The sequence below is a fragment of the Microcaecilia unicolor genome, chromosome 2 (assembly GCF_901765095.1).
Source record: "Microcaecilia unicolor chromosome 2, aMicUni1.1, whole genome shotgun sequence".
NCBI lineage: Eukaryota > Metazoa > Chordata > Amphibia > Gymnophiona > Siphonopidae > Microcaecilia > Microcaecilia unicolor.
In genome coordinates this window covers 214,813,651-215,390,366 of record NC_044032.1, presented here as the reverse complement: position 1 = coordinate 215,390,366, position 576,716 = coordinate 214,813,651, and the positions used below count along the sequence as shown (strand labels likewise).

Here is a 576,716-nt window from a genome sequence, read left to right as displayed (position 1 = left end):
TAGACACTAATTGGCACTAACAACTAATAATTCCCACTTCAGGCATAGGCAGCTCCTTGTGACCCTGGGCAAGTCACTTAACCCTCCATTGCCCCAGGTACAAATAAGTACCTGTATACAATATGTAAGCCGCATTGAGCCTGCCATGAGTGGGAAAGTGCGGGGTACAAATGTAACAAAAAAAATAATAATAATTGCTGATAATTGGAGTCAATTGGCACCAATTGGTGCTAATTATCAATTACAACTGCATTTAGTCACTATTCTAGAAAGAAGCATGCAAAAGCTATAGTGCTTAACTGCAAGAGGGTGTGAACATTGGAGTGGCATGGGTAAGTCAGGAGTGTATCCAGCACTTATTTGCTAAGATTCCTGAATGCTTTTAGTTACACATGTTAACTGCAACATTTAGTGAGCGTCATTTATACTAGCCATTGACATGACATAAGCAGCCATGCCTAAGATGGTGGTACACAAATGCCAACATACACTAGTATTCTATGACAGTAATTACACATCTAATTACCAATATAGAATTCATGCTTAGCACACAACATCCTAGCACCTCAGTTTTGGATACCTTTTCAGAATTACTCTCTTAATGCATTTAAGGCCCTGTTTCTAAGGCGCATTAGCGTTTTTAACTCATCTACAATTAGTGAACGCTAACTGTATAGGCGACTATAAGAATATTTTAGGCGCATACACTGTTAACGTACGTACATGGTTAACATGCGTTAAAAATGCTAACACACCTATAAGGCAGTTTAGTAAACAGGACCCTTAGGCAGATGGTTTGTATGAATCTGGACTCCCTTATTGAAGAATTATGAAAAGAGTGGAATAAGTGTCTCGAAAAAGTGTATGCTCTGGTGACACCTGCTACCCCCTCTTTACTCAGACGTCCTGCGAGTGAGGCTGAGTAGGAAGTGTGTTGTCCTCGGAGCTCACAGAGTACTCTAGCTGTCCGGGACAAGACACAGTAATAGGGACTAAGAGTTCAAGGGGCACAATTGACCTGCCGTTCTAAACCCAAGTAATTAATTAAAGCGTCCTCTAATTAACACACCACAGAAGATTTATGTGCAATGAACTGGTTAGGTCACGTGGTGGTATCATGCTGGGATGCGGTTATTAAATAAGAGTTGCATCAAATAGAGAGGAAGTGGCATAAAAATAAATCAGAAAAGACTAAGAATTGTTATAGAATTACTATAGGTCATTATAAACAGCAATATGGGAGGGGAAGAAGAGGTTTGTTACTAGCGAAATGCAATGCTGTAGGAATCCAAGAGGGAAACTATTTCAGATGGTTAAATGGTTGCCAAAAGAAATTCAGATTCAATCTTTAGGGCCACAAGAGCTGACTGTATAATCTTTTTTTTTACATTTGTACCCCACGCTTTCCCACTCATGGCAGGCTCAATGCAGTTTACATGGGGCAATGGAGGGTTAAGTGACTTGCCAAGAGCCACAAGGAGCTGCCTGTGCCAGGAATCGAACTCAGTTCCTCAGGACCAAAGTCCACCACCCTAACCACTAGGTCACTTGACTTTGGGAAGTTTTTCTTACAGAATATAAGTGATGTTTCCAGTACTGCACAAAATGAAGCATGGATAAGTTACAAATTTAACAAGCAAGGAAGGAAGTGAGATTTTTTATTGGCTTGCAACAATTATTACTAAGTCATTGTAAAGGTATTCTCCCAGCAAGTTTGGAAACTAATAAGGTAGATCATTACACATCCGTATCAAACTTTTTGTGACAAAGTTGATTGAAAAGTTGTGTTGAAAAACAACTTCAGATGTGTGGACAGGATTTTTATCCCTTCCAGTCAGATTTTTGAGCAGGCCATAATATGGAGAATGCGTTGCTCAGTTTTGTGAATACTGTTCAGAGGATAGCTAGAACTTGAATGCTTTTGGTAGTTCCTTCACCCTCTTCATTTCAGCTGGAAATACAGTAATAAGAAAGACAGCTTTCAGTTACTCAAGGTCTACTACTACTACTACTATTTAGCATTTCTATAGCGCTACAAGGCATACGCAGCGCTGCACAAACATAGAAGAAAGACAGTCCCTGCTCAAAGAGCTTACAATCTAATAGACAAAAAATAAATAAAGTAAGCAAATCAAATCAATTAATGTGAACGGGAAGGAAGAGAGGAGGGTAGGTGGAGGCGAGTGGTTACAAGTGGTTACGAGTCAAAAGCAATGTTAAAGAGGTGGGCTTTCAGTCTAGATTTAAAGGTGGCCAAGGATGGGGCAAGACGTAGGGGCTCAGGAAGTTTATTCCAGGCATAGGGTGCAGCGAGACAGAAGGAACTCCTTCCTTTTTGAGGTTAGGAATGAATCTTGCTATGTTATAATTTGGAACATGTTAAAACCTTGTTTTTTTTAAGAAGTATGTCACATCCCTGTGTAAGATTATAATGGGGGATGAAGGCAAAGCAGGAAGTTAAAGAAGTTGGAATGGTGAGATGATTGTGGAAGGTGGGGGATTGTAGTGGGGTGACATATGTGCATGATGAAGACTGGTTGTCATGTTAAATTACTATTATTATTATTATTATTAGCATTTGTATAGCGCTACCAGACGCACGCAGCGCTGAACACCTGACACAGAAAGACAGTCCCTGCTCAATAGAGCTTACAATCTAAAAATACAGACAAACAAGACAATTAAGGGTGAGTTTTATTGATGAGTTTTAAACAAATCCTAATAAATAAATAGATAAATAAATAATACACTTTAATAAATAAAATAGAAATACTGTTGTGCTGGGGGTGTAAAGTTCTCAAAATCATGTCATGGGAGGGCAGGCTTTACAATCTTGAGGGCCACATCTGGGGGGCTCTAATCTGCAATCTAATCGCTCTCCTTCATAGCTGATTGTGCCATATCCCACCACAGCATTGTGAATTTTCAGAATTGCTTTCATTGCCTGCAGTTTTGTAGTGAGCTGCAGTGTGTTGACTGGGATAACGTCACATAGTACCATGGAGTAGGTGCACCGGGAGCTGCCTACCCCTGCTTCTGAGTATTTTCTTATTTTATTTTTGGTTCTTGGCCTTTGATTGCTATTTAATACAATCGATAAAGTCAGCAGCATACAGCTTGCTTGGTCTCTTTTAGCTTTTCAGGATTATCATAGTTACTGAAAGAGCTTATGTCTTTATCCACTGGAAGCAGCTAAAACAGATAGAGGCAGGATACGTTGTTGGAAGGATGTTTATACTAGCCTGAATGTGAATGAAGTTGGCATATTGGGAGATATTTACATGGAAAGTAAATCTTGGAGCCTCTGGGGAAGGGAAAACCCTATTCTTCACAACAGAGCTCAAGATATATTTGTGCATGAGAGATCTAGCTGTTTACCATGTTTTATGCTTAACTGTATATGTATTTTTAAAGGATGAAAAGCTATGGAACAATGAAGGAAAGAGCACGATGTTTTAAATATCATCTTTAGCAGTCTACTTTCAAGGTCAAATAAACACATCAGCCTTGAATTTTATTCTGCTGGCATTTCTTTTCAGGTGGTAGATATGTAATCCCCTCACCCCTTCTCTTTATTCTTTCCTCCTCAAATAACAAATCTAACATTTGTGATCACACAATCTTTTTTTTTTTTTAGGGTAAGGCAATAACTAAATAGTTTAAAAAAAAAAAACTCATTAATGCCTAAGGAGAAAATATAAACAAATCCTTAATGAGTAGAGGTCCTGCCCTAGCATCCAACAGAAATCCCTGGGATCCGGCTGCCCTGGATTTCATAGAGTCATATTCTAAATATATTCTAGTGAAGAGTACAGAACTCAAGAATTGCAAGAGATCAACAGTGCTGCAGGTCATCATTTTTTCAATCTATTTACGGGGCCAGTAACTGGATCCTCACACAAATACTTTTTTTATAGCAAATTCCACAGGAACAGCACATTGTAGAATAATGATCTTGTTTGTAAATGTGATAAATGGAGCTGGGAGGGAGAGAGAGAGAGAGAGATCACACAGAAGTTTGCCAGAGGTCCTCCACAAGCTTACTGTCTGCAAATGTTATTGTCATTGAATTCTGATGTGCATTTGTTATGGGGGTTGGAGAAGTGAGGGTGTTTACAGAAAAGGAGTAAGAGGATTTTTCTGAGTATTCTCAATAGCAGCTTTAAAGGATAGATATACAATGCTTTTCTGTTTTCACAGGAGGAGGGATATTTTGTTTGCTTTCTTTTAGAGCATAGGCATCCTGTATAAGAGGCTTAGGGAGTCTAAGCCTCCCTAGCCCCAAATGTGACCTTTCCCTCTCTCCTGCTGTTACCTCTTCCAAGCCTACTATAACACTGATAGTAGTAAAAGAACCCAGCATTACCTCAAGTCTCTCTTGCTCTCTCTCCCCCAACACCAGGAAAGATATGCGGGACTATTTGCCTGGGCACACTACTGCTAGCTCTATTGATCTCAAGGGTACATCATTGGATAGGACCTGCAGAACTAGCAGCAGTACAGACTGGTGAATGGTCCCATGCATCTTTCCTAGTGTTTTTACCACTTTCACTGCTGACATGGGAAGGCAGTGAGAGGGTGAACAGGAAGGGAGGAGGGAGAGAGAGAGAAAGAGAAAGAAAGAGAGAGAGAGAGAGATGGGCAATGCTGAGAGGGAAAGAGAGCCAAAGAGACAGAAAGCATAGTTGCTTACCTGTAATGGATGTTCTCGATGGACAGCAGGACAATGCAGACATACTTGGTAGCCTCCTCCGCGGGCTGCCTGCCTGTACTTGCTCTCCCTAGCTTGATTATGAGTGGTTCTTATAACTGTCTAATTACATGAGAGTGACTGCTTCCTGCTCTGCATATGAACTGTATCTCCTCAGTTTTATGAGTAGCCAGGATGGATCAGAAAAACTTCAAATTTAAGTTGTTAAATATGATCCTAGGCAACAATGAGAGCAGGAACACCATGAAGTGTTGTTGAAGTTGAGTGAAAAATGAGATTGCATGGTCAATGGTGAAAGAGCTTTAAGTATCTGATACTTGTTATACTGTTACCACCCCTCTCGGCTGGACTGTAGTGATGTGCTCCCAGATACCTGTTGTTGTAGTCGTGGCAAATATCCAAGGAACACACAATCACAGCCGAGGGAGTAGAACAAATAAACTAACCTTGTCCTTTACTCTCAAAGAATAAAGGAGGAAAAGAAGCTAAATTTAGGATTTGTTTCTGAAATGGAAGAACCACACCTTCAGATTTGCAAATGATCTTTTTCTTTATTGAATACAAATGCAAGCAAATTTTCATTCATTAGTGTGTGGCTTAATAGAACTGCAATAACATATTCAACATTCCAATGTAGAACTACATGTATACAGTTAACTTTTTCTGTTTCTTTCAACAAAATCACCTAAAAAGGCAGAAAAAAAACCTTTTCAGATAAATATTTAAATTGTCTTTTTATCAAAATCAGATATTTGTTTTTAATACTCTTTCTTTGCTATTGATGTCAGAATTTGAGTTTTTAGGGTATTCTGGATGTTTGTGCAGGGATCTCACTTGAACCAGGAACACTTAGCCCAGTCAGGAAAACATGGATTTTTTTATATTTGATGTGGTTCTGTTCTTTAGTTTTCCCTTAAAATGTTGTAAACCAATAAAAAACTATATGTCCTTCAACACCCTTTGCAAATGTCACTTAGCTGTGGTTGAATTGATTTGGTGATTTCTTTCTTGCGTTGGAGCTCAGCCGGTAATCCTGACAATCTCTTCTTCCTAAACCTCACTTATAAAGAAAATAACTGGATGCAAAACCATAAACTTCCTGTGCTTCTTCAGGAACTGACTCCACTCTGGTGACAATTAAGCAATTCTCAATACTGGGGCCACACTCTCTAATTGAAATAAAATAAGTTAAAGGTTTTCTCACTACAAAACCTATTTGTCACTGTTGTTTCCCTATTCTAAAATGGTGCAGAAGGCTTTAGCACTCTATTCAGGGATCTCACACAGTAACACATTCCATATTCAAATAGTAATACAACATTCCATCTCACAGACTTCACATAAAAACATAACATTTCCCTGCACAGCTATCAGATCAATCTGGAGAATACAGCACACTCATACAAAAGCAGGGCTTAATCTGCCACTTGATCTCAAACCTTGTTCTGCAATCAGAGCATTTGCACAGAACCCACCTTCCCCACAGACACAGCCTAATAGCAACTTTCTCCAAATAACAAATTCACCTTCAATTTCCCCTTTATCACACTTTAAAACCCTACACACCTTTTTCCTGACACCCTTATAGGCTTTCTCATGTAGTACAATTCCCCCCCCCCCCCCCCCCCCCGTACAAATCAAAGCCTCTCTCACCCTAAAATGGGAAATCACTGTTGAAATTCAGTGCTAACACTGGAACATTCACACTCACCTCAGCTCACTTTCAGTAACTGGCATACATAAGCCTGGGTCTTAATTGCTTTTCCAATCACTTATTTCACTTTAAACCCATAAAATCTATACTTTGCTTCTTACATTTCACACACCCAGCAAACATTTTATTCGCTCTCACTCCATGTTCACAGCCCTCGTCTTCAGTTCACCAGTCTCCCTAGCTACTCACCCCCCCCCCCCCCCCCAGAGGAACATCTGACATCACTCAACCAATCAGCTTGTCAGCAATAGACTGGTTTTTTTTCTTAGCTATTTTAGAATCTTGGCTGTTTCCCTTCCCCCCATAGAAGTTAATGCAAAACTTACTATTTAGAGAGTTTCAAAGTCAATTTTAACCTGACTTGTACCCAAAACAGAAAGAAACATTTTATAGTTCACTCCCCACCTAATCATGGGTTATTCTTGGTAAAATAAAACCATATTTAAGAAACATCTCACACTTCCTTCACCTAACTCCATTAAAAATTCCCAAACTAACTTTAAACATTTTCCAGCCAGCACCATCCACCAAAACCCTGAAACAGCCCCCCGCAGAGCCCCAGGAAAAAAACATTTAATATATCTTACCATATATTACAATACTCCATGTTGAGGGGATGGAAGGTGGGAAGGTGTGTCTGTAATATCCTTCTGTCTGTGGACAACACCTATTACAGGTAAGCAATTATACTTCCTCCACAGAACAGGATAATGCAGACACACTTTATGAGTCCCTAGCTGAAGACTGCTATGTAAATTCAAGTCTCAAGTCAAGCAACCCAATAGAATAATGAGAGAGTGGAGAAAGTTTATGAGAACAACTGTTGCAAAATAGCTTGTCCAAATCTAGCATCCACACAGGAAGCTACATCTAAACAGTAATGTTGTTTTGTGGCCCAAGTAGCAGCTTTGCAGATATCTAAGAAGGGTACTCCTTTTAGGTGAGCTGTAGAAGTAGCCATTGCATGTACTAAATGAACACCAATCTTTGTTGGTGCTGACTTGTTTGCTTTATGGTAACAGAACATTATACAGTCTGCAATTCAGTTGGATAAGGTTTATTTGGTTACTGGTAATCGAAGAGATTTATGTTGGAAGGAAATGAAAAACTGTGAAGTTTTTTTATGATGTTTTGTTCTGTTAAGGTAATAGAGAAGATCCCTTCGACAATCCAATGTGGAGTTTCTTCTTCCAAGGAAAAATAAGGCTTTGGAAAGAAAACTGGTAAAACAATGTCCTGGTTGAGGTGAAAAGAGATGATGACTTTTGATAGAAATTTAGAGTGGGTATATAAAATGACTTTGGAGGGGAAAAATCTGGTATATGGAAGATAGTGTGCCAATGCTTGGAGTTCACTGACTCTTCTGGCTGACATGATTACTACTATGAACAAAGTTTCCCATGTCAGAAATTGTATAGAGGATGAGGCTAAAAGCTCAAATGGTGAATTCAATAGTTGGGTTAAAACCAGGTTAAAGCCCCATGAAGAAGGTGGAGGTTTTATTGGTGGATGAGACCCTTGAGCAACTGTTTAACCAAGGGGTGGGAGGATAGTGGTATGGATCAAGCTTCGGAATTGATTTGAAATTGCTGCAAGGTGTACCCTAATGGACAATGGTTATAATCCTGTGGTAGATATATGGAGTAAATAAGACAAGAGAGTCTGAATAGAGATGGAAGTGGGATTTAAGTCATGTTGTACACACCAAATGGTAAATCTCTTCCATTTCATGGAGTAAGATTTCTGGGTAGACAGTTTGTTGGCAGCATTCAGAATACCATTGACTGCTAATGAAGATGGGAATTCAGTGGTCCCTTTAGTTTCCATGCCGTAAGGGATAACTCCTTGGGATTGGATGTAAAAGCTTGCCATTCTGCTAGGTTAGAAGGAGTTGATGAGCTCCCAGGGAGATGGATGTTGTCATCAATAATTTGAGGAGCCAAGGATACCATGGCTGTTGAGGCCAATTTGGGACTATGAGAATCAGTGTTGCTGCATCTTGAATGACTTTCCAGCTTATTTTCGAAGGAGAAGGGCGGCCATCTTCCGACACAAATCGGGAGATGGGCGTCCTTTTCCTAAGGCCGCCCAAATCGGCATAATCGAAAGCCGATTTTGGGAGGCTTCAACTGCTTTCCGTCACAGGGACGGCCAGAGTTCAAGGGGCGTGTCGGCAGTGTACCGAAGGCGGGATGGGGGCGTGGTTAAGAGATGGCCGTCCTTGGCCAATAATGGAAAAAAGAAGGGCGTCTCTGACGAGCATTTGGCCAACTTTACTTGGTCTCTTTTTGTTCACAACCAAGCCTTGAAAAGGTGCCCGAACTGACCAGATGACTACCGGAGGGAATCGAGGATCACCTCCCCTTACTCCCCCAGTGGTCACCAACCCCCCACCACCCAAAAAAACAAATTAAAAAACATTTTTTGTCAGTCTCTATAACAGCCTCAAATGTCATACCCAGCTCCATCACAGCAGTATGCAGGTCCCTGGAGCAGTTTTTAGTGGGTACTGCAGTGCACTTCAGGCAGGCGGACCCAGGCCCATCCGCCCCCCCCCCTACCTGTTACACTTGTGGTGGTAAATGGGAGCCCTCCAAAACCCACCAGAAACCCACTGTATCCACATCTAGGTGCCCCCGTTACCCTTTAAGGGCTATGGTAGTGTTGTACAGTTGTGGGGAGTAGGTTTTGTGGGGGTTGGGGGGCTCAGCACACAATGTAAGGGAGCTATGCACCTGGGAGCAATTTGTGAAGTCCACTGCAGTGCCCCCTAGGGTGCCCAGTTGGTGTCTTGGCATGTGAGGGGGACCAGTGACTACAAATGCTGGCTCCTCCCATGACCAAATGGCTTGGATTTGGCCGGTTTTGAGATGGGCGCCCTTAGTTTCCATTATCGGCGAAAACCAATGTCTGCCATCTCTAAGGGCGGCCATCTCTAAGGTCGACCAAATGTTGAGATTTGGCCGTCCCCGACCGTATTATCGAAACGAAAGATGGCCGCCCATCTTGTTTCGATAATATGGTCGGGGACGCGTCTTTACGGGGCCGTCCTTAGAGATGGGCACCCTTATAGATAGGCGCCCCCGTTCGATTATGCCCCTCTTTGCGTGTGATCTTGGGAATTAGTGGGAAAGGAGGAAAGGCATAATAAAGGCACTTTGTCCATGAGAGTTGGAAAGGATCCATGGGAAGACTGACACTGGAAGGAAGTCTGGAGCAAAACATCTGGCATTTGAAGTTTTGATCCAAAGCAAAAAGGTCAACCACTGGTATTTCCCACTGATGGAATATCTGTTGTGTCATTGATAAAGCAAGGGACCATTCATTCAGCAACAAGATTCTGCTTAGTATGTCTACTAAAGAATTGGAAGAACCTGGAAGAACCTGTAGGGTTGCCTGTAATTGTAGAAGAGTCATCTAAGTGCAATATGCCTCCAGACATAGGGGTAAGGAATCTGTGCCTCCCTCTTTGTTTAAATGGAACATTGTGACCTGATTGTCATTTGCAGAAGGATGATTATGCATTTGAGAAGGAATGCAAATGTATGTATTGCATAAAGAACTGCTCTAAGTTCTAGTAGATTGATGTGTAGGGAAGGTTCTGCTGTTGCCCATTGTCCTTGTGTGCAATAATCCTGAAGATGAGCTCCCCAACCTTGAGCTGAAACATTAGTTGTTAACGTTATGTTCATGGGTGATGGATGGAAGGGAGTTCCCTCTGTTAGATTGAGGAGTTGAAGCCACCAAAGTAATCCATGCTTGATTTGCAGAGATAGAATAATTTTGTGAGAGAGGTGTTGTTTGCTTTGGTCCCACTGCATCTTTAAAGCCCATTACAATGGTCTCATTCTGAGCTGTGCTCTAAAGATCATCACTGTAGATGCTGACATATGACCCAGATGTCTCAGAAGAGTTCTGGAGGTACAAGTGACTGAATTGAGCAGTCTGTAAATTAACAGTTGAATAGCCTGAATTTGTTCCTGTAAAAGGAAAGCTCAATCCTGAATGGTGTCCAAGTAAAGAAAGACAAATAGGCCAAATGGAAGTACCTTGTACTGGTAGAGAAGCTGGTTGAACATAAATCTGAGGTATTTCCAATGAGGTGGATACATGGGAATATGGACATAAGCATCCTTTATATCCAGGGTTACTAACCAGCTGCTTTGAGTTATGACAGGAAGGATAGTCTGAAGAGAATATTTTCAGAATTTCTCCCTTTTGAGGCAGAGGTTGAGTTGCCTGAGATCGAGTATAGGCCTGAGTCCTGTAGGGGTATGTCCCTGTGTCTCCCTTGCTGGTCTTGGCCTATACAAGTCTATGACATCTTGTTACTAGAAGATGGCTGCTGCAAACCTCTGACCTGCATATCTCTGTGTCAGAGTCTGCTTCAGTTTGTGGAAAATCACTGACAGGCTTGCTGAAGCCAAGGACACTCTGTGCTCCAATTATTTCCCTTCTATCTCGGAGATGATGAGAAGGGAGGCATGCATAGCACCAGAAGTTACCATTTCCAAGGTCACAAAGAGAAAAACAAGAACTCTTCTTGCCATGCACAGGATGGTACAAGAGGATAATTGGTATCACCTGACCGAGAGACGCTGGAAGAGCGGGAAGAGTTGGGGAGTTAGTCGGAATCCTTGGAAGAAGGTGGAGGTGGAAAGAAGACCAGTGACCTAAGAAGGTCCACCAACTGATGAACTGTGTATCTGGAAGAGTACCGTATGGTTCAGCAACCTACAAGGTGTGACCTGTGCCTTTGCTGACTGCTGCAGAGTGCCTGTCGTGGCTCGACGAAGACTCGCTGATATCTCAGCTTGAGTCTGGGAAGTAACCTGTGCTACTCCTGAGAGGCGTCCCCGGAGGTCAGCCTGCCTGGTGAGAGACACAGTGATCTATCTCCTATTAGTCGGGGTTAGTGAGTGGTGATTACCTGAGCATAAGGCTGGTGTTAGTCATAACCTTGGTCGGGAAAGAAGCTGCTAATTACCATACTACCTCGTAACATAGTTATTGCATTCTAATCAGTTGTACAAGTTTACCTAGCAACCAGTAAGAAATGTGTGTAGTGTGAGAATATAGTTGTAAGAATTACTGCCAGTATTTTTGTTCAGCCTAAGCTTTGCCAAATCTCTATTTTGTATATCTTTTTTTATATTATCCATAATAAAGCTAATATATATCTCAGCCTGATTTCTCAGCTCTCTCTCTGACCGAAATAGTGGCATGTAGGGCCATAGCCAAGGTTTTCCCCCTTCCCCTAGACAGAGAACAGAATATTTTGCTTGCGGATAGTTCTGTTGGGAAACCTTGTTTCAGGTAATTTATTATCTGGGAAATTCGCCTACAGTTCCCCCCCCCCCCTAGTGTTTTTAAAAATAAGAAAATAATAGAAATAAAACCCCTGGAAGTTCTGAGAGTGGGGGACTGATTCGATAGAATTTGCTGCAAGAAGGTCTTTGATCTCTTGAAGTAGTAGCGCTGTCTGGGATGGAACTTGGTTGTAGAGTAAAGGCAGGGAATTGTGAGGAATGTTTTGAACTTTTAGTTGTAGCCATATTTTATCAAATTGAGAAGCATTCATCTGTAGTAATTTGTATCCAGTTGTGATAAAAATGAGCAATTTGACCCCCTAAAGGTAGTATGTCAAAAACTCGGGTTGGGTTTTTGAAGAGTGGTAGTTGAAGTGGGTTGACTTTCTTTCACTAGGCCTTGAAAGTTGATAAGAAGTCTGCTGTGGCTGTCTTGACTGAAGACATCTGGAATAAGGTTGATACCTCCTGCAATATGAAGATTAGTATTGATAATATTTATGTGATAGGAAAAATTCCATCTTTTCAAGAAAGAAATGGAATCTGAAGGAGGATTAGAAAGTTCATTAAATATAGACTGGTCATCTTTAACTTGAGAGACAGCGTCCTTCACTTTATCCATGAATAAATTATCCCCAAGACAAGGGGCATCTGCTAGCCTGTCATGGAGGTCACCTCTTAGACCTGAGGCATACAGCCATGCTATCCTTCTTGCTGCAATGAAAACAGCTCCCAAACAAGATGCATTGTCATAGAGATCAAAAGCATTAGTAATTAGGTGAAAAGTAATTTCCTCCAATGCAGACAAGGAAAGTTGATAGTTGTTCCAGTAGTGGTGAGGTGCTAGTTAAGCTTGAATAAAGCTTAGAATGTGGATAGTGCACTATTTGAAGTTTGAGTGCAGCAATTCTTGATGCAAGTAATGCACCTGCATATACTTTTCTTCCCACAGCATCCAAAGTTTTTGGTTCTTTGCCATAGTAGATTAGATTTCATATATTTTGATTTATTTATTACGGCTTCAAAGACCATTGAATGGTATGGAAGCTGAGTTTTTTCATGACCTGGAGATGGCTGAACTTTGTACTTAACATCCAGATGCTTTGAGACAGGTTTTTGGTCTGCAAACCCTGAAGAATAGAATGAATGGGAACTGCAACTGGACCCGAAGAGGGGTCAATGAATTTTAACAGCTTATGCCCTCCTCTTGTAACTACCTCTGCTATTCTATCAATATTGTAGTTCAACCCCCTTTTCTTTTGTGTCAAGTCTAGTCCCCACATCTCTAGTTTCCTTTTTTAGTATGCAAGCCGCCTAGATGTACTTACAATGGGCTTAGTAAACCCTCAATAAACGTGAAACATTGGTCTCAAAAATGCTGTGGAAATTTTTCTTATTCATGGTGGTCTCTTCCGCTCCCAAAACCAATTCCTTCAAAAGCTTCTGTATAAATTTGCTATAATTTCCATCCTCAGGAGCATCAGGCTTTTAGCAGGCTCTGAATTATGCTCTATGTTTGAGGAAGTAGGTGGCAGGTTGGACATAAGTTCAGTCTGGTCTGGTTGTTCTTCTTCAGAAGGATATACCTCAATTGGATCTAAGAGAAATAGTTACCATTGATTTGAAGACAGCATGGACTTTTGGTCTTATTGATGGGGCTAGAGATGGTGTGTGCAGTACAGTGGTACAGGCAAGGGAGCTGGTGATGTAAACGTTGACATAAAGCAGGGTTGAATAAGGAAAAGAAGGATTAGAAAGATAGCTAAAAAAATTTTAATTCTTTAAAAATGTTTGAGTGCACATTTTGGTTTTGTAGCACATGATTGCACTGTTTGCTACTTGGAGTAAGCTGCCCAATGAAAGAAGTACACAAATTTCACCCTTTAGTGGTTGCTTATGATGACTGCCATGTGGGTGTTCATAAAATCTGAGAGCTTTACTCCTTAAATTTAAATTTGTGCTTTCTCCTGGTTATGGTTGAAATGACCAAACACAACATATAAAACTTTAGCAAGCCTGCAGCTCAAATCCAGTTTTCTCCATAGCACAGCCAGGCTACATGGCAGTCGCATCTACTACTGTATATAAAATAGGCTCAATCACATGACAAAGAAAGAATCAATCAAAGGGCAAAAAGCAAAAATGGACAAAAGCTTGAATTCAAATAACTGTCATCCATTCAATTTCAAAGTCCAACCTATGCGGTACAATTATGTTCAAAGGGAAAATCCAGTGCTGCGCTTTATAGTTCAATAAGACCGTTTGCCCTGAGGCAGGAATTGAAACATAGCTATGTCGGCATATGGTTCTCCAGAGTGTTTCAGCTAAATCTCAGATAAAAGAAAGTTTGAAGTTTATTACTTTTTTGAGAAGAACTGTTTTGTTATAATAAGATAATATGTATAATATATATACATATATATAAGATAATAATATATAATATAATATGTCTTGTAACATATTGTATTTCCACCAATCATAATGTACTGTAAGCCACACTGAGCCCACAAAAAGGTGGGAAAATGTGGGATACAAATGCAATAAAATAAATAAATAAGAAGCACATTATGATGAAGAATTGAATTGAATATGTAAAAAAGACTGATGAGGAAGCCTAGCGGACTGCGGTGCTTACAAGATACCTGAAAATTGAGAGCCACTTCTGATGGATACAATCTGTATGTTTTTCTGCGATAATAGAACAGAAAAAAATGTCCAGGGCAAAAGAGAAGTATGTTTTTATCTAGACCTGTTTCAGTCACAACTAATTCAGAAAAAGGTGCCCTAACTGACCAGTTGACCACTGGAGGGGTGAAGGCATGACCCACTTTTAATTCCCCAGTGGTCCCTGACCCCTTCCCACCCACCCCCAAAGATGTGACAGTGACACTAGATACCAGGCTCTATGACAGCTCCAGATATTATGGACATTCCTATAAAAGCAGTATGCAAGTGGATGGAGTAGCCTAGTGGTCAGTGCACTGCAAAATGCACAACAGGAGCCAGGTTCAACTTTCATTTCAGTACAAATACATGAGCCTTCCTGGAACATAGAAATACCTCCTGTACCTAAAGATATAAGTGACCTGCAAGCCAGTGGCGTAGGAAGGGGGGCGGTGGGGCGGTCCGCTCCGGGTGCACGCCGCTGGGGGGTGTCGTCTTCATTGGTTTCTTGCTCCCTCTGCCTCGGAACAGGTTACTTCCTGTTTCGGGGCAGAGAGAGCAAGGAACCAATGGAGCCGACGCAACTCCCAGCAACATGGACTCGGGGGCGGATCGGCCCTCCCGCCCACCCTTCACTTCTAAAGTAAGTAACAATGTGCTCCGGGGGAAGGGGATGCCGTGCTGCACCCGGGGAGGTGCGCAGTGGCGCCCCGGGTGTCAGCCGCCCTCGCTACGGCACTGCTGCGAGCATGAGGGTTATTGTAGTGGTAGACCTTTAGGTACAGTAGGTTTTCTCTGTTCCTGGAGGGCTCACCATACAACATAAAGGTGTTTTAGTGGGATTTGTATGTGGGACACTTAATGCAAAGTCCATTGCACTGACCACTAGGCAGTCCCCTCTGCACTGTTGGAATGTCTGTGTGGCCAGTTCACTAGCAATGCTTCGAGACTGACCTCCCTATGGCTTGTTTTACTACGTTTTTCATTAGGACATATTTGTTTGGTTTCTTTTTTCAAAAATGGTACTTACAGTTGGCTGTGTTAAGCCTGAAAACATCTAGGTCAAAGCCATAATTGAACAAGAAATTTAGACACTTTTCTGGTTCGATTATGGCTGTGTGCTTGATGTGTTTTCAGGAAAACATCTCAATTTGGACTTAGGCCTCATATCAAAAATTCCCCTTCCTGCGTGGAGGAAGCAGCCATTATACAACTGTCAATGTCTACAACATCAATGGGTAATGTGGCAACATACAACTGTAAGCATCAGCACTTACACGTTTATGTTAGTATTTCGAAACATAGATGTCTAATGCTGACAAACAGAAGCTGTTTGAAAGTGATTCAATAGTGAATGGATAACCAGTATGTTACCTTCCTTTCTTTCTTTCTTTCTTTCTTTCTTTCTTTCTTTCTTTCTTTCTTTCTTTCTTTCTTTCTTTCTTTTCTGTGGTTTACATTTAACAGTTAGAAGTTGAACAGTATTATTTTACAATTACAAGTAGTAAGGAATATGTGGAATAATATGTTCATATTTTCCAATTTTGTTTGTGAGTCTGAGAGTAGTGTTCTGTACTAATTGCAAGCGTCTGAGATCCTTACCCCTATTTCTTTTGTAGAGTGAGTTGCAATAGTCTATCTGTGAGATAATTAGTGAGTGGATAAGTTTATTAAGGGCTGAAGGAAAAAGTAATGACTGTATTGATCTTATCAGACAAAAGTTTTAGAATGACTGATGAATAACCTGGCCAGTTTGGGGACAGAAAGTGAGATCGGTATCGAGAATCACTGCAAGGATGCATATAGTGTTGGCCAAGGGAACAACACTGTTTTTCAAGATAAGCGAACAACATAATGTTTTGTTGGTGTGGGTGGTAAAGAGGAACACTTTTGATTTTGCAGCATTAAAGGCAAGCCTATTAGTAAGGAGCCAGCTTATTATTTAGAATAGATATTTTGTTTGGATCTTGATGGTCGATGGTGCACAGGAGTTGAATGTCATCTGTGTATATGAACATGGTCATCTCTAGGAAATGAGCAAGTGTGAGTAACGGGGCAAGGAAAATATTAAACAATGCGGGAAAAGGATTGAGCATTGTGCAACTCCGGAAGAAAGGGCATAAGGGGAAGAGAAAGCGGCAGGGCTGTGCACTATGTATTGTTAAGCAGGTAAGTATGTTTGGAACCAGTCATGGACTGTATTAGTGAGGCCAATATTGTGTAGGCGGTGAGGTAGTAGAGTATGATCAATAAGATCAAAAGTAGCTATAATGTCTAAAGAAAGAAAGAACGCTCTTGAAATGATCCAGATGGTAGTGTATAAAGGTGATGATACTGAGCAAAGCAGTTTCTGTACTGTGGTACTGAAGGAAACCTGTTTGGTGTAGGTGCAAGACGTTTGTTTTGGTGATTAATTCTGCTATCTGCTAGTGAACAACAGTTTCAGCTACTTTGGCTATGAACAACAGGTTCACGATGGGGTGTTAATTTGTTACATCAGAGGCAGGTGTAGACTGGTTTTTGACAGCTTTTCATGGGGGGGACGATTGTTCCAGTTGTAAGGCTGGTATGTATTATTATATAATTGAAGGGAAGCAGTATGTTCAGGAACATTTTGATGAGTATGGAAGGGAGAGGATCTGTGGGGCTGTGTTAGATAGAGTGTTTTAACTGTCCAACCTATATTGACTACGGTAGGGAGGCGAAATGTAGCAAGAGTGCTGCATGGAAGATTAACGATTGGGTTTTGTTCATTTGCATGTTAGTAGTGAGCAGGGTGCGGCTATGCAATGTCTCTATCTTGCCATGAAAGTGATCAGCAAGAGACTGTGGAGTGGGGTTGGGTCAGTAGTAGTGGGAGGATCAAAAAACGATACAAGCAGAGTGATACTGTCTATATATCATACTTCAACAAATTCAAAAAAGCAAAAAAGGGGGAAAAAGTCTCAACACGTGCAGCAATTATTTAAACCTGAAATCTATTGCACACACAAAAAGTCATCATTGACTAAAAAAACCCCCCAAAAAAAGATCAGTAATATTTGAAAAAAAATTTTCTGTTGCTTTTTATAAATCCAAACTTATCAGTGCAATGCTGTAAACAGTTCATGTGTCAATAATCAGCAATCAAACCCAGCTTGCGTGTAAAATGTGCCAAACAACACTTATCTTTTTATGAAATAAATCTCAGTCTGTTCCAACTCACGTACAAATTCTGACGGTTCCGTTTCTTAATTCTTCTTCAGGGAACTGTCACACGGAACAGGGAGAGCTGATGACACTAAAGAAACAGCAAAAAAGTATATTTAAAAAAACATATTAAATAAAACATGCACAAAATATAGACAGCAAAGTGGAGTGAATTACCGCCTCACTGAAACTTAAATCAGTTGGCAACCGAGCAACAAGATTGGGCCAAAATTAAACTAAAAATCACCCAATCAAAGCCAGCCATGTCAACACGTCATGACGTGGATGATGGACTCAAAAAACAGCTGATAACAAAGACAGCGCGAAAAAATTAAAGTATGAAGATGTTGAAATGGCGCTGTAGGAAACTAAAAAAATGCAGTCCAATGTATAGACAAATTCAATCCTCAGGGCTCCAGAGAATGCAATCTGTAAATCTATCTTTGCTCAATCTGCAGGACTTAAGATTTCTTTTAGGTTGCGTTCTCTGGAAAATGCAATTTGCAGTTCAGTGTCCTTAAATACAGTATGGGACTGAATAATATCCCAATTCTTACGAATAATGTTGGCCACCTCTTCCCCACCCTGCTGATATCTTAGCACAAATGTCTCTTTTTGATCTCTCTCAGTATTAGCCGATGAAGTGTCCCTGCTTAATAAAAGATCTCTATTGTTGTACTTAGCCCTAGTGTAAGATCGTTTCAAAACAGACAAAGGGTATCCACGTTGATGTAAAGAATGCGCCAAGCTCTTTGCTTGTTGTTTAAATTCTTTCTGATCCGTGCAAATCCTCTTGTAACGTAAAAATTGAGAAAATGGAAGGCTATTTTTTAATGACTTGGGGTGGCAACTTCTATATTCCAAGATGGTATTTCTATCAGTAGGTTTTTTAGGCGGGAGGGACTCTCTTTTTAGAAGTTTCTTACAGTACTTTTCAAAAGTCCATTCACAAGAACGTATGCATATAACTTTCCTGTCAGTGGAAACGTATTCAGAAGGAGGAATCAGGGACAGGAAAACACTGTTGGTAGAGTTACATAGGCCCCACCTGCTGAAAAGAAGGAAGAGGAGTCAAGAACTGGATCTGCAGAGCTGATGGTGCTCTCCAAGCTCTATAGAATGAAGCTAAGGAGGAACTGATGACCAATGCAGCAATGTTGGTAGAGCTCCTCCCGTCCTTCTGGTTGAAAAAAGAGGTTATTTGCCTCCTGATTCAGATGTGGGAGGCAGCAGCAGAGTGGATGGGGATCATGCAGAAATCTGTAGCAGATCAAGGGTAAGGGGAAATGTGAGAGTTAAGGAGAGAGGAAAGTGGAAAGGGAGGGAATGAAGGGCATGAGAACAGCTTGTATTTTCTGAACATAGACCATTATGAAAAACAGTATTAATATCTAGCTAAGATCTAACTCAAGAACAAATGACACCAATAAGGTGGTTTATCCACACCACAATCTCTTGGATCAAATTTAATTTCTCATTTCCCCTGTGATCCAGAATTAGATTTAATATTCTGTAACCTAATATCAGGAAAATAGTAAATATTAGTCAGAGGGACAAAAGCCTCTTGGGAACTTTTCAAGCATTATTTAAAAGAAGTCTTGAAATTTCCACAAGGAAAAAGCTTGTAAACTATGAGAAAGATAATGAAACATATTTTTCTTCTTAGAGATATCCTCAATTTTTATTGTATTTTATTTTTTGGAAAAGCTAATTGTATTTACTGTTAGCTTTCTTCAAGCAGGAAACATTCCTTTGAGAAAATGAAACTGCATTACATAGTCTGCAAGGAGGACATGGTTGTAGAACACCTCCCATCCCTAGAAAAAGACAGACTGAATTCCACTGCAGTGCTCACCACAAAACAATCCACTGGTCTGGAAGGAGGATGCTGACCCTCAAAAGGTCTTCCCTTTCCACTTCCATTTACCCAGCAGGAAAAGGATCATTTAAATTGAAAATGACAAAGGTTCCCAAAGTAGAGTTCACACAGAGAAGCAACTAGGCACAGTTGTTTCCAATTTCCAGCTCCTGGAAAATGACTTGTATATTTTGAGAAATAAGACACACCTGCTCTGCATTAACTAAAAGCTACTTTCTCTGTGATGCATTTAATGAAATGGATGCAACATCAAAATATCCTTAAATATAATAATTCAAATATGTACAGTATACTACAGGTAGCCTACTTCCATTAATGTATCGTTTTGTACTTAAATTCATCATGATTGTAGGTTTAGTTCCTGCCTCATCGTGCCTATAAATGATGCTAGGTAGCAATCAATAGTTTAACCATTAAAATATAAGCAATTTAGCAATTTTCTTTTGAATGCTCTCCAGACGTCTTCTTTCCTTATTCATCCCCATGTCTCTTTCTCTCTATAGAAGCATAAGGGGGAAATTCTAGGGCGGGGCAGTTGGCAAATTAACTCATTAGGGAGTCCTTTTACTAATCTTTGGGGAAAAGGGTCCTGCGGTAGTGGCGGGGGCTGTGTTTCCTGCATGCCAGGACCCTTTTTAACCACTTAAAAAATGGCCATGCAGTAAGAGTCTGCTTACCGCATGGCCATGCGGAGGGAGCACTTACTGCCAACCATTGAGGTGGCGGTAAGGGCTCCCACGATAACCAGGCAGCATGTGATGATGCCCAGTTACCACTAGGTTAGTGCCATCCTATTAAATTTTTAAATATTTTCCAGCACACCAGAAATAGCACACGCTTGAGCCAGACCTACCACTGGTGGCCGTCTTGGGCCAACGGTAGTTCTTTGATAGCATGCAGTAAGCCTGTGTTGGGCTTACCGCCACTTTGTAAAAGGGATGTTAGATGCATACACTGATACAGTTTGCTGTTTGACTAGTTATGCTTTTTTTTAGAGAGAGAGAAAGCAGTACAATATTGGGGAAATTCTATAAATGGCGTGCAAACTTCCACTGCAAAACTGTGTGCTATTCTGAGATGTGCATGTAACTACACTGCTTTGAGTGAATTCCTTCAAAAAGGTGGTAAATAAATCCTAATAAATAAATAAATAAAAATAAATTGGCTAAGCCAATTATCACTAATCATTAGATGATAATCAATTATTGGTATTAATTGGCAATAATTTGGATTTTTGCACACATCTTGTTAACCACTATTCTATAAAAATCCACATACAAATCTTATAGCCGCAACTCAAAAGAGGGCATGGCCATAGGAGGATAATGGGACAATCAGGAGCATTTACTACAGATGCCTAGAGAATTACTGAATGCTGGGGACCCGTGCCTAACTTACACACCAAGATTTCTACCAGGTTTCAGTTAGTGTAAATCCTCACACCCAAAGTTGAGCACAAATCCGAGCGCTATGTATTATTTTATAAAGGGTGCCAATCCCAGAATACCCATTATAGAAAACCATTTAGTGGCAATTTTTTTTCGGTGACAAATTTTGATTACCATTTCCTGATCCAGCCCTGTATGAATATATGTAGACAATGATGGGCTATATAAGTTTGAAACATGTTTGTGTTGTACCGTTGGTTGTAAATACATTTAAAAAAATTAAGATAAAAAAAAGAAAATGGCAGAAAAAAACCCATGATGTAATTTTTTGCTTCCCAGTGACAGGAAACTGCCTGCAGCCATGCCAAGGCCAATATTCAGCTTGCCTTGTGGATAGCTAGTGCATCAGCCATGTCCAAGATCCAGACAAGGTCTACCCTAGCTCAAGAACCCCTGTGATCCAGGGACCTCCTTTCAGCTCCCCCTCCTAAGAGCAAACAATCCCCTCTCCCTGTGCCCTCCCAAAGGCCCCCAGGCCTCCCTGAATATCCATTGAGATATAGTGAGGTCCGTTGAAGCAAGAGCAATGACCATTCACTCCTGCCCATGGTGACACTGAATGCAATATAGTGGCTACGAGCTCTTGTCATAGTCTCATGGTATTGCTAGGGGTCACTGTAGTACTGCAAGACTATAATGCGAGGTTGCAGCTGCTATATTAGATTCATCAGGAGCAAATGGGCATTGCTGCTGCCCCAACAGACCCTACTAGCCACCAGGGATATTCAGATAGGCCTACAGAGGAGCAGCTATGGGGAGAGGGATTGTCTGCTTTGAGGGGGCCATGGTGAGGGGGCCCTGGAAATTGTCATTTCATATCATCTTCCATGACAACAGAAGGGGAAAACACCAGAAGAAAATGAACATAAGTCAGGCTTATGGGAAATGAATAGCCATATTGTGTCAAACCAATGATCCATTCAGCCCAGTATCCTGATTCCATCAGTGGCCAATCCAGGACAGAAGTACCTGGCAGAAACCCAATTAGTAGCAACATTCTATGCTACCAATCTTGGGACAAGCAGTGGCTTCCCTCATGTCCATCCCAATAACAGACTATGGACTTCGCCTCCAGGAACTTGTCCAAACCTTTTTTAATCCTCTGGCAGCAAATTCCAGAATTTAGCTATTCTTTGAGTGAAAAAAAAATTCCTCCTATTTGTTTTAAAAGTATTTCCATGTAATTTCATAGAGTATCCCCTAGTGTTTGTACTTTTTGAAAGAGTGAAAAATCGATTCACTTTTACCAGTTCTACACCATTCAGGATTTTATAATCTTCAATCATATCCCCCCTTAGTCCTCTCTTTCCAAGCTGAAGAGCCACCTCTTTAGCCTTTCCTCATACAAGAGGAGTTCCATCCCCTTTATAATTTTGGTTGCTGTACTTTGAACCTTCTCTAATTCTGCTGTACCTTTTTTGAGATCCAGTGACCTGAATTGAATGCAGTACTCAAGGTGAGATCACACCATGGAGCGAAACAGAGGCATTATACTGTTCTTGATCTTATTCTGCATCCCTTTCTAATAATTCCTAGCATCCTGTTTGCTTTTTTGGCTGCCACCGCACACTGAGCAGAAGACTTCAGTGTATTGTTTACAATCAGGCTTATTTTTGAAAGTGATTGCCGGCAATCTTCCGACATAAATCGGGAGATGGCCGGCGATCTCTCAAAAGCGGCAAAATCGGTATAAACGAAAGCTGCTTTTTTGACACCATCGCCGCTTTCCTGTCACAGAGCTGGCGAAAGTTCAAGGGGGTGTGTCAGCAGGGTAGTGAAGGCGGGACATGGGCGGGCATGGGCGTGGCTACCAGATGGCCGGCTTTTGCGGATAATGGAAAAGAAAAGCAGCGTTAATCAGTATTTCGCCGGGTGTACTTGGTCCTTTTATTTTCACGACCAAGCCTCAAAAAGGTGCCCCAACTCACCAGATGACCACCGGAGGGAATGGGGGATGACCTCCCCATACTCCCCCAGTGGTCACCAACCCCCTCCCACACTAAAAAAAAAAAAAATCTTTTTTACCAGCCTGTATGCCAGCCTCAAATGTCATACCCAGCTCCCTGACAGCAGTATGCAAGTCCCTGGAGCAGTTTTTAATGGGTGCAGTGCACTTCAGGCAGGCAGACTCAGGTCCATCCCCCCCCCCCCCTACCTGTTACACTTGTGGTGCTAAGTGTTGAGCCCTCCAACCCCTCTCCCCAAAACCCACTGTACCCACATGTAGGTGCCCCCTTCACCCACAAGGGCTATTTTATTTATTTATTTGCATTTGTATCCCACATTTTCCCCACCTATTTGCGGGCTCAGTGTGGCTTACAATACATTGTAAATGATGGAAATACAATTTGTTGCAGTACGATTATGGGTTACATTGTGAAGAGTTATGGGAAGACAGAGTAAAGTCAGGATATCATTTGGGAATAGAACATCATTTAGGAAAGAACAATGGAATATAACAGTGGGGAATAGAGAGGGCGATAAAATAGTATCAAGGGAACATAAAGGTCTAAACAATTTTATCTGTGGGTAGAGTTTTAAGACTGGTGAAGATACGGGGGGAAGAGAATTCAGAAGAGAGTGTATTGATGCGTATCTATTAGTGTGTATGGACTTCATGTGTTTTGATTCATGCAGTACATTTTCTCAAAGAGATGAGTCTTCAGTAGTTTGCAGAAGTCGGTTAGTTAGTAGATCGTAATGTATTCCAGAATTGCGTGCTCATGTAAGCGAAGGTTGATCCGTGCAGTACTTTGTATTTTATGCCTTTGCACTTAGGGAACTGGAGATTGAGGAAGGTTCGGGACGATCTTTTAGCGTTTCTGGGTGGCAGGTCTATTAAATCGGACATGTATGCAGGGGCTTCACCGAGAATGATTTTGTGGACTGAGGTGCATACTTTAAAAGTGATACGTTCCTTGAGTGGGAGCCAGTGTAGTTTCTCCCGTAAGGGTTTTGCACTTTCGTATTTTGGTTTTCTGAAGATGAGTCTGGCTGCTGTATTCTGGGCTGTTTGAAGTTTCATCAGTATTTGTTCTTTGCAGCCTGCGTATAGTGAGTTGCAATAATCCAGGTGACTGAGTACGAGTGATTGCACTAGACTGCGGAAGACAGATCTTGGAAAGAATGGTCTTATTCTTTTCAGTTTCCACATGGAGTAGAACATTTTTTTGTTGTGTTGTTCGCATGAGTCTCAAGTGTTAGGTGGTGGTCAATAGTGACTCCAAGGATTTTTAAAGTTTCTGAGATTGGCAGATTTAGTTTAGGTGTGTTAATGGCGGTAAATTTATTCGTGTTGTATTGGGAGGTAAGTATGAGGCATTGAGTTTTTTCTGCGTTCAGTTTCAGTCGGAATGCATCTGCCCAGGTGTTCATGATGTGTAGACTTTGGTTGATATCGTTAGAGATTTCATTAATGTCTTTTTTGAATGGAATATATATCGTTACATCATCGGCATATATGTATGGGTTTAGGTTATGGTTTGATAGAAGCTTTGCCGGGGGGGGTCATCATTAGATTGAAAATAGTTGGTGAGAGGGGGGATCCTTGCGGTACTCCACAATCAGGTATCCATGCGGCAGATGTAGTTGAGTTTGATGTGACTTGATATGAGCATAAGGTTAAGAACCCCTTGAACCAGTTTAGGACATTGCCTCCGATGCCAAAATATTCAAGAATGTGTAATAGGATTCCGTGGTCTACCATGTCAAAGGCACTTGACATGTCAAATTGTAAGAGGAGTATATTGGTGCCGGTTGCAATCATTTGTTTAAATTTGGTCATTAGGGTAATTAATACTGTTTCTGTGCTGTGATTTGGTGGTAATGGTGTAGAGTTGTGGGGAGTTGGTTTGGGGGGGATTTGGGGGGCTCATCATCCAAGGTAAGGGAGCTATGCACCTGGGAGCTATTTGTGTATTTTTTAAAATATTTTTAGAAATGCCCCCTAGGGTGCCCGGTTGGTGTCCTGGCATGTGAGCGGGACCAGTGCACTACAAATGCTGGCTCCTCCCATGACCAAATGCCTTGGATTTCGCCGGGTTTGAGATGGCCGGCATTTTTTTCCATTATCACTGAAAAACAAAACCGGTGATCTCAAACCCGGCGAACTCTGGCACTTGGCCGGGCCAAACCGTATTATCGAAAGAAAAGATGGCCGGCCATCTTTTTCGATAATACGGTTACGGCCAGCTGTTGTGTTGCCATCAAAATAGATCGCCGGCGCCATTCGATTATGCCCCTCAATGACACCTAGATCTTTTTCTTGGGTGCTGACACCTAAGGTGGACCCTAGCATCAGGTAACTATGATTTGGGTTATTCTTCCCAATGTGCATTACTTTGCATTTGTCCACATTAAATTTTATCTGCCATTTTTATGCCAGGTCTTCCAGTTTCTTAAGGTCTTCCTGCAATTTTTCACAATCCGCATGTGTTTTGACAACTTTGAATGGTTTTGTGTCATCAGTAAATTTAATCACCCCTGTGGCACTCCACCATTCACCCTCCTCCATTGAGAAAAATGGCCATTTAACCCTACTCTCTGTTTTTTCTCGAATAACCAATTCCTAATCCACAGAAGAACATTGCCTCCTATCCCATTACATTTTAATTTTCTCAGGAGTCTCTCAAGGAACTTTGTCAAAAGCTTTCTGAAAATCCATGTTTATTCACGCTTTCAAAGAAATGAAGTAAATTGCTGAGGCAAGACTTCATTTGGCTGAACCCATGCTGACTCTGTCCCATTCAACCATGTTTGTCTACATGTTCCGTAATTTTATTCTTTATAATAGTTTCCACTATTTTGCCTGGTATTGAGTCAGGCTTACCCCTGGAATCCTTTTTAAAAAATCAGTGTTACTTTGGCCACCCTCCAGTGTTCAGGTACTAGGAAGTGACAATTTTCAGGCTGCCCATTTCTGACAACTTGGTAGCAAGATGTAGGCACCACAATGGGGCACATTTGTGCTAATTCTATAATGGCACTTAGGCACACCTAAACCATTATAGAATACTAGTGCAAAGCTGCGTTAGTGCACCAAAATTTAGGTGTACCCACTTACCACGTCAGTGAAAGCCCTGCCCGTCTCTAGCCTTCCCTTTGTTTCCTCTCAGTGTCTCGCCCTCACGGAAAGAGGAAATGACATCAGAAGAAGGAGGGACACTGACAGGGAATGAAGGGAAGGCTAGAAATGGGCAGGGCTTTCACTGCGGCCACTGCGACGGAGGTAAATAAAAGATTTAAACCCCCAGGGCGGCGTGGACGTAAGCGACGGTAAGCATGGCTTGTGGCACCCTCCTGCCATGCTTACCTTGCTTACCACTGGGTTGCGCCGGTTCTGGAGAGCCGGCTCACCTGCCAGAACAACCGGCTTGCAAGATGTTGAAATATTTAACAATCGGTTCTTGTGAGTCAGTGCGAGCTGGCTCCAGCACACCACTGAGTGCATGTGAAAGACAAAGGTTTTACCCACCCTTCTGCCTGCTATTTATTTAAGGAGTGGAACAGCAGCTTGATCCTCTCATCTGAAGTGAAGAGGGAAAAGCCCCACTCAACAGCTAGACTACCAGAGGAGGTGCTGTAGACCAGATTGTTCCTATTGGGAAGAGTCTGTGTAGAAGTAGATCCCAGAAAGGAGAAACTGTGTGTTTCATTCAGAAGGGAATAGATTTGCACTTGTACAGGAAAACCCTTTACCCCAAAGGACTGGTTATTATGAAAAGGGATTCACAGCCACTGGTAAAAGAAGTATGGAGTATTAATTATGGAGTATTACAGTATTCAATGCTGTACGACCTCAGGACAGAAAGATTACCTCAAAATAGTAATTGTTGAAATACCAGAGAAGTCAAGTTGCCTAGTTCCAGGCTGGAGATTTTAGGCTAGTACTGGATTTCTGTCCATTATGGGACTTGCAGCACTGATTTCAATGGACAGGATCAGGCATTATAAATCATACACAGGTTTAGGATGTAAGTTCAAAATCAGGATTGGTCAAAATGTCTCCAGCCAGGAACAGGGTACATAAGTACATAAATAATGCCACACTGGGAAAAGACCAAAGGTCCATCGAGCCCAGCATCCTGTCCACGACAGCGGCCAATCCAGGCCAAGGGCACCTGGCGAGCTTCCCAAATGTACAAACATTCTATACATGTTATTCCTGGAATTGTGGATTTTTCCCAAGTCCATTTAGTAGTGGCTTATGGACTTGTCCTTTAGGAAACCGTCTAACCCCTTTTTAAACTCTGCTAAGCTAACCGCCTTCACCACATTCTCCGGCAACGAATTCCAGAGTTTAATTACGCGTTGGGTGAAGAAAATTTTGACTTCTCAGCAGTGGCGTAGCCAGACCTGATATTTTGGCTGGGCCCAGAGCTAATATATATATTGTAAAGAGTATGTAGGACAGGCCCCAAAGGAACCCTGGGATAGGCCAGAATACCCCCGTTATAGGCAGGCATTCCCCAGGAAAAAACTAGAAATAAAGAACTACAACTCCCAGCATGCCCCAAGGGAGACCGGGGATAAGAGAAACTATGTGCATTCCCAGGAGTCTCCAGAGGAGGGCCGCAGGGGAAGGAATAAGGCTGATTCTCCAACCTGGTGGAAGAGGTGGTGGAACAGGTGGGTGGAGAAAGAAGAGCCACCAAAGAGCTTTAATGAAAGGAAGGGTGAGCAGCTGGGAGAAGGGCGGGGCGAGGAGAATATGGATTGGGCTCCTGAGGAGAGAGAGGCAGAGAGTGAGCCTTGCCCTATGGAGTTGACTGAACCGGAGAACACCCTGGAAGAGCCGATGGACTTTTCGGCTCTGGCTCAGCGAAAGCCAAGGAAGTAGCGGGGCCAAGTCGGGTCAAGCGGGAGGAGGTCAGGTAGGAGTATGACTGACCAAGAGGGTGGGACCCTAGGCTTTGAGCCCGCGCAAAGCCATTACTGAACTGTGTTTTGAAAGCCTGGCTAAACTGAGCTGTGTTTTGAAAGCTTGGCTAGAACTGAACTGTGTTTTTGAAAGCCTGGCTAAATTGAGCTGTGTTTTGGAAAGCTTGGCTAGAACTGAACTGTGTTTTTGAAAGCCTGGCTAAATTGAGCTGTGTTTTGGAAAGCTTGGCTAGAACTGAACTGTATTTTTGAAAGCCTGCCTAAACTGAGCTGTGTTTTGTAAGCTTGGCTAGAACTGAACTGTGTTTTGAAAGCCTGGCTAAACTGAGCAGTGGGGTAAAGCTTGGCTAAAAGTGAACTGTGTTTTGGGAAAACCCCGCTACTCTGAACAGGGTATTTTTTTTCTTTTTTTTTTTATTATTTGCTGCTACTCTTCCCCAAGAGGGAGGGAGAGGAAGCAGCTGTGGAAGCCTGGACTGGGAAACTAACCGGATTGAGAAAGGTGAATGATAACTGTGCTTTGTTTTGTGTTTTGGTGCCACAACTGAGGGAAGGAGGGAAGCCCCTCCTAGGCAATAACAAGCCTCATTGTTCTGAGGGAAAAAGGAGCAGTACTGGAAGGTGTTCTTCAGGTTGTGGAGAGCTGCAACCGCTGAGGGAAGAGGATCCACTTTACAATAGATATATATATATATATAGTGCCCACCCATATTACCCAAGGCAATGAGGAGCCCATCCCCACCCAGAAATTCCCCAGCAATAAATTTTAATAGTGACCACCAGCCCCAGGCAGGCAGCAGGCCCCAGCTAGCTCAATTTAAAAAAAATTACACAGCACATGTCACACAATGTTAAAAATTATGATTAAAAAAAGTACTTAAATTTTTATTACCAGCTCCTATTGCTGCTGGGCTCGCCTCGAAATAATGTCGAATCATGAAGAAGAACCTTCCAGGGCCAGGCTCGTGCTCCTCACCTCTGCTCCGCAGCCCTCCTGTAAAACATGCACTGCATGGCGTGCACATGATGGTGGTGGGCTGGACTGGAGTCCTGGACTGGCAGCTGAGCGGGTGCCCTTCCCTCTTTCTCTCCTACCCTTCCATCCAGTGTCATCCCTCTTTCTCTCTCCATCCTTCCACCCATTACCCTCTCCCAATCCTTCCATCCATTGTCTCCCTCTCCTTACATCCATTGTCTCCCTCTATCTCCCCTTCCTTCTAGACAGTTATCTCTCTACCCTTTTCCATTCAGCATGCCCTCTCTCTCCCTCCCATTCTACCAGTGGCTTTCCTCTTTCTCTTCCTACCCTTCCATCCAGCATCTTCCCTCTTTCTGCTCCCTCCTTCCAGCATTTTCCCGCTTTCTCCTTCCTTTCATCCAGCATTTCTCCATTTGACCAGCTAAGGCCTCCCCCAGTTTCTCTCCAGCAGCTTCTCTCTCTTTCTCCTGCCATTTTCCATGTCCCCTCCTTCTCTCCCCCATCTTGCTACTCATCTGTCTCTCTCTCTCTCTCTCTGTACCCCTCTTCCATCTAGCATCTTCCCTCTTTCTGCCCCTTCTTCTAGCATTTTTCCTCTTTCACCCTCCTTTTATTCAGGATTTCTCCTCTTTGTCTCTCCATCTGACCAGTCAGGGTATCCCCTTTGTTCCCCTTCCTTCTCCCCAGCAGCCTGTCTCTCCCCTGCTCTTTTCCATGTCCCCTCTTTCTCTCCCCCATCTCTCTTTGGCTCTCCCCTGCTCTTTTCCATGTTCCCTCTTTCTCTGGCTCTCCCCTGTTGTTTCCATGTCCCTTCTCTACCCATCTCTCTCTGGCTCTCCCCTCTTTCTCTCCCCTGCTCTTTTCCATGTCCCCTCTCTCCCCATCTTTCTCTGTACTCTCCAGCGTCATCTTCTTTTTTTTCTCTCCCCTCTGTTCTCTCGGACACCCTTCCCCTACCAACCACGTTTCCTGTCTCACTCTCTGGCCCTCTGAAACAAGAGCTACAGCAGCGTCATCAACACAAGAAGAAAAACAGGTGCGGGGCCGCCAGCAGCAGCCTTCAGTCATGTGCTGTCGGCTCTCCCATCCTCTGCCCCCGCTGACATCAATTTCCCATTCCGGGAGCAGAGGACAGGCAGAGCCGACAGCGCATGCCTGCAGCGGCGTGGCCCTGCGCTTTTTTTCTTCTTATGCCGGCTGAAGCTGAACTGAAGTGGCGGCTCGGTGAAGCGCCTGTTTTTGTTCCTGCCGTGGCTCAGGAGCGGCGCGACTATGACTGGCGTCGTCGAGCGAGGTGAACTGAGCGCAGCGCTGCTTCAAATTTCAGCGCTCCGGAACGAAGGTGGAGATGTGGGATCACGGATGGGTGGGACTGAAGGAAAAGTGGCTGGGCCCGGGCCCGCCCGTGGCTACGCCCCTGCTTCTCAGGAGTACCCCATATCTGCTTCTGAGTAATCGTTTTGGGGAACTCCTACACCAGGGCCTTGAAGCGAAGTCCCTTCCCCTAGAGAGAATCTACTCCCTTGGATAAAAATGTGAGTCCTGCCTAATTATGCTCTCACCTATCCACTCTTAATTAATTGTTTGTTCTTGAGATAGTCAATCCCTGGTTACTTACTGCCTGTGTATTAATTTGCTTCTTGAACTTATTGTAATTTGTGTTGTAATCTGTACAGTATTATGTTTTATTCACTTTTGTTTGTTAGCCACATTGAACTTGAGTCTATTTTGGGTTAATGTGGGGTAGAAATTACATGAATGAATAAATAAATAATAATAAATAAAATAAATGATCTATGGGGTCCTTGGACTGTGAATCTGTGGCTGGACCACCCATAATCAGGACACATACCCCCTTACACATAAAAACTCAAATTTTTTCACTCCATATGCTCATGATTGTTCTGTAATACTTAGCACAGACTTTGTGCTGATGCTTGCACATTTTAAACCAAGTTCATGGCAAAGATGTTTTGAAGTCTGATCAAGTAAGCCTCTCCTCAATCCATTAAGCAAAACAAGGAAAATTAGGTTGTTCTATTTCAGGTACTTAGTACAAATCCCTTAATAATGTGTTTGAGTACAGAACGATTAATAAATGCTTACTTCTCTACGATGAGCTTGATTAATGAAGTGATATGTGTATCTTCCTAATTAAAGAAAGAACATTAGGCAGATGAGTGGAATTTCTGAGCGCATATTTCAAAGGCTTAATTTTCAATAGCTTGGCATTTTCTCTTGACAATGAGAAAACACAGGTTGCTCATTTTCTGTAGCTGCCAACAAAGAACTGACACAAAATGCCAAAACTCTGGGACTTATTAAAAAACAATTGTGTATTCGTTTGCCAGTTGGTAGACTGATTCTTAATCAGGTGGCTGCCTGATTAAGTCACACAGTTGAGATTTGAGAGACAGGTGGTGCCAATGTGTAAATAAACAAATGAGGAGAGACAGCACCAGTGTGGGGTAAAGCAGATGGTATAAAGCCCAGCCCTTAAAGGACTATTTTAACTGTGTTGTTTCTGGTTAGTTTGCCTCCCTCTTGTCTGGATGACTGCATAAGCTAAGAATCTTGGTCAATACAATGCAGTTTCCCTTCATTTCCCTTCCACACTGTAGAGAAGTACTTCCCAAATTTGTCCTAGGATAACCCCATCCAGTCAGGCTTTTAGGATATCTGCAATTAATATTTATGCGTTAGATTTGCATGCAATGGAGGGAATGCATGCAAATTTAACTGCTGAATATTCACTGCAAATATCCTGAAATCCTGACTGGCTGGGGTCCCCTCAGGACAGGTTTGTGAACCACTGCTGCAGAGAGAATATTGAGAAATGATATCTGATTATCCAAAGCTTTCCAAAACATGTACAAGCTACATGTTCTGCACCTGGACTAGCTTGCTAGACACACTGTTCCTTATATCTTAATTAACTATACAAAGAACTTGCCTTTAGTTTAACCACCAAATATTTATCCCAACTGACTCTATGCCACCCATCTTGTCCCCATCTCTGTATCTGCATTTGGGCCCTCAGCTATACGGTAAGCTGTATTGTAGGAAAGCATTAGCATCATTATCTCTGTTATTGGAATGTTCTAATGTGTGCTTATTAGGTCTGTCTTTGAAAGCTTTTATACAAAAAAAATAAAATGTGTTAAGTTACTCCAATAAAAAAAAGTGTATCATCTTATTTTCTTTCTTTTTTTTTTTGTTTGTTGTCTTTTATTTCTATTTGTTACCTTTAAAGTAGACTAACACAGCAATGCCGTTACTTTATAAAAGGAAACAGGAAAATCAAATTTCAAATTTAAATAAGAGAAAGACCAACCCAAGGGCTAAATTTACTAAACTGTATAAAAGTGTTATCGTGTGTTAATGCACATTAAGACATCTTAATTTAAGTGCCTAGTTAGTAAATAGGCCCCATGAAAATAATGTACTTTGGGTTATTTATTGTGTATTAAATTACATTAAAGTGTGTTTACACATTAACCCATGTTAATAAATGGAGCCCTAAATAAGAATGAGCATGATTCAAGAGACCTACTATGTAAAGTAATTTCCTTTCTCAAAAACTGATTAATTTATGACCCTGTACTAACGTCTCTGGCTAGTTGAAGAACAATTACATAAATCTTTTTTTTTTAAACTACATTATCATCTCTTGCACACAAACCATAATTTATCATAAGGATTTCAAAGGTCACCATTTATCTCATTTGTAGCCACAGTTTACTATGGCAATTTATGAAAAACAGAGATATTTTGTCCAGCTAAGTTTTACATTGCAGGTTTTCTTTATCAGGCAAATGAAAGAAGCCATTTCCAAACTTGAAAAAAATGCATGTCTTATATTTTTCCAATAACTTGAAGAGCTCTGTGTTCCAAGTTAGAAGTGTGTAGGAAAACCAGCGGTCTTCTTTTGGGCTGTATGTAGTGGTCTTGCCAAGTTCTATTTCCCAGTAACATTTTGTTGTTGTTGAAATAAACCAAGAGAGCAAAGCACACACTAGGCTCCGAATGGTTTGACTATTTAAATATGCCTGGACAATAGAAGCCTTTTCAAAATATTTAAAGCAGATATCCTTTGAGTTCAATATAGGGCTGTTTGATTCCCATCTGGTGGCCCCCATGGTTTGAATTTCCTTTTTGTATCCAGAAGATAAACCTCCTGCACAAAATATTTGAATGCTGCACATGCAAAGCCCAAAAAATACCTCAGGAGGAACTAAAACAATATACAGTCCGCAGAGAAAAGAAACAAACAAAAAGGCTTAAAAGCAAGTTGAACAAAGAGACACTCACAAAAAGAAAAAAAAACTGTAACAGCTGAACTCCTTTTATCAATATCCCAACAAATAACACCTCCTGTGCTTTAAATATTTAATGTGAAATCCTTGGATTTATCTAGCTTACAAAATGCCAGGGGCTTACTATTACCCACAGTCTACATGATAAGAATATTCATGTCTTTCAGTTCTACTGTCTACAAGACAGCAGGAATTTCTCCAGGTGCTAATGGGAGATAGCTGGTTTGCTCCTTCAATAATCTACTAATTATAGAATCCCTCAGGTCGAACAGTATCATTAATCTGGTTAAATTATTCATATCCCTGGGCCACTCGTTCTTATTGGCTCCTTGGTTTATTTCTAGTTGGATTTTATACTGCTACTCGAATGGTAGATGCTCTGTTGTACAAAGAGGCGTAAGCGGAAAAAAAACTATAGAAGTTTGAGATGATATACATCTTTTCAGTGTGGATCTTGCTACCACACTAGTAGCTTCCAGTACCCATTAGCAATTGCTTCTGCAGATCCCTTCTGGTCAAGTGCTTATTATTATGTTCCATCATTGAGGTCAAGCATTTGGTACAACTTTGGATATATCAAGGTACTGTCATTTATTGTTATACTCCTCATCTAGGCTGAAGTGGTATGGATTTTTCTTCTCAATAAAGCACGGAAAGAAACATTTAGTAAGCCCTGACAGAGAACATGATAGAGAATATTAAAGGATAATTTTATAACAGGGTGCATATGAAATTTTTTTAATGCACTTATTTCATAAAAGCAATAGAGCAACTAACCTGCTTATTTTCAAAGGAGAAGGCCGACCATCTTCCGACACAAATCGGGAGATGGCCAGCTTTTGGCCGGCTTCAACTGCTTTCCATCGCAGGGCAGGCCAAAGTTCAAGGGGGCGTGTTGGCAGTGTACTGAAGGCGGTGCGGGGGCGTGGTTTACAGATGGCCGGCCTCGGCCAATAATGGAAAGAAGAAGTCCGGCCCTGACGAGCATTTGGCCGACTTTACTTGGTCCTTTTTTGTTCAAGACCAAGCCTCGAAAAGGTGCCCGAACTGACCAGATGACCACTGGAGAGAATCGGGGATCACCTCCCCTTACTCCCCCAGTGGTCACCAACCCCCTCCCACCCGCAAAAAAAATTTATATACATTTTTTTCCCAGCCTCTATGCCAGCCTCAAATGTCATACCCAGCTCCATCACAGCAGTATGCAGGTCCCTGGAGCAGTTTTTAGTCGGTGCAGTGCACTTCAGGCAGGCGGACCCAGACCCATCCCCCCCTACCTGTTAAACTTGTGGTGGTAAATGTGAGCCCTCCAAAACCCACCCAAAACCCACTGTACCCACAAGTAGGTGCCCCCCTTCACCCCTTAGGGCTATGGTAGTGGTGTACAGTTGTGGGGAATGGGTTTTGGGGGGCTCAGCACCCAAGGTAAGGGAGCTATGCACCTGGGATCATTTTGTGAAGTCCACTGCAGTGCCCCCTAGGGTGCCCGGTTGGTGTCCTGGCATGTCAGGGGGACCAGTGCACTACAAATGCTGGCTCCTCCCATGACCAAATGACTTGGATTTGGCTGGGTTTGAGATGGCCGCAATTAGTTTCCATTATCGGTGAAAACCAATGGCGGCCATCTCTAACGCCGGCGATCTCTAAGGGCGGCCCAAATGTTTAGATTTGGCCGGCCCCGACCGTATTATCGAAATGAAAGATGGCCGGCCATCTTTTTTCGATAATACAGTTGGGTATGCCGCTTAACGGGGCCGTCATTGGATATGGCTGCCCTTATAGATGGCCGGCCCCATTCGATTATGCTCCTCTATATGCCTTTATAAAATAGCTTTCTATATTGACCCCCCAGTAGCACATAAATTCAGAAGCACAAATATAAACCTTCTTTAAAGAAGGTGAAGGACAATTCTATTTTTAAAAATGCATTGATTGCATGCATATCCCATTAGAATACTGGCATATACATGAATATGTGCACACATATGAGCATAGGTGTCAAAATTCTGCCCAAGCACTATTTTGAAAATACACACTTCTCTTTTATAGTACATATTTTAAGAGAGGTGTAGTATGGACAGAGAATGGATGCGATTCACGCTTGCATCTGTATCTATGGTGCTTAGGTGTACGCACTCTGTGGCTTACGTAATCGGTCGCATCTTAATCATAGGCACTTATTTCCACTGTTATGCTGGTACTCTATAAATGAAAGTAGGCGCCTGTGTTCCTTTATTCAGTAGGCTCCTACTGGGTGCCCTCTGGGCATCTATATATAGGTGACCCAAATAAATACTTGTATATAATATATAAACCACTGTGACTGTAACCACAGAAAGGCAGTATCAAATCCCATCCCCTTTCCCTTTCTTTCTCTTCACCGTGAGGAAAGTTCTATAACTTAGTGCCTCACTTTAGGGTCAACAATGATGCAGTGAGCTTGGGCCCATTGATTTTCAATGTTTCTGGCTAATACCCTAACAGTGTCCTCCTCCTCCAGCTCAGGACTAGAAACGTTCCCTGCTGCACCATTCCTGGCACTCCTCTCCTTCAGATGTTGCCTCTCCCCTGCTTGCTGCAAACCATGAGGTTTCTCACTGTCCAACTCTTACTCACCCCCTTTCAGCTCTTTCAACTCAGGCATGTCTTACAACTCTTCCTCTTCAAATGTTGGTGCAGTTACATCTGAAGCCACTCCACCCTGCTCTTTCATGTTTGCTGCAGGATCCTGCTGACTTTAACCAGCCTCTTCCTCTCTCTCCTGCCCTTCTCAGCGATGCCCAGTGTAGCTGCAGTCCCTGCAAGAAATGAGAAAAATGGGACATTAGTATGAACAGAGCTTTGACAATGTTTCCTCTCATAGGCATGCCTTGCATACATGAAGCGAAGACTACAACGCTGCACATACTTTGTGGCAATACCGACAAAGGCACTGTTGATGGAACCAGCATCATAACTCTATAGCTATCTGGAACCAATTGCATCATAAGCAAGCTTTGGAGCCAACTTTTCACCATTATTGGGGGTATTGAAACCAACACAAATTACCAGCTGTAGGGTACAGTGAAAGAGATTGCTGAATTCTAAGGATACTCAGCACCCACTATACCCAGAGAGCTGCGCCTATCCCATTGGATATGCAAACTGTGACCTTACCATGGCATATAATTATACTTCATTGCTAAACTGACACATTGATAATGATAACATAGTGTTTTACTAATGTAACAGCAGCAATGTGGGGAGAAACACTGTTAGAAGGGTTAGTTTAAGTAATGTAGCCTAAATTGTGCAAATTAGTATTGTGGCTTCTACATAGGGAGGATTGGGGGGGGGGGGGGCATCCATTACCAGATAGAGGAGAATGGGAGGACATGGAGGAGAGGAATGGGTTAGTGGTGAAGATAATAAGACTTAAAGGAGTGACCACACTCTTACCTTCCCATCTGCATGAAGTATCATGGTGACTGACCCAAGCAATGGTAGCAGGATCACAAGTGCAGTGAGGTTTGTGGTATTTCTGGGTCCCTCAAGCTGTCTAGCAGCCTCTTTCTTGAAAGCTTTGGTATGCAAATCTCTCCATTTCTTTTTTAGATCCTGCACATAAAGCCTTTGATAGAAGATTGTATTCAGGCATTGTGCCACAGTGCAATTTTTTTTATTTGCACTGACTCTGAATCAGCAGCTCAATACAGGACACTAGTTGTGGCACACTTCCCTACTAGAAGCCTTAGCTCCAAATTGGTCTTCCTCAGCCCTGCCCCATGTCATTGTACCATGGTTCTGATGTCAGATGTATTGAGCACCCAGAAGTCTTTTTTATAATTTGGGGCCTAATTCACCCTCAATAAGTCGCACATGTGTTGATGCTACGGGCTAGGAATTGTTTGGCATGTAATTGAAAAGAATAGGGTACACATTTGGGCATGTGATCAATTTAGCGCTCAGTTAAGTCACATTCTAGAATAGGGTGTACAATTACATACTAAATTGTTCCCAATAGCGATAGTTATTAATCCATGGACATGTCAGCATGCAGCAACAGGTGAGCTTCTCCACTCAGCAATATAAGTGTTGGGCAGGTCAGCTGCTGCTGGGTATGGGCTTCATACAAACCACCTGGTCATTATAAGCTAATCCCGTTAATCAGACTCACCACATATGCCAATGGTCCTGGCCTCCCAAGATTAAAGAGTAAATCCAACACACACCTGTGCTGACACTCTCTAAATAGAAAAATACAAAAACAATAAAGCCTTCACCTAACCAAGCCGATTTAAAGGATATCGCTGAGCTCTTGTCCCCTCCCAAGGGACAAACCTGTAGACTTCCTCCTTTCCTTGGTGGTCTAGAGTGCCCAGAGTAGGAGCTTCTGGCACCACATGTCAAAATGGCTCTCCTAGCAATAGTATTGCATGACGACCACTAGGGGGGTCATGTTTCCATGTAAGGGGCTAAATAATCTAAAAAAAAAAATAAAAAGTTGGCCTTTATTAGACAGCAAAGGAACAAATATTTTTTTTCTCCGAGAAACATTTAAGTTATAAAGAAACTTTATATTTGCTGGATAACTATTATCATGTAGTTGGATATGCCCCAGCTATACAGAAAATGAGCATGGTGGCCATGCTGGTCCAAAATACTTTAAACTATGAGCTCCACTCACAAAATACTTATGAAAGGGGGTTGCTTGGTATTGGTAGAGATGACATTCTTAGAGGCCCTTTTACAAAGTAGCACTAAAAAGTGGCCTTAGTGTGCCCTTATGTGGGTCTTTCCAATGCACTAAGGCCATTTTTAATGCAGCAGTACAATGGCCAAGTTTTGAATTTTTGGATTAATGGCCATGTGCTAATATTTGCGTTAGTGCTTACCACAGCTTATTAAAAGGACCCCTTAATGTTTATGCTCCACATCCAAGTGAGTAAATAGATGGGGGGGGGGGGGAGGCAAAGGACAGTGATTGAGTGACCAGATGGTGGAAAGCAGAATGAACTGTCAAGGCTCCCTCGTATATATATCTAATTATTGTATTTGTGTAATTATTTGTATTGATCATGTTTTAATTATGTATGTTTTACTTGCAATCCCCCTAGAACTGTGGGATTCAATAGAATCTATTTTTTAATAAATAAATAAATAAATGTGCAGTGCATGCAAATTTATATCATGTATATTCATTGTTAATTTTCTGCTACGGGTTAAATTTCTTAATTATCGGTCAATTCCAATTACCTATCACTCTATTATGACCTAATCACCATTTATCAAAATTAATACTAAATACTGTTACAAACAACTTACTTTATTCAAATCAAACATAGTCACTAGTAAATATTTAACAAACTAATAATACAAGGATTGTGTTCTGTATTAATACTTATGATACTCGATGTAGTTCTTCAAACTTTCATAAACTGTTAAAAGTCAGATGATTTATTTTCATTCCAAATGACGAAATGTTAAGTCTTCCATCTTATAGTTCACAGATGAGTATCAGTCACTTGTCCATCAATAAACAGAAAACAAAATCCAAAAGAAGAAAAAGAAGAAGAAATTCACAATATCCTCGGGGTGGGTCAATATCCTCTGAAGCCAATGACTCCACTCACACCGGATCCTTATATCAAAATTCCTTCACAACGATGTTTAGTTCCACATTCATACATATATATATCCACAGATCTCAACACAGGCCGTGTTTCATTATAACTTCTTCAGGAGATCCTACATACAAATATACAACATCATTATAACTTCTTCAGGAGATCCTACATACAAATATACAACATATTATAACTTCTTCAGGAGATCCTACATACAAATATACAACATATTATAACGAGGCACCCTCTGTGAATACATGTGCTTCCCAGGTTAACTGTATTCTTCCTTTCTATAAGCAGACACGAGCTATACAAGATATCATTCTTAAACATTGGTCAGTGTTATCCCTTCATCATAGTTTACAAACTAGACCAAGATTTGCTTGTAATCGTGAGAAAAACATAGGTGAAATCTTATCCAAGAAAAAAATTCTATCGACGTGATAGCCAGCAGGAAGTGGGTGGGCATACCGGTTGTAATTCTTGTGTGTACTGTAAACATGCTTTATGTACTAATCAGATTTGGGTACAATCTTTAAATAGATATTTTGTGTTACGATCTCATACGGATTGTAACACACAAAACGTAGTTTATGCCATATGCTGTCCCTGTCGGCTATGGTATATAGGAGAAACTACAAGGAAAATCAAATTGCGCATTGCTCAACATTTGAGTAATATTCGATTACAGAAAATAGAAACGCCATTGGTTAGCCATTGGCTACAACATAATCATTCAGTGGATGATTTGCAGTTTGTTGTCATTAATTGCTTGCAGGGAGGTTTTGGTAATGTTGAACGTGAACTCATTCGAAGGGAGCAACGCTTCATCTTTAATTGGGGGACTGTGCACCCATATGGCCTTAATAAGGAGGTTGATTGGGCATTATTGATGTCTGTATAAGAGTAGTAGTTCACATAAAGTTAGGTTATTCAATCTAATTATGACGTTACATGCTATCGGAAGGGATTTCCTGTTATGAGCCCAGTGTTCGAATGTGGCTGGTAAGAGTTTTAAGAAAATGTTGTTTGTATTGTTGTTTGAGATTGTTGATATGTTTAATGATGTTGTATATTTGTATGTAGGATCTCCTGAAGAAGTTATAATGAAACACGGCCTGTGTTGAGATCTGTGGATATATATATGTATGAATGTGGAACTAAACATCGTTGTGAAGGAATTTTGATATAAGGATCCGGTGTGAGTGGAGTCATTGGCTTCAGAGGATATTGACCCACCCCGAGGATATTGTGAATTTCTTCTTCTTTTTCTTCTTTTGGATTTTGTTTTCTGTTTATTGATGGACAAGTGACTGATACTCATCTGTGAACTATAAGATGGAAGACTTAACATTTCGTCATTTGGAATGAAAATAAATCATCTGACTTTTAACAGTTTATGAAAGTTTGAAGAACTACATCGAGTATCATAAGTATTAATACAGAACACAATCCTTGTATTATTAGTTTGTTAAATATTTACTAGTGACTATGTTTGATTTGAATAAAGTAAGTTGTTTGTAACAGTATTTAGTATTAATTTTGATAAATGGCGATTAGGTCATAATAGAGTGATATGTATATTCATTGTGGATATCTTGAAAAAGAGACTGGCTCGCTGTGTCCTGACATTTGAGAATCCCCTTCTCTACTCCCTGATTCTCCCTTTTCTCCTCTGTTCCTCCCATCTTCCCAATATGTCTACCCATTTTGCCTGTGATTTCTTCTCATTTCCCTCCTCTGAGATCCACTCTAACTCTCCTGAGATTCCCATCCTCAAATGGTTTATATTTTTTTTAATTGATATGCCGCTAATGCAACAAAAGTTGGTGAAAGCAGTTAACAAAAGAATAAAATAACTAAAGAAAGTAAAAGGTAAAAAAGACCACCAATATCAACAGGATAGCAAACATTCATTCAAGGGAAGGGTACAGAGGTAAGGTGGGGATATTGGGTTGCCTGACTTTGCGATAACAGGCCACAACTCCTCAGGTGGATAGGACAGAAGGCTAGCTGGAAGAAATATGTTTTCAAAAGCTGCTTACATTTTGGGAACAAAACCTCAGATCAAATTTAGGGTTGGAGGGCATCAAAAAACACCTCTCACACGACCTTACCTAACACCTTTCCATCTAAATCCTCTTACACCTTTAGCTTATTATCGACTGTATGTAAAATCATGTAAGGACTATATCATAACAACACTCTGTAAGCCACATTGAGCCTGCAAAAAGGTGGGAAAATGTGGGGTACAAATGCAATAAATAATAATAATAATACAGGATTTTGGGGCTACAAAGAAAAAAAGCTGAGAGCATGTGGACTCGTAATGGGCCATTCACGGTGAAAGTAGAGTCAAAAGGTTTGCATCTGGAGTATAAGAAATGACTGAAGAAGAGAGCTACAAAGGTAAGCCTTCCACTATTCTCTATCCACCTCCTCCTATACCAGCATCAATCACTACAATACATTTATTTCCTTAAAAAGGACCCAATAAAATAATGAGCACACAAGAAAATCCAGAAAATGACGTTATAAAGCAAAAAAAATATACATATATAAATGTATGGAAATATGCTGCACAATTGCCACAGATTTTTTAAACATCTGCCACCAAATGTTAAAAACTGTGCTGCAAGAAAACAGTGGCTGTACTTATAAAAATTTGCATTTTCTATTAACTCTCTTATGCTTTTTCTTACCCTACTCTTTCCCTTTAATATCTGTGGCAAAGAACAGAATACAGAGAACAATGGAATTTACAGACACAGAAAAGACAAAAAAAAAAAAAAAAAAAAAAGAGAGAGAGAACATATGGAGGGGCATTTTCGAAAGGACATCCAAGTCAGAATAAGGATGTCCACATCAGAATGTCCCAAACTGACATCCATCTCGCATGTGTTTTCGAACAGGAAATATGTTGAGATTATCTTTTGGAAAATACGTGAGATGGACATCTGTGTGCTGGAAACATCCAGAATGAACAGCCATTTTACAAACTGGAACATCCAAATTAAGAATGAAGAAAACATGGAACAGAGATGTCTGTATGGCAGCATTCTTAGAAAACAGCCACACAGATGTACCTGTAGAGCAGACAGGCAGCCTAATGGTTAGTTCAGTGGACTGCAGTGGCGTACCGGGGGGGGGGGCGGTGGGGGCGGTCCGCCCCGGGTGCACACCGCTGGGGGGGGGGTGCCGCACACCTGTTGGCCAAGTTCGCTCTTCCCTCCCTGCTGCTCCCTCTGCGCGGAACAGGTTACTTCCTGTTCTGGGGCAGAGGGAGCAGCAGGGAACGAGCGGACTCGGAGCCAACAGGCGTGTGGTACCCCCCCCCCCCCAGCAGGTAAAAATGCACCCAGGGGTGTAGTTTCGCTGGGGGGGGGGGTGCTGCACCCAGGGGGGGCGCATCGGCGATCCGCCCCGGGTGTCAGCCAGCCTAGGAATGCCACTGGTGGATTGTAAACCAAGGGGACCTGGGTTCAAATCACATTTTAACCCTTTTATTTTGTAATTGTGAGCCCTCCAGGAACAGAAAAATATCTACTGTACATGAATGTACACCACTTCAATAGCCTTCAGGCTTACAAGTTGCTTATATATTTAGGTACAGTACATATTTTTCTGTTCCAGGAGGGCTCACAATTAAAAAAATAATAATAATAAGAGTTAAGATGGGATTTGAATCTGGGTTCCATGGTTCACAGTTCACTACACTAACCACTACGCTATACCTCAGACTTGCTGCCTACTTTGTTAAGAATGCTCATAATACCAGAAGCTGGCCTACAGTCTGGTATCCCCTTTCAGTTTCACTTTCACAAGAGAGTGATGTGGACACAGTGGTGTGCTGGAGCAGGCTCTCACAGGCTCGCAAGAGCCGGTTGTTAAGTTTTTAAGAATTTTGTGTGTTGTTTGTTAAAGTAGGGCCCTCCATGGCTACTTTAACAACTGGCTCCCAAAATGTGGGCTTGGGCCCCCTGCTGAATTCTCTTTTACTTTGCTGGTGAGGATGCTGAGCCCTGCCAGCCAAGTAAATAGACTGCTGCTGCTCCCCGCTCATTTCCAGCTCTGAGCAGCAGGCTGGGACTTCTCCAGCATGTGTGAGAAGTTTCAGCATGCTGCTCAGAACAAGATGTTGGGAGTGGTGGCAGTCCACTTATTGGCTGCCAGCAAGGGTATGCCTAGTGTGCCCACACGAAGGGAGGAAGGAGAGAGAGGCAAGTGTTGCTCCCCCTCCCCCCCCCCCCCCCCCCCCCCCCCCCCACGGCCACCCCTGGCCCTTCCAACTGCAGAGCTGGCTACGTCTGGAGAAAGAGCCTGTTGTTAAAAATTTACCAGCACACCCCTGTGTGGACAGCAACCACTCAGGGATTAAGGAGGTGTCATGGCTTCATCCCTCCAGTGGACAGCTGCTCAATTAGACATTTCTACCCTAGACATTCCTGAAACAGGTCTACATAAGGATGTCCTTCATTTTAGACTTGGATGTTTCTTCCCCTTCGGACATCCTGGTTTTGGGCCCTCCCTAGTCCTGCCCAAAATATGCCATTTTGCTATTTGGATGTACAGCAGTGTCCGATTTCCAAATCCTGCCTTTGAAAAATTGGGATTTGGACGTTTCAAGAACATGGACATCTCCCGTTTCAGAATTTTGGGATGTCCATATACTTCAAAAATAAGCACAAAAGTGAAACAGATAAAGTTTACTTTCCCTGAATCTTTCTTTTGCAGCAACACAGAAAGATAGATGTTGAAACATAGAATTAACATTCTTATAAAATGTGGGGAAAAGAGAAAATTAAAGAGTTGTAAACTACTGTAGAAGACCTCATCTAAGTACATTTTAATCCCGGGTTTCTGTAGAAGAATGCTATTTACAGTCTGTTAGGCTTTGCTTTTTAAGGGGTATGTTTTCAAAAGTGCAGTAAGCTTTTGCAAAAGGTAAGTGCAAAATGTGTACATTAACTATGGGGCACCTGCTGGGAATTCCTCAAGCATTTACTGCAATGGATGGCTATTAGCCTGGGACCTAGCATCTATCATGCAATAAAACCTGAGTTAGCTACCTAACACAGCTTTATTAAACAGGCCTCTAAATATCATTAAATGGGAAAAAAATGTTCTATGAATATAATTTTCACTTTCCTGTTAATGTATCTTTTTAAATCTTTGCCAGCATATCATCCAGTCTCATATGAAACACATTTTTAAATTAAAGTATTGATTCTGAGTATGTAAACAAAACAACACAGGAATGCAGTTTCACCTTTGATATTTTATTTAGTTTTCTTTAACCCTCTGATTCTATTTGGTACCTCTAGGAGCTAAGATTTTGGTGGGTTAAAGGGCAAATCTTATAGAATTCATTAGGGAAGAGATAATTATTTTTGGCTAGACCCGTTAGGGAAAAATTATGAAACTATCACCATTCACAGGAACCCCAAAAAATGTCAGCCACTGAAAGGGGAAAAGTCTCACCCACGGAGAGATTTATAAGCATATTGTTTGTTTTCTTCTTCAAATTCAGTTCGCTCTTCCATGTTAATTTCTTTCTTTAATTGTCCGTGTAGGAATGCTGTTTTCACAGTCAGTTGTTTAAACTCACAATTTTTTCCCCTTGTTCTAAATGTTGTATGCTTAACCAGTGGAACAAATGTCTCATAACAGTTTTCTCCATGTTTTTGCAAATATATTTTCCTAATAAGTCAGGACTTGAATGACTTAACTTTGTCTGTTGCACTATACTTTGTTTAAAATTTCCATTTACATCCAATAGTCTTTTTGTTCAATAGTAATTGATTGAGTGTCCAGGTTAGAATCCTACACATGGCTGTGTTTCATACACTGTATTTATATATTTGTTGGGCTTCTCTTCAGACATGTGAGATGTTATTCTAGAATGTTGGCTTAGGTAGCCTATGGCAGTGGTTCTTAACCCAGTCCTTGGGGCACAACCAGCCGGTTGGGTTTTCAGAATATCCTGACTGGCTAGATGTGTCCTGACTCTCCTGAAGACAGGGTTGAAAACTACTGGCCAATGGGTATTGACCCTGCAGAATTGGTTCCCTTTGAATGTCCTCATTGATCATCTAGTGACATTTTTTAGATATGTCTGTTCTCTGTTCATGGATGAAGGGCCAGGAGTAGAACTGCAGAAAACAAATGCCATTGGGAATGGATGTGTGGTAGATCAGGACTGATTCTCAGAAGACCGTGTTCATCAGGAAACAGCTAAGCTAAAAGTAGACAAAGTGATAGGGCATGATGGGAACTCATTTCTGGCAGCTCCACTGTCTGACCTTTTCAATGCTTCATTAGAGAAATGGAGAAGGGCAGATGTGGTTCCTCTCCACAAAAGCAGAAGAAGGAGGTTGGGAATTACAGACCTGTTAGTCTGACCTCTGTGGTGAGTAAATTAATGGAACTGCTTCTAAAACAGTGGATTATGAGGTATCTAGAATCAAATGGACTGCAAGACCCAAGGCACCATGGCTGTACTAGAGTTAGGCCTTGTCAGACAAATCTAATTAACTTCTTTTACTGGGTGACCAAACAGTTGGATTTAGGAGGAGTGCTAGATATAGGGGTTCATATTCTAAGTACTTATAGTTACAAAGTTCCATAGGTTACCATGTATTTTGTAAGTCTAAGTTCTTTGAAAATACGCCTTGTGGTGTGCTTAGATGTTAGCAAAGGCTTTGACATGGTTCTGCATAAGTGACTGATAAAGAAACTGAGTGCCCTTGGTATGAGCCCTAAAATGACTGGGTTAGAACTTGGTTAAGCGGAAGGTGACAGAGGGTAGTGATAAATGGATTTCACTCCGAGGAAAAGAGTGTTATTAGTGGTGTGCTGGAGGAATCAGTCCTTGGGATGGATCTTTTTTACATATTTGTGAGTAATATTGCAGAAGGGCTATCTGGTAAGGTTTGTCTCTTTGTTGATGATACCAAACTCTGCAACAGGGTGGACACCCCGGAGGGTGTGGATGACATAAAGAAGGCCCAGCGACGCTTGAGGAATGGTCCAATATTTGGCAACTAAGATTTAATGCTAAAAAATGCAGGATCATGCACTTGAGTCACAAGAATCCGAGGGAACAGTATAATATAGGGGGTGAAGTGCTTCTGTGTACAAAGGAAGAGCAGGACTTGGGGATGATTGTGTCTGATGACCTTAAAGTTTACAAACAGGTAGAAAAAGTGACAGTCGTAAGCAAAAGGATGCTTGGGTGCATAAGGAGAGGGATGATCAGCAGGAACAAAGAGGTTATAGTGCCCTTGTATAAGTCTCTGGTGAGGCCCCATTTAGACAACTGTGTGCAATTTTGGAGACCGCACCTATGGAAAGAAATAAACAGGATGGAATTGATCCAGAGGGCGGCTACAAAATTGGTGAGCAGTCTGTGTCATAAAACATATAGGGACAGGCTTATGACCCTCAACATGTATATGCTGGAAGAGAGGAGGGAGAGAGGAGATATGATAGAGACGTTTAAATATCATAGGGGCATTAATGTATAGGAAGTGAGCCTTTTTCAAATGAAGGAAAACTCTGGAATGATTGGGCATATGATGAAGTTAAGAGGAAATAGGCTTAGGAGGAATTTAAGAAAGTATTTGTTCATGGAAAGCGTGGTGGAAGCATGGAATGGCCTCCCGGTGGAGGTTATGGAGACGAGGACTAACTCAGAATTTAAGAAAGCATGGGACAAGTACATGGGATCCCTTAGGAAAAGGAAGAGTTATTGGTTATGGAGGATGGGCAGACTGGATGGGCCATTTGGCCTTTATTTGCCATCATGTTTCTATGTTTCTATCTATCTATCTATCTATCTATCTAGGAACACAAAATACATTTACTCGGTCCTAGGCATATTGTCTTGGCAATTCCCTCTGAGTGCTTATGGAACTAGGAGCACACACACACCTGAACACCCCAAGTGTGAGAGCTCAGGCTGGACCAGGTATGGGGTGTCTTTTGTATGGACTGAAAGGTAACCTGACGTCAGGAGATGCACCTGGCAGTGTGAGAAATGAATCAGGCCCCATTGCTAGAACAGAAACTGGAAGCAAACCAGAGCTGTAAGCATGGAATGGGACTTAGCAGGCAGGTCACAAGGCTGGAGAAGGACTGGAAGTATTCCAGAATTACAGCCTAATCCTGGTGTCCGCAAGTAGGTTACAAGGAGGGGCATTTTCGAAAGAAACGTCTAAATCAGAATTTGGACGTTTTACAAAGATGTCCAAATTCCAAATAGGAAAGAAGGTCATTTTCGAAAAAGATGGACGTCTATCTTTTGTGTTCAAAAATACTATGGGCATCCTGTGATCTGGACGTTTTGGGATTTGGACGTCCTTTTTTTGGTCTATTTTTGAACAAGACGTCCAAAACAGAGGAGGAGTGGCTTAATTGTTAGTGCAGCGGGCTTTGATCCTGGCAACATGGGTTCAATTCCCACTGCTGCTCCTTGTGACTTTGGGCAAGTCAAATACACAAGGGGCATTTTTGGATATGACATCTAATTCTGAATGTGGATGTTTTTTGTAAAATGTCCAAAATCAGAACAGGAAAGGTCATTTTCTACAAAAAAAAAGTCTATCTTTTTCTTTTGAAAATGCTGTTTGGAAAAATGTTTTGTGATTTGGTTGTTTTATTTTTTGTTCCATTTTCAAACAAATACATCCAAATGCAAAACATACAAAATACACAAGAAAATACACAATAAAGTGAAATCATTCACGTTCTATGTGTGGTAAAAGCTTTGGTTGTAATGTAAATCTCAAAGTGCATCAGAAAGTCCACATGAGACAGAAACCATTTGCATGTATAGAGTCTGGTAAAAGCTTTGGTCAGAAGGTAATCCTCACAATGCACCAGAGAATACACACAGGAGTGAAACCATTTACATGTCCTGAGTGTGGTAAAAGCTTTGGTTGGAAAGAAAGCCTAACATGGCATCAGAGAATCCACACAGGGATGAAACCACTTACATGCACTGAGGAGGTAAAAGCTTCAGTTGCATTGGGACAGGTAATTAGGGAATGTACACTCTTGCTATGAAGTATGGAAAAATAGCACTCTGGTATTTAGATATATTATTATTATTATTATTAATTATTGCATTTGTATCCCACATTTTCCCACCTATTTGTAGGCTCAATGTGACTTACATAGTATTGTTAACATAGTTATTCCAGTATATCAGGTACAGTTAGTATTGTGTAGAGATTAATTAAGGGAAGAAAGAAGAAGGAAGGGATTTATTGGGGTAATTATAGAAGGTGGGCTTTCATAACTGAATGGGTTGGTGAAGTGGATTAGTGAGGCTATAGGTTCTCATTGTAGGCCTTGTTGAAGAAATATATCTTCAGAGATTTGCGGAAGATTGTTGTTTCGTCGATTGTTTTCAGGTCTGTGGGTAATGCATTCCATAACTGCGTGCTCATGTAAGAGAAGGTGGTGGCATGCATCAGTTTGTATTTTAGTTCTTTACAGCTGGGGAAGTGCAGGTCGAGAAATTTGCGAGATGAACTTGTGGCGTTTTTGGGAGGTAGGTCCATGAGGTTTAGCATGTAGGTTGGGGCGTCTGTGTGAATGATTTTGTGTATAATCATGCAGATCTTGAATGCAATGCATTCCTTAAGTGGGAGCCAGTGAAGTTTCTCTCTTAAGGGTTTTGCACTTTCATATTTAGTTTTTCCAAATATGAGTCTGGCAGCAGTATTCTGGGCAGTTTGGAGTTTTTTGATAGTCTGTTCTTTGCAGCCAGCGCACAGTGAGTTACAGTAGTCCAGTTGACTTATTATCATTGACTGTACCAGGGTACAGAAGATGTATCTCGGGAAGAAAGGTTTTACTCTTTTGAGTTTCCACATGGAGTAGAACATCTTTTTCATAGTGTTTTTCACGTGGGCATCAAGAGTGAGGTTTTGATCAATGGTGACTCCAATAATTTTCAAGTTTTGTGAGACAGGAAGAGAACAGTATGGTGTGATTATGGTGGAGAAGATTTTTGTGTTATATTGTGAGGTAAGTACAAGACATTGTGTTTTTTTCTGCATTAAGTTTTAGTTGGAATGCATCTGCCCAGGTGTGCATTATTTGGAGGCTTTGGTTGATCTCGTTGGTGATTTCATTTAGATCATGTTTGATATGTAATGAGACCTCCTTTTCATCTATGGATCTGGATTCAAAGCCCAAATCTACTGATAAACAATAGACACAAGGCTCAGATGTTATTGAAAAAAATAGAAAGCTTGACATCAGGTAGAATAGTGGAAAAGTGACATCCCAGGAAAGCAATAGGGCATCCTTGGGGGCACTGCAGTGGACTTTATAAAATGCTCCCAGGTACACATCTGACCATTGCTCCCTTACCTTGTCTGTTGAGCCCCCCAAAACCCACCACCCCGGACTGTACACCACTACCATAGCCCTTACAGGTGAGGGGAGAACCAATATGTGGGTACAGTGGGTTTCTGGTGGGTTTTGGAGAGCTCACAGTTTCCTCCACAAGTGTAACAAGTAGGGGGAGGTAGAAGCCTGGGTCCACCTGTCTGCAGTGCATTGCACCACTACTAGACTACTCCAGGGACCCGTATGCTATTCTAATTGACCTGAGTATAACATCTGAGGCTGGCAAGTAATATTTTTAATCACGTTTTGGGGATGGGAGGAGGATAGTGACCACTGGGGGAGTAAGGGGAGGTGATGCAAATGGCCATGCCTAAATTTATGTACAACTTACCACTTAAGCATGTATTCTATAAACCATGCTGAACTGTAAGTATGGTTTAGAGAAAACCACTTAAGCAGACTTTTGGCACCTAAAATTAAGCATCAGCTTACAAATTTGTCCTTTATATATTCTAAATTGATCCTTTCAATTAAAATAGATAGGAAGAATGATACCCATTTTATTATAGCATTTTCCAAAAGGAATGGAGAATAAAATATTTAGAAGCAGTGTTCAAACAGCAGATGGTGAGGTTATGAGCAGGAGGGTATCCTTCAGCTGAAGATGATAAAATGGTCTTGTCTTTTAGAAAGAGAAATTGTTAAAGTAATAGACAGCAAGAATAAAAAGATTATAGGATGTAAACATACCAGGCTATAATCTTTTTAGGAAGGATAGAGAGGGACGTATAGGTGGAGGAGTAGCTCTGTATGTGAGAAATGATATCCCAGCGACTGAAATGACAGGGAACTGGGGAAAGGAAGAAGCGATATGGATCACCTTAAAAAGAGAGGATAGAACCTTGGTCCACGTGGGTGTTGTCTATAGACCCCCGACACAATTGGAAGAACTAGATAAAGATCTGATTGCTGATATTCAAAAGTTGGGGAAGAAAAGAGAGGTGCTGTTGTTGGGAGATTTTAATCTGCCGGATGTAGATTGGAAGGTTCCGTCTGCAAAATCGGAAAGAAGTAGAGAGATTGTGGATGCTTTCCAAAGTGCTCTGCTCAGACAAATGGTGAATGAACCCACGAGGGAGGGAGCCACGTTGGATCTGGTGCTCACGAATGGGGATAGTGTGTCAAATGTCCGAGTGGCTGCACACCTGGGAAACAGTGACCATCAAACGGTTTGTTTTGATGTAACGGCTCATGTGGATGGCGGCCACTCTAAACTCAAAGTCCTGGATTTCAAGCGAGCTGACTTTATCAAAATGGGAGAATACCTGAGGAAGGAGCTGATGGGCTGGGAGGACATACAAGAAGTGGAAGGACAGTGGTCCAGGCTAAAAGAAGTAATAAACAGGGCCACAGACCTTTATGTAAGGAGAGTAAATAAAAGCAAGAGAAAAAGGAAACCGATATGGTTCTCAAAGCAAGTGGCTGAGAAAATCAAGATTAAAGAGTTAGCGTTCCAGAAATATAGAAAATCTCAAGAGGAGGCACACGGGGAGGAATACCGGATGAAACTGAAAGAAGCCAAGAGAGAGGTACGTCTGGCGAAGGTGCAAGCGGAAGAACAAATGGCTAGAAATGTAAGGAGGGGAGACAAAAACTTCTTCAGGTATATTAGTGAAAGGAGAAAGACTATAAAGGGAATTGTGAGACTAAAAGATACAACAAAACGCTATGTAGAAAAAGATGACGAAAAAGCCAATTTGCTAAATAGATACTTTTGTTCTGTTTTCACTGAAGAAAACCCTGGGGAAGGACCGAGAGGGACTGGCAAAAGTACACCTGAAAATGAGGTGGATAGAGCGCCGTTCATGGAAGAGAGTGTGTATCAACAACTTGGAAAGCTAAAGGTGGACAAAGCCATGGGGCTGGACGGGATCCACCCCAGAATACTGAGGGTGCTCAGAGAGGTTCTGGCGGGTCCTCTTAAAGACTTGTTTAATAAATCCTTGGAGACGGGAGAGGTTCCGAGGGATTGGAGAACGGCGGAGGTGGTCCCTCTTCACAAAAGTGGGGATAGGAAAGAAGCTGGAAACTACAGGCCGGTAAGCCTCACTTCGGTTATTGGAAAAGTAATGAAAGCCATGCTGAAGGAAAGGATAGTGAATTTCCTGGAAGCCAATAAGTTGCAAGATCCGAGACAACATGGTTTCACCAAAGGGAAATCGTGCCAAACGAATCTCATTGAATTCTTTGACTGGGTGACGGGAGAATTAAATCAAAGACGTGCTATGGACGTCATCTACTTAGATTTCAGCAAGGCTTTCGACACGGTTCCCCACAGGAGGCTCTTAAATAAACTAGACGGCCTGAAGATAGGACCCGAAGTGGTGAACTGGATTAGGAACTGGTTGACGGACAGACGCCAGAGGGTGGTGGTGAATGGAGTTCGCTCGGAGGAAGGAAAGGTGAGTAGTGGAGTGCCTCAGGGATCGGTGCTGGGGCCGATTCTGTTCAATATATTTGTGAGTTACATTGCCAAAGGGTTACAAGGTAAAGTTTGCCTTTTTGCGGATGACACCAAGATTTCCAACAGAGTGGACACCCCGGAGGGAGTGGAAAACATGAAAAAAGATCTGAAGAAGCTAGAAGAATGGTCTAACGTTTGGCAATTAAAATTCAATGCGAAGAAATGCAAAGTGATGCACTTAGGGAGTAGAAATCCAAGGGAGACGTATGTGTTAGGCGGGGAGAGTCTGATAGGCACAGACGGGGAGAGGGATCTTGGGGTGATAGTATCTGAGGACCTGAAGGCGACGAAACAGTGCGACAAGGCGGTGGCAGTAGCTAGAAGATTGCTAGGCTGTATAGAGAGAGGAGTGACCAGCAGAAGAAAGGAGGTTTTAATGCCCCTGTATAAGACGTTGGTGAGGCCCCACCTGGAGTATTGTGTTCAGTTTTGGAGGCCGTATCTTGCGAAGGATGTTAAAAAAATGGAAGCGGTGCAAAGAGAAGCTACGAGGATGGTATGGGATTTACGTTCCAAGATGTATGAAGAGAGACTTGCTGACCTGAACATGTACACCCTGGAGGAAAGGAGGAACAGGGGTGATATGATACAGACGTTCAAATATTTGAAAGGTATTAATCCGCAAACGAATCTTTTCCGGAAATGGGAAGGCGGTAGAACGAGAGGACATGAAATGAGATTGAAGGGGGGCAGACTCAGGAAAGATGTCAGGATGTATTTTTTCACGGAGAGGGTGGTGGACGCTTGGAATGCCCTCCCGCGGGAGGTGGTGGAGATGAAAACGGTAACGGAGTTCAAACATGCGTGGGATATGCATAGAGGAATCCTGTGCAGAAGGAATGGATCCTCAGAAGCTTAGCTGAAATTGGGTGGCGGAGCAGGTGGGGGGAAGAGGGGGTGGTGGTTGGGAGGCGAGGATAGGGGAGGGCAGACTTATACGGTCTGTACCAGAGCCGGTGATGGGAGGCGGGACTGGTGGTTGGGAGGCGGGAAATACTGCTGGGCAGACTTATATGGTCTGTGCCCTGAAAAGGACAGGTACAAATTCAAGGTAAGGTATACACATATGAGTTTGTCTTGGGCAGACTAGATGGACCATGCAGGTCTTTTTCTGCCGTCATCTACTATGTTACTATGTAAGAATAACCTAACGTGTATTACTATAGGGTTCATTTTCAAAAGAGAAAAACATCTAAAAAAGTGACAAAACAGAATTTGGATGTTTTCTCACAAAAACATCCAAATCAGTATTTTCAAAACCCACTTTCCAGACATTTTTCTATGCTACTTGCCTGCAGTGCATCTAAATGGGGTATGTCAGGGGCATGTTAAGGGGGTGTGTCTGTCAGGGGCATGTTTTGGGTGCCTGGATGTTTTACAGCCATAATGGAACAAAACAAAATTGTCCAGGACTAAAACTAAGATATTTTGAGCTAAACCTGTTTTTTAAATGAATAAGCCACAAAAGTGCCAGAAATAACCAGATAATCACTGGAATAAAAAGGAATGACCTCCCTTACTCCCGCAGTAGTCACTGGCTCTCCCCCCCCCCCCCCCCCCCCCAAAGATATAAAATAAGCAGTATATACCAGCCTCTATGACAACTTAAGATGTTTTAGCCAGTCCTATTAAAGCAGCAAGCAGGTCCCTGGAATAGCCTAGTGGTCAGTGCAGTGCACTATGGAGAAGGGAACCCAGGCCCATAATCCGCCCTAACTGCTACACTTGTGGTGGAAAGTGTGAGCCTTCCAAAACCCACCAAAAGCATACTGTGCCCATATATAGGTGACGCCTGCAGACATAAGGACTATTGTAGTTAGGTACAGTAGGTTTTTGTTGGGCTCACTATACAGGGAACAACAGTGAGATGTTACCTGGGACCTTTTATGTGAAGTTTACTGCAGTGCCCCCTAGGGTGCCCCACTCCTCTTCTGAAATCTTTGTGTGACCAGTCTACTAAGAATGCTGGCCTCCTCCTACATATGAATGGCTTGATTTTGTGCATTTTTCATTTTGACTTTTTTTTTTCAAAATGGACAAAAAAGATAAACACACAGCACAAAACATCTAGCAAATAACCATTTTCAACCAAAATAGATAAACATTTTTCTGTTTAGAAAGTGGCTATATTCTCCACTTGAATTTTGGACATTTTGAGCAAAACATCTGAAGCTGAACTTAGATGTCATATCAAAAATGCCCCGCCATATGTATTTAGTTAGCTTCTGTATGAAGAGTTATGAAAATTCAGTCTTTCAAGCACAAATTTCTGTTTAGTACATTAAGACAGAAAACAGAGACAAACTTACTTGTTCAGTTGACCTAGTTCCAGACGGAATCATCCCTGCTGTTACTCCATTGAAAGGTGTAGTTAGTTATCAATATGGACTACATTTAAGTCATGTAATTTTACCTCTAACTCATGCATTTTTTGCATAGGTCCCATTTTATGCAATAAGACCTTCTAATAACTGTGGTTAACAGTAAATTAACATATCTTAATGGGAGCCCACATTGATAACTTCCTTCCGAAAGCATGTAGAGGTAGTCCGGATTTTCTTAAGGGGCAAACAGTTGATAATTTCATGAAGCATTTTCTGCTATTTAATAAATGTTTTATATGAAGAATTAGCTGTTATAAAATTGCATGCGAGTATACATATATTAAAGGTAGACAAATCACAAAACTGTGCCTACTTTTACACAATCTGTATCTAGACATACTAAAGGACACAGTTTGGATGAAGCCAGGGAAAAGATGCAATATATGGATGAGTTGCAGAGGATCTATGGGTGACAAGAGGGTCTGGGAATAGAATTTTTACAAGGCAGTTGGAGGGCAGGTTTGTGAAGGGGCAGAGACATGAACTTTCTCAGTTAAGAGTGCAAAAGGATTTATACTGAGTGAAAGAGCACAGCAGGCTAATTATAGGAGGGAAACTTCAATTTGGACATGCGAGTGAAAACCCAGAGCTCCCTGTCCCTTTAAACATAATGGCTTTGACTACAATTTAACATAGCAATATCCAGGAAAATATCCAGTTTCCTAGCCATCACAATATGCTTTCCCAGTACCAGTGCTAAATGTTGATGCTCACTGCAGTTCAGTGAATCCCACAGAATGACACAGAAAAACGAGATTTTACCGTGAGATGCACAGTGGTTAGCAACTCAGTCCATGGGACATGCCCAGCCAGTTGAGTTTTCAAATTATTTACAATGAATATGTATGAGAGAGATTTGCATGCACTGCCTTTATTGGGTGTAGATCTGTCTCATGCATGTTCATTGTGGATCTCTTGAAAACCTCAATGGCTGGCTGTGTCCCAAGGACTGGTTTAAGAACTACTGGGTTAATAAATAGGCCTCATAACTTACTGTGTACTGATGTATATCTAACTATGTTGTAGCCAGATAACTTTAGATGAATTTTCAGCTAAAACATAGCAGATCACTTTGCAGCTGAAAATTATTTACTTATCAGGTTATAACAGGCTCGTTTGCTGCTCAGCACCAGTCTGTAAATCAGTCCCATAGAAATATAGAACATGAGAGCAAATAAGCAATATGAAGTTCAGCTAACTTTTTTTTTTTTTTTTTTTTTTAATTTGTACCCCGCACTTTTTCCCACTCATGGCAGGCTCAATGCCCCTTAAGAAAATCCGGACTACATCTACATGCTTTCGGAAGGAAGTTATCAATGTGGGCTCCCATTAAGATATGTTAATTTACTGTTAACCTTTCTTAAACCCCGATACACTACCCGCTGATACCACATCCTCTGACTTAACTATTTAAATATTTCCTCCTGTTTGTTTTAAAAGTAGTACCACGTAACTTCCTTGAGTGCGCCCTAGTCTTTGTACTTTTTCAAAGAATAAAAAATCCGATTTACATTTACACATTCTACGCATCTATCATATCCCCTCTCAGCAGTCTGTTTTCCAGGCAGAAGAGTCCTAACCCCTTAAGCCTTTCCTTGTATGAGAGGAGTTCCACCCCCTTAACCATTTTGGTTACCCTTCTTTGAACCTTTTCTAATTCTGTTATATCTTTTTTAAGATACAGCAACCAGAACTGCACACAATACTCAAGGTGTGGTCGCACCATGGAACAATAGAGAGGCATTATAATATTCTTTGTTTTATTTTCTATCCCTTTCCTAATAATTCCTGGCATTCTGTTTGCTTTTTTGGCCACTGCTACACACCATGATTGATTCTCTGGGTTTTACTTCATTCCTTTATGTATCACTTTCTTGCCCATGATAACTGTGGAAAGATTATTTTATTAGATATTTCTGTTTGTAGGGAGTTCAGGGCTGGGCCAGCTTCCGCTGGGAGGGCATTGACACACTCAGTTCACTCTCCTCTCTCACATAATAACTCAGTCCAAGCCAGAATTTTAGTTCTGATTCAAAAAGATTCAATTTGGTTACTTCAGGCAAAAAGGGGCAATGCTTTATAGCATCTATCTACAGGCAGAGGTAGAAGAATACAGATTCTAGTAGATTTCCTTATGGATACTCTTTCTTGATAGACAGTCCTGATAAAGGTCTTTTTAATGCTTTATTCTTCATGGGAGCTCTTTCCCAGAGGGAAGCTTCTCTGTCAGTCTCTTATCGCTTTCTTCCGGGCTCTCCGAGACATTATTTATTTATTGGGCTTTATTAACCACCTTTATGAAGAGATTCACCCAAGGCGGTTTACAGCAGGTACAGTTTAACATCAAACTTACAATTTTGTTAACAGCATAATAGTAAAATGACCAAGTATAAACATAAATACAATGAATGAGGTAAACTTGAAAAGATCCTATTGAAGCCTAATAATAGGACTACCATGAAACAGGATCAAAAATATGCACTTTTAACAGCACTGAAATTCAAATAACAGAGATGTAATATGATGTCAGTGTAATACTAAGGAAAAATATCTAACAAGCACACATTAGAACATTCAAATAACATTGCTATGTGTAGCTAGGTGCCCCTTCCAGGACCCAGCCGGGCTCAACCCTGCTTAGCTTCCTTCTTCACCCAACTGTTGCCTCGCTCCACACCACCTTGGCCTGTTCTGGGAACTCAGCGCCAGACCTCCTGAAAGCTTGCAGGACTTCCTCCTCTCTCTATTGTTTCCACAGAGGCTCAATCAAGGCAAAACATTTATAGAAAAAAAAACAAACTTTATTTTCTTGCTTCCATTCAGCATAGACACAAAAGGAAAACACCTTACTCCCAGGTTGTTAAGGTTTGCTGCCAAAGTCTCTTTCAGGGTTTAAACAGTCCATATAACTTCACTTTAGCCAAAATTACTTCTTTTAGGGAACAGTACATGATCAGAAAGAAAACACCATAGCTTGGTAGGTTGCAGGCCCAGACCCTTCCAGTATGAAACAGTTTACACAGTCTTTCTTACAGCACAGCTACACAGCTTTGGTCCCACCTGCTTCAGACTGGGGTTTCAATTGTGCCCAGCCCTCTTTCTCTCCTTTAGTAGAGATCTCCCTCAGCGCCTCACTCTCTCTCCTCTGGTCTTCCAGAGCTCCAATCTCCATCTGTTCCTCCTCTAGTCCTTCAGTAACCTCTATTTTATCCTCCTTTTCAACTTCCCCTGCCCCCAACCTCTCCAGCTGGCCCTCATCACCTCCCTCAGAGACCATTTCCCAATCTTCTATCTCCTCCCCTAATTCTTGCACAGCCGGGTGGGGAAGAGAGGGATTCTGGGACTGGTAGTTCCTCCTCTTCTTCCTCAACCCGGCCAACCTCTCTGCCTCTGGTAGCGCAGCTTTCTGAATGTGGGTGTTGTGCACATGAAGTCTGCCCCGTTGGGGTTCCCCGGTTGCCTGCACCCCTCTTCTGTGTGCCTTCCCGGATCCCCTTTCACCTACCCTCTCACATATGATACTAATTCTTTTCTACAATACAGCTTACCCCATTGTATTGATATATAGATGGGGACAAGATGCTTGGTACAGAGTCAATTGGGATAAACAGATGGGTAGCAAGTTCTTTGTATAGTTAAACAAGATATAAGGAACTGATCTAAGTTACAGTGTGTAAGCAAGCCAGTCCAGGTGCAGAATGAGTGTATAGTCAGTCACCCTATATATTAAAGGCTTGGGAGAAGAGCCAGGCTTTCATCTGCTTCCTGAAGTTATATGTAGCTTCTCTGGGAGTAAGTTCCAGAGCGTAGGGCTACTTCTATGAAGGCTCGCTGGCGGGTAGATCTGGTTCAATAGGTATGAACATCATTGGCATAGATATAGAATTTTGTGTCCATCAACCAAAGCTCAACCAGATGCTTGAGGTAGATATTATATAAAATAGGAGACAGTATGGATCCCTGGTGCTCCCCACAGTTCAGTGCCCAAGGAAATTATATGCTGTTGCTGAACAGAACAAATTGTTGTCTGTCTGACAAATAGGATTTGAACCATTTAAGTAGTATACCATTGATACCTGTTTCTGCCAGTCTTGCAAGCATGATATTATGAGCCACAGTGTCGAAGCCTGCTGAGAAATCCAGTAACACTAGTATTGAGGTAAATCTCTTGTCACAGTTTTGTTTAGTTTTAGGAATATTCTACAGTTTCTATGCAGATCATCAAGAAGGGACACAATCCAACCCCAGGTCTGAAGCCAGATTGACATGGCTCTAGCTAATTACTTTCAATTAGCCAGTCATTGAGTTGAATGTAGACTGTCTGTTCTATAAGTTTTGCCAGGAAAAGAATATTAGAGACTGGTCGATAGTTTTTGAGCTTGTTCTGGTCGAGTGAGCTCTTTTTCAGTAGGGGGTGCACCATAGCTCTTTCTAGTATTATTGATAGGTGCCCTTCCTCAATAGAGGTGTTAACAATTTTAGTGGTCCCTTCAATGAGGCCTATGCTCACGTGTACTATCTTTGCTGGGCAAGGATCAAGAGGGCAGGTTGTAGGCCATAGGCCTTTCATGATTTTTTTCAAGAGCTTCCTCTGTGACCTGGTTGAATGAGTCCCAGATGCTGTGCATGGTGGTGAAGAGGGAGAGTTCTTTTCATTAGCTGGTTGAAGCTTTGATGGGACTCTCTGTAGGTCCTGATAGAGATCTTTAATTTTGTTAGCAAAGTATGTGGCAAAATCCTTGCTGGTTAGTTGTGATTGGGAAGGCTGGTTCTGTTGCAGGGTTTGCAGTAGGCTGTTTACTATTTTAAATAGTTGCTTGGTTGAATTTGCAGCTTCTTCTATGTGTTGAGAGAAATATTGTTTTTTTTGGTTGTTGTTAAAGCCTGACAGTACATTGCCATATGTTTCTTACAGTTGAGCCTGTCCTCATCTAGATGATATTTTCACCATTTTCTTTCAAGTTGACATTCTTGGCACTTAAGAACTCGTAGTTCTGGGGAGAAATATGGGGAACGTTTGTTTGTAGAGCATAGGACCTTCTTTAGAGGGGCTATTTTTTCTGATGCCATTGCTAAGCATGCATTCCAAATATCAACTGCCATCATCTTTTCATTCTCATGGGGGTAGGACAAGGCCTCCAGGAAGTTATCAGCAGTCAGATTTCTTATTTCTTGGATTTTTTTCCAAACTTTGATTGGGCCCATCTGTTTTATATTGTCCTTAATAGAAAATTTGATTAGAAAATGATCAGTCCTTGATATGGGTGTTATCTCAGTGTCACCTGCCTTGTATTCAAAGATGTCACCCCCTTAACAGAACACCAAGTCTAGCATATGGCCTTTTTCATTGGTTGGAGATTTGATCACCTGAATGAATCCTAGAGCTGCCATCGTGTCAAGGAAGGCAGCAGTAGTGGCATCTAGACTTTCAAAGTATAGGTTAATGTTTCCCATGATCAGGTAACTTAGGGTAGCTCAGGGTTAACTCAGTCACCAGATTAAGCAGTTCTTGCACAGATGATGTATCATTACAAGGTGCTCTATAGATCTTGAGCAGCCAAAGTGATTCCTTATCTCCCAGCTGGATGGATTAGGAGGCATTCCAACTCAGACAGGTGGGAGATGGAAACTGCACAGTTTGATTTTCTCTTGGATCACGACCGTTACCCCTCCACCCCACTTCCCTTGTCGTAGTGAATCCTGTGGGGCATAGTTAAGCCAATTGTACTACTCTATTTTCATCCAGCCAAGTTTCAGTTATTCCCAAGATGTCTAAGTGGTATTCACTGTTGACATCATAGATCATAGGAAACTTTTTATTGACTGATCTGGCATTTACTAGGCCCAAGTTTCCAAGTACCGTTCTGTTAGTTGATTTTGTAGTTGTAGTTTTAGGGGTTACTTGATGGTGATAGGCAGGTTTTCGTGTGGGTTTAAATAAATAATAGTTTTGTCTGTTGAGTTTGTGTCCTCTAGATGTATAGGGATGTCTATTGTTTCTTCTTCCCCAGATTACTGGGATGTATGATGATTATTGTTTAAAGTAGGTAAGATTACGGAATTCTCTAGCTATTCAGTATAACAAAAAGCCAGTTTGTCTTCGGCAGCGATCAACAGTGGAGTGTTAATTACACAGACAGTGCTTGATGAGGGTCTGAGTCCTTTTGAAATGTCTGCTTCCTAGGATAGTTGAGATTCTCTGATAGATTTGTAGTCAGTCAGGAGAACTGCTTATTCTATTTATATTTTGTGACTTTAGTCAAAATAGGGGCAATTCTATGTAGGTACCACAATTTAGGCACCCCAATGCCACACAGTGAGAGCCTATCTATAACATCTGAGCACCCAGATTCAGTTATAGAATACTAGCTTAACCCAGTATTGGCAGGCTTTACAATTACATGCCCACATTATGCCAGCCATAGAACTGTGGCTCCTAAATATGACAATGGAATATGGAAAGGGTGTGAATAACAGTATTCTGTAAGTTGTGAATGTAAGTGGCAGCACCATCCATATCCTTCCGAGGCTCCACTGAACACCCCCCGCTTGCATTTACAAGCTATGCCGCTTACTTGCACCTTTACCGAATAGTGCTAGTTGCTTTGCTTTCTATTTATTCATGTAAGTGTACACTTATCTGCAAAAGGGTTGGTACTCTATACATTTACATGCACAATTTTTTCATCCTTGAAGATCTTCAGAGACCATCCGTTTGTCCCCTTCAGTTCCTCAAGGCTCAATTGCTTAGCATTACACTCTCTTTCTCTTTGGAAGGATGTAGAGGTGGGCTGATTTTCCATTCCAGTTACCACCTGTGCAAGCGCTGGTACTTAATCAGCTCTATAACTGCTCCCCACCCCTTCTCTCTCCAAGTGCACTGGCTGAACTTGCCAGAGATTCTCTTCTCTTTACAGTAATGGTGCAATGGCCAGAAAAGCAGGAGCCAAAGACAAAGGATTGAAAATAGGATGGGTATCTATACTAGCACATTAGGACTGCAAAGAGAACAGGAGTCCAAACTTCAGACTACATTAACTCCTAATCAATGGATGACATTTTGGGTAAAGGTATGTAGAACTTCGTTTTTAGCTTCCATATCTCAAGCAATGTTCTATCTTGGGCAAAGGACCTATCTCATGCTGGTTAAGATTGCCAAATTCTCTGTAGAGACTGGGAATATATGTCATTCTTGCAAGTCTGATCAAAGTGTTAAGCTATAAGATCAAGTTTCTTATTATATTGTTATCTGGAATTCACTTATTCTTAACTCAATAAGTGTCCTAGTTAGAGAAGGAAGGAGATAACTACAGAAACCAGGGTTCAAATCTTAAGATTCTTGTGTCATGTGCACGTTTCTTCAACCCCCATTGCCTCAGGTTCAAACTTTGAGTTTCAGCTGTCTTGGGCAAGGAAATACCTATTGTACCTATTACTACTACTAATCATTTCTATAGAGCTGCTAGATGTATGCAGCACTGTACACATTATCTCTCAAATTCAATATAGTGCAACCTAAGTTGCCCATGCAAAACTGGTCATATTCCATTTTGCATGCACAACTTAATTTGCTTAACAAGCTAATCAATGCCGATAATTGCCACTTAAGCAATTATTGCCACTTATTTGCTTTAATTAGAATTTATATGCACAACTTTCTAAGCATATTCTGTGAAGTCATGCATGTAAATTCTAAGATGCAGATCTGACAAGGAGGTATGGCCATAGGAGAGACATAGATGGGTTATGGGAATTTCTAGAATTTACATGCAGTATTATAGAATATGTCCGTTCCGCACATAACTTAGACATCAACATTTACACCAAGTTTCAGTTGGCATAAATGGCTGCAACTAAATATAGTCGCAGGAAATGGGTGCTGGGCATAATCTATAATCAATGCCTAAATTTAGGCATATTCTATAAACTACGCTTAACTTTAGGTGTAGTTTATAGACTATGCCTAGATGTATTTTTTTCAGCACTGATCTTTTAGGCATCATAAATAGAATTTAGCCCTATATACAGGTACTTTCTCTGTCCCTAGTAGGCTCATAGTCTAAGTTTTTGTGGACCTGGGGCAATGGAGAGTTAGGTGACTTTTCCAGGATCACAAGTAGCTGCAGTGGGAATTGAACCCAGTTCCCCAGGATCTCAGGCCACTGCACTAACCATTAAGCTACTCCTCCATTCCCTGAATGTATCTTGCTTGAGCTTGGAAAGGTACATAATTAAATCTAAAATCCCCCTCTTGCAGTCATTGGTGGTCTCGTTTTGCTTTACATGTACTGCTTACATTCTGGACATCCACACATTGAGCTAAACCGCCTACACTATATATATATATATAGATACACATACATATATATACACATACATATACATACTTTTTCCTTATAATGTTCTTTTCTTGCTATATATGTTTCTCAGCATTGTTTCTCTTTCCTGCACTGCTGTTTTTTATACACTCAGTGTCTCTCTTAGTATCTGAGGATCTGAAGGTGATGAAACAGTGTGACAAGGCGGTGGCCATAGCCAGAAGGTTACTAGGCTATATAGAGAGAGGTGTGACCAGTTGTTGGTGAGGCCCCACCTATTGTGTTCAGTTTTGGAGGCCGTATCTTGCTAAGGATGTAAAAACAATTGAAGCGGTGCAAAGAAAAGCTACAAAAATGGTATGGGATTTGCGTTACAAGATGTATGAGGAGAGACTTGCTGACCTGAACATGTATACCCTGGAGGAAAGGAGAAACAGGGGTGATATGATACAGATGTTCAAATATTTTAAAGGTATTAATCCGCAAACTAACCTGTTCCGGAGTCAGGAAGGCGGTAGAACTAGAGGACATGAAATGAGGTTGAAGAGGGGAAGACTCAAGAAAAATGTCAGGAAGTATTTTTTCACAGAGAGAGTGGTGGATACTTTGAATGCCCTCCCGCAGGAGGTGGTGGAGATGAAAATGGTAACAGAATTCAAAAATGCATGGGATAAACATAAAGGAATCCTTTTCAGAAGAAATGGATCCTCAGAAGCTTAGCAGAGGTTGGGTGGCAGCACCGGTGGTTAGGAGGTGGGGCTAGAGCTGAGCAGACTTCTATGGTCAGTGCCCTGAAAATGGCAGATACAAATCAAGGTCAGGTATACACATAAAGTAGCACATATGAGTTTATCTTGTTGGCAGACTGGATGGACCGTACAGGTCTTTTTCTGCCGTCACCTACTATGTTACTATGTAAACTGTACCCTCAGTGATAACTGTAACATGGTATTTTTGCTTGAATGGGAGGTCAAATTGAAAGTCTGAAAAGTTAGGCTTTTAAGAATTGTTTGGTTTGTTTGCAGTATCTGCATGGAAACAACAAATATAACAGGAACATTGGGTCGGTAAATAGGAAAGCAGTTTAAAGAGCGTATGTCTAAAGACAACTCATAAATCATATCTTGCAGCCTTTTAAATATCAAGTTGTATTATTACAATAAAAAGGAAAAAGGGTAGAAAACAACCATATTTATAATATTTTGCTATTTCCAGAGGCTCTTACATAGGCTACAAGTCTGTCAAGTGAAACTCATATTATTTTTCTACTGAATGCCTGTTGAAAAAAAAATGTCAGCATAGAGAAGTTGTCATCTTCATTCTAAGAACTAATTACAAAATTAGGCCTCTGGTGGTTGATTCAAAATTGACCTAATTTATTATTTGGTCTGCAGGGTGTTAATTATTGAAGGCACAGAGTGTACATTAAGAAATGCATGGAATTACACCAATTAAATATACACCCTGTCATATAGTGTTTCTTAAACTATGCATTGGCAAAAAAACACAGCATTTTCATTTCCTCATCTGCTTTTGAGCTCCAACCAATATCACGGCAGTTCATGCAGTACTTAATGTCACTACAAACCCCAATCATTATAGGCAGTACTTTGCCTTCAGCATTTATGGAAAAGGCAGCTCATAAATAAATTATTATTCTTATTACAACTAGACTGAAACACTCAAATATATTGTGTAACAGGGAAATGTATCTCAGATTTGGACTTAAGAATATTTTAATAGTACACTCACATACGTAGGAACAAACTCTTTGAAGGCAGACTCCTAAATTTAGGCCTGCTATGCATGTCTAGATTTGTGATTCAAGTGAAAATCAATGCTAAGCTCCTAAGAACACCTTCCAACCCCCACCCCGATCTACCTAAATGTTAAGCTCCTACATTTAGGAGGTTATATGAAATTATGAGAACAAATTTAGTCAAGCTGCCCTAGTAAATTTTCAAAGAGGCCAATTTTGGAGCATAACTCTCAAAGTTAGGAAAAGAAACCCTTTCAAAATTAGCTTTACATTTTCCTATATGGCTACAGTAATTTACATAAAAGGTTGTTTTGGGGGGGGGATTATCACAATCAGACTGATATTATTTGGATTCTGTAATAACAGCTACTGGGAAGAATGCAGGAATCAAACTGGAACATACCATGAAATGCAGGCACCAAAATAGGAAGGGAATATAGCATGGAGAATCATGGGCTGGTGGTTGGGAGGTGGGGATAGTGCTGGGCAGACTTATACGGCCTGTGCCAGAGCCGGTGGTGGGTGGCGGGGCTGGTGGTTGGGAGGCGGAGATAGTGCTGGGCAGACTTATACGGTCTGTGCCCTGAAAAAGACAGGTACAAATCAAGTTAAGGTATACACAAAAAATGGCACATGTGAGTTTATCTTGTTGGGCAGACTGGATGGACCGTGCAGGTCTTTTTCTGCCGTCATCTACTATGTTACTATAAATAGAATTTTCAGTTCAATCTTTTGACGAATCAGGAGACAAAGATTACAAAATTGGATAAATATGGCCACCCAAACCAGTCCTTGCAAAATATGAGCTGCTGTGCTGTGCACCAGCTGCAGCCTCTCTATGTGTCCTTTAGGCAACCCACGATTTAAAAGGTTACATTCTGTGTAGACTACTGTAACTCTTTTCATCTTGGGTTGCCTAAATGATGCATAGAGAGGCAACTGATGCAGCTGAGGCAGAATACATGAGGCTTTTATTACAGATCATTTTTCCTCAAGACTAGGTACAAATGGCTTACATTTAATAGCTGAAATAAATATTTTTATTACAGTCCCAATTAGTCTCTTCATAGTGAGGCCAGAACCTAGCCATACTCCTGGAATTTTCATTTTCAAATCTTTTTGCTTATGTAGGGTTTTTAAGCGGTGCAAAGATAAGAAGAAATCCCACAGTAGATTGAGTTTCAGTAGTCCAACCTGGTGATGACAGATGCATGAATAAGAGTGTGGAAAGTGAAGAAATCTAGAAAGTGACTAATGGATTGAAGATGTTGCAATCAATAGAATCCTTTTTGTAACAATTGAAGACACTTGGGCATCAAAGGATAGTTTAGATTCCTAAGAAAATTAAAATATCATGGGATAAATGGCAATGTCCTTCTGTGGATTAGGAATTGGTATTGAAGAAAACAGAGGGTAGGATTAAATGGCCATTTTTCTCAATGGAGGAGGGTGAATAGTGCAGGGATCTGTACTGGGACTGGTGCTATTTAACATATTTATAAATGATCTGGAAACTGGAACGACGAATGAGGTGATTAAATTTGCAGATGACACAAAACTATCCAAAGTTGTCAAAACACATGCGGAATATGAAAAATTGCAGGAAGACTGGGCATCCAAATGGCAGATGAAATTTAATGTGGACAAATGCAAAGTGATGCACATTGGGAGGAATAATCTGAATTACAATTACCTGATGATAGGGTCCCTCTTCGGAGTCAGCACTCATGAAAAAGATCTAGGTGTCTTTATAGATTATACGCTGAAATCTTCTACCCGGTGTTTAGTGGCGGTGGCCAAAAAAGCAAACAGGATGCTAGGAATTATTAGGAAAGGGATGCAAAATGACTAAGAATATTATAATGCTTCTTCATCGCTCTGTAGTGTGACCTCGCCTTATGTACTGTGTTCATTTCTGGTTGCCATATCTCAAAAAGATATAGCAGAATTAGAAAAGGTTCACAGAAGGGTGACAAACATAATAATGGGGATGGAACTCCTCCCATATGAGGAAAGGCTAAAGAGGTTAGGGCTTTTCAGCTTGGAAAAGAGACAGCTGAGGGGGGACATGATTGAGGTCTACAAAATCCTGAGTGGTCTAGAACGAGTAAAAGTGAATCAATTTTTCACTCTTTAAAAAAAGTACGATGACCAGGGGACACTCCGTTAAATTACATGGAAATATTTTTGGTCCTGCACAATGTACACCCATTCTCTACTCCTCATACACCCCTTTCAGGCTGTGTACATGTATGCAACATGCTGCACATGTGCATACTTAGTTTGCCTTTATAGAATATAATTTAGAGCACTTCTAGCTTTTGGGTCACCAAATGCTGATTTTTAGCACCCTGTTGGCACCTAATTTTTATAGAATTGACATCTTAAAGGTTGATATTTAACCTGGAGAAACAAGTCAGATGCTAATGAAGAGATTTAATTTACATAGACATAATATGAAAAATGCCAGTACCAACAAAGATGTCACGCTTGTGGGACAGCACTTTACAAAACCAGAACACTGTACCAGTGATTTTAAGGTAAGGATCCTGAAAGGGAACTTTAAAACAATACAGGAACGTAAGACTTTTGAAGTCAGAATGATTAAATATTTTGACACCCACCAGACAAGACTTAACAAAGATTTGGGTTTTCTAGGCCATTATAAAGCATAAAATTGTATTGCTTTGTAAATTGTATTGCTCTGTCACCTTCCTGTCTCCCTGACTCTCACCTATCCACCCCCATCCTGTTAGACTGTCACTGAAATGCTTTGATGTTTCACTCATATATACTGTCATCTACCAACATTTGCTTATTTCTGATCTGATGAAGAAGGGCAACCTTTGAAAGGTAATCAAGAAATGTATTAAGTTATGTCCAATAAAAAAGGTATTATCTTATTTTCTTTTCCATGTTTTATTTCTATTGATTACCTTTAAAAGTGGACTAACACGGCTACCACACCTCTCTAACCTGCAGCAGTAAACATTTTTTAAGCCGTAAACATTTTTTAAGCCACTGTCAGCATTATTCCTGGATATTCAATACCTGGCCATATCTGGGAATCGGCATTGTTCATGTGGTCAGCTATCTCATATGCATCAAATGCACCAATGATTATTTGTTATTCCAAAGTCTATTGAAAACTCACAACCTCGAGGTCATCTTTGACTTCTCCCTCTCCTTCTCTGCGCACATCCAGCAGATAGCCAAGACCTGTCGCTTCTTCCTCTATAACATTAGCAAATTTCGCCCTTTCCTCTCTAAGCACACCACCCGAACTCTCATCCACTCTCTCATTACCTCTCGCCTTGACTACTGCAACCTACTCTTCACTGGCCTCCCACTTTGCCATCTATCCCCCCTTCAGTCCATTCAGAACTCTGCTGCACGTCTTATCTTCCGCCTGGACCGATATACTCATACCACCCCTCTCCTCAAATCACTTCACTGGCTTCCGATCAGGTTCCGCATACAGTTCAAGCTTCTCCTACTAACCTACAAATGCACTCGATCTGCAGCGCCCCTACCTCTCTACCCTCATCTCCCCCTACGTTCCTACCTGTAACCTCCGCTCTCAAGACAAATCCCTCCTTTCAGTACCCTTCTCCACCACCGCCAACTCCAGGCTCTGCCCTTTCTGCCTCGCCTCACCCCATGCTTGGAATAAACTCCCTGAGCCCATACGCCAAGCCCCCTCCCTGCCCATCTTCAAATCCTTGCTCAAAGCCCACCTCTTCAATGTCGCCTTCGGCACCTAACCACTATACCTCTATTCAAGATATCTAGACTGCACCAACTTGACATTTTCCCTTTTAGATTGTAAGCTCCTTTGAGCAGGGACTGTCCTTTTTGTTAAATTGTACAGCGCTGCGTAACCCTAGTAGCACTCTAGAAATGTTAAGTAGTAGTAGTAGTAGTACTGTTGAAAACTCACTTCTTCATTCTAGCCTTTAAAGAAGTAAGCACTCTTCTCAAATAAACTTATGCCATTAATGTTTACCTCATCCCACTTCCCACTTATCTCAGTTCATCCTAGCCCTTTAACTTTTTCCTCCATATTTCAATTATCTAGTTTAATTACACCAATTAAATATACACCCTGTCTGGCATCAGCACGTGTTTTTGATGTGTGCCAAGGCCCCCTTTTACCGCAGTGGGTAAAAGGTAGGTCTTTTTATTTTTTTAAGGAATGGCCACAAGGCCAATTCGAGGAGGAGCCCTTACCAACCCATTGAGGTGATGGGAAGGGCTCCCGCTCCAACCCAGCTGGTACATACTGGTGCTACAAAAACAAATATATTTTTATAGCGCAAGATATCACAGTGCGCTGGGGGTGGGAAGTACCACTGGGCTGCTGCGATAGCCTGGTAGTACTTCCTTTTTAGCGAGCAACAAGCCCAAGTTGGGCTTACCGCTGCTTTGTAAAAGGGGTCCTCAGTATTTAATTAAATCTGCTCCTAACTCAAGTTTTACTGGTCTAACATTATATGATGTATTTTACTTTGTTAATATATTTTGAACGTGATAATGCTTTTCTAATTTTTATGTAAGCCACATTGAACCTGAGTTCTACTTGGGCTAATGCAGTATATAAATGTAATAAATAATAGTAATATTATGCACTTAACTAAACTTAGGCAGTTAAGTGCTGAATATTGACACTTAACTGCACCAGTGCCAACTCCATCCCCGGACCGCCCACAAAACAGCCGGCTTTGAGTTTAGCAGTCAGTGGTGATATTCAATAGCACTTACTGATTAAGTGCTCCCCACACAAGTGATTTAACTTGCCAGGAGCCATTTCTGGCCATATAAATTGCTTTGTATATTGACCATGCAGTGTTTAGATAGCTGTGGCAATGAGGTTTTGATGATGTGCTTCTATTTCCTTACCCAAAGATGAGCCTATGGATTCACATGAGAAAGAGCCTGGGTGCAGCCAGACCAGGAGAGATGGTGGTGAGCTTTGACAAAGGACCTGTAGAGAGGTTGCAACAGAAGAGGGCTATGACGAGATAGAAGGAAAGCACCAGAAAAAAAAGGCCTGCTGTTCCTGCCAATAAGCTACTTGATCAGGAGTGGTGCCCATCCCACCTATCTCACCCTTTACTGACCATGTAAAGCCAATCAAAGGTGTAACAGAAGCTGAGCGGCACTGTGGCCATCACACATCTAGGAATAGTCAACTGGTTCACTGTGGGGAGTAGCTTCTGGAGCAAAACCAGCAACTGCTGGCATAGAGGAAACGCAAGCTTCAGCTGCAGAAGCAACTTTTGGCACTGGCAGAACAGAAAAGCATCAGGAAGAGAGGCAGTTGGAAACTAGTAAGATGATGGCAAGGGGGTTGTGGGCCCTATCACAGAAGATAGGGACCATGAGCCAGAAAATCATTGAGCTGTGCAGAGACCTACAGAATTTATAGATGCCCCATTCCAACAGCCTGCCTGCTCTCACACCAACACTGCCAAGGAATCACTCTTCTTCTGCCTCTTCCCTATGGTTTTTTGTGAGTTAACTACACATAAAGACGTCCAACATCTTTGACACACAGGACCCCTATACTAGCTGTCAACTCTAAAATCCCTCCACCATCACAACCTATTCTCTTTCCAGACTTTCATGGGGCTGCATGACCTGCAGATTTGCTGGATGAGGAGCAGAGACCTTTTCCAAGATCAATGGCACCCCATCCAACACCCTTACACATCATAGCAGGTACTGATTGCAGAGGATGTAGTGTGAGATTGGGAGAAATGAAAGAGGAAGGACGAAAATGTGACCATTGCTTTCATACTTTGGCCAAATATATACACCTTGTGATGAGGCACTGTGCCACAAGTGCTTCAGGCCCCATGCACTTCAAGTTTGGATCCTATCTCCCTTGCAGGTTTGTGGAAGATCAGGCTGGTCACTGGCCCTTCAGTGCTGTAGACAAGACCTGGCCTTTAAGAGAAAAAGAACTCAGAGAAAGTCTGCATACCTAGCTCTTTCAGCACCAGTAATCTTTGCCGCACACAGAGTGAATTTCTTTACAAGACAGCTTAACTTTAGGGCAGTGATTCCCAAACTTAGTACTGGAGGCACCTCAGTCAGTCAGGTTTTTAGGATATCCACAATGAATATTCATAAGAGATATTTGCATGCACTACCTCCACTGTATGTAAATCTCTCTCATGATTTATGGTTTATTCAGTGCCTGCGATACCGCCTTTCACAATTGCATCAAGGCATTGTACAAAGTAAAAAAAAAAAATTAAACGAAGTGGAAAAGAACTCCATTTATTATAGGACAGAAACATAACAACAGCAGTTCAGAATCATTAATAAAATCATATACGAAAAAGAAAAAGATACAGGAGCCATTCTATGTGCCCCAGATCAAACTCCATCTAAGCATTTAAATTAAAAGCAAGAATGAATAAGTAGGTTTTGAGAGCTCATTTAAATTTACTTTGGCATGGTTCCATACTAAGGGCACGGGGGAGGGAGGTACAAAGTGATGGAGCAAGATAAAAAGAAGTAGATTGGTATGCCAAATCAAGCTATACGTGAGAGAGAATGAAGGCAATCTAAGAAATTCGGAGGAAGAGAATAAATGACGGCTTGGCTTATAAGGAACTATGGCAGAAGCAAGATAAGGTGGATGGTCAGTGTGGATAGTACTATGACTCAAAAGTAAGATCTTAATTTGAAAACAATATTTCACTGGAAGCCAGTGAAGATGGAATAAATAGAATGAAACATATTTATTCATTGTGGATATCCTGAAAACCTGACTGAAAAACGTTGAAGAATATTACGAAGTTGGTGAAGCTTGAAAAAGACGGGACAACGTGATTAACTTGAGGTTCAAAAGAAAATGCAGTATCCAAAATAAAGCCCAAAAGATTAGAGGTGCATTCTACCTTCAAAGATAAATCATTAGTTATTAATAGGTTATCTGGAACTGAACTGGTAGAACGATCTAGCCACAGCAATTTGTTCTTCTCTTTGTTAAGCGTAAATAACATGTGTTGAACTGTAATAATCATTGAAATGCATGTAGCAACTTTAGTTGAAGTAATTGCTTGATCCTCACTCACTCACTGGAATTAATAAAAGCATGCCATCAGCATAAGAATAGAAATGCACATCTAAAGCAGAAAAACCTAATTTGAAAAAAAGACATATACAAAATGAATAATATTGGCGAGAGTGGGGAACCTTATGGAACGCCACAGGGAAGTGCCCAACTCTCTGAAAAAACATCATTCATTTTGACGATATAATGTCGATTAAGTAAAAATTCACCGAACCATAATAAAACCTTGCCCGAGATGCCAATAGAACTTAATTTGAATAAAAGAATATTCAATATGATATTATTTTATTCAAATTAAGTCAAATGCAACAATAAGATCAAATTGTAAGAAAATAAGGGCCTTACCCAGAGGTGTGTAGGAGCAGGCTTTCACGGGCTCATGAGAGCCATTTGTTAAGTTTTTAAGAATTTTAGGAGCTGGTTGTTAAAGTAGGTCCCCCATGGCTACTTTAACAACTGGCTCCCAAAATGTCTGCTCAGGCCCCCTCCTGAATTTTCTTTTACTTTGCTGGTGGGGATGCTGAGCAAAGGTATACCTAGCATTCTCGCATGGAGGGGGGGTTGAAAGAAGCAGGCTTTGCCTTCCCAGTCCACCTCTAGCCCCCCTCCCCTCAAATTGCAGGGCTGGCTATGCCCAGAGAGAGAGCCCATTGTTGAAATTTTACCAGCACACCCCTTGCCTTACCTCTTGAAACAACCCCTTTTCTCCCCTTGACAGGTCTCGATGCCTGTCAGCCTTAAAGGAGTAACAGTATTTCCTTTGTTTATTTAGTTTTATCCTGAAAAAAGGGAGTCAAAACTCCCCCCCCCCCCCCCATGGCAACTCCAAGACAGGACACAACCTGTGCCTGTCACAACTTTCACTGGAAATTCCTTTGGGCAAGTTCATTTTTGGTTGCCATAGCAAGTTGGTGGGGATGTAGCTTGCTCACCATCCTCCTCCGTGTCTGCTTCTTCCAGGTCCGCTACTTCAGGAAAGGGTAGTCTGCAACTTTGGGCCAAACTATGGAGCCTGCAGCCTAAACACCAGAATCAACTTCTCAAAAGGGCAAAGGTCCTTGCTAGGATGGTCTCGTTTAGCAGTGGGCTATATTGTGTCACCCCTCTGTGTCTGCCTGGGGTGCTACAATTGGGATCATTAACCTCTTCCTTTGAGGATAGCCTCCATAACCTGTGTTGGAAAGGAAAAACAGGACAACAGTCAGGAGTAACAAACTGTGAACTGTGATTAATGGGCATTGCAAGGTTGCTTCTGAAAATGTGGCAGTAGTTTTGAAAGAGCACAACAGACTTGTGCTCTTTCAAAACTACTGCCATGCAGTAGTGCATAGCATGTGTACCAAGAACTGTGACTATAGGGTAATGTTGGTCTTACCTAACAACCATCTTCCAGTGATCTGGCTACTCTCAAACTCGTCGTGTACGCCAGAGTAAATGATGTATTCATCATGGCATTAGCTAGAGAATCTCAGAAAGAACATAGATTATGTGATCCTAGGTATCACAGACTACCTGCATGTTGAGGGAGTGAAAGGTTTTTCTTTTCTGCTAGATCCCTTCCCTACTTCATGGGGGTCTTGATGGGCACGTGAATGCAGTGTGTGACTCCCAGGAGAGAAGGGGAAATGGGCCATTTCATAGAACTGAGCCATCTTTTGCTGCTTGTGCTGCACATTCTGAGGAAAGGATATGTAATCAGAGGTGTGGATGAGATAGTATGTGATGGACTGTGAGATGACAGGTTGGGTGACGCCTGCCATCACAGCTAGTACTGACTGGAAACTGTCAGTAACGAAAAAAGGCAAGGGCTGTAGTGACCTTTAGATTGACTGGTATGGGCTGTCCCTTATGTGTGCTGGAGCAAAAGAGAAGCTCTAGCTCCTGGCAGAGATGGTGGATGACAACATTATCTTAATGGAACCTGGTGAGACACTGGTCATCTGTGAGGTCTAGGAACTATGTCCTAAACCTATATAACTTGTGATAAGGATGCCTCATCATGGCACTTCTGCATTCTCTATGTGCACAGCCCATTCATTCAGGCACTCAAGCAGTTGCCTCCCTGTGAAACCCTATAGTAATCCATGTGTACATACACTCAGACACAGACCCTGAGAAACAAACACATATACATGTAGCTATGGACTATGAGGCATAGGAACCAGCTTTGTGGGTGCTGTGGGTGCTCAAATACCCCCTATATTGAGCAAACTCTTTGACCATGTGGTGATTTCCATTGGGTTTAGCATCCCCATTCATTTGAAAAGTGGGCTTCTATGCTATCAGGCAGTAGAGGCATACCCAGGGGCAAAGAGACACACACTGGGAGTTTGAAGGAAGCACAGTTGATGGAGAAGGGAGCTGGGGAATAATGTGCATATTAGGTTTGCAGTAAGATAGTGGAAACATTTATGAGAGAAAGAGCTGACACAGTGCAGGGGAATAAAAGTTAGCCAAAAACATACAGAGACAACAATCAGAATACAGAATCATAGTGAGATGTTCTCCAGTAACCACCAACACAAGCAGTTCTGAAAAATGTGTAAGGTTGGCATTTGTACATAATTTATAGCAGCTTTAAATGCCAACATTAAGTGTACAACCCTCCACATCAGCGTGATTTGTGAAATACGTTCTACAGGTATAAACCACACTACCAATACACCTCATTTAAACACATGGAAATGTAGAAGTAATTGGTATATCCACTTATAAATCACTGCCTTTTTAAAATCGTAGTTTCCACATTGGTGCTATTTACACATGTATATGTTGGTATTTCCATGTGAACATTCCAAACAAGGCTTCTAAAACACTACTTTATTACTGCATTAAACTAGGATTCAGTTCCACTCCCTTCCCTAAATCCTGCTTGTCCTTCCACAGTTTTACAGTCAAACGAAAAACAGCTAATCTGGAAAACCATTTTTCTCCATCATTTTAACCAGAAAGGATACATTAGAAATTGGCCTATTATTTGAGTTAGTAATTATGCCACCAACAGGTTTATTTAAAACTGGAGAGATCTTATATTTCTTCAGACAAGCAGGAGAGCTACCCTGAGACAAGGAAGCATTCAGCAATTCCATCTTTCAAACCTAGAGCTTGTCATTACACCCCTTCAGCACACATGCTGGGGCAGGGTCAGTGGCAAAGTAGGATGTATTAATCATCTTAAATAGCTGTTGAGCACTTTCCAAGGATATTGGCTAAACATCCTCCCATTTTTCATATCCACAATCCCCCAACCCAGTCTCTTCTAAATCCACTTACATTTTGCTCTTCAATGTGAATTATTACTAAATAGTTTATATGGGCGGGCAGGGGGCTGTTGGCCACTGGTGAGCACTGTCATGAATGGCTGCTTGAAGTAGGAACCCTGCCAAGGCCTTAAAGAAATACACAGCTGGAATCCATCCGACCTAAAAGTGTTAAAACATTATGGCTAAGATGTCCAAGAACAAATCTAGCAAACTTGATTTGAGATTGTGGCTGTGCAGAGTGCTAAAAGACTGAAACATGATCTACCTTCTCTGCATATGATTCCTCATAAGAGAGAGACAAATCATCCTTCAAATGCTAGTAAACGAGCAATTGCAAGTTAAATACATTTTGCGTGAAAATGGGGAGGCCTTTTGGTATATCTGCAGTGAACTGGTTTGAGTTGAGACAGCAGATTGGTAAAACTTTGTACTTGGACCAAGTATTTGGAAAGATGAGTAACGGAAACACTCTCAGTGTTGTAAAAGAAGCTGAAAGTGGTCACAAACCTGGAGTACAGTATAGAGGATTTAAATAATCGCATTCAGAGAAATAATCTGTGTATTGCTGGCTGAGCAGAAAGAATTAATAAGTTTCAAGAAGAATTTTTACCAATGATCTTGAATTTACAGTTTATTTTTAGTTACATTTGTACCCCGCACTTTCCCACTCATGGCAGGCTCAATGCGGCTTACATATACAGGTACTTATTTGTACCTGGGGCAATGGAGGGTTAAGTGACTTGCCCAGAGTCACAAGGAGCTGTGCCTGAAGTAGGAATTAAACTCAGTTCCTCAGTTCCCCAGGACCAGAGTCCACCACCCTAACCACTAGACCACTCCTTCACAGTTATTTACAGTTTGATAGGCTTCTCCTTCAAGAGTGACTCAGGGGGCAAAATGCCCCTGACAGACAGTTCTTTATCTACTCCACTACCTGCATGTCATGGTAATCTTGCAAAACGCCAAGCAGCTAGCTTCACTTCAACATAAGGGTCAGTCTACCATGATTCTTCCAGATCTCTGTAAGCTTTGATTGTAATACAGAAAAGCAGTGTATGAAAAACAATCATGTACATGTACATGAATATAATGTTAGTTTGGAGGGCATAATATTACTTTAGCACATCCACCACACTCAGTTAAACAGGCCTCAGTTAAAAAGAAACAATCTAACTGCTTCTCTTTCAAAACATTCTCAGGTGTCATGCATTTAGTATCAATACCCAATTAAAACTCATTGTTTTATTACCTATAATATTGCTAACAGCCTCTCCTTACAACCCTAGATTCAAGACTTTTCAATCAAACAGATTTATACCCATAAATTATGTCAGATTGCCCACCCTACCTTACCCCCCTTACATCTTCAGGTTGCAAGAAATACCCCTCCTCCACCCAATTCCCTAAAATAATGATTCATCACTTAACTGGCCTTTCCTAAAACAAATAAAATAGCAAAGTCTAACCAGTCCAGAGGGTTCAAGTGCATCCAAATACACCCTAAGTGGTCCACTGAACGGAATAACCCTTGATTGTACTTTTTGGTCTGGGCCTACAAGAGGGGGCGCATACCTAGAAACATGAGACTTTAAGGTCTTTAGGACACCACAGACGACATCAGTGGTCACATCAAGGGGTGGAACTGATGCAATGTTAACTTGAAAGTGTATATTATGCTATAAAGGTCACCAACAAGAAGCATTGAGGAGAATGGACCTGGATGTAAAAAAGAGAAAAATGGGAAGAAGCTTGCATACTCATTATTGGTGAACAAAATTTCAGTTTTACTAACCTGCCTCTCTTGTCTTCTGTGAGTGAACAGCCAGTCCTAAAAACTTCAGAGAGGAGATGAGCTATGGGAAATAATTGTTCTGGTATCAAGAAAGGTGTTGCAAAAAATCACAATAGAAAATTATTTCCACTCAGAAATCAAAGGTCTAATATTTATCTTTACACTTTATCAGCCCTGCAAGGGAGAGGGAGATTTGCTGAGTATTCTGGGATAAGTTAATCACTTCTTATTTACATGACCCATAATCTAAGTAGCTTCCTTTCTTATGCTATTCCCTTAGGCTTTTTTTTCCCCTTGCTTTATCTTAAACACTATACTAAAGCTGAACACTGACTCCTTCATGCTCAGCATGATTCATGTCATGTTGGAACATGTTATGAGTCATTGGCTTGTACTTTCACTACAGCAAACCCTGAGGTATTTAGGTCCTTCATGCTTTCAGGTGATATTGGATTATCCTACAATTTATGTATTTAATCTATCCTTAGTACACCAAACCAAAGCCAAAGGTAAAGATTTAAAAAAAAAAACTATGTATAATCCAAGCAGCAAACCAAGAAGTAGGAGTGGACCAAGAAATCTTCACAGCACTTCCATTTCTGCTCAAGTGCAATCTTCCATTGAAACACGGTCCCATGCCGGGTCGTATACTAGTGTGGTGCTCAATAAAAGGTGTTTTTATCAATCCCTGGCTGTGAAGATTTCTTGGTCCACCCTTACTTCTTGGTTTGCGCCTTTAAGATGTACTTGTTTCTGTCACATCATCTAAGTATTCTCATGTGTTTTCTTCTCTACAGTTAGGGTGCAGTTGTCAGACTATCCACATTTGATTTGATTCATTATTTTAATCATATAGCAAATGTCTGTTTGACAGAGAACACTCAAGCTGTATGGCAGCATAGGAAAGTCCATCTTATGAAATGACCACATAGAGATATCCATGCAGAACAGAGGGGTAGCCTAATGGTTAAAGCAGTGCATTAGACTCAGGGGGTGCAGGTTCAAATCCCACTTCAGCTATTTGTAATGTTTGAATTGTGAGCCCATCAGGAACAGAAAAATACAGACTGTATCTGAATATACATATATAAATCACTTTAATAGTCTTCAGGCTTATATCTTCAGGTACAGTTGGTATTTTGCTGGGCTTATAGTTAAAAATAAAATAGAGCTGAAGTAGGATTTGAATCTGGGCCCCTTGGTTCTCAAGCTACTGCACTAACCTTTAGGCCCCATTAACCTAGAAATCACTGGGAATAATTTGAGAGCAGGAGACTCACCCAGAGGCAGTTGTGAACCGGTCGGTGGGAGGACGGTGCTAGTGTAGAGCACAAGCGGCAGGTGAAGGCGGACCTGAGCTGTGCTGGGGATAGACCCTCTAAGTGACCGCAGGGTAACCCCAAGTGGGTGGCTAGGCGTTTTGTGACACCAGCTCTAAATAGCAATGTCCTTATTTTTAGACAAGGATATCCCCTCTTTTGTTATTGGAGTTGGACATCCATATTTCGGGCCCTCCCTAATCCTATCCAAAACACATCCAGACCATACATCCTTGCCATGTAAAATTGGGATTTGAACATCTATGCAATATGGACATCTAAATGACAGTTTTCAGATGTCCTAAACAAGAATAGAGCTTCTAAAATAACCACTAACGTATCAGTATGACACAATTAACAAATTAATTTAAAAAACAACTCACAACAAAATGTATCATAAGACACAACAGACCAGAGAAACAAAAGAAGCAAAAAAAAAAAAAAAAATCTACTGAAAGACATCTAACTTCCTAAGTGCAATAAATGATGGCCAGATGAACTTCAAGAGACATGAGGTCCAATGAAAGAGAAAGCATATTTGAAAACTTCAGACTATACACTTATAACACAATGGTATGTTTTCCTTTCCTCCATTCACAGACTTGACATGACTGTACAGAGGACTCGGGAGTGAAAAATGCAATAAAAAGTACTAGGGACTTGGTAGATCAGTTGGGGAGGGGAGGAGTGTATAATGTATATGTGTTGTGATCAGTGTATTTTATCTAGCAAAAAAGGTGCTGGTACTCAAATGCCAGGCCACCCTTCAGGGGTGGGGTGAACAATGAGGGACCCACCCCACAATAGCCAGTCACAGAATCTATGACAAGGCAGAATTGTTGTGTAGAGCCTGAGCTCTTTCATTAAAACTTGGGGATCATGAGTCAATTTTAGCAGGCAATGGAAAAGGTGCCGGTACTCAGTACCCACTAAATACCCCCTCAAAAAAAGCCCTGGTTGTGATTGGCAGTGTATGTGAATGTGTATACGTGAGTGGAGTGTCTGTAGCAGGGCTTCTCAACCCAGCCCTTGGTTTTCAAGATAGCCACAGTAAATATGAATAAGACACATTTGCATGCACTGCCTCCATTGTATGCAAATATATCTCATGCATATTCATTGTGGATATCCTGAAAACCTGTCTAGCTTGAGGTTCGCAAATGACTAGGTTGAGAAACCTTGGTCTATAAAGACAGCACAGGTATACACTTGTTGAGATGTCTGGCAGGTGTGTAGGTTATGCGTTACAATTCTGTAACTCCACGCCACAATTTAGGTACCTAGATGCTGAGTGATAATTCAATAATACAATCTGGATGCCAAGATTCCATTATAGAATACTGGTGTAAATCAGAATCAACATACCTAGATTTAGGTGCCTAAATGCAGCAATTTAGCACAGAACCTACAGGCCATAGCATACTTCCTTCCATTTCAACTTGGCTGCAGCCATGGCAGGCCTCCTCCTCTGGTGTGTGGGACTTGGACTCCTTGCAGCACACTTCCCTATTCTTTCCCATGGCTCCAAATGTAGCAGACTTCCTCTGTAGCAAACTTCCTCTTCTGTTGCCACAGGGTTTGGGCTTCCTGTTCTCTCATTGGGTGTGATTGGCATGCAGCTTAAACCACAGTATAGAACATCACTATAAGACTCAGAACTCTTCTTATAGTGATGTTATATACTGTAGTTTAAGCTGCATGCCAACTCTTGAACCAAAATCTTCTTTAATGCAGTAATCAAACAAGGAAAATAACTTACAGTTCAGATGGGCAAGACAAGAGTTTTTGCCTTGCAACTGGGAGTCTTTTCGCAACCAACTCTCTCTCCAAGCAAGAGAGAAGCTGGGAGTAATTCAACAACATGCTGACAGTAATGCTGTTTATACTTTTATACTGGTAAAATCTTGATAGCATCATACTAGCATGAAGGGGGTCATACAGCAAAATACAGCATAGGCAGTTTCAGTTCACAGAGGAGATATGCTACAGACTAAGTCTTACAGACCCAATGGGGAGAGAAAGGAGGGGCAACTAGCCCAGCATGCACAGAGAACAAGGCAAGCCAATAGAAACAGTCCCATAAGACACAGGAAGCTAGACATGTACTCTGCACCCCAATTCCATACTTCCATGTAAATAGGGTGCAGAATGCTATTATTTGCCCCAACAGGCCACCTTTTTCCCTGGGGTTGAAACTGACACCCCTCCTACTGTGACAAATCCTTCCAGCTCCTCCTCTGCTTTACACTTAGGTTTTTCTTCACATGTTCTTTTCCCCACATAACTCTATTTAAATGTTGCACCTTTAGCTTAGATTTCTTGAACACTATGGGGCCAATATTAAGACCACGGGAGTTAGACTGGCTAACTCCTGTGATTGGCGCTAAGTCTGGATATTCAGAGCCGGGCTGTTTCCGGTGACCGGCATTGAATATCTGGTTTATTTTTTGCAGGCTTAAAGATAACCAGCTAAGCTGATATTCAGCGCTAGCCGGTTATCTTTAAACTGGCCAAAGATAGCCCACATTTTCATGCAGCCAAATATGGCCACTAAACCGACTTTAAAAACTGGCAGATAGTTGGTTATATCGGGAGATATAACCATCTAACTGCTAGCCACTAACCAGCAATATTCATGAGGAGGTAGCCGGTTATCCCCCACTGAAAATCACCAGATAGCTGTTTATATACCATTTAACTGGCCATGTGACATTACTGGCTGATTAAATGGTTTCGAATATTGGGGAGGGGGGTATGATAGCACAATTGTTCAAAGATAGTTTTTTTGTATCACTTAAGACAGATTGTATAAGACCCTTAATATTTAGCTGGTCATGTAGATCTTCTATTGGAACATTATCTCATGTTATTTTCCTGTCCACATTTAAAGCATTTTTGGGTTCTAGTATGGGAGCAAATTACTTGAATGGTAGATATTCAAGCTGAATTTAGTTATAAAATTGCTATTTTGAGGTTAGTGGCTGTATCTCATTTATTACTCAGGGAGAGGAATAAACTATTTGACATGCTCATGGCTATAGCAATACAATCTATGCTGTCTGATTAGAGGGATAATACTGTTTGTCCATGAATGCTGTGTGTCTTGCTAGGAAATATGAAGAAGTTGCAATTCTTAAAAAATGGAGGTACCCACTGCTTAAAAGATTTAGGATCCTTTAGAAATGTCTTGTCAACATGATGTATACTCTAGAATGTACTATTATATAGATATGCCCGATTGCAGATCGACTTACAATTAAACAAAACAAAACACTAAGACCTGCTGTCAAAAAAATGACTAATAGCCAAATAATGCAATAGCGGAAAAAGCCTCAAAAAGCTTCTGGGTCTTGAATTGACTTAAAGAAGCTGTAACGGGTCAAAGGACCTCACTTTTATCACAGGCATAAAAAAACGCTACTGTAATTTAACTTATACTCAACTATATGATCATCTATGGTTTATACTTTATATAAACACCACACTTATCTTTGCAGTGGGTGCTTGTAGCGTGCAAATGCTGATATCTTTCCTCTCCACAAGTGCGGGGCCGACGATGGCCAGCGTTTCGCAAGGCTGCTTCAGGGCCTTTAATGCACAGTCTACGGAAAGAAACATTAAACATTAAACATGCCAAAACAAATCTAAAACACAGAGGATCATAGAAAAACAACACACTCACTAGGACGAGAGGACAGCTCATTACTACGCTTTCCTAGCAATTTACTGACTAGTCAAAATGGCTGCTTTATAGAAAATTTGACGTCAGACGCTGTTGAATCAAAAGCGCCAATGGGAAAGCTCTAAAAGAAATGACTCCACTCTACCCGATGGTTTAATCCTGACGGGTGCAAAGAATGTAGTTTAAATATCCATTTTTGCTCGCTTTGCAAAAGGAGTTTCTGATAATCTCCCCCTCTTCTAGACTGAATAATGGATTGAAGTACCACACATTTAAGGTCTTCAAAGGTATGTTGATGGATCTTACAGTGCATCGCTAACGGAAGCCCAATCCGATTAGTGCTGATAGAGCTTTTGTGTTCGCTTAATCTTACTATTAGCATCCTCTTTGTTTGCCCTACATAGATCTTATTGCAAGGATATCTTAAGCAGTAAATCACACCTCTTGATCTGCAATTAGTGCATTGTTTTAATGCATATTTCTTATCCATGATAAAACAGTAATTGCAATCACTGCATCTCCGGTGACCATTCATTTTTTTGACAGCAGGTCTTAGTGTTTTACTCTAGAATGTAACCTCAGTCTTAATGTGATCTATGTCTCTGGTTGGGGGGAATTTTCTTATATTGTTTTCAAATGCCAGTAATAAAAAGATTGAACTGATAGATAGATAGATAGATAGATAGATAGATAGATAGATAGATAGATAGATAGATAGATAGATAGATAGATAGATAGATAGATAGATAGATAACTGCTATGTTTATCCTAACTATGCCTTCCTAATAGGAACGCTGTTCTGTGTGAATTGTCTAGTTTATTATTGGGTTCAATCAAGATTTTATACCCTGGTTTAGCCAAGATATATGTTTATATGTTCATTTAGTTGAGCATAATGTAAAACTGGAAGCAAGTTCTCAAAGATTACATTAATGGCTGACAAATGTAATAATGTGACTGGCAAAACTCTTCTGTAAAATTCTCCATATATCTTTAAGGCCGTGAAGAATTGTTATTTGCTAGATGTGTTATAACTCTTATAAATTCTTCTTTTATATTATGAGTTTCTCATTTTCTTTTACTAAAGGTTTTAATATAACAATGTATCAACTGAAGTGTACAAGTCAATACAAATTTGTTTAAATTGTAATAAAAAATGGGTATTTAACTTTGAAAAATGTATGCTGTCTCACAATAGTGAAACCTACCATGTGAGTCACTATTGTGAGATGCACTGTAAAGCTTGTCATTTCAGAACCAGAGTTACTGCAAAGCATTTCTCAGCTGGGTATCATTTTGTTATGGTTTGACATTCCATGGCTTTGTGTCCTGATATGAGGATTTGTGGTAATTCTGTTAGTTCATTTATCAAAAGAAAACCTAGCTAGATACTTTAGCAACCTTTAAAATGATTGTTGTAATATTTTAGACATGTCTGAAAATCCTTAACTTGTTCTTTTCTTTTTTCAGCTTTTATCGTATTTTGCATTAACAAAGTGTTCTGCCTACACAGATTGTGCATCTTTACATTCCGTTTATATTATACCAACAGCCTTGTGACCTTAAAGCAAGCAGTAGCTTTCTACTAGGTTCTTCTTTCATTGGACATAACTTAATACATTTTTTTATTAGCTTTCGAAGGAAGCCCTTCTTCGTCAGATCAGAAATAAGCAAATGTTGATAGATGACAGTATATATAAGCGAAACATCAAAGCATATAATGCTTCGATGTTTCACTTATATATACTGTCATCTATCAACATTTGCTTATTTCCGATCTGATGAAGAAGGGCTACCTTCAAAGGCTAATCAAAAAATATATTAAGTTATGTCCAATAAAAAGGTATCATCTTATTTTCTTTTCCATGTTTTATTTTGTTCTATTTCTATTGATTACCTTTAAAAGTGGACTAACATGGCTACCACATCTCTCTACTAGGTTCCTGAAATTTCTGATCTTATAGGTCAAATATTGTATGTGACCCATTTCCTCTAGTCTCATTGAGATCTGTGTGTGGCTTCATGCCTTAGCCCAAGGCACAATTTTTGACTCTATTGGTCAAGTCCAAAACCAGTAGTTCTTTAGAATATTCCATTGCACCCCTCCTTCTTGTGCAAAAATCACCATCTTGAGAACAGAAAACAAAGCACTCGATTGCTTCCTCTCTCTCTCTCTCTCTCTCTCTCTCTCTCTCTCTCTCTCTCTCCTAAGATTTGCATCAATTTTTTTACCAGTTATTCAACATCTACATCTTCACTTATTAGGTATCCATTCCTTCTGCTAATTCAGCATCCAGCCACACTCAGTGACTTCTTGTCTAACATATATCATAGTAGATGATGGCAGATAAAGACCCCTATGGTTCATCCAGTCTGCCCAACAAGATAAACTCATTGTATGTGATACTTTATATGTATACCAGACCTTGCTTTGTGCTTGCCATTTTCAGGGTACAGACTGTAGAAGTCTGCCCAGCAATGGCTTTATTTATTTATTTATTATTACATTTGTACCCCGCGCTTTCCCACTAAAAGCAGGTTCAATGCGGCTTACATAGTAATAGGGATTACAGAATATTGATAAAGAGAATAAAGTGTCACGGAATAATAAAAGAGAATAGGTGGGAGAGGGACAGGGTGAAAGGAGTAGGAGAGGAGAGAGCAAGGGTAGGTGAACATTGGAAGGGGTGGAGGAGATGGGAGGGGGATAGGTTACAGGATGAACAAGGGAGTTATGGTGGGAGAAGTAGTCAAGGTCATTGTTTCCTATAGTCATTGATTGATCTAATAGGTCTAGGGAGGGCATTCCAGAGTTGACTGCCTAAGAAGGAGAAATTGGATCCACAATAAGTTTTATATCTGAGACCTTTGCAATTAGGGTAATGTAGGTTGAGGTAAGCACGTGAAGTTTCAGACCTGTTTCTGGTGGGATGGTCAATCAGATTAACCATATAGCTTGGAGATTCACCGTGGATAATCTTGTGGATTAATGTATGGATCTTGAAGTTGATACGTTCTCTGATAGGGAGCCAGTGAAGTTTTTCATGAAGAGGAGTTGCGCTTTCAAATCGAGATTTGCCAAAAATTGCTTCCCAATTACCGGTGTTGCCACCCTAAGCTTCTTTGGATTTGATCCTTCTAAATAGGATTTCTTTGTTTTTATCCTACACATTTTTGAATTCTGTTACTATTTTCATCTCCACCACATCCCACGGGAGGTCATTCCAAGTATCTACCACCCACCATCTCCGTGAAAAATACTTCCTGACATTTTTCTGAGTCTGCCCCCTTTCAACCTCAATTCATGTCCTCTAGTCCTACTGCCTTCCCATTCCCAGAAAAGGTTTGTTTGCAGTTTAATACCTTTCAAATATTTGAACATCTCACAGCTATAGCAATACCTGTATCACACTACCCCTGTTTCTCCTTTCCTCCAGGGTCTCTTTTAGTCAAGTCAATTGAACTACATTGAATTATCCATTCTACAGACTCTTCCCGCCTGATATTCAAAGTGATTTAACCAAGCAGGAGAGTTTCCTGCCCAGTTACATTGCTTGTGCCTGCCACTGAATATCACCATAAAGCAATCCTGCACTTTCCAGTAAGTGCAGGGGTGGTCTATGGGAGGAGCCAGTACTTAACCAGTTAGCAGCAATATTAAGACCACTAACCAGTTAAATTATCAGCTTAAGTTAGGATAGCAAAATAACTATCCTAGCATTAGCCACCAAGTTAACCAGGCACTGGTTAACTTCTGGGTAGCGTCATTGGGTCTTATAGGTAGCAGCATCACAGCTTCTGACCCCCCCCCCCCCCCACGCCTCCCGGTCCTGATTCCCACTCCCTCACTCCAAAGAAAATCAAGCCCTAGCCCAAGCCCCCATCCCTCACTCCCATCACAATAGGTCCGCTTTGGGCCTACCTGGAATCTTCCTGGTGGTCTAGGGAGGATCATAAGAGCAGCAGTGATGCTCACTTACTCCTGCCCATTGTGACTTTCCCCAAACCACCCTTAATAGAAATATGAGCTGTGATAGACATTCTGTCAGTAAAACTTGAAAGAACAAGCTGGTTGGAAACCCCAGTAAAGAGTAAGTTATTCAGATTGGCCAGAAGGCTTAAGAAAAAGCACAAAAATTATTTTTTAAAAAGGACTTTTCACAACAGTATGGAGAAAGCAGTTCTCAAAGTGATTTCTGGTTCAGAGCCAGCTCTCCTTTTCAAAGCAAGTTTAAGGCATAGGCAAACTAGGCACAGGGCCCAAATGTTTAGAAAGGGTCCTTTCATATGTATAATTGAATGATTCCCAAGGTGGAATTTTGCCCTGGTAAGACAATTGTGGGCAGAATAAAGTCCGTGGGGTTGGAGGACAGAACTAGAGCCCCACTGCCTGCACATTTTTGTCTAGTCTTCAGAAGGAGGCAAGCAGTATTTCTTACCAGAGGCTTTCAACTCTGCTGGCTTTCCTCTGTAGTCAGAATCACATAGGGCCCCAACCGTGGAAATTTTTAAAATGTATTTATATATTGATAAGGGGCCCAATTGCTGCTTGGAGTGCACATCAATGGGCCAGAGTTGTTCCCCCTCCTTCTGCCAGTGTAACCTGAGACTCTCTCATTTACTTGCAGTTTTGCTTTGGCAAGACAGCATATAGCTACTAAAAAAAAAACTATTGAAACCCCTGATCTAGTAAAAAACCATTTGATTAATGTAAGCATGGCTACTTCCTTCCTGAGGTTTGTGTTTGCTTTTTTTTTCCTCAGTTAAATATACACGTGATATAAGATTTGTCTATCTTTCCTTTCTTATTCTGCAGTTCTTTCCTTTTTCTTATGGATCTTATTGGCTAAGTGGAATATCAAATTTTTAATAAACTAAGCTAAACTGAAGCAAATACTTAATATGATCCAACAGTGCATCAAAATCCAGAAGAGCAGACATGACAAGGAGAACACAATAAATCCAGAAGAACCCATATGCTGGCCCAGAAAGCTTGGGATAATTATCAAGCAAATGAGGAAAGGCATTATGTCAGAATGTATAAAACATGGCAGCAGAAAGAACAAGATATGTGCACAGTGGCAGCAGCCCGTGAAAATATCAATTATTACACAGGCAACTGCAGTCTAGCTATAAGTGTTTATCAGCTCATGTCAGAAAAATACCTTATCCTCTTTAACAAAATATTACACAGAGTAAAAGCCTTGAGAAAAAGTGGCCTTCATGAAAGCATAAGCCAAGAGCCTAGGAGACAGATACTAGAACAGCATTCAAATATCCATTCTAGATACTAGTCAGGGAATAGAAAAAGAGCTGCTAAGAAAGACTATATTAAAGTGCTCTAGCCTCCAAGGGACACATCAAGATCTTCAAGGTCACTATAGTCAGTGCTCTCAAACTGGTCTACAGGAAGCCCAGACACTGCCAGACTATATGCTGAAGCAAAAGCAGCAAAGGCGTATGCCTCTTTTAGCAAACAAGAGGCTACCCTGAAGTTATGGAGAAATAGAACAGAAGAAAAGGAGCAGAGGGCAACTGCTGCCATTGCCACTGAAGCTGTTGAAACCACTGCTAAACATAAAAAGGCTAAACTGGAAGTTGCTTTGAAAATGGTGATCCAAAACACTGTGGCTGAAAAACCACAAAATTCTGTTGAACTCCAGCCAGGCAGCTCCAAAATCAAGCTCCCCCTCAGCTTCAGATTAGGCCTGTTTACTGGCTCTAGCAGTAATTCACGGATCTGCGGAGCCAACTGGATCCCCTTATAGGCCTCAGGCAGGCCATTTTCCTGTAGAAGCTGCCCAGAGAAGCTCAGCTCCTGGCTGGGCAACCCCAGAGAAGGCTGAAAACTCAGCTCCTGCCACAAAAGCCCCCGGACCACCAGGGAAGGCCTCCCACTGGCCACCAATGATCTTTCCTGAAAATCTTAAAATCTTAAGATCCTATACCTCATTTGTTATTCATTTTCCTTCACCAAAAAGTGTACATTATTCTAGGATCTTTGAAAGCTATTTTGGGTTTCAAGCTGTTCAATGCTGGAATTCTCTCCCAATAGGTCATAGAAGTTTGAAATCTTATCCCCTTTTCCGAAGTTCTCTTAAAACTTCTTTTATTTCAGAAATGTTTATGTTACATTGTTTTTATTGTACTTCCCAGCTAATTTGCTGGTTCTTGTAATATACCACTACTGTTGTAATCCACTTCAGACGTTGAAGGATTTAGCAGAATATAAATACCAGATTAGAATACATTCAATTTGTTTAGGTGCCTGTAAAAATTTATATGCAAAATTGATTTCACACCTATTTACGTATGAATAAAAAAGAATTAACTAATTAATTTTTTTCTGTGTAAATCTCTAACACATATTTCTTATCCGATCTGTATATGTCTACCAAGTGATATCAGTCACCTGGAGCGCTGATGCAATTTATTTCCATATTCAATTTACAGGAAAATCTGGAATGAGGGGGCATAGAATGAAGGTTAAAAGGAAGAGACTCGGGAGTAATCTAAGGAAATTCTTTCCACTGGAGATAGTGGAAATGAAGACTTTATTTGAATTCAAGGAAGTGTTGGACAAGTACGTAGAATATCTAAGGGAGAGGAAGAAATAGTAGATGGTATGGATGGACAGACTGGATAGGCCATAAAGCCTTTATCTGCCATCAATTTCTCTGTTTCTATGTTTCAACTGTTCTGTATTTTGTGTAATTAATATCACACATCTTGATTCACCCTCATAAGTATAGGCAGATAACAGCAAATGTTGTCTTTGTCTGAACAGATACTGTTATAAAGGAGATTGTCAACTACCACTTTTGCTGTCTAGAATCCCCGGCCCTGACCAGTCCACGGAGCAGAAGCTGAGCCCAGGAATCAAAACTAGGTCTTCTACATGATAGTGTGCAGCACTGCCATTGAGATAGCTTGGGGCTTTACATATTTAACCTTTAAAAAATGCTCTAACATGTATTTTGGTTTAAATGTTCTTAAATAAATGCAAAGAAAGGGCAAAAGAATAAAAAGAAAGCTAAATAAACAAATTTAAGCAGCCATTTACAAAAGGCTGAAACCTGACAGCTGAGCAAAATGCCTTTCACTCTACTGCAAAGAAGTATGTCCCATCATTCCCCAGTGCTGGGTAACCCAGAGATATAATTTATGATAGATTCACAAACAAAATGGTCAACGGTTCAATACAAACCAAACATGAGCAGACACATTTCTAAACCCCTCTGTCATCCTGCTTACACAATCTGTTGATCCATTGAACAAATATATGTTGAAAGATTAGGCAGGAGTTGACTGCCATTCAGTAAGATAAATGTAGAGTAGACTCATTTTCCGCCTGACTTAACACTTAAGCATTTGTATTAAAAAGAAAAAAAAAATCCAGTCGCCTAGGTCTTTAGAATGAGATTATCTTTCCATGGACCTCACATGGAGTCTGCCACCAGTTTTTTTGCATGTACTACATATAAAAAGTATGAAAATTAGCGGACGGATAGGCTAATGCTGAAGGATTACTCATGTTTGCCTTTATTATGTTCAATCCTAGAAGAAAAGATGCAGGAGAACTGATTTTTTTTGTTTGTTTTGTTGTTGCTTGTGGTGTTGTATCCTAACTATATAGGAAGGAATTTGTTTAAGACCTGCCTACTTGGCATACTAAAGAAAACTTTCCTCAAGCAAACTGTAGTCATGTGGCAAACGGATTTCTCCTTAAAAGGGTCATTACACCACCACCCACACTCAGTAACCCAACAGTCAAATAATACAGAAATTTGTCTCGTAACAACATATTCTGCCATTTAGGGGAAATTCTGTGCTGCCCATATATTTGAAAAAAAAAATCAGGTACTGACCCCCCTTCCCCCTTGTAGCTAATTTTCAAAGGAATTTATACAGAGAATTCCTCTTTGGAAATTAACAAGTGCAGGTTTGGAATATTAAACAAGCCTGTGTGATTTGCACTTGCTGTTTGTATGGGAGGCAGAAGGGGGTTAAAATACAATCGAAATGTCTGCAATATGTGCTCTGTTTTAGTTGATCTAAATGCATCTAAAGGAATAGGAATAGGTTTGCTAAAGAGCACTATTATGTAAGTGCACGCAAACACCACTAAGGCATACTATTAGCAAATAGGTTGAATTGCATAAAATGGAACCTGCAGTAAATAACAGACATTAACAACCTTAGGAGCCCTTTTACTAAAGAGTTGCCGCACGGCAACCCAGAGCTAACGCCGGCCCAATTTACCCACTGGCGGCAGTTGTGACTTGAGCGCGAGCCATTTCCGGTGCTATGGAAAATAATTCTATAATTTCTAGCATGGTGCTAATCCACTATTTGGTTCATTTTCAGATCTATCAAGATTCTTTTGATTTTCGGTTTAATAAAAAGTTTGTATGTGCACTACAACTTTTCAATTCATACAAGTCAATTAGTGCATTCATTAATGAACCCAAATACATGCTAACAAATGCACATCCCTATTATAAAGTTATGCATCCATCACAAACATGCTGTTCCAAAGGGGGCAATTTTAAGACAGGTAAACTTACAAGATAAGTCATGTTTCCTGAGTAAATAGTTTGAAATTATCCTAAATACATTAGAGGAGAGGAAGTCAGGGAGCAGAGATTTATGAGTCCTAGTTTTTGATTCCTGGTCTTTTGATCTCCTTTGGTTCAAATGGTTTCTATGTATAGCAAATGATTTATTGGTTGTCAGCTTGAGGTTGTTTGGAGACGTGGAGGGGCATAATCAAAAGGGTGCTCAAGTTTTCCTGAGGACGTCCTCGCAGGACGTCCCGGCAAAGGGGCAGGGAAACCCGTATTATCGAAACATGATGGGCGTCCATCTTTCATTTCGATAATACGGTCAGGGATGCCCAAATCATGAAATTTAGGTCGACCTTAGACATGGTCATCCTTAGAGATGGTCGTCCCTGATTTTCGGCCATAATGGAAACCGGGGACACCCATCTCAGAAATGACCAAATTCAAGCCATTTGGTCGTGGGAAGAGCCAGTATTCGTAGTGCACTGGTCTCCCTGACATGCCAAGACACCAACCGGGCACCCTAGGGGGCACTGCAGTGGACTTCAGAAATTGCTCCCAGGTGCATAGCTCCCTTACCTTGTGTGCTGAGCCACCCAAAACGCACTCCACACAACTGTACACCACTACCATAGCCCTTATGGGTGAAGGGGGGCACCTACATGTGGGTACAGTGGGTTTCGGGTGGGTTTTGAAGGGCTCACATTTACCACCACAAGTGTAACAGGTAGGGGAGGATAGGTCTGGGTCCGTTTGGCTGAAGTGCACTGCACCCACTAAAACTGCTCCAGAGACCTGCATATTGCTGTCATGGAGCTGGGTATGATATTTGAGGCTGCCATAGAGGCTGGAAAAAATATTTTTTTTAATTATTTTGAGGGTGGGAGGGGGTTAGTGACCACCGGGGGAGTAAGGGGAGGTCATCCCTGATTCCCTCTGGTGGTCATCTGGTCATGTAGGGCACATTTTGAGGCTTGGTCATAAGAAAAAAAAAGGACCAAGTAAAGTCGTCCAAGTGTTCATCAGGGACGCCCTTTTTTCCATTATGGGTCGAGGATGCCTATGTGTTAGGCACTCCCCAGTCCCGCCTTTGCTATGCTTCCGACACGCCCCCGTGAACTTTGGTCGTCCCCACGACAGAAAGCAGTTGAGGATGCCCAAAATTGGCTTTCGATTATGATGATTTGGGCGACCCTGTGAGAAGGACGCCCATCTTGCGATTTGTGTCGAAAGATGGGCGCCCTTCTCTTTTGAAAATAAGTCTGATAGTCTTACACCAGGGGGTTGGGGGTTACTTTGGTGGATATGGTTTTTGTACCTTTTGTTAAAACCAACTTGACTGTATCAAGCAGATACTATGATCCATTAGTGTTTTGTCAGTGTGTTGTTTTATTGGTTAAATAAAAAGTTACAGTGAGTTTTCAGGAATATTGTTTTTTTTCTCAAGAGGGATGTTTGGCTGTATGGTGTATTTTAAACACTCTAAAAGTTATTCACAAGGGCCTGATAAAAGATGTTTGGAATATGCAAATAACAGAGACCACTCATATTCCCCAACTGGTTCCACTCTGCCTCTGGTTCCCCACTCCTAAAAAGGTCTACCTAAATAAAATTTGGACCACTCCCCGTAATAAGCTCCTGGGCCAATCAGAGTCTAGAACAAGAAAATTTCAAAAATATAATTCTTCATGCTTTCTGTGTTGAAGAGAGAACATTCTTTTTTTTCCCCTTTTCTTCCTGTAACAGCTTACAACAAAGAAACACCACCTGCAGGCCAAATAGGAGAAACACACTTCAAGACAAAATTAATGCAAGAAAATATCAAATACATTTTACAGGTTTAAAACACAGTTTCTTCACAGCACCTACAAAATCCTCGCGGAAAACATTTCCACCTAAGCATATTCTATATGTGGTGCCTAGATTTAGGTGCTGTATATAGAATACACTCAGTTGATATTATAGTGCCTAAAACCACACGCCTCCATTTACACCAACAAAAACATGGTATAAATTCTGGCATGTAGATTTATGCACAGAGGGCCATATTCTATAAACACGTGCAAATTTTGAAATGCCCATGAAGCGCCCATTTCCTCGATCATAACCAAGCCCCTTTTTTGCCTGTGTATATTACAATTTAGGAGCAGTGCATTACAGAATAAGCTTAGGGAGCTGTGTGTATAAATTTGAATTATTGCCAATTAGTGATTATTGCTTAAGAGCTGTTAACGCTGATTGACATGTTAAGCCAATTAACTTAAGCGTACTGGTACAGAATACACTTCAAAACACCAGTTTAACAGATATCTGTAGATTCTGTAAGAAAGAGCCAAAAAAGGTGGCTGGATGCAAAATGCTGATGGTGGAAAAAGTTTTATACAGAAAGGCACAACAAGGTGACACAACTCATTCATTAGAAACTCTGCAAGCATTACAGAATCAGTGTACCGGAACAGCATCGGGATCATGACCCGAAGAGAATGTGGAAAAGAATGAGGTTATGATCATCTCGAACTTCCCCATCCTGACTGATAAAAGCTGGATGCAAGAAGATTGGATAAAGTAGTAAAAGGAAAATACCAGAACAACATTGATTGTAGAGGTGTTGATCCCAAGCAATTACTTGGTGAACCGTGTGGTGAGAAAGAAGAACCTCAAGTACCAAGAAATACAGTTTGTGACCAAGAAAACATGACAGAAAGATAAAGAAATGTTTCCTATTGTTTTGGGTGCCACAAGCTTGATCAAAAAGAACTTCCAAATGTACCTGGATAAACTATCTATCCATGTGACATCTTATGAACTCCAGAAGGAAGCTCTTTTTGGCACAATGCAAGTAGTACCACAAGCGTCAGCAGTAAATTTGAGAGACCGAGATCAGTCTCCACATACCTTGGCTTAGGTTCATTACTGTCATGGCAGGAACAAAAATAATCCACCTGGAGAAGGTTTTTTTTTTTTTTATTACTGTACATGCTGGTATTCTGATCATTTACATAAGTTCTTGGGTGCCTAAATGTTGGCATCCTCTTTATATAATTACCTCCTTTGTGTTTGGTGACTTCAAATAGCTCACTATAACTTTTAAAGTTGTTATATGAAATCAAATGTGAACAACTTTGTAAATTCTTATGATAAAGCCTTGGACTCCTGGTCCCAGGAGTATGATCTGTAAATAACATATTATTTTAATCTTTTCTAGTGAATCACTTCATCCCACTGGAAACATATTAACCAATCCACCAATAATGACCGACTGATCCAGGTCTGGGAGAGATATTTTATGGAGACGTTTAATTTTGAAGTTTCTCATCCTCCTTTGGTGACATTTCGAAGACTTTTTTGAAGCTGCAGATCTTGCAATCAGACACATTTTGTTTACACTCTTCAGTCCTTACTACTTAGTTTTCATTTGTTTCTATTTATGTATTGATGTTAAATTCTACATTGGACCACTGTGAACATATTGGCCAAATGTTTTGTGACGATCTTGTATCATTGTATTATATTACTGCAATAATTGTTCTTGCAATGTTTTTCTGTTTTTTGTTTTGTTTTTACTTGCATAGACGTTAACGGAAAAAAAAGAAACAACATTTGTAAATTCTATTTACAGTTTCACATACTGCTAAATTTCTTGATTACTGCAAGCTTTTAGTTCAGAATATGTTTTACAAGTTCAGCTCATTTCCAAAATCATAAAAAAAGTATTGCAATTAAAAATCTAATGTAACTAAAAAGAACTGCCCCATCCTGTGTCTAAAGGCAGTAAGCTTGATATGAAATATTACAGAGTAAGCAGTACTCTAAACTTCCTTTGTCAGCAGAAGGAAGGGAAGATGCATGGCTCTTCTATTTATTATGACTTGAGCATACTCCATAGGTCACTGCTGCTTTCTGTTTATATTGCAATGACCCTTAAAGCTTCAGAAGCAGTTTATTCAGCTTTGATCTACAACCACAGGTGCGTGATGCACATATGCTCTAGGTCATCTACTGGTGTGTTTATAATATAGGTAGATGGCAAAGCAGATAAACAAATTAATATATTTAGGGACCTTTGCACTGAAGCTTAGCATGAAAAAAGTAGAGAGTAAATGTGGGAAGTACGTACATAGAAATGACATATGTGTCTATGGTTAGGATTGTGTTGCACTCAGTTTTTAACAGGGAGATAATATACACTTATATAAGCCATATTGGAGAAGTATCTGCACCTATAAGAAGGGTATGTTCTGGATTGGGAATAGGCATATACTTGGAGGGACAAATAAGTAGGTATGTCTTAAGTATTCTATAACATCTGATTGGCACATGCTTTAACACCTGCTCTACATAACACCTATGTCTGGTGCAACTTGTCTTTTGGGACTAGGTATGTCAATTACTCGTTGATGGTTGGAAGTTGCTTGCAAGTTAGTGGTCAGTCAGTGTTGCTCTTCTTTCCTCTTTATCCTCTGCCTTCTCTTACAAAACTTACCCTCCCCCCCCTTTACTAAGCCATGCTAGTGGCTACCATGCGCAAATGTCAACACAGCCCATTCACTTGGAATGGCCTGTGTCAGCATTGCCGTGTGGCAGCCGCTAGTGTCGTTTAGTAAACAGGGTGGTTAGATTGTAAGCCCACTAGGGACAGAGAAAATACCTGTATAATAATATATGTAAACCACTTTGGTTGTACCCACAGAAAAGTGGTATATCAAATCCATGACCATTTACCCACCAACCCCCACTTTTTTTATGAAATTTGAAAAATCACACGATGAAAAACTTTGTACAGAAATGTGCCAAGATTCAAATAAATTCAGGAAATTATAGATAAGCAAACTTAAACAAGAGGCTTTTAGCCCACAAAAAATTGTGTGTAGTTGGGGGGAGGAGCCACCAACACTCAGAAGCAGCTGATATTTGAAAATTAACAAAAGTAAAGGAGTAATACACCTCTTACATCTATATATATAAAACTCACCCTCAACGTTCTATTTGCACTGACGTCACTGAAGCCAGGTTCATAAGTTCGAAGCTCTGAAGCCACACAAAATCATAGTCTGTGGGCCCTGCCCTCACGTCAAACGTTATGACGTTGAGGGCGGAGCACATTCTCAGCTCCAACGTTGTACTGCACTGTAGCTCTGCCCCGCCCTCGCATCAAAACACGATGACGTCGAGGGCGGAGCACACGTTACTTTGACAGGTCAGTGGGGTGGGGGGGCCTTCGGAGAGGGGGGAGCACAGGCAGCAACAACATCGGTGGGGGTGGAAGGGGGTTCACTGGCAACACACACATCAGGGGGGAACAGAATGGTTACGGATGCTGGGGGGGGCGTGCCAAAAGGGCCAGGGTCACAGCACATTCGCACGGAGGCTGCAGGGGGGCCGGCGACACACGGAGACACAAAGGGACGGAGGGGAGCCTTGCTAGCACCCGTTTCATTGCGATTTGAAACGGGCCTTCGTTACTAGTATATAATAAGACTAGTTCAGTGAATCTATGGTACACTGCCTAAAGCTCTCTGATCCAAACAAAGGTGCAGTTGAGAAGGATCATAAGCTAATAATGTTACTTATCATTTTTAAGAATACATACATTTATATCAAAAACATAACTAAATTTCTCCCATAAAGACGAAACTTCCTGTTTCATAAGCAGAAATTTCCTTCATCTTTCCTGCATTCAATGGGATACATCTGGAAATATTTGAACTCTGTCACCAAGGAAGCTCATTTCAGTAACTTTACAATAAAGTCTCAATAGGGCCTCTTTATCTTGCAGAAATACAAAGGAGATTAATATAGTGAAATACTTCTCATAATGTTTGCAATATAACTGTAACATTTAAACTACTCGAAGAAAGTTCTACCTCCATTGGGTCCAAATGATTGTGAACCTGAGGCATATTAGTAGCAGTTGGAAGACAATAAATTTGCTGGACAGGTGGTAGTCCTGACTCAAGATACTTAAATATCTCCTTCAAGAATCTTTGAAAGGTTTCCTGTGGAGAACCTATCTTCAAAATTGTAAAGTTTAATAAATGCAAGTTTAAAGATTTAAGATTATTCTCTAAATTTTCTATCTTATGAGTCATTAAAAGCTTATCTTGTAACAAATAAACTTGCACTCCCTTTATTTGAGAAAGAAAATGATCCGTATCAGAGGACTTCTTTTCTTGAGATGAAATACTTTTTTCCACTTCTTGTAACTGAACAGAATGCACCATAGTGGCAGAGATAAGGTTTACAGAAACATTGTGTACAATGTCAAACTCCATCCAAATTGATTCAAGAGTGATCACCCTTGGTTTCTGCAAAGTTGGAATTGAATCGGCTTCTGCTGCGGCAGCTTCAATCCTTATATCTAACCCCATCTGCTTCTGTCTAATCTTCTGAGTAGAGAGTTGCATGGGGACTGGAAGCGGTACAAAGAAAAGCTATGAAAATGGTATGGGATTTGCATTGCAAACCATACGAGGAGAGACATGCTGACCTGAACATGTATACCTCGGAGGAAAGGAGAAACAGGGGTGACATGATACAGACGTTCAAATACTTGAAAGGTATTAATCCGCATACAAACCTTTTCCAGAGACGGAAAGGTGGTAGAACTAGAGGACATGAATTGAGGTTGAGGGGGGGCAGACTCAGGAGTAATGTCAGGAAGTATTTTTTCATGGAGAGGGTGGTGGATACATGGAATGCCCTCCCGCGGGCATTACTGAAAACAGTAATGGAATTCAAACATGTGTGGGATAAACATAAAGGAATCCTGTTTAGAAGGAATGGATCTATGGAATCTTAGCGGACATTGGGTGGCGACGCCGGTAATGGAGAATAAAAACGGTGCAGGGTGGACTTCTACGGTCTGTACCCTGAGAAAGGCAGGGACAAATCAAACTCGGATATACATATAAAGTATTACATACCAAGTAAAATGAGTTTATCTTGTTGGGCAGACTGGATGGACCATTCAGGTCTTTATCTGCTGTCATTTACTATGTTACTATGACAGAAATCTTGCCCGTCCCCTCTGGAATCTTACCCATCCCCACAAGAATTTAACCTGTCCCCACCCATCCCTGCAAGAATTTAATGGTACATAAAAAAAAATTCCAGTCAGCTCTCTAAGTCTCTCTCTGGGTTTGAGCTGGAGCACTGCAGGCATGGAAGGAACAGAATTTGGAACACTCTGGTGCGCATGTTTAAAACTTGTCTCTGATTAACTGGTACTGTGTGCTGTGAGATTGCCACATGCACACGCCAGTAGGTCAGGTGACATCTGATGCTTGTGCCTATGTCAGAGCTGAAGTCTGCACATCAGCCTGAGAGCAGAAATGATTAATAGTAACATAGTAAGTAACAGTAGATAAAAACCTGAATGATCCAGTCTTCCCAATAGTCACGCTCATTATCAATTCATAATTATATCAACAATGAACATTGTAAACGGGCCCTCTGCTCCAGTATGGGAGAGAGCGCTGCCTCCCCTGAATAGCCAGAACTTCACAAAACTGCCACCAAGAAATACTTCAAAACATTCCTTTATTTTCCAGATTCATAAACAAAACTTCACTCCAGAATAGAGACTTGCTTCTCAGGCAGGGCTGTTCTGCCTTGCTTAGTACATCAACCAATTACACAAAGACTTTGCCCCCTTCCCAGAGGGGAATGCATTAGTCCTTTGGAAATCCCTGCTTTTGTGGTCCCAGTCAGTAGCAAACAAATAGTACTTGTCCCACAAGCAGGATTTCCCCTCAAGACAGTGTTAATCACCAAGCAGCCTTTACTTTCAGGAGGTTCAATACTTTTGGGACTTCCTGCCACCCAAAGTATTTCAGCCTGCTTCAGCTCTTTAGGGACCTGTCTTGCCCAAGGATTTTCAGCCTGCACTGCTCCTCTCCTCCTGAACTGAACCCCTCTTCCCACCAGGCAGCCCTCCTTCATAAACAAGCCTTCCAACTTCAGAGGTTCTCACAATAATCAGGTTTCAAAACAGGTTAGTAATTCCCCCAACACTCAGGGTTTCCCCAAAAGAAAACCAGGCTTCTCTACTTAAGCAGGGTTTAAACCAAAATAAATTCCCAAAACCATGTAGGTTCCAAACCTTCAGGGGCTGCCTTCCTCAGCTCTCAAGCTCCCATTCCATTCTGCTTTCTTCCCCTGCTAAGTACTACTACTACTACTACTACTATTTAACATTTCTAAAGCGCTACCAGGGTTACGCAGCGCTGTACAATTCAAACATAGAAGGACAGTCCCTGCTCAAGGAGCTTACAATCTAAAAGACAGGTGTACAATCTAGAGACAAGTGTCCAGTCAAAGACAAGTGTAGAGTCCGACTAATAGGGCATGCTATATTTCACGGAAGGTTAGGTGCCGAAAGCAGCATTGAAGAGGTGAGCTTTTTTTTTTTTTAATATATGTTTTATTGATGACATAAACTTCTACAATAAATCTGTGCAATCAAAATGAATTACAACAGTGGTTTACCATGTGTCTTGTTACTATAATCTTAACAGATTCTATATATCATCGTTACATTTTCCTTTCCCCCCCCCCCCCCTTCACCGGGTTGCTATATGTTATTACTGTATTTAACCATTAAGTACTCTACTTCGAGCTTGAGGTGTTAAAGTGTCCAAGAATGGTAACCAACATTGTAGGTATTTCTCGCCCTTTGGAGTGGCTAAGTCCTGCACTGCCCTGCGTTCCAGGGCACTCAACGAGATCATGTATGCCCTCCATACTTGGGTAGTGGGTTTTTCCTCCTGGAGCCAGGGATTGAGAATCGTTTTTTTCCCCATCAGCACAGCTCGGCGTTGGAAATAGCGGAGTCCTGCTTTAGATGATCCATGAATCGTGAAGATATTAAACAAAAGTCCCGGGTGTCTGACCCATTGAACCTTCCACATCTTAGAGACCTGTCTGCAGACCATGGCCCAGAATCCCAATATTGGAGGACAGTGCCAGAACATATGGCCCAGGTGTGCCCTTCCCCCTGTGCATTTCGGACAATCATCTGCTGGTCTTAAGGTAGCCCTGTATGCTCTATGGGGGGAGATAAATAGTCTCATCACAAATTTATACTGGGTTTCTCGTAATTCCGCACTCCCACACTCTTTATAGCATGTCTGCAGGCATGTCTGTATTACATCTGCACCAATTGTCAACCCCAATTCCCCTGCCCACGCCTGCGCCAGCTCCCGGAATGGTGCTAAAGGCATAGCGGCTCGAATCTGCGCATGATAGTATTTTAAGGGCATTGCCCGTTTTGCTTCCAGATCTAAAATTTCCACCAACTTTACCCGCACTTCATAGTGGAGCGCTGCCCTGGGAAGAGATTGTATATAGTGCTGTATTTGTGCATAGGCTACGAAATCTTTGATCTCTAGCCCCTGGCGCCTCTGCAAATCCTCTCTAGGTTGTAGTGTTCCAACTCTCTTAATAATCTGGAATAAGAAGAAAATCCCCACCTCTCCCCATTGTGTAAAGGTACGCGATGATCTACCCACCGGGAAGTCTGCATTTCCTCTGATTGGCAGAAATGGGGAGACCTCTACATCCAGACCACACAGTCTGCAGATCCACTGCCACGCTCTCTTTAATGGTATAAACAAGAATTTGTTGTGTTTTGGTGTTTTTACTTTACCTGGTCCCGCATGTAGCCTATAGCTGAAATGTACATTCCCGAGCATCCTACATTCTGCTTCTGGATAGGTGAAATGTCCTGTTCCTCTAAACCAGTCTCCTATGTGTCGCATGCACCCTGCTATGGATAACCATTTGACACTTAGCACCCCCAGCCCTCCCTTATTCTTGGGTAGATATGTTTGTTTTAATGATACCCGGGCCCTTTTCCCATTCCATAAAAATTGTTTTACTATCCTATGTAACGCTAAGGCTGATTAATTCCCTCTTCCATCCAATCCTCCTCCTGCTTCTCAGCCCACCCCTCCCTATTACAGGTGGGCAGCATGATATACAGATTGCTGGTCCCGGGAACTGGCTCCATCATTCACCCTCCCTCTTGTGGTCAGAGACGGTATATGGCCAGCTTGCCTATCCCCTGGGATCTCACTGCTAGGACTGGAAATGCATTCTGGGATATGTAGTTCATGGTTCTGCTGCTTCACTCTTTACATTGGGGATGTAGCCTTGTCACATGATATTATATACTTGATTATGGCCTTTCTTTGGCATTTCTGGGACATAGATCATAGAAGTCCACGCGGCCCTATCCTTATGTTCCAACTGCTGCAGTTGTCGTTGAAGCCCACTCCAGCCTATTTGTCTTCTCAATTGCAAGAAACAGACCGTAAAAGACTGTCCAGCACTGTCCTCATGTTCCAGCCACTAAAGTTGCTTCTAAGCCCTTTCCAGACCATCCTAAACCAGATTGCCACATATGAGACACAGACCATGCAAGTTTGCCCAGTATCGGCCCTAGTTCATCACAGCTGGAGTCACCATCTAAGCATCACTCGACAGATCCACACACATGCAGCCATTTAAGTTTAGGCTTTTTATAGTTTCCATTTTCTAATTAGAGATCCTCTGTGTTTATCCCATGCCTTTTTGAATTCCATCACCATTTGTGTCTCTACCATGTCCTTAATGGAGACTTTCTGCATCTGTGCTGTTAAAACAAGGAGGAGGAGGAGCAGCACTCAAAGAACTTGGTACTTGGTAAGTGAGAGGCTGGTACAAGAGCAGTGTACATTTCCACGGGCACCCTGCAAGAATGGCTTCCATTCCCACGGGAACCCCGTACAACTGCATCCATGCCTGCCGGAATCCCGGGGGTTCAGTGGGATTCCCGCGAACCCCGTTTCCATGCAAGTCTCTACTTCTGAGCAGCTTGAGTCAGTAATGGAGCAACCAGAGATCCAGGATTTACTCTTTCTACTACTACTACTACTATTTAGCATTTCTATAGCGCTACAAGGCATACGCAGCGCTGTACAAACATAGAAGAAAGACAGTCCCTGCTCAAAGAGCTTACAATCTAATAGACAAAAAAATAAATAAAGTAAGCAAATCAAATCAATTAATGTGAATGGGAAGGAAGAGAGGAGGGTAGGTGGAGGCGAGTGGTTACGAGTCAAAAGCAATGTTAAAGAGGTGGGTTTTCAGTCTAGATTTAAAGGTGGCCAAGGATGGGGCAAGACGTAGGGGCTCAGGAAGTTTATTCCAGGCGTAGGGTGCAGCGAGACAGAAGGCGCGAAGTCTGGAGTTGGCAGTAGTGGAGAAGGGAACAGATAAGAAGGATTTATCCATGGAGCGGAGTGCACGGGAAGGGGTGTAGGGAAGGACGAGTGTGGAGAGATACTGGGGAGCAGCAGAGTCAATACATTTATAGGTTAGTAGAATAAGTTTGAACAGGATGCGAAAACGGATAGGGAGCCAGTGAAGGGTCTTGAGGAGAGGGGTAGTATGAGTAAAGCGACCCTGGCGGAAGATGAGACGGGCAGCAGAGTTTTGAACCGACTGGAGAGGGGAGAGGTGACTAAGTGGGAGGCCAGCAAGAAGCAGATTGCAGTAGTCTAAACGAGAGGTGACAAGGGTGTGGATGAGGGTTTTGGTAGAGTGCTCGGAAAGAAAGGGGCGGATTTTACGGATGTTGTAAAGAAAGAAACGACAGGTCTTGGCGGTCTGCTGGATATGAGCAGAGAAGGAGAGAGAAGAGTCAAAGATGACCCCAAGGTTTCGAGCTGAGGAGACAGGGAGAATGAGAGAGCCATCAACAGAAATAGAAAACGGGGGGAGCGGGGAGGTGGGTTTGGGGGGGAAGTTCCGAGAGGAATTACCTTAGTGGGGGTTGATGAGAGCTGTGCCTCCAAACCAGGCCAAGTTACTTCGCTCACTTGAGCCATCGCCTCCATCTGCACTGCTTCTGCCATTCCTCGCTCTTGGAAAGAGGCAAGGCACATGCAGGCTGAGAGAAACTTTGCTCTCTAAGCTAGGGCTCTTCTCCATCCTCTTGACTATAGCAGAAATGTCCGCATGAGGTATAGAGCTTGTGTAAGCTGTAATGACAATTTGCTTCAGTGGTTGGGTCTTTGGTGCAGGACGAGGAGGTCCCCTCACCTTCCCTTTACACTTCAGCATAGCAATGAAGAGAGAAGTTAAGGTAAGAGAGCAAACACTGCCTTCTTACTCCAGCACCACCTTGGGCACGCCCCCTCCCCAATCGATGTCACTCTTACCTTCTTTTTTATCTTATGGCTATTTTTTAATCTGTCTCTACTATCTGCCTCCCCCCCCCCCCCCCCTCTCTCTCTCTCTCTCTGTTTGCTTCATTTGCCTATCCATCTCTTGGTCTGGTACACATCTCTGGGTGTCTCTGTATTTGTGTCTGTGTTTGTCTTGGTGGTGGAGGTTGTGATGTTCCTATTAGTAGGTCTTGGGTTTATTGTAAGTAGTAAGCTTTCCACAATTTATTTATTTATTTTATAATTATTTAGGTGTAGGTCACGCATTATCAGTAGGTGCTCAACATGAGTTACATTCAAATACCTTGGATACTTCCCTATCTCCAGAAGACTTACAATTTAATCCCTCCCTCTTTTTTTTTTTTTTACAAAACTGCTCAGTAATGCCGACACAGCTCATTCACTTTTAATGGGTTGTGTCAGCATTACCACACCAGCAGCCATTAGTGCAGCTTTATATAAGGGGTTAAGTTGGTACCAATGACTAGTGTGCTCAAGTGGTTCATAAGCGCTTAGGGCTTGGAGGAAAGGGGGTAACAAGAAGTAAACACCCCCTGCAAAGGATCTACAGGCCGAGGACCTATTTCCTAGATTTATCTGAGGATCAGTCCAAACACATGTTTTGGTTTGACAAGGAAACCATTCTTCATCCATGCCACTAGCTAAAGCCATAACTCCAGCCTTCCACTTGGAGAGGACACACTATGTCAGTGCATCTGAAGGTTACCACAGATCTTGTGTTCTTCAGCACTGAAAAATTCTATACTAATCTGGCAGACAGAGCAGTCATGTGCCAATCAACTACTTACCTCACTACATTGCTCAGTTTCTGAGTGATTTACTCAGGAGAATCAATCAATATACTGATTTATCTGAAGATGAACAGTAGGCGTATCTGTCCTGGCTAGGACAAAAAGTGTCACAGACAATGTCTACCAGGCAGCTAAACCTTGTATTTGACATTACCAGATAGACTTAAACTCTTTATCCAATTCGTCTTTAATACAGTTAATCAAAAACAAGGAAAACAGGACTTTCTATTGAGATGCACTAGAATAAGATTTGCTGCCTTTTGCAGGTAAGAGGGGGCTGGGAAATCAGTTACATACTGGCTGGTAATGCTGTCAATACATATGTAGTGTGAGAGGGAACGCTCAATGACATTTATAACAAGGGATTCAGTAAATATGCCAAACAGCCCCAACACAATAAAGCATCAATACATCTATCAAGAAAAATAAACAAGCCAAATTACTTCAGATCACTAAAGATGTTGACAGAGTACCTGGTCCCAGTCACACCATCAAGAACACAGATACCAAAATACAGAATAACTGACCACAAACTAGAAATAAAAATATGTAACCAGAAATCAAACTGAAACCTCAACAAGCCAGCCTTGCATATAGCACAACACCAGAGAAATATAAAGAGATACATTTCTCTCTGTGCTGTACAAAACATAAAGCTAACAGATAATCTGGAATGGTGTTTAGGGGGGGGGGGGCGGGGTTGCAGTGCAACCAGGGAAATTTCCCTTGACCCTCTGGCCAAAGAGGGCCCCAAGCCTGCCTGAACCTGAAGAATGCACAGCTTGGTAGTGGGCTTTGTGATCTCCTCCCAAATGTCTGTCCTGGACCCCAGCTATGTCTAACAGCAGCTCTGACAGATGTGCATTGCAAACACTGATATATTCTAATCATTAAATAGAAAACAAAATTAATTTTCTACCTTTGTTGCCTGGTCAGGCTGAAACATTGTTGTTAGACCCCTCGTCTGATAATAATTGAAGTATGAATGATGCTAAGCTAAAATCCTGGAGAGAGGAGGAGTGAGCGGAATCTCTAAGAGGAAGTCAGAGAGAATAGGTTTGGCTGGTTATTGGCAGTGGACAACAGGGGGGGAGGGAAGGGTGGGAAGTTTAAGTTTAACTATAACCCAAAAGTCAAAGGTGCTTACATAACTATAAGCCATAGGCGTTAAGTCTAGTCTGTGGTAAACATGTCTAGAGGCTTTTCATTTTTGTGTATTGTTGTACCAGCGGAAGTCCCCTTGATGGGACACGAATTTGTACTATATCCTGTTATTACTATGCACCAATGACGTAATAAAGATACTTTCAAAAAAAAATTTGTATTAGTCCCAGTTTGTTTCTGCTTTCCTCTGTCTTCTCTTAACTTTGCAGTGTCTCTTGTCCATTGATATTTCTTCTTTCTTCATGTACGTCATCCATCTTCACTCTGTACCCCTATTACCCCTCATGTTCAGCATTTCTCTGTGTCCCTATCTTCCCCTGTCTAGCATCATCTTCTGTGCCCATATCCCTCTCCCTCTAACATTGCCCATCTGTATCTCTATCCCCCCATATCCAGCATTATCCCTCTGTGTCCCTGCCCCCTTGTTTAGTATCATCCTTGCTTCTCTATTCTCACATGTCCACATCACTTTTATGTCCTTCTCCCTCCCACCCAGTGTCCTGCATCACCTCCTGTGTTACTGTCATTCTGTGTCCATAAACCCCCCATGTGCCACACATTGTCCCTCTCCCTCCTTACCCTCTCCCTGTCATTTGACCTTCTCTGTTCCTATATCTACATCCCCCCCCCCCCATACCCAGCATCTCCCTTCTCTGAGTCCCTATTCCTCCTTGTGTTCAGCTTCTCTCCTCTCTCTGTGCTCCCTGCCCAACATGGTCTAGGATCTTTCCTATCTATTCCCCCAACCACCATGTGGTCCAGCATCTCTGTCTCTCTCCTCTTCACTTTTCTCCACTCCTTCCCCTGTCCAGCATCTTTCCCCCTCCTGCCTACATTCACTCAACACCAACATCTCTCTTTGTCTCTCTTTAATTCCCTCACCCCCTCTCCAGGTTAGCATCTCTCCCGCTTGCTTCCTTCCATTCTCTGCAGTCCAGCATGCCTCTCTCTTAGTCTCCTTCATAGTCTGGCATACCCACCCAATCACCTATCCATGGGTCAGCACCCCCCCCCCCCCCACACACACACACACACAGGCGAAGTTCCTCTTCCTTCTGCCTCTCCCTGCAATTCTAGTATCTCTCAGTCCCTTTCCTTCCCTCCCTCTATCCCTGTGGGTCAAGCACTACTCCCTCTCCCCCACCTCTCCTGGATGCAGCACCTCTCCTTTCTGCACACTCCCTCGAGTCCACACCTCTCACTCTCATCCTCTCAGCCCCCACCCCACCAGGTCCTTCAAACATTGGCTCTTTGCATCACAGGAGTGATAACACCCTGTCTGGGCTACCACGCTCTTTGGGCAGGATGCAGCAGTGGGAAGGCTTCCGACGTCAACACAGGCAGCATGTTATCACTACCAGGAGCTGAGGTTTGAAGGACCTGGGGTGCTAGGGAACAAAGAGACTGAGAGCTGTGGATTCATGGAAGGGGGCAAAGGGGGAAGGCACTGCATCTGTGAGGGGGTGGAAAGGGGTAGACAGGCAGACCATGCACCTCTTTATTTCTTGCACCCAGGGCAGACCACCACCACCACCGTCTTGCCCTTGCTATGCCACTGGAAGTGGTTCCTCCCAGTTGTGCCATCTCTGAGCATCACTCTGCACTGATAGAAGGATGGGGAGATAAATGAGGAGGAGAAGAAGAATGATCAGAAAAAATTAAGGAGAGAAGCGCTCAGCTATAGTTGTATAATCAATGATCCTTCCTGAGAGTTTCTCCATTGTGGTGGTAAAAGCTTGCAGATCTGCCCTAATGTATGTCACATCCTGTCACAGGAGAACATTTTGCCCCAGTTGTTGTTTAGCACTCCTCATTACAGTGACTTCTATTTTTCATCTATTCCAAGGCTTCTGCAATGGTGGAACATCTAGCCATCTCATGCAAAACGTCCTCCAGCTCTGGTAATGACATTGAAGATATATCGTTTAATGGCACATCCACTTCCTCCAGTGGCTTCTGATGCTCATCCAATAATATATTTTAGCCTCTAATGCACCTATCTCAGCTCAGAAGCGTACTTCCTCCAACTGTTCTGATTCCTCTTCCTTCAGCAAGACACTGACTATCCACTGTCTGCACAAGCCAGATCAGCTCTTCGCTGGCAGCTAGGAATCAGAAATGGAAACATAGTAACTTGTACATAGGTGGAACCCCTGCATCATTGCTGTGCATATGGGAGACTTGAGCAAAAAGCTATATCTTCCACACAGTAGCAGCCTGCAACAAAAGCAGTTAGCAGCTTTATCTATAATGCATATCAGGTAGCCTCACTTCAGATTATTTTGGCAAGTCCTGGGGGCTGGGCCTCTACCAGTCATGATCTTCCATCAACAATGGAAAAGCGGTTCTTCCCTACTACAGCATCCTTCTAATCAAGTGACAGAGATGTCTTAAGGCAGCAGTTTTAGGCTACCAGAAAGCTGGAACTCCAGAGGGGCAAGCTGTACTTTGGCAGACCTAAGAATGCGCTTTAGTCTGGGAAACGGGGAAACTGTACATAGCCAAAGATTATAGGGTTTGTTAGAAAATAACAAGATATGGCAGGAGAATGCACCTATGGAATATGGCGTTGACAAATGCTCATATTCTCTTATATTAGAGTGGGAGCATCAATCTGGATGACCCAAATGAGAGTGGTAGCATCACCTGGCATTCAATCTGTGACAGTAACTATATAGCCTGAGTCTTCTTCCTCTGTTTTCCAACATCTCTCATCCATATAGCAATCTCCATATTGGAACTTGATGGTAGTAGATTAACTAAAACAAAAAGAATATTGATGATATTGATGATATTGGAAGCCTAGGTGAAAGGAACTTAATGGGCATCAAGGGAAAGCTGGGGGTAGGGTATATCAGGATATCAAGACCCCTTGACTCTGCACTAGAGAGTTACATGGGGACAGAAATTTCACCCATCCCCACTTGAATCTAACTCATCCCTGCATGTCCCCACAAGTAATCTCTTCCATCCCCTGTGATAAAATAACCTGACTTGTGGCAAAATAACTCAACTGAACAGCAGCCCCTGTTGATAACTTCCCCTCTCATTGCTTATGGAGATTTTAATGCTATCAACCATAGCCATCAATTTTTTTGTGTTATTATAATTGCCATATCACAGAGAAAGGATAGGTAGTCTGGCCTGGCACTACACTTCCACAGGAACCCCACAGGACCTGCATCCATCCCCACAGGATCTGATTCCATCCCTACAGGAGTCTCGTAGACCTGGAGAGGATCCCCGTGTGAATCCCACTAACCCGGCTCCCATGCAGCTCTCTACTTTGCACTTGAAGGATAATGAACTGCGTTTATGGACCAGCAAATGTAATCTTCTTTGCTAAATTGTCTTTTCACTTCTGTAGGGAGAGTACACATGCAATTACAGGAGAAGAATCAGAGCTTCCCATTGAGAACAGAAATGAGAGGAGGTGTGTCGACCAGATGCCAAAGTGAAGAGGAAGATGAGAAAATGTATTTGTTGAAAAAGTTTGCATTAGATTCCCCTATTTACAGAGCTGAAGGAGCCACCTATGAACCACAGAAGGAGAGTGGGCTTCAGGGACAAAAGTCCAGGCACACAAATGCTTGCCCTGGGATTTGTAGTACGACGTGTTGCTAAGATTTGGGTTTCTGCCAGGCACTTGTGACCTAGCTTGGCCACTATTAAAAACAGGATACTGGGCTAGATGGACCATTGGTCTGACCCAGTATGGCTATTCTTATGCTCTTTAAGTTCAGCTTACCATATACTGAACAGGCTGTAACTAAACCTGAATATCATTGCTTGTTTTCAACTACTGTTTTCATCTCATGTTGCATCCATATATACATATTTGAACAAAATAGAGAGAGAGAATCTGCTGAATGTTCTGTTCCCCTTTGACCCCTTGTAGGGTACGTGGGAGAGCTAGGAGTGGTGTATTGGTGAGGATGTAGTTAGTGGATGAGATGTCTGTGAAAGGGGCATTGCTGGAGTGTGTCCGTCTCTTCCACTGAGTAGGTAAGGTGAATGTATGTGAGAGAATAGGAATATGTGTTTATGTGTGTATCTCGGCTTTTGGTCTAATGTGTGTGTGTGTGTGTGAGAGAGAGAGAGAGAGAGAGGTCAGGATATGTATATGTGTATGAGTACGTGAAGGGAAAGTGGATGGCAAGGCTTTTGAGTGTGTGTGACAGAGGAGTGAATGAAAAGTGTGTGTGTGTGTGTGTGTGTGTGTGTGTGTGTGTGCATACATATGTACACATGTGCATAAGAAAGAGAAATCCAATGAATGGGCAGGCTGAGTGTGTGATTGATGGGAAGGGGTGTGTTGGTGTGTGTGGGTGCGCATGAGTTTGGTATGAAGTGTCTGTGGGTCACTCTTTCCTTATTTCTCTGTCTATTCGTGATAGTCTGTGTGTGTCCCACTTTTTCCCAACTTTCTTCCCGATGTCTTTCCTTCCTTAGCCCCTCCACTCTCTGTACCAGTCTTTCCCTACCCCTTTTCTCTTCCTTCCTCTCTCCCTATTCCACATTCCTGTTTTCTGCCCGGTAGCTTCTCCTCTGCTTTGTCAGGCAGGACCAGTGTTCCCTAGCTGTCTCATCACTCATTGTCTCCCTACTTTGGCAGGTGGGGCTCCCATGCCCACTGCACACATCCTCTAGTGTCTCCTCAATTCAGCATCTGCATCCTGACTACTTCTCCTGCTGCACCACACTACTCTACTCCACTCAGAATTGTGACATCTTCTCACTTTAGCATACTGGGACACCAATGCACTATGCTTGTATTTAAGGTGCATTCACAGGCCACACCAACCCTGGTCCTCCTAAATGCATATAGAAAGATGGGCACACATTATGCATATATAGGCACACTCTCAACAACAGGTGTTCTTTATTGTGGCAATGTGCCTTAAAACCCCCAATAAATTCTGACCTCTTGTGCTCAGGTGTGTAACAGCCCATGTATAGGGTTGCCAACTGGATCCAGACTTACCCAACAGGGTTGATCCAGTCCTGGTTTACCCCCATGGCATGCAAGAATTTATAATCCTAATTTCCCCATTGCATTTCCTAAGAAAAGCAAGACTACAATTCCCTCATGCAATGGGGTAAACCCAGGACTGAATCCAGTTGGCAATCTGATCCATGCAGGTCTAACCAGATCCAGAAAACTACACTTCATGTGGTCTCACAAAGCAGCTGCAGGACAAAATTAATCAGGCTGTGTCGCAGTTCTTTGCTCATGGTAAGGAATATCCCTCGTACCAAGACCTGGAAGTAAATCATGCAAATGTCTGGGAAATGGAAACCTTGTCTCGGAACAGGATCTAAACATGAAGAAATACTAAGTGCCTGCAACAGATCAAAGTGAATGCAGCAATAGCAAAAGCAATATCTCAGTACTGCAATAAAGGTGGTATATATGGGTCTATTCTGTGACTCCCAGGTTATATTTGTTTAGTTTACAAGTATGAAAACACACTTCTTGAACTGTGCTACTACACAGGGAAAACAAGTTAAACAATCTACAGAGCTCCAGCTCAGGTTTTTCAATATTATGATCATCATCTCAGACAATACCCAACTGATTGATAATGCCATAAGCATGGAGAACAAAGGTCGAGCACCTTGGAGCAGTGACGAAGTATATAAATGTGATTATTAGTCAGTGTACTGGGCAATCTGGAAGCCACACAGTATGCGCACACACACAAAGACCCTGAAGGGCCTTGTTTTATGGTACAAGTTTATCACTTTTTATCACCATAAAGACATTTTAAGCCATGAGTCAGTTAATGGATAGCAGCAGGTAAATACAGAACTGTTTAAAGCAGCAGACGTAACCAAACATATTTCCCCCTTCGACTGCAGTAAAGTTTGTTGCCAGAGCTATACAACCTAGAAATGCGGGAAGTAGGTACATGGGCATCTGCAGGAGAGGTACACTTCTCCATGGACATAAGAACCGTTTATGTTTCTATTTTTTTACAAGCAGATTTATTTATTTATTTGTTATATTTGTATCCCACATTTTCCCCACATATTTGTAGGGTCAATATGGCTTATATAGTACTGGAGAGGCGTTTGCCGGCTCCGGTGAGAACAAATACAAAGTGATGTTGTGGTAGGATAAAGTTCATGTGGCACAGTCACAATTAGGGAATCGTACAACGGAAGAGTTGAGTTATGTCCATTACGTACTTTAGCTTTGTTGTGTCGCAGACATCAGGCATTTAGGTTGGATCGGCAGGGTATGCCTTTTTGAATAAGTTAGTTTTTAGTGATTTCCTGAAGTTTAGGTGGTTGTGCGTCATTTTCAAGGCTTTTGGTAATGTGTTCCACAGTTGTGTGCTTATGTAGGAAAAGCTGGATGCGTAAGTTGATTTGTATTTGAGGCCTTTGCAGCTTGGGTAGTGCAGATTTAGATATGTTCGTGTTGATTCTGATGTGTTTCTAGTTGGTAAGTCGATCAAGTCTGTCATGTATTCAGGGGCTTCACCGTGGATTATTCTGTTAACCAGGGTGCAGATTTTGAAGGCAATGCGTTCTTTGATTGGGAGCCAGTGTAGTTTTTTGTGGAGGGGTTTTGCGCTTTCATATTGCATTTTTCCAAATATAAGCCTAGCTGCCGTGTTCTGAGTGGTCTGAAGCTTCTTTAAGGTCTGTTCCTTGCATCCCGCATAAATTCCATTACAGTAGTCTAAGTGGCTTAGTACCATTGATTGTTCCAGGTTGCGAAATGTATCCACGGGAGGAATTGTTTCAAGTGTTTGAGTTTCCACATTGAGTGGAACATTTTCTTTGTTGTGGATGCCACTTGGCTCTCTAGCGTTAAGTTACGGTCTATTTTAATGCCAAGGATTTTCAGGCTGTTTGAGATAGGAAGGGTGTAGTCTGGGGTGTTGTCAGGCTCCGGAGTAGAGAAGTGAGTTCCTGTGTCAGACAAAGTCCAACAGCCGAACAACCCTGACCTTACACAGTCCAGGTCCAGGCAAAGGTTCAAAAGGCAGATGGCAAGCAAAACACAGTCCAGGTCCAGGCAAAGGTTCAAAAGGTAGACGGCAAGCAAAACACAGTCCAGGTCCAGGCAAAGTTCAAAGGCAGGTGGCAAGCAAAACACAGTCCAGGTCCAGGCAAAGGTTCAGAGGCAGGAGGCAGGCAAAAGGCAAAGTCCAGGCCAAGCAAAGGTTCGAAGGCAGGCGGCAGGCAAAAGGCAAAGTCCAGGTCCAAGCAAAGGTTCAAAGGCAGGCGGCAGGCAAAAGGCAAAGTCCAGGTCCAAGCAAAGGTTCAAAGGCAGTTCAAACAATGAGAGAAATAGGCGCCCAGGAATCCACACTAGTTAGAAGCCGAACCAACGACATCCACTAACTGCTGCCCTTAAATAGCCCTCTCCATAGGAAGACAGGGAACAGCTGACAAGAGGGGTTCCCCTCAGGCAACCTTCCAAGAACCCCAGATTGGCCAGCCAAAATGGGGAGGCAGCGTCCAGCCGCGATTAGCCAATCCGAGCATCGGGGGAGTGTCCACAGTGTTCCTGGGCTCTGCGCCCGGAAGAGAAAACCATCTTCGGGGACGCTGGCGCTGCAAAGATGACCGGCATTCCCCCGCATTCACTGATGCGGCGTGGAGAGCCGGAGCCGCCCAGACGGCAGACAGCAAACTTCTGGAGTGATGGAGAGGCCCAGCGTCTGCCAGCCCTTCCTGGCCAGCACCACCTCCAGCAGACCTGAGGCGCGCAGTGGCCAAAGAGAGAGCGTCACGGGTGAGGGTTGCGACAGTACCCCCCCAAAAGCCCCCTCCTCCGTCTCGGCCCCGGTCTCAAAGGGTAACGAGAGTGAAACTCCTGTACCAAGTCGGGCGAGTGGACATTCCTAGCCGGTTCCCAAGAATTATCTTCAGGACCAAAGTTTTCCAAGAAATCCAATAAAATAGCTTCCCCCTTTGGAGTCTGGAATCTAGAATCTCTTGCACCTCAAATTCGGGGTCAGGCTCAGAGTCAGGAATAGTAACCCTCTTCGGTTTAGGATGCCACCGGGAAGCCAGGAAAGGTTTGAGCAAAGAGACGTGGAAAGCACTGTGAATCCATAGATTACCAGGTAAGTGAAGGCGATAGACCAGCGTCCCCACTCTGGCTTGAACAGCAAATGGCCCGATGAAGCGAGGAGCAAACTTGAGAAGGGAAGATGAAGTTTTAGGTACTTGGTGCTGAGCCACACCTTCTGTCCAGGGTGGAAAACAGGAGGAGAGCGCCGATGGCGGTCTGCAAAACGCTTATACTTAGCCGCAGCATGCTGCTGACGAACTGTCCTCCAAGTGTCCTGAATAGTCATGATGGTAGGATGAATCAATGCAGGAGCGTGATCCAAAGGAATTGGAGAAGGAAGACACGGATGGCGCCCATAGATAGTAAAAAAGGGCGAAGTCTGTGAAGCAGAATGAAGGCTGTTATTATAAGCGAACTTGGCCCAAGGCAGGAGGGCCACCCAGTCATCCTGACTACTATTAGTGAAGGCCCGAAGAAAGGTCTTAAGGGTCTGATTGGTCCATTCCGCCATGCCATTAGTCTGGGGATGATAGGCCGTGGAGAACACTGTAGTGACCCCAAACACTGAACAAAAAGCTCTCCAAAATCTGGACGTGAACTGTGAACCTCTGTCACTGAGGATGCATTGCGGCAACCCATGCAAACAAAAAACATGTTGGACAAAATGGGCCGCCAGTACAGCAGCCGAGGGTAGGGACCACATAGGAACAAAATGTGCCATGCGGGAAAAACGATCGACCATCACCCAGATGACCGTGTTGCCCTGGGAGCGGGGAAGATCTGTTATAAAATCCATGGATACATCCTGCCAGGGTTGATGGGGAACAGGTAAAGGGTGAAGACGACCCCACTGCTTGCCAGGAGGAGACTTGGTGCGAGCACAGGTACGACAAGTAGAGACAAACTGTAGAATGTCCTGAGCCATATGGGGCCACCAAAAATACCGAGAGATCAGATGATAAGTCTTACGGAAACCAAAATGTCCGGCAAAAGCAGATGAATGACCCCACAGAAGAACCTTACGTCGGAACCGGGCAGGAACAGGGGTCTTGAGAGAGGTCAAGGCCACCACAGTAGATGGAACACAAGCCAGATTAAGCAGAGGACAAACCTCCTCCGGTTCGTCAGTCACATTGAAGGCTCGAGAGGGCGCATCTGCCTGTAAGTTCTTCTCAGCCAGCCGAAAAACTAAACAAAAATCAAAACGGGCAAAAAAAAGTGACCACCGGGCCTGTCGTGGGTTCAGCCGCTTAGCATCTTGTAAGTAAAGAAGGTTCTTGTGATCAGTGATGATGGTAATAGGATGAGCAGCCCCCTCCAGAAGATAACGCCACTCTTGAAAAGCAAGCTTCAGAGCCAACAGCTCTCTATCCCCAATAGTATAGTTGTGCTGTGCAGGGGAGAACTTCTTCGAGAAAAAGAAGCAAGGATGTCGTTTGCCTGAAGAAGCTAACTGGGACAACACAGCACCGGCGCCCAGGGATGAAGCATCAACTTCAACAATAAAAGGCTTAGCGACATTCGGGCTACGGAGCACTGGAGCAGACAAAAAAAGCAGCCTTCAAGGTAGAAAAAGCCTCCTGAGCAGCAGCGGACCAATTCCGAACATGAGCTCCTTTCCTAGTCAGAGCAGTCAGTAGAGCAGTGATCAAGGAGTAATGTGGAATAAACTGCCTGTAATAATTGGCGAATCCTAAGAATCTCTGCAGCGCCCGGAGTCCTTGCGGAATAGGCCAATCTTGGATAGCCTGAAGCTTAACAGGATCCATCTGTAGACCGATAGAGGAGATGATATGCCCCAGAAAGGGGATAGCTGACTGATAGAAGGCACATTTCTCCAACGTGGCAAAAAGTCGATGCTCCCGGAGGCGCTGCAGCACTGTGCGTACATGCCGGGGATGATCCTGAAGAGAAGCGGAAAAAAACACAATATCATCCATGTAGACAATGACGGATGAATATAACAGATCCTAAAAAATGAAATTGATGAAGTTCTGAAAAACAGCTGGAGCATTGCAGAGACCGAAGGGCATGACTCGATACTCAAAATGTCCCTCATGAGTATTAAACGCCGTCTTCCATTCATCCCCTGTGCGAATTCAAATCAGATTGTAGGCATCCCGGAGGTCCAATTTAGTAAAAATAACAGTGCCTTGAAGATGGTCAAATAACTCAGGAATAAGAGGAAGAGGGTAACGGTTCTTAACCGTGATGTTATTCAGGCCTCGATAATCGATACATGGTCATAAAGACCCATCCTTCTTGGAGACAAAAAAAAATCCTGCTCCAGCAGGAGAAGAAGAAAGGCGGATGAAGCCCTTCTGGAGATTCTCCTTAATGTAAGTACGCATGGCCACAGACTCTTCTCGGGACAAGGCATATAATCTACCCCTAGGAGACATCTTACCCGGAATCAGGTCGATAGGGCAGTCAAAGGGGCGATGGGGCGGGAGGGAATCTGCCTCCCGAGCATCGAAAACATCCTGAAAGTCGCGATATTCTACCGGAAGACAGGCTTCACAAGGCTGAAGGATTCCGGGCAGTGCTGGAATGGTTCTGGAAGGAGGTTCCACTGGAGTAAGGCAGGTCTCAAAACATCGGGTCCCCACTGACCGATCTCACCAGCGGGCCAATCCATCTTAGGTGAATGAAGACGTAGCCAAGGCAATCTCAGAATGACAGGGTGAATGGCTTGTGGTAGAATAAGGAATTGAACCTTCTCATGATGCAGAAGACCCACTTGCATCTGAAGAGGCGGAGTAAGGTGAGTAATAGGCTGAGGAAGAGCAGAACCATGAATAGAGATCACTTGTAGAGCAGGTATACAGGGCACCGATGCTCCTCCTAATCTCTTAAGCAGAGTTGCATCAATAAAGTTGCCCCCTGCTCCCGAATCCAGCAGGGCAAAAGTGTTCACCCTGAATTCTTGCCAAATTAAAATGATCAGTACTGAAATTAAATTGTCCGGAAGGGAACCTAATCGACACAAAACCACCCCCTCCACAAGGTTCGGGTCTCAACTTTTCCCGGTTTGTTAGGACATTCCTTCACAAAATGGCCGGGTTTACCACTATATAGACAGAGTATGTTATTCCGCCGGTGGGCCCTCTCCACGGCAGTGAGTCGATGTCTACCTATCACCATAGGTTCTTCAGTCCCCTCGGCAGCAGAACCCACTGCTCCTTGCGGGATCTGGCTCGTCTCTTCTGAGAAGAAGATCTCCGAGGAGGTTTTGAGGTAGATTGTTCTCGTGCCCTCTCCTGGAATTGAACATCAATTCGAGTACAAAGAGTTATGAGAGCATCTAAGGTGGTGGGAACCTCCCGACCAGCTAATTCATCCTTGATGCGTCCGCTTAACCCTTCCCAAAAAATCGCTGTAAGTGCCTCCTGATTCCATCGGAGTTCAGCGGCCAAGGTCCGGAACCGTATGGCATAAGTACCCACGGAGCTGTTACATTATTGGATACGCAATAGTTCACCTGCCGCTGAAGAAGGACGCCCCAGTACATCGAACACCATCCGAAACCGGCGAAGGTACTCCCCCAGGTCCGAAAGGAGCGGATCCCATTGCTCCCACAGGGGTGAAGCCCATGCCAAAGCGGGTCCGGAGAGTAAGGAGATGATGTAAGTCACCTTGAGGCTGTCAGATGGAAATGAGGCAGGCTGCATTTCGAAGAACATCTGGCATTGGTTCAAGAATCCCCGACAAGCAGGAATACCATCAAATCATGGAGGTTCGGGCAGATGCAGGGACGGAATAGGAGGAGTGGCTTTAGCTGCCCCAACGGTAGGTGACCCCTGAGCTTGAAGAGATGACATCTGTGAACATACATCTTGTAGAACACCTGATAATCTGTTGAGCTGAGCCTGCTGCTGTTGCAGGACCTGAGCCAGATCAGACATGTCAGGTTTGTCCGGCAAAGTCATGGCTTCGGCTTTCTGTCAGGCTCCGGAGTAGAAAAGTGAGTTCCTGTGTCAGACAAAGTCAACAGCTGAACAACCCTAACCTTACCTTGGGGAACGGAGATGAAGAACCAAGGTACCACAGCACAATCCAGGTCTGGGCAAGGACAGGTGGCAATGCACAGTCCAGGTCCAGGCAAGGTTCAAAGGCAGGCGGCAAGCAGAACACAGTCCAGGTCCAGGCAAAGGTACAGAGGCAGGTGGCAAGCAAAACACAGTCCAGGTCCAGGCAAAGTTCAAAAGCAGGCGGCAAGTGAAACACAGTCCAGGTCTAGGCAAATGTACAGAGGCAGGTGGCAAGCAAAACACAAGCCAGGTCCAAGCAAAGGTTCAGAGGCAGGCACCAAGCAAAAGGCAAAGTCCAGGTCCAAGCAAAGGTTCAAAGGCAGGCGGCAGGCAAAAGGCAAAGTCCAGGTCCAAGCAAAGGTTCAAAGGCAGTTCAAACAATGAGAGAAATAGGCGCCCAGGAATCCACACTAGTTAGAAGCCGAAGCAACGACATCCACTAACTGCTGTGCTTAAATAGCCCCCTCCATAGGAAGACAGGGAACAGCTGACAGGAGGCGTTCCCCTCAGGCAACCTTCCAAGAACCCCGGATTGGCCGGCCAAAATGGGGAGGCGGCGTCCAGCCGCGATTAGCCAATTTGAGCATCAAGGGAGTGTCCACAGTGTTCCTGGGCTCCACGTCCGGAACAGAAAACCATCTTCGGGGACGCTGGCGCTGCAAAGATGACCGGCGTTCCCCGCAGTCACCGACGCAGCGCAGAGAGCCGGAGCTGCCCAGACGGCAGACAGCAAACTTCCGGAGCGACAGAGAGGCCCAGCATCTGCCCAACCTTCCCAACCAGCGCCACCTCCCGTAGACCTGAGGCATGCAGCGGCCGAAGAGAGAGCTTCACGGGTGAGGGTCGCGACAGGTGTTGATAGTTGTGGGGTTGTCCGTGCTATGTTGAGATGAGAGGATGAGACAATGTGTTTTTTCTTTGAGTTTTAGCTGAAATGCATTTGCTCATGAGTCCATGATTTTTAAGCTGGACTTGGCTAGTGGGGTCATCATTAGGTTGAAGAGGATTGGTAATAGTGGTGATCCTTGTGGAACTCCACAGTCTGCTTTCCACGATGATGATATGCTAGAGTTTGTTTTTACTTGGTAGGTTCTTATAGTTAGGAAGCCCTTGATCCAGTTAAGTATGTTTCCACCAATCCTGAACTTATCTAATAATCATATTAATATATTGTGATTTACCATGTCGAATGCACTAGACATGTTGAATTGGAGAAGAAGGATGTTTTTGCCCATTGCTATTTCCTGCTTGAATTTGGCTAGGAGAGTGAGTAGTACTGTTTCAGTGCTGTGGAGGGGTCAAAAACCTGACTGTGATTCGTGTAATATTGGGAATTTGTTTATATAATCTGTAAGTTGTTTAGTTACTATGCTTTCCATCAGTTTGACTACTAACGAGATCGATGCTATTGGATGGTAGCTAATGATTTCATTTGTTTTTTTTCTTGGTGTCTTTTGGTTTCGGGGTGAGTAGGATATTTCCATTTTCCTTGGTAATCAATAGAAATAAAACAAAATAAAACATGGAAAAGAAAATAAGATGATATCTTTTTTATTGGACATAACTTAATACATTTCTTGATTAGCTTTCGAAGAAATGTATTAAGTTATATCCAGTAAAAAAGGTATCATCTTATTTTCTTTTCCTTGTTTTATTTCTATTGATTACCTTTAAAAGTGGACTAACACGGCTACCACACCACTCTACTCATTTTCCTTGGGGAAGAGACCTTGCTGAAGCATGTAATTTAGGTGGGATGTGAGGTCTTCTATGAAGCGGTCAGGTGCGGATTTCATTAGGTAGCTGGTGCAGGTATCTAGTTTACAGTGAGTGTTGGAGAACCTGCTAATCACCTGGGTAACTGTTTCAATGGTAAGGAGGGTGAAGTTTAGCCAACAGCCAGGTATACTCCAGTGGTGGGGTCCAACTCATTAAGGAAGTGATCGATGTCAGTGGTGGCTTGAGGTAGCGTATTGTGTAGGTTTCTAATTTTTTCATTGAAATACTTAGCAAGTTTATCTGCCGATGGGATGTCTGTATTCGTTGTAGTGACCGAGTTGGTGTCTAGGAATTTGTTCACGAGTTGGTATAATTTCTTTGTGTCTTTGTAATCTGTCCCTATTTTAGTTTTAAAGTAAGATCTTTTGGTCTGCCTTATTGTGTATTTGTATTTTCTTTGTATTTGTTTCCATGTGTTGAAAGATCTATTTGTTACCTATTGACTTATGGTTGATCTCTCACTACAAACGTTCATAGAGTTTTGATTTTTTTTTTTTTTAATTTCAGAAGTTTGTGTTACATAAAGTGTGAAACATGTTCAACTGTGGGAAACAAATGTTGAATTCCTAGGTTTGCCTAGTTCTTGTTTGCAATCCAAACTGAACTTTTCTGGTATGTGCAAGTTATAAATATAATAATGTAATGTAATAGTCATCTAATGTGGAAAACAACAAAACAGATCAGTCAAAAACATAAACTTTATTAATAAAATATCATCTAAAGAAATATGCCCGACCCAGGCCGTGTTTCGCCCAGCAGGGCTGCATCAGGGGCTACAAAACAAATAAAACAATAACAATAAATTGAGTAGAACATGAATAAGTGCAAGAGTAATGATACAACAAATCAAGTGAATAAAATAAATGAAATAAATAATTAATTAGATAAAACCCAGAAACTCGGCTGGTAACACAATAACACCATGGTAGTAACATAAAATAATGAACATATCATAGTCAAACATGTAGATTGTTAATGATAGATAAAATATGGCTAAACCAATGTATAATTAAACAGATGTGATTAAAAAATATACTTAAATTAGAGAAGAACACCCAAATAAATGAATATCCTATATAATAATTTGCACCTCCAACGTTCCATCGCTGTCTGGCTGCCTGGATTCGTAACATCTGATGATGTCAGCCAGCCTTCAGCATTCCATTCCCCCTCACTGCCCCACCCTTGGGTCAAAACATAATGACATCAGAGGGCGTAACAGTGATAAGGAAGGGAACGCTGGAGGTGAGCTGACATCAGGATGTTACCAACAGAAGGGAAGCCAGCCAGGCCAGCTAGAAAACGATGAGGTACAAAGAAAGAGAGAATTGTGGCATATCGAGGGGAGGGCAGGGCACAGCACAGCAGAACAGAATCAATGGACATGGATGGGATGGGATGGGATGGGAGGAGAGGACAGGACAGGAGAGAAGAGAATCATGGGACACGGATGGGAGGGCAGGGAAGAGGAGAATCACTGGACATGGAGGGGAGGGGAGGGAAGGGAAGAATCACTGGACATGGAGGGGAGGAGAGGGCAGGGGAGAGACAAAAAACATCGCTTACAAGAGAGCCTTTCTAGGGCCCGTTTCATTGTTGAGGAAACGGGCTGGGTTCCACTAGTTACATATAAAATGGATAATTCATAATCATATAGTAAAATATTATATTATAGTGTGTCATTCATAACATATAATAAAAACCAAACATATAAAATAAATAATAGAATCCATTCAACATGTTAAAAAATTACATTTATAGATATTACATATAAAATGTGTAAATAATAATACACACGTAAAAAATAATAGACCAATATATATGCAAAATATGTCATTCATATTATATAATGTGAATATAGTAGCAAATAGTAGAATCCATCATGTACTTTAAAAATATGTGTATTGAAATGGCAACAGATAGGACACCCACCTACTAGATATTCCTTATTATCAATGCATACAACTGTGCCAGCCAGTGACCTTGACTGAATAAAAGAAGAAAAGAAAATAAAATAAAAAATAAAAATATAATAACACAATAAAAAATATATATATATAAGATATATACTTAGTAAAATATAAATAAAATAACAAATAATGAAAACAAAGTGAGGCTACAGTATATACTGCGTTAACAAAACTGCTTAGTGCACATGCAGCCTGTGCTCCAGTCCAGGGCAACCCTGCTCAGGGATCCCAGGTGCTAGGCTAAGCTACAAGTGTGCCATTTATGTACCTGTTTCTGCTATTAAGAACATGAGTAATGCCTTTCTGAGTCAGAGCAAAGGTCCAGCATCGTGTACCTGACAGAGGCCACTCTAGACTGCAGGTATCTAGCAGAATCCCAAATAATGGATCCTTCTTGTTCATACACAGGAATAAACCATGGCTTTCCCAAGTCTACCTGGCTAATCAAGATTCATGGATTTTTCCTTCAGGAACTAGTTTAAACCATTTTTAAACCCAGCTATACAAACTGCTTTCACCACATCCTCTGACAACAAATTCATCCATTTCACTGTGCAATAAATGAAAAAATATTTTCTTGAATTTGTTTTAAAAATGCTTGCTATTAGTTTCTTGGAGCATCTCCTAGTCCTTTTACTATTTGAAAGGATAAATAACTGTTCCCCAATCACCTGTTCCAACCCACTCAAGATTTTATAGTTCTCTGTTATATCATTTCTCAAGGCTGAAGAGCTCTGATCTATTTAGCCTGTACTAGTAGGGGAGCCATTCCATTCCCTTTACTATTTTATTTTATTTTATCATTCCTTTCCCTTTATCATTTATTTTATCCAACAAAACATCTTATCTGTTGCCTTGGGGAGGGGGGGGGAGGGCCCTGACTGCATGCCACTTTGGCCCCTGCTCATTCCTCACTCAGGACCCACTATGCTAATGACTGCAGCTTGACTCATGGAATCATACACAACAGTGACTAATTGTGATGGTCACATATATGGTTCTGTGATCTGTGACACTAAAATGTACAAGCTATTTGTCAGAAAGTGAAAAGTGTCCCTGGTAGGAAGAGCCTTTACCTGGCAGTGAGTTGTGCAGTCATATCTATCCGGCATATTAAATGTGTCCCTTCCTGCACTGTTTGGCCCTGATTGGGAACCACTGCTTTAGAAGCATCTACACCTGTAAAAAGCAACATTCCCATATGTAGATCTCATACAAATACAAATGGTGACTTTAGAAAGTCACTACTTATGTATGCAGATTCCTGGGATGTATATTGAGCAGTACTCAAAAATAGTTGTGTATTTCTGATTTTACAAAGGTAACACACATCTATTTGAAATAATTTCCACATTGACTTTTGCACCTGCACCAAGGCATGCACAAATTTCAATAAAGGTGCAGGAGCAAAACATCAATGTCCTTCCATATCCTGCCAGTAGTAAGGTATATCCCCTACTTCTCCCACCTGCCCACCCTCCACACGCATGCATGCATGCATGCATGCACACACACACACAGCAAATAAACCTCCATCCTACTCCTGGCACCTACTGGATCTGTTTCTGATGGCTAATAATGGTGCTACGAGCGATCTTCAGATGCACCTCTCCCATGGCTTAACCCTAATGGTAGCCTGACAGTACTACAACTAGGAGTCAAGTTGCCAAATACAGGGCACACACACTGTCCCAATAGTCAAACTGCAGGAGGCAGCCTGCATAAGTGCCATGGTAGGCGAAGACCCCAGATATTCAATGTCGGGCCATTTCCGATAACTGACATTGAATAGCCAGGATATTTTGTTACTGGTTCAAACTTAACCTGCTAAGTGAATATTCAGCACTGGCTGGCTAACTTTATAGTGGCCAAAGCTAGGACTGCTATTTAGGCGGTCTGATTTGGCCATTAAACGTAGCTGGTCAGTTCTGAATATTGCCGGTTATCACACAATATAGCCAGTGCTGACCACAAATATTCAGCAGAGATAACTGGCTATCTCGCACTGAATATTAGCAGTTAGGCACTCAGAGGCCCCTTTACAAAGGTGCATTAGGATCTATGCATGTGCAGCGTGTGCCAAAACGAAACTACCGCTAGGCTACCACACCCCCCTGGCAGTGATTTCAGATTTGCTGCGTACCTGTAATGCCTGGATGATTTATCTATTCCCACGTGCAGCGTTTCCAGCGGTAATCAGCAGTTGGCGTGCCCTGACCGTCACCGTGCATGTAGCACCTGAGCCCTTATCACTAGATCAATGGGTGGCATTAAGAACTAAGGCCGGTTGTAGGCATGCGCTGGTTTCAGTTTTGCAACATGCCCTTTTTCCATCCCATTAAAAAAAGCCCTTTTTGGCAGATACTGTAAAAACTGGCCCAGCGCCTGCCAAAAGCACGCACCTACACTACTGCTGGCCACTTTTTACCTCAGCTTAGTAAAAGGACTCCTCAAACATTATTTAACCATTTCTGGCTGGTTAAATAGCGCTGAATATTGGCCAGATTGTCTATATTCTTGAGCAACAGCTGCTATAAATGGACAGTTTCATGAATGTTTAAATGCAACACACTTTTTTTTGTACTTTGTTGTTGGTTTTTTCTTACTGTATAGAATTGAAGGTAAGTTAAAACAGAAAAAAAAACTAATTTCTCAAGTGTCCTTTTACTAAGGTGCGCCAAAAAGTGGCTACTGCTGGTGTAGACGCATTTATTGGACTCGCACAGGTCCATTTTTCATTGCACCTGCAAAAAAGACCTCTTGTTTTGGGCTGAAAATAAGTGTGCAGCAAAATGAAAATTTGTGCGCGTCCATTTGGGGCCTGAGACCATACTACCTCCCATTCACTTAGTGGTAATCGTCAGCATGTGTACAATGCAATTGCCGCCCGGTTAGCACCGTGCTCCATAAAATAAAATATATTTTCCAGCACATGTAGTAGGCGTGCACAAAAAATGAAATTACTGCACAGGCCATGCGGTAGCCAGGCGGTAATTCCGATTTGGTTCGCGTTGGTAACCTGCTTATTTTTGAAGGAGATTGCCGGCCATCTTCTGATACAAATCGGGAGATGGCCGGCCATCTCCTAAACCCGGCAAAATCGGTATAATCGAAAGCCGATTTTGGCTGGCTTCAACTGCTTTCCATCGCAGGGCCAGCCAAAGTTAAAGGGGGCATGTTAGCAGGGTACGGAAGGCGGGACGGGGGTGTGGTTACGAGATGGCCGGCTTTGGCCCATATTGGAAAAAAGAAGACCGGCTCTGACGAGCACTTGGCCGGCTTCACTTGGTCCATTTATTTTTAGGACCAAGCCTCCAAAAAGTGCCCCAACTAACCAGATGACCACCGGAGGGAATCGGGGATCACCTCCCCTTACTCCCCCAGTGGTCACCAACCCACTCCCATCCAAAAAAAAAAAATTAACCATCATTTTTTTGCCAGCCTCTATGCCAGCCTCAAATGTCATACCCAGCTCCATCACAGCAGTATGCAGGTGGAGCAGTTTTTAGTGGGTGCAGTGCACTTCAGGCAGGTGGACCCAGGCCCACCCCCCCCTACCTGTTACACTTGTGGTAGTAAATGGGAGTCCTCCAAATCTCCCCCAAAACCCACTGTACCCACATGTAGGTGCCCTCCTTCACCCATAAGGGTTATGGTAGTGTTGTACAATTGTGGGGAGTGGGTTTGGGGGGGCTCAGCACACAAGGTAACGGAGCTATGCACCTGGGAGCAATTTGTGAAGTCCATTGCAGTGCCCCCTAGGGTGCCCGGTTGGTGTCCTGGCATGTGAGGGGGACCACTGTACTATAAATGCTGGCTCCTCCCACGACCAAATGGCTTGGATTTGGCTGGGTTTGAGATGGCCGCCATTAGTTTCCATTATCGGCAGGAAACCAATGGCGGCGATCTCTAACGCCAGCCCAAATGTTGAGATTTGGCCGGCCCCAACCGTATTATCAAAACGAAAGATGGCCGGCCATCTTGTTTCGATAATACGGTTGGGTATGCCCCTTTATGGGGCCGGCCTTAGAGATGGGTGCCCATATAGATGGCCGGCCCCGTTCGATTATGCCCCTCGTCACGCGGCCTAGTAAAAGGGCCCCTCAATTATGAAAAACAAATTATTTCTGAGCTATGTTTCCGTCTGCAACTTTATTTGCTACAAAACAGACGACTAATATTTAAGCTACTGTGGATTTACAGTAATTTGCACCTTCATCTCACAACATATAATACGGCCTTTATTCAGCAAGTAGCAAAACCATTTCACTCCAAGCCAACGGTCAGTGTTTCATATTAGTAGTTGCTCTGCGAGGGTCAGTGTAGAGCTTTCCTACATTTTTTCAGGGCCTATAGATCCAATTTCCTACAATCTACCAGCAATCTCCCACCAGTTTTCTTGGGGAGCTAATAGGCTGTGGTAGGAGATGAAACTAGCAAGCAGTAGGCAGCATTCCAAAAGAAATAACACATCTCTGCCACCTCACTGGGCAGATTAGACTGACCAAGTTTACAGTTTTTGTAATATTATTGAGTCACATGCTAATTGAAAAAAACATATAAGCTGCTGTCTGAGTTTCATATTCTTTTCTGAAGAGACTGCTGGTAAAGCAGATTACATAATAATTAGAAACTGCATTTATAACAGGGGAAAAAAAGAACTATGTTAGTCTGTTGTTTCTTTAGAACCACCTTGGAGTCAACGCAGCAGGATTTTTCTTCGCAAAGAATAGCATTAACACAGCGCATCCGACTGCCAGCTAACTCAAAATTTGCTTTACAAAAGATGCTTTTTATGCCTTTAAAATAAAAGGTGGGAAGCAACAGCTTTTAGATAATGACCTGTGGAGAGCAATCTTCTGAAATGCAATATAAGTGCCAAGTTAAAATGAAAATATATTTAACAGAGTTTATGTGCAATTTAGGGAAAAAAATGCACACTCGCAGAAGTCACAGTAGAATGAGAACTATTTCTTTTCATTAAAATACAAATTAAAAGAAGACAGCTACAGGACTGGTATAATGTGATATCTGGAGGGTAAATTTTTAAAAGGACATTTATAAAAATGATCTGAGGAGCACCTATTTGATAAAAGCTGTTTATAGTGTAATGTATAAAGAACTATTTGTTCCCTATTTGGGGCCAGATGCCTATGGAGCTTTTATAAAATTGGAACCTAAAATAAACCTCTAGGAGTGCACAAACTCTAATAACTCACAAATTTATACCTGCTGTGAGATATTTTATGCACAGATCTTGGGTAAAAGTCGGTGCTCTCTTTCTGTGTACAAACAGAAAGTGGGACCAGCTTGGAGAAGTGTTGTGATCATCAAAATTAAGTAGTTGGCAACTCGACATGGCCATGTTTCAGCAAGATGTGCCTGTGTCATGGGTCAGTTATCCTATTCGGAGATGTATGAACTCAGATCGTCCTTAATTAAAATGATGTAGAAGCGAAGTTCTTCTATGTTGTGTGGAATGCATAGAAAGCTATATTTTAACAAAACTTGATAAAGTTACAGCACCACTGTGCAGCAAAATGCAGTCTGGTAGCCTTGTGGTTAGTGCAGTGGTCTTTGATCCTGGGGAACTGAGTTCGATTCCCACTGCAGCTCCTTGTGACTCTGGGCAAGTCACTTAACCTTCCATTGCCCTGGTACAAAAATAAAGTACCTGAATATGTAAACCGCTTTGAAATGTAGTTGCAAAAAACACAGAAAGGCGGTATATCATTTCCCTTCCCTTCCCCTTATGTCAATAACCTATTTGAAAACTGCCCTCTCTTGATATGGCTAAGAGCATGCACTATAAAACAAGGCATAGATTTGTAGCCACAGGGAGAAGAGGAATTCCTGGAGTATGTTCAGGTTGAAAGAAGAAAATAATGTGTGGTTTCCATTTTTAGCTCTAAAGTCATTATTTTAGTTGAAAAATGTACCTGCAGAGAAAGCGAGTACAAACCTCATCTAGTACTATGTGTACTCTGGCACGTTTCAAACCAAATGTACACACGTTACATTCTCTTTGAAAATTGGGGTGAAGTGATGGGTGACATACAGGAAATTGCCTAAATATGAACAGTTAAAAAATTGTCCCTTTATGGACTCCATTGAGAATAGTACAAATTCAAGCTAATACTATGACTACATTTCATTTCTATGATTTTTATGGATGGTATGTACTGTATGCCTAGAGGCACAACGGAGTAATTTGTGAAATATCAAATCTGGTCCTGGAGAATTCTGAACAGGTCGATTTCTCAAAGCAACCAAAAATGGGAAATTAACTTGACTTGTAGGCCACCTGCATACTACATATTTTTATGAGTATCCTGAAAACTATACAGACATGAGAGGCACTGGATTAAGCCCTATCTCTATGCACCTATTAAATTAGGTTACCTTTTCTTGTAGTATTTTTTTTCATGTGGAGGGGCATTTTCGAAAGAAATGTCCAAGTTGCGATTTGGACATCTTTGCAAAACGTCCAAATTCAGGGACGGGGAAAACTGTATTTTCGAAAAAAGATGGACATCCATATTTCGTATCAAAAATACCGTCAGAGACATCCAAATCCTTAAATGTGGACGTCCCTAGATTTCGATGTCCCTAGACATGGACGTCTTTACCTTTCGGCGATTTTCGAAACCAAAGACATCCATGTCAAAAACGTCCAAATGTAAGCCATTTGGTCATGGGAGGAGCCAGCATTTGTAGTGCACTGGTTCCCCTGACATGCCAGGACACCAACCGGGCACCCTAGGGGGCACTGCAATGGACTTCATAAAATGCTCCCAGGAACATAGCTCCATTACCTTGTGTGCTGAGCCCTCCAAACCCCCCCAACCCCCACTACCCCCAAGTGTACACCACTACCATAGCCCTTATGGGTAAGGGGGCACCTATATATGGGTACAGTGGGTTTGTTGTGGGTTTTGGAGCGCTCACTGTTTCCTCCACAAATGTAACAGGTAGGGAGGGGGTATGGGCCTGGGTACGCCTGTCTGAAGTGCACTGCAGTACCCACTAAAACTGCTCCAGGGACCTGCAGGCGCTATCACGGACCTCAGTATGACATCTGAGGCTGGCATAGAAGCTGGCACAAAACAGCAAAAGTAGAGGCTGACAAATGCGCAAACCAATAGGGAGATGATATCAAAAAACAGTTTATTCAGAATATTCATATCAAGGACCCGACACGGTCCGTGTTTCGGCACCAAAGCGCCTGCCTCAGGGGTCACAATCAACTTTCTCTGAGAAGAAGCTGATAGGCTTGAATAATTCCTTTATATATGCAAGTAAATCCACAGAGAGAACAAAAGAACAGCCAACCGATCAGCAAACACCATAGAAGCTGGCACGACATATTTTGAAAGATGTTTTTTGAGGGTGGGAGGGGGTTAGTGACCACTGGGGGAGTAACAGGAGGTCATCCCCAATTCTCTCCGGTGGTCATGTGGTCATTTTGGGCACCTTTTTGTGCCTTATTCGTAAAAAAAAACACGTCCAAGTATTTGTCAGAGACGTCCTTGCTTTTTTCAATTATGATGTCCAAGTGTTAGGCACGCCCAAGTCCCACCTCACTACACCTCCGAGACACCCCCTTGAACTTTGGACGTCCTTGCGATGGACTGCAGTTGGAGACATCCAAAATCGGGTTTCAATTATACCGATTTGGACTTCTCTGGGAGAAGGACGTCCATCTTCCGTTTTGTGTTGAAAGATGGACATCCTTCTCTTTCGAAAATCAGCCTGTTGGTGTTATTGTAATTGATTATATTTGCTGCTTTGCTATCATTTCAATTTGATGTTTGTTTTATTTACCTTTTTGTACACCTTATTAGGTATTGGACTGTAGGCCATCTGCTATGGGGGAAGACAAGTATTGTGAGCTTTTTCTGTCACAGAACCGCCATCAAAGTGCACCAAAACACGCTGATAGGCACCACTTGCCCATAGTGAGAACATGGCAAGACACACCACATCTCTTATAGAGTGTGACAATGACAATAATTTTTCTGGCACTTAGAGAGACTAAGAGCATAAAGAAAAGAAAATTTAAAAGATATCAAGTGAAGTGTTATTCTATTTGGGGTTCTTTTTTTAAAGATGTTATTCTTAAAAAAAACAATTTATTTATTTTAACTAAGGGCTATATATACTAAAGGGCATTAGAAATTGCAGTTAACATAGATTTTAGGGCATGTTAACTTCAAATCTAACTCTAGTCTTTTTGGGAGAATGTTTAATGCAGGTCATGCGCTAATGACTTTAGTGCACATTAACTGCAAAATTTTAATGGGAGAGCAGCTGAAGGAGGCACTAAGTGATCCAGCGTTAACTCAGCTGTTTTCCCATTAGTGTGCTTTAACTAGGACACACTAACAGGATTGTGTTTCCATGTCTATACAATGCCCACATCATACCTTCTCCCAGAAACATTCCCTAACGTGCACACTAACAAGTATATTAGTATAGAGCACCTTAACATGCTTATATGATAACCCTGTTAGTGTGCATTAAGGGCTTAATGCCTTTTAGTAAACATATCCCTAAACTGGTAAGAAGACATTATCACATTAACAGGCAACAATTTCAACCAAGTATCAATAGTCTTATTTCTTTACATTAATAGGCTAGTATATCATTTAAGTATTTAATCTTTGTTCATAATAATTACAACACATCAGTTTCCAGTAGATCAGGATTCTTTCCTTAATCCCTAAAATTCCTCAGTGCTCTGTCTGTATTAATCCTGTTCAGAAGTTGAATGAAGGGTACTTGGTGAATGTGTGTAAGAGAGAATATGTGAGCCCACAGTTTATCTTTGTTGGGGCTCTCCTGTGGATATCCTTGGTTTCAGACAAGGTATTGTTTATTCATTGTATATTACAATAAACAATAATGTAGTCATGATGGTGTAGCTGGATTCTTCAGGTCTCCTGGAACTCAGTTCTGTACCTGTCATCCCTAATTCTAAACAGGTGATCGACCGTTCTCACCAGATCCTTCCTCATGAACCTATGGGACATTGACCTCCAGTTAGACTCATTTTCAGTTGGGTGCTCCCTCTCCAGGCTGTCTCTCAGCTGGGCTCTAGTTACTTCTCAGCACAGCCTCCTGCAGCCTCACTCTCTTTTGCTTCTTGGCAACTACATTCTCTACTGATTTCATTCCAGAGACATTCTCTCTATACCAGTCAAGCCTCTATTCACCTCTCAGCCCCCAGCAACTGCTTGATGGCTCACCAGCCAGTGATGCTGCTCTATTCCTGCTGCATCTCTTTTGGGATTCTCAGCTGATCCCCTGGAAGTCACAGCTATTTCCATGGGTTCTTTCACCTATAAACCTGTACTTCACTCTACTTGTGGGACATATTATTCTAGACTAGCTGACAGGGCTTCTAGTTTGGCAAAATTGGTTTGTATATGCCATTCCCTGACTATGCCCTCAAGTACTGTGCTGACATAGAGGGGCATTTTTGAAAGGAGATCCAAGTCCCAAACAGACATCCATCTCACATGGATTTTCAAAAAGGATAGAACCTGTTTGAAAATACTTAATATGGACTTCCATGCGCTGGAAAGGTCCAGCATGAATATCCGTTTTACAAAAAGAAATATCCAAATTTTGAACAGGTGAAAACAAGGGATATGGACGTCTGTATATCAGCACTCTTAGAAAATGGCCACACAAACGTCCATGCAGAGCAGAGGGTTAGCCTATTGGTTAGTGCAGTGGACTATAAACCAGGGACCCAGGTTCAATAATAGCCACATGCTAATTTTCCCAGTAATTGCATGGCCATTACTGCATAAGCACTTGCCAACACCTATTTTGTAGGCGGCAAGGGCTCATGCACTTACCATGTGCTAATTGGTTAGTGTGCAGCAATGTAGCTGTATTAACCGATTTGCACAGAATATGCCTTCTGTCCACCCCAAACCCGACCCCAGCGCTAAAATTTAAAAACTATTTCTTAGCATGTGGGTAGCATGCACACATGCAAAAACTACCACAGGATGCCTGAGTGCATCCCACAGTAGTGCATTTTAACCTGCAGTAAGCATGCATTAGTGCTTACTGCAGCTTTGCAAAAGGACCCCTAAGGAAACTTACTACAGCGACATTTAACTTTCAAAAGGGCAACCATGATAAAATAGGAAAAAAGTAAGAAAAAAGCTGAAAGGAACAGCAGCAATGGATAGGACCTTAAATCGGACATGGACGTTGTTTAAAAATACTATCTTGGAAGCCCAGATCAGATGTATTCCACATATTAATAAAGGTAGAAAGAAGAACTAAAGATAGCCAGCATAGTTAGAAGGTAAAGAGAAAGAGGCAATTAAATCCAAAAGAATATCTTTCAAAAAATGAAAAAAAGGATCTCACTGAAGAAAACAAGAAGCAGTATAAGCACTGGCAATTTAGATACAAAGCATTAATAAAGAAGGATGCAAGCGAATATGAAGAGAAACTTGCAGCAGAGGCAAAAACTCTTAGTAATAACTTTTCATGTATATGAGAAGCAGAAAGCTTGTGAGGGAATCAGTGGGACTGTTAGATCAACAAGGAGAAAAAGAGGCACTCAGAGGACAAGGCCATAGCGGAGAAAGTGAATTAATTCTTTTTTTTGGTCTTTACTGAAAAGGATGAAGAGATCTTCTTGTGCCAGAAATGGTTTTCAAGGGTGATGATAGAGCGAAACAAAGTCCTGCCCTGCTTTGTTTTGTTCTGTTACAAGGGTGATGATACAGAGAAACTGAAACAAATCTTGGTGAACATGACCTAGGCCAGATGGTACACCCCAAGGTACTGAAAGAACTCAAACATGAAATTGCTGATCTGCTATTAGTGATCTGTAACCTGTCATGAAAATCATCCGTAGTACCTGAATAATGTAGGATGGCTAATGTAACGCTGATTTTCAAAAAGGTCTATTTGAGGGAGTGGGGCAAAAATAGAAGTGCGGCAAAATTAAAGCCAGCACACGTCCATTTTTGGCCTGAGACTTTACTGTCACCCATTGACATAGTGGTAAGGTCTCACACGTTAACCGGGTGGTAATCGTCAGCGCACGTACACTGCCTATTACCACCGGGTAAGCACCACGTGGTATAAAATTTCTACCAAGTGTTTTGGACACATGTCAAAAGTGGAATTACTGCCTGGGACATGCGGTAGTTCCAATTTGACATGCGTTGGATGCATGTAGGCGAATAAGTGTATTAGTAAAAGGGTCCCAAAATTACCAAATACAAAGACAAACATGGTTTGATGGGCCAGAATCAATATGGATTCATCCAAGGGAAATCTTGCGTCACCAGTTTAGCTTCATTTCTTTGAAGGCATGAATAAACATATAGATAAAGGTGAGCTGGTTGATGTAGTGCATCTAGATTTTCAGAAAGGCTTTGACAAAGTCCCTCATGAGGAACTCCTAAGAAAATTGAAAAGGCATGGGATTGGAGGCAATGTTCTGTTGTGGATTGGAAACTGGTTTATAGATAGAAAACAGAGGATAGGGTTAAATGACCATTTATCTCAATAGAAGAAGATGAATAGTTGAGTTCCCCAGGGATGTGTACTGGACCCAGTGCTATTTAATACATTTATAAATGATCTGAAATTGGGAACGATAAGTGAGGCAATTAAATTTGCAGATGACACAAAACTATTCAAAGTTGTTTAAATGTATGTGGCCAGTGAGAAATAGCAGGAAGACTTTAGGAAATTGGAAGACTGGGCATCTAAATGGCAGATCAAATTTAATATGGACAAATGCAAACTAATGCACATTGGGAAGAATAATCCAAATCATACTTACTTGATGCTAGGTTCCACTTTAGGAATTACTGCCCAAGAACAAGATCTAGGTATCATTATAGATAATACGCTGAGATCTTCCACCCAGTGTGTGACAGTGACTGAAAAAAGCAAGCAAACTGCTAGGAATCAGTGGCGTACCAAAGGGGGGGGGCAGTGGGGGGCGGTCCGCCCTGGGTGCACGCCGCTGGGGGGGTGCCGCGCGCGCCTGTCCATCGTTCGTTCCATGCTTCCTCTGCCCCGGAACAGGTTACTTCCTGTTCCGGGGCAGAGGGAGCATGGAACGAACGACAGACAGGCGCGTGTGGCACCCCCCCCCCCAGCGGCATGCACCCAGGGGGGGTTCTTTCGCGGAGGACAGGGGCCTTTCGCGCTTCCTTCCTTCTCGTGTGCTTCAGCTGTGTGAGAAAAGCTGCCCACGTCTACATGGTTGTTATCCTCCCCTTTCCAAAGGACAAAGCAAAGCAGCATCTGATGGCGTAAGCCGATGTGAAGCCCCCTGAAGGGTAGCCCCCGTCTCTGTGCAGCAGCAGGCGAATGGTGAGCAGAACCTCTCCCTGTGAGGAGGCCGGTGGTAGCTTCCGGGCTCTGGGGATTGGCCGGTTTCAGCCCTTTCCCGCCCTCCGCCTGCTTTTCATTGAGCACAGCTGCAGCGGCGGGAGCAGGGAGTGCAGAGGTGCTGGGGGCGGCTCACGGGCGGCTGCAGAGACTGTTCAGCATGCAGAAGGGGGGCAGATCGCGCTGCATCCGGGGGGGGCTCTGCACTCGGGGGGGGGGGGGCATCGGTGATCCACCCAGGGTGTCAGCCCCCCTAGGAACGCCACTGCTAGGAATCATTAGGAAAGGGACAGAAAATAAGACAAAGAATATTATAATGCCTCTGTATTACTCCATGGTATGGCCTCACCTTGAATATTATGTGCAATTTTGAATGCTATATCTCAAAAAAGATACAGCGGAATTAGAAAAGGTTGAAAGAAGGGCAACCAAAATGATTAAGAGAATGGAACTCCTCTCATATAAGGAAAGGTTTAAGAGGTTAGGGCTCTTCAATTTAGAGAAAAGACAGCTGAGAGGGATACTGAGTGGAGCTGAACAGGTAAACATAAACCAATTGTACTTTTTGAAACCATAAACAAAGACTAGAGGATACTCTATGAAGCTACATGGTAATACTTTTAAAAACAAATAGAAGAAAATATTTTGTTACTCAACAAATAGTTAAACTCTTGACAAGTTCCTTGAGTTTATGTGAGTTATTTATATTGTACTTTGAGTGAAAATATGCTATACTGTTATTCTACCCTCTTCCCATATAGAGATCCTCTCTGTATAGCCCATGCCTTTCTGAATTCCTACCAATTAATATCCTAAGGAAGGAAAAGCTTCAAAAAGCTCCAAGTTATCCAACTTTTAGAGCTGAAACGATCAACTTAAGATCTACTCTTCATCATTGGCACAAAAAACTTCCTTTTAATTATTATCAGGATTCTTATTTTAGCAGTAAAAACTTGTTGATAACAAACTTAGCTTTAGAACATCTCAGCCAGCTGTTCCATTCCCCAGGACCAATGATGACCAGCATTTTTCATTTATATGGTTAACTAGCCGTTAAGCCCGCTAAAACAGGCGAGTTTTTTGTTTTCCTATGACCTCCCCCCCGTCCACCAACCCTGCTCTCTCCCCTGCCCTCCCCCCATGTTCAGCAACCCTCCTCCGTCCCCTGCCCTCCCCCCATGTCCAGCAACCCTCCTCTGTCCCCTGCCCTCCCCCCATGTCCAGCAACCAGCTCTCTCCCCTACTGTATCCCCATGTCCAGCAACCCTCCTCTTTCCCTTGGCCTCCCCCCCCCCATCCACCAACCCTGCTCTCTCCCCTGGCCTCCCCCCATGTCCAGCTACCCTCCTCACCTCCGTTCCCACCCCCCTCTGTGCCGGGCCCCCTGCAAGTGATAAGACAGTGCCTCTCATCTCCGTGTGAAAGCGCTGCAGGCAGCAGATGCTGCAGCGCTTTCACACGGAGGTGAGAGGCACTATCATATCACTGCAGGGGGGGGGCAGAAGCGGCGGCGGCAACGTCGGGGAGGGGGGCCTTCATTCATTGCTCCTTCCCCCTCTGATTTCGATGCCCCCTCCGATTTCCACACCCCGTCCTTCACTTATGTTCGGGCTGTTTGTGTACTCTCCGCCCCTCGCCTTCCACGCCGCCTCCAATTCCCACGCCCTGTCCTTCTCTCCACTTGCGTTTGGGCTGTTTGTGTACTCTCCGCCCCTCGCCCCACCTCTGACTTCTCCTCCCTTCTGATTCTGGAGCTGGTGGAGGCGGGGCTAGGACTTTTCCTGTCTAAACGTTCGGGCTCTACTGCGCATTTGCGGGTGAGTCAGTCACTTGTCATTTATATAGATTGATATTGCTGCATCAGAGTCCATACAAATGGGGTGTTCAACAGAGCGCTATACTATCCTTCTGATAGGCTTTACTCCATTGTCTAGGGATAAATGGTAAGACAGTGTTTCAGTTTTAGATCAAATGTAACTCTTGTTTGCCCAGTTAATAGTAGGATATTTCTAGAGTTTGTGGGTTTGAACCAGCAAAAGCTGGGAGGCTGAAGGTACAATAATCCACTCACTCAGCACTGTTCTCTCATTCAATAAGTCAGTCCAGGCCAGAAGTTGCAGCTCTGAACCAAAAGATTTACTCTAACTTGGATGATGCAGGCAAAAATTTGAGACTACTTCAGCATAAACAATGTACGAGCAGTATTAGAACAAAGTCATTTTCAACTACTTACAGCTGCACCAAATACAGAATAAATGGCTAGAAATTGGAAAACAGACATGTGCAAACAACATCAAAAATAGAAACTCCAAGATACCAGCCTCTGCATGCAGTTCAACACTAGAGAAATTGAAATGGAAATGTATTTTCTCCTATACTGTACAAAATACCAAGATGTCAGATATGATGCAAATTCAAATTCCCAAAGCTGGCATATTCAAATCATAAGATCAAAACCAAAATGTTATTTTTTTTCCTGCCTTTCTGGATGTGTGAGCTTCTGTAGCCCACGTCTCTCACATTTTGCAGGGGCTGGGCTATTGTGTGCTGGCTGCAGCATACATATTCACATTTTCCTATGGCAGACTCAGATACACAACGTTCTCCCATGGGCCTGTGAGCAGTGGCTGAAACACTGCTTCTCTTCTGGGGGGCACTCTTTGTGAACTTGAAGTTCTCAGGGCCAGAGGTCATTCAGTAATATTTGAGGAAAGTGGGTCAATTTTAGCAGGAAACAGTAAAGGTGCCTGTACTCAGTACCAACAAGCACCCCCTGAAAAAAAAAAAAGCCTTGCTTAAGTCTCCGATATCTGTATGAGATTCTCAAAAGAATCCACGTAGACTTATCTAAATTTATAAAAGGGGCACAACTAAGTGAGGAACCTTTCAAAAGATTATAAATGTTAATACAATCTCAGAAATTAATTTCAAATCAGAACTCACATATACAGAGAACATTGAATTTTGCTCTGTGTAACCACCAATTGAATTGCCTTGGGTTTTGCTGGGACAGTTGCTTGAAGTAAAATCAGCATACTATACTTACCTATTGAACGAATGTAGAAAAACTGAAAACATGTCAGCCAACGAGCTTCTGTGCAGTAAAAACACCTTCAGAATAGCAAGTTCTTCAGGTCCTCACAGAGTTTTAGTAACCTATTGTCAAGACAAGGAAAAGCAGGGTTTCAGTTTCATAACATGCTACACTTTGATGTGCAAGAGTAAAAAGCATGACTGTTAATGCACCAACTAAATTCTAGTATAATGTACAACTTGGAGTTGCTAAAACCTAAAACAATTCAATAATTTAATTTGGGAAAGCAACGTATCACCAGAGAGACATTTTAATGCATTCTGCTCAAGGTTCCTAGCAATATGAGGTGTCACTTTCATTTTGAAATGCCAGTGAATCACTGAAAGCAACTTAAGCTCATTGCCAATTTTGTTAACATAATATTCAAACCATGAAACGTTACCTTTCCTAATACTTATGTTCATTTTAAACCTGAATTAGAAGAACATTCGGGATACACTGTGTAAAGCAAATTGGGGCTGTTTTACAAGGAGACTTTGATTAATTCTCCAAAATGTACCAATGAAGTGAAACATGGAACAAAAGTTATTACTTTACCATAAATAATGCCAGTTTTTACAACATAGTCCACTGTTCATTTCTGCAAAGAAGTGGAATAAAGAGTGTAAAATGAACAGATGGGTTTGATTTGGAAAAACTGGGCCAACTAAAAGGGATTCAGCAAGTGAATCCTGGTTTTGTACTAGCAGGGGAACTCCTCCCTGCAACCTTCACAGGCTGCTTGTTAATTTTTCCTTCCTGCCATTAACAACATTTTTCAGAAATGTCAATCACCACCTTAGTTTGGGGACTAAAATCTCTAGTTCCCACACTAAGACTAGACACAAAAGGCTAAACAAAGCAACATATTTTAGATTGAGCAATCTCCAAAGTATTTGAGTGCTATAACTGTGCCGCTTATTTCTCTTAGAATTCATTCATGCATACAAAAAAAATAATTGAAAAGACCTTTGACCTTTCCAACTGTGAATTATCAAAGGAAGGACAACTCCTCTTTAGTTAATCACCAGCATCAGTGATAACACTACCTGTCATATTTTCTCTATAAGCATCATGTTCCTAAAGACATAAAACACTTTTAAAACACTTTAGTGTTCAAAATGTTTTATTTAAATTGTATACAACAAAGGTACAAATACAAAATAAATTCCACTCATAAGAACCTTTTTGAGTCTAAACAAAATATATTCTGAATTAAATATTCTGAACTAGGACTTCTAATAGTGAGAACCTTGTAGGTTCCCAGGATCTCCAAGGCAGTGATTTCAATAGTTTCTGTAGAATTTTATACACGTCTTTTAACAAAGGCCACCAGATTCATCCTACTGACCTCACAGCCAATGAGGTTTTCAGGATATCCACAGTGAATATACATGAAATATATTTCTATGCAAATATCTTTCATGCTTGATAGCCACTGTCCACCCCTCTCTTCTAGGGTTATCCTTGTTAAACAGAACTGTTAAAAAAAAATCCTAAACAAACTATGGCTTCCTCCATCTCTGTTTTCACTTCTACCCTTTACTGACAACTGATTTTAAAGGACACGGTGCCAAATAATTAGTCACTGTTATTTTTATTAAATATTTATGTAATGCACTACACTTTACAGACACATAGAAGAGGTGGTCTCTGCTCAGTGGAGCTTGCAGTCTAGATAACAGATGGACACAGAGGACAGACAGCATGGATACATGAAGGTGCATTTTCAATATGACTTCCAAGTCCAAAAGTAAATGCCTCTCTCAAAATGGCCAGAAAAGTACTGGTATAATGGATTGTCAAGAAAGACGTTTTTCAATATTTGAAAATACCCCCCAATACCTTCCACAATAATGATGCACCGCAGACTGACAGAAGTCATCGGATAGTCGTGTCAAAACATCTACACACGGAAGTGGTCCCGCAGTGAAAAGAACAATGTCTGCCAATGTCAGGACATTCCCTCCATGTGTACCATGTCTATATATGGTTATGCATATGGAAGGGCATTTTTTCATAATGCCTCAACCATGTCCTTGAGAAGAGAACAAAATGTCTCGCCAGAGGAGTCTCAGCCCCTTGTCCTCCTGTGCCATGAAGAAGCATCACCACCTTCCACCACAAAATGTCACCGTGAGGGCCTGGAGGCTCATTAGGAGGACCCAGGCACAGTGAGTTTTCTGCAGTGCTGTTAGGAAACCAGCATCAGCCATGTACAAGCACCTCACCTTCCCCTGTCCCCACAGCTCACAAATGCTGAAAATACCAGAACATATCCCCCATTCCAAGAGGTTTCCCCCTCCCCCCAATTCAAGTCTGCAATAAGGTCCTGCATGTCTCTGACACTCCCTCACCTATGCAGAGATGCCAAGTTACCCAGTTCCAGGCTGGAGAATTTTTGGACAATTCTGGATTTATCACTACCCCATCCTGGTGCCTTATGGGACTTGTAGCACTGATTTCAATGGGCAACATCAAGCACTACAAATCCCACCCTGTTTTGGAATACAAGTTCAAAATCAGGACTGGTCAAAATATCTCCAGCCTAGAACTAGGTTACTTGCCATCTCTGCCTATGCTCTAAACTGCTGCTCCACACCTACATACCCATATGAAAGGTGGCAGACCCTACAACCCTAGGTCACACCTGCCATAGCTTACTGCCCATCATCACCTCCCTGCCTAAGTGCAGATGTCCCCAAAAATGTGTCCCCAAACCATCCACTAGTCCCCTGGCCACCTAATACCAGGCAGCACCTCTAGCTGTGCAGGGATTGCACACCCCCTACCAAGCCCCCAACTGTCACAGGCTGTCTGAGGGGGAATAACAAAATATATGCAGTTAGCAATGGCCACCATCTGAACCCTGCCTCCATCAACTTGTGTTCTGCAGGTGATTTGGCATCCACCATGACTTGGAGGCGCTCTGGCATTGGTACCAGTGGATCTGGAGGGAGGCTCAGTGCTGATCCAGTGCATAAGGGAGTGACTCAGAGCCTGACGTGAGTACCAACAACATAGCACCCCCATAGTAGCCATCCCCTCCATCAAAGCCAGAGTATCCAGTAACCCTTAATACAGTTTGCTCAGAACCCCCATATTCCCAACAGGTTATTGCAGGAAACCCTCCCAAAAAGACCTGACATATCAAGTGTGTGTGGGGGGGGGGGGGGGGGGGGGGAGGGCACAGCACAGCACAGCACTCTGCTGTGAGCAAGAATAAGGTGGCAGGCATGTCATATACAGCTACCTAGTACATTGCACCAGCTACGGCAGCAAAAAGACACAGATATCAGGAGACATAGTGGGAATCAAACCTTCACCACCTGTAAACAGAGCCCACAGCCTTAGACAGTATACTACACTTCACACAGACCCCACAAAGCAATGTTCATGGAGGACAGCACAGTGGCCACAGAAGGCACTCATAGCCCAAGATGCCACCTGCAAAACAGGTCCTCAGGCCCTGCAGCCCACACAGAATGTACATGCCACTGTGAAGTTCAAAGTGATGTATGCCACCCATTGAAACATCTGGCTACATCACAGATGGGACCCCTAAACCTCCACCCAGCCAGACCTATCCTTTCAATTCATCAGCAGTTTGACCTGGTTCCACGGTTTCATATACCAGAGGCCGGAATTTAGGTAAACGGTTATCTGCTTACAGGTCTTATAGGATTGGTAAAAAAAGGTGATTTAGGACACCACAGATGCAATGCATAGGAGATAAAGTCTATTGTAATATTGAATGCTGGTGGGAAAGTATTTTATATGAGATCTAGTACAGATTGTAATTCACAGTAAGTCATCTATGGCATTTGTTCTCCATGCGGCCTCTGGTATATAAGGCAAACCAAATGGATGATTAAGCAGCGTACTGAGCAACATTTTAGTAATCTTCGAGTTAATAGGTTGGAAGCCCCTTTAGTAGAACATTGGGGCATAGTGGGCTATCAAGTGCAAGATATGTGTTTTGTGGTACTGTATCAATAGAACATTAGAGGAGGAAATGTTTCAGCAATATTAGAGCGTAAAGAACATTTTATTTATACTTGGAAAACTGTAATTCCTTTGGGATTGAACAAAGAAGTGGATTGGGGTGCAGTCTGAGTTTCGAAATATTCAACCTATCATTGGACTTTTTTGGATGATAAAGCCTACATGCACCGGCATCTTCTTTCAATTGACTCCAAGATTGTTAGTGCGCAGCACAGGTTTGGAAGAATCCAGCATGCATGTGATCATTAAGATATTGTGAAGGTGTTTGTAAGGTAAAGTTTACTAATGGATTGTAATAGCAAATTTTATAGTAAATTTTATGGGATGAATGATATGCATCTTGCACACACAATGGTTTTTTGTTTCATTTTTAGTTCAACCCCTGATGACGCAGATTAGCAAAACATATCCCCACATCGGGTTTGTGCTGCACATTTGGATAATTGAGCATGGAGTCTTAATAAGATAAATTCCACATACCTGTGGTTTTCTTTTTTTTTGCTACATTTGTACCCCGCCCTTTCCCACTCATGGCAGGCTCTATGCGGCAGGCAATGGAGGTTAAGTGACTTGCGCAGAGTCACAAGGAGCTGCCTGTGCTGGAAATCAAACTCAGTTCCTCAGTTCCCCAGGACCAAAGTCCACCACCCTAACCACTAGGCCACTCCTTCATCACAAGTTGGTGGATACAAGAACCGAAGAAATACTTGAAGGCGATATCATCCAAGCTGGACTTGGAACTGTTTGAATCAGTCAATAAAGAATATTTTGAAACTTCTGGTAGTAAGGACCGATTTAGAGAATGGTGTGAACTAATATAGTACACATTGAAAGAGCCATCTTTCTTAACATTAGTGAATAGACTTATTTGGTGAACTCATGGGAGTTTATGGAAATATTTTGGTGATATTATTTTAAAGTACACATGATAGTGTGCTGGAAAATAGGTGGGAATTTTAAAGTAGTGTTATAAAATTGTTAAGACTAGAAATAAAGTTAAATATGTATTAATTGACATATGATAGTTATGTTTATTGATTGATAGTTATTGATATGGGAGAAGAAAAGGAGTTCTCAACAATGGTGAAAGGAGAGGAATAAATAACTGGGGAAAGAAGGGAGGCTTATGAATAGAAAATTGAGTAGGGGAATTCCAAGATGGAAGAATCAAGGATCAGGTATAAGGAGAGAAGAAAGGAAAGATTGAGAGGGAAAGTATAATATAAAGTTATAAGCAATATAGAACCTATGTACTCCTTGGGATCGTCTGCCAGATACTTTTGACCTGGATTGACCACTGTTGGAAAGAAGATGTTGAACTTGATGGACCTTTGAGTTGACTCCATATGACAGTACTTATAAAGTGAAAGAGAATGAAGAGTTCCAACGATCTGGAGTTGCAAAAAACGGGAGTAAGTGGTATCGCAATCCTGAGATCAAACACAAATGAAGATGCTGGAAGATGTAGATTTAGGTATGATAATACCTAAAGAAGGCATAATGAAAGAATAGTATTAGCACATAAACTGGTGGTAGTAAATACATAAGTTTAAGAAATAGGAATACTATTTAAAGATATAGGGGCCCTTTTATTAAGCTGTGCTAAAACGTAGTCAGTGCGATCAGTAGTGAGGGGCTTTTCCACATGGTCACATTTCCCATTTCCTTATTTAGAGGTCCTTTGAAAGAGCTGTGGTAAAAAGTGGCCTGCAGTAGTGTTAGCACATTGAATTGCTGCGTGTCGAGGCTGCTTTTTACCAAGCATGTGGCCATTACTGCCTGAGCCTTTACTTATTTACTTGGCAGTAAGGGCTCACATGCTAATCCAGTGGTAATTGGGCAGTGACGGATATGCGCTGCCAGATTACTGCGAGGCAGTGACGATCCCAGGTTGGCTGCCACCCGGGGCGGATCGCCGATGCGCACCCCCCCCCCCCGGGTGCAGCATGACCCCCCTGGCAAAATGACACCCCCTGGTGCATCAACCCCCCCCCCCCCGGGTGCATCTTTAGCTGCGGGGAGCAGCCGCACAGCTCTCGGCGCCACTGGTTCCCTGCTCCCTCTGCCCCGGAACAGGAAGTAACCTGTTCTGGGGCAGAGGGAGCAGGGAACCAGTGGAGCCAACAGGTGCGCGGCACCACCCCCCCCCCCCCCAGTTGAGTGCACCCAGGGCGGACCGCCCCCACCGCCCCACCCTTGGTACGCCGCTGCTGTGAGGAACGCCTACTCCCCACCTACCCTGCTAGAAAATAATTTCTATTTTCTAGCTTGAGAAATGGTATGTGCTGAAACCAGAACTACCACAGGGTATCTGGCCACGCTCCATGATAATGTGTTTCACTGCATGGTAGTCCTACCACCCTTTAGTAAAAGCAATAATTTCCCCATTAATGCATGGCCATTAGCATGGGAGCACTTACTAACACGTATTATCTAAGTGGTAAGTAATCAGTTGGCATGTGATAATGTAGCTGTGCTGACTAACGCAGAACATGCCTACTCTCCAACCCCAAACACACTCTAGCCCTAACAAATAAAAGTATTTTTTAGTGCTTGGGAAGCACGCGCCAATCCAAAAACTACAGCAGGATGCCTGAGAACACCTCACGGTAGTGGTTTTTAGCCTGCGATAAGCATGCATTAGTGCTTACTGCAGCTTAGTAAAAGGGTGCCAATGAGAAGTAGAAACATGGAGTCAGGCAGACTACATTATTCTGATACTGTCATCTCACCACAAAGTAAAGAATTGTAAAATGATATTAGGAGAATGTCTGACTAGGCAGCATCAGACCTTGGTTATTTTATTTAATTGAAACTGTATACCATTCAAATGCAGAGTACCTTATTATAGTAAACAACAGAACATAACCTGTATCAATAATAAAAAATACAAGAGGTAAGCTCAAAAATTTACAAACAGAAATCAGATAAGAGCCTAGGAGTTAATTCCATAAAATTTTTAAAACAACCAAGAGGCCAAGCCCTGATGAAAATCAGAGTAAGAGGTCAGCGGCAAATCATTCTTAGGGGTCACTCCACAAATATTTTTATAACATGTTACTTTTAAATTAAAGGTTTGGGGGAAAGGCATGCACAACTTAACTTCCTGAACCAAATATATGAAGCGAGAGAGCACAAAGACAATGCTCTCTTCTAGTTTTTAAAGCCATTATTAATCAAAGAATTCTTGCTACATCTGTTCTGTTTTGCCTGAAGGTTTGGCACACCAAAAGAAGTGCACCATTTCAATCTCATGTAATTTGAAAAGCAAAAGTATTGAAAGTAGCATTTTTTGATGCAAATTGATAAGGATATTGCTGTAACCTTGGCTGCCCTGGGCCATTTTTCATATCTTCTAAATCTGAACTCACAAGCTTCACTGAAATCCACCAGCTTGGCTTGATGTTCTCTGTTTCCTTATTGGAACCTTCTTCCGCAGTTCATAGACTTGCTCTGCATTGCTCATTTCATCTCATTGATACTGCTATAATGCACCTTTAACTGCAAAAGGCACTTGCCTGTTATCCATTCTCCATTAAAAAAAGAAAATTATTCTTTAAACATGAGCAAATTAAACTTACTGAAGCAAAGCATAAGCATTGAATTGCAAAAATGTAACATTTTGTGCTTGACAAGATGATGTTTCAGGCAGCCAAAAAGTACTTTTATCATGTTTCCAGGTTGTTTTACTAAATTAATCTTTTATTGCACTCCACAGAAACACAGCATGGTTTAATGGTGAGATGGAAGAGGTGTAGAAAGCCAAAAGGGCACCTTTCAGAAAAAAAATAAAGTTACTTAACTGTGGCAGATGTTTTCTGAGGCAACAGGACTTAAAACCTCACATATCTGACTGATGTCATCAATGGAGCCCGGTGCAGGAAGTACTACCCCAGCAACTTTTCTAGAAGCTTTTGAATAGGCTCACCACCCATGCATACCTGTACCCATCTGCTACTGTCACACAGAACTTCCTCAGTCCATTGCAAGCTAGAGGAATACAACTCCTTGAGGAGGTGAGGTAGTGAGGATTTTAGTCCTCCTATATCTGGAGAACACCTTCCACAGGTTGGCTTTGAGATCCACCTCTTACAGATGTAGAAGGTATTCAAGCAGGACTTGTGTCGGGCAAGTAAAAGGATCCATGACCTTGCCCTCACACCAGATAGCATAAGAACATAAGAACAGCCATACTGGGTCAGATGGATGGTCCATGTAGCCCAGTATCCTGCTTCCAACAGTGACCAACTTAGGTCACAAGTACCTAGCAGAATCCCTAATAGTAGAAAGATTGAATGCTACTGACACCAGCAAAGGTGTAGCCATTCAAGGTGTGTGTGTTCCATTTGCACCCCTTGTCAGTCAATTACTATTAATGGTGCCATGTTATATTCCCCTCCCTTCTCCCTCTTGCCCTCTAAATACAGTCTGGTATCTCTCCCTTCCCTTCCTGGCCCTGCAAAGCTCTTGCAGTTCTCCTAACTCCTGTGCCTTAAAACCGTGTCGTCTTCTACCGGGCAGTGGCACTCATAGGCTGCTTGCAGCCTGCAACAGAGCTTTCTCTCTGAAGCATCCTGCCTCTTCTGATGCAACTTCCTGTTTTCTGAAGGGTGGAATGGTTCAGAGAGAAAGCCCCGGTAGAATCTGTAGGTAGCCAATGAGTGCCACTGGCACTGCATAGGTGAAGACCGGAGGTGATTTGAAGGTATTGAGGGGGGGGGGGGGGGCCGAGAGAAGAGGGAGGGAATTGCGAGAACTTTGCAGTCCAGGAAGGAAAGGAAGAGATACTGGGCTGTAAACAGAGGGTGGAGGAGAGAGTAAATTGTGAGAGCTTTGTGTGCTGGGAAGGGAAGAGAGAGTCAAGATATTTGACAGTTGTAACCACATTCTCTGGCAATGAGTTCCAGAGCTTAACTATTTATTGAGAGAAAAAAAAATGTCCTCCTTTTTAAAAGTATTACCATATAACTTAATTGAGTGTCCCCTAGTCTTTGTACTTTTTGAAAGAGTAAAAAAATGGATTCACTTTTACCCATTCTATGCCACTCAGCATTTTGTAGAACTCTATTATATCAACTCTCAGACGTCTTTTCCAAGCTGAAGAGTCCTAACCTCTTTAGCCATTCCTCATATGAGAAGAAATCCATCCCCTTTATCATTTTGGTCACTCCTCTTTGAAACTTTTCTGCCATATCTTTTTCGAGATACAGCAACAAGAATTACATAAAATACTCAAGGTGAGGTCACACAATGAACAAAACAGAGGCATTATAATATTATTCTTATTATTGTCCACCCCTTTCCTAATAATTAGAATTTTTTTTTATTTCTGATTACCCTAGGTGGGAAAACAAATGAAAACACATAATTAAAAAAAATAATACAAACAATGGCATTCAAATTGGCAGTGGAACGTGGTAATTTCCCTCAGGAGGTGAACAAGGCCCTTGTTATCTTAGTATTGAAACCTAATAAAGATCCACTATTAGCTTCTTCATATAGACCTATCTCATTACTTAATGTAGACCTAAACATTTTTGCCAAAGTGTTGGCACTTAGACTAAGTAAAATATTGCCACACCAGATTGGAAATGAGCAAGTGGGATTTGTGAAGGGCAGGCTGGCGAGCTAAAATGTCTGCTGTATTCTGGGAGCTTGGGAGTACTGAGAAAGCCTTTGATTTAGTATCACAGCCCTTATTTCATTCTTTTACCTATTTTGGGTTTCTGGACTATTTTTTGATCAATTTGAGGACTCAGCCTTTCCCTTTCCTACCATCTGTTATCTGGGAATTCAATTGCCTGATACTTTGGATCATATAAATGAAGCTAATGTTACCCTCTTGAAATCACTATCATGCATATTATTGCAAACCTGGGCTAAAATGCCTCTCCTTTAATGGGATGTTTTGCTCTATATAAAATGGTTCTCCTTCTGAAATGGCATACATATTTCAGTGTGTGCCCATTTAATTTTAAGCCCTGCAAGGGTTGCATTTTAGAACAGTATCTGCAATTTTATCTGTGGAAAGCTAGTAAAGCACACCTCTCCTTTAAGATAATAACCTATACTCGTAGATGGGGTGGTCTAGCTTTGCCAGATTTAACCCTAAACTGTCAGGCCTGTCATCTTCATCAGGTGATTGGCTGGTTAAAGAACAAAGAACAGAATGCTACATGCCGATACCCTGTAAGCAGGAAATTGACTGTGCTCTATGGACCTGCTAAGCAGCTGTCCAAGACTGATTTCTCACTGTTTGATTCAGCCTTTGCAGCAAGCACGGTGCTGGTTATGCAGGCAAAAATATATATTTTGGACCCATACAGGCTGATTACCTTTAGTAGGAAATGTGGAGTTTCCTGCAGAAACGAACCATAGTGCTTTTAGTGAATGGCAGGAAAAGGGTATTATTTAATTTATTTTTTAGGATTTATTTACCATCTTTTTTAAAGAATTCACTCAAGGCAGTAAGAATTTATTTATTTATTTGCTGCATTTGTATCCCACATTTTCCCACCTCTTTGCAGGCTCAATGTGGCTTACATTATGCCGTCATGATGACAATCGTCATTAGCGAAATAAGAACAACAAAGTATTATTTCAGTTAAGGTACATAGGATATCATGAAAATTAGAAATAAAGAAATGATTAATACATTACAGATATGCAAAGACTAAAATGACAATATGATTAAACCAATTTAAGGAATTCAGTGTTGATTGTTCTAATACAAATGTGAAATGAGTCTTTTATGAAGAATTCATATTATAGGTCTTGTTGAATAAGTTCATTTTCAGTGACCTCCGGAAAGTTGCTAGGTCGTGTGTTGTTCTCAAGGTATTTGGCAGTGCATTCCAACGTTGTACGCAGATGTAGGAGAAGCTGGATGCATATGATTTGTATTTGAGTCCTTTACAATTAGGGTAATGGAGGTTTAAGAAAGTACGTGAAGAACTTTTAGTATGTCTTGCTGGTAGGCCTATTAGGTCTGACATATAAGTCGGGGTCTCTCTGTGGATGATTTTGTGAGCTAAGGTGCAAATTTTGAATGTAATTCGGTCTGTTAATGGAAGCCAATGTAATTTTTTCCTAAGGGGTCTAGCACTTTCATATTTTGCCTTTCCAAATATGAGTCTAGCTGCAGTAGTTTGGGCTGTCTGAAGTCTCTTAATAATTTGGACTTTACATCTGGCATAGATGGAGTTACAATAGTCCAAATGACTCAATATGAGTGATTGCACTAAGTTACGGAATACCTCCCTTGGGAAGAAAGGCTTCACTCTTTTTAACTTCCACATTGTATGGAACATCGTCTTTGTTAACATCTGGTGGATGAAGAAGGGAAACCTTTGTCCTTTGCTCTACTTAAACAGAACCATTAGTTGTGTGCTTGGGATTATTTCACCTGTCTTCAAGCCTGTCATCATTTACACTCCCTTCCCCAGCATGTGTTGTCAAAAGATGAAGTGGAGTGTGTGGAGACAACCTTTCTTCTACTTAGTGATCAGAAAATTCAGAACTCCTTCCTATATAAAGTTCTTTGCATATACCATCCGATGTTAAATTTTCAAAACTGGGTGGCTGGCTGGTCTCGGGACCTGGGTGTTGAAATTACAGCAGAAAATCTGCAGAAGTTGTCTACTCCCCTAGTGAGACTTACAAATAAAAACTTGCAGGAGCAGACTTACAAAATTATATTCAGGGCTTATATTTCTACTCAGAGAGCACTATGAAAGGGCATTGACAATGTTTTTGTACAAAATGCGGAGATGACATGGAGGTATATTTTCAAAGCACTTAGCCTCCCAAAGTTCCATAGAAACCTATGGAACTTAGCCTCCCAAAGTGCTTTGAAAATATGCCTCATGGTCACTTCGTGTCTCATTTTGTAGTCCTCTACAGCAATATGTTTTTGACATGGGGTTCTTGCATACTTTGCTAGATTCCTTGGGGTTTAATCCATAGTTATTCTTAATCCAGTTGTTCTTATTTGCTGGTGTAACTGTTCTGTCCCAATCATTGAAGAAACATGCATAGATATTAGTATACTATTTGGCCACGTTGACCTGTATGGCTATCTTCATAAACTGGAGGTCACAGCTGGTGCCCACATTTACGCATCAGTACACTTTTTTTGTATGTCACGATGGTGAAGGAACGACCTCAATCACAAAGTTGGTGGAAAGTTCAACAAACATGGGAACCTATTTGAGGTTCAATATCACAGAGCATGTAGCTGGCTTTTAAATTATTGAAGAGCTGGGTTTTTTTGGTGAGATTCTGTTGGTCTGGAGGAGAATACAATGAGAAGAGAATGTTTTGGCCCCAGCTCAGTGATGCTAATAGTGGCAGAGATGAGGTTGTGTTGTTAATTGGGTTTGGAGAGTAGAATCGAGAGTGTTGGATTAGGAAATGGGGAAAAATACAAAAGAAACTGAAGAAATTGTTTTTGTTTACATTGCTACAGTTGGCATTCAGTGTACTGTATGATGGATTGCAATTGGCTTCTGTTGTTGACTCCGAGCATTAATGCATTGTTTATTGACTTGTAAATAAAACATTTTTTTAAACTAATCAACTAGGTGCAAATTCCAGCATATACAAGCTTTTTCATACTTGTTGATACTTAGAGGGGCATAATTGAATGGGGACGACCATCTTTAAGGGCGCCCATCTCTAAGGATGTCCCGGCGAAGGGGCGGGGAAACCCGTATTATCGAAACAAGATGGGTGTCCATCTTTCGTTTTGATAATATGGTCGGGACGCCCAAATCTCAACATTTAGGTCGACCTTAGAGATGGTCATCCCCGGTTTTCGGTCATAATAGAAACCGAGGACGCCCATCTCAAAAACGACCAAATCTAAGCCCTTTGGTCATGGGAGGAGCCAGAATCCCCCTCACTGCACTGGTCCCCCTCACATGCCAGGACACCAACCGGGCACCCTAGGGGGCATTGCAGTGGACTTCACAAATTGCTCCCAGGTGCATAGCTCCCTTACCTTGGGTGCTGAGTCCCCCAACCCCCCCCCCCAAACCCCACTCCCCACAACTGTACACCACTACCATAGCCCTAAGGGGTGAAGGGGGGCAGCTACATGTGGGTACAGTGGGTTTCAGGTGGGTTTTGGAGGGCTCACATTTACCACAAGTGTAACAGGTGGGGGGGGGGGGGGGGATGGGCCTGGGTCTGCCTGGCTGAAGTGCACTGCACCCATTAAAACTGCTCCAGGGACCTGCATACTGCTGTCATGGAGCTGGGTATGACATTTGAGGCTGGCATAGAGGCTGGAAAATTTTTTTTTGTATTTTTTTTTTTTTAGGGTGGGAGGGGGTTGGTGACCACTGGGGGAGTAAGGAGAGGTCATCCCCGATTCCCTCCGGTGGTCATTTGGTCAGTTCGGGCACCTTTTCACAGCTTGGTCGCAAGAAAAAAATGGACCAAGTAAAGTCGGCCAAGTGCTCGTCAGGGACGCCCTTCTTTTTTCCATTATCTGCTGAGGATGCCCATCTCCTAATCATGCCCCAGTCCCGCCTTCGCTACAGTGCCGAAACGCCCCCGTGAACTTTAGTCGTCCCTGCGACGGGAAGCAGTTGAGGATGCCCAAAATCGGTTTTCGATTATGCCGATTTGGGTGACCATGAGAGAAGGACGGCCATCTCCCGATTTGTGTCAGAAGATGGGCGCCCTTCTCTTTCAGCAAAAAAGAAAAGGGCTTATGATTTAATACTATACTAACTGACATATTTGAACTAACATCTCTTGATTATATGTCCAACACAGGCAGGTCCTATTTTATTTCCACTTACTCCCTCACACTCCTGCATAGTTGAGCATGTGGAGGGGAATTTTCAATATGACATCTAAGTTGGACTTTGGACGTTTTGTGCTAAATATCCTATATCTGAATAGGAAATGTGACTATTTTTGAAACCACAAAGCTTTTTTTTTTTTTTTGCTCTGTGTGTTTATCTTTCCAGGCCATTTAAGAAGAAAAAATAAACATACAAGTGAAAGATATAGAAAATCAAGCAATTGGGATGTAGGAGGGGCCAGCATTTGTAGCAGACTGGTCCCCCAGACATCCTAGGAGAGCAGTGGGGCACCCTAGGGGGTACTGCTGTGGACATCATATAAATGCTCCCAGGTACACATCTTACCATTGCTCCTTTATCTTGTCTGCTGAGCCCTCCAAAACACACTACTCCAAACTGTACACCACTACAATAGCCCTTATGGGTGAAAAGGGCACCTATATGTGGGTACAGTGGGTTTCTGGTGAGTTTAGAGGGCTCAGAGCTTCCACCACAGGTAGGGGGAGGTATAGCCTGGGCCCACCTGTCTACAGTCACTGCACCCACCATTACACTACTTCAAGGACCTGCATGCTGCTCTAACGGACCTGGCTATAACATCTGAGGCTGTCATAGAGGCTGATGAGTACTATTTTATTCATGTTTTGATGGTGGAAGGGGGTCAGTGATCACTGGGGGAGTAAAGGGGGTCATCCTTGATCTCATCAGTGGTCATCTGGTCATTTAGGGCATTTTTTTGTGCATTAATTCATTCTGAAAACAGGTCTACACCAAAACATTGAAGTTTTTTCCACAGACGTTTTTGTTTTGTTCCATTATGGCTGTAAAATGTCCAAATATTAGGCACGTCCTTGTCCCGCTTTCAAAATACCCCTGACATGCCCCTTTGTGATTTGGACACACTGCAGACAAAATGCATAGATAAACGTCTGCAAAGCTGATTTTGAAAAAAACTGATTTGGACATTTTGAGAAGAAATCCGTCCAAATTTTACATTATGACACTTTTTGAATGTTTTTCTCTTTTGAAAATAGCCCTTTATACTTCTATTTCTCCCACATGTTGAATTGATTTTCTAAATTTATAAAATAATAAACCAAGGCTTAAAAATGAAATCAATCAACTACTTTCATACCACTACTTCTGAACAGTTCAGGATGTTAATGCAGCATTCAAAAAGTATGTGTGTGTGGATTCCTTAGAAACTGAATTGCAGGTAGGATAGGGTTTTGCACATGTAATAGGGTCTCTGTTGAAAAGCAAAGAACGTCAAGACGGGAAATATGAAAAATGTTTTTTTTAAACAGTAGTCAATAAAGCCATTGGGCACAGCTATGCACCCCCCCCCCCCCCCCCCCCCCCCAGGTAATGGTAACTTGTTGGGTGAGATAAGCCCCCAACTGTCAAATCATCAAGGTTAATTTCAAGAGGATCATAAATTCTGTTTATTTATTACATTACATAATAAGTGCAGCAAGGAATGTTTTAAAATGATAATTTGTGACTGCAGATTCATGATTCACCAACTACATTACTAAGGTATAGGATTTAAAGGGTTAAAGTTTGGACAAAAAGATTTGAAGTGGCTTACAAGTTGTGTTGCAAACCAAATTACCAAGGGGCCCTTTTACAAAAGGGTGTTATAATCTGGGCTTAGTACATCTTAATTTGGGACTTTCTTGTGTGCTAGGCCTACACTCAACATGGCTGAATTTAGGTTTTTAAAAAAAAGTTTTCCAGGTTCCGTGTTAATTTTTTCATTAGTATGTGGGACTTGCAAAGCAATTTGTGTGGGAGCACTCATTAGTCTCTATTTAGAAGGTGCTAAGTGCCATGTGAACTCAGAGCCAGATGCACTAAAGTCGTCGTTAGAGCCGTTCCCTACCGAATTCCATAGTGAATCAGTAGGGAACGGCTATGCATCAAGGAAAGGGAATGCAAACGAGCTACTGGTTGTAGCTCACTTGCATTCTCTATTCCATTGTAAAACAGAGCAGCAAAGTGTTAAGCTGGCTGCTTTGCAAATGCCAAATACGCGAAGATGCTGTGCCGCTCACCCCCCCCCAGCCGCAATAATAAAAACAAAAGTGCAGTTGAGGCCGGCCATCGAAAAAAGCCGTCCGTTTTCGTCGTCATTCCGCCCCCCCGCCGCAATAATAAAAACAAAAGTGCAGTTGAGGCTGGCCATCGAAAAAGCCGTCCGTTTTCGCCGACATTCACCTCCGCAATAATAAAAAACGTCTTTTTTGGCCGTGCTTCCACTCAGCTGAGAGACCTGGAAGTCTCTGAGCCAATCACAGCGCATTTAGCCAGCCATAACAAGCCTCCTCTAAAAAATTATTTTTGAAAAATAAAAGCGCACTTAGCGCACGCAAACAGGCAAAATACTCATATTTTGTGATCTGTTTTTCAAAAGCTAAGTGCACTCTAGGGCTTAATGCCCTTTAGTCAAAGGGCCCTTAAGACCAAACTCAGGCAACGAAGTATACAAATTTCAAAAATAAAACTGCAACTATGATTCCAAAAGCACAAGTGTGAATTTCTTGGGCAAAGAATGGGCTTTATGGTTCTCAGCTCTTCTCATATTTTGTTTATGAATCTAGATGTGTTTTTTAAGACATTTAGGGCCCTGTTTACTAAGGTGTGCTAGCATTTTTAGCACACACTAAAAATGCTAGTATACCTATAGCATGGCTTACTAAACAGAGCCCTTAAAATGTACTAGATGAACACAAATTCTGTGTTGAGGTAATTGTATTTTGAGTTGCAATATTAAGAATGATTACTCCTAAATAGTGCCAATACAAAATTAAGTGCTATTTCTGTCTATTTCAATAATAGACAGGAGTGCAATGGATTCAGTAAGATGCTGCATAAATTAAATAGAAAACTAACCTACCTTGGGCACTGGAAAGAAGTCTTTGCACTCAGCCAAAGAAATCTCACCCATGGAATGAGAGCCTCACCTGAATTATGAACTATCTTTTTATGACCAAGGCCCTCACCCTTACATTACGTATCAGACAGAATGAAAACCAGGGAGAACAGATTGTTAAAATAAACTTTGCTTTAGAAACAATGGTTTGGTTTACAAAGAGGCAGAAATAAATACCATTTACTACTTCCTGTGTCTTTTACTTCTTATTGCAAACAAAACTGTAATTAAAACATTCTGGAATCACTTGCTTTGTGCATGGATATATTTGAGTGAGAATGCATCTATCTACATAAAAAATTGTTTACTTCAAATAGATAACTATGAACTGCATCAAGAGTACGTAGGAAAAACACGTCATTGTTTGAGAAATGCCTCTTTTCCCATGATAATTAAAAAGAAAACAAAACAAAAAAAACAAGCAACTTCAATGGACAAGCAGAAACTTTATAGTATTTCTTTCAACCTTTTGCTGCTTGGACTGGGTTTTCTTGTCTCTCCAATAAACAGTACATGGAACAATGGCTTTAAAATGGTATTAGATACAATTAACCTGTGTTTGGTTCATTTTTCTCAACAGACTTCCTAATCCTATTATTTAGTAGTAGGGGGAAGCAGCAAATAAGGGCATGAAACAAATAGTTTTCTCCTACCTATGATATGGCCACAAATCACCATATGGGTAATAGTATGCTTTTTGTACAATTAGGTGCCACCAAGAATAGGGAGAAGGACACAGTAAGATACTGGTGGAACTTTCTTGAATGTCAGGTGATTTCTGTCTAGAAAGTGAAGTGCAGCATTCTACTTCTTTTCTCCTAGATTCTATCTCTTATCTTTCTCATCTATTTCGCGTAGATGTCAAGAGTTCTTTTGAAGTATATGTAAATAAAACAAGTACCTTGTGTTGGAACTCAATTTGTCTATCCCCATTTTTGTTTTTCTGTTGGTGTGCCTGGGGGCTTCTTCTGCTTTTTGTTGATATAGCCACTAGTGAGCCATTTGCCAGCATAAACTGTGTTAAGTCACTGGCAAGTACAGTTCACACCCTGAAAACCAAGAATATAACCCCAATATTGTCAACAGCACTTGTGAAAGCTCATCTCAGGTGCGGACTCTGGAGTTACTGATTCTGCGTTTTCGTTTAGACCACAGATTCAGCACCTGATTTGCACCTAATTTTTAAAATTGCATCTCTTAAGTAGGTTGCGTTGTCTTCCTGCCATGATTGATTTTTTTGAGGGTTGTGGAAGCTATGGTGCTATCTGGTATTGACTATTGCAGTATTATGTATCTTCAACTGTCTGCAGCCTGTACCCTGTACCCAATCTTTGTAAATTGTTTTGAATTCTGCAATATGTCTTGTTTTTGGCTTGCTGCAATATGATCATGTTTCAGATTATTTAAAGCGATTGGGCTAGCTACCGGTAGTATTCAGGGTGAAATTCAAGTTGTTGATGATTCATCGAGTAATATATGATGATACTGCTGTATATTTCAGAAATGCTATTAAGCGCTATGTTCCATCGAGACAACTGAGGTCTATGACTGCTGGAAATCTAGTTGTACCTGCTATGAATTCATTTCATTTGAATGTTACAAGTAGAGGATCTGTTTCCACTGCTGGACACTTTGAATGGAATCGTTTGCCAGCTGGGCAAGAACATGAAAAACATTTGCTGACATTTAAGCATAAGTTAAAGTGTCATTTGATGTGTCTGGCTTTCTCTGCTGTGTAAATATTTTGTTGGTATCTTTGGACTTTTTTTTTTTTTTAAATTGCTATGGATTTTTTGTTGATTGATTATTTTTTTTGTAGGAAGTTTTTTTTTTTTTTTCCTTTTATGTGGGTTATATGAGTGTATCTTGTACCTCAATCTGGATAAGGGTGGGTTATAAATAATAAAATCTAACTCTAAATCTAAAATATTACTAAATTATGGAATTTGCAAACTGGAAGGGCAAGCTAGTGTATGGATAATTCTACACATACCCTACCCCTTTCCAGGTACATTTCATCTAAGAACCAGTTGCTTGCCACCATTACAGACATGATAGGGTATGATACATACCTGTAGAAGTTGTTCTCCGAGGACAGCAGGCTGATTGTTCTCACGACTGGGTGACGTCCGCGGCAGCCCCCACCAACCGGAAAGAAGCTTCGCGGGACGGTCGGCACGCAGGGCACGCCCACCGCGCATGCGCGGCCGTCTTCCCGCCCGTGCGCGACCGCTCCCGCCAGTTGAATGACTAGCAAAAAGATGAAACACACAACTCCAAAGGGGAGGAGGGAGGGTAGGTGAGAACAATCAGCCTGCTGTCCTCGGAGAACAACTGCTACAGGTATGTATCATACCCTTTCTCCGAGGACAAGCAGGCTGCTTGTTCTCACGACTGGGGTATCCCTAGCTCTCAGGCTCACTCAAAACAATAACCCAGGTCAATTGAACCTCGCAACGGCGAGGGTACAACAGAAATTGACCTACGAAGAACAACTAACTGAGAGTGCAGCCTGACCAGAATAAATTCGGGTCCTGGAGGGTGGAGTTGGATTTACACCCCAAACAGATTCTGCAGCACCGACTGCCCGAACCGACTGTCGCGTCGGGTATCCTGCTGGAGGCAGTAATGAGATGTGAATGTGTGGACAGATGACCACGTCGCAGCCTTGCAGATCTCTTCAATAGTGGCTGACTTCAAGTGGGCCACCGACGCTGCCATGGCTCTGACACTATGAGCCGTGACATGACCCTCAAGAGTCAGCCCAGCCTGGGCGTAAGTGAAGGAAATGCAATCTGCTAGCCAATTGGAGATGGTGCGTTTCCCGACAGCGACCCCTAGCCTGTTAGGGTCGAAAGAAATAAACAATTGGGCGGACTGTCTGTTGGGCTGTGTCCGCTCCAGATAGAAGGCCAATGCTCTCTTGCAGTCCAATGTGTGCAACTGACGTTCAGCAGGGCGGGTATGCGGCCTGGGGAAGAATGTTGGCAAGACAATTGACTGGTTAAGATGGAACTCCGACACCACCTTCGGCAGGAACTTTGGGTGGGTGCGGAGCACTACTCTGTTGTGATGAAATTTGGTATATGGAGCATGAGCTACTAGGGCTTGAAGCTCACTGACCCTACGAGCTGAAGTAACTGCCACCAAGAAAATGACCTTCCAGGTCAAGTACTTCAGATGGCAGGTATTCAGTGGCTCAAAAGGAGGTTTCATCAGCTGGGTGAGGACGACGTTGAGATCCCATGACACAGTAGGAGGCTTGATAGGGGGCTTTGACAAAAGCAAGCCTCTCATGAATCGAACGACTAAAGGCTCTCCAGAGATGGCTTTACCTTCCACACGATAATGGTAAGCACTAATCGCACTAAGGTGATTCCTTACTGAGTTGGTCTTGAGGCCAGACTCTGATAAGTGCAGAAGGTATTCAAGCAGGTTATGTGCAGGGCAAGAGCGAGGTTCTAGGGCCTTGCTCTCACACCAAACGACAAACCTCCTCCACTTGAAAAAGTAACTCTTTTTAGTGGAATCCTTCCTAGAGGCAAGCAAGACCCGGGAGACACCCTCAGACAGACCCAACGCAGCGAAGTCTACGCCCTCAACATCCAGGCCGTGAGAGCCAGGGATTGAAGGTTGGGGTGCAGCAACGCTCCGTCGTTCTGCGAAATGAGAGTCGGAAAACACTCCAATCTCCACGGTTCTTCTGAGGACAACTCCAGAAGAAGAGGGAACCAGATCTGACGGGGCCAAAAGGGCGCTATCAGAATCATGGTGCCGCGGTCTTGCTTGAGCTTCAGTAAGGTCTTCCCCACCAAAGGTATGGGAGGATAAGCATACATGAGGCCGGTCCCCCAATGAAGGAGAAAGGCATCTGACGCTAGCCTGCCGTGTGTCTGAAGTCTGGAACAGAACAGAGGCAGCTTGTGGTTGGTCTGAGAGGCGAAAAGATCCACCGAGGGGGTGCCCCACTCTCGGAAGATCTTGCGTACCACTCTGGAATGGAGCGACCACTCGTGCGTTTGCATGACTCTGCTCAGTCTGTCGGCCAGACTGTTGTTTACGCCTGCAAGGTATGTGGCTTGGAGGAGCATGCCGAACCGGCACGCCCAACGCCACATCCCGACGGCTTCCTGACACAGGGGGCGAGATCCGGTGCCCCCCTGCTTGTTGACGTAATACATTGCAACCTGATTGTCTGTCCGAATTTGGATAATTTGGTAGGACAGCCGATCTCTGAAAGCCTTCAGTGCGTTCCAGATCGCTCGGAGCTCCAGGAGGTTGATCTGTAGATCCTTTTCCTGGAGGGACCACAGACCCTGGGTGTGAAGCCCATCGACGTGAGCTCCCCACCCCAGGCGAGATGCATCCGTCGTCAGCACTTTCGAAGGCTGCGGAATTTGGAATGGACGTCCCAGGGTCAAATTGGTCCGGATGGTCCACCAGAGCAGTGAAGTGCGGCAACTGGTGGAGAGGCGGATGACATCTTCTAGATTCCCGGTGGCTTGGAACCACTGGGAAGCTAGGGTCCATTGAGCAGATCTCATGTGAAGACGAGCCATGGGAGTCACATGAACTGTGGAGGCCATATGACCCAGAAGTCTCAACATCTGCCGAGCTGTGACCTGCTGAGACGCTCTGGTCTGCGAAGCCAGGGCCAGGAGATTGGTGGCCCGCGCTTCGGGAAGGTAGGCCTGAGCCGTCTGGGTATTCAGCAGCGCTCCTATGAATTCCAGAGACTGGGATGGCTGGAGATGGGACTTTGGGTAATTTATCACAAACCCCAGCAGCTCCAGAAGTTGAATAGTGCACTGCATGGACCGGAGGGCTCCTGCCTCCGAGGTGTTCTTGACCAGCCAATCGTCGAGATATGGGAACACGTGCACTCCCAGCCTGCGTAGGTACGCCGCCACCACCACGAGGCACTTTGTAAACACTCATGGGGCGGAGGCGAGCCCAAAGGGCAGCACACAATACTGAAAGTGCCGTGCGCCCAGGCGGAATCTGAGATACTGTCTGTGAGCTGGCAGTATCGGGATGTGAGTATATGCATCCTTTAAATCCAGGGAACATAGCCAATCGTTTTTCTGAATCATTGGCAGAAGGGTGCCCAAGGAAAGCATCCTGAACTTTTCTTTGACCAGGAATTTGTTCAGGCCTCTCAGGTCTAGGATGGGACGCATCCCCCCTGTTTTCTTTTCCACAAGGAAGTACCTGGAATAGAATCCCTGCCCTTCCTGCCCGGGTGGTACGGGCTCGACCGCATTGGCGCTGAGAAGGGCGGAGAGTTCCTCTGCAAGTACCTGCTTGTGATGGGAGCTGAAGGATTGAGCTCCCGGAGGACAATTTGGAGGCAGGGAGGCCAAATTCAGGGCGTATCCGCACCGCACTATTTGGAGAACCCACTGGTCGGAGGTTATGAGAAGCCACCTTTGGTGAAAAAAATTTTAACCTCCCCCCGACCGGCAGATCGTCCGGTACGGACACTTTGAGGGCGGCTATGTTCCCGTGGATCCAGTCAAAAGCCCGTCCCTGGCTTTTGCTGTGGAGGCGCAGGGGGCTGCTTAGGCGCACGCTGTTGACGGGAACGAGCGCGCTGGGGCTGTCCCTGTGCCTGACGAGGCCTTCGGGCCGGCTGGTTGTACCTACGCTTTGCAAAAGAATAGGGTGCAGCCTGCCGGGCCCGGGAAAAACGTCCACCTGCTGAGGTGGATGCTGAAGGCGCCCGGTGGGAGAGCTTGTCGAGAGCGGTTTCCCGCTGATGCAGTTGGTCCACCATCTGCTCGACCTTCTCACCAAAAATGTTATCCCCCCGGCAAGGGACGTCAGCCAGTCTCTGCTGGGTGCGGTTGTCCAGGTCAGAGGCACGCAGCCATGAGAGCCTGCGCATCACTATACCTTGGGCCGCAGCACGAGATGCCACGTCACAGGTGTCAAAAATACCCCTGGACAGGAACTTTCTGCACGCCTTCAGCTGCCTGACCACCTCCTGATAAGGCCTGGACTGCTCCGGCGGGAGCTTCTCGACCAGGTCCGCCAGTTGTTGCACATAGGTCCGCATGTGAATGCTCATATAGAGCAGGTATGACTGGATGCGGGTCACGAGCATGGAGGATTGGTAGGCCTTCCTCCCAAACGAGTCCAGAGTGCGAGACTCCCGCCCCGGGGGCGCCGAGGCGGTATCCCTCGAACTCCGTGCCCTCTTGAGAGCAGAATCCACGACCGCTGAGTCATGGGGCAATTGGGGCCGCATGAGCTCTGGGTCAGAGTGGATCCTGTACTGGGACTCTGCTTTCTTGGGAATGGTGGGGTTAGTTAATGGTCGCACCCAGTTCCGGAGCAGCGTCTCCTTCAGGACATTGTGCAGCGGCACCGTGGAGGACTCTCTAGGTGGTGATGGATAGTCGAGGACCTCGAGCATCTCGGCCCTCGGCTCTTCCACAGAGACCAAGGGGAAGGGAATGCTGATAGACATATCCCGCACAAAGGAGGCAAAGGAGAGACTCTCAGGAGGTGAGAGCTTCCTCTCCGGTGAAGGCGTGGGGTCCGAGGGAAGGCCCGTAGACTCCTCTGAGGAGAAATATCTAGGGTCCTCCTCTTCCCCCCACGAGTCCTCATCCTCGGTATCGGACATTAGCTCATGTAGCTGAGTCCTGTACCGGGCCCGGCTCGACGTCGAGGCACCGAGGTCTCGGTGTCGTCGAGCGGTGGACTCCCGCGCCGGCGGGGACGGAGCTCCCTCCATCGACGTCGACGGGGACTCCACCTGCGTGGCAGTCGAGACCGGCACCGCAAGCGGCAGCGGTGTCGACAGCCCCGGCGCCGGGCTAGAGCTCGCCGGCGCCACAGTCATCGGCGCCGAGGGCGCAAGCACCCCCGGCGCCGGCACAGCCTGGCGCATCAGCCCTTCCAGGATCCCCGGAAGGATGGCTCTGAGGCACTCGTCCAGGCCCGCTGCCGGGAAAGGCGGTGGGGCCGGTAAGGGTGTCGGTGCCGGAAGCTGCTGGGAGCCAGGAGACGGCACCGAGGTGCCGGAACCCCGACGCGTCGGTACCTCCACAACCGACGGAGACCTCTCCTCTCGACGATGACGCTTCGGCGTCGACTCCTCTTCGGGATGCACCGAGGGCGTCCGGTGACGACGCTTCTTATCCTTTTTTCGATGCACGTCACCGGCGCCGGAGGGCATGGAGGAGGAGGAGGTCGATCCCCCTCGGTCTCGAGGCACCGGGTCAGACAGGGGTCGGTCCCGTGGCTCACGAGCTGAGGGAGTGACCGGGGCCGACTGCCCACGTGGCCTCTCAACCCCACTCTCACCGGCGGACCGGCGGGCCAACGGGACCTGTTCTCCTGGGGTCGCTGCCATCGGTGCCGATGTCTCGGGCATCGATACCGGTACCGAAGAACCGGCCTTCGATACCGATGCCGTCGAGGTCGACGTCGAGGGGCCGGTGCAAGTTCCAAAAAGACGGTCCCGCAGAACTTGCCTCGCAACCTGAGTCCGTTTCCGGAGACCGAGACACAAAGCACACGACTTGAGATTGTGCTCCGGCCCGAGGCACTGGAGGCACCAAGCGTGGGTGTCGGTCTGCGAGATCGGCCGGCCGCAGCGACCACACTTTTTAAATCCACTCAGGACCTTCGAGGACATCGACGGAAAAATCGCGTCGGCGAAGTCAAAGTCGTCAATGGTGGCTAAAATCACACCACGAAAAGATAAACGACCGAGCGACCACTAGGCCGCAACGTGGCGTCCCCGCTGGAAGCGAGGGAAAAGGGGAGCGCGTGCTCCACACGCGCAGAGATTTTTTTTTTTTTTTTTAACAAACAAGAAAAAAGGAAAACCGAACGGTAATCCGAAGCGAAGCGACGATCCGCGTAAACGCGGTCGAAAAATCCGGCGGCTGAAACAGAGAGAGTGGCAGAAGCACAACTCTCTCCAGTCGCGGAAAAAAAGGAACTGGCGGGAGCGGTCGCGCACGGGCGGGAAGACGGCCGCGCATGCGCGGTGGGCGTGCCCTGCGTGCCGACCGTCCCGCGAAGCTTCTTTCCGGTTGGTGGGGGCTGCCGCGGACGTCACCCAGTCGTGAGAACAAGCAGCCTGCTTGTCCTCGGAGAATGTTAGCTACCCTCTTTGATAATTATATTCATCATTAAAGTGAAAATAACAGCAGAGTCTGAATGTTTCTTGTTTTACTCCACTGGTTGCTCTTCTGGATTATAACAATCTGTATTCAAACTCTCTCTCTTAAGTGTCACAAATGGGCTTGGCTTCCAGGCTACTCAAATGGTAGGCAGTGACTTTACAGTCAATTTACATATTATGGTTATCCTTGAATCCAGTTCTGTTTGTGGATCTCAAAGACCCTGGTGTTAAAAAAAGAGAGGTCACCATTTATTTTGAGGGGTGAAACTGAAGTTTAATAAGTCACAAACCCCTCCACCCACCTGAGAACGTTTGCAAGAAAAAAAAATAAAAATCAGCACACCACTTACTTAGAATGCAGATTCAGTAGAGAAATGGTGCATGGGAGTTGAATGAACTCTTGCATGTTGAAAAATAACGACATACTTGATTGAAGTCTGACATGGAGTTATTTAAAATTCTTCAGAAGGAGCATGCAGGAATGCAGCACACTCGTTGACAGCCATGATACTACAAAATCTGGGGATTTCTTTTCCTTAAAGCTGTCCAGAGTTTAGAAAAGGTTAACAGAACATGAGTTCTGAGCAGATGGTTCTAAACTAATCTGGACCAGTTCACAGAAACGGGAAAAAGAAATGGGTACTCCTGTTAACTGCTTCATTATGGGATCTTTCTCTATGTCTAAAATCCTATGAGACTACTTCAAAAATAAAAGATTATAATGCAATAATAACCCAGTGTTAAGACTTTAGCCCCTCAGCAAATTTATCATCCGTTGACAAAGCAATTACTCATATTTACATTGCCCCAAGAGCACCTAGAAAGACAAAGCTGAAAAAAAGACTTTGTTGGTACTAAAGCCTTTACTGAAATACCAAATATATTTACAATTTGTACAAATGTCCAACCTTAAACAAAAATACAAAAAGATGTTATCACATGAGGCAAAACCCAAGAAAGAATGAGTTCATTTGAGACACCACAGCTCTAAACAGGACAGAGCATTGAATTGCAAGAAGAAAAGGATAATCCATACGCAGGCAATGGCATAGATCTGCATGAGGTCACAAAGGAAAAAAAGGAAAGAAGTTCCAACAGTCTTCAGAAGGTGCCATTTTAAAAAAATCAACACAGCCTGCCCATTTGCTACATGTCCGTGCTTCAGTTTGTTCCAGGTAGCTCATACCTAAAAGCAGAAGTCACTTTGCAGTTTGAATACTTGGTATATTTTTGTATCCAAGTCCAAAAGTAATTTTTGTATCCAAGTCCAACTGTAATTTTCATTTTAAGAGGCAGGTTTTCTACTTCTACTTTTTAAAATATTTTGGCCCTATTCAACATTAAGGGTAGCTCGCTATCAGGTGTTCAGTAGATCACTTCATAGACTGTAGCCTTCTTGTCTCCAGAGCCAGTAACGATGTACTTATCATCCACAGAGATATCGCAGCTGAGCACTGATGAAGATTCTTTGGACTGCAAAAAAGAAAGACAGGTAGGTCATGTAGAACTGCTCTCCAAATAAATCACAAACCCCTCCACCCAAAACCCCAGTCAAAAAAATTGTTTACATTAATATAATCATAAAACAAAGCACATAAAGGGGGGCATTTTCAATAAGCTGTACAAATGGCAAAATAGACATTTATTAGAAAACAATTAAAAACTGAAGTCCATAATGAAAGAAAAAAATAAAATGTTTTCTGATATTCAAAAATACACACACACACAACATTTCCTGAAAGATAATGTACCAAAAACATCATAGGTGTTGGGAGATAAACGTTTCTGCCAATCAAAATACACTATGAAAAATGTGCATCAGCTGTACTGGTCCCTGCATTCAGAAAACATCCCTAGCAACAGCAGGAAGTGCCCTCCATGTGAAAACATGCACATATACCTCTGTACATAGAGGAATGTTGCTTAGTGGGCACAGCCTTGTCTTTGAGAAGGGAGCCTAATTTCTCTGTGAAGGAGTCAGAGAATCTGGCCCTCCTGTGCTTCAGGCACAGGAGACAAATCATGAATCACCACCACCACCTGCCTCCACACAATGTCTCCATGAGGGCATGGAGATCAGTAAGGAGCAGCTTGGAAACATGAGTGTGAAGCATTGCTCTCCAGGATCACAGCACCACTCAAGTGCAAGCACCATACATAGGGAGTGTCACATACACTGAGGTATCTTTGTTGTTGCAATACATGTTATTGAATTTCATAAGAAAGAAAAAAAAAACACATTGCTGAAATTGGAATGTACAGAATATCCAATGACAACTAATTATGGGGCCCAATTCTACTAACCATGCAGTGCTAAAATGAGAGGCTGCACATATCTGGACCTCTCCCCCCCCCCCCCCATCCTGGGCCATACTTACATACTGATGGGAATGTTGACAGCAGCTCACTAAAGTACAATGAAACACTCAAAGGCACACTTGCTTCAATCCACTACCCATCCCCACCTCCCAGCAACAGTGCACATGATCCACAGAAAGACCACAATGCTACCCTCTGTCTCCATGGCCACCTCAGCTCACACAGCACCTGTGCCTATGTAAAGTATAACCGCCCCCCTTAGCCCCCCCCTGCCCAATCAGCCTGTTGCCATCTGTCACAAGCTATGTGAGGAGCACTGCACAACATGTTGTCCACATTAATAATGTATGTGATGCTATGAAAGCCCATCATCTGAACCCTGTGTGTCCATCAACTTGTGTTTTGCAGTCGCTTTGGAATAGCAAGGATCTTGAGTTGCTCCAGTGCCGGTACAGGCACGTTTGGTGTGAACAACTCACCCTACTCCAGAACACCCGGCAGCGCCTCAGGGCCCGACGTAAGTACCGCAGACATAGCACCCCTATAACAGCTCTGTCCCTGATCAAGGCCCGAGTACACAGCTACCCTCATCATTGTGCCCACAACCCCCATATCCTATATAATAATTTGCAACTCCAACGTTCCATGTTTGGCTGCCTGGGTTCGTAACATCTCCTGACATCAGTCAGCCTCCAGCGTTCCATTCCCCCTCACTGTTCTGCCCTCTTTTTTTGGTTGGGAGGGAAGGTCATCCCCAATTCCCTCCGGTGGTCATCTGGTCAGTTTGGGCACCTTTTTGAGGCTTGGTCGCAAAGAAAAAAATGGATCAAGTAAAGTCGTCCAAGTGCTCATCAGGGACGCCCTTCTTTTTCCATTATCAGCTGAGGACGCCCATCTGTTAAGCATGCCCCAGTCCCAACTTCGCTACGCTGCTGACACGCCCCCATGAACTTGGTCATCCCCGCGATGGAAAGCAGTTGAGGGCGCCCAAAATCGGCTTTCGATTATGCCGATTTGGGCGACCCTGAGAGAAGGACGCCCATATCCCGATTTGTGTCGGAAGATGGGCGCCCTTCTCTTTCGAAAATAAGCCTGAATGTCACCTAGGTCTTTTTCTTGAGTGCTGACTCCTAAAGTGGACCCTAGCATCAGATTTGAATTATTTGAATTATTCTTCCCAAAGTGCATTACTTTGAATTTGTCTACATTAAATTTCATCTATCATTTGGAAGCCCAGTCTTCCAGTTTCCTAAGGGCTTCCTGCAATTTTTCACAATCTGCATGTGTTTTAAACACTATGAATAGTTTTGTGTCATCTACAAATTTAATTACCTCACTCATCGTTCTAATTTCCAGATCATTTATAAATATATTAAATAGCACCACTCCCAGTACATATCCCTGCGGCACTCCTCTATTCACCCTCCTCCATTGAGAAAAATGGCCATTTAATCCTACCCTCTGTCCAATAACCAATTCTCAATCCACAGAAGGGAGGTGTCCTGGCTTCCCAGGTCATGGATGCCCTCCTGAGGAAGGAGCCTATGCACTATGCGCTCTATAAGGGTGAGGTTCATAGTGTCCACATCCGGTGGGTTGGCCCTAGCCTTGAACCTCACAAACCTCTTCAGCTGCCTCCATTTTCTTTTGATATACTCTATGTCTCTATATGCATGGTAGACAGCATTAAGTTTCTCCCCTTTGGAGCAAACAGATTGTGATGGCGTGCCGTGATCTCCTTGACAAGAAGCTCAATTTTACCATCACAAAAATTGCACTTCCTGCTCAAGGCCTTCTTTTTGGGTGCCATAACTATTTTGGGATGTGGGGGGTTGAAAATCCCAAGATTTGGAGGTTTATGTGGGTATCTAGAGGGAGGGAGGTTGTTTAAGGTTGGGCAAACCAAGCTGTGCTCTTTGTGTCACCTTCTCTTCCTCAAGGAGGGACAGTGAGGGGTTCTCACTGATAGCACTCCCACGTGTAGTACAGGTTCTCAGCTAGGTGGAGGACAGGGAAGAAGGCACACCAGAGTACATGCTGAAAGGCTAGTTATCAGCGGCAATATCCCAACAATTCTATAGGGAGTAAGTTCAAGTTCAATTTATTTGATATACTGCAAATTTTCTAAAAGAAGTCTAAGTGGTTTATAATACAGTATAATTAAGTAGGGGAGGGGAAAACAAAAAGACGACACAAAACAGGTCACAACACAGAAAACAAGAGGGTAACAAAAGGTAATGAATACATGTTTACAAAAGGAATAAAAGGAAAAGGAAGAAAACAAAAGGAAGACAGAGGCTGCCAGGTAAGATGCCTGAAGAGCAAAGAGAAACTTCAGGAAGTTGGAAAGGCCAAAGAGAACTAATAGGCCTTAAGAAGGCATTTGAAATGGTTGAGAAACCCCTTAAGGCGGAAATAGAGGGGAAGGTTCTTCCATAGTATAGATGCCGCTACAATATAAGAGCAAGTAGTTGTAATAAAGTAGCTGTAATAGAATCTGCAAACCACGTGGAGGGGCATAATCAAACGCAAACGCCTATCTCCATGGGCGTTTATCTCCGAGAACGGGTCCATGAAGGGGCAGGCCGAACCGTATTTTCGAAAAAAATGGATGTTTTTGAGCTGGGCGTTTGTTTTTTTTAGCGATAATGGAAACTAAAAACGCCCAGCTCAAAAACGTCCTAATCCGAGCCATTTGGTCGTGGGAGGGGCCAGGATTCGTAGTACACTGGTCCCCCTGATATGCCAGGACACCAACTGGGCACCCTAGGTCAGTGCGGTGGACTTCAGAAAAAGCTCCCACATGCATAGCTCCCTTACCACGGGTGCTGAGCTCCCAACCCCCCCCCCCCCCAAAACCCACTACCCACAAATGTATAACACTACCATAGCTCTTAGGGGTGAAGGGGGCACCTACATGTGGGTACAGTGGGTTTTGGAGGCCTCCCATTTACCAGCACAAGTGTTACAGGTGGGGGGGATGGGCCTGGGGCCACCTGGCTGAAGTGCACTACGGTACCCACTAAAAGAGCTCCAGGGACCTGCATACACGCAGGCCTCTAGGACTTGTTGCTGCTGTATAACATTGGCACACCAGATGACACCTGGAGACTAATTTCTCCGAAAATGTCCTTTATTTTAATAACCGCGTTTACTCACAGTTAACTGCAGATCAGAGGTTGTGCCCCCCTGGCAACGAGTCTCCCTGGTACTGAGATTAGCAGTAGGTCAGAGCTGGCAGAATGCTGTACAATGCCCTCTTTCAGCCACATTCAAGGTAAGAACTAAGTTGTCTAACGCGGCTAACACAGGAAAGGGAACTAAAACTGGCTTACAAATATGGCCACTACCGCATGGACTACAACAGGAAACACAACAGGGCACACTCTGACCCAGTAGGCAGGAGGAAAAGCACCATGGGAGAAGAGCCTACCAACTACCAACATCGTGAGACAACACAAGCTAATGAAATCATGGAGCCCAATACCCTACACCCACCACAATGCAATGCTGATGTGACCCTGTACTGCACCCGAGAGCCACATCTGACCCAGGGACAGTATCGAACACATTCTGCTGTCATGGAGGTGGGTACGGCATTTGAGGCAGGCATACAGGCTGGAAAAAACGTTTTTAAAGTGGGTTTTTTTTTGGTGGGAGGGGGTTAGTGACCACTGGGAGAGCCCGGGGAGGTCATCCCTGGTTCCCTCCAGTGGTCATCTGGGCAGTTGGGGCACTTTTTTGGGACTTGTTCGTGAGAAAAAAGGGTCCAAAAAAAGGGATCCAAAATCGCGGTCAAAACACCTTTTTTTTTTTTTCGATTATCAGCTAAAGACGCCCATCTCTCCTCAGCTGATAACCACACCCCAGTCCCGCCTCCACCACGCCTCCGACACGCCCCCATCAACTTTATTCGTTTCCGCGACGGAGTGCAGTTGGAAACGCCCAAAATTGGCTTTCGATTATACCGATATGGGCGCCTTTGCGAGAAAAACGCCCATCTCCCGATTTGGGTCGAAATATAGGCGTTTTTCTTTTTCGATTATAAGCTGGATAGTCACCTCAGTGATCACTTGTGGTATATCAAGTGCTGAAAATAAAATAAATAAAAAGCATCTGAAAAACCTGACGAAAATGAGTGATGAATAAGCATTGCGTAGGGACATACAGAATTAAAAGAAAAGCCAAAAAAGACAGTAGGTCCAGATGATCAAATACTTTTTAAAAGGAATGTGGAAAGACACAGGAAGCGTGTGTTCTGTGATGAGAAGAACAGCAACATGGTCATATTTTTTTTTACGATTATGAAGGAGTTTTACCGCAGTGATTTGGACCAACTGCAAGAAGTGTATAGGTTAGTTGGCAGGTCTGGGGTTACCCAGGTCACCAAGTGGAGGGCCCCTGTATCTGTAAGGTTTAGGTGCCTTCTTTTCCCCCCTCCACCTAGGCCTATCACCAACCAGTGTTTATTCCTGCTTTATAGACCTCTGTGTTCCTCTCACTGTGCCCTCCACACTACTTCCACAATCCTTCCTTCTGTATCCACCTGGTTGTGTGGCTGTCCGGCACCTTGGCTTCTTAGGTACACAGTGAACCATACTCCTTTGCTCCTGCAGTGTTGAATGTAGAGGTGTACATTTCTGGGTTTTATAACAATGCCATTCCTTATCAGTTGTAGTCTATAAGTGCACATGTTCAGGAAGGCTGCAGCAGACTGCCAGGTTACCTAATGCAAGAGACACATTTCCTTTACTTTCCCTATGCAGGCGAGGACACAGAGTCCAATGGAGATCTGGAAACCAGCAGCTGGCAGGCAATGCAGGCACATCTGGAGGAGGAGGAGGGTGAATCAGTGGCTGCTGAGCACTCACAGAAGGGCACCGTGGGAGAGGAAGAGTACGCCAAGGACACCAGCCAGAAGCCGCCAGCAGGGGATGAAGAGCGAGAGCAATCAGTGTAGGAACCCACCCCCCTCCTCACAGCATTTACAGATTGCTCAATAAGAGGCAGAGGAGGTTCACGAGGAGTCACAGTCAGCCCATAGGGAACCCAAAGTCACAGGCAGCAGGTGCTTTGACTGGCCAACAAACTGCTGGCACAGAATTTGTAGCTGGTGGACTACCGGCAGCAGAAGCTACAGCTGCTGAAGGAGGGGCTCAAGTACAGCAGGAATGCAGGCAGCTGCTGCAAGAGAAATGGGAGGCAGCCCAGAATGTCTGGCAGCAGCTTCTGGGGATCTGGCATGATCTCCAGGATTAATTAGTGCCCTTAGCATGCACACTGCCCACACAACAAGCGCCTGAGCCTCCACCTGGAAAAAGTGAAGCCAACAGTCCTGAAGCAACACCCTTCCATAGCAGCCTCAAGTGGCACCAGTGGCCACACCACCCATTCAAGCTTCAAAACACCCGCCTCAACTGTCAAGCAGCAACTGCTATCCAAATGCCCAAGGATGGGATCCAGAGTACCCTAGGCCAGTGGGACAACCATGAGGCCAGGTCCCTCAGGGGCAGCAGATGCTCCCTTGCTGGGTGATGGGTTCAGAAGCAAATCAGTCACCTGGCCAACCAGATGGCCAGATTTCCAGTGAGCAGAAAAAGCAGCAGGTTGGACTGAAGACTGCGAGGGCAGTAGGAGCCCCACAGGGGAGTGCTCTGACACTCTTTATGGGCTTGCAAGGCCCAGGCTGTTGCCAGCAGCTCGGGGACTGGGTGGGAGAAATGGCTCCCAAAGGGGATGAGGGAGGGGGAAGATGAGGAAGAGCTATAAGCCACCTAAATACCATGCTGTGGTAGTGTGTGTGTGTGTGTGTGGGGGGATAGGTGAAAGGAGATTGTGTGTTAGGGGGAGGAGATGAGTGGTGGTTGTGTGCTGAGGGGGGGGGGGGGAGATAGGTGAAGGGAGGAGGTTGTGTACTGGGGAAGGGGGATGGGGTGGGGGATGTTAGAGGTGCTGTGCACAAATCCATGGTGCACTTATGTTTACTGAAAATTGGTGAGAATGAGTCCTTGTCTGGCATGGACCCCCAGCTGGTATGCTTCCTGGTCAGCTGTGTGTAGGGGTGGGTTGCTCCTCATCCCCTGGGTCTAATGGCTGCTGCTGTGGTTGCTGTCCCTCCTCTAGCAGAGAACCACGTTGTGCAGCATGCAGCAGGCCATGAAAAGTTTGGCAACTTTGTCAGGTCTGTAGAGAAGCTCCTGATTTGTGCGAAACACGGACCGTGTAGGGTCTTTAGCAATAAATTTGGCTTTTTATATTTTTGAGTTTGGTCTTTCTGTATTCTTCCATTCTTTTGTTTTTTTCTCTGTAGAGAAGCTCCCCTCCAGAACTGTTCAGTTACTGGAATCAATACCTGAGCAGGTCAAAGATCCATTCAATGATGGTGCAGGTGCTCTCCTCTGCCTCATTTTGGGGGTGGACTATGGGAATCTTGAGCCAGGTTCACAGAAGGTAGCCTCTGTCACCTGTGGGGGGAAGCAAAATCACAGACATAGGTGTGTATTGGCTTGTATGGGACCTTGTGGAGGTGGGGTGATGGCTGTGGGTTACGGGGGCATCTAGATGGAGGGAGGGTGTTGAAGGATGGGAGGGGGTGTGGAGTTGGAGAATCCCTTTACTGCTTACCTAGGAGCCAACTGCCGATGATCTCCCCTCAGTCAAAAGTGCGGTAGATGCCTGCATGCTGGAGGATGTAGGAATCGTGGGTGGAGCCTGTTCCACAATCTCCTCATGGGCATCACACATAACCTGCATGTTCATGGAGTGATATGATTTTCTATTCCTGTAGGTGGTCTGGTGTGTCCAGGAGCGGGGGAGTCTGAGTACAACATGTGTGCAGTTGGTGACGCCTATGACCAAGGAGAAGCGGTCTATGGCGTAGAACTGAACCATGTTGTTTTGGAGTGCCTGGCAGTAGTAGGGAAGTTAGATGTGAGATGTGGGTGAGGAAGGCATTGAGAAACAGGGCAAGACGGAGATGGTGGGCTGGGTGAGGCCTGCATTGACTGGTAGCACTGACAGCAAGGTGCTGGTGGCCAAAAAGGCAAGAGAGGCAGTGACCTTTAGGTGGACTAGCACAGGATTATTTGTGTGTCCTGAGAAGGGGTTGTAGCTGGTCAGAGAGGTGCTGTATAGTGGCCCTGTCAAAGCAGAACCTAGTAAGGCATTCCTGGTCAGTAAGGTCCAGAAAGATGGTGCAGGCCATGAAGATTCTCTGATAGGGATATCACCTCAAAACTCTCATCCACCTCCAGCAAGGCATGAGCTATCAAAGCATGAGGCACATCCATGATTGCCATGCAGGTGTCCCACTAGCACAGGTGCAACCCTCCGATCCCAACTTTCTGACCCCAGAAACACCACTGTGCACACCTCCACCTACTGCACCCTCATGAGACCCAGCATCAGAACTCTCACCAGTACACAGTTGTGAGACACACACCAGCTGCCAAAAACACTCACTTTCCCACCACCAACAAACAATCCAGACACATACTGTGCAGCATTAAGCACTCGCTCTCCCAGCAGCAGCAAACAGTTCTCACACAAACAGCAGCAGCACAGAGTAAAACTGTGACTGGACAAACATGAGAGTCAGGAAATGTAAGGGTCAAAAGTTTCAGACTGAGGCAAGAACACAACACTCAGCAACTCTCCACCATTTCTCACAAATGACCACTTCCACCTTTCCATTCTCCAACTCGGCAAAATCACAAATGTGTCTGAAGACAGGTTTTGTCTTACTATAGATGCTTTTAAAGCAGGTCTAATTTTGGGTGTTTTTCTTTCTGCCCCCAGGCAGTAGTTTTGCTGTTATCACCAATAAACATTCATCATGTAACACTGCCCATATCATGCCACAAAACAGCCCCTCTGGGAATGTCATTTTTTCAGTGGCTAGCTGACTTGGGCAGTATTTTTTTTGGTTGGTTTGATTATAAACTTTAGATGCTTTTCTGCAAGAAATATGTTTATCTGCCTGTCATTTTTTGGACATTTTTCTTTTTCGAAAATGAGCCTCTATATATCAGGGTTACAAGAAAGTTTACATCTTAATACTATTTTTAATAAATTATGAAGGACACTTGATTACATGCATTATAAATTGAGCTTAAGTAAAGACTATTTATAAAATTGACTAAAATGCCTTACCTGAAATATACTGGCTCCATAAGGGGTCCTCCAAGCATTAAGAAGGTTATCTTTCCCTGTACTCACAAACCATTTACCTGAAAATTAAAGGAACAAAATCAATAGAAATCACAATACACTGGTGATATTCTGAGAGAATCCACGAGTCAAATTTTCTACTTCTGAACACATTTTTCTTGACCATATTTAATCAGCAAACTAGAGTGAATTCACCCATTCATGTCAAAAATGTATACCTCAGTAAGTCTACTTACTACTACTTTCATTTATTTATTTATTTCCAAAACTTTCTATACCGCTCTAGTTGACTAGCAGAGTAGAGAAGTGTACAGGCTAAAAACAACAATTAGGTAAGAAAAGGAACTCCATTATAAGATAGGAAAGCAGAACATTCACACTAAGAGTCATAAATGAAGAGGGGGGAAAAACAAGGATATGATGGGTAAGGGTGGGGAGGTATTTTAATCCAAAACAGAAAAAAGAGCAGGAAAAGTCAGAGTTGCTTAGCTGGCTGAGAATTCAGCCTACACTTAGTTGAAATTCTTACCAATTCAGTCCTGCATTATTACTATCTGACAAGGTATCCCAATTGCAGGATCATGCATCAGTTCCATTATACTGAATACATACATGACTCACCCTGGTACATAATACAAAATATTACTGAAACAAATGCCTACAGCATTTGCCTTTGCAGCAAGTACAACAGCCACAAACATCACTTTCTTGGACACAACATACAGTGGAATGTAATATTCAACTAGCTTTAACAAACACCACATGAAGCAAAACAACCACAGGGCAAAAACTGCTCCTGTAAATATTTGGTATTCTAAAGTAGCTTCTAAGCATACTTTGCTTTGCATACTTACCACAATAGGCAAACTTAAGGGAGAGCACACAGCTCTCATGGAGGTGTAGCTGGTACTTGTCCGGTTTGTTTACATGTAGTACTTCCACATTGCTGCTTTCCATTCCCACAGCCAGCCATTCACCAGTGGGACAGTACCCGAGAGAAAAGATCTGCACAGAATGAAACCTTGTTGTATGAATAAACAAGCTTTTGTAGCCTCAATTCCAGCCTCTCCCACCCCAAAGCTGCCAGCCATACTTAGTGTGTATGTCCTGTGCATGCCCATGTATCTAGGGCACAGGCTGCTTCAAAGCAAAATTCTCTTTTATAAAGAGATATACGTATACTATTGCACATTTTTAAAGTCAAAGGAAAATGAACAAAAAAGAGGCAACATATGAAAATTATGTTAGAATGAGAAGAATAGAATCAAAGAATAGCAACTGGCAGACTAAGGCCTTTATTTTAGAAGGATTCCCATGTGTAAATAGCAGCATTTACACTTGTAGATTGTCAATGTGTAAATGTAATTTTAGAAAGCTCTTATTTACACATGGGGATCCATTCCGTGTCTAGATAGCAAGACAGTTAAGTGGGCTAAGTGGATGAGCCTGCATCACTGATGTAGATTCCCTCATCTTACAATGGGAATCCATATTGATATGAAAAATCTAGACGCTGGTATTTATACCTGCCTTGAAGGATGAATAAGTGACTGCTGGAGAAGGACAGGTGTAAAAATCAATTTCAGTCTCCCTCCCCACACCATTAACAAGTCTTAAAGATGCTCACTCCTGAGCCCATTGCCCTCCCTCAGCATCAAGCCTCCAACCTGACACCCAGAACCACCTCAACCCCCACTGGATGTCCCTCTCTTGCAGACTCCCCCCTTCCCCAATTCCTAGGTTTTATCAGGGTCCGTAGCTCTCTGGGTTCCAGCCACTCCTGTCCTACTGAGTCTCAGATTCAAAATGGCACTCATGACTTCTAGCAGTAATTTTGCAGAAGTACTGCTAGGGTTCAGGCTGCCAAAATAAGGGCTCTTTCACATTGGCTAGAAATTATCTGTGAACTGCAGACTTCAAATCTTACTACAGATTTTCTAATAGATCCAGAACTGGTATATGACTGAGCCAACTGATGCCTTTCACTTCCTTCTCGCTGAGCCACTCCATTGCTACTTTGTTCTGGCTTAAGACCATACTCCTGCTGAAAAGTGAATCTTCTTCCCAGAACTGGATGTATGGCAGACTGAACCCAAATTTTGGTTTCTAATTTGGAACCAAAATAGGCCTGAAATCCAGGTTTGGGTTACAGCTGAAAATGCCAGTGAATTTTCAGCTGAATCTAAAACTCTGCCCCCCATTCCTGGGCCACCTAACCACCTGTAGGTCCTTAAGAAACCCTGGTGGTCTAGCGGCCTCTTCAGGGGCAGGAATGAAGCCCACTCGTTCCTGCCTAGTGCTCCTACTTCAAAATGGCTTCAGGACTTCCAGCGACAGTCTTGTAAGACTGCTGTGGGAGGTCCTGGCAGCCACATTGAGATTGGAATTGGCATAAATAGGAACAATCTCCAGTCACTCCTACTTATGCTGGCTCTGATCTCAATACGGATGCCAGGACCTCATGCGGTAGTCTCGCAAGACTGCTACAGGAGGTCCCAGCAGCCATATTTAGATCAGAACCAGCATAATATGGCTGGCTGGACTGCTGTGGGAATCCTAGAAGCCATTTTGAAGGAGGAACTGGCAGTGTGCAAGATCAAGCGGGAATTGTTCCTTCGCCCACCACCGACACAGTAGGCTCAGTAAGGGGAGGGGGGCAAGGGCTGGGTTTGGGAAGGGGCACTTTTTCATCAGGTTGTGGGGGAGGCAATGCCAGTCTTGGTCGAAACCAAAAAGCCAATTTTGGTCACAGATTAGGTTTCAGCAGAAACAAGATTTTGGTTTCGGATGGGCTCTAGACTAAACCAGCTTTCTTCTATTTTGTAGAATCCATCTTTCCTTCAGTCTTAATGCTACAAACAATCCCCATAACACAATGCTGCCACCCCTATGTTTTATTGTAGGGCTTGTGTTAGCAGGGTGATGTGCTGCATTTTACAGCATACATCTCACTTAACATTAAGCCATTTCTGCTTTCATCTCATTGGACCACAAATTCTTCTCACCAGGGATTCCAATAAGACCCAAGAATACGGGCTCTTCTGGGGGAGGGGGCAGGGGACTCACGTCTGGAGGTGATCAAGAACATTGATTTTAAAAGCTGTTTTCATGCACATGTGGGCTACAGTTACCCATCCCCCTGCCCCCATCCCCATACAGCATTTTAAAACTGCTGGTTTATCAGAATGTGGAGATATTTGAATGTACGACCCTGAACATCCTTGCATGTATTTTATGTGAAACTCTGCATTTGCATACTCTTTGTAAAATACATAGGGAACTCTGTACGTACTGATATGGATATCTACTACTACTACTTATTTCTATAGCACTAGTAGATATACACAGCTCTGTACGCTAAACATGTAAGAGAGAGTCCCTGCTCAATAGAGCTTACAATCTAATCAAAACAGACAAACAGGCCAAATAAGGGATTAGGGAATTATTTATGGTGGGAATGATAAAACAGACATGGGTTCCCCCATTGTACATGGTGACCTCCTACTTATGGAACCTTCAAAATACTATTAAAATAAATAGAATACACTGGCAGGCAGCAATACCAGATACATTTTTCTCTTGCTTCAAAACTTGACTCAAGTGAATTTAGAAAGGGGAGGGGGAGGTAAAGACAGTCACCTGTGACGTGAAGTCATGTTGCTGGAGCTGTCGTCCTTCTCGCAGGTCCCAGGATCTGACCGTATTGTCCAAGCCTCCCGTCCAGAGCTTGGTGCCGTCATTGGAAATATCAATACAGCTGGCTCCGTCTGTGTGGCCCTGGAACTGCCTGATAAAAAAATAAACAAGGGTGAATAATGATTTCCTGCCAAAGCTCAAGGTAAACACTTGTGTTGTTAGTTTTGGACTCTTTCAAAATGTGCCGTCTCTTCTATACAGCAAACAAACCTCTCCTGTCCTCCTTTTCTTCTCTTCTCTTGTGTAAGAGCACATATACTCACACACACACAAAAAAAGAATAAGCAGCAACCTAAGCAAGGACTGTGTAAAGATAATATGCAAACTGCTACTACATTGTCCAGTCACTGATTCAGTTTTCTGCCAATCATGTCAGTAACCTCTATCGCTCTCTAAGAAAATCCATATAAAGGTGAAAACTATTAAAAAAACAATTGATTCAACTGGAAAAGAACACATCTTCCCCTTACCATATATATGCTCATAATGAACACATAAATGTTCTAACTAGGCATACTTACTACACACCTTAAAACATTTATATCCTTTGTCTCCCTCCCCCCATACACACACTTCCTAAAATCTGAAAAAGCCAAACCTTTATATATCTACTTTATATGTATATCTTTTTTTTTTTTTTTTTTTTTTTTTTTATTTTACTTTTGTTCAAATACATTTATGCAATCCACATAAATTCACATTCTAGAAATAAAACAAAACTTCTATATTGGGAATAAAGTCCCTTAATAAAGGCAAAATGTATAACAATTTAGTCCACATAATATTGATCCAAGAAATAGGAAGTATAAATGTAGGTAAACTAACAATATTTTGATACAGACAGAGCCAGAAAAATTGCCACTGGGCTTCACGCTATCACTCAGGAACTACTGCAGCACTTTCTTTAGAAGACACAAATTCTAATAATTTCTCAGGTTCAAAAAATATGTAGTTAACAGAATTCAAAGAAATATAACATTTACAGGGGAACCTTAACATAAAGGTTACACCTATGCGCAATACTCTTTCCTTTAATAACAAGAATTTCTTTCTTTTTCTTTGAGTCTCTCGTGCAAAATCAGGAAATATTTGAATTTTTGAGCCCAAGAACGGGGATTTCGAGTGGCGGAAATATAATTTAAAAACATTATTCCGATCTAATTGCAATGCAAAGGTGACCAAAAGTGTAGTTCTCTTGGTCACTACATCTAATGAGGACTCTAGAAATTCTGTTAGGTTTAAATCAGACTGGGGGTTAAGCAAACCAGGCTCTCCAGCTCCAGAGATATATAATGCTTTCGTAATAGGTGGATACCCCTCAGGGGGAATACCTAATACTTCATTAAAATACTTTTTTAACATATCTATAGCTGGCATAAGAGGAGACTTCGGAAAATTCAAAAACCGCAAATTATTTCCCCTAATCTGATTTTCCAAATATTCTATTTTCCGTTTTTGAAGATTATTATCCCTCATCAGTGTCTGTGTAATGGAATTCACAGTTTTAATTTCTTCATCAAAATGTTCCATCTTAGAAGCTTGTTCAACAGTTTTTGCTACAAAGTCATTTTGTGATTGCTTTATCTCCGCTACTTCGCCCCTCAAAGTACCTGTTATTTGCTGCAGGTTGGTAGTTAGTCCCTGTAGTGCTTCCCATAAGGAATCCAAAGTAACGGTCGTTGGTTTGATCAAAACTCCGAGGCCAAGGGAGGGTTCGTCAGGATTCCTCGGTAACGATACCTGAGGTGGTGTTCTCACTGGCGTCGACGCGGCAACGGGGTCTCCACGCACGGTCTCTGTAAAACGACTTCCGGATTCAGCTGGCTGTGCACTCGCTCCCGCGATTTCCCTTCCTGGTCTCGGGGGTACCGTTATCGACGGAGGGCTCAGAGACGCTCCTTCAGCGCTTAGGTCCGCATGATCTCCTGGACCACCCAAAGCATTTCCTCCGGTTCCCGGCATTCGGAGTCCAGATTCTACCAGCGTTAGTTGCCGCAAGAGAGGGGGATCAACTCTACCTGTGGAGGTAGGTACTCCGAGTTTACCCTTCCGCTTTCCCATTACGGGATCTCGGTTTCCCAATTAGCAAACTTTCGGAGGGTATCTGGAGCTCGTTCTTGCACGTCTGTTCAAGCAGCCATCTTGGATCTATATGTATATCTTTATACACAATGGGGGCAATTCTAAAATTGGTACCTTATTTTAGGCAACAAACAGGGGTGCACGTAGCACCAATTCTACAGCAGCAACAGGGTGGACACCCTGGAGGGTGTGAATGACATGAGGAAGGACCTAGCGAAGCTGAAGGAATAAACCGATATTTGGTAACTAAGGTTTAATCCCAAAAAATGCAGGGTCATGTACTTGGGTCGCAAAAATCCCAGGGAACGGTACAGTATAGGGGGTGAAGTGCTTCAGTGTACGAAGGAAGAGCGGGACTTGGGGGTGATTGTGTCTGATGACCTTAAAGCTTCCAAACAGGTAGAAAAAGCGACGGTCAAAGCCAGAAGGATGTTTGGGTGCATAAAAGAGGCATGACCAGCAGGAAAAAGGAGGTGACAGTGTCGTTGTATAAGTCTCTAGTGAGGCCCCATTTGGAGTACTGCATGCAGTTTTGGAGACCGCACCTAAGGAAAGATATAAACAGAATGCAAAAATTATAGGGACAGGCTTAAGAACCTCAACATGTATACGCTGGAAGAGAGGAGGGAGAGAGGAGACATGATAGAAATGTTAAAATATCTTAAGGGCATTTATGTACAGGAAGAGAGCCTTTTTCAAATGAAGGAGAGCTCTGCAATGAGGGGGCATATGACAAAGTTAAGAGGGAATAGGCTTAGGAGTAACCTAAGGAAGTATTATTTCACAGAAAGGGTGGTGGAGGCGTGGAATGGCCTCCCTGCGGAGGTGGTGGAGTTGAGGACTGTTCCAGAATTTTAAAAGGCATGGGATAAGCATGTGGGATCGCTTAGGAACAGGAAGAATTAGGGGTTACAGAGGATGGGCAGACTGGATGGGTCATATGGCCTTTATCTGCTGTCATGTTTCTATGTTTCTAAAAGAGTACGCCAATGTCATTACAGAATATTATTGCAAAGCCAAATGTTAGGCGCGCCTACTTACAACAGATCGATGGCTGGCATAAGTGGGCACATCTAAGTATAAAGTAGGACACACTGCTTGGCAACACTCGGGCTCCGCCCACAGGTACACCTCCTGACAGCCATGTGCTAAGCAATTTAGGCACTTTGTTTATAGAATAGCACCTAGCACTATCACACATCAAACTGCCAATTCAAGCCAGGCATGCAAACAAGCGCTCCTATTCTGTAAACTAGGTGCTAGCTTACGGAATTGTCTTTTATAAGGCTGATTCTATTACAGGGTCTAGTTCTGGCACCTATTTTAATCCTATGACGAAAAGCAGTTGCCTACTTTTCTTTATCTTTAAATCATTTTTATTAAATGAACCAGGAGCACAAATATAATCAGCTTCTGCAATCAACAGCTTAAATCACCATAACAAGACGTGCTGTAAACAGGAACAACAGTAATAATTTTACGATATGAATCTTCTATTTCCTATCCAAAAAGGGCCCTCTCCTCGTTTCCCCCCCCCCCCCCCCCCCCCCCACCTTGAACTCTAACATGGATCTTTTGGAGGCCGGGGCCTATTTGTTTAAAATTCAACTGCATGCAGTTGGCTGCAACATTGCCCAGATCTGCTCCCACAAACATTGAAATTGCTCCCCTTTTGGGGTAGCCCCTACTTTTCTTTAAAATAATACTAGTACAAATGGCAGAGAACATGCTTACATCTAGGTGCGATCACTTACACCAGCCCCGTAGCTGGTGTAAATGCCCATGTCTAGATATGCACAGACACATGCTAGTTACAATTTTCTATTTATGCACTGCTTTCACACTCTGCCCATGTACATGCCCACCAGCAAAGTACATGCTATTAAAGCATGGCAAGTACTTTTTCGCTAGGCGGTATTTTGTAAGCATTTCTTTATACATGTAAATGGCTACATGGTGGTATTCTAGTGATCTGCATGTGTGCTGCCACCTAAAAGTAGGTGGCTCCTTAAAAGAATTGAAGAGCACTTTTCTTAAACTCACTCAGTCTATTTATGAGTTAAACAATTAATTTTGTTTAAGGCACGATTCATTTATTGTAGCTTATTCCTGTGCCAAAACTCTCTAAGTCCATGGTATTTTAATGACTTTGTGTTGAATACTTTATGCAAACCTCATTCAGTCCAAAAGTTGCAACCTATTTATCTCAAAAGTGCTGCTGAGATGGATTAAGTGAGTTTTAGAAAAACGCTCTCAATTTCCTCATTAAGCCTGATTTTCTGTGTAAAGTCTAGGAAGTAATTGCAATTTTTAAAAATAAGTGTATTTCTAGTATAAGATTTGTTTAAAAAATTATATTTTACATTTTAAGACAACCCAGAACATTCTCCTTTGATTCTGCACATTCCAAGGCAATTTTATATGCAAATTGTCACATTCCAAGTAGGCGTTTACAAGTGTGTGCAGTCTACACATGTAAATATCAGCATTCACAAGTAAAAATAAACTCCTATATGAAACACACAGAAACCTGTGTTCTGATAGGATGTCATGGCACTTGGTTGTGTTAGACCACGTGGTATAGCTTAGAAATGTTGCCTAAATAATTGTGACAAACTAGCAGTTAGCACATTATCACTAGTGTGCTTGCTGGACGTTAATTAGATGGATGGGATATCTGCAGAGAGATCTGGAAGATTTGTCACCAATAGGCCTCTTGAGGTGAAAGGCAGACAAGCAGAAAAGTCTACAGGAAAAAGTTGGCAAGCTTTAATTTACTGGCAATACGTAAGTTCATTGCTTCCACAGATGCAGAAAATCTCATTTTTGGCACTGCCGCTTTGTTTATAAATTTACAGTCTGTTGATACACTGTAACTGCTAACATGAAACATGGCAGCATCTTAACTATGCAAATTATGCCTTTCTAATCCATTTCAACTTACTTAAAAGTTCAAACAGCATCACCACTTAACCTGTTTTTGCTCTAATTTTTTATATACACCCTATATTTCTAAGCACAGTTTTGGAACAGTGAGCAAAATCAGATTAAGGGAAAAAAAACTCACACTCAAAGGAACCTTTCACAAATTCATGTTATCAGATACTGCAAGAATATGCATATCTACAGAACTTTGCCTTCTTAATATTTTCTCTTTCTAAAGTTTATATTTGGAGAAACTCTCCTTTGCTCAAGTAATCTATTAAGATGTCCGATTTACTCAAACAGTTTCAATGCCGGATACGAATGCAAGCAATGTGACAAACAGGGCTGTGGAGTCAGAGTCATAGTCAGAAGCAATTCTGGGTGGAGTTGGGAGTTGGTAAAAACGTACTGACTCCAGTTTCAAAATAAAACAACATTATAATATATGGTAAAGTTATCATTTTATAGTTTGATACAGTGTGTGTGTGTATACATATATAAAATATATCACCTACTTGCTAATAAAAACAAATGATATGACAAACAGCTACAAAACAAAAAAGATTGCATTACCTATTAACTCACATCCTCCAATTCTGTCCTATTAACATTCTTAGTAAGATGTATCAGTGTCAAAGGCTAAACTTCAATAGCCTGATGCAACTGATGTCACTGGGAGGTCACAGACAACCACTTTGAATATCCGAATATTAACATCCCCTCAATATTTTTGGACATGCTGTAGCCTCTGCACACACTTTATAGCAAGTTGATCTAAAGATGACTGCAAAAATCTAAAGACTACACAGTAAATGCTCAAATTATAACCTGAACATAACTTCCAATTCAAAAAAGGCTGTAACTTAAAACCTGACAATTTCTGAAAAGCCAACCATACTGTTTGTGGAATCTAAATTTCAATATTTAAGAATCATCATTCTATAATTTCCAAATTATCCAGTGTCAGTGATATAGGTTTCACCTCTGGATCAATTTTCATCAACTATATATATATATATACTAAATATCAACTATATATATATATATATATATATATATATATTTTTTTTTTACAAATTTAAATCAGCTTATTCCCCAGCAGCTATTATCATGTCTCTGACAATCCTTCATTAACTTGAGAGTGAAACTGATTGTTATTTCCTCAACAGTTTCCCTTATCTAAGGTTTTGTTTACGTATTTATGGTTAATTTAATTACATTTCATATCCAACATGGCCATGCATCAAGAAAGGTAAACACAGCAAGATTCATAATGGGGTTTGACATAGCATTCTTTGACATCTAAAGTATCAAGATAAGTTAACACAAAAAGTTAACAAAACCAGCAAACCAAAAATACAATATGAGTTAATAACAATTATAAAACTGTCTAATCTAGAAAAGGAGAATAAAAGCTAAGGACTTTGGAAGGGCGTCCTGATTAAGGCAGTTTTCTGATGGTGCCAAACTATTTCCACTTTAACAATGATGGGTCTGTTGAACTACAAAGGATATTCAAACACACCAAAATTGTATTATAGCCTTCTTATTATTTCTACCTTTGTACAATTTTACTTTGGATTTCTTTTGGCACTTAGGTTTTCTCCATTTTTAGACTCTTGCTTCAAATTAACTTCTTACAACAAAAATACCTTGATTCTTATGTTCAGATTATTCAGAGTTTACAAATAACAGAATGTGTGGCTGTGTAATACATCTAAAATAATCACACCACAGTTATGATAGTATAACTTCATCAAGACTTATCTACTGATGCAGTGATTGACGACAAAGTTTCTTCTTGAAATAGCTTGATTCTACATCCAGGAGTACTTTATCAACTCAGCTACTTGACTGGTCACAGACGGGCTCTATTTAACTTATTATGGGCCTTGTTAAGGCAATGTTTTGGAACTAAAGCTAATTTGGGTTTATTCTGTCAACGATATGCAGAACTTATGCAACCAAGACTTTTCAGTTTCTGATCCCTAATTACATTTGAATAATTCTATTATTGTTCTCAGATTGAAAGAGCAAAATATGTTTTGTAGATCAGTGAAACAAAGTCCTACTTCAGTGCACTATGAACTGTATTTTTCAGACAGTAGAATGTGAAAGTGTAAAAGGGTGTGCAGACTATTATAAGTCATCGTACCAAAGCACCTATTAAAATCATCTATTAATGTCAATAATGAGTGGTCTGTGCTATAATCAAAGGCTAGAGTATCAGAAACTGAGGTAGACAGAAGGTAACCTTCTGACACATAATAGAGTGGGTCACCTCTGCCCCCAGGCTGACAGCCCCAGGTGCCGCCTTGGAGGAGAAAGGTCACCTGGAAGGGAAGTATGACACTAGTGTGGCAGGTAGTGATTGTATAGCTAGAACGACACTCCAGATGATACATTGTCCTCTTTAACCAAAGATATCTCCAGGGGCACATGCCTAGGAGGGAAGGGTTAGATTGCCATTGTAGCTGGTAATTTGATCATTAAGAATGTAGACAGATGGGTGGGTGGGTGGCTGGTAAGCATGAAGATTGTTTGGTATCCTGTCTGCTGGTATGAATGTGGCAGACCTTATGTATTACCTGGATAGAATTTTAGTCAGTGCTGGAGAGGAACTAGCAGTTGTGGTACATCCGGGTACCAACAACATAGGAAGGTATGAGAGGAAGCTTCTGAGGACAAAGTTGAAATCCAGAAGTTTTAAGTTATAATTATCAGAAATGCTTCCTGTTCCAGGCACAGAACTCCAGAAGCAGGCAGAATACTGGAGCCTCAATGCATGAATGAGAAAATGGTGCATGGAAGAGTGATTTAGGAACTGGATAACACTTGGTGAAAGAGGTAGCTTACTCCAAAAAGATGGGATCCGCCTTTAATCAAAGTGGAATCAGGCTGCTGGTGTTAACCTTTAAAAAAGGAGATAGAATAGCTTTTAAACTATATCATAGGGGAAAGCCAACAGTCCCTGAGGAACACATGGTATGGCGTAAGGAACTTTAAGAGATACTCACAAAATAATGAAGCCAGAAGTTTTGATATAAAGTGAAGTGCATTTAAAAAGGATACATAAATGATTCTAAATTGCCTCCACCTGCAATCCAATTTGTGAATACAAATAAGTATTCTTTAAAGTTTCTGTATGTGTATGCTACTACTACTGTATGCTGAAGTGTAAAAAATAAATTTGCAGAGTTAAAATGAATTACAAAAAAATAAGGCCATAGAAAACATCAAAGACTTGATGGAAGGGAAACAACAAATGGAATAAGGGACATGATTTGTACCCTGTGAAATCAGGTTATAAATAATACCAAAATGAGAGTGGATCAAATTGGTTGAGGAGTGGCACCAATTGTTATGGATGACATAAGGTCACACATGATAAACATTTTGCAAGAAACAAAATGTAATGTTGAATCTTTATGGATAGCAGATTCCCTGCTATCTAGACAAAATATTTGTACATGTCATATAGAACTGTACTGGAAAACAGGCCCCAGTGCGAGATGTAACAGTGGTGAGGCCTCAACATAATCAAAGGAAGGAGGACATTAAAGAAAACTACTGCTTTAGAATTTAATTTTGAAAAGATTATAAAAAAAAATTAGCAAAGAAAAAAAAATCCCCAAATATAAACAGTAGTTGACAGGGTCAAATGTTTGCATGAGGCTTGGACATTTAAACATACCACTCTGAAAGCCTAGACAAAAAGGTCATAAGAAATCCAAATGGGGAGATCCAAGATGGCACTGGGAGGGGAAACATGGGTTAGATGTGTTCCTGTAGCTGTGGTTCCCTTGGAAGTGCTTTTTGGAGAATTACAAATCTTTTCCCCACCAAGGCTCAGCTTAATTTCCCCTTTCACCAAGCTACCCGGAGCTCATCTCCCAACTACCAGAGGACACTGGGGATTCTGGTGAAGCGGCGGTTCCATAGGATTCTGTAATATCTTTATCTCTGGGTGAGTGATATCCTTCACCAAGTTCACCTGTTCCCATTCCAGTACTTCAGAAGGCCTGTTGCGGCAGGCTGTGTTGGTGGTGGGACCAGCAGCTGACAGGAGTCTCCCATCTAAATAAGGTTACTGAAGAATCTTTAACTTTCAGAGAACACTAGAGCAGTGGAATTGTACTGAGGAGAACCATGAAAGTTCTGTGTTAGGCATTGGATGAGGAAGTGAGATCTTCCTAGAATGCTGGTAAGTCTGGACTTGAGATGCTGGCTTTGTTAAGACCTTATGAAATTAGATTTGGCAATGTTTGGAATGCTCAACTGCTTTAATGACACCCAGCTGAAGCATGCAGTGCAATCTGCTGAGTAAAAATCCTGTTTTAAACAGATTAGGAATGTGGAAGCTTCAACTGTGGTTAAAGATAAGAGATCTGGCTCATTGAAAATTGAAGTCTATTGATAACACCTTGAGATATTTAAATTTGAAAGTACCACATTATTGTCATCTGATGGTCTTGTTCAGGAAATTATGAAGGAGGTGTTAACATTCCTGGAAATACCATCCCTCATTTGAGCAAAGCTTATCTTATACCATCTAAGTGTGAAGAAGGGCAAGGAGGTGGCATTGATGGAAAAGAACTCTAGGCGGATAGTTTGACTCTCACAAGCCTTTTGGATCAATCCGAGACAACTCAGGACAATAGGGGCACACTGATGGTGACTTTCATAGGAGTATATTTTAAATTTATATCTTCTCTACAAGTTGTCTGTTTCCAGGGTTCAATATCTGGATATTTCATGATGTAAATACCATCTTGCCCAGAACACATGTATTTCATGTATTTGCAAATGTGGAAAGAAGAGAGGCTATTACAGCCAAAAGACTGTCCTTCAAAGAATAGAAGACCCAAATGAAGAAAATAGGAAGGAACATAAGCACTGGCAAGTCAGATGCAAAGCATTAATAAAGAAGGCTAAAAGATAATATGAAGAGAAACTTGCCAAAGAGGATAAAACTCACAGTAACAATTTTTTCAGGTACATCAGAGGCAGAAAGCAAAAGGGACACTCAGGGAGGACAAGGCCATAGCGGAGAAACTGAATGAATTCTTTGCTTCAGTCTTTACTGAAGAATATGTAACAGATCTGCCAGTACTGGAAATGGTTTTCAAGGGTGATGATGCAGAGGAACGGAAAGAAATCTCAGTGAACCTGGAAGATGTACTGAGTCAAACTGACAAATTAAAGAGTAGTAAATCACCTGGATCAGATGGCATACATCCAAGAGTAATCAAAAACTCAAGCAATGAAATTGCTGATCTGTTGTTATTAATATGTAACCTGTCTTAACTTGTCCATAGTACCTGAAGATTGGAGGGTGGCCAATGTGATGCTGATTTTTAAAAAGGGTTCCAGGGTGATCTGTGAAATTACAGACCAGTAAGCCTGACATCAGTGCAGGTCAAAATAGCGGAAACTATTATAAAGAATAAAATTACAGAACACATAGGCAAACATGGTTTAATGGTACAGAGTCAGCATAAGTTCAGCCAAGGGGTCTTGCCTCACCAATCTGCTTCATTTCTTTGAAGGTGTGAATAAACACGTGGATAAAGGTGAGCCGGTTGATGCAGCGTATCTAGATTTTTAGAAAGCTTTTGATAAAGTTCCTCATGAGAGATTCCTGAGAAAATTAAAGTCATAGGATAGGAGGCAAGGTTCTGGTGTGGATTAGGAATTGGTTATTGGACAGAAAACAGAGGGTAGGGCTAAATGGGCTATAATTTCTCTCAATGGAGGAGGGTGAACAGTAGAGTGCTGTAGGGATCTGTACTGGAACCAGTGCTATTTAACATATTTATAAATTATATGGAAATCAGGACGAGTGAGGTGATTAAATTTGCAGATGATACAAAACTATTCAAGGTTGTTAAAACACGTGCGGACTGTGAAATATAGCAGGAAGACATTAGGAAATTGGAAGACTAGGCATCAAAATGGCAGATGAAATTTAAGATGGACAAATGTAAGGTGATGCACATAAAGACTAATCCTAATCATAGTTACTTGATGCTAGGGTTCACCTTGGGGGTCAGCACTCAAGAAAAAGATCTAGGTGTCATCGTAGATAATACACTGAAATCTTTTGCTCAGTGTCCAGCGGCAGCGGCGCCCAAAAAAACAAACAGGATGCTAGGAATTATTAGGAAAGGGATGGTGAATAAAACCAAAAATACTATAATGCCACTATATTGCTTCATGGTGAGACCAAACCTTGAATATTGTGTTCAGTTCTGGTCACTGTATCTCAAAAAAGATATAGCAGAATTAGAAAAGGTTCAAAGAAGAGTGACCAAATTGATAAAGGGGATGGAACTCCTCTAGTATGAGGAAAGGCTAAAGAGGTTAGGGCTCTTCAGCTTGGAAAAGAGACGGATGAGGGGAGATATTATTGAGGTCTACAAAATCCTGAGTGGTATAGAATGAGTAGAAATAAATCAATTGTTTTACTCATTCCAAAGTACAAAGACTAGGGGACACTCAAGGAAGTTAATGGAAATACTTTTAACACAAACAGAAGGAAATATTTTTTCACTCAATGAATAGTTAAGCTCTGGAACTCTTTGCTGGAAGATGTGGTAAAAACGGTTAGCGTATCTGGGTTTAAAAAAGGTTTGGAAAGCTCCTGGAGGAAAAGTCTATAGTCTGCTACTGAGAAAGACATGGGGAAGCAACTGCTTGACCTGGGATTTGTAGCATGGAATGTTGCCAGTGAATATCAGTGGTAGTAACTTAAGTATGTATAAAATGTTTGGAGGTACTATAATGTGAAATAGCTGGAAAAGCTCTCCTCTTTATACCTATTTTTTTCCTTAAGGCTTCAAGTTGTTTGTTCTTGGTTTTCTCCCTTATTGTGGTCAGGGTAGTACTATTTTGTTAATCTTCATATAATATTACCTTTTTTGCTTTTCCTACTGTACTTTACTTGTCCAAGTGATGCTTATAAGATTTTAATATTTTCATAAATAGAAATTGAAATAACTGTCAAAGTGGTTTCATGTGAAATGAAGGAGACCGTGCAAGTCAATAGGTCATCTTTCAGAAAATGCAAAACAACCTAATGAGGAAAAGAAGGATGAGTCTAGGTACTGGAAACTTACAGTAATAAGGCAGGCCAAAGGACAATATTGATAAGATGCCTGCTATAAAAACAAAAATTAATAACAGTTTTTTTTTTAAGTACATTAAAAATAAAAAGCCAGTGAGGGAGTAAATTGGATTGACAGACAACAAAGTGGTAAGAGAAGAGATCAGGGAAGATAAGCTAACAGAAAAAAATAAATGAATTGTCTCAGTATTTCCTGAGAGGGACATGCAGTCAGCCTCATCTTTTCCTTTTATGGTGACAATTTAAAACGATGAAATCAAATCACTGTAAATGTAAAAGATGTAACAGAGGAAACTGAGTGAATATCATCTGCTGCTGCTGACTCAGAAGTTGTTTCTCAGAATTTAATTTTAGTTACTAATTTGTGTCTAATTCTTAACCACTGCCAGAATATCTTCATTGTCATTTTTATTGAAATCCTCATTAGGAGTAGTAAATGAATATTAGCATAAATATAATGCATCTGTCTTTAAAAGTAAGAGCTTGGGCTACAAAAACAAGAGCAAGACTTGGTTATTTCCTTGTGTTTAGAATATTTAATTTAATGTTCACATAGTTTTATTGTTTTTTATTGATCATGTTTTATAGTAATTTATTTTGCATTTCAATATATATTTAGCTTATGCTTTTGAATTTGATTTTCAATTTTATTTGGAATGTATTAAATTTGGAATGTATTAGAGTTAGATTTGAAAGCGAATGATACATACCTGTAGCAGGTGTTCTCCGAAGACAGCAGGCTCATTGTTCTCACGACTGGGTTGACGTCCACGGCAGCCCCCACCAACTGGAACAAAACTTTGCGGGCGGTCCAGCACGCAGGGTACGCCCACCGCGCATGCGCGGCCATCTTCCCGCCCATGCGCGACCGTTCCCGCTCAGTTGAATGACAAGCAAAAATGATCAAAAACGCAACTTCAAAGGGGAGGAGGGAGGGTAGGTGAGAACAATCAGCCTGCTGTCCTCGGAGAACACCTGCTACAGGTATGTATCATTCGCTTTCTCCGAGGACAAGCAGGCTGCTTGTTCTCACGACTGGGGTATCCCTAGCTCTCAGGCTCACTCAAAACAAGAACCCAGGTCAATTGAACCTCGCAACAGCGAGGGCATAACAGAAATTGACCTACGAAGAACAACTAACTGAGAGTGCAGCCTGACCAGAATAAATTCGGGTCCTGGAGGGTGGAGTTGGATTTAAACCCCAAACAGATTCTGCAGCACCGACTGCCCGAACTGACTGTCGCGTCGGGTATCCTGCTGGAGGCAGTAATGTGATGTGAATGTGTGGACAGATGACCACGTCGCAGCCTTGCAAATCTCTTCAATAGTGGCTGACTTCAAGTGAGCCACCGACGCTGCCATGGCTCTGACGCTATGAGCCGTGACATGACCCTCAAGAGTCAGACCAGCCTGGGTGTAAGTGAAGGAAATGCAATCTGCTAGCCAATTGGAGATGGTGCGTTTCCCGACAGCGACCCCTTTCCTGTTGGGGTCGAAAGAAACAAACAATTGGGCGGACTGTCTGTGGGGCTGTGTCCGCTCCAAATAGAAGGCCAACGCTCGCTTGCAGTCCAATGTGTGCAACTGACGTTCAGCAGGGCGGGTATGCAGTCTGGGAAAGAATGTTGGCAAGACAATTGACTGGTTAAGATGGAACTCCGACACCACCTTTGGCAGGAACTTAGGGTGAGTGCGGAGCACTACTCTGTTATGATGAAATTTAGTATACGGAGCATGAGCTACCAGAGCTTGAATCTCACTGACCCTACGAGCTGAAGTAACTGCCACCAAGAAAATGACCTTCAAGGTCAAGTACTTCAGATGGCATGAATGCAGTGGCTCAAAAGGAGGTTTCATCAACTGGGTGAGGAAGACATTGAGATCCCATGACACTGCAGGAGGCTTGACAGGGGGCTTTGACAAAAGCAAGCCTCTCATGAATCGAACGACTAAAGGCTCTCCAGAGATGGCTTTACCCTCTACACGAAGATGGTAAGCACTAATCGCACTAAGGTGATTCCTTACTGAGTTGGTCTTGAGGCCAGACTCTGATAAGTGCAGAAGGTATTCAAGCAGGTTCTGTGCAGGACAAGAACGAGGTTCTAGGGCCTTGCTCTCACACCAAACGACAAACCTCCTCCACTTGAAAAAGTAACTCTTTTTAGTGGAATCCTTCCTAGAGGCAAGCAAGACACGGGAGACACCCTCAGGCAGACGCAACGCAGCGAAGTCTATGCCCTCAACATCCAGGCCGTGAGAGCCAGAGACTGAAGGTTGGGGTGCAGAAGCGCTCCGTCGTTCTGCGAAATGAGAGTCGGAAAACAGTCCAATCTCCACGGTTCTTCGGAGGACAACTCCAGAAGAAGAGGGAACCAGATCTGGCGGGGCCAAAAGGGCGCTATCAGAATCATGGTGCCGTGGTCTTGCTTGAGCTTCAGTAAGGTCTTCCCCACCAAAGGTATGGGAGGATAAGCATACAGGAGGCCGGTCCCCCAATGGAGGAGAAAGGCATCCGACGCTAGTCTGCCGTGAGCCTGAAGTCTGGAACAGAACAGAGGCAGCTTGTGGTTGGTCTGAGAGGCGAAAAGGTCCACCGAGGGAGTGCCCCACTCTCGGAAAATCTTGCGTACCACTCTGGAATGGAGCGACCACTCGTGCGGTTGCATGACTCTGCTCAGTCTGTCGGCCAGACTGTTGTTTACACCTGCCAGGTATGTGGCTTGGAGAAGCATGCCAAACTGGCAGGCCCAACGCCACATCCCGACGGCTTCCTGACACAGGGGGCGAGATCCAGTGCCCCCCTGCTTGTTGATGTAATACATTGCAACCTGATTGTCTGTCCAAATTTGGATAATTTGACAGGACAGCCGATCTCTGAAAGCCTTCAGTGCGTTCCAGACCGCTCGGAGCTCCAGGAGGTTGATCTGAAGATCTTTTTCCTGGAGGGACCACAGTCCCTGGGTGTGAAGCCCATCGACATGAGCTCCCCACCCCAGGCGAGATGCATCCGTCGTTAGCACTTTCGTGGGCTGTGGAATTTGGAATGGGCGTCCCAGGGTCAAATTGGTCCGAATGGTCCACCAGTGCAGTGAAGTGCAGCAACTGATGGAGAGGCGGATGACATCTTCTAGATTCCCGGTGGCCTGGCACCACTGGGAAGCTAGGGTCCATTGAGCAGATCTCATGTGAAGACGAGCCATGGGAGTCACATGAACTGTGGAGGCCATATGACCTAGGAGTCTCAACATCTGCCGAGCTGTGACCTGCTGAGACGCTCTGGTCTGGGAAGTGAGGGACAGGAGGTTGTGGGCCCTCGCTTGGGGAAGAAAGGCCTGAGCCGTCTGAGAATTCAGCAGAGCTCCTATGAATTCCAGAGATTGGACTGGCTGGAGATGGGACTTTGGGTAATTTATCACAAACCCCAGCAGCTCCAGGAGGTGAATAGTGCACTGCATGGACCGGACAGCTCCTGCCTCCGAGGTGTTCTTGATCAGCCAATCGTCGAGATATGGGAACACGTGCACTCCCAGCTTGCGTAGATACGCCGTGACCACCACGAGACACTTCGTGAACACCCGTGGGGCAGAGGCGAGCCCAAAGGGCAGCACACAATACTGAAAGTGCTGTGTCCCCAGGCGGAATCTGAGATACTGTCTGTGAGCTGGCAGTATCGGGATGTGAGTGTATGCGTCCTTTAAATCCAGGGAACATAGCCAATCGTTTTTCTGAATCATTGGCAGAAGGGTGCTCAAGGAAAGCATCCTGAACTTCTCTTTGACCAGATATCTGTTCAGGCCTCTCAGGTCTAGGATGGGGCGCATCCCCCCTGTTTTCTTTTCCACAAGGAAGTACCTGGAATAGAATCCCTGCCCTTCCTGCCCGGGTGGCACGGGCTCGACCGCATTGGCGCCGAGAAGGGCGAAGAGTTCCTCTGCAAGTACCTGCTTGTGCTGGGAGCTGAAGGATTGGGCTCCCAGAGACAATTTGGTGGAGGGGAGGCCAAATTCAGGGCGTATCCGCACCGCACTATTTGGAGAACCCACTGGTCGGAGGTTATTAGAGGCCACCTTTGGTGAAAAAGTTTTAACCTCCCCCCGACTGGCAGATCGTCCGGCACGGACACTTTGATGGCGGCTATGTTCCCATGGATCCAGTCAAAAACCCGTCCCCGGTTTTTGCTGTGGAGGCGCCGGGGGCTGCTTAGGCGCATGCTGTTGACGAGAACGAGCGCGCTGGGACTGTCCCTGTGCCTGAGGAGGCCTTCGGGCCGGCTGGGTGTACCTACGCTTGTTGTAGGCGTAGGGTGCAGCTTGCCTGGCCCGGGAAAAACGTCCACCTGCTGAGGTGGATGCTGAAGGCGCCCGGTGGGAGAGCTTGTCGAGGGCGGTTTCTCGCTGATGCAGTTGGTCCACCAACTGCTCGACCTTCTCACCAAAAATATTATCCCCCCGGCAAGGGACATCGGCCAGCCGCTGCTGGGTGCGGTTGTCCAGGTCAGAGGCACGCAGCCATGAGAGCCTGCGCATCACTATACCTTGGGCCGCAGCACGAGATGCCACATCACAGGTGTCATATATACCCCTGGACAGGAACTTTCTGCACGCCTTCAGCTGCCTGACCACCTCCTAAAAAGGCCTGGACTGCTCCGGGGGAGCTTGTCAACCAGGTCTGCCAGTTGCTTCACATTATTCCGCATGTGTATGCTCGTGTAGAGCTGGTAGGACTGGATGCGGGTCTCGAGCATTGAAGATTGGTAGGCCTTCCTCCCAAACGAGTCCAGAGTGCGAGACTCCCGCCCCGGGGGCGCCGAGGCGGTATCCCTCGAACTCCGTGCCCTCTTGAGAGCAGAGTCCACGACCGCCGAGTCATGAGGCAATTGAGGCCGCATTAACTCTGGGTCAGAGTGGATTCTGTATTGGGACTCCGCTTTCTTGGGGATGGTGGGATTAGATAAAGGTCTCAACCAGTTCCGAAGCAGTGTCTCTTTGAGGACATTGTGCAACGGTACCGTGGAGGACTCTCTAGGTGGAGATGGATAGTCGAGGACCTCGAGCATCTCGGCCCTCGGCTCATCCACAGAGACCACGGGGAAGGGAATGCAAATAGACATGTCCCTGACAAAGGAGGCAAAGGAGAGGCTCTCAGGTGGTGAAAGCTTCCTCTCTGGTGAAGGAGTGGGGTCGGAGGGAAGGCCCACAGACTCCTCTGAGGAGAAATATCTGGGGTCCTCCTCCTCCCCCCACGAGGCCTCTTCCTCGGTGTCGGACATGAGCTCCTGTAGCTCAGACCTCAACCGGGCCCGGCTCGACTTCAAGGCACCGAGTCCTCGGTGGCGTCGTCGAGCGGTGGACTCACGCGCCGGCGGGGATGAAGCTCCCTCCATCGACGTCGACTCCACCTGTGTGGCGGTCGAGACCGGCGCCACAAGTGGCGTCGGCGTCGAAGGCCTCGGCACCGGGCTAGAGCACGCCGGCGCCTCCACAGTCTGGCGCATCAGCCCTTCCAGGATCCCCGGAAGGATGGCTCGGAGGCACTCGTCCAGGCCCGCTGTCGGGAAAGGCGAGGGGGCCGGTAGAGGTGTCGGTGCCGGAAGCTGTTCGGGTCCAGGAGACGGCACCGAAGTGCTGGTGCCCTGACGTAATGATACCTCTACCACAGAGGGGGACCGCTCCTCCCGGCGCTGCCGCTTCCTCGGCATCAAATCATCTCTGGAGCAGGTAGACACATGCGCCGTGGGCGACCGATGACGGTGCTTTTTTGTCTTTTTCCGGTGCCCGTCATCGGCGCTCGGCGGTACCGAAGAGGAGGAGGTAGATCCCCCTCGGCTTCGAGGGATCGGGTCCGACAGGGTTTGGTCCCGAGGGCCCTGGGAAGAGGGAGTGACCGGGGCCGATTGCCCACGCGGCCGCTCACCCCTGCCGTCTCCGGAAGACCGGCGGGCCAATGGGACCTGTGCTCCTGGGGTCGGTGCCGTCGACACCGTTTTCGTGGACATCGGTACCGGTACCGAAGATCCGGCCGTCGACACCGATGCCATCGAAGTCGATGTCGAGGGGCCGGCGCAAGTTCCAAAAAGACAGTCCCGTAGAACTTGCCTCGCCACCTGTGTCCGTTTCTGTAAACCGAGACACAAGGTGCATGTCTTGGTATCGTGCTCCGGCCCGAGGCACTGGAGGCACCAAGTGTGAGTGTCGGTCTGCGAGATATGCCGGCCGCACCGACCACACTTCTTAAATCCACTCGGGACCTTCGAGGACATCGACGGAAAAATCGCATCGGCGAAGTCAAAGTCGTCGATGGTGGCGGTAAAATTCACACCTCGAAAAATAAATCGACTGCGCGGCCACAAGGCCGCAACGAGACGCCCCTGCTAAAAGTACGAGGGAAAAACAAAGTTTTCTCGTTTTTTTTTTTAAACAAAATAAAACAGAGAAAAGCAACGAAGAAAAACAACGAAGAAAATCTCGCAGCAAACGCGCGATCCGGTTTCCGGGTCTGACAGAAAGAGAGAGAGAGACGAACACGGCTCTCTCCAGCGCGGAAAAGAAAAGACTGAGCGGGAACGGTCGTGCACGAGCGAGAAGACGGCTGCGCATGCGCGGTGGGCGTGCCCTGCATGCGGGACCGCCCGCAAAGTTTTGTTCCGGTTGGTGGGGGCTGCCATGGACGTCAACCCAGTCGTGAGAACAAGCAGCCTGCTTGTCCTCGGAGAATAGGTTTTACACATTGTTTTAATTATGTTTTAAATTGTGTCCTTTGTTTGTGATCTGCATTGAACTTAAGTTTAATTTAAGGATTAGCATTCAGGTAAACTTGACCAAAAACACTAAGTTGGAGACAGACGTAGGCTTCATTAGAATATGTCCTTCAATAGCAATTTTCAATTTACTAAAAAAAATTCCTGATCACAAAAAGAGGCATTAATGTTGCCAAGTACAGTGGTTCACCCAATTCAGGCTACAGTTTTTAATAAGCCAAGGTCAAGTACAGACCCACTAAGTTTATATGCAGCCTACTAATCCATGAACTTCATTAGTAGAAAAATGATACTCTTTCTGCAAAACAAGAAATAACAATGTTCCTTCCCCAGCCCCCCCCCCCCCCTCCAAAAAATATATATAAATTGCTGATGCTCAATCTACTTCTTTGTCTGCAGAATTTTAGATATTAAAAAAAATGCAAATTCAAATGTTTTCATTTATTGTTGGGGCTTAGAGGTAATGCTTAAACTGGTGAAATTGCAGGGCCCTTACAAACATAAACAAGGCCTTAGAAATGATTGTTTTTAAATCTAAAATTGCTGAAGCAGGTAATCTATATTCCTTTATTGGTCTTAATGTTTACACTTTTTAAATATTTCTAGAAGAACTGTTTATATTTACCAAAGCCAGGGGTTCTCAACCTAGTCCTCAGGACACTCCCACCCAGTCAAGTTCTCAGAATACCCACAATGAAAATGCATGAGAGAGATTTTCAAACAATGGAGGCAGTGCATGCATAATCATAATGGATATCTTGAAAGCCAGACTTGGCTGGGTGTATCCCAAGGACTGGGTTATGAACCACTGATCTACCTATACAAAGCAATTAATATTCAGGCTGTTTACCTTTCTGTTTTAATGAAAATTGTTCTGCTGTGCAGTCATCTTTTGTAGTAAAAAGTCTTTACCTGAGGTAAAAAGGGCTGAGTCATAGCAAACGTTTTTTGTTTTGTTTTTTAAGTGACTATCTTTTAGAACCTCCAAGAATTCACACATATGCTACATCTTTGTAACAGCAAAATTTATTTTGTATGAGAGCTGAAGATAGTGGAAAAAGTTCTCCTAAACTATGGGGCCCTTTTACTGAAAAGTGGTAAATTTCTCAACTTATTGTGCAGTAAGTACCAAATTAGTGCATGGTAAATAGGTGCTTGTGAACTAACTGCTGGGTGCATTCCCACCATCCTCCCAGTTACCATACAGAAAAATTATTTACCATATGGCAAGTATACCAATAGGGCAAATGCACTTTTCCCTTGAAATCTAGTTGGGAATTAAGTGCTTCTGCACTAACTGCAACACTGATAGTGCAGAAAGTACAGTGCAATAATTAAAATATGCAATTCAAGCCCATTCCTCTCACCATAACAGGCTACAGTTACCCCTTGATTCTATAAAGGTCGCCAAAAATTGTGTGCACAAATTTAGGCATATTCACGATATGCATGCAGAATTTAGCAAAATAATGAGCCAATTAGTGTTAATTGGCTAACAAGCAATTATTGGCACTAATTAGATTTAATTGGAACCAACATGCGTAAAAGTTAGGAGTGGAAATGGGAGGTCATGGGGAATTTCGGGATGGAACAGAGGCATGGTTTTGAGTTACACACATAATTACAGAATAATGGTGCTCCGTGCATAAATTTAGGCACAGGCATTTGCACCATGTTTTCGTTGGTGCATATGGCCATGCCTAAATTTATGTGTGACTCTCTGATGAAGCATGTATTTTATAATGGTGCCGAACTTTGGGCATGGCTTATAGAATACCATTTAAACAGGTGTTGTTTGGTGCCGATTTTTTAAGCACCATTTATAGACTCTAGCCCTTAGTGCATGAATTAGCACAGAATGCCATGCCAGTGTGGTAACAGGTACTGTGACCATGCACTAACAATTATTGTGCAACAATTTACATGCTAACTGCTTAGTCCACATTATTAAAAGGCCCCTTAAATAAATTCACATGTAACAAGGTCATGAATAAAAACCCTGATCTGATGGATTGATTTTTCTCCTCTATGATGGAACCTGTTAAAATCAAAACCGCATGAATATTCAGATTCTACAGTATCACTAGATTTAGGAAATTCTGAATGAACATACAAACTGCAAAGTCAAATACTAAATATTTTACATTTTCTAGGACACTATCCTGCTTATAATCGAATGAGAAAAACGCCCAAGTTCCGACCTAAATCGGGAGATGGACGTTTATCTCACAAAAACGAATAAAGCGGTATAATCGAAAGCCGATTTTTGGACGTTTTCAACTGCAATCCGTCGCGGATGCGGACAAAGTTGATGGGGGCGTGTCAGAGGTGTGGCGAAGGCGGAACTGGGGCGTGGTTATCTGCCGAACAGAGATGGGCGCATTTCACCGATAATGGGAAAAAAGTATGCGTTTTTAGCTAGAATTTAGGACACTTTTCCTGGACCCTGTTTTTTCACGAATAAGGCCCCCAAAAGTGCCCTAAATGACCAGATGACCACTGGAGGGAATCGGGGATGACCTCCCCTGACTCCCCCAGTGGTCACTAACCCCCTCCCACCACAAAAAATGAAGTTTCTCAACTTTTTATTTTCACCCTCAAATGTCATACCCAGCTCCCTGACAGCAGTATGCAGGTCACTGGAGCAGTTGTTAGGGGGTGCAGTGGACTTCAGGCAGGTGGACCCAGGCCCATCCCCCCTACCTGTTACAATTGTGCTGCTTAATGCTTATTAGTCGTCCAACCCCCCCAAACCCACTGTACCCACATGTAGGTGCCCCCCTTCACCCCTTAGGGCTATAGTAATGGTGTAGACTTGTGGGCAGTGGGTTTTGAGGGGGATTTGGGGGGGCTCAACCAGGGGCGTATCTGGACTCCGGCGGTAGGGGGGCCAGAGCCAGAGGGAGGGGGCACATTTTAGCCCCCCCCCGCCGCCGCCCCCCCCCACCGCCGAGCCCCCACCGCCACCAATGTGACTCTCTCCACCCCCCTCCCGCCGCCAACCCTCCCCCGCTGCCGTTCTTACTTTTGCTGGCGGGGGACCCCAACCCCCGCCAGCCGAGGTGTGCTTCCACCTGCCGCTGCCGTAAAAACATCTTCTTCAGCCGGCGGGGGACCCCAAACCCCCGCCAGCCGCCCCGCGGTGTTTGAAATTCATCTTCGGCCTCCGTGGCCGTGCTGCTGTGATAGGCGCTGTTGAAATCCACTTCGGAGTCTGACGTCGCAGCACGTACAACGTACAACGACGTCAGACTCCGAAGTGGATTTCAACAGCGCCTATCACAGCAGCACGGCCACGGAGGCCGAAGATGAATTTCAAACACCGCGGGGCGGCTGGCGGGGGTTTGGGGTCCCCCGCCGGCTGAAGAAGATGTTTTTACGGCAGCGGCAGGTGGAAGCACACCTCGGCTGGCGGGGGTTGGGGTCCCCCGCCAGCAAAAGTAAGAACGGCAGCGGGGGAGAGTTGATGGCGGTAGGGGGGTCCAGGGCAAAATCTGCGGGGGCCCAGGCCCCTGAGGCCCCACGCAGATACGCCCCTGGGCTCAACACTCAAGGGAAGGGTGCTATGCACCTGGGAGCTCTTTTACCTTTTTGTTTGGTTTTGTAAAAGTGCCCCCTAGGGTAACCGGTTGATGTCCTGGCATGTGAGGGGGACCAGTGCACTACGAATCCTGGCCCCTCCCACGAACAAATGCCTTGGATTTATTCGTTTTTGAGCTGGGCGCTTTCATTTTCCATTATCGCTGAAAAACAAAAACGCCCAGCTCACACATTGTTGAATAAAACATGGGCGTCTATTTTTTCCCAAAATACGGTTCGGTCCGCCCCTTCACGGACCCGTTCTTGGAGATAAACGCCCATGGAGATAGGCGTTTTCGTTCAATTATGTCCCTCTATAAATCAAAAGGACGTCTAGCTTATAGAAGCCGAGTTTCAGCAATATAGCAATTTTCAAAGCAATTTATGAGAGTAAACTGGCAGGGTATATAAGTCCATAAGTATCGCCATAGTGGGACAGACCGAAGGCCCATCAAGCCTAGTATCTTGTTTCAACAGTGGCCAATTCAGATCACAAGAACTGGTAAGATCCCAAGAGTAAAACAGATTTTATGCTGCTTATCTCAGGTATAAGCAGTGAATTTTCCCGAGTCCACCTCAATAATAGTTTATAGAGTTTTCTTTTAGGAATTTGTCCAAACCATTTTTAAACCCTGCTACACTAACCGCTTTTACCAAATTCTCTCTTAACAAATTCCAGAGCTTAATTACATGAAGAAATATTTTCTCCTGTTTGTTTTAAATGTTACTTCTTAGTAACTTTCATTGTGTGCGTCATAGTCATTGTATTTATGGAAAGAGTAAAATAAGAAATTCACATCTACCCATTCCATTCCATTCATGATTTCATAGTTCCTTGTCATCTATACCAGACTAGTCCAGATTAATGGGTTGTACCCATCTACCAGTGGAAGGAGACAGAGAAAATAGTTTCAAGTAAACCACCCCTTAAGGGTATCGTGCAGCCTTAAGGCTCTGTCTCTGTCTCCTAGCGGATGGTGGACGGATCGTGAAGCTGCTCTGGATTGCTGGCTGGTAGCTCCTGTCCCAGACTCTTCTGGTGACAGTGGAGCCAGGGGTGTGCTGGTAGCCATGTTGGGGCTAGTTTTAGATGATACTCAGTGGTCCTGAGTTCCTCATCTGCCAGCTAGGGTGATATCCAGTGACCCTGGTTCCCTCCCCTCCCCTATCTCCCCTGGCTGTCTTTCTAGCAGGGTGATGGTTGATTCTGGCAAGGAGTAACTTGTCTCCACTGTGGGGTTCTTCTCTTCTGTGGTGGTAGTTATATCTGAATTTCTGCCTCTGAGGTAAGCCTTTATTTATTCCTGTCACTAGTGAAGGTTATTTAAAAAAAATTTAAAAAAAATTTAAAAAAAAGGAAACTTTGTTGTCCCCTCCTTTTCTGCCTCTGAGGTAAACCTTTATTTATTCCTGTCATTAGTGAAGAAGGTTGTTTAAAAAAAAAAAAAAGGAAGAAGAAGAAACTCTGTTTTTCCTTCTTTCTCTTGCCCATTACCTGATTTATTTTCCCGCCTTTGGCAATGTAGTCTAGGGGGCCGCTTGCAAAGTTTCTTTGAATTTCGCTGGCCAGCGTCTGATTCTGATCTTGGACCCTTCCGAGCTGGTACCAGTTGCTTAGATTTTTTTTTTGTGGGGCATGGCTCGTGTCTAGATCACGAAACTACAGACTGTCCGGTCACTGCTGCTTCAGGCATCTTGCTTGAGACGCCCCTGCTATTTGATTCTTGTTTTAGCAGTAGTTTTTCCCCCCTTCCTTAGGGAGGTTCTGGTTCTCTCGTCCCCATGGATCCCTCCTGTCTGCTCTGGTTTGTCTGCAGGGTACTTTCCTTCTGGCGGGGGTCCGAGTTGCCCTTGGTGTGCAACTGCTAGCTCAAATCCCTCTTCTGAGTACCCTCGGGTGCGCCATTCTTGCCAGTCTTTTGCTTGGACTCAGTTCAGTGTCTCCTTATGGGAATGTGCCTTTTTAAGACTAGTTTGCCATAGCTCTTCCTTGCTTCTCTTGCTTTCGGGCGGGAGTTTTAGCCTGGCACAGGCGGATTTTGCCATTTCTAGTTTCAGGTGCCTGTCTCCTGGCACATTTGGCACTCCTTCCTTTTTCTGTAAGGGGCACATCTATTGCTGTGCATCTGGATTATCACCTCTTCATTCTGCACTTTTCCCTACTTTTCTGCAGGGAAGTGGTTCTGTTTAAGGTCTGGAGTTTGACTCTCCCTTAGCTGGTTTTTCCTCAGTTTGGTATTAGTGGCCAGCATCCTCTTTGTTCCTGGCCTGATGAGAGTTGTTTCTTCCTCACTGCCTTACGGCTGCAATTTGCTCCCTATGGTCTGAGGATTCCAGCTCTGTGATGCTTACCTCCGTCTTGGCGGGAGTTCTTTCTCTACGTTGACTGCTGCTCCGTATCAGTTGCCTAGGATGGCGGTCATTGTGGCTCAGAGACCACTTGGGGGCCGAGAGTGTCTCTTGGGGCACGGGGCTTTCTCTTCTTGTAGTTTTAGCCCCTCTGAGCCAGGTTAGTGCAGCGCCAGGTCTGCATTTCAACAAGTTGTGCTCCTTTCCTGTTGGCCTCTTGGCAGCACCTTCTTCTCTGGCAGTTCCCCGGGGCTCCATCTATGCATTTTGCTTGTTGAGCACAGCTCCATCGCTGCACGTTGAGCGCGGCTCCATCGCTGCATGTTGAGCACAACTTCATTATTCCATGCAGTTGCACTGTTCCATGTTGGGCACGGCTCCATCGCTGCATATTGGGCACAGTTCCACAGTTCCAGGTTGGCTTTAGCTCCATCGCTGTATGTTGAGGACATCTCTATCATGGCATGTTGAGTGAAGTTCCTTCGCTGCTTATTCTGCAACCTTTCATCTCTGCATGTTGAACACAGCTCCATTGTCACATGTTGAGTGTAGTTCTTTCTCTGCAGGTCTCAGTGTGGGGCACAGTCCTGTGTCTGTGTGTAGAACATGGCTCTGTGTCTGCCTGTGGAACGCAGCTCCTTGTCTCTGTGTGGCATGAAGCTCTCTCTTTGCGTATGGAACGCAGCTCCACCTCTGTGTGTTTAGCACAATTCTTCTCTGCAAATTGGGCAAAGTTCCAGGGTGGTATGTGGAGCACACCTCTGTAACAGCAGGTGCTACACAGCTTCATGTCTGCGTAGGAAGCATAGCTCCTTGACGGCATGTGGAGCACAGTTTCTTGCCAGTGTCTATGGCACAGCTGTGGAAAGCAGCTCCTTGTCTGCGTTTTATACACAGTTCCATCGCTACCGCAGCTTCAGTTCTGCAGGTACCTCTAACATCCAGCTCTTTCAGTGGGGCACTGCTCATCCTCTGTCTGTTACTCTCAGCTTTTTCTCTGCTTGTTCAGCGCATTTCTATCTTTGTCAGAGGTGTGCAACTCTTTCTCTGCCCATGGTGTGTGGCTCAGTTTCTGTGCTTTGAGTGCAAATCCATTTGTTCTCATTGAGCACGGATCCTACTCTGCCTGATGAGCGCAGCTTCGTTTCTATCCCTTGAGCACAGTTCAGTCTCTGACTGTAGAGCATATGTTCACCTTTGCCTGTTGGGCACTGTTTCACCTTGTCGGTCAACCCCAGCTCTTTTCTGCGGGTTGGATACAGTAACTTCTCGGCAACTGTGGTATACCGCAGTTTAGATTGCTAGACAAGGCTGTCTTGTCTCCTGATAGCTACCATTCCTGTGGCACCTTTTCTTGCCGCAGCCTCTTGGTGGCTGGTGAGAAGCTTCTCCATTGCAGGAGTTTGAATTTGTCTCTGCTCCTTTTGTGGCTACTTGGCACCTTGGCTTCTCCATTGCTGGAGTTTGAATTTGTCTCTGCTCCTTTTGTGGCTACTTGGCACCTTGGGGGTCTTTTCTCCACAGTGTGGCTCTCGACTCTTTCTTTTAGTCTCCTTTTGGTCTCATGGCTCTGTTCTTTCATCCCTAAGTCCATAGTGAGCTGGTCTCTTTCTACGGTTGTACCCTGGTATGCTGTTGCCCTTTTCTTCCTGGTTCTCCTGAAGATACTAGCACTCCAGTTAGTTGGTTCTCTCGACTGGAGTCTCTTCTTGTTCTGTGGAGTTTGATTCTCTCACTAGGCACGGGTCTGGGTGGTTCCTGGGCCTTGCTTCCTTTCTTCTAGAAGTGTGGTGCACTCTTTGGGGTTGCGTACTCCTAGTACTTGTTAGGGTCGCTTCATCCAACCATCTTGGACTCAAGGCAGACCGGCAGGTTTGGGAGTTAGTCCTGCCAGGGTTCGCAGAAGTGAATCCTGGTCTAGGAGAGACAGCTCTTCTCCTTGTTTCTCGGATACGACTGTTGCCTTCTTTCCAAGGGGGGTCCTTTGGCATGAGTATATTTTGCTGCTTCTTTTGCTACTCTCGGGACAGGGGTACATAATTTTTCTTTTGCTCAGGATGTTTGTTTTATGTCCTACGGCTTCAGTTCCTTTTCTAGTGTCTAACTCTGTTCAATTTTGGTAGCCTGGTGGTTCGGATATTCGAATCCTTTTCTGCTGAACAGTTGTTTGCTGTGTGTATAACTATGTTGATTTTTCAACCTTCTGCATTCTTCATTTCTTCCCCCCCCCCCCCCCCCCCCCCCCCCCCCCCCCGGTTTGGGAAACTGCTTTGCTACATCCCATTAGTCTGGACTGGTCTGGTATAGATGACAAGGAAGGAAAAATTATGTTCTTACCTGATACCTTTCTTTTAATCATACCAGACCAGTCCAGATGCCCTCCCTGGCTAAAGTCTGTCAGAGTGTTGTTTCCTTTAGGTATCCCTGGCTGTTCCACAACGCTTCAATACGGTGGGATGTCCTACAGCACTGCCTACTTCATCTTCTCTATTGTATTAATTGCAATATGTTATTTATGGTACTGAGTTGCCAACATAACATCTAGAAGCTTGTACTGATCCTTTATTATTGTAAAAGAGTGAGCACATCAAAAGTATTCAACTAAAGTCAGTATGATCTAAATTTGATTCCAAGCTTCATATCAGGGAGACCAACATATAGTTTCAGAAGAGCAGATTAAACGCTTAACTTAAACAGTAAAGTTTGTTCTGAGAAATGTAATGTTATGAATTTACCTGACTAGCGTCTGGTTATGTAAATCCCACACAGCAATGTTGCCATCACTACAGCAGGAGAAGCAGACTTTGGAGTCGGGGCTGATCGCCAAAGCGTAACAGGCGGGAGCGGAGGACGTCAACTCTGCCTTTATGCGTGGAGTCTGAGCTGCCAGGTCCCAAATGGATAGCGTGCTTGCTTCCCCGCCAACAATCAGGGTGTACCCATCAGGCAACAATTTACAAGAACGAATGTAATTATCTCTGTTCTGTGCAGGAAAACAAAAGAAAAGCCCTATGCTATTTAATGAAAAAGTATACGTACAAGAATATAGGAACACAAATCCCCGTAGTTAAATTGCCGTAAAAATTAGTGATGGACCATCAAAGGTCCATACAAAAACAATCATATCGGACATACAAAACTGCATTTTTAACACACATCACATATCCTCAGTATTCATTGCCGATCACAGGACAGTACAATTCCAGTGGCATCCCCATCAATGGATTATTTGGTTGCCATAAGGGCAATCAGGGTACACACCTGCCTATTTTTTCTCTCCCACCATCACCCTGACTGTCCCCTCCTCCCCACCTAGCTGCTCTCTGGCAAATACTGATATTCCTTTTTCATCTGCTAAGATTCATTTGCACTATTCGGTGCCAACAAGACGTCTTTCAATTTCACTGCCAGTGCTGCAGCTGCAGTGCAAATGTACCTTAGCAGTAGAAAGGGAGTGCTCAGAAGATCCCAACAAGGGATTGAACAGTTCACGGATAGGATAAACTGGTTAAAGTGTAGTCCTGGTTAGAAGTAAACAGATGGCCCCGATGTATTCCCACTGTTTCTGGTTCTGACAGTTGACAGGCGATGCAACCTCTATTCTTTGGCATACATAGAAAAGGGAGGGGGATGGCTGAAGGGGAAATGAGTAATGAAGCATGGACAAGGAATGGGAGAGGAGACAAAAACAACTTTTGTGACCACATTTAGAAAACCTGACCATTGATTTTCACTCTCAGTGGGACAATATCCACTTAAACTCTTCTGAAATAAGCCATTTTTCTGCATGAATACCCTTCATGTGTCTGCCAACACCAAAGGAATAGTTCTCAAAATGAGCTGTCATTGTTATTCTGAGAGTGCAGTCAAGCTATGGAGGGACAGTTTTCAAGCAGCTCCTGTCCTCTGGAGCTTCCTTCCTACCTCAGTTGTTATTCTGTGCATTTTGGAGGGAAGCAGCAACACAAACCACTTGTGGTACAAAAAAAGTGAAATAGGCCACAGATGGAGCAACCAGGCAGAGCCAAATATGAGAAGAAACATTTTTTATTGGACCAAAGTTCTTTTATAGAATAGGCTCCTACTGTGTACCATCTGGGCACCTAATTGGAGGCACCTCTTTATAGAATTGCTCCCCCCCTCCAAGTGCACTAGTTCATATTAAGAATGCACTTCTGATCACAGTACCAGTGACAATCCAAAAATGCATAGTGCGGTACACTGCCTAGGCTAGGACTTCTATGCTCTTAATTACACTATGCCTTATGATGTATGCCACAATACATTTATTTGGTTTTGCCAATTTTGTGGAGCACCAGCAAAGCTTGTGTTCTGGATGAATGGTATGATGTGGCTACATCCTTGAGACATTTGTGGGATTATGATCCACAATTTCTTTGTCAGTACACAGTTAAATACAATCATTCAAATGCAGCCAGGAACATTACATGAAACACTTAAATGGTAAATTCTGGTTCAAATCATCCTCATGTCTGCTCTGAATGGATGCTGAAGTGGAAAAGGGGCAGACTTTGCTGACTATGTTAATCCAATGTGCACCTACAAAATAAGTTTCACATTGCTCTGGACCTTGCCTTTTAAAATTTTAAGAGTCAAAAAGCACCTGTTATGTGATTGAAATTTGAAAGAGCAGAAACGAAAGCAACAATCACTTCCGCAACAAAATTTTAGTGATGTTCCTTAATTATGGAGCTCATTATTTTCTCCTGGCAATGAACTTTAGCTCATGCAACCAAGTTCTTAAGAAGATTTGGTGTGAGAAACTGGAGATGCCAATTGCTTATCCAAACATACTAGAACAACAGATTCTGGAAGCAGAAAGAAAAGGACGTTTGTACACATCTCATAAAATGTGGACACCTGTGCATAACTCTCTAGGGTCTTTAACTCAGTCAATGCCTTATAGTCAAGGCTGGAAGAGATACCCTTTACTGGGATTTTGAGAAAGTTGTGCGGACTTGTTTCTTCTAAGTTTTGATTCAGCATTGTATTTTATTTTATTCTAAACAGAAAGGAGTTTAGCATTTAAAAAAAGAAAAGTTGGGCAACAGAAAAAGGTTACCATTTTGGTAAAAAAAAAAAAAAAAAAAAAAGAGAGCAGTTCCCTGCAAGCAAAGAGAAAATCTGATAAACCCAGGCACTCAAATTAAAGCTGCAACACAGTACTACATGAGATAGTTCAAAACAGCCATGGCACTAGGAAATAGTGTGGTTCAAAAGGGTTAAGAATAGCAAACTATATAAACCTTGCTATAATTAAGATGAGGAACCTCTAACGAACACTCTTCACAGACATGCCAAGGCCAGACTACTTTTCATAACTGTCAACCAACAGTATTTAACCACCTTCTTTGTAAACACAATCCTTGCTAAGAATGGAAAGCAATTTTGGATCACAGGGGTGCTTGACAGTAGCATAGCCATACATGGTGCATATGTTGCATATGAATCCCCTGTCCACTGTTCCCTCTATACTGCATGGCCATGAACCTCTTTTCAGGCTTTGGCACAGTAGTTCGAGACTGCCACACAGCAAAGGCAGCATTCTCTCATCTTTGCTGCTTCTTTTTTAAAATGACCAGCAGCAAAATAGCATCCATCACTTTCGTGGGGCTGCAGATTCTATACATGCAATTGCTGGTCCTGTCCCTCTGACATAACCTTCTTGCTCCGGGGCAGTGCCAGCATGAATAGAGTCTGTGGTCCCACAAGAGTGATAAATGCTGCTTTGCCTCTGCTGCTGCTCATTTGGAGGAGAAGCAGCAGCAGTGGCTGGGTTGTCCGAGTGGAGAAGGTGGTGAGAAGAGACAGCAGAGAGAGGTCAGCTGCTGGATGGAAGGGGTGAAAAGAGAGAGAGAGAGAGAGAGGACAGATGCTGGATAGAAGTGGTGGAGAGAGAGAGTGAGAGGGAAGATGATGGATGGATGGGGTGGAGAGAAAGAGGGCAGATGCTGGATGGATGAGGTGGATAGAAAGAGGGCAGATGCTGGATAGAAGAGGTGGAGAGAAAGGGGGCAGATGCTGGATGGACGAGGTGGAAAAAAAGAGGGCAGATGCTGGATGGACGAGGAGGAGAGAGAGAGGGCAGATGCTGGATGGAAGGGGTGGAGAGAGAGGGGGTGGAGTTTGTGAAAGTAGAAGAGGTGGAGATATAGAGGGCGGAGTTTGTAAAAGTGGAAATCGGGGAGCCATGGTGAGGAAAAAGGATGGAAAGCTGCAGGTAGACATAGTAAAATTGAGGGAAATTGAAGACTAGATAGTAAGAATGAATTAAATTTGGACAGAGATGCAGAGAAATAAATTGAAGCAAGCTGAAAGGAAAAGGAGGAGAGAGAAAAGTAACAACTGGAAAGGAAATCCTGGCAAGAGAGTTGTAAGAATATGGAGGAAAGCAGAAACCAGGCACTGGGACCAAACCATTAGAAAAAGTAAAATGCCAAACAAAGTTAGAAAAAAGAATTTTAGTTTAGGATAAAGTAGTGTGGTAGCCATATTAATGAAGATTAATAAATATAAATAGAAAATGTAAATAAGGTGATAACTTTTTATTGGACTAATTTAAATACATTTTTGACTAAATGTCAGAGACCAAAACCTCCTTTCTCAGGTCAGGACAGGATACCATAACAGCAGTGTATTGTCCTGACCTGAGAAAAGAGGTTTTGGCCTTTGAAAGCAAACTGAAAAATGTTTAAAGTTAGCCCAATAAAATGATATGGGTATCATCCTATTTTCCACTTTTTGCTTTATTTGTATTTGCTAACTTGTAATGTAGTGATTGGAATATGTCAGTTTTTGACATTTACGCCTGCTACCTTTATATTTTACACACTACAGGGGAACATGTCTCACTTGTTTCTCTGGTGTTCACTGTATACAGAGTGTGGCTTCTTGGGGGTTCTGTTTAATTTTTGTCTGCATATTTCTATTTTTAGTTTGTGGTTACTTAATGTATTCTGGGTGAGAATCTATAACAATTTGGCTTGTTCAATTTTCCCTTAGGTGTATTGGTTTTAGTGTGCACCATAGTATTTCCTAGGTAGGATCTTGTTATGTGACTCATGGAAGTCACTGTTATTATGGCATGGTAGAATCACTCTGTAGGTCCTGAGTGGCATTTGTATTAGTTTGTATTACTTTACAGTATGCCTGGTACTGGATTTTGGATTTAAATCACACCTTTCTCAGTAGTAGCTCAAGACAAGTTACATTCAAGTACACTAGGTATTTTCCTACCCCTGGAGGGCTCACAATCTCAGTTTTGTACCTGAGGCAATAGAGAGTTAGGTCACTTGTCCATGATCTCAAGGAGTGGCAGTAGAATTTGAACCTGGCTTCCCTGGTTCTCAGCCTGCTGCTTTAATCATTAGGTACAGCTGTTACTAATGTTTGGTAACTCAACAACAAACTAAAGGGTAGCAGAGCTGAAGCCTGGTGGCCATTTGGCAACCTCTCAAAAACTTAGTATGCTCTCTGAGCCAGGCAGGGATCTACCAACTGTACCTAAATTTGTACCTCGCCTTAAACTCAGATTTAGATAGGCAAATGATCAAATCTAATTAGCTTCTGTTGGTCTGTGCTCATCAGGCTCTCACCCACTTGCAAATAGAGCTCTTGGGTTTCCACACCCAATGTGCATCACTCTACACGTCTTTGCATTCAATTTTAACTGACAAATGTTAGACCATTCTTCTAATTTATTTATAGCACTTCTCATATTGTCTACTCCATCCAGGGTGTCCACTCTGTTGGGTCAGTTTAAATGAATTATCTGTAATCATTTCGCTATTAACCCTTTTGGTTTAGTCAGTTTACTTTGATGGTTGCATATCCTTTATAAGTTGGTATTATATTTATCAATCTTGTTTTGTTTGCAATACTTATACGGTTTATGTTGGTATTGTATTTAACATTTCAATAATAGTTTGGTGAGTGAGACAGCCTAATGATTAGGAATTGTGCAATAACTCTGACCCAGCTAGAGACGCACCCCTCCCCCCCCCCCCCCCCCGTTGAACATTCCTGGCTATGCTATTGGTTCTTAATGCTTTTGCTTGCCAAAGCTCTGACCCCTAGCCTCTCTGAAGAGACAAAACTATTCCCACATTGAAAACATTTCAACTGAAAACATTTCATAAATTCTAATATAAGGTATGAATATGCTGTCAACCAGATATGCAATGGCAAAATGTGTGTGTGTAGTCAAATACCTAGATCAGGAAACAGAACTTGCTGCCGTTTCCTTGTTTTTGAAATATGAATAAATCCTGGGCCTGAACAGCAACATCCTTATTGAGTATCACAGGAGACATTACCCCTGTACAAAAGTTCCTGTACACTTACCAAGCAGTCCAGCTGAGAGACGGGGTTCTTGTTGCCAGGTTGGCTTATATCCCAGACCTTGACACATCCCTTCCCACCAGTGTACACGTACTTCGTGGGGTTGCTGATAGTAACAGCGCATACTACTTCACCGTGATTAAGGGTGTTTATCTGGCGTGCATGTCGAGGGATTCCTGGTCCAATCAGGGCATCAGGAGGGAAAGGTACAGGCTGCATCTGACCATCTGCGGTTACATGAAATGAGTAGGCTCTGTAGTAATAGGAAAGAGAAAAAAGAAAAATCAAAAGTTGTGACAAAGAAAACAAGATTTGTCAGAAAGAAAAAAAAACATTAGCCTTGAATTCTAATTCAAACAGCTGTATGAAGGAAAAATAAAATGTGAGAAAAATCTCAGACAACCACATCCATTTCAAACCCAAGTTTACATACCTCTTTTTTTAGACCATCATGTGCTATAGCTATTCCCCCCTTTTCTCCACTTAAAACTTCTATGGCCAAATTTAAGGCTACACTCAAGACTTCTTTTTTTTTTTAAAGAATGCTTTTGATTAACTGCCTATGAATATGCTAATTTTTTCTCCCACTTTTCCTCTAGGACAGCTGATTCCGGACCAAGCACAGGCCTCATTGAAGGGGCCACAAAGCAGTTACTTACCAATAGCAGGTGTTCTCTGAGGACAGCAACCATATATTCTCACATGTGAGTGACATCATCCACAGAGCCCAATGCAGACACTGTCATAGTGCACTGTCACTTTAAAACTTTGAAGCAGTGTCCCCACTACGCATGCGCGGGGCCAGCAGAACAATACTAAAGCTAAGAAGACAACTCCAAGGGGAGGTGGGAAGGATGTGAGAATATATGCCTGCTGTCCTCAGAGAACACCTGCTAAACGTAAGCAACTTTGCTTTCTCTAATAAGCAGGCATTATATTCTCACATGTAGTACTCACTAGCTGCAAGGCTCACAATATAATAATGAACCTGGCAACTTAGGAGAAAGTGAGCCTTGTGGAAAAAAGGGCGGGAGGGCGGAGTTGACTTGTAAGTAGTAAAACGATTTTGCAGGATTGCTTTGTCCAAGCTGGCTATCCCGTCTAGAAAGCTGCTTTAGATTGTAGTGAGCAGTCAATGTGTGAGAACCACGTTGTGTCTTGCAAATTTCTTCAATGGAAGAAGAGCAGAAATGGGCTACTGAAGCCGCCATAGCTCTTACACTGTGAGTGGTGTCACGGTCATGAAGGGTCAAGCCCAACCTGAGCATATGTGTAGGAGAAATAGTCAGCCAGCCAAGTAGAGATAGTATGTTTGGTGATGTGAATTTCTAATCTGTTAGGGTCGAATGAAACAAAAAGCTGGTGTTTTCTATGCTTCAGATAATACGCTCAAGCATGCTTGCAGTACAAGGTATGCAGTGCTGCTTTTCCAGGATGAGAGTGTGGCTTAAGGAATAAGACAGGAAGCACAATGGACTGGTTGAGATGAAACTCCAATACCACTTTAGGGAGGAATATGGGGTGGGTTTGGAGAACAACCCTGACATGGTAGAACCTAGTGTAAGGTAGGTCAGCCAGCCAGCCACAAGGGCTTGAAATTCACTGACTCTTCTGGCAGAGTTGCTGTTAAAAACAATACTTTATACGTGAGGAACTTCAAAGAACAGGAATGAAGTGGTTCAAAAGGAGGATTCATGAGAAGTGTGAGGATGACACTGAGATCCCATGCCACCAGAGGTGGTCTAATAGATTCATGAAAGATTTATTTCATACCAAACCTAACTATCAAGGGATTAACTGAAACTGGCGTATTATCACCTCTAGAGTGAAAAGCACTAATGGCACTGAAGTGTACTTTGAGTTAGTTTTGAGGCCAGAATCAGAAAGATGGAGGAGGTACACCATAAGGGTACAGAGAGAGCACCTAGTAGGGTCAAGCATGGCTGTACATCACAGGGAAAATCTTTTCCACTTGAAACTAACATTTCTGTATAGGTGGATTCCTAGAGGCTACTAGTATTCAAACGACTTCATCAGGAAGTTTTAAAGAATTTAAATCTATGTCATCAAAAACCAAGTCATCAGGGTTACAGAGTGAGGGTCTTGATGGAGGAAGGACCCCTTGTTCTTTGTTATTGGGGTTGGAAAGGGATCTAGCCTCAATGGTTTCTTGGACGATAATTCTAGGAGAAGAGGGAGCCATATCTTACATGGCCAATAGAGAGCAATTAGAATCATGGTCCCTTGGTCTCTATGTAGTTTGAGAAGAGTTTTTCTAATGAAAGGCAGTGGGGGAAAGGCTTATAGAAGATCCGTTCCTCAGTGGAGCAGGAAAGTGTCTGGGGCTTCACGGTTGGGAGCACTGATTCTGGAACAATTCTGGGGAGAAGTGAACAGGTCTATCATTGGGGTCCCCCACTGCTGGAATATTCAATGACCTAAAGGCATGCTGAGGGACCATTCGTGAGGCTGAAGGACTCTGCTCAACTAGTCTGCAACAGTATTCTGTTTGTTGGCTAGATAACAGTTCTCATACAGATGTTTCGAGAAGCTGCCCAAGTCCAAATCTGGATTGCTTGTCAACAATGGAGGTAAGAACACATCACAACCTGGCTGTCCATGAAAAACAGAATTATCTGATTGCGGATGTGGTCTTGGAAAGTGTTCAGTGCATTCCAGAATAGTCGCAATTCCAGGAGATTGATGTGATATCATTTTTCCTGTGGGGACCAAGAACCTTGTGTATGGAGACCATTGAGATGAGCACCCCAGTCTACCATGTAGGCATCCTTGGTGAGGATTTTTTGATGCAGAAGAGGCTGAAAGCAAGAACCTGGGTGAGATTATGGGATACCATCCACCACTGTAGAGAATGGCGTAGCTGTGGAGTGACTCAAATACGGGCTGAGAGCAACCCATGGCCTGAGACCACTATGAAGAAAGAGTCCATTGAGGAATTTGGAAGTGGAGCCAAGCCAATGGTGTTACATGGACTGTTGATGCCATGTGGCCGAGTAGGCAGAGCATCTGATGAGCAGATACTTGGGTGGAACTAGAAATGTGAGTGGAGAGATTCATTATATTGTCTTCTCTCTGTTGAGGGAGGAAGGCTCAACCTTGAGCAGTGTCCAGGAAAGCACCAATGAATTGTAAGGACTGAACTGGTTGACAATGTGATTTGGGGACATTCATCAAAAAACTGGGGAGGTCTAGGAGACATATGATGGACAGAATTGAGGTCTGTACCGCCATCCAGGAGGCTGCCTTGATTAACCAGTTGTTGAGGTAGGGGAAGACGTGTATGCTCCACCTGTGGAGTGTTGCAGCTACAGCTACTACTATCAGGCATTTTGTGAAGACTCGAGGAGCCAAAACCAAGCCAAATAGCAAGACCTTGTATTAATAGAGTTCCACAGCAGAAGCGCAGGACCTTCTTGTGTGCAGGGAGAATAAGTAATGGAGTGTATGGCTCTTTCACATCTAGAGAGCAAAACCAGTCACTGAATTGGATCATTGAGAGAAGTGATCCCAAGGAAACCATGCACATTTTTTCTTTGAGGAGAAATTTGTTTAAATCTCACAGATCGAGAATTGGTTGTACTCCACCCCCCCCCCCTCATCTTTTTTTGGTATGAGAAAATACCTGGAGTAAAACCCTCAACCCCCTCTGGCGGAGGAACTGGTTCTACTTCATTTTGCCGGAGGAGGGCAGAGAGCTATTCTCAAAGTACTATCCTTTGGAGGGAGTTGAAACAAGACTCGCTTGGTGGATGGTCAGGACTTTTTTCCTCCAATGCAGAGCATAACCATGGATGATATGTATGAGCAGCCAACTCTGTTGAAAGAGGATCAGCTGGCCTCCTGCTAGTAGGCTGCTTGACACAGACCACTGGTGACAATGCTCTCTAGGAAGGAGTCAGAAACTGGGTTGCTTAGATTGAGAAGGGGTTGTGACTTCTGTCTCCGCTGCTGCTGTAGATGTGAGCATTGGGGCATAGTCCTGTGAGGTGGAGGAGGGATAGGAGTATAACTATGTTTAGAAGCATAGTAATTAGAGTGTCGAAACCCCCCTGCAAATTTACTAGAAGAGACAGTAGAAGATTGTGACCTGGATAAAGTTTTAATAGTATCTGTGAAGTTTGAGGAAATAATCAACTTTTTCAGTAGGAATAAAGTCTGCAAAGGAGAGAGTACTCTGTATTAGAGACCAAGTAATTTCTGGAACAAAGTTGATAGTCTAATATGTGGTTGGTTAGCATAGAGGTTTGAAATGTTCTCCTGCCAAAAGAGTCTAATGCTCTAGAAGAGTGTTGAGGCAGATGAGTCTCCGATGCTGGAGAGAACTCCTCTGCTGATGCTGACATGTGTTTATCGGGTTCATGGTGCCCCTGATGGCAACGTTGAGCTGATGTGCATGACCTCTCCCATGATTGTCTTGCCGATGTATCATTGGATTGGGCTGAGGCTGGTGCAGCCACCCTTTAAGCCTTAATAGACTGCATATGCAGTAGCTCTGAAAGCTCCTCTGAACATAGCCCAGATTTCCTCCTGTAGAGTAGGCTGAGAAGCCTGAGTTATGGTCTGTACAGGCATAGGAGGTCTCAACCTCAAAGGTTCTTGGTGAGAAACAGGTTGTAGAGAAGAAGAGAAGTCACTGCAGCATGGATGCTTCCTGTGCATCAAAGATGTCAATGCAGAGGATGTGTTGGCAATGTGCATGGAGGAAGAATGATGGCATTGCTTCTTAGCTTTTTTATGCTGCAGGTCCCTTGATGCAAGTGGCACTGCCGAGGACGTAGATTTCTTATGCGGTCACTGTTCCAAGTCCAACATCGGAAACACTCGATGTTGCATCGGTGCACCCGATGTCAATGCTGATGCCGATGCAGGTTCTGTGTGTCTAGTGCTGAATCTCCCACCGTGCTCGATGTCAATCTAAAATGTTTTTTCATGCTGGATTCTGTGGGCTTTAAGTGCCCTTGTTTGCATGCGTTTCGCTGACCACCATCAGCGTTATGCCTGGAAATTCAATGCTGGGCCATATCCAGACTTCAACATTGAGTTTTCAGGTTTGTGGAGCCAGCAAAAACAAAACTGGTTAAATACAATATTTAGCACTTAAACGACCATGGAGCAACGCATAAAAATAGGCCTGACTTTTATGCGGTCTTATTTATGCAGTCTAGCTGGTTAAGTGCTGAACATTAACAAGAGCTGACTCCACCCACAGAACGCATCCAAAATATCTGGTTTTGACATAGGCATGAACCGGACATTTTCAGTTGCATTAACCAGTTAGCTCCAAACAAGCAATTTAACCAGCCAGAAGCCATTTCTTGGTGGTTAAATGACTTTGAACATTGATCTGAAAATTTATATCCCACATTATCTGAAAGTCTAGGCAGATTACAAAATAACATACATAATCAGAGAGGCCAGAGTTCAAATCCAGCTAATGCTCCTGGTTACCTTGGTCAAGTCACATCACCTCCCACCCCCAACATCCACACACAAATGGCCTCGTACAAATTTAACAGCTTAGCAAATACCATTAGCAGCAGTACTAGGATTAAGCTCACGTCTTTTTGGAGTCCTTTTACTAAACTGGTAAAGACGGCTGAGGGGAGATATGATAGAGGTCTATAAAATAATGAGTGCAGTGGAACGGGTAGACGTGAGTCACTTGTTTACTCTTTCCAAAAATACTAAGACTAGAGGGCACGCAATGATTCTAATAAATTTAAAATGAATTGGAGAAAATATTTCTTCACTCAACGTGTAATTAAACTCTGGAATTTGTTGCCAGAGAATGTGGTAAAAGCAGTTAGCTTAGCAAAGTTTAAAAAAAGGTTTGGAAAGCTTCCTAAAAGTCCATAAGCCATTATTAAAGTGGACATGACAAAATCTACTGCTTATTTCTGGGATAAGCAGCATAAAAAGTATTGTACTGTTTTGGGATCTTGCCAGGTACTTGTAACCTGGATTGGTCACTGTTAGAAACAGGATGCTGGGCTTGATGGACCTTCAGTCTGCCCCAGTATGGCAATACTTATGTGCTAGTGTGCACCTAATTCATCTTAAAATAGCATACCACAGAGTGCGCTCAGGCATCCTGTGGTAACTGCCAAATGTGCAAGCGCTAAAAATATATATATTTTTTGAGGGGTGCATGTCAAGGGATAGAGAGTGAGCTGATTTCCCAGGGATGCTTTCAAAAAGACTGGTGAATAATGAAAAACATCCCCACCCCGACACCTTTCCTACAAGTTGTAGGTCTCCTGGAATTTCCTCCAGTATGTGTTAGCTGTCTGAGATCTAGCATTCACCAGTTTGAATTTCAGATAAGTGATTGATATATAAGCTTTTTAGCTTGTTGTCATTTCCCTTTTAGCTTTAGCCCTACTTGTGATGGTATTTGCAATTTCACAGTCATTAGGGCAAGATAAATAAAAGTGAGTGGCCACTGTAGTCTATGGCTTGCTAGTGCCCCATGTTTTAAGTGATGCATCTGGGGAAAAAACAATTCTATCAATGTATCATTTATCAGTTTTTAAGCTTTAATCTATAGCTGTGTGGAAACTTTGCTTGCTCTGTGGAATTTCACGTACTAATTTTCTAGGATTTTATGAGTAAGACTTATTCAAGACCGATGCTGAAAATTAAATATGAATTAATGAACAGGGCTATAAGAAAATATCAATGTTTAATTACAGAGCTGATAGGAATCTGGGAAACTGAATCATAGAAGGGGGTAATCTGCATGGAGCAGCAGGTACAGCCCTACCTTCCTTACTGAACAGACTAGGTGGGTCATCACTTGCTAAGGAACTATGAAACAAAAACAAAAAGCAGTTGTCAAGAGAGCACTGGCAAATGACAAAGATCCTAAATCAACTAAAAAAAAAATGGTATTTGCTGGTGTCCGCAAAAAGATGATGTTAGCCAAAGCAGCTCCTCTTATCTGTGGCTGATGTTCAAAGCTCAACAGAAGATTTAGCGCAAGGGAGAGGGTGGAGAGGACAAGGAAAAACAGGTAAGACAGCCTGAGCATTATAGAAGACCCCCCCACACTCACACACACACAAAAGCACTAGGATTTATCAGAGGAAGAACACAAATCCATTGACAGGACCAGTACATTTTCAGCACCCCAGGCATCAACAGCAATATACCAAATAAATGCATCCAAGGGGCTGCACTGGTTGTAGGTTGCTCTCAGTATGGCTGTGAACAGAATTAGACTAAATCCGCCAACCAGATTTTGTAGACTGAGGAATAAAATCAAGGGCACAGGAGAATAAGGAGATGTACATTCTAGGTTTACAACAGAAGATGAAGCAATGGAAAGCAAAAGGACCCCTCTGGGGAACTCTTGCAACTGAAGTAAATTGGAAAACAAGACTCTGTCCTATGAGGCAGCTTATTTTCCAGCAGAAATAAGCATTATTAATGAGACCAGACGGTGCGTCGAGGTCAAAGGACAATTAGCAGGTGGATATTCCTCTGATCATCCCCTGGAAAAGCAGCAGAAATGACACTGAGCCAAGAAAAAATATTTAACAAGGGGAATAAGGAGTATGCATGGCACCTCATAGCAAATTTGCATCTACAAAAATAAATATATTTTCCCTCAAGAATGCAAAATGAAGATAAGTCACATTGCTCATGAGTAAATGTATGTCTGTTACAGATACTGTGGAAATTTTCTGTCAACAAAACAACCCTCAGAATAAAATCTGTTCAGTTGAGCACAGTTCAACAAAATTTGCTTTGATTGTACTAACACTCTTCCCTTACTTAATCAGGTGACCAGGCAACACTGTATACCCGAATCAGGAATTGCAGGAAAGTAGTACAATAGCATGTAAACATATAGACCTTAAAAGTTAACAATATTCACCAGGGACAATACAAAAAAAAAAAAAAAGTAGAGACTACCCAGATTTGCTTTAGCCTAGCATGCTGTCTCTGCTCACCATGGTACCATGAATTTACACTCTCAGGTAAAGCATGTAAGAAAACAGATGCCATCAAAAAGAAAACAGTACAGCAAACTCAACAGTTCAAGGAATTGAAACAAGGACACAAAGCCCTTCACCTGCAGGCCACCAGCTGAAATTCAGTGGAGGCCAGAAATACCAGAGTCATGATTATTTAATGATATAATCAACTACAATCTAAATGGGATGAAAAGAACTTCAAATTGGAATGTGACCGACAAGAAGAGTAAGCCAAACTCTACTTACACAACACTAAGGATTTAAGGAGTGCCTGCCTTTTTCTCTTTTGCATTTTTCTAGTTGCTATTTGCTGTCAATTGTGGTCTTACAAGCCAACAGCAGTCATTAGCTGTTTTGTCACTTGGCAGCCTCAATCAAAACAGGAGACAACAGCCATGAAAAAATATATTATATTCTGATACTAGTACAGGCGTTCGTACTGCGGGACTCATGGAAGTGCAACAAGGGATGACCTTAAAGCTTCCAAACAGGTAGAAAAAGCGATGGCCAAAGCCAGAAGGATGCTAGGGTGCATAAAGAGAGGCATGACCAGCAGGAAAAAGGAGGTGATAGTGCCGTTGTGTAAGTCTCTAGTGAGGCCCCATTTGGAGTATGCGTGCAGTTCTGGAGACCGTGCCTACGGAAAGATATAAATAGGATGGAGTCGGTCCAGAGGGAGGCTACAAAATTAGTAAGCAGTCTTGAATGCAAAAATTATAGGGACAGGCTTATGAACCTCAACATGTATACGCTGGAAGAGAGGAGGAGGAAGAGGGGAGACATGATAGAGACGTTTAAATATCTCAAGGGCATTTATGTACAGGAAGAGAGCCTTTTTCAAATGAAGGAGAGCTCTGTAATGAGGGGGCATATGACAAAGTTAAGAGGGAATAGGCTTAGGAGTAATCTAAGGAAGTACTATTTCACAGAAAGGGTGGGGGAGGCGTAGAATGGCCTCCCGGTGGAGGTTGTGGAGTCGAGGACTGTTCCAGAATTTAAAAAAGGCATGGGATAAGCATGTGGGATAAGCATGTGGGATCGCTTAGGAACAGGAATAATTAGGGGATGGACAGACTGGATGGGTCATATGGCCTTTTTCTGTCGTCATGTTTCTATGATAACAGGGCACAATAAATATTCTCCCTTCAATGTTATTAAATTATGTTAAAATAGTTTTCCGGCAAATGAAGGGGAATGGTGGTCCTGAATACTACAGTACATGTTCAGGTAATATATAAATCACCATTGTAACCAAGCTATGTTTAGAATAGTTCCCATTGATGGAAAATTAAAGAAAATATACCCTGACAATATGTTTGTGAATCTTGTCTTTGTCTACATCGGGTCATGGTTAATTTGTGTTCATTGTAATTTTTTCGTTCCACACTAGCTATTGTTAACATTAATATTTTTGGATGTTTGATATTGGATGGTGAAGCGCATAGGATCTATTTACAGTGCAACGTAAAGAAGTAAAGGTGGTATGTGATTGGTAGCTACTATGCAGCAAGCAGCACCAGAGAAGAGAAAATCTGAACAGGACTTTAACAATTACCAGCTCATCAAGCCATGCAACATCCCTGCCCCATGCACTGGTTACCTTGGTAACAGGAAGATTTTGTGGGAGGAAGGGGCAGGGCTATTGTTCGTGTGTGAGCTCATATTTACTAAAAAGTCCCACATGTTTGTGTACAATTTCATTTTACTGAGGAAGAGGTCTATGGTTTTTGATCAGCTTCTTAAGAGCCCCCCAAAAAGGCCAAGAACAACTGCTCCAGTGTTATTGCCATAGAATGGTGATTCTGTCTGGGACCCACCTGAGACCATAATAAACAAGACCTATCATCAAAATACACATGGAGTTTATAATTGGTGCAAGTGCACTGGCAAACATTGTTTCATGCACTGCATAAAACAGTGATTTCCCAAACCTGACCTGGGGGAACCCTAGCCATTCATGTTTTCAGGATATCTACAATGAATATTCATGAGACAGATTTTCATACCAAGGAGGCAATGTATGCAAATCTATCTCCTATATATTCATTGTTGATATCCTGAAAACCTGACTGGCTGAAGTTCCCCCAGAACAGATCTGGGAACCATGGTACAAAGTAATTCAGCACCGTTTGCATACAATACCCCTTGAAATTTACAAAATAAACTCCCTGAACTGTCAAATCATTTGTTTAAATACACTTAAAGACCAGTCATCCAAATAAGGGTTTCAGCCAGGACATATCATAAAATTACCATCAAGCTAGCATACATAAATACAGGCCACAGCAGAACAGATTAAACCAAGTAAACAAAACCAGAGCTCATTTAAGACTACAGTCCTCTCGGCAGCTGAGAAAATGGGAACACTGAGGGTCCCAGGACTCTAAAGACTTACAACAGATCCCCTCGTCAAACCCTCCCCCCACTCCAGCACTGAATTAGCACCACTAAAAGCTTATGTAATGTTGTATCAATATTTGCACCTGCGTTGCTGAAATAGGACTGGTACAAAACAGATATGCTTTGGCAACATTTCCTTTAGCAAATAAAGGCATTGCCAACTATTATCAAAAGACTGTAAAGTCCCTGCCCATCACAACATATGATCAAACACTGTCAGTGTGAATATAGCCTTGCAGAATGTCGACGAAGTTCAACTAGCATGGCTGAGGATTAAAACAAACAAACCCTCCCTACTGAAGCAGTATGTTACTTTAAGTAACTGTAATACATTGTCCCCCAGTGTCTAATGCCCTAAAAAGATGCTTGCTCCAGGACTGGAACTGGTGCAGTAATATGATGTGAGAGGAGGGGCTCCCTTTCTGTTTAGGTTCTCATCATGAGCAAGGGTTTGTCAAATTCATTCCTCAAAAGCTGAACATAGTACTGTTTTCCGGAGAAACCCAAAAGATGCAAATAAGGCCGTCTCTTAGGAACTCATTAACATACTATGGGGTCCCCTTTAATAAGCTGCAACAAAAGCTGGGCTTAGCGTATCCAAATGCAAAACTCTGAAGCAAACCAAGCCCATTTTTACCAAGTCCCCAACAAAGGGCTTTTTAAAAAATTTTTATTTTTGCAGGTCCCATGCTAATTTTTTCATTAATGCATAGGAATTGCAAAACAATTAATATGGAGCACAATGCGGGAGCGCTTATTGCTTACTATTTAAGTGTTCCTGCATTAATCAATTAATTTGCACTAATGTGAATGCACTAGCTGGTTAGTACTTCCACGCCTGTACTACACCTCCTCTCAAAAATATATTTAAAAAAAATAGTGCACAATTAGAATGCGCTAAGAGGCAAACTACAGCAAAATGCTTTAACGCATCTTGCAGTAGGCCTTATTTTTCTGGCGTTAAACATATGTTTTATGTTTTATTGTATGGTATGTTTCAGTTTTGAGTTATGTATTAATTTTTATGAGTGTAAGTTGTAACCCACTTAGATGAATTGGATAGGTGGGATATAAATTGGATAAATAAACAAACTCAGCTTAGGAAAAGGGCCCCTATATGTACTAGCAGTTAACTTCTGCCATGAGACTATAAGAAGTACCATTAGTATGTAATGGAAAGGAGAACCTTGAATTCAAAGTACATGCCTTTATGACAAACTGTGCCTATTTTTCTTTGAGGCAGGGTCAGTAGATGAAGACCAGTATGGTCCATCTAGTCTACAACTCCAGTCACCTTATTGGGCAAATGTTCAAGATGCAGTAAGGCAGCACTGGGCAGCAGGAAGAGGCTGTTTTGGAGGGATCTAAGGTTTTGTTTATTATTATTTTTTTTTTTAAAGGGTGGAGGAGGGTGACCTTTTACAAGTGAATTCTCTCTAGGTTAACTAGTGCTTTTGACCAGTTAGTACGAGCAAAACTGAACGCTACATTATAGCTTTCTTCACAACAAACATATTACATCCACAGTAGTTTCTTTTCAACAGTGTCCTCAAAAATCTGAGCTAATTTTTAAAGCTCTCAATACATAAATCCCTAACAAAGTCATTTAGAAACATTTTAAATACAGCCAGAGAAAACACATACAAATGGATTGCTCAAAATATTACTTCCCTGTTACCTAGCTCTACTGCATCCTGGATCAGTTTTCAGGTTTATTGAGAATTCAATATTCCCCTCTCCCCCATTGCAATAAAACTTCTGAGTGGCATAACTGAGATGCATAGCATTGAGGAAAAGAGCAGAAGTTACAATTTCTCTTAAAAAAAGACACAAAAAGAAACCATTCCATCCATTCTGGCTGTCCAATAGAAGAATTATTAGCTCGGAGTTGGTCAAATGTGTCTGAATAAGCTTTAAGACTTGCCTTGAACTTTTCTGGAGAGTGCTTTAAGTGTAGAATGAGCATTCCACAAAGTTGGTCCAACAACGCTGAAAATTGTATTTATGATGTGTGGCAAACAGATATGATGAAAGCTTGATAATTAACTGATTTTTTTTTTTTTTTGAAAGATCTGAGAATTCTGGTAGGTTGATAAGGAAATCAGCAGTCAAAATTGTATTTATTATGTGTGGCAAACAGATATGATGAAAGCTTGATAATTAACTGATTTTTTTTTTTTTTTGAAAGATCTGAGAATTCTGGTAGGTTGATAAGGAAATCAGCAGTCAAAAGAGAAATAGAGGTAGACCAGTGTAATGGATTTTATGGATGAGGAAAAATATCTTAAATGTGTGTGGAAGAGGTAACCAATGTGCATTTTTGAGCATGTTCCATTTCCTCTTCTGCTGTAACATTTTCGAATACAAAGATGTTTTTAAGATTGTTTTGGGGACAGGTGCACATATTTTATAGTGGTTCTGTTTCCTGTAGTTGATACTTTGGTCATACTTTTTTTTGTATATTTATTTTTATTATTGTACAATAAAAGGAACTTACAGAACCAAGAGGAAATTTGTACAACTTTTTTATGAACATGAATTAAAAAAAAAAAAACTATTAGAAATGTCCAAAAACACAATCAAACCAACCAACTGCTGTCAACATCTCTCTCCCACATTTACTCCTCCCCCCTACAAAAAAGTAAGATGACCCCCTTGAGGGGTGTGGCTTTATACCCCCAGATGGCAATAAATAAACTGCATCTATTTAGGACCACTGACCCACTTATCAGGCAACCTCAGTAATTAAGCATCCAACTACATGAACGCTACGAGGCATTGCCTCCCATACATACATCAGTGTGACATCTCTGTGGGGTCCAGATAAGGGTCTGCAAAGCTGCAACCAAGCAGTAGGCACTGTGAATGCAATTAGTGACAATATCTTGTCAGGCATCAAATATACATTTCTGTTGTTGTTAAAAGGGGGAATCTTTTCTCTAAGTGCTAATTCAAATATACATTTATAAAATGTTTTCATGGCTGATGTAATTTTAGTTCAAGTATAGATGAGAATTTCCTTTAGACAATGCAAACTTGATGTGTAGATGTATTAAGCCATCAAAACCCCACAGCATGTATTTTTGTACACCTCAAGTGCTGTCTGTACTAAAAGGATGAAAGATTCAGGAATGGTGCTCTATATTCTCAAATCTCATAGCACAGAAAAACAGGGGGAAGAAATTCCCTGACCTAAATAGAAGGCACACTTACAAGAATGTACAATGTGTCAGCGGTGTAGACAACCCTACCATGCTGGTTGAAGACGAACATGGAACAGATGTGGAAGTAAAGTACAATACATGTAGATATCATTATGATTCAACAGAAGCACAATACTGATGAGCCAGTAAAAAGCAGTTTATGCTGCCAAGAATAAGAGTAATTTCTTCTCCTAGAGAACCTGAAAAGGGTTAAAAAGTAACGACAATTTTTGGAAGCCAACTTAATTATAATCATCCTAATCTTCCAAATCCATTCAGAATTGTACTTTTCCCGAGGAACCTCTTCTAAATATGACTAAGATTTCTTAGGAACTTTAAAGTCTATCACTGAGTTTTCTACAGCTGGGTGTGAACAGTTTCAAGACTTCATTTCACGGCAAATGTGCAAGTCTGCAGCACTGTCAACTCAGTCATACTATAACAGTTACCAGATAGTTCACCAGAACTCTCATGCATACAACTTTCAGCCTTTACTACCAAAATAAGAACTACCCATGATCTTCTCATTGTTGTATCTGGGATTATAGTGTGTTTCTCAATTAGACAGGAACTAACAGTATTGCATTTATTGTAATGCAAAATACAAACTTTTGATCTTTCAAACTAGTCAGTTCAGTTAACATTTCATTCTTCAATACTATACAGTAAAGAATTTGAGAGCGACAATGTGTTTTATATGCTTTTACCACATCCTCTGGAAATGTATTCCAGAGTTTAATTATATGCTGAGCGAAGAAATATTTTCTCCAATTTGTTTTAAATTTACTACTTAGTAGCATCATTGCATGTCCCCTTGTCCGTGTATTTTTGGAAAGAGTAAACAAGCAATTTACTTCTCCCCATTCTACTCCACTCAGTACTTTCTAGATCTCTATCATATCTCCCCTCAGCTATCTCTTCTCCAAGCTGGAGAGCCCTGGATGCTTTAGTCTTTCTTCATAGAGAAGTCATCCCCTTTATCATTTTTGTCAGCCTTCTCTATACCTTTTCTAATTCTGCTGTACCTTTGAGACGTGGTGACCAAAACTGTACACAATATTCGAGGTAAGGTCACACTATGAAGCAATACAGTACAAAGGCATTATAAAATATTCTCAGTTTTGTTCTCCATGCCTTTCTTAATTCCTAACATTCTATTTGCTTTCTTAGCTGCCACTGCACACTAAGCAGAGGGTTTCAAAGTATGATCAATGACGATAACTAAATCTTTTTTTCTGGGTGATGACTCCTAATGTAGAAGCTTGCATCATGTGGCTATAATTTCCTCTTCCCTACATGCATCACTGTGCATTTGCTCACATTAAATTTCATCCATTTGGATGCCCAGTTGCCCAGTCTCATAAGGTCCTCTTCTAATTATTCACAATCCTCTTGTGATTTAACAATTTATTTTATTGGAAAATGTAATCATCTCACTTGTTATTCCTATTTCCAAATCATTTATACATATGTTAAAAGAAGCAACTCAACACAGACCCCTAAGGAATTATTTACCCTTCTCCATTCAGAATATTGTCCATTCAGCCTTATTCTCTGTTTTCTTTTAACTAGTTCTTAATCCACAATAGGATGCTGCCACCTATCCCATGACTTTCTAATTTCCTCAGGAGTTGTTCTTGAGGTACCGTTTCAAATGTCTTCTGAAAATCCAAACAAACAATATCAACCAGCTCACGCTGTCTACATGTTTATTCACCCATTCAAAGAAATGTAGCAGACTGGTGAGGCAAGATTTCCTTTGGCTAAATCCATGTTGGCTTTGTCCCATTAATCCATGCCTATATATATGTTCAATAATTTTGTTCTTTATAATAGTCTCCACCATTTTGCCTGGCACCAACATCAGGCTCACCGGTCTATAATTTCCCAGGTCACCTCTAGAACTCTTTTTAAAAATTGGCCTTAGATTAGCCACCCTCCAATCTGATAAATGACATATCAATAGTAGCTCTGCAAGTTCATTTGCTAGTTATTTCAGCATTCTGTATACCATCCAGGCCAAGTTAGCTTCTCAAATTACATCTTCCAGGTTTACAGATATTTATTTTAGATCTTCCAACTCATCACTTTTAAATACCATTTCTGGTATGGGTACCCCCACACCCTTCCCTCATGATAGACCGAAACAAATAATTAATTGAGCTTCTCTGCTATAACCTTGTCCTCTCTGGGTGCCCCTTTTACCCCTTGATCATCCAATGGTTCAATTGATTCTTTTACTGGCTTCTTATTTCTAATATATCTAAAAAGGTTCTTGCCTCCAAGGCAATCTTCTTTTCAAAATCTCTTTGCCTTATCAACATTATGCATTTGACTTGCCATTCCTTATGCTGTTTTCCATTATCATCAGTTGGTTCCTTTTAGCTCTAATGACTTCTTTCATCTCACATTTTAACCATACCTGCTGTCTTTTGGTCTTCGTTCCACCTTTAATACATGGTATATATGTGGTATGGGCTTTCAGGAGGGTATTTTTGAACAACATCCACACCTGATTTTTTTTTTACTTTTACAGTTGCTCCACTAAGTTTTTTTTTTTTTAACTATTTTTCTCAAAGTCTCAGTTTTTTTTTGGCAAAATGTCAATTGAACTATTCAGGAACTCATGCCAAAATTGTCAAGTATAGGTTTGTTCGTTTCAACTGATTTTTTAGCAGGAAAAGGTTACAGACTAATAGCACAATCAAAAAAGGAAGGCATGAGTTCTGAAGAGACAACTATTTTACCTCTACATCAATGAAAGCTCTTGAAAAGAAAATTCAAATGACTTTGAATTTATTTATTTTATGTATGCATGTATGTTTTTGCCACAGTTTGCCAGATGGCCTATATTCAGTTAAAAAAAACCCAAAACAAAATATAAAATCAACTCAAAGTAGACTTTGAAGATTATTTTACTGCTTAAGCCTGCATGCATCCAGTTTTCCAATTCTGAGATAAGCATTCATGCATAATCTTATCAAAACTGCTAAAAGGCTTGGCTTTTGCAAAGGTAAAAATGGATGACTTACGGTTTTCCTCCAGGGATTCCCGCCAGGTTTGGAGGAATTCCAGGCACTCTCATGTGGGGAGGTGGGTCAAAACCAACCTGACAACGAGAACCATAGAATTCCCAATTTAATAAGTATATAGTTTATGTTAACCAGCATTAAAAAAAATCCTTTAAGCCAATAAAAAATTATTTTCACAAGTTTTGTTTTCCAACCACCCACCAACCAACCAACCAGTAAAGATTTTATTTAAACAAGTGGAAACACTGCAAAAGTGGGCTTCTATTCCTGCACAATTAGGCATGTCTGCCCTGGTATATCTACTTTGGGTTCACTCTGTGCTAAGATTTGAATGAAATTTAGTAGGGGTGCTGCAACTCCAATAAGAGCTCTCCTACTGACTTCCAATTAAGTTCATCCACCAAAACAGCTCTTACTGTTTGTGTATGGACACACAGTAATGACTTTTGACACTGTCCTACTGACAAAACATCCTTAAAAACTGCTTTAAAAACACAAAATATAAACAAAATTAAAGTATCCCTACATAATATTTCATTTCACTTCAAAGCAAATAAATTAAAAATGGAATATTCCCATTGAATTGTGAAGAATAGTTATGACATCTGTTTTCAATAAGCTCAAAAGTAACACAAGTCAACAGCAGGCTCTGCTGAAGTCCCACTCACAAATGTATACACATAATAATACAGCAAAGATACCCTTAGGGTATACAATTTGCCTCCATTTCATAGCTCTGCTGGATGCTGATCTATCATCTGCTATGCAAATAATTCTGACAAAACAGGAAGCCATTGGTAGGACTCAGCAGGGAGGGAAATGACAACTCAGAACACTGAAATTTTACAGACACTACACAAACATATGTACAGGCTTTTGAAAACCTATCAGTCTTGTGAGATGGTCTCATCTTAGGCCAAGATCAGGGCCCAATGAGGAGAAAGTTATAAACTTAAAACACAAAAGTGTTATAAGTTTTTCTGCACAGTGAGTGATGTCCTCGCACTGTTTGTACAGCACCAGGATGAACAACTCTCTCATTGGTCAGAACTAGTACAATGTTCTGAGCATGCTCAGAACTAAGGTAATGTTCTGAGCATGCACAGCCCCTTCCACATACAGCAGCCTCCTCTTCAGTCCCTCAGTTAATTCTGTAAGTCAAAGGGTGCAACTCTTGGGGTGGCAGGAGGGATTGTGCACGTTAATTAATCCTGTTACCTACAGAAAACACCTTTTACAGGTAAGCAACTTGTTTTTTTGTCAACATGTAGGATATAATCAAGCACGCAAATGAGTGACTCTCAAACCTAGGGCTGCTCCAATGTATAGGTTCTCTATCCATTATAAGGAGCATAAGGGACAGCTTTTTGGGTGCTAGAGCCACCCCCCACACAAAAAAAGTATATATATATATATATATATATATATATATATATATATATATATATATATATCAAGCAAAGTTCTTTACTGTGACCAGGGAGCATTCACTTGTGTGAGTTTAGTGCCACTAATCATTTTGAAATGTTGGCTTTTACGATAAGGAGAAGTCTGATCAGATAAATACAAGAGTTGCACAATTCATAAAGACAGGTTGCTCAGTATTGCTTGACTGAAAGTACCAATTACCGACAGGTCTTGGCAAGTGAAGGTATGAAGGAAAGACCAGGTGGCTGCTTTGCAGATATTCTGCACTGAAGCAGATATCAAGTGTTGTGGTAGCTGTAATGGCTCTAAGTTGATGAGGCTTGACTGAACTGGTTAAAGGTGCTGTAGTCTAGTTTGACAATGGAATACCAACATAGCTGTGATCAAAAAGACAAACTATCAATATTCCAGTGGGTTCTGTTCTTTTCAGATGGCAAGCAAGAGCTTGTTCACAGTTCTGCAGTGAACTGTGTGGATATGTTTGCAGTTTAGGATAAAACATAGTGCTATTTATCCATTAAGTAAAAGCAGTCACTATCTTTGAAAGGAAGTTAGGATGAGTGAAGAGCATTACTTTATGATAATGAAAACAGTGTACAAGCTTCTTCAGAGAGCTCTATGGGCTTGAATGACAATTCCATGAAAAATTACAAAATTGTTAAGATCCCATGGCACAAGAAGCTGACCATGAGATAGGAGGCTTGAAGAAGCCACTAAACACTCCAACCTCCATGCTGTAAGAGTTATGGATTTAAGACTGTAATGCATAGTGGAATCTCTGTTCTGGATTATTAATGCAAACGGAGATAACGGAGAGCCTCTTGAGAGGAGGAAAATAGTTCTGATAAGGCTACTAGAGTTTGGTGCAATGACTGTCATCGTCAGGCTTTCTTTAAAAGTTGGTCCCAGAAAACAACAAGGCAAGCGATCTGCAAAATCCAACGTGGAAAACAAACTAGCAGATCAATATAATGTCCAAACAACTTTATTGAAGATACCGTATGTAAGACAAATGCTCGACACAGGCTGTGTTTCGCCCAACAATAGGGCTGCGTCAGGGGCTAATCTGTATCTTCATTAAATGAAAGCGGTGGTAAATTATATATATCAGAACAAGGATAAAAGGAATTTCCTTTATAAAAAACCAGCGTAAGAACCACAGACCAGCATATTCTATATGACGCCAAGTGATCAATGAGAAGTCTACTGTCAAGGCATCATGGCTACTTCATTGCCCCTCTCAATGATTGGTATTCATGCCCAGTCCTCAAAGTCTGCCAAAGGGTAAGATTTTCGGATACCCCTAATGCATATGCATGAGATAAATTTGAATGCCTATTATCTCTATTATATGCAAATCTCTCTCATGAATTTAGGATATCCTGAAAAATTTGACCTGTTGGCAGCCATTGATGGTTAGAAGTGTAAACCAAGGGCCCTGTTTACTAAGCCGCGCTGTAGGCATGCTAACATTTTAGCTCGTATTAAAAATTAGTACGTGCAACACTAGTGACACCCATAGGAATATATAGATATCTCTAGCATTAGCAATCCTCTGGGAACACTCAACTCTAAAATTGAGGATAAAAAAAAAAAAGACTATGCTGTCCATTCTGTATAGGCATTAGCTCTGCGGACCAAAAGGTTTGTACAGCATCTGGCTCCTGATATTTACCTTATATGAGCTCTTTATAATAACATTAAGTAACTGAAAATTATTTGCAAGAATGTTTAAACAAATGTCCTGTGGCTCAACAGGATGACTTCTGCATAGGCTCAGCACTGAATAGATCACTGTGTTGTACAAAAGGTCAAAGAAGATCCATATTTAGCGTGCAAAAAGATTTGAAGTTAAAGACTGCCAAACCTTATGCACTAAAGAGGAAGGAGAGAAAGGATAAACACCTGAACTGTGCTCCTAATGGGATTCTTGTTCAGCTTGCTGAATTTTGTGCTTATATGAAACCTCTGTGCTCCGGTGAAGACACTTCTCTAGCACTTTAAAGAATGGCTTAGAGATACAGCTTTATGCTCAGACCTGGGCATTAGGTTTAGAAAGAACAGACAAGCAGGGCTATCTTGCATGACTGGGAAATTTGAATTTTAAAACTGAGTTGTCAGAGTAGAAGAGGAGTGGCAAGATGGTGACCTGAAGCTTGCATGCTGAGCGGCCCCACTGTACTCTGTATTTTTCTACTTACTTAAATTACTTCTTTAACAGTGATGCCCCATACAAAGAGGAAGGGGACGACTAAAGGCCAACCGCCGATGGCCAGAACTTCGTCCCCTGTTCAGCAAACTTTGGACTACTACACGATGAGTCGTCCACAAACTACTGGGTTAATGAGTCCTGCGTTGAGCGCCGATGAAGGAGCGTCGATGCTCCTGGGCCTGGAAACAACTTTATCATCCCCGGAAATCAACCTGGCTCCATGTGCTGCGAAGTATAGGAGGGAGCCAGGAGTACATGCTGGAACGGAGGTCGTTAGCAGCAGAACTCAAATCGGCAGTGCTACTCCTAAACCCGCAGAGGAAGCCAGCGTGGAGTTTTTGTCTCCTGTGGAAGTAACAATGAGTTCTATCTGGAAGGCGCTTCAGGATCTAACGGTGGCAGTAAATAAATCTGCTCAGGATACAACTTTACTTGTGAGTAAAATGAATAGTTTAACTTAATCCTTAGAGATTGTTAAAACTGAAACTTCACATAAAGTTCTACAGGTACAGGAAGAGGTTAAGGTTATGAAATCAACAACAGATGCTCTGGTAAGAGACAAACTTTTAATCCACCGGAAAATTGAACAAATGGAGAATTATAATAGATGCTTAACCATAAGACTGTTGAATTCAGGCATGACTCCTACAAATTTCTTCAAAAAATATTTAACGGAAAATTAGAAAATTCCTCCTTCAGCTATTCCCCCATGTAATAAAATATATTAGTTAACAACTCTTGCTCAAAAGGGAGTGGAACCTGTGAATGGTGGGAATTTGCCTCAATCAATAGGAATTGGATCAGAGAAACAAGATCTGTCTGCGTTGCTGGAAGACCCTTTGTCAGAAGTATTTACTCGAGAAACGCTTATTGCTTCGTTTGTATTTGAACAGCATTTGAACTCAATGATGAGATTATACTTAAAGTTCGCTGCATTACCTTTTTGTGGCCAAAGAATATGGATTTTTCCAGACGTGACTAAGGCTACGCAAGATAGAAGGAAACAATTTCTGGCACTAATAGAGGAAATAAGGAAACTAGCTGCATCCTTTCTGTTAGCATATCCTTGCAAGAGTTTGATACATTTCCTGGGCAATAAATATGTTTTTTATGAACCGAATCAACTGTGCACCTTTATAGATATGAAGAATCTATCCAGTGGACCGATGGGGACTAATGATTTAAATGAATAATTAGTGGAGATATTTAGGGTTAAGCCATTTTCTTATCTAAATTTTTTTTTCAATAGATAAATGATCTCCTTGTCTTACCCCACTCTCCCTCAATTTGTGGTCTAAGAAAGAGTGAACTGAATTACTTGATTGTAATAATTTTCTTTATATTACTTTCTCTATATTTCATGGCAAGTCTATTTTATTACTTGTAAAATTTAAATTGCTATAAATAAAAATACCCCCCCCCCAAAAAAAAAAAAACCTGAGTTGTCAGTGTATCCTCACCAACAGTAACTCATAATTGAACTCATATCCCAATACTAAAGGGCTGCTTCTAAAAATGTAAGTAAGGTTGATGATCTACTTTTGTCTAAGGACTTTTATACTGTCATTTATTAAGTTAAAATCTCTTAAGACACACTTTGTCCAACTCGCATTTAGGATCTCAATCTACTGGTTGGCGTAGGACAGACCTGTGCACCAATACGCTTATCATAAGGGGCCTTTTTTGTGTGTGTTTTATTTGCTTTCTGTATGATTGATCTTTCCTATTTTAATTGGCATTATCATTTACTTTTTATACTATATTAACTCCTAGTTTTAATATTTTGTAAACCACTTTGACCTGTGAATCAGAAACAGCAGTATATCAAGATTTTTAATAAACATTCCTTCATAATCATTGCATTCAGCATATCTGTGCTTGTAAGCAACCATTATCAGATTTCTATATGGATTGATCGTCCACACTCTGGGTTAAGCCTGAAGATGGGCTCAGTCTGAGCCATATTTGAAAAGCAAAAACACAACCTAACTGAAAGTTTCTTCTTTTTAAGGAGACAAAAAAAGCTCCCCAGAACGATTAATAAAGCGCTTTGTTTTCACATCCCTTTGGCAGAGCTGAGGAGCTGAAGAAATTGCTATGTGCAGGAAAAGATACACAAGCTCAAAAGTTTATACTAGTTCTGAGCTTTGGGACAACTATTCCGTTCAAGCACTGTGCAATGTTGCCCCTCCCTTGCATGCCTAATTATATTCTAATGCCTATAGGGACAAACAAGTAGGCAGAGAGACAGGGGAGCAGAAGGAAAAAAAGATGCAGTAAGGGATAGGGAGCAGAAGAGAGATTCAGCAGGAGGTGGGGCAGCAAAAGGGTAAGGTAGGGCTGTAAATAGAGAGTAAGGGGCTTGGAGTGTGGAGAGGAACCTTACCAGGTGGGATATGCTCTTGCCTGGGAATAAAGGCACTCGCCATATACCTCCTACGCAATAATATTCATTGTTGTAGAAGAGAAAGTATGTCAGTGCAATTCAGCTTTAGCAAGTAAGCCCGAGGGAACTTTTCAATTTCCTGCAGCAGGGGCACACAGACCATGATCTGGGCTCTTGGGCAGCTAATCACCTATCAAAAGTGATTAAACTAAATGGAGACTGGAGGAGAGTGGACTCCCCTATTGCTCTGGGCCCTACTGTTCCAATGGTCAGTCCACCCCTGTTCTGCAGATATGTACAGGTATTAATTCTTTGCATCTGGAGAGGGAGTGGTGTAGGAGAAAAGCATGTCACTGGGGTTAGCTTTTGACTTCACTGATAAGTCTGACTTCAGTGCCAGGCAAAAAGTGGAAACTACAGGTATTATAAAGAGAAATTATTGAACACATACAAACATGGTTTAATGGGACAGAGTCAACATGGGTTCAGCCAAGGGAAATTTTGCCTCACCAATTTGCTTATTTTTTTGAAGGTGTGAATAAACATGTGGATAAAATAGAGCCAGATGATGTAGTGTATCTAGATTTCAGAAAGCTGTTGACAAAGTCCCTCACGAGAGACTCCTGGGAAAATTAAAAAGCCATGGGATAGGAGGCAATGTTCTGTTGTGGATTATGAACTGGTTAATGGATAGAAAACAAGGGTAGGGTTAAATGACCAATTTTCTCAGTAGAGGAGGACGAGTAGCAGGGTGACGCAGGGATCTGTACTGGGCTATTTAACACATTTACAAATGACCTGGAAAATGGAAAGACAAGTGATTACATTTGCAGATGACACAAAATTATTCAAAGTTGTAAAAACACATGCAGTCTGTGAAAAATTAAAGGAAGACCTTAGGAAAGTGGAAGACTGGGCATCGAAATGGCAGATGAAATTTAATGTGGACAAATGCAAAGTGATGCACATTCGAAAGAATAATCCAAATCATAGTTACTTGATTTGAGGGTCCACGTTAGGAGTCAGCAGTCAAGAAAAAGATCTAGGTGTCATCATAGACAATACGCTGAAATCTTCTGCCCAGTGTGTGGTGGCGGCCAAAAAACAAACATGATGCTAGAAATTATTAGGAAAAAGACGGAAAATAAGACGACTCTCAGGCTTATTTTCGAAAGAGAAGGGTGCCCATCTTTCGACACAAATCGGGAGATGGGCGTCCTTCTCCCAGGGTCGCCCAAATCAGCATAATCTAAACCCAATTTTGGGTGTCCTTAACTTCTTTCTGTTGCGGGGCTGACCAAAGTTTACAGGGGTGTGTCAGAAGCACAGCGAAGGCGGGACTGGAGCGTGCTTAACAGATGGGCGTGCTCAGCTGATAATGGAAAAATGAAGGGCGTCCCTGACAAACACTTTGCCGACTTTACTTGGTCCTTTTTTTTTTTTTATGACCAAGCCACAAAAATGTGCTCTAAATGACCAGATGACCACCAGAGGGAATCAGGGATGACCTCCCGTTACTCCCCCAGTGGTCACTAACCTCTCCCACCCTAAAAAAAGAAATATATATTTTTTTCCAGCCTTTATGCCAGCTTCAAATATCATACCCAGCTCCATGACAGCAGTATGCAGGTCCCTGGAGCAGTTTTAGTGGGTATTGCAGTGCACTTCAGGCAGGCGGACCCAGGCCCACCCCCCCACCTGTTATACTTGTGGTGGTAAATGTGAGCCCTCCAAAGCCCACCACAAACCCACTGTACCCACATCTAGGTGCCCCCCTTCATCCCTAAGGGCTATGGTAGTGGTGTACAGTTGTGGGGAGTGGGTTTTGGGGGGGCTCAGCACACAAGGTAAGGGAGCTATGCACCTAGGAGCTTTTTCTGAAGTCCACTGCAGTGCCCCCTAAGGTGCCCAGCTGGTGTCCTGGCATGTCAGGGGGACCAGTGCACTACGAATGCTGGCTCCTCCCATGACCAAAGGGCTTGGATTTGGTTGTTTCTGAGATAGGACGTCCTCAGGAAAACTTGGGCACCCCGTTCGATTATGCCCTGCCACGTATCGCTCCATGGTGCAACCTTACCTTGAGTATTGTATGCGATTCTTGTTGCCGTATCTCAAAAAAAAAAAGATAGTGGAATTAGCTAAAGAGGAAAGGCTAAAGGTGATAGGGCTCTTCTACTTCGAAAAGAGACAGCTGAGGGGTTTATGACAGAGGTATACAAAATCCTAAGCAGTGTAGAATTGATAGAACCCAATCAATTTTTTTTTACTCTCTCAAAAAGTACAAAAGACTAGGAGACAATGAAGTTACATGGTAATACTTTTAAAATGAATAGGAGGAAATATTTTTTCCATTCAATGAATATTTAAGCTCTGGAGCTTGTTGACGGAGAATGTGGTTACAGTGGTTAGCGTATCTGGGTTTAAAATAAGTTCTGGACAAGTTCCTGGAGGAAAAGTCCATAGTCTGCTATTGAGACAGACATGGGGGAAGCCACTGCTTACTCTGGGATCAGTAGCATGGAATCTTGTTACTGTTTGGGATTCTGCTAGGTCCTTATGACCTGATTGGATACTGTTGGAAATAGGATACTTGGCTGGATGGACTATTGGTCGGGCCCAGTATAGCTATTCTTATGTTCTTATAAGTTGAGTTTTAAAAATCAGTGGTGAGCGATGCTGCTTAGGGAGCATTCTCAGCCCCTCAAGGGTAGGGAGAAGGGAGGCATACTAATTATTAAAGATGAAACCTGATGGATAGAATTAAAGCCCACGACGCAAGATTTCATATGGAGTTCTTGTGCATGGCCTCTGGCCTCAGGACTGATGGTGTAATGAAGACCGCACTAAAAACAAAAGTGTCTCCTAAAATAAGGAAAAATCTCCAGGTAGTTCTGAATGAAGGCTTGTGACATCTGACTCCTTAATTGGAAAAGGAAGTAAATTGGATCTTACTATATTATTTTTTCTTTTGCTCAAAATGCTATATTTAGCATTCTACAGTGAGGAAAATAGCACCCCCCCCCCAAAAAAAAAAAAATAAAAACAGCCTCTGATACATGTGGTAGCTTGCAATGATCCAAGATGTAAGCTTGCAAACAGTCTGTGACGTACCATTGGAGACCGTCCATAGGCAACTACAGCAGCAGCGGCAGCGGCAGCACTCATCTGTGGGGACATATTGTGCAGACTGGCGTAGGCTGCTCCTGGACTGGTTAGCTCTCCATTCATGCCAGCATGAGGTACCATCCCAAAGGGAGAAGCATATGGTCCTGGTACTGCCAATGGTGTCCTTAAGCCTGCAGCTGCTGTTGAGTTACAAGAAAAAAAAAAATACACATTTTAGCAGTTTCTTCTGCTTCATTTACCAAACAGCCAGAAAAAAAAAAATGTTACCAAGCAGAAATTTCAATCTGAACACAACCTTTTTTTCAGTCTCACATCCAAATGCTATGTCCCTGGGAAAATCCTAAATTGATTGTAAATGTTCTAGGCATGCCAGCTCAATATCTCCTAAAGCACTCTATCTTCATAACTCTCAGCTTTCCTATAGCAGCTGCCTTTTATTTCTTTTACCGCAATGTCCACACACTGTTTTTTTTTAATTCCCTAAATATACACTTGTCTTTGCCAAACTCTGCTGTGAGGTTGAGAGGTATGCCATTGATCATATCCTAACAGACCTAGCTTCTGAATTTTAATATCTTCTTTAAAAAAATATGTAGAAAGTGGCTTGATGAGTTTACTAAATGAGACTGGTCTGAGAAAGTAAACATCGCACTGCATTTCTCAAGACACATATCAGTGAATATGTCAAATAGTGATAAAAGATTAGACAGGGCCTTTAGATTCAGAATAATTATCAGAAACCTTATAGCAATCGTTGTACAACGTGGATTATATGGAAATAAAAATAAACCCAAGTGTAAACAATCTGTGACAGAAAGTAGTACAGCTGTTGAAAACTAAGCATGAACATCTGCTTCCCATCAAACCTCTTCACTGAAGGAATGAGAAGATAAATGTACTTAATATGCTCATTGTCTTATACAAGAAAGGATTAATATTATACAGCTAAAAGGCAATGAAAGAGGAAATATTACCAGCTTGGTTAACCAGAGGATCCATTGATGGAGGCTTGCCAAGGCCTGCACGAAGCCCTGAAGTGGCACTAGTGCCGGGAGCTGGCACATCACTTCGTGGAGTTGGCGTGCTGGATTTCAGAATAGGCGTGCTGGCTTTTTCATGCTGGTATCATTAAACAAATTAAATGAGTATTATTTTTAATCCAGGCCATATTACACAATTTATCACAACAGCAGCTGGGACACTGGGCACCTACCACCTACTCCCTCAGCCAATTTTCATAAATCCATGCAATGTTGACAGCATTAGCTTGTGAGTGAGAAATGTTGACCTTTCCTGCTTCTGCCAATATTTGAAACACAAGCAAGAACCATGGAAAAGGAACTATGTTTTTTCTTCCTTCCAAAAGTAACCCCCCTCCTCCTCTCCAGTTTCAGAACATTGCAAACTGAGCTTTTGGGGGGGGGGGGGGGGGGGGGGGGGAGGGGAGGAGGAGAAGAACTCACACACACAATATCATTGTACTGCAGTTCTCCATTTCTACAATATGAAACAGAATAAGGAATGTTCACCAAGGAATACTTAAGATGTTTCTGAGTATAACTCTCCGCCCCATTCTTAAAATTCTGTTGAACCACAAGGACAAAGGTATTCAAAGATGTGTGCATTAGTTAATGTTAATATTTAGTATCATTCTCTCCTTAGACATAATATATTTTCCACAAAACATTGCCATACATCTGGAAAACCATGGATCAGAAAACTGTCATAAAAAGAAAGCATATGCACTCTGTTTAATCAGATTACTAATTTTTGAAAAAAATTAGACGCAAAGCTTTTCTTGAATACTGCTGAATTGGTGGAGCAGAGCAATGAACAGGCCTCCTGATTTTATGGTATTTGATTTTGAGCTTGGAAGCTTTGGGCTGTTTAATTTAAACATTGTCAATATTTACAACATGGTATTTGTCAGGCTGCATAATATGCATGATGAAATGACCTGCAATTGCTAAGTGGACTGCATCATTGTGGTACTCAGTGGCTGCATAAATTCTTGGATTCTCCACATAAGGCAGATGGCCAAACAAAACTTGCCCAAGTGTTTCTGTAGACATGCACCAGCTCATATAAAATGCTATACAGAAAACTTATCAAGCAATGAGGTTTAATGCTGGTTATCAAATCAATGCAGGAAATCTCTGCACAACACTGAAACCAATTAAGAATCTCAGCCTTGGTTCACTTGCAATCCCTCCATCCCCCCCCCCCCCCCCAATCTCTTATATATTTAACACCCCAGAATTAATAAGCAATTAAACACCACACAGCTATTTTTACTCTGTCACTAGGAATGTTCTCAACTAATATACCTTGTCTAAGTGCGCAATTAACTAGCTCCAGGCTACAGGAACTGGCTTTTCACACTCCACTAATAATAAATTAGCTTCAATGTTTCAGTTTTAGCCTTCTTCAGATGTTATAGATCAAAGCAAGCTTTGGCTCACTTCAAAGAGCTTGGACTGTTTTCTTTTTACTGTGTGCATGCTATCTGAAGGCAGAGTCCAAAACATTAGTGAGGTTATTAACAGATCTATTTTCTAGCCTGCTCTATCTTGGCCAATTAGTCAATCAGGAAAACTACCTTGACTAATGACAAGTAGAATGACTATGCTTCCTTAATAAGTTTTGACTAGTCAGTCAGGACAGAAACATACCCCCGGATTGCATGTATGGTGCTTAAAATTACATACAGAAATTTGTGCACATGCCCAACATATTTCTGCATGCAATTTAATTGAATAACAAACCAATTGGTGCCGATAACTGGGCATTAATAATCATCAGTGCTAATTGACAACGATTAGAATTTACACGCGCATCTTGCCAGGCGTATTCTATAAAGATGTGCATGTAAATTCCCATGTGGAAACCTGAAAAGGGGGCGTGGGTATTGATGGGTCATGGGTATTCCAAGAAGTTGTATGCACTGTTACAGAATACACCTGATCCGTGACTAATTTAGGAGTAGAGATTTACACCAGGTTTCAGTTGGTGTAAATCCTCATGCCTAAAAGGTAGGTGCAGATCTAGCGCTATTCTATAAATTTCACCCAACTCGGAGTGTCGTTTATAGAACGGCATTTAGCACTCATTTTTTCAGTGCCATATATAGAATTTTGTCCATAACGCTTATTCATATTTATTATTATTATTATTTATTGCATTTCTATCCCACATTATCCCACCTATTTGCAGGCTCAATGTGGCTTATATAGTATGTAAACATTGTCGTTACAGGATAGCAGATACATTTAGTATTGTGTAGAAATTAAGTGAGGGAAGAAAGAAGGAAGGGAGTGGTTAGGGTAATTATAGGAGGTGGGCTTTCTTAACTGAGTGGGTTGGTGAGAGGGACTAGTGTCTATATAGTGAAACTGAGATGACAGTGATCTAAAATACTATCATTTAAATGAAGATAAATTGAATAATAATTGCTGAAAAGATCAAAGCATTTTCAATGGAGTGTAGGGAGATAGCTCGAGGTACTGAGGTCTACCCATATGAATCACTTTAAAAACCATGCAGAAAATCTTAAAGTTTGACCTAGCAGAAATAGGCAGCTAGTGCATAAAGACAGAATAGCAGTAATACGTTCAAAAACACACTTTTCCCATCAAATAGGCAATCAATTGTAAGCAATGGAGATGTTTCTTAGGAAAACACACAGTACATATAGCCCAGCTGGTCATAAAGGGATGAATCACAGTAGTGAAATCCAACCATGGGAAGAAAGGCTTTTGACTGCAACAGTTAAGAGCAGAGTAGGAAAACAAGAATGAACAGTTTTGGAAATGTGCTCATCAATAATTAAAAGGGAGTCCAGGTCAACACCCAGATTACATACAGCAACAGGCACCTTCAAAGGCACATCGGCGATAAAAGTTGGATTCTTAAGTCTTTCCCTTTCTAAGAAAAACATAACCCTTCAGATTTACTTTGGTTTAATAACCATAAGCTTCAACTGAACCCAACAAACGCCTGTAAAAAATAATTTATATACAGACCACAAAAGCGGAACACACGTCTTCTAATAGTTAACAAAGTTTTTATTCTTACCACTTTAAAACACAACCCGACATGGCCACACTTCGCCTCTCTGGAGGCTGCATCAGGGATTATCAACTATTAGGGTCCCAAAAGGCGCAAACACCTAATAGTTAGATGTAACAATAAAAACAGCTCAGCAGCTAGCAGCAGGATAAAAAGAGCCTAATAGTGGTTAATCCCTAGAAAACTCCCTGGGTCAATTTGTTTATATGATTCTTTATGGTTAAGTGAGTTCAGAATGACCCCCAACACATGTAAAGAGGATTCGATCCCAAATTCCATATTTTTTATTGTAACTTTGTCAGTTGGACATTATACAGAGGGAGGTCAAAACTAGATAAACTTTGGCTTTTTCATGGTTTACTAAGTGAGTGGAGGTAGCCCAAGCCTCGATAATATCAAAACAATCCTGAATCTGAGACATAAGTTCCTTCAAAGAGAAATCAAAAAGGATCACTAAAGTTATATGGTCAGCATAGGTATCAAAAGATATTCCCAGATTTTTTAAACTTCTGGCCAAATGTCACCATCACAATGTTAAAGAGAACTGGGAAACATGGAGAAACTTGAGGGAATATATATTCCATCATCCATAACTCTGAAACCTCATTCACCCACTATACATTAAGATCTATCACTAAGAAACACTCTAAACTATGAAAACACTCTGTCTAAAATGCCAGTTGAGCTCAATAAGTGAAGCAATAGATCATGATCAAATCAAAAGCTGAACAAGCACACAACAGAGGAGGAGACTAAAAATAGTCTTCACATCAAATGCTGTATCTGTGTAGGATAGTTCTGTGCTTGTGGTGCTTGGCAAATCAAAAGCTGCACAATTACAGTAAAATAAGTTGATGGCCTTAAACTGACATGTTTTATCTCAAAAAGTAGTGTTCCTAAGAGAATCTCTGTACTAAAACCTTTGCAGAAAACAGAGTACTCCTTTGCAAAGAAATTGAGGTCTCTGATCTTCAAGGATAGTGATAGGAGTGTACTACCGTCCACCTGGCCAGGATGAACAGAAGGATGTAGAAATGTTATCAGAAATTAAGGAGGCTAACAAACTGGGAAACACAATAATAATGGGTGATTTCAATTACCGATTATTCCCACAGGGATAGTAGAATAATATCAATATTTAACCAAAAAATTCCACTACAATATACCTGGGTATTGGAGGTGTATAATCGCTAGCATATATGAAATGTGGAGAAAAAAAACTTCAGAAATCCTAGAGAATACTCCTTGTGTGGAAAACACCATATACATATGGAGCACCCCGTTTCTTCAATCACTAGTCTTCACAAAAAAAACTCCACTCTTCGTATTCATATAATACATGCACGTACACCTATCACAATACTCAAAGGTGAAGGCAACTAATCAAAACATTCGGTGAATGAAAAACTACTTAACTTAAATGTTCTTAGAACTGTCCATTCTTCAACTGTGTACAATGTTCACAAAGCCCAACAGGAGACCCTGTTTCGCCTCAACTAGGCTGTTTCAAGGGCCAGAACTTTAATCCAGACGGCTGATTTCCATCATTCCACTTCACCGCCGACCAGAGGCAGTTGAATGCGGTGAAGTGGAATGATGGAAATCAGCTGTCTGGATTAAAGTTCTGGCCCTTGAAACAGCCTAGTTGAGGCGAAACAGGGTCTCCTGTTGGGCTTTGTGAACATTGTACACAGTTGAAGAATGGACAGTTCTAAGAACATTTAAGTTAAGTAGTTTTTCATTCACCGAATGTTTTGATTAGTTGCCTTCACCTTTTGAGTATTGTGATAGGTGTACGTGCATGTATTATATGAATACGAAGAGTGGAGTTTTTTTTTGTGAAGACTAGTGATTGAAGAAACGGGGTGCTCCATATGTATATGGTGTTTTCCACACAAGGAGTATTCTCTAGGATTTCTGAAGTCTTTTTTTCTCCACATTTCATATATGCTAGCGATTATACACCTCCAATACCCAGGTATATTGTAGTGGAATTTTTTGGTTAAATATTGATTTCAATTACCCCAATTTTGACTGGGTAAATATAACATCAGGGCATGCTAGGGAGGTAAAAATCCTTGATGAAATCATGGACTGCTTTATGGAGCAGCTGGTACAGGAGCCAACAAGAGGAGGAAAAATTCTAGACCTAGTCCTTAGTGGAGCACATGATCTGGAGCAGGAGATAAAGGTGATGGGGGTCGCTTGATATCAAATCTGATCATATTATGATCACTGTTATCGGCTCTGGAGTAAATACACACAGGAAATCCAATACATTAGCATTTAACTTTCAAAAGGAGACTATGATAAAATGAGAAGAATGGTGAAAAAAAACTTAGAGGAGGAACTGTGAAAGTCAAAAATTTACATCAGGTATGGATGATGTTCAAAAATACTATTCTGGAAGCCCAGGCCAAATATATTCCATGTATTATAAAAGGAGGAAGGAAGACCAAACAACAGTTGGCATGGTTTAAAAATAAGGTGAAGGAAGCTATTAGAGCTAAAAGAAAATCCTTCAGAAAATGGAAGAAGGATCTGATTGAAAATAAGAAACAGAATACGGAACAGCAAGTCAATACAAAGCCCTGATTGTGTTGGAGGCAAAAACACATAGTAAAAATGTTTTTTTGTTATATTAAAAGCAAGAAGCCGGAAAAAGAATCAGCTGGACCGCTAGATGACCGAGGGGTAAAAGAGGCACTCAGGGACGACAAAGCCATAGCGGAGCGATTAAATAAATTATTTGCTTCGGTCTTCACTGAGAAAGATTTGGGAGAGATACTGGTGCCAGAAAACATATTGAAAGCTGACGAGTCAGAGAAACTGAATAAAATCTCTATAAACCTGAAAGATGTAATGGCACAAACTGACAAACTGAAGAGTAGCAAATTGCCAGGACTGGGTGGTATTCATCCCAGACTGCTGATAGAATTGAAAAATTAACTTGCATAACTATTGTTAGTAATATATAAATTAACTTTAAAATCAAGCATGGTACCTGAAGATTGGAGAGTGGCAAATGTAATGCTGATTAAAAAAAAAAAAAAAGGTTCCAGAGGTGATCAGAGGAAATTATAGACCAGTGAGCCTGACATCAGTGCCGGGCAAAATGGTTGAGTATTATAAAGAACAAAATTACAGAGCATATTCAAAATAATGGATTAATGAGACAAAGCCAACATGGATTTAGTGAAGGGAAATCTTGCCTCACCAATCTACTGCATTTCTTTGAAGGGGTGAACAAACATGTGGATAAAGGTGAGCAGGTCGATATTGTGTATCTGGATTTTCAAAAGGCATTTGACAAAGTACCTCATGAAAGACTCCAGAAATTGAAGAGTCATGGAATAGGAGGTAGTATATTATTGTGGATTAAAAACTGGTTAAAAGATAAAAAAAAACAGAGAGTAGGGTTAAATGATCAGTATTCTCAATGGAGACAGGTAGATAGTGGAGTTCCCCAGGGGTCTGTGCTTGGACCACTGCTTTTTAACATATTTATAAATGATCTAACGATGGGAGTAATTAGTGAGAATTAAATTTCCTGATGACACAAAGTTATTCAAAGTTGTTAAATCTCAAGAGGATTGTGAAAAATTACAAGTGGACCTTACGAGACGGAGAAATTGGGCATCCAAATGGCAGATGACGTTCAATGTGAGCAAGTGCAAAGTGATGCATGTGGGAAAGTGGCACCCAAACTTCAGCTATGTTTTGCAAGGTTCCACATTAGGAGCCACCGACCAGGAAGGGGATCTAGGTATCATCTGCTCAGTGTGCGGTGGCGGCGGCTAAGAAAGCAAATAGAATTATTAGGAAAGGAATGGAAAACAAAAATGAGGATATTATAATGCCTTTGTATCTCTCCATGGTGCGACCGCACCTAGAATATTGTGTGCAATTCTGGTCACCGCAACTCAAAAAAGATATAGTAGAATTAGAAAAGGTTCAGAAAAGGGCAACAAAAATGATAAAGGGGGTGGGATGACTTCCCTATGAGGAAAGACTAAAACAGCTAGGAGAAGAGACGACTAAGGGGAGATATGATAGAGGTCTATAAAACAATGAGTGGAATGGAATGGGTAGTCGTGAAGCGCTTGTTTACTCTTTCCAAAAATACTAGGACTAGAGGGCATGCAATGAAGCTACAAAGCAGTAAATTTAATCAGAGAAAAAATTTCTTCACTCAATGTGTAATTAAGCTCTGGAATTCATTGCCAGAGAATACAGTAAAAGCAGTTAGCTTAGTGGGTTTTAAAAAAGGTTTGGATAGCTTCCTAAAAGAAAAGTCCATAAGCCATTATTAAAATTACTTGGGGGAAAATCCACTACTTATTTCTAGGATAAGCAGCATAAAAGTATTGTGCTGTTTTGGGGATATTGCCAGGTACTTGTGACCTGGATTGGCCACTGTTGGAAACAGGTTGCTGGGCTTGATGGACCTTCAGTCTGTCCCAGTATGGCAATACTTATGTACTTAAAATTGGAAGTAACCTTCTGTGTTCTTATAGGAATGAAGAAATAACTAGAATAGAAACTCCAATTCCTTTCCTGTATTGAAACAAATTCTATTGCATTGGCTTACAAGAAAAGGATGAGCTTTTGGAGGTGGGTGTGGATCTATGGTAGTTGACAACAGGTAAAAGGTCTTTCAGGATCAACTGGAAAACCTTAGAAGGTATGCAGATTTGACAATGCTGAGCACCCAGAAAATAGTTTTCTTCCATTCCTGAAGCACAGCATTCAACCCCTACAGGTAGGGCAACATGTGTACTGGTAAAGCGAACTGGCAGTATTGAAATGATACAGTAAAAAAGAAGAAAGCTATTTGGGCTGAATAGTGGCTACTTGCTTTGGTTCCGTTCTCTTCCTTTGATGAGACCTAGTATAAGAGGAGCTGGGCCTGTTGTGGTTGAGTGTAAAATTTATCATTTTCTTCTGTAGACTTCTCAACTAGTTACACACTACTCGTCTAGAAGATGATATTGACTCAAACACTACATCGATGTTGGAAAGTGGTAGTTTTGATTCTTAATGTTATCTACAGTCTGCTTAACTTTGTCACCAAAGACCAAGTATCCACTATAAGGTGAATTTTCTTGCAGACCAGATGTCCACAGCCATGCAAATCATCTGGCAGCATGGCAGACACTGAATTCTAGACATTATATGAAGAATGCATAAGGTGGGTTCCATATCTATCTGTTTCAGACAGACTTTTCTGCTAGGTATTCAGGATGAGTGTACCAGAATACATAGCAGAAAAAGTTGATTAAACAAGAACAGCAACATTCCTTATGGTCTTCCCAACGTTGTTTATTACAACTTCCATCACTGAAACTGGCGAGATTGACCTCTACGATTAACAGAGCTCGTAGTTGTATTGGACCTTTCACCAATTTATAAGTTGTAATAATTTGATGGCTTGTGTTACCTACATTTTAACATTGTATTTTTAAGTTGAATGTAACTGGTGTTTTTTTGTTGTTGTTGTTGTTTAAATTCCAATGTACTTTTTAAAAAGCATATGCTACTTTTATCTTTGTAAACCACTTTAAAACTTATAGTAAAAAGTGATAAATCAAATGAGGTAATTAAATTTGCTGATGACACAAAGGATTATGTTTACTAAGGTGCACTATAGGTGCGTTAGCGTTTTTAATGAGTGTTAATGGTTGGCATGTGTTAAATGCTAATGCGCTCATAGGAATGTATTGGAGAATTAGCGTTTAACATGCCTCAACTTTAAAGGCGCGCTAAAAATGCTAGCACGCTTTAGTAAACTTACCCGAAAGTTATTCAATATTGTTGGCAGATGATGTTTAATGTGAGCAAGTGCAAAGTGATACATGTTGGAAAGAGGAACCCGAACTATAGCTACGTGATGCAAGGTTCCACATTAGGAGTCACTGCCCAGGAAAAGGATCTAGATGTCATAGTTGATGATGCATTGAAACCTTCTGCTCAGTATGCAGTAGCAGCTAAGAAAGCAAATAGAATGTTAGGAATTATTAGGAAAGGAATGAAAAATAAAAATGAGAATGTTATAATGCCTTTGTATTGTTCTATGGTTCAACCACGCCTCAAATAAAATTCTGGTCACCGTATCTCACAAAAGATATAGTGGAATTAGAAAAGGTACAGAGAAGAATGACAAAAATGGTAAAGGGAATGGGAAGACTTACTTATGAGGAAAGGCTAAAGAGGATAGGGCTCTTCACCTTCCAGAAGAGGTGGCTGAAGGGAGATAACAGAGGTATATCAAATCCCACTCCCTTAAAACCCAGCTACATTAACTGCTTTTACTACTTGTTCTGGCAAGGAGTTCCAGGGCTTAACTATAAGCTAAGTGAAAAAATATTTGTCCTATTTGTTTTAAATGTGACACTATCCTGCTTATAATCGAATGAGAAAAACGCCCAAGTTCCGACCTAAATCGGGAGATGGACGTTTATCTCACAAAAACGAATAAAGCGGTATAATCAAAAGCCGATTTTTGGACGTTTTCAACTGCAATCCGTCGCGGATGCGGACAAAGTTGATGGGGGCGTGTCAGAGGTGTGGCGAAGGCGGAACTGGGGCGTGGTTATCTGCCGAACAGAGATGGGCGCATTTCACCGATAATGGGAAAAAAGTATGCGTTTTTAGCTAGAATTTAGGACACTTTTCCTGGACCCTGTTTTTTCACGAATAAGGCCCCAAAAAGTGCCCTAAATGACCAGATGATCACTGGAGGGAATCGGGGATGACCTCCCCTGACTCTCCCAGTGGTCACTAACCCCCTCCCACCACAAAAAATGAAGTTTCTCAACTTTTTATTTTCACCCTCAAATGTCATACCCAGCTCCCTGACAGCAGTATGCAGGTCACTGGAGGAGTTGTTAGGGGGTGCAGTGGACTTCAGGCAGGTGGACCCAGGCCCATCCCCCCTACCTATTACAATTGTGCTGCTTAATGCTTATTAGTCGTCCAACCCCCCCCAAACCCACTGTACCCACATGTAGGTGCCCCCCTTCACCCCTTAGGGCTATAGTAATGGTGTAGACTTGTGGGCAGTGGGTTTTGAGGGGGATTTGGGGGGCTCAACACACAAGGGAAGGGTGCTATGCACCTGGGAGCTCTTTTACCTTTTTGTTTGGTTTTGTAAAAGTGCCCCCTAGGGTGCCCGGTTGATGTCCTGGCATGTGAGGGGGACCAGTGCACTACGAATCCTGGCCCCTCCCACGAACAAATGCCTTGGATTTATTCGTTTTTGAGCTGGGCGCTTTCATTTTCTATTATCGCTGAAAAACAAAAACGCCCAGCTCACACATTGTTGAATAAAACATGGGCGTCTATTTTTTCCCAAAATACGGTTCGGTCCGCCCCTTCACGGACCCGTTCTTGGAGATAAACGCCCATGGAGATAGGCGTTTTCGTTCAATTATGCCCCTCCATGTAACTTCATTGAGTGTCCCTTGGTTTTTGCATTTTTTGAAAGAGAAACAAGTGATTCACATTTACCCATTATATTCTATTAAAGATTTTGTAGACTTCTATCTTATCTCCCATCAGCCATCTTTTCTCCAAGCTGCACAGTTTTAACCTCTTTAGCCTTTCCTTCTGTGAATCGTTCCATTCCCTTAATAATTTTAGTTACCCTTCTCTATACCTTTTCCAGTTCCACAACATCTTTGCTTAGACAGTAACAGTGTGTATGACAACACAGTTCAGGGTCAATGTGTGAAATTTTCCACTATGTCTGGTTGTTTCGGCTGTATTTTTTTAGAATTATGTGGGCTGCTTCCTGATTTTCAATTTCAGCTGCTGCAAGTATTATACCCATACCCTCACGTTCAGTGACTGCTGGATAAAAAAGGGGATGGGCCATGCTGCACATGACTTGTCTCACACAATTCTTCTAACCATCTGCCGCTTGCCACACCTGAATGATGTTAGAATTCATTCCAATCCAAGGGGTCCTTTTAGTAAAGTGTGCTGAAAAATGGCCTGCAGTAGTGTAGGCACATGTTTTGGGCACGTGCATAATCATTTTTCAGTGCACCTGCAAAAAATGCCTTTTTAAAAAGTGTTTGCTGAAAATGGACATGCGGCAAAATGAAAATTGCCGCACATTCATTTTAGGCCTGAGACGTTACCACCAGCCGTTGACCTAGTGGTGAAGTCTCACGTGGTAACCAGGTGGTAATGACCTGCGTGTGTCCAATACGGGCATCCAAAAAAAAAAATTATTTTTCGGACGCACGTATTGGACGCACACCAAAAATGAAATCACCATAAGAGCCACGTGGTAGCAGGGCGGTAACTCCATTTTGGCACGCATTGGGCGCACGTAAACGCCTACATGGCTTAGTAAAAGTTCCCCCAAATAAGCAGTTTGTATATTCTTGGGAAAAGGATTTTTTTTTTCAAGATGTATTCCAACGGATGACTAATTTTTCTAATTCTAATTCATGTCTTTTATACCGCTCTATCCCAACAGGAGGTTCTAGGTGGTTTACATAAAAAGAAACTCAAAGATGAGAAAGTTACATAATGATAAAAGTATAAAAAAACCCAAAATTTTAACCATCATGATCATCAACTAAAAAAGTTTACTACATCTTAATAAGTGCATATAATTTTGAACTGTTCAAATTGCACCCGGAAAATTATTCCAGATAACAACTTATTGATAAGAATCTAGGTGACACTTGAATCAAAATCAAAAGATTTTTAAAAACAGGGAACTTCAATAACAAACTATCATGAACTCAGGTTGACATACAAAAACACTGAGAAAAAAAACTGAATTAATAATACCAAAGTATTACCATATAGAAACTGGAAAACTTTTGTAACTTTAAAAGTAAGCCATGCACAAACAAGAAGCCACTGATGTTCTTTAAAATAATCAGATATACTTTCCTATTTCCTCAACTGGAAAATTATCTGAACTGCTGTATTCTGTAATAATTGCAACTTATAAAGTAACTTATTACTCAATCCAACAGATAAAGAGAGATTCAATCATCTAAATTAGACATCCCATGATGTTTCTCTTTACTATGAGCCCAATGAGATACGTTTAATTTTATTACGTCTCCCTTACTTATAGCTCTAAAGTAGCAATGCGAACATTGAGAATATTGCTAATACAATGAGAAGCATACAGTTTTACATCATTGTTAAAACTAAAATGGTAATCTTTATGACAATGTAATAATTATACCCAGAAGACAGAATATTTAATTTTTGCATATTTATGATCCTATTGCCTTCCACAAACCACATGGCCAAAGTCCAAGCATATGGCAGTCCTACAAAAAGGAGAAATATTTTTGAAATCTCTTTTTTTCCTGCTGCACAATTGCAAGAGCTATACAACACTACAGTCAAACTCAGCTAAAAAGGCGACCATGCAAGATCTTGCTGCACTAAACATCAGTTGTACATATACCCCTGAATTCTATATAGCACGCCTAGAAATCTGTGCTGAAATTGGCATAGATTCTATAACAATGCATGCAACTCAATTGGTTTAATAAGCTAAAGAGTGCTGATAACAGCACATAACCTCTCTATATAAAACGCACCTCCAACGTTCCGAAGCCTCCACAAGTCCCAGCGTTCTAAATGCATGGTGGTGAAACCAGGAATTCGCCCATGAGTGTTGGCCCCGCCCCCCACGTAAAACGTCATGATGTCTAGGGCGGACCAATGACAATCAACCAATCGCATCGCGAACCCGTTACTAAGCGACGGAACGTGACATAAGACACATCGCGGAACAATGAAAACCAGCAGCAACAGTTGTTACGCGACGTCAACAGCAACGCTAAAAGGACCATATAGATCTCTGCTCTCCACACAAACAATGGACATGGAGGGCATATGAGGGAAGGAAAAAAACCAACACATACACACACACACTCTCACTCTTAACTGGCTATAATGAGCAACTGACCTGCCACTATCACAGGGACTGCTAGCACCTCTCTCTCTCTCTCACACACACACATATATACACGGGACACAGAGGGGATGGAAGACAAGGAACGAATCGTTGGGTATGGAGGGGGTGGCAGGGGAGATAAGGCAAGAACTGCCTCAAATGTTTGTGCTGTGCTATGTGCAATTATAATGCTGTCTCTTCATTTTGACTCTACCCTTTCACATTCACTTTCACACACATGCACACTTACACTGTCTGTATCTCACACACACACGCACCCACACACATATACACACTCTCTCACACAGACACACAAACACGCCTCAAATGGTTCAGCTGTCCTATGTAAAATTTCACTGCTGTCTCTTCATTTTCATACAGAGACACACACACACACTTTCTCTGTGTCATACACACAGACACACATACATATACACACTCTCACTCTCTCTATAGCCTTGCTAACGCCCGTTTCATTTGTTTAAAAAACGGGCCTTTTTTACTAGTCTCTATATATAAAAGGCACCTCCAACGTTCTATGAAGCCTCCAACCGGAACTTTGAAGGGGGCGAGATAGATATCCGGTTTGCCGAAGAGTGTGTGCCCCGCCCTCGCGTCACAACGTGATGACGACGAGGGCGGAGCAAACACTCCACGAAACGCCATCTCCCCCTGCCCCTCGCCGGACATTTTTCACATGCACACCGCATCGCGGAGCGCCAACGACAGCAGCGGACAGGTCCCTGGAGGGGGGTTGGGGGACAGCTGGATCCCTGGCCATGGGTGGCTGCAGGGGGGCCGGGGGATGGAGCGACACCAGCGGACAGGTGCCTGCCTGCAGGGGGGGTTGGGGGACAGCTGGATCCCTGGCCATGGGTGGCTGCAGGGGGGGCCGGGGGATGGAGCGCCAGCGACAGCAGCGGACAGGTGCCTGCCTGGAGGGGAGTTGGGGACAGCTGGGTCCCTGGCCATGGGTGCCTGCAGGGGGGGGGGGCTGGGGAACAGGACGCTCGCTGGACACAAAAACCTTGCTAGCGCCCGTTTCATCTCTCAAAGAAACGGGCCTTTTTTGCTAGTAAGCAATAATGAGCACTAATTGGTTCTGATTAGAATTTAGGCACACAACTTGCTAAGCGTATTCTGTAATAGTGTGAGCCAAACTTCTAAAAGGCATAGGCAAAAGGGGCGCGGTTATGAGAAGGGAAATGGGTGTTTCATGGGCATTCCAAAATTTACGTGCCTACTTCTAGAATATGGCTCAGTGTGCCTAAATCTTCACACTGGGATTTACACCACGTATAATATGTAATATCAACTAAGTGTATTCTATAATCAGTGCCTACATTTAGGTGCTGATTATAGAATGCACTTAGTTGGCACTGCTTTCAGCGCCGATTTTTTAGGCGCCATATATAGAATCTCCCCCATAACGTGTAACTAGCTGCTCGGTCCATTGATCTATTTAACAGATTGTTTGAAGGCACTTTTGCCAATCAATAAATGCATTCAACAAGATTTTTCCCCAAAAAACCAAGTGGACAATAACTACACACACTTTCTATGACAAAAAGGTCAGAGGAATAAATTAGTGAAATTCTTCTCTTGCTGAAATTTACCAGAAACTTCAAAAAAGAGAAAAATCCTGATTCTTTCACTATTTCCTGCCAGGTCATTAATCTCTTGCCAATTAAAAAACTCATTATTTTAACAGCAAGTTATAATGAATCTTACAAATGGGGAAAACAAAAGTAAATATGTAAACACACACAAGTAAAAGATGAAGTCATTCATTACCATGCTCATTTCTTTAGATTTCAGGGACGTGGAACTGCCAGATGAAGCTGTGGATGCAGGACTGCTTGAAGCATCTTTTTTCATCAAGCGATTTTTATCTATGCCATTCTCTCGTGGTGAGTGAGCGGGGCTTGCTCTTGGAGATGATGGATCCTATAGAAAACAGTGCTATTGCAACATTTCACCATGTAACAACGTATGCAGAACAAACCTTCCAGAGCAGCATAATGGTACATTGCAAGAATATACTCAATAGAAATCAAACAAAATAAAACATGGAAAAGAAAATAAGATGATACCTTCTTTATTGGACATAACTTAATACATTTCTTGATTAGTTTTCGAAGGTTGCCCTTCTTCGTCAGATCGGAAATAAGCAAATGTGGTAGATGACAGTATATATAAGAAAAACTTCTAAGCAATTTCATTGAGAGTGGGGATGGGTAGGTGGTATGCATGGGAACATCAAAGCATTTCAGAGATAGTCTAACAGGATGGGCGTGGATAGGTGAGAGGAGGGTGATAAACATAGCAATACAACTTTATGGTTTATAATGGGCTAGAAAACCCAGATCTTTGTCAAGTCCTGTCTGTTGGGTGTCAAAATATTCAATCATTCTGACTTCAAAGGTCTTAAGTTCCTGTATTGTTTTAAAGTTACCTTTCAGGATTCTTACTATGAAGTCACTGGTACAGTGATCTGGTTTTGTAAAGTGCTGGCCCACAGGGGTGGGAACCCAGCTGTCACCAGTAATGTTCATGTGATGTCTATATAAATTAAATCTTGTCTTAATTTCTTTTCCATGTTTTCTTTTGTTTGATTTCTATTGATTACCTTTAAAAGTGGACTAGCACGGCTACCACACCACTCTACTCAAGAATATACTGAAATTCTTGCCTGCCCAAATACAAATGCCACCTGTAACTTTTGAAAATAAATCCAAAGAGATCACACCAGAAGTGTGGTTTTAGAAATGCACCAAATGTTTTCCATTCAAAATCTGAATGACATTTTCAGTTGGAACACAAGCCAAAAGTCAAAAATACATGGCAATTTGCAGGCACATTCCATCTATGTTAAGGTCTTCCTACAAAAGCTGGAATTTTCTTTTTCCTATTTTTGCTGAACAGTTTTCCTGTCCTCTGAGGAAGGAAATGTGTGCCATGAAACCAGACAGCAGAAGTAATTATGCTGACTGGAAACATCAGGTGGTTTCACTGGAAACAATGGGATCAGTCTTGACACTGGTCCTTCTTCATCCTCATTTCTCTTTTCAGTGGGGAGGGAGAGAGCCATTAATCCTCCTGCTTTGCAATGACTATTAGATTGTGTCCTCCTGGGCACCCAGTCTCACCCACATTTCAGCATATTTCAGGTCTTGCACTTGGATCCAAGCCAAGAAGAGGGTTCCCTATCCTCATGCCAAATATGGAAACTTGTATTGCATGGAAATGGGAGTTTCCAAAGTTTAAGCTACGAAGTCTCTCACAGCAAGGGGGAAAAAATAAAATTCACATTTCACATTTATCAATAATGGAAGAAATTCCTTCAGAGAAATGTCTCACGGTAGTGGGAGTGAAGGAACAGCGCTGCAGCATGCAAATCCAAGTTCACTAACATGTGATGTATGATGTGCAGCCAGACATGTGCTTTAAGGCATTCCCATAGATTATACAGAGACATTATGACTGGGTTCAGTTTTCAAAGCCATTTATGCAGGCAAATGGTGATGGATGAACAAATTGGAAGTCTAAAAACTGCCCACCCTCAATAGAAATGCAGACAGAAGCACATGCTTTTAGATCCACTTAGCGAAGGTGTTCCCAAGATACCTTTAGGGTAGGACTGGCACATAACGTATTACACTATCATGTTTATGCAGGATGTGTGGGTCTGTTTATGTGGGAAAGTGAGTGAATATGTAGCTTCACATCTGCTTTGTAGCTTGAGCTGGGATTTGGAACTTAGTAACCACAAATGACAGGAGAGAGAACATTACAATTCTCATATACCCTGCTTTTTGATATAACTATTAAATATTTTATATGGCAGTTAGATGTAACATCTTCATTTGCATAAACCATAAATGTGTACATAAATTTAAAGAAAAATGGACAAGTACCTCATTGGACACATCCACAACCAAATTGTCATCACTTTTGTCTCCATCACTGTCCTACAAAATTATATTAGTCCGATTAATAAACTGACACATGACTTCTAGCCATTCTTCACAACACATACAAATTTGGAGGTTCAAAGCTGAAATATATGATAGCTTAAGTGGAACAGAAAATGAAAATCCTATTTCTGCACATAAAAACATGTTAGGCAGTTTCTTAGAAATAAAATCAGAGCAGTCATCGTTGCCCAAATCCTTGCTCTCCATAAACCTAGTTAGCCTCATTGGTCTGTTTTTTTTTTTTCATAATGATCCTCAGCAAGCAGACTGCCTGCTTAACTAAACTTTCCCTTACTCCCTCCACCCCATAAATGTTAATTATCAAGTTCATTCAGGATACCTCCTTCTAACAAGATGCAAAAAGACATGCTGAAAAGCACAACTTACTTTTGAAAGAGACACTAATTTTACCTTGTTTTGAGATTAGAACAGTGCATAAAATGAGTGACAGCAGCAAAGTCAAGGCAGTGTTAAAATATATATATATAGTCATGTTCTCAATTGTCAGTATTCTCCTTCCCCAAGGTTATATTCATCACTGTTTAGCATTCATCCCTACTCACTCCTATAGAGGTCATACAGCTAACTTAACAGCTCATTCTGCCAGTGGTTGTTGAACTGAAACACTTAATTCAGATGGACTCATTCTGCTATATTCTTCTTTCAGCCACCTACAGTGAGTTACCCCCTTTTTACATATTAGTATTTATAGCTGGAAACTAAGAGGTTGAATCTTCTTGAATGTTAGACTATTTAGCTATTGAATACGGCACTGGAAGAAAACAATATGAAAATACAGTAAAGGTGATTAATAAACCTTAAATCAATAATGTTTTTGTATATTAGTTACCAAGGCCTTGAGGTGAACAGCAGCATTGGCTTCTGGGAGTAGCCTAGTGGTTAGTGCAGTGGACTTTGATCCTGGGGAACTGAGTTCAATTCCCACTGCAGCTCCTTGTGACTCTGGGCAAGCCACTTAACCCTCCATTGCCCCTGTGTAAACCGCTATGAATGTAGTTGCAAAAACCTTAGAAAGGCGGTATATCAAGTCCCATTTCTCATTCTGCTGAAAACTTGTTACTGGATCTCTCTCATGCCTTTTCATTGATAGCTCAAAGTGAGTAACATACAGCTATAGTAGATATTTTCTGTTCCCAAAGAGCCTCCAATCTAAGGATGTCATTTAATGTACATTAACAAGTTAAAGTGTGTTAATTTAAGTGCATATTTTGTAAACATGTCTGAGAATAATGGTGAGAATAAGGTTTTTGATTTAACAAGTGTTAAATCATGCTAGCGAACACTTGGGGGTAGCTGAGCTAAGAAACAGGCTTAGCATATCCTTATGTGGGTCTTTTCTGCATGCTACATCCATTTCTAGCATGGCATTTTTCTATTATACTTTTCTTGGCCGTGCACTAAAGTTAGCACTAGCATGCAGCCATTAAAAAAAAAAAAATTACCACAGGTGCACTTACTACAGCTAGCATCTGCTGTGAAGAGACGATTTAAATCGAATAACTCCTGAACTGACCAGAGTGCATATGGCTGCATGTGCATCCTCTATTTATGAGATGCAAGCAGACATTACTGGTTGACTATGGCTAGAGTTAATTGACTTTGAAGATAAAATAAGAAATCAAGAAATAAAAATCTCAGTTCTTCTGGTTCTACTAGTTAACTAAAATTGAAGCATTTCTTGGTACACTGCTGACTTTGCAATAAATTTGAAAGCCTCTCTTGGTGGGTATTGAAATGCAGTGATCCCACACTTTCACAAGAAGGACTTTCTGTTCATCAGTGATGGGTAAATGGAGTTCATCTACTTAGGAAAATAACTGGCAGCCCCCAAGGGAACAGCTGGAAACCTGAAGGCATTATTTGATAACATGCTGCTTCTGAGCTGGAACTGATGCTCTGGACCTATGGGGATAAACACAAGTATAGCCAAGGTCCCTCATAACATAGGCAACCCTGACACCCTGTCCCAGCGCCTTTGTAAATAAGTGGAACAACCTGGATGCAGCTTTATTACAAGACATGATTGTATTTGATACAATCAAAACAGGATACCCGAGCCAAACTGTAAGCTATTAAAAGCTACCATTAAAGCACCCGGTCTACCGCCATAAGCAAGACTGACAAACATGCTATATGCTGAACCCAGGATGCTCCTGCCATGCAGCAGGGTGTGTCCAACCCAGGTGCAGTGAACCCATCTGCAACAAACTGCAACTTGATGAATTAGCACTCCTACAATCACTCAGGCTTGGGTGTTCCTGCCCTCCAAGCTGGGACATGAACAAATTAACATAAACAATATATAAAGCAAGGAGTGGGTGGGAGGGTAGGCTGCTTCCACCTGTGTCCTCAGGAAAGAAGAGGATGTGCCCAGTAACCCTGTGGGCTTTAAAGCCCATGGCTCTGGCCCCTCCTTCCTGGCAGTGAGCCATTCCAAGGCAAAAGCTCTCTTCCAGCTGCCTGGGCTCACTGTCTATTGCGGATCACCCTCCCCCTCAGCCTGGGCATGGGTGCACAGCACCATGTTATGGGTGGCTCCATGCACTTCGACCCTCCGCCTTGTTATGTACCCTGAGACAGCTCAGGGGTAGATTCTGTGGCATGGCTTAGAAAATTCTGGAGCACAGATTGCAATAAATTGTGATTACATTGGCATAAATTGACATAAATATGAAATATGTTAATAAGCAAATTTCTTTAAAAAAAACATTTTTCCATGCACCTGAATAATTCTTTTGTTAAGTATTTCCATTTTGGGATACAAGCCTAACACTCTCCTCTGTCCCAATCTGTTACCTTGACCAAATTACTTTTATCTCCTGTTTAACTGTTGCTGGGCAAAGAGTTCAGTCTAATCACTGCATGACCTATTTTTGTTTATCTGGCATAGCAGTATAAAAGGAAAAGTTTTTCTTTATTGTCATCAAATGTTTTCATTACAGAAATATATTAGGCAGGGCATCAATCCCAGAGGTAAATATGGTTCCTAAGTGGAGTGGAGGAGTAGCCTAATGGTTATTGCAGTGGCCTGAGAACCAGGGGAGCTGGGTTTGTTTCCCACTGCAGCTCCTTGTGATTCTGGCCAAGTCACTTAGCGCCCTGTTTACTAAGCCGTGCTAAACTCTAGAGTCACCCATATGTTCTTATGGGAGACATAGCGTTTAGCGCACGCTAAAAATGCTAACATGTCCTTAGTGCTGCTTAATAAACAGGGCCCTTAACCTTTCACTGCCCCACATACAAAATAAGTACTTGTATATAATATGTAAACTGCTTCGAATGTAACCATAGAACGGTGCTATATCAAATCCCATCTCTTTTCTAAGTACTAAACTGTGAAGCAGACCATCATGATCTGCTGGATGAAAAGTGTTTTGAATAAAGTTATATAAAGGTTAAAATTTCCCAAAGGTAAACAGCTGCAACTACATAGAGTTGGTATTCCATGTGTCTTGCAGAAGCGTTAAAGCAAGGATGATTAATTCTATAGAATGTGTTGCTTTTGCAAGTCACTTGTTTGAATATATTACATAAAACATGACTGATAATGACTGAAAACCTCATCTAATCTATCCAATTTAATCTTTGTTGAATGCCAAGGGTCACGGTTGGTCTCTGGATTTCCCTGCAGTGCTCTCCAATCATCACTGATTACTATATACCATTTTATTTTGCAAATGCAGGTAAGTGCTAGTTGGTGGGAGGCAGAAACATCTGTGTATCCACCCAGACATCACACCCAACTCCATCTTTTGATGCCATGTTAATGCATTCAACTTTCAACCATTCAATTAAAATGTTAAAACTCTGACAGGTCTTGTCTGCCTGCAAATAGCATGACTGAGAACAAAGAAGAAATCAGCATCCATCCCACCCATGTTATAAATGATCTGTTTTGGATATTCTGAAAATCTGCATGAGGTCTCAATGGGAGGAAAGAGGTGAAGGTTGCAAATACACAAGTTTATTACATAGCGAAACAAAACAAAACAAAACAAAACAGAAAAAACCCAACTATACATGAACAGTTTTTCTCCTATAACAAGTAGGTACAGGAAAAAATGAGCTACAATTTCCTAACTAAAGAAAGTCAACTACTTACATAGTGGCTAGAATCCTTATCATCCACCTTTCTTTTTTTGATGTCATTAGAATATTCAGGTCCATTCCTGCGTTTATCAGAGCCTCGCAGGCTGTCAGGGACCAACAGAGAATTACTCTGTAAAGACAAAAAGACAAGGTCAGTCAAAAAAAAAATTCCTTCAAGGATTCCTCTGTAGACTCATGAAAACCAAACCTGGATCTGATAGACCCTTTAGAAATGTGATAGCGACACATTCTTTTATGCCATTTAATTCAAGTCATCAAAGCTTTCCAAGGCAAACATTTATAGAAGTTCATGCATTTTAACGAGGGCGCTTGGCTTTAATGCAGATCAGCCAATCACTGGTGCACTCAGTCAGTCACTGTCCATTCAGTGCTCTATTCAACTGTTCTCATTGTTGGAGAGAGGGAAAAAAAAGAGCCCTTGTGTTTATTCATGAACATACTTCATATGCATTCTGATGGAGATTACTTTCTGACATCCTCAAACCATGAAAATGTGTGAACCTTAGAAGATTATGCAGTTAGATATTACAAATGTGACTAGGGCATTCAGAGATTAAAATATAGGGGTATGTCACCTGCCCCAAAAGGTTATCTGATATGAACTTTAGATATTTTTTTTTTTTGTGGAAGAGTAGAAAATAGTTTTAAGTCAAACTAGAGAGATAGGGGGAGAGAGAATGTGTGTGTAATCAGACTTAATCTAAAACCCAACTCCAACTAACACCTCCAGACAAAAACACAATAGCAAGACTAATCTTTTCCACAAACTAGAGACAACTTTCATTCAGACAGGCTAAGTGTAAACTGTTGACCCAAAGAAAAGAAGCATTTTCAGTATTTTTGGGTCACATGGCAATTTGACATGCCTTCCATTTCCATTTTGCCCTTGGGCTAGAGCATTAAAACATGTTACAATGAGTCCTTTTAAGTGCAAGATTAGCATATGCAAGAGAGCAATTTGTTCAGTGATGTGTTAATGCCATGAACAATGCTGAATGAGTTGTGAAAAAAAGCACACTCTTTTCAGAAAGCACTGATAACCTATCTACAAATGCAGTCTAAAACAGAGGAAAAATATAATGACAATATGCATTGATATTACTCTAAAAATTCTACACAAGTTTTCTGGTTGAAGTTTAGCCATAAATATATAAAATGAATTTTGTGTTGTGTATGTTAAGTCATATATGATTTTCTTAGAACAGGACCATAATGAATGACAGACTAGCTTCTCTTTGATTTGAATAACTGCACTGGAAAAATAAAACCCTAAATATGCCACCATGGGACTTTCCAGTCCTTTTAATGCAACAATGCTTAATGACCAAGAAAAATAAAGCTCAAAACTATCAGAAAAAAAAAGAGAGAAAGAGAGTGAAAAAAAAAAACCAGGCACCATGACAATTTGTATCCTACTCTGCCTCCTTCAGGGGCTGTACTTTAAAACCTGCACTAAGCGTCCTTTTATTCATGACTGTTCAACCTAAACAGTCTTACACAAAGCTCAAGGAAGACATCAATGAAAGTCAATACAAAGAAACTAGAGGTAATGTCTTCACTGCTAGGTTTTGTGATTAAAAAGGGGGCTTTGCTGGATCACTGAGCCAACTCCGCTTGATAATTATTGATTAGTTACCCACACTTCCCCAGAAGTGCGGAAGGTTAGGTACTTGACAAACAAGTCAAAAAGTAAAATAAAACAAAGAAAGGAAATCATTCCAAGACATCAAGGGATCCTAATCCATTTCAAGATTTTATGACATTTCTGAGAGGAGACATTTAAAGTTCCTTATCTGTCACACAGGGCTGTGGGTTCGGAGTCATGGAGCTGGATACAATTTTGGGTGGGGTCAGAGTCGGTAAAAATGTACTTATTTATTGGTTCTTATACCTCACATTATCTAAAACCAATTTCAGTTCATCTTTAAAATTAAAAAGAAACTCTTACATTTATAATGTATGGTTAAATTTATCATTTTATATTTATATATTTTTGTCCTGTTGAAGCCCAATATCAATTCACTTTTTTCCAGGGCCATTCATCAACCCGACATAACACACAGTGATTGGTTGATGGCTCAAGATGGAAAAATATTTTGTGTCAGTGTATGACACAGGACCCAGAGGAAGACAAATGCTGTGATGCCAAGATCAGCACATATTCAGGCAGTGATAAAGAATGCTCCTACAAGAGCTTCCAGTCTCAAAAGACATTTACAGGGCTTTCATCCAAAAGTATTCAAAGCTGTGGGTGAGAAAGATGTCAGCAAAAGCAAGAAACCAATGCCCAGTTACGTCAGATGGGGGCGGGCCCAGGTCAGGAAAGCAGAGATGTCCTGAAGACTGGCGCCGATCAGATGTTCTTCTTGCCCATGCAGTGCCTTCACATAGAGGTGAGAGGCGCTGTGCAGGCCCGATAATGCAGGGGGGGGGCAGTGGAGAGAAGGTGCGGCGGCGACCTCAGGGGGGGGCGGTGGTTGCGGGGCCCGGGGCGGAGGATGGCGGGAGGCGGAGCTGTGGGAGAGTAGAGAGACAGGAAGAGAGGAAAGGAGGGGGGCCGGGGCTGCTAAAATATTTGAGTTTCCGTGCAGGAGGAAGCAGGGAGCAGCAGGGACCTCGGGTGAGGGGGGGGGGCAAGGCAGTCCATACAGGACGCTCCTGATGAGCGCCTTTGCCCCCTCTCGATCCTTTTTTGATTTTTGTTTTGATTTTGGGAGCCAGGTGTTTGTGTTGGTTTTTTTTTTGTTGTTGTTGTTTTGACGTTTGTGGCATGCGCAGAGCACCCACCATGCTTTAGGGGCCGATTACCGGCGGGGATTACGAATCTTTGATACATTGTACTTTTCAATACCGTACCAAACATGTGCAACTTATTTTTTTGGTGCATTCTTCATTTTTTTTAAATTCGTTAAGGACTTTAACATTTTAGATTCTTTTACGTTTGGTTGATGCATCTTGCCTTTGGTGTTTTTCTGGAAAGAGAAAGAAAAATGATGTGTGAAGAAGCCCTTAACCAAAAGGAAGAAATTTAAAAAAAAATCTCTCAGGGGGTATTTTGTTTTTCTTAAAATGAATGCCTGCACACGCCACAGAGTGAACTAGGTTGCCATCAATGTCCAATTTGTTTGTGACAAGAATGAAATAGTTACCAAGACACTGGCAGTCACGGACAGAAGCTCATCAAACTGCGAGTTTCTCCAGTTCTTAGTGGAAAGGATTCTGCAAGATTATGAACTCACAGAACAAGTTCTATGTATTGTAACTCACAACAGTACAATTAAAACTAATGAATGCAGACAATGAAAGTGACCAACAGATAGAAGAACACTTGAGAAAAATAAAATGTTTGAAATTGAAAAGCATACTCCTGCAACTAAGGAACAAGCTGAAGTTGCTATAGAACAACATGATGATCTTATCTTGTAGCTGCTTCAAAACGCTCCGGAATTCACCACATGCTCTGTGTTGTTGCCAGACTGCAGCTGACAATAAGAGAGAGTCTGCAAGAAGGACATGCTCCTGCTCTGATTGGCAAGGTGAGGAAAGCAGTTATTGCTGCCAGAACACCTAAAGTTGATCCCATTTTGAAGAGACGAACCAGAAAAGGGGCAATTATTGATCAAGTCACAGGCTGGAGCAGTACCTGCTTGACCTGAAACCCTTTCCTTGTGAACATGGCCAACCTTCAAGTGACGCTAAGTGAAAGTCAGTGGACACAGGTGACAGAATTGGAAGAGTTGCTTATTGCCCAGATACAGTGACTAAAAATTACAAGCTAAGGATTTAACTCCAGGTAAATTCTTGAAGGAGTGGAAGAACCTGACGTTTCATCTGTCCCAAAAAGGAGAGCTAATTTCAGATAGAATTTCAGCTTCATTGAAACAAAGAGATGCACAATTATTAGAAAATAGGATTCTTGTGGTAGCTGTTTATGTACACCTAACACACTTTATTCTTCTGGATGATGAACAGCTGAGTAAAGAGAAAGGTGCTGTGTAAGGTTGCAGTTAGGATAAATGGGTTGCCAGAATGTCAGGAGGAAGAAATTGAGGAGGCTGAAGGCATTGCAGCACTAACATCAACTGATGATGAATTTGATTTTGATAAATATCTGGATCCGAAAGAGCGTGCAAAGCATCTCCGCATTAAAAATAAAAGGATTCCTACAAACACATAGATCAAATTGAGTTCATTTCAACTTAATTTCTCACTTGCACTAAAAGAAATTGACAATTCTGATCATTCATCAAATCTAACAGTGCAAAAAGCCATTCCTTTAAATCCTGAAATTGTTAGAAATGTTGCTCTGGTGGTTTCTGCTTTACTACTGATCCAAGTTAGCATTGAGAGGTTGTTCTCTGCTCTGAGAATAAATAGATCAGAATTTGATGGCATCCCTGGAAGAGGATCTGATTGAGCTAATTCTTTTCCTAAGGACAAATTCTTCAAAGATTTATTTAAAAAATTCTCGTGTGCTATTGATTCCCCCAGTTTATGGGCTTGAGCCGGATATATTACAATAGTGTAAAATGATTGATAGTTACCATGAAGATACACATTACTTTGTAACTTATAAATGAAGGATTTTTTCCTTGAATACCAGCTTGTCTCTATAAGTGGTTCACTTTTGCTTGTTTATTATTTTGAATTACTTCTAAATTAAAAATATTAAGTGTGCATATTATTATTTGACGACACTATTTTTGTTCATGTTCCTTGTTCAAACTTAAAATAAATATATGTTGTGGTGTATTAGTCCTAATTTTGTATATAATCAAATACACTGTTTCTGTAATTAATCAAATTTCTCAGACTTACTATACATAGTAGTGATAAGAACTGGAGTTGGACAGTAGAAAAAATAGAGGAGTCATTGTCAAAGATTTGGTGTACCGACTCTGCAGCTGTGCTTTCACATCCTCGATGCTGCTGCTGTGCTGATTACTCTCACAAAATTATAACATCAACCCCTAAATATACACAATATAAACAGCATAAACAACTCAAGAATGTTTTAAACAGTGGGGTACAGACACAGTAAGAGATGTATAGCTACCACTATTAGAGTAAAAGCCCCAAACAACAAGAAGAAATCTACTGAACAACATATTAGAACTTTTTATTTTTTTTTTTGCATGCCTCCCTCGGGGTGCGGACTCCTATAAGGAAATAAGAGCATATGCACATATTCTAAGGTCCTGTAGAGGGGTATAATCGAACGGGGACGACCATCTCTAAGGACGTCCCCACGAATGGGCGGGGCATCCCGTATTATCAAAACAAGATGGGCGTCCATCTTTCGTTTCGATAATACGGTCAGGGATGCCCAAATCTCAACATTTAGGTCTACCTTAGAGATGGGTGACCTCAGTTTTCACCGATAATGGAAACTGAGGACGCCCATCTCAAAAACGACCAAATCCAAGGCATTTGGTTGTGGGAGCAGCCAGCATTCGTAGTGCACTGGTCCCCCTCACATGCCAGAACGCTAACCGGGCACCCTAGGGGGCACTGCAGTGGACTTCACAAATTGCTCCCAGGGGCATAGCGCCCTTACCTTTGGTGCTGAGCCCCCCAAAACTGTACACCACTACCACAGCCCTTAGGGGTGAAGGGGGGCACCTGCATGTGGGTGTGAGTTTCGGGTGGGTTTTGGAGGGCTCACATTTACCACCACAAGTGTAACAGGTAGGGGGGGATGGGCCTGGGTCCGCCCGCCTGAAGTGCACTGCACCCACTAAAAACTGCTTCAGGGACCTGCATACTGCTGTGATGGAGCTGGGTATGACATTTGAGGCTGGCATAGAGGCTGGAAAAAATGTTTTTTAAATTTTTTTGTGTGTGGGAGGAGATTAGTGACCACTGGGGGAGTAAGGGGTGGTCATCCCCGATTCCCTCCAGTGGTCATATGGTCAGTTCAGGCACCTTTTCAAGGCTTGGTCGTGAAAAAAAAGGGACCAAGTAAAGTCGGCCAAATGCTCGTCAGGGACGCCCTTCTTTTTTCCCTTATCAGCTGAGGTTGCTCATCTCTTAACCACGCCCCCGTCCCACCTTCGCTACGCTGCTGACATGCCCCAAGGAACTTTGGTCATCCCCGCAATGGAAAGCAGTTCAGGACGCCCAAAATCGGATTTCGATTTTGCCGATTTGGGCGACCCTGAGAGAAGGATGCCCGTTTCCCGATTTGTATCAAAAGATGGATGCCCTTCTCTTTCGATTATGCCTCTGATAGTATCACACTGAACACTAGATGAAGAAAGATCACCAGGACTACTACCCAAAGGGTTTAAACAGAGTGCTAATTAGCATTTAAAATATAAGGGTATAGAAGCACTGAGGGGGTCAATATAGAAAGATGGTGTTAGAGCCCTGCATTGACGGCTTAGTGCACAGCTTGCTAATGTAAGCAATAAGCATGCGAATTACTGCTATGCTAAAAGGTGTGCACAGTCAGAAAAAACAGCATATAATGCTGCAGTACCATGCAGCTCATTGCCATACTGTCCCAATTCCTGTCACTGCATGTGTGGGGAATGGTTCACCGCTTTTGACAGGAAGGAGGAATTTAAGGGAAAAAATTAGATAAGCACTACCCCCCCCCCCCCCCGCCCCAAACGGCAAACACCACAAAATTATTTCCTAGTAGTCTTGCGGACCTTATCCCTGACACAAACCATGAAAAGCCTTGATGGACTAGCAGTGCTGCCTGTCCCTCCCCCCTCACTGCTGACACACAGAGACCTGGTGGTAGTGGAATCACTTTATTTATTTAATTTTATTTATTAGGATGTATTTACCACCTTTCTGAAGGAATTCACTCAAGGCAGTGTACATTAAGAATAGATCAAACATGAGCAATAGACAATTACAGCAGTAAAAATATTCAAAAACAATACAAAAGTATGGCATGGTGTACTACTCACAATACAAGAAAAGCTCAAAAATTCACAAAATTATATTGCTGGGTTTCAAGGCAACGGGACACTAGAGAAGTTCACTACATGCCTATCCATGGAGAAAAATACCTCAGTAAAGCGACCCCCACCTGCAATGCTTCTAAGGTATGGGCACAGTTCACCATCATAGGAAGTTTTTTTCCTACGATGGTGAGCTGTACCTATACCTTAGAAGCATTGCAGGTGGGGTCACTTTACTGAGGTTTTTTCTCCACAGATAGGTGTGTAGTGAACTGCTCTGGTGTCCCACTGCCTTGAAACCCAACAATGTAATTTTGTGAATTTTTGAGATTTTCTTGTATTTAAATGTTTGAGCTTGAGTGTTGTTTTTGTCATACTACTTACAATGTCAACACAATACATAATAGAACATTATAATTGATAGTGAAGGGTAAAGCAAAGATGTAACCTATAGATAGGTAAGAAAGTAGGAAGAGTTAGAAAGTAAGGTGATTGATTTAAAGAAAGTTGCACATGAGGTCAGAGAGATGGTTAAATATTGTCTCAGCTAAGGTAGGAGTGGATAAACATGTCCTGCTGCAGTATATACAGCCTGAGTCACTCCTTGTGTGTGTGAGACTAATGAGTTAGTTACTTCTTCCATTAAAGGCCTGGTTGAAGAGCCAAGCTTTCACTTGCTTCCTGAAGTAGAGATAGTCTTATGTTAAGTGCAGCCTTTCAGGCAGTGCATTCCAGAGTGTGGGGGCTACTCCGGAGAAGGCTCGCTTGCCGGTATCATATCGTGTAATGTCTTTTGGAGAGGGTGTGGTTAGTGAAAGTCCTTGGGAGGACCTTAGTGTCCTTGGGGGGGGGGGGGGGGGGTGGAGGAGCCTTCTATTTTTCAGGTACTCAGGGCCATTTCCTTTCAGGGCCTTGAAGATCAGAGTTTAAAATATAGCCCTGTATTGTACTGGTAGCTAATGAAGTTTTTGCAAAAATGGTGTGATATGGTCCCATCGCTTTCAACCTTCTATGAGTCTTGCTGCTGCATTCTGAAGCAACTGGAGCTGGTGCAGGCCCTTTGTAGTCAGACCACTGTATAGTGCATTGTAGTAATCCAGTCTTGATGTTATCATGGGATGTATAACCCAATTGGCTGGTGGTCTCTCAGGATAGATGTGAGAACCACTGGTCTAGTGTACCCCTCCTCCACTCCCTATCCACTATAAAGAGTCAATGTTAATTTACTTCTGCCTCCGGTGTCACCGTCATTCACAATGGCAGTGCCTGACCTCTAGTGGTGCACTCCACCAAACTAGTAGGGAATAGTTTACCAAATAAGGCATTACCTCATTTGATAAGCTGCCCCTAGTGGTTCATCAGTACAGCCTACCAGGTGACCGGTGCTGCAGTTCTGAATGATGGTATCAGAAGAACAAGTGAGGACAGCCCCTACCTTTCAACTTTTTCAGATGGCCGGGAAAGGCCTGGGGGTATGCTAGTCTAACAAGGATTTATGTTCAAGTTGGGGTGGGTGCTGTGTCAGGTAAGGGAGGTAAGGCCGCTACACTACCAGAGCTTTTCATATATCAGGGGTTTGTCCACTAGATCAGTGCTTCTTAACCTAGTCCTTGGGACATACCCAGCCAACTGGGTTTTCAGGATATCCACAATGAATATGTATACTACTTCTAATGCCAGTCAAAAAATACAAAAATCATTAAACATTTGCAATATTCTCCATCTTTACTAGAATAGTTAGTGCAATAAACACTTTTATGTGGAAATACTTCCTGTTTGTACTACATAGACTCAAATCAACCTAAATATATAACTACTAACTGACACCAAACATATCACCATTCATACCTCAATGGAGCTTATTGCCACCACTCTTTTTTACTCAAAATACAAATGCAATACAGAATGGCAGTCCTGGGCATAACCAATTGTCCTGAACAAGTCCGTAACAAAAAGTTACGCTTTTTCTTTGACAAGAAAACGTCACTTATCTTCTGAAAAGCGATGCTGCATTTGTAATTCCCCAAAAATCTTGTCTTTGAGCAGTGCAATATTACCAGCTCCTTATTTTTCTACCGGCTTCATGGTTGGCTAAAGTAGCTGGCACAAGCCTCTCAGTCCAGCAGCACCGTAGTATATGAATTGTATACACAGTTCCAGTACGATAACTCGTTTAGTATTATATCAATGAATATGTATGAGATAGACTTGAATATCAAGGGAGGAGTGCACGTAGATCTCTCTTGCATCTATTCATTTGTAGATACTCTAAAAACGTGATTGGCTGTGTAGTTGAGAAGTACTGCACTAGACCATGGGTCGTCTGAGGTGACATACCACACTTCCCCTCAATGATCAAGGTAAGCTATGCCCCATCTTACACTTGGTGTTACTCTCAGCTCATCAGTCTTCTTCACACTTCTTTGCATTATCATTATCATTAACTGAATTTCTCAAATGTTTCAACATTGAGTGGACTAATCTTTAATGCAAGACTGTGGGTAGTGTTATCTTCCAAGTAAAATACTTCTCTGCACCACAGGGCCATAACAATGCACGCAGACTTCACTTACTGCATGCTTCTATCTGCCCTAGCTTTGTGTGAGCCTCTGAGGAAGAGAGAAAAAGGGGAAAGGGAAGAGCAGCACTTTGAGAAGGAAAACCACTCTCAGATTTTAAACAGCACAGCCTATTCTCCAAGGATGCTGGATAATGGGGAATTCTCTGTACTTGACATTTCTATACCACTACTGAAGTACATCTAAGAATATAAGTAAACAGAAAAAGGTCAAACATGAAACAGCAAAAAGAATTTGGTTTATCAAATACAGATGATGCAGAGGTGGCAAGTTTCCTAGCATGGGCTGCCAACTTAACTGTTATACTTCCCACCTACAGAGGATTATGCCCCATAGTCAAGCCTTACACTTCAGTGTGGCAAGATGTCTAATGCAGTGTATAGGGATGCTAACAGTATAAACGACCATAACTTGAGCAACTCAGGCAGTCAAATTTGTACAATTAACACATGGAAGATACTCTAAACAACTGGTGCAAGCAGGGGCTACTAGACAGACCAAAGAGATAATGCAAAAAGCTTGCACTAGAGCCATGAATTGAGGGCTGAAAGCAAGGCTTCTAACACAAATGTAGCACACTTTTTGCTCACCAACGCAGTAAGCTAAGTATATGCAAATCTGATGTGCATAGAATTAGATAGCAAATCAGATGCATGCACAAAAAGCTTTGCACTAAGGATAGCTAGTCCTGTGTGTATACCCAAGCAAAAGGAGTATCAGCACACATCTGCAAATGTGCTGGAATATTATTCCGTACATAAATCGGCATCACAAAAATGTATGTGCATAAAATTTTGACGATGTCAATATTTATGCATAGAATAATATTCCAACAACATATTCCAGTCCTCAACGGTTGTTAGCCGCCACCACCACCTTCCCGGGTTAATTTAATTTTGCAGAATCTTAATAAATGTTAATGAGCGTTATTGCTGAGGTTCATTGGCCAACCGTTCAACGGTATTTTATTACACTGTGTATAAGCAGACCAAACATAGTGCGTTATCACTGAGGTTCATTGGACAACACTTCAGTGGTGTTTTATTTCTCTGGAGTATAATGAGGTCTATGAAGTATAGTAGACATCCTAAATTGTTGTTGTATGTATCCAGCATTTAAGGTCAAGGAGCCTTAGTTGTCCTTGGTCCTTAGAGTAATATTCCAGCACATGTACAGATACAATTTTCTGCTCAGACCTGCATGCAGAACTCACCGCCCACATTCTGTTTTAAAAGATGCAGATACCATTATGCTCACAGCAAAAAGAAGAGAGACTACTGCAGAAAAATGAGAACTCCTCTATACCTCATCAGACCTCGCATCCAAGCTCCCGCGTTGTACTCACCTTAAAGTCTTTTGAGCAGTTCTCTGCATCAGTGGAATAGCTAATAGCCTAATTTCCACTGATTTTCATACACCATGCCCTAATGTCTAACTCAAAGGTTTTGCATAGCATTAGCTACTCTGAAAAATAGTTCTGCATTTGTACACTTAGAAAACTGTGTATAGATGTCATGCTAGCTTTCTGCATTGTCCCCTAGGTGGGCAAAATGGTTTTTACCTGCCAAAATATATCACATTACAAATAAAGGGCCCTGTTTAATAAGCTGTGCTGTAGGTGCACAAACTTTTTAGTGCACACTAATAATAGAGAAACCCATAGGAATATAATGGGTGTTTCTATCGTCTGCACATGATAAAAATTAGCGAGCGCTAACTTTCGCACATCTATAGCACAGCTTAGTAAACAGGGTCCAAAATGTCTTTTATGCCCAAATAAAGGAAGAAAACTTGAAACAGTTCTTTAGCATTTCAGGACCATAGGTACCCCAATAGCATGTTTGCATAAAATAAATTAATTTCTCATTTGCTTAGAAGAGTCCCAGTGTTACTCTCATTATACACCAGAATTCAATGTAAACTCTTACAGCGTTGGTGAAGGACTCTTACTCCTTATATTAGTTTAAAGCTTGGATATATTCTCTGTGGACTGACCTACATTTCACTAGACAATGATATAGGATTATTTTGTACATCAGCTTTTAAGACTGTAGGAAATCTTATCTTTGAGAGCAATTCTGGTTGTAGGGCCTCCCAGCCGCCACCACACACACATTACAGCAACACAAACATCGAATAGAAAACAGATGAAAATAAAGCTTTGTTTAAAAAAAACCCCCCAAAAAACAAAACAGTGCTATGGAGCGTTTCATCACATTAAATTTGTTATTGTTACAAATGTCTAAACCAGTTGACTTTTGTTCTAATTATAGACCTGTGGCTAGTACCTTTCTTGATAAAGTCAGCAGAGTATCAGGTGGCAACTTGGCTTCAGGAATACTTGGAAAAATCTGGTAGCCTGGATTCTCAACAATCAGATTTTGGGAAATAATTCTGTACTGAAATCTGTTTAACACCACTTGTTTCAGAGATTCAAATGTTTTTAAGTGAGGGGCAATGTGCCTTGATAATGCACCTTTTGAGAAAAATGAAACCTTGAAAATTAACACATTACAGCATGAAAGAAAAATAAAAAAGGTAATAGAAATACAAGAAGAAAGTAAAGGCATCTGATAAGGGGGTAATATTCAGTAGCAGTGGGTGGCATTTAATACATATATTTGCAGCACCGAATATGGCAGTTAGTGTCCATCTGTTTAGTTAAATGTATATATTATTTGTGTAGCAACCAAATATGAGATACGTTTTGGGTGCCACCATTACTTAGTCCCTCCACTACACAGTTCATGCTAGTGTGAATATACATTTTGAGCCAGTCACTATCCTCTGAATAACTTCAGACATGGAAGTAATACTCTATGTCTGTGTGTCTTTTTCGAAGATTGGATATTGGCTATAATCTATATGCGGATGATATCCAATTTTTTTTCTCTATTTCATCTTGGAGTGGTGTTCTTGAAGCCCAATTACAATTGTACATGGATGAGATTAATGTGTGGATGTGTTAGCATGGTTTGCTGCTGAATGTTGGAAAGACGGAGGTGATGATTGTTGAGAAAATAATGCAGGGAGTGTTGGCCCACTTTTTTGAACCTTCAGGGTTACCTGCACAGCATGTTATGAAGTTATTGGGTGTTTTATTAGATTCTGGGCCGTCAATGAAAGATCAGATGACAAATGTTTTTTAGACCTTTTATGCTCAGTGCATTTTTCTTTTGTGATCATTTTTTGAAGGAGGAAAAATAAAAGTCCAAGGGAAAAACAAAAACAAACCATTAGGATGTATGGGGGAGGGCCAGCATTCTTAGTAGACTGGCCACACAGACATCCCAGCAGAGCAGTGGGGCAGCCTAGGGGATGCTGCAGTGGACTTCACATAAAAGGCCCCAGGTGCACATCTCACCATTACCCTCTTATTGTATATTCAGCCCTCCAAAACCCACCAAAAGCCTGCTGTACCCAACTACAATGGCCCTTATGTCAGCAAGTGCCACTTGAATGTGGGTTCACTGGGGGGTTTTTTTGTGAGTTTTGGAGGGCTAACGTGTTCCACCACAAATGTAACAGAGTGGGATATTGTCCTGGGTCACCTTCTCTTCAGTGCACTGCACTGACCACTAGGCTGCTCCAAGGACCTGCTTACTACTCTGATAGGACTGGCTATAACATCTGATGCTGTCTTACAGGCTGGTATGTACTGTTTCTTTCACATCTTTGGGGGAGTGGGAGGGGGGTCAGTGATCACTGGAGGAGTAAGGGGGGGGGGGGGTCATGCATTAATCCCTCCAGTAGCACCTTTTTATAACTTAGTTATGATTGAAACAGATCCAGCCCATTTTTTGGCCCAGAATGTTTTTGCTCATTTCCATTATGGCAGAAAAACATCCAAGTTGTGGGAACACCCAAATCATGCCCCTGACAATCTCCTTTGTGATTTGGATGCACTGCAGACGAAATGCATAGAAAGTCTTAAAAATGTTTCAAAAATAGCAATTTGGACATTTTTGCAAGAAAACCGTCCATCTGCTGCTTTGTGCCGCTTTTTGAACTTTTTTCTCTTTCAGAAATGAGCCCCATAATCTCCCCTTTCCTATTTCTCTTCCACGGTATACACACTCTGGAACATACTCCCAGAGGGGCTACGTCTAACTTGAGACTACCTCTACTTCTCTTATTGACTTATAAGTGCATTCACTCTGCAGCTCCTCAGTACCTCTCCACTCTCATTTCTCCCTACATTCCTCACCGGGAACTCCGTTCACTGGGTAAATCTCTCTTATTGGCACCCTTCTCCATGCTAACTCCAGACTCTGTTCCTTTTATCTTGCTGCACCATATGCCTGGAATAGACTTCCTGAGCCGATACGTCAAGCTCCATCCCTGGCAGTCTTCAAATCTAAGCTAAAAGCCCACCTTTTTGATGCTGCTTTTAACTCCTAACCCTTATTTTATCATCCTCACTTTAATATTCCCTTATCTCTTATTTGTCCTGTTTGTCTGTCCTAATTATATTGTAAGCACTGTGGAGCAGGAACTGTCTCTTCATGTTCAAGTGCACAGCGCTGCATACGTCTAGTAGCGCTATAGAAATGATAAGTAGTAGTAGTAAATGTCATTCAGACTCTTTTCTCTCAGTTTTGATTGTTGTTCAGACTTAAACCAATGCTGAAGCCATATGATTTTCAGGGGGTGATCCAGAATATTGTGCTATTACGATTGGACTACTGAAACACTCTTTACCTTGGAATGGCAAAGACCATGGTTAGGGCATAGTACTTAGTGCAAAATGGTGCTGCTAAGTTGGTAACAGGTGTCACTCAGGTAACAAATATTACTCCAATTTTGAGACAGTTACACTGGTTGCCAGTGCAGAGCAGAATGCAGTTTAAAGTTCTTTGTTATATGCATCAGGCTATTTATAGATCTGCACCAAAGTACATGAAAGATTGCAATATCCTGTTAGGAGTTTCAGGTCTGAGAACAATGCGTTTGCCATTTTATATGGTGTCCCACACAAGATATTGTGAGACTAGATTTAACAGTTTTTCTGTGGCTGAGGTACAGCTTTGGAACGCTTTAAAGGCCAATTGAGATTCTGCTCTGAAGTTTTGTAGTTTAAGTGATTATGAAAGACTTTTCTGTTTGTAGAAGCATTTATAAAAGATGGCTGTTACAGTAGTGCAGTTCTGATGCAAGTCATGGATATGAGATATCAATGGTAGTATATGCTTTCCATGTATTTTATTAATCTTACTTTTGGTGTTGTATGTATTTTGCTTTGTATGTTTTTTTTTTTTTTCGGGGGGGGGGGGGGGGGGAATACTTTGATTTAAGCAATCTATAAATGTGTAAAATAAATAAATACTGGCCACCGGTAAATGTACAACTTCCTCTGACAATTAGCCCTTGCAAATTTAACAAAATCAAGATACTGAAAACTTTATACTTTGAAGAACATACAAAGTACTTTAATTCCATATTTACCATAAAATGTTACTAGTGCAAATGTCTTTACTATACTGTGGACCTCCTAGTGGTGGAAGACAGAATTACAACTTTTTGATGAATTTGTGTCACGGTTTCTGGGTTTCCCTTTGAATCAACACCATGAAGGGAATTCAAAAGAAATAGACAATGCACAATATTTGAATGTTTTATTGCACAAAAATGTTTCAATAAATAAGTTAGTAAAAAACATACATTTAAAACCTAGTCTATGATGTGAGATTAAAAATACAGCTGCATATTAAAAACATTTAAAAGTGCACAAAATTAAATAAGTTGCATGGCAATTGATACAATGCTAACAATTTTTTTTCCAATAGTGCTAACCAATCTTCTCAATGGTTTACTTGAAGTGTGTACAAAAATTACTCATTAAACACTATCAAGTTCAATCAACACAAATGTGACCCAGAACATTTATCAGAGAAGTATTCTATTTTAAATTAACCCCTCAACCCTTTAGTTTTCCTTTATTAACCACATTTTCCTTAAATGATTGATCCTTTATGTTGTTTTTTTTTTTTTTTTTTTTAAATCTTTCAGGTATTACTGGATTTCATGACTACAACTTTCACCCGAGGTAAGTAATCCCCTCCCTGGCACTAGCAAAGTCCCAAATAATATTGATTTCCTTTTGAAGTGTGCTTTTTTAAATGTTGGCATCACTTATTTGTAGCTCTCTTGGCTAGTCTTTGGCCTTGCTTGTGGAGGGGCCCTTACTGTTCACTCCAGTGATGTGCTGATCTTTGAAGCTTGATACCTGGCTTTACAGAAAACACAGAGGGAAGCAAAATCTTGGCTCCCTCTCTTAAATGTGAGCTTCAGACTTTCTGGGTTCAAAGTACTTTGGACTTCTAACTTGTTTAAAAAAAAATAAAGGTTAATTATTTTCACCACACAGCTTCCTATTCTTCACCAGGTTCCCTATCCTACAGGAGCTTAGCTGAGCAGGCGTCTCAACCCACACTTACAGCACTGTCACTGACAACGCTCCCACCCCTAGTTTCAGGTAATCAACATTGCAGCTTGCATTTAACAACAGTTAGGCTATGTATTTTACAAGCCACCTCAGATAGTAAGAGCCATTTAAGACAGGAGAGCCACCTCAGACCACTGGCACACAGAGCTATCTCACACTCACAAGCTACTGTCAGCTTAGGACAATTTTTCTCCGAACTTAAAGCAGAGCTTCAATAAACTTAAAATCAGCTCACAGTTCCTTCTAAAAAAATATATTCTCCCCCCCCCCCCCAAAAAAAAAATTCAGGCTAATCAGTCACAACCACTCAGCATTTCTAATGAACTTTTTCTCTCTTTCCAGCACTTTTAAAACAGTTCACTGCTCTCAGAGCCACTCACACACATATCTGCCCTCACACAAATCCTGAGCTCTTCTGGCAACTCTTTCAACCGCTGTAGCTCAGACAATGGGGACTCAACTGGGTCCACCTGCCCATCCTGAGCCAATCAGGTGCTAGTGCATGGAATGTTTACTTTTTTTCCTTTCGTGGAACCAAGGCGGTTAGATTGAGAACAGGAGACAGTATGAGGCTATCTAGCCCTTTATATGGGTTGAAGCCAGTAGGCATAGCTTGCTGACGGTAGGCAGAGTCACAAGTACACCCAAAACAATAGCGAACACTATTGAAAGCAATAGTAAAAGATTAATAGAAATAATGGACTGCCTATGCGTGGTCCATTTGTAAAAAGTCAAAAGCTGTTCCAGTTGGATAGGCAGTGCCTTAAAAGATGGGGACAAAAAAAAAAAAATATATATATATATATATATATATGTTTTTTACTTATTTGACAGCTTTTTAATTTATTTGAAAGTGCCCCATACGTACATATAAATATCATGAAATCAAAATTGAATACCACTAAAACAGCCTCAAAACTTATTGTAGCTCGTGGAAAGAGCACTAAAAGGCTGTATGTATTTTGTGCTAATTTTTCTACACTGTTCTCTACAATATAGTAATACATGGCCAAATTTCAGTGAGGATATCCTGTGAAATGATGGGTTCATCTTAACTGTTGTTGTAATCTGTCTTGGGAAGCCTAGTGTTAAATTAAACTCCCCTTTCATTGAGACACATGGAATCACATCTTCACATTTTTCATCTCTTTTGTACAAATGGATTATTCTGTTTTGAGCATGTTTCAGGGATAAGAGGTTTTTGTAAGTCAAAATAAGAAAAATAAATACTCTCTTTCATGCAGATCTCTCATTTGTTTAAACACAACTAAATGGGCTATAAGCCCCTAATGCAGTCCATTGGTTTTCTTATATTTTGTCCATGTGATGACTTATACTGTGCCAAAACTGGAAATACAGTGAGACAGAATAATATAATTCAGTAACATCCCAAACTTATTAATTAGCAATATAGTTGTGTTCATATTTGGGTGGGTAGTAACTGAGAAAATGTTGAAAACTGACTTGAAGAAGAAATAAATATATATCACAAACTGGAAAATGTTGGCACATTTAGACTGACTGGACTTTTGCATGAAGGTAGCTCTGCCCTCATAAATATCGTTCTTTTAAGTAGTAGTAATAAACAATATTAAAAGCATTTTTATAATATGCCACTGCATTCCACAAAACAAAAGGAGCAAGTTCCCACAAACCATCTTTCTCTTTTGATCTAGGCACAGGAAAAAAAAAAAAAAAAGATTTTAAATGCTCCCAGGTTTCAACCTAATAAATAGAGAATGTTGAGCATTTGATTCTCATAACATGAAGTCTGTTTTAGTGGCCCTTTACCAGGACAAAAACAAATCTCTGCATGAATTTAACACATGCTAGGGTGTTCCTATAACCAGCCCGTCCAAATGACAAATTTATAACAAATTACTTCTGCAAAAAAATATTCCATTATTATACTTCCTCTGTGTACATCTGTATTTTATTTTTTTTTAATTTTTGTTACATTTGTACCCCGCTCTTTCCCACTCATGGCAGGCTCAATGCGGCAGGCAACGGAGGGTTAAGTGACTTGCCCAGAGTCACAAGGAGCTGCCTGTGCCGGGAATCGAACTCAGTTCCTTAGTTCCCCAGGACCAAACCATCCTAACCACTAGGAAACTTCTCCACTCCACTTGCTGCACAAGCTGACATATTTGAAAATATAAAAGTGAGATTAAATAAAAATGCTACCAACAACAAAGAACAACAACGTGGATGCAGCAGCTCATAGTTTGTTTGCTTTGTTTTGAGTATATGCAGAATGATGGTTGCGTGGGGAAGGGGAAACAGACTAACCTAAGGGGCTTCAACTTTTTGACGTCAAGACATCTCCTGTTCTCAATCAAACCTCCTTCCATGGAACCTTAGGGTAATCTCCATTTTTAAAACCATTTTTTCCATCAACTTCAATGGGACGCCTGGATCTTAAATGGCAGAAACAGTGAAAAACATTTTTTAAGAGAGTTTAACACCTGAGCTTGCCGCTCACAGACCCTTAGACCCACCAACCATAAAAAAATTATTTTAAAATCTGGTTCCCCAGAGCCTAGGTTAAAAGCCACCAAAAACGATCTATAAAGAAATAAAACCTGAGTTCAGGAGACATTTTACCTAGCTCTGAAGATGCACCTCATTCAGCCTCTATCATCATTCTGCCTCTGGGACGACCTTCTTCACTGCTAGTAGTTACCCACAACTAGATTTGGTAGCCCGCTGAGCAGCATCAAAAATTTAGGCCCCGGATTCCTTGAGGCCTATCAGAGCTCCTGAGGCATGTAACTGTGCATGCGCAGGAGCTCCGGCAGGCTAAGCCTGAGGCCAGCCATTTTCCTGCCGGCCTGCCACACTTCTGCCTGTATTCGCAGCAGCACCCTTGCCCACATCTGCCATGTTTTTGTTGCCTCTAGCCCCGGACTACTACTACTACTTAGCATTTCTATAGCGCTGCCAGGGTTACGCAGCGCTGTACAAGTTTAGAGCTTACAATCTAAAGACCCCTCTAAAACCAACCTGGACCCATAAGATCCCAAAACAGAAGGAACTAATCTAGGCCAGCCCTGGATCAACCCAGGAACACTCCAAACCAGACACTCTCCAGGGGCCATAGTCGCCTCCATGACTAAGTAAGCTTTATTTAATTTAAATAAAAAACAAAACAAATAAAAAAACCTTTCATCCCTTTCCAATACTGACAAAAGGGGGGGGGGGGGGGGGCATAAAATGCCTATTTCCAGGTATGAATGATTTATGAATTTAATTTCTGAAAAGCCTTAGAGGCATATTTTCAAAGCACTTTGGAAGGCTAAGTTCCATAGGTTTCTATGGAACTTTGGGAGGCTAAGTGCTTTGAAAATGAGCTTGTTAGTGTTATTTATATTTTTTATGTACAGCAGGGATGTTCAGTATGGTTCAAGTTCCAGAAAACATTAAATTCCTTAAATGTCCTTTTACTAAAGGACATTAATCTCTTAATGCATCACTGCTAGTAGGCTACCGCAGACCATATTAAAGTATTTTCAAGTCATTTGCCTGTTTGCATATGCTACCTAGCAGGATTCCTGCATGTAGTGAGGAGGAAAATATAAATCAACATATGCATCCAGTTTTTCCTACATAAGCACACAACTGTGGAACGCACTACCAAAAGTCGTAAAAACAACATATGACCCCCTAAACCTCCAGAAATCTCTAAAAACTAACCTGTTTAAAAAGGCATACCCCACCAATCCAACTTAAAAGTCTGAACTCTGCAACACAACAAAACCAAAGCACGTAATGGACATAACTCTTCCGCTCTACGATTCCCTAATGTGTCTGTTCCACATGAACCTTATTTTACCACAACATCACTTTGTATTTGTTCATACCAGAGTCGGCGAACGCCTCTCCAGTACTATGTAAGCCACATTGAGCCTGCAAATAGGTGGGAAAATGTGGGATACAAATGTAACAAATAAATAAAAGACTTTTTTTTTAATTATTGTAGAGGGTGTGTGTCATGGGCAGAATGTAGGCATTCCCACATTATCCAGCTAGCACTTTAGGATTAACACACACTAACTGGATGACGCAGAGTGTGAGAGCACCTAACACCTCCTAAATAGGTGGTGGTAGGTGCTCTCTTCACTGTATTCAGATGCTGTATACTAATGACATTAGCACGACCTGCATTAAAATATATTTTTTTTAATTACCCCATGCCATATTAAATTTGGGCTTAGAACACAAGAGTCCTGTGCTGATTTAAGCCCAGATTTCCCCCCACTTCAGTAAAAGACCCCTAAAATGCCTACTGTATGTGCAACACCTTATCTACCCCACCCACTGCTCTTTTTCTTTTGTAGTCCAATCAATTAAACTGGTTACACATTGATTTCTCTGACGCAAGTTAGCCCCACCAAACACTTGTAAGCCTTGCAAAATCCAAGGTCAGATTGCACCTCCAAGTAACTACATATCCACAAAATTTGGTTTGCCTCTTTCCAGCAGTCTTCTGTTCCTTAGGTAAACTAAACAATTAGGAGAGATTAGCCTATATTTGAAGGGAAGTCAACTATTGTGGTGAGCCATATAGGCCCTACTGACCCCTCTAACATTCAGGATGAAAAATGGTATTATTGCCACCCAGGCATACTGCAAGTAGTGAGGAGGAAAAAAAAGAATATCAAAATAAGTATTGGGCACAAGCTGAAGCTCTAGAACATATGCACAAAGGGATTGATTGGATTTTTTCTATTTTATATTGACCTTTTTCAGTTCTTCTAAAAAAGTGACAAATTTTACAAATTTCACTAGTAGAAGAAAGGGGTATAAGCTTGAATGAGAGGAGTAGCTGCTAACTGTATAAGCAGCGGACTGAACCAGGGAAGCTGAGGTTCAAATTCTACTAAGGTTCCTTATGACTTTAGGCAAGTTACTGCATCCTCCTTCATTGTCTCAGTTATGAATTTAGGGCCTCATTTTACTAACACAATGCATATTAACACATTAATTAAAATTGAAAGCATGTTAAATATAAACCTCTTTCTCAATGGGGCCTATTTATTATGTGTGATGTGGATTAATATGTATTAAGTGATCATGCATTTTAGTACATGAGGCCTTTAGAGCAGGGGTTTTCATTTCAGTCCTCAGGATACACCAAACCAGTCATGGAATGTCCCGAGCACTGGGTTGAGAACACCCCCTTTAGACAAAAGTCCTATGGTAAAAGGAGAATGTCTACTGTACCTAACTACTTCAGCTACCCACACAAAGGTATCAGCTAATCAAATAAAACCAACAGTGCTCAAAACTGATCTATATTAGAAATAATGGTCAAATCAACAAGCTATAGGTGGTATTGTAATAAATTAATTATAGAAGACTAGTAACAGATGTAATAGGTTAGTCCAGTAAGAGGTTATCACCTTTAGCTTACAGAGGTCTGTCCCTATTACTACATAAGTGAACTAACATTGGAAGGACTAAGCTTTAGCTTTAAGACATACAGTGGGGGAAATAAGTATTTGATCCCTTGCTGATTTTGTAAGTTTGCCCACTGACAAAGACATGAGCAGCCCATAATTGAAGGGTAGGTTATTGGTAACAGTGAGAGATAGCACATCACAAATTAAATCCGGAAAATCACATTGTGGAAAGTATATGAATTTATTTGCATTCTGCAGAGGGAAATAAGTATTTAATCCCTCTGGCAAACAAGACCTAATACTTGGTGGCAAAACCCTTGTTGGCAAGCACAGCGGTCAGACGTCTTCTGTAGTTGATGATGAGGTTTGCACACATGTCAGGAGGAATTTTGGTCCACTCCTCTTTGCAGATCATTAAGAGTTCTGGGCTGTCGCTTGGCAACTCGCAGCTTCAGCTCCCTCCATAAGTTTTCAATGGGATTAAGGTCTGGTGACTGGCTAGGCCACTCCATGACCCTAATGTGCTTCTTCCTGAGCCACTCCTTTGTTGCCTTGGCTGTATGTTTTGGGTCATTGTCGTGCTGGAAGACCCAGCCACGACCCATTTTTAAGGCCCTGGCGGAGGGAAGGAGGTTGTCACTCAGAATTGTACGGTACATGGCCCCATCCATTCTCCCATTGATGCGGTGAAGTAGTCCTGTGCCCTTAGCAGAGAAACACCCCCAAAACATAACATTTCCACCTCCATGCTTGACAGTGGGGACGGTGTTCTTTGGGTCATAGGCAGCATTTCTCTTCCTCCAAACACGGCGAGTTGAGTTCATGCCAAAGAGCTCAATTTTTGTCTCATCTGACCACAGCACCTTCTCCCAATCACTCTCGGCATCATCCAGGTGTTCACTGGCAAACTTCAGACGGGCCGTCACATGTGCCTTCCGGAGCAGGGGGACCTTGCGGGCACTGCAGGATTGCAATCCGTTATGTCGTAATGTGTTACCAATGGTTTTCGTGGTGACAGTGGTCCCAGCTGCCTTGAGATCATTGACAAGTTCCCCCCTTGTAGTTGTAGGCTGATTTCTAACCTTCCTCATGATCAAGGATACCCCACGAGGTGAGATTTTGCGTGGAGCCCCAGATCTTTGTCGATTGACAGTCATTTTGCACTTCTTCCATTTTCTTACTATGGCACCAACAGTTGTCTCCTTCTCGCCCAGCGTCTTACTGATGGTTTTGTAGCCCATTCCAGCCTTGTGCAGGTGTATGATCTTGTCCCTGACATCCTTAGACAGCTCCTTGCTCTTGGCCATTTTGTAGAGGTTAGAGTCTGACTGATTCACTGAGTCTGTGGACAGGTGTCTTTCATACAGGTGACCATTGCCGACAGCTGTCTGTCATGCAGGTAACGAGTTGATTTGGAGCATCTACCTGGTCTGTAGGGGCCAGATCTCTTACTGGTTGGTGGGGGATCAAATACTTATTTCCCTCTGCAGAATGCAAATAAATTCATATACTTTCCACAATGTGATTTTCCGGATTTAATTTGTGATGTGCTATCTCTCACTGTTACCAATAACCTACCCTTCAATTATGGGCTGCTCATGTCTTTGTCAGTGGGCAAACTTACAAAATCAGCAAGGGATCAAATACTTATTTCCCCCACTGTAAATCATTCCTCTTTTCAATGTTCATCTGAATTCTCCTCCAACCCTCAGAATAATGCTTCTTTCTGTTCTACTACTAGATGCTCTTTGATTTTGGAAGACATTTAATGCCTCAACTTACCCATTTCCTATTTTATCTTGTAAATCAGTGTAATATTTCTAGTCCATGCATGGCTAACCCATCCTTTTTTTCACATTAGTTAGCTAACCAATACATTTTAGAACTATTTTTGATAAATTTTGTAATGGATATTTAATTGGGAAAAATGCTCACTTTCATGCTCGGCACCTACATTGCAAAATTATCTTGATTCATCTAAACTGTTTTCCACTTGAAACCTAAACTGTAATTTCTCTCCAGTGGCTCAACACTAATATTTATTCATACAGATTCCTTTTCATCAAATAATTCTTGAGAAAAAAAAAAAGAAGGTTTAATGGAGCATTACTTCCTGTCATTGTTACCAAGCTGCATCAAGGCAATATAACAGGCAATTTGGGATTTCAAAGCAACTTTGCTGCCAACAGAACTTGGACCTCAAAACCATCAGCAGCAATGTGAAAGGAAAACCCACTCCTGGGTGCAGAGTGAGAAGGCAGGCAGTCCCTTTAATGTGAATATAATCACTATTACATCAAAGGATTCTCTTAGCTGCCATTCTGCTTCCCCAGCTGGGAGTCCCACTTTCCAAGCTACACAATAAAGGATGTATGTCAAAGGTATGACCTGAGAGCTCATGACAGCTCATTTATCCTTAATGGATATTTCTAAGGCCCCCTTCCCCTAAATCATAGCACTTGGGAATAGCCGTGTGAAAATTACAACACTGAATATTATGCAGTTAAGTAACCAGGCACCCCATCACAAAACCTTACAGTCAAACTACACTTGGAGACAATTGAGGTGTGCTCTTACACTGTTATTTTTCATTACACAAGGTTTAAAAACAAACATTTGAACAACACGAGTTCAGATTTTTCCAAGCAACCACGTCTGTTCCTCTTTTCTGCAACTTCCTCTTTAGTCTTAGTCCTGGATCTCCTTTTCTTACCCAAGTGTCAAGTTTATTTGATATACTGCCTAATAATATTAACCAAGTTGTTTATAATTAAATTATAAATATAAAGTGTTACAATGTACAAAAATCTCATATAAAACAAACATAGGGATATGATGCAAGTTAGTTTTTGAGTTCCTGAGAGAACCCTACCCAACACATCAGAATGTAAAATGGCATGCTAGAAAAACAAGGCGGCCCACACCCCCTTCCCATCACTGGAATACATTTTAAACATTGGGTTTTTTTTCACACTCAACTTAGGGCCTTGTTTACTAAGACATGTTGTAGACGTGCTAACTTTTTAGCGCGTGCTATTTTTAAGTGCACACTAAAAAGTTAGCGCGCCTACAGAATGGCTTAATAACCAGGGCCCTTAATTTTGTTTTATTTTCAAATACTAAAAAGAAAACACAAATCAATAAAAAAAATAGAAAAATATATTGTAGTTAATATATAGGAAAATATCCGCTATCATTCAAACATCAATTATATTGTTTTATTTCCAAACTAGACTGCCATCACAACTAGGTGGGATTCCACAATAATAAATTGCATATCCATAACTACAGGCCAATATCTTGCCTATTACCACTTTCAAACTGTTCACTAGAATCATAATATATACCTATATGAGGGAAAACTTTGCCCAACAGAACAAAGGTAGCTTGCAAAAATTCAAGAAGGACAAAAGGCCAATTGCTGGTTGATGAGATTTTGGAAAACTCAAAAAGGAAATAAACTTTTTCATGGCTTGGGTTGACCACAAAAAAGCATTTGATTCACTTCCCCACAGTTGGACCACAAACATCTAGAAATTTTTGGCGTGTGCAAAATTTCAGAATTTCTAAGAATCTTGATGGACTCCTGGAAGACAAATCTGGTGGTAAATGGAAAAGAGATGGTTGAAATCAAGATCAAACAATGGGTACTCCAAGAAAACTCAGAGATCTGCACAGGAATGGGGATTGCGGGAATCCCATGGAACTTGCAGGATTCCTGTGAGTATGAAGCAAGTTGCCACGGGATTCCCACAGGAGTATAGTCAAAATCTCTAGTGACTAGAATGAGGCTTGAAATATACAGAGAGGCAGTTGAACACCAGACTGAGGCTTGGAACATTCAAAAAACCATGGGAGGCTGTTGGGGTTGGAAGGAAACATAGGGCTGTGAGCAAGTAAATAATAGTGTTCACTCCTACAGGTACAGGTGGGGACGGAGGAGATTAGTTGTGGGTTTGGGTGATGATGGAATGGATCTTAGCAGGTACAGTTGGATATATGTGAAATTTCTGTCCCAGTGCAACTCTCTAAACGCACTATCAACCCTACCATTTGTACTGGCGATGATTCTACTAACAAGCACGTAAATAAAACTATGGCAGGGTTCAACAAATCCTGGGATTGCACACCTCTCAATGCTCTGTTGAAATCAGTACATTTCCTACTTTTCCACCGCTATTTGGCTTTAGCAAGATTTGAAACCCTGAGACCAGTACAAATGACCTGCAGTGGGTGTCTCAAGCTTATAGAGAGCTCAACCACACTTGGGAAGTAGGAAACCCACAGTTTCCTTGGCAACTGCAGTCAGCAAGGTGAGGAGAATAAATTGAAGTACACCTCTCTGGCCCATTAATTTCGAGAGAGAGAGAGAGAGAGAAAAGAGAAACTGGTTGAAGCCTAGAGAAAGAGAGGAGAGGAGACTGGTGGGGATCCAGGCCATGATGATGTGTGAAACAAAGAGGCAAATGGCTTTTTGCTTCACCTATCAAAGGTGATGTCATACAGCTGACACCATACTTTGGGAATGGAGACTGCTGTCTTCTGGTAGTGATGTGCTGTGATACCTTAAGGGAATGAATTACTAAAAATTTGCCAATATACACAGAAAAATGATATACAGTAACTGTTGCCATACTGGGACAGACTGAAGGTCTTTCAAGCCCAGTATCCTGTTTCCAACAGTGGCCAATCCAGGTCACAAGTATCTGACTAGATCCCAAAAGAATAAAACAGATTTTTTGCTGCTTATCCTAGAAATAAGCAGCTTAATAATAGCTTATGGACCTTTTTTTAGGAAATTATCCAAACATTTTTCAAACCCTGCTAAGCTAACTGCTTCTACCAGATTCTTTGGCAACGAATTCCAGAGTTTAATTATATGTTGAGTGAAGAAATATTTTCTATGGCTTATTTTAAACACTATCTAGAAGCTTCATTGCATGCCCCCTAGTCATAGTATTTTTGGAAAGGGTAAACAAGCAATTCACATCTACCTGTTCCACTCCACTCAGTATTTTACCCACTCCACTCAGTATTTTACACACCTCTATCATATCTCCCCTCAGCCGTTGCTTCTGTAAGCTGAACAGCCCTAGTCTCTTTAGTCTGTCCTTATAGGGAAGTCATCCCATCCCCTTTATCATTTGTCACCTTTGATTTTACCTTTTCTAATTCTGCTATATCTTTGAGATGTGGTGACCAGGATTGCATACAATATTCAAGGTGTGGTTGGAGAAATACAAAGGCATTTTAACATTCTCATGGAATGGAAAAAGAGCTTTAGTAAATTAGTTTCTAGAAGAGCTGCTGATGTCAAAGGGGATCCCCCCCCCCCCCCCCCCCCAGTCTTCACTGGGGACAACAAGAAATGTGGAGTGGAGTAAAAGATCATTAGTTTACAGATAATGAATTGAAGTCTCAAACGACTGGCACCAGAAAAAGGATACAAGTTTCTAGGATTATTAGAAGCCTCAGATATGCTACATAACCAGATGAAAACAATAAACTATACTATATTAAACACAATTCAAATATCAAAGTTGGAAAGTCAACATTGAGTAGAGGTAATGTAATTAAAGTCATTAAAACTTGGACAATTCCAGTCATCAGTTAGCTGCTGAACTGCAGACTGGACACAAGCTGATTTAGATAAACTTGATCAAAGAACCAGGAAATTGACAATAAATCATACCCTATACCCACAAACTGACTGATTATACATATGAAGAATCAAAGACAGATTCCAGTTCAAGCAAGCAAACTGGAAGAAAAAGTACAGTCTGAATGGCTATTACAAATATATTAATTGAAGTCTGCAAAGAAAAATGGCTTAAAACATCAAAATTGAAAATAGAATATAAAAAAAAGCATGAAAAAAATACAGGCTCAGAAAATGGAAAATCAAGCCACTGCATGGCCAATACAGTACACAAAAGATGCTGACAGAAAATGTGAAACATCTATCATGGCAATGGCTGAAAACTGGATCACTTAAACTGAAGAAATTATCTTAGCCGCTCAAGAACAAATATTTCACACACATTTATAAATGTTAAGACAGAAAAAAATTCAAATGACATCAAATGCCGATTATGCAAAACCAAACGAAAATCATTTAATTAGTGCCTATAGCAAAATACTCAAACTGACAAACAATGCAATGAACAAGTAGCTACATTTATCCACTGGAATCTCTGCAAACGTTTGGCTTTACTATAGCAAAGAACTATTGAAATCATACCACTGAAATAGTATAGAAAATGAGCGTGTCAAGAACTTGTGAGACATGAAAATATAAACAGGCAAGCACTTGGAATACAACACTCCTGACATCACAGTCATAGAAAGGAAAAATGCATAGATGTGGCAACACCTGGAAATAGCAGAATAGATGAAACAGCTGGAAAAATTAGCAAAACATCATTATTTAGAAATTGAAGTGAAAGGCTTAGGAAAAAAAAATATTAACACTAATTGGAATTGGAGCTCATGGAACAATACCAACTGAACTCCCACAATACTTGGACATTAACTTAAAACACATGGCCACATCAAATTTTACAAAACAAAACATATCCTACTTGAACAGCAAACATCTTGCATGGATCTCTAGTTCTTGGGTAGGATTTGAATTAATGGAGTTATAGTCAATCAATATTGGCTGTGGTATATCACACATGAAATACTACAGAAAATGGCCCAAAACAGTCCACTCAACCAACAGTGTACCTAATAGATTCACTAAGACAATTTGCAAAAATGGAAGAAAAAAACCTCAGATATCCCAACAATAGTGGGTAAATAGCCTCTTCTGGGACAGGAAAGAACCCCACTCTTTCCTGCCTGCTGCACTGTTCTTTCTGGCACTGCTGTGTCTTCAAAATGGCTGCCGAGACTCATAGGATGTCTCAGCAGCCATTAAGAAGAAGTGGTAACGTCGAGTAGAGAAGCAGTAGCAGGCAGGAGTGAGGTTCTTTCCTGCCCCCCCCCCCCCGAAAAGGTCACTAGAATACAGTGCTCTTCAAGGTAGGCCCAGGGGCTGTAGTGTGCAGGGGGGTACTGGAAACAAAGGTGGGTGGCTGCAGGAGCAATGGCCCTTTCTGCCCGGGGGTCCAGATCACTGTCAGGCCACCCCTGCTTACCACGGTGCATCCTTGCAGCTCTGTTGGAATGGGGAAGAAAAAGAAGGGAGGTGTTTGTTATGCTCTTTTTGACTCTACAACAAACTCCAGCACTACGGCAGATAACATTAGTTGGCTTTAGTGCCCCTGCTGTTCCTTGAGTAGGTAATCATCTATGCCACAGGGAGGTAGTTCTGGTGGCAGTGAGAGCAGGGCTTTCCTTATCCCCAAGCAAGGATCGGTGAATCAGCAACCTAGAAGCCAGTCTCCAGAGGAGAAGCTTCTCCTCCTTGTCCTCATTAGAGGGCTCTCCACTGGCAGTTTCGTCTCCACATGATATTGTGACCAGTCAGAATGGTGAACTACCAAGGCAGCAAATTGTAAGTAAAGACGGTAGGTGAGGGTAGTGCTTCTGGTGTAGCAGCTGTGACCTTGGGATGCCATATAGACTTTACAGACTAAATGCTACAATAGTTTCTGTGGTTAAAGTTTAGGGATGAACTTTCTAATTCAGCTGGAACCACAGCAAGTCACTCCCATGAGCTGATTCAACATACTACTAAGTTGAAGGAGTTGAAGCTAAAGTGGGGAATCTTCAGGAAGTCAACTCACCCCTAAGGATAAGCTGTACTTACACAGAATAATGGAATATCTAGAAAATGAAACAATAATGAGTACGTTAAGACTTAAAAAGGTGCCGGTATTCAAATGCTGGGCCACCCTGAAGGTGTGGTGATCACTGAGGGACCCGTCCCACAGTAGCCAGGCCCACTGCAACCAGTCACAGAATCTATGACAAGACAGAATTAGTGCCTGAGCTCTTTCATTAAAACTTGGGGTCCATGGGTCAATTGTAGCAGACAATGGAAAAGGTGCCGGTACTCAGTACCCCCAAGTACCCCCTCAAAAAAAGTCCTGCTCTTAAATGTCCCTTAATCAGCAATTGCTCCTCTTGAACTTGTGCACAAGTACAAGAGACAGGTTTTGAAAAATCCCATTAGAGTAATTACCACCTACAGTGCAAGTGTAATACGTATCATTGTCAAGCTCATATTGACTCAATGGGTGTACAGAGAAAGGATGAGACTAGTCTAAATCTAACTGAGCTTCTGGAGTCATTCCTCAAGATCACTATACAAAGAACGACTACTTGTAACATTCGCTTTGGAAATTGACCAGAATATGGTTTTGAAAGCTTATTTCTGTGCAATGGAGGAGTTGTTTTGGGGGACCTTTGGTTCAGGATCTAAAATGAGAGAAAATCTTACAGGCCCATGACTCTAACCTGAACTTCAAGTGTGGCTGCAGAACTCATGATCTGTTGTGACATTCATGCAGCAGAAAGAGGAACGGGCGTAGGTGGAAAAACAGAGTAACATTGTTTAGCAACATGGTGGTCACAGATGTTTTGGTGAAAAATTGAACAAGTTAACTCCTCAGGAAGATGACTTAGAGGCAGATGCAGCAACCAAACGTAAAAAAATCAAAATCGTTAAAGTCCCTAACGATTTTTAAAAAACGAAGAATGCACCAAAAAAAAAAGTCACACATGCTCAGATCGGTATTCAAACGTACAATGTATCAAAGAATCACAATACACATCGGTAATCGGCCCCTAAATCATGCGCAGAGCAGCCAAGCGTTTTGCTGGCTGCTCTGCGCATGCTGCAAACGTAAAAACAAACAAAAAAAAAAGCCACAACACATACACGTGGCTACCCGGTCAGCAAAATCCAAAAACAAAGGATCGGGAGGGGGCAAGGGCGCTCATCAGGAGCGTCCTGTATGGACGGCCTTGCCCCCCCCCCCCCCGCTGCTCCCCACTTTCCGCCGCTCCCCCCCCCCCAAAAAAAGCAAAATGCTAGCTGCCCCGGTCCCCCTCCCTTCCTGTTCCTGTGTTCTGCAGAGCTAACTCCGCCTCCCGTCATTCTTTCGCCCCGTGCCCCGCCCCCGCTGCCCCCCCTGAGGTCGACTACGCCGCTCCCCCCCTCCACCGAGACCCCCCTCCCTATTAACGACCCGAGCAGCGCCTCTCACCTCTTTCAGAAGCGCTGCACGGGCAGGAAGATCTATTGTGTTGGTTGTAGAGTCTCCATGACGTCTCTTCTTCCTTGGCCCAGGCCCCGCCTCCTTCTGACGTAGGTTACTTACGTCAGAAGGAGGCGGGGCCTAGGCCAGGGAAGAAGAGACGTCATGGAGACTACAACCAACACAATAGATCTTCCTGCCCGTGCAGCGCTTCTGAAAGAGGTGAGAGGCGCTGCTCGGGTCGTTAATAGGGAGGGGGGTCTCGGTGGAGGGGGGGAGCGGCGTAGTCGACCTCAGGGGGGGCAGCGGGGGCGGGGCACGGGGCGAAAGAATGACGGGAGGCGGAGTTAGCTCTGCAGAACACAGGAACAGGAAGGGAGGGGGACCGGGGCAGCTAGCATTTTGCTTTTTTTGGGGGGGGGGGGGGGCAAGGCCGTCCGTACAGGACGCTCCTGATGAGCGCCCTTGCCCCCTCCCGATCCTTTTTTTATTTTGTTTTTTATGTGTTTTCTGACGTCCTTTGGACCAATCACAGCGCTTTTAGCTCTGCTAATGCGCTGGGATTGGCTCAAAGTTTGTTTATTTTTTCACTTAATGATTTTTCCTGGCACAGAGCTGTCCTAACGAGAGGTCCAGACCTCTCGTTAGATTTCCTGCCTTTTTCCTGCGTAAAGGCAATCGGAAAAGGTTAGTGCATGTCGTTTCAATGGGGTTTTCACACTAATTGCTCATCTCCATTCCGTTTTCGTTAGCTGCTGGCTTCCTCGGTAAAAGCCCTTTGATGCATGCAACGGATCAAATTTTCCTCGTTGGAGGGTCATTAAAGGCTCATTTAGCTTTAGTGCATCTGCCTCTTAGTCTTCCAGTAAGAGCTGGTCTGTTGTTAGCTTTTCCAGTAAATACTAATCAACTCATTACCATAACCAATCAGTGTTAACCATTGTATTAGAAAATCCAATAGATGGGATTGTTGTCAGATTGCCTATGTATGACCTGTTATGTTAATGAGTGTATAAGTGATTGTACTTCCTGCTTCAAGGGAGAGAGACAGTTACAGCCAGTACCTTTGTGCAAGCAGGGCTGCTCTCTCTCTCATGAGAAACCAATCAATTGTATCTGAATTGGCAAATAATCCTATTGCTTTCTCATAAGTAGCCTTGAGTCTTTTATATCTATTAATTGGCTTTGGCTGGTAAATAAAACATTAGAGACTCAGACACAGAGGTCACCTATGTGTAGCTGTGGTACTGTTTTCCCCATAAACAACTGATTGTACATGTTGCATGTATATTCTTTGGCGTCTCGGATATAGAGGTAATTTTGGGTAGCAATGTTCTGTACTCCCAGTGAGATATCACTAATCTGCTAATTGTACAAATACTTGATAAGAAATAAGATATCTAAATACATTTCTAACTGATGCAGCCTTGGGTGATTTATTTCTTCCTAGGTATTGGTGAGTAAACCACCATATTTGGGAGGGATAAATATACCCTAAAAAATTTCAATTTCCCGATATTTCTAGAGTAACTCAGAAATGACGCCAACAGTTTTGGGCATTTGCCTAGGGTACAATCCTTCAGATTAAGTTTTATACTTCGATTGCCTTCTTAAAACAGGGAACCAAGATTTAAAACAACTACACAGCAGACACTAGCAGTCAAAGTTATGCAACTGCAATGTGAAATCAGTTGTATCTTGTTTAACATTCTGGATAAAAATTATAAATATGTTGCAAAACCAATCTTTAATGGTCTTGGTAATTCATGAAAATGATGTGGAGGGGCATAATTGAACGTCGCCAGCCAAATAGATCGCAGGCGACCTCTGTTGGCGGCGGCGCTACAGCTGGCCGGAACCGTATTATCCGGCCATCTTTTTTTTCCGATAATACGGTTTAGCCCGGCCAAATGCCTTGGAGTTCGCCGGGTCTGAGATGACCGAGTTTGTTTTTCAGCGATAATGGAAAAAAATGCCGGCCATCTCCAAACCGGCAAAATCCAAGGCATTTGGTCGTGGGAGGAGCCAGCATTTGTAGCGCACTGGTCCCCCTGACATGCTAGGACACCAGCTGGGCACCCTAGGGGTCAGTGCAGTGGACTTCAGAAAAACCTCCCACATGCATACCTCCCTTATTTTGGGTGCTGAGCCCCCCCAACCCCCCCCCCCCCAAATCCACTACCCACAAATGTACAACACTACCGTAGCTCTTAGGGGTGAAGGGGGCAACTACATGTGGGTACAGTGGGGTTTGGAGGGCTTCCATTACCAGCACAAGTGTTACAGGTAGGGGGGGATGGGCCTGGGTCCGCCTGCCTTAAGTGCACTACGGTACCCACTAAAAGTGCTCCAGTGACCTGCATACACGCAGGCCTCTAGGATTTGTTGCTGCTGTATAAGCTTGGCACACCAGTTGACACCTGAAGACTAATCTCTTTGAAAAAGTCCTTTATTTGAATAAGCACGTTTACTCAGTTAACTGCAGATCAGAGGTTGTGCCCCACTGGCAAAGAGTCTCCCTGGTACTGAGATTAGCAGTAGGTCAGAGCTGGCAGAATGGTGTACAATGCCCTCTTTCAGCCACATTTAAGGTAATAACGTTCTCTAACGTGGGTAACACATGAAAGGGATCTAAAACTGGCTTACAAAAATGGCCACTACCTCATGGACTACCGGAAACAAAACAGGGCACACTCTGACCCAGTTAGCAGGGGGGAAAAGCACCATGGGAGTAGAGCCCAGTACCCTACACCCACCACAATGCATTGCTGATGTGACTCTGCAGGGCACCTAACAGAAAAGCTGTTACACTCACCCGAGAGCCACATCGCAACCAGGGAAAGGCTGTCGGAGGATACAACACATTCTGCTGTCATGGAGGTGGGTATGGCATTTGAGGCTGGCATACAGGCTGGCAAAAGTTTTTTAGTTTTATTTTTTTAGTATGGGAGGGGGTTGGTGACCACTGGGGGGGTATGGGGAGGTCATCCCCCATTCCCTCCAGTGGTCATCTGGTCATTTGGGGCACCTTTTTGAGGCTTGGTCATGAAAATAAAAGGACCAAGTAAACCCAGCGATATACTGCTTATCGCCGTTTTGTTTTCCATTATCGCCGAAAGCCGGCCATCTGATAGCCACGCCCATGTCCGCCCATGTCCCGCCTTTACTTCACCGCCGACACGCCTCTTTGAACTTTGGCCGGCGACGTAACGGGAAAGCGGCGATGTTGCCAAAAAAGCGGCTTTCAATTATACCGATTTGGCCGCTTTTCCGATATCACCAGCCATCTCCCGATATCTGTTGGAAAATGGTCAACGATCACTTTCGAAAATGAGCTGGTTAGTTACCAAAAGAGAGATATACAACCTAATTCACTAAGGGTCAATTTTCAAAGAACCACCAACCAGCAGTCAGGTTATGCAACTGCAATGTGAAATCAGCTTTGTCTTGTTTAACATCCTGGACAATAATTATACAAATTATGTTGTAAAACCAGTGTTCAATGGTCTTGATTATTCATCAAAATGATTCAGATACCAAACAAGAGATAAATGACCTAATTCATTAAGGGTCAATTTTCAAAGAACCACCAACTAGACCACAGACTAATTTTAGCCTTCACCTTTAGTAAAATTCTGGCTAAACCAGGCTGGCTAAGATCGACAAAAAATTTCAGAAACTGAACCAGTATAAATTTAAAACAGATTTAGGGGTTTTGATTGTGCAGTTATAGTTTCCCACCCAAACTTAACTGTTTAGCACTGAAAATCAACTTAAAATGAGCTAAATCATAAAGCCTGCCCTCAGAATACCCCTATAGCCATTCCCTTTCTGACCAGCTAAATTTGACTACCTGGTTAATTTAGGTGACTAAATTTAGCTACTTAGTAAGGAAAAATCTCAATAAATAATATTTTTAAAAAATCACCACTCAGGAATGTGGCACTGGTGGCTTTTTAGAGTTAGGAATGTGGCAGTGGTCCTGTAGCACTTTGTTGAACAATGATTTCTGCTTCATTATTTGTGTAAATTAAATTTTGTCCTTGTGAAAAAAAAAAAAAAAACCCTTGGGCAGGGATTGCCAAACTGTAGGTTGTGACTCCAAACGGGAGTCATAAAATCCTCATTTGGGGATGCAACCAGTGGCAGAAAAAAAAATCATGCCAGGAGACTGATATCATCTGCCTATGTAGTCTGACAGAATGTGGGGTATGCAGCAGTACTGACAGCTAATACTAAGGCAGAATGGGATAATACATAGACAAAACAAAGGTAGGATTGGGACCGCATGAATGTTTTGCCTATTAAAATGGAGTTGTGGGAAAAGTTTGGGATGCACTGCCTTAGGTAGAAGATCAATCATTTAAAGAGTGCAGAAGAAAGTGATGTACTTTCTTTTTCTTTGAATAATATTTCAATGCATGTTAATTATAAGCAGAATGTTAAATAGTAAAAAGTACTTTGTGTGTAACTGTGCAAATATTTTTAAAGAGGATTATCAGTTTATGCTGAACACCTGGGGAACCTTCAATATGTGTTTCATGAACTTTTGAAAGCCAATGCAAATGGACATAAATTAAAAAAAGCAACAAACAAAACATAGTAAGGTACGCCAGATAAAGACCTGAATAGTCCATCCAGTCTGCCCAACTGTCACACATTATCAATTTATGATTAAATGAACAATGAATGTGATCATGAACTTTCTTTGGCATTTCTGGGACAGACAATAGAACACTGTTTCCCAAGTCTGGTCCTGGAGTACCCTTTGCCAGTCAGGTTTTCAGGATATCCACAAAGAATATGCATGAACTTGATTTACAAACACTGTCTCTATTATATGTAAATTTCTTTCCTGCATATTCACTGTGGATATCCTGAAAAACTATAACTGAAGTAAGGCATACCAGCCTGTAGTTTGCTGCTTCTTCTATGTCGCCACTTTTGTGAAGAGGGACCACATCTGCTCTTCTCCAATCCTGCAGAACCTCTCCTGTCTCCAAAGATGTATTAAACAAATTAAGAGACCCCGACAGAACCTCTCTAAGCTTCCTCAATATCCTGGGATGGATCCCGTCTGGTCCCATGGCTTTGTCCACCTTCAAATTTTCTGGTTGTTCATAAAAGCTTTCTCCCGTGAACAGTGTGATATCCACTCCATTCTTATATGCAGGGCTTTTTTTGAGGGGGTACTGAGTACCAGCACCTTTTCCGTTGCCTTCTAAAACTGACCCATGGATCCCAACTTTTAATGATAGAGCTCAAGCTCTACATACCAATTCTGTCTTGTGATAGATTCTGTGACTGGTTGCAGGAGGCCTGGCTATCATGGAGTGTGTCCCTCAGTAATTACCCCACTCCTGAAAGGTGACGCCTAGCATTTGAGTACCTGCACCTTTTTTGCTAGAAAAAAAAACACACTGCTTATATGTATCTTTGCCAGCCAATTGTGGTCCTTCTCCATGATTTTCTTCTGTGAACAGAGAACAGAAGCATTTGTTTAGCATGTTCACTTTTTCCTCATCACTCTCCACATAGCGATCCACAGCATCTTTCAGTCTCACAATTCCATTTTCACTAATATACCTGAAAAAAATTCTCATCTCCCATCCTTACATTTCTAGCTATTTGTTCTTCTACTTGTGCTTTTGCCAGACGTCTCTCTCTTGGCTTCTTTCAGTTTCTTCCGGTATTCTTTACTGTGTTCCTCGTCTTTCGAGTATTTCTGTATTTCATGATCACTATTTTGCCTTCATTTTCTCAGTCACTTGTTTGGAGAACCATATCAGTTTCCTTTTTTTGTTTGTTTTTATTTACTTTCCTCACAAAAATGTCCGCACCCATTTTTATAGCTCCTTTCAGACTGGACCACTGTCTTTCAATGTTTCATATGTCCTCCCAGCAGCTCTTTCTTCAGGTATACCCCCATTTTATTAAAGCCAGCATGTTTGAAATCCAGGACTGAGTTTTGAGTGGCTGCCCTCCTTTTTAGCTGTTTTATCAAACCAAGCCATTTGAACTTCACTACTGCTCAGATGAGCACCCACTCGGATATTAGGCACACTTTCCCCATTTGTAAGCAACAGATCCAGCATCGCTCCTTCCCTCATGGATTCTACCATCTGTCTGAGCAGAGCACTTAGAAAGGCATCCACGCTCTCTCTACTTCTATCCAATTCCAAAGATGGAACATTCCAGTCTGCATCCAGTAGGTTAAAACCTCCCAGAAACAGCATATCCTCTCTTTCCCAACTTTTAGGCACCTACAACCAGATCTTTGTTAAGCTGCTCCATTTGTGTTGAAGGTCTGCAGACAACATCCATGTGGATAGAGGTTCCGCCTTCTCTTTTCAAGGTGATCCATATCACTTCTTCCTTTCCCCAGGCCCCCTGCATTTCAGTTGCTTTGATATTGTTTCTCACATATAGAGCTACTCCTCCACCTTTTCCACCATCTCTATCCTTCCCAAATAGAATGCAGCCCGGTATGTCTGCATCCCATTCATGGGAGTCATTGAACCATGTCTCCGTGATAGTGACACCATCTAAATCAGCCTCTACCATCAGGGCTTGCAGATCATGAACTTTGTTGCTTAGACTGCAAGCGTTTGTGGTCATTTTCTTCCAGCTACGTTTCAGTGGTCGTCTCATCTTCTGTAAGTTTTTTTTTGTTTGTTTGTTTAGTGTCACCCTCTATGCTATTGCTAACAAGTGAATTGTTAAGATTGTTGTTTCATTGCTTTCTTTACGACTGTTCATGTATCACGCAGGTTTTCAGTTTGGTAACATCTCAGGAAGACAGGAGGCAAACAGATAGAATACCATCTTAATTATATTACTTTGTTTAGCAGTTTGTATTGTTATGGCTATATTCTCTATTAAAAGCGATCCAAGTCTCTCCTCTGACATTTACAAAGATTCTTACAATTGTTTGGTCAGTGTGGTCTCTGTTGCTTTATTGTTGTATTGTGACTCCCCTCGAGTGCTTGCTTTATATGCTTTCATAATTAACTTAACATACCCCCATCTGCAGGGTTCAGGCAATCCTCCTTTGGTACTGGCTGGCCACCAGCAGGATGAGGACTCCTTACAGGATTTCTACCTCCTATCCCAAGCACATCTTACTCTGACAACCTACAGTCCTGGCTGCCTTTCAGTAGGGTGAATAAAAGGAGGCCCATAACCTCCCTCTTTACCCGGAGTTTTAAAGTACTACATCAGGAATGTGCACAGAAAAATCAATTTGGCATTTATCCCTGAATTTTATAACTTTATGCACGCAAAATTGATTATACCTGTTGATGCACAAGTTAATAATGGACATACAATCAGTTTTGTGCACATCAAAATTTTTCAAGGCCCCCAGATGGAACATATCCCTTCCACTGCATCACATTACTGCAGTACCTCCTCTTTAGATGAGTGATCACTATGTACCTCCCAGCATGCAGAATCCTCTTCTGTTTGGGGAGACAGGTTACAACCAAAAAACAGGAATCTTAGCTAACACACCCCGGGAAAAACTAATGTGTGAGCTGGGGGGAGGTCCAACCCCATCGTCTACTGTTCTTAACAGATACAAGTTCATATTTAAATCAACATCCAGGTCTTCCTCTTCCGACAAGGCCAGCTTCTCAACCATGTTCCCACTCTAGCCCTCTCCTAAATTTGCTTACATTCTGTCACAGCACTGGTTTCCATCACCTTAGCTGTTAGGAAGCTGGAGAGTGGAAGGCCAGAAAGGAATAAGAGAACTTTACTGGGAGTGAAGTAAATGCCTGGAATAACCTATCTTCAACCCACTATCCATGAATCCCTCTTGAAAAAGCCAAAGAAGCCTGTTTAATATTTGAATGTATTTATTATTCCTCTCACTTTCCTTCTTTTCTTACAGAAACTATTATGAATGTTGTAAACAATTTTTGTAGTGTATATCGCAGGCTCTGTATCATTAGCAGCACTTCTCTGAACTACTTACAGCCTCTTAATAGCCGTACAAAAGTATGGCCTCTAGAACTGAATACAGAACCCATCAGTGGCCACGGCACTATTTATTTTTTTCTTGATATACCTGCTCACATAAAATATTAACATTCACAATTGCAATTCATATGGATTTTACACTTTTTTTTTTTTTTTTTGCATTGAAGCAGAGAGCTTCTCATCCAATGGCACTGATGCAGAGCATTTTCACAGCTGACTGGAAAAGCCTTGATGTTTTCTTTTTCTATGCACACATGGAACTTTCTGTGAAGGGTAAAAGCTATATATATATATATATATATATATATATATATATATATATATATATATATATATATGAAGAGAATGTTGGATATGTTTCCCGGAGCTATATGCTGCTTTTTCTTTTCTTGTTGTACAGGCTTTTTGTGCCTCTCTTCCTTTAGTAATTCCTGATTAGATTTATTCAGCAAACATTAACTCTTATTTTTCACATTTACAATCATATGATCTTATCCCAACAAACTTGTTAGTGCATCTCATCCCCACACCCTTCCCTCCCCATCGCATAGCATAGTCTCAGTCTTTGTATGTCAACACATATCCACAATAATGAGAGGATCCTATCAACCATCCTACCATTATTTTACCATAAAGACCACACTTTAGCTGACCAAGGGCATCCCCGTCCCCTCAAGAGCCCACAATGTTCCCATGCTTGCATAAACTTATCAACATGACCCCTTCTGATTGGGGTCATCTTGCTCAAAAAGTGTGTGTTCCATACTGTATGGTTGAAATCTGACACATTCAGGGGACCTACTCCCCCCCCCCCCCCCCCCCCCCAATACTTTTACAATCGCATATATTGGAGCTACTAAGCACCCACCAAAATCCATTCTTGTTTTGACATGCCAGATGGTTTATAATTCAGTAAGCTTTTGCATCCCATTCAAGACTAAGATCAAGACATCTATCCCCAAATCCCTGTATTGCTGGATTTGTATACCAGATGTGGAACAAATCTCACATTTGCCCACATTCTCGCCAATTCCCCATTGGTACTAATGGGAATATTTTACTCAGTTTTTCTGGTTTCAGTTGCCACCTGAAATAGATCTTGTGCCCATTCTCTACCAGGTTAGGCAAGATTGAGACTCTGATAAATTCCCCCATATGTCTCCAGTCCTTGTTCTCCAGTGGTGCCAAGATCTCTTTCCCAGGTCCATATGTTTGTTTTGTTCTCTTTCCTCATCAAAGGGTATGATACATACCTGTAGCAGTTGTTCTCCGAGGACAGCAGGCTGATTGTTCTCACGACTGGGTGACGTCCGCGGCAGCCCCCACCAACCGGAAATAAGCTTCGCGGGACGGTCGACACGCAGGGCACGCCCACCGCGCATGCGCGGCCGTCTTCCCGCCCGTGCGCGACCGCTCCCGCCAGTTGAATGACTAGCAAAAAATATGAAATACACAACTCCAAAGGGGAGGAGGGAGGGAAGGTGAGAACAATCAGCCTGCTGTCCTCGGAGAACAACTGCTACAGGTATGTATCATACCCTTTCTCCGAGGACAAGCAGGCTGCTTGTTCTCACGACTGGGGTATCCCTAGCTCTCAGGCTCACTCAAAACAAGAACCCAGGTCAATTGAACCTCGCAACGGCGAGGAAACAACAGAAATTGACCTACGAAGAACAACTAACTGAGAGTGCAGCCTGACCAGAATAAATTCGGGTCCTGGAGGGTGGAGTTGGATTTACACCCCAAACAGATTCTGCAGCACCGACTGCCCGAACCGACTGTCGCGTCGGGTATCCTGCTGGAGGCAGTAATGTGATGTGAATGTGTGGACAGATGACCACGTCGCAGCCTTGCAAATCTCTTCAATAGTGGCTGACTTCAAGTGGGCCACTGACGCTGCCATGGCTCTAACACTATGAGCCGTGACATGACCCTCAAGAGTCAGCCCAGCCTGGGCGTAAGTGAAGGAAATGCAATCTGCTAGCCAATTGGAGATGGTGCGTTTCCCGACAGCGACCCCTAGCCTGTTAGGGTCGAAAGAAACAAACAATTGGGCGGACTGTCTGTGGGGCTGTGTCCGCTCCAAGTAGAAGGCCAATGCTCTCTTGCAGTCCAATGTGTGCAACTGACGTTCAGCAGGGCGGGTATGCGGCCTGGGGAAGAATGTTGGCAAGACAATTGACTGGTTAAGATGGAACTCCGACACCACCTTCGGCAGGAACTTTGGGTGGGTGCGGAGCACTACTCTGTTGTGATGAAATTTGGTATATGGAGCATGAGCTACTAGGGCTTGAAGCTCACTGACCCTACGAGCTGAAGAAACTGCCACCAAGAAAATGACCTTCCAGGTCAAGTACTTCAGATGGCAGGTATTCAGTGGCTCAAAAGGAGGTTTCATCAGCTGGGTGAGGACGACGTTGAGATCCCATGACACAACAGGAGGCTTGATAGGGGGCTTTGACAAAAGCAAGCCTCTCATGAATCGAACGACTAAAGGCTCTCCAGAGATGGCTTTTCCTTCCACACGATAATGGTAAGCACTAATCGCACTAAGGTGATTCCTTACTGAGTTGGTCTTGAGGCCAGACTCTGATAAGTGCAGAAGGTATTCAAGCAGGTTCTGTGCAGGGCAAGAACGAGGTTCTAGGGCCATGCTCTCACACCACACGACAAACCTCCTCCACTTGAAAAAGTAACTCTTTTTAGTGGAATCCTTCCTAGAGGCAAGCAAGACCCGGGAGACACCCTCAGACAGACCCAACGCAGTGAAGTCTACGCCCTCAACATCCAGGCCGTGAGAGCCAGAGACTGGAGGTTGGGGTGCAGCAACGCTCCGTCGTTCTGCGAAATGAGAGTCGGAAAACACTCCAATCTCCACGGTTCTTCGGAGGACAACTCCAGAAGAAGAGGGAACCAGATCTGACGGGGCCAAAAGGGCGCGATCAGAATCATGGTGCCGCGGTCTTGCTTGAGCTTCAGTAAGGTCTTCCCCACCAAAGGTATGGGAGGATAAGCATACAGGAGGCCGGTCCCCCAATGGAGGAGAAAGGCATCCGACGCTAGCCTGCCGTGTGCCTGAAGTCTGGAACAGAACAGAGGCAGCTTGTGGTTGGTCTGAGAGGCGAAAAGGTCCACCGAGGGGGTGCCCCACGCTCGGAAGATCTTGCGTACCACTCTGGCATGGAGCGACCACTCGTGCGGTTGCATGACTCTGCTCAGTCTGTCGGCCAGACTGTTGTTTACGCCTGCCAGGTACGTGGCTTGGAGGAGCATGCCGAACCGACACGCCCAACGCCACATCCCGACGGCCTCCTGGCACAGGGGGCGAGATCCGGTGCCCCCCTGCTTGTTGACGTAATACATTGCAACCTGATTGTCTGTCCGAATTTGGATAATTTGACAGGACAGCCGATCTCTGAAAGCCTTCAGTGCGTTCCAGATCGCTCGGAGCTCCAGGAGGTTGATCTGCAGATCCTTTTCCTGGAGGGACCACAGACCCTGAGTGTGGAGCCCATCGACATGGGCTCCCCACCCCAGGCGAGATGCATCCGTCGTCAGCACTTTCGTGGGCTGCGGAATTTGGAATGGACGTCCCAGGGTCAAATTGGTCCGGATGGTCCACCAGAGCAGTGAAGTGCGGCAACTGGTGGAGAGGCGGATGACATCTTCTAGATTCCCGGTGGCTTGAAACCACTGGGAAGCTAGGGTCCATTGAGCAGATCTCATGTGAAGACGAGCCATGGGAGTCACATGAACTGTGGAGGCCATATGACCCAGAAGTCTCAACATCTGCCGAGCTGTGATCTGCTGAGACGCTCTGGTCTGCGAAGCCAGGGCCAAGAGATTGGTAGCCCTCGCTTCGGGAAGGTAGGCCTGAGCCGTCTGGGTATTCAGCAGCGCTCCTATGAATTCCAGAGACTGAGTAGGCTGGAGATGGGACTTTGGGTAATTGATCACAAACCCCAGCAGCTCCAGAAGTTGAATAGTGCACTGCATGGACCGGAGGGCTCCTGCCTCCGAGGTGCTCTTGACCAGCCAATCGTCGAGATATGGGAACACGTGCACTCCCAGCTTGCGTAGATACGCCGCCACCACCACGAGGCACTTTGTAAACACTCGTGGGGCAGAGGCGAGCCCAAAGGGCAGCACACAATACTGAAAGTGCCGTGCGCCCAGGCGGAATCTGAGATACTGTCTGTGAGCTGGCAGTATCGGGATGTGAGTGTATGCGTCCTTTAAATCCAGGGAACATAGCCAATCGTTTTTCTGAATCAGTGGCAGAAGGGTGCCCAAGGAAAGCATCCTGAACTTTTCTTTGACCAGGAATTTGTTCAGGCCTCTCAGGTCTAGGATGGGACGCATCCCCCCTGTTTTCTTTTCCACAAGGAAGTACCTGGAATAGAATCCCTGCCCTTCCTGCCCGGGTGGTACGGGCTCGACCGCATTGGCGCTGAGAAGGGCGGAGAGTTCCTCTGCAAGTACCTGCTTGTGAAGGGAGCTGAAAGACTGAGCTCCCGAAGGACAATTTGGAGGCAGGGAGGCCAAATTCAGGGCGTATCCGCGCCGCACTATTTGGAGAACCCACTGGTCGGAGGTTATGAGAGGCCACCTTTGGTGAAAAAATTCTAACCTCCCTCCGACCGGCAGATCGTCCGGTACGGACACTTGTAGGGCGGCTATGTTCCCGTGGATCCAGTCAAAAGCCCGTCCCCGGCTTTTGCTGTGGAGGCGCAGGGGGCTGCTTAGGCGCACGCTGTTGACGAGAACGAGCGCGCTGGGGCTGTCCCTGTGCCTGGCGAGGCCTTCGGGCCGGCTGGTTGTACCTACGCTTTGCAAAAGAATAGGGTGCAGCCTGCCGTGCCCGGGAAAAACGCCCACCCGTGGGGGCGGGTGCTGAAGGCGCCCGGTGGGAGAGCTTGTCGAGAGCGGTTTCCCGCTGATGCAGTTGGTCCACCATCTGCTCGACCTTCTCACCGAAAATGTTATCCCCCCGGCAAGGGACGTCAGCCAGTCTCTGCTGGGTGCGGTTGTCCAGGTCAGAGGCACGCAGCCATGAGAGCCTGCGCATCACTATACCTTGGGCCGCAGCACGAGATGCCACGTCACAGGTGTCAAAAATCCCCCTGGACAGGAACTTTCTGCACGCCTTCAGCTGCCTGACCACCTCCTGATAAGGCCTGGACTGCTCCGGCGGGAGCTTATCGACCAGGTCCGCCAGCTGTTGCACATTGGTCCGCATGTGGATGCTCATATAGAGCAGGTAAGATTGGATGCGGGTCACGAGCATGGAGGATTGGTAGGCCTTCCTCCCAAATGAGTCCAGAGTGCGAGACTCCCGCCCCGGGGGCGCCGAGGCGGTATCCCTCGAACTCCGTGCCCTCTTGAGAGCAGAATCCACGACCGCTGAGTCATGGGGCAACTGGGGCCGCATGAGCTCTGGGTCAGAGTGGATCCTGTACTGGGACTCTGCTTTCTTGGGAATGGTGGGATTAGTTAGTGGTCGCACCCAGTTCCGGAGCAGCGTCTCCTTCAGGACATTGTGCAGCGGTACCGTGGAGGACTCTCTAGGTGGTGATGGATAGTCGAGGACCTCGAGCATCTCGGCCCTCGGCTCTTCCACAGAGACCACGGGAAAGGGAATGCTTATAGACATATCCCGCACAAAGGAGGCAAAGGAGAGACTCTCAGGAGGTGAGAGCTTCCTCTCCGGTGACGGCGTGGGGTCCGAGGGAAGGCCCGTAGACTCCTCTGAGGAGAAATATCTCGGGTCCTCCTCTTCCCCCCACGAGTCCTCATCCTCGGTATCGGACATTAGCTCATGTAGCTGCGTCCGGTACCGGGCCCGGCTCGACGTCGAGGCACCGAGGTCTCGGTGTCGTCGAGCGGTGGACTCCCGCGCCGGCGGGGACGGAGCTCCCTCCATCGACGTCGACGGGGACTCCACCTGCGTGGCTGTCGAGACCGGCACCGCAAGCGGCGGCGGTGTCGACTGCCCCGGCGCCGGGCTAGAGCTCGCCGGCGCCACAGTCATCGGCGCCGAGGGCGCAAGCACCCCCGGCGCCGGCACAGCCTGGCGCATCAGCCCTTCCAGGATCCCCGGAAGGATGGCTCTGAGGCACTCGTCCAGGCCCGCTGCCGGGAAAGGCGGTGGGGCCGGTAAGGGTGTCGGTGCCGGAAGCTGCTGGGGGCCAGGAGACGGCACCGAGGTGCCGGAACCCCGACGCGTCGGTACCTCCACCACCGACGGAGATCTCTCCTCTCTGCGATGACGCTTCGGCGTCGACTCCTCTTCAGGGTGCACCGAGGGCTCCCGGTGACGGCGCTTCTTGTCTTTTTTCCGGTGCACGTCACCGGTGCCGGAGGGCATGGAGGAGGAGGAGGTCGATCCCCCTCGGTCTCGGGGTACCGGGTCCGACAGGGTTCGGTCCCGTGGCTCACGAGTTGAGGGAGTGACCGGGGCCGACTGCCCACGCGGTCTCTCTACCCCACTCTCGCCGGCGGACCGGCGGGCCGACGGGACCTGTTCTCCTGGGGTCGCTGCCATCGGTGCCGATGTCTCGGGCATCGATACCGGTACCGAAGAACCGGTCTTCGATACCGATGCCGTCGAGGTCGACGTCGAGGGGCCGGCGCAAGTTCCAAAAAGACGGTCCCGCAGAACTTGCCTCGCAACCTGAGTCCGTTTCCGGAGACCGAGACACAAAACGCACGACTTGAGATTGTGCTCCGGCCCGAGGCACTGGAGGCACCAAGCGTGGGTGTCGGTCTGCGAGATCGGCCGGCCGCAGCGACCACACTTTTTAAATCCACTCGGGACCTTCGAGGACATCGACGGAAAAATCGCGTCGGCGAAGTCAAAGTCGGCAATGGTGGCTAAAATCACACCACGAAAACTGAAACCGACCGAGCGGCCACTAGGCCGCAACGAGGCGTCCCCGCTAGAAAGCGAGGGAAAAGAAGGAGCGCGTGCTCCACACGCGCAAAATTCTTTTTTTTTTTTTTTTTTTTTTTTTTAAATAAAAGAGAAAGAAGAAGAAGAAGAGGCCGAACAGGCCAAAAGCGACGATCCGCGTAAACGCGGTCGAAAAAATCCGGCGGCTGAAACGAGAGAGAGGGGAAAACACAACTCTCTCAGTCGCGGAAAAAAAGTAACTGGCGGGAGCGGTCGCGCACGGGCGGGAAGACGGCCGCGCATGCGCGGTGGGCGTGCCCTGCGTGTCGACCGTCCCGCGAAGCTTATTTCCGGTTGGTGGGGGCTGCCGCGGACGTCACCCAGTCGTGAGAACAAGCAGCCTGCTTGTCCTCGGAGAACAATTTGTACATTTTATTTATTTGTTGCATTTGTATCCCACATTTTCCCACCTATTTGAAGGTTCAATGTGGCTTACATTGTTCCGTAATGACGATCGCCAATTCCGGAATGAGAAATACAAAGTGGTATTGCATTAAAGTTCTTAAGTGACAGAGTAGATTAAGCAATCAAGAACAGAGAATTCATTTTCATAGTGAGGGATAAAGTGGTAATTGCATTAAAGTTCATTAGTGACAGAGTAATTTAAGCAGTCAGGTATAGAGAGTTCGGTTTTGTCCAATTCTGGTATGAGTTTTGTTGTCTGGTATTTAGGATGGATCATTGTGGTATGCCTTTTTGAACAGGTTGGTTTTTAGTATTTTTCGGAATTTAGTTATGCTGTGTATTGTTTTTGTGGCTTTTGGTAGTGCATTCCACAATTGCGTGCCTATGTAGGAGAAGCTGGATGCATATGTTGATTTATATTTTAGACCTTTGCAGCTGGGGTAGTGGAGATTCAGGAATGTACGTGCTATCTTTTGGTGTTCCTGGTTGGTAAGTCTATGAGGTCTGACATGTAGACCGGAGCCTCACCGTGGATGATTTTATGAACCAAAGTGCAGATTTTGAATGTAATACGTTCTTTCAATGGGAGCCAGTGTAATTTTTAGAACTAAGCCCTTCTTTCCTTCCTCCTTCCTATACACAATAACTCAAAATCAGTCATTTTGCCCTTCAGATCACACCTCAGTTTCCAAGATGTCTAATGAGATAACCAGGATCCAGAATCTAATGGTCTCACAGCTCCTCTAACATCTGAGGCCTCTCCTCTTCTACAAAATGTTCCAGTATATCAAACACTAACAAATATAACAAAATGTATTATGCATCTACACCCTCCCACAGGGCTGTAATATGACACGCAAGATCTATCATGTCAAGCCAGCTGTTTAATCTGAACCCAGTACTTCTCCCTGCTCTTGCGCCATGCAAAGAGTTGTGCTCAAATGTGATGCTAGAAAGTACTTTTGGAGATAAGGAACCCCCCAAGCCACTCTCTCTCTTCACGCAGTAAAGTAAAACCCTTGAAATCTTTGGTAGATAATGTCTCCAAATAAAGCAAAAAAAGACCCCGAAAAACACATAACCAAGACGTGGAAGACAGCACCACTGGGGTAAAATCACCATCTTTAAGCTATCAATTATTCCTAAACACAAAAACCCCAAAGAGATTTATTACTCAATTGCTAACAACAAATTATCCTGAAAATTGTAAACTTTTGTACAAGGGGGAAAAAATTATAATGCGTAGAAGGGACTCAGTTTTTAAGCTGTCAGTGCAGCCCAAACTTACGACTGCCAAGGATCTAATTTAGATATATAAACAGGGACACAATACGTGCTCAAACATGTCTGTTGACAAAATATTAACTCAATAATTCAAACTTTCAAATAACTCAACTTTGTCCAGATATTAACAGCTTGGTCATGATTGTTATTAATAAAATCACACTTATGTAGAATGATTCCATACTCCTGATGCAAAGTTCAACATGGTTCTTGAATCCGACTCACTGAATTTCATGTCCATTGCTTCAGAGTTAGAGGAACTGTTGATTTGTTCACTTAACTCAAGCAGTCTTAAGATTGGTGGCCTACACCCAATAAGCTATTCAGAGGCATCATTGCCTCCTTTTTTTGAGGCCCTGCTTTCATTTTCATTGAGACTTTTAAATATTGCATAAACAGCTTGTGAATGTCTGATGGCTTCAGAAGTTCCCTCCCTCTATCATCCCACATTTTCAAGATACCTTTTGCTCTGAGCTCATAATTTTATTTATTTATTGTTTATTGGGATTTATTAACCTCCTTACTAGCCTGCTTAAAGTGAATGTGTTTCATCTTCAGCATGGTTTGATAGACATCTTCCATCATCAATGTTCTTAACTTATCCCTGGCTAATTGCAGCTTAGCTTTGCTGTTCACATTCCCTAATCATACTTTGAAGTTATTGAATTCCTTATTCTTTTTTTTTTTTGCATGACACTATCATCAGCAACTGACCTCTGAGTGCCACCTTAAAGGCATCCCACAATACCGAGGGCTTATATCATTAATGTTTTATGCTTCTGGTGACTTCCTCAGCTTGTGGATTCTTCTCGTCACCTGGTGCCATCCCATATATTCCCAACATGATTCCTTTGTGCCCGGAATTGTTTCTTCTGCCACTTCAAGCCAGCCTACTGAAAGGCCTATATAGCCTCAGTCCAGGTTCAAACTCTCAGATTTACCACCAATTGTAAAGTACAATCCAAAGGGGAAGTCCATTTTTAAAGCATATTCTTTTTCAGTTATATTCGTAATGCCTCGTATCCCTCCTTTCTAAGTGCTGCCAAAGCTAAGCCCACAAAACTTCCACCTTGTACAAAATTTCACTAGACCTCCCCATCAGTGAGCCTTCTCCACTATTTGCATTTTTATAGTGTGGCCATGAAAACAGGGTAAATGAAGTCTCTTGAGAGATTTCCATGCACCATGCCTAGCACCAAGGGCCCATTTTATTTTGATTTCTATTTGGCCACCAAGTTCTCATCTAGCCGTAAGATGACATGTGCTAGCTACATCACCACAATATTATCTCCGAGATGCTTCAAAATCTGACAGTCTGGCATTTTACTCATTTTCTAAGTCCTCTAGTTTTTTCTCCATCAAGATTTCTATCCATCACGTTCATTTTTTTTTCAGTACTCTTATCAAGTCCACTTGCTCTTCTAACTAGACTTTAGGATCTTCCACTCTGGCTTTTTTTCACTGACCTAACTGAACTGATTGCTGAGCTGCACGGATGATCTCATCTTTTACCTCCTGTCAGATCTTGCCAAAATTCTTTACACCATGTTCTCATCTCCCCCTAAGGTCACACTCAGCATCACTGTCACCTGGGAAGGAGGTCTTGCTGCATGAGGGAGTCTTTTGTGTAGTCTATGAGGATGCACTACCATCGTAGCTCTATCACAGTTTGCAACATTATTACTTTTGTATGAGAAATCTCCACGGTTAAGTGGTTTTCTACATGCAGTCATACTCCAGACCGATCCTGGGTGAGTCAGCAACTTCTCCTTTGCATTTCAGTTGGCTAGTAGTTGCTTTTGTGGAGGTTTAAAAACACACACTTTTAACGTTGGGCCATATTCAGCTTCAGCTCTATGTTACCATCTCCCCAGTCAATGCACTTCCTCTGTCGTCTTTTTTTGGCAATTGATATTTCAGGATATTGTCACCAAAAGAAATTCTAACAGTTTTAACTTCTACACTGACGGTATCAACATAAAAGGACTCAGGAGCTGCACCAGCCCCTGGAGATACTTTGGCACAGCGGAAGCTTAACTTCCCATTTTTACTACTCAGAACACAAGAAGGGTCCTACGGAGTCCAGTTTAGCAGGGCTGTGGAGTCAGTACTCAACCTTCGACTCAGACTCCTCTATTTTTCTACAGTCTGACCTCATCTCCAACTCCTACTATGTATAGTAAATCTAAGAGAAATTTGATTAGTTACAGAAATATAAGATATTTATGTACAAAATTAGGACATTTTGTGGTTATATTTCAAGTTTGAACTAAGAACCTAAACAAAAAAGCATAAAATGATAAATTTACCATATATTATAATGTATGTTTTTATTTTGAAGGTGGAGTCGGTAAAAATGTACTGTGGTCATAGCACGAAGCAGACATTTTGTGAAGTACTGGAATTAATCGTTTTTGCTCAGGGACCTTAGAGAATGGAAGGTAGGTCCCTTCCTAAGATCTCTCTCTTAAGCAGCTACATCAAAACAGCATGTCATCGTCCAAAAGCATGGATGTCATCATACAAGCTTTCAAAGGCCCAGTCATATGACATTGGTACTTCTCCTCTGGATATCCCAAAGAACCTGTACTTGCCTGCTGAGCCCACAATTATTGATGCCCTCTGGCCTATAACAGTTATGAGTAGGGCTGTACCAAATATTCGTATTTGATTTGGCCCCGAATACATTATTCATATTCAGCCGAATAGTGATTTAAATTCTACAATGAATAATATGGGGCTCTACTGTGCTAAATCCTACTGAAATAAATACTTGATCTCTTTCATGTTGCTTTTTTTATTTGTTATGTTCAAAGCTCAATGCCCATTATTCATATTCAGCCGAATAACATGTTTCATTATTTGGATTCAGCCAAATACACAATGATTCTGTGTTGATGCTAGATTTTCAGCATCTAGTTTCCATGATGTGCCAAAGCAGCATCAGAAAGAAAAATTTATCTAATAAACTTTTCTCTCTGATGCTCAGTGCCAATTTCTCAGAGGCCTCGGACCCTATTTTAATTTTGGATTCCAAGTCTCAGATGCTAATTTTCCACATTTCTGGGTGAACCATCATGATTGCTGAGACTTGGAATCCAAACTTCTGTCATGCTAGGGTTATGTCTTCCTAAAGACCTCTTAGTTATGATTTATTGCAGAATATATGTTTCAGACTACTTTCCTTAGGGTTAATATGAACCCAGGGCATCCATATTCAGTTTCAAGATCCTCAATGCCTTAAGGAACTGTTATCACCAGCACCTGCTCCAGTCTCTAATTTCAGGATGTATAGAGGATGACACTGGACACAGTACTCCACAATACTTGCAAACAAGAAGGTGAATGTGAAGTATTGAGTCCAATCTACTCTCACATTCAAAACGTTTGTTACCATATCAATATGTGGCTTTTGAAACTGCCCTGAATGGGCATGACACTGGAAATTCTTCCATACCACAGATAGTTTACCAGAACACAATGATGGGACACTGTGCAGTAGTATCAGATCATGAGTGATATATGTACTCAGTTCTTAAATGGGCCATAGAATTCTCTCTTCCTCAAAACAAGAAAAGAATTCTGTTCACTAATGAATTCAGACTCAAAGCATGGAAAACGTCTCATCTATTTGACCTAAGATTTATGTAATATGGCATGGACAGCCTCTGTCATAGCAATAAATGCTCGCAGATTCTTATGGCTCTGAGCCTCTAGCTTTAAAGAAAACTGTATACAAAAGGCTAGCAAATATGCTTTGCAACAGAAAATCTCTCCAGAGATAAAAGATCATAGCTCAGTGTTTAAGACTCTTTCTACAGTCACCTCTTGAGTCACCCACCACATAATGGAGGTTTCAAAGGAGACCTACAAGAAAGTTTTTCCCTGCAAGAGACACTTTCATCTATCCTTTTACCCAAGACAGCAGCAAATCTCCAAACTCACATTCTTACAATTGTAGAGGCTCTATGGATGTTATATGATAACCAGGTCACAACTGCGATCAGGGCTTTGACCAGGCCCAAACTACATAGACAGAATCCCAGTCTTCAATCAGAATCATCTACCTGTTGGAGGAAGTCTGAGGTTTATGCAAACTGGCTCCTTATAACTTCTGACTGACGGGTCCCTCCAGATTGTGACTACTCATGCTCCCTCTATTCAAAATCTCTTCAGGACCAGAAGATGATTCAAATGAAATGCTTCCCCATTTTGCAGACCAGGCAGTTGACACCATCTTACCACAGGAGAGAGCACAAAGATTCTTGTCAAAGTACTTTGTGATTCCCAAACTGGAAAATCACTGCATCCTCAACTAAGGATCTGAACAGGTTTCTAATGATGGAAGCATTCAGCATTTCCCGGGGCACCATTCTAAGCAAAAGGACACTGGCTATGCTTCCTGGATCTCCTGAACTCATACAGCCACAGGAATAAATCCCACAAAGAGGAAATAACTAGGGAATTTTGTGAGAAAACATCACCTTCAGTATTGCTAAACTGTCTCAGTTTTTGCATTATTTTGATACAGACTAAGTATATGTATTTTCCAACTTGGATGATGTACATTTTTGACCAGCCAATTTTGGGCAGGGCTAAATGAATCAATGTTCATTAACAACTAAGGACTGAAGTTGCCACAGCTCATCATAAATTACCCATGATTTCACCTCTATTACAATTCATTGGAAATCTACTCTACAATGACTCAGGATCATCTTATTCCTTCTATGTAAGGGTATCAGGATTTGAAACTAAGCAATCTCACAGGTGACCTTAAACACCACCTAGTAGATACTTAGCTTTTTTGATCAAGATAGATCTCATTTCTTCTTTTTCATAAGCTGTCAGTCACAAAAATCTACCCTAGTACCCAAACTCTCAAATATCGCGTGGATGAGAAAATGCGTTCTTTCAGTTTCTTCTATGGGGTCCCAAGTTCTTGTGATTCCCAGGAGAAATTCACCAGATCTTATACATCAAAGTGGAGAAAGTTAGCCATCAATTTTGTTATGCCCCATGCAATCTGCATTACAAATGTCCACACGGCATACATTTTCAGTTCATTTAAGTTTTTTACTCCTCCTTATTTAGACTTTCAATTAATTTCACACAAACTTCTTTTTTTTAAAGGGCATTAGAACTTTTAATGTATGCAAACTGATTTAACATGCATTAATTCATAGCTTAATATATATTAAATCAATTTTAGTACTAATTCTATAACAGCTTAAAAGGTACACCTAAACCATTACAGAATACTAGCAAAAAGCCACATTGGTGCACCAATAAGTAGGTGTGCCACTTACGACAGGTCAATGGCTGGTGTAAATGGGCATGCTTAAGTGCACCATGCAACACACCCAACTGAGTGTTGCTTGTGTCATTAGGCAACTCATCCACGGCATGCTTACACAAACACCCTTGACAGTTGCACGCTAAGCAATTTAGGCACACTTTTTTTTATAGGTTAGCGCACTGGTTCCCAAACCTTGTCCTCGAGGCACCCCAGCCAGTCAGGTTTTCAGGATGTCCACAATGAATATTCATGAGAGATTTGCATACAGTGGAAGCAGTGCATGCAAATCTCTCATGAATATTCATTGTGGATATCCTGAAAACCTGACTGGCTGGGGTGTCTCCAGGACCAGGTTTGGGAACCACTCCATTAGCACCTTGGCTTACGAGTAAAAACTGCCAATTACTTGCCCCAATCATGCATGTAAGCTCTATATAAACCTTACTTTAGAGAACAGTTTCTAGAATTGCCTTTAAGTCTTAAGGTGCACTAATGAACCAAATGTAAGATCATGAATGTGTATTCCTCATCTACATGAATACTGTCTACATCTTTCATAGCTCATTTGGCTCCGTATATAGAGCTGTGCGGCATGCTACTGTGATTTTTAAACTATCAGTTTCAAGGTCTTTGTCAAAAACCCTTTTTTTTCCTGTGGCACTTACACAGAATCGCACATACTACAGAGACTCCTGAGGCAGGCCTGTGGCTGAAACACAGATCTGTGTCAATTCTGTAATAAAATTTCTCTTTTTGACCCATCTGTCCCAGTCTCTAGACTCATTGGTCCACTTCCCACTTTTGTTTGCTACCAATCTATTCTAGTCATGGACTGCATTCACTGACCATCTTAGAATGGCCTCCAATGAAGACATTTGCAAAGATGTGGTGTGTTTAGACAGATTCCCAATGCAACAGTAAGTTTGATCACTCTGTTTTCCAAGGTACAAAGTCTAATTTTAAGAATAAAAAAGGAAGTCTGGTTGGTTGCACTTAAACGTCAGCTGAAGGTCCATTTGCTAAGTTTGGTTATCATGAGCCAGGAAAGCTAGAATTCTGTTGATTTTGTCCTGGCTATTTATTGGCCTATGAACTGTTTTGGTTGGACATTTAACCACTATTTATGTATTTATTATTGTCTGTTTTTAATGTACGTATCATTGTTCTTCACCCTGGATAAGGGTGGATTCTAAATAATAAAATCAAATTGACCTCCATCTCCTTAGGGCCTACTTGCTATCTCAGGTTGTCTCCTTAAAAGAGTGATAAAATGTTCCTCAGGGGACCCTCCCCCCCCCCCCAAAAAAAAACACATTTACTTCCTGCCGTCTGTCAACTGTTCCTCATATTTTTTTTCCCTTTACTACAGAGTCCCAGTTGTGTGGCTGTACTTGAGTGAAAATTTCTAACTAGGTAAGCATATTGGTTAACAGAAAAACTCAAAAAAAAAAGTAAAAGGGGTGTGGTTGATTATCCTGCTGTTCACGGTAGAAAACTACTATAGGGAAGCAACTACGCCAAAACAGGATTTCAGAGGAGGAATGTATCACAGCTATGCAAGAAGTCCCATACACCCCAGAAATGTTTTCTAGGCTTTTCAAGCCAACTGTGGAAATGCTTTTTGTTGGGTGACACTAACCATGGAAATGCTTTATGTTGGGTGACACTAACCACTTTTGTAGCTGGTTACCCTTCTATTCTGGTACAGGCAAGCAACTTAGAAAATTCTAGGCAGGCTGGACTTGGCAAACTATCATCTGCTAACAAGCACATTTTCCCTCTAATATTAGAAATATCTACAGCAAGAAAAAAACAAAAACTTTCAGATTTTGTCAGAAATATTCTCAATTTTGTTTCTATTTCAATTTCACAAACCGTGTTTAATAAAAAAAATATTAAAGTGAATTAGAAAATTTTTAAGGCACACAAATTGAATACACAAATTTTAGGGTAATGTGTATTAAATAGATTTTGCATGCACTAAATTAAGGCACCATAGTGCATGCTAACAAATGCACATCACTATCAAGTATCTCTACAAGTTTACTAGAAAAGTGGCACAGAAAATTTCTCGTATACACTTTCAAAATGATGACAGCAGCTAAGCAGGAGGAATTTTCAAAAATTGTAAGCACCATTCCCCCCTTAAGAATGAAAAGCCACATGGAAACACTCCAATTTTGCTGTGACTGACAACAAATTGGCTTTTTTTTATTCCTAGCCTAATTATCGTAAAAATAAATTAAAATCTTTCTACCTACCTATAAACAGTCACCTCTAGGAAGCAACCATAAAAAGAAAGATGAAAATTAATAAAAAGAACTAGTAGAAGCTGTTTGTTTCAGAGAGACTAGGCCAAAGCTCTTAAATATGCAACAAGCTGTTAAAAATTCCCACAACTGCACTCCACCATATACATGGAGACAAATTCTATACTGTCTATACTGCTTCGTTTTAAGTATATTAAGACCATTTTTCCTGAGTACAGCATTTTTGTGCAAGACATTGCCCCCACCACTTCCATCCACAGAAAAAGAAAAAAGCAAAACTGAAATTTTGTGGTCATTTACCCCACCACTAAATCTGGTCAGACCTTTATATTATTTTTGAACATAATGCAAAGCATCTCACCTCCTTTGTGGGTAGAGTAGTCCTGCATATACGTAATCATCTTAAAGATCATACAGTGTAAACTAGCATGGAAGAGTACCAACACCACACCCAAGCATGGGAAAGCAGTATCTGAAGAAAATCCCAACCCAAATCAATTTTATTCAAGTTCCCCTTGCATAGTTTTATGTTCATAATGAAGCAGCCTATGGGGCCCTTTTACTAAGATGTGCTAAAAAAAAAAATGGGCTTAGCATGTGCTAATGTGGCACTTCCCTGCATGCTAAGCCCATTTCCTGAGGAACCCTAAAAAGACTTTTCGTTTTGCAGGTTCCATGCTAATTTTTCCATTAGCCTGTGAGACTTGCAAAAAAATTAATGCAGAGTACTTATCACCTCCTGTTTAGGAGAAACTAATTGCTCCCTGTGTTAACTCAGCTTTAACCAGTTAGTGTGTGCTATCTGGTTAAGCCTTTCATGCACAGTCTCCATAGGATACATCCCCCTCCTTAAAAAAAAAAAAATTAATAATAATAATTATGGCAAGCCTTTTTCTCCATTTTATGCACTTGTTAACACTTAACACCATTACTGAAGGGCCCCTACATTTCTGGTATGGGTCATTAAACATAGAAAAGAGAATCAGAATTTGTTTTTTTTTTTTTAAAGGTCTACAGTATGATTACAAATAGTTGTGTGTGCATATAATATACACACACACAAACATACAAAAACATGTAGCTTTGAGGTGAAAATAGATGTAATTTTAAAAACCCACAGACACCACAGAACTCTGCATCAAAAGCTGCATTTCATCACGCCCTATTAAACCCTCTTTAAAAAAAAGATAAAATCTACTTAACTTGATGTGTTGTGCGGGTGTAAATTAAAATGTGCCTCTCTACAGGAAAAGAGCATGTACACAGAAGTGCATGCTAAGGGCGAGGGTAGGGAAGGGTGACAGGATATTTAAGACAAATCTCAATTTGAGACCCTTCTGAAGAGATTTCTGTAAAACCCATGTACCTAAAAGAGATCATTTTGCAGTCTTCCTTGCAAGGTGACATGATTTAGTGAATACTCTTTACCCAAGCATTTGATTCAGTAAAGGGTACTAGACACCAAAAATTTGGAAGCTAAGCACCAATTCTATAATGGCAATACTGCACACAGTTGCCGTTACACAATACTAACCTAAGTCTGCATTTTGGCACCTAACGTAGGGGGTCTTTTACTAAAGCTTAGCTTGAGTTATCTGCAGCAGGGTCCATAGGAATAAAACGGGCCATGCTGCAGATAAATTGAGCAAAGCTTTAGTAAAAGACCCTGCAAACCCAATATTTAGCACCCTTTTTAGAATGTGAGGCAAAGTGATCTAACTTTCAGAGTCAATACATAATTACAGTTTGCATTGCAAAGGGAGACCAGTCAACAAAGTCAATGTAGGAGATTCCTGAAAAAAGAGGGGCCCTGTTTACTAAGGTGCGCTAGCATTTTTAGTGCACGCCAACAGTAAAGACACCCACAGGAATATATGGGTGTCTCTAGAGTTAGCTAAAAATGTTAGCGCACCCTACAGTGCGACTCAGTAAACAGGGCACCACTTGTCAAAGCTGATCAGGGTCAAAAGAGCTTTTAGAATTCTCATTGTAATCTTCCGAACACCACAAGACAGCATAGAGAAAGAAAAATATATAGGTAAGCATATGGTCTTGAAGTTATGATTGTAGCTAATAGAGGGATGGAAGAAATCTAATCACATTAACAATAGGGGGAAAAAAACTCCACCAAAAATTGCATTAGTAGCTCCCTTAATTCCCACGTAATGATAACTCACAGAAGGAAAAGGCCTCAGTTTTTTTTGTGAGCGAGAACACCACCATCTCATTTTTTTCACATCAAAGGCATTAAAAAACGTCCTGAGACTATAATGTTTTTATAGACAGAATCCTTTCAGGATAAACTTTATATCAAATTATTTCACATTTTTCAAATCTTTTTATAAGAAAAAAAAAGGTGAGAATCTGCTTATCTGATAACAAATGAAAGCTAGCTTTTTGTGGTGTTCATTCCACTGCTTCAGGGAATCTTTAAATCTTAGCAGTAGATTTTAGTCTGTTATACCTCTCTCTCTTCAGAGATAAAAGAAATAATATTCTCAGGTGTTTTTTTTATGCCTGTGATGTGAATAAAAGTTGAGCGGTGTGATGTGGTGTCCTCACTCTCAAATTCTGAGGCTTTTTCCTCTTGAAGTTATGATTACAGTGAATGAAGAATAAGTTGGTCTAGGAGGGGAGAAGGAAGCAGGAGCAAAAATGAAGGTTTTATTCATGGCAATGAAGGTTTTATTCATGGCTATGAAGGAAGAATGTTATAGCAGTAGGTAGTACTTACTGTTCCTGGTTCTCTCTCTGCTCCCGCAGTAACCAAGAAATGCACAGATAAGCCCCGTTTCCGGGAGAGGCAAGATTAAAAATAAAAACAAAAAAAGAAAAAAAAAAGGGAGGAAAAAATTAGAACACAAGCCACAAAAAGTTTTAAAATGGCTTTTATTTATATAAATCATTGCACATTCCTAATACAGTGATTTACTGGGGGGGTGGGGGGTGGGGGGGGGAACTTACAGTAATTTGTAAACACAATTTAATTTACAGCTTAACCATACATAAGACTAATTTTCTATTTTGCGACAGAATAAATTACTTTTAAAACTCAAGTGCAATTCTGTCTATTCTTGTTGGAAACTGTAGAATTTATGCCTATTAAACCTGAACTGTAACAGAGATATTGTATGAACTCAGAAAAACAAAAATTAAGAACTTCAAGGTTAAATGTCATTGCTTTGAATACCAACGTGTGTTGTGTGAACAATTGCCTGATTAAGAAGTTCACAGTATTCCACAACATGTTGCAGGCCACAATTGTTACACTATGTTCTTGCCAAGGTGTCAAAAAAAAGTTTAACAAATCTACTGACTTCCAGACACCCGTTTTGCTTCACATTAAGTATTACAACCACTCGAGATTTATAGTGAACTCTCTCCATTACTGTGATTATGAATACTTGGTATATTCATTGGCAAGTTGTAACGGTGCGTTCTAGTATAGGCAGTTTTGTCTCTTTAGACACAGAACAATGTGCAGCAACTCACAGATAAGGACCAGCTGTGATAAAAGTCCTAATCAGGCTTGCTCTGCCTCTCACCTCTGTGGTGATCAGAATCATGGTGCTTCTTGTCATCTTTTATTGTCAAGTGAGACTGCCCACCCAAAACATTAGAGAGGGCAAGAAGGCCAGCAGTGCTTCCAAGTGGCGGGATCCCTGGGGGCTGCAGACCTGACGGATGTGGCGTAAGAGGAACTGGAGGTCCATGGCCATGAGAAAGGTGTTGAGCTTGCAACTGCTGCTGCTGTTGGTATTCACAGGACAGAGGATAACGGTGGAGAGAAGGAAGATGGGGGGAAAAAGAACAGGGGAGAAGAGAGGGAGGGAGAGAAAGAAAGAAAAACCTTAGAACAGCCAAAATTCATGATCATTTATAAACTATTTAAGTCTATTTTAAGTTTAAAAGCCAAGTCCATTACTACAAATTCTAACCCTCAACTACTATTTACTGCAAAATTCACAAGATTTACTCCCTCCCCATCAAAATCAAGTCAATTTATCAATGATGTCTGTTGGGCATATCTATTCAAAAATACAGTAACACCAGCCCTGCTCCCTTCTCCCTCACCAATAGAAAAAGTGCAAAAACAAAAGTTTCCTTCACTAGGGGGGAGGGGGAAAAAACATACAGAATCCCAGATAATATATAAAATGGGCAGCCATCATTTTGGATCATCATAATTAAATTATGCATACATTCACCTTCCCATCTCCTCAAAAGACACTTTAATGTCTGCCCTGTCACCTTTTAAGGGCTTGGCGACAGTGAAACAGAACACTGAAGCAGTTGGCAGATGCCTCACAGTCCAGCTGGCAGGCTCATTAGCACTTAATTAAAAACTAGATACCTGCCATAAGAAATGTGCTCAGAAAGGAGGTCCATCGGAGCACCAATTACCATTATTACCTGCAGTGCACAAGGATGTGTGTCCAGTGTTTCAAATTAAAGAAAGGGGGAAAAAAAAGTAGTTATGCAGGCATAAGCAAAATCACACTGTGGTAATTAACCACAGTGTCCATATCAGTAGAAAAAAGGCCAGAGGATTACAAAGAAGCAGAAATATAGTGCCAAAAAAAGAAAAGGAACTTTCCTTCTACTCCCGCCCCCTCCCAATTCACTTTTCTCTCTGTAATTAAAAATCAAACCTTTTGCTTCCTCCAGTGTAATGCAGACGTCTGAAAGCCTGATATGTGGACACATCTACACTAAAAAGCTAGAGTACTCATTTTAAAGTGTTAACAGAGGGCAACCAAAAAAATGTTTTCCCTGTTTCAGCTGAAATTGAATCTGCAGCCAAAGCCTAAACCATAAACTGGATGTTGGGCTCCTCCTTGTGCCAAAATGAGAATAGACCCCCCCCCCCCCCCGTCCCAAAAAAGAAGCCACCCCCGACTCCACCTGGGCCTACCATACAACCCCTGGTGGTCTAGTGGCCATTCATGGCAGGAGCAATCCTCATTCACTTCTGCCCATGCCATCTCCATTGTCAAAATGGCTGCTATTTCCAGCGGCAATCTCACAAGATTGTAGTGCCTGAACACAAGGAGCCTCCCCAAAATTCTGGTTTCAGCTGAAATGCACTGTATTTTCAGCCAATACCAAAACAAGGCCAAATACAGATTTTTGGCATATTTTTTTTTCACCAAAACAAACTCAGTTGGCCTCCAGTGTTATTTTTAAGACTGCCCTTTCAAAAGTGCTCCAACATCATTCAAACAGCTTTGTTCAGAAGATGATTACTTTCCAAAATAGTAAAACAAAAAAAAATAATTAAATAAGAAATATGCACTTGGACAATGAAAGAAAAAATTTGAGGTGTTATACATGGGACCCGCCCAGAACAGGATCATACCTGGTCCTTTATTTTCAGCTCTAGGAGACCAAGGGAAAGAAATATACAGACATGACCAATAAAAAAATATATATACAAAGGCCTTCGGGAGAGAGAACAGATTTGAAAGGAATCCTGTGCAGAAGGAATGGATCCTCAGAAGCTTAACCGAGCTTGGGTGGCAGAGCCAGTGGTGGGAGGCGGGGCTAGTGCTGGGCAGACTTCTACAGTCTGTGCCCTGAAAATGGCAGATACAAATCAAAGTCAGGTATACACATAAAGTAGCACATATGAGTTTATCTTGTTGGGCAGACTGGATGGACCGTGCAGGTCTTTTTCTGCCGTCATCTACTATGTTACTATGAAGTAAGCCTTTGCACTGCTCAGCAGTACCACTGCAGTCTCAGAACAAGCTGATGGGGAGAGGGTACAAAAAAATGGTGCTAACCACAGGGTGCGTGCCAATAGTCTTAAAAAATTGACTAAAATCAAGAAACGTTCAAGAAGAAAAATTATCACAGCAAAGTTAAAACAAGCCTATAACTACAATGTAACTTCCATCTAGGTGATGGTGTGGGAGTAATTATATCTACTTAAAAGACTATGCAATGAAGCTAGCCTCAGGGGTAGATGCTGTGTATCACAATGCAGATTTGTGTTTTCCCTAGGCATAGAATAAAAATATAACATCCAGCTGCAGCTGTGGAAGCTGCTTGGCAGCATTTTATGGCTCCAACAGGGAAATCTCAGCCCCCCTACTCAATGGCGACATCTACAGACCCAATTGAAACTAGGCTAGTAGGACTCTAAAGCAAAGTGCAGCAGGTTGTGGCCACTGGGCAAGGTCTGCTCTTCCAATGCCTGTGCTGAAATCGGAGGGATATAAAACAGAGGGGCAATCCTGTGTAGCTGGCTACAAATAAAGGGCCCTGGTGCCATAGGCAAACAAAAGTTATGTCCCAATCAGCTGAAATCCCCCTGGAAGCACAAAAAAGGAATATGCCTAGAGAAGGAGGGGTTATGTAAAAGCTACTTTGATATCCCAATTCAAAGCCAATCTAAAAGTACTATATCCCAGAGGTGTAGCTAGGTGGGGCCACAGGGGCCTAGGCCCCCACAAATTTCACCTGGGCCCCTGGTTTTGCTGGTGGGGGGGTCCCCAAATCCTGCCAGCTGAAGCCTTGTCCAGCACCGGTCTCTGGCGCTGCCGTGTTCCCTGCCCTGATCTCTCTTCCTCCTTGCATCCTGCATGCTCCTTTTAGTGAAATTGAGCATGCCAAAACCAGCACCTAGCTCCCTTTGAATACTCACTGTAAACGAGGAACATCCAACATGCGGCCCACAGGCCAAATGGAGGCTGCCTGACCTCAAGATGCAACCCACTTCAAGGAGGGGGGGGATTAAATAAAAATGGTTTTACCTATTAGCTAGCACATATGATTTTAAAGCACTGTTTTTTGGACATGAAGTCACAGTTGCAGAAGAGACCCACAGATTTTGATGAGCATATGGTATACTAAAATATTTGTCAAATCTACATACACACACATGGATTTCTGTTCATGAGGCCCATTGCTGAATACACAGACACTCCAGCTATATACACTGACAGACATACCTGCTTCTCAGATGGTATATAAGGCACCAAGTCCATTTCCCTCTTTCAAGAAGCCAGACTCCCAGAACTTGGTTTCTCCTCCAACAGTGATCCATGTGTGCTTCAGTAACTTCCTACTGCTCCTCTTTCCAATTTTCCAGTGCCCCTCCTTTTCCCAGTGCTCCACCCAAGGCCTACCTGCTCAGTTTCCAGGCCTCTTTCCCTTGCTGCCTTTCAACCAGCTTAACTTTCTTCCCTCTTTGTTCTTACAGAGGACGTATGAATACCCCATCATACTAATTAAGAGGTGGCAGATGCACTAAGTGCTGCTGTCATCCTGGTTGATGGAAGGATCTGGAGACAGGACTGCATAGCAGTCAGGAGAGTGGGGACAGACAGAACAGCACAAGAAGATGAGAACAAGAGTTATGCCAGAGCTAGAAGCTGGCTGGATCGGATACAAACAAACAAAAAAATCTTATGCTACTCTTAAGTGTTGAAAAGTGCTCAAGTGATTGCTTTTGTAAAAGTTATTTCCAACACATTTTAAAAGTATCATCAAGTGCTACAAAGATACCATTAGATCCTTAAAATTACTAGGGTCTCACATGTCAAAATGCCTTTTCTTTCAACTTTTCCCATTATTCTAATCCCTCTGATCTTCTGTATGCTTATTTTTGTTCTTCTGGTCTATTTTCTCTTATGGCTACCCCCACCCCCATTTTCCAAGACAGAGAGCTTCAGTAAACCACAATAAAAAAAACTACAAAGCCTTGAAAGCCAAAACTGGTGTTCTACTCATTTTAACAACGAAGCCTTTGTAGATGCTTCATCGCTAATATATTTCCAAAATGTCCAATAAGCTTTTTGCCAAAGGTGGTTAGGGGAAGGGGGAGGCATAAAACCATAGTAACTTCATCCAGTCAAAGCTCTGACCCTGAACCTTTAATTTTAAGAGTAAATTCATTAAAGTGGATAAATATCTGGTTCTTCTCAAGATATTTAATAACCTGTGCATACAAGTATACAAAAGAATTGTTTGAACCATTGAGATTCTACCAGCCAACCACTTGAGTTTTCCCTCGAACAAAAAAATAAGCTAAGCACAGATCCTTTGATTAATTTCACTGCAAAGTGAACACATTGGACTATTGATATAAATTGTTTACTTGGTACTAGTTTGCACTGCTAGATTCTTTTATTAAGATGCCCTTAACCTGACCACTCAGTGCACAACCTGCATAAAAGCATTTTGTTTTTAAATGGGAAAGGTATGAACATTTTATATTCAAACTAAACAGCTGCAGCAGTCAACAATAAACCTTAAAAACAAAAGGTTCTAATCTACTCAGTCAATTCCTATGTAAATATTTTCATATTATGCTCTACAAGGGGGTACAAAGAGAGAAACACCTAAGTCTTCTAAATTCAATGCCAGAAGACCACAGCAGGGAGGAAAGGAGAAAGACACGTGTTTCAAACACTTCCAAGCCATGTAATGCTGAATTGATGTAAATTTACAGTCATATACTTTTCGTGGACAATTTTCAAAGTGATTTTCCATGTGTAAAAAGATTCCCCACAGCATTGGCAGCCAGCAGATTTTGAAACAAACTACAGGGAGTTCCCCTTTTCAAAGACCATATGCAGGTCTGCTGAATTTTGTCTTTGGTATGAATACTTAAGGCCATGCCAAGAAGACCTGGATCAAAATTGGAGAAGTGAAGTTGGCTAAGTACAGAAGTGACTTAGAAAGTAATGGAGCATATAAAATATACAGAACAAGACTATGTACTATATACATGCCCTTTACCTAAGCAAATGAGACACCCTAAACCTGTTCCAGAGTTTTAATGAATGATGAAAGCACTCAGTCAAATGTCTTCATTCATGATGCCCACAAGATCTAAACCAGCTGCAGGATTTGCATTTTTTTCCTACCCTTCAATGTAACTCTTGTTTAGTGTAAACCTTAAATTCCTCATTTGCAAAAGTATATTTCAATAAGCAAACAAAACTAAAATTTAAAAAATAAGGACTTACTAGGCAACATACTCAGAATGTTTTAAATTACATTCAGTGAAGACTTGGTAAATTAGAAAATGCTTATGTTCATTGAATTGTTTCCTAACCTATGGTCACGCCATGAAACAGACTACTGCTGGATGAATGGAGATATTGCTAAAGCAGGCATGTACAATATTTTCGTTAACATTTCTGCAAGCTGTCACTTAAAGCAGGATGTGCACATTAATATCACAGTGCATTGCTATAGCACTAGGTTGCACATTACTTTGGAGGGTAATTGAGTATGATTTAAAACTATAACTTACATTTACCTGAATGCATGTGCTTAAAAATCTAGAAAAAAATGAAGTAAAGACCATATGGCCTATCCAGTCTGCCCATCCATACCAGCTACTATCCCTTCCTCTCCCCAAGAAATCCTATGTACTTGACCAAAGGTTGCTTGAATTCAGATATAGTCTTCATCTTAGGGGCGCTGGTGAGCACAGCCTAAGATGGATGCCTGAGTCAACAGCTCCTCCAAACTCAGTATTGTTTCCGAATCATCTTACCGGTAGGGATTTGACAAGTCCTGCTGGTTGTGTGCGTGCCTCACCCATGGCTTAGTCTAAGCCGACTAAGTTGGACATTTCCTCTGCTCTGACCCAAGGGGTCAAAGTGTTCTAAGCTGGAGCTTCACTTGCTGCAAAAGCCAGCAGCCGTTAAGGGCCCAGAGCCTACTCTGGGGGCGCTTATGGAAAAACCTTTTACAAGTTAAAGATTTGCAGAATGAAAAATAAAGATTCTATGGAAACATTTATGGAGGGTGTATCTGACATTAAATCACAGTTGGCAGTCATCCCTGCTGCGAACAGCTGTGTTGGAAGACTGGGTGCAGGCATAGGCTAACCAGTTAAGTGAGGTGCGTCATCAGATTAAGGCCCTATGGCTTTTGGATCGAAGCTTCAAGGATATGAACAACTAGATATGGCAGAGTAACATACAGATTCTTGGTTTACCCAAGGACTCAGAGGGTCCCGATAGGTCTCAATTTTTGAAGGGTTGGCTGCCTATTTTCCTGGGCCTTGACTTTTGAGTGTGCTTTTGAAGTAAAACCCTTCTCAGCGCCCGGGCCCAGAGGCACCATATCCTCAGCAAACTGTGGCTAAATTACTTAGCTACTCACAAGTGCTTGTATCTTACAAACTAATAAAACCAACGCTCATCTTAATATCAGGGCCATTCGATCCTTATTTTGCCAGATCTCAATGCTGCCACATAAAAACATTACAGGGACCCCTGAAGACCCTTGGGGCAAAGTATTGTAACACCCCACCTCCTGAAACCCTTGGTGTATTGGTGTGTGCCCTCAAGATATTTGAAATTATCGTTTGTAGTCTGACTTGCCAAGGGGAAGGGGAGAAAATACATGGAATTAAGTTTCTCCTTCCCTCAAAAAAAAAAAAGTGAGAGAAATATAACCAAATTTACTATTTCATCTTATAAAAATCAAACTCAAAGGTTAACGTAATTTTTTTTTTCTTTTCAGTAACTCAATCAGGTAAGTATTTAATCTCTCAGTAACTTAACAATATGTTTTTCTTTTTCAAATATTTGAACTTAAATTTTCTATGTGTGCTTATAAATATTTATAGATGTATTTTCATTCTCTTTAACAGGATTAACACAAATATCCCAGAACCAGAACAACTATCAGATAAGTTTATACTTCTCAACCTTAAAATGTATCAATCACCTTTACAAACTTTCATATTTTTATTTCTTGTATTTGATAAGAATTTGATTCTTTGTGGGGGGGGGGGGGGTTCTTTTTCTTATTTACAGGATCCCTTTAAGAGAATCCAGCAGATCTTCAGGTAAGTATGGCAATTTTCACAGCTACTTATCTGCAGCAGAACAAAATGTTCCCTAGAGGAGAGTCAAAATGCAGTATTCTTTCTTGCGTGGGGACCCGTAGTATTCTTCAGGGGTAGATTCACTGTTTTCTTCTTCTTTACAGTCTTCTTCCTAAACCTCTCTTAACCAAATTAAACTTGGGAAGAAAACCTTACCTCCCTATCACTGTTCACAGAACTACAATATGTGACCTTAAATGGTTAATAAAAAACTGTGTGGACAATTAAACTAATTGAAATAAAAGTAATTAAAATATTCCCTTTCTTCCCAGCCTACTCTTTATTTTTGGTTTGCCTAAACTAAATTGGCAAAATAGAGGCTTGAGCAGTCACTCTCTGATTCTGTCAACACACCGTTTAATATTTCAACACACACACTCCTGAACATTTACATCTTCCTTATTTTCACCATAGGTTCCATCCAACTCAGCAATCTAAACCCCACTTCCCTAAATTATAGCACCTCCTTTAATTATCATTAGCATAAGCCTCACCCACCAGACCATTCACCTCATCCAAAACCACACCAACTCTTCCTTAAATTGCCTTTAGGCTTCAGTGTAAATAATAACACTTTGTCTCTAACTCACTACTTCCCTGTTTAACTCAGGAATTTCCTTCCAACCACTCTCAAACTGCTTCCTCTTTCTTTCTTTGTCAGAAACTCTTATAACACATCCTTTCTTCTCAGCCGCTTCTGCCTTTCTCAGCAACTGATCAGCTCGCCGTTGCCTAAGCAATGGAACCTCATGATGTATCTTGACCAATAGCAGTGGCTCTATTGAACCCACTTTTTTTTTTTTTTTTTACTGATGCCTAGAATCCTGTCTAGCCCAACTGATTCTCCATTTCGACATTTAATTTTCCCACAGAAAATAATGGAAAAAGTATTATTTTCCAAGTGAATTGGACCCCAAATTACACCCAAATCAGCAAACCAATCAAACATTACAATGCCCACTGAATCATAGTTTTACTTTTCAAAATCAACCAGTTTTAATCAGGGGCGTAGCCAGCCTTCCGTGGGGGAGGGGTCCAGAGCCCGGGGGAGGGGGACACATTTTAGCCCTCCCCCCGGCGCCGCCCCCCCCCGCCAACATTGCCGCCCCCCCTCCCGCCGCCGCTGCAGCCTACCTTTACTTTTGCTGGCGGGGGATCCCACTCCCCGCCAGCCGACGTCTTCTTCTCAGTCGCTTCCTGCTCTTCAACTTGTTTGCTGACGTCCTGCACGTTGTACGTGCAGGACGTCAGACTCAGAGAATAGAACTGTTCTCTGAGTCTGACGGTCAGCAAACAAATTGAAGAGCAGGAAGGACTGAGAAGACGTCGGCTGGCGGGGAGTGGGATCCCCCGCCAGCAAAAGTAAAGGTAGGCGGCGGCGGGTTCGCCGGAAGGGGGGTCCGGGGGTGAATCTGCGGGGGCCCCGGCCCCCTCAGGCCACACGTAGCTACGCCATTGGTTTTAATGAACGTTACACATTTTTCTTTAATAAACCCCCTTAAAAATAAGAAAATAAATTAAAACACTAATCAAAAATGTAGTTAACCCTTTAACCACTTCTTCCGACGAAGCTTTATTTTTAAACCCCGGCGGAGACCCCTTTTAAGCCCCCCCAGTAAAAACTACCATCTAAAATCTTCTTTTTCAATTTTAACCCCTCCCCCCCACACAGAAAATGTTAAGAGGTTATTAACAGCCCATAAATACAGGAAAAATAAAAATCCAATTAACCCTTTAATTTTTATAGTCCCCGAACCCCACAATTTAAAATAAAACATAATAAAATTTTGAGTCACCAGACCCCTTACCTGAACCCCTAAGGTTCCTTGATCTGGCAACCACCACAGGTTCCGGTCCCAAAGGTCCCCAACAAAAATTGGGTCCAAAAATAAAAAGACCCCAAAAAGTACAAAAATCCCTGGAACTCCGGATGGGCAGCTCTGAAATAGAGCCCCGGGCTTCAGTGAGGCTTAACTGGAGCTCCAGGGATGGACTGAGCACGTGCAAACTTTGCACTTGCTCAGTTCCCCCCCCCCCCCCCCCCCCCCCACATTTCCCGGCAGGCTAGACCGAAAGCCACACATTTTCCTGCCGAGTACTACTAGTTAAAAATACTAACTAACTAACAAACATTTCTAAAGCGCTACTAGGGTTACGCAGCGCTGTACAATTCAAACATAGAAGGACAGTCCCTGCTCAAAGAGCTTACAATCTAAAAGACAAGAGAACAATCTAAAGACAAAGTGAACAATCTAGAGGACGAGTGAACAGTTAATTTGATAGGGTGGATGGATTGGGGCATTTTATATTTCTCGAGCGGTTAGGCGCCGAAGGCAGCATTGAAGAGGTGAGTTTTAAGCAGAGATTTGAAGATGGGTAGGGAGGGGGCATGGCGTATGGGTAAAGGAAGATTGTTCCAGGCATAGGGTGAGGCAAGGCAGAATGCGCGGAGCCTGGAGTTGGCAGTGGTGGAGAAGGGTACTGAGAGAAGGGCCAGCCGGAGCGCCATCATTCGTCACGTCTGGATGCATTTTGACGGCGCTCCCGGCTGTGGAGCACCCTGGAGCCCCCCTGGCCACCAATGTCAGCTGCAACTGGCCTAAAGCAGGCCCAAAGATGCCCGGACGGTCCGGGCAGCGTCAGGGACACCCAAACTGGCCGGAACACCCCTGGGCTGACCAGGACAGCAGCGTTGGCCACCGAAGCACCCCTGCCACCCAGGACCAAGCAGAATGGCCAGAAATGGCCACAACAAAGCCTGGGGAAGCCCAGGTAAGTTTTATTTAACAAAAATATTAACCCCTTAGGGTTACAATATGGCATACATTATCCTACTAGGCTCTGGGTCACTAAGCAATATTGCCAAAAATCTTGAATATCCTGATGCTCTATAGAATTTTATTGCGGAACAGATAAGCATGGGAATGGAGGCAAAGTGAATGTGATTCTTGTCATTTTGTACTTGTTGGATATTCATCTATTCAATAATGTTACTATGGGTGATACCATACTAACTGTCACAGTGTGCTGTGTTAGTAATTTAGTGGGGTTGGGATTAATATTTTAATGTATATGCAGTTAGTGGGTAGGTACATGGGTTATGGTGGGGTGGGGGGAGATTTGGATTGTTGAATGCTCTTCCAGGCATAGGAATTGGTTTATAGTTATGGACAGCCTATTGCTGTCTGTTGGATATGTGTTATTAGTTGTGACATTTTCTGCTACTCACTCCTTGCTATTGTGGACCATAGGAATGTAAGTAGGTTCAATTGGCCTGAGCCCTTCTGGTGTCATGGTTAGAGAATTAACAATCCAGTAAAGAGGGGAAAAAAAACTGGCCACATATTTTCATCATCAGTGGGCAGATATGGTGTTCCTTCAGACATATAATTACCCAATAACTTCCACTTACAATACTTCAGGAGACCCATCTTAATCATCATGAGTTATTTAAGCTAGCGGATACTCGTTATAGGGTAGCTGCATTTTCACAGGCTGCCCAGAACAGGAAGCAATTTTAATACATTGATCTGTGCCTTTACAAATTGTTTCAGCAGGGAGGTGGGTGTTTTTGAGGGCTAAAGTTAGGGATCATCAGATTTGTCTTCTTACGCTGTATGCACCCATTTGCCATTCCCCGGTTTATTATCATTTTTTTTGTTAGGGACCTGACGGTACTTTTTATGGAAAACTTGGAGGTACTCCTGGTGGGGGGGGGGGGGGGGGTGGTGGAGGATTTTATCCTGGATTATTGATAAGTGCAGAGACAAACAATTCTCTGCTCGATACATGGAGGAGTATTCTGCTCCATTATGGACCCTTGGGTTGATTTTGCCCATGGCTCTTTTGGACCATGTGGTGATATGCTTCAATTTAGATTTCTTGGATGAATCTCAGTTTGTTAAAGGGTGGAGGCTCAACATCAACTTTCAGATCTGGACTTTCAGGGTAGAATCAGAAGGGCCATAGAACAGTATTTTCAACGTAATGATCCCAGGGACACTGATCTCTTAATATGGTGGAATGCCTTCAATGCCACCATCAGAGGGATGATGACTGACATACATTACAGGTCTCCATAAACACCAGGCAGCTAAGCTTGGTTTGGATAATGAAATAAGGAACTTGAAGTCAAGACATGCCTGTACTAAGGACAATGCACTGCTTTTGCATTTGCAAAGTTGTGATAACAATATACTCAAATTTATACTGTACATGAGTGCATTTCTATATTCAAACAAAATGCCAGCTATTATGAAAGATCAAACAGGATGGGTCGCCGTTTAGCGCAATACTTGAAGGGTACTTCTGAACACAAAGCAGTGCATTGTTTACAAACAGAGCGAGTGGATCTGCTGTGGATATTTTGGACCAGTTTCACATCTTTTATTCTACTCTCAGTCAGGATGGGCAGCATTCTGATAGTGCTAATATCAAATAGGTTTTGCAAGATCTGCCACATACTACCTTATCAGAATCCCAGCATTAAGAGTTGGATGCACAAATTACAGAACCAGAGGTTTGGGAAGCTTTATTATCTTTGCCAGTTGGTAAGGCACCCAGTCCAGAAAGGATACCATTGTAATTCTACAAGGTATTTGTGAAGGAGATCCTCCCTGGACTGTTGATGCGGAGCAGTTGGGGGAAGAGAGGTTGGTGGTTGGGAGGCGAGGATAGTGGAGGGCAGACTTATACGGTCTGTGCCAGAGCCGGTGATGGGAGGCGGGACTGGTGGTTGGGAAGCAGGAAATACTGCTGGGCAGACTTGTACGGTCTGTGCCCTGAAAAAGGCAGGTACAAATCAAGGTAAGGTATACACATATGAGTTTATCTTGTTGGGCAGACTGGATGGACCATGCTGGTCTTTTTCTGCCATCATCTACTATGTCACTATGTTAATGCTTTAGATATCTTGGATATTCTGATAGGCACCCTAGTAAAGGTGATGGTTTTGGTGCATCCTATGCCTGGATGTGATGAACATCTTGTAAGATTACAGGCCCATTTCTCTAATAAATGCCGATGGCGAGATACCTTTCTGGAATCCTGCCCTTGTTGATAGCACAGGAGCAAACAGGTTTTGTCCCGGAAAGATCTTTGGATAACACTCGATTGTGTGATCTGCTGCTTGTGGCACAGTTTTGATTTCAACAGATGCTGAGAAGACTTTTGATAATGTTGTGACTCTACTTGTTCAACGTACTCCAGTGGTTTGGGCTGGGTGATCCTTTTATCAGGAAGATTCAGATTCTGTACACAGGGCCCATGGCTCATATTAAGGTCAATGGGCATCTGTATGCCCTTTTCACTCTCCAGAAAGGCACTTGCCAGGGCTGTCCCCTTTCCCCATTACTTTTTGGTATGGCCTTGAAGCCTTCGATTTTAGCGATTAAGAAGTCTCCTTAACTCAAGGACATTAAGTTTCAAGATGTTGAGCATAAAATTGTGGTTAGTATAATGCTGTGTCTTCAGAGTTCTTCCCTCTCTTCTTTATTAGAATTGACAAGTTTAGCTCTCTCTGGATACAGGATCAATTGGAGGCAATCTGAGCTTATGCCTCTGAATAAATACATCCATGCAGCAACCCTGATGGCCTTTCCCTTCCAATTAACCAAGTTATTTTCTATTTAGGGTTCAAGTCACCTCTACATTAGAGTTAATGGTGGCTAGGAATGAGGAGTATTTGCATTCTATATTTGATTCTGTGCTTGAGAGCTGGTCTCCGTTTCACTTGTCATAGTGGGGACGGATGGAATCAGTACACATGGTCCTTGTTCCCTAAGTACTTTATATTTTGCAAATGGGACCCATGCTTTTGACCCCCCTCCCTTTTACAAAACAATGGAAAGGAGGTTTAGAGCCTATGGCAGGGTAAGCCCCCACTTTTGGCTATGGCTAAACTGACGCAAAAACAAACAGGAGACTGCAGAACAGATAACCAAACAGCAGCAGTGATCCAAGGAAGGACAAACACAGCAAGAGTTTATCCAAATGTCAACTTTAATGGAAAATGGACCCAACCTGGCCAAGTTTCATTAAAACCTTTTTTTCAGGGGTCACATAGGTTTCCACAATACATTCACAGATTCAATGCATGTACTGCAATACCCGAATAGAAAAAGTTCTGGTCCAATTCCAAGTCAGTAACCACCAAGTCTCCAGCCCAAATTCAAAAAGCACAGAGTTATCACATTGCTTTTTTATTGAGACAGGGAGGACAGTGGCTGAAGAAAGTTGTGGACACTTTACAGGCAAGTTGGCTGGAGCAACAGTTTTCATCATTGACCCTACCTCTTATTTGGTGAGCACGATACTGCCAATTTCCCCTGATGTCTGCCCTACAATTTATTTCACACTTGAGGCTATTCGGACTTTGCAGACGTTGAGGACAAATGGGCATTATGTACACCCTATGGTACACAGCTTTCATGTGTATTGGTAGAAAGCCTATCTCTTGGCAGTGCTAGAAGAATTGCAACATTTGGACAATTATATTTTCGCTGGATGAGTCCGGGATGCTTCTCCAGATTATGAACACTCAGCTCCCGATTGCATGCTGGAACTGGTTTCTATAAGATCCTGAGGGGCCAATGGCCTGAAGGCAGAAGTATAGAGTCAAGCTGGGAATGGAACTTGGGACTGACCTGGATGTGATACAGTGGAGAAAGGTACAGCAATCTACACATTCTGTATCCTTGTCAGCCTCAATTTGTCAGGTGGGTTTCTGGATTTTGCATAAAATGTACTGGACGCCTTACAAAATGTCTAAGTTGAGTGCAGAGCATGAGAGCCATTGCTGGTCCTGCCACGCAGCTGCTGGAACATTAAAATATGTACTTTTTGCTTGCCTGAATCTGCAGACCTTCTGGGTCCTCTGTCTAGGACCATATAAGGTTGCTAATTCCAATATCTGAGCCTTTTACTTATAGTTATTTGGAAATCCGTAGGTCTGGAAAAATCCTATACTGAAGCAGATGACTAGCTTTTTTTTTTTTTTTTTTTTTTTTTTAACCCAGTAGCATTGAAGTTGATTGTTACTCATTGGAAGGACAAATCTGCTTTATCTATGTCTCAGTGATGGAACATGGTTTGTTTATATTGCCACTATGAGAAGGAAGCAGATTCAATGGTCCACTAAAGTATTGTAAGTGGGAGTTAACTGGATAATTATATGTCTGGGATATGACTGATGTGTTATATATTCTTGTCACAGCTATTTAATATGCGTTTTGTTTGCTTTTAAAAAGTATTAAAAATACCTGAACTCAAACCTAGGCTTCATCTCCATCACTTCCTCAGGTGGATGTTCCCACCAAGTCACCCCTTTTCCTTAAAGAAGAATTCTCTTAGATTACTTCTGAGTCTGTTCCCTTTCACCTTAATCCTATGACCCTCATTCCAGAACTTCCTTTTAGTTGACTCACCTCCTATGTATTGATGCCATGGAGGTATTTAAACATTTCTATCATATCTCCCTACCCCCACCTTTCCTCCAAAGTATACATATTGAGATCTGTAAGTCTATCCCCATATGCTTTATGATGAAGACTACTGACCATTTTAGAAGCCTCTAGATCAACTCCATCTTGTTCATATTACATCACATTACATTATGGTCTTATATCCTGCAAAAGCCATCAAGTTAAATGAGGGTAACTAACTAAACTGAATCATACTTCAAAGATTAACAGTGCATTATGCCCTCTAGTCAAAAACAACAAAAGAATATTGACCCAAACTCATAATTTATCTTTTTGAAGGCGTGTTCTCCAGAATTATATTAGCAGGCTGTAAGTTCTACATTAGTGCCTGTCTGTACTCCTAGTACTAATAGGTTATTACAGAACTGAAATGTGAATGAGAATATTAAAATAAATAAACATTTGGTTCATGGTATGTAAGAACACATACATACATAAAATGTTAGGGGGAACCCCTATTTCATCTCTAGTCTTGAAGCACCAGTGCTAAATACAGATCGCAGAGCAACACAACTGTACTTTAGTCTAATTCTAAGGTTTCCTTCCTTCTTTCCCCAAGAAAAGATGACATTTTTAAACACGGCATACATTTCTTCTTTACCACACACACACATACAACCTTTTGCTATTTTTCAAAGGCTGCTCCTCCTATTAATGATGGCAGTCATGAATGCCATGTAAATGCCCCTGTTTAAATCAAGTTCTTGAAAGCTCCTCTGTGATGACCATGCTCACGTAGATCACACTTTTTTCCCACTGGCAATGTTTAGAATTCTGGATTTAAGATTTTTAACTCCAGTACTACACCCAGAAGCAAACAAGTAAAATAGGTGTAAACACCGTTCCCATATTACTTTTTAGCCACTTCCTTTTCCCTCCTTGGCTCTTCCACTCTGTCTTTTGAATACTAATGACTCCTCAGGTGCATAAGGTATGAGGGTTGAGTGAAAACTAATGTCTCCAAGCTCCTTAGTTTAACATGAAGATACTGTAATACATAAAAAAAGAAAATAATGTTTGAAACTTGCTTTTTTATTATCTGCATTTACTTTTCTACATAGTCACCACCATTCACCACACATTTCTGCCAATGGTGGACAACTTTCTGAAAGCCATCATAAAAGAACTACACACATCTTGTCTTTTCAACCAATTGTTCACGGTCCTTTCCACCTCTTCGTTTGAGTCAAACAGATGCCACCAAAGGTATTTCTTCAATACTGGAAAAAGATGGAAATCGAATGGCACTAAGTCAGGGCTATATGGCAGATAGATGAGATCCATCTTCGCAATTGCCTCTGTGGTGTTTTATGCTGTATGCATTTTCAAACTCCTCTCAATCATCCTTTCAAAGTTTTCAGGTTTACAATGTAATGCTCTGAGTTGATGACTGTACCAGGTTTGAGGAAATCCATGTGAACTCAACCCATGTCCCAAAGACTATAACCATGATATTTTCTGCAGAAGGCTGCATTTTGAATTTTTTCTTAACAGATGAACCTTTGTAATGATACTCTATGGACTAGTACCTTGTTTCTGGCTCATAATGATGGGACTAATCTCAAACACCCTGGGGGATAATGCTTAACAAGGGTACTCAAACATTACAAATTAATAACCCACAGCACCCTCTTTAATTTATAACAATTTTTTATTACAACAAACCACAGGACTTACATATATCTCACATTCACCCTTTGGTACCATCAAAACTCACTCCTACCAGCCACTCTTGCCACTCACTCATCCAACAAAATTACATATGCCTTATTAACATCAATATCAAAGTATTTAGAAAAGAGAGAGCTCTTAATGTATCGATTAGATAAATTCCTCTAGCATATTCCAGCCTTGAATATAATCTCCGCGTTGACTTCCTCAGCGCTATAGGCTTAAACAGTTTTTACTTCATTAGTGCATATGTCCAGAATTCATTTCAAAAGCTTTTTTGTAGAAACGATCCTTCAAATGCTGCAAAAAACTTTTTTTGTGGCAATAGACAGCTCGATGGGCGCTACTGATGGTAACAATCAAAGCTTTCCCACATCATCAACTGCATACACGTTCATAATGATGGGCCCATGTTTCTTTAGCTGTCACATTCTTGAATTGGCACAGATGAGTGCTCACTGAATGCTTTCATTTCCTGGAGGAAAAGTACATAGTCTTATTGAGATGGACATGGGGGAAGCCACTGCTTGTCCTGGAATTGATAGCATGCAATGTTGCTACTAATTGGAATTCTGTCGGGTACTTGTGACCTGGATTGGCCATTGATGGAAAAAGGATACTGAGCTAGATGGACCATTGGTCTGACCCAGTATGGCTATTCTTATGTTCTTATGCAAAACAGCCTCTTCACACATAACCTTCTCGCCAACTGAGGTGAAGGAAGAGATTTCAAAGAACAAGTGAACATGTGTAGCACATTTGTACTGCCAACTGTTGATGAATTATGGAGGTGGAAGCATTACTTTTCATTAAATCCTCAGATTTCACTGGAACAGGTACTCTGCAAACACATCCTGATTTTTTTTTGCACTCAAAAATCCCCAATTTATTAATTTTTTTTTTTGTTACATTTGTACCCCGCGCTTTCCCACTCATGGCAGGCTCAATGCGGCTTACATGGGGCAATGGAGGGTTAAGTGACTTGCCCAGAGTCAGAAGGAGCTGCCTGGGCCTGAAGTGGGAATCGAGCTCAGTTCCTCAGTTCCCCAGGACCAAAGTCCACCACCCTAACCACTAGGCCACTCCTCCACTCCTTAGCTAGGAAGACAAAAAAATAAATAAATAAATAAAAATGTATATACGCTTGACAATAGAAGCTCTAGTTACTTTGGTTCTTTCTTTCAAATTCCTATAGATAGTTTGTCAAGTTACACAAATACACCAGAGCAGATGAAACAAGAACTTGTTTTCAACACCTAAAAACATGAAGGTCATTTCTACTACACCTTTGCAGTGAGTAAGTGATGGTGTGCAGTTCTTCCGTATATTTGGCGATGCTACCCACATCACAGCACTACAAAAAGGTACTACTCAAGTAGAGGTAGCATCAGGAGAAAAACAGAGCAAGAGCAAGAAGGGGACAAAGTATTGGCTGATCTCTAAATAAATAATGCTACTTTTAGCCAGACAACCATCAGATTCTAGGAATGAAAATTGTGGGCTGTTGTTCAGACTGGCACACCAGATGGCCTACTGTTCGTGCACAACAGACCTTCACAAAATGCCATGGAGAAAGATTTTACCCAGTTTAGCACAACCCAAACAATGCAAAAGCTACATTTTCTATTGAATAATGTTTGAGATGAAATTTAGTCGACTGCTTAACGGTCCAGAGATTAACAAGTAACCACCACTTAAAAGACAACTCTACCACTGCTAAACATTAATCCTTTCTCCATGTTAAGTGCTGCAGCTATTTGGGGGTTTCATGAATTTCTTTCTTAAAAAAAAAAAAACTAAGCATAGTTATTTATATGCATTTTGAAGGCAAACTAGATGTTCACGAGAATTAACCATCAAGTGGTTGGTTAACCTCATTCTCATACTTCACATACTACAACCCAGAGATAGCTGGCAACCACAGTCAGAAACAGAAAAATAAACCAAACAGCTTGTTAAAAAAAATTTTGAGCCATGCAAAGAGCTCTTTTGGGAGTTCTATTTGCTTTTTATGACTTTAGCAGATAAACGAGGAGGGAAATTTTTACTGGTCATCAGTGTTGGTCATACCCTAGCTACAAAAAAAGCAAGACTTTTCAGGTACCCTAAAAATCCCTTTAAAAACATAAGAGGCCTTTTTACTAAGAGTTGGGAAGCACTAACATATGCTTACTATACACTAAGAGGCACTACTGCAGGATGTGCTCAGACATTCCATTGTAGTTCTAGGATCAGCATGCAACAAATTTAAAAATGTTTTAGTACAAAGACGTGTTTGGAGGCAGAAAGTAGGCATGCACTGTGCTAATCAGTTAGTGCAAGCAAATCATCACGCACTGCCGATTACTGCAGGGTTAGAGCATGAGCCCTTACCACTTACAAAATAGAAATTAGTGTGGGGCATTAATGGAAAAAGGAAATTGTGGTCATTTTACAGCCACATTAAAACTAGCTTCAGCGCATGGGTAACATATGTGATATGGTCACTTTTTAGTGCAACTTAGTAAAACAGCCCTATTGTCTCCTAAGAAAACATTTTTATTCCAGTTAACAGTGCAGGCTATATTTGAATTACTATTTTTATTTAGTTTAACATACACGCACAACTTTTATTTAGTTTAACATACACGCACAACCATACCTTGCACCCCCCTTCCTTCAGGTAGATTATAACATGAAGCTATAGATTCACTGTTACAGCACATTCTCCTAATTAGGGGGTTGGCTAGAACCATCACCATTTGCAGTATAATCTCCCAAGAACTTCTACATTAGATACTCTCCCCAATTTACCCCCCCCCCCCCCCCACCAAAAGTGCTGAGCAAAGAATATTTCAAGCCAAATGTCTGTATAGTATTCACAGTGCACAAGTGGCTTATCAAGTCAAAATTGTATAGCAAATCTAAACGAAAATAAACGCTGCAATTTACTAAGCTGGTAGCGAGGCTGGCTGTGCGCTAGTGCCGAAACAGGCCATTCACTTTCAATGGGCTATCGGCAATGCCGTGTGGAAGCCGCTAGCGCTGCTTAGTAAACAATCTTTTTTCTAAGTCTTCCTTCCCATTTTGTTAAACACCCCAGTTCTACACCTCACTATGCCAGTATGATGCATTACATGCCTCAGTTTACAATCAATTCCACAGCAGCAGGACATCCTTGGGCTGATACCAACAAAACCACTTTATTATCACTACCTCCAAGATGATCTTCAAGCCTCACGCTGACAGTTCTCTGCTCCCTAGGAAAGAGCCCAAGCTACAGGCAGTGTTCCCAAACCTGTTCTCAAGGAGAAAATCCAAAGCTCTAATTTTTCTCCCTTCATCACCATCTACCAGCAGGAGGAGGATACTGTCCTGAAATTGTGTGAATATCAAGGCCATGCTCACTTAGAATAGAAGAATAGTGTGATGGAAAATTAGGTAGAAACCTAACTGTATAAACCAGATAATGCCTCTATTTTTGCACTGCAATGCTAGAACATGTGTTCCCTGGAGCTAGGTGCTGGTTTTTCTGCTTCATTCTTTTTTTTTTTTGTGGCTGAAAACAGTCTGACCACATCAAGATGGAAAAAGAAAAAAAAAAATAAAAGAGAGACCCCCCCCCCCCTCCTTCACAAGTATGAGCACACATGCCAGAGCTCTAGGCTTGTGGCAGTCATTTTAGAAAGGCGGGTCTGGATAGTGATAGAAACATTTTCCTAAAACAGTTGGTGTTGGCAGCAACACTATTCAGTATTTTTCTACAAAACTATGATCAATGCAACATATACATTTTCCATCTCGAGCTCTTCTGTCACTAAAGAAATTACAATAACCAAATTACACTCAAACTATCCTATATAATAAAACTCACCCTCAACGTTCTGAGGACACTGACGTCAATGCAGCCAAGCCACTGACGTCACTTCCGTCATGAAGGGTTCGTGGTGGTGAAGCCACCGAAAGCACCAAGTCTCTGGGCCCCGCCCTCGCGTCAAACATGATGACGTCGAGGGCGGAGCAATGGCGTCACGCATCAAGGGCGGAGCAATGGCGTCAGTGGCTTCAGAACCAAGAAGCTCATGAAGGTGCGTTCACGAGGTCCGGAGCAATGGCGTCAGTGGCTTCAGAACGACGAACGGGTGGGGTAGGGAGGGAGGGAGGGGGGTGTTGGGGAGGAAAACCTTGCTAGCGCCCGTTTCATTTGCTCCAGAAACAGGCCTTTTTTTTAACTAGTACTTAATAAAATCATTTAAAACAGTACACACCTATAACAATCTCAAAATCAGCTAAGTTCACCAATGCCTGAAGAAACAACTAAGCAGTCATACGCCTGGATCTGGGACTTTGAGATGTTTCAGAAAAGAATCAGTTTGAGGCTCCTATTAAAAGGTAAAATGGGAGATGCACTAGGGGGGTAATTTTATAAAGCTAGAAAAATTTTGTTGCAGAAATAAGATCATAAAATAGCCTGGGTTGTACATATATAAATGTATTCATGTAGGTCGAACTCATGCATATTATTATCTGTTTTTAAAATAGGCATTCCAGGGGGTGGAGTAAAGTACATGAACAAAGACGCAACATTTATGAAGGCAGGGGAGGGACCTCAAAATCCAACAGAGGCATGCGTAAATTATTTACACCTGCATTTAATTTCCCTTTCAAAAATAACTTTCAAAAGGTGCCTATTAACCATGATATATTTGGGGGCCCTCTAATCAAGCAGCATTAGGGATGATCTTTGAATGGTGACTGGAGCCACAAACCCCAGTGAATCATATAGACTATTGACAAGACACCTCTGTGTGTATACAGTTTCTCTTGGGTGGAGACTTGAAGGTAATAACATTTCTTTTTAGGTCCCAATGTAATCCAAGGCTTCTCTAAAGCAAAAGGGTATCAACTCTTAGATCTTTCCTCTACAGGAAATGCTCTCATTACGCCTTCACTGTTTGATACAATTTTATAAAATCTCAGATTGGCCTCTGCCAGCATTACTTGTGTTCTCTTTCACAAGTCAATGGCTTCTGCTACAGTAGGAAAGGACATCAAACCATCTTCAACATAAAAATCTCTTTTAATGAAGTGTCTGACATGCATGCCATATTCTCTCTCTTCTTGTTGAGCTGTCTTAGGGCTGTAGGTTGCTACTGCAGGTGGACTGTTACCAAAGATGTGGACATGTGCTCTGAAAGCCTATTACAGGGAACTACAGGATTACATGGATTTGTAGTTCAAAGGCACAACCCAATTCCCTATCTCCATGCAAAAAGGAGAATAATAATCCACATAGTGTGTACATAATTGACTGTATCAACTTTTAAGTTTACTTTGAGCTGTGGAATAGAAAATTGCTGTACAGAGCAAACAGTCTGCTTATGAAAACAAAATAAAGGCTCTGAACCAACATTAGAAAAGAATACCATAAATCATGACATGCTTTGTTTGTGCAAAAAGTTAACTCTTAAATGGCTATGATGTGTATGAAAATGCTCCGTGGGCAATGAAGTCACCAACTTTATCCCTATTCACATTAGTATTCAGAGTGGGACATTTATGCATTCAAATTTAAATGCAAAAAAATTAGAATTGTTATTTTTAAATATATAGTCTTCCTTTCAATATAAGCTTGTTGCCACATTGAGTCTTCAGTAACTATCTGCACTGATGAAAATTCTAATGCTCTGCTAAATGCAAGATCTGCATTCAAGTAAGTAGTTAGCCATGTACTCCACTCATGATTACCAAATTACTGAATGCCTTTTTTAAGGTCATAAATTTTAAAACAAACATCCTCTTGCACTGGCAATGTGTTTGTAACAACCATAAGCCATTGCATGAGCTACCCAGTTTTTGGTGTCAGCTGATACTGTACATCATGAATTGAGGGATAAATGCAATTCTGTGACAAGAATTCTCAGAAGTCATATCTCATGGATATCAAAAATAATATGCCTTCAAGCACACTGCGTGCTATTCACAGATTTTTGTTTCATTTCAAAAAGGCTGGTGGGTTTTGCTAAAAAATGAATTTTCTTCTCTGAATGGCTACTCTTCCCCACTGCTTCTACTAAGAAAAAAAGTTGTTCAACAGTAGCCATCTGCACACAACACAGAAAAATTATTACAAGATGATATAAAATAAGTGCTCATGATTTTTTTGCACCCACTACATTGCAATATATAGTATCAGGCTAAGAGTTTTTGGTCTCCCAAACATGTTTCAAATGACCCTCAAAAGAAACAGATTCTCACCCAGAAAGCCAGCATGTAGACTACTGCATTCTTAGTAAGGGGCATACACATTCTAAATAGCTTCAGATCTACTGCTCTCCCTTCTGGGGCACTTTGTGTGGACAGAATGGGCCCAATAGTCGGATAATGCTGAGCTCCTAAATTTATACTCCTTGTGCCCTATATTCAACCAAACTTAAGAGCATAACTTTTAGCTGAAAATTTATCTTAATTTAGCAGCTTATAAATTGTGCTCATAAATTTAGGCCTACCATTCATTACCTAGATTTATGAGCCTAGTACTGAAAATCAGTGTGAAGTTCCTAGTTCCCCCACCCCGACATAAATCCACCCCTCACCATCCATTTTTTATGCTCCTAAATTTAAAAGTGTTATGAAATTTTGAGTAAATATTTATACACTCAACCTTACTAAATTTTCAAAGTGGTCAATTTAAGAACACAGCTCTCAAAGGGATCCTTTTACAAAGGCGCACAAGCATTTTTAGCACGTGCCAAAAATAAGCACACCCATAGGAATATATGGGTGTCTCTAGCATTTAGCACATGCTAAAACTTAGCATGTCTTTTTAAAAGACCCCTAAAGTTAGGAGCATAAATCCTTTGAATATCGAGCTCAATGTTTCTATACTGTATGCTCAATTAAGAGTCTAAACTATACTGTTATAGGTATGTGATCACCAAACACTTCTTTCTGTACCCTCAGGAGCTTAGGAGCTCAGGAGCTTAGCCGAGATTGGGTGGCAGGGCCGGTGGTGGGAGGCGGGGCTGGTGTTTGGGAGGCGGGGCTGGTGCTGGGCAGACTTATACGGTCTGTACCAGAGCTGGTGGTGGGAGGTGGGGCTGGTGGTTGGGAGGCGGGGATAGTGCTGGGCAGACTTATACGGTCTGTGCTCTGAAGAGGACAGGTACAAATCAAGGTAGGGTATACACAAAAAGTAGTACATATGAGTTTATCTTGTTTGGCAGACTGGATGGACCGTGCAGGTCTTTTCTGCCGTCATCTACTATGTTACTATGTACCCTCTCCTCACCTCATTAGCCTCTCAGCTTACAGTACAATGTGCATTATACGGATCTGTTTGTTTCAGAGCTTCTCCCCCACCCCAGTTGCTTACAAACCCGCCATACCACAATGTTACATTCATCACCATTCAATAGCCATCAGATAATTGCTTGCCTGTTTGGACAAAACAAAGGCTAAACAGAGCAAACTTTCACTGTTTGACAATGACAAAGATCTGTCCTAAAGTGACGGCCAGTACTGGGGAGCTGGGGGAGATAGGGCAATTGTCCAGGACCCCAGCATGTTACCAGCCCTATCGAAAGGAAAATGGAAAACAAACAAAAAAATCTGAAGATATTCTTGCTACCATATTTTTAATCTAAAAAAGCCCCTTGGATAAAATGGGGCTCAACAGAAGAAATCAAGCAAGCCATAGTTTAAGACTAATATTAGACAATCCTTTAAGAAGGTCAAAAACCCCACTCAAGCCCCACCATGTTTAGTACTGTATGCATGACTTACCAATTAACAAACATGCTGAAGTGCTTAAGACCGATGAGATAAATAAATCATAGTTACACAGAAAGGAAGGGGAAAAGGAAGTTCTAGTGGTGTCTGAAATGCAAAGAAATAATGCACAGCCTTTACATCTTGATAAGGCAACCTGAAAATAAAAACAAAATAAAAAAATTTCTCTCCCAAAAAAGCCACTCAAACCTATGTATTAAATCTATTTTCCTTTCTACTACTTGGAGAGGGGGGGGGGGAGTTTCTGTGTCGTAAGATAGTACTTTTTCCTCTCAGAAGCCCCTATCCTAGTGGGAAAAATGGGGGGAAAAGCCACACAAACTTACTTCCTAAAGCACATATGAACTAGGATTTCTCTATACGAATGGTCCTGACATCTTATACACAAAAAGGTAGACCTGATGTATTCCATACATTAAACATGGTAGGAAGGAAGGCCAAAAGACTTTTGCCATGGTTAAAAGGTGAGATGAAAGAGGCTACCATAGCGAAAAGAATATCTAAATATAATTTTTTTTTTAATTCCATTTTTTTTAAATGGAAAAGGGGATACAAATGAAGAAAATAGGAAACGAGAACAGACAAGTTACATGCAAAGCATTGATTTTTTTTTTTTTTTGGGGGGGGGGAGGGGAGCTTGCCATGGAAGCGAACACTCAAAACCTTTTCAAGAATAATTGAAGCAAAAACCTGTGAATGTGTCAGTAGAACCATTAGATGACTGAGGAATAGGGAGTACTCAGGGAGGTGGAAAAATTAAACAAATCCTTTGCTTTGGCCTCTAGGACTAACTATCGAAATACTGGGGATGTATTTTGCCAGAAATAGTATCTGCTGATGATTCAGATGAACTGAAACAAGTCTCAGTGAAAAGGAAGATAAAACAGGACAGATTACCAAACTGAAGAGTAGCAAATCATCTGGACCAGATGGTACACTACTCAGAGTGCTGAAAACTCAAAAATTTAATTGCAGATTTATTAGTAATTTGTAAAGTATCATTTAAATAGTCTATGGTGAAAGGTAGCCAACCTAATGCCAATTTTTGAACAGGGTTCTAGGGGTGATCCAAAGTACAGTGTACATTCTGTCATAGGTAGGCTGTAAATCATTCCAAAATTAATTGAGACCAATATCTTGTAATACTTGATGCAGTAGATCATGACTTACAAAGTCAAAAGTTGCCAAAAGTAATAGGACAGCTGTTCTATCATGATCTAGATAAATTTAGATTTATGTTATAATTCCAATTAATGCAATCTCTGTACCGGGTAGGTAGTTTATGAAATCCCTGACTGATTAGAGTGCAACATATTAGTCTGTTCAAGGTAATTGTTGAGCTGAGAAACTAACAAATCATCAGATTATCTTTGAAATAGGTAGATTAGCAATGAGACAATAATTTGATGACAGGGATGAACTGGGTTGTGTCTAATTCATGGGCGAACCATAGCATGTTTCCATGGAGCAGGCACTATACCATTTTGGAAACCGGGGTATTAAGAAAGGAATTAAATACAGCTAAAATTGTTTGAGAAATTTTGATGGCACAGGAGCTTGAGGTGCAGTAGTAAGACAAATAGCTTTCAAAGTTTTGGGTACTGTTGTAGGGAAAGAAAGATTAAATACTGGAAATTAAAAGATTTTATATCAAAGGGGACATGAGAGAAATAACTACTATGCTCTCTCTTCACAGATATGATGGGGGGGTAGGCTGGTTAGCCTCACTTCAGTGGCGCAGCTAGGCCCAGGGCGTGGAAAAACACTGCAGGCATGATGCAGGAACCATGGACGAAGCAGGAACTAGGCAAAAGTACTGTAGGGCAGAACACTCTAAGCAGTAAAGAGGAGCTGGGTGGCAGTAAACACTGAGCAAGTCTATTGTGCCAGCAAAGCCGCAAGGGTATGTTTGCCTAGTTCTCCTTATATATGACCACTCAGGGATAATGTCTCCAAATTAGTTAAGTTTGTGCAGACAGTGACAGAACTAAACCTCACTCCTAAGCCAAGGTACACCATGTAGTGTATGATTTCAAGGTCTGAAATTTACTGACAACACTTGTTGCAGCACTTGCATCGTACCAAAGAGAGAAAGCTTCCTTTTGAATTCATAAGATGTAACATATATAGCCCACCTATCTAGGTGCACTTGAAAATTCTTTTTTAATCAAGCCTGTGGCCCCCAATACAATGGCACAAAAGAGAGGGTAAAAGCATACAAAATAATACAGAAACAAAAAAGCAACACTGGGCCTTCAGGATTGAGATGATCAAAGTCTCTTGTTTATTAATTGACGGATAGACCCGACAAGGGCCGTGTTTCGGCGCACTGGCGCCTGCCTCAGGGGTCAGCTAATCCTGATCAAAAATTGTAGGAGGTACTGTCACAGTGTAGCACCTTTGATATGGAATAGAGTCTCAATTGCTCCGAGAGCGTAATCAGCATGGACAACGCTGTCAGTCTAAAAAAAACAGCGTTGTCCATGCTGATTATGCTCTCGGAGCAATTGAGACTCTATTCCATATCAAAGGTGCTACACTGTGACAGTACCTTTTGATCAGGATTATCTGACCCCTGAGGCAGGCGCCAGTGCGCCAAAACATGGTCCGTGTCGGGTCTATCCGTCAATTAACAAGAGACTTTGATCATCTCAATCCTGAAGGCCCAGTGTTGCTTTTTTTGTTTCCCCAATAAAATGGGAAATATTTCTCTTTCTGCCACACTTTCACATTTCTTGCTACTTAAGAATCTTCTTCTCTACTTGATTCAAACAGTACTGACACCTCTATGATCAATGCCTTTCTGGTGTTTCTCTTACTACTATGTCAAGTATCCTAGCATCTAACTCTTTAAAATTGGTTGGAATGGGGATGTCCCAAGTGATCATAACCTTTTCATTCTCAATAATTTTTAGTGTCATGATCCCAGTATTTTTCTGGTACAGTCAAAGAATGTTTACAAAATTTATACTGGATGAGACATGCCACCTTACTGTGCATTTCTATACAGACATTTTCTGCCATCACTACTTTGCAGCCAGCTACAAGATGAGCAATCATTCCCAGCTCTCTTCTAGAATCTACACAAGTCTATTGTACCGTTTTTTTTCTATGCTTGCTGTCAACCACACCTCTTGCTGGTCCAATGAGCTCTTCCATGGGGCTGGCCTTTCTTTTTGTACCTTGAAATTGGATTTCAGCTAAATGGCATCTAGTCTCCAATCTCTGGTACACAGAGTCACAGCTATGAATCCTGACAAATCTCACAGGTTGTGAGTACATTAAATTAATGGAGACTCTTCTATAGCAAAGGATATTGAAGTACCTTATATTCAGTGTTATGCAAGATCCAAGAATGCCATAGTTTAACCAAACGTAGATTGGGTGACCAAAAAATAAAATCAGATCAGGGGTATGAACTGGAAGTGGTATAACTTTTATTTCAGCAAATCATTTGATACTATCATATGTACCAGGTTCATAAATAGAGCAGACTGTGTGTGAACACCATTACGGCAGAACAGATTAGAAACTGTTAAATGACAGAGTAGTAGTATATGGAATTTTCTCCAAAGAAAGGGCAAATGGCGTACAACCTTACAAATCTGTCCTGCCAATAGTTCTGCTCAATACGTTTGTGATCAAAACTATGGCTCAGTCGGTGATCCTAAAATTGGCAACAGAGCAACACACCTGAGAAAACAGACTAATATGTGATGTAAGAATACATGAGGTGGTCGAGTATATGACAATTTTTAAGGTAATAAAAGGGGCAGAACTTGGTGCTCTGAGAAATCAGTTCACAAAAGGGGTGCAGAAATAAGGGTCGATAAATGAGTCATAATCTCACTGGTACCTTTCTATTAATTTACTGAACTCAATACATTTCTGATTAGCTTTTGACAGTTAACTTGATAAAGGGAATATAACTTTCAAAGGCTAGTTACAGATGTACTAAGCTAATCCAGTAAAAAAAAGGGATCAGACACAATTTGCTTATTGGCCCCTATCGCTACTTAGAGAAGTGGACTAAACATGGCAAGCACAATACTTTTTTTTTTTTTGGGGGGGGGGGGGGGGGGGGATGAGGAATACTGATGTGCAGGCAACACAACTCTGGGTGATTATGTCCAACAACCCTAATATAGAAGAGGGGAAAAGGCAATACTACAGGAGTCAGGAATAGTAGGATTCACAGAGGTACCAAAAATAAAGTGGTAATACCTTTATAAAAGTTGTTGGAGTCCAGTTCTGTAAGCTGTACCACTGAAAATATTAGTCAGAATTGAAGCAGTCTAGAGAAAGGCCACTGCAATCGTACAGGCTCTAAATCAAAAGCCATATGAGAAGACTAATGACTTATCAAGCCCAAGAAATTAAGAGAGACAGAAGGAAAACTACAAGGACAGTTAAAAACTGTAGGATATTGGAATTCTGGAACGGTTAAGCGTGTTTTGTTTTGTTTTTTTCTTTTAGTAAAATCCAATTTGGAAGCAACTCACTTGTTTTGGATTTCTACATGGAATTTACACTTATTCAATTCTTTTCCACTGATAATCTATTAATAAGAAGATCAAATTTTTGATCTTTTGAGAGCTATAAGCAACTGGATGAATGCTAATCACCTACAATTATATATGGCAAAATCTCATGTCTCCCTTGGCCTTATCAGGTTTTCATCAGTGGATGGTCCTGCAGATTTTGCGGTTGATGGTGTTAGCATCATTATCTTAAGAGAAATACATTGCTTTAAGAGTCAAACATGAGTCTTCTCTTTCCTTGGGACCACATTAAAGAAAAGTTATTCAACTCTTCTTCTATAAACTGAAATTGGTTAAGCAGATGCAAGAGTACCTATTGGCTACCAAACGTTAGATTGAGAGCACTGTCCCATACTTACTGCAAAGCTTTATTTCTTGGTTTACCTGTTCTGGAATTGAAAGCTCTGCAAGTAAGCTGCTCATTTATTAGCAAGTTGTACAAAATGGAATCAAATTTCTCTAATATTATACAAACTTCATTGGTTACCTATAGAATTGAGAAGTATAAAGATACTTGCACCAATCTTCAAAATACTGGACAACAATGCCTCTGTAATTATTACTTTAAACTTGCATGTCCATCAACCTTCTAGAACATTAAGATCAGGAAATAAAAATGTCAGACGTACCATCATTTCTTAATAGCAGATTAGGCAGATATAGGTCAGCAATTTTCTATACTGCAGGGCCAGAGCTTTGCAATTCTTTACCTTCTAATTTAAAAGACTACTACTACTACTTATCATTTCTAAAGCGCCACTTGACATACGCAGCGCTGTACATAGACTCATTTGTTTAAACAGACATTTGGATCAAGACTCAAAATTTACACCTCATATACAATTTTTCAAGTACTATTATAGTAGAGGTTTGTTGGTAGACTAATTATCTTGGAATTGTATGGAACTAGGATGTTATTGTAGCTTTTTAATGATTTTCTGTGTATTTTTTGATGGTACGTCATTAATATAATTGTAATGCATTGTGTATGTTGTGATGTAAGCAGCATATAAACTTTAAATAAAGTATATTTAATTTACTAAAGAGGAAACAAAGTTTAAAATGTTCCAATATAGCCATATTTGGCAAAGTGTCTACATCAAGAGAAACATGAAGGTATAAAAAACAGAGAATGCTTAAGTTCATATGCTGTTGATGTGGCTAAGCAAAAACAGCAATATGAAGCTGATGGAAATTGTCTCAGATGTGTTGACTGCTCCAGATGGTGAATGTCTGGCAAAAACTGTTTGATAAAACTGTTCCAAGTTCAGGCAAATAGCAAAATATGGAGATTTCCTAGCAGGCAAATCAGCTGTAGGGGATCTGATGCTGAATTCCAAGAGGACGGATGCAAAAGAACAATTATATAACAAGGTGCTCAAGGGTGTGCACCTCTTCACGCATGTAAAATATATTAGGACCTTTGAGAGACAATATTTACCATCCTTTGAATCAAGGATCTAACATTCCTGACAGACTTCTCAACTATTGCCGCAATGACCAGATTAGGACAGCTGGGGAGGGGGGGGGGGGGGGGGGGGGTGCAGATTGAAGAGGTGTATTAAAAATAGGGGAAAATCCTTACCTATGTATAAACAAACATTCATGGCATAGCACCAGGATCCCAGCATCTATTCCAATGGAGCTGGGGGAAGGAGGGTCTACTTGACCCCTCCCCCAACAATAAAAATGGCAGAAAGCATAAAAAGTGCTAAGGAGGGGGGAAAACAAGAAAACAAGACAACCAATAAATAAAATGGAAGGGAAATCGCGGGGTCCCCCCCCCCATTTTATATTTGCTTTTTCTTCTCTGGTTTATGCTTTGGTAGAAAATATTTTTCCCCTTCTGAGGCTCCAACATATTTCGATAATTTTTTAAAAATGTTTTTGTCTCTTCTATTCCTGCACTTAGCACTCTTGATGCGCTATATGCACTTAAAATATTGTTTCTCATGCTTCACTCTGTACGCTTTGTTCTGTTTTATGTATTTACATTTATATCAGGACTCCTTTGGACTGTGAGCTCGGGTATTTTCCTCATCTGTACTCTCTCATCAGTGCCAACATCAGAATCTCTGTGCAAACAACATCACCTACTAAAAGAAGTCTGACAGACAGCTATCTGAATTTGGAACACTGTTTTTGGCCAGCTTTTCTCAGTCATTCACTATCTGAAAGAAAGAAGATGCTGGATATGCTAACTTCTCTTTCGGTGATCATTACACATCAATTTAATACTGCTGATTTTATTGCATCAGTCAACATCACAGATTTTCAAAGACATGCCAATGGTTTATTTTATATTAAAATCTTTCCTGATACAGGTATTTCAACAAGCATGGTCATGTTCAGTATTGCTATGGCTCTATATTTATATTCAATTAAAGAGATATTCTTATATTTATAATCTAAATAACCCCTGTATTTTGCCTTCTACTTGGACTTAATTTAATACCCTATGTGGTGTTTTCTGCCTTTTCTTTCTCTGCTTCCTAAATATTTATACCCAAGAACAGTGGTTCCAGAACCTGTCCTAGGAACTCTGCTTCTAAATGGTTTTATAGACTATCTGTAGTGAATATTCATGACACAGATTTGCATGCAGCCCTCAAATTAAGCATATTGCAGTTATCCTGGAAGTCCAATTGGTTAGTGGTACCCTGGTGATATTTTATAACCACTACCCTAGAGAAAAGGCAAGATGAGTAGTGGGCTACACAAGAAAGAGGCACTTGAATGAATCAAGTACAAATGTACAAGGAGGAAACCATATTCCAGAGAAAAGCATACTGTCAAAAAAGTACGAGGCACCATGAAGGTAGACTTAGAAGTAACATCAGAAAACATACTTCTTCACAAAAATATGGCAGATGGCCTCCCAGTTGAGGGGGGAAAAATCAGGATAGCACAGGATAAGCAGAGGACCCTAGCTGCAAAGAAATGAGGTGAAACCTGGAGATAACTGCAGTAAATGGCATTGCACTAAGGAGGAGACTGGGTTAGACTGACACTCAGGGAGAAGGTCATAGCATAGAAACAATGAATTCTTTGCTTTAGTCTTTAAGGAAGAAGATTTAAGAGATCTGCCTGTACTGGAAATGGTTTTCAAGGGCGACGATGTGGAGGAATTGAATGAAATCTCGGTGAACCTGGAAGATATACTGAGCCAAACTGACAGAATTACCTGGACCGGATGGCATACATCCAAGGGTACTAAAAGAACTCAAGCATGAAATTACTGATCTGCTCTTAGTAATATGTAACCTGTTGTTAAAATCGTCCATAGCACCTGAAAACTGGAGGGTTGCTAATGTGATGCCAATTTTTAAAAAGGGTTCTAGGGGTGATCCGGAAAATTATAGACCAATAAGCCTGACATCAATGCAGGCCAAATAGTGGAAACTATTATAAAGAACAAAATTACAGAACACATAGACAAATATTGTTTAATGGGACATTGTCAGAATGGGTTCAGCTGAGTGAAGTCTTGCCTCACCAATTTGCTTCATTTCTTTGAAGGCGTGTATAAACATGTGGATAAAGGTGAGCCCGTTAATGCAGTGTATCTAAATTTTCAGAAAGCTTTTGATAAAGTTCTCACGAGAGACTCCTGAGAAAATCAGAGTGTCACAGGATAGGAGGCAACGTTCTGGCGTCGATTAGGAATTGGTTATTGGACAGAAAACAGGGTAGGGTTAAATGGTCATTTCTCTCAATGGAGGAAGGTGAATAGTGGAGTGCCGCAGGGATCTTTACTGGGACCAGTGCTATTTGACATATTTATAAATGATATGTAAATCAGAACCACAAGTGAGGTGATTAAATTTGCAGATGATACAAAACTATTTAAGGTTTTTAAAACATGTGCAGACTGTGAAGTATTGCAGGAAGACTTTAGGAAATTGGAAGACTGGACATTCAAATGGCAGATGAAATTTACTGTAGACAAATACAAGGTGATGCACATTAGGAAGAATCCGAATCACAGTTACCTGATGCTAGGATCCAACCTTGAGGGTCAGCACTCAAGAAAAAGATCTAGGCGTTGTTATAGATAACACGCTGAAATCTTCTGCTCAGTGTGCAGTAGCCAAAAAAAGCAACAGGATACTAGGAATTATTAGGAAAGGGATGGTGAATAATACCAAAAATACTATAATGCTTTAGTATTGCTCCATGGTGCAATCGCACCCCGAGTATTGCATTCTGGTCGCCACATCTCAAAAAAGATATAGCGGAATTAGAAAAGGTTCAAAGAAGAGCAACCAAAATGATAAAGGGGATGGAACTCCTCTCATATAAGGAAAGGCTAAAAAGGTTAGGGCTCTTCAGCTTGGAAAAGAGATGGATGAGGGGAGATATAATTGAGTTCTACAAAATCCTGAGTGGTGTAGAAGTAAACTGATTTTTCACTTGTTCCAAAAGTACAAAAACTAAAGGACGCTCAAGGAAGTTACATGGAAATACTTTTAAAACAAATAGGAGGAAAAAGTTTTTCACTCAATGAACAGTTAAGCTCTGGAATTCATTGCTGGAGGATGTGGTAACAGCGGTTAGTGTATCTGGGTTTAAAAAAGGTTTGGACAAATTCCTGGAGGAAGTCCATAGTCTGCTATTGAGACAGACATGGGGAAGTAGCTGCTTGCCCCGGGATTGGTAGCATAGCATGTTGCTGCTACTCAGGTTTCTGGCAGGTACTTCTAACCTGGCTTTGCCACTGTTTGGAAAACAGGATACTGGGCTAGATGAACCATTGGTCTGACCCAGAATGTTCTTATGTTCTTATTATCATACCTTGTTTTATGTTGATATTGATTTCAAAGAGCTACTGAGAGAGGAAACAGCCTAGCAGAGTAATGAACAGGATCCAGGCTGACCTGAATTGAAGCCCAGATTCTAACATCTGCCATGAGCTTGAACAATTCATTTAATCTGTAAATAGACAAAGACAATGCGGTACAATCTTTTGTGTAGGGATCCACTGTACCTGTAAGTCTGCAAAATAGCAGCACACTTTCAGGTGCAATAGCAATGCCAATACAAATAAATGCTACTTTCCCCATCTTTGCCAAAGAAATGTACATAGCAAAATAATTTTAGCTCAAAGCACATATTTGTTTGGGCTGCCACATGCAACATAAGCTGTAACCCATTCTGTTATCAGAGTTCAAAAACAAATGCAGAGGGGCCAATGGCTTTATGGCTGTTTCTGGTAGGTCACATCATTTGTTCCTCTAAAACACAAGGACAACAGTGTTTGTTGTCACAAACAGAACCCTCCATCTTATTATAAAAGCTATCAAAGGAGAACTGTATATCTTTTAGAACAGTTGAGTGGAAACAGTAAACAGCCACAAGTGCCTGAAAAAGAGAAACTCTGAGCTATTCTATAGATTCTTTCATGGCATTTCTTTAAAGCACTTATGGTTGTCTAGATAGATAGATTTAAAAAACCTTCATAATACTGCATACTTTTTGACTCATGTTCCATGATGGCTGGGAGAAAAGGGGCAGAGGAGAGCACTTTCCAAGCAACACCACAAATACCTAATCTCCCAATTCTATATACAGTGTGCAAAATATTTGGTGCCAACTGGGCACCTAACTTTTGGCGCTCAAACAGAAATTAAGTGGAGAAAACAGAGATGGAAAGGTAGTTATGCTCCCAAGTGTTCCAACGTGGATGTTCACTAGGGACATGGGTAGGTCAAAGATCTTTTGACTATTTCAGCATGTGCTTTCTTGAATACTGTCTGTCAGGCTCCTAACAGCTGCATTCACACCTGCCAAAGAGCAGGCTTAAATGGAGGCACCTAAATTTAGGCATCCAATTGTTGAGTTATGCTAGTATTCTATAAATGATAGGCACATAAAATTGACATTATAGAATACTAACTTAGCATCTAGATTTTGGGTACCTATTTTATTTTATATTTTTGTTACATTTGTACCCCGTGCTTTCTCACTCATGGCAGGCTCAATGCGGCTTACATGGGGCAATGGAGGGTTAAGTGACTTGCCCAGTGTCACAAGGAGCTGCCTGTGCCTAACGTTAACGCCCTTTATAGAATTGCCATCTAAGAAGGGGGAAAAAAAACATCAACGTAAACCCACTGTGAATTTAAACAAAAATGACAAACTCACCCACCTCTCTTTACCAGGCAGGACTGGACTGACAAGTTCAACAGAAAGAATCAACATGTTTAAAAAAAAATGTTCCTTCTGTTATATCTTTACAAATTTGTATTAGCTAAGCACATCCCAGCAGGGCCCTAGGATGGGGCATTAAATAAAGCTTCAAAATTTTTTTTGACCACCACATCTGTTCCTTCTACCCATCAATGCATATGCCTCTCATCTAACTGGACGTCTTATTATTCTCCTCCGTAAACATACACATGCTCTTCCCAGCTTTAGCAGAGTGCACGCTCATAAAATTTGTGGCTGAAAAGCTTACCTGCTTTGTCAGCTTAGAAGGTAATTTTTTTTTTAATTCCTCTGGTAATAGGAATTTGGTTTACCTGTTTTTTACAGTAAGCAAAAACAATCAGGTATTTCAATTTATTTAGAAAAGTTGAAAATGTAACTCCTTTCTTAAACATTAAGACAGAATAAGCCCTTCCTTACTAGACCACAAAGGAGAAATTTTTTTTTAGAAATTTAGGCAGACTTTTCATTCCTAGCCACCAAGGAAATCTATTTCTTTGCTTTCTACTCCCTCCCATGCAGCAATGCTGATAAAGTCCACTGAAACTGAGTGGACTTCTTCAAGGCAGGAATTGCTAGTGTGGTTTGGTAAAGAGCCCTTGCTCTGTTTTTCTTCTTTTCCATTAGTTTTTACTTTTATTTGTTCTTCTCCAGACACAATCCACCCCCACTACCCCTCCATCCCAGCTTCATAACTAGGACTAAAGTCACAGGACTCAGCTGACAGCAACTTCTTCCCAGCTCCCCTCAGCAGTCCTCTCTCTTCCTCAGCTCAAGCCCCCAGGCTCCACTGCCATCACTTCCATCAGCCACCAGAACTAGAATTTAGGTGCCACAATTTGACCTAAATTAGATTAACGTCACCCTCCTTGATTTAAATGAAATCAGGCTGACAAAACGGTTTTTTACTACTTCCTATACGGTTTTTAAAAAGGAAGAGCAAGTAGACAACAGTTCACTGACTGTTCTCTACAAACACTAACATTTACTGCCTGTTTTACCAAACTGCGTAAGCGATTCCCATGCAGCAATGTCAACAAAGCCCATTCAAAGTGAATGGGCTTTGGTGGCATTGACGTTCTGGGAATCGTTAGTACGGTTTGGTAAAACAGGTCCCATGTGGTTTTGTTTTTCGGGGCCTTTGTTTTTAAAGTCTTGAGTTACAATTTGTAAATATACAGAATTGAAGAACTAAGCTTTAGGGAACATCACCGATACAAAAAAAAAAAGGGGGGGGGGAGTAAGTGTTGTGCAATAATTAAAAAAAAATAAACTGTCATGCAATAATCCTTGCCACCCCCACCCCCCACACACACCAAAAAAACACCCAAACTGGTGCATAAAAAGTATAGAAGGGAAAAACGATAACATAGGATATCTATTCTACACTATAGGGCCAATATAACAAGCCATGTCCTGAGCTTCAGTGAGCAGAATTCTAATGCACATACAGAAAAAATATCTTCTCCTAGCACAATAAAATAGTGGTAAACAAATTATTGTGACATTAAACACGTGCACTGTTAGGAAAAAGTGCACGCCACTTATATATAAGCTGAGTGCCCTCATTATGGGCCCTAAAGTGAGTGACTGGGTTAGGAACTGGTTGAGTGGACGGCGACAGAGTAGTGGTAAACCGAACTCATTCTGAAGAAAAGGGTATTACAAGTGGCGTGCCACAAGGTCTAGTTTTTGGCTCAGTACTTTAACATTTTTGTAAGCAATATTGCTGAAGAGCTGTTTGATAAGGTTTGTCTCTTTGCAGATATCAAAATCTATAACTGGGTAGATGGCCCTGATGGTGTGGATAACATGAGGAGGGACCTAGCAAAGCATAAATGGTCCAGAATTTGGCAGCAAAGATTTAATTCTAAAATATGTAAGTTCATGCATTTGGGCTTCGATAACCTAAGGGAGCAGTACAGTTTAGGTGGTTAAAAACTTTTATGCACGAAAGAGAAGTAGGACTTGGGTGTGATCAAATATAACCTTAAGATAGCCAAACAGGTAACATAACATAGTAACATAGTAGATGATAGATGATAAAGACATATATGGTCCATCCAGTCTGCCCAATAAGATAAACTCATTACATATGTTATGAAGTGAGACATCATACATATATACCTGATCTTGATTTATCCTTGCCATTTTCAGGGCATAGAATGTAGAAGTCTGCCCGGCACTGGCCTTTTTCTAAAATTTCTGAAGTTGTTGTCAAAGCCCCTGAATAGCTCCACTCCAGCCCATCCAAATCTATTCAGCCTTCATCAAGGCATAGACTGTAGAAGTCTGCCCAGCACCGGCTTTCCTACCTAGTCTCCAATAAGATTCTTTAGAGCCAATCTTTCTAAACAGGATTCCTTTGTGTTTGTCCCACACATTTTTGAATTCCATTAATGTTTTTCTCTCTACCATTGCAGGTATCTACCACCCTCTCCATGAACAAATACTTCCTAATATTATTCCTGAGTCGGCCCCCTTTCAACCTCAATTCATGCCCTCTGGTTCTACCATCTTTGCGCCTCTGGAAAAGGTTTGTCTGTAGATTAATACCTTTCAAATACTTGAAAGTCTATCATATCACCCCTGTTTCTCCTTTCCTCCAGGATATACATGTTTAGGTCAGTATGAGGGGCATAATTGAACGAAAACGTCTATCTCCATGGGCGTTTATCTCAGAGAATGGGTCCGTGAAGGGGCGGACCGAACCGTATTTTCGAAAAAAAATAGACGTCCATGTTTTATTCGACAATTTGTGAGCTGGGCTTTTTTGTTTTTCAGTGATAATGGAAAATGAAAGCACCCAGCTCAAAAACGAATAAATCCAGGGCATTTGTTCGTGGGAGGGGCCAGGATTTGTAGTGCACTGGTCCCTCTCACATGCCAGGACACCAACCGGGCACCCTAGGGGACACTTTTACAAAAACAAAAAAAATGGTAAAAGAGCTCCCAGGTGCATAGCACCCTTCCCTTGTGTGTTGAGCCCCCCAAATCCCCCTCAAAACCCACTGCCCACAAGTCTACACCATTACTATAGCCCTAAGGGGTGAAGGGGGGCATCTACATGTGGGTACAGTGGGTTTGGACGACTAAGCATTAAGCAGCACAATTGTAACAGGTAGGGGGGGATGGGCCTGGGTCCACCTGCCTGAAGTCCACTGCACCCCCTAACAACTGCTCCAGGGACCTGCATACTGCTGCCAGGGAGATGGGTATGACATTTGAGGGTGAAAATAAAAAGTTGTGAAACATGTTTTGTGGTGGGAGGGGGTTAGTGACCACTGGGGGAGTCAGGGGAAGTCATCCCCGATTCCCTCTGGTGGTAATCTGGTCATTTAGGGCACTTTTTGGGGCCTTATTCATGAAAAAACAGGGTCCAGGAAAAGTGCCCTAAATTCTAGCTACAAACGTATACTTTTTTCCCATTATCGGCGAAAGGCGCCCATCTCTCCTCGGCTGATAACCACACCCCAGTTCCACCTTCGCCACGCCTCCGACAAGCCCCCGTCAACTTTGTACGCTTCCGCGATGGAGTGCAGTTGAAAACGTCCAAAATCGGCTTTCCGTTATACCGATTTATTCGTTTTTGTGAGATAAAGTGAATGATACATACCTGTAGCAGGTGTTCTCCGAGGACAGCAGGCTGATTGTTCTCACGACTGGGTGACGTCCGCGGCAGCCCCCACCAACCGGAAAAAGCTTCGCGGGACGGTCGGCACGCAGGGCACGCCCACCGCGCATGCGCGGCCGTCTTCCCGCCCGTGCGCGACCGCTCCCGCCAGTTGAATGACTAGCAAAAGAAGGATGAAACACACAACTCCAAAGGGGAGGAGGGAGGGTAGGTGAGAACAATCAGCCTGCTGTCCTCGGAGAACACCTGCTACAGGTATGTATCATTCACTTTCTCCGAGGACAAGCAGGCTGCTTGTTCTCACGACTGGGGTATCCCTAGCTCTCAGGCTCACTCAAAACAAGAACCCAGGTCAATTGAACCTCGCAACGGCGAGGGTACAACAGAAAATTGACCTACGAAGAACAACTAACTGAGAGTGCAGCCTGACCAGAATAAATTCGGGTCCTGGAGGGTGGAGTTGGATTTACACCCCAAACAGATTCTGCAGCACCGACTGCCCGAACCGACTGTCGAGTCGGGTATCCTGCTGGAGGCAGTAATGTGATGTGAATGTGTGGACAGATGACCACGTCGCAGCCTTGCAAATCTCTTCAATAGTGGCTGACTTCAAGTGGGCCACCGACGCTGCCATGGCTCTAACACTATGAGCCGTGACATGACCCTCAAGAGCCAGCCCAGTCTGGGCGTAAGTGAAGGAAATGCAATCTGCTAGCCAATTGGAGATGGTGCGTTTCCCGACAGCGACCCCTAGCCTGTTAGGGTCGAAAGAAATAAACAATTGGGCGGACTGTCTGTGGGGCTGTGTCCGCTCCAAGTAGAAGGCCAATGCTCTCTTGCAGTCCAATGTGTGCAACTGACGTTCAGCAGGGCAGGTATGCGGCCTGGGGAAAAATGTTGGCAAGACAATTGACTGGTTAAGATGGAACTCCGACACCACCTTCGGCAGGAACTTTGGGTGGGTGCGGAGCACTACTCTGTTATGATGAAATTTGGTATATGGAGCGTGAGCTACTAGGGCTTGAAGCTCACTGACCCTACGAGCTGAAGTAACTGCCACCAAGAAAATGACCTTCCAGGTCAAGTACTTCAGATGGCAGGTATTCAGTGGCTCAAAAGGAGGTTTCATCAGCTGGGTGAGGACGACGTTGAGATCCCATGACACTGTGGGAGGCTTGATAGGGGGCTTTGACAAGAGCAAGCCTCTCATGAATCGAACTACTAAAGGCTCTCCAGAGATGGCTTTACCTTCCACACGATAATGGTAAGCACTAATCGCACTAAGGTGATTCCTTACTGAGTTGGTCTTGATACCAGACTCTGATAAGTGCAGAAGGTATTCAAGCAGGTTCTGTGCAGGACAAGAACGAGGTTCTAGGGCCTGGCTCTCACACCAAACGACAAACCTCCTCCACTTGAAAAAGTAACTCTTTTTAGTGGAATCCTTCCTAGAGGCAAGCAAGACACGGGAGACACCCTCAGACAGACCCAACGCAGCGAAGTCTACGCCCTCAACATCCAGGCCGTGAGAGCCAGGGATTGAAGGTTGGGGTGCAGCAACGCTCCGTCGTTCTGTGAGATGAGAGTCGGAAAACACTCCAATCTCCACGGTTCTTCGGAGGACAACTCCAGAAGAAGAGGAAACCAGATCTGACGAGGCCAAAAGGGCGCGATCAGAATCATGGTGCCACGGTCTTGCTTGAGCTTCAGTAAGGTCTTCCCCACCAAAGGTATGGGAGGATAAGCATACAGGAGGCCGGTCCCCCAATGAAGGAGAAAGGCATCTGACGCTAGCCTGCCGTGTGTCTGAAGTCTGGAACAGAACAGAGGCAGCTTGTGGTTGGTCCGAGAGGCGAAAAGGTCCACCGAGGGGGTGCCCCACTCTCGGAAGATCTTGCGTACCACTCTGGAATGGAGCGACCACTCGTGCGGTTGCATGACTCTGCTCAGTCTGTCGGCCAGACTGTTGTTTACGCCTGCCAGGTACGTGGCTTGGAGAAGCATGCCGAACCGGCACGCCCAACGCCACATCCGACGGCTTCCTGACAGAGGGGGCGAGATCCGGTGCCCCCCTGCTTGTTGACGTAATACATTGCAACCTGATTGTCTGTCCGAATTTGGATAATTTGGTAGGACAGCCGATCTCTGAAAGCCTTCAGTGCGTTCCAGATCGCTCGGAGCTCCAGGAGGTTGATCTGCAGATCCTTTTCCTGGAGGGACCACAGACCCTGGGTGTGAAGCCCATCGACATGAGCTCCCCACCCCAGGCGAGACGCATCCGTCGTCAGCACTTTCGTGGGCAGCGGAATTTGGAATGGACGTCCCAGGGTCAAATTGGTCCGAATGGTCCACCAGAGCAGTGAAGTGCGGCAACTGGTGGAGAGGCGGATGACATCTTCTAGATTCCCGGTGGCTTGGAACCACTGGGAAGCTAGGGTCCATTGAGCAGATCTCACGTGAAGACGAGCCATGGGAGTCACATGAACTGTGGAGGCCATATGACCCAGAAGTCTCAACATCTGCCGAGCTGTGACCTGCTGAGACGCTCTGGTCTGCGAGGCCAGGGCCAGGAGATTGGTGGCCCTCGCTTCGGGAAGGTAGGCCTGAGCCGTCTGGGCATTCAGCAGAGCTCCTATGAATTCCAGAGACTGTGTTGGCTGGAGATGGGACTTTGGGTAATTTATCACAAACCCCAGCAGCTCCAGAAGTCGAGTAGTGCACTGCATAGACCGGAGGGCTCCCGCCTCCGAGGTGTTCTTGACCAGCTAATCGTCGAGATATGGGAACACGTGCACTCCCAGCTTGCGTAGGTAGGCCGCTACCACCACGAGGCACTTTGTAAACACTCGTGGGGCAGAGGCGAGCCCAAAGGGCAGCACACAATACTGAAAGTGCCGTGCGCCCAGGCGGAATCTGAGATACTGTCTGTGAGCTGGCAGTATCGGGATGTGAGTGTATGCGTCCTTTAAATCCAGGGAACATAGCCAATCGTTTTTCTGGATCATTGGCAGAAGGGTGCCCAAGGAAAGCATCCTGAACTTTTCTTTGACCAGGAATTTGTTCAGGCCTCTCAGATCTAGGATGGGACGCATCCCCCCTGTTTTCTTTTCCACAAGGAAGTACCTGGAATAGAATCCCTGCCCTTCCTGCCCGGGTGGTACGGGCTCGACCGCATTGGCGCTGAGAAGGGCGGAGAGTTCCTCTGCAAGTACCTGCTTGTGATGGGAGCTGAAAGATTGAGCTCCCGGAGGACCATTTGGAGGCAGGGAGGCCAAATTCAGGGCGTATCCGCACCGCACTATTTGGAGAACCCACTGGTCGGAGGTTATGAGAGGCCACCTTTGGTGAAAAAATTTTAACCTCCCCCCGACCGGCAGATCGTCCGGTACGGACACTTTGAGGGCAGCTATGTTCCCGTGGATCCAGTCAAAAGCCCGTCCCCGGCTTTTGCTGTGGAGGCGCAGGGGGCTGCTTAGGCGCACGCTGTTGACGAGAACGAGCGCGCTGGGTCTGTCCCTGTGCCTGACGAGGCCTTCGGGCCGGCTGGTTGTACCTACGCTTTGCAAAAGAATAGGGTGCAGCCTGCCGGGCCCGGGAAAAACGTCCACCTGCTGAGGTGGATGCTGAAGGCGCCTGGTGGGAGAGCTTGTCGAGGGCGGTTTCCCGCTGATGCAGTTGGTCCACCAGCTGCTCGACCTTCTCACCAAAAATGTTATCCCCCCGGCAAGGGACGTCGACCAGCCTCTGCTGGGTGCGGTTGTCCAGGTCCGAGGCACACAGCCATGAGAGCCTGCGCATCACGATACCTTGGGCCGCAGCACGAGACGCCACGTCACAGGTGTCATAGATACCCCTGGACAGGAACTTTCTGCACGCCTTCAGCTGCCTGACCACCTCCTGATAAGGCCTGGACTGCTCCGGCGGGAGCTTATCGACCAGGTCCGCCAGCTGCTTCACATTGTTCCGCATGTGGATGCTCATATAGAGCTGGTATGACTGGATGCGGGTCACGAGCATGGAGGATTGGTAGGCCTTCCTCCCAAACGAGTCCAGAGTGCGAGACTCCCGCCCCGGGGGCGCCGAGGCGGTATCCCTCGAACTCCGTGCCCTCTTGAGAGCAGAATCCACGACCGCCGAGTCATGGGGCAATTGTGGCCGCATTAACTCTGGGTCAGAGTGGATCCTGTACTGGGACTCTGCTTTCTTGGGAATGGTGGGATTAGTTAACGGTCGCATCCAGTTCCGAAGCAGTGTCTCCTTGAGGACATTGTGCAGCGGTACCGTGGAGGACTCTCTAGGTGGTGATGGATAGTCGAGGACCTCGAGCATCTCGGCCCTCGGCTCTTCCACAGAGACCACGGGGAAGGGAATGCTGATAGACATATCCCGCACAAAGGAGGCAAAGGAGAGACTCTCAGGAGGCGAGAGCTTCCTCTCCGGTGAAGGCGTGGGGTCCGAGGGAAGGCCCGTAGACTCCTCTGAGGAGAAATATCTAGGGTCCTCCTCTTCCCCCCACGAGGCCTCATCCTCGGTATCGGACATAAGCTCATGTAGCTGAGTCCTGAACCGGGCCCGGCTCGACGTCGAGGCACCGAGGCCTCGGTGTCGTCGAGCGGTGGACTCCCGCGCCGGCGGGGACGAAGCTCCCTCCATCGACGGGGACTCCACCTGCGTGGCGGTCGAGACCGGCGCCGCAAGCGGCGGCGGTGTCGACGGCCCCGGCGCCGGGCTAGAGCTCACCGGCGCCACAGTCATCGGCGCCGAGGGCGCAAGCACCCCCGGCGCCGGCACAGCCTGGCGCATCAGCCCTTCCAGGATCCCTGGAAGGATGGCTCTGAGGCACTCGTCCAGGCCCGCTGCCGGGAAAGGCGGTGGGGCCGGTAGGGGTGTCGGCGCCAGAAGCTGATGGGGGCCAGGAGACGGCACCGACGTGCCGGAACCCTGACGCATCGGTACCTCCACAACCGACGGGGACCTCTCCTCTCGACGTGGACGCTTCAGCGTCGCCTCCTCTCCGATGTCCGGATGCACCGAGGGCGACCGGTGACGGCGCTTCTTATCCTTCTTGCGATGCACGTCACCGGCGCCGGGAGGTATGGAGGAGGAGGACGATCCCCCTCGGTCTCGAGGAGCCGGGTCAGACAGGGTTCGGTCCCGTGGACCACGGGCTGAGGGAGTGACCGGGGCCGACTGCCCGCGCGGTCTCTCACCTCTACCCTCACCGGCGGGCCGACGGGATCTGTTCTCCTGGGGTCGATGCCATCGGTGCCGATGTCTCGGGCATCGATACCATTACCGAAGGTAATGCATATTCACTGTGGATATCCTGAAAACCTAACTGGCAAGAGGGTACTTTAGGACTGACTTGGGGAACACTTGTCTCTCTCATTCATAGAAGGTTTAATACTGGAACTTAATTGTATCCATTTAAAACACTGTGTAAATCCTAAGGGACTTTGAGCCTCAGTTCCTGACACAAGTTGGTTGGAGTATATCACGCGTTCCAGTCTAGTTATTCCTTTCACATCCCACTCTCCCCTGGAGATGAGGCTTATTGTCGATCTGAAGTGTTGGATTATACCATAGAGGCATTGATTTGGAGGATCATTTGATTTTACCATTCTATTTAAGGCAGAAAATGCTTGGCAGCTGGAGATAAGGTTTGCTTTGTTTTATGCCTTTAAAGGCAAACTGGCCCCAAGGACAAGCCAGTGACAGAAGTGCAACCAAATTCTGTTACATTAATAGCCAAGATGGAGCCACAGAATTCTGCAGACCAATGGGGGAACCCCAGAGTGTCAGGTTTTCAAGATATCCCCAATGAAAGGTAGTGTTTGCAAATCGGTCTCATGCATATTCATTGCAGATATCTTGAAAACCTGACTGTCTGAGGTTCCCCCAGGGCAGGTTTGGGAATCGCTGCTGAAGACCCTCCACAGCCAAAGAGTATCCTGACATAATATGAAAGCGATGTGATAGCTATGTCTGAAAAATTAACCCCACCCTTAATCAGTACAACTAGTGGATGCGAGATTGGAGATTTCTTTGAAACAACTAAGCCAGACAGATATGACACACACCACTCTGTGGAATGGAGCAGCAGCCCAAGGGTTAGCACACTATATTGAGAAGCAGGGAATACTTATGGTCACAAATGTAAGATTACAAATCTACCAAGTTTAACACCACTCCCATATCAGTGTTTTAACTGCACAAAATTATCTCTGATGGAAGAACCACTGTGTAGCTGCCCCAGACACTGAGGAAATGTCATTAAAGCTATTTATATTTTTCCTTCTATTTTTATTGATGAAAACTCAACAGCACACAATTCTCATTAAACCAAATCTTTGGTACATAATTTCAGCACTTATCACAGTTTACAACCATTATACATGTGTACGTTGGGCCAAACATCACCATATACAATTTCTTCTGTTTTTACCATTAAAGTTTCCCCCAACACTTTCCCCCTTCTTATCTACCTGCCCCACATTAATTTTGAGGTATATTATCCAGTCCTCTTATTTTGATGCTAATATCCAGTTACATCAAACCTTTGTGAAAAAGATTTTTACCCATCTTCTTAGTTCATTTTCCATAGCCCGAGTTTTATATATTGTTCAAGACCATCCACCAAGCATAAAAAGTTCCAAAGTCTTGGAACTGTTACACTTTATTGTGCCTTAGGGTGTTTAAGTGGAATACCTGAACTTTTATTGCACCATGTCCAGGATGGACAGCAACACCAATTTCCAGGCTTCTGACACAGGCATGCATGCAGCAATTGCTCCCAGTTTTATTATATGAAATTCAGCCAGTCATGTTTCGGTGGTACCGGAATCTTCCAACTGCCACTGGAGCCTTTTTCCACCCATTCCCTACTCTTTGCCAGTGGGAGTCTTACAACTTACTGGGCCTCTGAAGGGGGCTTCACTGTTCTCATTAACAGGTTCTTCCAACTAGCTTGCTACATGCCTTTAATTGTTTCTTCAGATGTCTTCGCTCTTGTAGTGACCTCTAATTGTGTACTGCAGGCCAAATGGGTGGAACCAACAATACCAGATATTTTCTGCCCGCATTCTTTTAGTAATAACTTGGAAATCCTCTCTTTTACAAAGCATTACAGATGATAAGTCAGAGTATATATTTCTATTGTACAACTTTACAATTTAATTCTGCTCAACTTTTTAATTGCTCGCAATCTCTTTTGTTCTGTATACATGAAACATGGCCGCTAAAACTCCAGGTCTGCTGCTGTGCCTCAAGCCCAGTGCCCTATAGGCTCTTTCCACTTACAAGCACAGTCCCATTGGATGGAGCTACTTCTGCAGCCATCAAAATGACTTTAGGCTCCACACTCATCTTCCTCTGGTACCTGATGCTATATATTTACTTATTTTGTCATGTCTGGTTTTCTATGTGCTCTACTTTTTCCACTTAGATCTCCTTGTGACTACCCCAATGCCTAACATTTTTTTTTTTAAGAGTTTGGCTACTGATACTTCCTTCTCTTCCAGGTTTTGTTTCTACTATCTCCAATCTGTGGCCCATTTCTGCCACATTGGACCAGAGCTCACCAATCCACTCCTGTATGTTGCTAAATGTTGCTACTTAGAACATAAGCATTGCCATACTGGGTCAGACTGAAGGTCCATCAAGTCTAGTATCTCATTTCCAACAGTGGCCAATCCAGGTCACAAGTATCTGGCAAGATGCCAGAACCCATTTCACTGAACTGATTCTGCGTCACTATCCTGAGCAGCAACAGTTTACCTCCCATGTGCTGCAGGCCTGACTCCAGAGCATCATCATCTTCCTGAGGGCCACATGTATCCATTGCTGCCATCTTGGCTTCCACACCTATGGGTTTCCTCAGAGCTCTTAAAAGCATATGTGGTGATGTTGATAATAGCGCTTTTTTTTTTTTTGCCTGGTAAATATAACATATAAAACATAGTAACATAGTAGATGACGGCAGAAAAAGACCTACACGGTCCATCCAGTCTGCCCAACAAGATAAACTCATATGTGCTAGTTTTTTGTGTATACCTTACCTTGATTTGTACCTGTCTTTTTCAGGGCACAGACCGTATAAGTCCGCCCAGTACTATCCCCGCCTCCCAACCACCAGCCCCGCCTCCCACCACCGGCTCTGGCACAGATCGTATAAGTCCACCCAGCACTATCCCCGCCTCCTAACCACCAGCCCTGGCACAGACCGTATAAGTCTGCCCAGCACTAGCCCCGCCTCCCAACCGTCTCTGCCACCCATTCAAGGCTAAGCTCCTGAGGATCCCTTCCTTCTGAACAGGATTCCTTTATGTTTATCCCACGCATGTTTGAATTCCGTTACCGTTTTCCTCTCCACCACCTCCCGCGGGAGGGCATTCCAAGCATCCACCACCCTCTCCGTGAAAAAATACTTCCTGACATTTTTCTTAAGTCTGCCCCCCTTCAATCTCATTTCATGCCCTCTCGTTCTACCGCCTTCCCATCTCCGGAAAAGGTTCGTTTGCGGATTAATACCTTTCAAATATTTGAACGTCTGTATCATATCACCCCTGTTTCTCCTTTCCTCCAGGGTATACATGTCCAGGTCAGCAAGTCTCTCCTCATACGTCTTGTAACGTAAATCCCATACCATCCCCGTAGCTTTTCTTTGCACCGCTTCAATTCTTTTTACATCCTTAGCAAGATACGGCCTCCAAAACTGAACACAATACTCAAGGTGGGGCCTCACCAACGACTTGTACAGGGGCATCAACACCTCTTTTCTTCTGCTGGTCACGCCTCTCCCTATACAGCCTAGCAACCTTCTAGCTACGGCCACCACCTTGTCACACTGTTTCGTCGCCTTCAAATCCTCAGATACTATCACCCCAAGATCCCTCTCCCCGTCCGTACCTAGCAGACTGACTCTCCCCGTCTAACACATACGCCTCCCGTGGATTTCTACTCCCTAAGTGCATCACTTTGCATTTCTTCGCATTGAATTTTAATTGCCAAACCTTAGACCATTCTAGCTTTTTCAGATCTTTTTTCATGTTTTCCACTCCCTCCGGGGTGTCCACTGTGTTACAAATCTTAGTACCATCCGCAAATAGGCAAACTTTACCTTCTAACCCTTCGGCAATGTCACTCACAAATATACTGAACAGAATCGGCCCCAGCACCGATTCCTGAGGCACTCCACTACTCACCTTTCCCTCCTCCGAGCGAACTCCATTCACCACCACCCTCTGGCGCCGGTCCGTCAACCAGTTCACCACTTTGGGTCCCATCTTCAGCCCATCCAGTTTATTTAAGAGCCTCCTTAGTATAGTATTATTAAATATCCATGGAGGTCTGCACCTCAAACTTTCAAAGTGACAAGGTTCAGTTGTGCTTATTGGAGCTTCCACCTTACGCATCCATGCGGATGCGTGATATCACAGAAGCCTCAGCTTATTTGTATTTTAAACTCATGATCCTTGACATTTGTGCTAGTTATCTAAATGGTTAAACCACTTTTTCCCCTTAATTTGATGAAATGATGCTATATGGTTGAAAAGCACACTCTTCTTTCCCCATTGTCCTGTATATTAAGCTAGATCTCTGAACAATACTAACAGCTGCGACCAAACTAGGCTACGTTTCTTTCTGCACAGCTGTCGCCTGTTGGAACAGACATGTTTCTGATGCCTCCTCCCCTCTGGGGAGACAGGCGACACACTACGTTGTTCAGTGCAGGAAAACAAAGGTCTACTGAGTTGTCAACTCAATTTTATGCTACTCTGGTTTTCTAGGTTGTGCATGCTTTCTTCTGTGCAAAAATCAAGCATATGTCAGAGCATGAAGCTTACTGCACTGCAAAAAGGGATAATTATCGATCACACAAAACTGTGAAAGATCACCCTGACGTATAAGAATACTCAGTTCCAACCCCAGACAGTAAGCCATACACATATGGTGAGGAAGTTTTTTTTTTTTTAAGTAATAAAAAATGTTTTAAAATCTGCATATTGTATCAACTGAAAATCTATGGGGTGGGGGGGGGGGGGGGGGGGGGGAGTTCAATCACCTAAAGGATAACAGCATGTTTACAGTAAAATGTTAACCTATGCTTGTTAAAACTCGCCAAAAAAAACCAAAACATCTAGCCTAAGGCTATCAAACTAATATTCTTCATTCTTAATTTCTAAATTAACGATCAAGAAATCAGATGGTCATATAACAACTAAGGGGTCCTTTTACTAAGCTGCAGCAAAAAGTAGCATGCTAAAGATATTTTTACCACAGCCATAAAAATAGCCTTTGTAATTGTTCTGTACTAATGGCCATGCGCTAATGTTGTCATTAGCACACAGTCATTAAAAAGTTTTACATGAGCGCTTACTGCCACCCATTGTGTAAGCGATAAGGGCTCATGTGATATTCCTGTGCTAACCAGTTAGCATGTGGTAATGTAGCTGTGCTGATTAGGGCAGGAGACCCATGCTTTGTCACCTCAAAAAAACCATATTTTTAAAAATATATATTTTAGTATGCGGTTAGTGCACGATAATTTGACAGTTACTGAAGGACGCCCGAGCACATCCCGTGGTATGCCATTTAAAGATGTGTTAGACACACATTGGCGCCTAATGCAACTTAGTAAAGGGACCCCAAGTGCCTTAAATTGTACAGCAAAATATTTCAGCTAAGATGCAGCTCTGAAGTAGCGCTATAGAAATGATCTGTAGTAGTAGTATATAAAATCAGAGAACCTTGTACAGATAAGTGCACACTTTTTAATCAGTGAAGCCCTCAGTTGAGAGAGCAGACACACAGTAGAGCTATGCTGATTCTCTGCTGTACAGAAGCTTCCCAGTATGCTGCACTCTGTCCCAATGGTTTATATTAAAACAGATCAGCTTAGTGAAATACCCCATTAGCTAACCACTAAAACTGGTTTTCCTAATCCCTAGTTTGCTCTTGTAAGAAAAAAAAAATACCTCTAATTCGCAAGGCTGTAAAATTCGGCATTCATATAAGCTAAAACAAAAAAAATCACACGTCAGGGTATGGATCGACCTTCTCTGTTTATCTTTGAAATAAAAATTCATTACTCAGAATGAAGGAGTGCAAGAGACTGTCAGCTACATCACATTTAAAAAAAATACAACTATAGCTTACAATTCAAATTCAACTATGTTACAATTCATAATGTGATACTAAGGAGAAGGGCTCCCATTTAGGGTGGGTGGGTGTGAGAGGAAGGGGTGGTTATGTTTATTCAAGGCTAAGCTGTCAAGTGTAATAAAAGCAGCTTGAATAAACTTTAAGCTGAAAATCCAGAGCTCCCCATTTTGGGCAGGAAAAAAGCTATTAAAAGGAAATGAAGGTCACCCTCCCAGTTTATTTCACCTAATTGACTGCCTATAGCTTACCACAGGCAAGCCAACTGCAGATCTGCAATTGAGAAACTGATGAAAGGAGAGTTTTCAAGCTGAGGCTCATTCTTTTAGCAGTACTAATCCTTCCCAGCTCTTATGGGGGGCTTTTTTCCATCTCCAGTTGGGATGTAATTTTAAGCACAGATGGATTAACTGGTCCCATTGTCTGCACACGTCATTCGACTATGGCACTTTTAATCCACAGAGCAGCATGTCTAATTATCATTACAAAGTGTCTGAGGGAACCATAAAGACCAGCAGGGCATCTTCTCACAAGCAATTAACATAAATTGATAAATGAGTAATTTGAATCGGCTCAAGCAGCTCATATAAGAATAAAATCAGAAAAGACAGCTTCTTGTTTCGGCTACTTCTTTCATTTGGTCTGGAAGGGCAGAAAACATGAGAAATGCTCTAGACTGTGCAGCAAGAGGAAATGAACTCGTGCAGCGGGAGGAATGCATGGTTCACGGGGCTCATTAATGCAAAGCAAAATGGCTTGTGATTGACAAGCTGTCACAAGCATGCAAAATTAATCCATCTCAGCATATTTAAAAGAAAAAAAAAAAGACAATCTACTTGGAGGAAAGCTATTACAACATTATGTCAGAGTACATCAAAATGCAGCTTCACAAGTTTCTTTTCATTAACTTGTCTATTTGAAAATTCACAAAAGCAGCACAAAAAAAGGAAAAGGAAGGGTGAGTTGTACTGAGTCAGGTTCTCAAGCCCCCACAACAGACATGCAGAGCAACAGAAAATGAATACATGTGCAAATGCAAACATGTACACAATACACACACAGATGTGTATACACAACTGTGAAAAAAAAATAATGGAAATAGGTACCTACTATCAAAAGAAGAAATTAAGGCTCTTTCAAGTTGATTAAAAACAAAATACAACTTAAGCACTAAACTGTCCTTAATAAAGTTGAATACTTTTTATCTCCATCTTACTCACAGAATATAAATTCAGTTACTTGTTTAACAAATTTTAAAAAACAAAACAGCACATCTAACTCAACATGCTTAAAAGCAATATTCTTTAATTATTTAACTACTGAAGCAATAGAAAATGAAAGCTGGTTATACACACTGTAGGAGGTAGACCTGGAAGGCCACGTACCCCGATGATGGCATTCAGCTCTGCCATAGTCACTTGCTTGGCACGTTCAACAGCCTGGGCCACCTGCTGCTGATGCTAAAAAAGAGAGAAAGCACTGTTGTAAATCAGACACCTTAGGAAATTAACTGAATTTATCATAACCCAATGTCATGTGCATCTGGGTTGCTAAACTGCAATAAAGGTGAAATTTTAAAAAAGACACACATACCACTGCTTTACAGGAAGCTGTCAGAAGATTGAAGACAAACTGCAACCGGATCTGCCTATTTGCTGTCAAATCCGGGTTTCAGCATGAAAAGGAATGGGGGATGCCCAAAGCAACCCTCATCCAAGGTGCCATTTGGTCTAACAAGTAAGCTAAGCTAATAAGAAGCCTCAGTAGGCCACCCATTTGGTTACTCTTGCCCACTGCACAATTAGCACATTCCCCCTCCTGTGCAGAATTTTGAACAGGGACCAATGAACAACTACATTGTTGCTTCTCCCTGCCCCCCCCCCCCCCCCCACACACACACACACATATCATACACACCAAAGCTGTGAGGCCTGGTTAAGCCTGAACCATCTTTGCTAAACCAATATGGATTCTGCAACCTGAATACAACATGAAGCAACTTTTTTTACAAGAAAACTACTTCTTGGCAAAGCTGTGCTAGTGACTTCATTCAAGGACATGATGTTTACTCACACTAACCGTCCAGTGCATCTCCTTGGAAGGTGTGTAGGAGCGTGCCTCACAGAGACAGTGTCTCCAGGAACATCTTTGAACCATGGAGGGGAGTTTGGTACCGACTGATAAGCTGTTCTTGCTGGATGCCCACAACGCCCCCCCACAACGTCCCTCCATTGTCATGATCTGGACATCTGGACAGACGGTATGTGATTGGTTCATGAAAGTCATCTGTGAACCAGGAAGGCAGTGCCAATGCTGGGCATGAGAGAGAGTGAGTGAGAACAAAGAAAATAAGAAGATGATCTGATGGTGTATGCATCTCTCTCAGAGGAAAGAGACTGATTTGTCCGAACATCTGTGAACTGTAACTCCATGTGCTAAGTACAGCCCAAGGCCATGCTTTCTATATATGGAGTAACCAGCTACACAGAGCAAGGACCACGAACTAAATCCTGATCAGGAGCTTGCAGGGAAATTCTGCTACAGCCTGGAGGAGGAGCCGATTCATCACCCCATCTGAACTCAGACGCTACAGACCACAAGGGTGAGAGAAGCAGGAATTTCCCTCTTATGCTCATGTTTAGTTAATTTGGGTTTTTGCCTGTGGACAGGTTTGCTCAGGTACATGGTCATTAGCCTACATTAGCTGCTAATTTGGTGTGTGGGTGTGTGAGAGTGTTTTCCATATATCTATTATTTTCTGATCAGTACATATTTTCCTATATTGCTTTGCCATATTGCTATTTTTATAACTATAATAAAATCATTTTGGCATTATTCCTTCATCGGTGGACAGTCTAGCAAGAATCTAAGGCTAATTTAGGCACTGGTCATACCTTTAGTCATAGGGGTCCAGAGTATTGCTGTCAGTGATTTTATAACATACAACAGTGCCTACATGAGCTCGCCCTATGGTTGCTTTAGAGTAACTTTCTATTGAAGGGATTTTTGCTGTATGTTGTTTGTGTACATACTGGGGAGCTTTGGTCTGCTTTGGGATTTTTGCTGTGTGTTTGCATTATGGTGTCTTTTATCCCTCTGCTGTCTGAGCTCGAGCTTTCCACATTTTCTAGGATCACGACTGTGGTCCTGGGTCAGTCCAAGCCAGAATCTTACCTTGACTCTTTGATTAAATTGTTTCAGGGCATGTGTGATACTGAGGACTCCACATACAGCACTGTTTTGCACAATATACTTAAGTCCAAAACTTGTGATTCTCCCAAGTCATTGGCTGACCTTATTTGCTCTGAAGTATCATTTGGTCAGATTTGAGGCATGCTCTGGGGCAGGGGGGATAGACTGTGTGGAGCTGCTTCAGTATCAGGAGCAGCTGGCTAAGTTCAGCGTTTCCTGTGCTTCTCTGGATCTTCAGAAATCTGACTTGCAGTGTGCTAATTCTTGCTAATTCTCAGGTTACAGGGCTCAGCTGCCTGGGGGGGGGGGGGGGGGGGGGGGTGTCCCCTGCCCAGGGCTCTGCAATGGACAATCTCTCTCAGCCTTGCACGAAATGTCAACAGCTTCAGGGCCAATGTGATTCTTTGCTGGATGACAAATGCATGCTAGAGGGCCATGTTTATGAGTTATAGTATTTTTTTTTTTTGCTCAAAAAGAAGTCTCCTTCAGTTCTGCTTCTGTTCAAGTTTCCAAGTTACAGGCTGCCTTGGATTTTCAGACTCTCTCCACTCTCAAGAATGCTTTCAGTTGCAGGAACTGAAACTGAAAGCAAAGGCGAAATCCAGGCTTTGAACCTTGATTTACTGTGGTCATATACTGATAAAGATTCTGTCACACATGCTCTTCACAGAGCTAAAGGTGGAGTTAGAGGCACTCCAAAAAATATATAACCACACACTTTCAACAGGTTGTCCATGAGAGAGGTGCTTTCTCCAAGTCACTGACAGATTATACTCCAGAGCTTAAAGCTGTGAGACAGGCACTGCAGTTTGTGAGAAGTTAATTAGACCTTATACATATGGATTCTGATGGCAGCTCTGGTTCCGGGTCTGCCAGCCCTACTGTTCCTTCTATCTCCCTTTTACTGGGGTCTCTGATTGACAGCCCCTTGTCTCTGAGGACTTGTATTTCAGGAAGTCTCGCCTTGCCCCCTCTGAGCGGGTCTCTGCTTGTTCAAAGGTCAACTTTCTTTCTGATCATTGCCCCAGACAGGAGGAGGAGGAGGGGGAGGAGGGTTATAAAAATGTTCATTTACTTTCCAGGGATTATTGGTCTGTCAGCACCTACACCATGCCCTGCCCTGCAAGGTCTAGTTTTGTATTTCCTGATGACATCTGCAGTAAACCTGATCTCATGCTCTACCCACTGAGGTCTGAACCATCTGCATTTCCTGATGATGGTATCAGAAATCCTGATCTACTGATTTCTTCAACTGCTGGTGGGAAGCATTCCCATAAGCAGTCACAAGAGAGAGCTCCATTATCTCTGGAAAAGGGGTCAGAAATAATGAATTTGCTCCGTACTATAATTCCATTTAAAGAAGGCTCCAATACATCCATACAGGCTCATTTGTATTCAGTGTTTGACCTGTTTCAAACCCTCCAGGTGCATTCTGATTCGGATAAACAAGCTTTAATCGAATGGACTTTCTGTGAAGATTGTCAGAATTATCTGAAAGCTGTGATGGCAAACAATCCTGATTTTATCACTGTGGGGCAGGCTTTAAAGAAACACTATGGTTTGTTTGTGGAAGTCACAGAAGCAAAACAGTCATCCTATAACATGTGCTGTGATCCATATGAGAGTCCATGTGAATAGGCCTATCGCCTGAAGCAAACATTTTACTGGGGCGGGGGGAGGGGGGAGAGATGTCACAGACCCCAAGGTTCTTGAATTTAGTGATTACAGAAATCCTTTTGTGAAAGTTTGCCAGACAAATGGAAAATTCCATTAGCAGGCAAAGAGCCTTTTTCCAGCCTTCTTAAGCAGGCTGAAGACATTTTTGATATATGTCGTACACTGCCTGCTGAACCAGTCACTAAGTCTGCTTCTAAAAGTCGGCCTAAGGACAACCAACGTAGTGTTTGTGCTGTTAAATCCTCACAGTCTCTTCAGAATAATGTGTTTGCCTCTTCTTTACAGGTACCTGATGGCAATACCCAGAATCACCAGCCTAATGACACACCTACCCACAAAGATGGGGAAACGGCCAGCGTTAAGTCTATAAAGATGCGTTTCAACAAGAGAAGTAGGCTGTGAAGATCTGGGCTCTGGAGGCCCAGCTTGCCCAAATTGAAGCAACATAACATACTCCTGACCCTAGTTCACAGCAGAAGTTGACCTCTTCACAAAAGGGGAGGGGGCAGGACATTCCAGAAGCCACAAGACAAATCTTCTGGGTCCAAAGCTGCTGCAGGGCCTAGTGTTAACTCTGTAGAGGTAGACTCGGTCTTCTTCAGAAGAGGAGCAGACATGACTAACCGTTCCTACTTTTTCTTCACAGGCTGTAATATCTACTGTTCAAGTGTGCACCGTTCGCCGCCACCAAGGAGACAATCTCCACATCCACAAGTGACCAATTCATGCACCAGGAGTAGCTACCTTCATGGGACTCAGTAAAGTAACACAGATATTTTCTTGGTAAACTTAAGTCTAAGGGCCAAAGATATACTTTAGCTCTGCTGATTCAACAGAAGTTTCCCTGTCAGGGTCAAATGGATACAGCCTCTGAGGTGACTGATTACCCAGGGCCTGTTTCAGAAGCTTGAAGCTTTCCTGGGGGGGGGGGGGGGGGGGGGAGGGGAGGCGGTAAGGATACACTGTGTGTTACTCCTTGTGACTTGTCCCTGGTGGCTTATGGCAAGGCAACTGGTTCATCTTTTCACTTGCTGGTCCTCAATCCTTAGCCTGAGGATGATGTCATTTTGGCGGGAGAACCTCTTGGTTTTCTGGTGGGAGAGTCATTTCCTGATATCAAGGTAAGTTTGCCTAACATTATCAAGCTGCCCTCTTCTTGGACGTCTGTTGGGGGCAACCCCTGAATGTCTAGCTACCTTGCCCAGAAGCCTCATCTCCCTTTAGGCGGTCTAGCCATATGATGCTTCATGTTCTCAAGTGCAGTTGGAGGATGACTTCTTCGTTTTGTCAAGAAGGTTGTCTTTACCCCAGATGCCTAGAGTAGGACATTCTATTGAAGAAATTGAAGAACAAGTGGAAATTTCATCCAAACAACCTTTCCTCAAGTTTGATGCCATGGTGAAAAAGCAAGTGAAACAGGCTGATGCTTGTACTACTGATACAGGAAAGGCACAGTTAACTGAGTTGTATAAGGACAAGGACCTTTTTGCTGCAGATTTATGATTGTGGGCATACGAACCTGCATGTCACCAGAATTCCTACCAAGTCAAATAGCAAGCTTGTCTTTGTGAGCCAGTATAATATTCTATTGGCTTCTTATGAATCAGTTCAAGAGATTGTGGCCCATTTTGAAAAAGAAAACAGCTGGAGAATCACACTGGATTACCATCAGCAACAAGTGGGTACATTTGTTCAGGTGGCCTGACACCTCTGAATCAGAAACTTGCTACCATCAATGGGGCTAAGTATTTCACCAGTTTGGATTTGGGTCTAGATTTTGGACAGTGCTGGTACATTCTCCTGATCAATATAAATCTGGTTTTACATTTGGGAAGGAACAGTACATGTGGAACAGAACACCCTTTGTTTTTCTTAATTCCCCTGCTGAATTTAACATCTTCCTACATAAAGCACTTCCAGTTGCGGAAGCACGAGTCACTTTGGTCTATGTGGATGACATACTGATCAAGAGCCCTAACTTTTCAAGAGCACTTGGAAGATAGAACATGTTTTCCAACAGTTGAAAGAAGCTGGAGCTAAATTGACCTTTGCAAAAGGACAATCATGCAAGAAATATCTGAATTACCAAGGGTATAATATTTCTGCTGAGGGTTTGCAACCTTAGAAGGAGTGAGTGCAGGCCTTACAACAGCTGAAATGACCCACCAATCTCACAGAACTATGTTCCTTTTGGGGGATATGCAAATATTTTTGACAGTTCATAGATCAATATGCAGAGATCACCCAAACCTTGGTTACGTTATTGAAGAAAGATGATCCCTAGACTTGAGGTCCTAAGCAGGAAACTGCTATGCAAGAGCTAAAGGATCAGCTTAGTCACTTTTCCTATCATGCGTATCTTAGGGGGGTGGGTGGGGGTCGCAAGTTCTACATTGACCTGAGATACTCCGAACAGTGAGTGCTGTCTTACATTAGAAATATGATTCTGATAAGCAGATCATGACCTTTCCAACATGGAGAAGTACTTGGGCTTTGAGAAAGCACTTTTGTCCACTATTTGGACTGCAACATTTTAGAAGCTATATCCAAGGTGAGAAGATGATCGTAGAGACATGTCGTTTCTTGGGTGGCGACTGAATCAAGTCTGGTCGAATGTCCAACAGCCGGATAGTCTCCTGGACTTTGGCTCTACAAGGATAGCCTCTAGAGGTAAGGTATGCTCAGAAACATCGCAATACTGAAGCCCAAATGGCAGAGGCATGAGTGTGCATAAAATGGTTCTCTGAGAAGATATGTGCTGACATTCCTAAGGTCTATATGGATAGTTGTGCCTTCTACTGAGAAACAGATCATGAGTTGGTTGCAGGAGTTGGTGTGGTATGGAATCCAGCTACTCCTAATTGATTCCCATACGAATCAATATGCTGAGATTGTTGCAGCTTTGGTGGCGGTACAGTCTGCAGTTCAGAAAGGACTTCGGGAACTAACCACCTGCAGATTCAGATTATGTGAGATAGAATTTTGTCTCCCATTTCCCCCCAATTGGAAAAACAACATGTTGAACTCCAAAGTGGTTAGGGTGGTGGACTTTGGTCCTGGGGAACTGAGGAATTGAGTTCAATTCCCACTTCAGGCACAGGCAGCTCCTTGTGACTCTGGGCAAGTCACTCAACCTTCCATTGCCCCAGGTACAAATAAGTACCTGTATACAATATGTAAGCCGCATTGAGCCTGCCATGAGTGGGAAAGTGCGGGGTACAAATGTAACAAAAAAATAAAATAAAATAAAACCAGTACATCATTGAAACTTGATTCTACCCTTAGATCGAATGGTACAGGACAATGATAACTACTAAAAGAAGGTCAAGGGTCACACCAAGGTTCCTAGTCCTGATAAATAGGAGAATGACCTGACAGATCAACTTGCCAAAGAAGGTGCACTGATAGGGGAGTTATGGCGATTCTCAGAATCCGAGATGCTGGCTATGCATGCTGTCACCCAACGGCAACTGAAGCAGGCTCGTGAGACTCCTGTGTTCCAGTGGTGTGGTAATGTCCCACCATTTGATCTTGAAACAGCTCAGAAAGAAGATCCGATCATTGGAAGATTTTACAACTTCATCCTGAATCCTCAGGAACATCCTTTGTCAGAAGGGAAGTGTCAAGCTGAGGAAGAGCTGAAAATACTCTATGCCTCCCGAGATAAATTCAAGCTCCACCAGGACCTGCTTACTTGGATGAGTAAGTATGGTATAGAGCAATGGTTTGCTTCCCAGGCATCAATTTGAAACATGCTCATGATGAACCCCATGTGCAGGACATCAAGGTAAAGGAGTTATCTACAAGACCTGGAAGCAAGTGGCTTAGTGGCGCCCCATGCAACAGGATGTGCAGTTGTACACCTAAGGTTGTTTAACCTGTTGTCAATTCCAACTATCTCATTGAGCATCACTGTGGTAAAAAGGTATTGCTAAGCCATGGTCACATATACAGGTTGACTGGATTGTCCTGTGGTCCGATCCATTCGAGAAAATAAGTACATGCTGTCACCTATTTGTTTACCAAGTGGATAGAGTGTTCACCAAGTGGATGGAGTGCTTACCAACACCCAATTGCACCACAGTAACCACAGCTACCTTGCTACTGAATCATGTGTTCAGTAGATGGGGCCTGCCCATGCGTGTAGATTGAGATCAAGAAACCTAACTCACTGCAGAAGTGATCCATCACATGTGGAAGATGCTCAGCGTCAAGAGTAAACTGCACATTGCTTATAGGCTGCAGTCAGTGGGACAGGTGGAAAGGTTAACCGTATCATAATTTACAATCCTGAAGAAGTATATGTCAACTTCTGGTAAGGATCGGGGTATAAAGTTACCATTGGTTCTCATGGCCACCCGTACCACACCCCATCGTTCTATAGGAGCATCACTGTTTAAAATGATGACAGGAAGGAAATGATGTTACTTATTCATTTGTTGTACGGAACCAATGATATGAAGTTACCCAGTGCTACTATGCCCACAAATATGTCACTCATCTAGGCCAACATCTCTACAGTGCATTTGCCTTTGCCCAAAAGAACCTGGAAATTAGTACTAGAGGTAGAAAAGCCTACTATGATCAAGGGACTACCTCCTAGGAATACTAAATTGGCAACAAGGTATTCTATTACAATTTTGCAAGAAATAAGGCCAAGGAAAAGGCTTCACCTATGGCTTACCAAATTTGACGCAAGAAACATTTCTCAAAGTGAAGATTTCCTTAAATAGGTCCACATCAATCAGCTAAGAGACCAGGAGGGCAAAATCGAACATGGACAACCATCTCTAAGGGCACCCATCTCTAAGGACGTCCTGGCGAAGGGGCGTGGAAACCACTATTATCGAAACAAGATGGGCGTTCATCTTTCGTTTCAATAATACGGTCGGGGACGCCCAAATCTCAACATTTAGGTCGTCCTTAGAGATGGTCGTCCCCGGTTTTCGGCGATAATGGAAACCCAGGACGCCCATCTCAAAAACAACCAAATCCAAGCCATTTGGTTGTGGGAGGAGCCAGCATTCGTAGTGCACTGGTCCCCCTCACATTCTAGGACAACAACCGGGCACCCTAGGGGGCACTGCAGTGGACTTCACAAATTGATCCCAGGTGTATAGCTCCCTTACCTTCTGTGCTGGGACCCCCAAAACCCACTCCCCACAACTGTACACCATTACCATAGGGGTGAAGGGGGGGCCCTACATGTGGGTACAGTGGGTTTCGGGTGGGTTTTGAAGGGCTCACATTTACCACCACAAGTGTAACAGGTAGGGGGGATGGGCCTGGGTCCGCCTGCCTGAAGTGCACTGCACTCACTAAAACTGCTCCAGGGACCTGCATACTGCTTCATGGAGCTGGGTATGACATTTGAGGCTGGCATACAGGCTGGCAAAAAAAAAAAATTGTAATTTCTTTTTTAGGGTGGGAGGGTGTTGGTGACCACTGGGGGAGTAAGGGGAGGTCATCTCCGATTTCCTCCGGTGGTCATCTGGTCAGTTTGGGCACCTTTTTGAGGCTTGGTCGTGAAAAGAAATGGACCTAGTAAAGTTGACCAAATGCTTGTCAGGGACGCCCTTCTGTTTTCCGTTATCGGCTGAGGACGCCCATCTCTTAAGCACGCCCCAGTCCTGTCTTCGCTACGGTGCCAACACGCCACCGTGAACTTTGGTCGTCCCTGCGACAGACTGCAGTCAAGGATGCCCAAAATCGGCTTTCGATTATGCCAATTTGGGCGACCCTGGGAGAAGGACACCCATCTCCTGATTTGTGTCGGAAGATGGGTGCACTTCTCTTTCGAAAATGCCCCTGCAGGTCACCCCAGTCAATTTGCCCCGGATGTGCGCATTTCTGAGATGAACCAATCTAGCCCAACAGTATGACTGGTAGCACTATAGAAATGATTTGTAGTAGCAGTAGTAGCATAGACCGTTCTCTCTTTGTTTTTCAGATGTAGAAATGAGTGTTGACGATTCTGCTCCTGGTTTCCTTGCCGATTGGATCTGTGGCCAAACTGATTGAACCTGGTCCCATATCAGGAGTTGCCCTTCAAGACACACCTGACTTCCTGATTACTGTTTATAATTAGGATCTGCCTCATCCATTCGCGCAGCGGAAGCCATGGGCTCTCTGTACTATCCTAGAGAGAACTGCAAATCCCCTCTAGATGCTTAATTACCCCAACCTTAAATCTGCTCATGACAGGCTTACACAGTCAGGCAGTATAGACCCTTGTAATTAGAAAGGAACCCAGTATGTAGTAGATATAATAAGATAGTTTATTACAATCTTACCAATGGTAGTACAAGCAATTCAGACAGTCACATGGTGGAACAGCATTACAAAGCACGTCCTCTCTCTAGCCTTCTGGAGTCTTCCTTCTCTGGTCTTCTTCTCCTCTCGTCTCCTTCTTCTTTTCGTCTCGTCTGCACTAATACTCCTCAAACTGCTGCTTATATACAATTTTGGCCCTATTCATTTCAATGGACCCCAGCTGTCTCAACAGGGCTCCAAGCCCTTATCAGTTGATCAGAATGACTTCATATGTTCCCAAACCTTCCTGTAGCCCCCCCCCCCCCTTTTGGATGTTCTCACCCGGGGTGCAGCTGACCCAGCACTATCTCTACATAACCATAGCAACTCTTGCTTATGACGTCTTGCAGGTGCCAATCTCAGGATTGTTTATAGAGTAGATTGCCCACACCATTGCCAGTTCTCAATTGCCTCATCTCAGTACTTGCCACAGTGAAATGTAACTGTGTCAAAGGTGATCTCTGATTTTTACAGGCTAGCTCTCTTTTGTATCAGAGATTATTTTGATTTTAAGAAGCCTAGCTCTTATTATGAGCCATTGGCCTGTATTTTACTGAGAGCAAGGGCTAGCATAACTCTTCATTACCCAATCTCAGATTGATATGCAGAAAGTTTTTTTTCTACCCCTTGATCCAATGCATGTTCTGATGAAACATTTTAATCATTCTTAATAGGTCTCCTTACACTCAAACCCGGTTGACACACTACATGCATTATTGTCACTGCTCAAGTTCAGAACATTTTGAGTCAGTTAGAGAAGGTGATGGTTCAAACTTTGCAACACCAGAATGCTCAACCCAAAAGATTTATTAGTCTGTTGGTGTTCTTATTTTTACTGTTCTTGGGTCATTTTTTTGGCTCATCTATGTCTATTGCCAACGCAGTCTCTGTATGCCACTTGCAATCTACTGTACAAGCATTTGAAGCTGACATGAAAGATATTAGGGCACAAATTCATTCCCAACAATCACTTATTGCCCAAGGCAAAAACCCTTGAAGATACTGTCACTTTTGTCAATTTGCATTCCCACAAAATGAAGTCACTAGCACAGCTGTGCCAAGAAGTAATTTTCTTGTAGAAAAGCTGGTTTATGTTGTATTCAGGCCTCAGGTTGCAGAATTCATATTGGTTTAGCAAAGATGGTTCAGGCCTAACCAGACCTCAGACCAGCAAAGGTGTGAGAGAAAGAAAACCCCTTACTGCTCTCCCCTTTAGATCCAAAAAACAATCCTTCAGAAAATGGAGAAGGAAACCGACGGAAGACAATAAGATAAAGCATAAGGAATGTCAAGCCAAATGCAAAAAGGAAATAAGGAGGGCTAAGAAGGACTTTGAAAAAAAAGTTAGCGATAGAAGCGAACACACACAGCAAAAACTTTTTTAGGTATATTAAAAGTAGAAAGCCGGCTAAAGAATCAGTAGGGCCGCTGGACAACGGTGGTGTTAAAGGGGCGATCAGGGAAGACAAAGCTGTAGCGGAGAAATTAAATGAATTCTTTGCTTCGGTCTTCACCGAGGAGGATTTGGGATGGATACCGGTGCCGGAAAAGGTATTTGAAGCGGACGAGTCGGAAAGACTAAATGATTTCTCTGTAAACTTGGAGGACGTAATGGGGCAGTTCTGCAAACTAAAAAGTAGTAAATCACCGGGTCCGGATGGTATTCATCCCAGAGTATTAATAGAGCTGAAAAATGAACTTGTGGAGCTGCTGTTAGTAATATGCAATTTATCCCTAAAATCAGGTGTGGTACCGGAAGATTGGAGGGTGGCCAATGTAACGCCGATTTTTAAAAAGGGTTCCAGAGGAGATCAGGGAAATTATAGACCGGTGAGTCTGACGTCGGTGTCAGGAAAAATGGTGGAGGCTATTATTAAGAATAAAATTATGGAGCACGTACAAAAGCATGGGCTGCTGAGACAAAGTCAGCACGGATTTAGTGAAGGGAAGTCTTGCCTCACAAATCTACTGCATTTTTTCGAGGGGGTGAACAAGCATGTGAACAAAGCGGAGCTGGTGGATATTGTATATCTAGATTTTCAGAAGGCGTTTGACAAAGTGCCTCATGAAAGACTCCAAAGGAAACTGGAGAGTCATGGGATCGGAGGCAGTGTATTATTATGGATTAAGAGCTGGTTAAAAGACAGGAAGCAGAGAGTAGGGTTGAATGGTCAGTATTCTCGATGGAGAAGGGTAGTTAATTGGGTCCCTCAGGGGTCTGTGCTGGGACCGCTGCTTTTTAACATATTTATAAATGACCTTGAGATGGGAGTAACTAGTGAGGTAATTAAATTCGCAGATGACACAAAGTTATCCAGGGTCGTCTCGTCGCGGGAGGAGTGTGAAAGATTACAAGAGGACCTCGTGAGACTGGGGGATTGGGCGTCCAAATGGCAGATGAAGTTCAACGTTGACAAGTGAGAATTATGGCTATGTCATGCAAGGTTCCGCTTTAGGAGTTAGGGACCAAGAAAGGGATCTGGGAGTCATCGTGGAAAGAACGTTGAAATCTTCCGCTCAATGTGCTGCGGCGGCTAAGAAGGCGAACAGAATGTTGAGTATTATTAGAAAAGGGTTGGAAAACAAGCATGAGTATGTTATAATGCCGTTATATCGCTCCATGGTGCGACCGCACCTGGAGTATTGTGTTCAGTTCTGGTCGCCTCATCTCAAAAAAGATATAAAGGAATTGACGAAGGTGCAGAGAAGGGCGACGAAAATGATAAAAGGGATGGGACGACTACCTTATGAGGAGAGGTTAAGACGGCTAGGACTCTTTAGCCTGGAGAAAAGGCGGCTGAGGGGTGATATGATAGAGGTCTACAAAATAATGAGTGTGGTAGAGAGGACAGATGTGAAGCGTTTGTTTACGCTTTCTAACAATAATAGAACTAGGGGACACAAGATGAAATTAGAATGTGGTAGGTTTAAAACAAATTGGAGAAAGTTTTTCTTTACTCAGCGTGTGGTTAGTCTCGAACTCATTGCTGGAGAAGGTAGTGACAGCAGCTGGCCTTGCTGAGTTTAAAGGGGGTCTGGACAGATTCCTGAAGGAAAAGTCCATTGATCGTTATTAAATTTTGGGTTTTTGCCAGGTTCTTGGGGCCTGGATTGGCCGCTGTCGGAGACAGAGTGCTGGGCTTGATGGACCTTTGGTCTTTTCCCAGCGTGGCAGTGCTTATGTACTTATGAATAGCCACAATGGAGTCTAGTCCATATTCAACCTAACTAACAACACAGCTAGACAGGATAGAACCAGGTCTCATGGTCAAGACCAAACAGAGTCATCAAAATATATAAAAACAACCTCAAAACCAACAAACACTTCGGTCAATTTAATTATATATATATATATACAGTGGGGGAAATAAGTATTTGATCCCTTGCTGATTTTGTAAGTTTGCCCACTGACAAAGACATGAGCAGCCCATAATTGAAGGGTAGGTTATTGGTAACAGTGAGAGATAGCACATCACAAATTAAATCCGGAAAATCACATTGTGGAAAGTATATGAATTTATTTGCATTCTGCAGAGGGAAATAAGTATTTAATCCCTCTGGCAAACAAGACCTAATACTTGGTGGCAAAACCCTTGTTGGCAAGCACAGCGGTCAGACGTCTTCTGTAGTTGATGATGAGGTTTGCACACATGTCAGGAGGAATTTTGGTCCACTCCTCTTTGCAGATCATCTCTAAATCATTAAGAGTTCTGGGCTGTCGCTTGGCAACTCGCAGCTTCAGCTCCCTCCATAAGTTTTCAATGGGATTAAGGTCTGGTGACTGGCTAGGCCACTCCATGACCCTAATGTGCTTCTTCCTGAGCCACTCCTTTGTTGCCTTGGCTGTATGTTTTGGGTCATTGTCGTGCTGGAAGACCCAGCCACGACCCATTTTTAAGGCCCTGGCGGAGGGAAGGAGGTTGTCACTCAGAATTGTACGGTACATGGCCCCATCCATTCTCCCATTGATGCGGTGAAGTAGTCCTGTGCCCTTAGCAGAGAAACACCCCCAAAACATAACATTTCCACCTCCATGCTTGACAGTGGGGACGGTGTTCTTTGGGTCATAGGCAGCATTTCTCTTCCTCCAAACACGGCGAGTTGAGTTCATGCCAAAGAGCTCAATTTTTGTCTCATCTGACCACAGCACCTTCTCCCAATCACTCTCGGCATCATCCAGGTGTTCACTGGCAAACTTCAGACGGGCCGTCACATGTGCCTTCCGGAGCAGGGGGACCTTGCGGGCACTGCAGGATTGCAATCCGTTATGTCGTAATGTGTTACCAATGGTTTTCGTGGTGACAGTGGTCCCAGCTGCCTTGAGATCATTGACAAGTTCCCCCCTTGTAGTTGTAGGCTGATTTCTAACCTTCCTCATGATCAAGGATACCCCACGAGGTGAGATGTTGCGTGGAGCCCCAGATCTTTGTCGATTGACAGTCATTTTGTACTTCTTCCATTTTCTTACTATGGCACCAACAGTTGTCTCCTTCTCGCCCAGCGTCTTACTGATGGTTTTGTAGCCCATTCCAGCCTTGTGCAGGTGTATGATCTTGTCCCTGACATCCTTAGACAGCTCCTTGCTCTTGGCCATTTTGTAGAGGTTAGAGTCTGACTGATTCACTGAGTCTGTAGACAGGTGTCTTTCATACAGGTGACCATTGCCGACAGCTGTCTGTCATGCAGGTAACGAGTTGATTTGGAGCATCTACCTGGTCTGTAGGGGCCAGATCTCTTACTGGTTGGTGGGGGATCAAATACTTATTTCCCTCTGCAGAATGCAAATAAATTCATATACTTTCCACAATGTGATTTTCCGGATTTAATTTGTGATGTGCTATCTCTCACTGTTACCAATAACCTACCCTTCAATTATGGGCTGCTCATGTCTTTGTCAGTGGGCAAACTTACAAAATCAGCAAGGGATCAAATACTTATTTCCCCCACTGTATAGATTATATATATAGATAGATATAGATATATACAGAGAGAGAGAGAGAGAGAGAGATAAAGAGGGGATCTGATGGTGTATGCTTCTCTCTTGTAGGAAAGAGACTGATTTGCCCAAACACCTGTGAACTGAAACTCCTTGTGCTAAGTGCAGCCCAAGGCCAAGTTCCAAAGCAACTCTGTGGCAACCTCGGACTAAATCCTGTTAAGAAGGGGTTTGCAGGGGAATTCTGCTAGAGCCTGAAGATGGAGCAGATTCATCACCCCATCTGGGCTCTGAAGCTACAGACTGTGAGGGTGAAAGAAGCAGGAATTTCCCTCTTATGCTCAGGTTTACTTAGTTTGTTTTTTACCTGTGAAGGGCAGGTTTGCTCAGGTACATGATCATTAACCTATTTTAGCTGCTAAGTTGATGTTCTCTTCACAGGATATATTGTAGTTGTGTAGTTACACACACACATACATACATATATCCCTTGGGAGACTGAAAGAAAGGGGTGGACCCAAAAACATGGAAGGGACCTCTAACATTAGCAGGAATGGAAGCAACTCCAGGAAATGGGGGCCAGTTACTCCAGCTACCAGCAGAGGGAGCTGCAGTCAAGAAGCTCAATTTCCGTGGTTGCGGAATCAATATATAATGCCTCCCAGCTGTGAGGAGGAGAGGGCGGATCTCCTGAAAGCTCTCAGGCGTGTGGGAGAGGAGAAAGTCTGTGGGAAGCTAACTGAACCTATGGAGTATGTGGAGCAGGAAAAGGACCTGCTTCCAGGACTTCCCTGCATAGAAGAACAAGCCAGCATGGACTGGGAAAATACAAAAGCCAACCTTGCCAGCACATAAAGGCTGTTGTGGGAGGCCACAGGTTTTTTTTTGTTACTGTGGAGTGGGAGGTGAACTGCCAACCCTGCTTGTTGCAAGGCGGCTGGAGTGCTACAAGAAGAAAGGTGATGTGCTCATGTTTCTTTTCTGCTTTTGAACTGAACTTTGCTTAAGTTGTTGAACTGACTTTACTTAAGTTAGTGAACTGAACTTTAAAGGACCTTTTGAACTGAAAAGAGGATTGGTGGTGGATTATGTTTTGGGGAACTGGGTTTGCATTAAATTTCTGTGTGTTTGAACTGAGTCCGGCTTAAGGTGTGGTGCTCATCAGAACCCTGCGCCCTGAACGGGGCTTCTGGTTACCTCTCCAAAATAGAAGAGGAGGACCCCTTTACAATACATACACATTTTTTTCTCCATATATATTCCTGTAATCCTAAGTATAATTTGTGCACTGAATATTTTATCATATATTGCTTTGCCATATTGCTATTTTACGTCATCTGTAATATAAATTTTTATTTTGGAATTATTCCTTCATTGGTGGACAGCCTAGCAAGAATCTAAGACTAATGCAGGCCCTGGTCATACTTCTAGTAGGTACTGGTCAAACATCTAGTCATCCAAGTCCAGAGTATTGCTGTCTGAGTGATTTTCTGGCATACAACAGAGTATGCTTTTCCATTCCTCCTCTATCCAGGCAAGACCTGGACAGACTCATGGGCCCTATGAAGAAAGCCTCATAGAAGAGGCTGGCTCTGCATGTGGATTCTGCTGCAAAATTAGTAACCAAAAAAACACCATGGCATGCTATAAGCAATGAGAATGCAAATGGCTGCCATGTTAGAATCACAGCAATAATCTGCAGCTCACTGCAAAATGTCCCCTTTCCTGTCAATGCCTCAGTGGTGATTGGCTGAGGTATTGACAGAAGAGGGCCATGTAAAAAAAAAAAAAAAAAGTTGCCAGCATACATCAGTCCCCCCCACCTCTCCCCCCACTTGTGCCCACAAAAAATTAAAGTTTCCTGGTGTCTAGTGGCATCCTCTCACCCCTAGACACGACCTCCCCCATCCCACTACTCAAAAATAAAAATCCCTGGTGCCTAGCAGCAACACTCCCTACCCTCCTTTCAAAAATACCTGGTATTTAGTGGCACCCCCCCCCCCCCCACACACACTATCCCTCACCTAGGTCCCATTGCCTAGATGAAGCAAGAGCAAATGTCCCCTCGCGCCTGACTCTGCACTGCGATCTTTGAAAATGGCAGCGATTGACCCCACCTGATAAGAGAAATTCCTCTTGAATGGATGGACCTATTTGGTAGGCTCCTCCCATACTACCAAATAAGGGAAAACTACCTTAAATAGCAAACTGATCCCACTTGGGATGTACTGGTAAGCTTAACTGCCCCCATTTTCAAACACGGTACAACACAGGCAGAAGCGAGTGGGTATTACTTGTGCCTCATTATGGTAGGGGGTTCCACAAGATGCCAGGGATTTTAACAGGGAGGGTTCCCATTAGACATTTTTTTTTACTTAGTCAGTGGAAGGGGGAGGGGTCCAATTGGGTCAGAAGGGGTAGGGAGATTAGGGCTGATGCAGAACGTGGCAGCTCTCTACATTACCTCAGACCTGGCAGTAGGTTTCACTTGTACACAAAAGTCTACCACAGAAGCACAAATTTGCATTGCTGCAGGGTAAGTAATAGGCTCTTTATCACACATTTTTTAAATTAAGTTTTCCATAACAGACTGTTAACAAATAAAACCTCAAGACATAATAATAAACTTATATTACATTGATTCATCAGAAGAGCACAAAAAAAAGGGGCCCATCCAGCCTAGACATAACAAAAGAAATCTTGTTTCAAAAGGAAAAGAAATCACCAGACACACATCCAAGCTAGATTTTATTTGTAGATCATGCCCCCTAAATCTTCACCATCACATTTAACTTTTAAGCCCTACCTTAGGCTTGGTCTCCCTACTTAACTCCTCCCCCTGCAAGCTTAGTACTCTACAGGATGGGCAATCCTCAGCTTTTTCTCTCTTCCTGTCCCCCAGTTCTTTCTCCACCCTCCTTCCTCTCAAACACTCACAGTTAAAAGGCGCCTTGTTTGGAAAGATTTGTCCAACCAGTTGCACTTCTTTGCAATATAAACCTCATAATAAGTGGAACAGAGCAGGTTCCACAAATGTTAATAATTAGCCTGAGAAAGATCCTTTTCAATATTCTCTAGAACAACTTTCAAGGCAATAGTGATAAAAGTATAAAATAATAAATTTTGAGGTAAACTCATGTTTATGTGGAAGTGCAAGAGATTTCTAAATAACTAAAGCATAAATAAGGGGAATGCCAATATAAGCACAAGGCAAAATGTTTTATCTAATTCTTTAATAATCCCCTGTTTTACTACTCTGCAGACTCTGTGGCAATTCGTAAAAGTGAGAAATTTGATGAAGTTTGCTCACAGACACACAATGGGAAAGGGAATTGGAACTTGATATACCGCCTTTCTGAAGTTTTTTGCAACTACATTCAAAGCGGTTTACATATATTCAGGTAGAGCCCTACTAAATCTGAACTTTTGCTGAGCGGACGCTAGTAAGATCATGGGGGGATGTCCTTGAGACAGCTCATTTCGGAGAGAAACGTGCATGTCGGGCAGCCTAACCCCTGGGTCTGATAAAATTAAAAGAAAGAAAGATGATAAGTTCAATTTAAATTATGAGCTTTAACAAATAGAATGAATAAGTTTAGAATATTTAAATGAACCAATGAAGAGGTGGATGTTTGCTACTATCACCAGATTGAGAAATTGCTGGTGATTGCACATCACTGAGGTTCATGGGGAATGTATATCATCATATAGAAGGTTTGAAGAATGTGAAGAATGTGGAGTATTGAATACTATTGAACATTATATATGAATTAAGTTTGGACTGGATAGGAAGAGTCTTTATCTGTGCTTTCATAAAGCAGACAATTTTTGGGAAAAACAACATTTTTTATAGGCACCTTGTTATGAAATTATCCTCACCCCCCCACCATGTGGATAAGGATGACACACTCTGGTGCAGAAACTCCCAACATTTACTTGCTAATGGTTCTATCAGCTTTTGAAAAGGGGGAGGGGAAGGGGAACCCACCTAACCCATCCCTCATTAAAATAAAAATAAAAAAAATCAGATAGTCACTCATGAGCTACAGGACACTGAAATAAAGCTGAACGTTCAATTAGACTCTTACTGAATTGCACCTTACATCTGGAGCAATATATCAATACAGAAGCAGTGCACATCATTTCCACAGAAAGAAGTGCAATTCCCAGGCTGACAGCAGTATCTTGCCTCGTGATACAGTTGTGTCACATCAACTACCTGAAAGCCACACTGTTAAAAACAAAACCCCACACACATACAAAAAGGAAAAAAAAACTATTAAAAGCACCATGTTCCTTTGTAATAGCAAAGGAATAAAAAGGCACCTTGAGCATTTCCTCTTAAAAATCAGAGGCCTGGAGAGGAAGTGCCTTAGATTGTCATTTTACAGTTCTCTTCTGAAAAGAATCAATTTTAGCTACTGCCATTGTATCCAGTTTGCCCTCCGATCTGTTAGACCAAATAGCAGGAGGTTTACACACTTCAGCTATAACAGATGTTCCTCACACTTGCACATTGTGATAAAATTAACATCTTAAAACTAGCTAATTTGTGAACAGAGAAGCAACATAATTGCACTTTAACAGCTGAACAGTTTTACTTACTTCCTGAGACAGAAATGGGATGACTTGAGCACAGATCGTATTCAATCGTTTGGCAATTTCTGTCTATTAAGGAAAAAAAAAAGTAAATAAGGTAAACATACATTAATACATAGCCATCATTTCAGAGCATCCATCCCTTCCATAACTCAGAAAAAAAAATGTCAAACACCATAAAAAAAAGGGGGGCAGAGAATGCTAAATATTTGTCAGGTCTCCATAGGCAGTAATACACACAGCACTAAAACATCAGCTGCACAGACACCTGCAAGGGGCTGTAAACAAATCCTTAATTTGTACATAAGTGAAGTACAGATCTGGTCTTCAAAGAGGAGCTCATTAGTAAGTAATCACAACCACCCACCTTCTAATGTGTTTCTTTAAAATATTACTTTTCTTTTCTAAAATTTAAAATACCCACCCCCCACACACCATAACTTCTTACCCACTGTCCAAGGGAATGCTTTTTGATATTAAAAAACTAAATTCATTCTTTTTTCCTTTTAATAATGATATAAGTAAAGGGTTTTTGTGTTTATATTTTCTCTATTACCTTGCATGTACTACTACTACTACTTAACATTTCTAGAGCGCTACTAGGGTTACGCAGCGCTGTACAAATTAACAAATAAGGACAGTCCCTGCTCAGAAGAGCTTACAATCTAAAGGACGAAATGTCAAGTTGGGGTAGTTTAGATTTCCTGAGAGGAGGTGTAGTGATTAGGTGCCGAAGGCGACATTGAAGAGGTGGGATTTGAGCAATGATTTGAAGATGGGTAGGGAGGGGGCCTGGCGTATGGGCTCAGGGAGTTTGTTCCAAGCATGGGGTGAAGCGAGGTAGAAAGGGCGAAGCCTAGAGTTGGCGGTGGTGGAGAAGGGTACTGAAAGGAGGGATTTGTCAAAAGAGCAGAGGTTATGGGTGGGGACATAAGGGGAGATGAGAGTAGAGAGATAAGGAGGGGCTGCAGATCGAGTGCATTTGTAGGTGAGTAGGAGAAGCTTGAACTGTATGCGGTATCTGATCGGAAGCCAGTGAAGTGACTTGAGGAGAGGGCTGCATTATTTTGAAAGTTACTATATATATATATATATAAAAAAAAGTTTTGTTTTTAATGTAAATTCACAATGGCCAAGAATCAGAAGAGAAAAAGAGTGTGTATAGACAGATTTCAGGTCATTCTTGGAAAGTTACACATACCATCTGAGTAAAACTAATGCCCGACACATGCTCACTCAGGGCTTTTTTTTTTTATAAAGTGGTGCTACAGATTAGCAGAGCGCATTCAGCACACCACTAATCGGTAGTGTCACTTTGTAAAAGAAGCCCTCGGAAAGAGGGTTTAGTCTTTCCAAATTCTATTAGGAAGGACTATACAGTTACCTGTGGTCTGATAACCCTGGGAGAGCCACTGACAGGAGTTAGCATGGTTTTGTGAGGTGGGGAGGGGAAAGGTGAGTAGGGAAAGATTAGCTGAAAAAAGAAGGGTGGAAAAGGCAGGAAGGATGATTGGGCTGAGGGAGAAAAGGAGATTGTTGGGAAGCTGGGTGCTGGGGTTTCACAGAAGCTGGGTGGGTAGGCAGGGAAAGAGTGTGAGGTGAAGTGCGTGATGGTTTTGCTTTGGTTGCTGGGTAATGGGAGTGGATGAAAGAGGGAGTTTTTGGTGGAAGAGTGGGTTGAGGAATCATCTGTGGGACAGAAAAGTTTTGCAGCGCTTGCCACATGTGGTCAAGCGCATGAATCAAGAGAAGCGTAGTCATTGGGCGGGTGTGGGGGACCCTATTTAGGTATGGCAGTTTGACTCCTGGGATTCGTTCTTCTCTTCCTCCAAGTACTCTATAGAGGAAGGACCTGGAGGCGTGGTGGTGGGGACCTCGCCAGGTGCCGCACAGGCATCGCATCAAAGGCATACGCTTTGAAAAATTGCTCCTTTAGACTGCCAGTTGTCTCAAATTTCATCAGAGAATTTTAAAAGGTAGACATGTGAATCTGTTTTCCCTGTTAAGAGTGGGAGCAGGAGGGGAGTTTGCATAAAAAGGCTGAAGACTCGAAGGACGATGAGAAGAAGAGAAAAAGGTCGTTTCTAGGACAATTTTTAATTGGTTGCTGGCATTTAATATTTATGCTAGCATCCTGGGTGAGGTGAAGCCAGTGTTATATCCTTGTCTTTGGTGTTCTACAAATCTCAATTTAAGGGCTTATCATACTTACAGGGGTTGGGCTGGATCAATTATAATGAGCAGTTTTGGAGGAGCTTGGTGAAGGATAGATCAGAGGCCTGGTAGTGTCATGAAATGGATATGGCCAACAGCAGTAACAGCATCCCATTGTTTTGGCTTTTTAGGGGGGTGGAGGGCAGCTGCCTGGAAGAACAGGTCACTCTGTTTCTGGAGTTAGTGCAGCTGGGCTCCCTTCCCTCAGGCAACATGAGAGCCAGTTACTCAATACCCACTTACAAAATATCGTTGGTCACTGTAACCGAACTGGATTGTAAGTTCTGGTACTCTTGAAGTAAGTGCACAGCTGGGTGAGCCCTATTGCACTATCTGGAAGGCTGGGGAAGGGCTCAGTCAACCAGGCCAGCTTGGACTCCTGCCTTCAGATACTTCGGCCATGTCTCCTTCCCCCATTAAAGGTGTCCGTTTTACGTGTGTGGTTGCAAAGGTATCCAAATGAAGGGGATGTGGGATTTGTTATGGAAGGGATTTTCGGAAGAGTTTCTGATTCCTTTTCAAGGTTCCCCCCCCCCCCCCCCCTCCTTGTCACACTATTGTGGGAATGCGTGCTCAGTAAGGGTTTATGTAGTGACAAGGGAGAAGATAGCAAGGATTTGTGTTTTGGTAGGGTGGCTGGGTCTTTTTGGATTCTATGACATCTCCTTTGGGTGTGGTCCCCAAAAGTTCCATTTGATTCATAACCTTTCGTATCCGGAGGATTGTGGCATGAATTCTTTTATTTACCCTTGTTTTTGTTTGATGCAGTATGCATCCTTTGATTGTGCTACTACGATGTTTGGGCCCTGGGGCGCTGATGGCAAAGGCGGACACCGAGGTGGCGTTTTGCTTCTTGCCAGTTAATCTGCAGTCTTTTGGGGTTTTGCTTTGATGGGCAATTCTACTTTGTTAAATTTATGTCCATAGGGTGATCCTGTGCTTATTTTGAAGATTTTTCCATGTTTGTCCACTGGGTCACGAAACAGAATTCTGGAGTTGTAAACAATGCCCATCATCTTGATTTTTTGCTTGGTGGGGTGGCAGGTTCTGATCTATGTGCTCAGATAGTGTCTGTTTTTCACCAGGTAGCATTGGAGCATGGGCACTGGCTGAGTATTAAAAAAATACAAAAGATATTGGAGGGTTTTTGCTCTTCTCTAGTGTGGCTGAGGGTAGAATTCCATTTGGTGAGGATGGAGTTGCGATTGTTGCACGACAAGGTCCAAGCATTGGCAGTTGCAATTGCAGATGCGCAGATGAAAAAAGCTGACATTGCATGAAATGTAGTCCTTAGTTAGGAGTTTTAATTTTGCTTCCCAAGATGATCCCTATGGGTCACATTTTTTCATGACACTTTGCATTGCTGACCAAAGGTCTGTGGAAGAAATACTATTAAGTCCACATTCCACGGGGTGTGAGGGATGACCTGGAGTTGTGGGCAATGTTTTTGGCTCAGTTTAATGGTGGGGGGGGGGGGGGAGATACTACCAATTTGTAGCTATTCACAGATCCTGCTGGGAGTTCTAGATTTAGGATCTATTTAAGGGGTGTGTGTAAGCTTGGTGGCGAGAGTAAGGATGGTGTGCGAATGTGGCATTGCTGGAGCCTTCCCCACTCTGGGTGGCTTTGGTCATTTGGGGGGAGTGGTTGCTTGATACAAGGGTAGTTTTGTATTCAGATAATGTGGTGGTTCAGGCTGTGAACAAGCAGTCTGCTCATTGTCTCTTATTGGTGGAGTTAAGCAAAACCCTATCAGGCAGAGTGGCATTGTTTTCAGACATTTTTGGTTCAGCATGACATTTCATTCTCTCTGCCAGTAAAGGAGTGTTGGGTGATTGAGTTTATTCTCTATGCCAGACCGTTGGGCTGGTCTCGCGGTGTTTTACTCCAGTCCTTAGCTGGACTGGCTTTGGCCAAGTTGGCAGGGTTTTGCAACCCTATTTCCTCTTTCTTGGTTTGAAAATTGGTGACTTGTTATGCTAGGAGTCTGGGGTTCTCCATGGTTCAGTCGGAGTGTTTGCCCATTTTGCATGGGCATTTGTTGAGTTGATGGGGACTTTGAAGCAGATTTGCTCTTCACCTTATGAGGTCCTTTTGTTTCAGTTAGCACATTCACTTGCCTTTTTTGGGTCAATGCAGATAAGTGAATTGGTGGCACCTTCCAGGTGGGCCAATGATGAGACGGGCATCTTATTGAATGTTATTTTATAAGGAGCTGCATTTCCAAGACTAATCAGTTAGGTAAGGGTGTTTGACTTCATCTGTCTCAACCTGTTACTGTTACTACCTGTTCTGTGCACTTGGCCCATTCTTACATACAATTGCAGCCCAGTGGTAGTTACTATTGGCTAGTTCATTGCAATGGCTGCCCACTCGCATGCTATCAGTTTGCAGCTGTGCTTAAATCAGCTCTGGCGATTATGGGTTTGGATCCAGCCTTTTATGGTACCCATTCTTTTAGGATCAGAGCTGCTTCCTTTGCTGTGAATAGGGGTGTGTCTCTGATATTTATTCACAGGTTAGGGCATTGTTCTTCCAACAGATATCTGGAGTATGTGCAGGAGTGGTGTCCTACCAACTTAGTTTTCTTTTTGTTAGTTTCTCTGCCTCGACCTTTGCCTGTAGAGATCTGTCTGGCTCTATAGCGACTTCGTATTCTGGGCCAGAAAGCACACTGGAGGGTCCTGCTGGGGGGTGAACCTTGATCTGGCTGCCAGCATACAGTGGTTTAACCTGTGTGGGATGCTTTGGGAGCAGCTGCTACCAACTTTGCTTGAGATTCAACATTTCACTTACCTTAATTAATGTGCACTCAGGGGGCAATGATCTTTGTATGAAAGATCACAGAACATTCCCCACTACAAAAGGTGCAGAGAAGGGTGACGAAAATGATAAAGGGGGAGGGACAATTTCCCTATGAGGAAAGGCTAAAGCGGCTAGGGCTCTTCAGCTTGGAGAAAAGGCAGCTGAAGGGAGATATGATAGAGGTCTATAAAATAATGAGTGAAGTTGAACAAGTAGATGTGAAGCGTCTGTTTACGCTTTCCAAAAATACTAGGACTAGGGGGCATGCGATGAAGCTACAATGTAGTAAATTTAAAATGAACCAGAGAAAGTTTTTCTTCACTCAACGTATAGTTAAACTCGAATTCGTTGCCAGAGAATATGGTAAAGGCAGTTAGCTTAGTGGAGTTTAAAAAAGGTTTGGATGGCTTCCTAAAGGAAAAGTCCATAGACAATTATTAAATGGACTTGGGGAAAATCCACTATTTCTGGGATAAGCAGTATAAAATGTTTTGTACTTTTTTGGGATCTTGCCAGGTATTTGTGACCTGGATTGGCCACTGTTGGAAACAGGATGCTGGGCTTGATGGACCTTTGGTCTTTCCCAGTATAGCAATACTTATGTACTTAGTTGTTGTGAAGGGGGTGCCAGGAAAGTGTGGGCAATGGAGCATCTCGGTGTAATGCTGAGGATGGGTGTCTTGGGTGGTATAGTATTGACTTATGAGCTGTTAACATCTAATTGTCCTGATATTGGTTTACATACCTTTTTGAGTTCTGTTCAGGATCTTTTGGAACCAATTTTTAGGCCTTAATTGGTTGCAGTTTTCCTTTTGGGGGGAGCGGCGACAAGCTCTAGGCTATCACTACTTTTGTGGTAGAAGGGGGGAGCATTACAGGCGGCCAATATTGTGGGAGAAATGTTATTTGTGAAGGACATGAGAAGTATTATGGGCCCATGCTTGAAACTGCCATGAGTGGGGCGAGGAGTTGGTGGCACTGCAAGACTCACTTAACCGTTTTGGGCTACAATACAATTTGTAAAGTAGAGAGGTTCTGCAGCCATGGGCATAAGCGGGAAGAAGGTTTTATTCATCTAGCAAGGCCGCTCTGAAAAGTGGGTTGAAATTGTTGATTGTACAGTAATGGGTTCGGTTGTATACGTTATTTAATGAAGCTGCTGCCCAAGTTATGGCCAATAACAGGAATTTGTATTGCTGTTGACCGAGTGTGAGCGAGCCTGGCGGTGCTGCAAAATCACAGGATTAGGAAACCAGAGTAGGTATAAAAGTGTCTTAAAATGCCAGTGGAATGAATCTGGAACTGTTCAGCCTTAAGTAGTATCAAGATTTCAAAAATGCAAATACTGCATATTTAAAAAAAATCTGAACATAGAGATACAAATCTCAGATTTGACTGAAGTTAATAGAAGCTCAATAAATGCAAAGATTAAAAACTGTCTATCTTGTTTGAACTTAACTGTTTGCCATTAATCTACATAAAGAACTATTTGGCAAAGAGATGAGTGTTTCTAGACAGGTCCTCTATAAAGAGAGAATTCAATTTATCTTTACTGCAGGCTGCTCCATTGCTCCGCTTCTTGTAATCTACATTCCTCCTCCCTTAGATTCTTTGCAATATGGCTTGCATCCTCCATTCTCTCCTCAAGAACAGTAAACATTTCACATTTTCAAAGTAGGCACAGGGCACTATAGCATATGTTTGATCATCTTTCTCTTTTAAAAAACTACAAATGTTCTTGTCCCATTGTTCTCAATCCAATCCTTGAGAAACACTCCTCCACTCAGGTTTTTCAGGATATCTACAATGAATATGAATGAGAAATTTGCATGCACTTCCTCATGCAACTCTCTCATATGCATATTTATTGTGAGTATCCTTAAAACCTGATTGGCTGAGTGTGTCCAGAGGAATATATTGAGAACCACTGCCTTCCCCATCTAGATACCAAGATCGTCACTAAGTTCCTTCATCTTCATGTCACTCATCTAAAAATTTAAAAAATTGAGTGGAACAGGGATATAAAGGTATAAAGTATAAATCCTTGGTCAGAACCTGCCCCACAGTATCTCTTTACTCTAAATTATAATGAGATACAGACAAATCTATAGCTCCGAGGAACTGTGTATACTAAAACATGCAACACTGTTTTCACACTTGCTTTGTATGAGTAAAGTCTTCCTGCCTCCAAGATTAGCAGCTGACATGCTGGTTCTATGCAAGCCACAGACACACAAGTTGACATAGCATTTTTATCACCTTGTGGTCTGATGGAATCTGCATGTACCCTTTTTCTACTTCTGACAACCAGCTATATATGTATGTCAAATGTGTTTTAGTGGGGACATAAGTTAAAGAAAATAACTGGATGAAAATTAATCTTCAACTACAAAAAACATGTTAAAAGTCTGTCATGCTATACTAAGTTTCCTACAAGAGATGAAGTCAAGGTAAAATGTTTTTGTCTTGCCAATTCAAAAAGCATTGGCAGTACAGAAGTATTTTTAGCATTTGCTACAAAATAATTTTGCATTAGTATTATGGCTATTTATACTAGCATAAAGCGAATGCTACATACCTGTAGAAGGTATTCTCCGAGGACAGCAGGCTGATTGTTCTCACTGATGGGTGACGTCCACGGCAGCCCCTCCAATCGGAAACTTCTCTAGCAAAGTCCTTTGCTAGTCCTCGCGCGGCAGTCTTCCCGCCCGAAACCGGCTCGAGCCGGCCAGTCCAGTAAGTAGCAAGACAATACACTTCAAGGGAAGACACAACTCCACAGGGGAGGCGGGCGGGTTTGTGAGAACAATCAGCCTGCTGTCCTCGGAGAATACCTTCTACATGTATGTAGCATTCGCTTTCTCCGAGGACAAGCAGGCTGCTTGTTCTCACTGATGGGGTATCCCTAGCCCCCAGGCTCACTCAAAACAACAACCATGGTCAATTGGGCCTCGCAACGGCAAGGACATAACTGAGATTGACCTAAAAAATTTACCAACTAACTGAGAGTGCAGCCTGGAACAGAACAAACAGGGCCCTCGGGGGGTGGAGTTGGATCCTAAAGCCCAAACAGGTTCTGAAGAACTGACTGCCCGAACCGACTGTTGCGTCGGGTATCCTGCTGCAGGCAGTAATGAGATGTGAATGTGTGGACAGATGACCACGTCGCAGCTTTGCAAATTTCTTCAATAGAGGCTGACTTCAAGTGGGCTACCGACGCAGCCATGGCTCTAACATTATGAGCCGTGACATGACCCTCAAGAGCCAGCCCCGCCTGGGCGTAAGTGAAGGAAATGCAATCTGCTAGCCAATTGGAAATGGTGCGTTTCCCTACAGCCACTCCCCTCCTATTGGGATCAAAAGAAACAAACAATTGGGCGGACTGTCTGCGGGGCTGTGTCCGCTCCAGATAGAAGGCCAATGCTCTTTTGCAGTCCAATGTGTGCAGCTGACGTTCAGCAGGGCAGGAATGAGGACGGGGAAAGAATGTTGGCAAGACAATTGACTGGTTCAGATGGAACTCCGACACAACCTTTGGCAGGAACTTAGGGTGAGTACGGAGGACTACTCTGTTATGATGAAATTTGGTGTAAGGGGCCTGGGCTACCAGGGCCTGAAGCTCACTGACCCTACGAGCTGAAGTAACTGCCACCAAGAAAATGACCTTCCAAGTCAAGTACTTCAGATGGCAGGAATTCAGTGGCTCAAAAGGAGGTTTCATCAGCTGGGTGAGAAGGACATTGAGATCCCATGACACTGTGGGAGGCTTGACAGGGGGCTTTGACAAAAGCAAACCTCTCATGAAGCGAACAACTAAAGGCTGTCCCGAGATCGGCTTACCTTCCACACGGTAATGGTATGCACTGATCACACTAAGGTGAACCCTTACCGAGTTGGTCTTGAGACCAGACTCAGACAAGTGCAGAAGGTATTCAAGCAGGGTCTGTGTAGGACAAGAACGAGGATCTAGGGCCTTGCTGTCACACCAGACGGCAAACCTCCTCCATTGGAAGAAGTAACTCCTCTTAGTGGAATCTTTCCTGGAAGCAAGCAAGACGCGGGAGACACCCTCTGACAGACCCAAAGAGGCAAAGTCTACGCCCTCAACATCCAGGCCGTGAGAGCCAGAGACTGGAGGTTGGGATGCAGAAGTGCCCCCTCGTCCTGAGTGATGAGGGTCAGAAAACACTCCAATCTCCACGGTTCTTCGGAGGACAACTCCAGAAGAAGAGGGAACCAGATCTGACGCGGCCAAAAGGGAGCAATCAGAATCATGGTGCCTCGGTCCTGCTTGAGTTTCAACAAAGTCTTCCCCACCAGAGGTATGGGAGAATAAGCATACAGCAGACCCTCCCCCCAATCCAGGAGGAAGGCATCCGATGCCAGTCTGCCGTGGGCCTGAAGCCTGGAACAGAACTGAGGGACTTTGTGGTTCACTCGAGTTGCAAAGAGATCCACCAAGGGGGTGCCCCACACCTGGAAGATCTGTCGCACCACGCGAGAGTTGCCAGACTGTCGGCCAGACTGTTGTTTACGCCTGCCAGGTATGTGGCTTGGAGCACCATGCCGTGACGGCGAGCCCAGAGCCACATGCTGACGGCTTCCTGACACAGGGGGCGAGATCCGGTGCCCCCCTGCTTGTTGACGTAATACATGGCAACCTGGTTGTCTGTCTGAATTTGGATAATTTGGTGGGACAGCCGATCTCTGAAAGCCTTCAGAGCGTTCCAGATCGCTCGCAACTCCAGAAGATTGATCTGCAGATCGCGTTCCTGGAGGGACCAACTTCCTTGGGTGTGAAGCCCATCGACATGAGCTCCCCACCCCAGGAGAGACGCATCCGTTGTCAGCACTTTTTGTGGCTGAGGGATTTGGAAAGGACGTCCCAGAGTCAAATTGGACCAGATTGTCCACCAATACAGGGATTCGAGAAAACTCGTGGACAGGTGGATCACGTCTTCTAGACCCCCAGTAGCCTGATACCACTGGGAGGCTAGGGTCCATTGAGCAGATCTCATGTGAAGGCGGGCCATGGGAGTCACATGAACTGTGGAGGCCATGTGGCCCAGTAATCTCAACATCTGCCGAGCTGTGATCTGCTGAGACGCTCGCACCCGCGAGACGAGGGACAACAAGTTGTTGGCTCTCGTCTCTGGGAGGTAGGCGCGAGCCATCCGAGAATCCAGCAGAGCTCCTATGAATTCGAGTTTCTGCACTGGGAGAAGATGGGACTTTGGATAATTTATCACAAACCCCAGTAGCTCCAGGAGGCGAATAGTCATCTGCATGGACTGCAGGGCTCCTGCCTCGGATGTGTTCTTCACCAGCCAATCGTCGAGATATGGGAACACGTGCACCCCCAGCCTGCGAAGTGCCACTGCTACCACAGCTAGGCACTTTGTGAACACCCTGGGCGCAGAGGCAAGCCCAAAGGGTAGCACACAGTACTGGAAGTGGCATGTGCCCAACTGAAATCGCAGATACTGTCTGTGAGCTGGCAGTATCGGGATGTGTGTATAGGCATCCTTCAAGTCCAGAGAGCATAGCCAATCGTTTTGCTGAATCATGGGGAGAAGGGTGCCCAGGGAAAACATCCTGAACTTTTCTTTTACGAGATATTTGTTCAGGGCCCTTAGGTCTAGGATTGGACGCATCCCCCCTGTTTTCTTTTCCACAAGGAAGTACCTGGAATAGAATCCCAGCCCTTCTTGCCCGGATGGCACGGGCTCGACCGCATTGGCGCTGAGAAGGGTGGAGAGTTCCTCTGCAAGTACCTGCTTGTGCTGGGAGCTGTAAGACTGAGCTCCCGGTGGACAATTTGGAGGTTTTGAGGCCAAATTGAGGGTGTATCCTTGCCGGACTATTTGAAGAACCCACTGGTCGGAGGTTATGAGAGGCCACCTTTGGTGAAAAGCTTTCAACCTCCCCCCGACTGGCAGGTCGCCCGGCACTGACACTTGGATGTCGGCTATGCTCTGCTGGAGCCAGTCAAAAGCTCGCCCCTTGCTTTTGCTGGGGAGCCGCGGGGCCTTGCTGAGGCGCACGCTGCTGACGAGAGCGAGCGCGCTGGGGCTTAGCCTGGGCTGCAGGCTGTCGAGAAGGAGGATTGTACCTACGCTTGCCAGAAGAGTAGGGAACAGTCTTCCTTCCCCCGAAAAATCTTCTACCTGTAGAGGTAGATGCTGAAGGCTGCCGGCGGGAGAACTTGTCGAATGCGGTGTCCCGCTGGTGGAGATGCTCTACCACCTGTTCGACCTTCTCTCCAAAAATGTTATCCGCATGGCAAGGCGAGTCCGCAATCCGCTGCTGGAGTCTATTCTCCAGGTCGGCGGCACGCAGCCATGAGAGCCTGCGCATCACCACACCTTGAGCAGCGGCCCTGGACGCAACATCAAAGGTGTCATACACCCCTCTGGCCAGGAATTTTCTGCACGCCTTCAGCTGCCTGACCACCTCCTGAAAAGGCTTGGCCTGCTCAGGGGGAAGAGCATCAACCAAGCCCGCCAACTGCCGCACATTGTTCCGCATATGTATGCTCGTGTAGAGCTGGTAAGACTGGATTTTGGCCACGAGCATAGAAGAATGGTAGGCCTTCCTCCCAAAGGAGTCTAAGGTCCTAGGGTCTTTGCCCGGGGGCGCCGAAGCATGCTCCCTAGAACTCTTAGCCTTCTTTAGGGCCAAATCCACAACGCCAGAGTCGTGAGGCAACTGAGTGCGCATCAGCTCTGGGTCCCCATGGATTCGGTACTGGGACTCAATTTTCTTGGGGATGTGGGGATTAGTTAAGGGTTTTGTCCAGTTCGCAAGCAATGTCTTTTTTAGGACATGGTGCAAGGGAACAGTGGACGCTTCCTTAGGTGGAGAAGGATAGTCCAGGAGCTCAAACATTTCAGCCCTGGGCTCGTCCTCCACAACCACCGGGAAGGGGATGGCCGTAGATATCTCCCGGACAAAGGAAGCGAAAGACAGACTCTCAGGAGGAGAAAGCTGCCTTTCAGGAGAGGGAGTAGGATCAGAAGGAAGACCCTCAGACTCCTCGTCCGAGAAATATCTGGGGTCTTCCTCTTCCTCCCACGAGGCCTCACCCTCGGTGTCAGACACAAGTTCACGAACCTGTGTCTGCAACCTCGCCCGGCTCGACTCCGTGGAGCCACGTCCACGATGGGGGCGTCGAGAGGTAGACTCCCTCGCCCGCATCGGCGAAGCTCCCTCCGCCGACGTAGTCGGGGAGCCCTCCTGGGAGGTGGCCGCAGTCGGTACCGCGTGGGGGACCTCACCCCGGGCGATGGGCCAGCCGGCGCCACGCTCGACGGTACCGGAGGCGCAAGCACCGCCGGTACCGGAGGGGTAGGGCGCAACAGCTCTCCCAGAATCTCTGGGAGAACGGCCCGGAGGCTCTCGTTCAGAGCGGCTGCAGAGAAAGGCAAAGAGGTCGATGCAGGCGTCGACGTCAGAACCTGTTCCGGGCGAGGAGGCTGTTCCGGGCTGTCCAGAGTGGAGCGCATCGACACCTCCTGAACAGAGGGTGAGCGGTCCTCTCGGTGCCGATGCCTGCTGGGTGCCGACTCCCTCGGCGACCCAGAGCTCTCGGTGCCGACGCGGGGAGGCGACCGGTGTCGATGCTTCTTCGACTTCTTCCGAAGCATGTCACCGGAGCTCCCCGGCACCGACGAGGAGGACGTAGAATCCAGCCGTCGCTTCCTCGGGGCCGAGGCCGAAGGAGGTCGGTCTCGGGGGGGCTGTACCGCAGGAGCCCTCAGGGTAGGGGAGACCCACCCGAAGGCTCACCGCCACCAGCAGGGGAATGGACAGCCCTCACCTGCACTCCTGACGATGCACCACCGTCCGACGACATCAGCAGACGAGGTCCCGGTACCACCGACGTCGATGCAGTCGCCCGATACCTTGGCGCCGATGCAGAGGCCCGATGCCTCGATGCACTCGATGCAGTGGCGGCCGAGGAAGATGGTCTGGACGCTGACGACGTCGATGCACTCGAAGAGCCCGGTGCCGATGCCGACGAAGAGCCCGAGAACAACACGTTCCACTGGGCTAATCTCGCTACCTGAGTCCGCCTTTGAAGCAGGGAACACAGACTACAGTTCTGAGGGCGGTGCTCGGCCCCCAGACACTGAAGACACGACGAGTGTCTATCAGTGAGCGAGATTACCCGGGCGCACTGGGTGCACTTCTTGAAGCCGCTGGAAGGCTTCGATGTCATGGGCGGAAAAATCACGCCGGCGAAATCAAAATCCGAAATGACGGAAAAAGAGCACCAAAAAATTTTTTAGGGAGAAAATCTCGACCGAGGCCGAAAAGAGGCCTACCCCGACGACGAAAGAAAACTTATCGGGGCAAAAAGCTGGAAGTACGGGAAGGGGTTGGCCCGAAACCCGGGGGGGGGGGGTTTCCGGAGCACTTCCCGGCACTTTAAAAGACTTTTCCGAAGAAAAAGAACACGTCAAAATAAATTTGGACGCGCGAGGTCGACTTTCCGGGGCTCGACACGGTGAAACACGACCGTACCGAGTGCGGACAAAAGAAGACTGGCCGGCTCGAGCCGGTTTCGGGCGGGAAGACGGCCGCGCATGCGCGGTGCGCGCGGGCGCGCGAGGACTAGCAAAGGACTTTGCTAGAGAAGTTTCCGATTGGAGGGGCTGCTGTGGACGTCACCCATCAGTGAGAACAAGCAGCCTGCTTGTCCTCGGAGAATGTTACTTATGTGTGCTCAAAAAAAAAATTCTAACCTCAGAAATCAGTCTATTTAGAACTGAAAAGTAGCTCTTGCCCTTAAAAGTTAACTGGATAAGTATATACACATTTGTTCATTCATAATTCTACAAGTGGGCACATCGGAGTCACTCCTATTCCTAAAAATAACATTTCAACCACATACTTGCATCAGAAGCTATTTTAATGTAATTATGAGAGAAAATCCTGATGAAATCAGTAAATCCACAAGTTTTCTATGTATTATAGGAAGCTTAACACAGAAATTAAAAAAAAAAAAAACACACAGATGAATAAAAAACAGGCCTAAAAACTTGGATTGTGAAAGATCAAAGGCTGAATTAACTGGTATGACTAATCAGCAGGCACTGATGAATGTTTCCTACTATTTCCTTTTAGTGTAGTTTTAACACTCAAATCCCTCCCTTTACTGTACTGTACACAACCATGTGAATAGTTAGCATATGCACTGTTTGAATTAAATGCTGCTGCGCGTCTAAACTCTATTATAGGACAGATAGCTTCTCGTATAACAGCAGTCGAAGTTGACCATGCTGTTTGGCTCACTGGGTGCTGTTATCTCATAAGAAAGCTTTTATAGCCACACAGCAGCTCACAGAGCATCTCAAGTGCCCTTAGTAGTTTGTGTCCTTAATGCAGAGCTCTTGAATACATTCATTTTCAACAGCAGTTTTAAGTGTTGAGCTTATCAAAGAAAAAAAAAAAAAACCTCAACAGTCATACCATTCATTGGTCCCTACTACAGCAATGATGAGTGTTTATTTGTGAAAGACATGCTTTGCTGCTCTTCCCCACCCTAGCTCAAGAACTGCCCTCATTTCTGAAGCATCTTTGCAATTACATAAGAGTTTTGCAAGAAGTAGTTGAACAGCCATGTTTCATGTCCTATTTATTCCTCTTCTGCATCCCCCCTCCAACCCCATGCAGCAGCTCCTTCTTATTCATGGATTAAATAGTTTTGACCTAACCACTGCTAGATGTTAAGTGTTTGCACACTAAACTTGTCCTTGTTAAAGATGTGCCCTTGACAAACAGCAATGACATACAGCTGTTGCCAAACAGCAGATTGATATAAGGACATTTGAGCATGATTTAAAAAAAAAAAAACCCTGCTTTATGCCTAATGATCAATCCATTCTCCACTGAGCATGGAAAAAAAAAAAAAGGCCCAGAGCACAAAAACAGTCAGTGTTCCCTGCTATTAGGCTACCGCACACATCAGTCAAGGTTGTACTCTGAAAAAGGCTAACAAATGAGCAAATAAAGCCACTCCAAAGAACATGAGTTACTCTTGGAAGGCTCTATATATATATTTCCAAAAATGCAAGTAAGCCCATCAAGACAGTTAACATATCTACTATATAACACAATACACCCTCATCTACTATGTTACTATATAACACAATACACCCTCATCTACTATGTTACTATATGTACATAAAAGACAACGAATGTCACAGAAAAAAAAACATAATTCACCACCCTCATTTCCCAAGTAGGTAAGTAAAAGCAAAAACATTAAAAAAAAAATTTTTTAATTAAAAAATAAAAATCTTAACTTTCTTTTGAACAATAAGAAAAAGCAGTCAGAAGGATGAAGGGATTTCTACACTTACACCAGCAGGTAGTCACTTGATCAAAGCATAAATAGAAAATGTAGGCAGATACAGACTATATGGCCGAGTCTGCCCATTCATGCCATCTACTCTTCCTATCACGCCCTTACGGACTCTACATACTTGTCCCAAGCTCTCCTGAATTCAGATATTGTTTTCATCTTCACCACTTCCACCAGGAGGCCGTTCCACGAATTCACCACCCTTTCCTTGAAGTATTTCCTAAGGTTACTTCTGAGTCTATCCCCTTTTACCTGCATCCTATGCCCCCTCATTCCAGAGCTTCCTCAATTGAAAGACTTGTTTCCTGAGCATTTAATACACATAGTTATTTAAATGTCTATCATATCTCCTCTCTCCCACCTTTCTTCCAAAGTATAAATATTGATATCTTTAAATCTGTCCGCATATGCTTTATGACGAAGACCACTTCTGGACTAACTCCATCCTGTTTATTTCTTTTTGAAGGTGCAGTCTCCAGAATTGTAAACAATATTCTAAACGAGGTCTCAGTCTTATACAGGGGTATCACCTTTTTCCTACTGGCCATTCCTCTCCCTATGCACCCAAGCATCCTTCTAGCCTTCACAGTCACCTTTTTTTTTTTTTTTTTTTACCTGGTCACCTTAAGATTATCACATACGATCACAACCAAGTCCCACTCTTTCATGCACAAAAGTTCTTCCCCCTCTAAACTGTACCGTTCCCTCAGGTTATTGTAGCCCAAATGAATGACCCTGCATTTTTTAGCAGTAAATCTAAGCTGCTAAGTCCTTCCTCATGTTATTTACACCATCAGGGGTGTCTACCCTATTGTAGGTTTTGGTATCATCCGCAAAGAGGCAAACCTTACCAGACAGCCCTTCAGCAATATCGCTTTCAAAAATGTTTAAAAGAACTGGCCCAATAACTAAACACTGCAGGATACCACTAGTAGTATCCTTTTCCTCAAAATGAGCTCCATTTACCACTACCCTCTGTCACCTTCCACTCAACCAGTTCCTAAGCTAGTCAGTCACTTTAAGGTCCATACCAAGAGCACTCAGCTTATTAGTCAACTATGCGGAACCATGTCAAAGGCTATGCTAGCGCTCTCCCTCGATCCAACCATCTGGTCACACAAAGAAATGTATGTATTTATTTATGACATTTATATCCCGCATTATCCCAGCAACCTGAGTTCAATGTGGCTAACAATACAGTGAATCAAGGCTAAAGTACACAAAGCAAATATAATACATGACTACATCATACTATATTTACAATAGAATAAAATTAACTGCAAAACTATCTCAATGCTGACAACAGAGGATGAGAGACCTGGTCAACAGTTTTTATCTAAAGGGGTGCAATCAAAAGGATTAGTGAGAACCAGGAATTTAGTTTTGTCTCTATTTAATTTTAAATTGAATACAGATGCCCTTTCTATCAGGTCTAAGCCAGATATAGCCAATAACAGAACATCTTGAAAGTCACACGCATAAGGATATAAATTGTGACATCTGCATAGATAAAGGGATGAAACCAGTGTTCCTCTAAAAGACTACCAAAAAGTACCATCATAACATTAAACAATATGGAAGACAGAGAAGAGCCCTGAGGCACACCACACTCAGAAGATCAAGGGGAAGAAATACAACCAGACAATTTTAACTGGTAGGATCTGGCCTTTAAGAACCCTTGGAACCACTTCAGGACATCACCACAAATTTCAAAGTGGGCTAGCAAATGAAGTAGTATATCGTGGTCGATCATGTTGAATGCGCTTGACATATCAAATTGCAACACAAGAACCCTTCCGCTCAAGCTAATTTTAGCCCTGAATATTTGTCACAAGAGTGATTACCACTGTTTCAGTGCTGTAGCACTGTTGAAACCGTGATTGTGAACTATTCAAAAAAGAGAAGGAGGAAAGATGCTCCATGAGCTGATGCCCAACTAAACCCACCATTACCTTTACCAAAATGGGAATAGAAGCCACTGGCCTGTAATTAGTGACATCACTCCTGGAAGCATGGGTTTTTTGTGAAATTGGAGTATGCATAATAGAACCCTTCTTTCCAGGGAAAAGTCCATGTCACAACAGAGATGTAAGGAGGAGATCAATAAAAACGTCAGGGCAACTCGCAGTAAGTAATTCAGGCAAGCACCTAAGGAGCATTGTGAGGAAGAATAAGACAGACTTAACACTGTCAGAGGTAGGCCACAGAAAGGATGACCAAATTTTATCAGCCATCATACAGAGAGACCTGCTCTCTGAAAAATTCCTCTGGATCACCACACCAAGGGTCAACACACTACTTCCGATCCTCAAGGTTTTCTGTTCAAAGTTACTGAATCATAGAAAGCCTCTTCATTAATGTACAATAGAACCTTGGTATTGGGGAAAAAAAAAAAAAAAAGAGAGAGAACCAACCAGACTATACAGCTTTCTAGTGTTCAAGGTGTTAACTTCCACAAGTTCACTATAATAATTTATTTTCATAGCCTATATGACATTTTTATATTCTCTAAATGATCTTCTCCATAATAATCTATTCTCATCTGTGCAAGTTTTAGACCATTGCTTCTCAAGCTGCTTACGCTTCCACTTCATAAGAAGTGTATCCTGATTGAACCATGGTGAGAACTTATGCACTAGTCTAACCTTGGTTAGACATCAGAGTCATGCCATCCAGAACAGACCCATAGAAATCATCCGAGTCAGCCAGGGATACATCAGTCCACAACTCTGACATACAAGTCTTACCCTTTTGTACAGTAGAATTGAAGGTCATCTGATGCTTTACATTTCTAGCAATTTCTCTCCAAGAAAGAGTGAATACAAGCTTGCTGTGATCAGATCAAAGGACAGGAATCCATAGAGCATTATCAACAGAAAAATTCCACAGACCGGAGAACCTGTAGGCTAAAAAGGTCCAACAGATGACTCCCAGAGTGAGTTGAAGGAGCAGGCGACTGGAGACACTGCCATGAAGTCATAAAAACTATTCAAATTAGTATCTCAAATTATCCAAAGGAAGGCTGATGTCACCACATTCACAAACCTTAGGCAAATACTAGAAATAAACTATGAAAACTCCCCTTCAGAAGCTTGCCAATTACATGCTATAGTTTTGAGGGTGGAAGAGTTAAGGCTGGAGATTTAATTCAACCCTAAAAAAGACTTGTAGATGATGACTATCCCACCCCCTTGCTTCCTATCTCTTGGTTGGTGAAAGATCTTATAGCTTGGTGAGCAGATGTCAATTAGTAACAGATCAGCCACTGAATGCAGCCAAGTCTCTGAGATCAAAAACAATCCAAGCTGCCCCCCCCCCCCCCCTCAGTGCAGTCTTTCACGATTATAGCTTTTAATCACTACAGGTTTAACATTAATATAACCAAAAGAAACCGGCAAGTATGAGACAGCAGCACCGTGACTTGAGTTTTACATTGACTAGAAAACAAAGGGCAGATGCAGCTGTATGGACTGCCCTATAGGAACACACACACACACACACACACACAGTCAGGAAACCTACAAATAAACACCCTAATAGCACCACCAATTCCCGAGGGAAGCCCAAAATGTTATAAAATGCTAAGCCACAAAAGAGAGGGAAAACAGCATACAAGTACAACAAAGCAAACAAAAAAGAAGCAAAAACTGGGCCTTCAGGATTGAGAAAAAATGCAGTCCTTTAATATCATAAATACCCGACACGGGCCGTGTTTCGGTGTACAAACGCCTGCATCAGGGGTCTAATTTCAGTCAGTGCCTGGCACTAGAACAGAACTGAGCTCAGGCCCAATTGACCCAGGAAAGGAACAATCCCTGCAACATTCTGAAAAGGGCGCTTCCCTCAAAGTACACGTTGGCCACGTATAGTTGAGAAGTTTCTCACTTAAGAAAAGATTACCCGTTGTAGGCTGCAAAGCACCTTCCTTCCTGTCTCGCTTTCCCACCTGCTCTCGACACTGAAGGCCCAGTTTTTGCTTCTTTTTTGTTTGCTTTGTTATAAAATGCTAAGCCCCAGGTCAGAGCCCACCTTACTGAGAGAAACGAAAACACTGGGGTCCGTCCTCCACCAAAGTCATGCACGAAGGGATATACGTATACATACATATACTGTATACACATATTCACATACATATACACACACACACAGAAAAAGATCGTTTTGTCCTGGATCTAAAGTACTGGTACATATCTATATATATAAAAGGCACTTTGAAGCCTCAAGCCGGAAACTTGAGGCGCCCGAGATATCCGGTTTGGCCTGCAGGCTCCAGTCACTGTAGCTCCGCCCTCGCGTCAAAACGCGATGATGTTGAGGGCAGGGCGGCCCTCGCGTCAAAACGCGATGACGTTGAGGGCGGGGCGGCCCTCGCAACCACGTCACTGAGGGACGAAGGGACGAAGAGGAGAGGTGTGCAACTCGGAACGGAGGCACGGAGGGGGTGTCTGCAACTCGGGAGGGAGGACGGGGGGGGGGGGGGGGGATTACCCTGCTAGCGCCCGTTTCATTTTTGCTAGAAACGGGCATTTCTTACTAGTAGCTTATATTTACCCTCTAGATCAAAAACAAAAAAATTTAAAGCCTATTAGTAGGAGTCAGACAGTAGAAAAATAGAGGACTCAAATACTGCAAAATCTCTGCAATAACTATTGGGGCATTCTTAGCCCTTCTGAGAAGGCAGTTAAGTTACCACAGATAAATCATGTTTATCACACGGCCAATAAAGTGGAATTAAGGTAGCTGCAACTCTGGAAATGTAACTGCACAGCCTTCTGTCACATTAGCAGTTAACAGGTGGTAAGTGGCAATCTACATGTAAACTTCTCCCATTTCATACCCTCTGACTGGAATTTTTCACACTAACCTAACTCAACTTGTAATTATGCCTCACTGTGAAAAAATGGTACTAGACTTAGATCTGATTTTTATTTTTTGAAGTAGCTTACACTATTTCAGTTAATAGTTCAAGACAAGTTATATTCAGGTGGGCAAATTTTCCCAGAGGGCTTAGTCTAAGTTTGTACCTCAGGTTAAATGACTTACCGAAAGTCACAAGGAGCATCAATTGGATTTGGAATCTGCCATTCCTAGTTCAGTCCATTGTTTTAACTACTAGGATATTTCTCCATAAGTGGAGTTAAGTATCACCCTTTCAGATGTAATAAAGGAAGACAGCAAAAACGATGTCTCAGATATTTCCAACAGCTCATATCAAAATGTCAAGATATGACAAACTACACAAGATCAGAAATTAATAAAATGAGGTCTCATTTCCAACAGCAGGTATCAAGAGCCTGTTAGGACACAGCACTGGCTAGTCTTATTTCCTGACTAGTAAAAAAAGGCCCGTTTCTGGAGGCAATGAAACGGGTGCTAGCAAGGCTTTCCTGTGCCCCACCCCCACCGAACGCACCTTGGTTGTTAGTGACGGCATTGCGACACCGTGGCCACCATCGATGTGTGACTGTGGCCCCCCCACCCAACGCACCTTCATCGTCAGTGGGTGGCCCATTGTGGCGCCCTGGCCGTTGTCGATGTAAGTGAATTGGTCCGCCTCCGCCCTCAACGTCATAACGTTTGACGCGAGGGTGGGGCCCCGAGGCTGTGAGTTTCTTGGCTTCACAGCTTCGAACTTACGAACCTTGGCTTCAGTGACGTCACCCGACAATAGAACGTTGAGGGTGAGTTTTATATATATATAGATGTTTGCACAGAAACCTTGGTTCATATTAACACTGGGGTCCCCAATCTGGTTTTTGAAGCAAGTTTCTATTGTCCTCCATGGATTTCCTGTCCCAAGATGAGAGCCTGCTTGCCAAGCAAGCTTGTCATATGCTTCACAATCTCTCCCCGTTCCTTCTATGGCTTGGGAACACGAGACAAACCATGAGCAGGTCCCAGGTCCTGCTCTCAATCCCTCCCTGCCAAGTTCTCTCAGATCCTCCTCAGATCCTCCTCCTTCCAGGAAAATGGCATTGGCCCCAGGAATAAGATGAGCAAGATGGGGGTTGGGAGCAGTCACTGTCTCTGGAGCCCAGGACCACAGAACCTGTCACAAGCAAGCCACCTAATTCCCAAGATCACAGTTTAATCCCAGCCTGAACATGTCATGGGCTAGGCAATGCTGCTAATGGCGAAGGGTATGCTCTTCACTGTTGGTAGGGAGGGGGAAAATGGTATAGCTGAGAAAGAGGAGATAAATGTGGGTGAGAGGGAATAGGAGGAGAAAGAGACAAAGAGAGGAGAGTATGGAGCATGTGAATGTTAATGAGCCACTCAGCCACCACTCCCTAGGAGACAAAGGCTAAGGGGAAGGAGGAATCAGACCGCGGGGGGGGGGGGCAGCATGGTACATAAACCCCTAATCTCCAATTTTGCCAACATTTGAAATTACTGAAAGGTACAGACATGGTGCCTATTTTCCCTGCTCACCAAACCTGCCTCCACTTGCAACGCTACCTTACTGTTTTAAACATCCTGTGTGGCACCTCACACTATAAGTTTAGGGACCCCTGATCTAACAAATTCCTGCATTGTCAGTGCAACCACCCAGCGGATGCACTGATCAATACTAATAAGTGTTTAAACAGTTATAATCTTGGAGTGTGTATATTCTTAATGGCTCCTTTCAGCATTTTCCCCCCTCATTAACAAATCACTCATTCATTCCCTTTCTACCTGACAAAATGTAAACTGTTTCAACATACATATGACAAAATGAAGAAAATGTTTATTATATTTTTATTAGGCTCTTAATATACCACCTTGCACAGCAAACTAAAGTGGTGTACAACAATTAAATAAAGGAATGCCATTCACAATAGGAAAGCCTAATATAGCAAATGTAGAAGAGGAGGGGCATTAGAGAGACAGGGGAGGGGGCAGGAAGAGGAGAATGAAAAATGCTGTCCATTATCATTAGCCCACGAAGACACCTGGGACAGCCCGGGGGGGGGGGGGCGGGGGGGAGGTAAGCCTTTAGTAGAGATCTAAGTTTGTGTGATAGCTCCGATCTAAGGGATAAAAGTAAAGAATTACTACTAATAATAATAATTTCTATAGTGTTACTAGATGTACGCAGCGTTGTACACATTATATGCAGGTACTTTCTCTGTCCCTAGAAGGCTCACAGCTAAATTCTTGTTCCTGGGGCAATGGAGGGTTAAGTGACTTGCTCAAGGTCACAACGAGCTGCAGTGGGAATTAAACCCAGATCACCAGGATCAAAGCCCGCTGCACTAACCATTAGGTTACTTCTCCACAAGAAAAGGGCGCTGTGCAAAAAATAAAAAAAATAAAAACAAATGCAAGTGTCTTGTAGCCTCAAGGTGGAAGCAAAAGATCAGAGGAATTATATGACAATTCTTGGAAGAGGCATGTAAGGTGTGATATGGTATGTAAGAGGAAATCAGAGAAGACAGATACGGCAGAACTGCAAAGTGGAGAACCTTATGGGTTAAGGTCAGAATCTTAAATTGAATCCTGTAATTGATAGGTAACCAGTGACGTCAGATTGGAAAAAAAAAAAAAAAAGAGGAGAGAGATGGTCGCAAGGTTGTGAGTGTGAAAGAAGTCCAATGGAGATATTTTGGATGGATTGAAGTCTTTTCATCATAGAATTAGGGAGACCAGCTCAGAAGTTACAGTAATCCATTCTCAAAGCAACGAGGGATAAGGCAGCACAGGTAGATTCATCTAAATAACTATAGATTGAATGGATGTGCCGAAGGGCTAAGAAACTCAGGCAAATGGCAGTGTTCAGATGAGGGTGGAATGATAATTGTGAATCCAAGGTGACTCCAAGATATTTAAAACAGTCTACTAAGGTCAGTACGTGCCCTTAGAGGGTGAAGACTGCAGATACCTGAGATGGGCGACCTGATAGCCAGGAGGCAATAGTTTGAGGGATTTAGGAGATGGTAATTGGTCTTCAGCCAATCAAGAGTTGAGACAAGATTGGGATTCCAGGGGTCCTGTATGGAAACCAAGAGAATGTCATCAGCATAGAAATATAAAGCAACTGAGTACTGTGTATCAAAGATACAAGTGGACTGAGGAAAATATTGAAGAGTAGGGATGAAGATAAATCCTTTGGGGGACACCACAAAGAACAGCAAATGAAGGACATCTTGAGAAGTGAGTCATTACAGAGAAGCTTCTGCCTGTATGGTAGGATGTAAACCAGTGATTAACTGCCCTGGAAATTACTATATCAGAAAGTCATGGAAATAATAAGGAATGGTTGACTAGGTCAAAGGCTGCAGTGAGGTCTAGAGACCAGCACTGCCACATTACCACAATCAAAAGCAGAGTAAAGATCATTTAGAAGAGAGGTAAGTACAGTCTCCAACGTGTGCCCAAGCCTAAAACCTGATTGATGCAGATGCAAAACATTAGAAACTTGAGCATTGGGAGACTTGATTCAAAACACTATGCTCAGCCAGTTTAGAGATATAGCAAAAATTGGAGATCAGCCTGTTGTCAGCACTGGTGATACCAAGAGCAATGCATCTGAGAATTGGTCAGATCATGCCTGTTTCCATTCATCTGGGACTAAGCCTGATGATAAGAGCTAGAGGGACCAACCCATGTACAGCAATTTCAAACCAAGAAGGGGAAATTGGGTCCAAGGAGCTCATAGTCTTTGTACAGTGCCAAATCATCTTCCCAAAAATAGTGAGTGGAGACTGAAGTTGTACCATAAGGCACCAAACAGAGTTGAAGGAGGGGAGGATAGGCTCAGGAACTACCCCAGAAGATAAAGTGGAGAAAGAGGAAGAGCCGTGGATCAGAGGCACAACGAATGCGGATCAAGGGAGTCAAGTTTAGTAGAAAAAAATTGTCCAAAGACAGTGGCTGTGAGGTAAGAAGGTAAGGAACACTGTGAGGAAAGAGTGGAAAGATGAAAAAAGAATAGAAAAAAAAAAGTTGTTTTAGTTGGTTTGAGGAATTTTTGGTTAGGAAGGTATTGTAGTCCTTACTAAGTTCCCTGAGATGAGATGAGGTAAAGTCAAAGAAGACCCAATTCCATAAATCTAAAGCACGAGTTCAATACACACTGTGGCCTCAGGTGTACAAGCTGAAGTATTTAAAATTTTGCTAGGTTAGCCTTTTAAAGTTTAGGATTGTATTGTATTATGTTTTCCCAACAAAGGGCAAAATTTTGAATGGCTTAATCATGCACTGACCATGTGATGAAGCAAACAGCAAATTACAAATTAATAAACAATGAAATAGTCAAAACAAAGTTTGGAGCTTGGATATCCAAGTTTTTATATGATGAAGTAAATGATCAAAGAAATGAATCAGTGTATTAAAAATACTTCTCAATGGAAATTAACACCAAAGCACTGAGCAGATAAAAGAAAAAGGCTGGTGTGACCAAACTAATTTTCATAGCAAAACAGCAGTTATAAGGACCAACAGAATACCAGCAATAGATGAAAAGTGGATTCTTCCTCTAGGCCGCCACAAAAGAAGGTTTTAGAGATAATTACAAGTTAGCCTTCTTTTCATTTCATCTTAATCAATATAAAATGGCCCATCTTAAACAGGACCTTTAGAGGTATTTTCAAAGCACTTAACCTACAAAGTTCTGTAACTGCTTTGAAAATGAGACCCTTGGTCTTATGAAATTTTCAAGGCAAAATAAACAAACTTTGACCTTTACTGCCAAACAGCAGTGGTCTCATGCTGATTCATGGGAGGTCTTGGGGGCAACAAATAGCTAGGCACAGACATGTCTGTGTCCTCTCTCCAACAGTATCCTGACTGACCAGTAAAACAGCAGCCATGGTGCCCAGGGCCATTTCTTTCGCTGTCACCCAGGACCCAGCTCCGTTTTAATCATGCAATACTAAAATGTCCAGTCACAACTGCTGCACGGATCACCAAGATTTCCTTTTCCTCACACCAAAAACTAAATGAATAAAAGTAAGGAAACCAAAAACTAGATTTAAAATCTATGGTAAATGTGTTCTCAGCTACGTAGTGTTTGCCATTTCCTGAACTCACTTAAAAAAAACACACACACACACACACACAGACATCTGAACAGAAAAAAAAAACAGCTTATTGCCCTAATGTATAATTACCACCCTTATAACAGAATATTACAAACTAAAAAATGAACATTGGTCAAACATAAGGCCTCTTCTTTGTGACTGAGCCTCATGAATGCCCCAACATCCCCCAAAATGGAGACTTGGTGGGAAACATATGAAAGGCCCTCAATCAGTCACCTACCTCTTTTTCTGTATCAGCAAAAGAAAGCAAGTAGGTCATTCTCCCATTCCCCATCAAATAATGGAATTAAATACTGATTGACGTTTAAGAAATTAATAATTTTAATCTAATAGTTAGAACTACAGCACTGAGAACCATGGAAGCCATATTCAAGTCCCACTATGACTCCTGATCTTGGATAAAAGACGGGAATTTTCAATATGATGTCCAAGTCCAACGTTGGCTATTTTGCTAAAAATGTCCAAAATTCAAGTGAGGAATATAGCCATTTTCAAAACAGAAAAAACGTCTAATTTTTTGTTCTTTTTTCGAAAATGGCTATTTGCTAGATGTTTTTGTGCTCTGTGTATTTATCATTTTGATCCATTTAAAAAAAAAAAAAAACATGTCCAAGTGAAAAATGCCAAAATTCAAGCCTTTGGGAAGTAGGAGGAGCCAGCATTCTTCTTAGACTGGCCGCACAGACATCCCAGGAGGAGAGCAATGGGGCACCCGAGGGGGGCACTGAAATGGACTTCAAATAAATGCTCCCAGGTACATCTCTCACTGTTGCGCCCTTAGCTTGTCTGCTGACCCCCTCCCCCAAAACCTACCACCTCCCAACTGTACACCACTACAATAAGCCCTTAAGGGTGAAGAGAGCACCTATATGGGTATAATGGGTTTCTTGTGAGTTTTGGAGGGCTCATAGTTTCCATCACAAGTGTAACAGGTAGAGGGAGGTACATGCCTGGGTTCACCTGACTGCAATGCACTGCACCAACCACTAGACTACTCCAGGCACCTACATGCTGTTCTAACAGACCAGAGTATAACATTTGAGGCTGACATGTAATGTTTTTAATCACATTTTTAGAGGGTGTGAGGCGGTTAGTGACCACTGGAGGGAGTAAGGGGATAGCATCACCGATTCCCCCCAATGGTCATCTGGTCATTTAGGGTAATTGTTTGTGGCTTATTTTTAATAAAACAGGTCTAGACCAAAATGTCCATCTTATAGTCCTGGAAGTTTGTGTATTTGTTCCATTATGGCAGAAAAACGTCCAAGTGTTAGGAATGCCCAGATCTTGCCCTTAACATGCCCCTGATACACACCCTTGTAACTTGAACACACTTCATAGAAAAACATCTAAACATTGGTTTCAAAAATACCAATTTGGATATTTTTGTGAGAAAAATATCCAAATGGAAATTTATGCCACTTTTTGGATATTTTTCTCTTTTAAAAATGAGCCCCAACATGGCAGAAAAACGTCCAAGAAGGAACACCCAGATCCTGCCCTTACCACGCCCCTGACATGCCCCCTTGTAATTCGAACGGACTTCATAGAAAAACATCTAAAAATTGGTTTCAAAAAATACTAATTTAGAGGTTTTTGTGAGAAAAACATCCAAATGCTTATTTATGCCACTTTTTGGATGTTTTTCTCTTTGAAAATGAGCCCCAAAGTCATTTAACCCTCCCTTGTCTCAGGTACAGACAGACTACAAGCCTTCTCTGGACAGAAAAATGCCAACTGTCTGTTAATATAATACTGACCTTGAGCTACAACTGAAAAATTTGTGACTTTAACCCAGTGGAGAGTCTCGGGGGGGGGGGGGGGGGGGGGGAGGGGAGAGCAGGGTTAAGTGGGATTTTCAGCTTAGGGAAAGATTGGATAGTTCTGCTAATTTCTGAAGCAGAATAGTGAGACACGACTACTGAAAAAAAAATTTAAGTACTTATAATCTTAGATGTTAATATAAAGGATGCTTCAATTGTACTAATGTCCACTTCCAAACATACTAGCCACCTCATGTGAACTGCTACCTTAATAAAAGTACCTTATGTTAAAATATTCATAAGCCTTAAGCTAATTAGGAACTTGGAATATGACAAGTATAAAAATAAATGGCCAGGTCAGCAATACTGGTCTTTTAGAATTAGCTCCAGACTGCAGTAGCCCACAGAATATAAAACTGCATTATTAAAATAAGCCTACTGTGTTTATGAGAAACTGCCTTATTTCCTTTACTTGTTTGATGATCCTTATTTTATTTCCTGTTATTTCTCTGGAATATATTACTTGAAATCTCAATAAAAATTATAATAAAAAAAAATAAAGCAAGCCTAGAATGGTTTTCCTCTACCCGCTTATTATTGTGTCTTTCCTGACACACACACAAATTCAAGTGAACTAGATAGAGCATCAAAAAACACAGGGTATAAAATAATGTCTCATTTCACCCATCCGTCTTTCTGCTGTTCTCAGATGGGGGCTCTGCTCAGTAATTATGAACTCTTTCTGGATGAGCAAAAATGGACTTCCTGCCATTTATACTGTGTAACATAGTAATCCACTAAGGAATAAAAGGTCAATGTTGCACTTTCCGTCATTACTGAATCATTTGAGATGATCTGTGCCAAGGATGAGAAGAAAATCGAAGGCTGTGAGAATTCTGCAAATGGCTTATTGACCCCAGACCAATTTTCATCTCCATCTGCCTAATAGCAGACATGTGGATAAAAAGCTTGTCTCCTGGGGCCTACTTCACTGTTTTTAAATCCATGTCGCTCATCTTAAATGCTGGGTATTCACAATGTAAGCCAGGAATCCATTAATTGATTTGTTAATAAGACAGGGAAATATGTATTTTAAATCCTGAAATGCTGTTTGCCCAGGCTTGCACCATTTAACAGGTAGTATTTTCAAAAAGTCCTTTGCAATAATGTTAGGACCAGTACATTTAATAAAAACCAATGGGGGAAAAAAAGGCAGCTGTTCTTATGGCTTCAAAATGTAATGAAGAGATAGTTAACTAGGCTGTGCGACAATCAGGTCTCCCATATCTAAATCCAGGATTTAAATATTTAAAACATTTTCTGAAGGTGAAGGTGTGGGGGGTGAGGGAGGAGGAAGAAGTATCAACAGTTCCTAAAATTTAAAATTTGTCATTTATACTGAGGATCTCTCTGAATTTTACAACATACCACTAGGGGGCCTTCATTTTCACTTCAATGGGGAAAAGGGATTTCCAAAAAGGCTATTTATTCATAGAAAATCAAAACCATTATATGAACATTTTGTGGGTCTCAATCCTCCAGCCACAATGTGAAAGCATGACGGATTAGAAGTCTGTCAATTCCACTACCCCCCCCCCCCCCCCCCCAATCTGAGGTGTCAATCTGGCAAAAGAGGGTGAAAATAATGAAGAAATATTAGAAAATGAAACATTTCCATACAAGTTGAAACCACCTCCTTCTAAAAGGAAGGAGACCCGTTCAGTGCAAATTATGCTGCAAGAAACCATAAGCATATTCCATAAGACAGGGAAATGCAAATAAACAGCATCGAAGTAGACTTCAGTAACAGCAGTATATTAAATGGGCTTCTAAGACGACACATATATATGGCACTGCATTATTCCCCATGTCTTTTTTTTCTTATGACAAGTTTCTTATTTAATTGCATTAAAGACCAGATGTAAATTCTGGGCAAAAGAAGGGGTGTATACCATATATTATATGCCTTAGGATTTATTTTTCTGCATCTCCTATCAGAAATCAACCTTACACTATGGAACTTCTACCCCAATTATTAGAACACAACAGTTCAAACACCATTTTACAGGAATTTTCTTTTTCCACAAATTATTCCCAGTGGGTTCCTTTTCTTGAAATTGTGAGGGCTAAATCTTAGGCAAAGGGGAAAAAAAGTGCAAGAAAACAGACCTGAAGGCATTTGGCCCAGAAATATAACTCAGCAATGTAAAAAAAGACCACTGAACTTACCCAGTCTGCCCATCTACATCTCTATCTTAACGCCTAGCAGAGGGGAGAAAACAAACACACATTCTCGTCTTCAACCTTTACTGAAAACTGCAGAAGAAAAAACGCTATAAAATAGGAACCTTAGTTTTCTCTGCTGACAACTCGGAGAAAAAGCAGCTTCCTTGTGTTTACTATGAGGCATCTGAAACTAGCAAAAATACTCTATTAAACATACCACACTTCTGTGAATCATACAAAGTAGCGTATTCTAGAAAATATGTACTATTAAACAAATACATATTTTACACAGAGCACTGATTTCTACTGAAATAAGCACATTTTATCTTTTGTGCTTCTGCTGTGTGTCACGAGACTGGAACTATTAAAGAAACCAGATACTCATGGATATATTATTTATTAGGGTAAAGGAGTAATAAGTTGTGTATGTTGGAGGTGAGGAGTGGGTGAATAAGGCAAGGTTGTGTCATTTTAAGGTTCAGGCCTCCACAGTATATCAGTGTCAAAACTGCAGAATGGCAAGCCAAGATTCAATTCAGGTAAGTGCCGCTGCCAAATTTTCTTGTTCCCAAACGTGCTTTAAGATTATTTTATTGCTTAAAATTTAATTTGCTCCAGCTCGCATCTCCATGACAACGTTGGCTAACCCTGCAAATCATTTGGGTAATTGGATATCTTATCTTTCTATTGCTCTGAAATCGAATGATTCTGCTGGAATTGCAGCAGCCTATCAAATTTACAGGCCTCCTGAGTAATAGACTCAGGAAAGTAGCCTCATTCATCTCTCCCTTACAGCCATATTAAATGTGCAACAAACTGAAGAATATGGCAAACTGAAATTCAGAATTACAGATGCAAAACCGTTTTATTTATCTCACCAAAACCCGGAATCCACTTAATGATTTTTTGCTCCTGTCAGCATTGCCCATTTGCAATGCTACAAATAAGCTGCCTGCATTTAGTCAGAGTATAAATAATGAGCACCTACTAAGAAAGGAAACGTGAATATTGGTACTCCTCTATGTAACAAGCTCAAATCACTTGAGAAAACAGACTTTACTGTATTTTACTTACAAAAGTTGCAAAGGCTTGGACAGTTTGAGCCCCCCCCCCCCCCCCCCCAAAAAAAAAAAAAAAAATTTCTGAAGCTCCTACTCTATATAAGCAGAATAAACCTGAGACAAAATATAGCTCTATACTATTTAAACAACAGATTTTTCCCCATCTTGAATATGAAAGCATTCATGCTGAAAGTTAAAATTTGCAAGTAAGATTCTCAAATATTATACGTTATTTTCAATCATTAACTTCCTTCTGTGGATCACATGCCTACAGCAGCGTTTCTCAACCCATTCCTCAGGACACACCCAGCCAGTCTGGTTTTCAGGAGATCCACAATGAATATGCATGAGATAGATTTGCATACAATGGAGGCAATGCATGCAAATCTACCTCATGCATAAGAATTATGCATATCCTGAAACTGGCTGGGTGTGTCCCGAAGAATGGGTTCAGAACCTCTGGTGTTCAACCAACTCCAGGAAATTTACAGCGCATTTTAAAAAGCTATATACTTTCTATAAATGTATTTATTTATTTTTATTAATTTGGATTTTGCTCACACCTTTTTCAGAAGTAGCTCAAGATGAGTTACATTCAGGTACACTGGGTATTTCCCGGTCCCTGAAGGGCTCACAATCTAAGTCTGTACCTGAGGCAATGCAGGGTTAAGTGACTTGCCCAAGATCACAAGCAGCAGCAGTGGGATTTGAACTGGGCATCTCTGGATTTCAAGACCAGTTCTCTAACCACTAGGCCACTCCTCCACTCAATTAAATGTATTATTATTCCTACAGGTATATACCATGAAGCCAAAAATCAATGTTTATAGTTATACAAAATTCACTAAATTCACTTCCATAAATGTGCACCAACACCTCCTTTAGTTTCCACAATTCACACTTAAAAAAAAAAAAAAAAAAAAAAAAAAAACTCATGTTGGTTTGAGTGATTGGAAATGAACCACAGTCATTTCCAATCACTCTAACACTTACCCATAGTACTTAGCTAACAATAAACTTAAGGCCCCCCTTTAACTTACATTCAGGGTATGCTTGTTTGAAAAGCCATGATGATACACCTCTCAAAACTATAAACCTTTCTGTAGCTGTATTCATCAGGTAATTTGTGTCACAATTTTTGGATACTGAAAGGCTTGATCCTGAGTTTTCTCCAGGGATGCTTCTGATCACCCTGGAGTTGCCAGAAGGTTTCTGCAGCATTCTGGGACAATAACTGACAGCATAAGCGAAATAGCTCAGCCCCATCCAATTTTGTGCTTTATATATAAGTACAGCTATAAATGTTTACATTTACTCAATTTTATGAACCACCTATCACCAAAACACAATGGAATCATAGCAGAGATAAAAAGGAGGAAAGAGGAAAGAAAATAATTTAAAAAAAAACAAAACAAGAGAACTAAGCAAAAATTAAAAAAAAAAAAAAGGATTGCTCTCTACATGCAAGTGGCAAGCCATCAACAAAGTTCAAGAAAAGAAAAACAGAGCAAACCTGAGTTTAAAAAGAACACAAGTCTTTTAGATTTGCTTTAAAACTTGTCCTAGGAGGATTGCACCTTGAGGTCAAGAGGAAGTCTTTTCCAAAAAATAAACCCATCCAGTTTACATTTGGAAGCCACAGCACGGGGTTTAGGATGGCTGAAGCATATTTACCCAGCTTCGCTCCACATACCATTCTTACAGGCTGTTTTCTGTATTATGTGAAGCCATTTAAACTGGTCCTTTGGAAAGTCAATGTACACTGAATTGCAACAGTATAACCTAGACAAACATTGCTCAAGTTACCAATACTAGACCTATTTGTATAACTAAGCAAACACTGCTTGAGTGACTGTTGTAGTATGGATCACCACAGTTGGTCTAGTGTCAAAACAGACTTTTTCTAACTCGGTGGGGAAGCGGTAGGGAAATAATTACTTCCCACCCACAGAACTTCAAACTTCTTTATATTCAAAACTTTAGTCTGTGGTCTGTGAAGCACACTGTTCCATTTTCCCAAGTGATAATTAACAAACATGAAACACAGTCACAGTCAGAAACAAATCTGAATAAGTCATCCCGATGCCTAAAATCACATTCCCTTGCCCAGGATTTGTACACCGAGTTAAAGAACTGCCTCCAGGCCCCCTGTGTGAGAAATGTCTGTGCAAGGATGATAGGGTGTAAAAAGGAATGATGACATGAACAAGTGTTAGAAGCTTAAAGAGTTAAAAAGGAGCTGGAAACAAAAATTAAGATAGGAACAGAAAAACAGGAGAGTCGGAAAGGATCAAGAGGAAAAGGAGACAGAAAATAGATGAAAAAGCAATAGAGAAATGAAGAAATGAATAAACAGAAACAAGCTGAAAATGCACATGTACATTGTGACTCCACTGACATATCGCCCTTTCTTCCATTTGCAGAATCAAGTGAAAGTATATCCGGGTACCAGAGATTTGGTAGATTAGGAGAGTACGTACAATGTACAGCACTGCATATGTCTAGTAGCGCTATAAAAATTATAAGTAGTAGTATGCAGTAAGTGTTTCAACTGGTGGTATTTGTGAATTTTGTATACAGTGGTGGAAATAAGTATTTGATCCCTTGCTGATTTTGTAAGTTTGCCCACTGACAAAGACATGAGCAGCCCATAATTGAAGGGTAGGTTATTGGTAACAGTGAGAGATAGCACATCACAAATTAAATCCGGAAAATCACATTGTGGAAAGTATATGAATTTATTTGCATTCTGCAGAGGGAAATAAGTATTTAATCCCTCTGGCAAACAAGACCTAATACTTGGTGGCAAAACCCTTGTTGGCAAGCACAGCGGTCAGACGTCTTCTGTAGTTGATGATGAGGTTTGCACACATGTCAGGAGGAATTTTGGTCCACTCCTCTTTGCAGATCATCTCTAAATCATTAAGAGTTCTGGGCTGTCGCTTGGCAACTCGCAGCTTCAGCTCCCTCCATAAGTTTTCAATGGGATTAAGGTCTGGTGACTGGCTAGGCCACTCCATGACCCTAATGTGCTTCTTCCTGAGCCACTCCTTTGTTGCCTTGGCTGTATGTTTTGGGTCATTGTCGTGCTGGAAGACCCAGCCACGACCCATTTTTAAGGCCCTGGCGGAGGGAAGGAGGTTGTCACTCAGAATTGTACGGTACATGGCCCCATCCATTCTCCCATTGATGCGGTGAAGTAGTCCTGTGCCCTTAGCAGAGAAACACCCCCAAAACATAACATTTCCACCTCCATGCTTGACAGTGGGGACGGTGTTCTTTGGGTCATAGGCAGCATTTCTCTTCCTCCAAACACGGCGAGTTGAGTTCATGCCAAAGAGCTCAATTTTTGTCTCATCTGACCACAGCACCTTCTCCCAATCACTCTCGGCATCATCCAGGTGTTCACTGGCAAACTTCAGACGGGCCGTCACATGTGCCTTCCGGAGCAGGGGGACCTTGCGGGCACTGCAGGATTGCAATCCGTTATGTCGTAATGTGTTACCAATGGTTTTCGTGGTGACAGTGGTCCCAGCTGCCTTGAGATCATTGACAAGTTCCCCCCTTGTAGTTGTAGGCTGATTTCTAACCTTCCTCATGATCAAGGATACCCCACGAGGTGAGATTTTGCGTGGAGCCCCAGATCTTTGTCGATTGACAGTCATTTTGTACTTCTTCCATTTTCTTACTATGGCACCAACAGTTGTCTCCTTCTCGCCCAGCGTCTTACTGATGGTTTTGTAGCCCATTCCAGCCTTGTGCAGGTGTATGATCTTGTCCCTGACATCCTTAGACAGCTCCTTGCTCTTGGCCATTTTGTAGAGGTTAGAGTCTGACTGATTCACTGAGTCTGTGGACAGGTGTCTTTCATACAGGTGACCATTGCCGACAGCTGTCTGTCATGCAGGTAACGAGTTGATTTGGAGCATCTACCTGGTCTGTAGGGGCCAGATCTCTTACTGGTTGGTGGGGGATCAAATACTTATTTCCCTCTGCAGAATGCAAATAAATTCATATACTTTCCACAATGTGATTTTCCGGATTTAATTTGTGATGTGCTATCTCTCACTGTTACCAATAACCTACCCTTCAATTATGGGCTGCTCATGTCTTTGTCAGTGGGCAAACTTACAAAATCAGCAAGGGATCAAATACTTATTTCCACCACTGTATATCTGTGAGTGCTGTGTCCATAAAGAAAGCTATAGGTAAGTACCTGTAGGGATGCCTGGGAAGTGCATGGGGGGGGGGGGGGGGGAGAGGGGTGAGAGGACTTGGGAGTTATATGGAAAGGGATAAGATGTTGCCTGGTGAAGAGTGTGGTTAGGGAACCTTGATTGTTGTCCCCACTCCACTGGAGAAGGGGGGTACACAGCTGTCCTCAGAAAGATGTCCAAGCTAGGTGAATAGAAAACCAGGGACCCAGCAGCCAAGAAGGGTGCAAGTGCTTACATGAGAGAAAGGAAGTCGAAGGAAAGAAAGTATTTTGTTTTTGTTTCATGAATATCTTGGAGGTGTACCTGTAAACGTCAGATTCAGGACCCCTGAGGAAGGCCTGTTAGCCGAAACACGGACCATGTAGGGTCCTATTAAACTTTTCTGGCGCTCTTACTCCCTTGGTTTTTGGTCTGTTTTGGTTTATCTTCCGCCATTTTTTGTGGTTTGTAGGAACTCTGTGTGTCATTGTAGGGGTTGTGCAAGTGTTTAACTGAGTAATGGTATGTGGTGGGGGTCTTGGGATGTTAGGTTGCTCAGAACTGAATGGGTACATAATATGGATGTGAAGAGGCCTGTATATGTATTTAGGGATGTCCTGCCTCCTCCTCCTCCCCCCCCCCCCCCCCCATCCTTACCCCACTTCCCTTTCCCCTACCACCTCCTCCTATCCTCCGTTCATAGGTACATAAGCATCACCATACTGGGACAGAACAAAGCTCCATCAAGCCTAGTATCCCGTTTCCAAGATTTGTCAGTCCAGGCCACAGGTATCAGGCAAGATACCAAAAAGTAGTAAGATTTTATGCTGCTTATAAGCAGTGGATTTTCCCAAGTCCATCTTAATAATGGTTTAGGCTTTTCTTTTAGGAACTTGGCCAAACATTTCTAAACCGTAAGCTAAACTAACTGCTTTTTACCACAGTCTCTGGCAACAAACATCATAACTTAGTGAAGAAATTTTCTCCGATTTGTTTTAAATTTACTACTTAGGGGGTATTCACACACGCTAAGGGAATTAGCATGTGCTAATCTGCACATTAAGGCCCTAACACTACTTGATAAACTCCCTCCGTAGTAGCTTCATTGTGTGCCCAAGCCCATGAAATTTTGGAAAGGGTAAATGAGTGATTCATGTCTACTCATTCCACTCTACCCAGGATTGTATAAACCTCTATTATATCTCCCATCGGCAGTCTTTTCTAAGCTGAAGAGCCCTACCTTCTTTAGCATTTCCTCATAGGGGGAGTCATCCCATCCTCTACCATTTTTGTCACCCTTCTCTGTAACTTTTCTAATTCTACTGTATCTTCAAGATGCGGTCACGAAAACTGTACACAATATTCGAGGCATTATAATAGTCTCAGGGGGGGGGGGGGGTTTCCCCCTCCATTCCTTTCCCAATAACTCCTACCATTCTATTTGTTTTCTTAGACGCTGCTGCACAATGATGAACCCTACATCTTTTTCCTGATCAATTACTCCTAATGTGGAACCTTGCATCACATACTATAGTTTGAGTTCCTCTTTCCTAAATGCATCACATTGCACTTGCTCGTATTAATGTCACCTGTCATTAGGATGCCATGTCTCATAAGGTCCTTTTGCAATTTCTTACAATCCTCTTGTGATTTAACACCTTTAAGTAACTGTCAGCAAATCTGATCCTCACTTGCTATTCCTGTTTCCAGATCATTTACAATGGCCCCAGCATAGAACCCTGGAGAACCCCATTATTTATCCATCTCCACTGCGAATATTCCATTGAGAATACAGACCATTTAACCCTACTCTGTTTTCTACCGTTTAACCAGATCTTAAATCAACAATAGGACCCTGCCGCCTTTAACTAGTTCTTAAATCTACAATAGGACGCTACCTCCTATCCCATAACTTTTCAGTTTCTTCCGGTGATGTTCATGAGGTATGTTGTCAAATGGTTTCTGAAAACCAGATAAAAAAGATCAAGCATTTCATCTTTATCCACATGTTTACTTCACCCCTTCAAAGAAATGTAGGGGATTGGTGAGGCAAGATTTCCCTTGACTAAATCTATGCCTTATGTATATGCTCAGTAATTTTGTTCTATAATCTCTACCATTTTACCTGGTACCAACATTAGGCTCAATCTAAAATTTCCCGAGTCATCTATGGAACCCTTTTTAAAAACTGGAGTTACACTGACACTCTCCAATCTTCCGGTACCATGCTTGATTTCAAAAGATAAAATTACTAATAGATATGCAATTTCATTTTTATTTCTTTTAATACTCTAGGATATACACCAACCAGTCCAGGTGATTTACTGGTCTTTAATTTGTCAAATTGCTTTATTTCATCTCCCAGGTTGAAACTCTTACACTCTGCCCCTTATTCTCCAAGCTGCCTTTTACTTTCTCTCAGGGTCCAACTCCACTGTTTGCTATGGCTCCAGCCGTGGAAGCATGCCACCTATTAACCCCATAGTTTGGTCTCCAACTTTTCACTAGAGCAAGCTGCTTCATCTTGCCCAATTCTTGCCGACTCACACTGCTTTACTCAGATTTGTTTGTACATGGTCATACAACCCTATGCGTAAGGGAAGACTAACCTACCCTCCCCAGTACATGCTCTCTCTACAGAGAAATGAACACACCACCATACAGATGTTTTTAAGCTGTATTTTACACTGAAATTTTACTACACATTCTTCTCCTCGGGACTTTTTGAATGGGTACGCCACCCAACTGATTTTATTGTAGACAGTTGCACAGGAAAAGGGACCATGGAAATCCTGCAGGTCTGACTTCTAGGTTTGCAGAATTCCCGAAGGGATGGAAGTTGCTGCTATGGGTTTTCCGCAGAAGTGAAGTCAAAATTTCTGGTGACACCAAAGTGAGGCTTGAAATGCACTGAGAGGCTATTGGAGCACTACAATGAGGTTTAGAATGCCCAGAGAAACAGCCAGAACACCAGATGAGGCTTGGAACATTCATTAGTTAAATAGTGAATACAACCCAAACACACAGTGCATGTGCAAGAATATTGAGAATGGGAAGTTTGAACCAGAGACTGGAGGAGAAAAAAAAAAACACACACACACACACAAAAAGATGTTTTTCTTCAATACCAACCTGGCTTTTTTTTTAAGGGGGGGGGGGGGGGAGAAGAAGAGAAGGGAAGCATTTTCACATAGCCTCCAGCATATCAATATCAAAGTGATCCAAACTCAATGTCCATCCCTTCTTTCCTGAGCTTATGCTGATTTCCCTTCTTCAAGTTTCCATAACAAAAATTTCTAATCATCAAATATTTTAAAATGAGACTTCACCAGTAGCGGCCAACTTCAGTTTGATGATAAATACAGTACAGAGTGGTTTTACATAAAGCTTATGCTTCTCACATTTTAGAGATGCTGGTTTACAATGAAACCACTGACCATGTGTACATTTCCAAAAATCAGTTCACACTACAGTAAGAATTGGAAAATGGTTATTTTGCCATGTACTGAAATGTTTACATCATTAAGGCACTTCTTGGGCACACAAGCAGGCTACCCCCTCCCTCCCCTTCCCCTGTGAAACATTTACTGTAAATGTGCATCAGGAAAAGGAAGAAGAGATACAACAGTTATGGGTGAATGCTTTGTTCAGTGAGTGCAAAACAACTGATGACCAACTGCTGTTTTGTCAGTACCTGGGGTTACCACAATTGCTTAATTCTTGGTCACCATACCACAGAATACAGAACTGTTTCTGGAGACATGCCTCTGCTGAAACTACCCCACTCAAGAAAAATTTCTGCATCATAAAATTTACTGCTAATAAACCACTTTTGAAGAGAAAACACTACAGAAATGTATGCCTAGAATGGATTAAACCAAAAACTCGCAACACAAATTACTACTGTCCTTGGACAAATTTGTGGAGTGTACATAGTATGGGGGACATAATCCTGTGTGAACAGCATAACAAAATGAGAGCTCTCATTTACGAGTTGATAAAGTGCTGCAGATGTGTTTACAAGACAAGAGGGGGGGCCCTGGTCTTCTCCTGGGTCACCTTCTCAAAGCACATCAGTCAGGGTCTCTCGCCCTGGAGAGATCTAGCAGGAGTTGTTAGCACCTCGGTAGAGAAGCGCCTTCTGTATTTCAGCACAATCTGTCTACAAAAATGACCACCAACTTGTATATGGACAAACATAATACCAATGATATGTACCGTGTGCTCACGAAAGATGTTATGAAGAAGATTTCTTTCTTCTTTTAGACATTACCAATTCAACACATCTTCACGTAAGGCACGGCAGCATTGCTCTTCAAAAAATCTACTGATTTTGGTTAATATTTGAGAGTCCTCCCATTTTCAGTGGCAGTTTTCTTTACTCAGTGTGTTTACTGCAATATGGCAAGATACCTCAGGCTTTTTTTCTTTTAGAGGGAGGGTGTCGGGGGAAGATGAGCATATACAGGATATTTAAGGAAAGATGGAAAGAATTTATTGGGGGGGGGGGGGACCCTGCATGCTGAGAAACATACCACATATGGGCATTTAGTGCCTTTTAATGAGAAAACTGGGGCAACTGAGAACAGACCACCATACCACTGTTGCAGCGGTTTACCTGAAATACCCAACACTCAGCTCCACTCTAAGATATTATCAATCTTCACACGTTCTGAGATTTTCCTCAACAACAGTTGCTTGAGATTCCATCATTTCAGCAGGTTCACCTGAAGGAGTATATGTTTTCTACATTAGGAGGCCCAAGTTGTGGAACTCTGTCTATTGAGCTCCATGCTATGCAGAATATTGCCCAATTCAAGAATTAAAAACCCACTTGTTTGTTCAAGCAAATGGGTTGTTAATGATGTGGTTTTGCTTTGTAGTAATATATGATCTTGTACTTGAGTTATTTTAAGTGGTTTGACTTGCATTGTTATATTTTACTTTGTATGTATTTTTGTACCCACACTTAGAATGCTTTAGATATAGTGGGTAAGAAATAAAGTATTATATTATTATTATTATTATTATTAAATGTGCTTCCCAGGCAAAAGCTTTACATATCCTAGAACTGGCAAGTGTCCATAGGGAGCACAGTAACTTAGTAGATGACAGCAGATAAAGACCTCTATGGTCCAAAAAAAAAAAAAAAAAAAAACCACACACACACATCGAGAGGATTTCCAGAACATTTAAGAACGCTGCTTGTTTTAGGTCTCCGACAATCCTCTCTTTGCTGGTCATTAGCCAGAAACAGAAATGTAATACTTTAATGTCAGAGACTCAAACTTACAAGTCAAAAGGGCCAAGCAACAAACATTTCTCAGGTTTGTTATAGAGGCTATCAGGACCTAAGATGGTGCTTTCCAAACTTTCTTTTTTGATCCAATCCCAATTTAGCTTAAAAAAAAAAAAATCTTCCAACCTCAGTCCCTCTCTTTAATAGGACCCCAGGCTTCCTTTGTGCCAATATTCATGCTGGTCCCTTACCTCCCAGTGAACTCACATACAAACAGTTACAGCATCCTGTTGACCGGTGAGAGCCATGACATCAATATTCTACCTTTTTTTCTGGGGGGGTGGGAGGTTATGTCCCAGTTAGAGAACTACTGAATTAAGGCCTGTGACAGAACAGTGTGTTTTAAGAATGTAAAACTCCCTTATTTCCTGAAGTGTATTTCTCTAGTTTGGCCAGGTGGTGCATGTTTATGTTTTGAAGCTGCTGCAGAACCAAGGCTGTTTTCTCTGTTTAAGCCTTTTGGAAAGGCAGTCTGCAGTATAACTTTGAAACTTGTTGTTCTGGGCTCTGATTGGCCTTGAGTTTGAAGCTACCCAGAAGTTAATGGGTTTGGGTTCAGTTTCAGCCAGGGGGAAGAGAGAAAGGTCTCTTTGCTGAAGCCCTGTGATCAGCTATATTTGATAATCTGTGAGCAGCATATTTCCTGATCTCCCCAGGTACTTTTTTGGAAGTAAACAAATGTTTAGAAAGTTTTATAAATTGAACCATATTTCAGTTACCTGTGCTGACTGCACATTTTCCATTAACTGTTCAAGTTGTGACAATAAGCCTGTTTAGTTTGTTGACTCTGCTGTCTGGACTGATAAAGAATCCTGGTTGTGTGTTGGGTCTGTGAGGCTTTCTGGGAACTGTGGGACCACTGGGAGTGTGGCCCCAGTAACCTAAAAATCACTGGAGATAATTTGAGAGCGGGAGACTCGCCCAGAGCAACTGTGACCCAGTCAGTGGGATGAGAGTGCTAGTGTGGAGCACAAGCATCAGGTGCAGGCGGACCTGAGCAGTGCGGGGGATAGACCCTCTAATTGGCTGCAGCGTAACCCCAAGCGCATGGGCTAGGCATTTCTTGACAAGGACAGAATGAAAACTACAGAAGAGGAGAGATATCCGAAACACTAGCATGATTCGGAAGCACCAAACTAAACAGAACATATAGTTCTGAAAAACAGGCAAACCAAAAACAGACAAAGTACTACAAACATCAAAAGGGCAGCAGCTGGAAGAATTCTTCTTACATCAGAAGTACCTCTTTCATCCACTGCACAAGGGTGTAAAAACACTGCTTGCATTCACAGCAGGAAGAACAAGTAAAGATACACTTCTCATCTCCTCTGAAGCTTAGTGGTGGGGTGCATTGGAATAGAATGGGGTATAGCTGAAATGATAGCAAGTGAAGAGGCACACCTAATATGAAAAAGCTAAAATAGTAAAAGGTAATAATATATGCCACTATTTATTTTAGCAAGTTAAGAGGTCAGATGGATGTGCAAATAACTTTATTTTCCTTTTTGTAACATAGAGGGGCATAATTGACCTGGGCGCCCATCTTTAAGGACGCCCCGGCGAAGAGGCGGGGCATCCCGTATTATTGAAACAAGATGGGCATCCATCTTTTGTTTCGATAATACGGTCGGGGACGCCCAAATCTCAACATTTAGGTTGACCATCTTCACATGTAGGTCGACCTTAGAGATGGCCGACCTCGGTTTTCGCCGATAATGTAAACCGAAGACAGCCATCTCAAAAACGAACAAATCTAATCCATTTGGTCGTGGGAGGAGCCAGCATTCGTAGTGCACTGGTCCCCCTGACATGCCAGAACACCAACCGGGCACCCTAGGGGGCACTGGAGTGGACTTCACAAATTGATCCCAGGTGCATAGCTCCCTTACCTTGGGTGCCGAGTCCCCCAAAAACCACTACCCACAACTGTACAACACTACCATAGCCCTTAAAGGGTAACGGGGGCCACCAATTTACCACCACAAGTGTAACAGGTAGGGGGGGGTGGGCCTGGGTCTGCCTGCCTGAAGTGCACTGCAGTACCCACTAAAAAATATGCGCAGAGAAGGAGAGGGAGGAGTCGAAGATGACTCCGAGGTTGCAGGCAGATGGGACGGGGAGGATGAGGGTGTTATCAACTGAGATAGAGAGTGGAGGAAGAGGAGAAGTGGGTTTAGGAGGAAAGACGAGGAGCTCGGTCTTGGACATGTTCAGCTTCAGGTGGCGGTTGGACATCCATGCCGCAATGTCAGATAAACAGGCCGATACCTTGGCCTGGGTCTCCGCGGTGATGTCAGGTGTGGAGAGGTATAGCTGGGTGTCATCAGCATAAAGATGATACTGAAAACCATGAGACGAGAGTTTACCACTGGAAGTTCCTATATTTTCAAGCCTGTGGTATCTTGCACCAAAGAAATGTGCACAAGGAGAAGGTCATGCTCCTTGTGTGCGCTCCTTTTGGCTTAACTTCAGGGGAGAACTCATTGGTTCCCTCATCTTCTGTCTTTGTTGTTGTTTTGGCTGCTTTTGGGATCATTTCAGATGGCTCATTTTTACGATTGTGATTCTTCTCCATTTTGAAATTGGATTCCAGTTATAGGACCTCAGGTCTCCTCTACTCGTTTTCTCACTCGGTGCATCCCCTCCTCTATTCCCTTACCTACTCGTCAGAACACAGTGTCACTCACTCTCGGCCTTCTCAACTGTCGCTCTCTCCAATCTAAAGTTTCACTTGTTCATGATTTGCTGGCAGATGCTTGCTTGGACCTGGTCTGTCTCAGGCTCTAGGATGGAGAGGAGAAAAATCTCTAACAATGCCTCCCTTCTGGCTACTCAGCTGTACACGTCACTAGGCCCTCAAGAAACTCTGTTTCCCTGCATCATAATCTTTGTCACAAATTCCATTCAGTACTTTTCCTTATTCAGATCTGCTGGCGGTTAAAATTCTCTCCCCTTTTGAAAAAGATGCTCATGATTTGTTCACTTCAAAATATTTTTCAAACTCCTCAATAGATTTTAATGTGAGTGTCGATGATCCCTATCTTGTAGGGGTTTCCTCTTTTCTGGACTTTCTGGCCGATGTAGGTCTTTCTCAGCTAATTTCCTTCCCTGCGCATGCAGCAGGTCATATACTTGATTTGGCCCTTTTTCACAACACCTCCACTCTTTCAGTTTCTGAATTCTCTTCCCTTAACCTCCACACCCTGGACTGACCACTTATTGGTCTCTTAAAACTTTCTTGCCTAACTACCCTTACCCTCTTTCAACGGCTTCCCGCCACCTGCACGTTCCATACTGGGACAAAGAAACCTTCCCCACCCGTTCTCCTCCTTTTCCCATTCCTTTCTTAATATTCCACTCTCAGCAGTTGCCTGCTGGGACTCCACATTAACCCCCGGATTCTATATAATGTGCCTAGAAATCCACACCAAAATTCAAACGTATTCTGTAACAGTGTGTAAGTTAATTGGCTTAACAGGCCAATCAACATTGTTAACAGCATTTAAGCAATAATGAGCACCAATTGGCAATAATTGGGATTTACACACACAACTCACCAAGCGTATTCTGTAATTCACTGCACCTAAATTTTAATGCGTGTAGGCAAAAATGGGCATGGTTATGGGTAGGGAAATGGGCATTCCAAAATATACGCATGTACTTATAGAACATGGCCCAGTGTGTGTAAATCTTTGCACCAGAATTTATGCCACATTTTTGATGGAGTAAATGGAGGCTATAGTTTTAGGCACTGTAATATTAACTAAACGTATTCTATATACACTATGTTTTCAGTGCAGATTTTTTTTTTTGGCACCATATATAGAATCTCCTCCAAGTGCTAATTTTCTTAGCCAGTTTCCCTTCCCCTTCTTCTATCCCATTCTTTCCCTCAAGAACGTAAGAGATCCCATCCCCTTGGTTTCACGACGGCCTGTTTTTGTTAAAGTGCCAGGTCCGCAGGGCAGAGCACCAATGGCACCACCACCATTATTTACCCTCTCAACATCTCTTTAAAAACACAAAAGATTATAAACGTGCAGATCAACAAGCAAAACACATACATCTGCTTGTCTCTAATAATAATGCCAGCTGCCCTGCTCGGCAGCTTGTTCATATTGTCTCTCATCTCATCAGTGGTCCCACCTTAGGGTCTACTGATGCGACATTCTCTGCAACTTGAATTAGGTAACATCTTTGTAGCCAAGGTTTCACAGCTCTTAGGAACATTAGGTATTTCCAATCCTTCAACCGCCCCTATGTCTTCTCCTACGTCCTCTCCGTCATCATCCCCTCTGTTTTCTGCTCTGGCTCCAGCTACGTCCTGTTCATCATCTTTCAAATCTGTCACTCTTTGCTCTACCTGCAGCTCTTTCCAAATTCCATCTTTCACAACTTTCTCCATCCTGCTTTCTCATATGCGTCCGACAATTGTTAATTGGATCCCCTGCCCTCCAGTTGACTCACAATTTGTCATGGTTTTGCCCCAACTACTTCTACACCTGGTCACTCTTAGTCTTACATCAGGGGTTGTCTCCCACCCTTGAAAGAAAGCTGCTAAGCCACTACTCAAAAAACCCATCTAGTGATCCTTCCATTCCCGCACAATATAGGTGGGTTTCCAATCTCTGTACTGCTTCCAAAATCACTGAAAAAATTGTTTTTGATCAGCTTCTATCTTTCTCCAATAGCCATTCAATTCTTCATCCAAGACAAACCAGATTTTGATCTCACCACAGCACTGAAACTAATGTTACTTCCTTACTCAGTGAGGAATCCTGGTGGTTTGTGGGTTGGGTCTGTGAATGCTTTCTGGGAACTGTAGGACCACTGGGAGTGTGGCCCCCAGTAACCTAAAAATCACTGGGGATAATTTGAGAGGAGACTTGCCCAGAGGCGGTTGGGACCCAGTCGGTGAGAGGAGGGTACTAGTGTAGAGCACAAGTAGCAGGTGCAGGCAGACCTGAGCTGTGCTGGGTATAGACCCTCTAAGTGGCCACAGGGTAAACCAAGGTGAGTGGCTTGGCGTTTTGTGACAGTATGCAAATAGATCTTATGCATATTCAATGAGGAAATCCTAAAAACCCAACTGGGGATGATCAAGGTTGCCCACCCCGGCTTAGAAGAAGCAGATCTCGCTCCATTTTGCCTGTTCTCCAGGGAATATATATTTAGATCTTATAGTCCGTCCCCATATGCTTTATGAAAAAAATACTGATTATTTTAGTACCTCCTGGGCCATCTCCAGAATTTATTTTTACTTACTTGGATTTAGCTCAACACAAGTTACATTCAGATATGCTAGGTATTTTTAAACTTTATTTTTATTACCATCAGCCAGAGTTTAAACATACAACAGTAGTTTTATAAGTACAGAGCATTTTTATCTTATGACTCCCCAATTAACACCCCCACCCATATACAAATAGGAGACATCACCAAAGTGCTGTAATAATTTACAACTCGATTCAAGGATAATATTGAAGACAACAATAAACTAAAAATTTTCTTTGGTAGGTTTTCTGAACCCACGTAATTTCGAATTTCTCTGGAAATCCTCATTTAATAGCACCTGCTTAAAAGATTATGTTTCAAAGTGTGAATCAGTCTGGAGCCAAGAGCTGTTTCCAAGCCTTATCCAGCTCACAGTAGGCTCTCACCATGATGCTTGTTAACAAGTGGTATATACTTGCTCCACATCATCTGGCATTAACCGCAGCACAAACACCTTGGAATCCAAGGGCAGCTGTACACCAGAAGTATCTTGAAACAGACAAACATATATGACTGGATAAGTTTACCAAACATGCAGCAGAGTGTCCACAGAACCATGTCACCAACATAGCTCAGATGAGCTAATGCTAGATATTTCCGTGAGTCTGAAGCGGTCACAATATAAGTTTGTACCTGAAGCAATGGGAGCGTGAAAAGACTACCCCCAAGGTTTTTGTTACCTTTCTCTGAGCTGCTTTGTCTTTTTATACCTTAACAAGATACATCCTGCAAAATGGAACACAATATTCCAAGTGGGGCCTCACCAATAGCCTGTATATTGGCATTAACATCTCCTTTTTTCTGCTGGTTATGCCTCTCTATGCAGTCAGCATCTTTCTGGCTTTGGCCACCACCTTGAGACCCTCAGATACCATAACCCCAAGGTCCCTCTTTTGGTCCATGTACATCTACCTCTTGCTCCCATCATGTACAGCTTCTTTGGATTTCTACACCCCCTGCACTTCTTCATATTAAATTTTAACTACCAGACATTAGGACATTCTTGAAATTTTTGGAAATCGTTTCTTGTGTTGTCTACTCCCTCCATGATTCCACTCTGTTGCAAATCTTAGTTTTATTTGCAAAAAAAAAAAAAAAAGTAGACTTTTCCTTCTAACCTTTTGGCAATGTTGCTCACAAATATACTGAATAGAATCAACCTCCGTGCTAACTCAAGGCACTCCACTACTCAATACAGCTTGTAAAATAGTTCATAAAACTGTGACTTGTCAAATTGAAGTGTCAAAGAAAAAAATGTATTAAAAAATTGTATAAAATAGGTTCCCATGTCCAGCAAAATTTCCCAGGCTTTTTTTTTTTTAATTTAACCAAGTTAACATTTCCATCCTAGCTACATCTCATAGCTTTTGCAGTCAGCCTTCCATGAAGGTAGCCTGCTATTCCTCTAGAATCTCACTAAACATGCTAGCAAGCAGCAACCACCAAATCAAAGGCAGTCATTCTGGAGGATCTTCCAAATTATCTGACAACACAAAAAGAATAAAAGATGAGTGCATCAGGAGCTGTTCTCTAGTACTATCCTTAATAATGACAAGAACTACTCTCCAAAAGTTTTGAATAAGTGGGCATTCCCACCACAAATGTGTCAAAGTCCTCACAGTAGTGCACTCTGCGAGACTAAACAAGCCCCCAAAAGAATCAATTGCATACTGACCAAGGAAAGAGCCACTGAGCATCTATGGCCATATTCCTATATTGGCATCCAGCATTCTTCATATCCTTTGCGCCCCTCAGCTTTTCCTATCTTACTCTGTATCCATAATAGCAAATAGGTGTTATATTTATTACTAGTAAAAAAAGGCCCGTTTCTGACACAAATGAAACGGGCGCTAGCAAGGTTTTCCTCGGAGTGTGTATGTTTGGGAGAGTGTATGTGAGAGTGACTGTTTGAGAGTCAGAGTGAAAGTGTGAGTGTGTGAGAGAGAGAGAGAGAGAGAGAGTGAGTCTGGGTGTGAGTGTGTTTGTGAGAGAGTGTGTGTGTGAGAATGAGAGTGTGTGCAAGTGTGTATGTGAGACACAGTGTGAGAGAGAGAGTGTGTGAGACACAGATTCTCTGTGAGTGAGTGTATGAGACCAAGCGAGTGTGTGAGTGACTGTGTGGCACATAGAGAGTGAATGTGATACAGTGTGAGACAGAGTGTGTGAGAGTGAGAGTCAGAAAGACATTGTATATGAGAGAGTGTGAGCCCTGTCCTCCCAATCCATGCCCATCTGTCCCCTGCCCCCTCCATTCATCCTTTTCCAGCAATTCCCCTCTCTCCCTGAGCCCTGCCCTCCCAATCCATGCCCATCCATGCTCCTCTGTCACCTGCCCCCTCCATTCATCCCTATCCAGCAATTCCCCTCTCTCCCTGAGCCCTGCCCTGCAATCCATATCCATCCATGCCCATCTGTTCCCTCCATTCATCCCTATCCAGCAATTCCCCTCTCTCCCTGAGCCCTGCCCTCCCAATCCATGCCCATCCATGCTCCTCTGTCCCCTGCCCCCTCCATTCATCCCTTTCCAGCAATTCCCCTCTCTCCCTGAGCCCTGCCCTCCCAATCCATGCTCCTCTGTCCCCTGCCGCCTCCATTCATCCTTTTCCAGCAAGTTCCCTCTCTCCCTTCCATGACCCCCCCTCGCATCCATGCTCCTCTCTCTCCCATGTCCCAGCCTGGCCCGTCCTCTTCTCCCCCCCCCCCTTTGCATCCATGCTGTCGTTTCTCCCCTGCCCTCCCGCTCCCATTGTTCAACTTTACTGCCCACCCTCTTCTCTCCCCCCAACATCCCTTTTTTTATTTTTCTTCTTTTTAAATTTACCTCCGTGGCGGTTCCGGCAGCGCAGCGTCAGGGAAGGAGGCGGCGCTCCCGACGTCTAGCCTTCCCTTCGCTGTGTTCCGCCTTCTTCTGACGTCATCCTTGATGTCAGAAGAAGGCGGAACACAGCGAAGGGAAGGCTAGAGACGTCGGGAGCGCCGCCTCCTTCCCTGACGCTGCGCTGCCGGAATTGTTTGGTTTTTTTTCCACCCTCGACGTCATGACGTTTGACGCGAGGGCGGGGCAGAGACGGCTGACTGGCTTCACACCACGAATCCTATAGGGAGTGTTTGAGTGGCTTCAGAACGTTGTCTTCAGAACGTTCACGGTGCATTTTATTATATTAGATATACAGGCAAGAGCCTCTTAAGGCCATTTTGAGGAGATATTTTAGAACTAGAGCTAAGAGGCATAAAATCCACCCTTTCATCAAAGCCTAAATGGATTATTGTACTATCTTAAAGAACTAGTAAAAAGATAGATGTAGACAGAACATCTCTAAAACCATCTCCGGTTCACACACCTGTGATTCAGAAATTTAGCAAAAAGGGACATTTGCCAACTAACTAGAAAAGAAAACCTATATCCCTAACAAAACTTAACAGAGCGGTGTCACTGGTAAAATATATAGAGGAACTTTACATAATGTACAGACCTGCTACCGACACTTTAGTGAACTAGAAAGAAATGGATGGGTCAATACATGGCTAGCACTTACTATACCATCGAAAAAAAATACACATAAGCAAAATATATGGTTGAACTTGGTGTTCTTCTATAAGTCAATAGTTTAACACCATAATACCATAAGTTCATGATTTAAGTATTTTTACCAGCTAATGTATTTATGTAAACAAATGGTAGTTTCACTATACAATTCATGTAGGTACTCTCTCATCTAACACACACAAAAAAAAAAAAAAAAAGCTAAAGATTAAGACCTTCTGCAGCAGGTTTACAGATTGTATTTACAGTCCACAGGTTCAATCTACTTACTCCTAGAGTGTGTCCTCCTGACAATTTCTCTTTACAATTATGTCACATTATTCAATTTTGTCACTGTACTTGAGGGGGGAGGGGGAGGTTTTCAGCTCAGTTTAGGGTTAGAGAAATCTGATCACAAACAATTTCTATTTTTCACTGTTTTTCTGGAAAAAAAAATGTTGTGAAACATGTAGGGATGTAAAAATGAAAATCTTAAATGGTAGTCAGTTGTCATGAAGAGTCAGTGTTTTATACCCACACATAAAGGAGACAAATTGGAAGATTGCAGAGATACAAGTCCTTTATGAGGTGGCCATCAGAACACTACAGATAAAATGTACACGAGGATTTTATGATTCAAGTGTTCATGATGTTGATAAATCTGTGCCTGGGACTAAAAAAACTTTCCTATTTAATGTGCTATTGACACACATTTTCAGGATATGTCAGGAGGCCAAGAAGAGAGGAATAGCCAACTGGCTCCAGATTCGCTCGACAGGGTGGTTCCAGTCCAGGTTTTATCCCATTGAATACAGGACTTGTAGCTGTGACTATCAAACTGTATTCCCTAAGAAAAGCAAGACTACAAATTCTAGCATACAACGGGATAAAACCTGAACTGGAACTACCCTATCAAACGCATTTGGAGCCGTACACAATCCTAAAACCAGCACACATACAGCTAAAACGGTGAGCAGAAAAGTTCCGGAGTAGAAGCATCAGGGTGGCACCACCCTTCCCGAATTATCTTCCCCCCTACTTCCACAGCCCAGCATCATTTCCTCCACGCAAACCCAACCACAGCAACATCAGACCTTTAAGCACCATAGCTGACCATGACTCATGTATACAGACTACATTCATTAAAAGGAGTGAATGGGATGAAATAAATGGATTATGTTTACAAGGGAGGGGAGAATTGTGACAGTGGAAACTGATTGGAAGAAAAACAGGAAGCAATTTCTTAACTGCTTCCAACATACCTTGTTTCTTTGGGTTTTTTTGTTTGTTTGTTTGTTTGGTTTTTTTTTGTTTTTTTTTGTTTTTTTTTTAAGAGTTATGCGAGAGGAGGGATGTGGTTGGAAAGCACAATGTTTGGGAAGAAAAAGTTGACACTCCTCTTACAGGTCTTCTGAATTCAACATGTAGAGTCAAATGTTATAGGGTTATTTTACTATGCAAATGGTTTTGCAAGGATTTGTTTTGGTTAAATTGGTTGCCAAACGGTAAAATAATGCACAGATCATGTATATTGTATATTATGGTGATCGTATCCTCCTAGATGAAGGAATGTTATTTAAACTGTATACAAAAAGTTCTTGTGAACTCAAAAAAAAAAATGAATGCACACACACACACACACACACACACACACACAGTGAAAGCTGTTATGAAACGTCATAAAAAGTCAAGTACCACTTTGGACCTCATTCAATTATAAAAAGTCACTACGGGATACATTTTACTTGTCCAATTCTATGTTCTCAGCAACAGCACAATAAAAAGCAGATCCTGCCCAGCCACAAAAACAACTAACCAGTCCACTTGAAGCTGCGTGTGCTGCTGAACAGCAGCCAACTGGCAGGGTCAGCTGTTGTCAGGATGCTAAGAGCCTTTGCTCCCACACATCTTTAGCATGTCAGGACTCTCCTCTAAAAGCAAACCGAACAAAGGAGGAGCATCAGCACTCCAGGGCAGGACTGACTCACTCAACACTCCTGTCAACCACTTCCCAGTGTTTGGAGATTTATTACCTTCATCCAACGACACCTATAATAAAGATGGCCATAGCTACATTAATACTGCACTTTTAAACTTAAAAGGTTAACATTTCATACCTACCTCTCCCATGATTGCATTATATTAAAGTTATGATTGTACCCTGCATTTGATTCTGAAGACAAACCTATTTGAAATAAGTACTTGACAACACACACACATAGGCTCAAATGAAAGCCGATGTTCAAGTTTTTTTACCTTTGAGGCTTGCTGGGGAGATGAAGGACTCTAGAGTAGCCATTATTACTAGTACAGCATTGTCAGTACACACAGTGGGCTGCTGTCAGATCAATTTAGGCTGTTAAGAGGTACAAGACAGGGATGTCTTATCACCTCTTCTATTCATTATCATTCTAGCTCTATTAGCAATTACAGGCAAGGAGATCAAAGGAATTAAAATTGTTAACATAAAACCAAGACAGTTATGTTTGTGGACAACATGCATTTGTTTTGTAAACTACAAAGCTAAGTTAATTGATCAGATCACAGGATATGGCATCATTTTCTGAATTTAAGAATTAAACTTTAAGAAGAGCAGAGTGTTTCCATTAGAATTAGACAGGAGGGGAATTTCCTTGCAAGTAGGTATATTAAATGTCTAGGCTTATGTTTTTTCCCAGAATCTTTAATGGCTATATTTTAAACAACATAACTCAACTGGCAGATCTAATTGGATTTGGACAATTTAGAAAAATAACCATGCAAGTCTGTTAGAAAAGGCCATGTTGAGTCCAAACTGTTGGGCTTGCTTTGAAGCACATATGCTAATCAAAATTACGTCAGGTCATATCTATTATTATTATTTATTGCATTTGTATCCCACATTTTCCCACCTATTTGCAGGCTCAATGTGGCTTACATAGTTTTATTAACATTGTCATTCTAGGGTATCAGATATGGTTAGTATTGTGCGAGATTAAGTAGGGAAGAGAGAAGAGGAAGGGAGCGATTAGGGTAGTTATAGAAGACTTCCTGTTTTGGATTTTGGATTTCTAAGACACAAAACCTGGTCTTCATTTTCCCTGCAAGGGTAAGAGGCCTGTCCCACAGCAAGTAATGCTGTATTAGAACATCCACTATGACTGGACATGAGAAGTCTGTGTACAGAAATATATATATTCGCACATGCATGCATACATACATACACACACGGTGTCCAGAAGAAAATCAGTACCCCCGACATTTTTTCCAAGAACAAGTTAAATCAACCCAAAAACACACACACACGGTGTCCAGAAGAAAATCAGGACCCCCGACATTTTTTCAAGAACAAGTTAAATCAACCCAAAAACAAGTCAAATCAAATTAAAACAGACCTTATATACTGCCAAAGTCCCCTTCCAAGGTTCAGTGCGGTTTACACCATATATAATAAAACAATTCATTAAACAATTAAAAATCACATTTCATTTTTCGGAATAAGAGCACTATTATTAAAAAAAAAAGTACTATTATTCACAGGTGTTACTGCAAGATGGTGTAAAAACTGCATGATCCCCGTTTTCAAAATGACAACATTCAGGAAATTATCACTGGACTGACGCAATGTCTCTTTCCTTTTCTGCCTTGTATCATATCTTCAGCTACTGCTGGCCAGCTGCACTGTGTCCCTGAATGGCTGCACTCTCTGCATCAAACACTGCCTCCCACTACCATGTGACTTGCTGGTGGCTGCTGCTCCTCCTGCCTCCTCTCTGACATTAGCATCAACGGATCATAGAAGCACACTGAGCAGGCAGCAGGACTGAATGCCAGTGACAGGCATGTGCAGGAGCTGGAGATAGGGAGCAAAGCGTGATGGACCGGAATCTGACCTTCAATTTTTTGGGGGGCCAGTAGAAGCAGGAGGAAGAGGGTGGCCAACAGAATACCAATGCTGGAGGGAGAACAGGAATAAGAGAAGGTGAAAAGAGAAGACAGATGGAATTTGGGGGGGGGGGGGTAATAGAGAAATATATGGATGGAACTCTTGGGGGAAGATGGGTACAGAGAAGATGGATGAGACTTGGGGGGGGGGAGCAGAACACAAAAGGATGGATGGAACTTGTAGTGGAGAGGGAAAACAGGAAAATATGGTGGATGGAACTCAGGGTTGGGGAACTGTAAAGAAGATATATGGAATTTGGGAGGGGACAACAGAGAATCAGATGGATGGGGCTCGAGGGGGTGGGGGAAGGAAGGAAGGAACAGAGAGGATGGATAGGGTTTGGTATTCTCTTCCTTAATCTGCTGTGAGCCGCACCCCTTTTCCCAGGTTGAGACAGCATGGTGCACTTATGTTTGGTTTCAGTTCCAGGAGATGGGAGAGAGAGGGCACAGGGAGATGCAGGATTGTCGAGGAGGCAGTGAGATACTTGTCCACAGAAGTGCAGGGGAAGGGGCATGCAGCCTGCTTTTTGGTTTTAGGTTGTTGCCCTTTAAAGCTAAAGTTTGACTTCTTGGGGTTAACAGTTCCATTTTTGTCTTCATATTTCTATTTCTAATTTCTAATTTGTGATCCTTTGTTCCGTATTTGGTGAGGGGCAGGTTGCATTTAGTTTCTGTGCAGAACTCTGTAGCAATCCTACTTGGGAAATTGGTAGGAGCCAGATCCTCTGGATCTGGCCCCTTTTCTTCTCTGAAGTTTACCCAAGCATCTTCTGTATATCCCAGTGGCTTTTACAGTGGGAAGCACTGAACCTAGAGGACCTGGCTTTCTTTTCTTCTCTGTGTTCAGAGAAGTAAAGGAATCTGGGTCCTCCAGATCCTATGCTTTCTACTTTAACAGCCATCAGGGGAGTCAGAGAATGCTTGGGTAAACTGCTCAGAGGGGAGAGGAAGGGCAGGGAGAGGAAGGAAATGCTACACATTGATAGAGGGGAAGCAAAGGGAAGAGATGGAAAACTAGATAAATTTGGGAAGAGGCAGGAACATGGATGAGAGCTGAATGTAAAAGATCAGTGCCAAAGATTGATACATGGCAAGAACTGAGGGAGACAGTGAGGCAAGAAATAGCAAATGGACAGAAGACCCTGGAAACAGAGTTCAAATGCACAGAGGGAAGCAGAACCAGACACTGGGAACAAGAAGAGCAGAAAAATATCGCCAGGAAAAATTATTTTCATTTTAGTGATTGGAATATGCCAACTTTGAGAATTTACATCTGCTGTCTTTATATTTTGTACTGTAGAGAAGAAAATGTGTCTCCTGTTTCTTGGTGTTGTGTTGAATGCATTTTCTGGCTTCTTGAGATTTAAGGTTAATGTTTGCTTGCATCAGTATTTTAAAATTTGTAGTCACTTACATTTGAAGACGGGCTGTGTGACAGAGACCAAAGTGTGAGTGAGGGGGGGGGGGGGGGAATCTGTAATAATCTGACATATTCAATTTTCCCACTTGATGTATGTTCTAGGGCAGCATTTTTCAACCAGTGCACCATGGCTGCTCTCCAGGTATACCATGGAGGTGGGCCAGCTTAATTTATGGAACGGAGTGTACACTTTAAGTTTTGTTGTCTCTAGCAGTCGGCAGATCGGGAAGGGGAGCATCTCCACTTTCCACCACAGCTTCTGAACATGCAACACAGATTCCCACTGTAGAGCGTCTGCTACCATAGCGAGAACATCTCTTAACCGCTTCTGCCACCATAAAACCTTCACGATACCCACACACCAAAGGAAGGAATAGGAAGAACTCACCAAACAAACGACGCTTCCCGGACAGCAGCGGGGCCTCCCAACACAAGCAGACTGCTCACACAGGCTGAGAACCGCAGCGCTCTAAGGAACCCCGCATCACGTGGTCCTCCCAACAATCTCTCCCGTCGTGCTTTACTTTATTTTTTACGTTGAATGCAGAGGAAAGGCAAAGGACCTCGCTCTCTTTTTTTTTTTTTGATGATGATGATGAAGGCAAGGGGTGAAGCAGGGGACCCAGAACACTGTATGCCCCCAAAATCAGCACCACCAGCTAGACACCCCCACACTCAAATGGTCCATATGACCAAGGAGTAGCACCAGCAGAAGGATCCAGGAGCTGCTGAAGAGCAGACTACCACCTGCTGGAGATAGATATAGTGAATGAAGGAGAAGCTGGCCCATCTCATATCACTGCCTTCAGTTCATTATCTCTATCTCCACCTGCTGGTAGATGAACACAATCCACCAGTTCCTGGATTCATCTGCTGCTAAGGAAATCTTTTATGCTCACTGTGAAATCATAAAAACTAGCCCAGAATGCAGAATTAGGTCAAGCTTCCTTTCAGTCCCAGCAGAACGTGCATAGTCATGCTCAAAGTCCAATCAAGAGTCAACCAAGAGGCCTCATGAAGTGTCTCTCCCTCTCAATTCTAAGCTACCTTTCGTCACACTCTGCAAACACCTTTGACGTGACAGAAATAAAAAGGCACCAGCATTTATTTTTCCCAGAGACAATTTTCTTCTCATCCAACAGCTAGATGTACCAGAGAGAAAAAGAACAGCCCTTCCTTTCTAATTCAAAAATCCATACTTGTCATTGCCCTGGCAAACTGCTAAACAAGCAGTATTGGCAGTTCACTCGCGCTCTGTAATATATTTACTGCAAATCCCAAAGGCTTCCCTTCTAATACAGTTTTCTGGTGTGCCTGCTCACCTTGCTTGTAAAATGCTTTGACCAAGTGTTTACCTAATACTCCAATAGAACTGCACAAGAAGAAATACATAGGGTAGCAAAGACAAGCACAGGAGGACTTAAATTGTAGTCTGAACAGTAGGCTATTCGCTCAGAAATGTGCACAGGCCAGACTACCAATCATTCTCAAGATGATATGTTGTAAAAACAATTTTAAAAATCTGCCACTCTGCTAGGTACCATAAATATTACCTACCTAAACACCAAGGCGGGATGCAGAGGGAAAGACTTTGTGTATGTATCATATGGCAGACAGCCAGACAAGGCAACATAGAAGGAAAGCTGTGGGTATGTTAGCTGGTGACCTCAGGTATGAGTTTGACCCGGGGGGGGGGGGACGAGTTTGAGGGAGAGGTGCTGTGTCACGGACATGGAAGATAAAGGGAAAGATAGCAGATCACGGGGAGGGGAGACTGATCACCAAATGTGTGCAAGGAGACTGGTTCCCCATTTCCCGAATGCGTGCAAGGAGGAGTGCTCGGCACGCGAGACTGCAAGTACAGCTAAATGCGTGTGACTAGGTATCTGAGAAAATTTGTGACAAAGTACGAGCAAGGAGAACTTCAAAATGAGTAGTAGCCACAGTTTTATCTATGAACCACTGCACCCTTATTACTATTTAAAAATTTATAGCCTCTACCATCCAATCTACCAGATGGATAATAATAAAAGCATATACAATCTTTGCATACAAGAACATAATAGAATATCAAATTACAACATGGAACACATGGTATACATCCCAGAGCACACACTGAATTAAAAAATGAACTTGTAGAGCTATTGTTCCTAATATGTAATTTATCTTTAAAGTCAAGTATGGTAATGGAAGAGTGGAGGATGGCCAACGTAATGCCAATTTTTAAAAAGGGTTCCAGAGGTGATCTGGGAAATTGTAGACTGACGAGTCTGAAGGCACTGCAAAATGGTAGAGCCTATTATAAAGAACAAAGTTACAGAGCATACAAATTAATATATTTTATTAATACTTGCTATACCATCTTTCCCAGTGAGCAGTTCAAAGTGGTGTACAATACTCAGAAAACAGTAGTCAAAGTAAAGAAATGAACTACAATGGTGGACAATGGTATGAAAAATTACAAAAGGACCATACGAGACTGGGAAACTGGGCATCCAAATGGCAGATGGCGTTTAATGTGAGCAAGTGCAAAGTAATGCATGTAGGAAAGAGGAACCTCAACTATAGCTACGTAATGCAAGGTTCCACATTAGGAGTCACGAACCAGGAAACAGATCTAGGTGCCATCATTGATGATATGTTGAAACCCTCTGCTCAGTGTGCAGTGGCGGCTAAGAAAGCAAATAGAATATTAGGTATTATTAGGAAAGGAATAGAAAACAAAATTGAGGACATTATAATACCTATTGCTCCATGGTGCGACCGCACCTCGAATACTGTGTGCAGTTCTGGTCACTGAATCTCAAAAAAAGATATGGTGGAATTAGAAAAGGTGCAGAGAAGGGCGACAAAATGATAAAGGGGATGGGACAACTTCCCTATGAGGAAAGGCTAAAGCAGCTAGGGCTCTTCAGCTCTGAGAACAGACGGCTGAGAGGAGAAATGATAGACTTCTATAAAATGAGTGGAATGGAACGAGTAGACATCAATTGATTGTTTACTCTTTCCAAAAATACTAGGACTAGGGGGCACACAATGAAGATACAAAGTAGTAAATTTAAAACAAATCGGAGAAAATATTTTTTCACTCAATGTGTAATTAAACTCTGGAATTCGTTGTCAAGGAATGTAGTAAAAGCAGTTAGCTTAGTGGGGTTTAAAAAAAGGTTTGGATAGCTTCCTAAAAGAAAAGTCCATAAGCCATTATTAAAACAGACTTGGGGGAAATCCAATGCTTATTTCTAGAATAAGCAGCATAAAAGGTATTGTAATGTTTTGTGATCTTGCCATGTACTTGTGACCTGGATTGGCCACTGTTAGAAACAGGATGTTGGGCTTGAAAGACCTTCAGTCTGTCCCAGTACGGCAAAGGGAACCTTTATGTTCTAACTTAAGGGCCCTTTTTACTAAGGCATGGTAAAACAGCACTACCACAGTTCAGTGGCCTTCAGAAAGCTAGAAAGTGCAATTAACTCAGGAAACATCTATCCTAGGGGAATGTCGTAATGGATACTAAGATACAATTCATCAATTTGGCCTCATGGCCTTCACGGGGAATTTGGACTATGATTTCAAATCCTTTGCAGAATTATGGCAGGAATTTGGATTGTCCTCATAAATAATTCATATTTCCAATGGCTCAGATTCAACATTGTACAAGTTAGCAAAATTCAGTTAACCTCTGTATCCCATATTTCAGACAGTGATGATATAACTAAAGCTATTTCAATGTCACATCTAATTTACAAGTTATTGAAAATGCCCCTCGGCTGGGGTTGAGAGGGTTTGTGAAAAAATTATCTTGAAAGGAAGTCAGAATGTAAGCAGTGGGATCTTTTCAAGAAAAAGTCTGAATCTTGCTCTCAGTTTCCGTGACCCACTCCTTGCTTTCTGCACACAAGGCCATTAGGACCTCAGTAAAAACAGCAAAGTTTACTCGCTCATTCTAATTACGATAAGTACTGGTCTTTGTAAAAAGAGTATTGGTATATATTCTCTCTCTAACGCTGCCCAAATTCAGTGATACCCTGGGTGCAAATATGATATATACACTCCATTTAGGAGCCATTACAATACAAAATTGAAATCTGGAAATCATGCAGGACACTTTCCAGTTATCCACAATGTTGTATGTTACTATAAAATTTAGTAACTGGGAAGATAATACAGTACCAACCCTTCATATGTGGAGGAACCTACCGCCAAATTCTGTATAAATTGTCTAAATCTGGGCACCCAGATCTGCATGTATACTAATTAATTAGGCGCTACCAATTACTGGAGTCAACAAGCACTTATTTGCAAGTAATTACATATGGACCTGCCCTATGCCCCATTTTATACCATGTGTGTAGACACACAGCTACAAAGGGGAGCGACCATGGGAGAGACATGAGTGGGTCAGGGGCATTCCCAGAATTTAGGCACGGTTATAAAACAGCATTTCCCAACCGCCGATCCCCCCCATTTGTTTGCCAGTATTCACAAACTGCACCCTTGGTGTTAGCTGGCAGGGATCCCAAGCCCCAACAGCTGAAGACCACACCCATAGGTGCCAGGTATGGGAGGCTAAGCCTCCCCAGCCTGAAATGTAACCTTCCCTGCCTCCCTTCTGCTGCTACCACCGCAAATGCTGACACTTCTTCCAACCAGCAGTAACAAAAGCACAACATAAAACAAGGAGGTATGGGACCACAGTGTTCAGGCACAATCTGTTGGCTCTGCTGGTCCCCTGTCTCAGAACAGGAATTGATATCAAAGAAAGCAGAGGACTGGCACAGCCAGCAGCATGCCTGAACACTGTGGCCTTTTTGCTGCTGCTGAACACTGTTTTGCTGCTGGTCGGAAGAAGCAACAGCAGGAAATGGAAGAATAGATTACATTACATCAAAATCTTATCGTCTGCTGCAACCAACAAGTTCAGTGCAGATAACAAGAAATGAAAGCATTCTTCAGACAAATTTGCAATAGAACAGATCGAAAACATAAAACAATTTACTATAAAATGCACTTCCGATAAAGAAAGGCCTTTAGTAACTTTCTAAACTGAAAATAGTCTGCTATTTGCTTAAGAGAAGGAGGCAGGAGACTCCAACTGGAAGCTGCCTGATATGTCACAGAAGATGAAGGTATGCTTTTACCTCATGGAGAATGCGAAAACCTAGCATGTATAGCTTCTTTTATTACGCCATGCTTGCAATTCCTGGTGCTGCAAATGAGAGGAAGCCCATTCAATTCCTAATGATTTCTAGTGGACTTTTTTTGTTCAGAAAAACAAAATGGTCAATCAAATAGCCTAGACGATCTCCATAAAAAGTATTAAAATTAATATTCTAAACTGTAATCTAGCCTCCACTGGCAACCAATGTAACAAACAGGAGGAGGAGGAGAAATACTTGGTGGGTAAATACGAGTCTATAACCCTTACCATAACATTCTGCACTCTGCAATTTTAACTTCAAGGATGTTGAACATCAAATGTAGACAGAACTGCAATATTCCAGCTGAGAATTAAGGACTGAACCACCAAGCAAAATATTGCTAATTAACAGCTTGTGAATAACCTGCAATTTTTTGAGTAGAAAAGATTTACTAACTACTTTGTTAACCTGAAAACTAAAAGAAAGTTGACTACTTCCACTCCTTAGATTCTCAAGACTGAATCTAGTTTTAATTTAAGATCAATCTTAATATTGTATTTTAGGAAGGCTAATGGGCCAATCCAGAGAAACACAGTTTTCTCCAACTTTAATTTAAAGGAATGTACCCAGGTATCTATGGCTGACAGACAACAGATTAGACTCATGACTTGTATTGCCTGTGGTAAAAGGTAACAAAACTGTGATGTTGTCTGCGAATATAAAGAACTGCAACTGGACTGACCCTAAACAATTTATCAAAGATTGTATCAGAATATTAAACAATGGAGGGTGAAAGGGGAGACCCTTGTGGTACTCCACAGAGTCCCACAGGTCAGACAAATTACCATACATTTTCACCCTATATGATCTCTTTAAAAACCCTGAAACCAAGACAAAACAGAACCTTAGATTCCTAATGAATCCAGGAGGGAAAGCAAAATACCGTGGTCCACCAGGTGAAAGGCACTAGACAGGTCGAATTGGACAGTTAGAGAACTCTGACCCTGACTCAGTAACTTTTGACCAGACCACAATCTCTGTCCTGAAACCCCTACGGAGTCCCAATTGGGACACATGCAGTAACTGAAAAGTATCTATAAAGGAATCCAACTTTTCAGTGATCCATCCCTCCATCCCCTTAACAATGGGGATGGACACCACCGGTCTATAAATTAGTTATTTCACGAGCACTACCTTTTGAATTCTTTAATATTGGGGTTAAAACAATACTACCCTGAGATAAAGGGAATTCACCATAGGTTTTTTTTTTTACTGATTGGTTTAAAACTAGGAAATTTCATAAGGTAGGAGGACATATATCCAAAAGAACAATATGAAGATGCAAACTATTTTCAATAGTCTGGTGGCATCCATGGAGTGAACGTATCCCGAATCCAATCTGATAGTATTCACTAAAATTCAGATAGGGATACACATTTTATTTATCCAAAAAATTGCTTCTAATACAGCATACCTTATCCTTAAAATAGGTAGCCAGTTCAGGTGCACTCAAAGGAGCTGTTATAACATTACTAGTGCAGTCGATTACTGACGTTAGTGAGTGGATTAACAAACAATTTAAAAATATCTATCTGGGTCAATTAGTTTGGAAAAGTATTCCTTTTTTGTTATCATCAAAATTTGTCTATAGGAATTTAGTTTCATCCTCCAATTCAATCTATTGCTTGCTGTAGGATTTTCATTTTCATAATCTTTCAAGGTTCCTACAATCTTTCTTTACAAATTCTTTAAGGGCCCTTTTATTAAGTGGCAGTAAGTCCAACGCAGGCTTACTGCTCAACAATCCAGAACTACCGCTGGCCCAACAGAGGCGCCAGCAGTAGTTCCACCCCCCCCCAACCCAAATTTCCACAGGGAGTTACCTGGCGGTAATCAGGCAGCACCACGCACTACCCGATTACCACCACCTTACCGCCACCTCAATCTTACCGCATGTCTTTTTTTCGGCCTTTTTACCTGCTGCGATAAAAACCCTGAGCATGTGGCAAAAACAGCCCCTGCCACTAGTGTAGGGCCCTTTTTACTGCAGCTTAGTAAAAGGGCACCTTAGTAAGCCTTTTATCTGACTTTATAACATTTGTCAGTGAAGCAACCTCATCTAATGCATTCTCACTAACAAAGTCCCAATTATCAATCCAAGAATCCATAGCAATATCATTGGATTTAGCCACATCCACTCTATTCCAAAAATCAGAGTTATCAACCTTTCCTCTGGTAAGAATTTGCTGCTTAATAAGAGGGGGGGGGGAAGCTTTTCCTTGATCTTTTCAATGTAAAACCAAATCAAACAAAAAGTGGTTGGACCAGGGAACAAGATCACATGCATTTTCTGAAATAAAAATATTCTGAAAATGGTACGACATCCAATAAACATCCCTTTACATGATAAAAACTAAACTTGGTTCTAATAAAAACCAAGCCGCCAAGAGTAGTTTCATTCTCTAAATGCAAGAGAATATCATAACCTATGGAATTCTTCATCAAGAAATCACAGAAAACCTTCAAGTTCCATTTTCCAGTACAGTAAAAAAAAAAAAAAAAACAGCAACGCAAAGCAGACCCTTAAAAATCAGTACTTTCACATAAGATTTCTAATTGTGATGAACTCCAGGAATCTAAAATCTTAAAAGGATATGCGTGCTTTGATGGGTAGCCAGTGCAATTTTTGAAGTAGTGGTTTTGTGATTTCAAATAGATTTGTTCCGAATATTAAACTAGCTGCTATATTTTGTGCTGTTTGTAGTTTCTTTAGTAGTTGTTCCCTGTAGCCTGTGTAGATGCCGTTCCAGTAGTCTGCATGGGAAAGGACCATAGATTGGACTGAAGTGTGGAATACATCTCTCAGGAAGTAGTTTTTTTATGCACTTAAGTTTCCACGTGGTTTAGAACATTTTCTTCATCGTGGTTGAGATTTGGTTGTCGAATGATAGAAGTCCATGGTGACTCCTAAGATTTTTAGGTTGTCAGATTTTGGGAGTGATGTACCAATGGCATTGATGTTTGTGAAATGTTCAGTGTTGTGTGATGTCAGTATCAGGCAGTGGTTTTTTTCCTTGTTCAGTTTGAGTTTGAATGATGTTACCCAAGATTCCATTGTGCTTATGCAGTCACTAATCCTCGTTTCACTTTCATACAGGTTTTTCATAAATGGTACGTATATTGACACATTGTCAGCATATATGAGGAGGTTCAATCCTTATTTGGAAAGTGTATGGGCAAGGGGGACCATCATTAGACTGAAAAGAGTAGATGAGAACAGCGATCCTTGGGAAACTCTACATTGTTTTCCATGTAGGAAAGAGAGAGAGTGAGAGAGAGACATGTGTTTTCACTTGGTAGGTTCTTTTGATAAAGAAGCCTAGTTTCTAATCTAGTACCTTTCTGCCAATGCCATTTTTGTCCAGTATTCTTTTAAGGATTTGATGGTCGAAAACTGGCTTCTTGAGGGTTCAGTTTAATTTCAGACAGACATTCTTAAAACCATAATAGTATATTTTCAAGAATGTGTGTTCAAGAAAATGTGATTTTAATACTTTGTATTTTGACTATATATCAGAGGCATGCCTAATTATATTGCTGTAATCCACCTTCACCCTAAACATGTGCAGACTTTGGTGGCTCAGGGAACTGCTGCAGACTGCCAAGGTGGACAGCTACTTTTTTCAGTGTCATCGGAGGGGGGGGGGGGTGTCTTCAGGTTTATTTTTCTTTTTTAAGCAACTTCGAGTGGAGCAACTCCAATCTGCTAGTTTTGTTTCTACCTCACTAACTCCCTAGTCTCAGCCAATTTGATGATCCCCGAATGTGAAAAGGTTGGGAAATGCCGTTATGGAATACCTGGATCTACGTACCTAACTACCATTAGTTGGATACAACCATTTACATTAGCCTTTGGCACATGAAAGGGCTCACGCCCAAAGTGAAGTGCAAAATACGTGTTAAACTACTATTCTATAAAGAACGCTCTGCACAGAGCACCCTTTACAGAACACTAGTTTAGAGTGGATCACGCCAGCACCTAACTGAACACCATTTATTGAATCTAGTACCTAAGTGTATAAGTCACAAATATGAAAGAACTGTTCATGAAAAATGAATTATGTACTTGCATTAAAAAAATCTATATTAATAAAATAAATCCACTTATTTACCCTATTTATTCATTCAGAATTTACTATACTGCAAAAATCTGATTAGCAGGGCTAAGCAGTTCAGAATCTAAAACATAGTAATAAGAAGGAACTACAGAGTATGATAGTAAAGATATTCATTCAAAACTCATCCACATGAGTAGTAAACTCAAGAGAAGGCACAAACTGAAAACAGGAAAACAAAACAAACAAATACTGTGCGAGACAGCATGCATTGAACTCCAGTGTGGTGTGCTTGTTGGAAAAGCCAAGCCTTTGTTTCAGCTTTAAAATGTAATGGATGTCACTAATGTTGAATATGAATAAAACTAAGACCCTTCGGTTTAGTAACTCTTTACATACTATAACTACTTTTATTCCTATGAGGCAAAACAAGTCCCTACCAGTGGAGGAAACTAAGTTCTGTTAGACACCTCTCTATGGTGTCTTTTCAGGAAAGTATTTTAAGTATTTTTCAAGCTTAAACAGCTAAGATCTATCCATTTGTATTGCTTTAAATATACTTTTGCACAGTTAGTGCAGATGCTGATAATTTCCAATCTGCTTTATTGTAATGTATCATATTTTGGCATTTCCATTAAGTTACTGAAGAGGCTCCAGTGTTTGCAACACATTGCAGCCAGGATAATTCTTTAGTTTAAGAAGGTATAATAAAGCTACCACTTTGTTAACACAATTTCACTGACTGCCAATTGGAGCCCACATCATGTTCAAAGTGGCCTACATGTTTATAACATTTTGCTAGGGCAATCCTCAGAATATTGGACTCATACTGTAGGAGAGCTGACATTCGACCATACTTACCATTAAATGGAGCGATGCTTATTAACATTTTCTTCTGCCAGGAGTATGCGGTTAAAAGAGTATACTAGAGAGTTCTCTCATATATCAGGCCGCTAGCATTAAATGGCAACCCTCATTTTCATCTTGTAGAAATAAAAGTATTTGAGACTTTGTTCAATAAATATTTAATTCAACAATATTAAATATATTTCTAGGTCTAATATATTTTATATATTAATCATCCCAGTGATATAACTGGTTTATTTTAGGATATCTGCTTTTGACATTTTGGGGAGAAAGTGGACTAAAAATGTCCAAGATTATATTCGATAAGAATGAAAAGGTTTCAACATGTAAGAGGCATTACTGTGAGTACACAGGGTTTCTCTATTGTTGCTAATTAGACTTAATTGTATTTAAGAAAATCAAAAATATTACTTGAACAAAAACAAAAAGAGGGCCACCAAGTCATGTTTCTGTTTATTCTACAGAAGTAATCTATTTCTACTTATTCCATCTCATCATTTAAAACTTAACAAAAAGTGATGCAGCATAACCTAACTGGCACAAGTAAAAATAGTTACTATGCAAGCAGGGTGAAGGAAAATAAATAAATAAAAACCACCCCTCAATACACCTTGAAATCTCCTTCATTAAACAACTATACCTGCCTAAGAAAGAGTTGTACAAAGCTACATAATGCTCCTGGCTCCCTTTCTTGACTGGTAACTAGAAACACTAATGTTTTCATAAGAGAACAGTAAAGATTTGAGTATTGAATATAGAGCAATAAAAACATTTCTTAATGCTATTGACCAACAAATCCTTCTTTGAATAGGAGAGGGAATTTGAACAGTTAGCAGGGAGGGGTTTAAAAACCAGCTAAAAGGTAGAGGGGCAATGAATGTAACCTGTCTAGAGGCAGATTTCACAAAGATCCCTGCAATCCACCTAAGAGACAAAAGACCCATCTGTCACTCTTTGGACAGCAGTAAATCAGCAGGCACTACAGCACTTTTATATGGTCTGTCAGTGGGATGTAAAGTGATGAATCTATTTAGCAACTTGCCACCTTGAGCAAAGGCTAATCTTACACCTAAACAATCCTGAGCTTTGAACACAGGGAATTTTGTTTGCCCATAAAAACAAAAGACACAGCTTTTCAATGTCTAGTGAGACCAACCCTTCAAGTACAGTATAGCTATTAGAATCCCCCCTCCCCCCACGGATTCTTAAATGTGAAAACTAAAGACAAAGACATGATTTCAACCTCCCCCACCTCATGAAACCGCACATCTGCCTTTAATAAAAGAATATTTTTGTTACACTGGCCATTCTCCTGACCATCTAAAATTCTTGGTATGGTCTTGGTTTGCAGACTATATACTAACCTTTGCTGGAGGGAGGGTTACCAACTCTGACCCTATATTATATGGACAGGTTGAACCAGCCCTAGTTTAACTCTAGACTGCATCTCTAATTTCATGGACAGGCACCACAAGAAAATCTAGAACGTGTGCCAGTCCGGAGGATATGAAGCCGGTTGATAACTATTTAGGTCTCACTGAGTCACTGAAAGTGTACAGATGCGATGTGAGAGGGCTGAATGTCCTCTGAAGCAGCCCCCTATTCCTTTCCAAGGGGCTGATACAGAAAGCCACACAGTAGAGGGAAAAGGGATGGGACTTGATATACCAGCTCTGTGGTTACAATCAAAGCAGTTTACATATTATATACAGGTACTTATTTTGTACCTGGAGCAAAGGAGGGTTAAGTGATTTGCCCAGAGCCACAAGAAGCTGCAGTGGGACCCAGATGGCTGAGTGGGCAAATTCTACTGGAAAATTAACAAGAAGTTATGTCTTACCTGATAATTTTCTTTCCATTAGTACTTCACATTATTTTAGAACTTGTGGGTAGTTGTGCCCATCAACCAGTAGGGGGGAATATAAGACAGCGCGAGTCTGTGTTCTCTAAGCCCCATGTGGACCCTCAGCTCTTCAGTATTCGAATAATCAAGCAGATTAAGGAGTCAACTGAACAACCTTGAACCAGAACCATATATAGTGATAACTATGTACAACACCTCCAACAAGGATGCACAAAGAACTTTGAATCCGAAGTCAACTGGCGCACTAGAATAAGCGACCCTCAAACAGGAGGAATAAGCAGAATCACGGGTGGGCCTCTGGAATAGTGTGAAGCACTAATGGAAAGAAAATTATCAGGTAAGACCAGAGATTAATTTTGGGGGAAATAGTCTGGAACTCCATTCTACCACTTCTTTACAGATCCAGTCATAGGGTTGTTTAGCTCCAGTCCTTTACTTCCAGGCAACCTTCAGGGAAGGGGAGGATGGGATGAGCCTGGAATAGAGCATAGAACAGTCACTCTACTCCCTAATCCAGCCCATCTTCTCCTCTTGTTCCTGCCCTGGCCCACCTTCGTCCAGGTACTCAGTTCAACTTCCTTTTTGTCTATGAATTAAGCCTTGGGTAAGAATTTCTCCTTCCATAGTGCTCTTTCACACTATTCCATAACTTGTGGGCTGTCCAAAAGTAATCCGTTACCGAGGGTGGGATTCTGACATCACCATCTGCAACACCACACTCCTGAAAACTGCTACAGAATGAGCTACTAAACCATTCAATAATACTTAGCAAAAGTGTGCAGTGACGTCCAGATCGCTGCACTACAAATATCAGCTGGAGAGACCAACTGAGCCTCTGTCCTTGAAGCTATAATGTGCCTCAAAGAACATGCCCGCAAGGCCAAAGGTGGTTACTTGCCCATCAAATATAAGCAAATGAAATGGCCTTCAACCATTGAGCAATCAGGGGTTTTGATGCCACTAACCCTTCCTGTATGTACTGAAGAGGACAAAATCTGTCTGACCTTCTAAACTCATTGGTGACTCCCAAATAGCTAAGAAGGACCCATCTCACATCCAAGGGTCATAAGGCCTGATACTGATCTCCGTAGTCCTCGCCATGGAAGGAATGGAGTTTAACTAATTGGTCCATGTGAAACGTTGAAACCACTTTCAGCAGAAAAGACGGGACAGCCTCAAGGAAACGCCAGCTTCTGCCAATGACGAATGCTCAATATGGCCTCTGAAACACACCAGAGCTGCAAACTGGACCTTAAGGGAGCCCAGGGACAACCTCTTCTCCAAGCCCAACTGGAGAAAGGATAGAATCTGTGCCACAGAGGAAGAGAGAAAATTCCAGCACTCGAACACCAACTCTCAAAGGTTCTCCATACTCTGGCATATGCTGCAGACATTAACCAGTTACCGCCCTGCAAAAAAGAAGAAGTGATCAAATCAGAGAAACCCTTGAGCCTTGGCCATTGAGAGGGCACATTTAAGACCAAAGTAGGAAGGATCCTCCATCAGTATCGGACCCTGCTTCAGCAAGCCCTGACCCTGAGGGAGTCGCAGCAGACTTCCGTCCAGTAGGAGACAGAGTCATGTCTCTGCCCACTCTCAGGCTGGAATCCAGCTGAATCCATTTTGCTGAAATCAATTCCTGGATGTCGGGGTGCATAGGGAAAGTCTTTGAAGACCCTTCATAATGGACGAGCCGGAGACCCCCTGAGGAATAAGCCGAAGGATCTTCAATAGAAAGGACAGCCAACGTTTCAGAAATGAAGGTACCAAGCTTTCCCTTATGAAAAAAATGCAGCACCTTGGGGATATCACCCTCCTCTGAAGAGAGCTCTCCCTTGACAGCTCTCTCAGAAAGGGTTCCCCCAACCCCAGTGAGGCCTCATCTTACAGCACCAAGAGTGAGGAAACCCTGGCTCAAATAAATCTTCCAAATGGGTCTGTTTTTGAGGAGGAGCCCTAGTAACTGGAGAAGCCAGAGTCTGAGAAGCAGGGACCTGTCCCTGCTTCCGGAGATAGACACGGTGAAGCAGAAGAAACACAAATTTCAGGTGAGAACATATCCCCCGAAAGTATGCTTCTGAGGCCCCATATCCTTCCTCAGGGAAAGGAAGTGAACTGCCACAGTGTGGCCTTCCCACAGTAACAGCAGTTGCAAAATGGCCGACGTTCCCGTGCTCTGCCAAGGAGAGGAGGCAGCAGACATGGCCAAGGAACCTGAGCGAATGAGGATCCTAGCTGTGCCAACACCCAGGGTGTCCACCACTGACTAAGCCTTCCCCTGCTTACACACAGCAAACCGCCCCAAAGATGGGTGCCGTGCCCTACAGCCAGAGCACCGTTTCACTGCCTCCATGGAGGTACTCATCACAGCTGGAGCCAACAAATGAGCCAAAGGGAGAGAAACTGGCGGCCTTCCATGTACCATGCAGCCGACAAGAGTAATAGTGCCAGAACCGGTTCAGACTTAACCCCGCTGACCTGCTCATCTCAGGAAATCAGCCCTTCTGCCACTGATGAATACGAGTGCACCACATTCAACCTGCAGATTAGCAGGGAGCCTGTCAGATAATTGAACCCAAACTAAAGCCTTTCCAGGCCACTCATCTGTTTTCCCCGAGTTGGATCTTGTGATCCACCCCCCACACACACACCAAATTCAAAGGTGCCGAGTTAGATGTCCTCAGAGAAAAGGGGGAGGGAGTAGGGGACAGGAACAGAGACCCAGCACCACCAGGCTGAGCCTCAACCAATGAGGCATCCACAATGCTCAACTGGGAGCCAGATCACCACCTGGACCAGAAGCAGCCCCTCACAGAACTTATGCCAGATATAACTATCCACTTGCTGGAGACAGAAAATACTGAAGAACCGAGGGTCACAAGGGCTTTTAGGACACAGCGTGATTCTGTGTTCTCTATCTCCACCTGCTGGTCAATAGGCACAACTACCCACATGTTCTGGAATAGTGTGAAGCAGTGCTACGGAAGAAAATATTCTGCAGTGATGCAGTAAGTTAGTTAATGAGGTGCAAATTCAAAGCACACAGAATTTGCATACTGATCAAGGAAAGCCTGCTAGACACATGCGCATGAGGGTTCTGCTGTAAGGGCGGTTTCATTGTGCGCACATCCAAAGAAAAAGTGCCAACACAGCTGCCCATGTTATTTTGTGAATAAATATTGTTACACATACATTTTTGTGATGCTAATATTTATGTGCAGAACATTCTGTTTCATGTTCAAATGTCCTGGTACTTTTGTATTCTTTGGCCATGCAAACAGAACTGTTACCTCCCGTTCTGTCGTAACACTGCAGGTACTTTCTTTTATTTTTTTTTACAGTTTTTTTTTTTTTTAATATTTATTTAAAGAATTTCAGTACAAAATAACTCCATTACACTTATTACTACTGGATCTCCATTTACATTGCTGCAACATAGATCTTGCATATAAAACCATTGTACAAAAACTGTAACAACTTCAACTTAACACAAATTTACCCCAAGTACCACTCCCCCCAATCCCTATCCCCTCTCTAACCCTTAACTCCCCCCTCCCTCTGGTATGTCTAGGATATTTTAGGATGTCAGCTTAGTAGCTTCTTTCCATTTGTCATATATTTCCCATGTTTTATAGTATTGAGTCAACTGTCCTGTTCTTAGAGCACTAAGTTTTGACATCAGCTGAATCCTGTCCAATCTCTCCATGACCCTGTACATCTCTGGTAATTTCGTTTTTTTCCAGGCTGCCGCCAGAACCAGTTTGCTCGCCACGCACAGCTGAATGGTGAAGTGATGAATGTGCTTCTGGATGCCCTTCGGTTTAAAGTGTAGCAGATAGCTGTCCATGTTGAAGGGATAGAGCGCCCCTGTTATAGCACTAAGTAGCTTTGCCACGTTCGCCCAGAAGTTCTGTGCGATCGGGCAGGCCCACCATACATGGAACATATCACCCGGTAACCCACACTGACGCCAACACAATTCTGAACCTGTTTTGTACATCTTTGCGAATCTACTAGGAGTGTAATACCAACAATATAGTATCTTATAGCCGTTTTCCACTAAGGCACTTTGATATAGATACTCGTAACAAAGATCTAAGGGATTGTGACCACTGGTGTGCCTCATAGGTCACTCCTAGCGCATGCTCCCATTTGGATGTATAGTATTCTATTGTGTTAACAGCCAACAACAGGGCCCTATACAGTCTAGTTATCCCCCCTCTACCACCTCCTCTCAACATGCTCTGTTCCATTATTGTCTCAGAGAGGTTAAGTTCTTCAGCTGCTCTACGTTTGATAAAGTCACACACCTGATAGTATTGAAAGGCCTGTCTAGGGGATAGACCCATGTTCCTGACACAGGACAGTATAATCCATTATTTTATCTTGTTCATACATCTGGCTGAGCGTATAGAGGCCTAAGTTTTCCCACTCAAGGTATGCCCTATCTGCCTGTCCAGGTCCAAATTGTGGGGCAAATCTGAGAAACATGTGCCTAAAGTATGTTCTCTCAGGAAAAAGTTTTTCCCTCACCCTGTACCAGGTCGCCAAGGGCCAACACAGCAATGGAGGACTCTCTTTAATCAACTCTCTTAGCTTAGGGCCCGGAAGCCACGGCACTGCCCTTAATGGGATTGGGTCTAGCCACCACTGATCTAGTTTAGTGCTTATCTTGTCTATCACTTGCAACCAAGCAGCTATAATTTTTAAGTGTGCAGCCTGGTGTTAGGCCTGGAAAGATGGGACCCCCATCCCACCTCTCTCTTTTAGTTAGTACATCACTTCCCTGCGCACTCGTGGAGGTCTTTTTCTCCAGATAAATGCGAATATTTTCCTTTGTAGATTTCTCATGAACCCAGCTGGCATGGCTATTGGGAGTGCCATAAATAATAACAGTTTGGGGAGGATTATCATCTTCACCGCGCTAATCCTGTCTAGCCATGATAAGGACAATCCCTCCCATCTCTCTACCTCCGATAGTAGGTCACGCACCTTATCTGGGAAGTTATATTTAAAGAGTTCGTCTAAGGTGTGCGGTATGTTAACTCCCAGGTACCGGACATATTTTGTAGCCCATCTAAATGGGAATTGTTGTTTCAGTTGTTCTATTACTTCCTCCGTTATCTGTACTCCTAGGGCTTCTGATTTGTCGTAATTGATCTTAAATCCCGACAGTTCTCCATAAGGGAATTGTTGTTTCAGTTGTTCTATTACTTCCTCCATTATCTGTACTCCTAGGGCTTCTGATTTGTCGTAATTGATCTTAAATCCCAACAGTTCTCCATATTTTTGTGCCAGCCCACCTTAAGCCCCAAATCTCTTGTTGAGCTCTAATTTGTATAGCTAAAGGCTCCATTACTAAGGCAAACAAGAGCGGGGAAAGGGCACAATCCTGTCTCCTACCCCTATGTAATGGAAACGGCTGAGAAAGGTGGCCATTCACCCGCACCGCGGCTTTAGGGTTACTGTAGATTGTATGCAGCCAGTTGCTAAAGCGCCCTGTGATACACATCTGCTCCATTACCGCAAACAGGAAGGGCCAGCTCACCCAATCGAATGCCTTTTCGGCATCTAGTGACTGGAGACATTTCGGGGTTTTACTAATGTGTGCAATTTGCACCGTATATAGGGCTCTTCTGATGTTATCAAAGGTCTGCCTACCTCTCACAAAGCCAGCCTGATCTTCATGTACTAACAATGGGAGATATTTCTGCAGTCTGGTGGCCAGTATCTTAGTAAATATTTTATAGTCTACTCCCAGAAGAGAAATAGGCCTATAAGAGCTGCAATACTGGGGGTCCTTGCCTGGTTTGGGAATGACTATTATAGTTGCTAGGTCCCACGTTGGTGGGAGTCCTGTCTCTATATCTATTGAGTTAAAAACCCGTAGCAGCAATACATAGTAAACATAGTAGATGACGGCAGAAAAAGACCTGCACAGTCCATCCAATCTGCCCAAGAAGATAAATTCATATGTGCTACTTTTTTATTTGTACTGTCCTCTTCAGTGCACAGACCGTATAAGTCTGGCCAGCCCTATCCCCGCCTCCCAACCACCAGCTCTGGCACAGACCGTATAAGTCTGCCCAGCACTATCCCCGCCGCCCAACCACCAGCCCCGGCACAGACCATATAAGTCTGCCCAGCACTAGTCCCGCCTACCAACCACCAGCCCTAGCACAGACCGTATAAGTCTGCCCAGCACTAGCCCCGCCTCTCAACCACCAGCTCTGCTAACAATTTACCGAAGACTTTATAAAACTTATTAGAATATCCATCGGGACCGGGTGCTTTATTTGGTGCTAAGGCTTTTATTGTTTGCTCAATTTCTTCTAGTTTAATAGGTCCTGAGAGGTTTTGTGCCACGTCCTCAGAGAGCTGGGGGAGCACACATTCCTCCAGATATCCAATTATAGCCTCCGGAAACTGGGCCACCTCTGAAGTATATAACTTCTTGTAAAATGGCCTAAAAGTTTCCTTCAAATACTCAATTTCTGAATTTTTCTCTCCCCTATCATTGAGCAGGCCTCCAATAGTGTTCCAAGTAGATTGTTGTTTGAGTTTATGGGCTAAGATTTTGCTAGATTTATTGCCAAATTCAAAATATGTTTGGCGAGCTCTCTGCAACTGTTCAGAAAGATCCGCCAGCTCTAGGCCCTGGAGTTAACAGCGAAACTCCCGAGCCCGAGAGAGGAGATCATCCCGTGACTGTGTAACCCCCTGCTGCAATTGGCCCTCCACGCACCTGAGCTGTTCCCGTATACTATGCTCCTCTGCGTTTTTCTGTTTCCAACAGTGTAAGCTTAGTGCAATCAGGTGGCCGCGGAGTACAGCCTTAAAGCCTTCCCATAAAGTTATCGGGGATACCTCCCCATTATCATTTAATTGGATATAATCTTTGATATACTGCTCTATCTGTAGTACATTAGCTGGAACGGCTAGTAAGGCGTTATCTAGGCGCCAACTACATTCCCTCGGATTGTTTAGTTGTAATAGTATGGGGGAATGATCTGACCAGGTGCGGGGCAGTATTTGATAATCTCTTACTAAACCCCAGATGGCTATGTCGCCCAGCCACATATCAATCCTGGAGTATGACTGGTGTACCGGAGAAAAGAATGTATAGTTGCGATCAGTGGGGTTGGCCTTTCGCCAGAGGTCTATTAGCTGCCAACGGTTGAGGAGCTCCTGCAACTGACGTCTATCTTGTTTAGCATATTTTACTTTGGCTGAGAAGTTGTCTAGTTGCGTATCTAAGGTGATGTTGAAATCGCACCCTACTAATAGATAACCCTTTGCATGCTGAACTAGTACACTATCTAAATCTTTAAAGAAGACCCCTTGGTTAACATTGGGGCCATATATATTTATGATTGTATACGGTTCCCCAGCTAGTTTCAACACCAACAATATATATCTCCCCCCCTTTATCTCGTACTACTTTTTGTAGCTCCCAAGGAGCAGATTTCCGAAATGCCACTAGCATCCCCTTACTTTTTGTGTTGTTATGATTTGAGGCACAGTATATGTGGGGGTATTGCCTGTGGACGCATAGCCTTTCGTAACGTGGCTTGAGGTGTGTTTCTTGAATTAATGCCACATCTATCTGCAGGCAAGACAGCTCCCGAAACATCAATTGACGCTTTCTGGGAGTGTTTAGCCCTTTTACGTTTAAGGACAACCACGTCACATCATCCATTATCTCTCAGCTGGCGGTTTAGCTCCTCCATTTTCTCCCTTGACCATCTTCCCACATTGGGAACCCCTATGGACATATCCCAGACATAACCTTCCACCCTCCTCTCTCCACCCCAAACCCAAGTGCTCTGATTCCCCCCCCCCTCCCCTACTCTTCCCTCCCCACTGATGGTACCCCATGGTAGACCACTAGGCACCACAGTAGAGAAACAGTGACTAACATATCGCTTACCGCAAACCCCTATGAAAACTTACAACATATTTGACCCTCGCTGTTAACTTTCTATGGCAGACATCTTGGTCAGAAATAAACAATCTATTCCAATATACAAAGTCCTTGGCCTTCAGGTAACCCTCGTTGAGGATTGCTGTCGTTGTAGTCTCCGCAGATCTTTGCCCACTCTCCTCCACTTTGGCGGGGCGTTCGGTGCAGCGCTCCTTTTTCCTCCGCTTGCATCCTCTGGTCCTGATGGTAAGTCCGCCTCTGGACAAATTACCTTAGCCTCCTCTAACGCCTGCACCTGATGCAATTTCCCATCTTTACAGAACACCAGGGCGAATGGATATCTCCATCTATATTGTATATTCAGTTCTCTTAACCTTTGTGTAAATGGTTTTAGTTCACCTCTTCGTCGCAGTGTCGCCGTTGCCAGGTCCTGGTAGATTTCAATCCTGTATGAATCCCATTTAAACTCTTGGGCTTGACATGCTGCTTTCAGTATCTGTTCTTTCAACTTAAAGCTCGCAAAGCATGCTATAATGTCTTTAGGTATGTTATTCCTGCCTGGACCCAGTGCTCTATGGGCCCTCTCAATCTGGATCGCTTCCAATTCAATAGTTGTGCCCATTGTAGACAACAGTTCTCTTACCAGCTTCTGGATCACCTGTGTACTGTCCTGGTATGTAGGAGTCTCTGGAAGGCCTCTAAATCTTAGATCGTTGCGGCGGCCTCTGTTTTCCAGATCTTCTACTTTCATCCACAGTTGCTGCTGATCTTTTTGTATGCTTGATAACTGTTGTTCAAACGAGCCCAGCAATTCGCTATGCGTTTCCACTTGCGTTTCAGTTTCTTCCAGACGAGACCCTAACTCGCGTATCTCGCCCCTGAGATCTGTACCAAGCGTTGCCACCTCCGACCGCAGCACTTTTATATCTGCGCTAATTTCCTGCAGCCAGTTTTTAAGCGCTGATGGGATTTCCTCTTGGCCCGAATCGGGATGCTCCGGGGAGGTGTCAGACGGGGTCGCCTGGTTATCGGCTGCCGGCGCTAGCTGCTTTCTGGCCTCCGCCATTTTGTCCCGTCGCGCCTCTTCTCCCGGGAAGGCGAAGCGCGAGAGATCTGCCCCTATCACCGTGGAGCTTATCGCCTTCGCCGCTCCTGTTGATTTAGACATCATTTTGGTATGTTTGCGATCTCCGTTAAGCGTCCGATTGGGGAAGAACTTTATGCTTTTTTTGTGGGGTAGCGGGAGCTTCGCTCTCATGCGACCATGCTGATGGGTGTCGTCACTTCCTCTCCACACTGCAGGTACTTTCTGTGGTCACAGAAGAAAAAACTAACTGGCAGTAAATCTCAAGAACGGGCATTAGATCCTCTCAACCAACCCTTTCATGCTGCCTCGGACCTAGCGGTGAATTTGTGTTGTGCTCGTTAAAATCCCCTGTTTAGTTCTGTGCATTGGGAAGAATATCTAATGAACTCAGTCATCTATTTTGATAAACAGTGGTACACACAGGTATGCAATATAAACTTCTGCAATGAACATGTACATTTCACAGTAGCTTTCTGCATCAACCATTAAGCCTAAGTACATAAGTACTGTCATACTGGGAAAGACCAATGGTCCATAGAGCCCAGCATCCTGTTTCCAACAGTGGCCAATCCAGGTCACAAATACCTGGCAAGATCCCAAAAATGTACAAAACATTTTATACTGCTTATCACAGAAATAGTGGATTTTCCCTAAGTCCATTTAATAATGGTCTATGGACTTTTCCTTTAGGAAGCCGTCCAAACCTTTTTTAAACTCCGCTAAGCTAACCGCCTTTACCACGTTCTCTGGCAACGAATTCCAGAGTTTAATTACACACTGAGTGAACAAAAATTTTCTCCGATTTGTTTTAAATTTACTACATTGCTTCATCGCATGCCCCCTAATCCTAGTATTTTTGGAAAGCTTAAACAGACACTTCACATCTACACGTTCAACTCCACTCATTATTTTATAGACCTCTATCATATCTCCCCTCAGCCGCCTTTTCTCCAAGCTGAAGAGCCCTAGCCGCTTTAGCCTTTCCTTATAGGGAAGTCGTCCCATCCCCTTTATCATTTTCGTCGCCCTTCTCTCCACCTTTTCTAATTCCACTATATCTTTTTTGAGATGCAACGACCAGAATTGAACACAATATTCAAGGTGCGGTCGCACCATGGAGTGATACAAAGGCATTGTAACATCCTCATTTTTGTTTTCCATTCCTTTCCTAATAATACCTAACATTCTATTTGCTTTCTTAGCCGCAGCAGCACACTGAGCAGAAGGTTTCAACATATCATCAACGACGACACCTAGATCCCTTTCTTGGTCCGTGACTCCTAACGTGAAACCTTGCATGACATAGCTATAATTCGGGTTCCTCTTTCCAACATGCATCACTTTGCTCTTGCTCACATTAAACGTCATCTGCCATTTAGACGCCCAGTCTCCTAAGGTCCGCTTGTAATAAGCCTAAGCTTATTAAAATTCATAAAAACATCCTCTTCCTTGAGGGAAGGGGAAAAGGGGCAAAAGACTTTTAAATCACTATTTACAACAATAAAAAGCATTCTCAGGGAGCTGAAGCAGCTCGTTATTGAAATCAGACTGCCATGGCAATTCTCATTCATTTACATTTCTAGGCATCACCATTACTGCCAAACTAGGAAATAAGGATATATGAAGCAGAGAGGAAACTTCAGACTTTCATCAGGAGCAGTCCGCAAAAGAAACACTACTGAGGCAGCAATGCTGCCATAGGGTTTAAAACATCCTCTGTCCTTTCATACAATCTGGCCATAAATAAATACAGCCACCACCACTGTCAGCATCACTGGCTTAACTGAGAATCCGGGGAGGGGAGATCACCCTAGCTGGCGGATGAGGAACTCATCTAAAACTAGCCCCAACACAGCTACCAGCACACCCCTGGCTCCACTGTCACCAGAAGAATCTGGGACAAGAGCTACCAGCCAGCAATCCAGAGCAACTGCACGATCCGTCCACCATCCGCTAGGAGACAGAGAAAATACTGAACATTCCAGGCTGCACGATATCCTTAAGGGACGGTTCACTTGGAACTATTTTCTCTGTCTCCTTCCGCTGGTGGATGGACACAACCCATTAGTCTGGACTGGTCTGGTATAGATGACAAGGAAAAACCCCTTTAGTGCACTAAATCCGTTAGCAAGTCAAAGTAAAAGGACCCCTAATAGGTACAGGATGGGTAGCAGACTAACCAAGTAGTTCTGAATCTTCAGAAGGAAATGTTCAGCCAAGAGAAAAATGTTTGTAGCCCAGCTCCTAGCCAGACTTACAGCCCATGTTAACTGGGTTCCTGGGGGGTGGGGGGGTACTGCTCGTGACCTATGTCCATGGCTGTCAGTATAATGGCTGGCCCAGGTTGAGGGGCAGATACAAACAGGGAAGAAACATCTCTATGCTGCCACAGTAGCGCCAAAGTCCTACAAAGGACCGCTCTGAATGAGCTAGAGGACCAAAATGGCGCAGTATGAAACTGTTGGGAGAAAAAATAAGCACACAGTCACACTACTCTATACTCTCTACACATAACCAATTAGCAGAGTCACCTTACAACTTTTAATCATGTGGATTACCGCACTGCCCAAAACACTTTAAGGGGTATGTTTACTAATGTGTGTTAGCGTTTTTAACGCCCATTAAACACTAACGTGCCTATACATTTCTATGGGCATATTAGCGTTTAACGTGTGTACACCATTTACGCATATTAAAAATGCCAACACGCCCATAGCGCCACAACATAGGCGTAAACATTTTTATAAGCTTTCAGTGCCAATGGTGAGCGTGCAAATGGGTACAAAACTAAATGCAAATGGTCCATATCTAAGATAGTAAAAAAAAATCAGTCTCAATGACTGCTTTCACCTCTTCTCTACACAGCAAGACAATGTGACATGGTCGGAAGGACACCCGAGTCTCCATATATAAAGGTCACAGATGGAGTCAGAATGGTTACCCTATGCTACCATAGCTTGGAGGAAATGTCATTAACTACACCTAGGGTACTTAAAAAGCATCATCAGCGCCTTATCTCAATACACAAAACTGGCATGCACAATTTGAATACAGACACTTAAAGGGGACAAAATTTGAAACTGGTAAGCTGCAGAGCCAGTTGCCAAACCCTAGCCTCTTACCACTATTACTGCTTCCCAGTTTCAGAAACTATTTCAATCCCTGTGTCTTTTTTTCTCAGCATAGTGCGGGAGAGTTGTTAATTAAAGGAGAGGGTAAATACACAATACACAGAATACATCTTTAAACTGGTCCCTTAAATTCCTTTGTAGTGATAGCAACAGCCATGCTGAAAGCAATGTCACTCGGAATGTGCTCAGACAACTGTATGTTTCCGAAAGCCATGCTGTGGACCCCAAACACAAAGTAATTTTAAAATTGCTTTATTATTTAGTACACTCTGGAAACTATGCACCTGCAAAAATTTGCACTCAGTTCAACACAGCATACACAGCCATGGTAACCTGAATAATTCTCCAATGAGCCTGAGGCCCCTTCTTGGGGTGCCAAAGTGAAGGCATGCAATGACAATCAGATACCAATTAGAGGAGACACAGTGTTCCTGCCTATGGATACTAGCTGTGAGCTTTCATTTTGAGATCAGCAGAAGGTAAGAATTATAGAGGAATGCAAGCAGAATGCCACTAGCATTCATATTTTCCCATTCCTGCTAATAAACACAGCGGAAGCAGCACTGCTGAAGGCCAGTTTGCTGCAGCTGGTTGACCAGTGGAGAAGACAGCAGACAGAAAACTCCGTCAATGTCTCATGCAGTCTATGGAAGGGGCTCAAGAAGTTTTAAGGTGAGGGAGACAGGTGCACTAAGCAGCACGTCGAAGAGATTCCTAGTCAGGCAAGGCCTATAGCGGAACATCAGAGATTGGCGGTTTACAGCACGATCTGTCCACAGACCTGCCTCTTACTATACCCTGTCCCAAGTATGCAGCTGCCTGTGACAAGGAGCGCAGAACAGATCACTTTCAGTTGGAGAAGGGGACAGCTATGGGGTGGGAAAGAACCCTATGCAGAAGGCTGCAAAGGAGATGTGGAAGTGGTAGGGAAAGGGAACAGCTACCGAGAGAGAGAGAACAAGACAACCTGGAGGTTAAAAAATGTTGCTAGTCACCCATTTCAGTACAGAATTATTGTACACATGCTAGAGAGAGAGAGAAAGAACACACATCATACATAATTTTGATTTATTTTTCATACTATAATTTATGTTGAAATTTTGATACTTTTTGGGCCCTGTGAAAAACCCACCAGTTGGGGTTTTGAAGGCTTCACCTGGGGGGGGGGGGGGGGGGGCTTAGCAGGAGGTTCTCTTGGCAAACAAACCCCAAACTTCAAAATTAACACACCCTTTCGGGGTTTTATTTATTTATTTAGTTGGTTGGCTATTTAAGGATACTTTCCCCAATTTGAAGGTATATAGAGATGGGTTTTTCAAAAAAAACTCCATGAGTAAGTGTAGTGTTAATTTTGAGTTAGGGTCAAACTGCTTTCAGAAGTTTTCTGGAGAAACCAATAATATACAAAAATCACACATACACACGTCCCATACTATATAACTGAAAATTCATTTCAATAAAGGATCACAAACTGTATGCCCATATTCATATTCTAGAAAGCTCATGCATTATATCCTGTTGCCTTTAACAAAAACAAACAAAAATAGTACCAAAAAAACAAAACAAAAACAAACAACCAATCCATGTCCATATTAGCAATTTAAAAACCACTGCATAAAGTATGGGGTGGGAAACTTTCAGAAGAGCTTCAACAGACCTCAGAGTAACATAATATTAAAATCTATTCGGGTGGGGGGAGGGGGATTCCTGCTTCCCTCTATTCCCCAGTAACAAAGATGTTGTCAGAAATGACAATTTGTGTCCCCTGGTGATGTCTTGCTAGCATTTGGTTATAAGCCATAAAGCAGGAATAATTTCAGCCTGTCAGGAGTCTAGCTAATGCCCACTTTTCCCCTAGAGAGAATTCCTGTCAAACCTAATGAGAGCTCCAAAGGCCCTCTCTACAACATAATGAGCACTTAGGCCATGCTAGTGATCAGTCAGCAAAAAGCATCAATTTAAGTCCGGCTACACCCTCGGGTCTAGACGTCACCAGTTTTAATAAGAATTATGATTACTGGATACCAAATGCCTCCTTCAGACTTGTTACTGTTTGAAATTTAGAATAGTGAGGTTAGCTGGTAAGGCAGCAGATGTATCTCTTCTAGAAGATAACATTACCTCTTTCATCCTCCGCAAACATAATATTAAAATTAAAAAGAAAAAAAAAAAAAAAAAAAGAGGGAAAGATTACGACACCATTTGGTGTCCAAATTATAGGATAAAATCCGTGCTTACATAATGCAAGGCTTAGTACGAGAAAGCTTACATTTAAAGCTAATTTCATAGCACTGGTTGCCACTAAGTTCCAACATTATACACTACATAATCGCTGAAAAAAAAAAAAAAAAAATTTTAAAACCTCAAGGCACAAAATAGCAGGGTAACATCTAAGTCACAGGTCACAAAGCAACAAGCAGATAATGCAGCTACTGGGAACTACAAAATATCAACAATCTTTTAAACTACTGAATCAGAAACAGCTTTAATAAAATATATACCAACTCATATCATATACTGCAGGTTTTCCAAGCTGGGGGTGGGGAGGGGATGAACAACTATTTGTAAAGTTTAAGTGTACCTTTTTCTCCAGAATTGAGGTAAGATGTACTAAGCATTTTTAGCCTATCCAAGGGCACAAAAAATTCAGCAATGAGGCCCTTTTTGCCCTATCATCTTAAATATTTTCCACCAAATCGGAACTATTTCACAAACATAAAAAGGGCAAACATTAACAAAGAAAAACAAAATCTGAAATGCACTCGTTTGATGTCCGAGTATACTGAACATCTAAAACCTGAACTAATCAATTTTTCTGCTTTGTCCCAGGCAGTCAACCCTGCTCTTTAATTTAATGAAACAAGAGTTTTTGACCAAGCAGCACATACACATCAAGCAAGAATTGTATTGTTGCACTTTGAAATGTGTCCAACTGTGCAACTTCATCTAATGATAATCTTTTTTAAGAGCCAATCGATTTCTTAAAGACTTATTGTACCAGCGCCTTGATGAAAAAGTAGACGTCAGCATATCTACAGAATACTTACACCCTGCCATTAATGCTTTCTTTGGCAGACAATGACTACTCAATTGAGGGTCCTCTGGGCTATGCAATCATTTAGCCTTTCTTCTCTTACAGAGGTCCTTAGTGTCTTGTTCCAGTTCAATACTCTTTTTATTCACCATTAGAGAAGCCATAAGTGTGAAATTTTATGGGAACTTAGAAAACTCTAGTTACACAAGTCGAGTTTGCAAGCCACTAATTTCTTTTTTTTTTCTTTTTTCTTCATTTGGGTTTATTTTTTCATAAACAGTAGGATGCAAGAGGTGCATTAACATACAGTATATTGCAATCATACAAGACCAGGTCAAAATAACCTTGATCTGTCACATGTTTTCTAACCAAAACAATACACAAATACAGCCAGAAAACACAATTCAATCTAAAGTTCAGCTTACACGCTCCCTTTAGAATACATGCAACTAAAGACATCTATGTGGTAACCAACAAAAATGCCAAAATCAAATATATCCGCACACTCTAAACAAATAAAATGCACACTTCTTAGTTGCTGGCAAGTCCTAAAACGCATTTGCCACATATTTCAAAATCAACAGGAAAAAAAAAAAAACGTGTTTGCATGTGCTTAGTAGATCTAATCTCTACATTGTGTTAGTGACCAATGTTTACCCTCCAGTCACGCACCCTGTTGCACTCCACATTTCCTAGTCAGCGCAGCTTTCACTTGATCAGGTTTTACTTTGCTCACATATGAAAATACAGAATGAGTTTTAAAAGAAAAGTTTATTTCTTACCTGCTTGTGCATTTCAATATTTAATCCGTAAGACATTTCATAATACTGTAAAGGAAATATTTTAAAACGTTATAAAATGTATACTGTGCAGACATGAAACTATATCAATTGATTATACTTGCAGTTCTGTACCTACCATCACGTAATGTCTCTGCATTTCTGTTTTTTCGCTTGCCAATTTTTCACATTCCAGTTTAAGGCTGCAAAAATAAATCAAATGGGCATCTTAAGCATATAATTTCTTACTAAGATTTGCGTGACACCTTTAGATTTATTAACGCCTTTATGAACAGATTCACCCAAGGCAGTGTTCAAGGGGTGTACCTTGACAGAGAACAATTACACTGTAGTAACAGCAGAACAATTTGAACTCTAGAGAAGAAAAATCCATTCCTGAAACTCTACACTTCCTTTAATTTAGCTATAGATACTGTATAATTATTCATGGAAGTTTGCTCTACACATGATTCCTTCACTATCCCCTGCCCAAAATAAAAGCACATGAAAGGAGCTTTAAAAATAACCAACATGGAGCTCTCATTTTGAAAAGGTGGCCAGCAGTAATGATGCATGGGGGGGGAAAAAAAAGCTGCCACTGAAAAAAGGTCTACTATGGGTTACCCAGCCCAAACAAACTCCTGACCTCTGGTGGGTTCATTAAAGTTCACAGACCCTTCATACAATGGTAAGTTCTACTACACTGAGAACTCCTGCTAGCAGAAAGAGTATCTAAAAAAAAAAAAAAAACAGAATTGGCGCCTGGGGTGGACGGGTAAAGGTAAACCTCCTCCTTTAATCAACTACCATATTTTTTTTTTACACGAAGGTTTGCTACATGGTAGTTACACAGTCACTAATTTACTATTTTAAATAAACAATGACTTAATAGTGTAACCAGACTCATATGGACAAACAGCACCGATTCATCTGCTGTTTTGAACTCCAGATTTCGTTACAAAATGAAGAGCAAATATTGACCGTTCTCATGCAACTCGAACACACAGAGAAAGTTCATTTGAATGAGACAAACACAGCGCTGGAAACAAAACAGGAAGAGGGGGCCAATGAGGACTTCAAACCTGACCCCGGGCGCCCTCGTCCGGCCTAGGGGGGGAATACGGCTGTCTGCACCGAAGAGCAGCTAGGTGCACACTCTTTGCACTGTCTCTTTCATATGCACACCCTCCCTAAGCAACACTTGCTCTTTAACCCACCACTCTCACAGCGTCACCTTCTATTTTCTGGTACCCACCTGTGATACTGTGCTTGGAGAAACTGAAACTCCTCTTTAATCCGGTCCAGCGACTCGGGGATAGTGAATTTAAACGGCTGTCCTGCAGCCTGATGCGGCGTCTGGGTGGCCAACGTTTCGTGAGAAGGAGAGAGAAAAAGAACACTTTTTTTTTACAATGGAAAATATACAAATATACACATCATACCGTGCAATGCAATGCCACAGTTAAAAAAAAAAAAAAAAAAGGCCAACCACTAACTCCAGCATCCTGTCTGTACCGCTGTAAGTACTTCCGAAGAACAGGCCCTTTCTAGCCACCGCCACCACAGGCGACATGTGCAACAGCTAACAGAAGGGGGAGGGGGAGGATGGCCCCCTACCACACCAGATCCTCACTTCCTCTGCAAAGTCTCCGAAACACGAGAGCAAACAACAGTTTCAAAGGCAAGAGGGAGTGGGAGGGGGGGGGGGGGGGACTTGGTGATATTTGCTCAGCAGCACACATCTTGCTTCTTCTGTTCTGCGCTTCAACAGCTCCAGAGGAAGTAAGCACATCGTGAAAGGGAAACGAGACCCCCCCCCCCCCCCCCCCAAGCAACAGCGCTTGAGAACTACAGCTCTCTACACAGAAAACCCCACACAACTGTAAAAAGGATGCATGCACGATCAACCATCTCCCCACCTCCTGCAAAAACACATTAGGAGAAAGAGTTCAGTGGGCTGGCTGGGTAGACACCAACCGATACTGTCAAAAGCAGTGCAGAATCAGGCGTCCCCAATCCCCCCCCCCCCCCCCCGCAATGCTGCGAAGGGGACGGGGAAAGAGTCTACAGCCGAGCATCCCCTCCAGCTCTTTGTTGCTGGTTCTCCTGGGAAAGGGAGGGATCGGTGATCACATGGAGAGAGGGAAAAAAAAGGGCCTTCGTTCCCTTCAAGCTACACCAGCTAAATACACCCCCCCCCCCCTCTCAATCCTCCCGTCCCAACCACAAGTCATAGCAAATACACAAAATAAAGCAGAGTGAAGGGCGGCAGCAGCTACCCCAGGGCCCTGCACAACGCTCCTCCTTCCCCCGATGCAGGTACTTACTGGGTGCCTGCTCTGGGGAAACATGGCTCTCACAGCCGCCGCTTTGCTCCTTTGCAGCTCAATTCTCGACTTAATTTCAAATCCAATCCCCACAGAGAACAAAAGCACACAAAACAAGGAAAGCAGACTCCTTAGATCTGCTACTGCAGCATCCTCGATTCTCTAGAGTTTCTTTTTTTCTCTCTCTCTCCCCAACAGTCAGTCGGACGATTTCTTGCAAAAAGAGGGGGGGAAGCACAAAACAAAAACAAACAAAAATGTGGTTGGGTAGAAGAGCGGATCTTTACCTCCGCTCCCCCCCCCTTAAAAAAAAAAAAAGACTCTGAACTCCGAAATTAACCTCGTCCAGCTCTTCTTTCTCCTCTTGTCCTTTCCTTCACAGTAACTTGGTGAAAAGAGTTTCCAGGAACACGGAAACGGCAACAAATCCTCTTGCTTTCCGATGGACAAAAGTATTCTTCCTCTTCCTCAAAAATTAAGAAGCTAATTAAAAAACACACACACAAAGGATGAGCCGGGGGTGGGGAACTAAACAAACCCTTAAAAAAAATACATACACATATACACAAATCACCGCATTATCAAGACAATAAGCACAGCCAAACGGGATGCATGTGTATGTGAGTGAATTTCAAGCGATCAGACTGCAAATATCATCCCGAAAATCTGACTCGCAGTCGTCCCGGCTCCTGAAATATCATAACCGTGTTTTTAAAAAAATAAAATAATCACAAGAGCAAAAGGAGATGGTTGCTGTTTTGTGGTGTTGTTTTTTTTTTTCCCCCTTGCAGCGTGGTCCAACACAACATCCACGAAAAGAGAGCCAGACACGCGCGCGCTCACATACACACAAAGCCCGGGCGAAATCGTAGTGTGTGGGGGGGGGGGAGGATAGCAGAAATAGAACCCGCGCTCGCGCACTCCCCTCCGCGCCTTGCCCCCCTCCAGACACACTGACGCGCGCGCGCTTCTGGCAGCTAATGAGGAGCGCGAGACCGGCGAGGGAGACAACGAAGCGGCAGAAAAACCTCTCACAACCTACCGCGGTCCACAGCAACTTCTTTGGCCCCCATTACTGAAGAACTCCCTCCCCCTCTGTAAAATTGATGGTTTTGCAAAAAGGGTTAGTTTGAAAACAATAATAATTATAAAATGAAAAAAAAAGTTCTACGGCCCAGAAAGCACAGACTGTGGGAAGAGAACTGTATAAAACGGGACAGTGTATCCGCCCGGCTGGCCGCGCCTCTCTCGCACTGGTTACATTAACACGCGGTTTCACACTCCTCCGGCTAACCAGCAGCCGGTCCCACCTCCGCCAATCGCCGACCGGTGGCCAACGTGGGACAGTGACGAAAACCTTGTTGCTAGCCAATGAGCGGCGGAGGCTGCGTCCGGCTGAGGTGCTCCTTTCCTTGGGCAGAGGGAAGCCGGGGAGGACCAATAAGCTCCAACTGCAGGGCTCGGATTGGTGGGGAGAATGAGAAGGTCGGTGGGAAGGAGAGTGGCAATGCCGAGTTGTCAATCAAAGTAACGTGGGTCTAGAGAGCTGCAAAGGAGAATGTGTGTGAGCTTTTATATACACATGTAGATGCACTCTACACACACAAACACAGAGGGACGCACAAATGTAGGGATTAATAATGCATGCTATTATCATTACTGGCCAAACACGGCTGTGTTTTTTTCTCTGTTTGAATAAATAGACTAGTGTGATATGGCAGTTTCCAAAGAGGTCACAAAAGACTTTAAGAACGACTATTATTGCTCTGTAAGGTGAAGTGAAAATATCCATATGTGTACATATGCATATCGATTTCTTGCTGTAGTTCAGCATGCATTCTGTTCAACCAGATTGTGCACCTTTGGTTAGGCTGTGCAGATAGGGATAGTTGTTTACAATATAGGCCAACCAAATTTCAGTTTTGGTTTTGGTTATTACCCAAGCGCTGAAAGGTTATTTTAATTTAGGGGCCCTTTTACTAAACCACGTAAGCGTCTATGTGTGCCCAACATGTGCCAAAATGGAGTTACCACCCGACTACCACGTGGCTCTTGTGGTAATTTCATTTTTGGCGCGCGTCCGAAAAATATTTTTTATTTTCAGTCACTTGTAACAGACGCATGTCAAGTGACATTTGGTGTGCGTAGGTCATTACCGCCTGAATTCTTTACTGCTAGGTCAATGACTGGCGGTAAGGTCTCAGACCCAAAATGGACGCGCGACAATTTTGATTTTGCCGCACATCCGTTTTTGGCAAAAAAAAAAGGCATTTTTGTAGGTGCGCTGAAAAATAATTTTGTGCATGCCCAAAACACACGTCTACACTACCATAAGCCATTTTTCAGCGCATCTTAATAAAAGGACCCCTCGGTTTCTGCCGAAAAATGACGACATGTTTTAGATGAAAGCCGAAAATGTATGCTTTGTTTTCCTCCCCCCACCTACCTGTAGGCTTCCCTGGCATATTTCACAATTCCTAGTGGTCTAATGAATAATACTGATTTTTTATTTATTTTACTGTAGCATGCAAATGAGTTTCTTATATCCAGAAATATTTTTGTAATTGAGAAAGAAAATGCACCAAAATGTTAGGCCTTTGTAAAGCACTTAGCATGACTGGGATTATTTCACAATGAGAGAGTTTAAAGGAACCCTAGCTCCTGTGGATTAAAATTCAATAGCTAGTGGAACCTGAGGTAGAATGATACTCTTGAGTTTATCAGTTTCTATCCATATAGGCTGCTAGGGGAGATACCAGTCTCATTCAGGCTATAAATCTTAGTTCACATATAAGATTCGCTTCTTGCTTGCTTTATATTGGGGAGGGGAGACACCACTGAGTTGAGGACTTTGGGTTTGGGAAGTTTATTTTTTGTATATAGAAAATAAATAAGATGAGCCAGAGGAGATGGATCATCTGTATCCATGGTTTTCACTGCCAGACCACCAGGGCTGACAACAAGTCAGGTTTTCAGGATATTCCTAATGAATATGCAAGAGAGATATTTGCATGCCTACTATTTCCATTGTATGCAAATGTTTTTCATGCATATTAATTAACAAAACAATTTCCCAAGCAGAATAAATATAAATAATAAAAATATTTAAAAATTTGTGTGTAGTGCTCAGAACCCAACCTGACCACACAATGAAAACGTTTTTGCTTTTTTCATTCATCAAGGCCACTGTTAGCTATCATTTTACCTCCTCAGTAGTTAACAGCAGTTCATGCAGATATCACAGTCCAAAATTCTTAATTCAAAAATACCAATAAAGTAAATACACTTATTTCAAATGCATGAAACTGGGGATAGAGGAAGCATAATACAATCCAGTAAAGCTTGCTGTTCAAGATGCATTCCTCTGTTATAGACACAGTGCCTCATTACTTATTGCAACCACCCCAACAAAAAAAAATTTCACTGTATGGTCACATTGAGTTTCTAAGCACGTCACATAAAAAATATGTATTATTTATATTTATTCTGCTTGGGATTTGTTAATATACAATTAAATCCCAGGATTTTCTGTATTATAGAGCTGATTGTTGTGCATTACAGTAGTTTTTTTAAATTCCTATTCATTAGGGATATCCTGAAAACCTGACCTGTTGATGGCCCACAAGGACTGGGAATGAAGATAAGGATCTACTTTTTGGCTGATTTTGTTCCGATACATCTTTAAGTGGAAATAAAAAGATAGATCTCCTCATTTTGTCCTGCAAGGGTGTCCCAGAAGTTATAACTATCAGTTTCTATATTTGTTTAGATGGGTGACATTTTTTGCTTCTCACTTTTAGATTGAGAGAGCATTTGTGCCCCCCCCCTCCATGTGTCACCCCCTCCCCCAAAGCGCATCATCTTACCTTTCTTCCCAGCAAGGGGGTGCGTGGAGCAGGCGTGCGGCTGTCAGCTCTGCTGGTCCCCTGCCCCGGAACAGGAAGTAACGTTAGAGAAGGCAGGAGACCGGCAGAGCAGACAGTCGCACGCCTGCTCCACACACCCCTTTGCTGCCTGCACTTGGGGTGGACCGCCCCCACTGCCCCGCACTTGGTACACTACTGGGCTGGTGTAACTGCAGGTTTGTAAATGTTAGGCACATTGATGCTGGCTTACACTAATACTCTATAACAGAATCTGGGACTCTGTAAAGGGTGTCCAAATTTGGCCATGATCCTGAGATGCACACATAGCTAACTTGGGTATTGAGCCAATTAACAGCAATGATTGGCTGCTAACAATTGGCATTCATTGGTACAAATTTGGAGTTGTGTGTACAACCACTTAACGTTCTATTCTACAAAGATCCTTCTCTAAAGATCTGTGCCTATGTTTTTTTCATGCGCAACCCAAAAGGGAGCGTGACCATGGGCGTATCAGGGCATTCTGAGAAGTTCCGTGCAGAATTACTGATTACTGTCTGAATGCGCCTAAGTTGGGCACCGGCGTTTACACCTGGTTTCAGCAGGCATAAGTCCAGTGCCCAAACGTTAGGCATGGGATCCATGCTAAATGTCTATATAAGGCCTTCAGTGAATCTCTTCATAAAGACAGGTAATAAATCCCAATAAATAAATAAGGTACATGCCCTTTATAGAATAGCGCTGAGCACTGAATTTTTTTGGCACCCAAGTTTCAGCACTGCCTATAGAACTCCCTTCTAGGCTTCTGTCTCATATCTTTGGGGGGTGCCTAAATGGAAGTACCCAGTTGTAAAATCGCCCCCATAGTGGGTGGCTAGTCAGCACTGATTGGGCTGGTAGCTAATTAAGTTGAACATGCAAATCCAGAATGTGACCAGCTTTGCACGCACGATGTAAGTCACGCTGTGCAGAATCCAGGGGTATATTTTCACCGTTAATACTTCAATGCCCATTCCCCACCCATGACTTGCCCCTCCCCCCAAAAATGTTTAAAAATATATAGTGCGTGATTAGTGCTCACTGACAGGCAAATTACTGTGAAATGCTTTAATGCGTTTTTGCAGTAAGCCATTTTTCTTGCATTAAACCCATGTTAGCACTTAACATGGTTTAGTTAAACGTCACCTAATGTTGCTGGAACATAATGCAAATTCAGGCTTTCTTTTCCTGATTTGCTATTTGTAAATCTACTGGGATAAAAAATTCAATTGAAAATTAAATTATAGCATGGAACAACCTTCTAGAAAGCTGATTCTCAAAACCCGGTGCTGGCAGTAAAACCAGTTAGCATGGGAATACCGCGCATATAAATCTGCGTGGAATGCTCAGAGGACTTTAGCACGGAAAACAACATGTGCGGCAGATGGCTGCAAATTGTATTTAAATGTAGTCAAATGTATCCTAATCATGTCATTTGCTATGCCTTCCCAATTCTCAGAGAACAGCGCACAAACAAACCCTGCTTTTACTACAGGAAAAGTAACGCCAGCTTGGAGCTAGCAGTGGAATGTTTGAAAAGAGGATTTCCTTTGATTTCCAGTTTAAATGCTGCTAGCTTTGATTTCTTTCGGAAGCGGGAAAAAAGTCTGTGCAAGCTTGAAAGCGCTGGTACTGAGAAAGAAACCTGCGCGAGCTAAGGCAAATCTGAAAGTGAAAGCACACATTGGCACCTGTTTTCTGTGCTTAAATATAAGCCTTCCAAGTAAAAAAAAAAAAAAAAAGGCTTATATTTAAGGGCACAGAAGAGTGGTGCCGATGTGTCCTGCACGGTCAGATTTCCTGGCATATGCCCACAAGAGTTGCGCTTACCACAAAACTGTTCTGTGCATGCACCAATCATGTCCCTCCCCTTTGCTTTTGCTTTTATAGCACACATAGAATTTAAATATCATTTCCTTTGAGCATTAAAGAGCTACTTTTTCTGCACTGTTTTGGCAGTATGGGATGTGCACAGTTGGCTGTACCGCGGGTGTTCTGAGAATCAGCCTGCAGGAGAGTTGACTGTCTCAGAAACAGTTCCAAAAGTTCAAGAAAGCAGGGGACACCTCAGAGGGCCCTGAATGTAAAGTCAGAGAGCAAGTATTATAGTAGGGAGGGACCTGAGCAAACTGGCTGGGCCTTGTAGTTTATCATCTATTGCAGAATTCATGGTTTTTCACTTTTCTGCAACCCAACCTTGAATTTTTCAGACTAGACCCTCTTTGCCAAGCATTTTACAGTGGAACCCCGATATAATTATTATTTATTTTATTTATTTGGATTTTGCTCACACCTTTTCAGTAGTAGCTCAAGGTGAGTTACATTCAGGTACACTGGGTATTTTAATGCTATGATTGGGATCCATAAAATATCATCATGTTAAATGCGGGGTTGTGTTATAGCGGGGTCAATAGAACATGAACACAATTGAACAAAAAACTGAACTGTTGGAAAAGGAGCTATATGTAAAAAAAAAAAAAAGGGAAGCCAAGACGTGATCGCGTTATATGTGGATTCATGCTATTGCGGGGTGTGTTATATCTGGCTTCCACTGTATTTCTTATTATTCATACGAATGTGAATATAACTCGCCTCGAGCTACTAAAGTAAAGGTGTGAGCTACATCCAAATAAAAGCATATTCATTGTTATTTCTCATTTCTATGCCACAGCCTTGTATTTTCCCCGTCTTCTTTCCCAAACACTGCCTGACCTAGGGATTTTCTGGATCAAAGACTTCATGGAGTTCTAGGTTTGCATGCCGCCTCTGTCCATCAGAATCAATACTGTCGGTTTGGGAATAGGTGTAAGTTGTTTTTTCATACAAATGTAAATGTCCTCAGTGCGATTTTTTTTTGTGTATAAAATGTGTCATAGTACACTGGAGTCTTGAGCTAGTATATATGGGGTCTGTGCCCCTGTCAGAGTCATCTGTCCTCTTTTAGGAGGGCTGCTTCACATAGATCTTTTCAGGCTACACAGCAGACTGTTGGCAGTGTGAGTAATGAAATACCCACCATGTGCAGTGGTATAAATAGGTAATATGCGGACAGATCGTTTTTGGAAATATCTGAGTAGGTAGAGGTACATGCCGCAGAAATTTTGTAAGTGTGATATGCTAAACAGATTCTAGTCTTCATAAATCTCTTACCACACTTCAAATTATATTCAATGTAACTTAATAAGGAATAATTGGCGTGCAGCTTTGTATCAGAAAAGTGATGATTGGATCAGGAATTTCAGGTAACCTCATTATAAGTGCCTGAGGGATTTAAAAAAAAATGTTTTTAAGAGTGCATGCAGCCTGAGAAGTAATTTCCTTTTTTGCCACACCTTGTAAAATCCATAGATTGCCTTTTATGGGGTAATTCGTAGGTCTGCCACCCATCTCCAGCCTTGAAATCATCCTAGGTTCACCATAGTATTTGGGCGTCACCTCACCCATGAATAGCAAGGCATCACTGTCAACCATTTTCATCACTTTTGTGAATTATGAGTTTTTTTTTTTAATTTAGCTCTGCTGAAGGGCAGTTTCAATTTCAAGCATCCATGTATTACAGTTTTCATTCTAAAATGCTGATACTATCACGCTCTGTTATAGAGAGAAGATTGCTTATGGCTCCAGATTATTGGGTGTCTCAACAAAATCTACATCCCCATCTCTTTCTTTAAAAGAAAAGATATACAAGTATTATATAGGAAGGGCACAGCTTGAAGGGCTCTTTTACTTAAAGTACATTCAGTTCCTGGCTTAACACATTTTAACGCAGGATTTTAATGCGCTGCAAGACCACATCAAACACTGCATCAAGAAAGGGCATTCCCAGTTTTTTTTATTGCAGGTTTTCGTTAATGTTCCCATCAGTGTGCAGCTCCTGCTGAGACTTAAAGTGGGACCATTTATTGCCTCCTATTTAAGAGGTGCTAAGTGCTCCCATGTTAGCCAGTTAGCACATGGTAAGTGTGACACACTTACAGGTTATTTCTTTTACATAGGCAGCAGCAGGAATCGAACCCTGTACAGAAGTACATAAGTATTGCCATACTGGGAAAGACCAAAGGTCCATCAAGCCCAGCATCCTGTTTCCAACAGTGGCCAATCCAGGTCACAAATACCTGGCATGATCCCAAAAAAGTACAAAACATTTTATACTGAGGAACTGAGTTCAATTCCCACTTCAGGTACAGGCATCTCCTTGTGACTCGTCTGGGCACGTCACTTAACCCTCCATTGCCCCATGTAAGCTGCATTGAGCCTGCCATGAGTGGGAAAGCGCGAGGTACAAATGTAACAAAAAAAAATACTGCTTATCCCAGAAATAGTGGATTTTCCCCAAGTCCATTTAATAATGGTCTATGGACTTTTCCTTTAGGAAGCCGTCAAAACTTTTTAAAACTCCGCTAAGCTAACCGCGTTTATCACATTCTCTGGCAACGAATTCCAGAGTTTAATTACACGTTCAGTGAAGGTCTGCAACCCGCTGCACTAATCATTAGGTCACTCGTCCACTCTACAATGGTATTCTATAATGGCAGTTATGTGCTTGCTTGCTGTTATCTCCCCCTCCCCATCTTTCAATTGTTATATTTTTCTCTTGTTGTTTAATACAATCTTCTTCTTCTTCTTCTATATCCTTGTTCTCATTTTTCAACCTAATTAAATGACCACACCAACCTGATACACTCCTTCCATAGTTATTTCAATTAATGTAAGCCACATTGAACCCAAGATTCCTTGGGATAATGTGGGTATAAATGTCATAAATAAATAAATAAATAAAATACATTATAGAATAGATGTCTATGTGCTTATAAGTACCTGTATACAATATGTAAGCCGCATTGAGCCTGCCATGAGTGGGAAGGTGCGGGGTACAAATGTAACAAAAATAAAATAAAAAATAAATTTAGGTGCATCAAATAAATAGGACAAAACTTTCAATATGCAGGAACACCTATAACTCCATAATAATTTCCCAGCAGCTAAATCATGTCTTCTGTCACCATACACTTTAACATCATATATCCTGCTATACGGGAATAAAGTGTCACAGAAAACATTTTTTGAAAGCGGATCTTCAGATATTCATGTCAACTCCATCATGTCTTTAGCAGTACTGTGCAAGTCGTCATCGATCCAATTTTTTTTACTTTTTAGCTTATTAACTTTTTTCATATACTGCAATGCATGTTTAAAATTCAAAAAAGCCACTTAGCGTCCAACATCAGTCAGAAATTCTGCCGACATGGCCAGGTTTCGTTTCTTCATCAGGGAAGAGGTCCACTAAAACGTAACAAACGAAAGAATTATCTATTCAAAGAGCTCCAAAAAAAATCGTCAAAATCCATCATATAAAGCAGTGACATCTCACATTTGTTGCATCTGATTTCCTTCTTACCATTGGGAAAGATGGTGGCAGCGCAGTGGCGTAGCCACAGGTGGGCCTCGGTGGGCCGGGGCCCACCCATTTAGGGCTCAGGCCCACCCATCAGTAGCACATGTTTAGCAGTAGCTGGTGGGGATCCCAAGCTCCGCCAGCTGAAGACTTCCCCCGATGGTAATGAAAACGCTACTCTCCATGATACTAGCACCTGCACATGCTCAGTTTTCAGCGTATGCCTGCTGCAGACGGCCAAGGTGGAAAGAAGTGTTTTCCCACCGGCTGAGATATTTTTTTCGTGGTGGTGGGGGAGGGAGAACACTTGGTGCCCACCCACTTCTTGCCCAGGCCCACCCATCTGTTGTCTGGCTACGCCCCTGCGGCAGCATTTTTTCCGTGGCTGAAATACTTAACAGCTGATCTAGGAACACAGTACTGATTGGCTGGCACATGGTATCCCTAACCAATCAAGTTCAAGACCACCACTCCAGCTCCGCGTTTAACCCATAGGGTTGCACAGTTCTTAAAGAAAAAAATCCAGCTCTGTTCTTTATAATTTAACAGTTGTTCAACATTCCCACTGGAATAAGTGCGTGCGATTAACTGATGTCAGTATTCTATGACCTGCCTGTGCTCGTCCTGGGCATGGCCTTTACCTTGCTCTTCCATGTCCACACTCCCTAGAAGATGCATGTGACAGATTTTGTGTGTGCAATTTCTAGAATACTAAGAGCCCTGTTTACTAAGCTGTACTGTAAGGCGTGCTAGCGTTTTTAATGCGCACTAAAAATTAGTGCGCGCTAATGCTAGAGATACCCATATATTCCTATGGATGTCTGTAGCATTAGCATGCGCTAAAAATGCTAGCACACCTTAGTAACACAGGGCCCTAAGGGCAGTTGGGTGCATAACAGTGAAAGAACTCTTACCGTGTGGCCATGAGGCAGGGAGGCCTTACCGCCACCCATTGAAGTGGCGATAAGGGCTCCCGTGCTAACCCAGCGGTATGCTTTGCCCGAGTACCTTGCCTTGCAAGCCATTTCTGGGGGTTTTCTTTTTCCCTTGGAAATGGTGCACACTCAGGGTGGGACTACCACCAAGGGCCGCGTTGGGCCGGCGGTAGTCCCAGAACAGCGAGCGGTAAGCCCACGTTGGGCTTACTGCCAATCTGTAAAAGGGCCCCTTTAGTTGCTATTGTCTTTTGTGAAAAAATACAGTATAAATGCTATAAGGCCCACTTGCTGCACTTCATGTATTTCTTCATGTGTCAGGTTGAATTGAGTTTATGGCTACAACCCTGTTCTATAAAATCTCCTTGTCTGTATCCTTCCTTCAGCTGTCTGTATACTTTGATTGCATTTACACAGGGCTGGGAAGATGATAAGAGCAGAAATGTCCTGATTTATTCAACTTCCTAATGGCAGGAGCAACTGATTAGGAGGATTTCTCAGAAACTTTAAACACCGGTATCTCACGAACAAAGTAAACATCAGAACCGAAAAAAAGGCCAATCCTAATTATTTTCACTGTAAACAGAATTATCTAAAATATTTGTTTTAAGTAACTTGGTCAAGGTCATACACTGAGCGAGGGAACAGAAGGACTTGAACTGGGTTTCACTGTTTACAGCTCTGTAATGTAACAAGACCACAGAACTGCCAGTCCTAAGTTAGCTGCCTTCCACTAAGGCATGTTTGCACCCAAAATTCATACCTAAATGGATGATCCCAGCCATGAGATGTAATTCATTGGTGAAACTTACGTCTTGCATTTCAAAAGCAGTTTTTCAGTTCTGTCATCCCTAATGTCATAAGATTTTCAACTGTCTGAGTTCTCAGCCAGGGTGACAAAGAAGCTTGAGTTTCAGGATACCCAGATGGCATAAGAATGTACATTTTATATATTTTGGTTGCCTTGAAAACCTGCTCTCTCTGTGCAGTCCATGAGGACAAGAGGAGAGAACCTTTGCTTTGGGTGTGCAAAACACAAAGCTTCAATAATATATTCTATGCACAATATATCAGAATAAACCTTTTTTTTTTTGGGGGGGGGGGGGGGGGAAAGAATGAGCTCTGTCTGAGAATGACCCATCCCTTTGGTTGAATTTGATGTATTTAGAGGGGCATTTTCGAAAGGGACATCCAAGCTGCGATTTGGAAGTACTTGCAAAACGGCAAAATTCAGGGGCGGGGAAACCTGTATTTTTGAAACAAGATGGACGTCCATTTTTCATTTCAAAAATAGAAAAGGTGCAGAGAAGGTGACGAAAATGATAAAGGGGATGGGACAACTGCAGCTCCTTGTGACTGGTCAAGTCACTTAAACCTCCATTGCCCCTGGTACAAAATAAGTACCTGAATATATGTAAACCACTTTGAATGCAGTTGCAAAAACCTCAGAAAGGCGGTATATCAAGTCCCATTTCCCTTCCCTTCCCTATGAGGAAAGGCTAAAGTGGATAGGGCTCTTCAGCTTGGAGAAAAGGCGGCTGAGGGGAGATATGATAGAGGTCTTTAAAATAATGAGTGAAGTTGAACGGGTAGATGTGAAGCATCTGTTTACGCTTTCCAAAAATACTAGGACTAGGGGGCATGCGATGAAGCTACAATGTAGTAAATTTAAAACAAATAGGAGAAAGTTTTTCTTCACTCAACATGTAATTAAACTCTGGAATTCGTTGCCAGAGAATGTGGTAAAGGCGGTTAGATTAGCGGAGTTTAAAAAAGGTTTGGGTGACTTCCTAAAGGAAAAGTCCATAGACCATTATTAAATGGACTTGGGGAAAATCCACTATTTCTGGGGTAAGCAGTATAAAATGTTTTGTACGTTTTTGGGATCTTGCCAGGTATTTGTGACCTGGATTGGCCACTATTGGAAACAGGATGCTGGGCTTGATGGACCTTTGGTCTTTCCCAGTTTGGCAATACTTATGTACTTATGTACCGTCAGGGACGTCCAAATCTTTAAATTTGGATGTCCCTAGATTTGGTCGTCCCTAGACATGGACATGTCTGACTTTCGGTGATTTTCGAAACCAAAGACATCCATGTCAAAAATGGCCAAATGCAAGCCATTTGGTCTTGAGAGGAGCCAGCATTTGTAGTGCACTGGTCCCCCTGACATGCCAGGACACCAACCGGGCACCCTAGGGGGCACTGCAGTGGACTTCATAAATTGCTCCCAGGAACATAGCTCCCTTACCTTGTGTGCTGAGCCCCCCAAAAACCCCTACCCACAACTGTACACCACTACCATAGCCCTTACGGGTGAAGGGGGCACCTATATATGGGTACAGTGGGTTTGTGGTGGGTTTTGGAGAGCTCACTGTTCCCTCCACAAATGTAACAGGTGGGGGGGGGGGGGGGTATGGTCCTGGGTCCACCTGTCTGAAGTGCACTGCAGTACCCACTAAAACTGCTCCAGGAACCTGCATACTGCTGTCGTGAACCTGAATATGACATCTGAAGCTGGCATAGAGGCTGGCACGACATAATTTGAAAGATGTTTTTTGAGGGTGGGAGGGGGTTAGTGACCACTGGGGGAGTAATGGGAGGTCATCCCTGATTCTCTCCTGTGGTCATCTGGTCATTTCGGGCACCTTTTTGTGCCTTAGTCGTACGAAAAACAGGTCCGGATGAAAATGTCCAAGTGTTCGTCAGGGACTGTTTTTTTCGATTATGGGTCAAGGACATCCAAGTGTTAGGCATGCCCAAGTCCCGCTTTCACTATGCCTCTGACACGCCCCCTTGAACTTTGGCCGTCCTCGTGACGGAGTGCAGTTGGAGACATTCTAAATCGGGTTTCAATTATACCGATTTGGACGTCCCTGGGAGAAAGACGTCCATCTTCTGATTTATGTTGAAAGATGGATGTCCTTCTCTTTTGAAAATGAGCCCCTTAGTGTGTTTGGAACATTAGCAGGATTTGAAGTTGTTAAAATGCCCTAGTCCCATGCAGTGGGCAAATAAAACACAAGGGGATATTTACTAATGTCTAGCAAGCACTAAAGCTGTTATTGCATGTTATTTGACACAGGACGCACAGGAATAAAATGGGCCCAGCAGCATATAACATATGATAACGGTGTTAATATGCACTAGCCTTTATTAAACAACTGCTTTGCAGTAGGACAAAACTTACTCTGGCTTTATTAATAGAAATATCCCAGTATTTTTAATGGAAATAATCAATGGTGGAGGACTGAAACACTTTGTGCCCTGGAGCAAAACTCTGGTAAATCTCGCTTCCCTCATGTGTTTTTATTATGAAATGAGTGTGGTAGATCTAACAAGGCTTTGACTTTTGAAAAGCTAAGGGTGCTGTTTCCACTCTTTTACCACATGAATTGTTCAATGTGTTCAGCTTATCTCAGCAGTGTGTATGTATTTTTAGGTTAAAAGCACATTTCTTAGGGCTTCTCAATCCTGCACACTTCTGCTTCTTGCTTGGCTTCCTTATTCCTATAATTGACCTCACAGGCAACCAAACAGATTTATGGAAGGCCAGTAACCCGTTACTGGTTTGTTCACTAGTGCCTCACCCAGGGCCGCCGAGAGGGGGAGACAAAAGTCCCCGGGCCCGGGCCTCCAGGGGGGCCCGGCGCCGCATGCCCATAGCTCCGCCCCTCCGTCCCTCCCCTCCGAGTTCCAGGGCCCGCCCATCGTCCCTCTCGAGTTCCAGGGCCCACCTGTCATCCGTCCCTTTCACCCGAGTTCCAGGGCCCGCCTTCCGTCCCTCCCTCGTCCCTCCCTCCATCAGAATCATGTCAAAAGCGATCTTCTTGTTCTTACCTGACCTCGTGGTTACGGTGCGAGCAGCACGCAGTAAAAAGCGTGCAAGCTGCGCTTCAGCCTTCCTTTGTCTGTCTCTCAGCTGAGGTCCCACCCTCATTTCCTGTTTCTGCAAGGGCGGGACCTCAGCTGAGAGACAGACAAAGGAAGGCTGAAGTGCGAGCCTGCACGCTTTTCACTGTGTGCTGCTCGCGCTGTAACCACGAGGTAAGAAGATCGCTTTTGACATTCGGACGGAGGGAGGGGGGGGGGGCTTTGTTCTCAGAGGGAGGGAGGGAGGGGGCCTTGGATCTCGGAGGAAGGGAGGGCGGGAGGGGGGCCTTGGATCTCTAAGGGAGGGCTTGGATCTCAGAGGGAGGGAGGGGGGCATTGGATCTGAGGGAGGGAGGGAGGGCTTGAATCTTTGAGGGAGGGAGGGCTTGGATCTCTGAGGGAGGGAGGGCTTGGATCTCAGAGAGAGGGAGGGGGGCCTTGGATCTCGGAGGGAGGGGAGGGCAGGGGGGAGAAAGAACATATCGCTCTAACCCAGCGTTAACTGTGCAACGTGTGGCACTGCCCGATTACGGCTGGGTACACACAAGTGCTACAAAAATAAATATATATATTTGTAGCGCCAGATATGATGGCACACTTGGGGCAATAACTTTGTAAAAGGGGCCCTGAGTGCTCCTGTGTTAACTTTGCATTGTCCAGTTAGTGCATGCTAATCAGAACGCCCTTCCCAAAATGATTTTTTTTTTTAAAGTAACATGCAGGATAAGGCATGTAAACAGGCAAAATACCACAAAATGTTTTAACGTGCTTCTGTGGTAGCCTGTTTATATGTGCTAATCATTAAGGGCTTAATGCTCTTTAGTAAAAGGCCCCAAAATAATTTGTTTTTTCAAGCTGAAAAACTGTGCACATCCATCTTAATACAAAATAGGGTCATGATATTCTTGTGTTTCATTACTTTAATTGATCCTCCAACAAGTTCAAACATATTGAATGACAGCAGATACAGCCCTGACAGGGGATGATCAGAAGCAAAAGCCAGCGCTAGAGGCTGTTAGCACCATACTAGCGCTGGTGTTTGCTAATGCCCCATGATCAGAGCCCTCGAGCGCATGAAACAACACGCTTGAGGGTTCTGAACACAAATAGCATGCAAATGCATGCTAAACAGGGTTAAACATATTCATCCCCAATGATCAATGGCCAGCGCACCAAAGATTGGGTTGCTGGCTGCGGCAAACCCTACGCCAGCTCCGAGCTGGCGTTAGGTTTTGCAGATCATTGGGGAGGAATGGTGAGCCCTGTCCAGCGTACCTCCAGCCCCCCTGTCACTTGGGGGAGGGGGGTTGGTTGGTCACCCACCAGGGACTTTTTGCTGTGGGAGTTAGGGGGGGGGGGGCTCGGGGCAGGGGTAGTTGGGGCCTGGTGGTCCCATGGACCTCCAGCCCCTGTGTTTGACAGGTTTGGGCTTTTGACAGCCCAGACCTGTCAAACAAGTGCGGGAGGATTGTGCTGAGCACATGCTCAGGCACAATTCTCCTGCACTTTTACCCCATGATCAGAGATAATTGCGTGTTTAAATTTTCATGCAATTATCTCTGATCATCAGTGCAGTAAATCCCCACGCTGTTCCAGCGCTATTTTAGAGCGCTGTTTGGAACAGCGCAGGGCTTTTGATCATCTGCTTGTGAATGAGTTATCCAGTTTGCCTAGGTATAGAAAATATCCTTGCGGTTAGAGCAGGTGCCTAAGAAACAGATAAGCCAGGGTTCAAATCCTTCTTAGACTCCCTGTGACTCTGAGTAGGTTACTTTACCTTTTATTGCCTTAAGTGCAAACTTTAGGACTAGATTTATTAAAGTGGGCTACTGCATTAATGTGCAATAGTAATAAACAGGTTCCATTGCATAAAAAGACACTTGCAGTACATAGCATGCATTAATGCATTTTAGTGTGCAGAGAAATACCTGAATGTAACTTGCCTTGAGCTACCAATGAAAAGGCATGAGCTAAACAGAAATCAGTAATAATAGCAGTTCATATTCACACATCTGTGTAGATACGGATATGAGTTTCTGCATGCAGCTCAGCCCCACTTGTTCTCCCCATAACGTTTTTTTCTGAGATTTTATCTTCTTTTTCCCCCACTCTATGGCTTCCCTGCATGCCCAAAATCATCTTCCATGATAACACCTGTTAACCCTACTGGCAGGCTACCACAAGTCTTGCCAGGGCTAGTGCTAGACATGATGGAGCACAGGGCAGATGCTAGGGAGGGAGCCCAAAATCTTGCTTAAAGATTGTCCCTCTTTGAACTGTAAGCAGGTTTGGGGCCCAGGACAACTGCCCTGTTTGCCCACTCCTAACGCCAGCCCTGGGCAGGGCCACCGACAGACTGAACCGGGCCTGGGGCAGAGCCGCCACCCCCCTCCCGAATCGCTGCTGCCCCCCCCCCCCCCCCCCACAATCCAATTACCTTCGCTGGCTGGGATCCCGAGGTCTCGCCAGCAGAAAACATGTTCTTCCAGTGCTGCTCTTCTGCCGATTGCCTGCCCCAGCCCCTGTGGCTGCTTTTCCTCTCAGGCGCATGCGCAGCTGCTCAGCTGGGTAGAAGAGCAGCGTTGGAGGTGCTGCTCTGCACCGGGTCCTCCCCAGCATCCAAGGGGAGCCCGGCCGCGGCGCCGGAGTTTTCTCTCTCCTGCTCCTGTCGGGATGCGATCATTTGGGTCCCAACCCAGCAGGAAAGAGAGAGAGACCCCAGCGCTGGGCCCCCTTGGAGGCCCGGACCCAGGGAATTTTGTCCCCCCTGCCCCCCCCCCCCCTCTTTCGGCGGCTATGGCCCTAGGTCTTGCCATTTTCAACTCCATTTTCAACTTTACTTCTTACAAGATCCCACTTAAGTCAACACCATCTGGGCCTTTTTCTATGCTGAAATTAGGTCTCCCCTTGAAGGTTTGGACTTATTCACTTCCCAGCATTCTTGAATGTCCAGAGCAACTGTTCCACTGCTGTTCAGGATAAGTATATAAGTATTGCCATACTGGGAAAGACCAAAGGTCCATCAAGCCCAGCATCCTGTTTCCAACAGTGGCCAATCCAGGTCACAAATACCTGGCAAGATCCCAAAAAGTACAAAACATTCTATACTGCTTATCCCAGTTTATTTCATTGCCTTTCAGGAAGTGCAACAGGGCAATACATGGTATGGGAGAGCTCTCTGGCTGAGAGAGAGGGGCTAGCATTGTGACATCAACTAAGAGGTAGGGCATGTTCAGTTACAGGGACCAATATAAGCACTATTCTATACTGGGACCTATACTGGGACCAGTGCTACTTAACATATTTATAAATGATCTGGAAATTGAAATGACAAGTGAGGTGATTAAATTTACAGATGACACAAAACCATTCAAAGTTGTCAAAATGCGCACTGATTGTGAAAAGGTGCAGGAAGACTTTAGGAAACTGGAAGACTGGGCATCCAAATGGCAGATGAAATTTAATGTGGACAAATGCACAGTGATGCACATTGGGAAGAATAATCCCAATTGTAGTTACCTGATGCTAAGGTCCACCTTAGGAGTCATTACTCAAAAAAATGATCTAGGTGTCATTGTAGACAATATGCTGAAATCTTCTGCCCAGTGTCCAGTGGTGGCCAAAAAAGCAAACAGGATGCTAGGAATTATTAGGAAAGGGATGCAAAATAAGACCAAGAATATTATAATGCCTCTCTATCATACCATGGTGCCACCTCACCTTGAGTATTGCATTCAATTCTGGTCGCTGTATCTCAAAAAAGATAACAGAATTAGAAAAAGTTCAAAGAAAAACAACCAAAATGATAAAAGGGATGGAACTAAATAGGAAAGGCTAAAGAGGTTAGGGCTCTTCAGCTTGCAAAAGAGGCGGTTGAGGGGGGATATGATTGAGGTCTATAAAATCCGGAATAGTGTAGAATGGGTAAAAGTGAATCGATTTTTCACTCTCAAAAAATACAAAGACCAGGGGACACTCAATGAAATTATATGGAAATACTTTAAAAACAAATAGAAGGTAATATTTTTTTCACTCAAAGAATAGTTAAGCTCTGGAATTTGTTGCCAGAGGATTTGGTAATGGTGGTTTGCATATTTGGGTTTAAAAAGGTTTTGGACAAGTTCCTGGAGGAAAAGTTTAGTCTGTTATTGAGCTGGACATGGGGAAAGCCACTGCTTGCCCCAGGATTGGTAGCATAGAATGTTGTTACTAATTGGGTTTCTGCCAGGTACTTGTGACCCGGATTGGCCACTGTTGGAAACAGGATACTGAGTGTCACGAACTCTGGCTTCTCTGACACTGGGATAAACGTGAGCCCTTGGGCTATTGCCATAAAGCGGCAGCAGTAGGCAAAACCCCCCAACCAGAACTGGATTAACAAACAAACAAAAACAGGAGCTGCAGATGCAGACAAACAAGGTAAGAACACACAGGACTAGAGATTGGAGTGGAACTAAGCTATAGGCAAGCAAAGCTGGAAAGACAGGACTGGACCAACTGGACTTCACCTGCGTTGGCCGCCGTTCCCCAGAGGTTGAGCCCCTAGGTGCGGGTGGCCTGCAGGACTTCAGGATTCCACACAAAATCACACGGTACAGGAACAAGCTAGACTGAAGTAGAGTTAGGGTTCAGAGGGGACAGGAATAAACATGAGAGGCAAGGCAGAATACTAGGCTAGGACTCACAGACAAATAACACAACCAGGCAAGACAAACAGACAAGAAACAAGACTAGGAAGTAATAAAACTTAAGCTAACCATACACAGACTGAACAAGAACCAGACAAGAAATTCGGACAAGAAGCTAGACTAGGCAGAAGTGCAACAGAGCACACCAACTCACCCAGAGACCTTTGGCAATGCAAAGGCAAAGTAGCAAAGCCTACAGATGCTTAATAAAGACCATCACCTGCTGAGGCTCAGCTGCAGGAATCCCAAGACAAGTACAGGTGCTGCTTATGGACAAACAAGGCAAAGCAACTCTGGCAGACAGGAAGATCCGGACCAGACCGGCCTCTGACACAGGCTTGGGAAACAGCAACAGCTAGTCTATAGCAGTCACTGGTACTGGTCACCAGAGGGCGAGGGGAGCACAAACCAGGAAAACAGTCATAATCGTGACACTGGGCTAGTTGTACCATTGGTCTGACCCTCTATGGCTATTATGTTCTTATACATATTTTGAATGTAGCTGTGTCTATTCCTGAGGGTGAATAGGAGTTTAGGATGTAAATTTTTTTTCATAACTGAAATTGGCTTGATTGAGTGTTTAAGGCCTTCTATTTTAAAAACACCGAAGAAGGCCTGCTTGAGAATAAGGCTGTTGGTTAGTGTGAATGAGAGAGATCTGAAAACTGCTAGAAGTGTGATTGCTTCAACAACTTGAAAGAAGCGGGCCCTTTCTAGAATAGGGACTGTGATACTAGTCTAGGAAATTAAAAAGGAATAAAAATTGTCTTTTGGCTTGTTAGCCCTGTAATTTCTGTATTCCAGGTTAGGGTTGAACCGGCCTTTAATCAGGAAGGCAGTTTCCTTTATTGATTTTAATTGAAGTATAGGTTAGTAGGTACATTAAAGCTTGAAGAAAAGAAGCAGAGCTCCAACATTTCAAGCAAGGAGAAGAAACATTGAAACAAGAGAGACCAAGGCACAGATAAGTCTGCACTGTCACGCAGAATAGGAAAAAGAACATCGACAAACATATTTATTTTCTTGTTATATATTTGTGAAATTTTGCAAATCACTTAGATATGAGATTTCCTAGGATATGGTGATTCATCAAATCATTAATAAATATAAACATAAACATTAATTTAGAGATACCTGTTTAATGAAAAGAGTTCTGGGGTGACTTAGCAAATAGGGTCCAAAGAGTCAATTCTTAAAGTGTATGCAGTAAAAAGTAATTATAAGCAAAGTACAAAAAAATAATGTAAATAGTACTTATTTGATAGTTCTACTGTATGTTGCAGTGCATTACTGTCAGTCTGGAGAACACCTGTTAATGGAATTTAGATTTAAATCTAGAGTGATTTAATAAAAATAGTTTAATTTATGCCGTTGCAATAAGAGAAAAATACTCTGTTTCACTTAATGGAAGGGGAAGTTAATTTCTTTAAAAGACACATTTTTTGAACAGCTGCTTTACTCCAAAATTGAGATTTAAATAAAATTTAACAATAATATTGTATCATCTGTCTGGTTACTGGATTCCAAACTTCTTTAGTAAAAATTTCCTTTATATCATTTTGAATGATGGAAACGAGGATAGTATAATTGTCACTGGGGCTTAGAGGTGTGCTTTGGGCTCGAGGTACTTAGCCCATGATAATAATATGGCTCTCTGTACAGATTTGAGACCCCAGTGTTTACAATTTTTGGCATAGTTAGCAGGATTATGGCCCTTTTTGAACCCTTAAGAGTTTTTTTTTTAAACTTTGGACTTGAGATGTAGTGTTAAGTCAGAGATATACATTGCCACAATTTACAGGTTGATAGCAGGTTCCAGAGAGCAGTTCTGATCATTCTAGATCCAGAGTAATAAAGTTTGCTTTATTAGTTGTGTTACCTTATTTTGTGGGATTTGGGGGTCCTGATTGGCTCCCACTAATCACTGAAGAAAGAAATGTTGAAATGTTGAGCACGAAGAGAGAAACTAGTGAGATGAGCTTCAGGAGCTGAGGAGCTGATTGAAAGCAGATTGGCACCTCTAATTATCACTAATACACTAGTCATTCCACAGGAAAAGTCTTTTCTGGAGTTCCATGGTTTCTTTTTTAAACCGGATGATTTAAGTGTCAAAGAATAGATAGTGAAAAGTTTTTTGAAATTACTGAAAATTCCAGTTGAAGGCCAGGCAGAAGTAGGGCAAGAAAGAGTGAAAGGATTGGCAGCTGGTACAATTAAATATACAGTGCCAAGCAGAGACTGTCCTTTGGAGATAATTTTGAAGCCTTGTGAGATGTGTACAGGGATAAAGTTCCATTTGTGGTCTGAAATCAAGAATTCTTCAATTGTAAATGGGAAGAAAACAAAACAATCCATATTTTTACACATAAACTACAGGAGAAATTAGAAATTGTCTTGAAAAGAAATTGGAACCAGCTGGGGGAAATAGAGGAGACTCTTAAGGAATAGATTGTGTACGGGTTAAGAGATGAAAACTTAGAGAGATATGATTTAAAAAATGGAAGAATTTCCAGGAATTCATTTCACTGACCCTATAATGGTCACCATTATATGGACTGGTGAGGAGAGAGAGTTCCATATAGATATGACAAAGTGGCTTCTGTCTGTATTTTACACAGGAACCGAGGTGCAGGTGATACGTCATCATTTCAGAAAGACTCGGGTGAAGTGAGTGCTATTTGTCAACTACTCCGAATGATTGAAGAGGAGAAGGCATACTAACAGAGAGAGAGAATAAGAAGCCAGAAAGATTCTTGGAGTAATAGAATGCTACACCGGTTCGGCAAAGCTAAGTAATCCCATTTGCCAACTAAAAAGGAGCCAGAAATTGAGGAAGATTATGACAAAAAAATTATTGGCATTGTGGTCAGAAGTTAAAAAGGACAAAGTTAAGGGAGCTGTGAAATTAGAATTGGTATTGAAATAAAGTGAAAAAAAGATCCGGTGTTGAACAATGTATAAAGAGCACTGGAGACTGGGGAGCAGTTGGACATTTCTGTGCTGTCCTTGGAAGAAAAGAAGTTGTGGAAGCAATGAGATGATTAAGATTAAAAAGAATACTGTTTCACAAATTTAAGGATTGCAGAACAAAATTGATACCTTCCAGACAGTAGTACTACAAGAGTTTCAGAATAAAATTCTTTGAGACGTACATGATAAGGCTAGACATTTTGCTACAAATACATTTAAAAACTCGAGGAAGACTTTCTGTTTGATAGATATGAGAAAACATGTAGATAACTGGATAAAAGGTTGTAAACACGGTTTCCACTCTAGATGTTATTCCCAAAAGAGAAAGAGTTCATATATAGTATTTTGGCATTTTGCAACCTCTAGAGGTGTGGTCTATTAATTTCACAGTGTTGGAAAAGGATGCAAAAGGGTATGAGAATGTTCTGATAATTGACAGATATGGTTATTCACTTTACCACTGCAGTGCCAACAAGAAATCAGACCACCAGAACTGTTGCAAAAGCTCAAGTGTCCAGATGATTTATAGTATATGGATGTCCACGAAAACTGCATTTGGATCAAGGTAGAGCATATGAATCTCTAGTGATTAGAGGATTGTTTCGTGGTATGGCATTAAGAAGACAAGAATGACACCCTACCATTCTCAATGTAATGGCCTTTGTGAACGATTCAATAGAACAATGCATTCCATTCTGAAAACGTTTGTAGAAAGGAAGAAAAGAAATTGGTTGGATTACCTGTCCAAGTTAAACCAAATCTATAATATTAGTGAACATAGTTCCACAGGATTTACACCCGCTCGACTTCTGTTGGAAAAAGAGAAGCTTCTCCCTTATCAGCCTCTCCTCCCAGAAGAGCCAGGAGAAATCATGGAAAACATTGATGAATAGTTAAGAATGCATGAAGAAAAGTTCAAAGAGGTGCAAGGGATCACTAGAGCTTTTTCAGAAGAAAGTGGACATAAAATCAAAAGATACTAAGATCAGCAGGCCTGAGGATATTCTCTTGTAGTGAGTGTTAGAAGACAAGGTTTTAAGAGTAGGCATGAAATAGAGGATATTTGGGAAGAAACTCCTTTCAAAATAATAAAAGTGTTAGGTAAAAATTAAAATGTATTCCGTGTGCAAAATAAGGTCAGTGAAATAAAAACATTACACCGAGATCAATTGAAGTTGTACCCATAGGATGTAGAAATTGCTTTTAATGAGCCAGTATATCAGAAAGTGAATTATAGAAAAAAGTCTATAATGGTAGAAAAAAGAAAGAGCTGTAAAAACTAAGAAAGAAACTGAACAGAAATGGTATGTTGTACGTGGTAACTTTAGAATTGAGAGTTTGAGAAATGTATTTGAATTGATGTAACTGAGACAGGATTGGGTGGAGAAAGAATGTCTGGGTCTGTGCGTTGCTCAAAATGGTCGATGGAGAGTAAATGTCAAAGTTTTTTTGACTGAACATTATTCTCTACATTGAAAAACAATATGAGTCAATGGAATGAATGTCTTAATGTGTTCCTAACAAATAGGGATTTTTTTTTTGTCAGAATTGGTTACTTCGAACTTTGTAAAGAGTTGCTGGTAAACCAGGTCCATGATTAATTATGGATTCTCATTAAATAATTGTTGGAATCTGTTGCCTGATTCACATGCATCCCAAATAAATGGAATGCTGGACGGATGTACCTGACTGTTACTGTGTTATGAGTATATCACTTGGTTACTGGTTTAAGAATATGCAGTCTAGGAATGCCCAAAATACTGTGTTAGGGATGCCCACAATATAATTTGACAATATAAGATGGCTAGTTTTTGGAATGGTCTAGAAGGTTCCCTTTCCCTTCATGCCTGGAAAGCACACCAGGGATTAGAAATTATAAAAACATGTCCAGTTTGCTAGCAACAAGAACGTTTGTTGGTCTGGCACACCTGAGGGCATGGGATTCCAGTTGGGGTATCGGCTTCCATGTTTTCAGGATATTCCGGATGAAGCACTGTTTCCCATTTGTAGGTGTTCCCAAGAGAAGCTATTGGGTTTCCTTCTATCAGATAGGATTCTACCTACATTAATACCACTGAGAAGCTTAGTAAAATAATTATGGGGGTCTTTTACTAAAGATTAGCTCAATTTTTCTGCAGCAGGGCCCATTTTATTCCTATGAGCTCTGCTGCAGATAACTTGAGCTAATCTTTAGTAAAAGACCCCCTTTATGACTTGTGATTTATTAATTAAGAAGTGAAATGAGATTTTAAAGGTGGAGTGTGAAATGTTTGGGACATTTGTTTAAAAAGGGTACAAATGTAACTCATGTATAGAAAAATAATTGTCTTCAGAAGCAGGTCCAGGAGGGTCTGGAGGCTGCAAGGGCTGAAACCACGGCATGTACAATAAGACCTGCTGTTGTAGGACAGAATAATTTAGCCAGGAGCAGAGTGGACAGAAAAATGCAGGGTATTTGGCCTGGGCTGCTGGAGCTTGGGTTCATGTGCAAACACCCGTGCATGCATAATTTGCATCTCGTAGCTCTAGTAGGTCCAGTCAAAAGCTGGGCCTTAATTAATTTTGATATCTAACAGGATGCAGTGAGAGATTGCAGGCAGGCCTGTTTCAGTGGTGGTGGTGGTGGTCATCTGAGGAGCTTTCAGGAACGCAGGTAAGAGGTGATCAGATTAAACATCATCTGTCAGATGTCTCCTCAAACTAAGTAAAACCCCCTTCTTAAGAGATGTCCCCAAGTGACATCAATCCAAACCATACAATTAGAAGCCTCAAAACCAGCCCATACTATTTTAATTCAAAATGTGAATTTTGGAGCAGCCGAGCTGGGTCTCTGGGGATTAATTTTTAAATTGTAATTTTAGAAGTTATGGGGTCCTGTGATCCTTAAGAAGTGAGCTAATGTGGGGTGAAGATTGTGGAAAAAATTCATTTATGTGGATAAAATAGACACTGATAGTATGGGTTGATTTTGAGGCTTCTAATTTTATGTTTTGGATTGATGTCACTTGGGGACATCTCTTGAGAAGGGGTTTTACTTAGTTTGAGGAGATGTCTGACAGATGATGTTTAATGTGAGTAAGTACAAAGTGATGCATGTGGGAAAGAGGAACCCAAAACATAGCTACGTGATGCAAGGTTCCACCACATTAGGACCTAGGTGTCATCGTTGATATGTTGAAACCTTCTGCTCAGTGTACAGTAGCAGCTAAGAAATCAAATAGAATGTTAGGAATTATTTGGAAAGGAATGAAAACCAAAAATGAGACTGTTGTAATGCCTTTGTATAGCTCAACTGTGTGACTGCACCTCGAATACTGTATGCAATTCTGATCACCACATCTCAAAAAAGATATAGCAGAACTGGAAAAGATACAGAGAAGGGTAATGAAAATGATAAATGGGATGTGATGATTTCCCTATGAGGAAAGGCTAAAGCAGCTAGGGCTCTTTAGCTTGAAGAAGAGATGACTGAGAGGAGATATGATAGAGGCCTATAAAATACTGAGTGGAGTGGAATGGGTAGGACTAGGGGTCATGCAAAAGCTACTAAGTAGTAAATTTAAAACAAATCAGAGAAAATATTTCTTCACTCAACAAGTAATTAAACTCTGGAATTTTTGCCAGAGAATGTGGAAAAAGCAGTTACCTTAGCAGGGTTTAAAAAAGGTTTGGACAATTTCCTAAAAGAAAAGTCCATAAGCCATTATTAGGATGGACTTGGATAAGCAGCATAAAATCTGTTTTCCTGTTCTGGAATCTAGCCAGGTACATATGACCTGGATTGGCCACTGTTGGAAACAGGATACTGGGCTTGATGGACCTTCAGTCTGTCCCAGTATGGCAACACTTATGTTCTAATGTTCTGTGGATTTGTAGAGATTTTATGGGAAATTTAGGTGAAAAATATGTAAACAAGTTTAAACCATGGGGAAAAAAATATAATGTTTGTGGCTTCAATGGATTTGGAATTTCAAGTAATTTTGAGTGCTTTTCATAAACATTTTTGTAGTAATTTCACTAAAAGTTTGACTTTTCCATTACTGACCATGGGAAAATTGATTTCCAAAATAGAGATTGCTTAAGTTACAGTTAAGTTCCATGCATCTGAAGAGTATGTGTTCTATATTGTGATTGGTTGACGAAGGTCAGCTGATGTAAATGGAGTTATCGTTCTCTTGGCAACAGCTTGTCTGTCTGCTGGGAAAAGGGCTGATGCCACTGAGACGTATGGTTGTGTGTGAGTGTGCTTTGGTGAGAGAGAGAGATTTAATTTAAGTTTCAAAAGTGTAAACCAGATGGAGTTTTGTCTGGAAAGGGTTAGAGTAAAAATATAAATAGCTCAATAGTATAAATGTGGAAGGATATATGTGAAAAATTGCTCAGGTTAAGCCAAGAACTAGCTGCATATCCTGAATGTAACTGTGTCTGTTCCTGAGAGTGAATGGGAGGCTAGGAATCTATTTTATTATTATTATTATGATTATTTTAATAAGAAATTGGCTTGAGTGTGTTTTTAAGGCCTGGTATTTTACAAACACTTGAGAATAAGGCTGGTGTTTAGTGTGAATGAGAGATAACTGAAAACTGTTGGAAGTGTGATTGCTTCAATAACTTGAAAGAAGAGTGCCCTTTCTAGAATAGGAACTGTGAAAATTAAAAAAGGACAAAAATTATCTTTTGGTTTGTTAGCAAGCAAAGGCTGTGTAAATTTTCTATTCCAAGTTAAGATTGAACCAGCCTTTAGTCAGGAAGGCAGTTTCCTTTTAAACGTTTTTCTCTTTTGAAAATGAGTCCCAAAGAGTAATTTCTTAAAATGTATACAATAAAAATTAATTATAAGAAAAGTATGAAAAGAAAATAATTTAAATAATACTTATCTGATAGTTCCACTGTATGTTACATTACATTACTGTCAGAGTCTGGAGAACACTGGTTAATGGACTTTAGATCTCAACGTAGAGTGATTTAAAGAAAAATGGTTTAAATTATGCTGTTGTAATACAAATACTCTGATTCACTTAAGGTAAGGAGAAGTTATACTTACATTTTTTAAACAACTGCTTTACTCCAAAATTGAGATTTAAATAATATTTAACAGTAACAATTATCTGGTTACTTTACTCCAAAATCGTTTAGTAAAAATTTCCTTTCCATCATTTTGAATGATGGAAACGAGGATAATATAATTGTCACTGGAGCTTAGAGGTGTGCTTTGTGCTTGAGATACTTGGTCAATGGTAATAGTGGGTTCTCTGTACAGCACTGAGACACCAGTGTTTACATAAACAATGCATTTTCTGAACATGTATGGTAACAATTTGTAGAAGCAGAGAGGAGTAGATAGATGGTTGTGGATAGAGGAGTAGAGGGGCAAACCTACCAAAGCTAATATGCCTAATACAGAAGTTGAGAATACTCTTAGGAGCTTGATAGGATGATGTATCAAACATTTGCTGTAATCAGGGCTTAATTTGTGCCAGAAGGGTGTAGAATAGTGTTCCAGTACTTCTGGAGGATCTCGCCCTCAAAGAAGCAGCATACCTGCCAAGTCAAGTGTCCCACACTCAGATGGATCACACACCGAATGCAAATTGTGCCGGATGGAGCAAGTCATGGTGGAGCAAAGCACAACTCCAACTAGAGGCCAAATGAATTTGGTTTCAGTTTTTGCACCAAAACTGGCTCGAAATCTGTATTCAATCTCATTTCGGTTTTGGCCAAAAATGCCAGTGCATTTTCAGCTGAAACTGAAACTTTGGGCTGTGTTCATCCCTTCCTGAACAGGAGGAGCCTTGTGTCCCTCGTCCTCCTCCTTCTTTTCTTCCAGTTCCCTCTCTCTCCCCCTCCCCAAACAGGAGGAACCCCCCTCTTGGACCCATCCATAAGCCCTTTGGGCCTACCTAAAATCCTGGTGGTCTAGTGACCTAGTTGAGGTACCTGCAATCCCCTGTTACTCCTTCCCATGCCTTCTCTGCTGCAATAATCCTCATGAGATTGCCACTGAGAGTCACAGCAGGCAGTTTGTGATTGGAGCTGGTATAGGCAGGAGTGATTCACAGTTACTCCTGCCTGTGCCAACTTCAGTGGCAATCTCATGAGACTGCCAATAAAGGTGACATCAACCATTTTAATAGAGGAGACAGCATGGTTAAGAGCAACTGAGGATTGCTCCTTCCCTAACTAGGCCACCAGACCACCAGCATTTAAGGTAAGCCTAGAGGGTCTACAGATGGGTCTGGGAGGGGGAGGGGGATAGTTCATCCTGTTTGATGGGTTGCAGAAGGAAGGATGAATGGATGGTTCCTCCTGTTGAGGGAAGGAGGGACAGATGGATGAATGGAGAGACAGATGGTTCCTCCTGTTCAGTGGGGGCGAGGCAAGAGGGGGAGTGAGTAGCCAGTTCAAGAAGGTAGTGGAGGCCGAGCTGGGATCTAGTGCCAGTAGCAGCTGGTTTCGGTTTTGGCAAGCAGCAAATTTCAGCCACAGATTTGGTTTTTGGGCACCAGTAATTCCAACCTCCTCGTCCTGTATCAGATCAAGCTGATTCACTGCGTGTGGATGCCCTGCACATGTAAGGTCCCTGCGCCACCACACATGCACACAAGTGGTATCAGAGGTCACCTGGTCTACTGGAACATGTGTGTGGTGGTACCTGGACCTTCCATGTGCAGAGCAGCTGGTCATCTTGGCCCAAGGCATGGAGAGATGATGTGAAGGATGGAGGGTAGGGGTGGGGGAGGAAACAGTGTTAAGAGATGGCACTATGGAGGACACAGAGAATATGATAATAGGACTGGAGAGAAGATGAAAGGAAGAATGGGAAAGGGGTAGAAGAAAGAAAAAATCCAACCAAGGCCTTAACCCTTACATATACACAGATGATGTCATGATATACATCCCTTACAAACATGACCCAACAGAAATTACCAACAAAATCAAACTCAGCCTGCAAATCATGAACTCATGGGCAGATGCATTTCAACTAAAACTCAACGCAGAAAAAAACACACTGTCTCAACCTCGCATCCCAATACAACACGAACAAACCCAGCAATATAAACACTCCAGATTACACCCTCCCTATTTCAGACAGCCTAAAAATTCTCAGAGTTACAATTGACCGAAACCTCATGCTAGAAAGCCAAGCAAAAACTACAACAATGAAAATGTTCCACTCAGTGTGGAAACTCAAATGAGTAAAACCTTTCTCCCCGAGGGAAATATTCCGCAACTTGGTACAATCAATGGTACTAAGCCACCTAGACTACTGTAATGGAATCTATGCGGGATGCAAAGAACAAATCATAAAGAAACTCCAAACTGCTCAAAACATCACAGCCAGACTTATATTTGGAAAAACGAGATTCGAAAGTGCCAAACTCTTACGTGAAAAACTGCACTGGCTCCCAATCAAAGAACGTATTGCGTTCAAAATCTGCACACTGGTTCACAAAATCATCTATGGCGAGGCCCCAGAATACATGACAGACCTCATAGACTTACCAACCAGAAACACAACAAGATCAACACGCACATACTTAAATCTCCACCACCCAAGCTGCAAAGGACTTAAATATAAATCAACCTATGCATCCAGCTTCTCCTATATAAGCACACAACTATGGAACGCATTACCAAACGCCGTGAAAACAATGCATGACCTATCAAACTTCCGGAAATCACTAAAAACTAATTTGTTCAAAAAGGCATACCCTAATGATCCAACTTAAATGCCTGGACCCCGCAACACAACGAAACTAATACTCAAACTGGACATAACTTAACTCTTCCTCCTTGATTCCCTAACGTGTCTGTCACACATGAACCTTACCACAATATCACTCTGTATCTGTCATACTATGTAAGCCACATTGAGCCTGCAAATAGGTGGGAAAATGTAGGATACAAATGCAATAAATAAATAAATGGTCTAGATGTCAGGAAGGGTTGAGATACAGAGAAGGTGCTGGGGCTAGTGAGAGAATGCAAGTCACAGAAATGTAGATGAGGGTTTGGGAGGAGATGAGAACAGTATAGCTGGAAACTGGAGCTAGGGAATGTATGAATGACAAAGGGAGAATAGGTTGGTAAAGAGAAAGAGAGAGAGGATAGGAAGAGAGAAGAATTGGAAAGGAGATGCTGAAAAAAGAATGTAGGAGAAGAATCACAAAAACTAAGAAAGTGGAAAAGAAAGTTAGGAACAACAAAGTTTAGACAACAAAGGTAGAAAATAAAATTTTTTTTTTTAATTTTTGCGAACTGGAATACAACACTTTGTGGAAGTGTACAGACTGCATTTTACTCAGTACAGGAAGAAACACTTTTCTCTGTCTTCAGTATTGCATGCATGCAAAATCTGGTTTCATGAAGTTTTCCATTTCACTTTTTTCTGTAAATTTCTGTTTCTAATATGTGGATCCTCATTTGGTATTTGGTGAAGGCCTGTGATCTCTGTGTGTAACAGAAGTGAAGAATTCTCCTAGTGTGTTCTTTCTGCACAAAAATGGAGCTATAGAAGTCTGGCTTGTTCTATTTTTCCAAGAAATGCATTGGTGTTAATAGTACTTGATGTGATATTAGTAATGGCGGCATGTACTTTAAACCCTAACAACTAGTGTTTTTCTGGTAAGACAGGTTTGTTATGTAGGTTCTATGTGTGTTTGCCAGGTTTTCATTAATTCTGGTTGTATCAACTGGCTAGGTCTTAGGCTTGAAGGGTTCTTTATTACAGCAAATGCCAACGGCAGAGAGGCTGGACCAGAAGGAGATTTTATGCTATTTAGGGGTTCCCTCCAAAATCTGTCTCCTCCTTTAGTTGGCATACTGGTCACTCTGGCCACTTCTATATTCTGAAAAGTACAGAAAAGAGCATGTCCACTGCAGACCTTCTCCCTGACTGCTAGTGATGTAACACTGTAATGACATTACATTGGTTATGACATACTGCCTTGTGCTCTTGAGGTTTCTGGAAAAGCATGCAAGCAAACCCTAAGGCACTACAATTAAACATGTCACAAGATTCATACTAAAGTGTATACAGGTTGTGTGAAATAATTGGAGAGACTCCCTATCGTCACACCTACTAATTGTAAGGAACAATAATACCGGATGGTTATAGACCTATGGAGCAATGTTGGTTATGACTTTTACTAGGCTGTGGTAAAAAGTGGCCTTAGCAATCTCTTATGTGGGTTTTTCCCGCACGCTGTCCAATCTTACTGCAGCCGGAAAATGGTTGATTTTATTGATTGGTTTTATTAAAAATTTCTATCCCACCCATTTGGGTGGCTTACAGTCATTTTCTGAATTAATGGCCATGCACTATTTTTGTCATTAGCACACAGCCATTACCAAAAATTAGCATGTAAGCCCTTACCACCACCTATTTTGTAGATAGTAAGGGCTTACATATTGATCCCATGCTAAACATTTAGCACACAGTAATATGGCTGCATTAATTCATGCTGTCATACCCACAATCTGCCCCCCACCCCAGTGACACCTCCTCCAAGAAAAATAAAGACACATTTTTAGTGTGTGGTTTGCACACATATAATAGGTTTTTACTGCAGGATGCCTCAGCACATCCTGCAGTAACCACTTTTAAGCTGAGGTAAGTGCATGCTAGAGCTTACTGCAGCTTACTAAAAGGAGCCCTTAGTCCAAGCTTTTGTACATCATGTAAATTTGTACTACTATTGGTGATATTCTTTTTTTTTAATACATGAATTTTATAAATATACTAGTAAAAAAGGCCTGTTTCTGAGACCAATTAAACGGGCATTAGCAAGGTTTTCATCGTAGTGTGTATGTTTGAGAGAGTGTGTGTGAGAGTGACTGTCCACCTTATAATTGAAAGAGAAAAACGCCTAGATTTCGACCCAAATCGGGAGATAGACGTTTATCTCACAAAAACAAATAAATCGGTATAATGGAAAGCCGATTTTGGACGTTTTCAACTGCACTCCATTGCGGAAGCGTACAAAGTTGATAGGGGTGTGTCGGAGGCATGGCGAAGGTGGAACTGGGGCGTGGTTATCGGCCGAGGAGAGATGGGCGCCTTTCGCCGATAATGGAAAAAAAGTATGCGTTTGTAGCTAGAATTTAGGGCACTTTTCCTGGACCCTGTTTTTTCACGAATAAGGCCCCAAAAAGTGCCCTAAATGACCAGATTACCCCCAGAGGGAATCGGGGATGACCTCCCCTGACTCCCCCCAGTGGTCACTAACCCCCTCCCACCACAAAAAATGATGTTTCACAACTTTTTATTTTCACCCTCAAATGTCATACCCACCTCCCTGGCAGCAGTATGCAGGTCCCTGGAACAGTTGTTAGGGGGTGCAGTGGACTTCAGGCAGGTGGACCCAGGCCCATCCCCCCCTACCTGTTACAATTGTGCTGCTTAATGCTTAGTCGTCCAACCCCCCCAAACCCACTGTACCCACATGTAGGTGCCCCCCTTCACCCCTTAGGGCTATAGTAATGGTGTAGACTTGTGGGCAGTGGGTTTTGAGGGGGATTTGGGGGGCTCAACATACAAGGGAAGGGTGCTATGCACCTGGGAGCTCTTTTACTTTTTTTTTTTTTTTGTGTAAAAGTGCCCCCTAGGGTGCCCGGTTGGTGTCCTGGCATGTGAGGGGGACCAGTGCACTACGAATCCTGGCCCCTCCCACGAACAAATGCCTTGGATTTATTCGTTTTTGAGCTGGGCGCTTTCATTTTCCATTATCACTGAAAAACAAAAACGCCCAGCTCACAAATTGTCGAATAAAACATGGACGTCTATTTTTTTCAAAAATACGGTTCGGTCCGCCCCTTCACGGACCCGTTCTCGGAGATAAATGCCCATGGAGATAGACGTTTTCGTTCAATTATGCCCCTCTATGTGAGAGAGAGAGACAGAGTGAATGTACGAGTGTGTGTGTGTGTGTGTGTGTGTGTGTGAGACATAGAATGAGGCTGTGTGAGAGTGTGTGTGTGTGTGTGAGAATGAGAGTGTGTGTGAGAAAGAATGAGAGTGTGCGGCAGGGGCCCCCTCCATCTCCCGCCCTTTTCCCCCTCCCCCCTTCCTTCCCCTCCCCTTTTTCCTCCCTTCCCCCCTCCCAGCTTCAGAGTCGTGGGCCCCCTCCCTTCCTTCCTTCCCCTCCCCTTTTTCCTCCCCTCCCCCCTCCCAGCTTCAGGGTCGTGGGCCCCCCTTCCTCTGCCTTTCAGGGTCGTGGCCCTCCCTCCCACTGTCACGTTCAAGCTGGCTCCCTCCCTCCCACGTTCAGGCAGGCTGGCTGGCTGGCTGGCTCCCTCCCTCCGACGTTCAGGCTGGCTGGCTGCCTGCCTGCCTCCCTCCCACATTCTGGCTGGCTCGCTCCATCCCTCCCACGTTCAGGCTGGCTTGCTCCCTCGCTTCCTCCCAAGTGTCAGTGCTCCGTTGTGATGCGAGGGCGGGGCGATGGTAGTCCTCCCTTTGTTGCAGGTCGTTCGCGTTTGTGATGTGTTTGATGTCACGGATTGGGTGGGCGATGTGATTTGTTGAGTGTAAGTGCTCCGCCCTCCACGTCATCACATTGTGATGTGAGGGCGGGGCATACACTCATGGTGGAGCATCAATCTACACCACTTCATTTTTAGAACGTTGGGAAACTTGAGGCTTCAATAGAACGTTGGAGGTGCGTTTTATATAGAGAGAAGATGTGTGGTACATACTAGCTTCCATTTTATCCACAAATGAAATATTTTTCTGAGTAGGAGCAAGTAAACTTCCTGCCCTGGCCCTGCCCCCAAGGTCACTTCTGGCCCTGGCCTCACCCCCAGTTCCACTTCCCTTTTGGCAATACATTAAATTCTGGCTCTAATGCTTACATTATGACAATATCTTCACATTTTCAGTGGATTAAATAAACCTCTGGGTCAAAAATGCAACAAATGTGTGTTAAATCCCCCTGCAAATATTCATCAAGCTTTTGAAGTTCATGTTTATTTGTTGTCATTTTTATAGTTTCACATGGTCACTTTAGCTTGGAGTTTTTCTTGAGAGAGGAATGTCTGAAATGTGCCGTTAAACTTTTCCCCCATTAGCATCTGTTTATTAATTTTTCTCTTTTGCTTGTCCTCACCAGCCCCCTCCTCTCTGATCCTCAAATCTGCCCTTTCTCATTTCCCCCTAGTTTCTCCTCAGATGGTAAAAAAACATCATTCCTATATCAAAGCTGAAGAAAATCAGTAGCAGATCCGTCAGCAACAGAGTTCCAAATAAAATCAGACCCATGGCATCTCTTGTGGTTTCTCACGATATAGTAAAATTAGACATTGAAGGAAACAAACCAAATTAAATGGAGAGTATTTGAAGAGAAAGGACTGGATTTCATGAAAATAACACATTGGCTGGCCAGGATGCTTTTTTATCAACAATTTCTTTGTTGAGGCATAGATCAAAGGAACCTGCATATGTTTTCATTTTGATCTAACTAGAAAATGACATCCAGATGTTTAATAGGCATTCTGTTGGTTTTTCTGCATTGATTAGATATGTTGGTGCTGTTTGCTTACAAGCGTAGCCGGATCATTAGCTAATGCAAAGAAATGTTTGCAGTGAGTTGCTAATTAGAACTTTTGGAAACTCTCCATGTTCAGGAACAATTTGTATAGTGGCCAAAAAAACTTGTGGTATTGGAGAAGTTGTTTTTTCTCTCAGTGTCTGGGAAAAAACAGGCGGTCCCGCTCCTTAATCTTTTGCCTACAGGGATGATCCCAGTGGGTTGAAGTGCAAAGAAATTAGAAAGACAGACCACACACACACACTCACATATTCTCTCTCTCTCTACACACACACACTCACACTATTAAAAATGCATGTGCCTTGTCTTAATTCATATCAGTTCTTGTTGAGCAGAACACATTGGCAGAACACATAGTTTTAGGTTGTTGCCTAAAACTTTAGGATTAAGGAAGAACAATTTCAGTAAACAATTCTATCAAGCCCAATGGCATGCTTTAAGTTTAAGCAGTGTCTGGAAATAAAAGTATATGAGGGAGAGATGAGTCCTTTTGAAAGAATAACACGGCTCAAATGCATTAGTGCACGTAAAGTCCCCGGTTTTCTGTGGCAGTGTAATCCTTACTGCAGAATTAAGAGTTAATTCTGCAGTAAGGATTACATTCTGTGGCAGTTCTTTTGGCATCATTTTTACAAATCTTGCAACTTTTATCTTATTTCTTTCAACACTGAGATTATTTTTTCAGCCATCCTTGTACAGTGTATTTAATTCCTTTTGTGAGAGAAAGGGGATAGGACTTGATATATTGCCTTTCTGTGGTTACAATCAAAGTGGTTTACATATCATATACAAGTACTTTTTTGTACCTGGAGCAGCTTTTTACATTACACCCTTTCATTTCTCTCGGTCAATATTTTTTTCCATCTTCCTCAGACACTCCATAAACTTTTCCTGTTCCCCAGCCAGGGCCGGCCTCTTGTTCTCTTTCCTACCTATCTTCAAGCCTCTTCATTTCCTAACCCACTTCTTCCCAAGGTTGATTTCTTGATTCCCATTCTCCTCCTCAGCCAACCCAATATCTCTCAGCTTCTCTCTTTTTCCCTGGTCTATTCTGTCCTCCATGTTTCTCTTTACTTATTAAAATGTCTTCTTTTTCTAGAGGAGAAGCCTAATGGTTAGTACAGTGGGCTGAGAACCTGGGAAACTTCAGTTCCCACTGTGGATTCTTGTGATCCTGGGCAAGTCACTTAACCCCTCATTGCCTAGGTACAAAAACTTAGATTGTGATCCCAGTAGGGATAGAGAAAGTACCTGCATATAATAAATGTAAATTGTTTTGGTTATCCCACAGAAAGGCAGTATATCATAATCCATGACCCCATGGGCCTCTTAGTTTTTCCTCACCTTTCTACATCTTCATTTACCATCAGTCCTTCTCACTTTTCCCTACTCTCCTCCATCACTCTTTTTTTCCCCCATCTTTCCTCGTCCTTTTCTTTATCTTCTCCCGAAGGTTCAGACTACACTTTTTCTTCCCAGTCCTGCCCATGTAGCTCTGTTTTCTAAGGCTGGGCTCCATGGAGCTTGAGAAGTTAGCAGAGTACTGACACCATGTGGTTCAGTTTTGAAACAGGCTCCTGTGGTCACAATAAGTTCAGACCACTGAAGGTATTTTGTGCACATAGTATCAATTACCCATTAGGCACAGTAGGTATCTGCTTAGGAACCCCCAAGGATAGGGGCCACTGTAGGTTGATTGCAATATAGGCAATATTATTGAAAGCCATAATAGTAGATGGTGCAATTTATTTGATCCATACACTGCTCATGTTGCATGTGGCTTTTACATATGGGTACCTTGGCCCCATATCACACAAATGTTCTCACTCTAGGAAGGAATGGTCCCTAAAGTCTTGGTGCCAAGGAGCCCCAGAGGGTCAAGCCACCATTGAGTAGAGGAGATGCGAGGAGAAAAAGAACATATAAGCATGCAGATAAGGAAATGGACGTATGCGGAGCAAGCTGAATGAAAATAAACTGAAGATTAGAGTTGAAGATTCTGCAGCAAATTCTGCAGTTGCAGAATCCTAGAAGCCTGGAAGCACCTTTAGAACTGTTGTACTGTTATACTGCCCTAGAGCAAGGTGTCTTTTATTGAAAGAAAGCAGACAAACGGCAAGTGGCAAGCTGTTGATGGTACAATATTGTAGGACAAACTTAAAAATCTATGTACCAAATGGTGTTAAAAACCATCATGCATGGGAAATGGTCAAGGGGAGGCCTTCAACCAGCCACTGGAGATGCCATCTTCTCCACCTCCCGCCACATCCATCTCCTCCCCATTCTTCACCTCTGAGGCCTCAGAACTTTTTCAGCACCCAATTCAACACCCCTGCACCCAGTAGGGAGCTGCAGGAGAAGAGCAGACCATGTTCATTCTGCTTCCTTACCAGCCCAAGGTAAATAGTGACCTTTTCACCTTGCATTTTCTATCATGCATTTTGTGTATATGGTTCAAAGTGCAGGGTGTAAATCTGCCATTTAGTGCAGGACTGGCAAAGAGGCCAGAAAGAATTAGACTGCTGTTCTTCTCCCAGCTCCCTGGACCAAGAGGGCAATGGGTGCATCAAGGGTTGGAGGTTTTGGATTTTAAGTAGATTGGGAGTCCTTAAGGACTCCCACCAGTAGTTATTGTTACCATGCTGACCTTAGCATGCCCACAAGTAAATGCTACATTAATGAGTAATGAGTTCAGCACCATGGCATTTATGTATATACAATAGACAGCTGCATTAAAAATTAATATGATTTGGTCAGTGATCTTCATCATAAAATATATGGGGACAGACTTAAATATCTCATTATGTATACTTTGGAAGAAAGGTAGGAAGGGGAGGTATGATGGAGACATTTAAATACCTCTGTGGCATAAATACACAGGACGTAAGTCTGTTTCCATTGAAGTGAAGCTCTGGAATGAGGGGGCATGGGATGGAGGTACATGGGAACAGTCTCAGCGGTTACCTAAGGAAATACTTCACAGAAAGGGTGGTGAATTTGTGGAATGACATCCTGGTGACAATGGTGGAGATAAAGACTGTGGAAGGAAATCAATGGGACACTGTCAAACCAGGGTACAAATTATATTGCAGTGATAGAGTGGGTTGAATTGGTGGAGAGGTAGCATTATACGTTAAAGTGGTTCTTGAATTAAATAGACTAAAAGTTCTGCAGGACACAGAATACATCTTGGAATCTTTGTGGATAGAAATTCCATGTGTAAAGAGGAAAATGATAATGATAGTTGTGTACTACTGTCCACCTGGTCAGAATGAACAGACAGATGTAGAAATGCTAGCAGAAATTAGGGAAGCTAACAAACTGGATAGTACAATAATAATAATGGGTGATTTCAATTACCTCAATATTGACCGGATAAATGTAACAGGTCATGCTAGGGAGGTAAAGTTCCTAGATGTAATCAAGGACTGTTTTATGAAGCAGCTGCCAGCTGGTTAAGGAACAAGAGGGAGAGCAATTCTAGTTCTAGTCTTTAGTGGACTGCATGATCTGGTGCAGAGGGTAACAGTACTGGGGCCATTTGACAACAGTGATGATAACATGATCAGATTTGATTTAATAACCTGGTTAAGTACACACAGGCAATCCAATATGTTAGCATTTAACTTTCAAAAGGAGACTATGATAAAATCAGGAAAATGGTCCAAAAAACAAAACAAAACATAACCTTAGTGAAGCATCTGCAAAGATCAAAAGTTTACATCAGGTGTGGATGTTCTTCAAAATACACTCCTGGAAGCCTAGACCAGATATATTTTACATATTAAAAAAGGCAGAAAGAAGGCCAAACAGCTGGCATAGTTAAAAAGTGAGATGAAGGAAGCCATTAGAGCTAAAAGATTATCCTTTAGAAAATAGAAGAAGGATTTGACTGAAGATAATAGGAAACAGCATACGGAACGGTAAGTCAAATGCAATGTGCTGATAAGAAAGGCAAAGAAAGACTTTGAAAAGAAGATTGCCTTGGAGGCAAAAACATATAATAAAAACTTTTTTAGGTGTATCAGAGGCCGGTAAAAGGATCAATTGGACCGCTAGATGACCAAGGGGTAAAAGAGGCACTCAAGAAGGCATGTTGGTATTTAGCAGCTGTTAATTGAGGAATATATATCTTTCCTCTAGTATATTTCTTGCAATTTAATTTTATACTTAGCTTTCCTTTTCCCTCCCCTTAATGTGAGCAGGATTATAAATTTGAAGTTTGTGCTCCTTATTTGGAGATGTGGAGGGGCATTTTCAATATGACATTAGAATTTGGAAGTTTTGTGAAAAATGTCCAAAAATGCAACAACGAACAAGGCTATTTTCAGACCAGACAAACATCCAACTTTTTGATTTGAAAATGGCCATTTGTTAGATGTTTTTGTGCTCAGTGTATCTATCTTTTAGGACCGCTTTTGAAAAAAAAAAAAAAAAAGGTCCAATGGAAAAATGCACAAAAACAAGCCATTGGGATACATGGGATGCCGGCATTCTTAGTAGACTGGCCACCCAGACATCCCAGCAGAGCAGTGGGGCACCCTAGCAGGCACTGCAGTGGTCTTCACATAAAAGGTCCCAGGTACATATATCACCATTACCCCCTTATTTTGTATGGTAAGCCCTCTTAAGACCCACCAAAAACTTACTGCACCTAACTGTACACCACTACAATAGCCCTTATACCTGCAGGTGTCACCTCTATGTAGGTACAGTAAGTATTTAGTGTTTTGGAGGGCTCACTTATTCCACCATAAGTGTACTAGTTAGAGTGGGATATGGACCTGGGTCCCCTTCTCTACAGTCCACTGCACTGACTACTAGGCTACTCCTGGGACCTGCTTGCTGCTATAATAGAAACAGCCATCATATCTGATGCTGTCATAGAGCCAGGACTACTTTTACCAATGGGCACAGGCAGAGCAGCTGCCCCAGGCCTCCGTATATAGGGGGCCTAGTCACTCTGTTGCCCATTAATAAATTTTATTCCTTTCTCTCTCTCTGTCTTTCTTTTTGTTCCCCCTGTTCTCGAGTTCTGCATTTCTATCTATGAAATCTTGCATTTCGGTTTCTCTTATTTGCTGTATATGCAGAATCTGACTGCTTGAAGTTTCCAGTTCAGTTTCCTGCTTTTGTATCTCTATTACTGATTTGTCGTCTCTTGATTCATAGTTGTTGCCTCAGTCGCTTCACCACTGTGCCAGATTTATACTCTGAATGCACCAGGAGAAAAATCTCACTCTTTGGTATAGACCACCCTTTCTGCACTCTGTCCCAGCATCTTCCCTCCCTTCCACTCCCTTCTCCTGCATCAGCAGTTTAAGTATCCTACCCTTGCCTGCCAGCCCCACTGCTTCCAGGAAAAAAAATGTAGTATAAATATGTGGAATTGCTGTCTAGGCTGCACCGCTGATAACTCTGCTGGTCCCTCCAGGGTCAACTCAACAGACCGTGGTGCCCTGAGCCAACCTTTGGATTGGCACCCTCTTATTGGCGTGCCTCCTCATTGGCACACACACCCCTCAGGCCATCCCCCCAGCCTACCTTTAAAGACAGTTCCCCCTCCTGAATACTGACAGTGTTTCACCTAATGCTACCCGCATTGGCACCTGTGTCTTCCCTCTGCCATGCTTGCTCCTCCTTTGACATAACTTCCTGTTTCCACAGAGGCATGGCAGAAGGAAGACACCAGGGTACTGATGCAGGTAGCATTAAGTGAAACACTATCTGTGTTGGGGTGGGGGTGGGGGCGGAAACTGCCTTCAAAGGTTTATAGAGGAAGGTGGCATGAAACAAAAAGAGGAGGGGGGTTGACACTGTTTTTTCCCCCTGCACATGCAATGCCGCCAGGTAAGCTCTGGGCCAGCTTAACCTATAGGGCCAGTGACATCACAGACTTGGGCGTTTGGCACCCCTTATCTCTGGTGCCCTGGGCCAGAGCCTCACCTGGTCCATAGGTTAAGCCGGCCCTGGGTCCCTCATCTTCTGATGTGGGCTTCCTGTGTTTGAGATGCAGAACCATCAGAGCTATCGGCAGTATGGCATAGACAGTGCCTGTGCACCTTTATGTGGCTAGGCTGGCAGGGGGCTAAGGAAGCTGCACCGTTGAACCAACGAGGGGGAGGGATTGGGGGCCCATCCATAAGTTTGCCAAGGCCCAATAGGTGGTTAAAGCAGCCCTGCATAGAGCCTGATATGTACTGTCACTATCATATCTTAGGGGGCTGGGAGGGGGTCAGTGACCACTGGAGGAGTAAGGAGGGTTATGTCTTAATCCCTCCAGTGGTCATTTTGTCATTTAGGACAACTTTTGGTTATGTGGAGGGGCTTTTTCGAAAGGGACATCCATGTTTTGATTTGGACATCCTCGCAAAATGTCCCAATCTAGGGGCGGGGAAACTCATATTTTTGAAACAAGATCGATGTCCATCTTTCATTTCGAAAATACCATCAAGGATGTCCAAATCCTTAAATTTGGTCGTCCCTAGATTTGGTTGTCCCTAGACTTGGTCGTTTCTGATTTTCGGCGATAATCAAAACCAAGGACATCCATCTCAGCCATTTGGTCATGGGAGGAGCCAGCATTTCTAGTGCACTGGTCCCCCTGACATGCCAGGACACCAACCAGGCACCCTAGGGGGCACTGCAGTGGTCTTCATATATTTCTCACAGGTACATAGCTCCCTTACCTCGTGTGCTGAGCCCCCCAAACTCCACTACCTACAACTGTACATCACTATCATAGCCCTTACGGGTGAAGGGGGGCACCGAGATGTGGGTACAGTGGATATGTGGTGGGTTTGGGAGGGCTCACAGTTTCCTCCACAAATGTAACAGGTGGGGGGGGGGGTATGGGCCTGGGTCTGCCTATCTGAAGTGCACTGCACCCACTAAAACTGCTCCAGGGACCTGCATACTGCTGTCATGGACCTGAGTATGACATCTGAGGCTGGCATAGAGGTTGGCAATCAATATTTTGAAAGATATTTTTTGAGGGTGGGAGGGGGTTAGTGACCACTGGGGGAGTAAGGGGAGGTCATCCCCGATTCTCTCTGGTGGTCATCTGGTCATTTCCGGCACCTTTTTGTGCCTTGGTCATAAGAAAAACACGACCAGGTAAAGTTGTCCAAGTGTTCGTCAGGGGTGTCCTTGTTTCTTTCGATTATGGGTCAAGGATGTCCTAATTTTAGGCACGCCCAACTCCTGCCTTTGCTACGCCTCCAACACGCCCCCTTGAGCTTTGGCTGTCCCTGCAACAGAGTGCAGTTGGGGACATCCAAAATTGGCTTTTGATTATACCGATTTGGATGACCCTGGGAGAAGGATGTCTATTTTCCGATTTATGTCGAACGATGGGCGACCTTCTCTTTCGAAAATGAGCCCATTAGTCTTAATTGAAACAGGTCTAGCCAAAAAGCCTTAATTTTTGCCCTAGACATTTTCATTTTGTTCCATTATTGCAGAAAAACAGCTATATGTCCCTTTGAAATTTGGACAAACTATGGAGCAAAATGTCTAAAATCAGTGTTTTGAAAATCGCACCTTGGATGTTTTTGAGAGAAAAGGTCCTTCTGCCACTTTATGATGTTTTTTTTGGAATTTTTTTTGTTTTGTTTTGAAAATGAGTCCCATGTTTACTTCTTATGTTTTTGTTTTTCTTGTAATTTCTGGTAGTTGTGAAATTTGCAAAACTTAATTTAAAAAAAAATGAACTTTTTGTAGGTATATCAGAAACAAGAAGCCAGTTGGACCACTAGATAAGCACATAAGCACCGCCATACTGGGGAAAGACCAAGGGTCCATCAAGCCCAAGGGATAAAAGGCAGAAAACAACCAAAAGCAGACCAGCAATAGTAGAAAATTTCAGTTTATTCAAAACAAAGCACCTGACATAGCCATGTTTCACCCCATCAGGCTGCATCAGGGGTGGGGACTAAAAGAGATTTTTATTAAAGTTTTGCCCTAAAGCCAATTTCAAGAGCCCTTTTACAAAGCGGCGGTAAACTCAACTTGGGAGACTGGGCATCCGAATGTCAAATGACATTTAATCAGAGCAAGTGCAAAGTGATGCATGTAGGGAAGAGGAACCCAAACTATAGGCAGATGATGCAAGGTTCCATTATTAGGAGTCACTGCCCAGGAAAAAGATTTAGGTGTCGTTGTTGATGATACATTGAAACTCTCTGTTCAGTGTGCAGCAGCAACTAAGGAAGGGTAATGGGATCTGATATACTGTCTTTCTGTGGTACAGTCAAAGTGGTTTACAATTCTTATATGCAGGTACTTTCTCTTTCCCTAGTGGGGAAAAAGACAGAGAATATTATGGTGCCTTTGTATCACTCCATGATGCGACCACATATCGAATATTGTGTTGAAGTTTGATCACCGCATCTCAAAAAAGATAAAGCAGAATTAGAAAAGTTACAGAGAAGGGCAACAAAAATGATAAAGGGGATGGGATGACTTCCTGGGGAACTGAGTTCGATTCCCACTGCAGCTCCTTGTGACTCTGGGTAAGTCATTTAACCCTCCATTGCCCCTGGTACAAAATAAGTACCTGAATATATGTAAACCGCTTTGAATGTAGTTGTAAAAACCTCAGAAAGGCGGTATATCAAGTCCCATTTCCCTTTCCCCTATAAGGAAAGGCTATAATAAACCTTTGACAGCTGAGGGGAGATACGATAGAAGTCTATAAAATACTGAGTAGAATGGAACAGGTAGATGAGAATCAGAGGTACATAAGTGTTGCCGTACTGGGACAGAACGAAGGTCCATCAAACCCAGCATCCTGTTTCCAGCAGTGGCCAATCCAGGTTACAAGTACCTGGCAAGATCCCAAAACAATACATTTTATGCTGCTTATCCTAGAAATAAGCAGTGGATTTTCCCCAAGTCCATCTTAATAATGGCTTATGGATTTTTCTTTTAGGAAGCTATCCAAACCATTTTAAAACCCCAATAAGCTGTCTGCTTTTACCATGTTCTTTGGCAATGAATTAAAGAGTTTAGTTACACATTGAGTGAAGTAAAATGTTCTCCAATTTGTTTTAAATTTACTACTTTGTAGCTTCATTGTGTTCCCCCTAGTCTGAATATTTTTGGAAAGAGTAAACAAGTGATTCACGTCTACTCGTTTCACTCCACTCATTATTTTATAGACCTCTATCATATATCCCCTCAGCTGTCTTTTTTCTTCAAGTTGAAGAGCCCTAGTCTCTTTAGTCTGGCCTCATAAGGAAGTCATCCCATCCCCTTTATCATTTTCGTTGCCCTTCTCTTTACCTTGTCTGATTGCAATATATCTTTTTTTGAGATGCGGTAACCAGAATTGCACACAGCATTCGAGGTGTGGTCGCACCATGCAGCGATACAAAGACATTATAATGTCCTCATTTTTGTTTTCCATTCCTTTCCTAATAATACCTAACATTCTATTTGCTTTCTTAGCCGACGCTGCACACTGAGCACAGGGTTTCAATGTATCATCAAGGATGGCACCTAGATCCCTTTCCTGGTTGGTGACTCGTAATGTGGAACCTTGCATCACTTAACTATAGTTTGGGTTCCTCTTTCCCACATGCATCACTTTGCACTTGCTCACATTAAACATGATCTGCCATTTAGATCTCCAGTCTCACAGTCTCGTAAGGTCCTCTTGTAATTTTTCACAATCCTCTTGCGATTTAATAACTTTGAATAACTTTGTGTTGTTAGCAAATTTAATTACCGCAATAGTTACTCCCATCTCTAGAGCATTTATAAATATATTAAAAAGCAGTGATCCCAGCACAGACCCATGGGGGAACCCCACTATCTATCCTTCTCCATTTATCCTTCTCCATTTAGCCCTCCTCCAAGGCAGCACAGGTGCTGCCAGACTGGACATGGGACTTCTCTACAGTGTTCCTGTAGTCTTCCTTTATGTACCTCTCTGTCTTCCTCAGCTCCTCCAAGTCTGCTACTCTAGCCTCAAGAGAACAGACACATGCTCTGAGAGCTAACTGGGAGATAATCATATATGTGACACTCATTGCAAAAGACTGGATAGCACTCTCTTCCTGCTGGACACTTTTCAAATAAACAATGACTATGGAAGTCATGTAATGAAGCTACTAAGTAGTAAATTTAAAACAAATCTGAGAAAATATTTCTTCACTCAATATGTAATTAAACTCTGGAATTTGTTGCCAGAGAATGTGGTAAAAGCACTTATCTTATCAGGGTTTAAAAAAGGTTTGGACAAGTTCCTACAAGAAAAATCCATAGTTCATTGTTAAGATGGACTTAGAAAAATCCACTGTTTATTCCTAGGATAAAAAGCATGAAATCTGTTTTTAAACTTTAGGGATCTTGGGCAGGTGCTTGTGACCTAAATTGGTCACTGTTGAAAACAGGATACTGGGCTTGATGGACCTTCAGTTTGACCCAATATGGCAATTGTCATGAAATGCCTAGCCACCTGCCTGGGGTTACCCTGTAGCCACCTAGAGGGTCTATCCATAGCACAGGTCAGGTCCGCCTTCACTTGCCACTTGTATTCTACACTAGCACCCTCCTCCCACCAACTGGGTCACAACCGCCACTGGACGAGTCTCCCACTCTCAAATTATCCCGTGATTTCTAGGTTGCTGGAGGTCACACTTCCAGTGGTCCCACAGTTCCCAGAAAGCACTCACAGACCCATCTCACAAACCACTAGGATTCTTTATCAGTTCACACAAGCAGAGCGAACAAGCAGATATATTTATTCTCAGAACTTGAACAGTGGACAGCAAATAGTAACAAGTAACTGAAAAATGGATCAATTAGAAAACTAACTAAACATTTGTATGCAGTCTAATTAGTACCTGGGAAAATCAGGATATATAACTGTTCACAGAGCCTCAGCAAAGTGATCTGTCTCTCTTTTCTCCCTGGTTAGGACTGGAGGCAAAACCAGTACACTCTAAAGGAAATGAGCTCCTAGACCAATCAGAGTCCAGTCAATAAGATTTAAAAGTATACTGCTGCTTGCTTCCTGCTTGTGTTAAAGAAAAAGAACATTCAGTTCCCTATAACAGCTTTACAGCAAAGGAACACCACCTGCTGGCCAAATAGGAGAAATACACTTCAGGACATAATTAAGGGTCCCTTGTACAAAGGCGTGCTGAAAAATGTCCTGCAGTAGTATAGACGCTTGTTTTGGGCACGCACATAATCATTTTTCAGATCAACTGTAAAAATGCCTTTTAAAAATATTTACTGAAAATGGATGTGCGGCAAAATGAAAATTGCCACATGCCCATTTTGGGTCTGAGACCTTACCACCAGCCATTGACCTAGTGGTAAAGTCTCATGTGGTAACTGGGAGGTAATGACCTACGCGCATCAAATGCCTCTTAGCGCGTACCCAATCTGCGCGTCCGAAAATACAAAATATTTTTCGGACGCGCGTATCGGATGCACGCCAAAAATGAAATTACCGCACGAGCCACACTCCATTTTGGCATGCATTAGTCACTCGTAGATGCTTACGTGGCTTAGTAAAAGGGCCCCTAAATCAGGAAAATATGCAATACATTTTACAGGCTTAAAACACATTGTTTCTTCACAGCAATGCTAGGAGTAGCCTAGTGGTTAGTGCTGTAGACTTTGATCCTGGTGAATTGAGTTTGATTCCCACTGCAGCTCCTTGTGACTCTGGCAAGTCACTTAACCCTCCATTGCTCCAGATGCAAATAAGTACCTGTTTATACTATGTAAACTGCTTTGAATATAGTTGCAAAAACCACAGAAAGACAGTATATCAAGTCCCATTTCCCTTTCCCTTATGTATCTGACTTCAAGAAAGCTTGGGAGATAGGATCTCCAAGGCAGAGGAGGGAGTAGTAGATGGCATGGATGAGCAGGTTGGATAGATCATTTGATCTTTATCTGTCTTCGGATTTCTCTGTGTGCTATTTTTAAAATGGCTGAATTTTGATATTCACACCACATCAGTAGCATTACCTCCTATACATGTTAAATGCATTTTTATGAGCATGAGCACATACCTTAGCCATAACATTTCTTAACACATAGACCTCATATTGACAAAATAGTGTCTTACTTTTGAGAGCTATACTCTCTGTATCAGATAAGTGAAAAATGGGCTAAAGATGCAGAAATCTGAATGTACATGAAAGAAAAGACAAGTGGAGTGGAATGGAGTAGAGGAGTCGCCTAGTGGTTAAAGCACCGGTCTTGTAATCCAGAGGTGGCCAGTTCAAATCCCACTGCTGCTCCTTGTGATCTTGGGCAAGTCACTTAATTCTCCATTGCCTCAGGTACAAACTTAGATTGTGAGCCCTCCTGGGATAGAGAAATATCCAGTGTACCTGAATGTAACTCACTTTGAGCTACCACTGAAAAAGGTGTTAGCAAAATCTAAATAAAAAGATATGTTATAGGTTTGTTTGTTCCTAGCTAGAGCTATGCTCTTTCTATTGGGCTAATTCAAAAACATGAAAAGCTAGTACAACTAAAATTATCACTTATGACTTATATATTGGGCTTTATTTCTGTATATCCAAGCTGACTAACAGGATTAACACTGCAACCACACTGCTGAGTCTACAAGTAAATTATGGGTTTCATCACACCATCCTTGTTTGTTTTCCAGGCTGTAAACAGTGATTGAAAGGGAATAGAGGACAGTGCTAAATAGGGGAGGGATGGAGGTCATTGGAGGGACTCAGAAAATAAAAGTATTTGCTTTCACAATTTGGATTTGTTTGGACTATGTTAAAAGTAGAAAAAGGTGTCAGAGATAGTACCCATTTACTCTGTTGTGCAAGAGTTATTTTAGACTTCATGACTCCAGTTTGATAACCTTGTAGGTATGGTGTCACATTTCAAACGATGCTTGACAATGTCTGTGACCTGTATCATACTGACCACCTGTCAGCACACCATGTTCTTGCTGTCTTCACTGGGAGGTCTCAGTATACAGATGAAACAAAATGCAAAAAAAAATAAAAACCCACTGTTTATCCAGTCTACCACTGTGCATTGATTCTAAGGCTATGTGCATGCCACCTGTACAGAACAGTAATTCTGAGTGCTAATATTTTTCAACATACTTGAAGAGGTCTCATGCAGAAAGAATCGGTCCATAGTCAGTCTTTTTGCATTGCTGTAGTTTTACACCTAAACATGTCCTTTATGCCATGAAATCACTAATCAGTTGGAAGCAGAAAGCTCCAGGAAACTTTAATAGTGGTATTTAATCAATGGATACCTCTTGTAGACTATTGATACACAGAAAATAAATGTGTGTTTTCTATCTTTGTTTTCAATTTAATATAATTTGGGATTATGTGTATAAGAAACCTATCTTTTTAAAAATGCAGTGATTCTGTTTTGAAAATCATTTTTTAATAGTGTTAGCAATGATTTGAGGGGGAAAAGAATGGAAGAAGAAGAAGAAGAGAGAGACACCTTTTAATCATGGCATTTTTTTTATGTTATCCCATTTTTGTGCTACTATGCACTATCCTAACCCATATGGTACACTTGTCACCCAGGAGGGTTGGAAGAGAGGCCCCTTTGGCTCTTAGCTTCAACACCCCTCCTCAGACCACTGGGCTTACTGCATCAGTGGCAGCTGTCATTCCCCCTTCCTCCTGACTTCAGCTTGTTCAGCTGGGCAGAAGACTCAAACTCAAGTTTCAATTGGGTCAGCCACAGTTATGAAATTCTTAAATGATTTATCAATGGTCAATATCTATCTATCTATCTATTGTATGTATGTATAATGTATGTGTGTATATATTATTTTTTTTTATTTACATAGCATTTTTTTTTATCAAAACAGGATCCTAAACATTTCACCGGCTTCCTCTGAGTGCTTGTTTTTCACATCAACCTTCTGTTTTTTTCTCAACAGCATGAATCACTACACCATGTATTCCACATACAAAGTGTGTTGAAGACAAGAGACTGAAACAACACTTTCATTTTGCACTAGATAGCTGTGTAATATGGGAGAAGATTTATTGCGGCTTTGCTTTGGTATAAAGGTTGTTGGCCTTCGGCCTCTGCTGAGGTGTGAGAGTGCATGCTGTACTTTGTGTTCTTTTAAATAAATACCAATGAAATCAAAATTGCTCTCAGAACAATTCTATATTGTCTGAAGTGAAACAATCCTTTGCAAACATTTCTTTTATACTCACTGCTTCATTTTGGTCTTGTTAGTGGCAAAGCTATTCATGAACTGTAACTCAGAAGGACCTTTCAACAGATCAGCAGCTTCCTTAAAAAAGTTGCTGTATTCATAGCATTGCTTCACATTTATCCTTCTGTATTTGGCTGCTGTTAGCATGTCATCTCAAGAACATAATCACCTCTTGTGTCACATATTATTAAGAATAGACTTTCTAAAATAGAAATATTAAATCCATCTAATGAAAAATAGATTCCATCTGTCTTGCTCCCTTCCATATAGAGAGTCTAATATTGCCATGTCTTACCAACTGATTGGCTTCTGAACTGCTTACCAAGTAAACATGCAGTCACACTGCCAGCTCACAGTTCAAATCCCCAGTTTTGTTTCCCTTGATTTGCAGAAAGAAACTGCTCTGTAAAATTACCTGGTGTGAAATTGTCTAATAAATGCATTTATCACATGAACACAGATACAATGTCAGGCTTATTTTCAAAAGAGAAGGACGCCCATCTTTCAACACAAATCGGAAGATAGGCATCCTTCTCCCAGGGTCGCCCAAATCAGCATAATCGACAGCTGATTTTGGGCGTCCCTACTACTACTACTACTACTAACTAGCATTTCTAAAGCGCTACTAGGGTTACGCAGCGCTGTACAATTTAAACATAGAAGGACGGTCCCTGCTCAAAGAGCTTACAATCTAAAAGACAAGAGAACAATCTAAAGACAAGTGAACAATCTAGAGGACGAGTGAGCAGTTAATCTAATAGAGGGGATAGATTGGGGCATTCTGTCTATCTAGAGCGGTTAGGCGCCGAAGGCAGCATAGAAGAGGTGAGTTTTAAGCAGAGATTTGAAGATGGGTAGGGAGGGGGCATGGCGTATGGGTAAAGGAAGATTGTTCCAGGCATAGGGTGAAGCAAAGCAGAATGAGCGGAGCCTGGAGTTGGCAGTGGTGGAGAAGGGTACTGAGAGAAGGGCTTTGTCAGCTGATTTTGGGCGTCCCAACTGCTTTCCATCGTGGGGATGACCAAAGTTCACGGGGGCGTGTCGGAAGCGTAGCAAAGGTGTGACTGGGGCGTGCTTAACATATCGGCGTCCTCGGCTGATAATGGAAAAAAGTAGGGGGGCCCTGACGAACACTTGGCCAACTTTACTTGGTCCATTTTTGCTTGCGACCAAGCCTCAAAAAGGTGCCCAAACTGACCAGATAACCACCGGAGGGAATCAGGGATGACCTCCCCTTACTCCCCAGTGGTCACTAACTCCCTCCCACCCATCACAGCAGTATGCAGGTCCCTGGAGCAGTTTTAGTGGGTACTGCAGTGCACTTCAGGCAGGCAGACCCAGGCCCATCCCCCCCTACCTATTACACTTGTGGTGGTAAATGTGAGCCCTTCAAAACCCACCAGAAACCCACTGTACCCACATGTAGGTGTCCCCCTTCACCTCTTGGGGCTATGGTAGTGTTGTTCAGTTGTACAGTTGTGAGGAGTGGGTTTTGGGTGGCTCAGCACCCAAAGTAAGGGAGATATGCACCTGTGAGCAATTTCTGAAGTCCACTGCAGTGCCCCCTAGGGTGCCCGTTTGGTGTCCTGGCATGTCACGAGGACCAGTGCACTACGAATGCTGGCTCCTCCCACGACCAAATGTCTTAGATTTGGTTGTTTCTGAGATGGGCGTCCTCGGTTTCCATTATTTCCGAAATCCGGGGACGACCATTTCTAAGGACGACCATCTCTAAGGTCAACCTAAATGTTGAGATTTGGGCGTCCCCAACTGTTTTATCGAAACGAAAGATGGACACCCATCTTGTTTTGATAATATGGGTTTCCCTGCCCCTTTGCATGGACATCCTGCGAGGATGCCCTCAGGAAAACTTGGGTGCCCTGTTCGATTATGCCTCTCTGTATATACAAGCACACGCGCATGCACACACACACATAAAACTGGTGGGGGGGAGGATAAAGTTGGGGCACTGCTGAAGCTGAGGGGGGATAAGTTGTCATCCCATGCAAATGAAAGAAGGGAATGACTTGCTTAGAGGGGGATGGAGACTGGGCTGGGGGTGAATATTAAGGCTGAAAGTGAACAGATTGCTGGGATACACAGGGGAATGACTGAGACCTGACACGGGAGAGCAAGGTAGGGGTAGATGAAGAAAGTGAGGGAACAAGGAACCGAGGAGTGAAGATTCAGAATAGAAGGGAGAGAAGGGAACAGACTGGGCACTGGGCAGGCAAGTACATATGGGGTAATTTTTATAAAAAGGCATCTAAGTGAAAAGCCCCCAAATATGCCCATTTTATAAAGGCAATAGAAACTTCTATAACATCAGTTTTCCAGAACTCAATTGATTTATTTGTAGCTGTATTTGTGTACCACTAGGGGTAGTTCTGGGAGCTTAGTTTATATAGACGCATGGACACCTATATCATCTTTATTTTGTCAGTGCCCTGTTATAAAATTACCGCCTAAATTGCATTAACTATTATGACTGGTGCAGTTTAGTGCATTAGCCTCACACTCAGGGTGGTAGTTATCAAGATGCGGTACAGGTTGGGCTTTAACTGCACCTTGATTTACTATGCGAGTCACTAACCAGCAGTAGCTCAGTACCGCAAATTACTGACTCCTGTGGTATCTATTCTACTGTCCCAAGAGCATTGGGAGGTAAAGCCACAGTCAAATATTCCTGGCCAGCATCTTTACAGGAGCTGAAGGTAGTCAAAAATGCTGTTCCCTGGGATGACAGCAGCAGATCCCCAAACTGACCCCCCATCATAACCCACCCAACCCAATCACAAAACCAAGTCTCCTCCCTATATCTGAGCCCCCTCTCGACAAACCCCACTCATGGAATCTGCCTAATCTTGTGTAGCCTCCTTCAGCCTACCTTCAAAATTCACTGGTCCCCAGTGGGGTAAGAGAGAAGCGATTCACAATCATTCTTGCTGCGCCAGGTTCAAAATAATAATGGTGATCTCTTCCAGTATTGTTGTGGTTCTACCACTAGGGTTCAGCTTTCCTTATAATAGCAAAAAGCAACATTCTATCTGTTCTATGGTATCCAAATAAGTTATCCAGTTAGCAAACTAAATAACTTGCAACTATACTAATACTACTACTTATCATTTCTATAGTTCTACTAGATGTACGCAGTTTTGTACACGAAACATGTAAGAGACAGTCCCTGCTTGACAGAGCTTACAATCTAATCAAGGCAGACAAACAGGACAAATAAGGGCTAAGGGAATGACATAAGGTGGGAATTATAAAACAGACATGGGTGCTGAACAAGTGAATAGGAATTAGGAGTTAACAACAGTCTAAAAAAGGTGGACTTTTAGTCTAGGTTTGAAGATGGCCAGAGCTGGAGCATGACGAACTGATTCAGAAAGTCTATTCCAGGCGTATGGTGCAGCAAGATAAAAGGAGGAGAAGGGTACAGATATGAGAGGTTTACCCAAGGAACTGAGTTCCAAGGGAAGAGTGTAGGGAGAGATAAGAGTGGAGAGGTACAGAGCGGCAGAGTGAATGCACTTGTAACTTCAATAAGAGGGGTTTGAATTGTATGCAGAAATGGGTAGGGAGCTAATGAAGTGAATTGAGGAGAGGGCTAATATGAGCACAGTGACACTGGTGGAATATAAGTCATGCAGCAAAATTTTGAACAGATTGAAGGGGAGAAAGATGGCTTAGTGAGAGACCTGAGAGAAGCAAGTTGCAATAGTGTAAGCAAGAGGTGATAAGAGTGTGGATAAGGGTTTGGTATTGTGCTCAGAAAGGAAAGGACAAATTTTGGAGATGTAATAGAGAAAGAAACAACTGGTTTTAGCAGTCTATTGGATATGTGCCAAGAAAGAGAGGAGACACCAAGGTTACGAGCTAATGAGACATGAAGGATGAGATGTTATCCACAGAGATAGAAATTGGGACAAGATGAGAAATGGATTTAAGGGGAATAGATAAGAAGCTCAGTCTTGGCCATTTTTAGTTTCAGATGGCGGTGAAACATCCAGGCAGCAATGTCAGACAGGTAGGCTAAGACTTGGGCCTGGATTCCTGCTGAAATTTCTGATGTGGAGAGGTAGATCTGGGAGCCATAAGCATAAAGGTGAAACTGAAAACCATGGAAGAAGATCAGAGCACCAAAGGAAGAAGTATAGATGTAGAAAAGAGGATGTCCCAAGACATCCCTGAGGTACATCAAATTTCAGGGTTAGAGGATGACCAGAACTGGGGGTTTTCAGTTTTGGCCAAAAATAAATCTGCAGCCAAAATCAAAGCCAAAACCAAAACTGAAACTGTTGAACACCACCCCAACCCCCAGCAGAAGATTGTTCTCCCTGGACTGGCCCTCCTCCCAGTAGGGAGTGGGTCCACCATAGCCACCCCTCCCCCAGCAGAGACCTGGCTGCCCTTTACCACCCTCCCCCTTGACCACCAGTAGGTGCTCACTGTGTTTACCTTAAGAAGCCCTGGCAGGACTAATCCTCACTCGCACTTGCCTGTGCCTGCTGCACAGTCAAAGTGACCACTGAGACTGCCATGAGAGGTTACAGCAGCCATTTTGAGGTTGGAACTAGCATAGGGAGTTCCAATCTGAAAATGATTGCCACAACTTCTTGTGGCAGTCATGCGTGGCTGCTATGAGAAGTTTCTGCAGCTATTTTGACTGCACAGCCAGCATGGGCAGGAGTGAATGAGAATCACTCCTGCCCCAAAGAGGCCACCAGACCACCAGGGCATCTTAAGGTAGTTGGGGGGTGATAGAGATTGGTCGTCTATGGGTGGTTGGGGGCAATGAAGAGTGGTTGTGGGGGAGGATGGACAGCCCAGAGGGGACAAAAAGTGATCATGTGGGGATGGGTGACCGGGGGGGGGGGGGGTAGAGAGTGATCGTGGGAAGAGTTGGAGAGTGGTCATGGGGGAAAGGGAGAGTTTCAAGTTTAGACAAGTAGAGGAGAGTGGTAGCCGTGTTAGTCCACTCTTAAGGTTATCAATAGAAATCAAACAAAATAAAACATGGAAAAGAAAATAAGATGATACCTTTTTTTTTTTTATTCATAAATTTCCAAATTTCTTACAAGCATATCACTTGTTACAGAAAAACAGCATAATACAAACGTTAAAGAAAATAATCAAAGGAAAAGTTATACATGCTTCCTTAGACCTCAAATTGAAGGGAGAGTTACAGTTTAGTGGAGTTTTATACAGGTATATTAGCACAAAAAAAAAAAAATGCGGTTTAAGTGTGTAATTCGTCACATATCATTTAACTAATTCTACATTAAGCTGTTTCATATCCAGAAAGGATTTTAGCTGTTCTGAGTCATAAAATACATACTTTATCCCACTATACCTGACCAGACATTTGCAAGGGTACACTAACAAAAATGAACCACCCAATTTGAGAACATCCTGTTTCAATGCTAGGAATAATTTTCTACGTTCTTGGGTTACTTTAGTAACATCTGGAAATATCCATATTTTTGTTCCATAAAAAGGAACCTTTGAAAATTTAAAGTATAACTTTAATATTGCATTGAGGTCTTGTTCGAATACCAACGAAACCAAAAGGGTGGCTCTTTGCGGAACTATTTCAATAGATTGTTCTAGAATTTCAGACAAATTGTTAAAGTCTATACCATCCAAACCTTCTTTTTTTCCTTCTTTTCCACCTGAACTTGTCGGAAGATAATAAATTTTATTTATAGGAGGAATAAGTTCTTGAGGCATTTTCAAATTTTCTTGTAGATATTTTTTAAATAACTCAATAGGCGTCTTATCAGGAATTTTGGGAAAGTTCAAAACACGGAGGTTTAGTCTTTTATTGAAATTCTCAATCTGTTCAATTTTTCTATGTATTGCCAAATTATCTTTTATCACCGTCATTTTAAAGTCTTGCAATTGATCCATATCTTTTTTAAAATCTTTTACTTGAATCGTCAGGTCTTCTTTAACCGTTTCTAAATTTTTTGCCATGTCCTCAATTTTCAAAGACAAAGTATTTACCTTTTCTGAAGCATTTTGAAGCGTAGAGTCCATTTTACTCAGCTTTAGCCAGATCTTCTCTAGATTAACCTCCGGAGTTGTTATGGGTCCTTTAAATCCAAGGACCTCTCTCTCCTGGCTACTTTCCTGTGGCATGGGACCTCCGTCTGCTGGCTCCTTGTTCCCCATATTGGGCTCTTGGATGCCTGCTCCCCTCACCACATCTGTAGCCAGACACGGAGAGCATTTAGAATCGGGAGGCGGGGATAAAGATGTTTCTAGGCCCATCAGGAGCTCCGCTCCACTGGTTGCCCCTGCTGCAGGCGACCCCGTCTCTTCTCTCTGTGATGGGCGCGTCAGGAAGCGGACCATGCTGCCCAGAAGTGGAGAAGAAGAAGCTGCGGGCGGCAGTGGGAGCCTCACGGCTCCTTTTCGTTTTGTATGCGGCATTTTGAAATGAAGGAATCTCTTCACCCTCGAGCAGCAAGGAGCGGTTTCGCCGAACGCGCTCACACTTCCGCCATCTTAGGTAACGCCCCCAGATGATACCTTTTTTTATTGGACATAACTTAATACATTTCTTGATTAGCTTTCGAAGGTTGCCCTTCTTCGTCAGATCGGAAATAAGCAAATGTGCTATCTGACAGTGTATATAAGTGAAAACATTCAAGCATTACTATGACAGTCTGACAGGGTGGGAGGATGGGGGTGGGTAGGAGGTGGGTAGGAGGATCTGGGGTTCCTAGCCCATTATAAACCATAAAGCTGTATTTCTCTGTTGATCACCCCACCCCTCACCTATCCACACCCATCCTGTTAGAATATCAATGATATGCTTTGATGTCCCCATGCACACCTCCTACCCACCCCCATCCTCCCATCCTGTCAGACTGTCATAGTAATGCTTGAATGTTTTCACTTATATACACTGTCAGCTAGCACATTTGCTTATTTCCGATCTGACGAAGAAGGGCAACCTTCGAAAGCTAATCAAGAAATGTATTAAGTTATGTCCAATAAAAAAGGTATCATCTTATTTTCTTTTCCATGTTTTATTTTGTTTGATTTCTATTGATAAAGTTTAGACAAAAATGCACTGGTATTTTTGGCTGAAACCAAAGCATAGCCGAACCCGGATTTTGCGACAGTTTTGGCACCGAAGCCAAAAGTGAAACCGAAATTTGGTCAGCCTCTAATCAGGATACATTCGGGGACCACCCTGGCTCCACCCAAACTCTGCCCAGGCACTATCTGCATAGTGCAATGGCTGTCAGTAAGATATTCAAAGGCAGGCGCTGTTATCCAGATAAGTGCTTTTGACTATTGAACCCTAAATTTATTTCTAAGCTTTTAAAAATTTCTCCTATGTGCATGTATCAGAACCCCACCCAAATGATGCTCCCAGGATTGCCTATATGTAGTCCATAAATTCTCTTGTTGGCACACGTACTTGCATGTGTGTATTCATGTAAGCAATTTTGTGTTAACCATTTTCCTTGGGTAAAATGTACTAAAAAAAAAATTGACCCCTGGAAATGTAGTTAATGTGAGCTATGTCAGTTTTGCTTTGTACACTTTTAATGTTTTTCTTCATGTGTTATTTAGCTGACCTGAGCACAAAATCTATATAAAATAAGCAAAGAATTGAATAGCTATGGAAATCAGCTCATTATTATTTATTCAGGTATTTGATATATCACAATATCAGAGTTTGATCAAAGTGGTTAACAATTCTTGAAAAGAAAGCAAACATATTCATATCTTAAAGGAATGAGGAGGGAAGACTAAGTTAATTGACAGAAAGGGGAAACAAGGATGGGTCTGACTGTCCCCAGTCTTTCAGGTTCAGTAGTATAAATTAGAATCATACCTTGAGTAGTTCAAAGGCTAATTCAAAATAATATGATTTAAGGTGAGACTTAAATTTTATAAAGGAGAATTCCGATCTGATATATTTTGGCAAATCATTCCGTAGTCTAGGTGCTAGGAAAAAGTACGCTGATGACCTGGTACTTTCATAGCAGTACTGCTTGGATGAAGGAAACGGTACCCATCCAAGGAATGCTTTTGCACGTCGGAGTATATGGGATGACCATATTTGATAAGAGGGAGACTGAGATGGTATGCCTTGCCACTGGAAACTTAACTATACCTCAGCAAGGTGTAATTTTTTTTTTTTTTTTGTAGTTTTTGGCAAAGTTAACCTGCTACCTTTAATGTGAGAAGTTTAACTACAGACTCATTTGAATATCATTAATAGGTAGTGTTATCGCAGCTTAGTATATTGGCCTCCAGATTTGCACTACTCATATAAATACTGTTGTTATTAGGTAGTGTCATATCTTGAATACATTGAGATGGAGTGCCGTACAACCTTCTCACAGACTCTACAAAAAACGTTGAACAAGATGGCAGAAAGGACCACAAAGCCATTTTAATCTGATCATTTCTGATTCAGTTCTACTGACCCTGCACAATTTCAGACCCTACTCTTACATCCCACAATTTTCTATGTGGGAGAGGGAAGATACGATAGACATTGAAATACCTCCATGTCATAAATGCATAAAAGGTAGTGCTCTTTCATTGGGGGGGGGGGGGGGGGAGCTCTGAAACGAGGGGGCATAGAATGAAGGTGAAATGGGGACAGATTAAGAAGTAAACTAAAGAAATATTTATTTATGGAAAAAGGTGGGGGATGTGTGGAATGCCCTGCCAGAGGAGGTGATAGAGACAAGGACTGTATCTGAATTCAAGAAAATATAGTACAAGCACAGAGGAACTCTAAGGAGGAGGAAGGTAGAGATTAGTAGTTGATATGCATAGGCCTTATAGTCTTTATCTACTATCATTTTTTTCTGTTTCTATTATCCCAGCAGTTCTAGAATTCTTTGAATGTTTTAGTCTTCACCACCACCACTGGAGGTGCTGTTGCACATCTCCACTAATCTCTTTAGAAAAAAACAACAACTTGTATTACTCCTGAAATGTGTGAGAATTTATACAAAATTTTTTTTTTTTTTTCAAACCTGGTACTCAAAATTATAGATCATACATATACTGCCTATTCCACAGTAGAAACAAAACTTCAGAGTCTGATTCAGCTTAGTGAAACTTCCAGCTTGTATCAAGAGTACCAAAGCAAGCTTAAATGATCTGTTCACTATTTCCCACCACTCTCCAAATTGCTAATGATTATGCAAAAAGTGCGTGCTAAAAAGAACTTTTGTATTACAATGACAGGAAAAGCCCCAAGGGGCATAGTTATGTTTTGGCTTCACCCTTTTACAGTGTCTGCTCTTCAGAGGCAATGGCAAGCTGCCATTGGCACTAGAAAAAGTGTTTTAAAAAAACACTGACAAGCTTTAGAGAAATGTTGATGAATGTAAACAGTGTGCCTCAAGCAACAATACTTTTTTTTTTTAGATCATCAGTGTACAAGTTTGTGTTTCTATAGATACAGGCACCTTAAGATAACACCTCCCAAAGCCTCTGCAGGTATAAGGAAGCCACCAAAGGCAAGATTTTAATATATGTATGGTTAAAAGCTGCTACATTTTACATAACTTAACAGTGACAGATGCTTTGTGGGAAACTACAGGGGTAGAAAATTTACATATAAAACACTGAAATCAATTAAAAAAGAACACTCTGAGCTTCTTATGTTTTCCTTGCAGGTTCCACAGGCAGGCATAGCAAAGGTTTTTGACTTCCTTGGCTCTGATCTGTCAGAGAAACAAACATTGAAGACTTATGTATTTTTCTTGTTGAGACATGCTGCTGAAATAAGTAAATGCAAAGATAAGTATTGACAATCAAAAGTTAAGAACTGGCTGTCACTCCCCTTCTGCCTGTGGATATATTGACCTTTTTAAAAAGTTTACAATTCCACTCAAATGAGCCCTGGACGTTTGCGTAACATAAGTGTGAGCTAAAGTTTCCTGTTTCTTAGATGCTGGAGGAGACTCCTGAGAACCCCCTTCAATTACTTTGACAAAAATATTACTGTCTCACTGAAACAGAGTTGATGAAATCCCTTTGATAAGAAAAATACACCATATCTCTGTGATGAAATTGTCAGCTGTTTATGGTTTAACTGTATTTCTTGTTCTGTTTGGCATATTACATGCAAATATCCTTTTAGGCAAGATGTAACACTACATGATAATGCTATCAGTCATTTACCATGCATAGATTCAATCCACCTAATAGTCAAAATGATTTAAGTGGGCAGGAGAGGCTCCTGCTCATTTAAGTAGGCTATGGCCGCCTAAATGATGATATTCAGTGGCATTTAACTGGGCAGTGCCATTGAAGATCAGTACAAAATAGCTATGGGTAGGTCAGGGGCAGTATAGGGGGCAGTGTTGGGAGGGGCTGGCAGTTATGCAGGTGTCAGCAATATTCAGTGCCAGCACCTGCATAGCTAACTGGGGGGCCATTTTACTAAGCCACGTAGGCACCTACACGTGCCCAATGCACACCAATTCAGAACTACCGCCCGGCTACCGTGTCCCACATGGTAATTTTATTTTTTATGCGTGCCCACTAGCGGCACTAACCAGACAGTAATTGACATTGTATGCACGCTGATGAATAACACCTGGTGAACACATGAGATCTTACCATTAAGTGAATGGGTGGTGGTAAGGTCTCAGGCACAAAATGGATGCACGCCAGTTTTCATTTTGCTGCACATCCATTTTCGGCCAAAGAAAAAAAAAAGGCCTTTTTTGCAGGTGCGCTGAAAAATGTACCTACACACGCCTAATACACATGTCTACACCAACGCACCTTAGTAAAAGGACCCCTGGGTGAATTTAGGAAAGCTTCAAAGTGTCTAGATTTTGAAAGGCAGCCACAAGGAACAGGAGCAAGTGGCGTTTGCTCCTGTCTCCATTGCCCAAATGAACTACCAGCGACTTCAGGTAGGCCCAGGGGGCCCTATCCTGAGTTAGGGTTGAGGGGGTAGGGATATTGTCTCAGCAGGGAGGGGGACCTCATTGGGGTTGGGAAGAGGGATAGGAGGAAAATAGCCCAATTTTTATGTGGGTCCTGGCTGGTATTCAGTCCAGGCATGCATAACTCTCCTATGCGGGCCCCTGCTGAATATCAGCTGGGATCTTCATATGTTCTTGTGGCCATTTTCGTATCAATTAGGACCAGATATTTGGTGCCAGTGCCCAGAAATGGCCCGGCACTGAATATATGTGGCTAATTCTCATTTTTCTTCTCATAGCCAGTATGTTTCGCTCTTTAACTGACTTTATATGTGAACTAGGATTTCTATTCATATGTGTTAATAAATTGTAAATTTAGGTGTTTATTGGGGATGTGCATGTCACTTGTAGGCATTTTCATTTTCTTTCCATACATTTAAGCTTTTTTTTTGTTTTTGTAAATTTTCTATACGACACAACTGGACAAGAACAACATTGAAACAAGCTCAGAGGTGGGGCAGAAATGCTAAAGCTTGCCCTAAGCTGATTTCTGCTGGGCTAATTAGAAAACAAGAACTAATATTACCAGAAATACAAGATTCATATAGTTATAGTTAACTTTTAAGAGGCAGAATAGCACCTCCTGGAGACTGGCTGCTTTCCAATCTGGTTCATAGGTTCAATATTGGCTTTTGAAATGAAATACTAAAAATCAAGGAAAAATCAGATTATGACTTGTATTTAAAATGCACTGGCTTCTGCTGCATATCAGGCCGCTGTGTCTTGGAATGCACTACCTGTGTCAATCAGATCAGTTAGAAATTATTTTCAGTTTAGTAAACTGGATTTTATTGAATTGTGACTTCCTATAGTATGCTCTAGCTCTCTTTCGTTACCCGCATTGAACTGTATAGGTATATGTGGGCTAGAAGACTCAAATGTAATGTAATAGCTGTTAATACTGGGAAAAAATTCTGAGGAGAGTTTTCATTAGAGTTTTAATTATATTTAATTAGTTTCTGAGAAGCAAACACTACATAAATTACAAACTACACCATAAATCTTAAGGCTCTTTATATTCATTTCATATCCCTAGTACCTTAAGGAATTTTAATTAAACAACTCTATAATACTAAGATGCATACAGCAGTCCAGCAGCAAAAGGGGTGCTATCCAGTCATTTGCACTAAGTGTCACATGTATGATTATCTCCCAGTTGGCGATAGGTCATATGTGTGTGATCGATGCAAAGAGCTCCTAGGTTTCAGAGAATAAGTTCGTTCTCTTGAGGCTAGAGTGGCAGACTTAGAGGAGCTGAGGAAGAGAGAAAGGTACATAGAGGAGGCCTATAAGGATGTTGTAGAAAAGTCCCACCCCCACTCTGGCTGCTCCTGTGCTGCCTTTGAGGACAGAGGTCTCTTAAAAGGAGAGCATCTCCCTGTTGCAGCTGGAAGTAATCCTGTAGCCAGGACCAGCCCCCCCAGGGGATGCAATATCCTCTAGTACTGAGGATGTCTCTGCAGGAGCTTCTGCCCAGGAGTGAAGGGCTAGGATGGCTGTTGTAGTTGATGATTTGATTAATAGGCATATAGATAGCTGGGTGGCTGGTGGACATGAGGATTGCCTGGTAATCTGCCTGCCTGATGCGAAGGTGGTGGACCTAGATAGGATTGTAGATAGTGCTGGGGAGGAGCCAGCTGTCTTGGTACATATGGGTACCAATGACTTAGGAAAATGTGGGATGGAGGTTCTGGAAGCCAAATTTAGGGCCATGTTTACTAAGCAGCGCTAAGGGTAAGCTAGCATTTTTAGTACGCATTAAACATTAGTGCTTGCTAAATGATAAACAGGCTTATTTTCGAAAGTGATCCCCGGCCATCTTCTGACATAAATCGGGAGATGGCCGGCGATCTCGCAAAAGCGGCGAAATCGGTATAATCGAAAGTGGCTTTTTTGACAGCATCGCCACTTTCCCGTCGCTGTGCCGGCGAAAGTTCAAGGGGGCATGTCTGCGGCATAGCAAAGGCGGGACATGGGCGGGCATGGGCGTGGCTACCAGATGGTCGGCTTTTGTGGATAATGGAAAAAAAAGTGGCGTTAAGCAGTATTTAGCCGGGTTTACTTGGTCCTTTTATTTTCACGACCAAGCCTCAAAAAGGTGCCCCAACTGACCAGATGACCACTGGAGGGAATGGGGGATGACCTCCCTGTACTCCCCCAGTGGTCACCAACCCCCTCCCACACTAAAAAAATAAAAATAAAAACCTTTTTTGCCAGCCTGTATGCCAGCCTCAAATGTCATACCCAGCTCCCTGACAGCAGTATGCAAGTCCCTGGAGCAGTTTTTAATGGGTGCAGTGCACTTCAGGCAGGCAGACCCACATCCATCCCCCCCTACCTGTTACACTTGTGGTGGTAAATGTTAAGCCCTCCAAATCCCCCCAAAACCCACTCTACCCACATGTAGGTGCCCCCCTTCACCCATAAGGGCTATGGTAATGGTGTAGAGTTGTGGGGAGTAGGTTTGGGGGGGGGGGGGATTTGGGGAGCTCAGCACCCAAGGTAAGGGAGCTATGCACCTGGAAGCTTTTTTGGTATTTTTAAAAAAGTTTTTAGAAATGCCCCTTAGGGTGCCCGGTTGGTGTCCTGGCATGTCAGGGGGATCAGTGCACTACAAATGCTGGCTCCTCCCATGACCAAATGCCTTGGATTTTGCCAGGGTTGAGATCTCCGGCGTTTTTTTCCATTATTGCTGAAAAACAAAAACGGCCATCTCAAACCCGGCGAACTCTGGCATTTGGCCAGGCTAAATCGTATTATCGAAAAAAAAGATGACCGGCCATCTTTTTCGATAATACGGTTCCGTCCAGCTGTTGCACCGCCGCCAAAATAGATTGCCGGTGACATTCGATTATGCCCCTCAAAGACACCTATAGGAATATATAGGTATCTCTAGCATTTAGTGCATGCTAATTTTAGTCATTCACTAAAAAAACTAGTGTGTCTTTGTAAACAGGGCCTATTGGCTCTTAGGTAGAAGCTCAAATCCAGAACCTGTAGAGTAGCATTTTCAGAAGTGCTCCCCATTCCATGTGCAGGGCCCAAGAGACAGGCAGAGCTCCGGAATCTCAATGCATGGATGAGGTGATGGTGCAGGGAGGAGGGTTTTAGATTTGTTAGGAACTGGGCAACATCCCGGGGAAGGGGGACCCTATTCCAGAATGATGGGCTCTACTTTAACCAGAGCAGCTTTTAATCAAGAAACTGAGGGAAGGCTAACAGTCATTCAAAAGCACATGGTTCGGAATAAGGGATCTTTCAAAGATATCAACAAAACAGGCAAGATAGGGCATTCCTATAGCGAGGTTGCAATAGAGACCACAGTAGACCAGGTGTTTTGCAATAACAAGAAGACAGATTTTCAAGATTGCAAATTATCACTGTCAACTGCTGAGCAAGATGTAAATAGGAACAACAATCATAGTCTGAAATGTCTATATGCAAATGCCAGAAGTCTAGGAAATAAGATGGGAGAGTTAGAATATATTGCACTAAATGAAAATTAGATATAATAACCATCTCTGAGATCTGGTGGAAGGAGGATAACCAATGGGACACTGTCATACCAGGATACAAATTATATTGTAGTGATAGGGTGGATCGAATGGGTGGAGGGGTAGCATGGTATATTCACCCAATGCTCTATTTATAATATTGTAACCGTTCTTTCCAATAATGATGTAAACTACACTGAACCCTAAACAGGGGATATTGGTAGTATATAAGACCTAAATTGAACTAAACCAAGGTGAATTTCTAAATGCATTCACCTTTTTAGTTATCACAGGTGTGATTTTATTAAGGACAGAAAGAGAAGCAGTGTCCCAGAAAGATTTGGGTGTTAAAGTAGTATCAGAAGAAGCTAATAAAGTGGTCATTTCAGACCATACTGGGCCATAAGATGAAATTGAACCCTAAAAAAACAAAAGGCATAATATTCATTAGAAAGGATACATTTAATTTACACTCACCTATTCAAATGGAAGGCTCACCAATTATATGGATTTCCTTTCTGAAATTTTTTAAACTTTATTTTTATTGAAATTATATCAAATTAATCACAAACAGAAATGCTACGACAAAGCAAATTCCACAAATTAAACCAAACTAAGAAAAAAAAATACAAAGTAAGAAAATGTCAATCTAAAGTATTCAACTACAATATCCAGGGGTCCAATATATCATAGAAATAGAATAAGGAAATTATATATTATGGCATTGTGGGTGCAGTCTCACTGCTTATTCCATCTAGCTAACCTCAGTGGGTTGTGGAACAAATACTTGAATCCTTGCTTCTTCCCTAGACACTAAGAATTCAGGCAGTTGTTTAGGTTCAAAAAACATATATGACTTATGTGGAGATGTGAACAAGGGTGGGCCCGGTGCCCAAGTAAGACAAAGCCACACAGTAGTTGCAGGTAAAGGGAAAGAGCTCCTTCAACCGAAAAAGGTGTTCTCCTGCCTTGGCTCTGTATAGGAAACCTATCAATACAGACTCAAAAATTATTTTTAATCAGACCTGTGGCACCCAGCATGATGTGGTACATTTCTTCTATATATATGGGCCATGTTTACTAAGGTGTGCTAGCAGTTTTAGTACATGCTAAACGCTAAAGACACTAATAGGAATATATTGGTGTCTTTAGCATGCACTAAAAATGTTAGCGCACCCTTAGCGCTGCTTAGTAAATAGGGTCCCATGTTTCTGACTACATTTTTTGGTAATGGAAGATCTCTCCATATAAAGTACAGAATAATTACTTGACATTGACACTCCTATGTGGTTCTTGTATTTTTCTCTGTTAGCACTATGTCTGAATTTCTTGCTTCAAGATGTTTATTGTTGAAATTTGAATATCCCAAGTGGTCACACCTCTTCCTTCTCCACATTTCTCTCAAAGTCATAAGCCTAGTGTTTTTCTGGTACAGCAATGTTATAATGTTTACACTGTCTTTAGAGGATGAGATATAACACTTTTTCGTGTTTGACTTTATACAGTTTTTTCCAATCAGAAGTTTATAGGCAACACTTTTTTTTTTTTTACCAAGTACATACACTTGAAGGAAAAGCACAATTTAAATAATTATATTATTAAAGCAAATATATAAGGAAATAATGAAATGCTACTTAGATCTCAATATGGAGAGAACCAAGGAGAAAAATATCCTCAAAAACTGTAGGCAATAATTAGAAATAAATAAATCTGTAGGGAGTAGTCATTTACAATCTTACAGAAAAAAAAAAAAACTCCCCAAAATCTATGAAGAACCACCACCAGGGGCCTCAGTGAGAGGCTCCAGTTATTTTAAATATAGTAAAAATTAAAATTGATTGGGGTCTATAAGAGGAAAATACAACCACACATTTGCAAGGAAACTGTAAATAGAAGGTTCCATCTAAGGAAATAACCTTTTTCATGAAAATGTTTGATACGCTCTTGAGTGACTTTTGCTAAGTCAAGAAATATCCACATTTTTTGACCCATAAACTCCATACAGTTCTATGATGAAAATATAATTTCAGAATATAATCATGATCTTGAGGAAATATAAAAGTCACTATTGGGGTAGCACATTAACCACATCTGAATCAGAACATTACAAAAATCCTGTCAAATCTAAACTATCCTGAGATAAATCTTCTACTCCTCTGGGTGTTGCCTCATTAATTCCATGAGCAAAATAAGACAATGTTTTTAATGTATTATAATACATTTTGAAAAAGGATGGAGCATATCCTTTGGATTGTGAAGAATTTCCTCCATATATTTCTTTAAAAGGTCTTCTGGAGGCAATATAGGATGTTTTGGAAAGTTCAAAAGTCGTGACTTCAAGCAACAAAGTGAATTTTCCACATTTTCTAATTTACTATAAACCAACGTATTATCTTTAATCAGATTTAACTGAACATTACATAGCTCCATTGCTTCCCCTTTAAATTTTTCCAATTTCTCTTGAGCATGACTGTTGTTTGCCACAATTCCTGCCAAAGACTGATGGATAGGCATAATCACATTGATGAAAACAGAGTTATATTTATGTAAGACTGCAATCATATCACATTAAGTACTCATAGTGACAGTATCTGATTTTACCAACTGGAAACCGTCAATAGAGGCTCCAAATTCATATTAAAAAACCTGTGAAGATATACAATACAGCTCCAAGCTTGCTCCCACTAGTCTTCTTATTGCTACTCTAGGCATACTTACAGTTGTTCTGGATGCCAAAGCAGGAGAATTAGGAGCCATCTTCCAGAAAGCATGCTGACTTGTGGTACACCTAGCTGCTGCTCAACCAAACCCAGTAACACCGACTCTGGAAAAGGTGGTGCAAGTTGCTGATCTGGGCTAAGCATGGTTTTGGTGTCCTCAAGGGCCTCTGCTTCAATTGGCCAGCAAGGGTAGTCAGTGAAGTTTCCAACAATGAGGTGGATAGCTCAGGGATGGTAACCTGAGGAAAGGGCAAAGACATCTTGGATTCAGGAAATCTCAGATGTTCCCCTTGTGCTTCTTCCCCATAACTTAGGAGTCAGCATGGAGAGCTGCTCATCCATGATTCCCCTTCAGTAGGTCACCTTAGTTCCCCTCCTAGTCTTTTCTATACTTGCTGTGAATCATCTCGTTCATAACTAACTGTCAGTCTCTAATCCTTACATTTCAGTTCACTTTTCCTTAAACAGACCTTTAAATTCTGAACAAACAAGCCTTTTCCAAATGAGCAGAAGCTCTAGAAGAAGAGGACATGATATGAAGCTACAAGGAGGTGGAATGAAAAGCAACATCAGGAAATATTTTTATTTGAAAAGGTGGTGGATGCTGGAGTTGTGGACATAACTGCATTTGTCTGTAGGGTTCCTGTATATAGATGCTTGTTTATAGCCATTGCTGACTGAAACAGTTGTGTCCAAAAAACTGACTTTTTCTGGGGACTAGTCAATTTTGAATTTGATTGTAAGATGGTATGTATTGAAAGAACTGTAAAACTGTTTTAGTGTTTCTTCCCCCTCAGTCCAAATCATAAAAACGTCATCATTATACTGGTAGTAATTTAGGGGTTTAGTCTGATATGTATTCAAAAATGTTTCTTCCAGTTCTGCCTTAAAGAGGTTAGCATATGGGGGTGCTGTCCTGGTGCCCATCGCAGTGCTCATGATTTGCAGATAGATATCATTGTTATACTTGTGGTGGAAAGTGTGAGCCCTCCAAAACCCATCAAGCACATACTGTACTCACACATGGGTGACACCTGTAGCCATAAGGGCTATTGTAGTGGTGTACAGTTGGGTTCAGTAGGTTTTTGGTGGGTTTTGGAGGGTTCACTATACAATATAAGGGAGTGACAGTGAAATGTGTACCTGGGAGCTTTTAGGTGAAGTCCACGGCAGTGCCCCTCTAGGGTGTCCCACTGCCTTGCTGGGAAGTCTGTGTAGCCAGTCTACTAATATTGCTGCCTCCTCCTACATCCCAATGGCTGATTTTTTGCATTTTACTTGGACCTTTTTTTTTTTCAAAAATGGCCCCAAAATATAAACATACAGAGCACAAAAACATCTAGAAAGTGGCCGTTTTCTATATAAAAAAAGAGACTTTTGCTGTTTCGAAAATGATTATATTTGCTATTGCGATTCTGTATGTTTTAAGCAAAACGTCCATGTCTGACTTAGATGTCATATTGAAACGGCCCCTCTACATAAAGAAAATCCAAATACACTGTATCAACTGGTTCTTTTTTACCCATATTCTTATTCACATCTTCAAAGATTTCTAATAGATTACTTAGGTATGACATCCATTTTACCAAATTCTCTTCCCTGTTAAGACATGTTTAGAAGCTGGCCAGTAATTTGCAAATCAATATGCAGTCAACTGTAGTTTGCATTTCTTTATATGCTGACTGCTGCCAGCTAAATTTGACCCAGATAGTTGATGCTGGATCATCAATGGTGTCCAGAAATTATGCAGGTATAGTTAATAGTCAATGCCTGTTCCTCCATAGCTAACTGGGGATCCTTTTACTAAGGTACGCCGAAAAATGGCCTGCGCTGTTGTAGACGCATGTATTGAATGCGTGCAGGTCCATTTTTCATCACGCCTGCAAAAAAGGCCTTTTTTGGGCCAAAAATGGACGTGTGGCAAAATAAAAATTGACGCGCATCCATTTTGGGCCTGAGACCTTACCACCACCCATTGACTTAACGGTAAGGTCTCACATGTTAACCAAATGGTAATCATCTGCATGTGTACAATGTCAATTACCTCCTGTTTAGCGCCACACGCCAGAAAAGTTTCCAGCATGCATAGTGGACGCACATAAAAAATGAAATTACTGACCGGGCCACGTGGTAGCCCAGTGGTAATTCTGAATTGGCGTGCATTGGGTGCACGTAGGCACCTAAGCAGCTTAGTAAAAGGGCCCCTGGGTAAAGTTAGGACTGCCTTTTGGGCAGTTCTGTATACCCAATTAGTTATGCAAGCACCGGCATTGAATATTGCTAGTGTCCATGTAACTCCTGGCTCCACTCCAACTCTACCCCTGGATTGGCCTGGCACAAACTGGAGAGTGCCACAGTGGCCAAAGCAGATACTCAGTGGCACTGTCTGGTTAACTGCCACTAACTATTGACTCGTGATCTGCTTATTATGGTATAATCAAGCTTGATCCCTTAGATCTTAACATCTTCCACCATTTTACTTGGCACTGGTGGCAGGTCCACTGGTCTAGCTACTTGAATCAGTCCCAGAGATCTGAATGAAAATCAGCATTACATTTGCATAATAATGAGGTGCATTGCATGCTTCAGAGAACATTTTGATTTAATGCATGTTCTGGTAAAATATAAATTCTTCATTAAGTTGCACTATGGGCAAATAACACACATTATAGCCTCACTGTGTTTTTTCTTAATAAAAAAAAAATCTTTTGATATTAACTTACTCCATCTGTTTTACTTTAATTCTTTTTCTCTCTCAACAGTTCTTCTCAGACATCAAATAAGCTTTACCTTGCACCTGTTATTAGTTCTCATTCATATCCTTCGTCTACTTTAGCAGGTTTTTGGCAGGTCTTAAGTTTTATTGAGGATGTATAATATCAGTGTAATATGGAGCCTCCAGTTGCAAAATATGTGACTAATTTAAAGTTGGATTCCATAGCTAGTGAGGATGTACTGTTTGCTCAGAAGGTTGGAGAATGCATTGGCTTATAGACTCATAATTCAGCAGGAATTTTGAATCTGATTTACAGGGTATTAGGTGCATTGTAATTTAGCATAAATCAGATTCTTCTGTGTTACAGTATTACTTGATTTTCCAATTGATTTCTTGCCAAGTCTTTTTTTTTGTCCTACTTAAGAGTTGTAGTGGGCAAATTGTTATAGAGATTTTTTTTCAATCTTTTGTATTTTTTCTCCTTTTCACATTTTTGTTCCTGTAACTAGTTTATATCCTAACTTGGGTTATTTATATCATGTTAGAACACCCCTGAAATTAAATCTATGGTTTCATCAGGGTGAGTAAGTGAACATCCTCTGGCAGCTCATCAAGGTTAGTGACTAATTGGGTTTATAAGCATTGTTGGTTTCTTGGCAAGGATGTATTTGCATGATCGCTTTGTAATTACATTGGGTTGAGGTAAATAGCTATTTGGAGGAAGTGGGTTTGGATAAATATCTGATGTAAATTATTTAGATGATCATTCTCTTTTGGACTCTTTTCAGTGTGGCTTCAGAAAAGAACATAACACGGAAACATCATTGCTCTCTAGGGACTTACATTCGTTTCAAACGACATGGGAAATGGAAATGACATTTCCCATGTGTAGCAAAAAAGGAGTAGGATGGTCTGGCTCTTTCAATAACCCAGGGAGACGTATATGGTTACAAAGTTTTTATTAATGGTTTTGAGGGTCCCTCCACCGTTTGGATTTACCACAGATTGGAAATTGTATATATACTAAAATGGAAAAATAAGAAAAAGTCATAAAAATAAGTATGCAATTTAAAAACGGCTAGACAATATCGCTACACTCAGTGTGTTGCTGCCAATGATGAAGCTACCCAGCCCTCGTGAGCTCAGATATAATTGGAGCCGAGGGCTTCTTGAGGCAACAACACTTTAATGAACTATAAATATTTATCATAATTGGAGCTGGTGACATTTTCAATACACATCTCCTCCATTTTTGGTTGTTGATGATTCAGAGAGATTAAGAAGGAGATTTTCCTTACGTTTGTTTATAATTTATACCTTATCTAATGACACTTCCCATGCCATTTCATGCTATTTTATCCCAAAAAGACAGGGAACAAACTCTTTGCAGATAATGTACCCTCTTTTCAAATAAGTGTGTACTCTTTAGGAATCCTATATAATAAAACACACCTCCAACATTCTGAAGCTGACTGCATGGCTGAGGCATTCCTGCGCTCTGTATCCATCTCCTGAATTGACATCACGTACTTCCGGGTTCGTCACAAGCAGAAGTGACCAACTACACAAGGTTTCTCGGCTTCAGAATGTTGGAGGTGCATTCTATCAAATAGGTTTGGTCAGTTCCTTGAAGCACAGCCAGAGCTCAGCGTCCTGCACAGTAATGCTCAGACACCAGAGAGAGCGAGGGGGGGGGGGGGCCTGACACCAGAGAGAGAAAGAGAGGGGGGGCCTGACACCAGAGAGAGGGAGGGAGGGGGGCATCTCTGTCACACACACACTCTCTCACACAGTCAATGTCTTTCTCTCTCACTCTCACACACTGTCTCTCACAAACTCTATGTCTCACACTGTATCACATTCACTCTCTATGTGTCACACAGTCACTCACACACTCTCTTGGTCTCATACACTCAGTCTCACAGAGAGTCTGTGTCTCACACACTCTCTCTCTTGCACACACTGTATCTGTGTGAAACACACTCTCTCTCTCTCACACTGTGTCTCACATACGCACTTGCACACACTCTCATTCTCACACACACTCTATCACAGACACACTCGCACCCAGATTCACTCTCTCTCTCTCTCTCTCTCTCACACACACACACTCGCACATTCACTCTCTCACAGTCACTCTCAAATACACTCTCTCAAACATACACACTCCGAGGAAAACCTTGCTAGCGCCCGTTTCATTTGTGTCAGAAACGGGCCTTTTTTACTAGTAATAATAGAAAGACAAGCAGACCAGCAGTCTGGAAAGATGTGCAGCTCTATTAAAACAATCAGCCGATGTGGCCACGTTTCGCCTGCAGGCTGTGTCAGGGGTAGAAACTAATATACAAACAAACAATCAAATTAAAGTCATACAAATTATGAAAATTAAAATCATATAAATCATAAAAGTTAGCCTTAAAATTGAATATTCCAAATTAAAAAGACATTAGACGTCAAAACCAAATCAATGTAAAATGATACTTAATGAGACAGACAATGACAGCTCAGGGGATCGGCACGCGTTACCCATGCACTAAATAATAGATTTTATTTTTTTTTAGCACTGGGAGTGTGTCTGGGGAGGAGAGTAAAGTGTGTTCTGTGCTAATCGGATAGTGCAGCTACATCACTATGCACTAACTGATTAGTGCACGGTTAGCGAGTGAGCCCTTACTGCCTACAAAATGAATGGCGGTAAGGAATCATGCACTCATGGCCACACTATAATGGGGAAATTAACACGTGGCCATTAATAGGAAAAATGGAAAATTGGGCCATTGTACTGCTGTGCTAAAAGTGGCCGCAGTGCACAGGAAAGATTCGTGGTGGGGATAGCGCAGGCTACTTTTTAGCGCAACATGGTAAAAGAACCTCAAAATGCCATGTGTTTTTCTGCTTGTTTTCATTTGTTAAGGGCATGCAATGACATGGAATATGTCATTTTAACATTTTTCCAAGTAGTTACAAATGACAGCTCATCCCTGTCTGTAGAGTCACCAGTGGTCTGAAGTCTCTGTGGGCCGGATTCAGAAAATGGCACCCAAAGTTAGGTTCTGAAAAGATCCACGCTAAACTAGTTTTCTGCAAAGGGCAGAATCCTAGCTTAGTGCAGCCCTTGTATTTCTAATGCCTGCAATGCATGAAATCTTCAGACAGGAGCCACACCATTAATAGCACTACCCAGTTGCAATACAGCAAATGAAGTAACTTTTGAGCATGATAGCAACAGAATAATTTTAAATGTTTAATCTAGATATTTTAAAATATTTATATATTCAGTTTCACTCCATTTAGTAAGCACTGCTGAATACACTAGTTTGTGTAGGCATCCTACTATGCATATAGATAATCCAGTCAATATTCAGTTGGCAGTGGTCAACATGTTTTTAAATAATGACTATTGCCAGCTAAGTTAGACCCAGATTTTCAATATTAGGGCATGTCCGAACACCAGCATTGAATATCTGGTTCTGAACAGACTTTTGCTGACTGCAAGAACTTAAGTGTGTCCTATTCCATATATGGAAGGCTGACCTCTAGCAATGTACTGCAAGACTACTGGTAGAGCCCATGGTAGCCATTTTAGCCAATGGAGCCACTAGGGGCAGGAGTGAGTGGGAATTGCTCCTAACTGAGTTACCCCTATTGGACCACTAATGATGCAAGGTAGGCAAGGGGGAGGGGCGAATCTGGTCTTCGTAGTGGTCTCGGGTGGTGGCTGGTCTTGGGGGGAGGGCTCAAGAATGAGGATCTAATCCTGAGGTTTCAGGGGGGTGAGACCCTGTTGGATGGGGGTGGGAGGGAGGGGATCACATCTGACAACTTTGGCTACTGCCTGGAAGCTATGCAGGTGCTTGCCGATATTCAATACCAGCACCTGCATAGCTGATCGACCAAAGTTAGGACTGCTATTTATGTGATCCTATTTGGTCACTTAGTTATGTGGGCACCGGCACTGAATATTGCCAGCAACTACATAGCTGTCCTCTCATCGACTCTCCAGCCCACTTTGCAAATGGCCAGCTAGTGCCAATATTCAACTTAGAGGCTCCTGCCTGCTTAAATTGCCTTGAATATTGACCCCTATGTGCATAGTGACTAATATTGATACCTAGTAACATGACAGCAGATAAGAGCCAAATGGCCCATCCAGTGTTCCTTTCCTCAGTAACCACTAAATCCTTTTCCGAAGGGATCCCATGTGCCTCTCCCACTGGGAGGCCATTCCACGCATCCACCACCCTTTCAGTGAAAAAGTATTTTCTTAAATTCCTCCTAAATGTATTTCCTCTTTCAACCTATGCCATCTCATTCCAGAGTTTTTCTTCATTTAAAAAAGGCTCACCTCCTGTACATTAATGCTACTGAGGTATTTAAACATTTCTATCATATCCCCTCTCTCCCATCTTTCGTCCAGTGTATATATGTTGAGGTTCATGAGCCTGTCCCTATATGTTTTATGACAGAGACCACTTACCAATTTAGTAGCCACCCTCTGGACCGATTCCATCTATCTTTTTGTAGGTGCGGTCCCCAGAATTGCATGCAGTACTCTAAATGGGGTCTCAGCAGAGACTTATACAAGGGCACTATCACCTCTTTTTTTTTGCTGGTCATCCCTCTCCTTATGCATCCAAGCATCCTTCTGGCTTTGACCATCACCTTTTCTACCTGTTTGGCTACTTTAAGGACATCAGATACAATCGCCCCCAAGTCCCGCTCTTCTTTTGTACACAGAAGCACTTCACCCCCTATAATGTACTGTGCCCTTGGATTCATTTAGCCCAAGTGCATGGCCCTGCATTTCTTAGCATTAAATCTTAGTTGCCAATTATTGGACCATTCTATAAATGTACTCACTCTGTTGCTCCTCAGTATCTCTCCACACTCGTCCCTCCCTACACCCCTTCCCGTGCACTCCTCTCCATGGATAAATCCTTCTTATCTGTTCCCTTCTCCACTACTGCCAACTCCAGACTTCACGCCTTCTGTCTCGCTGCACCCTACGCCTGGAATAAACTTTCTGAGCCCCTACATCTTGCCCCATCCTTGGCCACCTTTAAATCTAGACTGAAAGCCCACCTCTTTAACATTGCTTTTGACTCGTAACCACTTGTAACCACTCGCAACCACTCGCCTCCACCTACCCTCCTCGTCTCCTTCCTGTACACATTAATTGATTTGATTTGCTTACTTTATTTTTTGTCTATTAGATTGTAAGCTCTTTGAGCAGGGACTGTCTTTCTTCTATGTTTGTGCAGTGCTGCGTATGCCTTGTAGCGCTATAGAAATGCTAAATAGTAGTAGTAGTAGTCTTTAAGCTTCACTAGATCCTTTCTCATGTCATCCACACCCTCCAGAGTGTCCACCCTATTACAGACCTCCCTGTATAAATGATATATTCAAGTGGCAAATAGAGCAATTCTATAACAAGATGCCTCCATTTAGGCGTTCTGTTAATGCAGGGTGAGGACCTATTCTATATGGACATCCTTATTAAACATTAGTGTCATTTAGGTACTCTCATTTACAACTGCCACAGACCTGGCATAAATAAGGGTGCCTGGATATAGCAGGTACATGGGCAACTTAAGGTATTCTGTAAGTTGTCTGCCTAAATGTCTGCCCCGTCTATTAACCACCCATGTGAACTCCTTCTTTACAAATACATGCCATGCCATATGTGTGCTTATTTGTATAATATCACTTAGGATCTCAAATTATGTTTTCATAGGTAAGTGTACACAGAGGTGCCTAAATGTCAGTGTCCTGTACATTTAGGTGCACAGTTGGTGCATAAATGTAAGCAACAGTTTATAGAATTGATTTTCATATTTCATTATAAAGACATCCAATTTGTAATTGGCTTCTGGGTGGTATAATGAGATGTATAAGCTATGCACCCTATATTCAAAGGTACGTATGCGACATATATAGAGGGGCATTTTCAATATGAAGTCTAAATCAGACTTCGGACATTTTGCGGACAATGTCCAAATATCCAGTAGTGAATATAGCCATTTTTGAACCTGAAAATATCTGTCTTTTTTTTTTTAATGGCCATTTGCTAGACATTGTTGTGCTCAGTGTGTCTCTACCTTTTTGGACAAGTGAAAACGCACAAAATCAAGCCATTGGAATATAGAGGACCATCATTCTTAATAGACTGGCCACAGAGACATCCCATAGTCCACCTCCAAAATGAGGTGGAGGAGGAGTACAACAAGAGGTATAAGAGCACCCACACTATCATTGAACACATCTTTGGCCAGCTCAAGAATAGATTCAGATGTCTGGGCTATTCCAGAAGGGAGTTCCTCTACAGCCCTCAAAAGGTGGCCAAAATGTTCATGGCCTGTTGCATGCTGCACAACCTGGCTCTCCAAAGAAGAAAGGCCCTGCCAGAGGATGGACAGCAACCACAGCAGTAGCCACCAGACCCAGAGGATAAGGAACCCCCCTCTCCCAGCCCACAGAGCTGACCAGGGTGCACAACAGCTGGGGCTCCATGCTAGACAAAGATACCTTTACTGAAAATTTGTCAGAATGAAAGTGTACAATTTATTTCTGTGCAACACCTCTAACATCCTCCACCACTACCACCCTGCCCCTGCACATACCTCTTACCCCGGCACCCAACCTCCTCCTCCTCCTGGAAACCCCCTTCTCCTAGCACACACATTACACCCTCTCCCCCAGCACAAAACCTCTTCCTTCAGCACACAACCCCCTCTCCCTACACATGAACCCCCACCCTCTCCCTAGTACATAACCCCGTCCCCCTGTACACCTACTCACACCCCCTCCCCCAGTGCACACTTCCACAGTATTGCATTTAGGTGGGATCCGCTCTGGGATCCACTTCTCCCAACATGTCCCCGAGCTGCTGGCGATGACCAGGGCCTAGCAGGAGCCAAAAGTGTGTCAGAGTCATCTCTTATGGGGCGCACCACTGTCCTCAGTGTCATCACTCCATCCTGCTAGTTGTGGGTAATGGTGAAAATCAGGCCACCTGATTGGCCAGGTGTCAGATCTGTGCCTGGGTCCAGCACCCAGCAAGGGAGTGTGTGCTGGCCCTGAGGGACCTGACCTCTCAGTTGTCCCACTAGCTGTGACGTTGTGAGCCCTTGGCCCAGAGGTGGCCGCGTGAGAATCACCCAACCACCTCTGGGTAGACCGAGTCCCCTCAGAACTAAGAGTGTTCCCAAGAACTGGACCGGACCACAAGTGGAGATGAACTGAGGCAGCTTTATTAGCAGCAAAACACAGGGCTAAAAGGTTAGCCAAATGGCACTGAGAGGAAAACAGACAGCCTAGCTATACAGTCTAACCTAGCTGAAGCAAGGCAAACATAAAACATAGAATAAGGTAAAGTAGAACAGCCTAGCTGTATCATAAGTAGCCTAGCTGCGCATCTCAATACTAGCAAACATAATGCAAAGCATAAAGTATACAGCAAAGGTAAAGTGGAACAGCCTAGCTGTATAGGGAAATCAAACATAAGCAGCCTAGCTGCGCATCTCAATACTAACAGAGCAATGCAAACATATGGCATATAGTAGAACACAATAAACTAGGCAAAGGGACCTCCCTAGCGGGACAAAGACAAGCAGGAATACTTGGCTGACAGAGGAAACACCACTAGTGTTTCAGGAACGGGTTCATTCTGTCAGTACACTCAGAAGAGCCACGGAACAACCGCGGCAAGCTCCCTCAAAACCAGGGTGGAGCAGAAGCAAAACAAAGAGAAAAGAAAGTCTCTTGAGGACCTGCACCGCAGGTGGAGACAAGAGCAGGACACTCCGCTCACAGAAAACTAGGGATGTCACCTAAGACAAGCAAACAGTCACTGAGGCGCCTGAGCCAGATGCTCCCAAGGCAAGCAAGGTGAAGAAGCCAAACCTGAGCCGATGCTCCAAAGGCAAGCAAGGTAAAGAAGCCAAACCTGAACTGATGCTCCCAAGGAAAGCAAGGTAAAGAAGCCAAACCTGAGCTGATGCTCCCAAGGTAGAAGACTCAACGGCCCTGCACAGCACCCAAGGGCCAGGTTCAGCCCACACGGACCCCTCCGTGCTCCAAGCACTGCTCCCTCGTCCAGAGATACCTCACAACTTGGCCTCAGCTGCTGCACCTGCAGTATTCCCCGTCATCCAGCCCACACAGTCCCAAACACAGCACAAAGCCACTCGCTGCATACAGCGAGTAAGGACTCACGGTAGGTGACTGGAATCTCAACTGAGGCATGGGAGGCTCTGGACTCACAGGCCTGGCAGCAGGCTTCACTGGACCCAAGCAAAGGTGAAAGCTGTAAACAGAGCTATTAATCATCAGAGCAGGGCCGCCGAGGGGGGGGCGGGGGGCAAAATTCCCTAGGCCCGGGACTCCAAGGTTGGCCTGGCGCTGGGGTCTCTCACCGTCTCCTGCTCCCAGGCCGCTGGCTCCTCAGTCTCCACCTGCCTACCCTCAGCTCCCTTCTGTCTGCCAGTGACCCGGCCCCTGCATTTAAAAAAAAATCTTGAAATCGGCAGCTCAATGCCTTCTGTGTGTAAGCGGCAGATCGCCTCGGGAGGGACCTTCCTTCACTGTGTCCTGCCTTCGCGGAAATAGGAACTTACATCAGAGGAGGGCAGGACATAGTGAGGGAAGGCCCCGCCCGAGGCGATCTGTCACTTTCACACAGAAGGCACTGTGCTGCCGATTTCAAGATTTTTTTTTTAAATGAAGGGGGTCGGATGGCAGACAGAAGGGAGCTGAGGGTAGGTAGGTGGAGACTGGGGACTGCAGCGCCAGCGGCCTGGGAGCAGGAGAGGGAGGCGACAGCAGTAGAGATTGGGGGGAGGCGGGGGTGGGGCGACAATCCTTGGGGGGAGGCGGGGGCAGGGTGGCGATCCTTGGGGGGTGGCCTTGCCCCAGGCCCGGCTCAGTCTCTCGGCGGCCCTGTCTCAGAGCTATCAAGCTTGAAAGCAGGCTTCACAGGAACACAGCAATAGGTGAAAGCTGCAGGCAAAGCTTTACTCTTCAGGACTCCCTGGCTTGGAAACAGATTTCCACAGGAACACAGTATAAGGAAAAGCTGTAGGCCAAGCTTTTACTCCTCAGGACTCCCTGGCTTGGAAACAGATCTCCACAGGAACCCAGCATAAGGAAAAGCTGTAGCAAAGCTTCAGGCCACGGCCTCACAACAAAATGGAGTTGGAACTAGCAGGGCCCAGGCAATCAAGGGTAATTGCCAGTACACTAAACACACTCAGAAGCCAGCTGAAGAAGTGCTCAGTGCTGATGACATCACCAGCTTGGCCTCCACCACTCTACAGTGACCCCACAGGTCACTGACAGGAACTGCAGGTAATTTTAGTAGGTAAGAAGGAGGAACATAGCACAGATGAGCAAGGAATGGACATCAGCGACGACGACCATGACACTAGCCTGGGGTGCTCTGGGTCCTATCCTTGGACATTTTGAGGGTGGTTGCTGCTCAGAAGCTGAGGTGGGGGCTGCAAAGCTTGGCTGAGCTGTGTGGCCACTTGTGGCTGGTGTGGTAAGTATTGGGGCAGGACTTGTGGCATCACAGGTTCCAGGCAAAGGCTCAGATGCTTGCTGTGTCAGAAGTGTGCTTGGCAAGGCTGCCGTGTAATCCTGGAGATCTCACCAGATCCCTAGAAACTGCTGCCACCTATTCTGGACTGCCTCCAGCTCTCCTGCTGCATGCTCCTTAGTAGCTGAGCACATTCTTGGTGGGCTGCGACCCCTTGCCATAGCAGTTGTAGTTTCTGCTGCTAGTAGTTGGCCAGCTGCAAATTCTGCACCAGCAGATTGTTTGCGAGCCATAGCACCTGCAACTTGTGGTGGTCAGTCCTGTACGGGCCCACTGAGACATCTTATCAGCCTCCTCTGCCTCTATTGGGCCATCTGAAAATGCCACATGGGGTGGGGAGCATTGCATCACTAATTGCTCCTACTCTTCATCCCCTGCAGGCAGACCCTGAGTGGTGTCCTCTGGGTGCTCTTCCTGTAAGGCATCAGGTACCACCGATTCACATCCTCCTTTTGATGTGTCTTCTTTGTCTGCTGACTGTTGGTTCCAGGCTCTGCATCTGACTTCATGTCCTCACCTGCATAGGGAAAGTAGAGGAAATGTCTCTGCTGAGACATCATTTAGGGTACTGTGTATAATTCTGGAGACCGTATCTTTAAAAAGACATAAACAAGATGGAGTTGATCCAGATGGAAGCTACTAAAATGGTCAGTGGTCTTCATCATAAAGATCTCAATATTTATACTTTGGAAGAAGGGCAGGAGAGGGGAGATATGATAAAGATGTTTAAATACCTCTATGGCATAAATGCACAGGAGGCAAGTCTCTTTCAATTGAAAGGAAGCCTTGGAATGAGAGGGCATAGGATGAAGATGAAAGGGGACGAACTCAGGAGGAAAAGGAAATATTTCTTCATAGAACAGGTGGTGAATATGAGGAATAGCATCCTATTGAAAGTTGTGGAGATGAAGCCTGTTTCTGAATTTAAGAAAGGTGGGGACACGTACACAGGATCTGTATGGGAGGGGGAGGAAGGGGTAGTAGATGATAAGGATAGGCAGATTGGATAGGTCATATGATCTTTATCTGTCTTCATTTTTTATGTTTTTATGTTTCTTCCTTCTCCATCTCCTGGGGCCCTGCTGCTCAGTTAGTGAAGAAGGGAGTAAAAATGAATAGAGATGGACAAAATACTGTACCTGAACTTGCTGCTTGGGATGAATCTGGGACCTTCACAATGCAAAGCAGGTGCTCTTTCTCTGAGCTATACCCCTTCCCCTTTCCAGCATTCTGCAGAAGTATTCCAACTACAAGTTTCAGCATTCAATTATCAGGGCTATTTGGCTCATTATTCAATTAAACTGTGCATGCAAATTAGACTCATGTCCAAAATTTTGCTTACAATTTGTAGCGACTTTTATAGAATTTGGGGGTAAGTGCTCACGCCTAAGTGCATACTTACGTATAGATTGTGAGCCCACTAGTGACAGAGAAAATAAACCACTTTGGTTGTACCACAGAAAAGTGGTATATCAAGAATCTAATAATAATAAGACTACTAATACCTGTACTATATACTAGCATATAGTATTTTATAAGGGAACACAGGCTCCTACTTTCCTTTATAGAATATGCACCAATAGGTGCCCAGTTATAGAATTAACCCCATAATGCCACAAAATGTTATCAGAAGTCAAACAAGCCATAGTGCTGTATCGTTCAACCTTTGTGGCTACCAATCAAGAATGATCCTCTGAGATATTAAACTTGTGGGATTCAACCTCTGTGAGGACCTTGACAATTTGCAGTAGAACTCCAATATTTATTGCATATAATTGTAAGGCGAGACTGTGCTTTGTAGTTGTGGTTTTGGTTAGCAACATGGCCTTTGCTGGGGGCAGAGGGGTAGCCTAATACTTAAAGCAGCAGGCTCAGGTTCAAATCCCATAGCATTTCCTTGTGGCTTTGGACAATCCACTTAACCCTCCATTGCCTTGGATTGGCAGGGGGCACTGACAACCTCACCCCACCGAGGGCCTGCCATAGAATATCATCTGCCTGTGGTAGTTCTCATAAGTCACTTGCAGCTTGGTGCAGATGCACAGGGGAGGGAGAGAGAGAGAGAGAGAGAGAGAGAGAGAGAGAGAGAGAGAGAGAGAGAGAGAAAGATGGCTATTGCTATCATGCAGAGTACAAATACTTCTGAATTTGTGACTGCAGCACTTAGCACAGGAAAATCTATGGCAGATTACAGATCTGTTTTTGCAGAAGGTTGGATTTATGAGGCATTTGAACCCGAGCTGTGCTCTTCTTCGGCTCATCACACAACTCCCCCTCCCTTTGGCTACTTCTGATATTGGTCTAATAAAAGATTTCACAGCCTGCAAATCTTTCATTTTTCTTCAGGTCCATTACAGCTATTGGAACTCTATACAAAAAGATATTTTAATATAGGTAGATGATGTAGTGTGGTTTTATTTTTTCCATAGTGTGGAAATCCATGAATGATATAATGATATGCTTAGTTTTCCAGAACTGCTAATGAAATCGGGAAAGGTGGCACTCTCAGTAATGTGGGTTTCCATATATGTGATTGTACTTCATATTGTTTTGACTTATGAGCTGTAATAGTAAAAGTAATGATAAGTGGCTTACCAAATAAATAACATGAATTTTTGACATGTCTAATTACTTTCTCGTACTACAGATAATTAGTTTTTCAAATTGCAGGTTTGTAAATTGAAGTGCACTATTAACGATATATAATAGGCTGTTTTTTTTTTTTTAATACAGGTCAGCATTCAGTTAAGAGTGCACAGAGGCTGGTCAATTCAATATATTTGATGGGGGCAAAGGTTATGCCTTAGTCTGTTTTTTTAATCATCTATTTAAATCATATGGGAAAATAATTGTACTTTGATGTAAACTTCACTACTTATTTAAAGAAAATCATTTGAGTGGGTCAATTAGATGCATATGTTTGAAGTACTCTAAATTTACCTTTAGGGAGAAGTTTAGAAAATGAGTAAGTGCTATACCAGACAAGATTCTGAGAGTGGTGCCTTTCAACCTGGGGACCATAGAAGACTGGTAAGTGTTTTGGAATATGAAGTACCAGTAACAAATTAAGAGAGAAAATACCCATATCAGAATTAGGTGATAATGTTCTCATGTTAGTGCAGCTTTGTGGTTATTTATTTGTACCACCCATCATAAAGCTCCTATCAGGGCATTAGTGACAGATTGGAAGAAGGACGCATGGCTGATGATGCAGAACAACACAGATCTTGCAGAGTAAGAGATAAGATCTAATAGGCCAGGAAAAGAATCAATACTGAGAAAAAGGGCTAGCTTAACCATTGGCTCAGGCACTGGCTCAGGGTGCCAGCGATTAAAGGGCGCCTCTGACATCACCTGGTCTAATGGTGAAGCATTTTCTTCCCTCTCTTCCCGCCAGGTCTGGAAACTCTCCCTCCCTCCTTCAGTCTAGCATCTCTCCTCTTCTTTCCCCCAGCCTGGTATCTCTTTCCTCCCTCTGCAACCCTCTGTCCGCAGGTCTGACATCACTTCTTCTCCTCTCTCCCTCTCCCCCTCTCCATGGACCTATAAACTGCGTGCAAATTGCTGGCAGCAGCAGTCTACAGAAGGCTGCCTTCAGTCAGGCCTATGTCATGTACCACCCACAGGAAAGTGCACCAGAGGAGGCAGGACACAGCAGAGGAAAGACCAGAGCCTAGGCAAAGTTTTTTCTTAGAATATGGCCCTTCAGGCTGCTGCTGCTGCTGGCAACTCGCACACAGTTTACAGGATGGGGAGGAAGGAGGAGGGGCTGGAGATAGAAGAAAGAGTGATGCTGGACCCACATGGAAGGGGAGAGAGATAGGGGGATGAAGAGAGAAGGGGAGCGATGTTGGATTGAAGGAGGGAGGGATAGATACCAGACCTGTGGAGAGGGGGAAGGGAGGGGGAATCAAAGAGGGTGGGGGCACTGATTTAAGCTGAGCCAGATCTGTTGAGAAAGAAGCAATGTCTCATCTGACAGGGATTGAAGCTTGCTATGTAAGCAATATTTATATTAACTTCTTGGGACTTGAAACTATTGGGATTTGATAAGAGCCAACTGGAAGCCAGATGGGAATACAAACAGACACATACTAATAATCATAAGTGAATTTGAGTCCATCTTCCTGGTGAACACAGCTATTTGATGCTTTACTTGGCCTCATCTCTCTTTCTGTATTTGGACAGAGACACCCAGAAAATTGAGAGTTTTATCAGAGCAAGGGTCTTTGAAATTTGTTTTCTTTTTTTTTTTTTTTGCACGTTGGGCACAGAATAGGAAAAGAAAAATACTTTGTGCCCAGCATTTTGCTGACCATCACCAGCTTTAAACCCAGAAATTCAATGCAGAGCCACATCTGGGCACCAAAATTGAATTTCCTGGTTTCTGGAACTGGCTAATGCATAACTACACTGACTCCCAATCAAAGAACGCATTCCTTTCAAAATCTGCACTCTGTTTCACATAATTATCTACGGTGAAGCTCCGGGATACATGACAGACTTGATCGACCTACCAACTAGGAACACATCCGAATCAACACGAACGTACCTAAATCTGCACTACCCAAGCTGCAAAGGACTCAAATACAAATCAACTTACACGTCCAGTTTTTCCTACATAAGCACACAACTGTGGAACGCATTACCAAAAGCCTTGAAAACTACAAACAACCATCTAAACTTCTGGAAAACACTAAAAACCAACCTGTTTAAAAAGGCATACCCTACCAATCCAACATAAATGCCTGATCTCTGCAACACAACCAAACTGAAGAACGTAATGGCCATAACACAACTCTTCCGTTGTACGATTCCCTAGTGTGGCTGTGCCACATGAACTTTATCTTACCACAACATCACTTTGTATTTGTTTACACTGGAGTCTGTAACGCCTCTCCGGTACTATGTAAGCCACATTGAGCCTACAAATAGGTGGGAAAATGTGGAATATAAATGGGATATAAATGTAAAATGTAAAATAACTGGTTAACTATGATATTCAGCACTTAACCGGCTATGGGTTACTGCATAATAATAGGTCCTATTTATACGGGTAATCTGGGTGGTTAACTGCTGAATATTGGTAGTTAACCAACCAAGTGCTGACTCCACACCCAGAATACCCCCAAAATAGCCAGTTTTCAGTTTGGCGCTAATTGGTTATTTTCAGCAGCAGTGTCCGGTTAAGTACCACTGACAATTAGTGGTTAGCACCGAATAGACAATTTAACCAGCCAGGAGCCATTTCTGGCTGGTTAAATTGTTTTGCATATCAACCCCTTTATGAATAAGGCCTAATGTTCTGTATAATTCAGAATGTTCAAGAGCACAATGTTTCATTTACATGTACTACAATTACTGTTCCTTTTCAAAGCAAAGTGTTTTGCAACAATAACATTGTGAATATTAATAGGTTTTCAATTGTCCATATAAGCTTGTAGTAAGAAGTCTTTGTTCATGCAACAGAACAAGAACTGAATACAGAGAAGAGTAATTTAAATCCATGTCATCTTTTAAATAAAGTTGGTTCACTTACAAGTATCCATATCCATGATCTGTCTTAAAGCATCAATAAGAATTCGCTAGTCTTCCTTACCAGTGAGAGTCAAAATACAGAATGATTCCATGTGAGCTAGCAGTTTATCCCTGTTCTGACTTCATAGGCTAAAACGTATTAGAAATAGGGCATTCTCTGTTTGGCTGTGTTGTCAATGTGTTTGTGGGGCTGGGAAAAAGAGTAGATGGTTATTTATTAGAGACTAATTTATTTATTTATTTTAGACATTTATACACTGCTTACAGCCTAGGCAGTTTCCAAGAAGACATATGTAATTAAAATATAGATAAAAATTAAAAACAAAACATAAGAATCATTACACATCATCAAAGCAATAGTGGTACTCTCCACACCAAAAAAGTATAATGAGTTGCTCTTAATCAAACGTTGTAAAAAATAACTGTCTTCAGTCATTTTTTTAACTCGCACCACATTACAACTGAAACGAATATGTCTAGGAAGCGCATCCCACAACTGAACAGCCGAACTGGAAAAAACTGAAGATCTAGCATCAGCATAATGAATTTCATTCCCATTGATTTTTCTCATTCTCTTTTTGGTCAATTAAATAATTGATCATCAATTGTTTGATTCAATATGGTATTGGTAGTGAAGGAAGTTGAACTAATGAGAATGAAAGTTTTGTCTTTGAATATGGCCCTTAATGTAGAAACAACCCCATGTGTAAATAACAGCTTTTACATGTTTAGAAATGGGGCTATTTACACATGGTGATGCTCACCATGTTCACCTTGTGAGGAGGCATTGCAAATGTTTGGAGAGGGAGTGGTTAGGGCAGGCCTTAGATATCAATGTAGATTCTCCATCTTACAAGGGAAATCCAGACAGATAATGGAATCTAGTTGTTAGCACTTGCACCTGCCTCCGGGTATGCATGAATTCCTACTTACAATTTGGTTGGTAATGCTGAGGTTCCAAGAGCAACTACTCAGTGATCCCATCCTTCCACTCCATTCGCTTTGACTTTATTTGTACTAAATCTTCAGTATCTGGCCCCACACTCTGGAATGCCCTTCCTACTATGTTATGCTTTGAAAAATCCTTTATAAAATTTAAATCTGGCTTAAAAACTTTCTTATTTAGTGATGCCTACAATCCTTGATCCTACCATCTTCATTCCCACTGGCTAGTCAGCTTAAGGCTATCTGCTCTGGATTATCTCTCTAATTCTCTCGCTCCTATAACATGATGTACTCCCTTTCCTACTGTATTATATATATATCCTATAAACTACTCTAAAGAGCACTCTAAGGGTGGTATATCAAGTACAATTAAACTTGAATTACCCCCCCCCCCCCCAGGCATAGATCCCTCCCCAGTGATCATCCCTGCAAGCCTTCTGAAACTGCAATCCTGCAAGTTATCCAGTTTCTTCCCCGACCTCCCCATCCACAATGAACCCCCACCAACACATCTGATCTCTCATCCTCCCAAAGCATCCAATCCTGCCAGAAAGAAGGACCCCTGATATCTTCATAAAAAATAAACCACTCCAAGGACCATAGCTGCTGAGGGGGGGGGGGGGGGGGGGCAGGAGGGGCAAAATTCCCCATGCCTGGGCCTCTGGGGGGAGGCCTTGCACAGGGGTCTCTCTCTCTCTCTCCTGCTCCTGACGGGACCTGAGTGATCGTGTCCCGACAGGAGCAGGATAGAGAAAACTCCGGCGCTGGGCTGCTCTTGCATTGCCTGCCTAGTAGCTGCTGGGCCCTCAGGCTGCACATGCTCAGTTTTGAGACTGAACATGTGTGACCTGAGGAAAGCAACCACAGGGGCAGGCAATGCTAGGCAGAGGAAGGAGCCGCACTGCCTGCAGATGGCAGGGCCAGCTAAGGTACTTCAGGTGGCGGCGGCGGTGATGATTTTGGGGGAACGGCAGTGATGACGATTCTATCCCAAGCCTGGTGGCGGCGGCCCTGCCCCAGGCCTGGCTCAGTCTCTCGGTGGCCCTGTCAAGGACCCATCCCCCATAACCCCAAATGTCCATTCACGGCCTTACTGGATTCCTTGTGTCTAATGGGAGCAGAAGTAACCTCTCTCACTCCTACTCTTGTGTCCCTGTGTTCAAAAATGGCCACCATAACCTCTAGTGGTAATCTCGTTATGGATTAGGCTATCAAATAAGGATATTTTGGCCATGTGAAGTTGTGTCAGAGAGAGAGACTACAAGAGCCTGAGTTAAGAAGTGACTGTGCATTTATCCTGTGGAGTATGTTGGGGACAGTGCTACAGGGTAGCTCCAAGTGATTGTATGGTTAAAGTGTCCAGCCTGTGGTGAGAACAGAATTGGGAAATCTTTATTTTGAGCTTGTCTTTTTACTTGCAATCCCCTGACTGACTGTATTTATTGAGGGTCCCCTGCCTCCTTGTCGGGTCACGTTACTACAAGCAGTTTGTGGTGCAAAAGTATATATAAAAGCAGTAATGTCATGTGCACAACTGGAAGTTCATGTGGTTATGGCTTGCACATTCCATCGGTTAATTAATGATGGCAGTGTCTATTTTAAAAATCGGCTCCATTTTGTTTGGCTGTTTGAACTACTTCAAGAACAGAAGCAAGAGAAGTGATGTGAGTGCCTTATTATGTGAAGTAGTGCTTCTGAAGGAATTGATTTTTAGCTAGTTTTTTATTGCTTATTTCAGAGACTGCTTGATTTGAAACTCCTGATAAAGGTGCTAGTGAAATGGCAGGCCTCCGTTGAGTTCTCAGATAAATTTTGATTTATAATTATTTGTAACACAGAGTGTTCACATGCACAAGTGATAGTCACAAGACAATGGTGCACATTTTCAAAGCATATAGACGTACAAAGTTACATGGAGGGGCATTTTTGATATGATGTTTAAGTTCGACTTTGGATGTTGTGCTCAAAACATCCAGAATCCAGGTGGCGAATATAGTGATTTTCGAAACAGCAAAACGTCGTATCTTTTTTTTTTTTTCCCAAAAATGTCCACTTGCTAGATGCTTTTGTGTTCTGTGCATTTATCTTTTTGGTCCATTTTTGAAAAAAAAAAAAAAAGGTCCATATAAAAAGTGCACAATATCAAGCCATTGGGATATAGGAGGAGCCAGCATTCTTAGTAGACTGGCCAGACAGACATCCCAGCAGAGCAGTGGGGCACCTTAAGGGGCAGTGAAGTGGACTTCACATAAAAGCTTCCAGGTACTGTGGGGCTAAAACACAATTACCTGACCCTAAGTAGAGGGCAGGCAAAGAGGAGACATATACACAGGTAAAAATTTATAAAAGTAGCACTCTGGAATGTAAATTAGGTAATTAGATATAATTAGGCAATTAGGTGTAATTAGATGTCCCTCCAACAGCAAACTCCAAGTTCTCTATAGCCCAAAATAACACTAAAAGAAAAAGACACAAGGCTCAGATATTATAAGAAAAATAGAAGTGCTGGTTTATTATATATATTTCATTGGCAGCAGTAATGCAAATCAGAGACAATGCACTTATGCAGAATTACTCAAAATGATGGTAAAGTACTGAATTTACGTACCTGTCAAGGCAGGGTAGAGAACACATACACACATCCTAGCCATGAGTCTTCTTAGGACACCTGACTACCCAAGGCACTATGAAAAGAAAGGAAAGTTTAACCTGACAGATGGCGAAAGCTCTCCCATACTAACATACTCTGGAACCAGAGACAGTCAGGAACTCTTGGAAGGAAGCAGACAACACAGCTGGGATGGCAGATAGTATCTCTCTCAGGATGGACAGTCAGCAACAAGTGGTCAGCAGCAGGTGACCCCAGTCAGTTAGCAGGTAGGAGCGCTCCGCATCTGGGCAAGAGCATGCAGGGGGTAATGCCACAATTAATGAGCCTTCATCATGTGGCTGGCTATGGCCAGCTGACAGCAGCTCTTTTTTGAACTACATAAGATAGCCAGAATACCTCATCATGCCTAGGGAGAGCTTCTTATACTCTTTTCCCTGGTTTGGTGCCATGCTAACTAGCACAATTCTGGGATTTTCCAATGTTGTGTCTTTGAGGGGCCAAACAACAAGGCCTTGGGAGCAGCAAACCGATTGCTTCTGACCATGAGGTCTCAGTATCTGTAAACAAGGTTGTTATTAACAGTTATTTTTGCCTTCCTTCAGCTTTGATTTGTCAGCAATATGCCTGAGGTCTGCTTCAAGAACAAGCCTGCATGAGAACCGACAATGGCCTAAGTTTGCTAGATAGGAAGTCAGGTTCATAGTGTTACATAGTCCCATATACAGGGCCTGGTTAATCCCTACAGTATGCATCTCACTCTTACCCCCTTATATTGTATGGTGATCCCTCCCAAACCCACCAAAAACTTACTGTACCCAACTATATGCCACTGCAATAGCCCTTATGGTTGCAAGTGTCACCTATATGTGGGTACAATAGGTTTTCGGTGGGTTTTGGGGGGCCTCATATATTCCACCAGAAGTGTAAAAGTTAGAGTGGACTATGGACCTGGGTCCCCTTCTCCACAACGCACTGCACTGACCACTAGGCAACTCCAGGGGCCTGTTCGCTGCTCTAATAGGACTGGTCATAACATCTGAGGCTGTCGTAGAAGAAGGTATGTACTGTTTCTTTCATTTCTTGGGGGGGGGGGGGGGGTAGGAAGGGTCAGTGACAACTGGGGGAGTAAGGGAGATCATTCCTTAATTCATCCAGTAGCTATCTGGTCATTTATGGCACTTTTTTGTGGCTTAGTCATTATTAAAACAGATCTAGTTCAAAGGATCTTAGTTTTCATTCTGGATATTTTTTGTTTTGTTCCATTATGGCATAAAATGGTCCAGGTGCTAGGAATGCCCAAAGTCCCACCCTTAACATGCCCCCAACATGTTCCTTTGTGATTTAAATGCACTGTGGACAAACAGCATAGAATAACGTTTTGAAATGTATTTTTGAAAATAGTGATTTGAATGTTTTGGCAATAAAACATCCAAATGCTGCTTTATGCCACTTTTTAAATGATTCTCTTTTTTAAAAATGAGCCCCATAGTAACCTATGCAACTTTGTAAGTCGATGTGCTTTGAAAATGAGCATCTACATCTATTAGAAAAAAGGATGCTCTTGACCAACAGTAGATTCTGCAAGCTATATTGAGAGCCAAATTTCATTGTTCAGAGTGCAATTCTGTTGAAGAGCCACTTGTTTTTTAGGGGTTGTATACAAGATCTATGTGTGTGTAAATGACATCTATTGATTACCCGTCAATATAGCAAAAACTAAGCATCTGGTTTTCCAAAACATGAATTGTAGATTATCCTAAGGTTTGAGGATTCAATGAACCCTATCATACAAGAATTTAGGAGCCTTGGAGTTATTCTCGATTCAAGCCTTTCTTTTAAACACCAGCTAAGAAAGGTAATAACAATTTTTAAAAAATATATTAGAATGGTAGCTAGACTGAAAGATCTATTTAATGCTGAGAATTTTCACATTATAATACAGGCATTATTTTATTTATTTGTTACATTTGTATCCCACATTTTCCCACCTATTTGTAGGCTCAATGTGGCTTACATAGTACCGGAGAGGCCTTTGCAGGCTCCGGTGTGAACAAATACAGGGTGATGTTGTGGTAAGATCAAGTTCATGTGGCACAGCCACATTAGGGAATCGGAGAATGGAAGAGTTGTGTTATGTCCATTACGTGCTTTAGTTTGGTTGTGTTGCAGAGATTAGGCATTTAAATTGGATTGGTAGAGTTACCAAAAGGAAGGGTCACCCAGAGAAGGACTTTTGAAGAAGTTTTAAAGCTAAGTGATTTGGGTTGACTCTCCTGGATATATGTTTGATTTGTTTGCATTCAAAATAACAGCATTGGAACTTGTGTGGTTTTATCAGTTCCATTGATTAGATGCAGTACAATTATAAGAAGGATTAGTGGATACATAGAGTATTATTCAAAATTGAAATTGATATACTGAGGCACATGTGGAGTTTTTTGAAGCTAAATGATGGCACGCTGAGCTCATGCCTTATAATTACACTGAGAGGTGGTAGGCTGGGTGGCGACTATGAGGCTTTTTTCTCCATTTATACTTCATTTGATTTGTATCTGCCATTTTCAGGGCACAGACCGTAGAAGTCTGCCCAGCACTAGCCCCGCTTCCCACCATCAGCTCTGCCACCCAATCTCCGATAAGCTTCTGAGGATCCATTCCTTCTGAACAGGATTTCTTTATGTTTATCCCACGCATTTTTGAATTTCATTACCGTTTTCATCTCCACCACCTCCTGCGTGAGGGCATTCCAAGTATCCACCACTCTCTCTGTGAAAAAATACTTCCTGACATTTTTCTTGAGTCTGCCCCCCCTTCAATCTCATTTCATATCCTCTAGTTCTACCGCCTTCCCATCTACGGAAAAGGTTTGTTTGTGGATTAATACCTTTCAAATATTTGAACGTCTGTATCATATCACCCCTGTTTCTCCTTTCCTCCAGGGTATACATGTTCAGGTCAGCAAGTCTCTCCTCATACATCTTGTAACGCAAATCCCATACCATTTTTGTAGCTTTTCTTTGCACCGCTTCAATTCTTTTTACATCCTTAGCAAGATACGGCCTCCAAAACTGAACACAATACTCCAGGTGGGGCCTCACCAATGACTTATACAAGGGCATCAACACCTCCTTTCTTCTGCTGGTCACACCTCTCTCTATACCATAGGCGTAGTTTGACTGTTTCATTTGGGGGGGCAAAAAATGGGCGGAGCATATTAGCATATCATTTGCATATATACATATGCAAATGAATATGCTAATATGGAGGAAGGAAATGAAATTTACAGGCAAAATATCACAGATGCACATTTCAAAAAGCTGACACATTTCAATTAATAAATTATGAATAAAATAAACTTTTATTTACCTTTGTTGTCTGATCATGTAGTTTTTCTATTCGCTTTGATCCCAGTGTCTTCTGTTTTATGCAGTGTCTTCTTTCCAGTAGGCTTCCCTCTGCTCCCCACCCTCCCAGTCCCATCCATCTCTTGCTCCTTCCCTCTGCTCCCCACCCCTCCCAGTCCCATCCATCTTCTGTTCCTTCCCTCTGCTCACCATCCCTCCGTCCCATCCATCTTCTGCTCCTTCCCTCTGCTGTGCCTGACCTCTCCCAATCCCATCCATCTCCTGGTCCATCCCTCTGCTCCCCACCCCTCGCAGTCCCATCCATCTCTTGCTCCTTCCCTCTGCTCCCCACCCCTCCCAGTCCCAACCATCTCTTGCTCCTTCCCGCTGCTCCCCACCCCTCCCAGTCCCATCCATCTCCTGCTCCTTCCCTCTGCTCACCTCCTTTCCCAGTCCAATCCAATTCCTGGTCCTTCCCTCTGCTCCCCACCCACCCCTCCCAGTCCCATCCATCTCTTGCTCCTTCCCTCTGCTCCCCACCCCTCCCAGTCCCATCCATCTTCTGTTCCTTCCCTCTGCTCACCATCCCTCCGTCCCATCCATCTCTTGCTCCTTCCCTCTGCTTCCCACCCCTCCCAGTCCCATCCATCTCCTGCTCCTTCCCACTGCTTCCCACCCTCCCAGTCCCATCCATCTCCTGCTCCTTCACTCTGCTTCCCACCCTCCCAGTCCCATCCAATTCCTGGTCCTTCCCTCTGCTCCCCACCCACCCCTCCCAGTCCCATCCATCTCTTGCTCCTTCCCTCTGCTTCCCACCCCTCCCAGTCCCATCCATCTCCTGCTCCTTCCCACTGCTTCCCACCCTCCCAGTCCCATCCATCTCCTGCTCCTTCACTCTGCTTCCCACCCTCCCAGTCCCATCCAATTCCTGGTCCTTCCCTCTGCTCCCCACCCACCCCTCCCAGTCCCATCCATCTCTTGCTCCTTCCCTCTGCTTCCCACCCCTCCCAGTCCCATCCATCTCCTGCTCCTTCCCACTGCTTCCCACCCTCCCAGTCCCATCCATCTCCTGCTCCTTCACTCTGCTTCCCACCCTCCCAGTCCCATCCAATTCCTGGTCCTTCCCTCTGCTCCCCACCCACCCCTCCCAGTCCCATCCATCTCTTGCTCCTTCCCTCTGCTTCCCACCCCTCCCAGTCCCATCCATCTCCTGCTCCTTCCCACTGCTTCCCACCCTCCCAGTCCCATCCATCTCCTGCTCCTTCCCTCTGCTTCCCACCCCTCCCAGTCCCATCCATCTCCTGCTCCTTCCCACTGCTTCCCACCCTCCCAGTCCCATCCATCTCCTGCTCCTTCACTCTGCTTCCCACCCTCCCAGTCCCATTCATCTTCCCTCTGCTGCCCCCCCCCCCCCCCGCGAGGTCCAGGATCGTGACTCCGTTTACCCCCTCTCTTCCTCCCTCCCTCCGGTGCAGGCAGCAGTCTTCTTCAACCTTTCTGTGCTCCTGGCAGCGGTAGCGACGTATACACGCTGCCTTCAGTCTGCCCCGGAAGCCTTCTCTTCAAGTTCCTGTTCCCACCTATGCGGGAACAGGAACTTCAAGAGAAGGCTTCGGGGCAGAGCTGAAGGCAGCGTGTACGTCACTACCGCTGCCAGGAACAAGAAAGGCTTAGAGAAGATTGGTGCTGCCTGCGCCGGAGGGTAGGAAGAGAGGGGGTAGATAGACACGCTCGTCTCCGTCCGATTCGCTGCTTCCCTGCCCTCTCTGTCTGCGTCCCGCCCGAAAGGAAATGACATCAGAGGAAGGCGGGACGCAGACAGAGAGGGCAGGGAAGCAGCAAAGCGGACGGAGACGAGCGCGTGCCTGCTTGTTTTTTTTTTTTTTTCATTGTAGCGCCAGTCCACGTCCTCATCGTTTGGGGGGGCATTGCCCCCCCTCGCCCCCCCAGTCTACGCCTATGCTCTATACAGCCTAGCAACCTTCTAGCTACGGCCACCGCCTTGTCACACTGTTTTGTTGCCTTCAGATCCTCAGAGACTATCACCCCAAGATCCCTCTCCCCGTCTGTACATATCAGACTCTCACTGCCTAATATGTACAGACGGGGAGAGGCATCTTGTGGTGATGGTATCTGAGGATCTGAAGGCGACAAACTTTTGTTGTTTTTTGCTGATCCTTCTCTTTGGAATAAGCTCTTATTGGAATTAAGGCAAATGACATTGTTGCTTTCTTTTGGGAAATTAAGGAAGGCATATCTATTTCAGCATCTGACTAAGAAGAGTCGATTGATTGACTGTATAGCTATGGATTGTATAAAGTGTTGTTCAAAGTACTAGGCCAAAGTACTTAAGTAAAAGTAAAAATAAATATATATTTTATTACGTAAGTTAAAATAAAATTACAGTCAAGAACACATTTAAATATTTACTTATCGCCTAATATAATACATTTTGAGCAAAAAGTAAAAGTACTACAACTACAATGAATGCAACTATTGTTAACATTCATTGTAGTTGCTCTACAATTCAATTTACTTTGCTTTTAGTAAAACTGAATTTTTGAAAGTAATTGCCACTCATGCGAGTGTGTTTATGAGTCATTAATCCAGCATAGCTAAAAAGGAGTTCAACAACTGCACTAGCAGAAAGTGGATTGTTCAGTCTGATAAAGTGTTCCCTCAAATCTAGCCAGGTTGTGATATTAATGATGTCTTCTGACTGAATCTGCAGGTTTTGATCAAGGGAATCTTTGAACACCTGACTTCTGTATAGCAAAGAATATTTTATTGTCATTATCATCTGTATAAGAAGTAGTGCTGTCTAATTCATTTTTTTTGTTACATTTGTACCCCGCGCTTTCCCACTCATGGTAGGCTCAATGCGGCTTACATGGGGCAATAGAGAGTTAAGTGACTTGCCCAGAGTCACAAGGAGCTGCCTGTGCCTGAAGTGGGAATTGAACTCAGTTCCTCAGGACCAGAGTCCACCACCCTAACCACTAGGCCACTCCTCCACTCCACTCCACTCACTTGCATCTTCATCTTTGTTATCATCATGCTGTCCAATTACAGAGAAGACTTTCACAAAGTTGAAATCATTGTCTGTTGTTCTAAGAATTTTTCATCTGATGGTGAACTCTGTTTGAATATCGTCAAGAACTGATGCAAGAATGTCAAATGTGTGAGAACTCTTCAAACTTAAGGTCAGACAGGCAGACTTCCTCTCTAAGGGCCCCTTTTACACAGCTGAGCTAGCATTTTAAGTGTGCACTAACCATATAGATGCCCATAGGAATTTTGTGGGTGTCTACGTGGTTAGCGCATGCTAAAAAGTGTAGCACACCTTTGTAAAAGACCCATAAAGACTCTATCAACCCAGTGGACAGTCATTCTAATATAACATTTTCCATGGGATGACCAGCAGTCTGTTGTGATAGAGACATATATCTGTTCACTAAGAATTGCTGACAGCTTCAGCTTCATCTCCACTTCATACTACTACTACTACTTAACATTTCTAAAGTGCTACTAGGGTTACGCAGCGCTGTACAATTTAACATGGAAGGACAGTCCCTGCTCAAGGAGCTTACAATCTAAAAGACAGGTGTACAATCTAAAGACAAGTGTACAATCTAAGAGACAAGTGTAGAGTCAATCTGATAGGGCAGATAGATTGGGGGGCATATAACTCATCACAGCTCTGTTTCACTGGAGAAAAGTAACTAGTTGAACAAATACAGGCAACTCCGCTGTTCTTATAAAATACTAAGTGGAGTGGAACAGGTAGAGGTGAATCGCTTGTTTACTTTTTCCAAAAATATGAGGACTAGGGGGGCACGTAATGAAGCGACTGAGTAGTAAATTTAAAACAAACTGGAGAAAATATTTCTTCACTCAATGTGTAATTCAATTCTGGAATTTGTTGATAGAGAATGTGGTAAAAGCAGCTAGCTTAGCAGGGTTTAAAAGAGGGTTTGGATAATTTCCTAAAAAAAAAAAAGTCCATAAGCCATTATTAAGATGAACTTGGGGAAAATCTACTGATTATTTCTAGGATAAGCCCTAAAACAGACATCACATCAAATAGCACCTGAGAGGAGGCAGCCCCAAGAAGCACAGGCAGATTAAAATCCCCCATAATCACTAAGTTGTATAACTCCACTGGCAATGTCACTAATAGATTCCACAAAAAAGAACAGCCCTGCTGCAGCACAAGTGGAGGACAATTGAACACACACACACACATTCAACACAGTACCATTTACCAACAATAAGTCAATCACTTCAAGACTCTCAACACACACACTATCCAAACCTAAACAATCATGATGAATTAACAATACCCTTCCCCCTCTCCTAGCATCCTCATCATGCCCATACCAAAGTATAGCCTGGCATGCAACATGATTTCACCAAAACAAATACCCAGTGTACCTGAATGTAATTCACCTTGAGCTACTACTGAACAGGTGTCAGCAAAATCCAATCAATTAATATCTATCTATCTATCTATCTATCTATCTATCTATCTATCTCTGATGCCTCAAACCAGGTCTCAGTCACAGCAAGCACATCAGATCCATTATGAAGCAATAGACTGAAAATCAAAATGGTCTTAGTTCATACTGAATGTGCATTCCCCAGTCCCAACTTTAAAGGGGAAGAGCATAAATCATTGGGAGAAGACTCGAGGGGGACAGACCTCTAGTACCCTTCAATAACCGACAACTCACCAAATCCCCATATCTCCCATGACTTGTAAGAACAGAAATGACACACATTTTGCCAAATATATAAACTCTCAGCACCTCAAAATGACCAAAGTCCACCCAAAAGAGCGCCCTCCTTGGTTGAACTCCTTCATCAGTGCAACAGAGCCAGCACATAGCGTCTCCGGCATGGTCCTCCCGTTCTTCACCCCACACTCCTAATGATGTCACCGAGGGCCAGCAGTGGAGCAGCAGGAGAACCAATGGAGAACTCAGACACAGCAAAAATCAAAAGTGGAGTGGCACAAAGCAGCACACTGCAGCCCAGCAACACAGCAAATCCACCAGCTCAGCTGATGTGGATGAAGATGTAGGTTTTATGTTATGTTTTTGGTTATACTTTTGTTTTTATGTGAATATTGTAAGTGTCCTTGAGTTGGTTTAATAGGGTGACATATATGGAAGAATTAAAAAGAAACATGCAGATGAAGTGGATATGCCACATGGAAGCTCCATCAAGAGACAAAGAGGTCCTTTTATCATCTGGAAGAATTCTGTTTCACAGACATTTCAGGCTCAATGTTCAGCCAGCAGTGGTTAGAGGTTTTTTTTTTAAAAGCTGACCACAGCTGACTAAATTAGACCTGGATATTTTGGGGCACAGGCACTGAATATCCTGGTCTTTGGCAGCATCTAAAAGCTATCTGGGTACAGTCAATAATCAGTGCCATACCCAGATAGATAACCTAACTAGTTAGGATGCTATTTATGTAATCTGCCTGGTTATCTATGTGGGCACTGGAATTGAATATTGCCAGTGCCCGCATAACTCCCAGCTCTGCCCAGACTTCACACCTGGACCTCCCTGGCACTAACCAGTGAGAGTCACAGCATTCAGAGAAGATATTCCACAGCTCTCTCAGGTTTAGTGCTGCTGCATATCGGCTCCCAACCCACTCAGTGTGATTTAACCAGGAAGGAGTCTTCTTCCCTGGTTAAATTGTTTTGAATATTGACCTGTATATTCTTTAGTGTGGGGAACCATATGACCCTCTCCTGGCCTCCATACTTTTTAACATCTTTATTGCCCCTTTGGCTGTCCTGCTTCACAGACTTCATATATGCGATGACATTCAATTGTTTAATGCCTTTGACCACTCTGACCTCAATGCTGTCACTAACAATCTTGATTCAGTGGTTGACTAGATTGACAGTAACAAACTAAAACTAAGCCCTATGAAAACGGAAGCTGTCCTTTTAACTAGGGAGGCTGCCTTAATGTGAGGGATAGCATTAAAATTCTGGGCATGATCCTGGACAACTGGCTCACATTTGATCAGCAGACTAATATACTAGTTAGGAATTCTTTTTATACCATGCATACTTTAGGCTCCATTTGGAATATTTTTGACACTAAGGCACTGCTTCGATGGCTCATGCACTAATCTTCTCATGCTTGGATTACTGTAATGCCCTTTATCAGGGATTAAATGTATTACACATTAAAAGACTTCATTTGATCCAAAACACAGTGGTGAAGCTACTTGCTGGAATAAAATAAATGCGATCGTGTGACTTCTGTACTGAAAGAGCATCACTGATTTCCCATAAAATATAGGACTGCATTTAAGACTACCTTTAATTCACAGAATTGTATACACTGGTCTCCCACTTTTCTTATCCAGTATTATATCACATATTATTGTCCCCAATGCACCAACATGCATGTTTATTTATTTATTTATTGCATTTGTATCCCACATTTTCCCACACATTTGCAGGCTCAATCTGGCTTACATTGCTCCGCCATGGTATTGTCATGACAGATTAACATATACAATTGATAATTACATAAGAACATGGAAACATAGTGTATAAAATCATCATGTATAGAGAGAATGTTATAGGAATAACAGATAAAGCGGTAATGCACTATAGTTCAAATGATGGATCGTTATGGTATGTTCCATTAAAGAGGTGGGTCTTCAAAGATTTCCGAAAGTTGATTAGGTCATGTATTTTTTTCAAAGCAGTTGGTAGTACATTCCATAGCTGCGTACCTATGTAGGAAAAGCTGGATGCATGTGTCAGTTTATATTTTAGTCCTTTGCAACTGGGGAAGTGGAGATTCAGGAGTGTACGAGATGATCTTTTAGCGTTCCTGGGTGGTAGATCTATGAGGTGTGACATATAGACCGGAGCATCTCCATGAATGATTTTGTGAATCAAGGTGCAGATCTTGAACGTGATGCGTTCTTTGATTGGGAGCCAATGCAGTTTTTCTCTAAGGGGTGTGGCACTTTCATATTTTGTTTTACCAGATATGAGTCTGGCTGCAGTATTTTGGGCCATTTGAAGTTTTTTGACGATTTGGTCTTTACAACCAGCGTAGTCTAGGTGACTTAACACCATTGACTGTACCAGGCTGCGAAATATATCTGTCGGGAAGAAAGGTTTCACTCTCTTAAGCTTCCACATTGAATGGAACATTTTCCTTGTAGTATTCTTCACATGGTTTTCCAAAGTAAGATTTTGGTCGATGGTAACTCCAAGAATTTTCAGGCTTTCCGATACAGAAAGGGTGAGGTTTGGTGTGGTTTGGTTTGGTGTGGTTATAGAGGAGTATTTATTTGTGTTGAATTGTGATGAGAGGATGAGAGATTGTGTTTTTTCAGCATTAAGTTTTAGTTGGAAAGCATCCACCCAAGAGTTCATGTTGTGCTCATCCTCTCAGAACTTTCTTACAACTTGAAAGCATTCACTGCACTTCTTTTAGCAGGATGGCCCATCCCATCTGGAATAATCTACCTTTGGATTTTAGACTAGAAGCCTTATACAAGAAATGTAAATTTGGCTTGAAGACTCACTATAGGATTTTTCTTGTGATAGCTTCATATAGCCTAGCTCCCTTGGGCAGCCTGGAAGCACAGGGACTGCCATCAGGTTTCTTTTTCATCTTAAACTTGTAATCCCTCTCTTAACTTATTTCTCTTCTTTTCAATTGTACCTTCTCCCATCGTGTTCATCCTATTCTGTCTATTTTCTTTTAACTAGTACTCTATTAAATGTATTGTAAACTCTATCCCTTGTATATCCTATTTTATTGTAAAACCATATACACACCACTTATCTGCATCATAGGCACCAATAATTGGTAGTGCATGACTGTGCACTAGGCACTATTTTATAAAGTAGTGCCTAAGTGCTATGGGGGGAGGGGGAAGAAGACCATATACATGGGTGGAACATGGGCAGGCCATATCTTCAAGAGACACATGTAACTTATAGAATACTATCAGTTAGTGCGTTGTTTAGTGCATGTAGGTGCACCCATTTACATTTGGCATTGACATGGTCTAAATGGCTGTGCTTAAACTTAGGTGTACCCAAGCAGACATACTCTAGTCTTCTATAATGGCATCTTGGTGCACAGATGCCATTATAGAATTGGTGCCCAGTTCTTGGTATCAACACACCTAAATGGAGGGGCTAATTTATAGAATTGCCTCCGTAGCTACTTTTGTTTGATATGTGGTATATCAAGTTCAGTAAATATAAGAAGCCCCAGCGTGCAGCTATGCATATGTAATGTCAACATCAAAAATGGAGAAGGCTTTTTATGAGATGGACAGCTGTTCCAGAAGGCCTGGAAGAAGAAAATGGATATGTATTTGTTAGTGAACATTCAGTTCCTTAATGTGGCTTACAAATTCTAGAATACAAATTATTGATTTAACTTATGTTAACCTATAAGTACCACATGCACAATTGATTTGTATACATTAAAAAGAGTTCCAGTGCATGTTTAAAAAAAGCTATTAAAATGAATGTGTGAACTGAATCACAAAAATGTAAAAAAAATCAAAGAAAAAAAGACATTTTTGGGCTGTGCACATCCCTAACAAAAGAAGACTGTGTAACAAGGAATGTGGAACTGCTGCAGCAAAGTGGTCTGCTTTGACAGGATGTGGCAGGCAAAAGGGCAGACTTGCTAGTTGTTATCAGAATAATGAAATGAATTTCCCGGGTATATCCCGCAATTTGGCTCGGGCACCAGCAGAGCTCCGCAATCAAGTGGCCATCTCACAGTGGTGGCGTCACTTCCTCCAATTAAACAGTTTTTTTATAGCAAATTTCAGAATATGTACATATCTACAACTCATCCAGTTCATCACCCATCCCTTTAGTCTGTTTAATCCAAGGCTGGGCTGGTAGCATTGGTTGTCACCAGCAAACTCCTCCAGGATCAGACCTCCTTGTCTGTCCTGTCCTCCAGAGTTGAACTTCACTGAGCTGCACCCTCTAGCCTTGAACAGGGTCTTCCCTATTGGTGCTCGTGAGCTGGTCTCCCCTTGCCCACCAGGAGCATTCCTCTCAAACAGTTACTGCCTTTGGCTGACAATAACGCCCCCTTAACTCAGCCTTAGTTTAACTGGCCTTTCCAGGATACCCCCTCTGCTCCAAGGGTCCTGACAGAGGTGAAGGCAACCAAAGACCTTGTGCACTTCCTATCCATAACATTTATTAACTCTGATTTCTTCCACACTGTTACTCAACAACAACAAACATTTTCCTCAGCAATTTATCCCAGGAACCCCCTAGAGCTGAATCCTTTACCTCCCACAACTCCAGAACCCTCCCCTGAGAGACTTTGGAGCATTCTCTCAGATGACTCTTAGTAACCCCCATTATAATGGGGGTTATATTTGTAACAAGGATAAAAGTGCCTGCACATTTGATGTAGGCATACAATTACATTATAAAATAGATAGCATGTGCCTGCTTTATTAATTAATTATTTATTTATGTATTTAGTCTCTCTACTGATTATGCCCGTATTGGGTTACAAGAGTTATGTACATAATAAAAATAATAAAATAAATGACAGTACAAACAAAATAATACATAAAATCATAAAATAACATCAATCTTGTCTCATAAAACAAGCAAAGCTGTACCCACATAAATTCAAAAATTGAGCAATCTATTTAAAAATTAAATGAAACATTTTAATACATCTACAACATTCTATCTTATCCACTATATAACCTTTTCCCTAGTGATGTGCTTTTGTTGGTTCATGTTGGATTCATTAGTATTTCTTACAAATTTTAGTATGTACAAAAATTGGAAAAAAAGGGCCCAATAAATTAAAAATGAACCCAATGTTTTCTCTGTGCACATTTATACTATTCCTCATCCAGAACATAATCCTTTTGTTGATGCAGTGTCACAGCTGGGTCAAACACCATAAGGAACACCAGAGACACTGGTCTTATGTCAATAAACAAGCTAAGGTCAGGGCTGGCAGAACAGATTCATAAGTGGAAGGAATACAAGGGCCATGTACTGAGAATCAGCAGTACAACACTCAGGAACTCACAGGTGAGACCTTTCCAGGCCAGGATAGAATGGAAGCTCCTGGTGTTCGGAGCCAATCAGAGAGGATACTTTCCTAAGAACCTATCAAGCCAGAGTGCATCTTCAATGGACTATTCAAGGCAACCTGTATCAGACTGTGACTAAGAGAGCAAAAGGTAGGAAGAGGCTACAAGAACAGGACCTGCATTAAGAAAAATTTGTTTTCTGCTTTCCCACCCCCACCAATGAGGTCTGTAGGCCTCCCTTCCTCCCGATGTGCAGCAGTACCCCCCCAACAAAAGCCCCCTCTGGTCAGTAACCCCCTCCCATCTGTTCCCCCTACCTCCCAGTCAGGTTAAGACCCCCCTGTGGCCTACCTGACCTCCCTGGTGGTCAAGCGAGGCATCAGGGGCAGAAACGAACACCTCTCATTTCTGCACCTAGTAGCAGCTTCCTCAAAATGGCTGCCAGTGACCTCTCGCAGTACTTATATCCCCTCATTCCCAAGTTTCCTTTCAGTTGAAAGAGACTTCCCTCCTATTCATTTATACCATGGAGGTATTTAAATGTCTCTATCATGCCTCCCCTCTTACGCCTTTCTTCCGAAGTATAGCTATTGATATCTTTAAGTTTGTTCTCATATGCTTTATGACCAAGAGCAGTGACCATTTTAGTAGGTGCCCTCTGGATGGACTCCATCCTGTTTATTTCCTTTTGATTGTGCAATTTCCAGAACTGTACACAGTACACTAAATGAGGGTCTCCCCAGAGGCTTATACAGAGGCACTATCACCTTTTTTTTTCCTGCTGGCCATTCCTCTCCCTATGCACTCAAACGGTTTCCTAAAAGACAAGTCCATAGACCGCTACTAAATGAACTTGGGAAAAATCCACAATTTTGGGAATAACATGTATAAAATGTTTGCACATTTGGGTAGTTTGTGAGGTGCCCTTGACCTGGATTGGCTGCTGTCGGGGACAGGATGCTGGGCTCGATGGACCTTTGGTCTTTTCCCAGTATGGCATTACTTATGTAACCTTCTGGCTCTTGCTGTCACCTTTTCTACATTTTTTGCCACCTGAAGATCATCACACTCTTCTTACATGCTTAGAAGGTCTTCACCCTCTATACTGCATTTATTGGAGTTAAATCTTAGATCTCAAACTTTAGACCCTTCATCAAGTTTCACTAGACACATTTTATATTAATTCTGTAGGATTATTGAGTTTTCTACTTCAATTTTAGATCAGCATTGTTATAGAGGGTTCTGTTAAATCCTATACATTGATTCTATTTACTGAGTTCTATTTACTAGGTGGCATCACTCACTGGTAAAAAAAAATACAGCTTTTAAAGGTCTTTACTTGATCCTTCTTGGAAAATTGATATAAATAGTTTTATTAACCACACATAGTTTCCCTTTGTGGGTTAACTGGTTCCAACAACACTTTGGATCTACCAGGACTGGAAGCCTGCAGCAAAGAACTGATGACAGCTTCCAACTCAAAATATAGCAGCTGTTTCCTAGGTCCTGAATAGATATTACAATGCGATACAGCAGCAGTAGAACACTATTTCTCTGACTGACTGCAACACAGCAGTGGCTTTTCCAGAACGCATCAATACAGTGTGTCTGCCTCACTCCTCCTACTGATGGAGATTATGGGCTATAATCTTTTTCTAGCTTTTTGAAAACTAAAGATTCAGTTTAGGAACTTCACCACATAAATACCAATGTATTTGCCCTTGTTATTATCTATGACTTGAGTCAGGGGCTAGAAAGTTCATACATATATTCAAAAATTTAATATACATGCCTATTTCCCCCAACTTCCTCATGTGATCAGAAATAACTACTGGCTAAATATAACTGCCTAGTGAAATTGGGAAGATATATTTAGCAGCTCGGCAATATTAAAACACTTGCCACCTTATAATTGAAAGAGAAAAACGCCTAGATTTCGACCCAAATCGGGAGATAGACGTTTATCTCACAAAAACGAATAAATCGGTATAATGGAAAGCCGATTTTGGACGTTTTCAACTGCACTCCATCGCGGAAGTGTACAAAGTTGACGGGGGCGTGTCGGAGGCACGGCGAAGGTGAAACTGGGGCGTGGTTATCGGCCGAGGAGAGATGGGTGCCTTTTGCCGATAATGGAAAAAAAGTATACGTTTGTAGCTAGAATTTAGGGCACTTTTCCTGGACCCTGTTTTTTCACGAATAAGGCCCCCAAAAGTGCCCTAAATGACCAGATTACCACCAGAGGGAATCGGGGATGACCTCCCCTGACTCCCCCAGTGGTCACTAACCCCCTCCCACCACAAAACATGATGTTTCACAACTTTTTATTTTCACCCTCAAATGTCATACCCACCTCCCTGGCAGCAGTATGCAGGTCCCTGGAGCAGTTGTTAGGGGGTGCAGTGGACTTCAGGCAGGTGGACCCAGGCCCATCCCTCCCCTACCTGTTACAATTGTGCTGCTTAATGCTTAGTCGTCCAACCCCCCCAAACCCACTGTACCCACATGTAGGTGCCCCCCTTCACCCCTTAGGGCTATAGTAATGGTGTAGACTTGTGGGCAGTGGGTTTTGAGGGGGATTTGGGGGGCTCAACACACAAGGGAAGGGTGCTATGCACCTGGGAGCTCTTTTACCTTTTTTTTTGTTTTTGTAAAAGTGCCCCCTAGGGTGCCCGGTTGGTGTCCTGGCATGTGAGGGGGACCAGTGCACTACGAATCCTGGCCCCTCCCACGAACAAATGCCTTGGATTTATTCGTTTTTGAGCTGGGCGCTTTCATTTTCCATTATCACTGAAAAACAAAAATGCCCAGCTCACAAATTGTCGAATAAAACATGGACATCTATTTTTTTCGAAAATATGGTTCGGTCCGCCCTTTCACGGACCCGTTCTCGGAGATAAATGCCCATGGAGATAGATGTTTTCGTTCAATTATGCCCCTCCATGTGTAGCTAGTTAGCTCCTTAGTTGACTAGCCAGCTTATTTTCGAAAGAGAAAGACGCCCATATTTTGACCCAAATCGGGAGATGGGCGTCTTTCTCCCGTGGGCGAACAAATCGGTATAATTGAAAGCCGATTTTGGTCGTCTTCAACTGCACTCCGTCTCAGGAACAAACAAAGTGGATGGAGGCATGTCGGAGGTGTGGTGAAGGCGGGACTGGGGCGTGGTTATCGGCCGAGGAGAGATGGACGTCTTTAGGTGATAATCGAAACAAGAAGGGCGTTTTGGACTAGAATTTGGTCCGCTTTATTTGGACCCTTTTTTTTCAGGTCTAAGTCCCAAAAAAGTGCCCCAACTGACCAGATGACCACCGGAGGGAATCTGGGATCACCTCCCCTGACTCCCCCAGTGGTCACTAACCCCCTCCCACCAAAAAAACCCCACTTTACAAACTTTTTTTGCCAGCCTGTATGCCAGCCTCAAATGCCGTACCCACCTCCATGACAGCAGAATGTGTTCTATCCTGTGACAGCCTTTCCCTGGTTCTGATGTGGCTCTCGGGTGAGTGTGACACCTTTTCTGTTATGCACACTGCAGAGTCACATCAGCAATGCATTGTGGTGGGTGTAGGGTATTGGGCTCCGTGATTCCACTAGCTTGTGTTAAATGCTCAAGATGTTGGTAGTTGGTAGGCTCTACTCCCATGGTGCTTTTCCCTCTGCTGACAGGGTCAGAGTGTGCCCTGTTTTGTTTCCGGTAGTCCATGAGGTAGTGGCCATTTTTTAAGCCAGTTTTAGCTCCCTTTCATGTGCTACCCACATTACTGAAAGTGGGCATTGTACAGCATTCTGCCAGCTCTGACCTACTGCTAATCTCAGTACCAGGGAGACTCTTTGCCAGTGGGGCACAACCTCTGATCTGCAGTTAACTGTGAGTAAAGGTGCTTATTCAAATAAAGGACGTTTTCTGAGACATTAGTCTTCAGGTGTCAACTGGTGTGCCAAGGTTCTACAGCAGCAACAAGTCCTAGAGGCCTGCGTGTATACAGGTCCCTGGAGCACTTTTAGTGGGTCCCACAGTGCACTTCAGGCAGGCGGACCCAGGCCCATCCCCGCTACCTGTAACACTTGTGCTGGTAAATGGGAGGCCTCCAAAACCCACTGTACCCATATGTAGGTGCCCCCTTCACCCCTAAGAGCTATGGTAGTGTTGTACATTTGTGGGTAGTGGGTTTTGGGGGAGGGGGTTGGGGGCTCAGCACCCGTGGTAAGGGAGCTATGCATGTGGGAGCTGTTTCTGAAGTCCACCACACTGACCTCTAGGGTGCCTAGTTGGTGTCCTGGCATGTCAGGGGGGCCAGTGTACTACGAATCCTGGCCCCTCCCACGACCATATGGCTCGGATTAGGACGTTTTTGAGCTGGCCGGTTTTAGTTTCCATTATTGCTAAAAAAAAAAAAAAACGCCCAGCTCAGAAACGAACAAATCCATGGTATTTGGTCTGTACAAACCGTACTTTTGAAAAAAAAAAGTCGTCCATTTTTTTTCGAAAATAAGGTCTGTCCCTCCTCTTCACTTACCCATTTTCAGACATAGACGCCCATGGAGATAGGCGTTCACGTTCGATTATGCCCCTCCACAACAATTAACAATTGCCATTTATATACACTACTTTAATAAATGTCCACTCAATCCTATACCTACCCTAGTTTCACATCACACTATTATTACAGAGCCTGTTCTACTTCATTACATGAGGTAGCTTGTGTGGTCTGTGTGTAACAGATTATTTGTCTATATATTTATTAAGCTGTGTATAATTGCCCAGGTCCCTGCATTTCTGTGATTAGCCTTTATAAACATCTGTGTTCTGCTTGCAGTGCCTTTTGGACCTTTGTTATTACTGCCTGCCTCTGGGCATGCTGGGGAAGCAGAATTCCCCCCTCCCTTGGATTGCTCTTGAGGAAAATTGAGAGAGATGGTAGCTGTAACTAGGTCATAGATCCACCATGTAGATGGCTTGATCTTTCCATGAAGAGGCAGTAAATTGTGGTTTGTTTTTCCCTCTCAGGGTAGTAATCCATAGTGATTTTTTTTAACCTGTTGTGGCTGCTGCTGCTGTGCTGTAGTGGCTGAAAAGATTATTGTTGTCTCTTGAGTATTTCATATTTTCCAGTCACTGACAGTTCCTCCTTGTGGGAGAGGGGCTAATCTCAGACACAGACTCACTCTATATGTACAGAATCCCTAACTTGTCTCAATACATCTGTAAGTGATTGATTTGTTTTATCTTTCATCAACTGTATTAAATAAAGAATTGGATCAAGGATTTGAGTATATTCTTGGTAACATGCAGCCCCAGGTTTTACTCTTTGAACAGACTCAGTACATAACATTGACTTAAGAAACATATTCAGTACTTAACACTGGGTTAAGGTCAGAATAGAGCCTATTTGTTAAACTGTAATTGCTTAATTTAATTGGAGTGGAGGAGTGGCCTAGTGGTTAGTGCAGTGGACTTTGATCCTGGGGAACTGAGTTCGATTCCCATAGTAGCTCCTTGTGACTCTTGGCAAGTCACTTAACCCTCCATTGCCCCTGGTACAAAATAAGTACCTGAATATATGTAAACCGCTTTGAATGTAGTTGCAAAAACCTCAGAAAGGCAGTATATCAAGTCCCATTTCCCTTTCCCATTTCCCTTATTAAGTCCCTTCTGATGAACTATGGAATAAAGGTTTAATATGCATGCCAAAGATTTGTTAGCATGTGTGTGTGTGTGTGTGTGTCTGTGCTACGATATGTGAGGTCAGTGGGATAGTATCCAGTAAAGAGAACTTGATAACTTATGGAGTTATATTGTCAGATAAACAGTTGAGTTGGCCTCACTGAATATCGCAGGTTAAAGTTAATCAGATATCTCTATCCAGTTAACATGGGCCTGTGTCACAGCCGCTTACTTCGTGTCCTTGTCTTCTGGGTGGGCTGGAAACTGTCTGTGCAAGAAGTGGCATCCCAGCAGGATCGAATGGAGCAGGCAGTCCTAGGGGGTGCCCCGGAGTGTGTGTGTGCGGATGGGAAGAACAGCTTCACCTACAGTTTAGATCACATGAGGGCAGAGGTGAAGTCACGAGTGTATCGGGGATCACTGACGTCAGACACCCGTCTTCCCTAGATATTCTAGCCTCCATATCCACAAGATGCTTCAGCTTGGAGTCTTCTAATGCTCCCAGTGCATTACCTTCCTGCATCTCAACTTTGGTTTTCCTGTGCTGACCCTGCCTGCCTGTTTCTCGCACTGTCTGCCAGCTACCTGCCAAGACCCAGACCAGACCTTGACACTGCCTGCCAGCTGCCTGCCAAGACTTGGACCAGACTTCGACATTGTATGCCAGCCTCCTGCCAAGACTTGGACCAGACTTCGACATTGTATGCCAGCCTCCTGCCAAGACTTGGACCACACTTTGACACTGCCTGCCAAGACTTGGACCAGACTTTGACACTGCCTTCCAGCCACCTGACAAGATGCAGACTGGACCTCAACACTGCTTGCCAGCCACCTGACAAGACTCGGACTGGACTTCGACACTGCCTGCCAGCCACCTGCCAAGACTCAGACCAGACCTCGACACTGTTTGACAGCCGCCTGTCAAGACCCAGACTGGAGCTCAACACTGCCTCCCAGCCCCTGCCAAGACTCGGATCAGACCTAGCGTCTGCTAGTTCCTGCCTAGCATTCCTGCTGTCTTCACCCTTCATCCCCACTGACTCATAAGTCCTGCTGGTCATGAACCTGAGGGCTCAACCCTCTGGGAATTGTGAATGATATAGGTGAAGGTTCTGGCTTGTTGACTGTCACTTCCCCTTGGAGGCCGGCACAAGGGCTCACCCTTCGCCAACTCTAGCAGAACATGACAGGAAGCTGAAGCCATGAGTTCATCGGACCCTTCTGGACTTAGCCCAGGCACTGCATCAGCAGCAGTCCCAGCTGCAGCAACTCTCCGGAGTAATCCAGGATGTCTGCTCCCAACTCTCCATGCTCCGTAAGGCTCAAACAGTGCCTGCTTTGTCAGGAGCTACAGCCTTACCCTGACCTTGACTCTCTGGGCCTGTTCCTCCCCAGTTTGACAACCCCTTAGGCTTGCTTAGGCTTTTAAAATCAATGCCTTATGCATTTTGAGCTACAGCCAGCACATTTTCCCTTAGCTAGGATCAAGACTACATATATTGTTTCTCTTCTCTCAGGACAAGCACTGGCATGGGCCTCTCCCATATGGGTGCAGAATGACCCTATTCTCTCAGACCTGCAAGCCTTTCTGAGGCATTTTCTCCTAGTCTTTGATGAGCCAGACAAGGCCTTCTCGGCAGCCAGTGAGCTTCTTCGTTTACAGCAAGGTTCCCTTTTCGTCTGAGCAATCTGATTTTGGACCTTGGCAGCGGCGCTCCACTGGAACCAAGAGGCCCTGGTGGCCATCTTCTGGCAAGGCCTAGCAGAGAGGGTGAAAGATAAACTAGCAGGGCGTGAGATTCTGACAACTTTGGATGAGCTGATAGTCCTCTGTGTCTGTATTGATCTCCGATTCCAGGAGAGGGCTTAGGAGAGAAAACTGCAGCCCATAAAATACCATAGTTGGCACCCAGTTTTCAGAGGCCTGTGGTACTGGTAGGCCCCTCCAATACATCTGGTACTGGTAGGACCCTCCAATACATCCAGAGGAACCCATGATGGTAGGACGCTACCGGCTCTCGGAGAAAAAA

The 576,716-nt window shown here is 42.6% G+C and overlaps 1 protein-coding gene across 10 annotated transcripts; it reads right to left on the bottom strand.

Annotated features, from left to right (window-relative positions):
• Nucleotides 1-160,316: 160,316 nt before the first annotated feature.
• On the bottom strand, nt 160,317-469,740 carry TLE1 (TLE family member 1, transcriptional corepressor). 10 transcript variants are annotated; one of them, XM_030193704.1, is made up of 21 exons: nt 469,506-469,740; nt 468,464-468,946; nt 467,392-467,504; nt 466,276-466,339; nt 466,140-466,184; nt 384,099-384,161; nt 364,732-364,836; nt 313,600-313,801; nt 312,789-312,805; nt 255,362-255,478; nt 251,179-251,232; nt 249,056-249,208; nt 234,228-234,372; nt 233,239-233,432; nt 224,102-224,178; nt 207,470-207,719; nt 201,841-202,088; nt 174,231-174,378; nt 171,446-171,596; nt 170,574-170,650; nt 160,317-161,576 (listed from the first exon to the last, which is right to left on the bottom strand). In XM_030193704.1, exons 2-21 carry the CDS (start codon nt 468,485-468,487, stop codon nt 161,469-161,471), a joined length of 2,355 nt encoding a protein of 784 aa, XP_030049564.1. In that variant the 5' UTR covers nt 468,488-468,946; nt 469,506-469,740; the 3' UTR covers nt 160,317-161,468. The 10 variants fall into 10 exon arrangements, with proteins under 10 accessions (XP_030049564.1, XP_030049568.1, XP_030049562.1 ...); XM_030193708.1 differs by having other exon boundaries at nt 364,762-364,836; XM_030193702.1 differs by having other exon boundaries at nt 160,318-161,576; nt 313,600-313,804.
• Between the last annotated feature and the right edge of the window lie 106,976 nt (nt 469,741-576,716).

Coding starts and splice junctions, on each gene's coding strand:
- TLE1 (XM_030193702.1), bottom strand. CDS start 468,487: ATGTTTCCCCAGAGCAGGCACCCA. Junction 466,340..467,391: donor CTCCAAGCACAGTATCACAG/GTGGGTACCAGA, acceptor TTATTTTTGCAG/CCTTAAACTGGAATGTGAAA. Junction 384,162..466,139: donor ATATTGAAATGCACAAGCAG/GTAAGAAATAAA, acceptor TTTCCTTAATAG/ACAGAAATTGCCAAACGATT.